This window comes from Engystomops pustulosus, chromosome 3, assembly GCF_040894005.1.
Source record: "Engystomops pustulosus chromosome 3, aEngPut4.maternal, whole genome shotgun sequence".
Classification (NCBI taxonomy): domain Eukaryota; kingdom Metazoa; phylum Chordata; class Amphibia; order Anura; family Leptodactylidae; genus Engystomops; species Engystomops pustulosus.
This window is the reverse complement of record NC_092413.1, coordinates 22080614-22657329: the sequence shown is the minus strand read 5'-3', so window position 1 is coordinate 22657329 and position 576716 is coordinate 22080614. Positions and strand designations below refer to the sequence as shown.

The window sequence follows — 576716 nt, the reverse complement described above, 5'->3', positions numbered from 1 at the left end:
ATAGGGAGGGGGCAGGGGTTTTGGGGCAGCACATGATCAATCTCCCCCACTGTGTATAAAAATTACATGTATATCTTATGATTTTGAAAATAGCTTTCAAAGTTTTCTCTTTTTTGTTAATTTTTAAAATAAAAAATAGCTTTCAGTAATTTTTTTTCAGTGGGAGAACACTGTGAGAGCTTGTTTTTGCATAGTGAGCTGCATTTGGTATTGTAGTTTTTATTTTTATTATTATGTAGAATTTTTATATCTTACAGATGACAAGTAATTTATTGTTTTTTTGACAGACCTGAAAGTCTATGAATAGGTGATTGGTGCTTGATGAGTTTTCATTGAATAAGGGAGAGTGAGTAGACTGTAAGCTCTTGTGTCCCCCTCAATCTCATAGATTGTAAGCTCTTGTGTCCCCTCTCATCCTCATAGACTGTAAGCTCTTGTGTCACCCCCTCATCCTCATAGACTGTAAGCTCTTGTGTCACCCCCTCATCCTCATAGACTATAAGCTCTTGTGCCACCCCCTCATCCTCATAGACTGTAAGCTCTTGTGTCATCCCCTCATCCTCATAGACTGTAAGCTCTTGTGTCACCCCCTCATCCTCATAGACTGTAAGCTCTTGAGTCATCCCTCATCCTCATAGACTGTAAGCTCTTGTGTCACCCCCTCATCCTCATAGACTGTAAGCTCTTGTGTCACCCCCTCATCCTCATAGACTGTAAGCCCTTGTGTCACCCCCTCATCCTCATAGACTGTAAGCTCTTGTGTCACCCCTCATCCTCATAGACTATAAGCTCTTGTGTCCCCCCTCATCCTCATAGACTGTAAGCTCTTGTGTCACCCCCTCATCCTCATAGACTGTAAGCTCTTGTGTCACCCCCTCATCCTCACAGACTGTAAGCTCTTGTGTCCCCCCCTCATCCTCATAGACTGTAAGCTCGTGTGTCTCCCCCTCATCCTCATAGACTGTAAGCTCTTGAGTCATCCCTCATCCTCATAGACTGTAAGCTCTTGTGTCACCCCCTCATCCTCATAGACTGTAAGCTCTTGTGTCACCCCTCATCCTCATAGACTGTAAGCTCTTGTATCCCCCCTCATGCTCATAGACTGTAAGCCCTTGTGTCACCCCCTCATCCTCATAGACTGTAAGCTCTTGTGTCACCCCCTCATCCTCATAGACTGTAAGCCCTTGTGTCACCCCCTCATCCTCATAGACTGTAAGCTCTTGTGTCACCGCTCATCCTCATAGCCTATAAGCTCTTGTGTCCCCCCTCATCCTCATAGACTGTAAGCTCTTGTGTCACCCCCTCATCCTCATAGACTGTAAGCTCTTGTGTCACCCCCTCATCCTCACAGACTGTAAGCTCTTGTGTCATCCCCTCATCCTCATAGACTGTAAGCTCGTGTGTCTCCCCCTCATCCTCATAGACTGTAAGCTCTTGTGTCATCCCCACATCCTCATAGAGTCTAAGCTTATTATTAAAGATTATTATTTCCAGGACCATTTGCAGTGAGGTTAGTGTGCATGATCTGCTCCAAGTATTAGACCAGGTCCTCTAGGAATAGCAGTGGACACTGTAGAGGTGAGACCAGACAGGTCCTATAGTGTCAGAAGACGGCCTGTGAGTATATGAAGAGACACCAGGATTAGCTGATGTTCCTCTAATGTGTATGGTCAGCTTTAGTGTTGTGCTATTGTTCCAGCTCGAGTGGTTATTGCTCATGTATTAAGGTGCCTAGATGTCAATAGGAATTTACATTGATGTCTAAAAAGAATAACAAGGCATAACTCAAGTTTCCTTACCCTTCCCTTTTAAGGTTTCCATACACCTTCTTTTCACCCAAACCTAAATGTTTGGACTGTCTGATGGACATCTTCTGATTTTCACAAACGATGTCAGGGAGAAAGGATTGTATTCGTTGGATTCTGTGTGACGGATCTTTGTGTTCCTTCTCCATTCATTATATCACATTCAAGATATTGTTGCATGTACATGGGAAAGGGAAGCAGAACAGCCAATGCCCAAACTGTTGAGTTGGTGCACATGTTGGTGGACAAATGCTCCAGAATCACAAATAACTTTTTTATTTTATCTTTTTTTAGGTGCTATAGCACCAAAATTTGAGACTCATTGAAGATTTGATTCACTGAAGCTTCATCAAATTTTTCAAAAGGTTAGTGTCAGATAGGAACCTATTTAGTCTCAACCAATGTTACGACATTTGTCCTGGAAATTGTCAAAAAATCCCATCTACTCCTCTGAAACATCTTGTTTTATATATGTCTTTTTTATTTTCCCTATGGGGTCAGGGATGAATGACAGCAGTAGCTAGACACCATTTTAGATTTATCCAAAGCGAAGTGGAAAATATTCAAATTCACTTTGGTACCTAAAAATTGCCGATTTGTACCAAATCAACGATCCAACACTCATCTCTAGTAATAAACAATGTGCTCCATTTTTCATAAATTATGGTCTACCCCTTTCAAAACAGGGAGACTCTTTGTAGAACCATGAGGCTTATATACGAAGGGTCTCGCGGCCGCATTTTCGAGGGGTTTCCCAACTTTTAGGGGATTGCGCCGGGGATTGTGTTGCACGCAATTGGATTGTGTCACAATCGCGCCGGTTTTCACGCGACAAATCGTGGGTGGGCAGTCAAATGATCCGACGGATCATTAGTAAATGGGCCCCTATGTGTAGGCAAATGCTTTTCGTCATCCACTTGCCAAAGTGAAGTGCTCATTGTATTCTTTGCTGATGTCAGAAATATTCTATGGCATAAAATGAAACTCGAAGAGCCCACTACAGTAACTGTAACAAATTTTCAGATTCCACTCCAAAAAGGGGATGGAGTTTGTAAAATCCAGCTCCAAAGTGGGCAGTCTACATGGTTTAGGGATGGGCCCAATTGGTTTATCGGTAGATTCATGGGCAGTCCGGGTTAGGACTTAAAATGTAAATTTTTTACCAACTAAAAATTTGGTAAGTATGCTGTCGCATTTGTCGAGTATCTATTGTGTCATTAATCGGCGTTGCCGTTTGGTGACCAGTTTTATTGTGCATATTTTTGTGTATATTCTGAATATTTTTGACTTTCGCCATGCGCCCTTTGTTATTTTCCTTGTTAAAACTTGAAGAAAATTGAATATTTAAAATTTGAATATTTAAAAATTGAATATTTAAAACTTGAAGAAAATTGAATATGCAAAGAAAAAAAGTGCGCTGTTGCATAACCCTTTCCCAGCCTTTGGCTATAGTACTAGTGTTCTTTGAAGACACCATAGGTCAATTGTGACTTCTAATACCATGCTCCATACCCTCAAAATTGCTCATCACTTTCACTGCAAGTCATAAGGCCCCTTAGTTAGATTCGCTTCACACTGGCAGCATGTGCAGGCTGGAACCTCTGGCTCAAATGCTGAAGACCAGAACTGAACTCAACCTGTCAGTTCAGTTCCGGCTGAAGGTTCTAGCAAGCTCTCGCTTTGAGTGTGTTGTGAGTTCAACACATCACACTCATAAGTGTGTAAGTGGCCTAAGTTAGCCACTAAAACTATAATTACTTATGATCACGGTTACATTTATTAAGATTTTTAAGAGTGAGGGCCCGCTTGCCCACAGGGTCCCCATAGACATTATACACATATGAGATGTCTACCCATGGTTCACATTCAGCACTGATGTTTCCATCTGTTGTTCTGTAAATTCAGAGCTGGAATCATTTACCATTCTACAAAAATCATTTTTAGATTTGCATTCCAAAATTCCCCTAACCCTGCCTTTCCCCTTGCACTTTCTAACTTGGCCGTATTATCTAATACCTTCCCCAAATCTGTTTATCCATGCATTGGCCTGGTCGGCCAAATTAATCCCTCCTTTGCATTTCCAAAGAGTCAACGCGGCTCCTGATATTACAGCCCTTTGTGCCGACAAACCCTCGCACTCCCGACACCTTCACTGCCCAAATGAATATTCCACCTCACAACTAAATAAAACAGTGAATTTTTTTTTTTATCCCCTCTCCCCTCGAAACGACACAATTATCATGTTAAAATGCATCAGTCTCTCCAGCGGCACAACCCGGTAATGATTTTTATTTTACATATTGATAATAGTTCCCAAAAGAAGGGGCTTTTTTTTTTTTCACTTCCCGAATACGATTACCATTTTAAAATTGTATTCATAGAAAACATATATTCTCTTCCAAATTAAACAAGGAGCTCTGATAACTTACATCCACATACTAATGAATCTCATTTGCTCCCTTGCAATTCCCTCGAGTTATCTGTGTCACGCAGCCCTCTCGTGTAAGTCGTGTTTGTCCTGGAGAGAACGACGAGTGTACTTGTTAAAAGTGCCCACAGCTAGCAGGCAAGGTAAGAGGCGCGCATGAAAAATTCATCGCTGTTGCCTGGATATTTTAATTCCAATAGGAAGAACCTATGTCAGTAGGAACTATAATTAAACTGATATGGCATTCAGAATTGCCTCCAAATCCACCGGGCTTGTCACATATTTCTTCCCCCCATCTTTTAAACTATACGAAAATCAATTATCTCAACAAACCAGCTGTAAGGAGCGAATGCCAGCCACTTACTCCTGAAGTGAATAAATTATTTGAAATTCATTACTGATCTGAACAACTCTCCAAGACTTAAAGCACCAGTCCATTTACCATAGTCAGATCCGAGCAGAATTTTAACAAGGATAGCAATATCTCTATCTGATACCGGCGTAGCCGTGGCGGAATAGAATAGGTGGCATTCACCGGGGCGGATGGGGTAGACGGACGGGGGGCGACCGGTATATGAAGTGCTGACTGACAAATGCCTGTGAATTAATAGATCTTTACATTTAATGACAAAATTGTTTGTGATTTACCCCAGCATGACATACACAGAGTGAAAGGAAGACAGTCGAGACTGAAAATACCATTTGTGTGTCAAGGATGTTGGCGGGCGGGAGCGATGATAGGCACTGGTGTCTACAGGATTTGAAACAGAGTTGATGTGATGTCATTTTGGCTCTACTGTAATCTGGTTATCTGTTGCCAAGACATCATGTACGATTAGTCAGTTTTTAGAGGACAGCAAACCTTATCAGCTACACTTCATGACATTTCTGTCAAGTTTAGAAACGCGCTTAGGAAATTTAAGACGAGGTGTCACATCTTCCTATCAAATCCCATTGTGCCACCACCTAACATCCTGAAGTCTCTTTCTAAAAACATTAATGAAAAAGGAATATGAAATTTCTACAAGATTTGACCTTGAAATACACATTTCCCTTTGTCGTACAGTAGCAGCTTTTTGACTTCTGAACTGCTTTAGCGTCTATACATTGTTTAGGACTGAAGGATGGATTCTTAGTGTCATTCCAGGCAAATTCTGCTCTTTTCTCTTTTCATATATTGGGTTTTGTAACACAAATTTTTATAGGCGACAAAAAAAAATCTTGTTGCTGTTTGTGGTTGAGATGATTTAAAAAAAAACATTGTTCTAGACGGAGCGGATCATTGTAATTAATTTTACTTAAAATTGGTCACTCTAGCAACTCATTCAGATAAGGGGGGTGTTGACCATAATGCAAACTAAAAAATGGAAGGTGCCCTGGAGGTCGGAGAAACCCCACATATTGGTAGGAAGCAGCTAGTCCTCTTGGATTGGTATTTAAAAAAAAACTGGTTTTGGGGGACAAGGGAGAAACCTAATACAGACCCATAATCCGGCATATGTCTTCAACTGTATTGACATCCTTAGAACATCAATACAGTTTCATCTACGAATAAACAGGAAGCAATAGTCTTCTTGCACTGCCATATGGAATCGGTATGAGCCGGGGTGTAACTACAGTGGTAGCAGCCATAGCAGATGCTATGGGGCCTACAGTGGCAGGGGGCCCCAACTACCCTAACTGCCACACTAAAAAATGGTGAATGTGCAGCATTATAAACATATTATGCTGCATGTTGTACAATATAATATGTATATAACAGTGAAATCTTCTACAGTACACAACTGAGGTGAAATGTCAGGGGAGAGGACAGCAGGACTAGGAGTCTCTCATCTGTGTCCCCAAGTGGTCTGCAGTTACTGGGACAGATATGTGCCCAATAACCCCTCTGGTATAAGAGGACTGCCTGGTGAGGGGAGAAGGGATGCATATTTGCATATATTTTAAGCGGTTGGGGCTCCCCATTCAGAAGCCTGCTATGGAGCCCAGCCTCTCCTAGTTATACCCCTGGGTCTGTGTATTATAGGAGGCTTTGCTTGGGATCCCAAAAGTCCAAAATCCTCATTTGCTTGCATAAGGCTATGTTAGGTTTTGAAGCAATGCAAGAATATTGAACCATAGGGGCTTCACATACTGTAGAGTACATTCTGTACACATGTTTTTTTTTGCTTGAGATCTAGTAGTCGTTCTTTTCAACCTTCATTGGATTTGAGTTTGGCCCCTAAGTAATTTACCATCATTGGTGGTAAAATGCATAATTTTTCTCATTCTCATTTGCAGACTTTGCAATAAAGCAGCCTAAGCAATGGCTTGGTGCCCCTGATATCCTGTGGCCCTATAGCAGAAACTAAAATTATTTTAATTTATTTTTCATATTGGCCACTGACCATAAAGGGTGAAAAAATACATAGGTTTTCTATTCTCATTTACACGGTCAGATTTACAAATAAAGCAATCCAACCAATGGCTTGGGGCTCCAGATATCATGCTGTTTAACACTACGGTGGAGCAGGGAGTAGTAGACTCCCAGCTGTTACATTTGGAATGGAACCAAAAAAACAAGATGGGCCCCCAGAAATAATGTTGATTGGGGCCACATAAATATAAAATCTGCCCTTTCTCATTTGTTCTAAACCTTCTTACTTTTTACTTTTTTGCTTACTTGGGTCGTCACAGTTTTACAGTAGTAGATGTAGATTTATGCATCACCTGATTTTTTTGCCAAATCGTCAAACACACTTGTTGAAATTTGATTAAATTCAATTTTTTATGGTTAATTATGGACACTTAATATAATTCACCAGACTTTTTATGCTTTTTACCTATGGGGTTATGACATAATATCAACATATACTTGATTTTATGTTTTTTTTAGGTTATGGTGTAAATTGTTTATGTTACCATTGGCAATGTCAATGATGAAATGTAATCAATTATTGAATATATATATATATACACCAAGCAGAGGGTCGTTATATCAAGTTTCAAGGTAGGTTTCCTTCTATCGTTGCTTGGTCATGTCATTTTTCGGGAGCTTCTTCCTTGATTGCCTGCCAACAACACTTGCTTGCTAGGATCCTAAAGAAGTTTTATAATAAATATAAATAGGATTTTTGATTACGAAATTGTGATCTGGACCCCCCATGGTAAAGGATTTCAAAGCAAGATATTCAGCACGTCAATGAAAGTTCTTGGGTCATAACACCTATAATTGGGCCACTAAATGTCATGTGCCATTTATAGTTCTGAATAGTACTGAACAGCTGTAATGTAAAAGAATAATTTTATAACATTTTTGATTTTTGAAAGCAACCAATAACATTTCAGCTTATTGTTTTGCAAAGCAAGCCTGAAAAATGAAAACAGCAATATGATTGGTTGATACTGTCAAGATCTCCAAGGTACTTTTTATAATCATCTGGTCATCAAAGTTGATAAAAGGGCTCAATTCATGGTGTTATCTTTTTAGATTAACTACAAAAAATGTGACAGATTTTCATAGATATACGCGAAGGGATAATGTTTCTCATGTCAGTAAGATAGACATTACCCCATGATTTACTACAGACGATCAAATAATTTTATGGTGAATTGGTACAATGAAATATGTCATGGTGTACTCTCCAAAAGACTCCCATTTCTCACTCCTTTATACATCAGGGAGCGGTGACTATGATTTTTACCTTTTCTTATGGCAGGTGCACTGCAGTCATAGAGTAGAAAACTACATTAATGTCTTCTATATAACAGCTTCCCACCAATTTTGTACTATTATATTTTATAGATACCCCATGCAATTCAGGCTGCACCTGTCAATGACATGTCACCCTTCACTGAAAGAGACTTATTTCACTTAAAACACATATTTCGACCAACCAGTTGACCTAATCTGGTCAAATCTTCATCATTGCTGTCACCATAGAGTGGAACTAAACTGAATATCTTTGTTCAGGAACCTTGAATGGGTTCTACTACTGTCATTGGGTTCCGGTGGTCATCGGAACTGACTGATAGTTGGGCGACTATAGGCAATTTGGTTACTTACAAAGTTCTTTTACATCAATATTCAGTGTGGACTTACATGTTGATCTCAAGATTCCTGAATATAGTTGACCAGCTGTTGACAGTTGTGTGTCACCAGGAATCTCATAGAATCTCATACAAGGACTATCCTTACTATTAAACTGGATAATCCCTTTAAATATTTAAAATCCACTACCCATAGGATGTTATGTGCTCATATAATAACCTCCTTATTTGCATGAATAGAATCAACTTCCATCATAACAGGGTAATCTTTTGTTTACATAACCTACATTACTTGTCTGACTCTTGTGTCCATGTTGCTAGAGCTTTCGCACCTGCAAACATATCAGGAAATATAGAACATTCTCATCATTCATATTTGCAAATCTTATTACAAAACGTTGTCTGGAAGTTATGCAAGTCAAAAAGTATAATTGTGGTGGCTCCTAGAAACAATACCCCGAAAATCGACTTTTGTGAATAACCAATTGTCAATGTTGGTGGCCACCATAAACTAATAGCTTCACGTTCTTCAAGACATTGAAACCATATTTTCTACTTTACTTTCTGCAGAACAAACTGAAAATGAAATAGTATGAAATCTTTGATTTTACGTAGTCAGAATACTCACAGGTCCAATATTTACAACTGGTAGGAAGGAATTGTCTCTAATAATTGTAAGAGCCTTGGATCTTCAGCTTTGCTTTGGGTGGATCAACCCTGTCTGACTTGAAGAGGACGGGATTAACAGCGGCGTGTCATCTTTTACAACTATTACTTAACATTTTTTTAGGCAATCCATAAAACCAAGTCTCTACTTAAAGATGTCAATCACTTTCGCTTAAGTTTCTTTTCATATGCAGGGAGGTCAGTGAATTGGTCAAAAGGCAAAATGTCACGGAAAATGTAAATTCATATAATTTCATTTCAGAAGCAACTCCAAGATTTGACTTTGACGGGGGCTCTAAATGTTAAGTGGAGACGATACGAGGTCCTGTAGGATGCAGTGAGCTCCTAACTCTTTGAATTGTTTTTAAGTTCTCCACCAAAATTTTTTTTTTGAATTTTTTTTCTGTTTTTACTGTGGACCTAAGGGTCAGATGTACTTGGAAAGCTCGCAAAATTGTAATACAGGCAGTCCCCGGGTTACATACAAGATAGGGTCTGTAGGTTTGTTCTTAAGTTGAGTTTGTATGTAAGTCGGAACTGTATATTTAATCATTGTAATCCCAGCAAGAACTTTTTTGGTCTCTGTGACAATTGGATTTTAACAATGTTGGGTTGTCATAAGAATCAGGATTAACACTAAATCTTCATTACAGACACCTGTGATAACTGTTATGGCTGATCAATGTAGCCTAGGACTAAAGTACAGTAATTACCAACATCCAGAGGTCCGTTTGTAACTAGGGGTCGTATGTAAGTCAAGTGTTCTTAAGTAGGGGACCGCCTCTACTTGGTTTAACTGTAAAAGGGTCTATAGTATGTTCCCATCCTGTCGATATTTTGGTTACCCCTTAACTAAACTGTTCTTATCGCATTGACAATATCCAACCATTCCCATTAGATATATGACTATTGTTTGTCCAACATATATTTCTTCCTAAACCTTCATAGCCCCTTCCGGAGATCCATGTGTAATGAAAGGAATAAGATGGGGACAGACTCTTTCGACTCCCCCGGAAAAAAAGAACAGAGCTGTTGATTTCCGAATCGTCCGATCCTTTTGTTCTTTGATATCTGCGAGGAACACTCAAGGAAGAGTCAGGAAGCCCAATATGCATTATAGATTTGTCTGATTGACATCTAATGTGTATTGGCTTGGTCAATCTAGTAGTATGATTATATGACAAAAATGTGTAATATTGATCACTTAATAACAGTCTCTGAAAAATATTGATCTCTGAAAGTATAGTATCTATCCCTGTACAATAGATTGTAGTCAAACCTCCAGAAACCCTCATGGATAACATGTGATGTTGATGGTGGTTCTATTAGGAGTCTTCAAGAATTTATACAAAAATTTTTGTAAATTTTATTTTTCGTAGGTGATGTGTAAGAAATGTTTTCAAATTATATATGATATTTGATAGTCAAAGCTGTCAATCAACCATACATTTGTAAACAATAAAATAGTGGACCTTTGGCAGGTGTTCCATAAAGATATTAATGATGGGTTCACATTCTACCCCTCCCCCTAATTAAAATGTATATATCCATCCTTATTCTTACTAATTATCATATATATTATATTATATATTATTTGAGTAATTTTTGACTGTATACATTGCATTGGGTGACTGCTCAATTTTCTTTTTAGTTCACGTAACCATCATGGCTGTTATACCCATTGACCCAATACAGAAACTACAGACTTGTTTCGAAAATGTTTTTGAAAAAATACCATTGACCTATAACAGGTCTGGTTCCAGTTGGGTTTACAATATTAATGGCTAGAATATCACTTGGGGTTATATTACTCCTGCTGTGCTCTATTCTTGCTTGAAAGGAAATGTGATTGATTGTAAATGGTCATGTTGTATTTATTAACTGTTTTATTTATATAGATTTATATAATTAAGGGCATTTCTCCATTCAGGACTCATAAAGGGGTGGCTCTTTGTAATAAAGCTCTTTGGAGAACATATATCATATGCCGGCACTTGTGTACCAATGTATGATATAAGGACCCCCCAATCGGCAACTCCGGCCTCCTGATGTATCTGGTGTCTGGGCTTCTCTGGTATACAATTGTATGCTAAACAGGGCATGGAATCGAATTGCGCTAATAACCAGTGACTGTTCAGCTTAGCAGGCTAAGGCTATAGCATTAGCGGAGGCAAGAGGCACTCTACCACAGGTCACATCCCCCATCACCCCATTTCATATTTATGGGCGGCGTATAGGTGGAAATACTTGCAATTGCTGGTAGTTCACTAGTAATTTAAATTATTTCAGGCTGGCGTAAAAGCCATTAAATATCTCCGCCTTCGTTTCCCCATGGCCTATAAGGCTCATGGACTCAGTGAGACTTCACAAGACAACCCTTTAAATAGGACCTACCATCAAGTACAAAATGCATAATGGCATATGGTCATATGGCTTATCTGGTCATTGCCATGTCCCTGATCAATTCTTCTTAAATCCATCCACCTGCTCTAAACGTATGACCCCCCAAAAGTTTATATGTGACATAGTCCATACTAGTCATGGGGGCAGTAACAGAGACACGCCGGAACCGGAAAATGAAATATTACGACCCACTTGCCTAATATGAGCTGATTCACATATACATTTTCAAAGGCCAAATCTTTGGAAGAGGTGGACAGAATTAAAGAACAAATGCCTGATTAATCAGGATCACGGTGACGATATAACAAGTATGTCGATCATCATTTTGTACTTGGTTGCCGATTCTCTTTAAAGGGGTTGTTTATTAAAAATCACCATGATAAATCCATTGGGGTAATGATGCCAGGTAGTTCTACGCCAAGTCTAGCCTAGGATACAATTGCTCTATGGCTTCTGCCAGCTATACTGAGTGAGCAGTTCCTGCAATGTACCGGCCCACTCTGCTACCGGGGAGGGCACCCCTGCACTCAAGTGGGCGTGAAATTGGTGTAAAGGAGGAAATAGGTGCAACTCCTGGCCACACGCCAAGAATTGGGCTATTTGAGGGCTTGTATGCTAGGAAGCCGACTTACAGACCTTGATGCCCTATGGGGCATAGATTATTATTATTATTCCTTAAGTCAGAATGTTTTAGTTAACCATAGGTCTTTATCAAGTAACTTTTTTTTAGAATTACCGTAATTCTAAATGAAACTTTCATAACAAAATCTACAATAACAAAATCAATTGTACTACCCCTCGAGTTTCCCCGACCTCCCACAGGGGTAGTTGAAGTTAGAAGGTTTTTAATGTCTATAATATTTGTGAGTTTCCTTTCACTCCTCCAAATCACAAAAAAAAAAAGAAGCTGCTTTGGAATAACAAACCGAAAATGTCAAAATATTGCTAATTTCTGTTTACGTTCCTCCCTTTAATTGCCGCCATTCTTGATGATGATTTTAATTACTTACAGATGTTCAAGGGCTGAACTCATTTAGCTGATACCTAGTTTTTTCGTCTCTACAGTTTTTTTTTCTTCCCGGTATATTTTACACAGCGATTGCTCCGGCTCTTTAATTAAAATGTGTCTTTTGTCTCGGAATTACGCGGCACACTGGCGCGGTACTGCGCGACGCCTTTAGGCTTATGACCAATTAATAACCTATTTTAAGCCACTTCCTTGCAGTACCGTGATATGTAGCAAAATTGGGCAACAGAACAATAATTTGTCTTCAATTTGGGAAAATAGAGCGGGGGGACAATAAGGTCACATATCTATTCAAAAAGACAGCTGTAGCCCACGAGATTTCTGTTTAATAATAATAGCCTGGTTATAGCAACCACACCATGGCTAAAATGTGAAAAGGCCTTTTCTGATAAGCTAAAGAGATTATGAGAAATCAGGCAGATTCTGAAAGAGAATGGTGTGTAAATGAGAGGTTTTATCTAACTCAATCTGGCAGCTCCATTTTTGTTATGGGGAAAATATCTGTATTATTTACTAAGGAGATTAAGACTGAATTGGAAGAGAGGCCGGTTGTTGTGTGGAGATACAGATAAGATAAGGGAACTTTACCTTCCCCGCACAAGGCCAAATGCAAGACACACAGGGATGTTATCAGGCTGAGAGCCCAGGCTGCCACATTAAAGCGCCCGTTTTATTCAGACGGTGAATTGTTATTTTTTTTTTTAACTAAAATGCCTTTGCTTTTACTGCTGTATCCAGATCATAAAAGGGAGTTTCTATTCCAAAAAGAAAAAAAAAAATGTAACAAATATTGTAGAATGAAAAGCGAAATAATGTCAGGGATTATAATAAAAAAAACAACAATATAGAATGTAAAAATAGTCGTTGGATCTATTGTCGTTTGTCATTTTTTATTAGTATTATTTTGCTTTGTGCTTTTATTTTTCATCCTTTAGTAAAGCTCGATAATCCCCCCCACAAAAAAAAATTCAGCATTGTATTTAACCAGTGACCGCCACTATATTTTTTATCTGCGGGGAATTCATAAAAAGAATTACACAGGCAGTAAGGACACCTGACTTACAGACGACCCCTAGTTACGATGGACCTCTGGTGAAGCTCTCTGGGTGCTTTACTTTAGTCCCAGGCTGTAAGGTGTCTGTAATGAGGTTTTATTGAGAATCCTTTGTCCCATTACAGCAAAAAATGTAGAAAATCCTTTTGGATATTGGGACAAAAAATTTTTTGAATGGAGTTACAATTATAAAATATACCAGTTCCAACTTGCATACAAATTCAACTTAAGAACAATCCTAAAGAACCTATCTTGAACATAACCCTCTACAGATACTGCCTATACAGGCGGTCCACTACTTAAGGACACCCGACTTACAGATGACCCCTAGTTAAAGACAGACCCCTCCTCACGGTGACCTCTGGTGAAGCTCTTTGGATGCTTTACTATATTCCCAGACTGCAATAATCAGCTATAAATGTCTGCTATTAAGATTTATTGATAATCCTTGATCCCATTACAGCAAAACATTTTAAAAAACTCTGATTGTCACTGGGGCAAAAAAAAATTTTGTTTGGATTTACAATGATAAAATATACTGTTTTGACTTACATACAAATTCAACTTAAGAACAAACCTATGGACCCAGTCTTGTACGTAACACGGAGACTACCTGTATATATAAAATAAAGAAAATTATACATATTAGGAAGTTTTCATTTTTAATTTAAAAAAATGACTACCAGTTTTTGCTAAAAGTTTCTATGGCACCGTTCTAATTTATCATTGATGTGCGATTGATTTTGTCTTTTTTTTTTCCTGGAAGCTTGTAAAAGAAACCAAACAAAATTAGTGAAATGTGAATTTTCCCAAATTTAGAACTACACATGAGGCATTTCTGAAATTTAACAGCAGCCTATGACCAGAAGCCTGAGAATCTTCAAAACCAGAAAAACTGAAGATTAAAAAGTTGCAAATGATATTCTTTCCCACCTCCAGGCTATTTTGTGGAATTGTTATTGTTTTTTTTTTATGGATCTAAAATGACAGCTATACGATATAAAAATCCAAACAGAAAACCAAATTTCAATATACATAAGCATAGTCAACGGACCAGTCCCCCTCCATTTGGCTCTAGGCACCTCTGTTGCTTTCTTCTCACCTTTCTGCAATGCCGCACCTAAAACGACCACTTATTTCTTCAGGATATTGCCTAGAAGTCACCAGCTTGCCCTTTCCACTGCTTTTGATTTGGTAGATGAATGGACATGTCTAGGACTTGTAGAAGTTAGTGTCCAGAGAAGAACAGAGGGCACCAGATATATTGGCTCTTATTTATACAAAATGCTGGGCCCTTCAAAATCAAAATCCAAGATTAGTCCCGCTGCCTGGATCTATGAGTAAGTGTCCCTGTTTATCGTGATGGATTTTGATGGTAGATTTCCTTTAAGGTTTGAAACGTGTATGTAATTCACCCAACGCGCATATTTTGTATGTGGCTTCAAATGTTTTTGGAATGAAGTCTTTGATCTTAATTTTTGGAGCATCCATTATCTCCTCTGGAAAAGGGGTTCAGTGCACGCCTAATCTCTTAACCGCTGTTGAACCCCACAACCCACCTTAAAGTAGGACCTTCTGGCTATGTTCACATAGGCATTGGGGTTTCCATTGTTCTGCTTAGTCATAGGAGTAGAACTATAAAATAAATGGCTTATATGATATGTAAGAACATGGACGCCAACTGTGCCTATAAGACACCATTGACTGTAGGGTCCATCGGAGGTGTCCATTACCTGCCTATAAGACTTTTTTGTCATTTATTGGAATCTACATAGTCGTGAACATGGTTCAGCCATATTGAACCGTATATCCAACCAGATCACCATAAAGTTCTATAAAAGGAAATATTACGTACAACAATATGTAACCCAGAAGTGATACATAGGATAGTAATATATGTAATATCTCACTCCAAAGCCTTCATTACTGGTCCCAATGATTATTACAGCCTCACCTCCATAGGCTCCTATTTTCAGTTTTTATGCCATCAACACATGCTGCGATAATTGAAGCGCTGTCTGGCAATTGGCCTGATATTGTAGAATGTGGCTGTCACAGAGACCATTGATTGAAAGTGTCGGAGTTAAACGGTGTAGAAACTGGATCATCATCTGGATGGATCCTTAGACGACACTTGTTAATCAGGAGAGAAGAACTTCACCTATCATTTGTAATGTTGGCAGCTGGGATGAGCTTCGGTGCCACGATGATGTTTTTTTTTGCTTGTTTGTTTGTTTTCTGGAGTATTGTCAGATGTGATACATTTGATTCCATGCCGTCAGAACTATTTAGTTCTTCTACTGACTTTTGCACTGTATTTGTGGCTATATTTAATGAATAAATTATGGAAATGTGTTCTGTTCCTTGCAAAAAGTACTGTCCCATGTGTCAATATTAATATGTAAATGCTAAGTGTTTGCTTCCCGACTCATTACAGCCTGATACATTCATATTTAGTGGATCCCTACAGACCCTGGCCGATCCCAATGACTTGGTAATCCATTAAATTTCAACCAAGACGGGGTTGATGTGTGACTTTAATAATAATGTATATGAAAGATTATGATATTAGAGCAAATGTTTATTGGAGAAAAATGGTAAAATAGAAAGGAGGCTCTAGGACACTGTTGGCAACTCTGATACAAGATGAGATACACTTGGGCATGGAGGGCAGGGGTGGATTAAGACTGCCATGGGCCCTGGGCTGTATGAATATTATAGCCCCTACATGTCTGGAATCACTTTCTACATATGGAGCTAGAGCTTCTTGGGAATGAAGGATGAGTCTCTTCTGTCTGCTTTCAATCTGTGGTATCAGGTCCTTTGGAGCACCTTCAAAGGTACTGAAATGGCTCTTGTGTACATGTGTATTGAGAGTGGGAATAGATGTACGAGGTTTTCATGGGTGACCGCCCAAACTGCTATGTGATATGGTATACTGAATTACATTTGACTGCAGATTTAATCGCTAGGCCTGTAGATCCTGCACATTCATAGGTTGTCAAAGCTGGCGTGTCACCTGATCCCATAAATCTGGTGACCAAAAATGGGCAATGCTGTTTGTAGGAGTATTTTTCTCCAGATGGAGAAAATGGTGGCAGCATATGTTGCCAAGGACATCTTGGACATATTGCATGGTTATCAGTAGTGGAACATAAAATTGGCAGTCTGGGCAGTAGTCTGGGCTCAAGCCTTCTAGGGGTCCATGGCCACTCAAACCACCCAACAAATTTTATACTGAGAAGGGCCTTCACCCATGTACACAAGTCATTTCGGGTCCTTTGTAGGTCCTCCAGAGGTCCTGAAACCGCAGAATGAAAGCAGGCAGAAGGAACACATCCTCCATTCCCCAAGAAGCTGATTCTAGTACCAGATATAGGAAGTGATTCCAGATGTGTAGGGACTATAATTTTCATACAGCCCAGGGCCCATGGCAGTCTTGACCCACCCATGGTGGTTAGTTTCATTCACCTTTCAACTGGTGTTGCCGAACTGTCGTATGTGATGGCTCCCCAGATCATGACACTAATAGTTGGGGTGAAGTGTTGTACCAAAGCAAGGACAGGATTGAAGTTCTCAATAAGAGGCCTTCATTCTAGAACCAGATTGTATTCAGATACCAAAAACAAAAGCTTGTTTCAGTCAGAAGAAGCCTGGGTTTCTTGTTCACAACAACACTATACAGAAAAGTGAAGGTGGTTGGCCATACAATATTTCTATTTTAGTGCATTTTTTATTTTTTTGAAAACAAAAGGTACCATTGAAAAAGAATCAGGGTAAATTTGGCCTAGCAAATAGGTAATGTCCATCCATAGGATTTATCTGTAAATATCTTCGAGAGTCATACTGAGCCCCATCCAGTTATAGTATCCGTTTGTCCTGATTCCTTGGCTCTTTAAGCCAGTCTGAGCATGTATGTTACCTCACTGCAGAGATCAGCCGAGGGATTAGTGCAAAATGTCAACATGAACCATGTTTCAAGGACTGTAAGTGATGTTGAAGGGAAACTCGGGATCACGACTTGATCTGCTGCATCTATGGAACATGAAAGACGGTCGTGATGAAAAAGCATAAGTAGCACAAGTCTTGGGATAAAGCTGTCCACATAGCCTACAATTTCTACAATAAAATACTATTTTGGTACAATAATAGGGATTTATCACAAAAATGAAATATAATCTGAATTACCTGGACATAATTGGAAAAAAACAAAAATAATAAAAAATAGTAACAATAGTTACTGTGTTATGGAGTATATATTGGGTCTCATTTATTTAATATTTTCTGTAGAAAAGGTAACCATAGGTGGTTATCTATCACCATGTTGTTTGATTTCATTTTCTTCTTTTGTCAATTGGGACAACTACTGTACATCTCAACTGGGACAAATACATCTCAATTGGGACAAATACATCTCAATTGGGACAAATACATCTCAATTAGGGCAAATAGGCCTCGGCTCTGACTAATAAGTCTCAACTGGGACAAATAGGTATTAATAGATCAAAAAGTAGTAAAAAGAACCAGACGATGTGGTGATAAATTACCCCCATAATTCCACCTAACTGGTGCTTCAGATCCAGATGGAGAAAACCTGCACACTACTCCTCCAAACCAACTTAAGACAGGGCTTAGGCTACTATAATCATAGAAAGTCTTCGTTGTTTCATTCTAAAGGCTTTAAGGTACCTGGCCATTGAAAATGGTTAGAAACATATCTCACTATACTACTTTTACTTTAGCTAAGCTGATGACAAGGTATGACAACTCTAGGGACCAAGACTTAGGACAGTGATGGCGGACCTTTTAGCGGCCGAGTGCCCAAACTGCAAGCCAAAACCTCCCTTATTTATCACGAGGTGCCAACCAAAAATTAAAGCAGTATCTTCTTGGTTACTGAACAACGTTCGATCATATTGGCCTCCTGAGGAAATTTGCATCATTTTAGCTTTTTTCCAGTGTCCGTGTGTACACAGAGAATTGTGGGGCCAGCAGGAGGTCCTCCAAAGATAATTTGGTCCTGTCTACTCATTCTCCATCTTCCTATATTCCCAAGTAACAAAGTAAGTATCACTTTAATATATGACTGAAAGCAGCATCTTTTAAGTTGCTTGGAACTGCCGGAAGATTCTTTGAGTCTTATCTGGTGTGCTGGGGCAATGGCCCGGGTGCCCACAAAAGGGGCTCTGAGTGCCGCCTCTGGCACCCGTTCCATAGATTCACCACCACTGACTTAGGGGGTCTTCACAAAGGAAAGAGAAAGGGTTAAGAATAAAAACCAGTCTTCATGACAGCATCTTCTACTGCTAGACCGAGGCACCTAGCAGTAGAAGAAGGTCTTAGACTCTTGGCTACATATCTGACTATACTACTTTTACATTAGCTTATCTGATCCCAAGGTATGACAAGTCTGGGGACCAGAGTGTCTTCCCAAAGAGCTGGGTTAAGAATAAAAACCATCCATTGGTCTCTGTGTCTCAGTGTAGCTGGGGCCAAAGGGATTTTTGATTTTAGAAAACTTATCTGAGGTACAAGACTTCATCAAGGGTCATTCTATACCTCCATGTTATACCAATGTAAGAATGCCCCACCTGATGTCTTGTTAGAACAATTCAAGAGACAATATCACCATAGACACCATATAACAACACACTGCTCTCCATGACCATGCATGATGTTTTCTTTTCCAAAAACTTTGCATAGAATATTTTTTGAAGAGAAGAAAAATCATCCAACCCATCCAAACTTTCTTCATCCTACAAAGTTTCTTCTTTTCACATCAAATAGTTACTAAAGTAATACAAATATGCAGTTGTCAGTTCAGTTAAGTTCACAGAACTTTACTGCACAATTCAACATTGGGGTCACGTGTGCCAATGTTACAATCCGGTGACTATATAACATTGAGAATATTCGTGATGGACAGAACATAGAAATATGAAGGGGGGAATATTGAAACATTCCAATTTGTTGATGTCTTCGAAATGTATTTACATGAACAAAAAGCACATTTTTTCAGTATCATTCTCTGCCATGTTTTCTATTGCCACCAATGCAAACATTATGTTTGCAAACAAAGACGAGCCAGACTTTAGAACATATGCTTCTGGCTTCTTCTAAGAAGGCAACAAAGGATATTCTATTTTCTTGTTGACCTTTGGAAAATGAATGGCATAAGAAGCATTAATTATTGCGGTTGGCATTGTGTCTGCTCTGCTGAAGACTTGTAAGAGCCCTTTAGGCAGACTATGCAGCCTTTAGCAGATTAAAATCACCAGCCTTCCCATCAGGCATAGGAGAGCGAGTCCTTCACATTAATGGAGTTGGGAGGGATGTTAATGAAAACATTGCACCTTACATCCTAACCACAACTAAACCGTATTCACGGTTGAATCTCAAGAATTCTTGTAGGCAGGAGACTAGTCTGGCCACTCGGTCATAAAAGGTACAAAGAAGAGAAATACATATAGATTATGGTATTAGCAAAATATCCGCACTCAGTGTTCCGGTGAAAAACTTGAATTCCTTTATTCCGTTAAAATCCAAAATCATGTATACAAACAGAGGTGACAGTCTAAATGCAAGTACAGGTATCCGACCTACGCGTTTCGCTTGTTACAGCTTAATCATGGTCTGAATGAGTGCAAGACTCGTCTCTCATTTGAATGCTCGCGATCCAATCTGGGCGGTGTCACTCCCACACCTGAGAGGATCACATGACTCCCATGAGACACGGGTCCAGTTTAAACAGTAAGTTAAAAACATATATATGATAAAATCCATAGTTCAAAAGGAAGCTGAAATAGAGAGAGAACCCTTATGTTCTCAAAATGAAGTGATATTATTTAGAATTAGAGTTAAGGTGTATGCCATTTCATGTTTAGACATAGATACTAACCGTGCAGGTTCAAGGAAGGGAAAGCACATAGATGTTAACAAGTTAACAAATTCCAGGGTAGAGAAAAGCAGAATATGCTTATTTCTAGATATTGTTCATATGAATAGATCCCTCTATCTTCAATAATAACATAATATTAGGTCCTGTCTTAAATTCATACCCTGCGGTTGTCGGGTATTAAGCAGAAACATCCAATATGTTTCTCTGTCAAATAATTTTTTCTTATGGTCTCCCCCTCTAAGAGGTCTGGAGACCCTCTCAATCCCCTGCCATTCAAATGAACTCACATCTCCTTGGTGGACTTCACGAAAATGCCTAGATGCTGCTGACATGTTAGATAAGTTATTATTTTTAATATCTGAAAGATGTTTGCGTATACGAGTCTTCACCGAATTGGAAGTGCAACCCACGTATTGTTTATTGCATATTCTGCACGTGATCAAATAAACTACAAATGTAGTGTTACAGTTGACATAAGTGGTCATCTCATATGTGAGATTAGTGGAACTTGATGAAAACGTATTAGAAGGGCGTATGTATCCACAGACCAGGCAGATCTTATGACCACATTTATGTGTACCTGGATATTGTAGCCATGTTTGTTTTTGTTTATTTTGACTATTGAACAAGCTGGGAGATACCAGGGATCCTATAGTTGGAGCCTTCCTGGATACTATGTTCACTCCATCCCTCAAACATTTTTTTATAACTGGATCTTGTTCCAATATTGGAAAAATTTTTTTTATAATATTTTTAATCCTGTAAAATTGTTTGCTATAGGTAGTAATAAATGTAACAGAATGTTCTTTCTGACTAGTTTTTCTGGTCACGTCTTTTATAAGCTCTTTTCTGTCAATTTTCTCAATTCTCTTTTTTGCTCCTTCCAATACACTCGGTCTATATTTCCTAGATTTTAGTCTAGTTCCCCATTCTCCCACTTGATTGTCAAATGTTTGGTCTGTTGAACAATTTCTACGCAATCTGATAAGCTCTCCATAGGGGATATTATCAACTACGTGACCTGGGTGGCATGAGGTGGCCAATAGAATAGAGTTGCCAGCTACTGGTTTACGGTATGGACTAACATCCACTCTTTTCATTTCTTCTCTCAATGACACATCCAGGAAATCAATTCTATCTCCCCCAAAATTATGGGTAAATTTTAAATTCATCTGGTTACTGTTCAAATACTTCACAAAATCACAAAACTCGACCTCCGTACCCTTCCAAATCCAAAGTAAATCGTCTATAAAACGGCTGAACAGTTTAATGGATGAAAAAAATGGGTTATTATCTGAAAAAATATAAATTTTTTCCCATTGTGTCATAAAAATGTTAGCAAGGGAGGGGGAAAACTTGGCCCCCATGGGGGCCCCCTCCACCTGTAAATAATAATTACCATCAAACATAAAAAAATTGTTAGATAGAAGAAATTCTGTAGTCATGAGTAAGTACTCCTTAAGTTGCGCAGAATAAGCGCTATACTCATCCAGATGTTTGGCCAGGAAAGTAATGACCAGGTTGTGTGGTATAGAGGAATACAACGCGACCACATCGCATGTGGCCCAGCTGTACCCCTCCTCCCACACAACCTGGTCCACAATTTGTAATAGCTTACAAATAGCTTATAGATTATGGTATACAGGGAGACCATACTGGATATAACCTGCACCACCATTATGGGAGCAAAATCTACTGGGGTTGTAGGGACTGGAATTGTGTTGTTTTGTTCTCAATTTATTGGGACCAACTGATCATACATGTTAAAAGTGGTGTAGTATCCTTAGTCTTTCGACTAAAGTCAACTAGTCATGCAATGTGAATAACTGCATCATTCTTCGTGAGGTAGATAAGTCAATTGATCAGATAATGTTTATAGTTATGGCCCATTTTTGGTCATGAAGAAGCCAAGTCAACTGACCATCTACTGTGTATAGTGGTGTCCCATCCTTAGTCATGAGGTTGAAAAGTCAACTGATTATCTAATGTGTACAAGGATATCCCATCCTTAGTCATGAAGAAGGCAAGTTGAGTGACCATCTAATGTGTATAGTGGTGTCCCATCCTTAGTCATCAGGTAGACAAGTGATCTTCTAATTTTAATAATGGTGCCAAATTCTAAATGATGAAGCAGACAAGCCAACTGACTATCTTATATGTATAGCATTGCCCCATCTTTAGTCATTAGGATGATAACTCAACTGACCATCAATCTAAAACACAAGAAGAAGTCTGCTCATTTTACTGTGCAGTGTGAACAGTGGTCAACAGCTGAAGTCTCTCCATCTTCAACATTAACTAAGCTTTATATCAATAATTGAGACCATCCAATAAATATTTGCAAAAAACTTTAATCTTCATATGCACAATAGCAAGGACAATGTCATGTCATGTCTGAAGAAGGAGGAGTTACCTCCAAAACTTCATACCGCTCCTCAGCTTGAGCGTTTGAATGTCTCGGTAACGCCGATAATGCAGTGTGACTATGGACAATGGATTATCTTTTCCACTAAATGAAGACTGGTGATGTACCAATGTTTTATTGTTCTTCCTATTGTGCATATGAAGAGTTTTTTGCTAATATTTATTGGATGGTGTCAATTATTGATATAAAACTCAACTGACCATCTAATGTGTATTCTGATATCCCATCCTTAGTCAAGAGGATGACAAGACAATTGACCATCTACTGTGTATATGTCCTATCCTTGGTCATTAGTGAGAGAAGTGCCCTTAATATCTGTTGTGTGTAGTGCTTCCTCATTCTTAGCACAATAATCCACCACCAAAGACTGATTTTCTACCTTCTCCACTACCTTAAGCCACGTGCGCATAGGTTTGAACAGGTTTAGAGGAAAGTGTCAGCACCTGTCCAGTAAACGCGCACCCACAACCAGGCTTGGCGCTAGCTGTCAGACTAGGTAAGTGGTGGCGAACTCACCCTGCGACTTCCCTGCAAGCTAAGGCCCTGCCTAAATCGGATAGACCGCCCTGATGAGGGCGAACCCACTATCAGGAACCTAACTGATGGTCTCTGAGCGACCCTACAACATGACAGGAAAACCTACTTCGTCTGGCAGCTGCTGGATGGTGGAGCGGACAGGTAACCGGAATACAGGAATAGACCAGTGTTCACACTGATGCACAGAATACTAACACGGGTGTGAGAAAGGGAAAGCAGGATAACACTAGGAGGTAAACAATACTGAGGGACAAACAACAGATATATACAGGTTTTAAGGCAGCTTATAAACAGGTCAGGTCAAGATCAAGCAGGTTATATACAGGTCAGGTCAAGATCAAGCGGGTTATGTACATGTCAGGTCCAGATACAGGCAGACGAGCGGAGACAAACAAACCGGGTCAAAACCAAGATGGCTGCAAAGGTACAGAATCGTATACAAAACACAGAATACCAACAAGATAGCAAGAGCACTAGATACACAGGTAAGACTTGAAGACTTGAAGAATAACCAGTTGGCTCAGTTAATCCAAACACAAGAATTAAGCCACAGTTCACACACAAATAAACGTCATCTATTCCGCCAACTGCGGATAGAGCAACGTTCAGGCACGGACGTTACAGAAAGTGTGTTAAATTAGTCACACCTCTAAAATATATGGTGAGATAAAAGCCTCCATATACATGAGATAGGTGTCAGCTAAATGTTTGGCTTCCCCTACTTCTTCTTAGACATACACAATTGGCTCTGCCAAAAGTATATGTGAAATTTATGGGGTGACCTAAGGTTTCTTTTTCTGGATCTATCCATTGTCTAGTGATGGCCCAGCAACAAAACCAAATAAATGATCAGTGTGGGGGTCCGGTGTCAGCCTCATAACGATCAGCTATTGATTGGTTATGCTGAAGAAACCACCTAAACAACACCTTTAACTCAACCTAGATTACACTTACGCTGTTTATTGTAAAGTAAGGAAATCTTCCTGAATGCTTCAGTCATAATACGATTTGGAAGGAAAATGTGTAAACTAGTGAATATATCTGCCGATTACAGGAAGAAAAATAAATCAGCAACTTTTCTGGTTCAACTGTTACCTCCACTTATAAAATAATCCTCCTGGTCTCAGTCTGACATCTTCAGGATTATGAACAAAGATAATGTAGCCAAAGTGGGATGATATTAGACTATTGCAGCACTTTCTTGGGTAATTGTCCATCTATATTTGAACAGAACCACTGAAATGTTTTATAGTGGAGAGCTGGAATGAAATATTCATAGGGATATTACCTGCAGAGACGTGTAGTACTGGTCCATGGTTGTGAGGGGCTGGAAGCTTTTACATTTTACTCAATGACTCCAGTAAAGGCCAATGTACATGGAAGTATAACATGGATTTCTGGACAGAACCTCCCACTCGATCTACATATGCCCCAACTTCATATTATGGAATACATATAAGTTCAACAGAAGTTGGTCCCCTCAATCGATTCTCTATCATTTATAATACTGGTTCCCTCAGACGAGTTAGAGACGCCTATTACCCCTTTGTTGTACTTGGTTTGTGGGAAACCAACTTGTGAGCAAAATTACATCCTGGTTTAGAAATACTACTCTACAGCAGCAGATGGAATGATAAAAAATTGTACAGGGCCCTCGACCTAAGTCTTGTCTACTTCCAACAAGCCTACAACTCTTTGAAAAGGGTCAACACCTTTTCCGCTAATCACTCTTATGTAGTTAAAACCTAAAAAATTTACATTTTCAGTATCCCAATGGGGTAGCCAAGGTATCATTGGGTTTAGTAGCTCAGATAAGTCAGCACACAGTCGTACATACGTAGGTGGATTTATCAAGTGCTGACACATCTTGTGCTACCATCGGATGTTAACCCTACCCCGCAGGTCTCGCCAGATATACCAAGACTCTCCAGCTTCTTAGTATATCTGGCACCCAACCAAGTGGCTGGATAAAATGGCTCAATGGCAGTAAGTAGTCTCATTCACCGGCACAGAGCTGGGAATTTTGACTACTCCACCATCTTTGCCGGTTGGGTGGGGAAGAGGGTGATGATGGGGCATTCAAAGTGCCTGTGCACTAGCTATAGATGGTGTCAGGTGCAATTCCATGCCAGGCCGGACAGTCCACGCTGACGAATATCTATCAGGAGGCCAAAGACTCCTGAGGGATCTAGAGAGTGCCGGCGGAGGTGTTGGCGTCGTACGCTGTCACATGATGCACCAGCATATAATACATCACCCCCATTGGTATACATGGGTTGTCTTTGATCAAGTTTTCCCTGTACTAAAGATCTAAGCATGAAAAATGAAAAGCATTCAAAGAACTTGACCAAAAGACTGTATTCCCACAATATAAAAGAAAAGAAATGAACAAAGTAAAGAGTACAAAGTATTGTAATGAAGGCATTAACCACAGATGGCTGCTACAGATCTGACCCGTTGCCGTGGATAAATCCAGATGATTTCCTAAATGAAAAATGAATAATATCTTTCCTCCGGTCAGAGTTCAGCGTAAAGTTTAATAGAAATCACATCAATTACCTTGATCTTTCTCAACAGTCCTGTGTACTACCTGGGTCACAATTAATTTAATACGGATTATAAACTTAAGTGATTATAAAATTAAATATGCCATGCATCTGCCTTTTTTTTCTTTTAAAGGGAGTCTTTCATTAGAATTATTATATGTTTTTGGAAAAAAAAAAGTAATAGTATAATACGAAATATTGAAGTGAGAATAACCGATTTGCACTTTCCATGTTATCTATTCTGCCTATTTCATATATCTAATATCTATCTAATTATCTAAAAAAAAAAAAAAAAATCAAGGGCAGCACTACAAGAAAAAAATTACGGGTGCAAGGCCAACCGAGTCTCTATGTAATATACTCTATCTATCTATCTATCTATCTATCTATCTATCTATCTATCTATCTATCTATCTATCTCATATCTATCTATCTATTTCATATCTATCTATTGATCTACCCATCTACATATCTGTCTATCTATCTATCTGTCTGTCTGTCTATCTATCCAGGGAATACAGTATCTATCTAAGTTGAGCCCACACATTACAAGTATATCAGTCAAACCCTCCAATTTTACCAAATGAGGCCTGAAATTTCCTAACTCTATCTGTCATCTATTCTGTCTATCTATCTTGTATACAGTGAAAGCTCTCAAACTGATCACCCCTTTAAGAAGCCCCCTCCCTAAAATTTTTTCAAGGCTAAATTCACACAGCTGTATGGGGGACGTACATACGACCGACGTAGACATGTCGAATATACGTCCTCCATAGACGGCAATGGGTGCACAGCACCATACGGGAGCGAAACCGTCCAGTGGCTGGGAGAAAGATAGGGCATTCCTATCTTTCCCCGGAATATGGCGCCGTGCACAATACATCACTATGGAGAGGGGCAGGTTACGGCAGGCACAACGTCGTGTGAATGTAGCCTAAGGCAGATATCATACACTGGCGCTTCGTGCATCGGCATACGATGCAATCTCCACCCCTGGCTTCAGCCTCCTGATAAATCCGGCAGGGGTTACATCTAAACGTTTCTACGTCAGACCTGACCTGGCATAGAAATGTGCCACGTATCCCCCCATTGGCCATGCCCACTTGGTATTTTAGTGGCATAAGGTAAGAATCTATCTATATAGCTAGCTAATATAAAAGTTAACTTCACACATTAGAAGGCACATTTATCACAGCTTGTACGCCTGAAAATAGGCGTGCAATTCCTTGTGCAATTCCTGGCGCAGACTGCAAAATTGCAACTTCTACTCTCTGCAAGTCAGGTGGGTGTGGTGGGGCGGTGCCGCCTTGTGCAGTGGGTGCATTGGTGCACTGTGCTGCGGACCACCCGGATTTATCAGGAGGCCAGGGCCACCTAAAAGCACCGGGGGGTGGGGCCAGCATCATACGCTTCCGAAGTTAGCACCAACCTATGATCAATGTGCCCCTAGATGTATATCAGTTAAACCCCCCCTCCACTTTAATCTCAGTAAATCCTGACTCTCCTTGATGGCAGAGGTCAACAAGTGTTGGGTGTGTTAGACTTCGCCATAACTACTCCTTAGTTCCTTTGGCTTGCATAATTTTTCTGCCCTTTCCCTGTTCACATGCATGCTCAGCCGAACCAAGTATGTAAATGTAATGGATTTTCAAAAGGAACAGGTCATTCCTAAATTGTTGCAAATTCTGTGTTGTATTATAGTATATGTGCTTCCGAAGCGAGCACCTGTGTTGCATTGTAAAGAAAAAACGTACTTTATTAAGATTAGATTAATAAGATATAACATATACTCATGTATATGTTGCAGTCACATCTGTCTGATATACGGAGGTTGTTAAAATTGGTAAATTCTGTGCTGAGTGATGACTATAGAAGAAAGAGGTGATTTTTCCATCAGAGAAATAAATACAGAAAACACAGCACATCCACCCGCTGCACTAAAGCATCAGGACATAAACAAGTACATAACGTTAGGATACTCACATGGAGGAGCCTGATTGCAGGCTCTACATACAACCCCCTGGGGGAGCAGGACCACGGGCTCCAGTCATTCACTATGTTAGAAGAGATTCTTATGCCTCAAGAGTGCAGAAATCCAGCAGGACTGCACAGTGTGACCCCAGACTGAAAGTCAAGTATCGAGAAGTGCACTTTCTTAAAGTTGTGTGCTAAAGTTTTAGGCAGTCGTGGAAAAACGCTGCACAATAAGAATGCTTCCGAAAATAGAAGGTGTAAAAAAATGCAATTTTTTCATCAATATTTGATGTGATCATCCATTGCCTTCTAAACAGTATTCATTCCTCTGCATACAATTTTAGCACCTTTGAAGGTCCTAAAGGAGGAAGAAGGGACAGATCCTCCATTCTCCAGGAGGCTGATTCTAGTACCAGATGTAGGAAGTGATTTCAGACTTGTAGGGGCTGTAATATTCATACAGTCCAGGGACCATGGAGGTCTTATATTGCCCATGGCAGCAGCGTATGAGAAATGTGCCCCCTAAATTTCTATCTATCTTAAATAGCTGACATAATAACTGCTAGAACAAATTCAGGACACTAACTAGTCTTACTGTGTCATATCGGTGAAAACAATGGGGCACATTTACTAAGGGTCCACGGACCGCATTTTCGCCGGGCTTCACGACTTTTTCCATTTTGCGCCGCATTTAACTGGGGTTTTTGTCGCATTTAATCAAATTTTGCCGCAATCGTGCCAGCTTTCACGGGACACAAATCAGGGGGCGTGGCCGTTGGTTGATCCAACGGATTCAGGCAATGCGCGGGATTTAACATTTCAAATTGTGTCGCAAGACAATGCACTCACATACACCAGGAAGAAGAAGGTGAACTCCGGCAGACCTGAGCGGGGAAGCGACACATGCAGGAAATTGGACGCACGATCTTAGTGAATCGCGGCAGCTCCGACTCCTCGTCGGACAACGCACCTCGGGATCGCAACGGGACGGGTAAGTAAATGTGCCCCAATATTTCTCCAACAGCGAGCTCTGCAATAAAAAAAAAATGTATTTTAAAAAAAATACATGAAAAAATATCCAAATATTCTGCTAAAAAATAATTAATATAAATATTTTATAAACCTTTAACAATATAATAAAAACATATATTTTATTAACTATTAAGAACAAGAGAATCTGAAAGCATTCCATTATATATGATGTATATGACTACGGAGATGAAGATGTAAGAAGACAGAAATGAGATGCAAAAATGTTCATTTTCCGTGTATATTAGATACAGTAAAGTATATTGTAGCGTTACGGCTTGCTGGGTGGAATTCTTGGTTTATTGTCATCGACGCAGTGTTCTGAAAACCAGGTTACAATCTCCAGCTGGTTGACCTTGTTGTAGGTATAATTAGACCACCTTTTAACGCCTGCTGTGAGGTGTGACAAGACACTGTGTAACACCAGCATTTATTCAATGCGTCTAACGCCGCCGCTGCAAATGGAGCTTTTCTCAGTTACAAAGAAAAAAAAAAGAATAATCAGCCCATTTACGCATTAAAAGCTGTAGTTACATATATACTTCTATGAAAAGTGCATAAAAGGTACAAGGCACTCTATTAGGCTGCTGAGCCGAGGAACCTTCAAGATCCAGGATTTAGTTTTTATGCAAATTCTTGGTTAAAAAACATGTTATCAGTTGAAGGTTTTTTTCCAGGTTCATGACATTAATGACCTGTCCATAAAATAGGTCATCAAGCCCATTTTGGTGGTGGTGGTGGGGGTTTACAGCGATTCCCCATAGACCTGCTGTTTCCGGTACCCAAATAAAAGCAGTTCATGCTTGATGATGGCCACAAATATCAAACCCTAGAAACTCTTCCACAAATTGCTTGAAATAATGAGTTAATTCAATAACGAAAAACTCAGATCCAGGTCCTCCACAACAGACCATATCCCAGAGTTCTGCCATGCCTTTCAATAATTTGCCAAAATTGACAGATTGCACCAAACTGATACTGATGACCTATCCAATAGATATCTCAAGACTCCCACTACTCAACTTCAACCTCATCCTCAACTTCTTCCGCCATCCTCTAGCCAAATGAACACCTCTTTTCTGTGTTGTTATTTTGGCACCAGAAACGGAAGATCATTGGTGTTCCTGATAATCGGGGCTCCATCAATTTGGTACGATGACATATTCAAAAGATAGGTAATTGATGTAATTAACCTGGAAAACCAGTTTATTAAGATGATCAGAAGTTGTCTTAATACGAGGGTGGTTCAATAATATATTCTTATTTCACCTAACCTCTCCATAAATGGGGATCCTTGTTTGTTTTAACAGGGAGAAGGATGAAGTCCACCCTTGGGAATATTCAATCACAAGCTCAGCCATGTTGTATTCTAACTTTATTGACTACATCTTTGGTTAGAAGATAGAAGAAGGTGGTCATTATACCCAATTTTGGCTCATTGGCCGTGTGTAGTGTGTAACCACTGGTGGGAGTCTCATACTCATGGGCAGACCTGTTCAGGCTTGGGTTTACCAAATTCAAAACTTGAACAAAACCCCGACACTGGTGCCAGCACTGTGATTTCTTCGGAGGAACGACGATGCAAGGGAATATGGTGGCGTGCACATGCATCCAGCATTTAAATGCTACCCTCATCATTAAGAGGGTCTGTTATAAAACTTACTGACAACTCTGAATGACTGTGAATTTTAGCATGACCAGTTGCCCACTTCCCACCAGAGGCTTTTATATCATAGGTAAATCTCTCAGAATTACCAGGAAAATTTACGATCTAGTTTCACTTTTTAGAATTCTTTTTTTTTTTTAGGGGGGGGTGTCAATTTATTAAGACCAGTTTTTTGTGCAACAGTTTTAATTTTTTTTTAGTTCTCCTACGAAATCAGGTCTCTTAATTATTTTGGTGCCTCTTAGAGGGTCCTTTACTACAGAATTGAAATCTACCCCAGCCTGGGAGTGATATTTAATTTTCTGGGGGAATGTTATTCAACATCTGCTCATTCCCTAGCCTTCCTCAATCCCCTGGCCAGGACAGGGTGTCAAAAAGATCAAAAATTTGCAAATTTTTTTGCACAACGACACACGCCAAAAATTGTGACTTCATTCAATGTACACAATAAAGATGATAACCGTGATAAATTAGTTTCATTGTCTCCAATTCTCCCCCAAAGTTTTCAGGCCTGGATCAGCGAAAGTTTTCCTCCCTTTAGTTAGTATATGATTTTATTGATTTATTGGCTCATGTGAAATGAATCGCCTTAAAAAAATGTGACCAGACTTGTGTCCACTTCATCCTAAATCTTCCAAGTGATTGCTCAATCATTATTTCAAGTAATTCTGTGATATTTGTCTCTATTTACCAAAATTGGAATCCTTATTGTTTACAACTCAGGGTCATTGTGGTGCCCCGCCGGACAGATATAGCTCGTTTACACCGGTGTCAAGATCTTAAAATGAGTTTGTATGACCAAATGCACAATAACCATTGAACTGTGAAGGCTGGCGGCTGATGACATTCCAGGCATTTTGTGGAGAAATTGTATTGTTCTCACACGTTTATTGTGTATTTTGTATTGTAGAGAAAGTTCAAAAGTTCGAGTTCTAAGTGTAGAAAAAAATATGAATTGTAACACCTCGGGGTTATCTCTGCCTATGGTGTCAATCTCATTGCTGAATGTCAGCGTCAAATTGCTAATAATTTTTTTTAGAAATCAGTGAATTCTAATACAAAAAGGTAAAATATATCAAAATAGTGCAATATATAAGATAGCAGCGCAGTTTATTCCTCTAAATAGAAACTCTGAATGTTGGTCACTCTGCCGGGGAATTGAGTGATCCATCTACAGATTCCAAAAAGTTTGATGTCCACCAGAGTATTGGAAGTCACCAAGGGAAGGTTGGCTATTCACTCTAAAAGGTGGGCCACTTAGTAGGGGTATTTAGTTGACCAAGGTTGATCTAATGTAATACCCGCTACCCCACAGGTAGCAGCATCGGGCCTACACACAACTCAGACCATATAATATTCCGAAACATCCAGGACCTAAGAGAGACATGGCGGAGACCATATAAACTTGTAACTATAGTTCACCAGAGTTAGGCTACATTCACACGATGTATGCCCGCAGTACCGTAGTACGACGGGCATACATCGGCGCTGCGGAGAGGAGCAGGGGATGAGCGCTGCTCACCCCCGGCCCTCTCCATAGGAAGATACAGCGCACGGCACCGTATCACGGGAAAGGATAGGACATGTCCTATCTTTTCCCGGGCTACGGAGCAGTACGGTGCCGCACGTGTGCAGCACTGTACAACTCCCGTACAGGGCCGTGAGCCCATAGAAGTGTATGGGGGATGTATATCGGCCGTATATATGTCCCCCTTACATGTGTGTGAATGTAGCCTTAGTGCCATTCTTTGCGTTGGCTTTCTTCATTGGCTTTGATATGTACACTTATGCTTCAAGTGTGAGTATTACAGTTTTGAGTATACAGCTCCTATGCAGACCTATATGTTGCTATATTTAGGAGCTACATATAAGTCCAATCCCTAATATAATATTATGGTTACGTGTTACTGAGCATCAGTGGCCTATCTTGAAGCTGATGGGCCCCAGTACAAAGTCTGTGCCCGACTATGATGCATGGTTTATAGACCTAGTGTTCTCATATGGGAAATTGACACCTTAAGAGCCCCCTAAGACTCTTGGGCCCGGTTGCAACTGCACCCCTTCAAGTTGTATGTATATTTCAGTTTTTCCTGGCATCTTCCATTACAACATTCAGAATCATTAGATCTTTGGCCAACCCCACTGAAATATATGAAATTTAGCTAGCCATTCAAGATCAGACTATAAAAAGTAGTTGTCTGTAGTCTGTAACCATGGAGACAAATGCATAAGCATTGGTTGTTGAAGCAAAACAATAGGGCAATATCTTACAGGCATTTTAGCAATACGAAATTTCCCACTCAATCTAAAGTAAGAAACTAAGAATTTAGGTCAAATAGAAATCATCACATAAACTCACAGAACGATTAAAACTTGACTGACCCTTTCTTGCCACCGGACCTTCTAGTCCACACCCTGGATGGTTTACACTTCCTTCCTTATGACCAAAGGGTAGACCCCTGCAGCTCACACTAATCCTGGATACCACATTCCAAGCACATGTATTCACACATAACCCTTTGTCCTTTAAACCGACTCGCTGCATTTCTGACTTACTTTTTAAAGAGGATTACCAAACAGTGATACTATAAAAAGTGCATGTATACTCATAAGGAGTTTATTGAAATCTTTGCTAACCTCGTCTTTACTGCCACCGGTAGAACAAGTCAAACTCATGTAATCACCTGACTGCTTTACTATTTTAGTCCTACAAAATCGTCGAGATGTGGTTTAAAGCAACGTAATGCCCTTATGGTGAACTTCGCTAATATATCTTTAGGGGCAGTTTCCAAGGGATATCAAGTTGCATTCCTAATGTGCATGCCACCTGCTTTCTTAAGGCGGACGCCATCACTTGTAACTTAGACATTTCAAGAATGGCGTCCATGAAGGCCTTCATCCATGGTGGGTAAATGTGGAATTCACTGTTATCTAACTTGAGTTTTATGCAGATACAGGGTTGTTCACTGCACCACCAGACCATCTTGGTTTTGGGCTAATCTCAAGAGCATTCTCCATGTAACCGTGTTGGCTTTCACCCTTTTAACCTCAGTATGGAGATATAGGGGCACATTTACTAAGGGTCCAAACACAGCATTTTAGTTGGGTTTCCCAACTTTTTACCGTTTTGCCCTGAATTGCCCCAGGTTTTTCGCTCACCGATTAGATTGTGTCGCATCGGCGCCGGCTTGCATGCGACAAAAATCGGGGGGGGGGGGGGGGGCTGTGGACATCGGACACAGAGGGGTTCTGATCATAATATTGTTATACTATTATTATACCATTATAGGATCTTCACTTTCCATTATTGCCGTGGGCAATCGCCTCCACATCGGTTGAGACCTAGCTGCTGTTGCTCACTGCTCCACCTCCTCTATACATAGAGCTGCTATGTAATCGGACATCTATTTAAGCTTTCAAGACAGATTTCCAATTACATTTCAAGGTAAAAAGCTTAATTCGAGTGAAGAAGGAAGAGCCATGGATGATACCGTGTTCCTACCAGATAAATCAAGAGGCTCCTTCAGGATGCGGCACTTGCCAAAGCCAATGTGCAATGTATAAGCGTCACCCCAATGGCTCACACCATGCTCCTCACGATCTAATTGGTGTAAAGTAAGAATAAAGAGGAGAAAATTCTTAGCTCTTTGCTGTGCACCAGGAATTGCAACTTATACCAGTACCAGCCCTGATAAATGTTTTTGCCAGGGGAGTAACTACAGTGGTAGCACCACTGTGTGAGAGGGCCTGGAATCTGGGGTATTGAGTGTGTATTGGGTGTGTGCTGTATGTGTGTGTGGTGTGTATATAATGTATGTGTGTGTATATGCTTTATGTCTATATATGGTACTGTATGTAAGTGTGTATTTGTTGTAAATGTGTGTATATGTGATGTGTATATGATGCATGGGTGTTTATGCTGCATGTATGTATGTATATGTGGTGTGTGTGTATATATATATATATATGTATATTAATGTGTGTTTATATGAATGTGTAATGTGTATATTTTTTAAGGGGAAGGGGTCCAATTAAGAAATCTGCTATGGGGCCCAGCCTCTCCTAGCTATCCCCCTGCTTTTTGCCATATGTTGCATGTAGAGATGAGCGAATCAATTTATTGGTTTGAGTCTTGCATTTTTCAGGGCACTGAATCGAATTAGATTCTTCTCTGATTTGCTTTAGATGACTATTTAAAAAAAAAAAATTTGATAAACCTGATAGGAACTTTTCATGAGAAATCTATTTTAGAGGACTAGGGATAATTTCGATAAACATCAGTTCAGATCCAATAGATTCTAACTTGAACCAATTATTTTGAAAAATTTGGGGAAGCTTCTACAAATCACATCTTTAATGATTCACTCATGTCTAATAATCTAGTATGTTTATACTGCAGAGAAATAAAATGATCCTAATAAATAGAACGGAACATAGTCATAAAAATTTCTTACTTAGTCTTAAAACCCTACAGCAGAAAAAAAATCCTGATCACTCCGTTAATTAGTGAACTAATGAATCCCGCCTTCGTTTGTTATTTCAAGGATTTAATGACAAATCATTTTATAAGAGTTGAGTATTTTCCTCTAAATGGTTTCCCACATTCCAAGGCTATTATGTGTTTTCAAGTATGTCACAAGTCAGACTGTCAGGCTCATTTACAGATGACGTCTCAATTTATCTCACATGAATGAATCTTTAGAAAAGGCCTGAAAATTACGTTAGGCCAAACCAGCAGCAAATACTCCAACATGAGGTCAACGTGTCGGAGAGCTTCCTTAGAAAGACAACAAAATGTCTTCGACTTTGCAGGGAATGTTGGCCATTCCTGAGTGAATAGATCTGGTTTACCTATGGGATTTCCTCTTTCTTTCCTCCATTTTTATTTTGCCATAGGGTTAATAGCTATACCGTGCAGGGTCATGGAAGACATCTGTGTCTCAGATAATATGCTTACGGTGATTACCACACATAATTGACTGACCTTCCCTCATTCTCTTCCTGCTGCAGGCCATGACTGATAGGCTGAGATGTTCATGAAAAGTAGATTTTCCATCTCTCTCCATTGTGCCACTGAGCAAACATTTTAGCAAAGGGTTTCAATGAATCACCTTTTCAAGCTCTTCCAATAATAAGGAGACTGTGACCAATCTCATGACATTGGGCTTATAGACGTTGTAGGGAATTTCATGTATGTCTAAAGGAGTTTACGCCACGGTCAGACAAAGTACAAATTGTCCTTTTTGCGTCGTTTTACACATACATGATGTTCTTATCATTACCAGTCAAATTACATCCAAAAATTGTGTAAAAAAAATGCACCATTTTTTAAACATGCGTAGCAAAAATGGGGGTAAGTTATCACTGTTTTATGAGAATGGGCTAAAATGTTTCAAATTCAAGAAAGATGCCATTTTTATTGAGCTGCTATGGAATTGATCAAGATTTCTTCTTGCCACAGCTATTAAAGGGGTTGTCTGGAGGTTGAAAAACATGGCTTCCTTTTTTTCTAAAAACAGTGCCACACCCAACCATGGTTCGTGACAGTAGTGCAGCTCAGCTGCTTAGAAATAAATGGAGCTAAGTTGCAACTTATGGTCAGTAGAGGAGCTGTTAATTCAGACTTCGGATCGGAAATCTTACAAGTGAAAATCTGTACTAATCTAAGTTTTCTGGAAGATTTTTAGTAGATATCCAGTCAGGACTCCTAACAGATTAGTGAGAGCCCTAATTACCATACCCACACAGTATGATAGACAGTGATAGTTCTGATCACCACAACAACATACAACAACATACGTAATTGACAATGAATGTTCAGATTACTCCCCCCCAAACACAGTGATTGACAGTGGAACTCCTGAATACTCCACCCACACACAGGGGGAGATTTATTATTGCTTCTCTACTAGTTTTCTGGTATAGAAGAAGTGAAATAACTGCTAGTTCAATGCATGGGCATGTAGAGTCTGGAGAGGTGTAGCCGGGTATGGGCGTTCCCGCTCTGTGCCTGTGTGATTTTTCTAAAAGCCTGAATAAAAACCCGCAGGATCTGGCGTAGTTTTGCCTAGCAGTCATGCCGCCTGATGGATACATTGAGAGGCCTAAGCCCCCTGATGTATCTGGCAGGACACGGGGGGCCTGAATGACAATGAGAGACCCACACACAGGGATAGGCAGTGAGAGTTCTGATTACCACTCACACACAGTGATTGACAGTGAAAGTCCTGATTACTCCTCCTACACACAGTGATTATCAGTGAGAGTCCTGATTACTCTGCCCACAAACAGTGATTGACAGTGAGGGTCCTGATTACTCCGCCCACACACACTGATTGACAGTGCGAGTCCAGATTACCCCACCCACACACAGTGATTGATTAAAATGATTCTGTTGATCTCCACTTCCTGTTCCCTTCTCATAAACAGGAAGTAACCTATTACCTGCCTAAGCAGGGGGTCATTTCCATCATATCATCAGGGTTTTAATCACTGAAATGTTTTTGTTTCAGGAATTTTATGTATAGATTTATATTTCTTTCCAACATTTAGATGGGAGCTTTGTCTTAATGTTTCCAGATCTGTATTCTGGATGCTACAACTAGAATCTTATAATTCTACTGACATAGCTCAAGTTCTCCACACCCTAGGTGATCCAGACGGCTACACTACTCCTGTCTGAATGAGGCCTTATGCTTTCTACATGATTAAACCTCTCTCAATTTTCATTTTTAATACATTTCCATACTGCTGTTAAGTCCCACCCAGAAACTTCAACATTCATATCACATTCCCGCCGGTCTATTGCAACATTCCAGGATGTAATTACAACCTATCAGAACTTATCACAAATTGTTATCTTATACAATTTCCCGGCTTATTCTCTTTACAAAAAAAAAAAAATTAAAACGATAGAAGAAAAAAAAAAATGCCCCACTTTAAAGGCGATAAAAAAAAAAAAAACTATATAAATATGGCAAACATAGGGGTGATCTTTAGAAATTGTCAGCATCACTTCATAATTATATACTACAAGTTTTAATTAACTAAAGCTCTGAAAATCATAATGCCTTATTAAAATGCAATTAATCCTTTGATTAAAAAACAAAAAGCACAAGTATTTACAACAAAAACACAAGTAGAATAATTACAAATATCATGTACCCGTTTCTTTTATTTGGGTGTCACTTAGAATGTCGCTATTCCCTTCATTAATTCAAATACACACATTATCTCAAATCCGCAGCAGACTGACTGACAGTGGCCACCAAACACACAGAACTATATCCTATTGATTTTCGCAAATCCCGAACAATGCCATTTGCATGCTTGTTTCTGTAATAATAAAGATATGCCATTCAGAATTAAAACACCGGCCAGACTTTTGGCAACTAATTGTGTTGTATGTAATGAGTGCAATTTCAATTTGATATAACCCTCAGCTTTTCTTGCAGCACTCGCTAAGTACTTTCAAGTCTTTGTGGGGAAATAATTGATTTTTTTTTGTGCTATGGGCACAAGAAAATTATTATGATCTTTTGAATAACGCCAAAGAAAGGACCATGAATGATTTAAATTGGTGGATGTAGAAGGCTTCGCCGTGGCTGGCGGTTTGACTGACAATCTGCTAATGTAGCATCTAGATTAGGAATTATTTTTTTTTTTTTTAAGGAAGCTAATGTGGAATTGGTAAAAAAAAAACACATTTACACGTATTTATTGATTGCTTTTGTCTCTTCTTGTATTTACATCCGGATTTAGCAAATATTTTGCTGCATTCAAGACCTTTTTTTTTTTTGTCATAGTGACTACTGGGTATTTTTTTCACATTTTTTTTTTCTGAATCTCACATTACAGGAATTTTTTTTTTTTGTTTTTTTTTTGTCTCCTACCAGTATCTGACATCCTACAAGTATAGGGTTGTGAGGTTGTAATGCTAACACATAATCAGAAGCTAATGGGGGGGTAGGGGTTGGAAGGAATGGAATGGAAATAACGTATGATGAAAATGGGCCTGGAAACAATATCGAACTGATATTATAAGTCGTGATATGTTTGAATTTTTTGTTTTATAAACTTTGATTTCTGAAACAAAATATTTAAAAAATTGGCTATCTAATTTGAAATTGTTATATTTTCATTCATTTTATTAAAGTTGTTGATTATTTAATTTTTATTTTGATATTTTATTAATGGGTATAGACTGATTTGGAAGCTCTGTGTAGCGTTACAGAATCTGTGTGCGCTATATATATATAAAGGAATTATTATTATTGTAGAAAAAAAATTATACATGATGGTGCTATTTTAATAAAATATTATTATTATTTATTATTATTATTATTATTATTATTATTATTATTATTCCAATTATGAATATTAGTATTATTATTACCTAATCATTATTCTTCTTATTATTATTGTTTATGGTGGTGTCCTCTAAATTTTACATGGAAAAAAATAGACCCTTAACATGATTATTTAGGCTCCTATTTCATTGAAACAAAAAAGTTGTAGTAAAAGAAAAAGTTTAAATCCTTTCAAAGTTATATTTGACCTCTTTGATCAATTGATATAAGATCTAAGACCAAAATGAGATACATGATGATAGACAGACAAATGGATAGATTGATAGATTGATAGACAGACATATATATATATATATATATATATATATATATATATATATATATATACATATGCATTCCAAAACTTACTGGTAAGTTGTTTAGATTGTGAGCCCCATGGGGAGAGGGAACAATTTGACATGCTTTGTGCAGCGCTGTGTAATCTGTGTGCGCTATATGAAGAATTATAATATATATATACATAGATAGATAGATAGATAGATAGATAGATAGGAGATAGATAGATAGATAGATAGATAGGAGATAGATAGATAGATAGATAGGAGATAGATAGATAGATAGATAGGAGATAGATAGATAGATAGATAGATAGATAGATAGATAGGAGATAGATAGATAGATAGATAGATAGATAGATAGATAGATAGATAGATAGGAGATAGATAGATAGATGGATAAATATGACTGATGTATATAAGACTGATCTGGCAAGCTCTGTGCAGCGCTTCGGAATCTGTTGGCGCTATATAAAAATAAAGGAATTATAAAAATAATATATAAAATTCAGAAAAAATGGCAGCAAAATAAGTAAAATCAAAAACAGTCACTTAATAAATTTCCAAGTATAAAAATAGATCAAAGTAATAAAAAAAAAGAAACAACGTAGTAGAAATATAACTTAAATAATAATTAATTAAATACATTTTATTATTAGATTATATAAAGTGTATATATATATATATATAATACATTTACCGTAATATTAATATTTGTTATTATTATATAAAACACTTTATATTATTTCTCTTATTTCCTATAACTTAACTTTTATTCAGCACCTTGGTTAATCACAATCCCTAAATATAAATTCACATATAATAATAATAAAAAAAACAGGACATAATGTGTTAAAACCCTTTATACATCAATGTTTTAAAGTTTTTTTTTTTTTAATCATATTTTTTTCAAGAAGAGAAATCTTGTTAATTTACTTGGTCATAACTAAATAGTTGCTAATCTGGGGCAGGAGTCTGCTGAGAATATTGGACAGTTTAAAGGTTAATCACCGTCGCCTAGTTACATGAGTGAGGCAGAACTAATTCTTCCAAAGGCAAATGGCTTTGCCGTTTTATCAGCGGTGCAGATTAGAAGTGTTAATATACAGAATAGAATGGATGCTCAAGGGCCAGTTTTCCCTTATCGGCAAACTTTGCAACAGAACTGAGCTACAGCAAAACCTCTGCACTTTCTATAATAAGGCCCCTCATTTTGCCTCTCGAGCAGAACTATCAAACAATCCTCCCCAAACTACTGCCACCAAAATCAGGGTATTACAGACCACAGCTAATTGGAAGATCACTATAATGAAGTAAAAGATAAAATACATTGGCTGCCAGCCTAAAACGTGGATCAGCGCCATACTGGAAGCTATCTTGCAATGTCACACTCGGAGAGATTTACATAAACAATACACTAGAACCAAATGCCCCTGAAAATACATCTCTGTCGATGACAACAGAATCTGCCGCAGACCGGAGCGGTAAAAAGGAATACACGATGCATGGGATTGCAAGCGCCTTATTTTACACATGGATGATTAAACATGGCATCACGGAAAACTCTGCACCCCATAGACCCCCGTCGTTAATAATGGATGTTTACCAGGTAAAATGTTATTATAACATAATAAATTGTCAATTTGCAGGTGGTGTAAAAAAACAAAATTAACAAACTTAGGACTTATTTCTAAGGCCTCATACATAGGAGCGAATAGGGTCCTATGATGTTGGCCCCATAGTGGTCTAGGTGACCCAGTCAAGGCACGTCGAGTATGCCATGGTCAACATCTGCAAATAGTTTGTATGTTCTTTCCGTGTTTGTGTGGGTTTCCTCCTGGTCCTCCGGTTTCCTCCCACACTCCAAAACATACTTGACTAGTTGATTAGATTGTGAGCCCCATTGAGGACAGGGACCGTTTCGGCAAAAGCTCTGTGCAGCGCTGTGTGATCTGTGTAAAGGAATTATTATTGTTATTGTCTCACTGTACCGTGACCTAGCCGGTAGGCTACCATGCATAGAATAGTACATGATCGTGATATCTTGCCTTAATACAGAACAGCTTTCAATCTAGAGGGGAGGGGTGAGGAACGCTCACCCCTCCTCTCTCCTGCACCCGGCTGTCACCGAAGCTATAGCACAGATGTGCATACTTAGTAATCCAAAGAAGAATAGATTTAGCGTATAAAGTTAAAATCACCTCCGAATTTTATTGTAGACTCCAAAATAAGCAATACATCGAAAACACACTATAGCACTGTGTCCAAGTTGTAGGCTACAAGCTCCAGCCTACGCGTTTCGAGCGTACGTTTGTGTGCATAAGCCTAAATGCAATACTTTGGAATGGATCAGTGCGCATGGCCATTATTTAAAAAAAAACCCAAGTTAAAGAATAGTTTTTCAGAGAACACTTATAGAGACTATAGTTTATGAGTAGATGAGCACATAAGAAACTTCCTGTCTAGGTTTGAGTGCACCCTGTGTGACCTGGACATGTTGCCGAAATTGGTTGGCAAAGAGCCAATCCGGCACATTAACGCCTTTAACTAGCAACTAGCCCTTGGTCAATCACAACCATGGCTATTAGCTAGGGGTATAAATTTGCCAGACTGGCTAGCAACACCAAAACCAGAACCTGAACGGGAAGTTCAGACCCACTCATCGCTATTCATGAGGATTTGTAAAAAGTAGATGCCACAAGGATGCTACTAGGAATGCACAAAACAGAAGAAAGAATCAATTACAGATGAGAATCCGCTCGCCCGTGAAGTCTAACCCTAAACTTACATGATCCGATGCGTCACCTCCCGTAACCCCCAGCCTATATTAGTATACAGGAGCACAGTGGTAATGTAATTTTAACAGTTTGTAAAATGTGAACGGTTGACCCAACATCACACTCTAAATACTGACAGATACAGGGGGTGAATGGAGGCACTTTGATGGAACAGAGGTTAGCACCAAGGTAAGTATAAGTTGTTTGTTATTAGGATACCACTTGGGGAACATAAAAAGATAACCTATTATGGACAACCCCTTTAACGCTACACGGATGCCTCCAGTTTGTGCCAATCACTGCGCTGGCTGTCCATCTCGTTCTGAATTCAGTTTAAAATAACGTCCCTCATCCACATAGCTCTGAATAATGCTGCACCTCCCTATCTCATCTCAGTCTATCGCCAAACCTGTGCTCTTCGATCTGCCAGTGATATCAGGTTAATTTCTACCTTAATTCGAACCTCTCATGCACATCTCCAGGATTCTCCTGAGCTGCACCAATTCTCTGGAATGCCCTTCCCCGGACTATCAGACTTATACCCAATCTTCAAAGTTTCAAAGGTGCTCTTAAAACCCATCTATATAGGCCAATTTATCTCATTCCTTCATCCTCATAGACTGTAAGCTCTTGTGTCACCCTCTCATCCTCATAGACTTTAAAGTTCTTGTGTCACCACCCTCATCCTCATAGACTGTAAGCTCTTGTGTCACCCCCTCATCCTCATAGACTGTAAGCTCTTGTGTCCCCCCTCATCCTCATAGACTGTAAGCTCTTGTGTCATCCCCTCATCCTCATAGACTGTAAGCTCTTGTGTCACCCCCTCATACTCATAGACTGTAAGCTCTTGTGTCATCCCCTCATCCTCATGGACTGTAAGCTCTTGTGTCCCCCCTCATCCTCATAGACTGTAAGCTCTTGTGTCATCCCCTCATCCTCATAGACTGTAAGCTCTTGTGTCCCCCCTGAACCTCATAGACTGTAAGCTCTTGTGTCACCCCCTCATCCGCATAGACTGTAAGCTCTTGTGCCATCCCTTCATCCTCATAAACTGTAAGCTCTTGTGTCACCCCCTCATCCTCATAGACTGTAAGCTCTTGTGTCCCCCTCATCCTCATAGACTGTAAGCTCTTGTGTCACCCCCTCATCCTCATAGACTGTAAGTTCTTGTGTTACCCCCTCATCCTCATAGACTGTAAGCTCTTGAGTCCCCCCTCATCCTCATGGACTGTAAGCTCTTGTGTCATCCCCTCATCCTCATAGACTGTAAGCTCTTGTGTCCCCCCTGATCCATCCTCATAGACTGTAAGCTCTTGTGTTAACCCCTCATCCGCATAGACTGTAAGCTCTTGTGCCATCCCTTCATCCTCATAAACTGTAAGCTCTTGTGTCACCCCCTCATCCTCATAGACTGTAAGCTCTTGTGTCCCCCCTCATCCTCATGGACTGTAAGCTCTTGTGTCATCCCCTCATCCTCATAGACTGTAAGCTCTTGTGTCACCCCCTCATCCTCATAGACTGTAAGCTCTTGTGTTAGCCCCTCATCCGCATAGACTGTAAGCTCTTGTGTCACCCCTCATCCTCATAGACTATAAGCTCTTGTGTCACCTCCTCATCCTCATAGACTGTAAGGTCTTGTGTCACCCCCTCATCCTCATAGACTGTAAGATCTTGTGTCACCCCCTCATCCTCATAGACTGTAAGCTCTTGTGTCACCCCCTCATCCTCATAGACTGTAAGCTCTTGTATCTCCCCTCATTCTCATAGACTGTAAGCTCTTGTGTCACCTCCTCATCCTCATAGACTGTAAGGTCTTGTATCCCCCCTCATTCTCATAGACTGTAAGCTCTTGTGTCCCCCCTCATCCTCATAGACTGTAAGCTCTTGTGTCCCCCCTCATCCTCATAGACTGTAAGCTCTTGTATCCCTCCTCATCCTCATAGACTGTAAGCTCTTGTGTCCCCCCTCATCCTCATAGACTGTAAGCTCTTGTGTCCCCCCTCATCCTCATAGACTGTAAGCTCTTCTGTCACCCCCTCATCCTCATAGACTGTAAGCTATATAGAGCACAATAAAGAGGGTCCCCCATCTTTGTCTGGGGATTTATACTTGACATTAGGTTGACAACAGTATATTGAACATAAGCGAAAAATAAATAATATCAATTAAATAACTAAGAAAACCAAAAGATGTATATGTTAAAATTACCCTGTAGGTAACAAAAAATGGGAAAATTGAAAATACTGAAAACTTTGCTTTGAGTTCCAGTCTATGGGCGACCATGCAATGGGTGATGATCCAGTAATCTTGTAGTGGGTCCTTGGTATCCAGGTAAAGCTTTAACAATTAACCCCCTTTGAAAAAAATAATATGGTTCTTGTGACAAAACATTTGTCTTTTGTGGTCATGACCTACAGTTGATAAATTGGGCAACCTGTGAAATTAATCTGCCCAATATGGGGCTTAGGGAACAAACAATTTAGGGTTTCACCACAATCGACCTTTGTCCCCTATTTGTATGGGTACATGATCAATATCTACTTATGGTGGTCTGTTTTTTTAGGACTCCCAATTTTCTGGATGTCTTGGTCATTCTCTTAGACTTTGAAGGACATCTACCACCAGGATTGTAAACCAAGCACACCTACATACTGATATAGGCCCCCTCTGGCAGGATCCGCTCTTCTTTTAGCCTCTTATGCCCTTGCTTTTAAGAAAAAACGGATTTTAAAAAATGGATTTAAAAATATGCAAATGATCCTCAGGGGCTCCAGGCTCCATTAACACCTATGGAACCTGGAGCATCTTAGGCTCATTTGCATAGTTTTAAAAGCCTTTTATTTGGAAAACTAGGGCATACGAAGCTTAAACCTTTCTCAGTATGATTTTGGTATAAGGAAAAAAACTCAAGTGTGTGGAGGACACAAACCCAGGAAGAACATACAAGCTTCACACAGATGGTGGGTTTGGTTTGACCAGAAGAACATTTGGTGGGACAAAGTTCTGAAACAATAATAGGATCCAGAATACAAACTAAGCATCCTATGGTTTGGAGGTGAAAAGTTTAGGGGCCCCCGAATTTTTTTTATCTGGTGGGTTCATGATACTCCAATCCAATATTGGTGGCATTCAAGTTTTGGTTACCTGATCAGTATCTATTTCCCTCCAAATTATTTACGTATGTCCAGAAATGACTATTGATGGCCTCACCGCAGGGGCAATGTAGGGCCCTCCACATTGGAGGCAGTAGCCATGGCTGTAGTCACAGCTTTTGGGTAAAACATAGATCAGAGGTGGCAAACCTATGGCACGGGTGCCATAGGTGGCACTCAGAGCCCTCTCTATGAGCACCTGCGCCATCACCCCAGCGCAGAGTTCGCCAGACAGGACTCAAGACCTCTTACGGTCCCAGGCAGCCCAGAACCCTAAAAGGAAGCTACAATGATACATGATGGAGCCGTAGGGAAAAACGTAGCACACATGTGTGCTACGTTTTTCCCTACTGTATATTGGGGCTGGGTACCCGACGTAAGCACCATCCAAACTCTACTAGGAGTGCTGTACCCCTGTTTCCTGGACTATAGATGATAGAGCCAACTGCATTTGGCTCCATGTTCTTTGTTTATGATGGAAAGTGCAAATTTTTAACGTGAGAGCAGGGTCTTTGCCCCCAAAAGTCAGGCCTATCCTACAGGTTATTAACACTAAATTCTAGGCCACCCCTTTAAGGGTAATATAAATAATCTACATATATAATATTTAAAGATACTAATAAAGTCGCCTGTCACCTAATAATGGAATTATACCGCACACATTTATCTACGTCTCTGGGTAACCTTATAATGAACCGGCATTTATATTATTACGCATTTAACCCCTGACCCCAGCTGAAGCTCGCTAATTTTCTATACATTTCAGGCATTTAAAGGGAGCATAATAGACGTTTCATGTAACTTATTAAGATGCAAATGTTTTCTGCTCGGCATACGGATGAAAAGGAGAAAGAGCAAGGTAGCGCGGCCTATAACTAATGATTTTATGTACCGTGGGGTATTCATAATATACATATGCCAGGCGGGTTGGAGTAATTAGTTGATAGGTGAGTGCATAGCACCACACTTGGTTGCTATGGCTAAGGGCTGCGCTGCTGTGCAATTGTGCTCGACAAATTTGTGTTTATTCAGGGATAATTCTCTTGTGGACAATGAGGGGGGTTTTGTGTATTGACACATTAGTGGTAGTCCGATCAGCCTTGAATAGCGAAGTCACAAGTCAGTGTCAATACAGGTCCATCTGGTAAATAATAGCAATAAAACAAATAATGGGGGGGGGGGGATTTTATTGTATCTTGTTTTTCTACTTTATACTCTAAAAGGTTATTCTGATTGTTTGGTAGGCAATGTCATGCCTTACTATAAACCGGCAGATAGAAATGGGGGCTACTGTTTACGAGCTTTTAAGCTTGTGTTTATTACGCGTGAGAAAATATAATACCACAATACCACTCAAGGAATCGGTTGACGTATGAGGATTGAGGGTTTTTACAATGTGATATCATTTTCCAGAGCAAAATGTTCTGAAAAAATGATAAGAAATTTTTTTTGACAATAGTCATCTAAAACGGAAGACCTTTTGGGGCACATTTACTTACCCGGTCACTGGAGTTCACAGAAAGTGCATTGTCTGACTATAATGCACTGTGCCGCGATTCACTAAGGTCAATATCATGAATCTTCTTAGTTGTGCATGTAAGTGCTTGGGCTTGCGACACAATTTGAAAGTTAAATCCCGCGCTCTGTCCGAATCAGTCGGACTGTCCAACAGTACAACCCCTAAATTTTGTCGCATGGAAGCCAGCGCATCTGCGACACCAAAAGGGTTACGTGCGACACAATTACAGTGCACCCACTACTTAAATACCTGTGCAAGCCATTTTGTCATTGAAGAACGAGCACGGTCTGAAAAAAGTGTGCCGCAAAGCAGTGCGAAGCCCTTAGTAGGTGTGGCTCTTTGACTTTTTAGGTCAACCATCTTATTATAATTTTTTGCAAACACATTTGCAAATGTGGATCGTCATATTCAGGTTTTTACATTTGGGGTTGGTTGAGGGTAGACATGTCTGGCCTTAATAGAAAAAATGATTGTAATCCGGCTCACCAGCCGGTGCACAGTCACAGGATGTTGTATCCAAAACCACTAAAGTAACTTCCAAGACAACGATTCAGACCTGCAACGCAATGGATACAAGTTTCGGTAAAAAGTCCTTTATTCGAAAAGCATTAAAATCATAGTAGACCATCACAATGCAAAATTGAGAGAAGATCAACTCTTCTGACGCGTTTCGAGTCTCACAGACTCATAATCATGGCCTTACCAGCTGATAAGGGCCGAAGATGTTAAAGTTTTCACCTAAACAATCTGATTTATGACTGGTTGTCCAAATTCATGCTAAATGGGTGACTTTGACTTTTTAGGTTGACCCCCTTATTGTAAATTTTTACAAACACTCAGTTACAACTTGCATGTGCTGTATGTAGAAAAAACTATTGGATTCTGGCTCACCTTCTGGTGCACAGTCCCAGGCTGTTGTATCCACAACCACTAAAGTAACTTTCAAGACAACAATTCAGACCAGCAGTTCCATGCATATAAGTTTCAGTAAAAGTCCTTTATTTGAAAAGCATTAAAATCATAGTCGACCAACACAATGCAAAATTGAGAGAGGATCAACTCATCTGACAGGTTTCGAGTCCCACAGACTGTTAATCACAGATCATGGCCTGACCAGCTGATTAGGACTGAAGATTTTCGAGTTTTATCTATGACTCTTTGGCCAAGATCAAGCTAATACTGTAATAAATCCCTAAATTATTGGCCAATTATTTGTCCGGTCACAGAAATGATCTGACCAATTGACCGAATTTGATATAATACTCATATTATCTGCAAAGATAAAACAAGATATGTGCCATTAGTTAAAGGGGTTCCGAGTAAGGTGGAAAATTTCCATCATATCGAGTGTAACACACCTAAGCAATATTGTTAAAGGGAATTTTTTATAGGGCTGTTCTGAATACATATTCAAGGACACAGACTAGCGATAGCCAGAATGTCATCATTGCCTATACATCTGATTTATAAGGGGTTGTCTTCATAGGAAAACATCTTCGGTACATCTCCTAGTACATCACCAAGTCTACTCTGTATAATAAAATATTTGGTCTGTTGAATGTTACAATACTTATCGATATAGATATATAATTAGATAGATAGATAGATAGATATGAGATAGATAGATGATAGATATATAAATAGATACATAGATAGATGATAGATAGATAGATATGAGATAGATAGATAGATAGATAGATAGATAGATAGATAGATAGATAGATAGATAGATATGAGATAGATGATAGATAGATAGATAGATAGATATGAGATAAATTGATGATATATAGATAGGAGATAGATAGATAGGAAATAGATAGATAGATATGAGATAGATAGATAGATAGATAGATAGATAGATAGATAGATAGATAGATAGATATGAGATTGATAGGTGATAGATAGATAGATAGATAGATAGATAGATAGATAGATAGGAGATAGATAGATGATAGATAGATAGATAGATAGATAGATAGATAGATAGATAGATAGGAGATAGATAGATAGATAGATAGGAGATAGATAATAGATATTTTTCTATGTGACTTCAACGTGAAGTTAACTAAAGCAGCTTATTATTTCCCCTGTCTAAGCTTCAGGTTGTCCCATACTGAACAATGAGTGAATATATAATTTAGCACATTGTTTGTACAGTATGAGGTCTCATTTACATTATCATGCAGTAATCTTACTGTTATGTTAAGTCATTCTAAGCTTCCTCGTCATTTAGCTTAGTAATGACACATGTTGTAATGTGATGCTAAGTGACTTATACCTTCGTTAAGTGTCTTCAGAATCTGGTAGATCTTGTCCCAATGTACCTTTTCACACCTTTCTGCACTTAATCCTAAATTAATTCCCTCCTCTGTTTTCTTTTTGTGTGTTTTGTTTGGGCCGATGCTTACCAACCAATCAACAGGCTTATTACTAGAAATGGTTAAACGATATCATAAATATTATTGACATCTCTACACCATGATTCTTGCCCCATCCAATTACTGAATGTTTTTAGAAAGTTTTTGGTTATCTTAAAATTTGGGACCATGTAAGTTAGAAGGAGCTCATATTGTGCCATGTAGAAGTCCTTCCCTCCATATAAAAAGATGAGGGGTGCTGTTCATTATACAGCAAATTTTGGCAAGTTGATTTGACATCATATTATTATCACTATTACCAGTTTTCATAAAACTTTTGATTTCACCAAATCCCAAACTTCTGGAATGGATTCTTTCGAAACACTATTGACCAGTACATCATTTTGGTGAGCTTGGAAGAGTGGGAAGACGGCTTCCCAGGATCATCCAGCTGAACCATCCATAAACTGTAAGGAGGTCTCAGTAGAACAACTCAGAGAACTTTGGAGGTCAATGGCACTGGACAACTAATCTGATGTGTATGATACGGTACAAAACTGGGTATAAGTAATATGTTAACATGCCATGTATTTTGTTATCTCTGGAGATTGTCTACCCCAGTGGTACCTAGCTTTGCTCCTTTTGAAAACCTATACAGAGCAAGACTAAGTGATCAAGCATGTTTTGGATGACGTGAGGAGGGATATCTTTTGGCTCAATACACACTAAGATGATATCACCTGAATGTACAGGGAATTTTATTTCAAATACCTTTGAGTCATCAAACTCATTTTCTTCCCTAATGGCCTATTTGTGACACTGAACTTTCCACAAGCCCCCCTAGAAGGGTACTGAAGTGTCCCAGATAACCCTATATGGCTGTTGTCCAAGACCATGTCCAAGACCATGTTGAAAAACCAAAGCAACGAGGCAGATGCACATAGAAGCTAGGGAGAACTACACCGACTTGGCTGAACTACCAAGCAGGTACCTGGGGTGTTTCGCTACAAAGCACTCCTAAGGGGCTATTTCGGACAAACCACCAGACCCATGGTTTATTGTCCCAAATAGCCCTGAACAGGTTCATTTTTAGAGTAAACGAGGCTTGGGCTTGGGATTTGGGGGGGACACCATACACACAAGATAGTGATTGTTTCTTCCAAAATTTTTGGTTGCGTGTGGTGTCCTTTCAATTTAGATTTTTGGGTTGGGATATAACAAGCTATGCCATATTACATAGATACAGTTCATGTGCCTGACTAATAATATGATGGACACAGTTTTAGATAATATAGGGACATAACCAATATGGGACAAGATCACATCTTAAAAGTAATATGACACATCATGTGCCAATCACAAAGCAGCATAACTTTATGTTATTGTCCAATAGACATGAAAAAAAACCCCAATATGGCACCACTTTTTAATGGGATCGTGGGACATTCTTGAGCTTGATCTAAAAAAAAAATGGTCCTTTTTTACTAGATTACTCGAAACATTTTCTATAAATTGTGTTTTGTGTTTCTGAGTAGAAAACAACTCAAATGTTTTTGTTCCGTCTTCTCACAGAACATTGCTGTGGAATAAAGTGATGGGCCAAACATAGTTATTCCAGCTGAAAATTTCCCAACCTGCTGTTCTGTATATCCAGCCCTTATCATCAATATGTAACCCTGCTGGGATCACGGGTCTATCTGGTCATATATTTCCTACACATTTCTATTCACGTTTATCTCCTCACCAACTGTGTGGCTTGAAGGCTCTTTTCATAGCGGAGGTAATATTGTATTGTAGCTTAGCTCTCCAATCCTCCGCAGACTAGAAGTGCGTGCCTCTGGCGTTCGGCTACAATCGTGTTATTTTTTTTTCTTTCTTAAAATATGTATTGAGTTTGTGTTGACCTCAGGTTATAAAACAATATGGGACAGGAGGGAGAGCTACCTCACATTAACCCAACCTTTCAGTGACCTTGCTCATTAGAATGTAGGAAATCCTAAGAAAATAAACATCAAAAAAGTCATTCTTTTAACTAAAATAACTGTAACCCACATGGCAAATAGCCAAAGAGGTGACAAAGCTATTATTAGTGAGCTGACGTCATTAGGAAATGGAGCACCAATATTCGTAGATAATTGCAAACTCTACATATTGTGAAAATTGGAAATATAAATTTTTTTTTCATCCTGGACCAATCTTTGGGTTACAGAAAAATTGCAACTTTTTCAGAATCCCATATACTAAAGAATATTATTTCTATTTCTAAAAGACTATTTCTTAACGAAACCCTAATTTATTGTATCTCTAATACAGAGCCCATAGTTTTTTGGTCATTAATAATCTTTTTGGCAGGTCTTGGGCTGAATTTATACCTGGATCCGCAATTTTATATGAGTCCATCAAATGTCAACAACAGATGTAAAGAACAGATGTAAACAGATGTCAACAACAGGTGTAAACAGAAGCTAATTCTGTTACACAATTATAGTTAATAAAAAATGTGGGGGTCTGTTGTGTTCATCATTGTAATCACCCTGCCCTCTTTTGTTTTTATTGTTATCTTGCCATAAAAGAGGAGAACAATAGAAATGCCTGGTGTGTACCCAGTCTAATTTACAGAGATTTTTTTTTTGTTCAAAAATAAGTTATCAATTATTTGTACTGCAAAAAATTTTTAAAAAATGTAAACAATCACTGATTGTTGTTTTGAGATTCACTTTTAACTTTTAGTTTTTTTGCATATTTTATATGTTTCCCTTTTTCTATTTTTAAGCATTCTATTGCCAGTTGTTATTAGAACTTCATTGGTTGAGTTCCTACTAATATGATGATTATTAGGAATATTGTTATTAATAAACAGTCCTCTATTGATGAATCAAGGAGTGAATAACTATGGTTGCAACCTGCAGACAGCTCCTGATGTTGTCATCGGGATGGGAAACATTCAGGTTCTGGTAATGAGAATTGAACTGTTCATAATTAGGGATAAGCCAAGCCAATGTGGTTCGGGCTCAGCAGGTTTGGCTAAACCTTGAAAAAAGCTTCGGCTTGGGTACCCAAACCAAACCTGACATAACTAAAAACACCGAAAAGAAGAGTAAGAAGGGGCACTATCTAGGACACTTAACAGCAATATATGGATATAGTGATGTATTAGCTTGAGATGACGTCCGTTGTGATAGAAGTATAATCGTGGTGCTCAACGTATGGCAGAAAACAGTCCATTGAATCCCATTTGAAAGAAAAAAGAAGAAACGCGGCCACTCACCATAAAAACTTCTTCTTTATTTTGTCTTCATATAAAAAGTACGGTGGCACAGGCAAGACAGGATAGGGGTGGGAGCAGGGGGTAACACAAGGCAACAGCCGTTTCGCGCCGTCCGGCGCTTTCTCTAGCCTCCATGAAGTGGCGTCCACACCTGATACTTAAACTAACAGGTAGGGCGTCACTTCCTTGCAGCCTAGCAACCAAAGACGCTCTTGGTCAAGAGCGTAAAAACACTATGTTCATAAAGAGCATTGTGCAAAACGAGCTAAAAACAATTGCATTAGCGGAGAAATCGAGTTTTCCTATATGACAAGTATAGAAGAATATTAAATAGACCATATTTGTATTAAACTAGGGAATATGTGGTATCGACATATCGAGGAGGTATGCAAATTTCTTTCACGTTTTTTTCTAACGAATGCGACTAGACTACAGAACAGTATAGACCATAGCACAGGATAGCATAAACATGTACAACATTTGTTCAATTACAGAAAGACTCCCATGTCGTTTTTATCATTAAGACCTAGGGGGCCCATTGCATTGGTTCTCATGATCCACCGTGCCTCCCTTCTCAAAAGGTCCCTGTGGCGATCCCCGCCATTAGGTGGTACTGGTACGTGTTCTATACAGCCAAAACGAAGTGTTTGTGTACTGCCTCCATGTATTTTGTTCATGTGCTCAATGAGTCTTGGAGCGCCCTTACCGCTTTTTATTGAGTAACAATGTTCGCTAAATCTGATGTACAGGGGGCGTATTGTTTTTCCTATATAGAAAAGCCCACATGGACATATGATCACATAAACCACGAATTTTGATTTACAGGAAAAAAACTGACGTAATGGTATGTCAATGCCACCCAAACGAAGGTACTTGGCTCTTATGTTTTGATCGCAATATCTGCACTGGCCACATTTAAAATTGCCAGTAGGAGTCATTTTATTTAACCAATTGTCCCTAGGGGGTGGTAAGCGGCTGCGTACCAGTATATCTTTTATGCTTTTACTTCGTCTGAAGGAGATGAGGGGAGGTGCTACGGTGAGTTCCCTCAGTAGGGGATCTTCAGCCAACATATACCAATTTTTGTATATAGTGTTTTTAATTTTTTGGGCTGTGGGGCTTTAATTGAACGTGAACTTTTTGAACTTCAAAAAGCAGCAACTCTTAAACGTGAGAATTTGCTACACCCCAAGCACATTAGGAGAAAGCAGCATAACTCAAGACGTTTCACTTTCACGTTCAATTACAAATGTTGTACATGTCTATGCTATCCTGTGCTATGGTCTATACTGTTCTGTAGTCTAGTCGCATTCGTTAGAAAAAAACGTGAAAGAAATTTGCATACCTCCTCGATATGTCGATACCACATATTCCCTAGTTTAATACAAATATGGTCTATTTAATATTCTTCTATACTTGTCATATAGGAAAACTCGATTTCTCCGCTAATGCAATTGTTTTTAGCTCGTTTTGCACAATGCTCTTTATGAACATAGTGTTTCTACGCTCTTGACCAAGAGCGTCTTTGGTTGCTAGGCTGCAAGGAAGTGACGCCCTACCTGTTAGTTTAAGTATCGGGTGTGGACGCCACTTCATGGAGGCTAGAGAAAGCGCCGGACGGCGCGAAACGGCTGTTGCCTTGTGTTACCCCCTGCTCCCACCCCTATCCTGTCTTGCCTGTGCCACCGTACTTTTTATATGAAGACAAAATAAAGAAGAAGTTTTTATGGTGAGTGGCCGCATTTCTTCTTTTTTCTTTCAAATGTGATAACTAAAAACACCTGTGGATGGTGCTGGAACTAATCGCAAGTGTTAACCCATTCAAATTGCAGCGTGCCAATGTCACTGGCAGTGAAATATTTTGCCAGCAGAATTTAAAGAGTTAACAGTCATGATTGTTGCCAGCGCCGATCATGGCAGGGGTGAGCCCAAATGGAAAACCAGAAGAACTGTCTGAAGTCCAGAACCTGCAATGTTCAGATCCATCACATCCAGCATCTATCACGGGTGTTAACAGTCGTTTTAGGTTTGGTTTGGGTACCTGAACTAAAGGTTTAGCTGAACCTGCTGAGCCCAAACCACAATGAGTCTACTCATCCCTAATTATGAATAATCCGAATCTCATTTCCAGAACCTGATTGTTTCAGGTTCACAATGTATGTCTCCACTCGTCCCTACTGATAACTTGACAAAAGGAAACCTTCAATCAATCCAGCACCGATCCAGCATTAGCCGGTTGTACACAAGTCAAACTCATATGTCAAGCATGTTCTGGCCTAAACTACTGAACCAAACTATGGCTGAGCTATCCCTCGGACACATGGAGTGAGTTTGTCAGAGCAAACTTGCTCATGTACCACAAGTTTTAGGGTGTTTCTTGCTAATGTAAGTAACATGTACTGCTCCTAGTACCATTATAGAGACTGCCAGCAATCAGGAGTTATGAACAGAGTATCAGATTATCCATAATGTTGATGTAATTTATATAATTTTCACATTTTTGTACATTGGTATCATTCCATCAACATCAACAAATTGAGATGAGTGAATTGTATTTCCCCTCCGTGTAAACATCTTCAGTGTGTAGCTATGGTGACACAACATGACAGCATTCTGTATTATATTTGGATAGAGGATCAATACAGGCTATTATTTATAAATGATCATTGTGGAGAACGGGGAGGTAAATAATCCACTTGTGATAGTTTATTCCCTTAAGATGACTGTGATATTGGTGCTTGCTGATGCCTCATTACTATATCCTCCTTTGTAGGCCAGTGCTGGTATGCTGCAAGCCCAACATTTAACCCGGACAAACACCACCCTATAATGTCGACAAAGTAGGACTACGTCATGGACACCTGGAGTGCGACCTCGGGGGACGTGATTGTTAAACACATCATGAAGCTAAGATCTTCATTGTGTTACAGCACTAATTACCAAAGTAATAATGCAAACTGTTTTGCAAGCCGTTGAATAGATAGCCCTAGGGGGAAACCTAAGGTTGTCAGAATTATATTCATGCTCAATGGAGAGGCTAGTTAGTGTCTACTACCATTCAAAAACAGCTTAACCCCCTTTTTTCTTGTTAATCAGTTCTCCTGTCTGTCCTTAATTTCATGAGACATGTATTCAGGTGAATGAGAACTTACATGCTACGATGGAAGGGCGGTCAACCAAAGAGGACACCAATGGGCATGAGGCCACCACCACATAGACATGTCTAATTAAGTCAATGTTTGGTATTTCAAAATAATCACAGCTTCAACCTTCTACCAATTATTTGTGGTCTTTAACTTACAGGGATTCTATGTTAGATATGGTGAACCCTCAGATAGCCTTAGGCTGGCCATGCATGCTAAAAGAGAGCTGCCGGATTACTCTGGTGGTGGTGTTTCCCTAGAGTAGAAAAGGCATGTTAAATCTATGAGCCTTGTTCTTCTTGCCCTTAGCTTTTCGAGGAAACATAGTTGGGGCATATTTAAATCCAATATTTGGCTTTATACAAATTGTTCAATACCATTGAAAGAGGTGGACCAACTTTGTACCAAATATTGTGCCAGTGTACTCCAACCATAAATGTTTTTCATATTTAAGTTTCTATTGATTTTATAAGCAACAAGTATGAACAAAAGAAAAACATTCCAGGGTTGGTAGTCACATCCTAAAATAGAGCACACAGAGATAATTCCCTGTTTTGGAAACAATAATTAGAGTAAGTTAGGAATGAGAGGTGAAGTTAAGGAAAGGGGGGCAAGGAAGGGTATGGGGGAGGGGGATCAGGAAGGTGTCACAGAGGGTTGGTGGGTTCTCCAGTGTCCAAGTAGCTCTCTGAACCTGGCAGAAGAACTAAAGGAAACCCAAGGAGACTTGGTGTGTCGGAATCTGTCTGCTAATATCACATGATGCCAATTTGGATATATTCTGAAAAGTAACCAAATACAGTTTTTTCCTTTAGTAGATGGCTTTCTAGCCTTGGCCTTTGGCCCCACAACTTGACCGAGAAGGTGGAACCCAGGGATGTAGGATAGGCAAGATGCTCCATCACCTGAACTACATATAGGCCCAGTCTGGGCCTAAATGTTGGTGGTTCTTTGTTACATCACTGAAAATTATTATATGTCCACTTGCAGGACAATGAAACTTTTTGTGCCTGTCAAAAATACATGTAATGCCTATAAGAAAAAAAAATATGATAATGAAGCCAAATATAAAATGTGTTGAGAATCCACTAATCTGATAACTTATTGTAACTGGAACATTCCCTTTCAATGTACTTGGTCTTGGTTTTCATGATTGACCAAAAAAATGAGTGGCCAGCTTTCAACGAGGTGATGGGAGCCCCATCAATCAGCAAATTATACCCTATCGTGAAATGGGAATACCCCCTTTTGGCCATATTTAGGCTTTTGTAAAAGCTTCATGGATCTCCATGCTTTTGTTCTATGAACCAGTAGGCTCTGTTGGGTGTCATACATACAGCACCATATTATAGGTCAGTGATGGCGAACCTTTTAGAGATCGAGTGCCCAAAATGAGACCCAAAAACCACTAGCTTTTCCCAAAGTGCCAACACGGCAATTTAGGCAGTAACAAACTTATTGCTACTAGAATTTTTGAGCTCCAATCCGACCCTGTCCACACCTTTTCACTTTTCGGACAGGGTCTCTTTAAAATAGCAGGGCACTACTTGGACTGCCTAAGACTGCAGGAAGATCCCATGTCTGGCAAACTCTGTGCCTGGGAGACAGCAAGTGTGCCCACAGAGAGGCCTCCGAGTGCCATCTCTGGCACCAGTGCCATAGGTTCGCCACCACTGTTATAGGTCATTGAATTCGGAAACCTACATTGGTTGACTTGCTCAACAACAATTTGCCATATTCTCCCATCTCTATTTTTGTAATACGCTACATTCCACATCACTGGAGACCTTGACAATGGAAATATGGTCCATTACCACCTTTCGTCTCAGCCTTTGTTCCCCATAAAGGAACCCAACTGTGACATTGTATCTGCTGTCTGACCATGTAGGCTTCTCCTCAAATGCTAACGAAGAGCCGTTCCTTTCCCCTACACAATCCAAGACGAGTTCAATTGAACATAAAAATGTCAAAAACAGCGGCAAATCGCGGAAATGTCTTTCTCCCCTTCTGTTCGAATCATCCGAAGAATTTCAAAAATTGTCATAAAGTCATTTAGAAGTTACATATCGGAGAACTTTACTTTTATGCCATCTTTTAACAGAGACGCCCAGCTGGGAGCCACTAACTTAAGGAAAAAAAACCTTTAGAAATGTCATATTTATACCTTTCTCCAGTCGCCGACGTTGCCAGCCGCACGCTGTGTCAGCGAATTACATGTGACCGAGGGCTCAGATGTTAAAAGATTGACAAACTAATGGCGAGTTACATAGGTTGCACTTATGGAAGGACCCACGGCTTGTCTACCACATGTCGCTTAATTGTGGAACAAAAATATACGCGTCGTATTGTTCCCGATAACTCATGTTTCATTCCCTGTTTACAGGTCCGTTGCCGACTGTGTGTAAAAGTCCCTCAAATTTTCGGTTATCATAAAGTGTTATTATGTTCTATTTATTTCAGAACATCGAATAATACGCTTTGATTTGTCTAATGATGAATAAGAAATTCTCCAGGTTAAGCTAACATTTTTGCGCCATATACCTCTCAATCAATATGATGTGTTAAAGGAACAGGAACGGAGGAGAGAAAAAAAAATCCCTAAATAACATACATTAGGGTTTCTTGCTCGGCGTTATATTGTGGCTGAGAACGGGTTATACCGTATCACGGCACAACAACTTTGATTAAAATTATATGGGGTAAATATGTCTGATACACAACTGATGTATATATAGCAGTAAAAGCCTCTATTACGAGGCATTAGAGTGTTTTATAGCAGGAAATAAAGATATTATTCCTCCTATATGTCTGTGACCCCCATGACAAGTCTTACTCAGGATGCAGGCACAGAAAGTTCTCTCTGACACGTGCAGTAGTGTAGCTAAGAGGATGCAGACATTGTCTTGGACCTAGGGCAAGGGCAAGCCTAACAGTCTGCTACTTATTCATACATATACATTGACATCAGTGATGTGTGTATTATCTCTGTACTGTGACATCACTGTGTGTATTATCTCTGTACTGTGACATCACTGTGTGTATTATCTCTGTACTGTGACATCATTGTGTGTATTATCCCTGTACTGTGACATCACTGTGTGTATTATCCCTGTACTGTGACATCACTGTGTGTATTATCCCTGTACTGTGATATCACTGTGTGTATTACCTCTGTACTGTGACATCACTGTGCATATTATCCCTGTACTGTGACATCACTGTGTGTATTATCAGTCTATGGTGACATCACTGTGTGTATTATCCCTGTAGTGTGACATCACTATGTGTATTATTCCTGTACTGTGACATCACTGTGTGTATTATCAGTCTATGGCAGGGCCGCATCTGCCATGAGGCGAGATGAAAATCTCGCCTCAGGCGGCAGAATGCGGGTCCCTGTAAAGGGCGGCGAAATTTGCCGCTCTAAAGTGGGCGATTCGGGCGTCCATTAACGCCCGAATCGCCCACCAGCTAAATAAATCGCGCCTGTCTCTTTAAGACACAGGCGCGATTTATATGCGGAGCGACGCAGCGCCTTTCCGGCAGCTGCGCGCTCCGTCCTAAGCAATGACACAGGCGTCATGACGTCATGCGCCTGTGTCACTGCGGAGCCGCGCTCACAGGAAGACCGGAGTGAAGGCCGCGTGAAGACCGGAGCCGCGCCGAGGGAGCAGCTGCCTGCAGGTGAGTATGATTTTATTATTTTTCAAGTACTTTAATTAAATGTAGCTAATAATTAATACTGGGGGGGGGGGCGCTATATAGGGCTAGAAAACGTTTAATACTGGGGGAGGGGGGGACGCTATAGATATCATATGGGGCCATAATTATTTTATACTAGGGGGGGGGGTGCTATATGTATTATTTGGGGCCATAATTATTTTATACTAGGGGGGGGGATGCTATATTTTATTTGGGGTTTTGGGGTTATAATTATTTTATACTGGGGGGATGCGATATGTATTATATGGGGCCCTAATTATTTTATACTGGGGGGGGGGGGGTGCTATATATTATATATCACTAAGCTGGGGGCTGTATATGGGATATATGGGTATATGGGATACAGTATATTACTAAGCTGGGGGGCTGTATATGGGATACAGTATATCACTAAGCTGGGGGACTGTATATGGGATACAGTATATTACTAAGCTGGGGGGGGATGTATATGGGGTACAGTATATTACTAAGCTGGGGGCTGTATATGGGATACAGTATATTACTAAGCTGGGGGGGGATGTATATGGGATACAGTATATTACTAAGCTGGGGGGATGTATATGGGATACAGTATATTACTAAGCTGGGGGGCTGTATATGGGATACAGTATATTACTAAGCTGGGGGGGGGGATGTATATGGGATACAGTATATTACTAAGCTGGGGGATGTATATGGGGTACAGTATATTACTAAGCTGGGGGCTGTATATGGGATACAGTATATTACTAAACTGGGGGGCTGTATATGGGATACAATATATTACTAAGCTGGGGAGCTGTATATGGGATACAGTATATTACTAAGCTGGGGGCTGTATATGGGATACAGTATATTACTAAACTGGGGGGCTGTATATGGGATACAATATATTACTAAGCTGGGGAGCTGTATATGGGATACAGTATATTACTAAGCTGGGGGGCTGTATATGGGATACAGTATATTACTAAGCTGGGGGATGTATATGGGATACAGAATATTACTAAGCTGGGGGGCTGTATATGGGATACAGTATATTACTAAGCTGGGGGATGTATATGGGATACAGTATATTACTAAGCTGGAGGCTGTATATGGGATACAGTATATTACTAAGCTGGGGGGGATGTATATGGGATACAGTATATTACTAAGCTGGGGGATGTATATGGGATACAGTATATTACTAAGCTGGAGGCTGTATATGGGGTACAGTATATTACTAAGCTGGGGGGGATGTATATGGGATACAGTATATTACTAAGCTGGGGGATGTATATGGGATACAGTATATTACTAAGCTGGGGGGGATGTATATGGGATACAGTATATTACTAAGCTGGGGGGGCTGTATATGGGATACTGTATATTACTAAGCTGGGGGGATGTATATGAGATACAGTATATTACTAAGCTGGGGGGATGTATATGAGATACAGTATATTACTAAGCTGGGGGGGATGTATATGGGATACTGTATATTACTAAGCTGGGGGGCTGTATATGGGATACTGTATATTACTAAGCTGGGGGGATGTATATGGGATACAGTATATTACTAAGCTGGGGGGATGTATATGAGATACAGTATATTACTAAGCTGGGGGGGATGTATATGGGGTACAGTATATTACTAAGCTGGGAGATGTATATGGGGTACAGTATATTACTAAGCTGGGGGGCTGTATATGGGATTCAGTATATTACTAAGCTGGGGGGGATGTATATGGGGTACAGTATATTACTAAGCTGGGAGATGTATATGGGGTACAGTATATTACTAAGCTGGGGGGCTGTATATGGGATACACTATATTACTAAGCTGGGGGGCTGTATATGGGGTACAGTATATTACTAAGCTGGGGGGCTGTATATGGGGTACAGTATATTACTAAGCTGGGAGATGTATATGGGGTACAGTATATTACTAAGCTGGGGGGCTGTATATGGGGTATAGTATATTACTAAGCTGGGGGGATGTATATGGGATACAGTATATTACTAAGCTGGGGGGCTGTATATGGGATACAGTATATTACTAAGCTGGGAGATGTATATGGGGTACAGTATATTACTAAGCTGGGGGATGTATATGGGATACAGTATATTACTAAGCTGGGGGCTGTATATGGGGTACAGTATATTACTAAGCTGGGGGGGATGTATATGGGATACAGTATATTACTAAGCTGGGGGGATGTATATGGGGTACAGCATATTACTAAGCTGGGGGGCTGTATATGGGGTACAGTATATTACTAAGCTGGGGGGCTGTATATGGGGTACAGTATATTACTAAGCTGGGGAACTGTATATGGGATACAGTATATTACTAAGCTGGGGGGATGTATATGGGATACAGTATATTACTAAGCTGGGGGGCTGTATATGGGATACAGTATATTACTAAGCTGGGGGGATGTATATGGGATACAGTATATTACTAAGCTGGGGGGATGTATATGGGATACAGTATATTACTAAGCTGGGGGCTGTATATGGGATACAGTATATTACTAAGCTGGGGGGATGTATATGGGATACAGTATATTACTAAGCTGGGGGGATGTATATGGGATACAGTATATTACTAAGCTGGGGGCTGTATATGGGATACAGTATATTACTAAGCTGGGAGATGTATATGGGGTACAGTATATTACTAAGCTGGGGGATGTATATGGGATACAGTATATTACTAAGCTGGGGGGGATGTATATGGGATACAGTATATTACTAAGCTGGGAGATGTATATGGGGTACAGTATATTACTAAGCTGGGGGGGGGGATGTATATGGGATACAGTATATTACTAAGCTGGGGGGGGGATGTATATGGGATACAGTATATTACTAAGCTGGGAGATGTATATGGGGTACAGTATATTACTAAGCTGGGGGGCTGTATATGGGATACAGTATATTACTAAGCTGGGGGGATGTATATGGGGTACAGTATATTACTAAGCTGGGGGGCTGTATATGTGGGGCAAGATTTTATTTAAGCTGTAGGGGATCTGTATATAATTTAATTGGGTGGTGAATAACGAGGCCTTTAAATATATGAGAGCAGGGATAATGAAGGGATGTTTTATATGTGGGGAGAGTGCGGTTAGTTGTGTTGTGAGGGGTATATACTTCATACTGTAAGTCACTGTGGTATTAGTAGGGACGCCGGGTGGAGATGCTGCACGGAGCTGAAGATATCCGGCCGTGACCTCAGCAGTGATACGTCATGGATTGGAGAACCCGGAATAAAGTCCTCCTGATGGAAGAGATTGTCATCTATAAGGTACTAGATGCCACCAATGCCTCTCAGATCCTGTAGTCAGTCACACAGTGTCAGGGAGCTGTCTGTAGGGTTGTTAATTGTTAGTAAAGTTTTCCGCATTTACTTAACAGGGAGCGGGGGGGGGGGGGCAGCATTTTAATATTCGCCTCAGGCAGCAAAAATGCTAGAATCGGCCCTGGTCTATGGTGACATCACTGTGTGTATTATCAGTCTATGGTGACATCACTGTGTGCATTATCAGTCTATGGTGACATCACTGTGTGCATTAACTGAACATTAACTGTATTATCATTGTCTTTTTTGCCTTAGAGGTTGGAGTTTTTCCTTTATTCCTCATAAACCATCCCTAGTGGTACACCACTGTGTAAGAGAGGACCTGCTGCATAGGACATGTGGGAGAGTAGATCATGGAAGTTGAGAACTACGTAGACGCCCTTTTCGATGAGTCTTGGTGGGGGTCATTCATACAACTGCCTCTAGACTTTCATATCTTCAAGATCATGTTCATATTATCACAAAGCATAAGTAATAAGTACTATTACTATGAGACTTGGTGGAGTATGAGGACCATTTTTTGGCCACCATCGTTGGGTGTAATTCGTTATGTTGTAGGTATGTAGTGAGGATAATAGCATATTATTTTAGAATCAGGGATTGATCCATCTATCTTGTCCTTGCTATCTATGTCCATTTGCAAACATACAATGAAAATACAATGCATGGATAATCTGAAGCCGCACAGTTGGGGGTCAGCTCGTTCCCGGCAGGCTATGCCAGATTAGTTGGTTCACTGTCTGTAATCCGGCTGGCTCTGATTGTTCTCTCTAAACTGATATACCCGCATGACTTATAAGAAACCTGTCCCACTGGGGCTCCTTGAACCCACCAGAGGTGCAGATTCTTCCATACAGAACATGTATAACTTGTATACATTGTCAAACTGCAATTTCACGGGTGTACACACAGGGCATATGAACATTAGGATCACTTGTGATCTCACCCATAAAATGATACCCTAGTTACCAGTGATGAGTTATAAATAGGATTGTCTTCTAGGATTGACTGGTCATTGGCTACGGCCATGTACCCCCCCCTTGCTCTTAAAGGATAGGGGAGTCAGACTTTCATCAGCTGTCAGATCCCCCATCAATCAGATCATTATCCCCTGTCCTCTGGATAGTTATATAACGATTGAACTTGGGACCACCCCTTTAATCTGTGCTGCTGCGGGCACACTTTGGTGTGAATTAGTCCTCTTTTCAAACACAACACAGATGTATCTGTGGCAGTCACTTGCACTGGGTTCCTGTCTCATTCCGTATACAGTTTAAATTAATAACCCTCATCCACAAAGCTCTGCATAATGCTGCACCTCGATACCTCTCCTCTCTCATGCCAGTGTATTGTCCAACCCATGCTCTTCCATCTGTCAGTGATCTTAGATTAATCTCTTCCTTAATTCGAAGTTCCCACTCACATCTCCAGGACTTCTCCATAGCTGCACCAATTTTCTGGAATGTCCTACCCCAGCCTAATACCCAACCTCCAAATGTGCTTTTAAAGCTATTTTTTAGTAAGCATATCACACTCCCTAACTGCATGTAACTTTAACTCTATATTAATCAATTCTGGGTACTGCCCTTGTCTGATATCTGGAAAAAGGTTCTCTGCAGTCCCACTGGCTGGTTCGAGCAGATGATTTTTAAATTTATTAAATTATTTTTATTCCATTCCCTTATAAAAATGGCTGAACCATTATAGAAGCTCTTATACCTCTTGTGTCACCCCCCCCTCATCCTCATAGACTGTAAGCTCTTGTGTCACCCCCTCATCCTCATAGACTGTAAGCTCTTGTGTCCCCCCTCATCCTCATAGACTGTAAGCTTTTGTCCCCCCCCCTCATCCTCATAGACTGTAAGCTCTTGTGTCACCCCCCCCCTCATCCTCATAGACTGTAAGCTCTTGTGTCACCCTCCCCCCACATCCTCATAGACTGTAAGCTCTTGTGTCACCCCCTTATTCTCATAGACTGTAAGCTCTTGTGTCACCCCCTCATCCTCATAGACTGTAAGCTCTTGTGTCACCCCCTCATCCTCATAGACTGTAAGCTCTTGTGTCACCCCCTCATCCTCATAGTCTGTAAGCTCTTGTGTCATCCCCTCATCCTCATAGACTGTAAGTTCTTGTGTCAACCCCCTCATCCTCATAGACTGTAAGCTCTTGTGTCACCCCCTCATCCTCATAGACTGTAAGCTCTTGTGTCACAGCCTTTTCCTTATAGACTGTAAGCTCTTGTGTCACCCCCCTCCTTATAGACTGTAAGCTCGTGTGTCACCCCCTCATCCTCATAGACTGTAAGCTCTTGTGTCACCCCCTCATCCTCATAGATTGTAAGCTCTTGTGTCACCCCCTCATCCTCATGGACTGTAAGCTCTTGTGTCCCCCCCCCCCTCATCCTCATAGACTGTAAGCTCTTGTGTCACACCCTCATCCTCATAGACTGTAAGCTCTTGTGTCACCTCCACATCCTCATAGACTGTAATCTCTTGTGTCACCCCCTCATCCTCATAGACTGTAAGCTCTTGTGTCACCCCCCTCCTTATAGACTGTAAGCTCTTGTGTCACCCCCTCATCCTCATAGACTGTAAGCTCTTGTGTCACCCCTTCATCCTCATGGGCTGTAAGCTCTTGTGTCCCCCCCCTCATCCTCATAGACTGTAAGCTCTTGTGTCACCCCCTCATCCTCATAGACTGTAATCTTTTGTGTCACCTCCACATCCTCATAGACTGTAAGTTCTTGTGTCACCCCCTCATCCTCATAGACTGTAAGTTCTTGTGTCACCCCCTCATCCACCTACAGTAGAGGTTTTGCTCCTTCCCTGACAAGCAGGGCAGGAAGCTATTTCCATTGGCTGACTGACAATGAACAGAGGATCACAATGCAGAGATCTGGGTGTGGTGACAACGTTATTTTATGGTAGGACAACCTTTAAAGAAAGTCTACCAGCATCCAAACCAGGACCAAGTAACATCAGCATTGTGTAGGACATGTTTTCAATGTGTACCTTTCCTGTTCCTATCATTCTGAGAGATGTTTGAGAAAAGCAAATTAGCTTCTTGGTGCACTGGGGGTGGCGCCCAATATCTTGGTGCACCCACTCAGTGCAGAAGGAGAAACCAACTAATGCAATGGTGGAGGGATGTACAGAAGCACCTGAAGAACCTACCTAAGCCCTGAGCATTTACAAATTTACTTAAAGTGTAACAAAACTTTACACAAAAAATGTTTAAATGTACAGTGCAGATGATGATAATAATAAACAGTTTGTGTGAATCAGCTTTCTGTTCTGTATCCACTGACAGCTGAGAGATAAAGGAGCCTGATAAAGGGTCCAATGACTTAAATCCTTACAGACAGTCCCTGGAGAGTCTAATTTCCTCGTCAAGGGAAATAATGTTCCCTACCGAATTCTGGGAAATAGTAAGACACAATTTAATGACAGATTCCCTTTAAATTGCCCCAAATATGGTCAAACTTTACTCCACTTTTATATCTGCACTCCAGGATCCATCAGGAAACTCAACAGATCACTAAAGTCAACGGTCCACACTTATCAAGGTGCTTTCACCAGTTTTCTGTCGGACTTTGCACGTTCTTCCTAGTGCACATGTAATTAAGCAGTGTCTGTGACCCTTTGGTGTCTCGGCTGCACTATTCTTCGTACAACACAAATTTCTGCACTGCCGGGGACGTTCCGGTGCTTAATCGGATCGTGCGCAAGGTTTATCATGCAAAGTCTGACAGTAGTGTGCCGCACGCCCCATGTTATAGGTGCACCAAAAGAAGTTGGTGCACTCTGTCAGGGCAGTGCAGGGGACGCCAGATTCATGAAGAACGTGAGCCGCAAATCCTGAATCTGGCGCCCCCTGCACTCTACACAGGACACTGCACCTACTACACATGGCACTGTCCTTAGTAAATGTGGGCCAATGAGTGTTTCCATTATGTTCATTCTTCTGCTTCATGGGGATATAACCCCTTATAGTGTATTTATTCTTATTACATTCCATCCTTAAGTGCTGGAAATTTGTCCTCATTGTAGAGACAATCTGGAGCCCTGGAGGTAGAACGTCTCCGAAGAAGAGGAGATTGTTTTTCACTTGTAGAAATATAATAGAGTGCGCCGCCGAGCTGACAATTTACCAGGCAGACGCTTCACAGAATGTAATGTGATCAGTTAGGAAGGAGCTCGATATGTGGGAATTTCTTCTTGTAGTGTCAGTCATAGAAGACACAAGTGCATTTTTGGATCTTATCTTCAGGTTGCACTAGTATAGGGTGTGAATACTGGGGGTGTGACCACTGGGACCCTCGGCAATCATTAAAGATGAAGTTACCCGGAGCCCTACTGCTCCGTCCACGTCTTTGAGCCGGCTGGATTGGCAGTTTTGGGAACACCAGTCTAGCAGTCGTAAAGAAGTAGGACCTCTTCTTTGAGACCTCAGTTCTTATGTTCCCTGAGGGTCCAGGGTTCGGACCTCCAATGTTCAGACACTTATCCCATAACCCAAGGAAAATGGGTAAGTGACATTTGTGGGGAAACCCAAGAAGCCCTTTAAACACTGTGGCTGATATTTTGAGATTGAAGCTTGACCTGTCTTGCTGGTGCGAGACACAACAGTAATATTAACCCCTTAACAATTTGGTCTTTTTTTGTTTTTGTGTTTCCATTTTTCCCACTTTCAAAAATCTATAACCCTTTTATCTTTATTCCATGTACAGTGTGGTGTACAGGCCTGATTTCTGCATAATAAATTGTTCTTCATAGTGACGGTATTTAATATTCCATGTTGTGTACTGGGAAGTGGGAAAAAATTCCAAATGTGGTGAAATTGGTAAAAAAAATTGGTGGTAAAAAATTTGCAACATTTTCTTGTGGGCTTAGTTTTTTATGTCTTTCACTTTTGACCCCAAATGGCATTTTTCCTTTATTCTTTGTGTTGGTGCGATCCCATGGATACCAAATTTATATAAGGTTTAATGTGTTTTAATACATTAAAATATTTTATCAAGTTAAAATCTTTTGTAACCTATGTGTGACGTACTAATATGTCAGACGTTTTTAAGGGATTTAGACACTCGCATATTCCATGTGCCAGAATTAAAATATATTCCAGTGTTTTGCCACAGGTTATAGTAAACTTTTTGAACCAAGGCATCGGCACCCTGCCCGTTCAACCCATTTCGTTTTGAAAAAATAACAGGTAAAATCACAGAAGTTGCAATTTTCTTTGTATTTGTTCTAAATTGAGAACTTGTCAGTTTTCATGTCAGTTTTAGGTGTTAGGCCGCATTCATTATGTTGATTACAGCTTTCACAAGGAAAATAGGACTATAGAGATTATAAATATTTAGAATTTTCATGTTTTACAATTTTGGCATACTAAATACACAAAAAATGTCCCCTTCAAATATTTTTGTCAATGTCCCTTGTATTGGGCTTGTATTTTACTGGCTGATATGTAGTCTTGTTGGTAGCATTTTGGATTTAATGGGACCAAGTGCTTCACTTGAATAAAAAAATGTTTGGGTACGGGGTGGATAGAACATTTTACCAAATAAGAATGAGTTCTTTTTCATCTAAAATTATTAAGCTGGATATTATTTTTAATTTTAATTAACTTTTTTCTAAAACTTCTTTGTGATTTTTGTTCGTTTTGTCTATGACAGATATTTATAACTTGTTTTTAACTTTTTGTAATACTTTTCATTTTTAGTCCTGGTCTGAACTTGCTGAATGGGTTCTTGAGAATAACATTGACAGTCTGCTCTGCAAAGTTGAGTTCCCATAACTAGTTAGGTGTGAGTTCTCTGGAAAGCTGGGTTATTAAATCTTTGTAAGCTAGGGGGTGTCAGGTGTGGTTTGAGTTAAAGTTGGCCAATCCAATGGTAGAGGCAAAAGGAACTCAATAAATCCCTCAATCCTCAGTTTACTCAGTACTGTTATACTATTCTCTTGCTTCTTGTGGTGGTATGTCTATTTTGTTGGCTGTGTATTCTGACCTTTGCATTGTTATCTGACTACTCTTTTGTGTAACTGTTCTGTACTTCGTGGTTTTGTCCCGGTTATTCTGACTTTTCTCTTTTGCCTGACTATATGTCTGTCTGTGTTTGTTTGTCATGTGATCTGTTCACACTAAGAATCAGAACTGCCCTCCAGTTGCTGCCTTTGGTTTAGTGCAGGTGCTGGCATGTAGGTAGGGACATCAGTACTGAGTAAGCCCAGTATCTCTTTCTAAGCCTTGACAGCCCCACTGGTCGACATCATATCATATATAGAAAAATGATAGGAAATTACTTTGGCCATATAGGTATAGAGTTGGCTTGGAAGCTTAGAATCATTTTTGGGCCCCCAGCTGCCATGATAACTATCTGTACCAAACATTTATATCACAGGGGAGCAAAAAGGAAAAACAGAGGTTGCATGTGAGCTCCAACAATGATTTTACTGTGTTTCTTTAATGTACAGGTTTATCGAGGTAAGCAAAGGTTGAAGCAGATGAAACCTTAAAGTAAACCTACCATTTGATTTGATGCAGTATGAAGCACACATACCTTGAGAATGCTGTAGCTACACTGATCCAGGATGATATCTTGTTTAATCCCTGAGCTGAGTGGTTTTGCTGAAAAAATCATTATAACATTCAGGACCTCAGGAAAGCTGGATCAGCATGGCTGTCTCCTTCAACGCTGAGCTTGTAATTACAAATGGTGGTTAGTCAAGCATTATTAAGCATGACTATTCAACCTGAGCTGGATCACTCATACACACCAGCTGGGGATGGTGCAGCAATTCATTATTCTGTCTGGAAGGGAGAAAAGTGATTGCATCATCATCTAATGCAGAGAAAAACTCACAGGCTAGGAGAAGCACGGAAGCAAGTGCTGAAGGAGCCATAGAAGGGGCAGAGCTTCATTATCAAATTGTTACATCTGTTTTATCAGCAAAACCACTCAGCACAGGGATTAACCAAGATATAATCCTGCATCAGTGTAGCTACAACAGTCTCAAGGTATGTTTCATTCATAATGCATCTAATCAAATGGTAATCAATAAAGTTAAATAATAAATTGACCTGCAGCCGCCACTAGGGGGAGCTTAGAAGCTTAATATAAAATTATACTGAAACTGATGATAGAAAGGGAATGACCTTGAACTTCCTGTTCACTAACTTTACAGCTTCTAGAGGGAGAAGGTGACTGACATGGATTTCAAAGGGAATTGTATAGGCAGCTGCCAGAAGGAGAAGGAGACTGATTGGCAGCTTACTGTGGATTATAGTTACAGTTACCATAAGAGGTTGAAGACAGAAAACATAAGCTTATGTGGTATTGTCCAGCCGCCTACATACAGATATAGAAATTGTGGTGAGGAGGACACATGGTAGCAAGTTTCTGGTGAAAACAGAACTTAAAAAGATTTAAAAGATAGGAGGTAACATACTTTTGGGGCATTTTACATGAACTTGATTGAAGGAATAAACACTTTTTGCACATCTTTCTAAAAATATCTGTATACAGCATGACATCTTTCCCCTGTAAGATTATGCTCTTCTAATTAGATTGTGAGCCCCGCAGGGGACAGGCAGCAGTAGGTGATGACAAGTTGTATATAGTGCATGTTAGGGCTATGTAAATGAAATAAAAATATGTCAATCATAAAAACTAGAAGCCATTCTATTATTAGAACAAAGACTGTGTTGGATATCAGGACATACTCTCATACTCACGCAGTATACTCGACTTTGGCAGCCGTTTGTCCTATAGAGAATAATGACATTTATGGACTCATTAAAGCAAATACAAACTCCCAGTATGTTCAAAAACTACATTTCTGCAAAACTTACACTATTACTTAATGTATGCTCAAACCTGATCACAGCGTTCCTATAAGCCCTCACTCTCCTATATATATATATATATATATATATATATATATATATATATATATGTGACATTGGGTATTTATGGATATATTAAATGTTGCCTTTTGTAATGATGGGTATTTTCAATTAAGAGAGAAGGATATGAGAGAAAAACTAGAAACACTGGTAGATATGAGATAGACATATACTATGGGGAAGATTTATCAGAAGTGCCTGAGATCAGAATGGTTTAGTTGCTCTTGGCAACCAATCAGTATTCAGCTTTCATTTTCCCACAGCTGTTTATAAAATTAAAGCTGAGTTCTGATTGGTTTCCATAGGCAACTAGAACAGATTTACCTCAAATAACGCTGATAAATGTGCCCAATAGATAGATGGATGGATGGATGGATGGATGGGTGGATGGATAGATAGATATATAGATAGATAGATAGATAGATAGATATAGAGATAGATAGAGGAAGATTAATCAGACATGTCTAAGAGCAGAACTGGTCTAGCTGCCAACGGCAACCAATCAGAGCTCAGCTTTCATTTTTCCACGGCTGTTTATAAAATGAAAGCTGAGCTCTAACTGGTTTCCATGGATGGCTAGAACAGTTTTACCTCAGACACTACTGATAAATTGTTCCCATAATTACTGTACAGTGAAATCTTTTTGAGTAAATCCCAAATTGCATTTAATAGTAGTCTTCTAAGGGGGTATGTGAACTATATTTGTAGGAAATGATTACCTGGGGTCTTCTCAAAGAAGTGATGAGTGTTAAGAGTAGAAATAAAGGATATTGATAGAGATACTAGAAATAGGGAAATAGGGAGAGATAACATGAAAAATAGGTACAGGCAGTCCCCGGGTTACATACAAGATAGGGTCTGTAGGTTTGTTCTTAAGTTGAATTTGTATGTAAGTCGGAACTGTATATTTTATCATTGTAATCCCAGCCAGAACTTTTTTGGTCTCTGTGACAATTGGATTTTAAAAATGTTGGGTTGTCATAAGAATCAGGATTAACACTAAAGCTTCATTAGAGAGGCCTGTGATAACTGTTACAGCTGTTATTGTAGCTTAGGACTAAAGTAAAATAAATTACCAATATCCAGAGGTCCGTTTGTAACTAGGGGTCGTCTGTAAGTCGAGTGTTCTTAAGTAGGGGACCGCCTGTAGTTGTAAGATACCAGTGCTCCAAAAGACTCCCCTGTGTACACACACACATATATATAGTATATTATTTAATGAACACAACAAGATATCTAAATCTAGATTTGTGGATAAGTTCTACGTGACATCTCAGCTCGTCTGTTCTGTCTAATTAAGATAATGAGGACAAGAAATGAATATGGAAGAGAAGCTACAGACTGTACACGTCATAAGCATCAAAGCTGGAAGTGTTTATAGGCGATACCTGCTGGGTGTTACCCCACACATCATAACACACCTGTACAAATAGAAGATGTGTCTACAAGATAATCCCACAGCCCTATAGCAAGAGGCTTGTCATGTAGTTCTAGGAAATTACTGATATCAAAAAAGATTACCACAGGTAAACTCACTAAAACGGTTTGGGTAGATAGATGGGTGATAGATAGATATGGGATAGATAATAGATATAGTTATTGATAGATGGATAAATAAAGTAAAAAGCGGGCAGCACTCCGTGGTTCCAATTTCAAAATAAAAGATGAACTTTATTGAGAAAAGTGGCGACGTTTCGGTGTGTAACTCCTTCATCAAACACCGAAACGTCGCCACTTGTTCAATAAAGTTCACCTTTTATTTTGAAATTGGAGCCACGGAGTGCTGCCCGCTTTCTACTTTATTTATCTACAAGAGGATCAAGCCAGAACCTTTGGGGGCGCCGCACCCCTCCTTATTAGGAGTCTATAAGATTGTGCTGACTTGGACTTTACTTCATCTCGATAGATGGATATATAGATGGGATGAGATAGATAGACATGATAAAGATAATAGATAGATATGAGATGAGAGAGATGGATGGATATGGGATAGATGAATGATATATTGATAGATAGATTGTAGAAGATCACATTCTGGCAGAAAGTTATCAAAGAGATAAATAGATATATAGATGTATATGAGATAGATAGATGATAGATAGATAGATAGATGGATATGAGATAGATAGATATATAGATGTATATGAGATAGATAGATGATAGATAGATGATAGATGGATATGAGATAGATGGATATTAGTCAAATAGATTGATAAATATAGATGTAAGATAGAAGCATGACAGGCAGATACATAAGTATAGTATGGACATAACCCTTTAGTGCACCCCCATAACATATGACATATGATACATGAGCCCTTGTGTGGTTACCTCACATAATGGGCATAATACAGAAGTGTACGCCCGCCGTATGTTCACCACTGATAGCCCACACATTTTCCAAAAGGACACACATAGGATGCAAACACCTTTAACCCTTTCCCCGCTGCAGTGAAAGCCGCTGGCCTTCCTCCCTCTTGAGCTTTTGAAAGGATTAGCGCGTCTCCAGCTTGTCCTATCCGCCCCCCCCCCTCCTCGCCCCATCATATTGCAGGCCCATTTTATCTTACCTTAATGAATGTAATCTTTCATTTAGCAGCTTGCTCTAGATTTCAGTGTGCAAACAAAGGTAATGGGGTTGACTTGGTCCTCAGAACCTACCCTTCCTCTAACAGCTGTGGAGACGATGGACCACGACAAAGATTTTTGCCCCTTGTGAAACTGTCAAAAGCAATAAATATTTTGTTTCTTTTTTTTTCTTCTTTTCCATCATTAGACTCTCCTAAGAATGTGCGGCCATTGTCATCTGTCATTCCCAGAACCCACTGGGCGGGAGCCTTATTGTGTCAAATGAATCCTGAAGTGTGAAGAATACTAGAAAAAGCAGCTACACTTTTTTGTTTTTCTGATTTTTTTTTTTCCTAAGGGTGTAACGGTTTGGAATGCGGAGCTTCCCCATAGACGAGTCGCCTAAAAGAACACTTGTATTTTTTAACACTGCTTTTTCAAAAGGATGCTCAAGTTAAAGCATTGTTGCCCACCGTAAATAGATGCACTCACTAGAATCGGGCTTCTTCATTCCTAATTAGGGAAGTAACTCCGGGAAGACAGAATGCCACTTGCAAGACTGGAGACATTGTTGGAATTGTCCCTCTCTCCACAATGTGAGGTAATTGGAGTTGTACCTTTTAGAAAGCTGCTACTTTCACATAGGAAGTGCTAAAAAGACCTTTGTATGCCATGTTTTCCTTCTTCCTTTTTAAGGAAGTTACAGAGCTCGAGTACTGGGAATGGCTGGGCCAAGGTCTGAAGAAGGAAACCCGCAGTAATGAACCACTTCAGCTTGTCGTTAGAAAAGGGAGGCCTAATTTCGAGGCCTGAGAATACCAAGACAAACAAAAGGTTCTGTTTAAGCTTATTATACAGAACATTCTTCCTGCCTACACAGCTTTCCTTGAAATGACCCTCTCCAAATAAGTGCAGCAAGTTTGAGCAAATAGACACACACAACTTTACCGGGGCTGGATGTTAGAGTTTTCTTTACAAAGCCATCTATGTAATTCATGAAGCTTAGGAACAAGTGACTAGGAGAGCTGAGGAAAAACAATGGGCGCTAATAAGAAGGGATAGGCGGGAAATGTCGACTTCGGCAGGACAGGGGTGCATAGCTCTGGGGTACAGAGATATACAGGATAAGAGTTTTGGATGTACACAGCACAGTGGAGACAATATGAATTCATGAAGAGGAAAACACGAGAAGTGACAACTTTTTGAATCTATTTCCGCCAATCCATGAATTGAAACACTTTAAAGTTAACAGCTTATTGAGTAAGTTTCCAAAAATGTATGGATTGAAAAGACTTGACCAGGTGACAACCTTTTGTACACATTTCCAGCAATTGATGAATGTAAAATACTTAAAAAGTTGACAACTTTTTGAACAATTAACCGCCAATTCACAAACAGAAACACCTTGAAGAAGACATTTTATAGATTAAGTTTACAAAAATTCTTGAATTGAAAAGACTCAAAAAGTTGACAAGTTTTTTAACAAGTTTCTACCAATTTATGAACATAAACACCTTTTATATGACAACTTTTTAAATAAGTTTCCACCAATCCATGAATGGAAACAACTTGAATGTGACAACTTTTTGACTAATTATCCACCAAATTATAAAAGGAAAGACATAAAGAAATTACAACTTTTGGAATCAATTTTCACCTAATCTTGGGTTGGAATCTTCTGTATCATCATCATTATCCGTCATGATCTCAAAGTTAGGTGTATACCTTGTCATAATGAGGTCACAGGGCATTGGCAGGCCTCATGAGAATTGACTTCTTCAGAAAACTGATGTCCATTGTAGTGACCACTTTTCTGTTGTGAATGCTCAGAAATGTGGAGAAGTTAATGGTCCAACCTTTTCCCATTTCTTGCCATATCACCTCATTGGAAAGAGGTGAGGACAGTGAAAGACCACCATTTGCGCAAACCTTTTTTCATAAATGGAGGAGAAAAGATGTAAACCAGTGGTTTGAGTCTTCTTCTGCTGAGACATGCCTCTTGAGTATGCAACCTATAAGAACTTATTGGTATTTCAATGAGTTCACTTGGTGAATGGAGCGGAGTCCGTACGAATGTATTAAATGTTAGCCAACAAGAACAAAGAGTCTCTCATGATGATGGCATCATGGAAAAAATGATTGGGAATTCAACATGTCTGACTCTTTGTGCCCATGAATAATAGTCAAATGAGAGGTGCCGAATAGAGGCTTATTGCTCTTGTCCTATTACCCATTAACAATGGGACCACAGGTGGGGGTCGAAAGGAAAAGGCGTATGTCCACCATGAGGATCTAGATAATTACAGTCTTATCTAAAATTTTAATAACAATGATAAGAAATTGTACTCATGTCATTTGTTGTCAGGGGCAAATTAGCACAAAGGAGGAAAAAAAGCCTTTATTACCTTCAATAATGTATACAAAATCTGACAAGTTCCCAGAGTTCGTAGATGCCTGCTTATCTTATCTTGGACCCATGACTATATTTACCAGTAGGATACTTATTATTACATGAGACTTATGCCTCAGGCGGGCCCTGCTGGGAAGGATGCCCTCGGGGTCAAGGTCAGATTAGAGTTCATTCAGTGGGATTTAGTGCAAATCCCTGTTTGCCTAAAATGTAGCTTTATGCCATAAGCAATACTTACTAGTATTAATCTAAAATTTGTAATGCTGACCCTATCCTTTTATCCCCACAGACATTTTAGAACAGGACTGGACTGGATCTATTAAACCTATCATCTATATTACAGAAAAATAGTGGTCAAGGACAGGCATCACTTTAGTCAGCTATATATATTGTAATATGGGTCTATGTTTACACAAGCACCAATATAACCACAGACAGGGACCATATATTAGAGATCTGGTCCATACAGGTGGACTGTAGGATATTATCATACTACGGACACATACAAGACTTAAGTTAATGTTGTTTTTCAGTTGAATGTTCCCCGATCTGTTCGGTAACGGTTACTTGTTTTGACCTTGGCTTGTTCTCTAACTTCTGTTCTTTTTTTTATATTCTTTTTCTGCTCTTCTGTGTATCTGATATGTCCCAGCAAGCCAACGAACATGACTCAGCCTTGACCTTCAGCCTGATTCTTGACTATGAAAAAATTACACCTGCCCTAACCTCTGTTTGTTCCTGCCAACCTTGATACCTTAGATCAGTGGTGGCAAACCTATGGCACGGGTGCCAAAGGTGGCACTCTGAGCCCTCTCAGTGGGCACACTCAACGTTATTTTAAAGTGAAACTGCAGGAAGAATAGATGTGGACATGGTCGGATTTTTATTGGAGCCATTGAAGCTACTGCTCTTGGCCCTACAATTCTTCCTGTTCAGTGGGTTGTCAAGGGAAGCTCCAATGGCAATCCGAATTCTCCCACCTTCTGTCAACGATATTGGTGTCCTCAGGGCCATTGAAAGCTGTGCTACAGCATGGAGCAAGAAGATTTTAATAAGTTAATGCTAGAATTGCTGTGTTGGCACTTTTTACATAAATAAGTGGATAAGGGTTGCAGTTTGGGCACTCGGTCTCTAAAAGGTTCGCCATCACTGCCTTAGATGTTTAAGGTTCCTCGGAAATCTACCATCAGAATCACTGATGATAAACCTCTAAACCTTACATGTTTGTCTCATCCAGTGTGTTTTTGTATAAAATGGAATGCCCTAAATTTGTTGAAAAAAAGAGTTTTACTAAATATGTAAATGAGTCTGTGGGCCTCTACGGGCATCACCAGACTCTCTGCAAATCCTTCACATGAGTGGTAGTGTCTTCCTTTAACAGCCTGCTGTGCAAAGAAGGAACTACCACGGTTTATGTAGAGAGTTGGGTGACATCACCGGTTCTCTGCTAGGAGTAGGGGGCCACCTTGTACTGGAGGAGTCAATACATTCAAAGGCAGCAGAGCGCGGATGGGCATGTGATCATTGTGGGGCCTTGTATAGTTTTGCATTAGGGCCTAGGAGATCTTCAGTTACACTTGTATTCAAACCATTTCCAATGTTAGATCGCACAGAGGAGGGCAATGAGAACCATTTGCCTTTTAGTGATTTCTTTGAAATAATTAAAATAAATAAATATTGAAATAATACAAAACCAACAAATAAGTGAAAATCGAACGTTGATAACATTCATTGTAATGAAAAAGAAGAAAATGAGTCTCTGAAATGCATCAACATAGTCAACTCCAACAACTCCAATGCGTTACCCATTTCTATTGAGTCGAAAAAAATATTGACCTTTGTTGATAAATAGAAGAAAAAATTAACAGTTTGAAACAAAATCGCGAGCGACTGTAGCTTCGGATACCATTTTTTGTTCTAGTCATTTGTACAATAACCAGGGCAAGGTTACATCAGACAATGGTAAGTACATTTCCACATATCTTTCCCTTTGTGTTCATCATACAACTTTTGAAAACCATTGAATAGATGCATAAACATGTGACCTTCTACTAAGCTTTTTGATACCTAAAAAACTGCTTCCAGAGCCATTCTTTAAACAGTAATGAATTCCATTTTGTTGGATAAATGAAGCTAAATTTTATTACACAGATGTGACATTTACAAAGCTCGGAAAGCTTTCCACTTCTTTTGAAATAGCCTGAGCACTTTCATTGGTGGGATAATTAAAATGGAGAATCAATGTGACAAAAACATAAAGTAATAAAGAAAGAGTATAAAAAAAACAAAGAAAAAGTAACAATTGAGCATAGAAAAGATACAAAAAAGTAAGAAAAAGTATAAAAAAAACTGGCAAAACCAGTAATAAAAAAAAAAAAGAGTATAATAACTTACCAATAATACAACGAGTTTCAAAAAATAAAAAGTTATATTATAGATTAGGAAAATAAGTATAGAGGACAAAAAGAAATTTAAAAAAGGATAAACAAACCTACAAAAAAGTTATTCAAAAGAGTGTAAAAACCAATAAAAAGTAATAGAAAGCAAAAGCAAACAAAATAAGACATAAAATAGTCTATAAAAGAGGATAAAAACAAACATAAATATAATACAAAAGAGTGAGAAAACATAAAAAGAATTTTAAAAAAGGTTAAAAAAAAAGAGTATAAAAAGTTTAAAAAAATAAATAAATAAAAATTCCATCGGATCGGTTGTATATGTGGATATGTATTTTACTTATATGACTTTTTCTGTTAGTAACAATTGATCCAGACCTCAGCAACGAGGCGAGTGGCACCGCTATGTAACTAGGTTGTATTGACAGGAACTGTGAGGGCCTCCAAAAGTGACTTCAATTTCCGCCGAGCTTTTGTCTATCAGATGCCCTCTCTGAAAAGCCCAGTTAGGTATTGTTGCAAAAAGAAGTCTACATCCACATCTATTCCCCTCTAATTCATACTCAGCATTGTAAGTTTTGCTTTTCAGAGATTGATTAAGCAACAGCGCAAAGAATAGACAAGTGATTAGTCTCTCAGCATGGGCCCGGATTGTGGGTATAAACCTGGGGATAGGTTTAGAATTCACTGTGGCATTTGGCTTCCTTAGAGTCCCTCTGGCTCCTGATATTTTATGCCTCCTTGACTGCAGGTAATGCATTCCTACATACCAGGAAACTGAATCCGTATAATTAGACGGCACAGTAGTTATGAACTCCCACTCATTCTCTTCCCGCTAGCCTAAATGGAAAAAGTTCCGACCCCCTGGAAGCTTTTTTCCATTGAAGCATTCATACCTGACCTCTGATCAGTTTATGGACGGGTAGAAGACTATCGACTCTTATCTAACTTCTACTGCTTCATTGTCTCTGCAGTTATTCGATTTTTCGGGGGCCAATTGATTTGCAGAAATATGTAAAAATACATTTCTTTCATTTGACGTTCTTCTTAGAAAGCTAAGAATTTTGCTTGAATATGATTTGCTACACGGCCTATACGCGAAAAAAAAGTAGTTAACAAATTGAAAAAAACTTATTAGAAATTGTTGTATAATAGTGTTGCAATTTTAATAGAACTTCGCAGGAATATGGGAGAACCCCGAAGGTGTCGGGGCAGGATACCCTGTTCCAACATCGCAACAACAGCAGGCAGGCCCGGAAGTGCTCAAGGTGATGGAAGTCGGAAGCCACAATTAAGGAATCGGTGGATAGCTTCAAAGAGTTTGATTTTGAGTTTGTCCATTGATTCCCAAGAGTAACATGTTATACCTCATACGTCCTCTAGTGGAGCCACAGGGAAATTGAGCACTTGCTACCAGTTACCCCTAAACATCTCAGTTGGTTGATAACAATCCAAAAATTGGGTTTGAACCATGTATTAGCTCATATCCCTTGGATTTTTTCAACATACAGAGGCATGAAAAAAGTGATGATGACATTATGGGCAGCACGGTAGCTGAGTGGGTAGCACTTCTGCCTTGCAGCACTGGTGTCCTGCGTTCTAGTCCCACCCAGGTCAACATCTGCAAGGAGTTTGTATGTTCTCTCCGTGTTTGCATGGGTTTTCTTCCAGTTTCCTCCCACACTCCAAAAACATACTGTTAGGTTGTTTAGATTGTGAGTCTTGTGTGCCCCCAAACCCACCCATGTGACATTCAGGACACGTTTCTTCTGCCTAGTTGTGGTTGCTTGTGGAGAGGGGTAGATGATTAGATCAACCTGGGATACTGCTCGTGTTTTTGGTACCCAAAAACAATAACTAATCAAACTAAATAGACTAGCAAGTCATATGACTATGGCATGTTTGTGTACATGGGAGGTAGGTGAGGTCAGCCATGTAGATTTCTGGTCAACTTCAGTAAGTCATCAAATACCCATGTTGATGTTGAATGTGTAGCGTATAGGACATTGATAGAGGCACAAACTATAAGTATTGTGCTATGTGCCACTTATCGAGCTTCTGTGTGCCAAGGCCACAAGGATTATGAAGCATTAATCTCTCTGTTTAGTCAAAGAGAATACAGTGATCAGTTGGAAAATACAATGTTTTTCCTTACTCCTATATATATATAATGCATGATCTTGGGAATAGACATAAAAAGACTGCCAAGGAAAACTAAAGTGGTAGCAGCTGCAATGGGGCCCACATTGTCATGGGGGCCCTGGCAGCTGACCTGACACACTAAAGTATGCATAATATGAATATAGCAGTACACATCTTCCACATTACACACCTGAGTCGGCAGTTCAAATAGGAAATGTTGGGAGAGGGGGATCGGACAGCAGAATAACAGGACTAGGGATCTCTCATCTCCTCTTCCTGCCGTCTACTTTCCACCTGTGGTCTGCAGCTAAGACAGATCTGTGGCCTCTGACACTGTACTGGGATAAGAACACTGCCTGAGAGTGAGTATATATGTATGTGTGTATCACTGTATAAAAGTACGGATGTGAATATGCTGCATGTTTGTGCATCAGTGTGTGTATATGTGATGTATATATGCTGTCTACATGTGTATATATTCTAAATGTGATGTGTATATTATGTATACATACTGTATGTGTTTGTATATGCTGTATTTCTGTATACGATACTGTATGTGTGTTTATGCTGTAAGTATGTATATATGATGTGTATGTGTTCTATATGTGTTTGGATTTGTGATATGTATATACTGTATGTATAAATATATCTATAAGTATATATGTATATAAGTATACAGTATAGAAGTATACTGTATATGTGTATAAGATGTGTATATACTATATGTATAAATGTATATTGTATATATGTGCATATGAGCATATAAATGTGTGTACTATTGTATACATGGCTATACGTGAAGAACTGTATGTGTATGTATATAATTATATAAATGTGTGTGATTGTAACTCATGTGAGTATATAAATATGTATATTTAAGAGGAAAGGGCACCCCATTCAGATGTCTGCAATGGGGCCCTGCTTCTCCTAGTTGTGGCCCTGAATACTGCGTTTACACACACAGGTTATCTGCCCAATCTATCTCATCTCCTGGAAAACTGGTCTGTAAGACAAAATCATCAGTCTGTTATTACAATGATTGTGGCTTATTAACAACATCTAAAAATAATAGGAGTAAGAGAGGGTTAAAGGAACACTCCAGACAAAGCTAAGTAATTGAATAATAAATGGTGCAGGACCTGAAAGGAGGAGCAGGACTCATTTTTATTGTATTCCTAGAAGCTTGCTAGAACCTAGAGTCCTGCTCCTCCATTCAGGTCCTGGTAGAATTCAATGAATCAGCTTTGACTGTGGTGTTCCTTTAAGCCACAAAAGCATGAGAACAAAAGCATCTGATGAAATCCAACTACCTGATCCATCTTTTTACCCTGTTTCCCTGAAAATAAGACAGTGGGGGTCATTTACTAAGGGCCCAAATCGCTTTTTATCGTTGCGTTTCCCCGAAAACTACCGATTTGCGCCGAATTGCCCCAGGTTTTTGGCACACGCGATCTGATTGTGGCGCATCGGCGCCGGCATGCACGCGATGGAAATCGGGGGGCGGATTCGGAAAAACCGCAGAATTTTTTTTAAAAAAATGTGTCACTTGACACGCGCTTACCTGCACTCAGCAATGGATGGTGAACTCCGACAGACTTCAGCGCAGCAGCAACACCTGGTGGACATCGGACGCACTACCTTAGTGAATCGCCGGAAGACCCGAATCCTCGACAGAGAACCCGCCGCTGGATCGCGACAGGACTGGGTAAGTAAATCTGCCCCAGTGTCTTATATTAGTTTTTTCTCCTTAAGAGGCACTAGGTCTTGTTTTGAGGGGATGTCTTATTTTTCATTTTACACAAATTTACATTTATTGATGAAAAAAAAATCAACTTCTAAAACATCCTTATTACTCTCAAAACTCTGAGCTATTGGAATATTTGGCCCCAATCACTCAATTTTAGCAATAGCACTTCATGTCCATGTAGCTGCTTGTAGCGTATTTGTCCTGCAGCAGTCAGTGATTTTATTCTGTAATTCTTCACCCATGTCACAACCTATTGCAGCATCTAAAAAAATCTACTAATAAATGTACGGCTTGGGGTGAGTTGTAGCAATGTCTGCAACTAGTTCTTATTTTTTGGGGAGGTCTTATATTTCTAAGATTGAACAAAATTGTACTAGGTCTTATTTTCGGGGGATGTCCTATTTTAGGGGGAACAGGGTACTGTCATTGGGTAAAGTTGGATGCCCTCCACAAACATAGATGGCCAGATGGTCCCAAAACCAATTCTATGGTGACTTACCCCAATGTGAACCCAAAATACATCAACCAACAGTACCTACAGACCCTGCATTATTTGTGATCTATTGGTCTATTGGTTATCCATCATCTATTTTTTCACAGATTGGGATCTAAAGTTGCTTTCACAGACCTGAGTCGCCAATAGAAAGTGATTTCAAGAAAATATTAACACATGGGCTGATGGAAAACAAGGCTTAGAATAAGCAGATCCACATGTTTATGTACCATAAAGTGTTATAAATACTAAAACCCAAAAACATTTTTGTATATATATCTTAACCCTGATTTTGGTTTCATCCAAGGCAAATGGAAGAAAAGTGATAATTTTATTTTACAATTTTCACATCAGTATTTAGGTCCCGCAGCCTATAAAATATCAGATTTTTCCTTTTCCTTCGGCAATAGACATGCTAATAGAGAGAAAAAGAAACAATCGATCTCAAAAACAAAAGGGCTTAGCTTCTTACTGCCTGGAGTTTCAAGTTCACTGCACTGAAATGATAAGACACATAATGATGCATTAGTCATTCAGTTAAGGCCCTTATACACATTAGATATAGTAGCTGTCCCCCAAACACCCACTTATCGGCAAGCCAATCTCTCCCGACCTCCTCATACACATGCATGATCGTCTCATTCCAAAAGTGTATGCACAATATATGGAGGGAACCTCTGCCAGAGGAAGCCTTATCTCCTGACAACAAAAGGACTGAATTCCAACTTGACCGATTCCATCATTTTCAAATTGGAGACTTTCACTTGATATGTAGTGGAGCTTTAGGCTTGATTCCCACCAGATTTATATTGTATGGTCATATTTTGTATTGTATGGAAATATTTTAACCAGATGTAATGCAACAGAAAAACCAAAAATAAAATTGCTTTTCTACTGGAAAGTGTATGATTGTTGGAGGTCCAACCACTGAGACCCCCCACCAATCATAAGAATAGGGAACCAGTACAGGCAGTCCCCGAGTTACATACAAGATAGGGTCTGTAGGTTTGTTCTTAAGTTGAATTTCTATGTAAGTCTGTATATTTTATTATTGTAACTCCAGCCAAATTTTTTTTTTTTGGTCTCTGTGACAATTGGATTTTTAAAATGTTGGGTTGTCGTAAGAACCAGGAATAACCATAAATCTTAATTACAGACACATTTAATTAGGTTGTAGCTCTTTATTGTAGCCTGGGACTAAAGTACAGTAACTTAACAATTACCAGGGGACCTTTTGTAACTAGGGGTCGTCTGTAAGTCAGGTGTTCTTAAGTAGGGGACCGCCTGTACTCCCTCTTTGAATCGGGCAATGATAATTCTTCATTCAATCCAAGTGAAATACCTAAAGACATCAACGTCAGTTCCATAGGTTAATAGAACCACTAGAGCACATGGACCCCTATTCTTGTAAATGATAAAGGTTTCGGTAGTCAGGACCCCAACGGCACTCATCAACTAGGAATATTTCATCTGGGTGTTTTAGCTACATCTCTGCTTTCGACCTGTAAATGCTTAGTGTGTCTATAGACAATTGTGGGCCCAAGGTTTTCGAGAACAGACTCTTTTCAACATGTAGAAATTGTTGGTATACCGGCTAGGCTTTCAAATTCAGGGAAAATTTTTGGTTTAATGCCCTAGGCTTGAACTTAAATCTCCTGTCCGCAGTGGACTGTCTTATTGGTGCTCTTCATGCCCTTTGGTGCCCATGAGTCCCCATTATCCATTCCATGTGGAGCACAGTGGTATATGATAGAGCTCTACGTGCATCATAAAATTACAATAAAATCTAATTACGCTATGTGAACCGTCATCATAAAATTACAAAAGTGCTATCAACAGACAGATACCTTTCTCGATTGGATCACAATGTCAATCTCTGGTTAGGCATCCTTGTATACATGTGACATCCCCTTTAAAAAACCAACGATATCTTGAGTTTAATCGCTTTCAAAAAGGCAATGATTAAAAACAACTTTGCATGTCAGAACCCAGATAACTTTTCTTTTAATTACCTTCCCAAGAAGTAAGTGAACAATAAGCAAGGCCATAACCTTTACAACCTGAGCTTCTAGCCAAGGACGTCTATTCAGAAGGCATAATATAAAGTCATTGAACGGAAGCATATTGTAAAGAAAAAAATTTGTAATTTCAGCAACAACTGAGACACCAAATTATTCATTTGAAACATTTCCAGCTACTATAGAGTCTGCAGTGCTTTTTAATATATTACCCATCTCCATACACAATGTATTCTGATCAAGTGTTTATGGGATTTGTCGAGAAAAATGGTAAAACACATTTTCATTCCTATTAATTTTTTTTTTTTTTCAGATGGAGGGTCTGATGACCAGGAGGAGTGAAATAACAGCACAAATAAAGAATCTATGGCTATAAAATCTGTGCTCAAAATTCAATTTTTTTCTGCATCAATAGTAGAAGATCACAACAAGCCTACTTAGTGTGGGTGCCGATAAATTAGAAAAGTATTGTGGACCCCATCAAGAGTGTTCATTCTTCCTGGACAACAAGTTTCGGGATTAGACTAGTGCCTTCCCCAGGCCTTCATGAGTCCACTTTTTTCCAGTGTTCTCCTTAGGCCACGATCGGTGCTTCCTTCGGCCATTATGAGTTCATTTTGAAGGCCTGATTGAGTGTCTCCTTCATGCCATGATTAATGTCTTTTCAGGCCATGATTGGGATCTTTCTCAGGCCATGAATAGTCCTTTCCTCTAGTTGCCAAAACACTTATTAAAAAAGTGGAGTAAACTTAATGGCATCTCCAATACTGTTGACCGTACCCATGCTCTGGTGGTTTGATCTGTACTGGATCAAGGATCCCCTCTATTATCTCTGCAGCATCTTTTTAGTTCTAGACAGGAATGCAAAATAAGTCTCCTGTTGGGTGTTGTGCAGTAGTGGATTATAATCTAGGCAGTTTGGGCGGTAGCCCAGGGCCCAAGCTGTGTAGGGGGCCCATGGCCACACAAACCATCCACAAAATTTCATAGTGAGAAGGGCCTTCACCCTTGAAATCCTCGTACATCTGTTTCTGCTCTCAAGATTACACAAGATACACAAGATTTCACACATTTCAGGACCATTGAAGGTTCTCAACAATCCTTGAAAACAGTCAGAAGGGACACATCCTCCATTCCCCAAGAATATGATTCTCGTACTAAATATAGGAAGTGACACAAGACTTGTAGAGGCTATTACACTCATACAGCCCACGACCCATGGCAGTCTTAATCTGCCCGTGGTGTTGTGTCTATTATTTACCACCATCTCTAAAAATTTAGTGTGATCTTCAGTGTGGATTTGATTTGTCATATATTCTCCATAAATCAGTTTTAAAGGGGTTTTAAATGAATATTCCACTTTTCAATATTCAATGAATATGGAAAACCCACATTTAAAAAAATAGTATATATGGTTGGGGGCTATATAGAAACAACAAAACACTTAAAACAGGGGTCTCAAACTCTTTTTACCTGGGGGCCGCTGGAGGTAGATTCTGGGTAAGGCTGGGCCGCATCAAGTTTTCCACACAAAATGCGCTTACAAAATATCATTATTCAGATTCAAATGTCATGGCGTCTCCCAGCGCAAGGAAAGCCCCGAGCGGGGAGACGTGTTTTCTCTATGAACGCGTCCTGTGCACCGAGGGGTCCCAAGCTCCTACCGCACTGAGCCCAGGACACTCCATCCCCCCTCCTCCCCCGGTACTTGCCTCCCCGTGTCCCTCCCATCGAAGAAGATGAAGTCGCCGCTCTGACCTGCACCAAGTGGGTTCAGAGCGGCGACTTCATCTTCTTCAAGTACCGGAGGGAAGGGGATTAACCGGTTACGGGCCCTTTACTGTTTTTTCATGTCCATTTTTCACTCCCCACCTTCAAAAATCTATAACTTTTTTATTTTTACACGTAAAGAGCTGTGTGACGGCTTGTTTTCTGCGTAACAAATTGCACTTCATAGTGATGGTATTAAATATTACATGCCATGTACTCGGACGCGGGAAAAAAATTCCAAATGCAATGAAAATGCATTTGCGCCATTTTCTTGTGGGCTTGGATATTACGTCTTTCATTGAGCACCCCAAATGACATGTCTACTTTATTCTTTGGGTCGGTACGATTAAGGGGATACCAAATTTGTATAGGTTTTATAATGTTTTCATACATTTACAAAAATTAAAACCTGTACAAAAATTATTTTTTTGATTTTGCCAACTTCTGGCACTAATAACTTTTTTATACTTTGTTGTATGGAGCTGTGGGTGGTGTCATTTTTTGGGAAATTTGATAATATTTTCAATGATATCATTTTTAGGACTGTTCGACCTTTTGATCACTTTTTATAGATTTTTTTATATTTTTCAAAATGGCAAAAAAGTGCCATTTTCGACTTTGGGCGCTATTTTCCGTTACGGGGTTAAACGCATTGTAAAAAACGTTATCATATTTTGATAGATCGGGCATTTTCGGACGCGTCGATACCTGATGTGTTTATGATTTTTACTGTTTATTTATATTTATGTCAGTTCTAGGGAAAGGGGGGTGATTTGAAATTTAATGTTTTTTTATTATAATTTTTTTTTTTTAAACTTTTTTTTATTTTTATTTATACTATTTTTCAGACTCCCTAGGGTACTTTAACATTGTAATGAAGGGGTTAAAACGAAATAGCCTCGGGTCTTCGAAAGACCCGAGGCTACCATGGAGACGGATCGCTGCCCCTGGGGGAGCGGCGATCCCAGGTAAGATGGCGGCGCCCATGCGTCGCTATCTTTTTGAGGCTGCCGGCAGCTTTGCCGGCAGCCATCGCTGTGAAAGCACCCGCGATCGGTGCTAGCACCGATCGCGGGTGTTACCGGTAAGCCTTTGCTGCAATATGCAGCAAAGACTTACCGGCTATGGAGAGGGCTCAGCCTGTGAGCCCTCTCCATGCAGCGCGACCCGACCGCCGCCGTGAATACACGGCGGGCGGTGCTTTTCCAGGTGGGGGCCGCAAAATATTGTCCCGCGGGCCGCGAGTTTGAGACCCCTGACTTAAAATCACCTCCTCCGGTGCTCCCAATCGGCCCTGGTGTCGCCCAGTATTGCCTCGAGCCTGGTACAGCCTGAAACTCATTCTGTAGAAGGTGCACGGCTGTGGTTGGGATGGCGGCTGAACAGGAGCATTGGTTGAGGTGAGTATAAGTGATTTGTTGTTTTCACACAGCCCCCAGTCACAAATAATATTTTAGAAATCCTAGACTTGCCCTTTAAAATAATGCTGGACCCACTGATTTAGACAAGACTGACTAACCATCTAATTTGTAGGGGGGGGGGTCAACTTTCCACCTTCTAGCAGGATGATAGAAATGGTCGATAACCAGTTATTTATTTTCAAGAGACAGCAAATTATTAACAATTACACATATTGTATGAATACTTGCATGCGCTGAGCATGTATGTGAATGGTGGAATCTAGAGAAGTAGCTGTCAGATGCATGGTCACATTGAGGCTGGTTAAAGGGGAGCTCTAAAATCAGAAAAACAAGGTCAGGTTGATATTGCAAATCTGTCTGATTCAGTCAGTTAGAACTAAGCTGCAGTGCCAGGCAAAGTTCATGGACGAGAATGGCACCGTTGTAACTGTAAACCTACAGCTGAGCTGGATTCGGCTTCATTTCCTAGTTTAGTAAGCAGGTAATTGGTGGATGGAGTGAGACTGTATTTTTTATGCACAACAAATGAAGTAGTTATTGAATGATAATGACCTCCATAACCAGTATAACAAATGCAATTTAAGATTTACTCCCATTACCAAGAGAAATATGTGCTAAAAAAAGAATGTAATATTTCCTGATATTTAGGCACTCCTATATATCCAAAAACATAAGGGGAGGTCTAATATCTGTCAGTCTGGTAAGGAATTGGAACCTCCTTAGACAGCCTTAGTTTTCTTCCCTGACCAGTAAAATTAAAAATGTTGCCAAGATTTTTATCATCATTCACCAACCTGGAATTTCCTATTCCTTAAAGTCTGGTGTGTTTTTTTTTATACTGGGAGTCTAAGGCCTCATGCACTATAACTTGCCATACCAGGAAAGTGTTGGTAGGTCACGCCATGAAATATAGAGCCAGCACCCTTCCTGCCCATTTGGCTCCAATGGCTGGGAATTTTTAATAAACATCAGTGGGGTGCAGTAACTCCTCCTCCTGCCGATGTCCATCCGCAGAAATGTCCATCTGTGACATACTGTATATCGGAGTCTAACTTCTATCAATGGCAGCTACATTATTACCCATGTAGGCAACACTAGACACAATTATGAAATATAAATTTTAACCAATAAAGTTAATTCCAATAAATAATAAAAAAAAAACATTGGCCCATTATTTGGAATTAGAAAAAAATTCAAGTAAATTCTAGTGTATGGGCAGCTCTTCTCAAACAAGACCCCACACCTTGCCATCTACGGCATTTAATAAGAGAAGATTGCTGAAGGTTTGGAATTTACACGCCAAGTAGAAATTGAAGGAGAAGCTCCATTAAATTATTATGGCAGACAGAAAAGTCTTTTTTGTAAAAAAAAAAAAAAAAATGCAATCACCCTAAAACCTCATAAATGGTCTCCAAATTTTTAGAGAGCCGAGTCAAGTAATCACACAAAGCCTTTCTGCTTGGGTTTCCCAGCCAGCTCTTTTGCCCTACAAGTGACAGTCAATTCCATAAATTAACTGAAAATCCCTCTTCTCAAGAGCTGGGTTATCTCTTCGTTGCCTGCAGCTCTGCTTAGAATGGGAACTTGCTTGTTTACTATCTTAATTAATACCCCTTTACAAAAAGAGACAGGAGAAGGGAAATGAAGTGACTCGATAAACAGGTGTAGCTGTTATTTGTTATATTTGGGATCATTGAGGGCTTGGAGCAGATTAATCAGGCTTGACTGGACATGAACCTCCTCGCGGATAAGAAAAAGTTTGCTCAGCTCTGCTGGATACCCAGTAGGTGAGTATTATACTAAGTAGCAGCCTATGATTGGGAAGGCTTAGAGGGACAATCGACACAGCAATTGTCATTAAGTTATAGGAAGAAGTCTGATTCACAAGTTCCCAGGATATATACCCAGGAAAAAAACATTCAAAAACTTACCTTTATAGGTGGCAGCCAAAAGCTCCCAACTCCCCCATACACATGCATGCTTTTTAATTGTGATCTGCTTATCCCAAGTGGGCTTATTGATTTCTTTCCCTCAACATCATCTGTCCATTGAGTTTTGGCACAACCCCATAAAAAAGAGTAATGTAGTCCACCTAAAAATGGAGAGCTCGGCCAACTTTGATCTTATGCATGAAAACACCTGAAACCAGTATTGGAGATAGGATATGTTTACATATCTATGTTGTGTGTGACAGGCAGTTTATGCCTAAACTGGACACACCAATGACTTTTGGTGCATCTCATTTACCTATCGGTGTGCATAGTAATTCCAGTCGGATCAAAAAAATTCACAATTCTACTATCATCTGCTAGAATTTTCCTCCAGAATGTCTTCATCCTATTGGGTTAAAACTAATACTAAGAAACAACAAGAGTAAATGCACCCTTATAAAGGTGTAGAGGTAATGGTTGGCACCTGAACCTTGTTATCGGAGGAATTCCTTTCCCGGATTTCAAGAAATTGTGGCATGGGTGGTTAAAATATGGAATTCCTTTTCTAGCTACCGTTTCCCAATCAGCTCTCGTATTTCCTATCTTCGGGAGGTTTTCAGAGAGACACAGGACCCACTGTGAACAGTGAGGGGCTTACGCAGAATGGGAAGTCACTTTGTGGCCATTCAACATCCGATGACACCCCCCCCCCCATGCCCATAACTTCAGGTGGGGCGCAGGGGTGAATACTGGAATTTCCAGAGCAAGAACTGGGAGCTGGAAAAGGATAAGAAATTCCTTTATGGTCTGTCTACAACATGAGGTGATACAGGAATAGAAAACGATAGGGGCTGAGTGAAGAGGCTAAAAAGGTAGACAATACGGAGACATTGCGGCACATTTACTTACCCGGTCCTGTCACGTTTCCCAATCTGGGTGGCCCAACAAAGATGAAGTCCGGCGCAATTCACCAAGATCGTGCACCCCAGATCCTGCATGTGTCGCTTCCCCGCTGAGGTCCACCGGAATTCACCTTCTATGTCAGTGCATTGTCTTGCAACACAATTTGTGATGTTAAATCCCACGCTCTGTCCGAATCAGTCGGATCGTCCAGCGGCACACCCCCCGATATGTGTCACGTGAAAGCCAGCGCCGATGTGCCAAAATTCGATCACGTGCACCAAAAAAACCCAGTTAAATGCGGTGCAACATGGAAATCATAGGGAAACCCAATGAAAATGCGGTCCGCGGACCCTTAGTAAATGAGCCCCATTGAGGGTACAACCAAATTCCATTATGTGTAGCATGCCTTGTACCTATAAATAAGAAATGGGTATGCTAGACCTCATGTAATGGGCAACAGAGGGTCACGTGATACACATTACTATTATGGAACTTGTATCGGGGCCCAGAGGCTTCAAGAGACACCCCCTGTTTGTCCATGTTCTCGCAATGTATGGTAAATATTCCCGCCTTCTGCTTTTTTTCTTTTTTTATGAAGCGATTCCTTCTGAAGTTTCAGAACATAACCTCATGCTGTGTAAAAACGTAATGAAAACTGATATAAGAAATGTAATTACCGAAAGTCAAGTTATTCCTTAATATATTGTACATTATAAATTACGTCCCTCAAGAAGGTTAAAAAAAATAGAGAAGCAGAATAAAGGGAGCGTTCGGCGGGGATGTGCTAACAAGATGATTCTATTCTCGCAGATCAATAGCCAGTCAATTTCTTTTTTCATCACAAAATCACAGTCGAGAAAAATAAGACGGAGATAAAAAAAAGAAAAAAAAATCAGCTAATGATGGAGATCAGCATGTCTCAAATGACATAGCTCACATCATTTTTTTTAGAGTGGAATGTCCATAAAACATTTCTCGACGCTTTGTACCTTGAAAGGAAAGTGTTGTACTGGATACATCAAGCAGATATTTGCCTTAATTATATAGCGGATAGTATAATTACAGTAGCTGCATAATCTCCAACACCCAAGGAGAACATGTTAGGTTATTGGGAGGCAACTGGAGGACCAGGAAGAAACCCACACAAACATAGAGAGAACATACAAACTCTTTGCAGATGTTGACCTGGGTGGGACTTGAACCCAGGACCAAGCAAATGTAGTGCTCCCCTATTGGACACTTGCGTCTGAAGACTACAGAGAAGAAGATGCCTCTTGTCTCCCTTCCTCAACATTTCTGTGCATGCGCATTGGTGAATCTGGTAAAACGAAGGTCAACTAACTCTGCTTTATTGCACATGTGCTTAGGCTCGGAGTATGTACAGTGCAGTGATGTGTACTGCTTCACCAAATTTAATGCGCATGCACAGTACTCAACTGATCACTACCCCTAATAATAATAATTCTTTATTTTATATAGCGCCTACAGATTACGCAGCGCTGCACAGAACTTGCCAAATTGGTCCCTGTCCCCATGGGGCTCACAATCTAATCAACCCACCAGTATGTTTTAGAGTGTGAGAGGAAACCGGAAGACCCGGTAGAAACCAAAGCAAAGAACATACAAACATGAAAACTCTTTGAAGATGTTGACCTGGTTAGGACTTGAACCCAGGACCCCAGACCCCAGACCTTTCCCCAATGTTATCTCTAGAATTCGATGTCTAGAGGGCATGAGCTAATCATCATCAAGTTATCCTCTAACTCAAAACATACTTAGTAATGATATCAAAACTAAAATTTATGGAATGGCCATGTCTGTGAAGTATTCATCACTACCCCTTAAAAAACGGGGACACAAGGGATCTATGGATCGGACTGCACTTTTCAAACATAAAAATGTTGCATAATTTTTTAAATAAATACCTCCAAAAAGTAAAAAAAAAACCCTATTTCATATGTGTCTATGTGTCTATCTTGCAAAAATTTCTCCACGGATTCTTTCGGGTATTGTTACATATCTGGAACAGAGAGATATCCCTTTGTAAATGTGGTCATCATAACTATTATTATGATGCGACTCCTTTCTTCCCGCTAAGCAAGGGCCAGGCAGCCACAGGGTCCTGGTGCCAGAGAAACTCCAATGGGATAGTAGGTTACCTAGACTCCTTCATTACCCATGATTGACCTCTGTTTGTGACACTTGATTTTGACTCGTCTGTTCTGACCTTTTTAATAGTTTAAAGTTTTGACCTTATTCCGCCTGAGCCATTACTTGTTTACTGGTAAACATAAACTTTGCCTGTCCTGACCTTGGCTTGTCCACTGACTATGCTTCTACATGTCCTTTTGTTGTCATGCATTGGCATCTCTTTACTCACATGATCTAGATGTCACAGGATGGAGAACTCTCCTAAAGGTAAAAACTTGGTGGTACTCTGCAGTGTAGTTGAGATCCCCCCATCGGCTAAAGGTTGCAAATCAAGGGGATCTTTGGACAACACCTTCAGGAGTAGACAGACCTGTTTAGCAGTAAAATGGGTCTACACTTGAAGATTTACCGAGAGAGGTTAGGGTATAAGAAAAATACCGACCTGTTGATATGTCCAGATATGCTCAAGGTTCTTCAAACTTTCTTCAAGAGTCTACAACCCCTCAAAGTAATTTTGTCAATCATTTTCTCTATCAACAACTTAGCACATAAGATATTAAGGTGACCCAATTCCAAGTACTAACCCTATAAGGGATCCTTACAACATTTAACCAACCTGTTGTTGAAATTATTGTCTTCCCGGTTATTATGGGTTTCTGAATTCTCTGCACATGTAGTTGGATTATGTATCCATGGATTCAGACGTAATACATACCTCGCGGTGCATGTTATGGCAGCTGGTCCGAACAGTAGCTAAGGTACATAACAGCATTCCAAAACATTTCACCGAGTGCCAGGCTTATTGTAAAACTATATACCCTTATATCAACCTCTCAAGTTCCAAATCCACTTAAAGTCTCGAATATTTTGTACAAACAGATAATATCAAGACTGTGTCAAAGGTTTTAAAGAACTGAATCAACTGATCCCTATAAAAGCAAACATGTTCTGGCAACTCAACGGCAACTAAGAAAAATGCTTATTATGCTACTAGAGGAGGGATGATAGCGGGCTATATAGATTCACTGTGCCAACACAACACATGATAGACCGAGGGATGGAAACACTCCTATGCTACACAACTGTACAGGGCTGCCACCAAGAATATCCGTAAAATTTTGTGTACTCTTCAATCCATTCAATAGACATTGCTCTACTGGTTTCGACTGTTTACATTTTTTTTCTAGTGCCCACCATTCCAGTGCCAGTACCCAAAACCTAATTAGACTCTCGACAAATGGATGGCAACAATTACTTACTGAAGCTCAGGACCACCCACCTGACAGTAGAAAGGCTTACTAGTAGATCGGGTACCAAAATTAATCACACTGATTACTCATAAACAGTGGGAAGGGGGGGGAGGCTAGGCTCCAGCCTCTTTATAAAACTGGTGGGGGTCATGCTCTGAGAAGTTCTTTCCGCGTTCCTGGCGTAGGCTATGGATAGTGCGCAGGCATAGGGCAGATAGTGTGCAGGCGTAGGGCAGATAGTGTGCAGGCGTAGGGCAGATAGTGTGCAGGCGTAGGGCAGATAGTGCGCAGGCGTAGGGCAGATAGTGTGCAGGCGTAGGGCAGATAGTGGGCAGGCGTAGGGCATGAATGCCCCACAATGACTAACATTGTTGCCAACCCCCCTCCTTTATGCCACCTCCATGCCAAGTGGTGTGGAAATAGATGCAATTCCTGGCTGTATGACAGGAATCACCCCAATTTCAGGGCCTGTATGCCAGAAAACTGGTGCATAAGCCCTAATAAATCCCCCATTGCCACTATCTAGGGCAGCACTCCCCTGTTTTTTTGGAAGTATGTATAACAAGGAGTAAATGCCTCACTCTGTTGGCTTGTACCCAACGTCTGTATAATAATTTTTTGCTGCAATGGACTTTTTTGCATCTATTTATTTATCTGTCTTACATCCGCTATGTATCTATCTATTCTATCCTTCTATCTATCCACTATATGTCATCTATCCAGGGTCTATCTATTTTTCTCTCTGCTATTGTTCTATTTGTCTATATCTGTCATACATCTATCAGCCTACTGATCTATCTATCTATCTATCTATCTATCTATCTATCTATCATCTAACTATCTAGGATTCCATCTATCTATTATCTATCTATCTGTTTTATTTGTCTATATCTGTCACACACTTGACATTCTATCCATCTATTGATCAATAGCTAATACAAAAGATCTATGTCCCTATCTATCTATGAGATCTATCCCACCCCCTATCTGTTCATCTATCTATCTATCTACCTATCCATCTATCCATCCACTCATCCATATATCATATATATATATATATATATATCCATCCATCTCATATCAATCCATTTATTCCATATCTTTTCATTTCTCTCTATATATTTTCACTGGGTCTGTCCTTATAGATTTTATTAGTCCATGCATTATGAAGATTTTTCAGCCTTGGAAGGAATCAAATGTCAATTTTGCCTCCCTTAATCCAGCCATTCATTCCTGATAATGTAGGGATTACTGCGGCTGTACACTGGAGAAGAGGCACAGGGAAGGAGAAAAAGTCGTCAGTCCTGATTGTTTTACAGTTGGAAGTGGACTTATCAGTGTTTGAATTGCCATGTGTTAAGGGTAGCTTGATTCTGTTTGTTCTGCCACATAACTTGCTTTTCTTACCACTTAGTTATAGCAGCAGTTAATCTATTGACCAATGGCTTAACCAGCAGGTGGTCCTAAAACCTATAGGCCAGTTCTAACAAGGCCGGTAGAAATTCCTCAAGCTGTTTTGTTACCTGGACTGAAACAGAGAAACTTCTTGTTTAGAAAATGTTTCCCCTCCCACAAAACATCTTCTGTATTAAGAGCCTTTTGTTAGAATAAGTCTGAAGAGAGGGATTATGAGGGATAGTCTGTCACACAAATTGTTTTCTCGTAGACATATAATTCACCCTACATTAAAAGTTTACAAGCTCCCCCGAATGAAATGATCACTCACCAAAACAAGGGGATGAACACACTGACCATTATCCAAAAACTTCCCACATTGAAAATATTCTTAAAACAAAAACACAACAACGAAGCAAGTGAAGTAGAAAAAAAACAGAAAAAGTTCTCAAACGGTAGACATTCTAAAAACTACAAAAATAAAATAAGGAAATATTAAAAAACATTGCAAACTGTAAACAAAGAAATAAAACAAAATAAATAAACAAGTATTCAAAAACTTCTCAAACTGTAAACATTCTAAAACCGCCAAAAATAAAATAAGGGAATATTCAAAAACATTGCAAACTGTAAACAAAGAAAAGCTAAATAAAACAAATATTCAAAAACTTCTCAAACTGTAAACAACTACAACTAAGAAAGAAATAAAAACATTCAAAATCTTCTCAAACAGTAAACAATTCTAAAAACAGCACAAATAAAATAAATAAATATTCAAAAACTTCTCAAACTCTAAACTGAAACATTTCTCAGACTGCACACGTTTTAAAAACTACAAAAACAAATATTCACCTTCATTCATGACGAACCTTCTCAAACTCTAAGCAATCTCAATATAAAAAAAAATACATATTCAAAACAGTCCCAAAACTACAAATATAAAACAAATAAAATATTCAAAAACTTCTCAAATTGCAAAGATTCTCAAAACAAAAAAAAAATCTCAAACTCACTCCAAAAACATTCTCAAAAGATAATTAAAAAAAATATATATATTCAAAACTTTTGTTACATCACAAATAATCTAAGAACTAAAAAAAAAAATGTAAACTTCTCATAAGTTAGATACTGCAAAACTGCAACAAATGCAAGGAGAAATGTTTTTAAAAAAAATCTAAAACTTTTCACAGTGAAAGAGTTAATAAATACTGTCCAATAACTTTTCTCACTGCAAATATTCTCAAAGCTAGAAAAAAAAAAAGCCGGGGAAAAATATACAAAAGACTTCTTACACTGTAAAATTAATTTAAGAAAATACATTTATACAAAAAAAAAAAAAACTATGTCGAAAAGTTCAAACTCACCATTTAAATATTGACAAAATAAAAGCAATTAAAAAATATATTTTTTTAAATGAATAATTGACAACAGAAATAATGAGATCATTAATTAATGAAGTAATTTATGTTATTTTTTTTTTATGTGTTTTGATTCATTTATTTTTACTCCGTAGACTTTTTTTGATATATACAGTATCTGTCTTAGGTTTAGCTCCTGGACTGGTCTCTCCACTTTCTCCTCACAGGCCGTAGCAGACAGGCAGGTGGCGTTGATGTGGAGGAAATGGTCTTTTGTGCACACAGAAGGTAAATCTTTAACACTATTGCAACCCAGGCACCTGTCCCTAATGGGCACGTTGACCACCCAGAAGAAACCGACTGCTTGGAATAATCCACAGGGGACAAGCCATTCCAAGTTCCGGCAGCTCCTGGAAAGCTCAGCCTCTAAAAAGGATTCACAGGGTGAACGACAATTATGGTTTTGAAATGTGATCCATGTTAAAATTTAATGGAAAAAGGAGATGAAAACCGATTCGTGTCAAAAAGGTCCAGCGATTGTATATCATTAGAAACCCATGGAGCAAGCAGTGTTATGTATCACGGCACACGTTATGTACAATGTGTGGAAGATAGACCTTCAGCAATGATGTGATGTACATCAAGTCTACCACCGTCTACTTCACACTTCATCTTTTCTCTTCTGTTGATCCAAAAATGTAAAAAAAAACTAAAATAATTTTCAAAAAATGGACTGAAAATAATGGTGACTTTAACAATTAAAATTGTATTATTAATAAAAGATTTCGGTGGATAAGGATAATTTTTTTAAGCGTCATCTTATCAATATGTCTAATATATGCATGAATAAATTATTACATTGATCTAGATTTAATTAAAACATGATAGTAGATATAAGATAAAATAGATAGAGTAAAAAATTTTAAATAAAATCAGTGGGGGGGAATTATCGCGGCTTATAACCCTGAATAGCGATGTTCAAGCCGTGATTTAGTTGCAATTAATTAGAGAAGCAGGGAATTGGGACTATGCCACCCTCTACATCAGTTGGGTCGTGAAGCACTTGCTATAGCCAGGTTCAGACGCAGGCAATAGCGAAGTTCAATGCAAGGTCCAGCCAAGTGTAGAGATGAGCCAGAAACGGATTAAGCCTTCCATGGACCCCGGGGTGTATGAATATTACAGCCCCTACAAGTCTGGAATCACTTCCTACATCTGGTACTAGAATCAAGATTGTTGTGGAACGGAGGATGAGTCCTTTCATGCCTGCTTTCCATTTGTGGTTTCAGGACCTTTGGAGGACCTTCAAAGGTCCTGAAATGGCTCTTGTGTACATGTGTATTTAAAGCAGGAACAGATGTAGGAGGATTTAATGGGTGAAGATCTTTCTCAGTATAACATTTGGTGGGTGGTTTGGGTGGACATAGGCCCCCCAGAAGGCTTGGGCCCCAGGATACCTCCTGTATTATAATCCACTACTGTTGGGCATAGTATGTGCCCAGTGAGTGTGCCCTCATCGCCAGAGATATATCAAGAGGCCGGAGACTCTTAATGTATTTGGCTCGGCCTGTGGGGCCGGGCCAACATGAAGCAATAAATTTCCCCAATATGGGTCTCAACAGAGAGCAAACAATGGAGCTACCTTTGTGTAAATGTTATGACCACAAAGGTCCCTGCTTTTTTGGGTGTGAAAAACTTAAGTAATAATTCTGCACGCTGAAGTTTCTTCTGATGGTAAATGTGGAAATCATTTAACAAGTCATAGTATTGTCAAAGACTGCCCCCCCCCCAAAAAAAAAACCCTTCTCCTGTTGAGTTCATCAAAATCTTGTCCTGAAATATGTTGTCGAAATCTCATCGAAATATGTTAATCTAATATGTATGTCCATCCCATGTTGCACAGCCTCATCTACGTAATGTGCCTGATGCCACTAGACTCCGATCCCTAACATTTTATACTTCTTTTTACCTCTTTTACAACTCAAGTCATTTTGGTGGTTAGTTGTTTAAAGCCAAGTGAGATATTCCTTTAAATGGGGACAAGGAGGCTCAACGTGATAGAACCCAAATAGTAATTGCCACATTTAAAGATAAATGGAATTTCTCATGCACTTAAAAATGAATAAAATTCAATGAACTTTAATGCTCCATTAAAAAAACATTACAAACATGTGACGCATGTAAATGGACTAACGCGTTTCGAACTACACAAATCTTAAGTTCTTACCCATGACTGAGAACTTAAAGAAAAACTACCATTTTATTTGATGCATTATGAACCAAACATACCTTGAGAATGCTGTAGCGACACTGATGCAGGCATATATCTTGTTTAATCCCTAAGATGAGTTATAAAATTATAAAATTCAGGATAAAGAGTCTCTGTCACTCCTTAGCCTGGCTCCACGCTTTTCCTCTTACATTGCTTAGGAGAATGATGTAATCACTGACAGTCAGAAGTAATCAATCGCGGCACACCTTCCCCCCCCCCCCAGCTGCTGTGCATGAGTGATACAGCTCAGGCTGATTAGTTCTGTCTGGACAGTGCAGACAGCTCGTGTAATGTGTTAATGTACCGCAAAAAGCATGTAATCCAGCTTTCCCAGGATCCTGAATGTCATAATTGTATTTTCAGCAAAACCACTCAACTCAGGGATTAAGCAAGATATGTCTCTGCATCAGTGTAGATACAGCATTCTCAAGGTTTGGTTTATAATGCATGAAATCAAATGGTAGATTTCCTTTAGGATTTGTGTTGTTCGAAACGCATCCCCAGTTTTGTCATGTATTTTTAATGGAACATTAAAGTTTATTGGATTTTATTCATTTTTGAGTTGCTGTAGAAATTCCTTTTTTTCTTTAGATTTGCCACTACGGAATGGAACTGGCTTCCTCTCCCTCTCCTGTGCACCTTCAACAAGCAGTCTACTACTTAGAGATTTTGGTGTTTATTTACTAAGGTTCGCAGATCGCACTTTCGTCGGACTCTCCGCGGTTTTCAGGATTTGCGCAGCTTGGACAGGTATTTCACAGGGGTTTGCACTGGGATTGTGGCGCATGCAATTGGATTGTGGCCCAGCTGCTGGCTTTCATGCGACAGAAATCAGACGATCCGGACTGATTCGGACTCAGCGCGGGATTTAACTTTAAAATTGTGTCGCACTTACATGCACCAGGAAGAAGAAGGTGAACTCTGTCAGACCTGAGCGGGGAAGCGACACATGCAGGATATCGGGCGCACAATCTTAGTAAACAAAAATGGAACTCCAGCACTCCTCTAGATCATAGTGTCCCACACACGGAGCCGGCAACGGACCCACCTTGTTTGAAAAGGTAACGTAGCAAATGAAAATGATCCAATGGTCCAGCCAGGTTCCAAGGTGTATTCAAATTTTATTCAATGATATCAAAAAACATCCACAGTGTAGATTCCCTCCACCAACGCGTTTCCGACGGCTTAACCGTCCTTAGTCATGGTGAAACGCGGCAGAGTGCATGATCGTCGGACAATGCACTTTCGTGAGCTCCGCAGGAAGGGTAAGTAAATGTGCCCCTATGGGTTGATGAGCTGTAATTGCAGCTTGTATTTTTGCTTTTTAATTGCCCCATTTGCCCTTCCAATAATCTGTAATTCTACTCCACATTCTTCGGTATAATTCTGATGACATCATTATCTCTGACTTGCGTTTAGATATTCCACAGAAGTTTCCGCACAATGGATAATCCTGGCTGTGTTAAGCGTCTTGTATAACTTTTGTGTCGAGGTTACATTATGAAACAAGCTTGGAAGGTGCTAAGGCAAACAATGCTCCGAGGTTAAGCAAGTCTCCGGAACAATGCGAAAATAAATAGGAATATATTATGCATTAAAGGGTAACATGAGATTTGAGAATGATTGATGAATAATATCAATAATTATTGCCGCTGATAACCTGATATTCTTATACGGTAAAATATTAGCTCTCGCACTAATAACGCAATTTAACGTCTCAGCCATTTTCCAAGGTGAGCATTACAAATATTTTAGCATTAACATAATGACTAGTGCGATCACTCGTACGGAAAAGGAACTGCCTTCCCCTAATGTACAGTTTTCTGGAACAAGGGAAAATGTGAATGATTTCTATTGTATAAAAATAGTCACTTTAATAAATTGATCTTTTTGACTCGCTGGAAAACGTGCACAGAGCTAACCCTAAAGAAAACCCATCATCAGCAAGACCCCCAACAAACCTCACACAGAACCTTTTAGGTGTCTTTATACATGTTCCACTGATGCCTCTATCAATGGGATTAGAGCCACCATTCTCCTAAAAAAAGAAATTTATTAATGTCCACTGTTCCAGTCATGGAGTTGGGGAGCTGCAGTATACAGTCAAGCTACCCCGCCCTCCACTTTGACGCTGACACCGATAACCCATCCAAAGAGAATTCCTGAGGGAGGGGTGAGAATGAAGGTTAAATTCTCTTGACATAGCTAGAGTCACTCTCACCCCCTCTTTTGTAAGGGAGTGGTTAATGATGTAGCAGAGCCGAGTCAAACGCAACCACTGTCTCTCTCACCCCTCCCTCAGTAATTCCCTTTAGCCTCATAGAGATCTCTGTCTCTCTCTCAAGGTACCTGAAAGGCAATGTGTAGCATTTCCTACCCATGATAGTAAGTAAACAGAGCTGTATTTGTCAGTAGTTAAATATTGGTAGACTGTTCCTAATATTAGCAGTTGGCAGTATGGTGGCAGCAGTGAGACCATTCAATCAGGAACAGGGAGGCATGGCAGTGCAGGGAACAATGAATATACAGGACTCACTTGCTGTGATTGGACTCACCTCAGGTCAGTTGCATATGAGTATGCAAGCACATTTTATTTAACATTGCAGCTAGGGAAAGGCTATTTTGGGATGAGGGCAATGCTTTTTAATTAAAGTTTTTAATGAGGTATTTAAAAAGATTTAAAAAATGTAAAAATAATACATTTAATAATAATTAAAATTAAAAACAAAATTCAGTTACAAAATTTATACAATTTACGTGCAACAAGCAACTTTCGGCTTACAGGACAAGCCAATACCAATATTTGGAATCAATGGGAAGCTAAGGGAGACTTATGATTCTACTGATCACGGGGGTCCTGGCAGTCAGACCCCCAGGAATCAGACATTTATCTCCTGTCTTGGGAAATTACCAACAGATCCCATTGTAGTCAATGTGGTTTATTTATCATTAGATGGATCCATGGAACTGTTCTATGTCAATTTTTGGAGCTCCGCTGTCCATGAGCTTCATTAAAGTGGCTTTAGCCCTTTAATAAATGTTCTTATGGTCTATTTTCTGTCTGGGATTTATTTTTCAAAATGTCCCAAAAAAGTCTCAAAATGCATAAAAAGTCTCAGCACATACACTAGCAGGGGACTGGGGTAAGTATGAGACTTATTATGGGACTTTTTGAAAAAATCCCAAGTCATGAATCAGACTTTGCAGTAGTTCTATGTTTACGCCAGATTAATGAAGAGTTGGAAACTCTTTTTATCAGTGAAAACCCCCAAAAAATCTCATTGCCACTCTTTTGAGAATTTTACACTAAAAATTCCCAGGCCATCCTATGATTTTATATCATAGACCAAAAAACAAAAAGACCACCACAGATGTGAACCCAACCTAAGAGATGATAGTTGTCAAGTCAATAATTGAACATAGCATTCCCTTGAATTTTGGTAGGGGGCACACACTGACACCCCTGTGTTGGGATGTTTGCTAAGTAGTTATGCCCATCATAGATCCACTAACACAATTTTGTAATTTATCTCCTAAGCAGATGTTCAATGGGATGTAGATTCTTTGATGGAGCATTAATTAAGGGATTTATTCTTAGTTCCATATTTGGAGCTAAGGAGGAATTTTTCCTCCACTTTGGGTCAATTGGCATCAGCTTCATGTTTTTTTTTTCACTGAATGAACATGGTGGGGTAAAATGTTGGACTTGATGGACCTGAATTCATGAATAGAATGGTCTATGGCTCCCGGTCATGGTGCATTGAGCACATGGTGTCTTACCACACTATGGACGAGCTAGACGTCAACGCTGCTTGTCTTTCAATGGGGAGGGGTGAGAAGTGTTCACTCCCCCTTCCTTCTACACCCAACACTGTGATCGGCGGTCATCCGATCCGGGCAAGCACTGTGTCAATAAGGCCTAAAGTGTATGAATAACTCTGCCTACAAAATCTATTACTTAACAATGATTCCTCTATGTATTGACATCGACATGGTCTTAAGGTTCCCCTACAAATTCAGTAGCTGATGTATATTATGTATCTTGATCGGGAAAGTTGGAATCCATCTGCCCAATCTTTTTCTTGCAGGTTAGCCTCTGCTCTAAGCTAATATAATAGTAATTCCGGCTATGAAACCCCCCTGTAAATGTATCTGGGGTTAATCTTTAACTGTTGCGTCTTTGCCTTATAGCGTATCCATTTCTATCTATGGCCATTACGGAATCCCCTTTAACACCCCTCTTAAAGGAGATGGTGCTGATAATGTCAGACACAATGCAGATCCCGTCCAACCTGTAAATCTCACCACTTCACACCTCCGTTAATCTCCATCACTTTGCTGTAGGCAGAAATGACTCACGCCGCCATTTTCCCGTAGCATCCATTTAATCAGGCATTTTCGCTACAAGTTATCCGTCGTTTGGTTTTCAGATTTTTTTTTTTCTTAAAGGCTTCCACATGTCAACAATTGCACAGCATTCATATTACACCTAGCCAAACAAAAGAGTGGGCGATTTGCTTAATCCGGAATCTCTGGTTGAACAGATGTGGTGCTTCAGAAATAATGAATGTCCCCCACCTGAACAGGATGCGGCCTCATTGTCTATCTGCACATAACATGTGTGGTCTCTTCACATTGGCAGCATCAAGTTCCCCCGAGCTGCGCGGAACTCCCAGCCAGAGATACTGTTGTCTCTATACACTTATACCCCTTCAATTCATCTAATAGATGGGTCATAGAAATCACTCATTTGTTATACTAAGCCATTAAGTGACATGGGGATTGTGTAAAGCCTTGAAGACAATGACTAAATTGTACCACATACTGCAACAGTGCCTGTCGCAGGCTACAATAGGGTACTGCGTCTATTGAGCGTGTGAGGGATTCGAAGGAGACTGTAAAATACACAGCAAAATAATTAAAAATAGTAGCAAAATAACGAATAATCCATTTCAGAAATGTTACTGTTAAACGTAGAATATCTAAAAATAGCAAAAAAGGAGAGAAAAATACCAAACCTAATAGTTGAAAAAAGACACATGTTCATCAAGTTCAACCAAGGAAGGGAAGGGATTGGATGAGGAAGGGATTTAGGGGAAGCAATTCTATATAACATAACCATCAATGTTATTTAGGTGTAAAAAGGCATCTAGACCCTTCTTGAAGCTATCCGCTGTCCCTGCTGTGACCAGTGCCTGAGCACGGCTATTCCACAGATTGACAGTTCTCATAGTAAAAAAGCCCTGTCGCCTCTGGTGATTAAACCTTGTTTTCTCCAGACAGAGACAGTGCCCCCTCGTCTTTTAATTTGATTTAATCTGAAACAACTTACCACCATATTTTTTGTATGAACCATTCATATATTTATATAAATCAATCTTGTCCTCTCATAGTTGTCTCTAAATCTAATCGTTTTACTCTTTCCTCATAACTGAGACCCTCCATACCCCTTATCATTTTTGTGGCTCTTCGTTGAACCCTCTCCAGCTCCAGGGCCTCCTTTTTATGGACCGGTGCCCAGAACTGGACAGCATATTCCAGGTGAGGTCGAACCAATGCCTTGTACAGTGGTAATATTACATCCCTATCACGAGAGCCCATTTCAATTGTGTTTCCCCCTTTGTGCCAATTCCACACAAAAAAGTTGTGGAGGACGGCAGAGCCGCCCGCCAGATACATCAGGAGGCTCAGGCCTCAATATACCCAGCACGACAAAGGGGCAGAATATGATAGATAACACGAATGTGTCTAGACATGAAGAGTCAACATGCCCGATCCTATTTTGGGGTTTTGGGTAGCTGCGAAGTAGCTTTTAAATTGGATGCTGATTTCTCAAAGGAGTTTTATTAACATAGCAAGTTATTCACTATCCCCAGAATAGGGCATATCCCCCAGCAATCCAGAGACCAAGGTCCCAATCTCACTAATGAGTGGAGCGGCAGGACATCAATGCATCCTGTAGCTACAGTCAGTAATGTAGAAATACAGTGCTTGGCTATCTACAGGACTCACATTCACTGTGTACAAGGGTGTCAAACATAGCCAAGTATTAGCCAATTTAAGACACTCCCATTCTTGTGATTGGTGGGGATCTCAGCATTTAGCTTGTTGGCCCCCTATCCTATGGATGCAGAGTTGGGTCAACCCCTTTAAAAGAGGCTGGCTCAGACACTTCCACTGACCTATAATTGTATAATGGAAGGGGCGAGTCTGTGTCTTACAGACACCTACAGTGGCCATTTTAGCAGCAAACCCCATGAGGGATATGATTGAAGCAATGGAGGTACCCATAGTCAATATGAAGGGGACCAGGGTGCTGACTTTCCATGATTAATGTATAGTCAGATTTGATCATGACCGGTGGTTCATCATCAGCCATTGCATTGCACATGGGGGTTACCCACTAGGGTAGAAATTTAATACTTTCCTAGTAAATGCAATTCCCAGTGCCAAAGATATGTATAAGGGGTTTTCCCGCCAAACAAGTTAGGCCCTATCCACGGGATAGAGCACCCACAGATCAGGGGGTTCCGATGGGGCCCTAACTTGTTTGGTTGAAAAACCCCTTTAAGGAGACAATTGACATCGAAATGCCTCTGGTTATGGTGTGTTAGTTATGCCATATTACTGCTTCCAGTCATATACAAGTCAAATATAAGAAACTAAAATTGTGATAACATTCAGCATCTTTAGAGACTCATACCGGCAATGTACAATAGATAGAAGTCCTCTAGTTAGTGGATCCTCTTGTTAGTGGATCTGAGTTGTAGTTGCTTACACAATGGGTGTAAGGGAGCAGTGGTGTGCAAGGAGAAACCGTGACATATAAGTCATTGTCAGGATTAATGGGTGTCCTCGTAGCCAGACTCCATTGATCAGGATCCAAGTAGTATCCCATTACTTTCTCCAGAGTAAAACCTGACAGCGTCACTGATCCTAATACTTCTGCACTCCTGGTGTGCCCACATCATGTCCCGATGTGTCTAATTATGCCCAAAGGGAGGATCAGACTCTTCAGGTAGTCCCTTATATGGTGAATTATACAAAGCTGAGATAGTTAAGGGGCATGATGTCAATTCATGTTAATTGGTTGGATTTCCCCTTTAGGAAAGATGGCACTGATATTAAAAGACTTGTGTGAGTGATCATAGATTCAGTCCTCTATAAAGAGGAAATAGATCTCTACATGTTGTATTAAATACATTGAAGAACTAATTCCCAAAATACCTTACAGTCCAAATTTCATCAAAAAGTCTTGAACCTCTCCCAACACTTTTCCAGTAATTTCCATTTAACAAATAGGGATGTATGTTGGGAGGTAAAAAGGGATGTCACTAAAACATTAGGCCCATCCAATTTCAAGATGGCAACTTGGGTTGAATCCTATTACCAAAGCAAATTCATAGCATGGCAGTTATTTCTAGAGATGTCCATGTAGTATGAAGAGTGACCAATGCAGCCAACATGAAGTCTTATGGAGCATAGAAGGAGTCCTACAATGGGGCCTTCAGTCTATGATGTCCACATGTGCAAATGGGTACAGTAGTCTTTTTATAGTCCCCCAACTCTCTCACTCTGCATTTGGTCATAATATATGCAAATATTCATATCAAATATATCATCATTAAATGTATACAGATGTTTGTGGTGATCACAAAGTTTCCAAGACATTAAGAAGGAGAGGTAGATGTTCTATTGGGACACTAGTAAACTCTACAGATATCTCCGGGAGACTTCCCGAAGCCCCAGAAGAGTGAACCAATCCTTCATAACGGTCAAATTTCCCCTGAATCCAGTAGGCTCAGGGTCATTTTATATTGGAGATGGTGTGCCCCTTTATATGGGAATGGTCAGGGGATAATGGGGTGTGGCTTGGTCCCAAATTTGAAATATTGGCACTTTTAGCTTTAGGGGCATGTAGATGACACATCCCAGAGGCCATCCACAAGCGTTGAGTGGCCCTGAACTACAATATTCACATTGGAGCTGAACATTGCGGGTTTGGGTCCTGAACTCTGACTTCGTCTAAGAGTTTGTGTTCAGGCTCAACCGTAAAATCTGGTAGACCAACAATCACGGGTGTTAGAAATTTAAATTGAATATTTGAAGGTTCAGCCAAACCTGCCGAACCTGACCAAGTCCGCTCATTACTCCCAACCACTAAATTTATATAATCTAAAGAAACTTTCCGTCCAAGGTTTTGTAAGGTTTAGTAAATGGTGTACAGGAATACACTCAATACAAAGCTCTACATTCTGGAAAAACCACCATTGACCACCATTATTACTCGTATGGCTTTAGCTCTACACTAAAATGTTTCCTATATGGGAGTCCCTCCCTACATACAAATTACATCACAAATCATGAGAAGGAAACAATCTTCGCCTGCATATAGTAGAATGAGCCGAATTCAAAAAGCAACGGAGGTGCAATATTTTGTCTCGAGCTTCCATTTTCAACCATTTCCTTTCGACAATACACGTTTCCATGGTAATCAGAGATGGATTGTGGCTTTAAAAAAAGGAGCAAAGAGCAATTTAGAAGGCAAGAAGCCCAGCGCAAGACATAAATATTAAACACGGTAATGTCCTGCAGGAATTGTTGACTTAGCTCGGAGTGTTTATAGACTGCCAATTTCAATGACTTGGAAATGTGGTGGTCATTTCATGGAGATGTATCAAGCTGTTACCAGTCACAAAAACTATTCTGGTATGTAAGGTAATGGGAGTCACGGAAAATATCTGCACCTACATAAAAGCATTGATGGTGTGCATAAAAAGGGAAATAGGTTTGTTATATTCAGACCGAAAACGTGGAATATGTTAGCAGTCGTGGAGGCAGAAAAAAACTAAATATCAGGAATTTTACATTCGTGTTGAGGCTAAAAATATAGATATGATTTAGAGGGTTACATTTTTTGGGCAATAACCTATTGTGGCATCCAATAAAATGTACTGTACAGGCAGTCCCCGGGTTACATACAAGATAGGGTCTGTAGGTTTGTTCTTAAGTTGAATTTGTATGTAAGTCGGAACTGTATATTTTATCATTGTAATCCCAGACAGAAATGTTTTGGTCTCTGTGAAAATTGGATTTTAAAAATGTTGGGTTGTCATAAGAATCAATATTAACTCTAAAGTTTCATTACAGACACCTGGGATAACTGTTACAGCTGATTATTGTAGCCTAGGACTAAAGTACAGTAAATTACCAACATCCAGAGGCCCGTTTGTAACTAGGGGTTGTATGTAAGTACTTTTTTTTAGTATAACAGGATACTATATTATATTATTAGTATTATTTTTATTTTACATTATTTGTACATGAATGTTTAATTTGCTTGGTACAAAATTTGAAGGGGGTCATCCAGGACCATGGTTGAGATCTCACCATTCCCTCCCATGCACAATGCCATCCAAAAGAACAACATTTACTTGTAAAGGGTCAAGCTGCACATAGGCCATGAGATCCAATATATGGGTTGTCACTAGCTTGTGAGGTGGAAGCAGCACTGAAAGGAGGCGGAGCACCACAACAGCTTCCACAGCCAATCATAGGGGGTTCCGGAACTCCACCAATCTCAAATTCATCACCAATCAGAAAACCTAGATAACCTTGATACATGCACCTTATTGGTGCATTTCCTTAGGGAGTCATTTCCATTCTATTTATAGAGGGAGGAAGGAAGGATTAAGACTGTCATGGGCCATGGGCAGTTTAAAAATATTGATCCCCCTATGCCTAATTTTTTTAAAATGGTCTGACTGCCCCTTACTGCCTAGATATCGTACCAGAGCCTAGCTTATTTCATAGATAAAAACAAAGGAAGATTACTTTAGTTCAGTGCTGCAGTATCAGGATATTTTAAAGGTCCTCATAGGCAGGACCGGCACCAGCAGCATACCTGGGCAAGTGCCAGGGCCCAGAGCTGCTGCGGAGGGGCCCACCGAAGGCTGTACATAAGGAATCCATGGGGTTGAGGGGGGCTGTTTGTAATGAATCCATAGGGGGTGAGGGGGGCTTTATGTAAAATAACCATGAGGGGGGTGTTTGGAATGATAAACTAGGGAATATTTTAGAGAACAGCGGACTGTTTACATTTTGAATTTTTAATGCTGCCACTTGAGTTTACTGCAAAGGGGTCTACTGAGGCTCTGTCGCCCAGTGGCTACTGAGGCTCTGTCGCCCAGTGGTCTACTGAAACCTGAAAACAACCCTGCTTATAGGGTTGCTATATGAAAAGGTAAAGGGCCTAAACCCCCAGCCCTTTACTACTCATACATGTATATCATAAGTCAACACACACTGAATTGCAGTATTTGTATATCTACAATTTTAACTTATGGTTGGTTAAGTTAGCTATGCCCCCCATAAGCCTTGGGCCTCAGGCTGACGCTCAAATTACCCCTACTAGAATCCATAACTGGAGGAAAGGCCTGGACAGAAAATAGGATGAGGATTTAGATCAGCTCTTTTAAATGATACCGTAAGTAAAGCTTAACTACAGGAACCTGTTTCCTTTGTTTAGGTAGATAACACATAAAAATGAAACATGTGACCTTGTCGGTGAAGTGTCCAGCGTCATATCTGGTCTTTCCTGAGAAATCAGTAGTTTACAATATACAGGCAGTCCCCGACTTAAGAACACCCGACTTACATACGACCCCTAGTTACAAACGGATGCCAGTAATTTTTTGATCTTTAGCCCCAGGCTGCAATGGTCAACGTTAGAGTTATGAAAGGTGTCTGTAATGAAACTTTATTGTATATAATTGCTCTCACGACAACCCAAAATTATTAAAAATATTATGAAATATTGTTGAATTATTATTATGAAATATTGTTACAGGGACAAAAAAAAATCCTTGTCTGGAGTAAAAAAAAATATTCTGGTTCTGAGTACAAATTCAACTTAGGAGCAAAGGTATAGAACCTATCCTGTACATAACTTAAAATTATTACTACCCAAATGAGCATTTCAGTGCACTGTGGGAGTGGCTATTAGGTCCATTGCACCACCCATTGTCACCCACTCAACCTTGATTGGCAGTTCTCTTCTGTATTCCTGTGATGCCGGATTATTCACCTACCGGGCCATATGTTTAATGCATATGTGAGTGATGTGGTTAATAGGGAACCTGTCAGCATGACTGTGTTTCTCTAATCACAGGTAGCACAAAATAATTGGAAAAATCACATGATGATTAAGAAATTAAAGGAAATCTACCATCAAAATCCATCAAGATAAACCTGGGACATTACTCATTGATCCAGGCACCGTGACTGTGGTAATCTTCCTATATGTGTTATCCATCGACTCCTTCCTTCTAAAATCAACTTTTAAAACAATTCTAATGAGCCAGAAGGGCTCTGGAGGAGCTTTACTGGTGCCCATCCACGCTCTGTCTTCACAGGCTGTTATACTGTGCAGGAGCACTTCCCTCTATACGAGATAACAGCAGGTAGAGTGAGGGGAAAGTGATCCTTGTACAGTGTAACAGCCTGTGAATCTGCTGCATAGAGTGACTCTGGTAATAATCCCATGTGCTTTTCTGGCTAATTACCACAATTTTTCAATTTGATTTTAGAAGGAAGGAGGCCATGGGTAACAAATGTAAGAAGATTATCACAGTCTCAGTGCCTGGATCTGTAAGTAAGTCTCCCCCCCCCCCCCCCCGTTTATCATGATGGATTTTCATGGTAGTTCCCTTTAAAGGAAATCTACCATTTTTTATGCAATGTGAACCAAACATACTTTTAGAATGCTGTAGCTACAATGACGCAGAAACATATCTTGTTAAATCCCGGATCCGAGTGGTTTTGCTCACAAAACAACGATAAAATTCAGGACCGTGGGAAAGCTGGGTGCCATACATAAACACAGATTTGCTGAACGGCCCAGACAGGACTAATCAACCTGAGCTGGATGACTCATACACAGCAGCTGGGGGGTGGTGCAGCGATTGATTACTTCTGCCTGTCAGGGACAACACAGTGATGACGTATTCTCGGCTTATGCTGGGCAGGACAAGGCTGGAACACTTTTAGGGCATAATTAGGGTAAGAGTAGAAGCGTCGGGCAGTAACAGGAGCGACAGAGCCTCAATATCATCATTTTATAATATTTTTTCAGCAAAACCACTCAGTTCAGGGTTTAAACAAGATATGCATTAGTGTAGCTACAGCGTTCTCAAGGTATGTTTGCTTCATAATGCATAAAAGCAAGTGGTAGATTTCCTTTAAGTGAATTTACACTATAACTTGTGCAACAAATAACAAGTAATAGCAAATCTGTGGGTTGCAAATTGATTTTTCCCACCTATTTGTGATGGGTGGTCGGAAGGTGACACTTTTTTGGGCTAAGTTACATTTCTCACAATAATTGTACAATTATCGTACACAATTGTAATTGTAAATCCATAAAAGTTAAAAACCAAAGATCCAAAGTTTGTTTAGGCATCTAAAGTCTAAAAGATATAACAAAAATGACCCCCAAAACATCATTTTCCCGGGAATAAAATGTAGATTTGCTTGGTCTTCCTATTTCTGCCCCTTTCTTCTGTCTGCTGTTCACTGCAGGGGATTCTCCACACCCAAACCCCTAGGTGCTTCCACTAAAAGACAAATTCTAATCTTGCAAAGGTTTTGGCAATTTACTTGTGTAATTGTCCGTGGCCGAGACATTCATTTAAACCTCTTATGTGACATTACCTGGTTTTAACGAGAAGTTAATAAGCGCATTAGATAGAACTCGCGCACACGCGGCTTTCACCTCCCCGACAACACCTGTGTCCACACTCTGTGTAAGGGGCTATACCGAATATATATACATAGATATGTAGTGTAAAGATGAAATAATTAACAAAATATCAATTAGAAATTAACCCTTTTTAAGTTTCGCTGAAAAAAACTTGAATGAAAAAAATCGGACAAAAATATATACAGTGAAACCTTAATTTTCACGCAATTTTGCATAGAAAATCGGTCTTGTGAAGAGGCGGTGTGCTCATAGAGGGGCAGCTTCCATAGATGTGTCATTGTATGTATTGTATATATGGATGTAGGACCCATTTTATGAAGACGTTTTATGTTTGATGTTGGTTTTATAGTCTGTATATTGCGGATGTGACGCTAAGTTCCCTTCGGGATAATATACAGGTAGTCCCCACGTTACGTACAAGATAGGGTCTGTAGGTTTGTTCTTAAGTTGAATTTGTAAGTCAGAACTGTATAGTTTATAATTGTAGATCCAGACAAAATGTTTTGGTCTCCGTGACAATTGGATTGTAAAAATGTTGGGTTGTCATAAGAACCAGGAGTAACACTAAAGCTTCATTACAGACACCTGGGATAACTGTTACAGCTGATTATTGTAGCCTAAGGATAAAGTACAGTAAATTACCAACATCCAGAGGGCCGTTTGTAACTAGGGGTCGTCTGTAAGTTGGGTGTTCTTAAGTAGGGGTCACCTGTGATTATGTATAATATGGGGGGAAAACGGACACAAAAAAAACATATTTTAGGGAAAGAGGTGGTCTACTGGAGAGGTAGTAGAGGTAAAGATAGAGATAGCTAATCTATACAGATATAAAGATAGATAGATATATATGAGATAGATAGATAGATAGATATATATGAGATGGGTAGATATGAGATAGATAGATAGATATGAGATAGAGAGATAGATAGATAGATAGATATGAGATAGATAGATACATATGAGATAGATAGATACATATGAGATAGATAGATAGATATGAGATAGATAGATGTGAGAGAGATAGATACATATGAGATAGATAGATACATATGAGATAGATAGATAGATAGATAGATAGATAGATAGATAGATAGATAGATAGATAGATAGATATGAGGTAGATAATAGATAGATAGATATGAGATAGATAGATAGATAGATAGATAGATAGATAGATAGATAGATATGAGATAGATAGATAGATAGATAGATAGATAGATAGATATGAAAGTAGGTATGAGATAGGGATAGATAGAATAAGATAGGATGGTATATAGATGAATAAATAGATAGATATTAGATATAGTTTGATGATTTGTGAAAATAAATATTAAAAGCAGACAGTAAGTGACATGTCTCCAGTTGTGTTAATCCATTTTATTTCTTTTTTAACGGAGATTAAGATTAGATTATGTATAAATTTTTTTTTTTTTACCCAAAAATCCAAAAACATAAAAGATGAAACTGACTGGGAAGAAAAGGGAACTGTATACATTTTGGAATAAAAAAAAAAAAAGCGACTAATAGCGATTAAGAATTCCAAAAAACGTAAAATGATAACATGACGTCACAAGCTGGAATCCCCCAAAAAATGAAAAGGCATCTCAAGCTTACGGAAAAGATTCCTTTTTTGGTAAAGCAAAATGTATCGAGCTCCCAAATTTCGAAAAAAAACTCAATAATAAAAAAAAAGAAGTCATTTTACATTTTCAATATCATTTAGTTTTTTGTTTGAGGTTTTTTTTTATTCCCCTAAATCGACTCAAACAAGATTTTCATGGTGTTTAAGTATGAATCACTATGCTAAGAACATTGCTGAGCTTCAGAAAAAAGGGGGCAAGTTCAGAAACAGGCACCGTATGAACAATGAAAGCTTTTTTTTTTCTTTTTTCTTTTTTTTTAAAAACATCCATGTAACAGTGGGAGAGTTGCCCTGCAAAAAAATAAAATTCTGAAAAGGTATTAATCAGAAGTGGCTATAAATTCTCTGGAGTTCTTTGCTCTTAGAAAACTCCTTAGAAAAGTCTTGAAGGAAATGCAGGTCAAAGCCCAAAAAAAAAAAAAAAAAGCTCTTGATCAGAGATTGCTGGAGGAAAAAAAAAAAGAAATCTTCCCAGATGCCGTTTAATAGACGGCAATCACCCCAGGAGTGGGGAAGCCAAGTAGGCTTGAAACATGGTTGCAATTCCTAATAGGCCTTGTCACACTTAAAGCGCTGCAAGTGTTATCCGAGGAACAGCTGAAGCTGACTGGCAATTCATAAAGCCAACAGTTTAAAGTTTATTATGATGAAAGCACTTAATGACAGCCATGGCGAGGGGCCCATCATTTCTAAAGCTGTGCTGAGTATTAGACATGTAGCATGACCACCAATTTCGTGACACAATTGCTACCATGAAATGACCTTTGGTGATTTTGTACGGCATGTGGTGGACAGCTCTTTTTTCACATTAGTGCTCGGTGGCTTTTCTTCTTTTTTCCGACTATTATGCTGTCTGAAGCTTATTTGGCACCGGCGTGAGCCTCAACCCTTGTCATTAGCCACAGGAAAAAAATCCCTCATGTTCTCTTATGGCCTTACAAAAAAAATTGTTATTTTTTTTTTTATTGGGGACAAAAAAAAATACTAATACTTAATTCACCAATTTATTCCGTGGTCACTTTTCACCGACACCGATAGTCGAATTTGATCCAATCTGGACGCAGAGAAAAAACAATGAGATGTAAAAAAATGTTAGTTAATTTTTGTGTGTTTTCAGGGGGTAAGGTTGGGGATACAATGATCCCCAACCCTTGTCAACACCTATAGTAAAATCCCTCCTGTTCTCGTATGGCCTTACAAATACTAATACTTAATTCACCAATTTATTTCGTGGTCACTTTTCATCGACAACGATAGTCGAATTTGATCCAATCCGGACGAAAAAAAAAAAGAGAGAAAAAAAACGAGAATGTTAGTTTATTTTTATGTATTTTTCAGGGTTACCCCTAAAAAACAAGAGATAAAAATAAACTAATGTTTTTTGTCTGGCTTATTTCGTGGTCACTTTTCACTGACACCGATAGTCGAATTTGACCCGATCTGTACAAAAAGAAAAAAAGTTTTGATTTAAAAGAGAAAAAAAAATGAGATGTAAAAAAATGTTAGTTAATTTTTGTGTGTTTTCAGGGGGTGAGGGTGTGGGGTACAATGAGCCCCAACCCTTGTGAACACCTATAGTAAAATCCCTCATGTTCTCTTATGGTCTTACAAACTATTTTTTTTATCGGGGACAAAGAAAAATACTAATACTTAATTCACCAATTTATTTCGTGGTCACTTTTCACTGACACCGATAGTCGAATTTGATCCGATCTGGACGAAAAGAAAAAAGTTTTGATTTAGAAGAAAAAAATGAGAGATAAAAAATGTTAGTTCATTTTTATGTGTTTTCAAGGGGTAAGGGGGGGATACAATGAGCCCCAACCTTTGTCATTAGCCACAGTAAAAAATCCCTCATGTTCTTTTACGGCCTTACAAACAATTTTTTTTTTATCAGGGACCACAAAAAAAAAACTTAATTCACCAATTTATTTCGTGGTCACTTTTTACTGACACCGATAGTCAAATTTGATCCGATCTGAACGAAAAAAAGAGAAAAAAAACGAGAATGTTAGTTTATTTTTCTGTGTTTTCAGGGTTACCCCTAAAAAACGTTTTTTGTCTGGCTTTTTTTTTTACTCTTCTAAATCAAAACTTTTTTTGTTGTTGTCCAGATTGGATTAAATTCAGGTGGGGATACTATGAGCCTCAAACCTTGTCACCACCCACAGTAAAATCCCTCATGTTCTCGTTATTGGGGACAAAAAAAAATAATTCACCAATTTATTTCGTGGTCACTTTTCACTGGCACCAATAGTCGAATCTGACGAAAAGAAAAAGTTTTGATTTACAAGAGAGAAAAAAATGAGAGATTAAAAATGTTAGTTTATGTGTTTTCAGGGTTACCCCCTGAATCTGATTTTTGTCCAGAACGGATTGAATTTGGTGGGGATGTAATTGTCACCACCCACAGTAAAATCCCTCATGTTCTCTCATGGCCTTACAAACAATTTTTCTACAATTTAAAAATACAAATTCTACACAAAAAATACTTCACCAATTTATTTTGTGGTCACTTTTCATGGACACCGATACCCGCATTTAATCCGATCTGGACAAAAAAAAGTTTTGATTTAGAAGCAAAGAAAACAAGATAAAAAATGTTTGTTTATTTATTTATTTTTCTGTGTTTTCAGGGGGTAAGGGTGGGCATACAATGAGCCCCAACCCTTGTCACCACCTTTAGTAAAATCCCTCATGTTCTCTTATGGCCTCACAAACAATTTTTTTACTATTTTTCTTTTTTCAAGGACCAAAAAAAAAAAACAACTTAATTCAGCAATTTATTTTGTGGTCACTTTACACTGACACCGATAGCTGAAATGAATCCGATCTGGGGTGGGTTTGATGTAGAAGAGAAAAAAAGACAAGAAATAAAATTCTAGTTTATTCTTATGTGTCATTGGGGGGGGGGGGAGGGATACAAACAATTATTTTTTTCGGGAAAATTTATTTTTGTGGCCACTTTCAACTGACACTATTGGTTGATTTTAATCCGGTTTGGAAAAAAAAGTGTTTGTTTTTAGAGGAGAAGTAGTAACAGAGAGATAAATGAGAAACAAAATACAAAATTTTTGTTTTGTGTCTCTTCAGGAGTGGTGGGGGAATGATACAATAGGACAAAAATATACATAAGCGATCTGAAATGATAGACACGGGACGTTAAGGCTGAATGCACAAAAATGTGTGACCACCTACGCCATAACTGCACGTGGCTGGGTGCAGGAGAGTGGAGGGGTGATCGTTCCTCACCCCTCCCCTCTCCATGCAAAGACAAGCGGCAGCTGCTGTGATATGGCAAAGTATAGGATATGTCACAAACTCGGACACTCGGCCACCCATGCTCATTGCACCACAATCGGGGGCCCTAGACCAGTTATGGCGAACCTTTTAGTGGCCGAGTGCCCAAACTGCAACCCAAAACCCACCTTATTTATTGTGAGGTGCCAACCAAAAATTAAAGCAGTAACTTATTGCTCCCTGTTCCTCAACAACATTTGATCATATTGGCCTCCTGAGGACAAGATGGAAAATTTTCATCATTTTAGCTTCTTGCCTGTGTCCCTCTGCACACAGAGATTCATGGGGCCAGCAGGAGGTCCTCCAAAGATAATTCGTCCCTGTCTACTCATTCTCTTCCTACAGTCCCAAGTAGCGAAGTATCACTTAAATATATGACTGAAAGCCGCATCTTTTAAGTTGCTTGGAACGGCAGGAAGATACTTTGAGTCTGGTGTGCTGGGGCGATGGCCCGGGTGCCCACAGAAAGGGCTCTGAGTGCCGCCTCTGGCACCCGTGCCATAGGTTTGCCACCACTGCCCTAGACCTTTATGGGTGCCATGATCTGGCCACAAATTTTGTGAGCAAATCACAGCCCCCATAATGATCGTGTGCATTAGGCCATAAATGCAATTTAGGTTCAGCTTTAAGTAACCAAAACACTAGTGTGGAACACCGAAACTTTAGTGGCACCTTCGATAGCCTCAACCCTTGTCTTTACCCACAGTAAAATCCCTCATGCTCTCATACGGCCTTACAAAAAAATTTTTTATTGGGGCCAAAAAAAAAAAAAAAATTAATTCCCCAATTTATATCATGGTCACTTTTTACTGACACCGAATTTGATCGAATTTTTTTTTCAGGAAAAAAAAAAAAACGTAATCCACCAATGTATTTCGTGTTCACTTATTACTGACACCAAAATCTTAATTTATTCCGATCTGGAAAACAAAACGTTTGTTTTAGACGGGAAAAAACATGTTAAAAAAAAAATGTTGATTATTTTTGTGTGTTTCCGGGGGGGGAGGATACAATGAGACAAAAATAAGAATAAGTGATGTTAAATGACAGACACAGGACCCCGTGGCTCAAAGTGGTGAATAGACGGCGCCCGCCCCTCATCACAATACCATTAAATTGTACGGAAATGTAATTTAGGTTCTGCTTCAAGTAACCAAAACACTAGTGGGGGAACACAGCAATTTTGGTGGCATCTAAATATGTGATTTCCGCTCTTGTCTACTGTATTGGGTTTCGTATAAAGATTCTCCATCTTCTTTTTTTTTTTTTTTTTTCTTGCTCTCTTTTTTTTTGTTTAATAAGGCAAATTGTTACATGACAAACTCATCATCTACCATTATCATCTGCTGTTTGTGTTTAACAACAGGAGTCCTGGTCTAACAAAATGTTGTAATGGCTGTACAAATTACTCCGCTGAAAGCTTTTCACCAAACCAAACAGTATTAATCAGTAGTTCTTGGGGAAGGTGATAATTAAAAACAATTTTCTTACTTGCTTTGCACTGAACAGCTATCTTCATTTGCACGGTTTCCTAGATTCGCTTACTGTACACTTTGTCTACTCCGTTAACCACTGAATATCTCATTCGTCTGTCTTCATCTCCAATGTCTGGGATGTTTTTACTATTCTTTCTGTTAGATTTTTAACAAATTTAAAGGACATCTACCACCAGGATCCAGGATTGTAAACCAAGTACACTAACATACTGGTGTGTTACCCCTCTGGCAGGACCCGCTCTTCTTTAAGCTAGTTATACCCTTGTTTTTAAGAAAAAAAAAGCTTTAATGAGCCTGAGGGGCTCCAAGCTCCTTTAACACCTATAGAGCCTGGAGCCCCTCAAGTTCATTTACATAATTTTAAAAGCCTTTTTTTTGTAAAAACCAGGGTATAAGAGGATAAAAGAAGTGAGAATCCTGCCAGAAGGGACACACACCAGTATGTCATTATGCTTGGTTTATGATGATCCTGGTGCTAGATGCCCTTTAAGGTTTTAAAACACAATACCTGCACCCAGAAACACATAGATATGACCCGAGTAGACCACCAGACAGTGTAGTTTTCAAAAATTGAGCCTAATCTGAAATGGTCACATAGTGGTATATGAGTGGTACAAGTGGCTACAAGAACATTATAAAAGGAAAGTTCTTCCTTCTCCACTTACTTGGCTCTTATCATCCTCCCCCTTCCTTCTTAATCCACTTTTTATTTCTGCTGAATTCCATCTCTCTAAGAAGATAGAAGCTTACTGAGATATCACATTATATAGAAGCTCTATTCAAAAGGGGAGGGGAATAGTGAGTCACAGCAGCTAGGTGGTATGATATTATAACTACCGTATATACTCAAGTTTAAGAAAGATTTTCAGCACAATTTATGTGATGAAAAAGCGTTATTCGGCTTATACTCGGGCATATATAAAAAAATAAACTTAGTACTTACCCTCCGGCGCTGTCCTCCGGCGTCCTCTTCTCCCAGTAGCAGGGCTTCGGTTTCCCAGCCGGCAGATGCATTTCTATGCGATCTACCAGCACAGAACTATGACGCGGCAGTGTCGTATGCTGACATCATAGTTATGTGCCAGCAGATCGCATAGACTTGAATCTGCCGACTTGGTTGGGAAGCCGAAGACCTGTTGTGGGAGAAGAGGACACCAGGGGACAGCATCAGAGGGTGAGTACTACATTTATTTTTTTTAAGGGGGCACTCTGCTGCCTGTAAAATGTCCGGGGGCACTCTGCTAGACATAAGACATCTATGGGGGCACTCTTCTGGACAATTTATTGATGAGTAGAAGCTGCATTTCCCACCCTAGGCTTATACTCGAGTCAATATGTTTTCACAGTTTTTTGTGGTAAAATTGGGTGCCTCGGCTTATACTTGGGTCGACTTATATTCGAGTATATACGGTATATTATTTGTATTATCATAAAAAAATTTATGAATTACTAACCCAGATCTACCAGGTGCTGGTTAAACATCTTTAACCTCTTCACAATCTGCACAGAGCTACTAACCCTGTATGATGAGGGCTCACGGGGTGAACCCTTGTGATAAAGAGGTGGGGTTTGCTGCATATTGCAGCAAACACCCACTGCTAAAACCCACCAATCTTGAGTATCAACCCTCTAACCCCAGGCACTGCCTTCTTTTAAATGCAGCCATCTTTGTTGACGTCACTGGGGAGCAGCGATTGGTTGCCATGACAGCCTTGGGTCTTTGTCACACCTTTGGAACGACCTTGGTGGTACTACGCTGCAGGAAGTCCAACCCGCTTTGCAGCGGGCTCTGGTGAAAACCGGGTGCCACTTACACTCCTGTCCCAGGCGTTGGCTTACGTCATCATCCACGGTGGTCCAGAGGATCCACTACCACTGATCCTGACACAGGCCTTCTGTTGGCCACTGTTGGCCCTTTCTTTAACCTGTAAACGCTGATTTGATTATGTATGGAAAAAATGTATAAAACCTTTTTGATTGAACAGAAAATGTCTAAAACCTTTTATTTTCAATAAAAATACAGTTCCAATATGAATGAGAAGAATTTCCTCCTGGAACGTGGCAGTGCCGTGAAATGACTCTATACATCATATCATGCAGCGTATCGATCAGGCTGTGTAAACTTTGCACTATGAACAGTCTGGGCTTTTGTGGATACTGCTCGTTCTGCTATCACTGTCCTTGGAAACTCAAAAGATTTAGTAGAAGTAGAATAGAAATTTTGAGCTTAATTTGTCACCAAGGACTTCAAATAGATGTTTTATCACAGCCAACACAAGCATGATGTCATGTCATAGAGACTGAAGACAGAAAACAATTTCACCATCCTTCTAGATTTTCCCATAAAAATTAATCTGTTAAAGGAGCTGTACAGTCTAAGTTACTTTAAAGGGGTTGGCCACTTTTCAATAAATCTCTACCATTAGCCATGTCTCTGCATGTGTATCTGCCTGTGTCTTTGCTTCCTTTAATAGATTCAGCTTTTCCCTGTCCTCCCTATGCTGCCCTCTACATATATACACAGCTTCCTCTCACCCTGCTCTAGGCTGTCCCCATGGCATCTCCCACTGTGTCTCTCTTTTCACTGTCTGTCCTCACCAACACAAACTGGGTGAGGGGAGGGAGCAGGATCTCCTGCTGCAACAGAACTCAGACATGTAAATAAAGAATCACAGAGAGTCTGCACAAAGTATAAAAGTAAGTAGCAGGACTGCTGAATCACTATGAACATTAGGCAGTAAATGCATGTATAGGGGCTGTACTATGAAAACAACTTTAATCTTCTTAATATATTCCATTAGACAATATGGAGGTCAATGAACCATAAGACTGTAAATCGCCACTCTGATGGATCGACCACACCCATATTTGTCACCTCCTCCATAGAGTGACGTTGTCCCTTCATTCTTAATTTTTATACACAACTTTCTTGTGCTTTAAGATAGATCATACCATGAAGACAACTCATGCCTATATGACTTAATAAAACATATGATTGTCTATAAGCCATTACAACAACTACCTGGTGCTAAGTGCCCTAAACTACCCCCATTGCCTATGTGTCATAAGTCTTAGAATTACTTAAGCTGAAACATCCTTAAAATTCTTAGTGGTAAAGTCCATTCCATACTCCAGGAATTAGAGGGCATCTTCCAGCACCCACGTCCCATCATGAGCACCTGTTTCTTAATGTGACATATGTCAATCATTATGTATCATTCCAGTTGATGTTCCAATAAAGGTTCAAGTAGAAAAAAAAAGAAAAACAACAGCGCTACCTGGTGCAAGGTTGTCCTTAAAATTAAATAGTGTTAGAGGATAAGTACCTACACAAACCTTTTCTGGTTCTGCTGCAGTTCAGGCACAACTCTGGACAGGGCAAATGTGTTTGTAGACTGTTCAAGTGCATCCGCCACATCCTAGCCCTTGTATATATCAGTCTATCCCGGGCATGAAGCACGTAACTACTAGTAGGGTGTACCCTAGGACACGATTGTGAAAGGAAGCCAGAGACAAAAAGGTGGACGTTCCAAGAGCGACTCAAATTTCGGGTGATATCAATTCAGTTTACTAGGGGATAAAAGCAAATGACAACGCATTTCCCACCCTTGGTGCGGGCTCTTCATCAGGTCAATTCAGGAGCTTCTGGTAGGATAAGTTATATCTGAAGGCCACGTTGCCATTTGCTCTTATCCCTTAATAAACTGAATTGATATGACCCAAAATTTGAGTCGCTCTGTGCCATTGGAACGTCCACCTTTTTGTCTTTGGGTTGCTTTCACAATCTTGTCCTAGGGTACACCCTACAAGTAATTATGTATCATTGGTGCACCAAGGACTTAATGAAGGATCACTCGAAAGTTATGTCTCAATGTTGTGAAATTCTTCAATTTTCAAAGAAAGAGTAAGGTTGTCTCTTGTAAGTTTGCTGCGAGCCAAGTAATGTTTATGTAACATGTCATAATGCGGAACTTTCATGATTTTTATTAAACTGTCACCCAGAAACATGAACAGTTTTCTCCAGGTGACTTATCACAAACTTCAGTTTCCACTTCATTAGCAAAAGTGAGTTAATTTTGAAGGGGAGCATTGAGTTCCGCTTTAGGGAACGAAGAACACGCTGTTCTTCCAAATACAGTTTTCGGGAATTTAACTGTGAGCTATTTCGGCAGAGGTGTTGGAAATATATGTAAGATAGACAAGGTCTTAACTCCATTTGTTATCCACTGCAGATCAGAGGCAGATTAAAGCTGCCATGGGCTCTGGGCTGTATGAATATTATAGCCCCTACAAGTCTGGAATCACTTCCTACATCTGGTACTAGAATCAGCTAGAATGGAGGATTCTAGAATGGAATCCCACTGGCCTTATTTCAATCTGCGGTGTGAGGACCCATGGAGGACCTTTAAAGGTCCCGAATAGGCTCTTGTGTACATGTATATTGAGAGCAGAAACAGATGTATGAAGTTTTCATGGGTGTAGGTCTTTCTCTGTATATTATAATCCACTTCTGCTGGAGAACAAATGTAAAGCGTGGCTTGAGCTGTGGTGGACTATGTCTTACAAAGTAATATGTGGTTTCCCCACATGGTGGTCTGGGCTGCGTGTGGCTCAGTAAAGAAGACTCACATTAGGAAATCAGTGGTTCACTAGATACCTTATCAGACATCCTAGGTGGAAACTTATCTCCTCCGACAAAGATTGGGCATGTTTAAGGTCAAAAGTCCCAACTAATTTTGACATCCGCTGCATGAACATCATCCAAACTTCTAATATTCAGCAATTTCTGCTATATCACCTGGTTTAATTAGACTGCAAACTATGTTGTTCTTATTCCATAAGGAGGGTATAACATTAAAGGGGTTTTCCAGGAATTCTCAAAAACATTTTATGAGCTGGGGCAGAGGTGGCAAAGTCTTACTTTGTACTTACTTACTTTGCTCTAGCTTAAAGTTCCTGACTTGTGCCATTACTTCCAGTCTGACACCTTCAGACCACAGGGCTTCACTTCCTCTGAGGAAACAACCCATAATATATAGACTTGGTGTGCCAGGTCGCAGGTGCACCCGTGCCCCTCTCCGAGCCCCAGTGTCCCCCCAGGCTGTCATACTTGTCCATGTTCATGCTGTGTCTCAAGTGGTCCCCAGGAGGTGGGGACTCATGGCCACCTGGTACTTACTCAGCTTCTTCCCTTATGCCCCACTGGATCTTTGTGCTTCCATGCCATTGAGAAAGCATTTTTCCTTGCCCTGTGTGTTTAGACTGATTTCCCACTTTGACCTTGGTTTTGTTCCTGACTACGCTTCTCTGCTGCCTGTCCTGACCTCCTGCCTGTCCCGACTACAATACTGCTCTATGACTCTGTCCTTCGCCTTGGCCGCCACCGCAAACAAAGTCATGCCTGTGGAGTGACCTGGTGGTACCACAACGCAGCAATTCCAACCCGCTTTGCGTTGGGCTCTGGTGGAAACCAGGTACCACTTACACTCCGTTCCGAGGTGTCCGCTTACATCATCGTCCGTAGTGTTACAGTGGGTCCTCTACCACTGAAATATACTGCCTGAAAAGAGAACGTTTAAAAATTCATTTTATTCATTCAATTATTAAAAAAAGGGGCCAATGAAACCCAGATAATACAAAAATCAGGCTTATTGTGTAGCCTGGCCGAATCGTATAGGTAATGAAAACGATCCCTTGTAGCCAGGCTAGCACAATACTTGTTGGGGTGACTGTGTGGTGCTGTCAACAGGTCGTATCTCACTGTCAACCAGATACTAGCTCCTAGAAACACAGAGAATACCCTGCCACACTTGTAAATTCATTTGTCACTGAGCGGCATTCACACCGTCATTCAGTCACACCGCCTAACCTCCCTGCCTGACACGTTTCTACATGGACATGTTATATTTTTTTTTTGCCCATGCGTCATCAGAGGCTCTAAGAGTAAATTTTAGGCTAGAAATGATTTCAAACACAGGCTGTTGGCTTTTAACATTGGTCTGCCATACTAGCCGTGTCTGACATACCGGCACTGTAGCGGCCGTAGACGCCGCGCGAGCAATGCCGGGTATTTAACAATAAAGCCCCTCCCTGCCAGGGCGGTGCTGCAGCGTTCGCCTCCAATCCAGCTTCGGAACCCACATATGACGTGCATTGGAGGCTCGCTTCTAGCAGCCAATAGAAACGACCGCCGTTTGGTCAGAGTTGAAGGTACGATGCGTCGCATCATTATATTTATTGTTGGGGAATCGAATCGCGGTTTACCAAGACCGGGTAAGTATACAGAAGATCTCGGAGAGGCTAAGAAGTAGTCTCACGGGCACAGGATAAAAAAACTTTTGACAGTTATAAATGACAACATCCACATAGGTAAGAATCAGTAAGAATAAAAATAAATAATAATTCTACGTATGTGAAACCCAACAAAGAAGCAGTGGGCTATAGAAAACAGGCAAAATTTACAGAGTCATTTAGCCCATTGGGCTTTTCAGTATCCATCACATATATCCATCTAGTCTCCCACTGTGTGACGATTTTATCAATGTCGCCACCTCTACAGGGCGGTTTAACCAGCTCAATGCCTTGAAAATTAATGGACATATGGTCTCCTTGGTGTACCTCCCAAACGTGCCGGGATATGGGAGTGTCATTACCATTTTTTATGTCCCTGACATGCTCCCGAATTCGAACCCGGAATTCTCTAATTGTTTTACCAACATATTGGAGTCCACATTTACAGGTCAGCAGGTACACCAAACCAATGCTTCTACAGTTAATAAACTGTCGATTTTTAAACACACGTCCAGTGACATTGCTGGTGTACGTTTTCTTCTGTTGGATGGACTTACACGCTTTACAGGAGCCACATTTGTAAGTACCATTCGGTGGATTCGGTAACCAGGTCGTATTTGTCAGTGGCTCAAGATGGCTGTGGACCAGTTTATCCCTTAGGTTTAGGCCCCTTCTATAGGTAATAGTGGGTCCTTCACCCACCATCCCTCCCACATCGGGGTCCAATTGCAGAAGTTTCCAAAAATTAGAGAGGATCTGTCTCACCTCATGAGGTCTGGAATCATAGGTCCCGACAATGCGGATAGGGCCAGCATCTGTATCCCTTATGCGAGGAGAGAGAAGTGTCTCCCTTTGCCTCTTCAGGGCATCATGGTGGGCTTCCTTGAGGACATTAGTCGGGTACCCTCTTTTTTGAAATCTAGACTTGAGATCAGCAGCGGTTGATAGATATTCCGATAGGTCCGAACAATTCCTCCGAGCCCGGAGGTACTGCCCTTTTGGAATCCCTCTTATAAGGGGTTTCGGGTGCCAGCTCTCCCAACGTAGGAGGCTGTTAGTAGATGTTGATTTTCTGTATATGCGGGTGTTCAGTTTGCCTGCTTCAGTTTTCCAGATCATGAGATCAAGAAAGGGTATTCTGTGTTTATGGATCTCAGATGTAAGATATAATCCAACAGAGTTTGTATTCAAAATGTCAACAAACTCATTGAACAACACAGTTGGTCCGTTCCAAAGGATAAGCACATCATCTATAAATCTGAGCCATATCAAGATGTGGGACGTGTATCTCTCGAGCTTGTCATTAAAGACCAGCTCCTTCTCCCACCAGCCCAGGAAGAGGTTAGCATATGAGGGAGCACAAGGGCTCCCCATTGCCACCCCCCCTGAGCTGGTGGTAGAACTTGCCATTAAAAATGAAAAAATTATGTTCAAGAACGAACCTAAGCAATGAAAGGGTAAATTCATTGTGTTTCTGGTACTGAGAACCCTTGGCTTGTAGAAATGTTGCTACTGCATTACAACCACTATCGTGCGGTATGGAATTATATAGGGACTCAACGTCCAAACTTGCTAAGTATGTCGTTTCAACATCAACCTGGATACCGTCCAATCTTTTAAGTACATCCATCGTATCTCTCACATACGATGGAAGGGGCGGAGGATCTGGTCCACATAGATGCTGGAATTCTGTGTGACACTATCGATACCCGACACTATCGGATGTCCCTTAAGGGGATTTGTCCCCTTATGAATTTTCGGGAGCCCGTAGAAGGTGGCCATTCTAGGGAACTTAGGTAGCAAAAATTCCATTTCCACCTGGCTAATAAGATTATCAGCCCTGGCTTTCCGAAGAATACCAGTTAGTACAGATATAAAAGTAGTCGTCGAGTTTGATTGAAGTACTCTATAACAGTCCCTATCCCGCAAGAGATTTTGACACATGAGGATATATTGAGTCCTATCCATAACTACAAGGTTCCCTCCTTTGTCGGAGGGCTTTATAATTATGGAGGTATCCTCCTCCAAATCCTTGATGCTCTGTCTCTCCTGAATTGTAAGGTTATGGCAGATAGGATCACGACTATTTTCTAGGATTCTAAGTTGGTCAGTTACCAAACTCAGAAATGCATCAAGAGACGTATCCTTATTCATCGGGGGGAATTTATTAGAAGGTACTTTCAGTTCTGTGAAGGGTCCCTCACCTGGATTCCGTGTGCCCTCCTCCAGTAACCCCATCATAGTGTCAAAGCATTCAAGGTCAGTATCCTCCAAGCCCATTTCAAGGCATTGTCTTTTGTTATGCTGAACCAGGTACCACTTACACTCCGTTCCGAGGTGTCCGCTTACATCATCGTCCGTAGTGTTACAGTGGGTCCTCTACCACTGAATCCTGACACTTGGTTCTACAATAAGCTCCATAATATGTAGAATTGGTTCTACATTGAGCTCCTAAATAAGATGTCTCATGAGAGCGGTTGTCAACAGGATCATTAGTTGATGTTTAGTAAGATCTTTTGGTAAGTTGATCCATTTCTGACCCTGTGTCACGGATTGCGAGCACACAAGTGCCCCTCGCCGTACTACGGTCCCCACTACCGTTTCCCCAGGCCTATACTTTCCACTCTACACTCCTGCTCCGGATCCTACTAGGTCACGTGTGCGTCCCCGCTCACTAGGGCACGCGCGTGCCGGCTCTTCACGTTTAAGGGCCAATGTCCTGGTGATTGGTGCTGGCTTATTCAGCTCTGCTTTATAATCCGACACCTCCCTTCCTGCCCCACCGGATCTTCAGCCATTTTCCCTGTGAAGTGAAATCCTTCCAGCGTTCCTGTGATTCCTGTTTATGTATTCCCGTATCTGTTGTCTTCCTGTCATCCATTCCTGCGCTCCTGTTCCATATGCCAGTCCGTTCCTGCCTGCCTGTACCGTGTGAAGGAAGTCCATGCAGCTATTACCTGCCCCATGAGTAAAAGGGACTACAACAAATTCCAATTTTTATTGGTTGGGATTTTATAACCTTTATGGAGCTCCACTTCTTCAATTGCAACAAGAAAATCAGTAGAAAATATATCTGAAATCGGTATATAATCTCCCTTGTTATATTTTACAGATTTTTTCCGTTTTCTCCTTAATACTCCTAATATTTTCATCGCAAATAAAAGAGACAGACTGTGGAAAGTGTTGATATTTTAAAAGGTTTCGAAGTTATATCATAGTGTTCATCTGCCAAGCCGGCTTTATAGGATTGAGAGACAAAACAAGCAGATGAAATCCATATTGTTCGTTCTCAATTGTGGGTTGAAAAACTAGAAGTTCGTGACCCTGTCTCATTCAACTTTCATATCCATCATCAATTTTCTCATTGTGAACAGACTGAACAAATAAAGGGGAATATTAGCGAGGCCTACTTCCTAAACGTCTACTGAAACGTGCACTGCGGAGGAACAATAAAGGGATTCTTTCACCAAAACACCTTTCAATCCACTTTACTTGTAGTAGATCTTGTAAAGATCAACCATTATTCGCTGCTATGGTATTCAATGTAGTGAAAGACATGATTAAGGACATTTCTAAAGACAACGATCTAAGAAAGGTGCTGCTATGACATGAGTTGTCCCCGCGGAAGCTCTACTAGGAAAAAGTATTCCAGCTATAACCTATAGACAATAGTCCAGTTCTATAGAACAGAATCTGCCGGAAGCATTTATTAAAGGGGTTCTCCAGTGACAAACATGTTAGGCCCATCTACAGGATATGGACTAACTTGCTGATCGGTGGGGGTCTCAGTGTACCCCCGTCGTACCCTAAGACAAGGAGATGCTCCATTGATCTATATGGCGACAGAGTGTCATACTCACATACGCGACTGGTTGCTCTCTTTATCTCGGGGAACAATGGAGACCCCCACCAATCAGCAAGTTAGCTTCTATCCTGGCTAAATTGTTTGTAACTGCAGAACCCCTCTATGGGAAAAAAAAACAACATTTGATTTTTTACTTACGTCAATTTGCCAGTGGACGTTTGCATGGGTGGGCAATGGACAGGAACCCATCCTCCAACAGATGTACCAACTTTTACACCAGTGAAGTGGCATAAAATATTCCTATAATCTGTACCCGAGTAAACCCCTATACTCACCTTTCCCAACTCCCCTAAATCTACCACATTCTACTACCCACTGTTGTGGGGGCACTTTAGCTGCTGTGGGAGCACATTAGTCTGTCTGCTCCAATCCAGGACCACCAATCTAACAGTAGAACTCTTACTAGACTAGTTTTAGGGTACTTTCCTTCCACATATGCTAATTTGGTTCTCTATAGGGCGGCACGGTGGCTGAGTGAGTAGCACTTCTGCCTTGCAGCGCTGGGGCCCTGGGTTCTAATCCCATCCAGGTCAACATCTGCAAAGAGTTTGTATGTTCTCTCCGTGTTTGCGTGGGTTTCCTCTGGGACCTCTGGTTTCCTCCCACACTCCAAAAAAATACTGTTAAGTTGTTTAGATTGTGAGCCCCATTGGGGACAGGGACCAATTTCCAAGCTCTGTGCAGTAATAATAAGGATTATTATTATTATTGGTGGTCCTGGTTTGAAAGCAGACAACCTAAAACGTCCCATCTGACAGCAGAGGTCTAAAATGAATTAACAGTGGAGCCAACAAAAAATTACAACAACACAGATGTCAGTGGAACGCCCTCTATGAATGGATACAGGTATACAACTAGTTTCAGCACCCAATATGGCAATTAGGCACTCTACTGTCAAGTGGGCGGTGTCTGCTCCAGATTAGAGATATTATTTAGCCTATTGGTACTGATTGCCGGAGAACGTAAGGTCTACAGAACAAGAAAGTCCAACAGCTCCAGTATCGGTGAGGACTTAAGACTTAAGAATGGAGAGAGTCGGAGGTTCTTGTCTTTGAGAATACAGTAATCCAGATAAAGATTTTTTTATGACGTCTGGGCCAAGATTTTAAATATATCTTTCCCAAAGAAACCTCTCCAAAAACATAATTCTATATTTATAATATTATAAAAAAAATGCAAAGAAGCGTCTAAAGTCATATGAGGTGACTGCACGTGCTCAATGTGGTAAAGCCTTGGTTCTGCTTTATTAATGGGTCCTGTACAATAGGGTAAAAACACTACAGACGGCTCAGAAATAATCGTATTCTATTCTTTGTATAATTATGTCTGGCCATGAAATAACTATCAGCTTTGTCCATTTTACAGGTACAATACATTCAGTTATAGCAGTCATTTTCTCTACTTAGATGTGAATGTATTATCAATAGACAATTAGTAAACTTATAGACTGCGATGTCTTTTCTACATCAGCTTATTGTACGGATATTGTGCCAGAAGTAAAGATATAGCAGAGCTAAATATCTCAATACTGTATCTTTATTTGTATTGTAAGCCATTTGGGAGGGGGGTCAGGCCCTGTACGGCAGTTTTATGGTGAGCAAGAATATGCAAATACATTTTCCAGGATGGGTTAAGGAATCACAGTGGATTATGATTTAGGCAGTTTGGGAAGTAGCCCGTGGGCCCAAGCCTTACTGGGGGTCCCATGGCCAACCAAACAACCAAGTTTTATACTGAGAAGGACCTTCACCCATGAAATCCACGTACATTTGTTCCTGCTTTCAATACGCATGTACACAAGAGCCATTTCAGGACTTTCAAGGTCCTCCAATGGTCCTGAAGCCGAATATTAACAGCATACAGAAGTGACGCATTCTCCATTCCCCAAGAAGCTGATACTAGTACCATATGTAATGATTACTCATAGGGACTATAATATTCCTACAGCCAAGGGCCCACGGCATGGAGAATCAACCCATGACGCATGCTGCCTTGTAAGGCAAACTCCTAAACATCAAGCATGACTTTGAGGAAGCCTAATGACATGATACAGGATTAAAGACAAACCAGTACATCTTTTCCAGAAGGAGCAGATTCACAACTGTTGACAGTGTTGTTTCTGTGTCTTTGCATCTCATCAGTACAGTGTAGGTTAGCAGGCTCTGAGACAGTAAGAAACTTTAACTGACCTCTTGGGAACTTTATCAACTGCATTTGAGCAGGTCAATTTGTCCCAATTTAGCTTGTATATAGTATTATGTGGTAAAATTTCACTGGAGAAATTACCTGCTTCAATCTGGTGATGGCACAGCCAGTGATGACCAATGAAAGCTGAGCAGTTTGGTCATGTGACACTGTTGTATCACTTTGGCTCACTTGGCATAACTTGTCAATGATCTTCTGGAAGTCAATCTGCCAGAAATTGTTTTGGAGATGGGCATTCCCCCTTTTCAAAAGCCTTTCCTCTACCGGAGTTTGGCATTTCCCGTTTTTGAAAGTGTGTCAAACCAAATTTTCAAGCATGGACATTGTATATGCCAGAAACATCCAACTTACTTAGCAAGTTCAGCACAAAGAGTAAAAAAATTGCTTTAGAGCCAGGACGGTGTGATAAAAATTCCACTTGGCCGGAAAAATGCTCTTTTGAGACTACAAAGGGTATTCTCCTTTCCTTGTAGCCTTCTGGAAATCCTGGGAGAGTTGGCAAGTAAGGTCTCAAGAATGGTAACAGTTAAAGAAAATCTACCATCAAAATCAAGCATGCTAAATCATGGGCAATGTGACTGTGGTAACCTTCTTATACTTGTTATCCATGCCTTCCTTCCTTCTAAAATCAACTTTTTAAATTATGCTAATGAGCCACAAAAGCTCCCAGGGGGAGGTATTACCAGAGGTCCTGTGTGCTCTGGCTTCACAGGCTTGCACATCTTGGTGCAGGTGGTGCTAACTAACGAATAAGGTCAGGTATGAAGGGAGGGGGGGGGGGGGTTTGACTCGACAATCCACTGCGTATAGTAGATTATTCCTATAATTATAATGGGGCCCCCACTCCAGAGTACCGCACCACAACAGTGCCACAAAATAACACCAATGAAAACCAAGATTACCTTCCCAGAGGGAAGGAAAGGAGGCACTGATACAATACACAATTTTAAAATGTCAAAATTATCCTTCATTAATGCAACAATACATAATACCATTAAAAAACCATGAAAACAGTGAATGTGGCCTCACTGTGGAGGAGGTCCACAGGATACAGTATAGTACAGGGTGGTAAGGCACAGAAACAGAAAAGGGCGGTCTACCAATGGGCAAGGTGGAACTATGTTATATATATGTATATAGGGGCATGGTAGCAGAAGGCCAACAGAATTGGTTCCCATAGATGTTGTTCGTGACTAGTACAAGTGTACACAGTGAGCAACTGGTGCTCGTAGCTGTACGCCCTCGTCTGACGAGCCGGCTACTGCGCATGCGCAGTAGCTCCGGCCTCGTAGCTGGGACTGCTCAGCTGGCGTTCTGTGCATGCCATCATATCGGACGAGGGCGCGCAGCTACGAGGAGCTGCGCGCCGGACACAACAGGGTAGGAGGAGTAATGTGGCTACTGGGGCGTGGAGTAGCCGCGCTGTGTAGCCTCGTGCCGGCTACTCCACGCCTCAGTAGCCACATAACTAAATTTACATATTAGGTTAATAAAGTTTCCCAAAAGTTAGCGGGGACGTTAGGATTAGGTCTAAAAAGAGCTCTCCTCACATCCCTTACATCCACCTACCACCCGATCTACCTTTATAGGTAGATTCGTGGTGGTAGGTTCCCTTTAAGCTACCACTCCTTACCTAGATCGTGAATGTGTTCCACCGCCCGGGAAGACCACCTCCCCGACGCGCAATTCGGCTCGGACTGAGCCTTCGTCTGTTTCTGTGCCTTACCACCCTGTACTATACTGTATCCTGTGGACCTCCTCCAGAGTGAGGCCACATTCGCTGTTTTCATGGTTTTTTAATGGTATTATGTATTGTTGCATTAATAAAGGATAATTTTGACATTTTAAAATTGTGTATTGTATCAGTGCCTCCTTTCCTTCCCTCTGGGAAGGTAATCTTGGTTTTCATTCTTTGCAGGTGGTGCTGCCTAAGGCAAGAGGCCCAACTCACTTCATGGATAGAGCATCCCAGATGGTTTACACCAGCCCTTCAATATCATCTTATATAGGCAGAGCTGTTTATTTGTACATAAGACTGACCCTTCCATTGTAGCTCAGGCCCTGACTTGCGGTGTCCGAGGGATTGAGCCACCACCTGTCCTATTTGGTGACGTAAACTACAGATTCTTGAGTAGTTGCTATATAGTTGTTGTTATCCCTCATATACCTTCCTACGTGCCCACCATGAGGAGACTTCCATTCACCAATAATATTGTATTCCATGTGGTGCTCGAAATCTTTAAATGAAATCAGTGACTTGGCACACCAGGCTGAAACACCGTCCATGGCACAATTCCCAATTTATTAATTTAGATCCAAACACAGTAGCAGGTGCCACAAGGAACTCTCCAGAATTTCCGTTTCAGCACCCAGCAATATTTTTTGTTTTTGAGTCGTTACTTCCCACAGAAAACGGCTGGAAAATTACTACCTTTAATTTTCCACAGTCAATTATTTTTTCTTCTTACAGTTCACTATTGTTTTCCAGAACTTCAGGACTCTCCAAACTTGGTACAATGGGATGTGGAGCTCGCCAACGCTTCTAGACCATTTGAATGCGCGGCAGGAAGGGTGGCATGCACCGCACGGGGACGGCATAGCACTTATCCATTTGAGGTAACACTTTACCTTTAGGGGAAATGATCTTTTATTTTTATAACAATGTATTTCTATCCCTGGAAAATTCCACGAGATGTGTGTGTACTTTGGCAAATCCTGCTTTGAAGAACCTCTGAAAGGCAAAGGGAATAAGCTGTTTTTCCAGGTGCAGCTAACACGAAATTGAAAAGATGAAGCAATTAACTCTTAATTTTGCTACGCAGAGGAATTCAGAATACCTCCACACCCTACAACCTCCGAACAGAATCTTACATTAGTATTAATTATTCTCATGCCATCCAAATTTTAATTTTGTGAATAATTTATTGATACAAATTCCGTTTTTTTTAATACGCTTTTCATATAAATGACCCCAATTGATAAAAAAAAGATCCAAATCAACAAAAACACATTGAATATATTGAAATAAATAAAAAAAACCGAAAAAAACCCCATATTTTGTAAATTGCAATTTAAATGTTTTACTTTAATATGTTTAAAAATTTAACTGGTTACTCAATCAATTTAAGATTTACATTTCGATTTTTATTGTGTCTTTTTGCTAATTAGTCCTAAATGGCCTTTTTTTTAATCTGTTTGTATTTACTCATTTTTAATTTGTAAAAAGTTTATTAAAAACTTATCCTCATAAGGTCTTTATATTTTAGGCTTCTGTTTGTATTTACAAATTTTTGATAAATCAAGAAAAGTTTGATAAAAAGTTTATTTTGGGTTTTTTTTTTCCAATGTTTTGCCTAAACTTGCCTTATTAATTACACTTAATATATTTTTAGTAACCCAAGAATAACCTAATATATAAAACTGGATGTATGTGTGTGTGTATGTATCTATGTCTGCTAAAGGAATCTGCACCATCGCAGTTACAATCACCAAATTATCATCATAGACAACATTCTGAGCCAAAATTTTCACCCCACACTTTCCAGGAGTGACAAACAGTCGCTGGAATGAGACTACCGGCGACAGACAGTCACTGTAATGAGATTGCCGGTGACAGACAGTCACTGAAATGAGACTGCCGGTGACAGTCACTGAAATGAGACTGCTAGCGACAGACAGTCACTGCCAGCGACAGTCACTGAAAGAGACAGCCAGCGACAGACAGTCACTGAAAGAGACAGCCAGCGACAGACAGTCACTGAAAGAGACAGCCAGCGACAGACAGTCACTGAAAGAGACAGCCAGCGACAGACAGTCACTGAAAGAGACAGCCGGCGACAGACAGTCACTGAAAGAGACAGCCAGCGACAGACAGTCACTGAAAGAGACAGCCAGCGACAAACAGTCACTGAAAGAGACAGCCAGCGACAGTCACTGAAAGAGACAACCAGCGACAGACAGTCACTGAATGAGACAGCCAGCGACAAACAGTCACTGAAAGAGACAGCCAGCGACAGACAGTCACTGAAAGAGACAGCCAGCGACAGACAGTCACTGAAAGAGACAGCCAGCGACAGACAGTCACTGAAAGAGACAGCCAGCGACAGTCACTGAAAGAGACAACCAGCGACAGACAGTCACTGAATGAGACAGCCAGCGACAAACAGTCACTGAAAGAGACAGCCAGCGACAGACAGTCACTGAAAGAGACAGCCAGCGACAGACAGTCACTGAAAGAGACAGTCTTAGACGGTCTATAGATAAATATAAAATATTTTTTGTTAACCCATTCTACTTTGTTGTAGCTAAGAGCAGTTATTTACAATCCCGGGCAACGCCAAGAGCTACAGCTCTTAGACAATAAAAACTTATCCCTGACTGCACTTTATATTTTAGGTTTCTGTTTGTATTTACAAAATTTTAATAAATCAAAAAAAGTTTGATAAAAAGATTACTTTTGGGGTGTTTTATTTTGTCCTTTTTACCCTCAACTTGCCTTATTAATTACACTTAATATATTTTTAGTGACCAAGGAATAATAGAGAAAAGAAAAAAATAATTTGATCCTTGCATTTGAAAATAAGTAAAATTAAAGTAAAAATTGTTAGATGAACACTTCAATAATAATATAATTATCGTAATTTAATGTTTTTTAATGAAATCTTTGGACATTCTCCCTCTAGGCTCATTTTAATTAGGAGCTTTGTCTGACCTGAAGTGATTTATTGATCAATAGATTTCAGACTTTATTAATTCTTAATAAGCAACTAAATGTATTACTGGAAAAGTATCAGGTTCATTATGTTCACTGACCATCTTATTAAACTGCCCCTTTACCGGTTGCTTAAAATTTTTTATTAAACAATTTTTGTTTTATTTGCTTGTAAATTAGTTACATTCAACTATGACTACAATAATGGCATGAATGTTGCCTGTCACCCAACGTCTTACTCTTAATATGCACTGCTGATATAGTCTCAGGGGACACAGTTATAAGCATCAGTTGTGTGGTATATATTTGATTTATGTGTGGGGCCCAACAATTTTGTTGTTAGGAGTATACTATATATGATATAGGAGCGTGGTGTGGGACATGTTTGTTATCCAGGTAAGTAACTAGAATTTTAAGAGTGCTGCAAAGAGACAAAGACATCTGGGCACAGATTCTGCAGAGATAAGTTATGGCCAGGAGAAGTCCTGGTTGTGTTTTGTAACCTATGGAACACGTCGAAAAGATGCCACCACTGTCCAGGTCTGGGCATTACTGCTTTCATTGACTGAACTTTTAGTGTGGGAAAATCCTCAGCATATGTCATTTAGGACTTGGGTATGGAAGTAAGAGTTCTTCTTACAGAGACTTTGCCAATTAAAGCTGCGTTGCAGGTGTTTGGAGACTTAGAGCCATTAATGCACCACTGGCAGATACTCTGAAATATGAAGATCGGTTTTCCAGGATGGGGCCAGGAAAAACACTTCTCTTTTGCTACCTTGTAAGGTTTTAAACAAAGTGGGGCCCCAAAATAAAACTATTTTATGAACAGTCACATTCATATTATTAAGTAATATGAAAGATGATATAGAGTTATAGCACTGTTGGTTGCGTCTCTTAAACACTCAGATACCTCAACCAAAAACTTGTATATTTATAACAAAATGGTACTAAGAATACAGCTCGTCTTTCAAAAAAAAAAGTCCACACACAGTTCTGTCAACAATAATATATGACTCTTATGGAACTCAAAAGAGAGTAATCATCCTGTCCCATGAAATAAACCTAGCATGTCAGAAGCTTTAGAGGGAACCTGTCAGCAGAATTTGCCCTAACAAACCACTACCAGTATGTCATCAAGCAGTTGAACACCTTCTAAATTATGTCTATTTCATGGCCCAGTGTGGTGGCATCATCCAGAAAATTAACTTTGAAGTGACATGTAATTTGGTTGTATAGAGTCAGGGAGGTGAAGAGTTTAACACTGAAGTCAAGCTCTCCTCACTTCAGAATGCCAGACTTCACTGTAATTGATCGTCCAGACACATCACTAACCAGATCTCTTTCATTCCTAGGTGAGGAGAGCTTGACTTTAATGCTGAGGTGTCCGCCTCCTTGACTTTAGACAACCAATTTACATCTCACTTTAAAGTTGATTTTCTGAATGATGCCACCACACTGAGCCATGAAAGAAACATGATCTTGAAGGTCTTAATCCGCTTCACAACATACTGGTAATGGTTAATTAGGTCAATTTCTGATGGCAGGTTCCATTTCAAGGAAATCTACTGCTGTTCCTGGTTTATCATGATGGATTTTGATGGTAGATTTCCTATAAAGGGGTAGGTCACTCTTTTACATAAGCTGCCTATGTGCCTTTACTGTCCTAATAATAATCTCTGAATGTACATCAAAGGGTTTCAACAGTCCTGTTACTATCTTTTGTTCTGTGTGCAGACTCTCCGTGCTCCTTTCTTTACATTTCTGAGCTTAGCTGAATTAGCTTTAGCATCTGTGTATATATGCAGAAGCCAGCATGGAAAGAATAGGGAAAGACTGAAGCTTTTTAAGGAGACAAAGACACAGGTACATGTTTACACACAGAGACACCTCTAATACATGTTTATTTATTGAAAAGTGGACAACCCCCTTAACACGTGAAAATGGAAATAGTGAAATGAAACTCACAACAAAAATCTTCTTAAAGTAGCTGATCAAGATTGAAAATATAATGATGAACGCCAAATAAGTCCATGGGCATTACTTAAATGAGGATGGACTGAAAAGCCACATATAGGGGCACATTTACTTACCCGGCCACAGGCGTTCCAGAGTTCCCAAATTTCTGACGATCATGCACTCTGGCGCGATTCACAAAGATTGTGCGCCCGATTTCATGTGTCTTTTTCCCAATCAGGTCCACCGGAGTTCACCATCTTCCTCCCGATGTATGTAAGTGCTTGGATTGCGGAAAATTTTTAAGTTAAATCCCGCGGTTTGTCCGAATCCGTCGGATGGGTCCCTCATTACATAAACTTGCCCCAACCATAATGAATTATATACACTGCCCCCCTTCGTGAATTTAGAGAATGGGCCCTCTCTCTCTCTGTTGCAAAAAAAAAAAAAATCATACTCACCTGCCTTGTCCTGTCTTCTAGCTTCGGATGCTGGTGCCTCCAGATGGGAAGGGATGGGCAACCGCATGATGACATGGCCGCAAATCCGGGGTCAGAGTGTGACATGTGCCAGGAAAGCTCCTAGCTATGTCACACTGTCTGCAGCCTGTAGTGACAGTACTCGAGTTACCTCCGCAATGACTAATATTACAGCCAATTGCAGGGGCTTCCTATGGATATGGACAGAGGCCCGTGCGATACAGATGCCAGCCTGACTATGGAGATGCCCAGGGGCCCCTGGGCATTTGCCCCCTTTGCTATGGCCTGCTGCTGGTAGAATGTTAGGACCACCACTGTAACAGTTAATACAGTTCATTTTGGAGTTTAGTCTCATATTTTTCCCATCCTGTGCAATGTGTGCAGTCGATACAGGCCACGGGCTACACACTTTTCTCTGCACTCGGCCATATACACCATTGCTGTATAACATTAATAGCTACTACATGGTAATGCTACAGGTTTGGAGGTATTTTGGTCCTGACAGGCTTCCATTAACTCCAAATTTAGGGAGACCTCATTAGACAAATTCTTCAAAGGGGAAGCATTTACAGTCACTGCCCGTGGGGTCACTATATAAATAAGCATCACGTGAGCAATGCTCCCCAACTCCAAAAAAAATCCCACCACCAACTTGCCAATTGATGACATCATGGCGGGAACTTTTTGTTAAAGCTGCTGACTGAAAATTCTGTTTAGCTTTTTTCTCTATTGAGTTCTGTAGGAGACTTGAAAACCTCAAGAGAATAATGTTTCATGTAACAAATTGAAAATAACACTATAAAAAAATGCTAAAAATGTATTTAAGTGGCCTGAGGTTAGGATACAGAGTGATGTCTGCATTTTAAAAGCTCCATCACAGTGGTTGGTTTTTCTGAGATTTCTTTTCGAAAGTAAAGTCGTCGTTGTCTCTCTGAGACAGCGGGACGTATTTATGTCCTTCCACTACTATCGCCATTAACTGATGCTACAATGCTGTCACAGCGTGTACGTTTTTACTTAACTGTGAAAAGGACATTGTCCCGAATCAGCTCTCATCAAAAAGTTTATTTTTCTCCAGATATCAGCTGTCTACCGATGATAACTGTCAGGATCTACCACCGCAAGCTTTGACGTACGGTGACACCTGGGAGCGGAGTCTAAAAGATACCCGTTTGTCACCAGAGCCCGCCACAAAGCGGGTTTGACTCCCTGCGGCCGGTTGCTCCACAGGTGCGACTTTGCTTGTAGTGGTGGCCAAGACAAGGTGCAGAATCTTAAGGCAGAGACAGAGTTGTGTACAGGCAGCAGAGCTTCAGAGTTGGGGACGTAGCCGAAGGTCAGGACAGGCGGCAAAGGATCAGAGTTAGGAAAGTAGCAGGAATCACACAGGCAAAATGGGAATGCTTTTTTTTCAGAGGCATAGAGTACACAGATCTGGCAGTGGTCAAAGAAAGGGGCTGGCTACTTATCAGGTCAGACGGCCGGCAGCACCAATTAGCGGCGCGCTGGCCCTTAAAATCTTGCAGAATTGGCCGGCATTAGGAGGCAGGGATGTGCGTGCCTGACCGCAGGAGCCGCCACTGGATCGTGGAGACTACAGTGCCGCTGCAGCCAGGCACCAAAGACCTAGGAGGGCACACGGGTGTGCCTGCAACCCGGGACATGGATACTAGGGGCACTAATGACAATATTCTTGGATTTCTCATAGACATCCGTCACTTCATAACTGTCACTCTCTTCAGGAATCTAGGTACCAACCTTAACAAAGACTTAACAAAACTTTTTAACTAAAAGTTGCAAGCAACTCACCCTAACCATCAGAAGGCCATCCGCCTAGAACTTCAGGTCATTGCTCGGTGATAAGTCTCAAAACCATAAACGATGCAGTATCAAAAACCAAAATGTTTCTACCTGCACAACATCTATCAATAAAATGATTGGTGTTAATTTCTCTTCTCTTCTCTTAATGAACTTTGTGGTCTATATGCATTGCTCTGACCTTGGCATTTCAGCATATGCATAATCCAATCAAATACTGGGGTGGTTCAGAAGCCCCGCCTTTCTAATATGGCTACCTGTCTTTTGACAGAGACAAGAGCAGACAACAAATTGACAGCCATAAGGAGAATCACTACATGTTGAGCTATCTTTAGTGGCTTAGTTTCAACATTGTGGGAAAAAAACCTGTATTACTATTTTCTTTGAATTATGTGGAGCCATTCGATGGCTGCCATTAAAGAGGTTGTGTCTCTAATGACATCCATGGGACCTGCATCCTTTATCGTACATGGGGCTGCAGTGGATGGCCTCCAGGAAGTGAAATAGAAGTGACAGCAAGTAGAAAGAAGAGTGGATAGACAGCCTGCAGAAGATTAGAACTGCAAAGCCCCCCACATTCTCCACTGCTAGAGACTGAATTTGCATAAAGACAGTTGACCGAAATTTTAAAAAAGTTAGACCATTTTCAGTCAAGTGGGTTCTCCATGCAGTGACTTTGCCCCTCATGTTGCCCCAACCTTTCTGAAGGTGGTGTTGCCTGAGGCAAGAGGCTCAACTCGTCTAATGGCTGGTGCACCCGCCTACAGATTACCATCACTTTCATCAGTTCCTCTCCTCTTTTCAGATCTAGATTCCCAATTTAATATGTTATTGGAGTGTGGGAGGAAACCAGAGAACCCACAGGATAGCACAAAGCTATCATGTAATGTCATTTGACACTATTTCTGGATTTACAAACTACAAGCATTATGTCTGTTGAAGCCATCCAAGTGAGCGATTGTTTTTAGGGCAGCACGGTGGCTTAGTGGTTAGCATTACAACCTAGCAGCGACCTGGGTTCAAGTCCCAGGTACAACATCTGCAAAGCGTTTGTATGTTCTCTCCATGTTTGCGTGGGTTTCCTCCGGGTCTTCCACTTTCCTCCCACACTCCGAAAACATACTGTTAGATTGATTAGATTGTGAGCCCCATTGGGGACAGGGACTGATATAGCAAACTCTGTGCAGCGCTGCATAATCTGTGTGCGCTATATAAATAAAGAATTATTATTATTATTATTTTCCATAGTAGTTGAAGATTTACAGTTTTTACTATAATCTCTTTATGTGACAGAAATCATGCAGTTCACTACCCAGCCTTAGTCCATTTTACTTGGAACCGGTTTCTACCTGACATTCCAGGAACAGAGCACTTGGTCCATATATGGGTACACAAATTATATGCAGATGGTCTGGACCAAACCCATGGTCCCAGCAGTAGCAGGTCACAATGCCAAGCTCTTTCCCAGTATGTCTCTTGCTTAACTTAAATATGACCTAATCATTATTTAGCAAAAGTATTAGGTCTCACAAACAAGCAGTAGGGGTTCCACCAAAATGTAAACTAAAAATCACTAAGTAGAGTCAACCCCTACATTTGATGTAAAAGGAAATAAAAGTTCTTAATACTCCCAACATGTGGTGCGAAGCATGTAGACCACTTTTTGGGTATCCTGGTTGAGAGATGCCTGATAATAATGAAAATGGAATCCAGACTCCCCCTATAAAGGATGGCAGTTGAACATGTATTCTTCTTAATCTTTAAAGGGAACCTACCACCACAATTCTACCTATAAAGGGAGATCGGGTGGTAGGTGGATGAAGTTTTCTAAAAGATAGCCAGGACGTGAGGATTAGCCCAAAAAAGGGCTATCCTCACGTCCTGGCTATCTTTTAGAAAACTTTAATCCTGGGATATGTAAATTTTCTTAAGCGGCTACTGGGGCATGGAGTAGCCGGACATGAGGCTACAAGTCGCGGCTACTCCATGCCCCTGTAGCCTCTTTTCTCCGCCTACCATTTAATCTTCGGCGTGCAGCTCCTTGTAGCGTTCTGCACATGCGCAGTAGCTCCAGTAGCATGCGCAGAACGCCAGGTATTCGCACGAGGGCGCGCAGCTATGAGGAGCTGCGCGCCAAAGATTAAATGGTAGGCAAAGAAAAGAGGCTACTGGGGCGTGGAGTAGCCGCGACTTGTAGCCTCATGTCCGGCTACTCCATGCCCCAGTAGCCGCTTAACAAAATTTACATATCCCAGGATTAAAGTTTTCTAAAAGATAGCGGGTACGTGAGGATTAGCCCAAAAAAGGGCTATGCTCGCGTCCCATACATGCACCTACCACCCAATCTACCTTTATAGGTAGAATCGTGGTGGTAGGTTCCCTTTAATCTCTATAGAACTAGTCAGTAAGCCAAATTTCTGACTGCATTGTATCCTGATGCCAGGACATAGATCGGTAGAAACAGCAGTATGGAGTCTCCAGTATTTGTAGTTTTATGCTTTGGGGGTCTCCAGTATTATTTGTCTGCATTGGGGGTCTTCAGTATTATTATTGTTCACTCTGGGCGTCTCTCATTACTATTATTATCTGCTCTGGGTTCTCCATTATTATTGTCTGCTCTGGATGCAGTATTTAGGATTTGGGGGGCTATTTTGTGCTGTACTGAGGTTGTTGGTGCATCCATGGTGCTGGTTACTTAAACTTGAGCAATAAATGTTGTCCATCCCTAGCCTAAACCCTTAGACCAGGAATAGAAAAGACATTTGAAGAAATGTCATACTCTTCATAATTTATTATATGTTTGTGGAGTCAGACACCATTTTGGTGGAATGAATCCTTAGCCACGACTAAGGATTCATTCTGAAATGCGTAGGCATTGCGTTACTATCTGTAATTTTGCCATGCTGGATGATGTGGTCTCCATTGTCTTCATTTTTTTTAATGTGATGAAATAAAAGAAGCAGATTTTAAATGTATGCGTTGGCCTTCCGAAAGCTGGATCTATTTCTTGCCAATTTGTTAAGCGACTTGGACCTAAGTTTGTCCATGTTTGGGGCACCTACACTTAACGAATAGAAGAATATCCACGGTAAGAAAGAGGGGTAAAAAGTATAAAAAGGGGGTGCCATTGTATACCTCCCAACATACAGAAGAAAGTTTAGGTTCACCTCTGTCTGTAGGCGCTACAATACTTTGCAAAAGTTTAAGGCAGCTGTGGAAAAAACAGCAAAGTAAGAATGCGCCCAAAAACAGAAATCAGAATCAGACCATCCTCTGGCTATTAAAGGGGTTGAACCAAAGTGATTGTTCAGGATATTCTACAGCAATTTGATTGGTGTGGGTCTTCCTGATAGTTGTAATACAACCAGGACTGTCAGGTGGAGATACACTTTGGCTTCAGTCTAGAAGGACTTCTGGTGATTTGATGGATGGAGCCTAAAAAATTTACTCTTCATCCTATAAGTAGGAAGTAGAACTTGAGGATCCAATTTCTACTTTTTCTTTCTATGGGAGGGAAAAAAACTCTCAGTGGAGGTCAGGAGGTCACATAGCAACAGCCCCCATTAGTGTCTAATAATCGTTAAGCCTTTCCTGATTCATTCATTGCACTTCTTTTGTCCATGAAGACACACTAGAGCCACACTACGATGACTTCTTCTGCCGAAAGCAGCCACAGCTCGTCCTTCTGTACATCACATCAAGCAAAAAGCAACAAGTGTGCAATATACGAGGCGAAAATAATCTCGACATTAATCTGAAGTCCAGGAAAAACAATGAATCACCTTGAATCATCTTCTATTCCGACCCCTAAATTCTCCTAAAGCGACTCAGAATCTTAGAGTCTCTTCTCGGATTTTAAATTGTGTTAGGGGGGTGATACTCACTTCTAAGTAATATCCAAAAAGTAAAAAAACTGTGTAGCATAAAAGGAAATCGCAATCAATTCTCTTTTAGAATATTATTACATTTTCTTAACTGGGGAGAAAAAAAAATTCCAAAAACAATTTGCCAGAAAATAATATACTGTTAGATTTTTTTTTTTTTAGCCCACGTCAGGTCTTTGAATTTCACAATAGGCCATTGTAGCCTAGAAAATAGTCGCCCGAGCACTGAACAACATTACATTGTAATCACATACAGTGGTAAATATTCATGAGAGCTTTGCCTGATTTGATTATAGCATTTATCGGTACTGTAGAAATGCAACATTTCCATAAATAAAACAAGGTGTGTTTTGGTAAGATTTTCGAAAAGAACACCCATTTTCTTTGCGGATCTGATTAGAGCTCACTTTTCATCCTGAGAGAGGCCCTAAATGTGCTCTTCTTCTACCTAAACAGATAATAAGCACTCGGTGCACTCCCCCTTCTTGACTCAACATACTGAGACTAATCGCAGATAATTGAGGGGGAGGAGCTGGGGGCCGGGTGAGCCTTTGTGTCCACAGGACAAATGGTCAGTTCATGAGGCTTTTGTCTGATCTAGTGATTTCTTATAGTCTACTAGACTGAGGGAGGGAGGAAAAGGGACAAAAAAAAAAAAAGCAAAAAAGAGAATAAAAAACCCACCACAATAAATAATATAAGTCAACATTGACTTATGAGCAGAGAATGAACCAATCTACGCAGTCGGATTTTTATTATTTTCAGTGTAATAGAAAAAAAAAAAAAAAAGGAGAGAATAGATATAATAAAAATCCGATAGATGAACTTCACTATCTTGACTGGAGGACGAGGAGTATTGGATAATGGATGTCTGGGTCATAAGCTTCACTATCTTCTTCCTTAATCTGAAATAAAGAAGTCAAAAATGGGATAAGAGCGTATTATATATAGCAATACCTCGTAGCAGTATAGGATATAGAATAGCTCATGTAGAATTTTTCGGTAAGTATTCAGTAGCCCAATACTTAAAGATATAATAGATCTATAGCGCAATATAACAGTATAGGATATAGAATAGCTCATGTAGAATGTTTGTTTTTTAACTACGTACTAAGTATTCCGTAATCCAATACTTAAATATATAACATATCTATAGCGCAATGTCCCAATAGTTCAAGTAGAATTTTTTTTTAACTACGCACCAAATATTCAGTAATCTGGTACCTAAAGATATATTATATCTATAGCGCAATGTCCCAGTATTGGATATATAATAGCTCAAGCAGAATTTTTTTTTTTTAATTACGTGCCAACTAATTGGTAATTCAGTACTTAAAAATATATTATATCTATAGCGCAATGTACCAGCATAGGATACATAACAGCTCAAGGAGAACTATGCGCCAAATATTCAGTAATCTGGTACCTAAAGATATAGTATATCTATAGCGCAAGTACAATTTTTTTTTTTAACTACGTGCCAAGTATTCCGTAATTTCGGTGCTCAAAGATATAATATATCTATGGCGCAATGTACCAGTATAGGATATAGAATAGCTCAAGTATATATATATTTTTTTTTTAACGATTCGCCAAGTATTCGGTAATCCCGTACCTAACAATATAATATTATAGAATCTAGGTATCCAGAACAGAACAAAATATATATATATATAAAAAAAAGATGTCTACAAACAATAAATTAAATAATTAAATTAATAATAAAATAAATAAAATAATAAACAATATTATATATATATTGGGAAATACACAATCAATTTTAAAAAAAAAAGTAAAAAAGTTACACAATATATGAAATATTTATATAAAATATATAAAAATATATCAAAAAGGTTAAATAAATAAGAACAGATTTTTAACCAGTCTTTTGTACGACAACCTTCGGTCAGAATATTTTTTTTTTTTTTAAATTCCACATTTATCTCCAGGTGAGTAAAATACGTAAAGCGGCTTGTACATTGGTGAGAGATTAAATATAGAAACGTGTTATGTTATAGCTTTGACTGGGGAGAGAGAGAGAGAGAGAGAGAGAGAGAGAGAGAGAAGTCGTATGACAGGCAGCAAGCATAATGCAGGGACTACAGGTGATCTAATTACAGTATAATATCTTTGCCTTTTAACGTATCTACTCTTATTGCTTTCCACCTTAAAAGGTCAACCCCCTATTTTATCTATATAAACAAATGATAAAAAAAATAATATAAATAAAAAAATAATAAAATAACAAAAAATAATAATAATGCATTTTTTAAAATTAACTCTCACCTACGTCCTAAAACACAAATAATTACTGGTAAAAAATATTTGACATAAAAGAAAAAAAAATTACTGAATAAATAAATTAAAAAAAATAAATAAAAATCCTTGAGCCTTGTCGTGTAGGTGTTTAGCATCGGGAGAAAATATCTTTTGTGTAAAGAATGTCAAATAAATTGCCTGCTGTACAGCAAACACATTGCTCTAATTAAAACACATTTATTGTTTCAGGGCGGCGAAACGTAAAAAGAAAACAAAACGCGGTGAAAAGAAAGTGATTTTCCAATTTGATGCGCAGAATAAGGTCGGAGAAAGCAGCTAAGGAGGCAATAATATAGTTGCTATTAGTAGCTTTATGGGTTACAGTGTAATTGGATGTAGCAAGCTCAGACCCACCGGGTGAACAGCAGCTGCCGGATCGGGGAGGGGGGGGGGTGTCGGGGGGGAGGAATCGGTGGGTTTCATACTGTTTACCTTAAAGACAATTCACAATTATCAACAACACTCTGCAGAGATTAGAAATATCGAGCCCTCGGTGATGGGTATTTACATAAGGAAATGGAGGTGAAAAGTCAGGAGGAGATCACGGCTCGGATACATCGCAGGCAGAGACATGGGAACATTTTAAAAAAATTTGAAAAAATAATTAAAAAAAATTATAAATTTTTTTTTTTTTAACTGTTATAAGGTGCAGTATAAAAGTGCTTAAAATAAAAAAAACTAAGTGGATAAAAGTGATAACATACCTTTCCCCCGTTCCTCGTTCCTAGAGGCGGCAACCGGCGTCCGTCTGACCAAAAAGCGCCGGCATATACCGTGGCGTATCTCCGTTTTTTTTAAAAACGGAAATAAAATTTCACCGCTTACAATGAAAAGGTGAAAAGTTTAAGAGGCAAAGCTGTTCCTCCTGATCACTGACTGTTAATCAGCTTCATGGGTGGCTGCCTAAATCTGGGGATTTTTTTTTTTTTTTTTTTTTCTTCCTGTAACTTGCTTTACTGCCAAGATTGTAACTAAAAATTTTTTTTTTTTAGTAGGAGGAGGGGAAAAAAAAAAACCCATCTCCCCGTAGAATGCAGCTGCGTATGAGTGACACGACGGAGCTAATGCGGAGGGCGAAAATTAAAATTCATGAATCTCTTCACAACCATTTGTGTAACAAGATTAAGACGAGACAGCAGAAAATAGCTGCATTATCAGACTTCTTACAGTTCTCCAGCTGGTTACGCTCTATTCCAAAACAGTAGGGATAAGAGGATAACATGCAGCCTCCAGGAAAAAACGCCTCTTCTTATTTTGGGAGCAAAAATCATCCTCGGGAAGATGAGGCATGAAGGATATGTACAGGCAGAAAAACGCAATCCTGCCGAACAGGCAGAAAATATTGAGTTGTACTTATCAGCGTGAACGTAAAAAAAAAAAAAAAAAAAAAACACGTAACAAAAGCTTCTCCGACGAACAAGGGACCTGCAGCTAACAATTTACACAACAATGTCGGACAAAAAAAAAAAAAAAACACACGGCAGCAGCGCTGAAAAGAAAAAGAAATTGCAGCTCGGGATGGGGACGACAAGAAGCCGGGGCAAGTCGCTCTTTATTCCGACACTTGTCGCCAATGAATAAAACCGGTTGTAGTTTTAAGTGTGGGATAGACAATCGACTTCACTCAACTTCTGCTACATATTTCATAGACTAAAGATAAAAAAAAAGTGGAATAACTGCATCACCTATGGAAAAAAAGGCAATTTAAAAAAAAAAAAAACTGTTAAAAAAAAGTAATGTGTATAAAAAAAAACCCTAATCTAGATTTGTATTTATTCATATACACAGGTTACGTACACAGGTTCTGTAGGTTTGTTCTTAAGTTGAATTTGGATGTAAGACGGAACTGTATAATGTATAATTGTAACTACAGACACATTTTTTTGGCCTATGTGACAATTAGATTTTAGAATGTTGGGTTGTCATAAGAATCAGGATAACAATAAATCTTAATTGCAGACACCTGTGATAACTGTTATAGCTGATTATTGTAGCCTGAGGCTAAAGTACAGTAAATTACCAATATGCAGAGGTCTGTTTGTAACTAGGGGTCGTATGTAAGTCAGGTGTTCTTAAGTAGGGGACTGCCTGAATATAAATATATATATATAGGTTCAATTAGCTAAAGAAAAGATGATCCCCAAAAAACTGTAGTCACAACAAAATGAAGTCATGGGTTTAAGTCATGTTCACACCATATTAAAGTAATGAGCGTAAAGTCAACATATTGTAAAATGTAATGTAATGCAAATGTTGTAAATGGCTTAAAGGAAATCTACCATGAATAATCCATCATGATAAACCAGGGACATTACTCATAGACCCAGGCACCGTGACTGTGGTAATCTGCTTATATGTGTTATCCACGGCCTCCTTCCTTCTAATATCAACTTTTGAAATTATGCTATGAGCTTGAAGTGCTACTGGGGGTGTTACCAGAGCCCCTCAGTGCTGTAGCTTCATGGGCTCTTGTTACTTCCCCCTTTCCACTGTGCACTTAAACTTCCTCTGCTGCAGGAAGATTACAGCCAGAGCAGGGAGGTGCTGAGGGAGCACTGAGACAGTGTAACAGCCTGGGAAGCTACAGCAAGGAGGCACTTTGTTGATGCCCCCCCCCCCCAGGAGCCCTTCAGGTTTATTAGAATCATTTCAAAAGATGATGTTAGAAGGAAGGAGGCTAGGGATAACAAATATGATATTACCACAGTCCCGGTGCCTGGATCTATGAGTAATGTCCCTGGTTTATCAGGATGGATTTTGATGGGAGATTTCCTTTAAAATACTAGAAAAATTCTCAGAACTAAGGATTTAATTTATAGGTGAGGGTCAAAGTGGGAGGTGGTGGGGGTTGGATTGGTTGCTATAAGACAATGCAGTTAGGCCCGCCAAAGCCGAAAATGACTACTTATAGGTTCAATATTTTAATTAGCACTTTAAATAGATAATCACTGGGGGTCCCATCACTGAGACCCCTGTGGATAGGGCCTCCTATTACTGGAGAAAACATTTAAAGGAAATCTACCATCAAAACACGTACTCATAGAACCAGGCACCGTGACTGTGGTAATCTTCTTATATTTGTTAAAATTATGCTAATCAGTCAAATGCATTCCTGGGGGTGTTACCAGAGTTCCTCCATGCTACATCTTCACAGACTGTTATACTGTCTCCCACTCTACTCCCATAGCACTTCTTCCCTCTGTGTAATGTAATCTCAATACAGCAGAGGAAGTTTCATCGATCGGCAGGAGGAGGAAGTGCTCCTTGGACACTGTAGCAGCCTGTTGAGCTACAGCATGGAGGGGCTCTGGTAACAACCACCGTAGCCATTCTGGTTCTTATTTACAGTTACTCACGGTAACCCATATGGGCAGTAAAGCTCACGTCAGAATGTTACATACAAATAATTGCTTAATCTGATTTTAATAACTTCAACCAATGGCAACATACCTCACCAGGTCATGTTGGAAATCATCAAATTAAAGGGCTATTCTTATTTTAGACATTTGTGATGTAAATATGAGTGTCACACCTATCTCGTGAATGTGCTCCCGTTTCCAATGGGAAATCTTTATTTTAGCAGAAGGTACCATTCAAATTGTAGCCTCCTTAAAGGGGTCGCCCAGTGAAGTGGCAGCAGACCCCATGGAAGCACCACACGCACTTCTGTTAGCATCTGTAAATGATGATCTATTCTAATGATAGGTGATTTGTAAAACTTGGAACTGCCCCTTTAACATAAATTTACTAATTCTGTCTAAGATTTAGTCCTCGTGCCAAAGGAAGTGGTTTTTGTGTACTATTCGCCTATTAAACAGCTAGCCAATGTCCCAATGTATCTCTATGGACTCATTCCTGCCTGGTGGTAGCCCTCTCCATGGCGAGTCATCGCGCCCCGTCGTAAACACATGTGTGTGGTCACCATACTGGGTGCCATAGGTGTCTATGGGGATGTATACCCGGCCTTAGACGTCTTCACAACGTCAGCGTGAAAGGGGCCTCAAACTTTGCAAACTTTGGGCAGCCTTAAAATCCAGCAGAAATATCACATTATTTGGTCTACTTTTTGTCGAAAGTTTGGCGCATGTTGTCTATTCATAAGCAACTGATCCGCTTTATACTACATCATCTCTAATATCCAGTAAATGGGGGACAACTTTTAAATCGGTGATCCTGTTCTTTCATATAAGTTGTCTGTGTAATTTCCAGCGGTGCCAGATAGGTGAATGTATAGGCTACACACAAGCAACCGTGTTGGTGGAAAATGTAGGGATGTAAGGATGTCAATGCATTCATTATAGGGAACCCGTCACCACACGAACCCCCCCCCCCCAAATAATGCTTTTTTAAGTATCTATACATATAATAAAGGTGAACCTACATTTCAAATTCTTCTCAAAGGGAACCTGTCATCAGGTTTTCACCATTAAACACACAGATGTTTTCAGACTTCCTACTGAAGACACAGCTCAGATCTGGATAAAATCACTTAAAAAAAAAAAAAGTGTCCGGCACCGTGCCAGGAGACCCGGCATTTTTATCTTCACTCACCTCAGCTCCCCCATTTAACCCTCCTTCAAGAATGAAAGAGACATTAGCTGTGAGAGACTTGCTAATGAGAATTTCTAAGGAAGGGGGGGAATGTCGGACTTGAGAGTGACTTTAGGTGTGTGTGACTCACTGAAGAGAATTCCTGAAGGAGGGTAATTAGGGAAATTGAGGGAGACATTGGCTGTGTCTGACTCACTGCAGAGGATTCCTGAGGAAAAGGGGATTGGGGAAGTTGAGAGAGACATTGGCTGTGTGTAACTCGCTGAAGAGAATTCCTGAAGGAGGTTGATTGGGTGAGTTGAGGGAGAGGTTTTCTGTGTGTGACTCACTGAATAGAATTCCTGAGGGAGGCTGATTGGGGGAGTCGATGGAGAGGTTTGCTGTGTGTGACCCACTGAAGAGAATTCCTGAGGAAGGGTGATTGGGGGAGTCGATGGAGAGGTTGCCTGTGTGTGACCCACTGAAGAGAATTCCTGAGGAAGGGTAATTGGGGAAGTTGATAAAGACGTTGGCTGTGTGTGATATGCCGAAATGAGGACTGAAAAAGACGCAGATTGGACTCATATAGGTTGATTTGAATACATGGTGAGATAAATTAGTGAACAGAATGTTAAAATTTGAGGCATGAGGCAAAGGCAGGAGAAGGAATAATATAGGGATGGATGCTTTCTATTAGCAGATTTAAAAAATATGTTTATTTAGGGGGGATTAAATCACTCGAAGGGATAGCATTTGGGGGAAAACAGAGGAAAACGCTGTAACTACCCCTGCAGAATCTGTGACCACCTTTTCTGGTTCTTCCAATCCTAATGGGCCGTCCTAGAGGACTTTGTATTTATTGGGGACATAATGTCTAAGTCATGAACTGGAATTCTGAGAGTAGGAGTTGGTCTAGACGTCACATAGGAGATGATTAACAACCCGAAAATGAAAATGAGTGGTCGCAGCTGGAATCAGGAACACCCCTGGAGAGGTAAGTATTACGTCCTCCACCCCCTCCCCCAATTGATTCCTTGATTCCCCACAAAACCAGTGCAGGGCTGCATGAGATGTCTTAGATGCAACACCAGAATTGCCCATGGACAAGTGTGGCGCTGTTTCTACGGATATAAAAACGGTCCTTTATTCTAATCTTTTACAACCCCTTTAATGAATCTTATTATTCCGAAACAACAAACCCCACGCGATAAAAGTCGCAGCACAATGTAAAATATCTTGAACTTTACATAATTGTACTTGATGATCTGGAATGTACGGAGCTGTTCTTTCTACGTACAGTATATTTCTGGGCAGACTGAAGAAAAAAAAGAGATTAGACGCTTTCTATTCAGCGCGCTTATTATCTTTAATAACTGTATAAAAACTAATTAATAGATCCATTCAATTAGCGCTATGTAGATATGGAGGGCTGATAGCGACATGATTTTTTTCTTTATTTGATGTGCCAAAACTTGGCGGTCTATTGTTCGGCGCTAATTAATCATTTGTGCGGAGTGCACCCGGATCAAATAAAAATGCTCCATACATGATATAAGATCTAGCTTCCCTCAAGAAAAGACAGCGACGGCTTTTGTATCGATGTGTCTACACCGCCAGACCCGGCGCCTTCTAGCAAGGTCCTATTAAATCCCAAACTAACAGTAAAAAAAGGAGAATTATCAGAAATATGTTGAATAGTTATATCTGCAATTGTCATTTACAGGGTCAGCTCCAGGTATCAGTAGGCCCCTGTGCGACAGAGCCTCATTGGGCCCCTTTGCTATGAACTCATGCATCAACATTAAAAATTTGTGCGCACTTGCACATGCACCATTTGGTAACTTGGTACACCCGGCTCTGACTGAAGGACCGGATCTTTCAGGATAGCGGCAAAAATCTAGTCCCCTTAGGCAGCGGTCTCCAACCGCCAGGCCGGGGCCCAAGACCAGGCAGTGGAACACCCAGTCCAGGGCCGTGGTCCGGCGGTGAAGACCACTGGTATATTTGACTTTGGGGAAAAATATGAATCGGAACTTACCTCCTGCGCACGTCTATGCTCTCTGCCGCATGCACCTGTTCTGATGCGGCCCTGTCGCCGGCTGATGACATCATAGCGAATGCACGCAGTAGGGAGCATAGACGTGCCTGCATGCACTGTTGGGAAGCTGCAAGGTGAAGAGGAGTGCCGGAGGTAAGTGCTTTCTTTATACTCCACTATGGATATTTCATATGGGGGGAGCACTGTAAGGGACATTTCCGGGGGGCCTCTGCTGCGTCCATTCCATATGGAGGGGAGCACTGCTGAGAACATTTTATGGGTGACAGCTTGCTGGGGATGTTTCAGTGTGGGGGGGAAGCACCGCTTGGGCATGCATTGGACGGCTCTGCTGCTGACATTTCATTGGGGGGGCTCTGCTGCAGACATTTTATTAATGAGGGAGGCCACTGCTGGACTTGTTATTAGTGAGGGGAGGCAGCTGCTGAATATATTATTAATAATTCCTTTATTTATATAGCGCACACAAATTACGCTACACAATTTGATCCCTGCCCCCAATGGGGCTCACAATCTAATCAACCTACCAGTAGGTTTTGGAGTGTGGGAGGAAACCGGAGGACCCGGAGGAAACCCACGCAAACACGGAGAGAACATACAAACTCTTTGCAGATGTTGACCCTGGGACTTCAACCCAGGTCCCCAGTGCTGCAAGGCTGTACTGCTAACCACTAAGCCACCACACTGCCCTGTAATGGGAGGCGGCTGCTGGGACATGTTACAAGTGAAGGGAGGCCGCTGCTGGACATGTTACTAATGAGGGAGGGCCTCTGCTGGACATGTTATTAGTGAGGGAGGCCACTGCTGGAACATGTTATTAGTGAAGGGAGGCCACTGCTGGACATGTTATTAGTGAGGGCAGGGGAGGCTGCTGCTGGACATGTTATTAGTAAGGGGAGGCCTCTGCTGGACATGTTATTAGTGAAGGGAGGCCACTGACATGTTATTAGTGAATGGAGGCCACTGCTGGACATGTTATTAATGAGAGTAGGCTGCTGCTGGACATGTTATTAGTGAGGGGAGGCTTCTGCAGGACATGTCATTAATGAGGGGAGACTGCTGCTGGGACATGTTATTAGTGAGGGGAGGCTGCTGCTGGACATGTTATTAATGAGGGGAGCCCAATGCTGGACATGTTATTAGTGAAGGGAGGCCACTGCTGGACTTGTTATTAGTGAAGGGAGGCCGATGCTGGAGGACATGTTATTAGTGAAGGGAGGCTGATGCTGGAGGACATGTTATTAGTGAAGGGGTGCCACTGCTAGACATGTTATTAATCAGGGGAGATCGCTGTGGGACATGATAGTATTGAGTGGAGACAGCTGCTGGACATGTTATTAGTGAAGGGAGGCCACTGCTGGACATGTTATTAGTGAAGGGAGGCCACTGCTGGACATGTTATTAATGAGGGAGGCCGCAGCTGGACATGTTATTAGTGAGGGGATGCCGCTGCTGGACATGTTATTAATGAGGGGATGCTGCTGGGAGATGTTATTAGTGAGGGGAGGCCACAGCTGGACATGTTATTAATGAGGGGAGGCCGTTGCTGGACATGTTATTAGTGAGGGGATGCCGCTGCTGGACATGTTATTAGTGAAGGGAGACCACTGCTGGACATGTTACTAGTGAGGGGAGGCCACTGCTTGACATTTTATTAATGAGGGGAGGCCACCGTTGGACATGTTAGTAGTGATGGGAGGCCGCTGCTGAACATTTTATTAGTGAAGGGAGGCCACTACTGGACATGTTATTAAAGAGTAACAGCTGCATTTCCCACCCCAGGCTTATACTCAAGGTCAAGTTTTCCCAGTTTTTTGGTGGTAAAATAAGGTACCTCGATTTACACTTGCGTATATGTGGTATGTGTATTTTTCCTTACAGTGAAAAGCCCAAAGACATTATAGGTGTGTGGAGGCTATAGATAAATGGGTATTATGGACTATTATATGGACTATTTGCGGGGCACACAATTTTATTTTCCCAGTTACCATTATAAAAGGGGTTACCTGGCCCGGTCCCTGGTAAAAAAAAATTTGGGCGCAGATACATAAAGGTTGAGGGGGCTGGATCTCTCCAAGATAGCAGCAAGAAATATTGTCCACCAAGGCATTATTTGGCAACTCCATATACCATGCGGTGACAGAGGGGGCTGGATCTCTTCAGGTTATCAGCAAGAAATCTATTCCCCTAAGGCAGTGGTGGCGAACCTATGGCACTGGTGCCAGAGGTGCCACTCAGAGCCCTTTCTGTGGGCACCCAGGCCTTCCTGCCAACAGAGAGTTTGCCAGACAGAACTCAGGGCTTCCTCTTGTGGTCCAAGACAGCCCAGGATGTGCCATGCTCAGCGCCATTTTAAAGCAATATCCTTGGCTGCCAGCCAGGAGGAGTGAGAAGGTGTGGATAGATATGGGTTGTCGTTGAAGCTCCTGCTCTGGGTCCCCTGATCCTTTCTCTTCAGGGGACCCTGGAAGGAAGTTACAATCCAAATTTCTCCATCATCTTTCTATTGTATTCGGGAACTCCGGACACCAATACGAATGAAACCTGTGATACAGCAGGGTCCAATAAGTTACTGCTTAAATTGTCATGTTGGCACTTTGTGACATATAAATGGGTATTGGTTCTAGTTTGGGCACTCTGTCTCCAAAAGGTTTGCCATCGCTGCCCTAAGGCATTATTTGACAACTTCATATACCCTATTGTGACTGAGGGGGCTGGATTTCTTCAGTACAGCAGCAAGAATCCAGTCCACTGATCACGAGATGCTAAATCCAGTCCCCTGATCACAAAATGCTGAATCCAGTCCCCTGATCACATGTTGCTAAACCCGGTTCTGACTGAAGGAGGGATGGGACAGAGAGGTGGAACGTTATTGCTAGGGAGTGATATAATATAAATCTTAATAATCAATTACAGTGGAATCTTGGATTACAAGTAACTTCATCCGCAAGACAAGCCTGTTTTTTTACAAAATTGTCTGTGTTTCAAAGTGTTCACAAGGCAAAACTTGCTTTGATATACCAGAGATTTAGATTACAAGCACGTTTTCGGAATGAATTATGCTCTCAATCTAAGGTTCTACTGTATATGATACTATATTGATATTGGGGTACCTGCTCTGATAGAAACCTGGGGTAGAAATGTTTACAGCGATTTCTTTTGCAGTTAACATATTAATGGACCCCTTTGGTCAGTGATGGCGAACGTTTTAGAGGTCGAGTGCCCAACCTACAGCCAAATACGACTTATTTATGCTGACAGAGCAATTTAATGTATACTTATTGCTCCCTGCTCTGTCACAGCTTTCAATTCTATTGGCATCTTAAGGATTCACCAGCTCGAGTGAGTGTGTGGGTGTCGGGACAGGAACACCCCGCATTGGCCACTCCCCGCCTTCCGTGACCACCACCTAGACGGCCACGCCCCCCTCCACACCACCCTGGTGTGAAGGTGGCGGATTGGGAAAAATAATTGCAAGTGCTAGCAATAAGCTAGCATTTTTGAATACTTCAGGCAAAGAAGCCCTGATAAATATCCCCCTTATAATATATATACATCATATTATTTCACAAACAGCATATATATATCATATATACACATGTATACAGTATTAACACCGCTACATAACATATATACACATGTATACAGCATGTACACACCATGTACACTGTAAATAATGGTGGACATCCTACATTCTTTAGTGTGGAAGGTTGGATGGCAGGGCCCCCTGACTCTGAGGGCCCCATAGCAGCTGTTATGGCTGCTACCCCTGTAGTTATGAAATGAGGGGAATTTGGATTACCGTTATAGTTTCCCTCCAGGCTCCCTTTGAACAGGAAGAATTGCGGGAAAGGTCTAGTGATAATCCAGCCCTGTCCACACCTCCTTGCTCCGCCTGCAGTCCCACAAAACCCAGGAAGTGCTGCTGTAAATTAGAGCTGAACGCTGCACATCTTGGGCTACCCAGGACTGCAAGATGATGCCTTCAGTCACTCAACCTGTCTGGGGTGACGGCTGGGTGCCACAGAAATGACTCTGAGTGCCACCTCTAGCACCCATGCCATAGATGCTCCACCACTGCCCTAGATCATCAATATTAGATGAGAGGGGGCCAAACCCCAAACTCTCAGTGAATAGCTGCTCAAAGTAGCCGCAATCCACTTCTTCTCTCCAGGTCTGTGATGTCCCATCTATTGACCACGTAGACTGGTTGTAGCTCAGTCTTGTTCAAATAGTGAGGTGCAATACCAAGCACCACCACTATGCAATAGAAGGAGAGAAGAAACCACAACCTACGTCCAAATGCCGTGACCTTTTGCAAGAACGGATCATGGCAGTTTATGGTGTTAAACCCTTAATGACCTGATTTTAAAGACAGGTCATCCAATTCTATGTAGAGGAAACCCCCTTTGAAATTTTAACACATTACAGAAAATATTTTTTCGAAAGAAAAGTTGATTAAAGAAGTAAACATTTTTGTTGGCACATCAAAAAAAATGGAGAAAAAAATAAATAAAAACGTGCTAAAAATAAATACAATAGCCCCATTCATTCGAGCTTGCATCAACACTATCCTCCGTGTTGTGGCGTCTCGGCAGCGGTGCGATCCCGTGAGAGTGCCTATTGATTATAGCTGTCATATTAATAAGTCTATTGACACTTGGCTTTATGAAGTAATGACAATCTACAAAGCCAAATTATTAATGAAGGACGTTATCGTTGGGTGCCGATTTCACGGTAGTAACGATTTTATATATCCAATAATCACTCTCCGTCCCGTGATGAATTATTATCACTGAAGAAAATAGCGGTAAAGGCATAAAAATAGAGAAAAATGTTACCAAATGGAAGTAGTTTTGCAGTGACGGGTCCTAAAATTCTTGGGATTTTAGTGGGTTAGCCATTTCGGTTACACGTATGTTCTGGAGCTATCCAGGTACAGACGAAATCCTATAAATAGGACGTGTGGGCGTATACATGGTCTATACCGAGCAGTGGATGAATATAAACCTCTACCAAGGGAAAGTGGTACAAATCAATACCTCGCTTTCTTGCCAGACATAAAACACTACAATAACAGAAACTTTCCTTACAACTTATGTTGAGTAAACCATATAAATACAGATAACTAGGTCACTATGGTCAATACCAAGTGCCCTAAATAGGGTAGATATAGACTCATTGACAAAAAAAAAAAGAAAGAAAACAAAAACACTCCAACTGAAAGACAGCCAATCACCACTGCCGAAATTACCGGCGGCATCGTAAATAGAGAAACCGGGGCTTAAACAGTCTAGAGCCATGTTATGTTTGGGATCTGTCAATAGTCATTTTCAAGGATGGAGGCCTGTAGTGAACATGTTTAACCCCTTAAGGACGCAGGGTTTTTCGGCTCATTTCTCGCTCTCCAACTTCAAAAATCCATAACTTTTTCATTTTTATGTGTACAGACCTGTGTGAGGGCTTATTTTGTGCGTAACAAATTTTACTTTCCCGTAATGTTATTTATTTTAACATGCCGTGTACTGCGAAGCTGAAAAAAAATTCCAAATGTGGAAAAATGGAAAAAAAAAACCGCACGCCACGTTCTTGTGGGCTCAGTTTTTACGACTTTCACACTTCGCTCCAAATAACACGCCTACTTAATTCTTTGGTTCGGTGCGATCGCGGTGATATCAAATTTATAAAGGTTTTATTGAGTTTTAATACATTTTCAAAAATGAAACGAATGTGTACAAAAAAGAAAAAAAATTTTTGCCACCTTCTGACACTAATAACTTTTTCATACTTTGGTGCACGGAGATGTGTGAGGGGTCATTTTTTGCGAAATGAGGCAACGTTTTCATTGCTACCATTTTGAGGTCTGTGCGACATTTTGATCATTTTTTATTTAATTTTTTATGTTATGTAAAAAGGTGTAAAAGTCGCATTTCGGACATTTGGGCGCCATTTCCCGCCTCGACGGTCACCGCCGCCCGTAACCGTTTTTATATTTTGATAGATCGGGCATTTTGGGACGCGGCGATACCTAATATGTTTGTGATTTTTACTGTTTATTATGTTTTATATCCGTTCTAGGGAAAGGGGGCGATTTTAATATTTTTAATATTTTATTAATTTTTTTTATTTTTTAAACTTTTTTTTTCACTTTTTTTTTAGACCATCTAGGGTACATTAACCCTAGATGGTCAGATCGCTCCTACCATATAATGCAATACTTCTGTATTGCAATATATGGCATTTTTGCAGCAAATTCATTACAATGAGCCACTGGCTCATTGTAACGAATCTGCAGAAGCCATGTAGCCTCGTGTCAAAAGAAGACCCGAGGCTACCATGGCAACCGATCGCATTAAAGATGGCGGCGCCCGCGCGGCAATCACATGATTAATAGCCGCGATCGGTGCAAGCACCGACCGCGGTTATTAGCGGTGGGGGTTTTCTGCAAAATGCAAAAACCCCCACCTTTGTATGAAGAGGACTCAGCCCGTGAGCCCTCTTCATACATCCCTTATACCTCTGCGCCGTAGCGTTAAGGGGTTAAAGTGTCCTTGTTATGAAGTAACAGACTGCCCCCTGCTGGTGTGAGCATCTGGGGAGCCATTGTATATGACCCGGTCACCCCAAGCAGCAATAAAGGAAATCTACTATTTGATTTTATGCATTATGAACCAAACATACCTTGAGAATGCTGTAGCTACATTGATGCTGAAACATATCTTGTTTATTCCCTGAGTTGAGTGGTTTGGGTGAAAAAACAACTATGAAATTATGATTATGAGACTCTGTTGCTCTTGTGGCTGCCCCGACGCTTCTCCTCTTACCCTAATTATGCACTGCTCCTCAGAACGATGTAATCACTGTGTTGTGCCTGACAAGCAGAAGTAATCAATCGATGCACCATCCCCCAGCTGCTGTGTATGAGTGATCCGTCTCAGGTGGATTAGTCCTGTCTGGACAGTTCAGGAAGCTCCACATAATGGGTAACATTAACTAAGGGTCCGTCAGCGCCGGCTTTCATGCGACACAAATTGGGGGGTGTGGCCGCCGGACAACCCTACTGATTCAGACAAACCGCGGAATTTAAAATTCACATTGTGTCGCAAAATCAGCACTCACATACAAAGGGAAGAAGATGGTGAACCTCGGCGGACCTGAGCAGGGAAGCGACACATTCAAGAAATAGGGCGCACGCTGTAAGTGAATCGCGGCAGCTCCGAATCCTCGACGGAATCCCGGATCAGCAGACGCAACGGAATGTGTAAGTAAATGTGCCCTTATGTGTTTATGGATCGCAGGTTAATTGCAATCCAGCTTTCACAAGGTCCTGAATGTTCTAATAGTTTTTTCAGAAAAACCACTCAATTCAGGGATTAAACAAGATATGTTTCTGCATCAGTGCAGCTACAGCATTCTAAAGGTTTGTTTGGTTCATAATGCATCAAATGTTAGATTTAGATTCCAGGAAATTATTATTATTTTTTAAATCCGAGCAGGTCTGACGACCTGTAGGTTCCTCTTGGTCTTGTTCAAGTGATTAATCCTGAGATGCAATAGGCAGGAAGTAGAAGGACTGTTATGCCCGCCTACCGATATAAATAGGAATTCCCTGTGAAACTACAATATTTGTTGAATGTTACGGGTAGGTTGGGGGTTCCCTTTCTGAACCAGCAGGATCGGACTTCTTGTACTATTTTTGTACCATTATTAGTACAGTCACTGCCAGAACGTTTGACATTCTTGTCCACGACAACGTAATCTGTATAATCCTATCTTTTAAGTACCCGTTTCATGAAAGTGACCTACGTCTCATATACATATGATCCATTTCCCCCGATTTTGCAGACTGTAACTCATCCCTTCATTTCCCAATCCCGCTTTTCATTAGCGTCTACCTACAAACACGGCGAGTACAGCAGAGAGCAGTGGCTTTATGTAAGCAAGCTTAGAAATCACAGATAAGTGCTTGTGACCTAAATCTTGCCGCGCCTCGCTCTGACATATAACCTCACAGCTGTGAAATTCTGCTTCGAGATTTAGCCGTACTGAATCTGCCAAGTGACCCGACCATAAAGCAACTAGAGATAAGGATTGGAGGTATGATATGACACAATTAGACATTGGCCGTCTGTTTGTTTCCGCACATTTTGCCTTCAGATTAGCTGAAGATTTGGGTTTGTTTTGTTTACCGCCGTTTTCCGTTTGTTGACTTTGGATCGTGTCATACACGTAACCACGAACAGGGGCGACGTCGATGATTAGGGTTTTTTTTTTCCTCCCCTATGGTTAACTCTGCTCAGAGATTCTTATGTTAAACCCGGCTAGACCTGGAGAGATAAAGGGGCGGTGTAACAGCAAAAACTAATCACATATAAAAATAGCTGCTTAGAAGCGGCTCACCTAAGGACTCCTTTAATCAAACATTTGTTACCTGCCAAAAAGACCATGATCTTTCCAAAATGCAATGTGGATTAAAGTATTATCTATCGCAAGCAGAGAACCAACCTTGGAGTGGAAGTTGGAAATGTGCTCGTCGTAATTTTCACGTCTTTGGATAGAAAAGCCGGCCGCTTCTGCTAGATTGCAAAACTGGTTTAAAGTGTTCCCTCTTGGTGGAGCAAATACCATCGCTTTCCCCTGGAAGAATGAAATAGGGAAGAATGAAATCACATTTGTTGTAGAACGATTGGGCAGATGTCCAAACACGAGTAGAACCTGCTGAATCTTACTTTTTTTCTTAAAGGGGTTGTCAAAGATTTTTTTTTTAAAAGTCAGACTGGGTCTAGAAACAGCACCACACCGGTTCATAGGCTGTGCCCGGTATTGCAGTTGAGCAACATTACAGTAAGGCATGACCTGCAAAACCCCACAACCTGTATACGAGTGGAAGAAAGTCAACCTGGTTTGTCTACGAGTGGACAACCCCTTTAATTATTCTACCAAGTAAGTTGATTTAATTGAACCAATCCCCTAAATCAAGCAAAAGAAGACATACGATTATGAGGTCAATAATCAATGAACACATTGGGAACATTTACAAAATGGCCGTCTAGCTACAGTCTTAGAGTCGTTGACTTTCCATGTGTAGTCCGCAACGGTTGCTGATGATTCTCCATACCTGATTAATCCAAATTAGGGCCTATGGATCTTATAAAGTAGTCATCCTGCTTGGGATCTTTCTCTTTGAGCTAAAGTTACTCACCAAGTTTGACCAAAGAAAATCTTATAGACTAACAACCCCTTCCGATACGGTGATATCGGCAACTTAGAAGGGTGTAACCCAAGGACCGGTACTTAATTTCTATATGAAATAACAAACACTATTTTTCACTTTTTAACACCATGACCATGGTCGGAGTTCATTACAACCAATATTCTAGGTAACATGCAGGAAGCAACTAATGCTTTGGTGAATGCTTTCCGTACCATAAATAAGTCTCCTTAAAGATCCCAAAACATAGAACAGTGTAACACTCAGAGGTGAGGACCCTGTGTGTAACCCAATTGGTTTCAATTTAAGTTATTCCAAGGGCATTGTAGAAGGGTTCTCCCAGGTCTTCACCCCTTAATCTCCATATGGGGTCAGGACTGTACGGCAGGGAGACCACAAGGCTGCAACTACTTAGGGTAGTCCTGTTGATGGTGACAGATGCATGGCTTAGAGGGAACAAATGTGAATGTAATCAAATAGGTGCAGGTGTAGGCGCAGGCCAAGGTCGGAGCAGGGTTCCTGCATAGTTAGAGATCAGGTCAAGGCAGGAAGTGTAAGGTCATGGCCAGAAAAGATCAACCACAGAACTTTATTATAAAGCAGACAGGAACACCAGGTGCCTTACATAACCAGGGACTACTTCTGTTTGGATGGGGAAAATAGTAGGTGCAGTTCTTGAAGGAAGTACTGGGGAAGAATTGTAGAAGGATGACAAACTTGACATGGAAAGACAGCAGAATTCCAGGGATTTTAAGTAACCCAGTCATCACGTCTACAGGGATTATTAAGATGCCAATAGTCACAGACTGCCATCAATGTCACCCATCAAAATAAGAATTCTTTATTTACATAGTGCACACAAAACATGCAGCTCAGCCAAAATCGGTCCCTGTACCAAATGGGGCTCACAATCTAATCAACCTACCAGTGTGTTTTGGAAACCCTTGCCAACACGGAAAGAACAAACAAACTGCAAGGCCGTAGTTTTAACCACTGAGCCACCGTGCTGCCCCCAGGGACTCCTTTTGATTGTTTGTTGGACCAATCCACACAAAGGAATGTATAATAACTTGAGGGGCCCAGTCCTCGAGAAAATATACATTTTTGTAGACTCCATTGAGCACCACTCTTCCGAGTTTGCCCGATCTATAGGTTTAGTTGTCCAAGAGCCTAAATGGTGCTACGGTAATTGCCCACAATCTCTACTTATATGTAGCAGAGGATAAGCTTGAAACAAAAGGACAAACCTGAAACATAATGCTACAGGCAGACTTATAGCCAAGTAGCAAACACGTTAATACCGTTCCTGTGTGCCGGTTCCCCCGGCTGGAGACTCCGCCAACACATAAACACAGCGGATACTTCTAAATGTGTATTAATACTAGTAATACGCTAGTGAAAAATATGATAACAATCGGGACCATTTCACAGAGCGAAGCAGCGATACATAATAACCTGACAAAGCGGAAGAATGAAAACCTAACCCGCGTGGCCCGGGGAAAATCTTTTTATTTTTCAGCCTGCAGCTGAAGATGAACTCAGTGTCCCATCGGAACTGTCTCTCAGGTGGCGAGCGTCGCTGTGTATTAAACCTCAAAGTCTATCCGTGAAATGCTGCGGAGAAGCTATGGCATAAGGAGAAATAAACTCACAATCAATTCATGGAGAACAGCGGGGATATACTTTAGCAGCACATTGCGGCATAACCACCAGCACGCCTTTCATCTCAAAGTTAAAGTGAAAACCTGTGTTCTATCAGAACGGCTTCACAGGTGGCGAGAATTGTGAAAACAAATCAGGCGACGCACGGCCCTTTCACAGTACCGTCCACTTTTCCTAGAATTCCCTTTCTTCAGACCCGTTGCTGATCCTGAGGCTGCACCCTTAAGAACCTCCCGCCAGTATAATGTCATTATGGGAAATACATTAACGCTGCTTAATATCCTCATAAATATCCGCTGAATGTGCTCCCATATAGTATTCTATAAAGAATCATGTATTGACCATATGAATCATTTTTCAATAAATGTGTTCTAGTAAACATGCCTCAGCATCTATATGTGCCTGTACCTCAAGCTGCTATGGGGCCCACAGTGTGATGGGGCCCGGCATATTGGGTGTATGTGGTGTGTATATAATTTATGTGTTTGTATATGCTGTATGTCTGCATTTGTAAGTGTGTATGGTATTGTAAGTGTGTATTTGCTGTATGTGTGTGTATATGCTGCACGGTTGTATATGATACTGTATGTGTGTGTATACTGTATGTCTGTTTATGGTATTGAATGTGTGTATTTGCAGTATGTGTGTGTATATGCTGCATGGGTGTATATGGTACTGTATGTCTGTGTGTATATACTGTTTGTGTGCATAATAAATAACAATAATAATAATTCTTTATTTGTATAGCGCCTACAGATTGTGTATATGCTGTATGTCTGTATATGGTACATTGGGGCACATTTACTTACCTGTCCGGAGTTGTTCACAGAAAGTGCATCGTCCGACGATAATGCGTTGTTCCGCGATTTACTAAGACTGTGCGCCCTGCATGTGTGGCTTCCCCGCTCAGGTCCTTCTTCTTCTTGGTGCATGTAAGTGCTAGATCTTATGACACAATTTGAAAGTGAAATCCCTCAGTCCGAATCAGTCGGATCGTCCGACGACACGCCCTCCAATTTCTGTCGCATGAAAGCTCAAACCCAAATTAAATACCTGTCACAGCCGTGCAAAACCTGAAAACGTAGGAAAGTCCAACAAAAGTGTGTCCGCGGACCCTTCGTAAATAAGCCCCAGTATGTGAGTATATATACAGTTTGTGTGTGTATATGTTGTATGTCTGTATATGGTATTGTATGTATGTGTGTGTATATGCTGCATGGGTGTATATGGTACTGTATGTGTGTGTATATGCTGTATGTCTGTATATGGTATGGTATGCATGTGTGTATTTGCTGCTCATGTATATGCTGCATGGGTGTATATGGTGTTGTATGTATATGTGTGTATATGCTGTATATGAATATGTCGTGTGTGTATACTGTATGTATAATTATGCTGTATGACTATGTATTGTATATATATATATATATATATATATATATATATATATATATAAGTATATTAATATGTTACATTTTTTTAAGCGGGGATGTACCTTTCCCTCTTTTGATAGCTTCAGCTCAGACATATAAACAAAGAATCACAGAAAGTCTGCACACATTACTAAAGTAAGGAATCAGGAATGTGGAATCACTTGATAAACATTCAGGGGTTATTAACCCCTTCACGCTCCGCGGCGGATATATCCGCCACGGAGCGCAGTGACTTAGCGCTCAGTGGCGGATATATCCGCCACGGCGCTTATGCCGGCTCGGCTCTGGATCAGAGCCGAACCGGCATCGGGAAACACGGGGTGCCGGCTGTAACTAATAGCCGGCACCCCAGTGTAACACCCGCGATCGGAGTTGTCTCCGATCGCGGGTGCTTAACCCGTTAGATGCCGCGGTCAGCGCGACCGCGGCATCTAACAAGTATCTGGGGGGTCTTTCCCCCACGATCGGCCCCCCCGAACCGTTTTCGGGGGGCGCCGATCGTTGCTATAGTAACTCTGGGGTCCGATCTGGACCCCAGAGTTACTAGCAAGAATTGCCAGTAAGATGGCGTCTGTGAGTATGAGTATTGCAGAATATTATCATGAAGAAGCAATCAGATGATTGCTTCTTCATGTCCCATGGTATAAAAGTGAAAAAGTAAAAAAAAAAGTTATTCAATAAAAAAATAAAGTCATAAATCACTAAAAATGCCCCAAACCCCCAAAACATATAAAGAGACATATAACTCAAAAAAAAAGTCTAAATCATAACACAAACCCCACATATATAGTATCACCGCGTCCGTAACAACCCGTAGAATAAAAGTAAATCATTATTGAACCCCCACGATAAACGCCGTAAAAAAAAACTGGTATAAACCCTCCAAAAATTATGATTTTTACCTTTTCAATCCCACAAAAAATGATATAAAATGCGACAAAAAAACCATATGTACTCAGACATGATACTGGTGCAAAGTACAACATGTCCCGCAAAAAACAAGCCATCAACCAGCTCCGTAGCCAAAAACGTAACAAAGTTATGCCACTTGGAAGATGGCAATACAAAAATTATAGATTTTTCCCCACATTAGGGTTTTGTTTGACAAATTTAGTAAAACGTAAGAAAATATATTCATGTCTGGTATCCCCGTAATCGTATCAACCCATAGAATAAAGATAACAGGATTATTAGGCTATACGGTGAACACCAAAAAAAAAAAAGTCAAAAATCCAGTACAGAATTGATGCTTTTCTACTCCTGCCCTCAAAAAAAGTTCCTAAATTTTCAACAATAGGTGATACCAACCCCAAAATGGTAACAATGGAAAAAGCATCTCATCCCGCAAAAAAAATGCCGTCACATGGCCCCAATAACGAAAAAGCGAAAATTTTATAGCCTTCAAAAGGGGCCAATGAGGAAACTAAAATCCTGGCAGCTGCAGGGTGCTCCTTCCCTTCTGCGCCTCGCTGTGCCCCCATAAAACAAGTAACGGCCACATGTGGGGGGTCTTTGTACTCAGGAGAAATTGCAGAACAAATTGTATGGTGGGTTTTCTCTTTTTATATTTTGGAAATGTGTAAATTTTGGTGCTAAATGAACGTATAAGGGAACAATTTGACCATTCTAAATTTCACCTCCATTTTGATTCAATTACTATGAAGATCTCAAGGGGTTAACAATCTTCGTAAAAGCTGTTTCTGATAGCTTGAGGGGTGCAGATTTGAAAATGGGTAGATTATATAGGGGGTTTTGATGCTAAATATGTAAAATTTCATTCAAAACTGTATTTATCCCCAAAATAGTCAATTCTGAAAATCCGGAAAAGCGCTATTCTATTTGTAAGCCGCGTGACGTCAAAATAAATTATCCAGATATTTCAGAAATTATGAAAATGTAAAGTAGACAAATGGGAAATGTTATTCAGCAACTTATTTAGCTGGTAAATCATCTGCCTGAAAACGCAATGATTTAGAATTTCGAAAATGGCAAATTTTTCAAAAAATTTATCATATTTTCTTTTTTTTGTAAATAAACGCAAAACTTATCTGCCAAAATTTACCACTAAAATGAAGTACAACATGTGGGGAAAAAACAATCTCAGAATCGTTTTGATAAGTAACAGTGTTCAAAAGTTATAACCATATAAAGCGAAGCAAGTCAGAATCCAAAAAATCGGGCTGAGCCTTAAGCTGTAAAATGGCTGCGTCCTTAAGGGGTTAAAGGAAATCTACCACTTAGAACAGCTTAATTTTTTATGCAAATGAGCGCCGTCACACAGGTCGCTCGGCGCTTCTCTGCGCTTTCTGCTCCGATCCCGCCCCCTCTCTTGGATTCAGCGGTTCTTGAGAGTGATGTCACCCAACTCTTGGGAACGCTTGCGCATGCGCAGTTGCCTCACTCAATGGACTGCCTTGCAAGGTCTGTATAGCGCTGCTGCACTGAGCAGCAGGCTACTGTGCACTGAGGGAGCCAAAAGAATAGGAGTTGATCTGCAGGAACCTGTTCTGTCCACTACATAGAGAACGGCGCTGTCTGCTTCCTATTCCAATCTCTGTTTATCTCCTGATCTGTGGTGGTGCTGAGTGATGGACCTGCACCGACCTGATATGGAGAACCTGTTCTATGTTATCAATATTTTTAGCCCAGAAAAACGGCTAGTTCACAGAAACAGCTTCTAGCGGGCTAAATTGTAACACTAAAACCTGGTTATGAAGCTTACTATCCTGTGCCTGCACTAAGGGTTCCCAAAAATAGAGCAGCACCTGTACAGCACCCCAGCCCGGAACACATGTTCATACATAATAGAAGGCCATTAGCTACACTGACAGTTTTTGTGTTTTTCGAGGTGCGTTCTAAACAAAAACCTCCCCGCTAGCACAAAGCAAAAACAAACACGGCCTTACGCTTTGATACAAGACAGAACAAAGTGCTGCCGAATACAGTGACGGGTAATCCGCGCATTAAATAATCCATTAAAATGTAAGCCTTCTCTCTGCAAACACCACATACTAAGATATCCAAGGTGCGTCTTCCCTAACCCCGGACTCGCTCACATGCCAAATGTATTATGGGGCTGTATCCATAGACAGTAACAGCTCAGGCAATGTTTGCGTTTCTCAAAAAAAAATATGTATCCAAGTATTGACTCACAAAAGCCTAATGTAAACCCGTGAATCAATCCGCAACCAACTAAAAGTGATGGAAGTCATCCCATAACGAGCGAATGTGCGGAACGTGCCAAAGTCAAGAGGGTGACATGTCTCATCCCCCACCTAGTGCTCGGCTCAGTTACCAACATAAGGTAAAGGTACATGCAAATTACTAAAGTAACAAACCTTGTTATTAGCAGAGTAGAGAAGAGCGGACCTGATAATTGGGTTCGGCCGCCTGACCCCGACATTGATTTATTGGCTATGATATTTCCGGATTGGTGGCCAAACACCAAGTCCGGCCAGTCCGTCAAATTGACGCACATAGTCATGGCTATGATTGGCCATGGGGAAGTTCTTGGGTCGTTGCTAGGGGAGTCAATTCCGGAATAACCAGTCAGGCAATATGTTCTGGAACAGGTGGCTGAACCTGAATGCCGGACCCATAGAGAAGTCCGCTCTTCTGTACGTAAGAGGAGAGATTTTTTCGCACCACAATTCGGGCCCAATCAGCCCCACAAAAGGTCTACATGCAGTGCGCCACTTCAGTGATATGTTTAAGATACTATTTATTCAGACAAGGGGGTGTGGTTAAACTAGAAAGGTATTTGGCTTGAATTAATGATGACCTTTTACCACCTGTATCAACTGCAATAATTTGTATCCTCAGGCGAGAATTCTCCACCTCCCACCATTCTCCAAGCAAAATTATTATAGTATTTGGCACCCAACATGATAATGTAACAGAGACTGTCGATGTCTGACATGGTGTTACCTGCCATACTCACCGCCTACTTGTTGCTTCTCGCCATGCTCCTCTGTGTGCTCCGGTCCTCACACACTATCCTGCTCCTAACCATCAATTCATGGGTTCTAAGGCCGGAGCCCCCCATCGACGAGTACACGTTTGGTGATGAGAGCACCTCCCCCCACTGGGAGGTGCCTGATTGCTGTGGTTCTTTGATCCGGGTAAAGGTGTATTGGATTCTCTGTGTTTGACCCCCAGCTTCGTTTCCTGACTCTGTTCCTTCTTTGTGTGACCGTATTCTGCTCGGTTAAAGACCCCGGCTTGGCCTGACCCTGACCTCTACCTTGTTCTTTGGACTCCGGCTGCTGCTGCCGCCTGGCACTGACCTTCGGCTTTTCACATGGATTTTGCTGGATTGCTGTCTGTCCTGACTGTCTTGACTCCTGTGGCCAAGCTGCTTTGCACCGGCGTCTTTTGTCCTCTCTGTGCCAGCTGCTCTCCACACCGGGACCACTACTAGAGGTAGCGGCCTTGTGATCTCTCTGCAGCGAAGTCCAGATCCACCAATAAGGGTGAAAGGGTTAATACCAGAGAGGTTCGGAGATAATTCCTTTTATGTGTTGCCCAAAATCAAACCTCTTGGATATTACAGGAGGTCCAATACCCACTGTTTGTTACAGATAATAAGGCTCTTCACTGTCAGGTGGGAGGTGCTAGGCCAAGACCTCCCAAGTGATTGGCATATTGTATCACTGGTTTCATGGGGTGGAGGCTCGAGAAAAAAGTCCATCTCCTCTGTCTATGGAGTGGCACCTGCTCAATTATGCAAAGAGGTGTAGTAGGTGGCGTGGAAAAGTCAGTTTTAACGAAAAGGAGGTGTGGTCTTCCAAATAGGCACAAATTTGGAAGCAAAAATAGCACATAGCAACTAGATTTGCGCCATAGGGTGCCTATATCTATGGGGGGGCGGGGTGATGTAGAGAGAAGGATGGGGTATGCAATGAGGGTCAGAAGAGCCACAATACAGGATTATACCCTGGGACTCAGCGTCATGTAATGTGAGACCTATAGGGATAAGCAGTAGCCATTAAGAGAGGAAGAGATATTATATATCATCTGCTCGGCTCCTCCTCCTCTATAACATGCTGCCTGCAGATAGGACACTATGTACAATCTGCTCAGCTCCTCCTGCTCTATAACATGCTTCCTGCAGATAGGACACTATGTATAATCTCCTCAACCCCTCCTGCTCTATAACATGCTGCCTGCAGATAGGACACTATGTACAATGTGCTCAGCTCCTCCTGCTCCATGACATTCTGCCTGCAGATAGGACATTATATACCGTCTGCTCAGCTCCTCCTGCTCTATAACACGCTGCCTGCAGATAGGACATTATACACTCACCGGCCACTTTATTAGGTACACCATGCTAGTAACGGCTTGGACCCCTTTCTGCCTTCAGAACTGCCTCAATTCTTCGTGGCATAGATACAACAAGGTGCTGGAAGCTCCTCAGAGATTTTGGTCCATATTGACATGATGGCATCACACAGTTGCCGCAGATTTGTCGGCTGCACATCCATGATGCGAATCTCCCGTTCCACCACATCCCAAAGATGCTCTATTGGATTGAGATCTGGTGACTGTGGAGGCCATTTGAGTCCAGTGACCTCATTGTCATGTTCAAGAAACCAGTCTGAGATGATTCCAGCTTTATGACATGGCGCATTATCCTGCTGAAAGTAGCCATCAGATGTTACAGGGTACATTGTGGTCATAAAGGGATGGACATGGGCAGCAACAATACTCAGGTAGGCTGTGGCGTTGTACCAAGGGGCCCAAAGAGTGCCAAGAAAATATTCCCCACACCATGACACCACCACCACCAGCCTGAACCGTTGATACAAGGCAGGATGGATCCATGCTTTCATGTTGTTGACGCCAAATTTTGACCCTACCATCCGAATGTCGCAGCAGAAATCGAGACTCATCAGACCAGGCAACGTTTTTCCAATCTTCTACTGTGCAATTTCGATGAGCTTGTGCAAATTGTAGCCTCAGTTTCCTGTTCTTAGCTGAAAGGAGTTGCACTCGGTGTGGTCTTCTGCTGCTGTAGCCCATCTGCCTCAAAGTTCGACGTACTGTGCGTTCAGAGATGCTCTTCTGCCTACCTTGGTTGTAACGGGTGGCGATTTGAGTCACTGTTGCCTTTCTATCAGCTCGAACCAGTCTGCCCATTCTCCACTGACCTCTGGCATCAACAAGGAATTTCCGCCCACAGAACTGCCGCTCACTGGATGTTTTTTCTTTTTCGGACCATTTTCTGTAAACCCTAGAGATGGTTGTGCGTGAAAATCCCAGTAGATCAGCAGTTTCTGAAATACTCAGACCAGCCCTTCTGGCACCAACAACCATGCCACGCTCAAAGGCATCAAATCACCTTTCTTCCCCATACTGATGCTCGGTTTGAACTGCAGGAGATTGTCTTGACCATGTCTACATGCCTAAATGCACTGAGTTGCCGCCATGTGATTGGCTGATTAGAAATTAAAGGGGTATTCCGGGAATATGAACGTCTGACACAAAAACCCTTGATGATATAAATAAATGAATACAACATTACTCAATGTCATTAGTCACAAAACAGAGCTTAAATAATTTGATTTTATGATTTAAAAAGTTTATGGCCTCCCTAAAGTAGGTGGAGTTATCACTAAGATGGCCGCCACTGGAAACTACAAGTTCCATGATCCTTTAGTTCTCAGTAACTCCTCCTCCCTCTTATGCTCTGCTCCCAGTGATGATGTAGCAGGTTTTCTTGCTCCGTTACCATAGTAATGATGTGTAACTGCCATCACCACAACACTGACCATACTGGATGAACTGCAACCAACCGACTACAGCCAAACGTAGTGGTGATCACATGACCTGCCCAGGCAGGTACAGGCCATGTGATGTGGACATGTGACCAGCAGCCATCTTCTGTCCTGCAACGGACCGCGCGGAGGAAATTAACGGACTGATTAAAGGGCCGGTAGCATTGTAATTCTTCATTACAGTCTATGTCACCAGCATTTTCTGCTAAGGGGAGCAAAATTTTAAATAACAACTAATTACACATTAGCTTATATTTTGAGTGCCCACTTGTATATGAATTATGCTGATTCCTGGAATACCCCTTTAAGCGTTAACGAGCAGTTGGACAGGTGTACCTAATAAAGTGGCCGGTGAGTGTATATCATCTGCTCGGCTCCTCCTGCTCTATAACATGCAGCCCGCAGATAGGACATTATATACCATCTGCTCGGCTCCTCCTGCTCTATACCATGCTATGTAACACAGTGCTCACATCACAGATTAATGACCAACAGAGCAGCAGCCGCAGGGCAGACTGCCAGGAGGTATCACAGCGGGGATGACCAAATTAATTACATCTATATTTCTGTAAATTTAATATTGACTGGCACACAACACAAGCGACATGTAATGCAGACATGCCAAAAAAACACACACACACAATAAAAATGCAATAAAAAAATGACCAATTTTTGCTTTCACATGAATCCAGCATTATCAAAGAAAAATACTCTACACAGCGTTTGATAAAATAAAATAATAATCATAATCTGGTTGTATCTTTGAAGCGGTTTCATTTATTTTGCCCCCCGCTGTGCGCCTTATCAGGGGCCGAGGAGGAGAAGTTTCCCTGGTTTATGATTAGGAAGGAATCTGATAGATTAGAAGACTCAATTGAAGTTGGACATAATAAGTATTACAGTATTACATGACATTAATCCTGCCATTCCATTACTCCCTCAATCATTGTGCACAGACTAATTATTCTGGAGCCAGTGATCAGGAGGAAATACGAGCCATACTTACACTGGGCCGCAGTAATCGCTTTATGGCATCTACAAGGCAGGATCTGTACTGGTCCAGAAACAGGCTGACCATCCCAAGAGAACACATCGGGGATTACACCAGGGGGCGACAGGTTAATGACACAAGAGAGAGAAATATTACAGTGAGTAAAGTCATCTTACAGCAATAATGAGACCAATAACTATTCAATTAAGGTCAAATAACTAGTTAATCATCTGCTCCGTTAAATTAAATCAACCAAATCAAAAATCCATCAGGGGCACATAGTCATAGATCCAGGGGGCGCTGTGACTATGGTAATCGTCTTATATTTGTTATCCATGTTCTCCTTCCTTCTAAAAATGAACTTTAAAAATCATGCTAAAGGCTATGAGGGGCATTACCAGAGCCCCTCTGTGTTGTAGCTTCACGGGCTGTTATACTGTGCAGGAGTCCTTCCCTCCTCTGACTGTGCAGGAGTCCTTCCCTCCTCTGGAAGAAGGCAGTACAGAGGGGGAAATGCGCTCCTACACAGTGTTGCAGCCTTTGAAGATTCAGCACTGAGGGTCCCTGGTAATACTCCCAGGCTCGTTAGCACAAATTTAAAGGTTGACCCTAAGAGGAAGGAGGAAGAAGATTAGTGCATGCACAGTGCCTGGATCTATGACTAAGTACTCCTAGTGTATAATTATGGAAATTGATGGTAGATTCATGTGTCTGACATGTTACTGGATGTATACCACCATTGAGGAGCAGACTACTACTAGTAGTACACTAATACTACTACTAATACTAATTTTAGCTGGTGACAGGTTACAATAGCCCGTGCTTTGCTGATTTTAAAAATGCCTTTGTCAGCATTCTGTATCATTTCATGACTTTATATAAGTTTAATTTACATAACCTGCTCCCTACCAGCAGCACATGGTGAGTCCCCGGGAAGGAGCAACCTGTGTGTTGTGTCTCAGTCTCCTCACACATTCTTCCTGTTCTCTGCACCATCCTCTCCCCTGCCAATTCACATGACAGGAAGTGGGGAGGATAAATGTGGAGGAGATTGATACAAGCACACACCGGCCCCCACCCCTGGGGCTCACTATACACTGCTGGCAGAGAGGCAGGTAATGTGAATTAAACTTATATAAAGTACTGAAATTATTTAGAATGATGACACAGGGATTTTTTTTAATCGGTGAAGCACAAGCTATTGGAACCTGTCACCAGCTAAAGACATTCCTGGTAACCGAAATTTAAATAAAATCATTAAATAGCTAAATACAATGTAAATTACTTAGAAGAGCAAGGTTATAAACACAGATTGTGACTTCAGACGAATGTGACATGAATCCCTTTAAGCAGGGTGCTGGCCTGAGCGCAGCATTAGGTTAACCTCTTGATGTATGAATCAGGTTAAGTGTACAAGAGCTTTATATAACGGCACAAGTGACTGTAAGGAGATTTCATGCGCTGCGGGAACGTGCCTGGAAGATGAGATTTATGGGGGTCATTATTCTCAATGGAGAGATCATAAAACCCTCCACATCAAGAGCAGAGGGGAAGGGAAGACTCATCCAAGACCCAAGATGAGAGGAATAACCCGGCACCCGGAAAGACAAGGAGAGGCAGCAATATCCCCAGCAGACAAATTGGATGAAAGACTCAGAAGTAATTCAAGAAGCCTGAGCACAGCTGCTCAATAACAAGGGCGAGGGGAAAGATGTCATTCCCTGAAAATAGTGAAGGATCTAGCTACTAGGTCATAATACGGCTTATTCAAGACCTCGGAAAGGTCATGACTTCTTACGCTAATACCAGTATGTCGGTCAAGACGTCTTATAAAATACTTGCAAATACATTGATTTCATCTCTCTACTGTATCATCTAATCTACCTATCTGCTACCTACCTATCTACCAACCTATCTCATATCTATCTATCTATCTCATATCTATCTATCTATCTATCTATCTATCTATCTATCTATCTATCTATCTATCTATCTCCTATCTCATCTATCTATCTATCTATCTCATATCTATCTCATATCTATCTATATCTATCTGTCTCATATCTATCTATATCTATCTGTCTCATATCTATCTCCTATCTATCTATCTATCTATCTCAAATCTATCTATCTATTTATCTCATATCTATCTATCTATTTATCTATCTATCTCATATCTATCCATCTATCTCAAATCTATCTATCTATCTATCAATCTATCTCATATCTATCTATCTATCTCATATCTATCTATCAATCAGATATCTATCTATCTTATATCTATCTATTATCTACCTATCAACGGTAACTGGTAAATCTTATGGTAGATGTCCTTTAAAGCCAGGAGGGTCTGTAAGTATGATGGTATGTTCAGAAGACACATAAGGAACAAGACTACCTTTTGAAGGGAATCAGTCACCTTCAGGGTTGCTTCTTAACTTTTCATAAGGCATTGTAGACCCAATTTCACCACCCACAACCATTTATTCAACTTTCTTATCACCATGGTTGTTGTGCCCCCTCCCAACGTGAACAATCACCCTGCCAGGACCTTAATTTTATGAAAAATGAATACTACCATAAAGTCCTGGCAGGGTGATTGTTCATGGACAGATAGGATCACATGACCCTCCATCTGCGGCCATTTTATGGACAGGAATGTCTGGCTGATGAGGTAAAAGACAGGAGGCTTCACTTTACATATCAAGGAAGCGGAGCAGAACTATTAATAGATGGATATTGGTAAAGTGAGGTAAAGTGAACAACCCCTTTCAACAGTGTCCCCATTGCGTAGAATATATTGCCCCTCTACAAGCAACAGGAACAAAAAAAAAACTGAAATCCTTGAAGAGCCGAGCACATTATGGGAATCTTTTGTTTATTTGCTACCGACAACAGCATCTGGGTCTGATACTGAAGAAGACAAATGATGGTGTAATTATATAGGTGAGTACTCTACTCCGTCCTACGAGAGAGAATCGTCAACAGCTTAACACCCGTCTAATGGTCTTGCCTAAAATAACCTTGACTAAAACGGGATTTTCACTCTCACTCTGATATATATTTACTACCCCTTCACATCTAAAAGACATTCCTCCACACACACTTCATGGAAGGTCCATCCATTACCGGCCAAGTTCTCGTCATTACATCTTGGCTGAGTGCCCGCCCACCTACCACCGGTTACTAATCTCTTGCCGGCCATCTAAATTCTATGCCTTTTCCTCTATTTGGAGATTTGTCACATTGGGGCACATTTACTTACCCGGTCCAGTCGCGATCCAGCGGCGCGTTCTCCGACGAGGATTCGGGTCTGCCGGGATTCACTAAGGTCGTGCGCCCGATATCCACCGGGTGTCGCTGCTGAGCCGAGGTCCGCCGGAGTTCACCTGCTTCTTCCCGGTGCATGTGAGTGCTGATCTTGCGACACAAATTCTTTTTTAAATTCTGCGGCTTTTCTGAATCCGTTGGGTTGTCCGATGCCCCCCTCCATCCCGATTTCTGTTGCGTGAAAGCCGGCGCCGATGTGGCAAAATCCGATCGCATGCGCCAATATCCCGGGGCAATTCAGGGCAAATCGGAAATAGTCGGGAAACCCAACAAAAGTGCGTGATTTGGACCCTTAGTAAATGAGCCCCATTGTGTCCTTCCAATCTGCTCATAGAACACTTAATTGTCATTCGCTAGTGTTGGGTATTGCCTCTACGTCGGGGTCTACACCGCACCGTGGATTGAGCTCTTCTACCGGCACGGATAACACAAGCATAAGAAACATAATAACCCTGCAGTATTCTATCCATGTATCCGCAGTAGCAAAAAAAACTTCTTGAAAAGAGTCCTCGAGTCTTCCAAGTGTCCGTGAATGTAAACATGGAAGTATATGAATGGAATCATGTATATACATGAACCTCAATCCGCCGGTTTCCCCCTGTACAGTGTCTTTGTGAACAGACCTTGTTTTCATGTAAATGAGCGCAGACTGTAAACCTGACTCACTATTCACACAGACAGACAATGAAAACCCTCGCTGGAAATAAAATACAGAATATCATCAGGCCGAGAATATACGAGGTGCTCAGGCAGTTATCCAAAAAAGGCCTAAGCCATAAGATATATCCCCCTCCTAGAAGAATATCGGACTAAAACCCACCAAAAAGAAGGCAAATTATGGGTTAAAAAGGGTCTTCCAGGGTAAAGATATTGATGATACATCATTGTTACCTTATTGGTAAGAGTCACCTTTGACCTCCACCGGTCAGTAGATGATGGAAAGAGAATGGAACAGGAAGCAGACAGCTCCATTATCCGTATAGTGGCCAGACCGAGTTACCGCAATCTGACATAGATAATGATTTATTTCATATTATATATTTGGCCAAGTAAATCAACTTTAAAGGTAACCTGTCAACATGAAAATGAAGTGTAATCTGAAGTAAGCATGTTATATAGCAGGTGGAGCAGAACAGATTTTACATAGCGTCAGCTCCTCCTGCTCTATAACATGCTGACTGCAGATAGGACACTATAAACAATTTATTCAGGTCCTCCTGCTCTATAACATGCTGCCTGCAGATAGGACACTATGTACAATTTGCTCAGTTCCTCCTGCTCTATAACATGAAGCCTGCAGATAGGACACTATATACAATCTATTCAGGTCCTCCTGCTCTATAACATGCTGCCTGCAGAAAGGATGTTATATACAATCTACTCAGTTCCTCAAGCTCTATAACCTGCTACCTGCAGATAGGACACTATCTACAATCTGTTCATCTCTTCCTGGTCTATAACAAGTGGTCTGCAGAGAGGACACTATGTACAATCCTCTCAGCTTCTCCTGCTCTATAACATGCTGCCTGCAGATAGGACACTATGTACAATCCTCTCAGCTCCTCCTGCTCTATAACATGCTGCCTGCAGATAGGACACTATGACCAATGTGCTCAGCTCCTCCTGCTCTATAACATGCTGCCTGCAGTATAAACCTCATATCCATGGTGACCGGCTCACCTTACATTCAGTAACAGACACCGCCCATGGAATGTTATGGAGACAAAGTAAAACCTGACCTTTGTTTTCTAGTCATAGCTGTAACACAGAGGATCTGCTTTATCCTTTAATACACAATAAAACAATATCAGTAGCGGGCCGGGTCGCTGGCGTTCCCCCTGTGCGCTGTGAATTATTCCTGTAAATTGGATGACGTGGTGTGAGTATCATGAGCAGAGGGAGACGGCGAGCGCCGGGGGTTATTTTGATATTTGTGTGAAGAGCAAATGTAAGTCTAAATCTGTTGGCAGGACCTCGCTTCACCCACGTAATCTGGAAAGCGTCCATATGTGAGCCCGGCCTAAGCCTATGAGGAGACCGCTGCCCTCCTGCTCATGTCCGCCAGCTCTCTGATCTGACTTTCATACTTAATCTGGTCTAATCCTCCCCGGCATTAACTTCATCTGTGCAATGAGACCTGTGCTATCCCTTCTAATATTTGGTGAGGAAGGCATTTACTAAATTACTTGCTGAAATCATATGGTGTCGTTTAGCTCTTTATTTTAATCAGATGATGCATCTCGGGGACACATTATCAGCGCTTTATCCGAAAAAAAAAAAATCCAAGGTTTGTCTTTTTTTACAATCGCTAAACCTTGTGGATGGATAAAAAAAAGTTCAAAATAGTTTTACATAATTTATGCATAATTTATGCAAGTAAATATGTAACGATTTACAAACTCTAAAAAGTCTAAAGGTCTAAAAAGTTAGAAAGATATTGTTAATTTTTTACACATAAAAGAGTTTCTGTACAAATAAATATAACATTAAAAAAATTATAAATATATATATAAACATAATAAAAATAACGAGTCTGAAATTGAAGACGTGGTGCTATAAAAGGAATGGGATTTAAATAATTTTCGAAAAGCTATAGAGTGCTCTGCCCATAGGGAGGAAGCATCCATAGAGGAAAATAGGAAAGAAAATGCCATTAAAACTGCCTGCAGATAGGACACTATATATAATCTGCTCAGATCTGCTTGCTCTATAACATGCTGCCTGCAGATAGGACACTATGTACATTCTGCTCAGCTCCTTCTGCTCTATAACACGCTGCATTCAGATAGGACACTATGTACAATCTGCACAGCTCCTCCTGCTCTATAACATGCTGCCTGCAGATAGGACACTATGTACATTCTGCTCAGCTCCTTCTGCTCTATAACACGCTGCATTCAGATAGGACACTATGTACAATCTGCACAGCTCCTCCTGCTCTATAACATGCTGCCTGCAGATAGGGCACTATGTACAATCTGCTCAGCTCCTCCTGCTCTATAACATACTGCCTGCAGATAGGACACTATGTACAATTTGTTCAGCTCCTCCTGCTTTATAACATGCTGCCTGCAGATAGGACACTATATATAATCTGCTCAGCTACTCCTGCTCTGGAACGTGCTGACTGCAGATAGGACACTATGTACAATCTGCTCAGCTCCTCCTGCTCTATAACATGCTGCCTGCAGATAGGACACTATGTACAATCTGCTCAGCTCCTCCTGCTCTATAACATGCTGCCTGCAGATAGGACACTATGTATAATCTGCTCAGCTCCCCCTGCTCTATAACATGCCGCCTGCAGTCCATGTGGACTGAAAGTTTTTTTTTTTTTTTTAATTGACCTGCCATACCGCAGAACTATAATGATTTCTGAGAAAATCTATATATTATTTTTAGCATACAACCTGGCATGTTATCCCAACACCATCCAATCCCTCCCCAGATAAGGCTTTATTGGTGAATCATTTATTGAACGCTCAAGTATGTATTCCAGAGACGTAAGGTGGAGATTACCGGAAGACTAGAGAAGCAAGGAAAACCTTGCCAAAAAAACTGAGACCCTCGAACTACTATATCATTAAAGTATCCCATAAAGGGAAATGAAATAATTTCTGAAAAAAAAACAGGTTTTAAACTAATTTAAAAATAATATTAAAAATGTATAAAAAATAAGTATACAACTCAGCACATCATTCACGTGGAGCCTTTCTTTTGGATTAAACAGTCATCTGTGAAAACCTCACGAAAAACTGGAAAATAATTTGAGCCCATTCAGGTAATATATCCTTGACTATCCCATACAGTACAGCTAAGCTTATTTATGAAAGAAAACTAAAATTTTTACATATAAGATAGGTTCCATAGGTTTGTTCTTAAGTTGAATTTGTATGTAAGTCGCGACTGTATATTTTATAATTGTAGATCCAGACCAAAAAAATTTTTGTCCCAGTGATTGGAGTTTCAAAATTTTTTGCTGTAATGGGACCAAGGATTATCAATAAAGCTTCATTACAGACGCCTTACAGCTGATCATTGCAGCCTGGGACTATAGTAACATCCAGAGAGGTCATCAGAGGTCACAGAGGTCCGTCTGTAACTAGGGGTCGTCTTTAAGTTGGGTGTTCTTAAGTAGGGGACCGCCTGTATATATAAAAATATATATAGAACATACTACATCAATCGTGTGGATTCTTTCTCTTGGATTAAACAGTCATCTGGGAAAACCTTGCCAAAACTAAAAAAAAAATAATAAAAATTGAGACCCTTCAACTAATATATCCCATACAGTGCAAATTAAATTATGTAAATTATGTAACAAATTAAAAAATATATATTAAAACCATACAAAAAATAAACCTAGAACACACCACATCAATCATGTGGGGCCTTTCTCTTGGATTAAACAGTCATCCGTGAAAACCTTGCGAAAAGTGGGGGGGGGGAGGGGGTGGAATCGAGACCCTTCAACTAATATATGTAAAACACAAGCAGGGCTGTGAATGAGATGACAATGGTGAGATGCTTGATTAATGCTATTTCTGTCATCTCCGGTGAAATAATACCTGTTCTCTTAATTACACGTTACACTACGTCGTAGGATGATTTCGGCGGAGAATAAAGAACATGATACATTGTTCCTCCCCATTACTCCGCCGTTAATAACTGTCTACTTAACTTCGTCAGTTCTTCAGAAATATCAGATATAATTTGCCTCTGATCTCGAAGCGATTGACGTGCGCGAGTCCCCGAGTTTGGCGAAAAGGCCCTCGCCTGTATTTAGAGCTTCTCTAAATAGCGATTACGACTTTGACTGAAGACCACGGATCACTCAAAGACATTCGCTTATACATGAATTATTCCGGACCCCACTTAAGACCGCTCGTGTCACAACACATTGTTACATCTGCTAGAGTCTCTCCGATTTGGGCCATCACTTTTTTTTATTGGGGGGGGGGGGGGCAAAAAAAAAAATTGGCCAACCTTGCCTGTGCTAATATCAATAGTCGGATATTTAGTAACAAGTAAGTTAATTGAGCTGTTTGTGTTGATAAACTCCCTTTCCTTCAGACTGTTCCTCCCTGAACCGTAATTATTTGCAATTTGCTTAAGTCGTCCATTTACCGATACGTCAAGCATGAAACACAGGCAATTTCGCAAAAATGGAAATGCTTCTCAAAATCAATCTTCGGGAAATAATGTGGTAGAAGTTACTCTCTGATAGAAGACTACCTCGTGACTGTCACATCGAGATGAATATTAATTTGTTGAGGTTAAGGCGGTTTAGTGCTTCATTTGTTGACTTTGTTCAGCCGTCAGAGAGCAGAGCAGTGCAATTATTTCAACAAATCTATTTTTCTTCCCCCCCCCCACCGCCGTTACGCTAGTTACCGTTTTTTTTAATGTACTTACCAGTCGGCACACATAACAATGTCAAAATGTCCTTCCAGTTGAGAGACATCTGTCTCATTATCCCATCGTAAAACGCTAAAGGAAAGGGAAAAAAAAATAACACAAAAATTGCCATTTTAGTTTTTTTTTTGCATAATTTTTCTTTTTTTTTTTTTTTAACACCTAGGATGTTTTCATGACATTCACTTTAATAGTGTTAAAAGCAGATAGGATGTTTGCAAACATATCTGGAGAGCACTTTTATCAGGTGAGGAACCGGAAGATGGAAGAGTTTTTTTTTTTTTTTTGACGTGTCACATTGGATTGCTTTTTTGTTTGGTTTTAGGAACAGGAAGTGAAAACAAAATTGGGAATGGAGACCTCTCTACCATGTGCCACATACAGGGTGATTCCAAAAGCAAAAAGTAAAGGTCTATAGTTACAATCACATCAAGAGTGAACGGCCAAGGACTGAAAATCAAAGCAAATCCGGCTTAACTCTACTTAACAACCAATCAGCTTACTGGAGCCAACTGCAAAATCGGAAAGGTGGCTCCATCTACCATGTGCCATATACAGTGTGATTCAAAAAGCATGGTACAAAAAGTAAAGGTCTATAGTTACAATCAAGAGTGCACAAGGACTGAAAATCAAAGTAAATCCGGCTTAGCTCCTCTTAGCAACCAATCAGGTTACTGGGCCCAAGTGCAAAATCAAAATGGGGACCCCTCTACTATGTGCCACATATAGGGTGATTCCTAAAGCATAGTGCAATAGTAGAGGTCTGTAGTTACAATCACATCAGTAAATGAATCAAAGCAAATCCAGCTTAGCTCCCCTTAGCAACCAATGCCACCTGAGATTAATGGAGCCAAATGCAAAATTGGGAATGTGGACCCCTCTACCATGTGCCATATACCGGGCGAGTCAAAAAGCATGGTACAAAAGTAAAAGTCTGTAGTTACAATCACATGAATAGTAAATGGTCATGGACTGAAAATTGAAGCAAATCCGGCTTAGCTCCCCTAATCAACCAATCACAGCACAGCTTTAATTTTTTCACAATCAAATGTGTTCACATAGTGTAAATAAAAGCTATCTTGTTTGTGGGAGTTTGTAAGACCTGGGTCTATTGTCATTGTTGGACAAGGTGCGATGAGCCTACCAGAGGTGATGATCTTGAGGGTTCACCTTAAAATCCCCATTTAAGATGCATCATGAATAAGATCTAATAATCCATGATATTTGTGGATGCTCCTATAGAAATAGACCTTTTTTGTCAAGTGATTTCTCCATTCCCTTCCAAACTGGTTTCTCTTCTGCTGGATCGTTGGGGCTAGTGATGATTTTTTAGAGCTGGGGCCCACTGGAGGATTCTTAAGTATATGGTGGGGCACTACCACCAGGATGAAGGATTATAAACCAAGCACACTGACATACTGGTGTGTGCTCCCTCTGGCAGGATCTGCTCTTCTAATAGCTTCTTTTGCCCTTGTTTTTAAGACATAAAGGTTGGAAAATTATGCAAATGAGCCTGAGGGGCTGCAGGCTCTATGGGCACCTATGGCACCTAAGGTCCCTCTGGCTCATTAGCATAATTTTAAAAAACCTTTTATTTATAAAAAACAACGTCCTAAGAAGCTAAAAGAAGAGCAGAATCTGAAAAAGGGGGCACACACCAGTATGTCAGTGTGCTTGGTTTATAATCCTTCATCCTGGTAGTAGATGTCCTTTAAGCAATAGCATTTAAAAACCATTGGGTGTTAATGTCATGGGAAAAGTATAGTCCTAAAAAATGACCAGGCTGACAAGTATAAAACTACAAGTGAAAAAAACTATGATATGTTGTGTATTTCTAAAAACATGTTCTCTGTATTCTTGTTTAGGGAATGAAATCACATGACCAAGCGTTCACTGACTTTTTTATTGACTTGCCAGGTAGATAGGAAGAATTCAATGACTGGCTGGTGTTGAGCGACGAGGCCAACTATCTCTTCCTTGGGAAGGTAAATTGCCACAACATAAGAATATGCGTCTCAGAAATACCATGGGCTCTTATTGAACACTATGGACTTTCCCAAAGTAAATGTGTTCTACGACGTGAGCCAAAACAGCATCTACAATGGGTTCATTTTCTCAGAATATGGATTCCTTCTTGAACAAGTTAGACATATGGATAATACCACAGACAGACAGATGGATGGTACACAACCACATTTCCTCATTTCGATGCTTGGCCATACTTAAACACCCTCTCCACTAGAATGTTGGATGAGTTACGACAGGAATGTTTGATCTCTACAATTGCCAGACTCGTAACGTCATGATGCGTCTCAAATTTTGTCTCAAATATTTGGGAGGGACAAACTAGTGACACCATTTTGCAGATCTCCACAAATGGATGACACGTGAACTGATCTTGCAGACATATGGCATAGATTGGAAGATGTTCGGCTAGAAAAATTGGAACGGGCACTTGTTGTCTGTGGGTAGAGATATATATATAACTTTTCACCATGCATTTCGAAGCCTCCTATATATTAATGATAGTGGAGAACCTAAACTGGATGTGTGCCCCCTACGCACATCCAGTAGTGTTATATCCGGTTATTTTTTCTGTAGGCGAGTTCTCCATGCAGTGTCTCGCAACCATGCTGATATCAGGTGTGAACAGACAGGTTTGCTTTGTATAAGGTGGCTGGATCCCTGATGCTGCCCATTTTGCTGCATGTGGTGCTGCCTGAGGCAAGAGGCTCAACTTGGATTAACAGTCTTCTAATATGGCAAATAGGTCTTTGGGCCGCTCAGTCACTAGGGTTTGGATGGGACTTTTATCCCCTGCATTGCACAACCTATACAGTGGGGAGGTCCCAATATTCCAACATTACGATATATTTATCAATGGGAAGAAATGTCATTATATCCCAAAAATATGGTGTCATAAGAGCTGTGAAGAGGTGGGAGGTGTGCTTATACCAAAGGCTTCATTCATTGCACTTTTATTTCAATGCTTTTCCACTGTGTTCGTTAGCTATAAGATTATAAATAACTATACGCAATCGTATTGCTAAAAAAATCTTCTGCAGTGACTAGATCCTAAAAGAATAGCTCCTCTTTCACTCCTCTGTGCGATTCTGGCAGCTATAACAATTTTCTCTACATGATACAATCAGATTTTTTCAATAGTCGGCTACGTCGAGTGAAGGCTCAAAATGTATCTGTGCGCCGCAGAAGTAAAGAAAAAAAAAGAAAAAATCAGATAATCATTGTTCCATATAAAAAGTGACTGGTTAATTCTACAGAATGTCTAGAATAAGTAATTCTATTTAAAAGAGAGGAAAAAAAAAAGGTTATTTTTGAACATAACTTTTCGGAGCCGCTTGACTGGCACCCTGCAGATATTTTATAAAACGGAGGAGATGATGGATTTGAATGATCAAAAGCGAATAATAAAATATCCGGAGCAGATTTAAGTTGGACGCGTTTTTATGGATTGCTGATGTGAGGTTCTCAGTTGACTGATCGGTGAAAATAATCCGAGGCCTCATGAACTTGACTATATGATGGTCCTATACTAATTCCAAGTGGTATGCAGTCATAGTACAGCAGACTTGTTATCTTAGGCTCAGTTCACACCTGTGTTGGGGGTTTCCTGTGTAATGCGAGTAGAAATGGGTTCAAGTATTCTGCCCATGCACACACTGTGACACGGCAGTGCCTGATGATATCATAGTGTGTGTGCAGGCAGAGCACATGGACTTGTCTCTACCTACACTTGGCACTTCATTAGTGAGGGGAGGCTGCTGGGCATTTCATTAGGATGAGCTGCTGGCCATTTCATTAGTGGGGGAGGCGGCTGAGCATTTAATTAGTGGGGGAGGCTGCTGGACATTTAATTAATGAGGAGAGGATGCTAAGCATTTCATTAGTGAGGGGAGGCTGCTGCACATTTCATTAATAAGGGGAGGTTGATGGGCATTTCAATAGTGGGAGAGGCTGCTGGGCATTTCATTAGTGAGGGGGGGCTTCAGGGCATTTCATTATTAAGGGGAGGCTGCTGGGCATTTCATTTTTAGGGGAGGCTTTTGAGCATTTTATTAATGAGGGGAAGCTGTGACCAATGTATTTCCCATCCTAGGCTAATAAGTTAATAAGTTTCCTAGCATTTATGTGGAGATTTCATTATCTCTAACGTTTTGCTTCCTTGTTGTTGTTTGACTGATTTTGGGGTAGTTTCATTTTTTCTGTAACCCCCTACCACTGCTGAGGTATCAGTACTGTTTGTTTTGGAACTTTTGAATGAGCCAAAGAGGTTGTCCATAGGTAGAAAACCATGACTGCTTTTCTGCAAAAATAGCACCACATCTGACCATGGTTTGTATTGCTATTGCTACTGGGCTGCACATAGATGAATTGAGCTGAGTTGCAATGCTGACACAAACCATGCTCGGGTTCGGCACTGTTTTTGGAAGAAAGGAACCATGTTTTTCAACCCCCGGACAACCCTTTGAACTACTGTTGTGGGCTGAAGTAGACAGCCCAGGAAAATAGTAGAGTCTAATTAGCATATTGAATGCCAAAAAAAACGGAATTTTTTTTTATAATGGCTCTGAAATAGGTCAAGGGGCATCTATAAAAAATGCAAAAACTGGAGTTTGTGGAGACGCTGAAAGGTCTTCTTCAAGGAGAATTCATCAATGAAGATCAGTGAATGGGACTGCCAAAGTTGCAAACTTTTTAGCTCCGATTGATTTGTTGGGGGGGGGGGGGGGACTTGAAGTCATGGTGCCAGCAAACTTCAAATATGTGACCCAAATCCGAAACTTTACTTTAGGATTCGGCAATAATAGCCAAAACTACCCAATAGCCTTAACCTAATGCGTGACTTCCGATAGCCTTAACCTAATGCGTGACTTCCGAATCAGTCTACACAAAGGTGGATGTGTACCTTTGTAACCATAGAGATATTATATTAGCTTACAATAAGAAGTTTTATCACGTCATAATTCTAAGTCTCACAACATATCATAGACCTGATTACGCTTCTAAAAAGTAATACAAAGAATCACTACATAAAGCAATAAAGTAAATCAATGCTACAAGCTTTTATGCTTCACAATCATCTGTTACAACGAGAAAGCGGAGTAAATGCCCCGACTTTCATCTTCACCTCGGTAATGCTTGTTTATAGCTTTAGATGATTGGGTAATGTAGACTTATAAAAGCCTTTATTCACTTAATAAAACATATGTCCATGTAAATAACTCATCGTAAATGAATACACTACCTATATACTTGATATATGGACACTGAAGCTTGAGTAGCCATTGAATATTCACAGTTCGCCATACAACACTACCCTTACCGAATTACAACTAATCGCACTAGGCCGATGCAAAATGTATTATCCTAAATTTATTAGGGCATAGGTGTTCATGATGGATCTATACATGACTTACTGTTAGGGTGTTCATACACATAGAAAATTATCAATTATCAGTTATCTTACTGTATATGGGGTGTCCCAACTCTTCCACAATGCAAGATTTAGAGCGGTAAAGAAGGGTCAACTTCAATCCAGTTCCAATCATTATGTTCCCAAGGGGGTTAACCTCTAGTGACCTCTAGTGATGTTTGGAAGAAGCTTGCTTCCCTTGTCTTTTAAAGAAAAAATGTATGCTCAATTTAGCAAAGGGGAGGTATTTTGTGAAGCTGTTAATGGAACCAGTGCTTCGAATTAAGGAGGATCCTATCGGTCCCTGGTCCTTCTAGCTCATGGGCTCCATCACAACTAAATAGTCCACCTCCATTAGAAGTTCACTGCATTCTAAAGAGGATGGCAACGGCAATTTAATCAGCAATTAGAGATAAGTGAACCAACGTTCCCGTTTGGGTTTGGCCTTGAGAACTAGAAGTATTGCCAAATTGGCTGCTGAACAGTAAATCTGGCAAACCAACACCTCTAGCAACTATCCATGGCTATGATCGGCCAGTAGGACAATAAACAATAATTTGCCAATAGAAATGAGTGGACCTGGGAATGTCGGGTCCTCTCATCTCTATCAGCAACTTATTGCTCTCTGCTTTTCCTCAGCTTTCAGTCACATTGCCGTCTTTAGGACACCAATAACGTTGACAGAAGGAAGGGAAATTTGGATTAAAATTGTAGCTTCCCTCAAGGATCTCCTTGAACAGGAGGAATCTCAGGACGGAAGCTCCAATGATAATCCAATCCTGTCCCCACCTTCTCGCTCCTTCTGCAGTCCCAAGAAGTTTTCCGTAAAACAGTGATGAACGCAGCATATCTTGTGCTACCTAGGACTGCAGGAGGACGCCTTGAGTTACTCAACTTGTCTGAAACTCTGTGCTAGGGTTACGGACTGGGTGCCAACCTCTGTCACCTGTACCATAGGTTCACTACCGCTGGGATTGCCCATTATTAGACGATCAGTAGTTAAATGACCTATTCTGATATTTTGTGAAGGGAAAACCCTGATAACATCAAGCACTAAAATATTTCTTCAATGGGGCAGATTTACTTACCCGGTCCATTCGCAATCAAGCGGCGCGTTCTCTGTGGAGGATTCGGGTCTTCCGGCGATTCACTAAGGTAGTTCCCCCGATGTCCACTAAGTGTCCCTGCTGCGCTGAATTCCGTCAGAGTTCAATGAAGTTCACCAAGCTAGGCCGGGTGCAGGTACAGGCGTGTCAAGCGACACATTTTATTTTTTTTTAAATACGGCGGTTTTCTCCGAATCAGACGGGTTTTCCGACGGCCACGCCCCCCGATTTCCATCACGTGCATGCCGGCGCCGATGCGCCACAATCTGATCGCGTGCACCAAAATCCCGGGGCAATTCAGGGAAAATCGGAAAAACAGTAAAATTCGGGTAACCTGACATAAAAACGCGATTAGGGCCCTTAGTAAATGACCCCCAATGTGTTTTTGCAGATTGTCTAATAAAAGAGTTGTCACACAACCTCCAAAAACAAAATACCGTAATCTGATATCAAAAATATTCCGATATCTCAACATGTTACATATACAACTGAAAATTCTGTTTGTTAGGGAATGTTCCAATTTGGTTAAACAACATTTTTATAGCTTTTTTTTACATTTTGATGTTTTTGAATACTGGCCACTTACTGACACGATTTCATATTGAGAGAACAATGCTGGCATGATACAGTTTATAACATTAGTCCTAGGACTGTGGTTCCAGAGATGATGCTTCAATGAACATCTTACATCTCAGCCCCTCCTCCCATATGTTACCTGGAGGCCTTTGTCAAACTGCACTCTATAATTAAGCCTTTAATAATTGGTCATAACCATGCTGAGCTCTTCAATCATATCCTTATATAGGATACACTATAGTGACATAGGCGATACATTTAACAGCTGGAAGTGGTAACCGGAGGAGAACTCTACAATGGAGACCTGATGTCCTACAGCAGCCATGGAGCACCTGTTTTACCGATGCTCGGATGACTCATATTCCTTACAAACACATTGTGTGTATTTTTGTATTATTGTTCTTTTTGGATTTATCCAATGGACACAATATTGTTCCCTTGTGTGTCAAAAGAACTAAATGGGTTTATATTCTTGACAACCAAGATTTTCTAAGACTTCTAATGTTGTGTCGAGAAGGCACAAGCCATTGTTAAGTGCACACATTTCCAATACTTTCCAATGAGATTGAACTTCCTGCATGTATTTTATATTATACAAACAAAACAAAGCACTTTCCTGGTTGCCTTTAGAGTAAAATAGCTAAGGGTGTATATAGAGTGCTATACAGAAGTACACACTGGGCGGCCCAGCCCAAATGTGGAGGATTCCCTTAGTAGGCCACTGATCTACTGTAGGTTGGCCCCAGACCTTCAATGACTAGATCATGGCATAGTATGCTTTATCAGATACAGATATTCAGCATCCAGGATCTTCATAATCATATGTGTTCATACAAAGCTAAGATGGTCGAAGGCCTGAGCAAGTCAGTTGATTACTGACAGATCTCCTAGTGCTTAATAGTCCAAGGCAATGGCTAGAATGCAAGCTACTGCTGAAAAGTGTCAGCTAGTTTTAAAATGTTTCAAATGGGGGTAGCTATACAGTGGTGGGGCCCAAAAATGGGCTTCCACTTGTGGCCCTATGCCTCCCAATATGACATTGGATAGGCATACCTAGACCAAGGCACTTGAGGGTATCTGAGGGTATCCGAAAACCAGATTTTGCCAAATCTGAACACAAAGGTACTACTGGTGGCCATTGGTAATTTGTAGACCTCTTACAGATTTGCATCAGACCTTTTGAACTTTAAGCAATACCCCTGTATTTAAAAGAAGCTAGAAAGAAACAATATCTAAACAAATAAAAAAAAGAACTGAGGATCAATGAAATGATGCATGTAACAATCAAAGCACAACCCCATCTAGAAGTATACGCCGGATTTTCAACCCCAGGAAAAACCATGGAATTGAGACATAACCCTCAATGAAAATGACTTCATTACTACAGGTTCCTAAAAGCATCGGAAGCCTTGCCGAACCAAAGCTATAAATAGAGGGACCTGCAGAGAGGTGAGTTTTTTTAAGCTTTAAGTTGCCAGCGGTTTCCCATTTTGTTAAAGTTGGAAATCCTTTTAAAGGGCACCTGCTACTAGGATGAAGGACTGTAAGCAAATTAGTCTGAGGGGCTCCAGGCTCCATTAACACCTATGGAGCCTGGAGCCCCTTAGGCTAATTTGCATACAGTCTTTCATCCTAGTGGTAGATGTCCTTTAAGTCCTATAAGAATAAAGATGAGCTGACTATCTCCTCCAACCTTAGTATATATATTGGATCCCTAGACTGTAGCACACAAGAATAGCGGAGTGTAGATGGTCCAACAGCACTGTCTGCTTCCTGTTCCATTTTGTTTATCGTCTGCCAAGAATGGATGATCGATGGGGGTTCCAGTTGTTGTACCCCCAATCAACCTCATATTCTATAGATAGGTTATCAATATTATTAGACAGAAAAAAAAACTTTTAGGTGGGGTGACAAATAACCTTAGTTTAGTAAAAAAAATGTTTCTGTAGGTGATCAGCAGTAACCTAGGCAGACCACTACACAGGAAACAGCACTGTCTACTTCCTGTTCCACATTGTTTATCGGCTGCCAAGAATGGATGATCTAATACAGTGGGTTTAGTGGCACTTATTGATCTCTGTCACACCGCCTTGGGTGCAGCCACAAAGGGTCTTAACACCAAAAAGGGCCCCAATGAGAAAATTCGAAAAAAGTTTTTTGTGTATGTGGGCACGCTCAAAAACGGTCTCGGAAGTGAATCACAATATTTCAATATTTAATACCACATTCAAAGTATAGATAAAAAGTATAGATAAAAACATTCACAATGGTCTTGATATAATAACAGATGGTTGAATTACTACATGTACTGGAATTTGATTATTGCTCGATAGCTCTGACAAATTTGAAGTGTGTATACACTTATGTGTTTACTGTAAACTTATGTGTTTACTGTGGACTGGTGTGTTCACTGTGAACTGTAAACTTTTGTGTCCACTGTAAACTTATGTGTTTTACTGTAAACTTATATGTTCACTGTAAACTTGTGTGTCCACCGTAAACCTATGTGTCCACTGCAAACTTATGTGTTTACAAATTGGTTTACAGTGGGCACATAAGTTTGCAGTAAACACATAAGTTTGCAGTGGACACATAGGTTTACGGTGGACACACAAGTTTACAGTGAACATATAAGTTTACAGTAAAACACATAAGTTTACAGTGGACACAAAAGTTTACAGTTCACAGTGAACACACCAGTCCACAGTAAACACATAAGTTTACAGTAAACACATAAGTGTATACACACTTCAAATTTGTCAGAGCTATCGAGCAATAATCAAATTCCAGTACATGTAGTAATTCAACCATCTGTTATTATATCAAGACCATTGTGAATGTTTTTATCTATACTTTTTATCTATACTTTGAATGTGGTATTAAATATTGAAATATTGTGATTCACTTCCAAGAATGGATGATCGATGGTGGTTCCAGTTGTTGAACCCCCAATCAACCTCATATTCTATAGATAGGTTATCAATATTATTAGCAAGAAAAAAAAACTTTAGGGGGGGGGGGGGACAAATAACATTAGTTTTAAAAAAAAATCTTTCTGTGGGTGATCAGTAATAACCTAGGCTGACCACTGCACAGGAAACAGCACTATCTGCTTCCTGTTCCAGCTGCCAAGACAGGATGATCGGTGGGGGTATCAATATTATTAGCCAGAAAAAAACCTTTAGGGGGTGACAAATAACCTTAGTTTTTTAAAAAAAAATAAAATATTTCTCTAGCTCAGTTAATAAAAATGTAACAAATTTCCAGCTTTTCATTCAGTTATTTATTGGCTTGTAAAAATGCACAAACGTATTTTTAGATTGAAGCCAGAAATGTTAACATATAGACGAGGAGATTAATGCTTTCAGCTAAAAATAATATCCACATTCACAAAGTTGAGGAATGTTTTTAATTGGAGATTAATAACACCCAGTAAACAAAAATTACGTCCTTTGAAAACATAATCTCGCTTCCCAGCAGGAGGCGGCAATCTATTATTCACTCCCGCCATATGTTGAAACACACTCAAATAATGGCAAGTGACCCTAAGACATACATTAATGTAAATCATAGCGGCGAGGAAATTTGCCTTTTATAATATCGTAAAGATTAGTTTCTGAATACGAGAGAAGTAGATTTCCCATAAAAAAAAGACTCAATTCGAAAAATCTGTGATTTGAAAAAAAAATCTAATTTACAAAAACAAAAACACACAAAAACCCCCAACACAATCTGCAGATATCACATTAGCAGATGAGATCTGCTCTCTACACATTCACATTGAAGCTTAATGAACGGGGTGGGGACGCCGAGTCTTTATTCCTTAAGTAGGTCTACCGCATCCGGTAATGATGGAAAGTACCCGTCTAATGAATGAAAATATGTTCTCGTTTCCACGTGTACTAATATGATTTTCACTGTGTCAGAATATAATTACGCCGCCTATTAAAACTAAACTCATCGCATTCTCCGGCTTTTTCAATTACCCGTCCTTCATGTATTGAACTGATCACTAAGAGATTTCTCAAGTGGAATAAGACAAATCATTAGACTTTCAAGGAACAGGATGAAAAAAAATAAGGCTGAAAATATGAAGGAGTTTCCCAAGTGTTTTTACTAATATAAAACACAGTTCATGTATTTATTACTATGATAGTAAATTGTATTTATTTATTATTTTATTTACCCCCTTTTGGGGTGTTTCGGCATTACAAAAAAACCCTTAGGGGGTAGAGAAAAATGAGGACACAAAAAAACACCAGCATAAAGACTTCTCGTACCGATGGAATACAGTTGGTGATGTCACGTGTTATATGATGGCTGAGCCAATCACTGGCCTCGTTTGATTTTATTGTGCAACACCTAATAATCTACCAAAAAACCTTGAATACCGTATATACTCGAGTATAAGCCAACCCGAGTATAAGCCGAGACCCCTCATTTTACCCCCAAAAACTGGGAAAACCTATTGACTCGAGTATAAGCCGAGGGTGTAGTATACAGCCAGTCTCCGTGTAGTATACAGCCAGTCTCCGTGTAGTATACAGCCAGTCTCCGTGTAGTATACAGCCAGTCCCAATGTAGTATACAGCCAGTCCCAATGTAGTATACAGCCAGTCCCAATGTAGTATACAGCCTGCCCCAATGTAGTATACAGCCTGCCCCCATAGAGTATACAGCCTGCCCCAATGTAGTATACAGCCTGCCCCCATAGAGTATACAGCCTGCCCCCATAGAGTATACAGCCTGCCCCAATGTAGTATACAGCCTGCCCCCATAGGGTATACAGCCTGCCCCCATAGAGTATACAGCCTGCCCCCACAGAGTATACAGCCTGCCCCCACAGAGTATACAGCCTGCCCCCACAGAGTATACAGCCTGCCCCCATAGAGTATACAGCCTGCCCCCTGCCAAGCGAATAAAAAAATAAACGTAATACTCACCCTCCGGTGTCCCGATCTTCAGCGCGAGGCTCCCGATCCTCGGCGCGGTACCAGGCGGCGACGGTGGCTCCTCTTCTCTCTTCTGTAGCCGGCAGATCACGTCCATGTGATCTCCCGGCGGGCGCGCACTAGGATACCGCGGTGTCGCGGCTGATGACGTCATCAGCCGCGACACCGCTGCATCTTATTGTGCGCCTGCCGGCAGATCACATGGACGCGATCTGCCGGCTACAGAAGAGAGAAGAGGACCCGCCGCCGCCTGGTACCGCGCCGAGGATCGGGAGCCTCGCGCTGAAGATCGCGACCCACGCTGAAGATCGGGACACCGGAGGGTGAGTATTACGGTTTTTATTTTTTTCTTGACTCGTGTATAAGCCGAAGTGAAGTTTTTCAGCACATTTTTTGTGCTGAAAAACTCGGCTTATACACGAGTATATACGGTAATTCCTCTCACTAGGAAATTCGGGGCCCCTGACTGGGACATTTTGTGGGTCCTCCACGGAAAGTTCTTCCACCCCTTTTACACTTTGGGGGTCATTTACTAAGGGCCCGATTCGCGGTTTCCCGACGTGTTACCCGAATATTTCTGATTTGCGCTGATTTCCCCTGAATTGCCCCGGGCTTTTGGCGCACGCGAGCAGATTGTGGTGCATCGGCGCTGGCATGCACGCGACGGGAATCGGGGGGCGTGGCCGAACAAAAACCCGACGGATTCGGAAAAAACGCTGCATATAAAAAAAAAGTGTCGCGGAGCTTGCTTACTAGGAATAAGCCGGTGAACTTGAGTGCGTTCCGATGCTCTTCAGCACAGCAGCGCCACCTGGTGGACGTCGGAGGAACTGCCTTAATCAATCCCAGCCGGACCCGAATCCACCGCGGAGGCATTGGGGCACATTTACTTACCCGGTCCAGTCGCGATCCCGCGGCGCGTTGTCGGAGGATTTGGATCTTGAATCCTACCTAATCCACTTACCTTCTGAGTGAGCTGCTCCAACTGCAAAGTTGCTAAAAACAGAAAGAGTCCCAATAAATTATACATTAACCCTTTATTTATTAAGTGAAGTTTCTCTAACATGATCACAGCGGATATGAAGATATTGTATAACGTTCCAGAATATTCATCAATCTCAAGCGTCGTCTTTAAATATAGAAGATTGTAAATGTGCTCTTTATGTAGCGGCGGCCAAAGACAAGGAAAACGTATCACCTGAAACTTTAAAGAGACACTTTCTTCCTAATTAGTAACTAAATTGCATCATCAGCACTTCAAGAAACGAGAAAATGCTGTCTGGTGCTTAAATAAAACAGCAGGAGGAAGTTACTAAGGGGTCGGGGCAGGTTTTAGAAGGTCAACAACTTTCCATGATTTAACTCTGGAGCTTCTATAAGAAGAAAGTGACCTTATTAATTGTTTTTCTTCTTGGGAATTTTTATTATGAAATATCATTACATCACTACTGACAATAGATGATGTCACAGCTTATCTCCTCCCCCTCCCTGTACAATGACCTCTGTATAGATAACACTGACCCATCATTACATCACTACTGACAATAGATGATGTCACAGCTTATCTCCCCCCCTCCCTGTACAATGACCTCTATATAGATAACACTGACCCATCATTACATCACTACTGACAATAGATGATGTCACAGCTTATCTCCTCCCCCTCCCTGTACAATGACCTCTATATAGATAACACTGACCCATCATTACATCACTACTGACAATAGATGATGTCAGAGCTTATCTCCTCCCCCTCCCTGTACAATGTCCTCTATGTAGATAACACTGACCCATCATTACATCACTACTGACAATAGATGATGTCACAGCTTATCTCCTCCCCCTCCCTGTACAATGACCTCTATATAGATAACACTGACACATCATTACATCACTACTGACAATAGATGATGTCACAGCTTATCTCCTCCCCCTTCCTGTACAATGACCTCTATATAGATAACACTGACCCATCATTACATCACTACTGACAATAGATGATGTCACAGCTTATCTCCTCCTCCTCCCTGTACAATGACCTCCATATAGATAACACTGACCCATCATTACATCACTATTGACAATAGATGATGTCACAGCTTATCTCCTCCCCCTCCCTGTACATTGACCTCTATATAGATAACACTGACCCATCATTACATCACTACTGACAATAGATGATGTCAGGCAGAGGAGGAGGAGCAGTGTGTCACAGCTGATAGGTATCCTATTACTGATAAACTGAGAAAGAAGATCGAACTAGGGATGGAGACTGCAGAGGTCAGTAGTTACAAGATAAAGATTACAAATCACATGATGGATCGGTATTTGGGACAACAACCGGGCCAGCATGGCTTTATAAAACTGGGGTTTAGGGTCCCAATCATAAGGAGGTCTCTTCTGCCTGGTGCCACTTTGGAAAGCAAAACTTAATAGTGGGTCTGGCAGGATGGATCCATATAAGACTTTGGTGCATGCGCGGTGCAACCAGCATGTGACATGTTGAGAAGATGCATGGGACATGGGAAGGAGTAGATGGGAGGGGCCGGCTCAGCAGGACACGCCCCTCTGACATCAGAGAATATAATATAAAGTTGATTTATGTGGATGTAAGGGAAACAATTTTTAGCTTAAAGAAGCGAGTGAGTTAAAAGGACTCCATAGGAACCTGTCAGTTGTATTTGTGAAAATGTTCAAAGTTTTTCTTTTTAAAAAATAGCGCCACTATTGTCCTTGGGTGGGAGCTGGTATTGCACCATGCAAGTGTATGAAGTTGAGGTACAATACCACACAAGTGTGCTGTCCCTAAAAAAATTCTTGCAATTTTTTTCCACTTTCTAAGCACCCCCTTACAATATAGTATCGTTATCTGCAGGAACTTTCCGATAAAAACCTACAGGGTCGCCCGGGATCTCATTTATGTTTCTTTAAATCTTAATGACTAGTTATGGCATTGTGCGCGCACCGGCACCAGTCATGCCTATGGTGCTACCTATTTTCTGCTCAGCGCCAGTCCCGTCTTAATCCGTGATGACCCATCATTTGGCGAACCGGTCGCCACGACATAATGGTCCTATACTACTATATGATAAATGTGATTTACGCCTCATTATTATTCATGGGCCATTATATATTTTGGCCACATCTCCCGTCATTGTATTAGGCGCTTACAACTGTAAAACATGGGAATGATACTTGATGTAAATATCTCCTAGGCTTCTCCTCTCGGATAAGGGGCTTATTCACATCAGTTACGTCCGGGGGGGGCTGTCAATAACCTGTTTGGAGTCCCGCTGATGTGTGACAATTGATGGACCGGCTATTACCTATCTGAATTTGAGTTCACTCACTGTAAACACATCTTATTTATATGCAAATAGATCCTTGCAGGGAAATTTGTACACTTCTTCACTTGTCATCAGTATTGCCTATGCAAACATACAATAAAAGCGCTGCCTGGTATAATCACGAGAAATTATAAAAGACTATTAACCAAAGGGATGGGAATCAGCACAAAGTACACAAAACCGATTTATAGCTCTTTTTACCCGCACGTCTGTCAAATCACACAACTTTCAGCGGACTCGAAAAAGTGTCATCAGTAGTGACGAGCAGACTCGTTTAAAACGTGATTGGTGCCCGAACCAGGGACCCCCAACCGGTGATACGTGCGATCGGTGCTGGCAGGTGTTAACTGTTTAAATGCCGCTGGCATAGTCAATGCACCGGCATTTTGGGGGTGGTTGTCGCATTTTGGGGGTGGTTGTAATAGGGGAGTGACAATCCTCTCCAAAATGGAAGTCGCCAAACGCAAAGACGCTATAATGCTTCTAGACTTTGAAAGAGTTAACTCCCGCGGCCGATGTCAGCACTGATTGCAGGCGTTAACCGCGGGGGCGGGGAATTTGAGCTGAACCCGACCCTGAACTTCAACACTGGTCTACGATATTTAGGCCTATAAAAAAAAAAACTTCCTTATAAAAATGCAAATGAGCTCAAAAGGAGTCATTTATTGCCTGAGATGAGTCACTTGGAAAAGAAGCGTCACTTCCACTGTCTTCAGCTCAATAGCAGCCAGATCCCCGGTTCTGATGTCATTGTAATGAAGAGAGCCATAAAAAATTATGGATCGCTCTATCAATCCAGATATATAAGCAGTTAAAATCGTGTTCAGAAATCCGGTCTTTATCTGCTGTTCACATTCAGAACTATAAGGGAGATGCAGAGCAGTTCTCTGCTAACCCAGATTAATCAGTGGGGGGGGATTCATTTTGCCTTCTCCGACAGCTTTCGCTCTGCCCTGAACCGCACGACACTTTGGGCGTGTTTTGGCAGGGAGCGGGGTGGGCGGGCAGGGAGCGGGGTGGGCGGGCAGGGAGCTTGTGTGAATGCCCGGCCCACCAGATCTACTATAGTCTCTGATAGAAAACCAGCGGACACTATAGCAGAAAACTCCCCAAATAAGACCTGGTCTAAGAGGATCCGACCTGACAAAGACTGTGCCTGTATTTAGGCCAAAGCCTGTAAAACTACAGCATGGAGGGGCTCTGGTAACAACCCCAAGTGCCATTAGACCATCCGGGGAGCCAGATGGGTTGTCACATGCTTAAAGGGAACCTGTCATCATGAAGTGCATTTTTCAATGATGACAGGTTCCAAAATTATGATGATTACAAAGCTTCCTTTTTATTATCCTGAAATAATTTTCTATCTTTATACTCCTTTATTTTAGGGATAGCAATTCAACTCTAAACATTTGCCTCCTCCATCACCCTCTTCCTCTTCGCTCGTCACCTAACCTCCCACTCAGCACGTCCACTCACAGACCATTTCCTGCTCCCTCCCCCCCAGACTACATCACTTCTCCCCAGCAAGCAATTCTCGCGCATGCGCAGTGAGCTCTCTCTGACTACTTTTGGAACCTGTCATCATTGAAAAATTGCTCTTCGTGATGACAGGTTCCCTTTAAAATATTTTAAGAAACAAAACGGTTACAAAGCAATGCAGATATTAGTTGTAGGGAGCCAAAATAATGCAGTCAAGTCTAAATCTAATAATAACAGACTTCTCGGAAGACGGGTTACGTATATGGGTTATTTTTGAATGTACCATTTACAATGTCCACAGTCCACACGATAAAATTGGCTGGCCCCTGCCTGACACTGTTATTATTCATAGTCTATACCAAAGCCTCCATCATATTTAGCTACAGCCGTTCTGATTGCTTCCTCACAACAGATCAGCGTGAATTCATGAAGACATTGTCTACAAAATACTCCCCCGCGTGGACCGCGCCACAACTTACCTGGCGGATACCGAGCGGCCCTTAAATCCCTGCGTATTTTCCCGTCTCTTGATGATGTGTGACACATCTGGACAGACTTTGTTAAGGAGAACATTTTGTGACTTTTGTTTTTCCTCGCTCCTCAGCGACCAATTCGCTCGTGATTTCTACCTTCGCCCCCCAGTTGATCCTAAAAAAAAAAATCGAAGGGTTATATAATTGGTACGGACTATTCATTCAACATTAGTAATGGGCGAATAAAAATAGTCGCGCGGTATAAATAGGGAAAGAACAGGTTTTTTTTTATTACCAAATATCATTTTCAAAAAATGAAATCAATGTGACAGCGTGGAGTTGGTCTTTTCAGCAGAAGGCCACCCGCGATTTTTCGCTTATATAGCGAGACTGATGCAATAGCAGGTTTTTTATATTTTTTTTTTTTTTGTGAAATGTAGGCCACTCGGCGGCGCTGACAAAATGCCTTCTTTGTACTCAAACAATCCGCAACGCAAAGACAAATACAGTATAAAGCACAACGTGTTCTTCTACTTAACGCAATAATAAATTCACCTTGAAAATATACAATAAATATATCTGACTGCACTTGGGTGATTTTATTTCTATTTGTTTGCCTAGTGCAACAGGTAGGAGAAGGTTCTGACAATAATTCAAAATATTAGGAATTCATAGGGGAGGAGTTATCATTCGCTGGTGTATGATGAAAGCCCCGCCCCTCCAGCATCAGAAGGCTGCGACCATTTAGCTTTGAACGGTCGCAGGCTATAGCAAGTGCGTAGGGATGGTGTAAGAATACCGGGCCAGTGCGTTCATATCCCAAGTACCGTATTTTTTGGCATATAAGGCGACTTTTTAACTCCCAAAATTCGTTTCAGAATTCTTGGTCGCCTTATGTGGCGGGAACCCCAGCAGCTAACACCCATCCTTAACAACCATGATCGGGGCGAGCAACGGGTGTAAACCCTTTCCCGACGGCGGTAAAAAGTTATCAGGGCATGGGCACCGTCATTTTGCCATGAATCGTCGCTCCCAGATGATGTCACAGGAAGCTACAATCATCTTTGTAAGGCTATATTCACATGAACGTATGGGGGATAAATATACGGCAATGGGCGTATTGGGAAACATGTGACCTTTTCAAATATATGAATCCCCACACTCGGGATTGGCTGTAGAGGAGCAGGGGGCGTCGCTAAGCCAAGTGATGGGTGTTTTCATATATTTGAAAAGGTCACATGGAAAAGCTGTTCCCCAAGGGTGGGGGGGAACTGCTCCTTTCCGGCTCCTCCCAAAAGGCAACTGCCTAGTCACACAGCAGATGCTAATGAAAGGTACAATATAACATATCTTTTTTTCTGTAAAACCAATTTTTTTATACAAAAACATTTTGGCAGTGTATGTACTATGCTCTGTGGGGACTGGGGGAGTGCTAAAAATGGGTCTCCTGGTGACCCTAACTAATGTGTTAACAGTGTTTACACATGCATTTTGTAAATGCAATGTTAACAGCTATGTAATCAGGCAAATATTCTCTTCCCAGCTGTTCTGATGCGCTTGAAAACGCCCGCATTACTGTCACGTGTGAACGCACCCTCACAGTCCGTAATCCAGACTGATCACAGACAAATGTGAATCCAGAATTAGTTGTAGACCAAGCAATCATTCAGTCAACAGCTGATTTTAGCCTTTTTAAATGGGAACCCATTTTTTTTATCCTACAGTAAGCTGTCCCATAGCATGGGCACCATCAAGTAACAACCTTCAAAATCTAGAATTAGGCACTAGTAGTGAGCACTGTAGCAGGTATTCCTATAGGTCAGGGGTCACAAACCTTTTTGGCTGAGAGAGCCATGAACGCCACATATTTTATAGTATTCCATAAGATATGGTATGGGATGGTATTCTGTACAATATGCACATGCCCCCCAGTAGATAGATAGTCCCAGTGTCACGGGTGCCCCTGCGATCTAGGTATCGGATTGCAGGCACACCTGTGCCCCTCTCAGTGGCGGCGCCCCTTTCCTAGCTCACTCAACTCTCCATGCACCGGCACTTTCAGATTTAGAGGGCCAGCGCGCCGCTGATTGGCGCTACCCAATTCCTGAGTTCCTATAAAGACCGGAGGCTCCCAGCATTCCCTGCCGGATCTTAAGGCTTCATGCATATGAGGAAGCTTTCCACAGTGTTTCCTTCCCAAGTGTTGACCCCTGTTGTGACCCTGGACCTCTTCCTGATTCCGCTCCTTTGCTGCCAGCTCTGACCTCATGCTCCGACCCCAACCTTGCATCATTACTGCCTGCCTTGACCATCTGTCTGTTCCTGACCACGAGACTACGTAGTGATCCTGTATCTCGACCTTGGCTGCAACCATAGACAAGCCGTGCCTGTGGAACGACCTGGTGGTACCACACCGCAGCAAGACCATCCTGCTTTGCAGTGGGCTCTGGTGAAGATCAGGTGCCACTGACATTCCGGTCCCAGGTGTCTGCTTACATCATTGTCCACGGTGGTCCAGGGGGTTCACTACTCCAAATCCTGACACCCACCACATGCCTCCCAGTAGATAGGTAGCTGCAGCACATACTCCCAGTAAATAGGTAGCCACAGCACATGCCCCCAAGTAAATAGGAAGCCACAGCATATGCCTCCCAGTAGATAGGTAGCCCCAGCACATACCCCCAGTAGATAGGTAGCCCGAGCACATGCCCCCCAAGTAAATAGGTAGCCACAGCATATGCCCCCAAGTAATTAGGTAGCCACAGCACAAGCCCCCCAAGAAAATATTTAGCCACAGCACATGTCCCCCAGTATATAGGTAGCCACAGCACATATTCCCAGTAGATAGGTAGCCCTAGCCCATACCCCCAGTAGTTAGGTAGTCATAGCACATATTCCCAGTAGATAGGTAGCCCCAGCACATAGCCCCAGTAGATAGATAGCCACAGCACATGCCCCCAAGTAGATAGGTAGCCACAGCACATGCCCCACAGTAGATAGGTAGTAAAAAAAAAAAAAGAATGTTCACTTACCAGCGCTTCCTGCAGCCTGTTACTCATCGCTCCCACACTCTTCTCTTTGACCCAGGCTTAGACGGTGGCCGCGATGGTACCTTGGTCATACAAAGGACGTAGGCAGCGGTAACATCGCTGCCTGTGTCCAGTGATCAGTCAAACAGACACACAGCAGCCATCACTATTTATTAAAGATCTGTCTGAGAGCCAGATGTATCCAACAAAAGAGCCGCATCTGGCTCCTGAGCCATAGGTTCCTTACCCCTGCTATAGGGTAACTGTAAGTAAAACTTAGGAGGTCACTTTGGCACGATATTGGCCGCTGAGTGTTCAAATAAATGAACTGATTCAACAGTCCTGCTACATAGTTTAGTGCTGTCTGCAACTCTCTGTGAATCTTTGTTTACATGTCTGAGCTCTGATAAATAGGAGGAGCTGTAGTAGGAGAGTTATGACTCATCATGCTCCCCCCCCTCCTCTCTTCCAGTATGTTTCAGGCAGACTGACTGTGAGAGAAAAAGAGGCACAGTGGGTGACACCATTAGGATGTACTGAAGGAGTGAGAAATAAGGAAGCTGAGTATATATACAGAGGGCAGCATGGTGAGAACAGGGAAAGGCCGAAGCTCTCAATGGAGGCAAAGACACAGGTACATATACATGCAGAGACATAATAGAAGAGATTTATTGAAAAGTGTCCAACCGCTTTAATATTCATGTACTGCCATCTGTGTAGATATAATTCATTAATATAAATGCTTAAAGGATCCCTTTTTAACAAGGGACAATTTTGACATTTATGGGTCTTCAGACACAGGTACACCTAAGAGGGCACCAATTCATAGCTTTGGCAGAGCTGGAAATCTAAGGCTTTATGCTTTACCGTAGTTTTAAACTTTATTGGCATCTGTGGGCACCAATATAGATCAAAGCTTACTGGGAGGATGTAGGTCAGAGGGAAACTCCTCCCAAGTTACAGAGGCTGATCGAGAAGAACTGGCTACATGAAGACCTCTGATGGGTGGGGATCCTTGGTCTTCGAGATTACAAGAAATTGCATGGGTTGCATTATGGGTAAATCCATCCATGTTAATGAATACATTACGGTAGATTCTGATGAAGGCCGGTGGTTGAGGCTTACACAACTTCACCCACCGGCCAACCATCAACGTTCAATAGGAGGCCGTTTCTTTATCAGTAAATGTCTCTATAACGTGTGCCTATCCGTAGCGCGCCCTTCCTCAGGATTTACCTGCTATAGGATTTGGCAGATACGATCATTTAGAAGCTATAATTGCGGTGGAATAACAATTTCATCTTTTCCTTGGCAATTCACGTTAAATGAATGAAGAGGACAAATGCAAATAGACATCTTCCATTTCCTCTCTTAATCTCCAACAGCTTCACTGTAGAAATCGGTCTTCATGCCCGTCGTAGCCTTCAGTGCAGCTGCAAATTACTCTTCCCACTGTACAGTTCAATTTTCCTGGCGCCCGTGTACGCAGCAAAGCGGTGTCACGTAAAAAATCACTTGGTTATGCGATTCTTAATAGCATAAATTAACACTATAAAGAGAGGCTGGCTATACATGGAAATGTCAGGGTAACAATAGCCGCATGAGACCCTCATACATACACTACATTCACGTGCGTCACTCAGGGGGTTTTGACATTTTGGTGCCGGTAATTTTCCGGAACAAAACAATAAATCAATTGAAAAACCAATTGATCTCACCCTGCGGTATGAATATGTGCTCCATATAAAAAGATAGTTATATGCCTATAATGACGCTATTATCCAGGCAACGTAAGTGGGATCTCAAGCTGTCCCTATATGATAGTACTAAGATAACAGATCACGGACCAAAACAATGAAACCCCAGTGATCAGGAGCTTGCCTTACGACATATTTATTTAGGTTTAAAGGAGAATTCTCATCTGGGTATTCACATTTAATTTAATCCATCTGCCATATGCATGCATTTCTACAATTGGATGTTATTAAACAAAAATTTACTTGTGTGAAGATAATTTCCCCCAAATGAAGCCAAATACTGTTCTTGGATACGACCACCATCTTCCATATACATACATTTCTGAAATTGGAGGTTATTAAAAATAAAACTTTACCCATTTGAAGATAATTTCCCATAAATGTAGCCATTATGTCCCTTAGAAATGAATGACAGTTATCCTTGGATACGACCACTGCAGTTGGAGTTTCTCAAAGGAACAAATTATTTTTGCATACAAATTGGCAGGGAGTCACTGCTTGTCTCACAGCCATCCTGAATCAATGTGGTCAGGCACCTCAATAGCTCATTAGTGCATGTCTGGCCACTGCTGGAAGAGTGCGGTGGTGGTCGTATCCAAGGATGGTCAACTTGTTTCTAAGGGACCACACGGCTACATTTATGAGAAAATATCTTCATACATTCAAATACTGTTTAAATATGGCAGATAAATAAAATTAAATATGAATGCCCAGATGACATCCAAGTGCTTTGGATATCTTCTTATATTTCTTATCCATGGCCTGAGTCTTTCTAAAATCAACTTTTACAATTTTGCTAAAGATCCAGAAGGGCGCTACCAGAGCCCAACTGTGCTCTATCTTCAACAGCTGTTACACTATTTCACCCTTCCCCTGCTCCCACAGCACTTCCCTATTCCACTGGCTGCTGCTGTGAGATTACAGTAGGAAGGAGAAAGTGTCAAGGGAGCAGGAGAAGGGCGAGACAGTATAGCAGCCTGTGAAGAGCTAGGTAGAGCTCATTAGCATCATTTTAAAAGTTGATTTTAGAAGGAAGGAGGCCATGGATAGGAAATATAAGAAGATACCACAGTCACGGGGCCTGGATCTATGAGTAATGTCCCTGGTTTATCGTGATGGGTTTTGATGGTAGATTTCCTTTAAGGGCAATTTTGGAACACATTCTTTAAAGGTTAGTTTTTTGTGGAAAAAAGCAGCAAAAAATGGTACAAATGTTCACACTAAGCCAAATCACAAGAGGTGTAATGTTGGCTTAGATAGTTCGATACTAAGCCAAATTTTATCATCCAGCATCACAAAATTTGCCCAAATCTTGGGCATCATAAGACCATCTATTAGAACTGTGCACTTACTGGCGGGCACTTACCAGGACCGGCTATTTTCATGCCAGTCTTGATAGCCCCTTCCCCTGTGCAGCATTCCCGTAGGGGACTCGGGTCAATCTTGGTGAGATTACACGTCAGAAACCTGGTGTGAAAGTTGTTTAACCTTGAGGTTCCTTTGGGCTCCACCTTTTACCCCTCACATCCACTATCTGGGAACTGGCGAGGTAGGTGAAAAAACTCCACTTGTGTAAGGGGCCTCACTGTGTCTAGCTTTGAGACAATTTCCATAGATCTGTACTAAGGGCCAAGGCTAGGACTTTTGTACCCCCCACCAAAATTAGTTTTCATCTTATAATAGTAGACCATATCCCGAACATATGTTTACAAGATTGTGGCCCCCCAATGGTGTTGAGTTTTTCAATGATCTGATGTTTAGTGGGTAAAAATAGTACGGTATAGGCACGGTAGCTGAAAAGTTTACCTACCCCTTGGCTAGTATAACCTCATTCACAAAGAGAATATTAACGTAACAAAATGTTTTCTAAATCTCTGATTCAACAGGAAGTTTCACTGTTTACTTCCTGTGAATAAAAACTGATCCTTGGTCATGTGATGTCACACAGGTGCACAGCTCGTTATATCCCAGAGAGTAATCAGAGCTGTGTGAAATAACGAGCCGTGCAACTGCTTGGCCTCACATGACCAGGGATATAACGAGCTGTGCACCTGTGTGACATCACATGACCAGGGGTATAACGAGCTGTGCACCTGTGTAACCTCGTATGACCAGTTATATAATGAGCTGAGCACCTCTGTGACATCACATGACCAGGGATATAAAGCGCCATGCAGCTGTTTGACATTACATGAAAAAAGGGATATAATGTGCCGTGTACCTGTGAGACATCACATGACCAGGGATATAACAAGCCGTGCACCTGTGTGACAGCACATGACCAGGGATATAACAAGCCGTGCCCCTGTGTGACATCACATGACCAGGGATAAAATGAGCCTTGCACCTGTGTGACATCTCATGACCAGGGATATAACGAGCCGTGCACCTGTGTGACATCACATGACCAGGGATATAACGAGCCGTGCACCTGTGTGACATCACATGACCAGGGATATAACGAGCCGTGCACCTGTGTGACATCACATGACCAGGGATATAATGAGACTTGCACCTGTGTGACATCACATGACCAGGGATATAATGAGCCGTGCACCTGTGTGACATCACATGACCAGGGATAATCCAATATTCTGTCCTTCATAACTTTTTTTCATGTACAGAGTTGTGTAAAGAGTATTTTTGCATTGTATGCTGTTACTATTTCTATACCAATTTGGAGACTGTATGACACCTTGATGTCTTCTTATTTTAAATTTTTTTTCAGGAAACAAATTTGGCTGGTTATTTATTTGTTTTCCCCTGCTATGCACTTGTGAGCCTTTGCTAGACTCCGCACTCTCCTAGAAAGCAAATAATAATAATTTCTTTATTTATATAGCGCACACAGATTATGCACCGCTGCACTGAGATTGCCTAATCAGTCCCTGTCCCCAATGGGGCTCACAATCTACCTCTATGTTTTGGAGTGTGGGAGGAAACCGGAGGACCCGGAGGAAACCCATGCAAACACGAAGAGAACATACAAACAAACGACACCTCCATGGCATTCTAGTAATTAGTAACAATATGAGGTGCCCATAGATCAAACCACTAAGTGGCCATACTATGCCAAGATGATGCCCATTTATTGAAAATGTATGTCAGGAAATTTTCCTGTCCTATGTCTTTCAAAGAAATGCTCAAGTACAGTGAGTACATAGTATTAAAAAAAATTTCCCAAATTTTTTTCCAAGTCTTTATCAAAGGATACTCGTAATGGCCTTCTCGTTACCGTCCGTCAGGAGAACTTCTTTTGCTTCTGCCGAAACAGCGACCTGTAAAGGAAGGAGAAGAAGAAGAGGGGCAACGAGTGAGGAAACGGTGGCTGCTCGGAAGTAGACCCCGGAGTGACAAGCATTCAGTATCATGCTTCCTCCACTATTTCTCCGTAACAATCTCCAATCTTTTTCATTTTATGTCTGCATTATTTTAATCATTCAATCAAATCAGTCAATACTTTTATCTTTCCATTTGCGGGAGTCTCTATCTTGCTATCATTCTGTTCAGTAATTGCATTGTGACAACGGATGATGGTATTCCGAGAGGCTTTCATTTGCGGGTCCTGTTTATCTAGTAGAACCATCATACCAGGCCTGTCATTCTGCCTTTCAGCCTCTTTCTGTCTGGCTGCCTTGGTGCCCTTCATATAACTTTGCATTGCAAGGCTGATGGCTTTGTGAGGGTAATTTTTTTGTGAGGCTTGACATCCCTCGCACATTGGGGGCTGTAACCTCAACACATTGTATAAATGCGACAGGTTTGTCAAATGCCAATCAGTGTAACAATATGCCTTTATTTGCCGAGACATAGAAACTTGCCTAATGCACAGGGCCTGCGACATAATATCTTCTGAATACATGACTCGCGAACCGAAGAATGGCCACCGACTCTCCTGAATGGCCAATCTAACTCAAAAGAATCTAATTACCGAGCGCTCTGGATCATGTTTGTTGGTGTAATAATGCAGGCAAAACATTAGCAGCTATATCATAGTGCTCCAACTGTGATTTGCAAGGCTATTCCTGTATTTTAGCAAATGGGACTATAATCTGGTTGGGAAGGGGGGGGGGGGACGAAGAGAAAAGCTTCAACTATGGCAAGACGTAACATATTGTGGATTGGAATGTCACAACAAGAGATATCGACTACTCTCAAGGAAAAACGTTTCTGCTCTCCGAGGCAACCATAAAATCAATACGAAACGGAGGCGATGCAGCCTGGAAGATCTCTCGAGGCTGCAGCTTGACCGCAGCTGAGGCTGTTGACAGTTCTCTGACCCAGCGGTTGGCGGCAGTGGAACTGTTTCCCCTTTTGTTCCACTCTGTGAATGGAATTGGAATTGAGAAAAAACCTACCATGAGACCAGCCAAGCATGTCATGCCACCCCCTAGCTCACACACAGCAAGGTCCCTGCAAAACAGAAAAGAAACCATACAAATAGGAAGAAAATGGGCAGACATATATATGTTACAAGAACAAACTACCATCTGCGGTGGAGAGAAGAAGGGGGGAAAAAAAGAAAAAAAAAAAAAAACAAGTTGCCAGGAAGTTGTAGGGACACTACCAGGCGACCTCATGGCGTTTTGCGTTTTAAAAATAATTATGATAAAGAAAAGTCACAAAGCAGGCGGAACCGCGGGGGTCCCCTCATTAGTGTTTTCTGCAACATTACCACCGCTGAGCTACGAAAAAAAAAAAAAAATCCTATTTTTTTTTTTCCTTCCCCTCTCTCTTTTCTCTTTCTCCTTTGTCAATAGTACTCGCTATTAAAACTGAAAACTTGCTAGAGTAGCGAAATGTAATTGTTTGCACGAAATTGCACGATTAATCCTCTTTCTGCCTTCCCGGGCAAACAATACGGGGAACTTTGCTAAACATTTCAAAAATGTTATTTAAAACATAAAAAAATAAAATTAAAAAAATAAAAAATAAATGTACTTTGCTTATTTTGAAAATCATGTTTTTTTTAAAAAAAAATTTTAAGTTTGAATTTAGTTCGCCTAAAGCCGACGTTGCATTCGGCAAAACGATATCACGTTACAATTAAGAACTCGGTGATTTTATAAAGGAAGCAAGACCCGCGCCCCCCCACACCCGGTAGTTGGGCCTTTTACATTCCAATTGCTTCAGCGCTGGAACGGCACCAGGTATTAAAAGTAAAAAAAAAAAAAATACATAGTCTGCTGATATGGCCATTGCCGGCAGACAAAGCTAAATGATATGGTGTTTTTATTGCATAACGCTCAATAGTTCTAATGACGGAAAAGAGTTGACGAAATGCCTGTTATTCTCCCTGACCTTCACAATACGCATTGATTGGCTGAAGACTCACTTTTGTTTCCCAAAAAATCAAAGTGAAATAAAATGCCTCAAGTGGAAATCAGAATTCTTTGACGTACGGCGAGGCTTGCTGTGCAATATTAGTACCTACGGGCCGTTTAGCAATGCCTTGTCAGCAGCAACACCTTGTCACCTTGTACTTTTTGCCCTACATCATAACCAATCTAATAGAAAGGAGACATTACTATGACGGGACATGCATGCACACTATTCTTCACCTGAACTGCTCTTTGTGTTTGAGGCAATAGTAGGCCAGGACTTCTTCTGAGGGCCAGATACCTGGGGAAAAACATAAAAAAATATATTATATGGTCATATTCAAGGGACCAATTCAAACTCGAATAGCAAAGATTTTCGGTTTCAATCAAGAGGTTGTCCTGGATTAAGATTTTATTTTATTAATACATAGATAATATAACGTAAGAAGGAATCCTAATGACTGTCCTCTGCTCCCGTCCAGAAAATTGCCTCCTATCACTGCTTCTGTCCCCACTGTACACAATGATAGTAGTGGTGACATCATGTTCCCGATCAAGGACAGTGATAACCGGCAAATATGACATCAAATTCCTCTAAGGACTATTGAGGCCGGAATATATTTGGTAGAGGACACCAAATAGCCTAATAGTCTAAGGCGAAAAGACCATTGAGGCCAGTAATATCTGGTCGAAATTACATCACCCCTGCAGCCTTTGTGTATAAAAAGAAGTAATGGAAGTCACTGGACTGGTTAGTATTACTTCCATGGCCTATGCTATTGCCTATGCTAATCCTGGATATCGTATATACTCGAGTATTAGCCAAGTTTTTCAGCACAATTTTTGTCTTATACTCAAGTATATATTTTTTTTAAAAACTCTGTACTCACCTTTCAGACACCCCCTGCAGGTCCTCCTCTTAATCCCTGGCCGCTGACAGCGGCAGGTCCGCGCATGCTAGCAGCACACAGAATATGACCTCAGCAAGTGGCCGGCCAGACTGGATCAAGAGGAGCACCTGCGGGGGGCGTCAGAAAGGTGAGTAAAGAGCTTATTATTTTTTATGTGCTGGCAGGCTATATACTGGGGTCCGAATGGTTGTATTTTGGAGGCTGAATGACTGTATACTTGGGGCTACATGGCTATATACTGGGGGCTGGCTGGATATATACTGGGAGCTGGCAGGCTGTATATTGGGGGCTAGATGGCTATATACTGGGGCTGGCAGACTATATACTGAGGGCTGGCTGGTTATATAAAGGGGTCTAGCCTGCTATTTACTTGAGGCATGGGCTGACTATATACGGAGGGGCTTGCAGGGTATATACTGAGGCCTGCCTGGCTTTATAGTGCGGGCTAGCAGACTATATACCCGGGGCTGGTAGGCTATATACAGGGGCAACGGCTGTCTATATACTAGGGGCCGGCTAGCTATGTACAAGGGGCGAGTGGGCTGGCTATATACTGGTGGCAGGGTGCTGGTTGGCTATATAATGGAGGCAGGGGGCTGACTAGCTATATACTGGGGGCATGGGTGGGCTGGCTAGCTATATACTGGGGGGGTGCTGTAACAAATGTATTTTCCACCCTAGGCTTATACTCCCAGTGTTTTGTGCTAAAATTAGGGGCCTTGACTTTCGACATTCGGGTTGGATTATACACGAGTATATATACATAAATATAAGAGAAAATTTTAATAACAAAAAAAATGTCTATAATAAATGTTGTGTGATATTTTTAACATTTTGGAAATTACATTATTTGGCTATACAAACATCTTGATATGTTGCAATTTGGTCACTGTCCACAGGAGCTGATATAACGGGGGGGGGGGGGGGTTGGAGTCTTAAAATTCCGCCTGCTGGTGCTCTGGCTCCTGTGTCCACCAAGATGCTTCAGCATCTCAGTTATTATGGGTGCAAACTCCAGGTCTGAAATAGTCTCCGACAGTGCTCACGCCCCTACCTGTTCTCTGTCCCAACTTTGCCAAAGTGGCCACTTTGCCACCTAAATGGATTGCGTTTGAGCTACTCAGAAAGTCATAGTTTAAGTGATCCTGTCCTCTGTTGAGGAGTTTGCTTCAACAGGGTCAACTACTTGCTACCCATGTAGGTCACAGCTGCATCATAGATGCCAGTACAAAGCACCAGAGGATCAGGCAGAGAGTGGTCAGAAACAGGTCAAGGTCTGAACATGTGGGGTTCTAGGTACATGTGAAATGTCAGGGTAGGCAGCACAGTTTTAATGGATCGTCAGATGTTCAGAAGGAGGAGAAGGAGTTACATAGCAAAGCTTTTATTGTGCGGAAAGTGGCTTTTATATAAGCTTGCAAAAGATTGTCTGGGCCAACTGTAATTCCCCCCTATCCTCACAAATGTAGACTTTGTGGGAATGCACCTTAGGTCACAGGAAGTGCCAGCAAGTGCAAATACGTTTTCCGAGGTGTTGAATGGAAAACAATGCTTCCTTTTTCTACCTTAAAAGGCAGCCCCCTTAACACGAAGTATGACCTACAAGAAGCCTAATAACATGATGTGGGATTAAGCCAAACCAGTATATCTATTGGAGAAGGAACAGGCTCCCAACTGCTGTCTACAGTGGAGCATCTATGGGTTTCCACACGCCTATAAGGTGTTCTTAATTGGAAAACTCTCCTTAAGGAGAGTTCTTACCTTCTGACCTTGGTGTTGCCAAGGAAGTAAACCAGCGGCCATGCCCATTAGGTAACATGTCATTGGGCACAAACCGGCAGCATGACATACACAAAGCACTACATGGTAATTCCAGACATGAAGCGTCCATCTATTGTGATGTGTGAAGAGATTATCTTTGCGTTCCCCGTGTCTGTTTTGTTATGTGAAGGGTTATATTTCGAGAGTGCTGTTTATATTAATCTTCCCGATTATTATCGATAGGGAGCCATAACACAGTATTTCCCTTATTCCTTCCTCGGCAATCTACCACACGGTAATCAAACCTAGTCTGTGCATTTTTCGGTTCCTCTGCTCTGTAACAGTTAAAGAGGATGAGCGATAGGTTTCCTATGTCACGTATACAGCCGTGTAATATAGAACAGTAACCGAGCTCGTGAAATCTACCGCTCGCTCATATTATTTGCACATCTGCTGTTTGCCGCTTAGTTGCAATGGGAAAGAAAAGATTCTTAGTGAGTAGGAATTGAGAAGGTTTCTATCTCACTCGGCGGATTTCAGATAACTTCCTAACATTGTGTGGTTCGCTTCTCGAAATCAATGAAGAGAGATATGGATGTTCTGGAATAGGTCTGCGAGAGTCTTAACAGCAGAAAGCCGAGAAACACATTTTTCCTAAAGTATAGTTCTAATCCACCCAACCAACCCCAATTATTATAAAACTAAAATGTCACACTGCAAAATGATACCATGTCAGGATTGGAAATTCCTTAGTAGACATCGTCTGGGATTGGTGAGTATTTCTGCTCATTTTCTTACCGATATTGAAGATGAAACTGTAGATTGGAGGTTCAGAAGTTTTGGGAAACCGATTATCATATTCAATGGCTCTCTAGATGCAGGGGCCAATGTGTTACTCACTACAAAGAGAGTATTGAGGTATCCACCCGAAAAGCCCCCAATATTCAACCCTGACCCGCACTTGATTTGAGACACACCCTTAATTTGTCACTTAAAATGAAACTATTCCAATCCATAGTACCTTACATTTCCTCGTTCATGAGAAGACCTGAACAATTTGCTGTGCAGCCAATCCGGCAAACCAACATCCCAAGCTATGAGCCATGGTTGTGATTGGTCAGGGGACGCACCCAAACTTGAAGTTTGGGTGCACCCAGCTTTATTTAAGACACCAAAAAAGCACTTGTGTCTGTGTCTTTCTAACTAGTAGGCATGTTATTTTTTTTATTTTTATCAGCGATAGAATATATTTTAAAATAATTTTTTAATCACCAAAAACCGGTCAGCCGAAACTGACCTAAGACACCATTACCAGTATGTTGTTAAGCAGTTGAACACCTTCCACATCGAGTTTCTTTCATGACCCAGTGTGGTGGCATCATGCAAAAAATTTACTTTGAAGTGAGAGGTAAATTGGTTGTATGAAGTCAAGGAGGCGGAGATCTAAAAACACTGAAGTCAAGCTCTCCCTTCCCCATAAAGCCTGTTTTCTTGTAATTTATGGTCTTGCAACCAGAGACATCACTAACCAGATCTGCTGAAGTCCGATGCATGATGTCAGAGCTCTCCACCTTGACTTTAGTGTTCAAATTCAGCCTTAACTTTATACAACCAATTTACATCTCACTTCAAAGCTGATATTCTGGATGATACCACCACAAAAGTCCATGAAAGAAACAAAAGCTAGAAGATGTCACGGTGCTTCACCATATACTGGTAGTGCTTTAATAGGCAAATTGCTGATGACAGGTTCCCTTTAATATCATCATTTATTTCAATAATATTGCCATCCAGTAGTTTTCACACTGGCCCCTGATCCTCAAAATAAGTTGCAGCTTCCTTTCTAAAGAGATCACATCTGATCAGTCATCTCCTTTTCATCAACAGCAAACACTTTTATATGAATAAAACAGAAACTACCATTAACAATAGGTGATGGACACATCTCTACTCCTCCCCCTTACTGTATAGTGACCTCTGCATAGGTCAAAGCAAAATGCTCACAACTCTCCACCAAAAAAAGTCATCTTCAAACTACAGGTTCTTATGGTCTGTGAATATCTCAAATTCTGTTAACAGCAGCTTAAGAAAGGCGGTTGATCCCATTAAAAATTTAAATGAAAACATTAGAAGGGTTGTTTGGGACTTATCATTGTTCTAATAAGTAATAAAACAAAATAATCTATACTTAAAGGGAACCTGTCATCAATAATTGGCCTAATAAACCACTACTAGAAAATTGGAAAGCAGCGTAACACTTTCTAGTTATTGTTTCGTTTCATGGTCCAGTATGGTGGCATCATCCATAAAATCAACTTTGAAGTGAGCTGTATATTGGTTGTATAAAGTCAAGGAGGAGGAGAGTTTACAATTGAAGTCAAGGTGGGGATCTCTGAACGTCTCCTCCTTTGTCATTAAAAATCATGCATCTGACTTAAGGAGATCAGGTTAGTGATGTCTCTTGATGCAGGACCATCAAAATACAGTGAAGGGGGCTTTCTGAAGAAGAAAGAGCTTGACTTCAGTGTCAATATCTCTGCCTCCTTGAACGTATGCAATCAGTTTACATCTCACTGTACAGTAGATTTATTGACTATTCCACCAAACTGGTTCATAAAAGAATCATGATGTAGGTGGTGTTTGGCATGACAACATACTGGTAGTGGTTTATTAGGTAAATTTCTGCTGATCAGTTCCCTTTAACTATGTGCTTACCTCAGATTCCTCATAGAGCTACGTACTGTTCACTTCCAAAAGCCTTACAATAACATGGTCACCCGCTGTATTAAAATGCTTGCCTGTGGCTGCTGTAGGGATGCACGATGTATCGAAACCTCGGTACTTGTTCGATACTTCCATACTAAGAATGATTCAATACCGGGTTTCTGTCATTTTCTGTACTGAATGACTTGTGCTGTTCTGCAGACTCCTAGTAGCTGTCAGCAAAGGAATCTACAGAGGAAATACCATCAACTGTCCTTATACGGTGTTTCTACATCTTCCAGGGCTTCCCCAAATACAAGGGTCCACATTTATCAAAACTAGTGCAGTCTGTACTGTGGCAGATTTATCAAACCTTGCGCACGTTCTTCATGAACCTGCACTGCTCTAGCGCATTGTATCGCATGTTGGACAGAATTGTGGTGCATGGTCCGACTAAGCACTAACTTGCCCCTTTTGGTGCACATTGGGGCACATTTACTTACCCGGTCCAGTCGCGATCCAGCGGCGGGCTCTCTGACGCTGATTCGGGTCCAGACGGGATTCACTAAGGTCCGTGCGCTGATATCCACTAGGTGTCGCTGCTGCACCAAAGTCCGCTGGAGTTCACCTTCTATTTCTTGGTGCAGGTAAGTGCGTGTGAAGCGACACTTTTTTTTTTAAAATACCGCGATTTTTCCGAATCAGTTGGGATTTCCAACGGCCACGCCCCCCATTTCTGTTGCGTGCCTGCCGGCGCCGATGGCCAAAATGAGATTGTGTGCGCCAAAATTCCGGGGTAATACGGCGCAAAACGGAAATATTCGGGAAACCCGGCGAACGTGCGGCATTCGGACCCTTAGTAAATGAGCCCCATTTTTTCTGTTTTGTCGAACACAGTGCAGCCGTGACATAAAACTGGCGTAAATACTTTAATAAATGTGGACCATGGTCTCTAAATTAATTAATGTTATTCAATTAAATATTACTTTTGCCCAGACGGGATTTGAACATCAGGGACAATGAGCCTCTATCCACTAGGCAAAATGCTAGTTGACCATTACTGATCGCATGTGTTTCATTGAAAACGCATATGAGATTTGGCTGAGCCCCGCCCCCAGACGTTTGCATTGCATTGCTTCTAAGCGCAATGTAAATGGCCTTCTTCTCTTAAAAGTATTGTATCGGTATCATGATACTTCTCCGGGTATTGGTATTGCACTCACAATTCTGGTATCGGTGCAACCCTAGTCTACTGTTAACCAGACATCACCACTGAGACTGGCAGTCACCTCCTGCCACCATAGTATACAAAAGGGGTAAGAATAGATTCTTTTGGAAGAAACTTCCAGTGCTCTTCGAGGAAATCGATGAACCAATAACTTTTGTCTACCGCCTTAGTCACGATCGTGAGTAAAGTGGTAGCCAAAATGCGTTTTTGACAAAATGAGTATTTTTAACAAGTAAATAATCAAATATTCATTGGATTCCTCTAAGAGTGATGGAATCTTTCCTCATCGGGGGTTGATTGCTGCTCTACTGAGGATCCAGCACCATGCTGCAGTGAGATGGCAATATTTTCTTGAATGCATTCTTTGGTTTTGTTATAGAAGCCCCTGTCACTAGGATATTAACCCTGGATAATACCTCTAATGACTTTTTAAAGTAAATATGGGGGTGACTACAGGGGTAGCAGCCATAGCAGCTGCTATAGGGCCCACAGCCTTAGGCCACCCAACTTGTCTCGCTATAGAATAGAGCAGTGCTGGCCAACCTTTTAGAGCCTGAGTGCCCAAACTTCAACCAAAAGCCACTTTTTTCTTGTAAAGTGCCAGCGCAGCAATTTAAGCAGTAATTTATTTCTCCTTGTTCTTTGACAACTTTCAATCCTTCAGCCTCCTAAGGACACCAACGCAGTTGAAAGGAGGAGGGCAAATTAATCTATCATTGTAGGAAGATTCTGCAGGAAGATTCTTTGAGTCCTGTCTGGTGAACTTCATTCTGGGGTGATGGCCTGGGTGCCCACAGAGAGGGCTCCGAGTGCCGCCTCTGGCACCAGTGCCATAGGTTCGCCACCACTGGAATAGAGGATGTGCATTATGTTGCGCACTGTAGAGGATAAAATGCATATAACAGTGTACATCTTCCGCAGTACAGACAAGTACAGCCACCAGCTCAGATAAGAAATGTTGGGGTACATAAATGTGCACCTTAATGTATAAATGTGTGAATGAGTGTATGTGTATAACTATATAAATGTCTGTGTACAAATATGTATAGGTCTAAGGGGGGCCCCATTCAAAAATATGCTATGGGGCCCCACTTTTGCTCATGCCCCTGGTGACCACTAATCCTGAGCTGATACTCACAGCATTTCCACAGATAACCCCATTCAAAAAATAAAATATCGGTTTAAATGCATCAAAAATAGAAGGGATATGTCCCCTTTATGGCCTATTAACTAGTGGTAAGGGTTGAAATGTTATTAAAGAAAATAGGAAAAAAAGATATTTTAAAGAATGAAGTGATTCCTTATTTTTCTGTCAATGACTATAGAAAATTACCACCTCCTTTAAATTTAAAGGAATTTTATTTTTCTGCTCATAAAAAATTAACAATGGCAGTCGGGTGTGATAATCATCTACATGACAGTAGTGACATCCGAAATCATTCACTCCACTGTACGATCACACAAGATGGAGAAGATAAATGCATTTGTATTGTTAGGTCTACAGAAAGGGCTTTCTGAGATCACATGACAGCTCAAAGGCTATTTTGCATATATAATTCATGGCTACCTTGACTTAACTAATAGACCAAATTGTACGTCTATCACTTAAAGGCACACTGTATTTTAAGCGGCATCTCTGCAATTAGCTAACGATGTCCTCTATATAGATGTGGAACGACAATTCATTTGTCCATAACATTATGCATAAAGGATTCGCCCCCCCCCCTCCTCCCAACATTAAAATTAATGAATTTAATTTTATACAAATTTAATTCTGGAATTTATATTCGGGATATTAGTATGTTACGATTACGTTCGGCTTTTGTAAATTGCTCTTGATTTTCATACTATACAAAAAGAAAAAAAAATTCAAAAAGCATAAAAACATATGAAATAAGCAAAAAAAAAAAATTACAATCTAGTTGAAATCTTAATAAACTCTTCAACAATCACACACTGTTATATGGACCTCTGAAAATCATTCTCCCCCCCTGACATTAAAATTAATCAATTTAATTTTATACAAATTTACCGTAATTCTCAATTTTATATTCGGGATATTAGTATTTTACGATTACGGTCGGCTTTTGTATATTGCTTTTGATATTCATACTGTAAAGAAAAAATATTCCAAAGCAAAAAAAAAATTATATATATATATTATATATATATATATATATATATATATATATATATATTATATTACAGTATATACACAATCTTATTGAAGTCTTAATAAACTGTTCAACCATTGCATACTGTTATATGGACCTCTGAAAATCATTCTCCCCCCGACATTAAAATGAATTACCGTATATACTCGAGTGTATGAGCCGACCAAAGTATAAGCCGTGGCCCCTAATTTTACCACAAAAACCTGGGAAAACCTATTGACTCGAGTATAAGCCGAGGGTGGGAAATGCATTGGTCACAGCCTCCCCAGTATATAGCCTGCCAGCCCATATCCCCCAGTATTTAGCCAGCCCTCTGCCCCAGTATATAGCCAGCCCCCTGCCCCAGTCTATAGCCAGCACGAGGGAAGCTGGAAAGGTGAGTTTTGATATATAATTTTTTTTACTTGAGTATAAGCAGAGTTTGGGTTTTCAGCACATTTTTTTTGTGCTGAAAAACTAGGCTTATAAACTAATTTTATGCAAATTTAATTTTTGATTTTTAGATTTGGGATATTAGTATGTTAAGATTACAGTCGGCTTTTGCATATTGCTTTTGATATTCGTACTATACGAAAAGAAAAAAAATTTCAAAAGCACAAAAATATATAAAATAAGCAAAAAAAAAATTGTATATATACAATCTTGTTGAAGTCTTAATAAACTCATCAACAATTACGTACTGTAATATGGACCTCTGAAAACCATATTTTAGAACAATATCAAATGAATATATTTGATTACTCTACACAAATGACACTAAGCATATACCACTCATTTTATTCAAACGAGCAGCCATTAAAATCGCGAGTATCTTCAGCTGACTTAAATGTGGCCTAAATTTTAACCACATAGAACAACTACCTCTATTGTTTTGGCTCCTTTGAAAATTTACCAGAGAACAGCCGTAATGATAGATTACATTAAATTTACTGAACAATACTCTTGATTTTAGTCATTTAAATAAAAAAAAAATTACATTTTTCAACTCCCACTCCCCCCACCAAAAAAATTTCTAAGAAATTAAGAAATAAAATAGACCTATTTTGCCAATTCAAATGCATTTAAATAGAACACCCATAATGAAGTCTTTTTTTTAAAGAAATCAGAACCTAGTCCCTCAACCAACAGCTTTAATCCAAAAAGAACAATTATAACATTTCTAGGTTATAATTTTAGATATTCTAATAGTCCTATTTAAATTTTATATAAAAATCTAACTTACAAGTTTGTGGTTTAATATAGTATATTTAACAGAGATGAGCGGATCCGAACTTTAAGTTCAGGTGCGACCCACACGACCCGCTCATGTTGCCGGATATCGGCTGTGCAGCCAATCCGGCAAATTGATGCCCCTACCTACTAGCCATGACTGTGATTGTCCCCCTGACCAATCATAGCTATCCCTAGTAGCTAGGGTCGTCAATTTGCCTAATTGGCTGCACAGCCGCCAATCCGGCCATATGAACGGGTCACGTGGCACGCACCTGAACCCCGTATTTTAAAATGGACAATTGTAGGGATAATTGGTGTGGAAGTGGACAAAATAATCATTTTTCTCCTGTCCAATCACTACTATATCATGACGGTTTCCCATGAACTGTGATTACAATCTGAATTTCTGAACAAAAAATAAAATTTTTGTACAGGAAAATATATATTCTATATATAAATGTCTTTGATATGGGGCAAAACATCTTATGAAATTGAGTCAACCAGACAGGGGAGAGCTATTGAATCTTTAGGGCACCCTACCCTACTACTAATAAATGGACACTATCAATCTCATAATATTTACAGACCATATAAAATGTCATAGTTGATGTTGTACTACTCTAGAGACTGAAGGAGGGCCAATAAATACTAGTAATAACATCAGTCCTGGAGTATCGAATTTTTCATTTGGTTTTAACGAATACAAATCCAAAAATTGCAGTGCTTCATTTTCCTATAGATCTTCCTCAGGCACAGATTGTGAGATAAGTTGTCAAAGACCACCGTAGGTGGCAGGGAGCAGGGTGGTATTTACCACTAGAAAAGAATGTATATCAAAATGGAGTGCCAAATGTCTTTGTGGTTATGCTAGTGAAACAGAGTTGTATCCTACTTGCACGCCGATTACACCCCAACGTGAAGGCCCACTTCAGCAGACTCTGACAAATGGTCTTCGAGAAGCACTCTACACTTGTCCACTCGAATGTTGCAACTCAGATGAAATGAATGGTGTTTCGTTTCAATACCACAAAAATCCTGCCGATATGTGAGGCAATTTTTGTAAAAGAAAAAAAGACATGTTTATAAAAAACCTTCTGACCAGTAGATCTTCACAACTTTATGTGCTCGGGAGTCTTACTTATTGCTAAAAAGATTGGGCTGAAGAACATAGTAAAGCACCATGCCCATTCCTCTACAATTGTTCCATCTTATCATATAAGAGAGAAACATTGTGGGCTCCATCAATCATACTGTATATTCTAATATGATTCCATTACATTTTGGGCATTGAAGTCTACAACCAATAGACTTGGTGCATTAATGTCCAACAGAACGTCACTATTATTTGGCTATACTCTGGGGATGCAAAAGTACTAGACTGTTTTTTTCTACTGATCTCGGGAGTTGAAACTTGAAACAATGATCATCACATTCTTCTTGGGATAAAATGCACGTATCTAAACAAACAAGCAAACAAATTATTGGGACAGAGGACCGGTAAAGCCTGGGAAAGTTAGAAGGGTCTCTACACAATGGGGCAGATTTACTTACCCGGTCCATTTGCGATCCAGCGACGCGTTCTCTGCGCTGGATTCGGGTCCGTCCGGGATTTAATAAGGTAGTTCCTCCGCCGTCCACCAGGTGGCGCTGCTGCGCTGAAAAGCATCTGAACGCGCCAGAATTCACCGAGGCCGGCTGAGTGCAGGTAAGCGCGCCCCGAGCGACACATTTTCCGTTCTTAAATCCGGCGGTTTTTCCGAATACGTCGGGTTTTCGTTCGGCCACGCCCCCCCCGATTTCCGTCGCGCGCATGCCGGCGCCGATGCGCCACAATCCGATCACGTGCGCCAAAATCCCGGGGCAATTCAGGGAAAATCGGCGCAAATCGGAAATATTCGGATAACACGTCGGGAAAACGCGAAGCGGGCCCTTAGTAAATGACCCCCAATGTTGGTAGTTGTTGGGAGTAGACTAGAGAGCTGATAGACTACAGTTAAAGACTAAATCCAAATGCAGAATGATACAAGAGAAGGTACCTGAACAAAACCACTGTGACCTATTCGGTGTTATGTTATTTATCATAGAATGTATCGCTATTCCTCCTCAATTGGTAAATTTTCGAACCTTAACCTGTTGAACTTGTTGGTTTAGAATCTCCTGTCCTTGGTTTAATATCTAATCTGTCTACTGCCATCAGTCAGACTCTGCCATTATCCTCCCCGCATCACACTGTTGTTCTTGACAACTGTGCTCCGTACCTTGCTGGTCTTTTAAGAAATATTAACCCTTGCATTATGCTCTCTACCAATCTAACGGACCTATAAGCTGTGCAAGAAGAGTCTCCCAGAAGAACATGACTGAGCGAAGGTTCTTAGATACATAGATGCTGCGAAGGCAGCGTTAGTGCTGTTGTTCTTTGTTGCTGTCCGTCTTCTGACTTTTTGAGTTTGCTCTGCTCATCCTTAACCATTGCTAGATTCTGACATTGTACAAACTCTTCCCTAACCTTCATTTGTCCACTTAACACGTCTTTCTGTCGTCACCTACAAATGGCTGGAATTAGCTGACCAGCTGACCTAATCGGCTCACCATGCATGTATTGCTGAAGCTCCACATCTCATCCTGTATCCAACATATGGAAAAACAAGCACTGGGTCATTCCTGGAAAGCATAACACAGGCAGTTCCCAGGTTACATACAGGATAGGTTCTGTAGGTTTGTTCTTTAGTTGAATTTGTATGCAAGTCAAAATTTTAGATCCAGAAAAAATTTTTTTTTCCCCAGTGACAATTGTAGTTTCAATTTTTTTTGTAAATTTTTTTTCTGTAATCGGACCAAGTATTATCAATAAATCTTTATTACAGACACCTTACAGCTGATCATTGCAGCCTGGGACTAAAGTAAAGAATCCAGAGAGCTTCACTAGAGGTTACAGGAAGCAGAGAAGTCCCTTTGGTACTTGGGGTTGTCTGTAAGTTGGGTGTCCTAATGTAGGGGACCACCTGTACATGAACCTGCCTAGAAAAATGAACTGTCGTAACCGCTATGCCAAACTCAACTGCTGGGATCCCCACTTGTCACGAAAATGGGAACTCCAGTAATCCAAAGGTCAGGGGTCCCATTCTCTCTGATGGATGGAGCGTGGTATCTTTTTCACTCCCACTGTGCTGCTGCTCCATCCATTAGTAAGAATGGGACCCCTGTTCTATGGATTGCTGGGGTTCCTGCTCTCTTCATCATTGGAGGTCTCAGCAGTCATGCCCCCACTGAACCGCTTAATATCCCCTATGCCAGTGGTGGCGAACCTATGGCACAGGTACCAGAGGTGGCACTCAGAGTCTTCCCTGGGGCGATGGCCTGAGTGCCCACAGAAATGAGTTCACCAAACATGACCAAATCCACCAAATCTTCCAGCAGTGCCAGGCAAATTAAGAGATGCTCAGCGATATTTTATAGAGACACTTTACTGGCTGTATGGAACAGCGGGATATATGAGAAGGTATTGACAGAACTGCATTATCTTTGGAGGTCATCCTGCTGTACCCACCATTCTTCCTCTACAGAGAGACCTTGGAGAGAAGCTACAATGAGAGTCTGACATCTGCTTTCCAACTGTATTGGTGGCCTCAGGGGGCCGATACGATTGAAAGCTGTAGAAGAACACATATCAATAAGTTACTGCTTGAAATGCCATGTTAATACTTCACGGTAAATAAGTGGATTTTGTAGTTTGGGCACTCGGTCTCAAAAAAGGTTCTCCATCACTACCCTATGCTGTGGATAAGGAATAACTAATAAAAATGAGCAGACCAAACTTTAAGTTTGGTTCTGGTTGTGTCCAACATATTGTTAGATTGGAGGCCATGCAATTTCACTCCCCTGGCCAATCACAGCCATGGCTAGTAGCAAAGGGGCGTCAATTTGCCAGATTGGCTGAATGGTCACCAATCCGGTAATATGTCCAGGTATTGCAGGATGCCCTCCAATCCCAGAACTTAAAGTTCAAGTCTGCTCATCTTTACTTACTAACTTGGACCATTACCACTTTTTTTTATCAATGATGTCAACATTTTTGCAGTGTCCCTTAGATAGTCATTGGGAGCAGTTTAAAGCAAAACTGTTTCGAAGACATGGCGAGTCCACGCCCATTGCTTTACAATCTGGACATAGTTTTAGGCTGATCCAATGAATATTGCCTACTCCATAGGGAGGAAATTCCCATCAGATTGAAGAATTCTCTGGAGGACATGTTTGACACTTGACTTTCATGATGGTATCTGTAAGACCCATTACACTCCGACACATTTCCCCCCCCCCGATATATCAATATTCATCTCCATTCTTTGCATGATTTGGAGGATACGTGTAGTGCACATAAACGATATGTAGCAATAAAAAAGAAAACAACCATATCACAGAGAAAAAGCAGCATCTGTCTCATCAAAGCAAATCATCCGATTTCTGTGTTTCTTCAAACGAAAAATGACAGAACATGGACTTCTAGGCACTTACAGTGACCATGATCCTGCCGCAAACAACTAAATTAGACTTTTAAATGCGGGCGGCATTGTCGATGTAAATTACAAAATTTTACATTCAAGTATATTAAAACATCTCTTCCAAAATGATTACCAGTTGTGAAAAGCGGACACCCTTATCACTTGCTGTCAGTTGTTCTAGTCTAGTTAAGCAATAATGTGCTAAAACTGCTCCTTTGTTTTGTGCAAGAATTTTGGCAATAGAAGAAATGAACACTCGTTTTATACAAACTCGCTCTGCTTTGCGTTGCTTTGATGGGTTGGGGGGGTGTATGGAGGGGGGGGGGGGAGCAGCTGCCTGTTTTTCATTTTCTGCCGAGTAGCAAAACCCATCAGTATAATAAGCAGCTTAGGTGCATCCATCCACAGCAACTGTAAGGCTATAGGACTATTCGTTCAAAACCAATCCTTGGTTTAATTTTAACAAAGATGTGTAGGACATATTTGAAAATGTTTTATTACAGGTTCTTCAGAAAATGCCCACCGTTTCTTATTATTTCCCGTCGTTTTCGGGAGCAAAGTCGAAGAAAACTTCAAAGTTCGAAAACTTCTGCGTTGGATTAAAAAAAAAAGCCTTTGTATCGGAAGCAGAAAGAGCGGCTGTGCCGCCAGGGGGGGGGGGGGGGTGGGTTTAAAACATACCCTACATTGTAGAACGCTACTGTATCTACCTTAATATTATCTTCTCTATCACTTGACATGAGGAAAATACATCGTTTCTTCAATAAAGAAATCTTTCCAGCAGTTTTTCTTTGCCATTACGAATGCTATAATTTACATTATACAATTACACTTCATTAGACGTACATCACGCGTGGTCTTTTATTAAAGGTGTAATTCATTTTAGCGACTTCAAAGAATTATTTATGAAACAGAAAAAAATTTTTTCTCCTTTTTTTTTTTTATTATCCCCCCACTTTTCAATACAATTCTAAAAAAAAAAAAAAAAAAAATTATTTCCGAGCTGCGGAAAAATACGCTGTATTTAAATAAGAAAGACAGAAATCCTGTACATTTCCTAATTCCATACACAGCCGCTCTTAGTCATTGTAATAATATGTAGAATTTCAAAACACGTCTAAAAGCATTCATTAACCACTTCAATATAAATCACACCTTTACATTCTAAAAAGGACAACAACACTTTAGGCTTTAATGTAATATTTTTGCGCTATTAAAAGCCCCGAGACGTTATTACTATTTTGGTTCAATACAGACTTCTAGGCAACTGCAGAGCGGGAGCCTTTCAGATGATTTCAACATTAACTAAGAAGTCAGATAATTCTTAATCCTTCTCTCTTGCAGATCCAATAATAGATAAGGAAGCATCTTAGCATGATCAACTAGCAATCTCGACAGTAAGAGTGGCAGGATACCGGAATTTTGAATTAACAAATGTATTTTCATATTATCTGATTGAAACAAACCTTCCTTCTTCAGGCCGCGGAAGACGTAAAAATAAAAAGATATTGCGGCTGATCGCGGCCACTTGTAGCGTGATTGGGACAAGAAAAGGCTCTCTGGTTAATACCGGTAGCGATTTGTAGACTTCGAAATTGGAAGATTCAGACATTGGGGCACATTTACTAAGGGTCCGCACGGCGCATTTTCGTCGAGGTTCCCCGACTATTTCCGTTTTGCACCACATTTAACAGGAGTTTTGGCGCACGTAATCGGATTTTGCCGACTTTCATGCGACACAAATGCACTTGTGTGAGGAACTTACCAAAAAACTGTACGGTCGTGCCTGGAGACCATTCTTTCATCATTCTAGTCGTTTTTCAAATTTGGAAGGCGACAAGCCAATGTTAGTAGAACAATAGAGATTGGATTGATAAACATTTGCAACGTTTCAATTCTCCTATGACAAATTTTAGGCTTAAAAAGTAGCAATTTTTAGCTGGTTGCAAAGATGTGGGGTGGATATCAGTAGCATAAGCCTATTGGAGGCATGATGGATCTGGAAGATAGGCTTGCCTCTGAAGATGAAAGTGACAGCGCAAAAGTGTGACCATAACTGGATGACTAATGGCAGGCAGAGAGAGCACAGTCACACTAGTCAAAGCCAGAGCCAGAAAGGCATAGATAAAGCCATGTCGGGAACAGAAGAATTAGCAGAGGCAAGGTTGAAATCTCCTGAAGAGTGTAGTGGTGGTAGTGGAGTTATACACCTTTATCCCAAAGTCCAGCTGTGGTTCTAGGGCTCAGACTCAGGTATAATATATTCATAACACACCCTACAGCAGTTCTACTAATTTTATGTAGTAATAATAATAGTAATTCCTCAGTAAGATAGTAAGATTACTCAGTGCTACACACAGTTTGCCAAATCGGTCCCTGTCCCCAATCGGCTCACGATCTAATCAAACTCTTTGCAGATGTTGACCTGGATGGGACTTGAACCCAGGACCCCAGCGTTGCAAGGCTCTAGTGCTAACCACTGAGCCATCATGCTGCCCTAATATGCCACACTATGCCATTGTAAACAATGAGGTGATATGTGGTATGGTGAAGTTCCCCGATTCAGGATGGTGCAAGCTTGAATAAAGGGGCGATTTATCAAATTCTGGTGCATAGTACAAGTGCTTGAAGTAAACTGCCACCGTCCCATTGTATTGAATATATCAAGAGGCTCTGACCTCCTAATATAGCCATCGGACGATGTGCAGTTGTGAAGTTCTCCTGCCTAGTGTAGAATTGCCCTACAACCTCGACCAGTTCCATGACCAGTTCCTGGCACCAGGTATAGCAATTGTGTAAATGAGAGGACCGGCCCACTTGGAAGCTGGGTACGGCCCAAGTCAGACTCTTAAACACCCACTTGGCATGGAGGTGGTAAAGTAGGGGGAAATAGTAAAAAACCTTCGAACAAGCATTGATAAATCCCCCGTTAGAAATTTTGCTCTTGGACCATGATCTTTTTGATCTTTTTTGAAAAGAACAATGAGCCATTGTCCATCAACTTTTTGGCTCCTCAAGTTCTTTTAAATACAATATTCTTAAGAATCCTATTCAGGGATAAGAGTTTTTACCTCGTAATAATTATCTCTGGACAACCCATATTCTCTATCCTATTACTGGAGGCCCAGGAACATCAAATGAATGAGCAGAAGGTTGATGCTGGTGGTCTGTCTAGACATGTCTTCATCCATGGAAGGCATCCGTGCCTCAAGGGCTTCAGATGGTGTAGCACCAGCCAAGGTGATGTGACTACTCTTTCCTAGTATATATGTCTACGGTCTATTGTTTGAGAAACTCCACAGAACAAATAGCTATCATCATCCTTGGCTGTTCAGTCTCTGGGCATCCATTCTAATATCTTTATGTTTCAAGAGCCTTTTCCTACAGTCTAATCTCCGAAATGAAGATCTCAAAACTATAATGAAAATCTCCTCAGGCATTCAGTGTCAGGATCATCTGTATTTCATGCTAATCCCTCTGCAGAAAGGCCACACCTCGGGAAACAAAAAATCAGATGCACAAGTAGTAGGCCATAAAGGATTACGTTATTGAACTTTATGTGCACCTAAATATAACACCGTTCAAGAGACAGAGTAGGATTCTAGTTCGAGTAAAAGCTAAGAAGAAACAAAAATAAAATTGTGGATACAATGAAGAATTTCCATAATTGCAACCGATCAGTGATCCACAGAATAGAGACCAATTGATCAATGGAAGTCCTAAACCTCTACGAGCGTGGAAGTGAAGCTGCTTTCGGCATCGGTAGGCCGGTGATAGTAAAGTGCCAATTTGACCAAAACTCTTTCATTCAGTTAGTAGCAATACATGTTTTGCCTTGTTACTTACCAAACGCAAGCTGTTTGGCCAAACTCATATACGTATGGGGAGGGAGTTTCACCCGATGCCCCAGCAAGATGTTTCAAAGCACTTTCCGAGTGCAATATTTCCGGCCAACAGCAGACAAATATATAATCCCATCATCTTTCAGCATGTCCCTCCCATATCTCATGTCTTATAACCTATGATAGCCAAAAGTATATCCTTAAAGTTCTCTAATAAGTATCCCTGCAAAACAGTGAAAGGTGCCATCAACTGGTGCCCATCATGTGGAGTGGCTGGAGTCATCTGTGAGTGATATGGAGCGGGCTGTATAGCAGGGGAGAAGCATGGCTCTCATGCCGGTGCTGGAACTGGAAGCCATTTAAGCCGGTCCAGTTCTTCAACATACAGGGGCACATTTACTTATCCATGTCGCGATCCGGAATCAGGAATGTGCGACGCTCATGCATTGTGCCGCGATTCACGTAGATCGTGCACCCGATATCCTGCATGTGTCGCTCCCCGCTCAGGTCCGCCGGAGTTCACCATCTTCTTCCCGATGTATGTAAGTGCATGGCTTGCGACACAATTTTTAAGTTAAATCCTGCGGTTTGCCCGAATCCATCAGACCATCCAACGGACCTCCCTCCGATTTGTTTGCATGAAAGCCGGCGTGACTGCGGCAAAATCCGAATGCTTCCAACGCATACCCCTTATAAACGCGGCGCAAATCAGAAAACGTCGGAATATCCGACCCTTAGTAAATGTGCCTTTTCAAAAACCTTTGCGTTGTATCTTTTATTTGCCTGTTTTGCTGAATTTCATTCAAGATTTATTTATTCTTTTATCTTTAAGTGCATTGTACTTGTACTTTATAAAAAAACAACAATTGTGAGAACATTTATTATATGCTTATGGAAAGAGAAATTTAAAGAATAGGTAGCATACAGAATAATAAAAGGAATATATGAATGTCTTTAGACATAATCATAGGATTGCAAAAAAAAGAAATCATGAAATTCTTACATTGCTGCCTACATTAACAAGAGAGGAAAAACTGTGTAAAAAAATAATCATCCTGTGTATGGAAGACTTTGTTAAGAAGCTATATACACAGCCATGAATATTACATATTAGGGAAGTACAGAAAGTCCCAGACACCCGACTTACAGACGACCCCTAATTACATACGGACCTCTCTGACCACTGTGATCTCTGATGAAGCTCTCTAGATGCAGAACATTAGTCCTAGGCTGCAATAAGAAGTAAGGCTTATGGGCCATCATGCTGCCCTAATATGCCACACTATGCCATTGTAAACAATGAGGTGATATGTGGTATGGTGAAGTTCCCCGATTCAGGATGGTGCAAGCTTGAATAAAGGGGCGATTTATCAAATTCTGGTGCATAGTACAAGTGCTTGAAGTAAACTGCCCCCGTCCCATTGTATTGAATATATCAAGAGGCTCTGACCTCCTAATATAGCCATCGGACGATGTGCAGTTGTGAAGTTCTCCTGCCTAGTGTAGAATTGCCCTACAACCTCGACCAGTTCCATGACCAGTTCCTGGCACCAGGTATAGCAATTGTGTAAATGAGAGGACCGGCCCACTTGGAAGCTGGGTACGGCCCAAGTCAGACTCTTAAACACCCACTTGGCATGGAGGTGGTAAAGTAGGGGGAAATAGTAAAAAACCTTCGAACAAGCATTGATAAATCCCCCGTTAGAAATTTTGCTCTTGGACCATTAACAAGAGAGGAAAAACTGTGTAAAAAAATAATCATCCTGTGTATGGAAGACTTTGTTAAGAAGCTATATACACAGCCATGAATATTACATATTAGGGAAGTACAGAAAGTCCCAGACACCCGACTTACAGACGACCCCTAATTACATACGGACCTCTCTGACCACTGTGATCTCTGATGAAGCTCTCTAGATGCAGAACATTAGTCCTAGGCTGCAATAAGAAGTAAGGCTTATGGGCCAGGATCGGGTGTAGCATACGTTCAGCTGGAGAGGCGTACGGGTGAGCACTGATCTCCCCTACCCTCTCCAAAGGGACACCTTGTTCCCGGCTGTACATTTAGGAAAAGATAGAGCATGCTCTATCTTTTCCCCGGTGAGGGTACAGTACAGTGTGTGGTGTGTACGGTACACGTGTGTGTGGTCACCATACCACGGCCGGGAGTCATAGGTGTCTGCGGAGATGGATAACCAACCGCAAATTGTGCTGCTGCATATGTGTCTCCAGATGGTCAGTGTGAAAGTGGCCTAACAGTTATACAATAAAGCTTTATTGCTCATCCTTGTTCACTTGACAATCCAATTGTCACACTGACTCAAAACAATTTGGCTGCTTTGACTTACATACAAATTCAACTTAAAGTTGTATTCCAGGAATCAGCATAATTCATATACAAATGGGCACTCAAAATATAAGCTAAAGTGTAATTAGTTGTTATGTAAAATGTTGCTTCCATTAGCAGAAAAATGCTGATGACATACACTGTAATGAAGAATTAAAATGCTACTGGCCCTTTAATCAGTCCATTAATTTCCTCTGCGCGGAGCATACACAGGACAGAAGATGCCGCTGGTCACATGTCCACATCACATGTCCTGCACCTGCCTGGGCAGGGTCATGTGATGACCACTACGTTTGGCTGTAGTCGGTTGGTTGCAGTGCATCCAGTATGGCCGGTCTTGTGGTGATGGCAGTTACACATCATTACTATGGTAACAGAGCAAGAAAGTCTGTTATATCATCACTGTAAGCAGAGCATAAGTGGTAGGAGGAGTTACTGAGAACTAAAGGATCATGGAACTTGTAGTTTCCAGTGGCGGCCATCTTAGTGATAACTCCACCTACTTTAGAGAGGCCATAAATTTTGTAAATCATAAAATCAAATTATTTAAGCTCCGTTTTGTGACTAATGACATTGAGTATTGTTGTATTTCATTTAGTTATATCATCATGGGTTTTTATGTCAGACGTTCATATTCCCGGAATACCCCTTTAAGAACTTCCTGTACAAACATAGCCTCATAAAATGTGGATAAATATTAAAACTATACATTAAGTCTAAAGAATATTGTTCTATTTTATATCTTAACATTACATATGTTCTTTACTGATACCAACATAATAACACTAAATAATGCTGACGTGGCCGGGCAGGGGACTGTATTACCTATAGTCTAGGAAAGAGACTACAGCTGAAATCTCTGTCAGCTAAGATATTGGGGCATACTGGCTTACCCGGTCCGCGGAGTTCCTCCAAAGTGCATTGTCCGACCAGAAGATTCACTGCGATTCACTAAGATCCACCCGATATCCTGGATGTGTCGCTTCCCCGCTCAGGTCCGCCTTCTTCTTCCCGCTGTATGCAAGTGCTTGATCTTGCAACACAATTTGAAAGATAAATCCCACGCTATGTCCAAATCTGTCGGATCGTCTGATGGCCCGCCTCCCGATTTCTGTCACGTGAAAGCCGTTGCAGCCGCGCCACAATCCGATCCCCCGGGACACAATCCCCAGTTAAATACCTGTTACAGCCGTGCGTCCATGGACCCTAAGTAAAAAAGCCCCATTGCCTAAACAAGTCTGACCTGGTGGAGGCGGCTTTTGGATCTACCATACTCAGAATCCAAAGTCTCATTAGTAGATGTGGGAGGCCAAAGGGAATATTAATACTGGAGTTAAATAGTATTTTTTGAACTCCCCCCAAATGTATGCAAAAGCTCATGGACTGGTGTACAGACCTGCATATATTCACTATATACATGTACATAGACATACGATTACTACATGTGAGATCATTGCGCAGAATTATATTTAATTCCCAATATCACTTGATATTGTTATGGGGATCTTTGGGTATCACTGGCAGGCAAGGCTTAAGGGTGAAAATGAGAGAAAATCATTATACTTGCCCTGCTATGGTTCCTTATATACATGGTATTTCCCTCTCCCTCTACATGGCCTTTTTGACCAATAACTGGCCTCATTGGTCACACAAAGACAGTGACACCACAACTGGTCACATGATTCTTGACACTTCCTGTCTGGTAGGAAGGGCAGGCAGAGCCCTAAACAGAGAAAATAAACGTTATTATTTTAACTCCTTCATCCCCGGGTGTTTCCCGTGAGCTCAGAATAAAATTGAACTTGCTTAAACTGTTCCACATTTCAGGCACTTCCGATCTTCGTCTTCATGACTTTTTTGACCAATAACTGACCTCATTGGTCACACAAAGACAGTGAGGCAGATTTACTTACCCGGTCCATTAGTGATCCAGCGACGCGTTCTCTGCGGTGGATTCGGGTCCGGCCGGGATTCACTAAGGCAGTTCCTCCGACGTCCACCAGGTGGCGCTGCTGTGCTGAAGTTCCCCAGAATGCACTAATCTTCACCAAGCCGGACAGAGTGAAGGTAAGTGCCGGTTTTTCTGAATCCGTCGGGTTTTCGTTCGTCCACACGCCCCGATTTCCGTCGCGTGCATGCCGACGACGATGCGCCACAATCCGATCGCGTGGGCCAAAATCCCGGGGCAATTCAGGGAAAATCGGCGCAATTCAGAAATATTCGGGTAACGCGTCGGGAAAATGCGAATCAAGCCCTTAGTAAATGACCCCCAGTGACATCACAACTGGTCACATGATTCTTGACACTTCCTGTCTGGTAGGAAGGGCAAGCAGAGCCCTAAAGGGGGAGTAACTTATCATTTTAACTCCTTCATCTCAGGGTGTTTCCTGTGAGCTCAGAAAAAAATTGAACATGCTTAAACTCCTCCACATTTCAGGCACCTCCGATCTTCATATTACAAAGTTTTTTTTTATTTTTAATATGACACCATTTTATTTTCCTCCAAAAAGTTAAATTTATTTCAATCAACTGTTGATAAGAAGTATGCCCCTGTCGGATAATCCTTCATGAAGACTTGTAGTAATGTCATACTCCACACGTAGGCACAACATCGGGAAGGCTGTGACCTCTTTTATTACGATCAGCAGCTTGGTGTGGAGACTGCGCTTTGATCTTTAAATGACCCCCGCAGAATTGATTCAGTAAAGACATACATTTTCTAAATGAGAATTGACTTGCTATTTTAAGGCTTGTACACAAAAAAAACCCAATCACTCAGCGCCATAGTGGTTATACTGATTAAATCGCTACGCATATTCCATTACCCAAATGTAAAATGCACATTTGGGAATTTTGGAAATAGTAGAAAACACATTATCTCTTTTCTACATTAATATCCATTTATATATTTGTCATTTGGGCGTCATTTAGTATATAAGGACAGGTTATAATAACTTAAATATCGTGATAATGCATCCGCAGTAATCAATCTCATCAAAATATATCAATATAATCAAATACTGTAAATAATACTTTAAGAAATGCAATCCTTAATGGAAATTAACCACATTTTGAGGTTTTAACCAAGGATCAGTTATTCATTTAGCCGTTAATGGATTTTTTTGTGAAAAACAACTTTTTAAAATATGCCAATGAGCCTCAGGGGCTCCTGTGTACATCACAGAAACCCTTTTTGGCTCCATCAGCTGTAACCGACTACCTGGAAGAGGAAGGGGAAGGAAGGAGTTGGTCATAAGGCAGAATAATTAGCCACCAATGGAGCAATAAAGTTCATTTTCTTTCAGGGGCTATTCCAGGTTTAGCGCCAAACCCGTGGAGGGATGGAGCAATATTAAAGAAATGTAAAAAGATATACATAGTCTGTTCCTATGGCACCTAGTTTGATCATGTACTATTCTGATTTCCTAAAGGTCTCAGTGGCCATGTGACTGCTGCAGCCAATCAGTGATCTCAGTGGACACAGCAGTAAAACAGTGACAAGTAGCAATGACATCACCATGTCACCAGCCCCTGATTGGCCACCGTGGTCACATGACAGTCAACACTTTGGGCCTGACCAGAAGTGTACACAACAAGATAAGAGATAACTCTGTGGAAGCAGGGAGCCAGAAGATTGCTTTAGGAATTATAATATTTGTAACTGATTTTGTATCAAGATTCTACAGTAAGTAAGCAAATATACTGTTAAATTTATTGGAGCTTGTGATTTAGAGTAAAAAAGTGAACTTGTCACCAGGAATGTCATTTTTTAGCTGGTGACAGGTTCCAATAGCCCATTTTCTAAATCATTTCAGTAATTTATAAAACTTTATTTCACATTACCCTGTCAGCAAGGTGTTATGAGAGAGGGGGACTATGGGCAGCTGCAGCCTGTGTGTGCCCTGTTTCTGAGTCTCCTCATACAGTCTTCCGTTACCCCACACCATCCCCCTCTCTTTCCTGCCTGTTTAATGTACATGACAGAAAGTGGGGAGGGAGCAAGTGGATGAGTGTGAAGAATAAGTAGCTGATACACAGGAACACAGCCTGCTGCAGCAGCTGTTCACCCCGGGACTAACCATATGCTACTGGTAGGGAGCTAGTAATGTGAAATAAAGTTTTATGAAGTACTGAAATGATTCAGAATGATTTCCTGTGGATAGGGCCCAACTTGTTTCGTAGGACAACCCCTTTAACTTAGATTTAGAAAACTTGTATAGTGCCTTGTGAAGTGCAATATGCAAGGAAGATTACCATACCTCTGTGTGCCTCTTATTCTACATGATTTAGTTATACAATACTCAAAAAAAATCTAACTTTATAGTAACAAAGTCACATTACAAAAAGTACAATCAGGAGAGATAGAGCAAAGGATCCTCTTTCACTGTTGTAGTCAGGACCTGCACAAAAAACATCTAAGGGATATATCCAAGGTACCTATATAAGGATCCTTTAATAGATACCGATCCACTATTTTTACTCTAGCCCCCATTGTTCCTGAGCAATCACAGCTATTAGCTATAAGTACACAATATTGGAATCAGGCTCTCAACTGTTAAGTGGGTGGTGCTAGGCTGTGTGCTCCAGCTCAGAACTACCTTAACTGGAGCAGTATCTACCAAAGAATGAAAAGAATTGCCGTATTTTTCAGGACTATAAGGCGCACAAAAAATCCTTTGATTTTCTCAGAAATCAAAGGTGCACCTCATAGTCCAGTGCGCCTTATATATGAACCGTAATTACAGACAACAGCTGCCTTGTACTGTGCCCAGGTCTGCCACCTGCTGGTCATTCATCCTTATAATCAGGTGCGCCTTATATATGAACCTAGACGTTTTAGCAAGCATTTATTGATGTTGCGCCTTATAATCCGGTGCGCCTTATAGTCCGAAAAATACTGGATGTTGGGCAAATGCTCCTTCTGTAAAAAGCCGAATCCCACCAACAACACGCCGCCCTCTCACCACTGTGCTTGTCGATGTTCCATCGTTTGCAATCTGTTATCTCTAGTAATAGAAAAAAAATGGATAGGTCCTACTGAAATACACCAACCCAATCCTTATTATGCCCATACCCCAATGGGACTAAATCTGTACAACCTCGTGTAGCCAGTCCATCTGCCCTCGACAACTATCTAAAGTTTATGGGCATCTTTGTAGAACATCAGTCATACATCACTTGAGACTACACATGGAATCTCAGGTGGTGATAATAGCTGGAGAATTATTTTATGTAATAAGCAATGAGAAGTGGCGTAAAGGTCCTACACACCAGAGGGAGCCTTAATATATTAGTGCAGGATTACCTACAGAAATTACAGAAGAAGTATTACAGTGATTCCCTTAGAATATAGAATTACGCACATTTCTTGGAAAAGTCTAGATGTTACACAATGTTAGGTGTCAAAGTTTTAATAAAACACAGTAATGAAGTCTTGCTGAGGAAGAAATATCAATGTTTCACTAGTATATGATAAGGATAGCCTATAATTACTTACCACATATAGCAGGCCCTATCACATTTACAATGTCTAATGCTGCTCCTTGTGAATACGTCTCAAACCTTAGGACGTCACTTCCTGTGACATCACAAGTGACATCCTGTGGTCTGTAGGGTCTGAAGTTGGCACCGTGACTCATTGGCCACCAAATACAAGAAGTACCAAAACACGTCCTGCTCAAATGGTGGCAGCGTCCGCTGTACCACTGACGCACATCACACTTATCTCATCATTGATACATCCTTTTCTGATGAAGGTTATTTGAATTGACCAAAATCTTATTTTGTTAGATTGCATCCCAAATCTAATGTACCGTATATACTCGAGTATAAGCCGACCCAGGTATAAGCGGAGGCCCCTAATTTTATCACAAAACCTGGTAAAACCTATATTTTTTTACTCGAGTATAAGCCGAGTCTGGGTTTTCAGCACATTTTTTTTGTGCTGAAAAACTAGGCTTATACTCGAGTATAATAATATAATAATTCTATTGAATAAAAAAAGATTGCATCACATTTGAGAGCCAAGTACTATGATATTGAATACGATTAGGGGTGGTTCCCTGACTTAAGCACTAGGTTGAACCATACACTACCAGAAGAGACGTGTACCAGAAGTACCAGTGGAATGCGGGCAATTGGAACAATTTTTTTTGCCACCCCTACCACAACCCCAAAGGGTTTTTCAGAATTCCTGAAAAGCTTTGTTATTGATGTTAGAACAGCCTCATTGGTATAAAATCAGCTGCCACTACATTGCGGAGATGTGTCAGGCTGTCTGTTCTGGATCTCTGGAGTATTAAAACTCTCTAACATTCCCTGCGGCACATTTATTATGCGGGATTTAGATGGTTTACTAAGCACTTTTACAGACTTGTACCAAAAGGGCGTGGCTTCAGAAAAAGGAGGCGTGGTTTTATAGCAAAAGTCTGTGTGCCAAAAAATTTAGTCAATGCATAAAAAAAAATCTATTATTGTGGCGCAACAAACTAGACCAAACAATTGGAGGGGCAAAGTACGACTCGACAGTCTTATTCTGCAGCAGATGTATTAACCAGCATTAGACACAGTCTTAAAATTCCCCCCACTGGCGGTTTCTTGCAGTACTCTCTAAGAAGCTAGTGGATATGGGCACAAACTCTGCCAGTTTCGACCTGTAGACCAGATTGGAGTTCTTTGGTATAGTCTTCCGCCAGTTTTCTGGCAGAGACTTTAGTAAATGTGGTGGGCCGGGCGTTCACATCCCTCTCTGGTCTATGCCTGCCCCGCTCTCTGGCCTAATAATTCCAGACTAGCGCGGGTTGGAGAAGTCAGAAAACTGGTGGGGAGGGGGAGATTCATGTGCTCGCTCTGCCAGAAAACTGATTAATCTGGCGCAGCAGAGAACCCGTCTAGTCATACTCTGCATTGGTCTAGAGTCGGACACAGTGGTACATTTTCCCCATTGTCCTAATGATAGTGGGGTCTCTACTGACTCATAGCCAATTGTAAGAATAAACCAGTGATGTATATTCCTCCTTGAGTATATATTCCCCCCCCCCCCATCCCCCTCTGATAAGTCACCTGGCACAAACGAAAATCAGCAGTGGTTTGGTCAAAATTCATTCTCTGTCCGAGTACGAAAATTGTGAGAGGAAAAAAGGAGGAGCAAGGTGGAGACATCGGATTGGACAGAGCCCATAGCGCTGTGCTCACATCATATTTGGAATCCAAACATACAACTCATACAAACAATACCAAAAAGAAACCTATAGGTGGAGAAAAAACACCCAAAATTGTAAGTGAAAAAAAAAAAATTCGGGTTGCCCTACATCTAATAGTTATCTACAGATATTGTAAGAAGAAATACTAAAAAAAAATATTTTAGATTTTATTTTGGCCATTTGATAAAATGTACATTTTAAGAAAATAAAATTATTACAAAAAAAAATTCAATTTTCAATTTATCACTGTTCCAATTGGTCAGTAATAGAGTTCAATATTTTTTCATTTTTGATGGAGCGGTTACTTCCCGCATTCCTTGACTGTCACAATGGCCGGGCAAATCTCTATTTGGTATTTATCCCAGGCAGTGATAGCTCCGTTACCTGACTCCAAATGGCAAGATATGAGGAAATCTCATCATCCAGACACCAGCTTCGTGATGGGCAGTTAATAGATATATCAAACCTTGGGATATATGCTAAGCTGAGGAGATGATTGGTTCGTTGATACACTGATTGATTAGCATAGGGAGAATGGCTTTCTTCTTGACAACCTAAGATTATGTCTCAGCTAAGCTCAAATTGCTTACTCCTCTTCTATTGGCTTTAAAATTATAGTCCTGTCATCCACAATCTCTCTTCAATGAAATTTTTACCATATATAAAAATTAAAGGGGAAAAAAAAAGAAAAACAAAGTTGATGCTTGGAATGAGAAGAAATGGTGTAGGGGATATTCATGGAGACCACAAAGGACACAAATCGGGGAAAGTTGTGGAACTCTGTAATCATGTCTCCTCTCAAAAGCCGAATTTGTTAAATAAAAAGGTTTATACACCGAGGTGCATTCATACCAAGATTAGGAAGGGTAAACACAGCGTCTCAAAAAAAAAAAAAAACACCCTGTGTGAATTGGCTCGTGTTCTGGTATATTACAGGCTAAGGATTTTGTGCTTCAGAAATTTAACTGGCAAGTAAAAAATACAAAATGTGACATCCTTCATCGGCGGCTTCTCCCGATACAGAAATACGGAGGAAGACAGTGTGTAAAAATTTTAAAAATACTTAATTTTTTTCTATAGATATTTAGACAGGCAGATGTTTGTCATTGGTTACTTTTGAGTCAATGGGGGTAATTTATCATATGCCGGTGCTCGTATAACAGCCCTGCCATCCCTTTGGCGCCGCCAGATACCTCACAATGTATCCGGTGGGTGGCTGACGCGCATTCTATTTCTACGCCATGTCCTGTACCGAGTTCTGTGGTCCCTCCAGATGTCCTGGGTTATACCACTGTGCAGGGGCACAGAAGCCGGATACAGCCCAGCTTACGTTCAGCAGGTCAGCCACGCCCACCTGACACCATTCCTCAGCACTGTAAACAAACAGGGGCATGGCCCAGAGAGACAGCGGCACGGAACATCAGAAAGGAACGCGGAAGTAAGTACAGGTTTATTTTTTAAGCAGCCTCCCACCGGCCACATAGAAGTTTTTTTAAAGTCTCGGACAACCCCCTTCAATTTATATAATCAAAATATATATATCCATATATATAAAATAGACAAAAAAACACACTTTTTTATGCATACACTATTGGGAAGATTTATTATTAAAAATGCACATAGAAATCAATCACAATTCAGCTTTCAATTCATATTTTGAGCTTAGAAAATAAAAGTTGTATTGTGATTGGTTGCCAAGAGAAACAAATACAACAAAGATTATTACAACATCCTCTAACTATTCATAAGCATTTACATTTCAAGGGACATTTATCATACATTGGCGCTATTGCTCCGGCACCACAGGATACATCAGTAGACCTTGGCCTCCTCATGTATCTGGCAAGCGGCTGCACCGGCAATAATTTTGCGCTGTCTGGCAATCAATTGCGCTATAGCATGCAAACTTTCAGGCCTGAATGTTCACATGCCATATCAAGTGTACAAATCGCTGGCCAGGAACACCATTTGTCGGTTCACTCAGCCATCGCCCACTTACCGCCCCTCCATCCCCACTTGGGGTGGAGATTGCTTAAAGGGGGAAATAATTACAGGCAGTTTGCTCATTTCTGTTTTTTGGCATATAAATCCTGGTAAGTTTACCCCTTTATATCTATCTTATACATGTAAATATAATTCGGAGATGTGAATCCCAGTTGGATAACATAAAACAAAATGTATTGGCTCCAGTATGTAATCCAGTCTGGAGAAGATTTATAATTTTTAATTAAATAATTAAATACCAGTTTTATGAAATAATTGAAAAATGCACATTAAATACCGTTAAAAACAAAAGTTTTAAAACCTAAGGAAGACCATGGGGCACAATTACTTAACCAGTCCCTCGGAGTACCCGAAAGTCCACAGTCGGACGATAATGCACTATGCGCTCAATATCCTGCACGTGTCTCTTCCCCGTTGAGGTTCGCCGGATTTCACCTTCTTCTTCCTGGTGCATGTAAGTGCATTGTCTTGCGACACAATTTGAATCTTAAATCCCGCGCTCAGTCCGAATCGGTCGGATCGTCCTATAGCCCGCCCCCCAATTTCTGTTGCATGGAAGTCAGCGCAGCTGCGACACAATGCCGGTGCAATCCCCTGTTAAATACCTATCAGTGCTGCGCAAATCCCGAAAACCGTGAATAGTCCAACGAAAGTGCAATACACGACCCTTAGTAAATAGAAGTTATTAGCGACCGTACAATCACAACAACTGGTATATGGTAAGTATTTATAGTCACAATTACACCGGTAAATGAATGGAACCACCACCATAATCAGTGATTATATAAGTAGTAAGTTCCAATATAACAAACTTGTCTATAAGTTGTAAATTTAAACTATTCAATGCTGGGCACATACATATTCATATAGAATATATAAATACACACATACATACACACACACTTATATATACACTATGGAATATCTATAAGTTTGTGTCGATAGTGCCATGCAACGTGTGTATTGCATCTTAGACAATTTTTAGACATTTTTATGATGTATGACAAAAAGGGTGTGGTTTGTGGAAAGAGGCATGGCTTTATAGGAAATAGGGCATGGTCTAATTTGCACAAAAATATTTGTCAATGTGCCTATGATTTGGCACATTGTCCTTGCTTAAACTAAGCCAATAAATAGGAGGTGAACATTTAGACTAGACTAGTCTTAAAGGAAACCTACCACTTAAAAGTGTTCGTTCTAACCCACAGATACATGGCACCAGCTCAGGGTGAGCTGGTGCCGGAGCATATTTTCATATTAAAAGCCGTTTCGCTGCAACAGATTACGGCACGGCGCACCATGTGCGCGACCGTGCGTGCGGCTGATTCTGAAGTGCCGGAGAGCCGGTGATGTCACCGAGCTCTCAGGCACACTCGCGCCTGCGCAACTTCACACAGGGAAACCGGCCGTGCGAAGTTGCACAGGCGCGAGTGTGCCCGAGAGCACGGTGATGTGACCGGGTCTCCGGCACTTCAGAATCAGCATGGTCGCGCCGTGCCGTAATCTGGTGCGCCAAAACAGCTTTTAATATAAGGTATAAAACAGCAATCAGGGGTTTCTTGCATTAATGAAAATATGCTCCGGCACCAGCTCACCCTGAGCTGGTGCCATGTATCTGTGGGTTACAACTACCACTTTTAAGTGGTACGTTTCCTTTAAATTGTGCCAGCCTTATCATTGAGCGTCAGGCTAGGCAAGTCCACGGGGCTCCACTAAATCTTCAGGTGACCTTCCACCTTGTCACACATCTAGTGATAAAGATCCAAGGAAGCGGAGCCAGTGGGATATACCACAATACTTCCTCAGAGGTATATGCTAAGAAGCTTATCCTGGTGTGTATATCAAATGGAGAACACTATTGTCATGTATTCGGTCTTATATCCATCTACCTTGTACATATTTAGCAAACACCCTTACAAATGCACTATTGGGGGGGGGGGGGTTATTTTTCGCAGGATTTTTATGTAAATATTGCTAGGGGCAACCATTTATATTATTTTCAGAAATTTGTACAAATTTCACGTAATGTTGCCTTTTTTTCTTTCTAATTCCAAAAAAAAAAAATGTTGAATTTTATACGACCAATAAAAACACATGTAAAGAAAAACACCCACTGACCCCTACACACCCCAGTTTGAAGAGCAGAACGTATAATGAGCAGATCTTTACATGTATAGACATTCATATTGCTCTAATAATTGGCATAAATATTTAATAAATGTACTTTACAGCTAATTAGCCATAATTTTAAGGAAGAAAGGTGCAAATACACTGTTAAATTTGTGGGCACCTACCTACAATACGTACATAATGTGTGCGCATATATCTAAAAAGAATTAAAAAATTAGATTATAAAAAAAAAGGCTTAATATGTACCTAAAGGAGTAAAATATGTACTCGGCTAACGTAATAAATAACATAAAATTAAAAATGCTAAACATTGGCATAAAACACAGTATATACCGACTCTGGTGGATGGAGGGAAAAAAAAAACTTTTTTAGAGCTAAAATTCAGTGCTTTGAAGCATAACCTTTCGTCCGCCTTAGTGGGCAAGGATTTGGTTGTCATCTAAGTCTGGTTAAGTGGTTCATTGAGAATGTTAAAATCTGCATTAATAAATAGAACTGGCCTTCTCTGATTTCCCCCCCCGTTTCCTATCAGCGATGAGCGGTAGGAGATCAGCTGCAACTAAAATCCCCAGCTGAACAATCTAAATTCAACTGAGTGAGCAGACTTAAAACAAGGCCACTTATTGGTGCCTGTTATGCAAACAAAGCTTCCAAGTCTTCGGTAACAGATGTCAACTGAAGCATATGCTTACTGTAAACTGGGATGCAATTATATGTATTTTATTTTTTATAATAAAAACAGATTTAAGGCCTTCGGAAACAACTTTTCTGCCAATTCCTCGCGAGATTTGGCCTTAAGCTGAGAAAAGATCAACATAAATATATCCAAGGTCAAAGAAACGGAGACAAAATAAATACAATAAATTGACAATAAATTCTACAAATTAGAGAATCTACCAAAGCATTTTTTTTTTTTCAAAAACAAAAATTCAAACCAGGACCTGTTTAACTGTACTTGGGCTTTAACTGAAAAAACGATAAATAGGTTGACCTCTAACGTCAAAAGGAATCCAAATAAAAATAAATTCCCAATAAATTTTATTTATTTATTTATTTCACGTCGGAGAAGCTACTGATGAAATTAAAAAAAAAAAAAAACGATAAACAGGTGGACCTCTAAGGTCAAAGGATTCCAAATAATAAAAAAATTCCCAATAAATTTTATTTATTTATTTTGCGTCGGAGAAGTTACTGATGAAATAAAAAAAACGATAAACAGGTGGACCTCTAAGGTCAAAGGAATCCAAATAATAAAAAAATTCCCAATACATTTTATTTATTTATTTCACGTCGGAGAAGCTACTGATGAAATTTAAATAAAAAAAACGATAAACAGGTGGACCTCTAAGGTCAAAGGATTCCAAATAAAAAAAATTCCCAATAAATTTTTTTTTATTTATTTCGTGTCGGAGAAGCTACTGATGAAATAATAAAAAAAAAAAAACGATAAACAGGTGGACCTCTAAGATTGAAGGATTCCAAATAATAAAAAAAAATCCCAATAAATTTTATTTATTTATTTCGCGTCGGAGAAGTTACTGATGAAATAAAAAAAACGATAAACAGGTGGACCTCTAAGGTCGAAGGAATACAAATAATAAAAAAATTCCCAATAAATTTTATGTATTTATTTCGCGTTGGAGAAGCTACTGATAAAATAAATAAAAAAAGTAAAAAATATGAAAAAAAAAACTAAAACTTCACACAAGATGGAAAGTTAATAGCTTAGTCCAGGTAACCCATGAGATAGTCAGTTATCATTTTATACCACTCAGGGTGAAAAGGAGACTTTCCGTTCAGGTGGCAAGATTAGAGCTGTGCTTTTTTTTTTTTTTTTTTTTTTTTTCACCCCTTTCTCTTCTCACATCTTGATGCCTTTTAAATGTCACTTATTTTACATGAGGCAGTTGGTGGAGACATGAGTCAACAGCAATCAAAGCCATTATCCCCTGCAGCGAGCCCTGGTCCTAATGCATTATGACACCTTAGCCGGCCAGTTACCGATTTACCTTTCTGCTTCTCAGGGATTTAAGTGGCATCATGTGAAAATGGTTGTGATATGAACAGCATGGGCATAACTGGTATTAAATTTACCTCTCGGCCTAAGTGAATTCTCCTCACATGTGACTAATCAAAATGAAAGCTGTGGACACGGGCGGATCAGGCCCCGGCACATCTCCACCCCTGGGACTGGGGCTATTTTGTTTTATCTTTTTGTACAAGCTGGCAGAGGTTTAAAGTGAAGAGGATAATCCAGCATGGGTGTCTTTATGAAATAACATCCTTACATGAAGAGGCTTTTAACTGTCTGTCGCTGCACCTCTCGGAGAGAGAAAGAGAAAAGTGTGACAATCTCATTCTGCCGAGAACCCTCCCATGAAAAGAGGAAATAATAAGCGGAACACCGGCGACTATTACTGACCTTACATGATCCATTAACCGCTAAACGGTTTGGAAGTGCATTTTACATACAAGGACGTGGAATCAGAATCAGATCACAAAGATTATTTAACACATTACAAAAAAAAAAGTTTCACAATTTGAGAATTCAAATTTCTAAAAAAAAAAAAAAAAGTTTCACATTTCTAAATGATAATTTCTAAAAAAAAAAAAATTATTATTTTGCATCAAATCTTTAAGGTTTTGAAGACAAGTAGATAAGCAGCATATCGAAACGTAAAGATCCTTAAGATCAAGTGAATTAATAATTATAATAATCTTTATTTTTATGGCGCCATGAAATTCTGTAGCGCTTTACAAATCTGATTTGCTTTAGGATTGCGGTTACTTTTTAATTAGAACTAATGAAAAGTTTTCATAATATTTACTTATACAGGTGGTCCCCCCGTTACGTACAAGATAGGTTCTTTAGCTTTGTTCTTAAGTTGAATTTGTATGTAAAGTTGGGACATGTATATTTTATAATTGTAACTACAGACAAAATTCTTTTTTTTTGGACCAGTGTCAATTGGAATTTCAAAAATTTTGGCTGTCAAAGGAACAAGAATTGTCAATGAAACCTCATTATAGTGACCTTACAGCTGATCATTGCAGCCTGGGAATAAAGTAATATCTAGAGAGCTTTACCAGAGGTCACAGGGGGTAGAGGGGTCCGTCTGTAACTAGGGTTCGTCTGTAAGTCAGGTGTCCTTAACTAAGGGACCGCTTGTAGTGGATTTTTGTTTTCCAGAAGATTGCTTTATTTTTTTTAAATAGAATATATCTTAAAAAACTCAAATTTTCTAAGATTTGCACACATACACTATAATATCAAGGAAAGATCTTACTCCTCCTGACTACCAGTTCCTATTGGTGAGTCCCTACCAGCTAGGGATCAGATTTTCTTTTGATTTTGTTATGATTGTCTGGTAATATACAAGTTCCCTATGGTTATATAGGACCCATTGGTGCAGGTCTAACCATATTTTGGTATCCTGTTTTTTTGTCTAGGGGTGTCTTCTATCATTTTTCATTGACACATATTTTTATCGATATATTTTAACGACATACCATAAAAGTTATATTTTATCCACCACTTATAATTCTCTTGACTACCAGTTGCGCAACGTTGGATTGTGATCTTACGTTACAATGTTTTCAAGTAATGCTATTGAACCATAAAACTGAACAACGTTTGCAACAATGAACTTGTAAATCCGGTTCGGAGCTTTGTAAAACTTTGTCAAGAAAAATAAACATTAGGACGAAACACTTCCTTGATGAAGAATATATACGGAGAATTGAGAAAAGTTTGTCAAGGTAAACGGGTCTATGTCAAGATGATAAAAAAAATCTTAGAAATATATGAGAATTTTTTTATTATTATTGTTTTATTGAAACACCTTCAACTAAAATTTTGAAGACAGGCAGAGGGATGTACTGCATTGATAAAAAAAAATAAAATTGTATAGATAGTCCAAAAACATAACATCCTGAATAAAAAATATTTTTGTATTTTTTTATTACTTGTCAGTTACAGGTCAACTTTTTAAACAAATGAAGGTAAGGGAACAATCAAAGTCAAGTCCTTCAAAAATCTCAGAAGTGCTTGACATTCATAGGAAAATACGCTGTACTAACCACTTAGCCGAGATCAGTAGGTGCCAAAGGAAGTGCATACCGAGCAATTATCAGCTCGCACAGTCAGACTGATGTTTATTCACAGGCGAGAGTGGCTTGCATTCTGCTATGAGCCAACTGTGCATGTTGCTGATAATATACAGTAGGCTTTGCAACATTTATGAAAATAACATTCTACGAGTAGCATTAATCCCATATTCACTCGAAAATATCAAGCTTGCTTTAATTTATCCGGCCCCCTCTAAAGGTCTAACCCCCTCCTGCTAAATATAAAAAAAAAATTATAGAATATTATAAATTTACCGTAAAAGCCGATTGCTAAATTATCATATAAATGACAATTAATAAAAATATATTTTGATATTATTACAGCCGGTCGCCTACTTAAGAACACCCGACTTACAGACGGCCGATAGTTCGGAACTCTGGATGTTGGTAGTTTACTGTACTTTAATAATAAAAATAATTCTTTATACAGTGCACACAGATTACGCAGCGCTGCACAGAACTTGCCGAATTGGTCCCTGTCCCCAATGGGGCTCACAGTCTAATCAACCTACCAGTATGTTTTGGAGTGTGGGAGGAAACCGGAGGAAACCCACACACGGAGAGAACATACCGTATATACTCGTGTATAAACCGAGTTTTTCAGCACAAAAAATGTGCTGAAAAACGTCCCCTCGGCTTATACACGAGTCTATTAAAAAAAAAATTACCCACTTAAAAAAAATAAACTTACATACTCACCCTCCGATGTCAGCGCGGCTCCCCGATGTCCCCGATGTCAGCGTGTTCCGTCTTCTTTCTTCTCCACGGCTCCTCTTCTTTCTTCTTTCATGGACGCGGCCAGATTTTCTTCTAGCAGGCGCATACTATGACGCGAAGAAAACATGGCCACGTCCATGACAGAAGCAAGAAGAGAGAAGAGGAGCCGCGGAGAAGAAAGAAGACGGAACACGCTGACATCGGGGACATCGGTAAGCCGCGCCGACATCGGGGAGCCGTGCTGACTTTGGAGGGTAAGTATGTAAGTTTATTTTTTTAAGGGCTGTGGGGGCTGGCTGTATACTACTAGGGGCTTGCTGTATACTACTAGGGGCTGCTGTATACTACTAGGGGCTTGCTGTATACTACTAGGGGCTGGCTGTATACTACTAGGAGCTGGCTGTATACTACTAGGGGCTTGCTGTATACTACTAGGGGCTGCTGTATACTACATGGGGGCTGGCAGGCTGTATACTACTAGGGGCTGCTGTATACTACATGGGGGCTGGCAGGCTGTATACTACAGGGGCTGCTGTATACTACATGGAGGCTGGCTGTATACTACTAGGGGCTGCTGTATACTACATGGGGGCTGGCAGGCTGTATACTACTGGGGGCTGGCAGACTGTATACGATTGGAAGCTGGCAGGCTGTATACTACTGGGGGCTGGCAGGCCGTATACTACTAGGGGCTGGCAGGCCGTATACTACTGGGGGCTGGCAGGCTGTATACTACTGGAGGGGGGGTTTGACCAATGCATTTCCCACCCTCGGCTTACACTCGAGTCAGTAGTTTTTCCCAGTTTTTGGTGGTAAAATTAGGGGTCTCGGCTTATACTCGAGTATATATTTAGTCCCACCCTACAATATACAGCTGTAACAGTTATCAAATGTTTCTTCAATGAAGCTTTATTGTTAATCCTGGTTCTAAGGACAACCCAACATTTTTAAAAATCAATTCTCTCAAAAAAATTCTCTTTGGGGTTTCAATGATAAAACATACAATTCCGACTTACATACAAATTCAACTTAAGAACAAACCTTCAGAACCGATCTTGTATGTAGCTCGGAGACCGCCTGTGTATTGATATTATATTTTGTAATTTTTTTCATACTGTTTAGTTAACGATCTATAAATATCTTTCATGTTTACGAGCTAAAAAATTGGTCACAGTTTAAAGTTTCTAAAAATTAAATTGAAATAAATGAAAGAAAGAAAGAAAATTGGAGAAATTTGGTAGCTTGAAAATCTTTTTCTTAGAAAAAAAGAAGGAACATATTTGGTCAAAAAGCTTAAACAAACATAACATATCACAAAAGTAAAAAAAAATTTTTTTTTTTAGGAAATTCTAACTAATCTTCAGTCATTTAAGAAAAGTAGCCCTCGTCATTTATGACATTTAAGACAAAATGTTAAAGTGGGCAACGATCCAAGACAAGAGGGAAGGCAATATATTCTAATAGAAGTGCGTGGAAGGAAAGTTGGTACTTTGTCCGAAATACAAAAATCTAAGTGTTTTGAAATTGCTAGTTGGCCGGGGTGTTACGCGACTTTTGGATTCGCAGGACTCATTATATGCAGTTTTTCACAACATGACAACACTCCTTTAAATGACACAATGCCAGTGGCTTTAGCATGAAGCTAGCTAATCTTCCGACCGTTCATTTGGAGTAAATCCCAGGTGTAATCAATGAGGTTGGAGTGGAGCTGAATCTAGAAGATAAGTTCTTGTGCATTATCTTCAAGTAATGTGTTTTCTCCGTGGCCATCAAATCGGTGATACTGTAAAGACTTGCAATCTAATATGAAGCCAACGATAGAAAAGGTAACGCAACGACAAAGTAAAAAAAACCCCAAAAATAACTGCCACTAAAATTATTTAGTCAACACATGAACAACATTATTCTTCTTCTTCTTCTATTCTTCTTATTCTGCTTCACACAGTGATGAAAGAGGATTAGAAAGATGCTTTACAGAAAACTAGTTATTAAAAGGATTTTCCAGTTTCACTGGACAACCCAGAGGAGCGGAGCCCGGACAAGGTAAAAAAAGAAATAAATAAAATGCACTTATTTAGCTATGGCTGCTCCCTGAATGTTATAAAATGCTTGCTGATTACATCTCGAGAGGTCACGTGACTCATGTGGTCATTTAGAGACTTCAGGGGGTCACAGATGTAGGATTGGACATCACTCTTGAAACTTTTTTGAGTTTCATAAAGGAAAAACCATCAAAATCCATCTTGATAAACCAGGTAAATATTATTATGTTTGTTATCCATGGTCTTCCTTCTAAAATCAATATTTAAAATCATGCAAATGAACCAGAGCCCCTCCATGTTGTAGCTTCACAGGTTGTCGCACACTGTCTTCCCCTCTGCTCCCACGGCACATACACCCTCCCTTCTGCCTGCTGTTATCTTATATAGTGGGAGGGGGGCGTGCCAATGCACAGTGTAACAGACTGAGAAGCTACAACACAGAAGGGTCATTTGGCTCATTAGCATAATTTTAAAAGTTGATTTTAGAAGAAAGGAGGCCAGGGATAACAAATATAAGAAGATTGTCATAGTCACAGTGCTTGGGTCTATGAGTAATGTCCCTGGTTTATTATACTTGATTTTGATGGTAACTTTCCTTTAAAAGGAAATCTAGCACCAGGATCAATGATTGAAAACCAAGCAGATTTACATACTGGTGTGTGCCTCCTCTGGCAGGATTTACTCTTCATTTAGCTTTTTATACCCTTGTTTTTAAGAAAAAAGGCTTTGAAATGATGCAAATGAGCCTGGGGGCTCTGGGCTTCATCAACAGCTATGGAGCACAGAGACCATCATACTCATTTGCATAATTTATAAAGCCTTTTTTTTTAAAAAAAAAATAAGGGCAAAAAAAGCATAAGAAGGGTAGATCTTGCCAGAAGGGACACACACCAGGATGTAAATCTGCTTGGTTTACAATCCTTGTTCCTGGTGGTAGGTTTCCTTTAACTACAAAGGTAAATTGATGAGTTGCAGATGGTGTGGTCAGATAAAACATTAGGGTGGCAAAAGGGCATCTTTTCCTCATATGAAGATACCTACTAAAGTTGGGGGCTTGCTACAAATTCCGCTTTGGGGTTTAGGTTAAAGGAAACCTATCACCAGGAGGAAGGATTGTAAACCCAGTACACTGACATACTGGTGTGCACCCCTTCTGGCATGAACTGCTTCTTTTGACCTTGTTTTTATGGAAAAAAAAAAGATGATACTAATGAGCCCTAAGGGCTCCAGGCTTCATTATGTGCTATGGAGCCCCTCAGGCTAATTTGCATAATTTCTAAAGCTTTAAAAAAAAACCATAAGACAAAAGAAGTTAAAAGAAGATTGGATCCTGCCAGAGGGTGAACACAGCATGTAAGTGTGCTTGGTTTACATTACTTCATCCTGGTGGTTGATTTCCTGTATTACAGGAACCTTTATTACAGGTTTACATACAGAGTTATGACAGATAATAATAACCCGTAAATATAAAGGAAATAAAATAACAGTTAATTAGGACAAAAACTGAAAAATACCCAAACAGTGGGGAACGAGGCATGAATTTCCATCAAAAGTTAATGAGGTGTTTGTACATTTTATGGTGGATACTAAATAGTGTCTAATGAGGGTTTAGACACCGGCTTTTCAGATTCTGCTAGCCGCAGATAAGATGCCTGAAATGATCAGGAACTTTTATGTATTTAATACAAATTCTCAAGAGAAATTATTTCCTCGATTGTTCTTATTGATCAGAGACTCTGAGACTTCTCAAATCTAAAACTCTGCTTAGAAAAACTAAGCACGAATAACCTAAAACTATAAAGTAGGAGGAAGGAAACAAAAGCCAAAAATATAATGCTATAATAATAGTATATTATTTTATATATTTGAGTATTATTAATTCTCATTATGTCACACTTGAGGGGGGAAAGTGTGTAAAAGTCTCTTGGAAGAGTCTGTGGACCCTCTGGACCACCGCGGGAGGTGGTATGAGACCCGCGGTGGCAGCTAAGGTAGTACAGCAGGAAACAGTCCAAACCGGAGATGACAACAGGAAACACAGAGGAATACTGGTAACGCTGGCAAACAGAGGAACACTGGTGATGATGGCACAGACAGTAGATTCCGCTGGACAGGAACCCTGGAAGGTACAGCAGGACAGGAACCCTGGAAGGCACAGCAGGTCACAGCAATGGTAGCAACACAGAGGATCGCTGGTCCTTTAAGTCTTAAAGAGCCGGCGCGCGCCCTAGCAGGAGTACAGCCGGGAGCGTGGAGAGGTGAGTCCAGGCCGGGGAGCGGGACACAGAGGGGCACGGGTGTGCCCGCGATCCACAGCAAGGATCGTGGGTGCATCTGTGACACATAACATCACTATTTAGAAGTGGAGGTACTCTTATAGTCATGGAAAGGAGGAGCATCAATTGAGGTAACAGAACCCAATTCTTGTAATTAGTGGGATCCCGGTGGTTATATCTACACAGATCTGATTGTTATCCCTATGCCATAGATAGGAGGAACAACAAAGAATTTGGGACAAGTCCTTTTAATGGATCATTACCAATACAAAGTGATATGTCTGAAAAACCTGAGGGACCACACATGCACATACAAACAGTGACAATGAAAATAAAATCTTTAAAAAACAAAAAACAAACAGTGACATGTAGGCGATACCACATACCAGTGATGGCGAACCTTTTAGACACCAAGTGCCCAAACTACAAGGAAAACCCACTTATTTATTGTGCAGTGCCAACATGGCAATTTAAGCAGTAGCCTCTTGCTCCCTTCTCGTATCAGTATCGTGAGAACACCAATATGGTAGAAAGAAGGAGTGATAAATTCAGGTTTCCCCGAATAGGAGGAATTTTCGGACCTGGTGCCGGGGTTACAATGATTATCCAGACCTGCCCACACCTTCCCATTCCTCCTATAGTCTCAGGCAACACTCTCGCTTTAAGATAGCACTTGGCGCAACAAGTCCTGGGCTGTCTGGGAATCCATGAAGATTCCTTGCGTCGTCTTTGGTGTGGGCCTGGATGCCCACAGTAAGGGCTCTGAGTGCCACCTCTGGCACCCGTGCCATAGGTTTGCCACCACTGCCATATACGAAAGGCCACTTCCTCACTGAATGAGTGGAGTAGTTCATGGCAATTTCATTAAACTCAGTACCATGATGAAAAAAGCAGATTAAAGCAAAGTCAATTTTTCAAGTTAAGTTCAAGTTAAATTTTTGTTTTTGGCCCAGGGACATATAACTTTTGGCCGGCATGTGAGTGCTTCCTCCAATCCATTTGAATGGAACATCCCCACTGATTGGGCGAAGCACTTGTATGCTGGTCAAAAGTCACAGATACGTGGGATCCAGAATCTTAATTGCTTTCAATTACACAAGACTCTGTTCACATTTGTATTAGTGTATACAGAAGAGATTTACTACCATTATCAAAAAAGGGCAGATTCAAGCAAAGCAGTTGTTCAAGTAAAATTTTCAAGTTAAGTTCAAGTTAAATTCTTGGTTTTGGCCCGGGGTCATATAACATTTGGCCGGCATGTAAATACTTTCTCCAATCCATTTGAATGGAACATCCCCACTGATTGGGAGAAGCACTCATGTGCTGGCCAACAGTCACAGATACCTGGGTTCCACAATCTGTGAGCATAATAACAGTCATATTAAAGTGAATGATGTCACCAATGATGCAAATAATTCATAGATCTGAAGAATGTATATTCATGGATATTGGAAAATTGCTTTCAAGTACATAAGACTCTGTTCACACTTGTATAAGTGCATACAAAAGAATGTCTACTATGATCAAAAAAGGGCAGATTCAAGCAATGGAGTTGTTCAAGTCAATTTTTAAGTTAAGTTATGGGATTCAGCCCAGGGCCCTTGGACCTTTGTCCGGCATGTGACCGCTTTAGCCAATCCATTTTAATGGAACATCACCACTGATTGGCTGAAGTGCTTATGTGCTGGCCAAAAGGATTACAACGAAAGGTGACGACTAGAAATAAATAATACAGGCAGTCCCGGGTTACATACAAGATAGGTTCTGTAGGTTTGTTCTTAAGTTGAGTTTGTATGTAAGTCGGAACCGTATACTTTATTATTGTAACCCCAATCAAATTTTTTTGGTCTCTGTGACAATTGGATTTTAAAAATGTTGGGTTGTCATAAGAACCAGGCAGGATAAACAATAAATCTTAATTACAGACACCTGTGATAACTGTTACAGCTGATTATTGTAGCCTAGGACTCAAGTACCGTAAATTACCAATATCCAGAGGTCCGTTTGTAACTAGGGGTCGTCTGTAAGTCAGGTGTTCTTAAGTAGGGGGCTGTCTGTATAGTATTCACCAATCCCAGGGTGATGGTCTCACCTCGCCAGTGCATAAGTCGCAAAACATACCTACACTGCTCTCCCATAGATGTCAGTAAGTCGTGTTCCTATGGTCTACTGTAAAGAAAATCTATGAATGCAGTTTTATCAAATTCAATTAAAAAACATATAGATACATACGGCATCTATTTACTTTGTTCCTCTCTATTTTAGGAGAATTTTGACTGCAATGGGGTCTGTTGGGGTTCAGAGCCTCTGACACATATGTGAACTAAGCTGAAGTCCACTTAGGTAATATGAAAACCTGCCTTAAAGAAGGAATGAAATGCGTCCATTGTATGGCTTATCAATTTGGTGTTTTGTTTTTTTTTTAAATCCATCCACCTTTCAAAAGATATGACCCCAGGAAGCTTATATGTGAGTAAGGCCGAATTTATACAACTGTATCGTGGACGTTTGTACGGCCGCAAGCTTGCCCCCCACAGACGGCAATAGCTTCACCAAGTAGTACGGTGCCACACACGTGTAGCACCATACCGATCCGTACACAGGAAAATTCACATATAGACTCCCAGGGGTTATATCTTTTGAACATAGGAATGGATTTGTGCACCAGAGTATAAGGCGCACCATCAATAAATGCCTGTTAAAATGTCTAGGTTCATATATAAGGCGCAGCGGATTATAAGGCGCACCTCATTATAAGGATGAATGACTAGCAGGTGGCAGACCTGTGCACAGTTCAAGGCAGCTGTTGTCTGTAAGTACTGTTCATATATAAGGCGCACTGGACTATAAGGCGCACCTCTGATTTCTGAGAAAATCAAAGGATTTTTTGTGCGCCTTATAGTCCGAAAAATACGGTACTAACAAATATTGCAGGAAAACTGTGTGATTCAAAAGTTGTATCATTATAAAGGGAACTACTAGTCCCCTTATGTAGGGTATGAATTATCCCTTCTAGAATACCCTTTTATATGTAAAATCTCACCCATTTACCTATAAAAAAAAAACATCTCCCCCGAACTTGAGATGAGTCAAGTTTAGTGGCTCCAGGGGGTGTGTAACTTCAGAAGCCCCTATCTTTGAGGCTAATGGATCTGTGAGCTACAGAATAGGATATTCAGGCAGTTAACAAAATAGGCATGAACGTGATCTTTAACAGCTCGCTTTTCCAACAATGATCCTTATCTTTAATATTACTTGTTTGTAGGTCCTATATTACAGATGATAGGGGCAGCGGACCCTCCCACTGCAACTGATCTCATGTGAAATACAAGGTGAGAAGAGTCATATTTGCATGACTTTGGGGAGACTTTTTTTAATCAGTAAATGGGTGGGATTTCACATAAAAAAGGGAATTCTAGAATACGACATTTCAAACCCTACCTGATGGGAACTGCTAGTTTAGCAAGTGTAAACCTGGTGGTAGGTTCTTTTTAAGTACAATTTTATTTTTTTTTGTTGGCTATTTTTGCTTGGTGAAGATATAAACCTTTTACTAGGCCTCATGTACTCCTACAATGTGCAGAAACGGGCCGCAAATATGTTGACCAGGACTGACCCAGGTTCAACTGCTGTTCACAAGAAACCCTTCTTCACTTTGGCCTTCAAAGTTCTGGTTCTCATATTTACTATTACCACCAAGATCTGCACTTGTGGCGACTCTGTCCTTTCCTCAACCCTTCCATCTCCAGGGGAAGTTGAGCCGCAATTTGGGGCAGGATTAGGACCTGCTCTATTTTTTGAGGTGTGGCTGCCCGGCTCAGTAATAGTGTGGTGAGACACTGGGGCAGATTTACTTACCCGGTCCATTCGCGATCCAGCAGCGCGTTCTCTGCGGTGGATTGGGGTCTTCCGACGATTCACTAAAGCAGTTCCTCCGACGTCAACCAGGTGTCGCTGCAGCGCTGAAGTCCGCCACGATCCATTGCTGGGTGCAGGTAAGCGCGTGTCCAGCAACACTTTTTTCTTTTTAAAATGCGGCGGTTTTTCCGAATCAGTCGGGTTTTCATTCGACCAGGCCCCCCTCCCCCGATTTCGGTTGCGTGCATGCTGGCGCCGATGCGCCACAATCCGATCGCGTGCGCCAAAATCCTGGGCCAATTCAGGAGAAATCAGCGCAAATCGGAAATATTCGGGTAACACGTCGGGAAAACGCGAATCGGGCCCTTAGTAAATGACCCCCACTGTGAGTTCAACTGTGCACAACAGGCCTGAATGGCGGCTTTGAGCTAGTTGTTGTTTTTGCAGTCCTGCTCATGGCCACCATTTATGGTTGTGTGCATGAGGCCGAAAAGTGTTTTCAAATCAAGCCATCAAATAACATCCAACATATTTAGAAAAATATATCAGATTAGTTTTCAGTTACATAAAATTAGCCGACATCTAAAAAATATGCTTTAGAAAAAAAAAAATATCTAAAATGAGTGAAAAAGTAAAAGCAGATCAAATGGTGAAATGTAAAAAGACAAATATCAGAAAAACGGGGCTTTAGTCCATATAATGTACGTAAACCTATAAAGTTCAAGTGCCAAAGGTCACCTCGGGGAAGATGCTGGCAAAAGTTTTTTTGTCATTTTTTTTAATGGAGGTGATGCAGTATAAATATATGGCAAAGATTAAATAATTTTTTTAAGCAAACTTAAAGACTAAAAAAAAAAAAAGGAAAAGAAAAACAGGAAAAAAAAAAAAACTTTTGGCATTTTATTTGAGTGTCGCGCAGTCTGACAGTTCCTTTTAAATCAGACCTTCCCAAATAACAAGGAAGTTTAAATAGAATGTTTTAGTATAAAGTTTAAAAGAGTTCGACAAATGTATTCAAAATGGTGCTTTCTGCCACATAAAAGGCACAAGTCCTTTTCAAAATGAGACGAGGAAGTAGTGACCATATTTCCTTAAAAGCCAAGAGCCATAATTTTCACAGCAAGCAATCAGAGGAATAAGGTTACATAAGAATAGGACCTTTTAAACGCCACCAGAAAAGCCAGAAAACTGACATGTCTTTTGTTAAGGCGAAAAATATCTAATTTTATTTTTTTTGCAACGTGTTATCTGTTCACTGCCAAAAAGGTTCAACAAACTAATTTAAAAATCACGTTAAAAAATAGAACTAATATTAATTAGAAAGGTCAAATTTGTGTTGGTCAAAAAAAAAAAAAAAAGTTGGGGAAACGCACGGTTATAGGTCAGATTTTTTATTTTTATTTAATCATTTGTGTTGGTCAATGACATAGTGATGCTATTTAGGGCTTATATGTCTACAATAACATATCAATTTACTAAAGCTTGGCACCTGCGAGATGTGAGGCAGGTAATGTCGCCAAATTCTTAAAGAAGGACTCTCGGTAAACCATTAAGACTACCAAAGATTCTAAAATCGGATGGAATCTTAAAGGGGAGACCACATACAATTATAAAGGCAAATGGAACCTTAAAGGGGTTGCCTCAAGGGGTGAGATCAAAGTGATTTGTGTGGGTCTGACTGATGGTTGACCCACACCGATTACGAGAAAGTGACCCCCACAATCCAGGGAACAGGGGTCTTGTGATTGGTGGGGGTCCTAGCAGTTGGACCTACACCGATCACCGATCTGCCAACATGGCAGAAGGATGGACGGATTTGCCTTTTGGTTGTGAAAACATTAAGTATTTGGTCCTTTAACCATTTCAAGGGAGTAAGGGTAGGTTTTTTTTATTACACTAAAACCCTTTATTCTTAGAAAAAGTGTTCATAAAAATGAAGACTTGCAGTTGTGACCGAGTTCTCGAATGTTTGACTAGGACTCCATTCCCATCTATGGTCAGCTATCCCAGAAGTCAAACAGGAGTGATCAAGACTTGATCAAGCATGTGACCAAGCAACCCATTTATATTTGATGGTACTACTTGCTGGTCTTCTTTCTTGAAAATAATCAGACCCTTATCATTTATCTTGCAGATTATGGCTTGCCACTTTCTGGGGTGACAATTTGGGGTTTTGGTTAAAATATATGATATATATATATATATATATATATATATATATATATATATATATATATATATATATAATATGCCACTATGTGGCAGCATTATTTAGACAGGTAGAGGTTTTAAATTACAATTTCTTCTTATTGTACATCTCCTCCCTGGTTGTCTTAATTGATTTCCACCACACCCGTCTGTCTCCTGTTGACTTTGTTCTGGGCTGAAGACGGTTACGCCAGCTGTGATGGACAGATGAGGTTTGTAGTCTTCTTTGGAGCCGTGGTGGACAGATGTGGATTGTAGCATTCTTTGGAACTTGTTAGCATTTTCTAGATTTTTTTTTATCTTCTGACCTTTGCTTCTTTTCTAAGCATCCATTGGTCTCTTGATTCTGTACTGCTTTGTCCTCTTGGTTCGATCTGTATTTGCACAACCATTCTTCTGTGATTGCTTTTCCTGTTTCTATCTTTGTATTTAAACTTCAGCTCAGGAAGGGAATGTCAACCAGTTGTCACCTACCATTTAAAGTAGGATAAGCACGTAGATAGGGACAGCTGGCTAGATATAGAATTAAGAATCACTTTCTGTGTCTTTCCTTTCCTTTCCCATCTTATTGTACGTTCCCTTACAGCAACATAGAACTACCTAATAGCCCCATTACCACATGCTTGCACTACGCAAGGTTGTTTAACTCTTGACATGATGACATAATTGATCCTACGCGACTTCCGTTCTGCTTATGTGATGAAATCTTCTAAAGCACTTTTGTCTTCGACAGAACTGGTCTATTCATTTTGAGCATAGATTTCTTCTACTCCTATTCACTTCAGAGTCAGAAATATAAAGGAAAGGTTAGAAAATAAAAATTCAAGAAAAAAGGGTTTGACACTCGCACTTTAAAAAAAGAAAATTGCCAAAAAGCCATTATCGCTAGTTTCCTGATTATCAGGTTTTTCAATGATCAAGGCAGAAATATATTTTTACAGTTCCTGTCCATTATTTTACTTACATCAGTCTTTATTTCTGTCGACAAATACAAATTACTATTTTAAAAAGAAAGAACATTCGAGGACTGCAGCTTGGCAATAACACACTCCATTCTGGGCTGTGACAGCTGCCAAATCTTTCTTAAATGGCTACTAAACTTAAAGAGATTCTGTCACGGCAGACAGGCTTTACTGTACGCCTGCTTCTGAGTCAGAGGCATTAAGAAGTATTGGGAAAAATCCTTCCTGAATTTAAGGAAAGGGTCATGAATGTTAAAAAGGCTCCAAATGATCAAAAGACTGTTATTTCTAAAAAATGCGCCTTCGCTTAAAGGGTTCCGGCTGCCAAAAATTCCTTACAAAATGGGTGGTAATTTGAAAAACTGCAATCAACTCAAATGGGACCATTAAACCAAAACCACCAAATCCTACTGGCCAACAAAAGGCCCTTGAGCTGAAAAACACTTCTATAGTATCTACAGCTTTATGGGACCTTCCTATGTACCTTCCTATGTGATGGTAGCTCGGCTGGTTTATATTGAACAATGGCGCAATCCATCTGAAGGAAAATTGGTGGCTCAACTACAGATGGTCGTAGACATTCCACATACTACAGGAGGTACTGAAATACACTTATAACACATTTGCACCTCCTCATAGAAGTGCATATATTTCTAGAAAGACAGGCCAAGGGGGTAAAATCATCTGATCGCTAGAAGGACAAAAGGACAAAGCCATTCATAGACGTTTATGATAACATGGATTTGAAGGCTTCTAGGAAAAATTAGGTCAATGCCCCGTTAGTTAGTATTTAACTAGGAATATTTTCCACCCTACTGGATTTGAACTCCTTTCTGTGACAAAGGATAATGGCGGAGAAAAAAAAGAAACATATTGGAGTGCCACCCAGTCTGGGTCATCAATGATTCAAATTGATCAAAGTGAGGAGCCAATCCAGTGATGAAAATGAGTGTTTCTTACTAAAACGGCTACACACGTTTTGGCGCTGGAATGAAATCTTCGTCAGGTCACTGATGAAAATGCAGTATCCCATTGCCGCAAACACAAAACATCTAGCATCAGATTTACTGATGGTAGATGTCCCAAACTTACTTGCTCGTCCGGTCTGTCAGGGAATGATCTTGCTTTTATAAAGTCAAGGGACATCGGCATTGTTCTAAAAAGTACTTTACAAAGCTATCAAATGAGCCGGAGGCGCTCAGGGCTATGTCACCGGAGCACCCCTAGGTTCCACTGCTTACTATATGCAACCCCCTCTTTGTTCATGGTGTGTGGCCCCGTCCACTGATGGCATGATAGGTGGGCGGGGTCATGTGCCTTAACACTGAGGGGGCGTGCATATATTAGCAGGAGGTGGAGCCGAGAGCCCCGAGCATCTCTGGCTCATTTGCATCTCTTTATAAAGTCTTTTTCAGAACAATGCCGATGTCCCAGGACTTCATAAAAGCGAGATCATCTCCTGACAAACAGGACAAGCAAGTAAGTTTGGGACATCTACCATCAATAAATCTGATGGTGGATGCGCTTTAAGTACCAAGAGAACTAGATGAATGAGTTAACTGAGAGATGAGGTACCATAATTCTTTTCCGTGTAGGTAAAACTAAGGCTAGCGAAACTTTGACCAGATGACCACTTAAAAACTTTAACACCATTAAAAATCTTACCAACTTTAATTCTTTAGCTTCTGTTGCCATTATTTGGAGATTTCCTCAGGTTGGGCCTCTAAAATTTCGACTGTTTCGGCTTATTTCTGGTATATGGCCAAGCAGGCTAACCAGAGATTTAAGGAGTATAAAACTCAAATGATTTCTGAAACCCACTTTGTTCTCAGGATCAATAGAAGGTCTTGAGCCTTGGGTGGAGACTTACGTTTTACTGAAAAAGGTGCACATGTTCTAACGAAGATGTTTCGCTATGATGACAGATGACTGCCAGGTGGTCAAGAAGCTGTTGAGATTCATTGATCATTAGGGTAATCAGATTAGGACATGCCAAATTTAAAATGTTCTCTTGAAAGGACCCTGTGGGATGGTTCGTCTACCCTTTACTGGCCCCTGCCAAGTGAACATTAAAAAATCTTACTCATTGTGCAGCTCACTATAATCTTTTTTGGAAAATCGAAGTTTTAAGCTTTAAAAATCTTAGATCAGCCAACCCAAACTCCCCATCACTAGTCAAGTGACTTCATCTTGTCACATCCCTAAATAAGGTAAAATTTGGTTGGCAGTAGAACGGGGCATAAGGCCAATGTTAGACTGATGGGGCATACCAGTAACATCTTACCACCCCCCATCGCCTGCTCTAGTTAAAGTAAGTTGGCATATGCTAAATTAAGGTTGTATAATCTTAAAAACATGCCGTTGGAACATCAGAAAGCTTAGCGAGGACCATGGTGAAGGTCATCAATTGATTTTGAACATTCTTGGTCAATTTTACAGTTTCCCTTTAATATAGTGCATCCATAAAACACAGTCTATTACATTATATGTGCTGTATGGATCTTTACGAAAGTCTGGTGGAGCTCATTTCAATGAAAGACATTAAGAATGCTATAAACCTCAAGATATTCACTATTTTCTAAGGGGTCTTGCCAACTTTCTTTGAATCTAGAATTAGGATGGCATATTACCGAGTGACGGCCATCTTATGAAACATACCTTCTTTCCAAAGCCCCTGTTATAAGACAGGCATGACTTAGACCTTGACCGGGCCACAATATCTCAGCATGTTATACTAAGGAACCATGTCCTGTAAGAATTCTGCAAGCCGTAGTTAGAAATGAGTGCTTACCGCAGCAAAACGGGGGGGAAAAAAATGCAGCAAAGCCGTATTGCTGACCTGTGCAAAATGTGCTTTTAAATAAATATTTCAGCGGTTCATATGAATATTTTAAGCATGACAACTACACATAAACACAAAGAGAGTGCTCAAATTCACTCAGGAAAGACTATTAAATCATCAAGCGGCTCCTGACAGGATCCACTGTATATGGCAACAGTGAGAAGCCGGGAGACAGTTACAGCGATTTCAAGACTGCTAATTTAACTTGTCTCGAAACCAACCAATACTCAACGTGTCATCGTCACTGTCACCGCGCTGAAGTCTGAAAAGCCTCCAACCTAAAGCAGAAAAGGTCTTCAAGTGCCACCCTTCTTGTCTGCTGGTTGAAAATCTAATTGGTTCTGCTGACAGGCTTGGGAATTGTAAGAGAAGATGATCAGTTAATCTCGGAGGGCTAGCATAGAGCTCGGTATCTGTCTCTGAGCTTTGGCTCCTTGCTTGTCGTGAAATGACTCTGATGGCAGTGCAGGCTTGTCTGTTTCAGCAGTCTTGTGACTCCCGTTAAGTCAAATTCAATAAAGTTTGTCACTCAATAATCTGAGAGGCAGACAACAAAACCGCTTTGATCAATAACAGCTTGCTTCCTTTGCGCTCGGGAAGGTGACCTATTAAAGATTAAAACCACACCTGCTGCTTTCAGCCAAGAACATCTTTTTACTTTTAAAAAACGAAAATCCATCCATTACGAAATGTTTAGCTATTACCGGTGCACATAAATATTTCATAATTGAAACTGAATATATGATTAAACGCTAGCAGAGAGAGCGTGCTATGCCGAGCCGGAGAAAAAAAAAACTTGAGTCTTTCTCTTAAAACCTAAGATCTACTATGAGAACAGCAATTAATGTACGCAGCCCCCGTGCTCGGGAAAATCATTCAATACTACCGTACCGATAACATATACTTTCAGCTATCACGCCTCGGATGCACAGGTCTTCAGGTGCCTTTTATTTTTAGTGTACATTAGCTATAAGTCTCGAGTGCGGAGGAGTGGGTTTGATGGAACAAAATTTCAGTGTATGTTCTACAAGGTGTGTGTAGTGATAAGTAGCTAGACAGAGTGATGAAATCCCAACCAAAACTGTATTAAAAATGGTTTTCTAGAGTGGTGGTCTTTACGAAGAAGAAGGTCATAAAGTAGGATATATTTTAGCTTGAAAGGAATGTTCTACTATTGACACAGGATAGGGCAGTGGTGGCAAACCTATGGCACGGGTGCCAGAGGCAGCACTCAGAGCCCTATTAATGGGCACCCTTGGCATCACCAAAAGGTAGAGTTTGCCAAACAGGACTCCAGGCCTCTTGCATTCCCAGGCAGCCCAGGACCCCAGAATGAAGCTACAATGATGATCTGGACTTCTCCTTCTTTCTATCGTATTGGTATCCTCAGGTGCCTACACAATTTAAACCTGTGAAAGAGCAGGGAGTGATAAGTTACTGCTTAAATTGTCGCATTGGCACTTTGCGAAAAATACGTGGGTTTTGGTTGTAGTTTGGGCGCTCAGCGCCTAAAAGGTTTGCCATCACTGGGATAGGGGATACATTTCTGGTCAGTGGAGTCCGAAGAATGGGAACCTGCAACTGCCTCATGGGAATAGAGAAATGGTTGACATATTCGACCATCCCTCCATTTACTGCAATGGGAGTTGCCTCTACAATATGACTGGATGGCTACTACACTACGAACAGAGCTTTGTGCTCCTTAAATAAGCTGATCAGTAGGGTGTTGTGCCCCCCACTAATCACAGCTATAATTAGGTCAATAATATTTAGAGCAAAAAAAAAAAAAGACTCGTCTCAGGACTACTCTTGTCCCACCAACAGGCCCATTTACAGCATATGGAGTTTATAGAAGGAGTCATTATGTGCTAGAACTGCGAAATACTCTGGTGGACCAAGTGTGTCCATGGATTTCATAGATGGTCATTCATTGAATTGGGCACAATATAATGTCAAGTTCCCCCTTTAGTGGTCACTGCAAGAGGGAAGATAAGGCTTCCTTTATACCCTACTAGATGAGGCTTCCCTTATAACCTACTTTATAAAATGGACAAGGAGAAACCACCAATAATGACTAGTCTTTCAAATGTATCAGCTTAACCTTTACGGTTTTGGTCATAGCACAACACCTTTATGTATATGTAGACTGCTGGAGCTTCTTCAGTCTCAGAGATCCAAGTCAGTAAAAAATGATGGATCTTCTCTGTTAACAATCTCAGTTGGTCTAGAACTGGGTTCAAACAACTTTTTGGTTCAAGCCCATTAATGTAAGTCTGTGATGGCCTTTTAGATCTTCTTTTTGTTAAAGCAAAAAAAAAAAAAAAATGAAAACTTATCTTTTTCCAAGATAGATTTATTAGTGGATGATTTAGGAATCACAGAGATTGGCATAAAAAATTTCCAAAATTGTGCAAAGGCCAGAGCTTATGGAGATCTATGTACACATGTGTCACAAGGTGTAGAATGTTCTTTGCTCAAAGTCAACACGAAATCAGTCTTTTGTTTCCAACCTTACATAAGGTATATGGGTTGTAGCTTCCTACAATGTATGTTATAATGAGACTGTTACACAATATCTTAATATTCTCTCACTTTTTGAATCTGGAAACCTTTATTCAAAAATGACCCGTCTCAGTGTTTTTTTTAAATTTCAAGAATTTGAATACTATCCAACTTTTCTCAACTTTTCTATCATCACCATACGTTTAAAATTATCTTAACCCTGTTTACTTACCCTGTTTTGTTATGTAATTTCCATACAAAAACTGTTAATTTCAAGCTAATTAACATAACTTGAACATTTAAAGGGAACCTGTCATCGGGAGCCCTTTTTTTGTCTCCCCCATGTCCTCATTGAGAATAGTGTACACATTGCCAAATAGTTTTATAGTGAAACTGGCTTTTGCCCCCAAAAAAGGATAAGTTAGATCAAACTTTAGTTTTCTGTATGCAGAATAGTGTCCCATGGGAGTGGCCAGTGAGGATTGGGGCAAACAGTTGAAGCTATGAGGGGGGGGGAGGGTTTGGGCTGAGAGATATGGGGGACATGGGAGGTTTTTTTAAAATATTTGAAATCGATACATGAGGGAACCGTATGGTGGGGAGAAACCGCTCGTCACTGGCCACTCCCATGGGACTAGGAGCACAATTCTGCATACAGTAAGGTAAACATTTATCTAACTCAACTTTTTTTTGGAAAAAGCCAGTTTAATTAATTAAACTCTTTGGCAATTTGTACACTATTTTCTATCTGCATATGGGGGAGCCAGAAAAACGGATCCTGATGACAGGTTCCCTTTAAAAAAGAAACCTCAGATCTCCGAGTTTACAATAAAAAGTTAAGTTCCGGAAGGTTTTTCGAAAACAGAGATTTTTTTTTGTAGAACTGGAAAACTCGATTCCTGTGATGTACACAATGCCGATAATTTCATTGTCACTGAAAATAAAATGTTCTAAACAAGAACGTGCCCATTATAATGGAGATTTTGGATCGTAGTGTACAAACTATTGGACGTGATTCCTGGCAGATGAGACATGCTAACAAAGTTAGCAGCCATCAGATGCAAACATGCAAGTAATAACCCATTATCAATGTTCTCCTACTGTTTTCATTCATTCCACTTCTGTAAACAAGGTGTATGTAATGTTAGGTGTTGAAGACATTGTCATACATTACAAAGCTTTTAGTTGGCCAGTTGAGGCATGAAAACATCTCTCGTTTCAAATGAAAGAGTCTCCGACTTACAAAAACTATGTGTGTGAACGGATGGGAATGAATATCTTATGACTGTTTTAGAAATGGTGGAAAGAAACATCACTACACATATTTACTGGAAACATATATACTTATTTACCTTATACTAATACTGTAATAGAGCAAAAAAAACCCGATAAAATCTAAAAACGCTGCATTATGAAGTGATGTGACCTAATTTTAAGGGAACTTGTCACCTCTGTTTGCAAAAATTTAGTCTTGGGCAGGTTCCTATAGAGCACTTTTAGCATAAGGGAACCCTTTTTTGACCTAAATAAAAATCTCTGCTCTATCCAGGCAGAGAATCCAGCGAGTCAAAGTGGACATAGTGCATCCGCTGGAATATGGCGGCTTCCTCTCACCTTCGTATGAAATCCACACCTCCTTTCCCTATATCATGTGGCTGTCTGGCTGAATTTTCACGTCTGCGCATTAGGCGCTTGAGGAGGTCATGCGCAGTAAGCGTTGGAGCAATCGGCGTACTCTGCTGGCCGGCTCACTGCACATGCGCGGCTTCCTGCTTAGCTTTGTGTAGTGAGCCAGCCAGTGGAGTGACCAGACCCCTCCGACGCTCGCTGTATACGGTGCTCTGCAGAAGGGAGCAGGATGGAAATATGCAATGTATACAAAGAATGCCTCCGGCTGTCAGATTGAGTCTTTGGATGCACTTATACTCGAGTATATACGTTAAGCTAAGCCGATCCGAGTATAAGCCGAGACCCCTAATTTTACCACCAAAAACTGGGAAAACCTATTGACTGGAGAATAAGCCAAGGGTGTAGTATACAGCCAGCCAGCCCCCATGTAGTATACAGCCAGCCCCCCATGTAGTATACAGCCAGCCCCAAGTAGTATACAGCCAGCCACAAGTAGTATACAGCCAGCCCCATGTAGTATACAGCCAGCTCCCTGTATGCCAAGCGCATTAAAAAAAAAAACAACAACTTAAAGGGGTATTCTCATCTGGGCACTTACATTCAGTTTGATAAATCTGACATATATAAACATTTCTTCAATTGGATGTTATTAAAAAAAATGTTCCTGTGTGAAGATAATTTCTCATAAATGTAACCATGTCGTCCCTTAGAAACGAGATGGCTTCCTCGGATACGGCCACGTCTGCTGGAGGGATTGCACAAAGAAACAAAAGGTTATTGTATATAAAATGTCCAGGAGTTACTACATGTCGCACAGCCGTCCTGTGGTAATGATCGCTGAATCCTGGTGGTTTGGCAGGACTCAATACTGCATGTCTGGCCACCGCTGCCAGAGTATGACGTGGTCGTATCCGAGGAAAGTATCTCGTTTCTAAGGGACAGAATAACTACATTTATGAGAAATTATCTTCACACAGGAACATTTTTTTAATAACATCCAATTGAAGAAATGTTTACATATGGCAAATGAATTTAATTAAATGTAAATGCCCTGATGAGAATACCCCTTTAAAAACTTAATACTCACCCCTGATGCTCGGCGCGGCTCCCTATCCTCGGCACGCTTCCCGGCGGCTCCTCTTCTATCTTCTGTAAGATACTTCTTAGACAGGTCTTTTGACAACTGGCTGATCGCGAAGTATCAAGAACAAGAATTTATGGTGAAACCGAGTGTTCACTTTTCCTGCATCGCCACCAGAGGAGAAATTAAGTATTACACAATATCTGTAAGAATTTTTGGACGGTGTCTGTATCGGACAGGACTGGTCCTCCAGGAAAAAAACTATGTTCATTGCTTTTCACTCTGGCTTAGAGACATAAATAGATGACTTCCTCTTCCTCCTAAATCAGAATTCACTAATGGCATAAATAATTTTTTTTGTTTTCAAACTTAGACAAACGCTTTTACAGTGTATTGTTCTGGAAATCAGCCTTTGACTAAGCACCAGACCTACATAGATCTGTATTGTTTACTATAGATTACCAGCTCTATAAATCCTGAAATACACAATTTTCATTTAAAACCCCCGGGGGAGGGGGGATTGGGTTGGGTTGGAAACTCACCTGCTACGCACAACAAATCCTTAAAGGCGCATTAGGAAAGATTTATCCAAACTAATAAGATGACTTCATTTATATAATGTGTTCAGTCGTCCTGTTATAAGAGGCAACTTTTGACAGCTCCGTGACTCGCAGTTTTAAAAAAAAAGTGGAAATAAAAGATTAATTTTGTATAAACTAGATGGGGCTTTGCACCTGTCTCTTTGCCAATCATGAAGATTTATAGCATTAGCACAAAGCATTAAAGGCTCAAGACAGCGAGCACTTACTGAAATGAGAATTTGCCTTCTTTATTCTGAGCCGGGATTCATAATTTTCTCATAAAATAAAATTTATTTTAAAATGTATATAATAGGAATGGCTTGCCACAATGGAGGGTACAGTGTGACAGACTATATGTATATCATATTGGGCCAAGCTACAAGCTTTATTAAAACTATCTAAAAAAACACATTGGGGCACATTTACTTACCCGGTCCAGGCGCGATCCAGCGGCGCGTTCTCCGCCGCTGATTCGGAGCTTGTCGGGATTAACTAAGGTCGTGCGCCCGATGTCCACTAGGTGTCGCTGCTGCGCTGAAGTCCGCCGGAGTTCACCTTCTCCGCCTCGGCGTATGTGAGTGCTATTCTTGCGACCCAATTTTTTTTTAAAGTCTGCAGTTTTTCCGAATCCGTTGGGTTTTCCGGCGGCCACGCCCCCCCCATTTCTGTCGCGTGAAAGCCGTCGCTGATGCACCACAATCCGATCACGTGCGCCAAAATCCCGGGGCAATTCGGCGCAAATCGGAAACATTTTGGAAACCCAACGAAAGTAAATGAGCCCCATTGAATCACAAGATCCAGAGACTGAAACAGAAAAAAAATTCTAAAAAACCTACAATTTCCATTCAAAATCCACTACCCTATCCCATAATCAGATACTGAAGAACCTATCCAAGAAAAACCAAAGTACTTTTGACCACCGGTTAAGCAATTACCCATTTAAGTTTTATGAGACTTGATCCAAAGGATCCGTTATGACAACAGAAGTATTCTATGCAGAACATCTAATAGATGTCGATACACAACAAGCCAATGGAAGATTCTTCAAAAGAACTTCTTCAAAGGGCCATAGGCACAGAAAAAAAAGAAAGTTTTGGCAAACTCTGCTTTGGCTCCCCGTTTCAATGGTTCGTCCTACACTTGACAATCCCGACTGGGCCAGTAGTTTGACCAATGAACAATACGACTCGCAAATTGCTAAAGTGGTCACCAAAACATGACCATTGAGGTTCAATAGTGTCCTCTCCTGTGACCACTTGATGCTGTCATATCATTTACCAACCTACAACAGATCAACTATGCAAATATCATAGTATCAGTAGATAAGGTTGGAAAAAGACGCAGGTCCATCAAGTCCAACCTAAAGATCAACAAAATGTTTTTGTTTTCAAGAAAGTTTTCCAGACCGCTCTTGCTTAGAGATTAGTGGACCCCAACTTTCCTTTTGGGATCAGGATTTGGGTACGCCCTTTACGACCCAGACACAATGCCGGATTGGATGCTGAACAGCCAATCCAGCACATTAACGCCCCTAGCTACTAGCCATGGCTGTGATTGGCTGACGGAACACACATGGGACTGGTCTGCTCATCTCTACTCTTGAACATGTACAAAGTATCAGTCATCAAAATTGGGTCAGTAGAATGTAGTTCATTCCATTTATAACTTCATATGTGGGTCTACCACAGCAAAAGGATTTGGAGGTTCTTCTTGATATTTTGGATCTTTGGGGCACTGCCCAACTGGTCCTCCCATCCTATTCAGCATTTAATCACTTAAACCACATAGATCCACATTTTCATCTTGGGACAAATATTTTGAGGAACAACTTAAGAATTTCATGACTAATTTCGGAAATTCAAATGGTTGCGACGGTACAAAAGATCTCTGGAAATTGGAGCGTTGGCTTCTTCCGTCGTCTATTCATGTGAAAAATCGTGCTGCATCGTAAAATAGTCTTTTATGTTCCCGCCTGGTGTTCTTTGGGGCCTCTTTACAGATACACAAGAGATGGAAAAATTGGTGTGCGAGTATTCTCCATGACTTCAGTAGAGAGCCGACTCAACGCGCCGAGAGCATATATGTCTTAGAAGAGCAATCTTTTTGTAAGCAGATACCCAAATTATTCGCCATGCGGGCAGCTTTACAGGATAGCATTTATATCTTTCTAATGGCGCCGGTGTTCCTAGTGATAAAATAGGGTCAGTAAAATAAGTAACAATCCCGTCGGCGCATACGGCATAAACTGCGGGGTCCAGGTCAACAGGCAAGCAGCCAATTATTTGCCCAACAACACTGAATTTTCATCTGCCCGCAGCCTCCATCTACTGATTATACAATCAATACAGCTCAGATGAGGAGAACTAACAACTGGCCAAGGCAGATCAATGACAGCAAATAAGAGATTCGTGAGCAAAACTTTGATACCATTCTACAGCAGTGTAAATGTTGTTTCTATTGCAAAGGCATTCATGATGATACTTCTATGATTGCACCGTTATTATAGGTTTAATGTTAGGCAATCAAGCTGCAGTGGTCTAGATATCAACAAACAGCATCAAAAGAAAACACAAAATTGTCCTTCTTCTTTTGACACCGTAGCCGGAGCGCTTTTCTCTTGTGTTTTTTTTTTTCCGATGTTAGTGGCCGTGAATGAACAATAATAAGTGACAATTTACTGAAAAGCACTATTTTTACCGATAACAAAAGTCATGCAATATAGATTGATATAAGTATGATTATTGCCAGACCCGCGCGCCAGATCTACTTGAAACAGATAATTTAAATAAATTCAATATTGTGACAGTCGGCTCTTTTTATTCACATATGTCATCGGAGAAAGGGAGATGTCTAGATTTTGTATAGGTAAATGTTTCGGCTGACATTATCGGCGACCAATGGAATTTTATATAAAAACAAACTATACTTTTTCGAGGTCATGTCCTCTCTATATCGGCAGTCCCCGACTTACAAACGACTCCTATCTGCCCACCGTGACCTCTACTGAAGCTATGGATGCTGGAAATTTCTTGAAGTTTAGCCCCAGGTTACCAATAACTGTAAGTAACTGTAAGATGTCTACAATGAAGCTTTATTGTTAATCCTTATTCCAATAACAACCCAAAATTTTCAAAATTCAATTGCTGTAGGGACAAAACAATTGGTCTGGAATTACACTTATAAAATATTCCTGCTCTGACTTACATACAAATTCAACTTAAAGGAAATCTACCACTAGCTGGTAGACATACTAAACTACAAATACTCACCTCTTCTCCTGTTCACCTTGATTCTGGCGGTGTCCATCACTAAACTTGACACACCAGGATCACCTAAAAAAAACACCTTAGAATTAGCAGCCCGAAGCACGGGGATGCGATGTCCGTTGCTCTGAGCTGCTAATTATGCATGCCTCCTCATTGACATCACCGCACTCTCCCATGCTCCATGCTTTTTTAACAGACACCCCCCTGTAGAGAGGGGACTCTTTGAGCTCCCTCAATACATACATGTTATTTTTTTCTATTATGTGGGGTGGAGGGGGTGTTTTTTACTTTTACAAATCTTAGCCAGTATTCAAAAACAAAAATATGCCAACTTCACACATTTGTGTGTCACTCTGGCACAGAGGCCATGCTAATCTTTTCTGTATTGTTCCAAATTTAGTATAAGTGCTGCCGTAGCAAGAACCTCTACATATATCCTTCATACGGGCCACCGTTAAGGTGTTAAAAAAAAAATAAACAGAAAATTTTTAACATAATAAAAATTAGCAATTTGTTAAATAATTTTTATGGATCTTTGCTAGAAATCCAATATAAAAGGGGTTGTTCTACACTTGTTGTGCATAGTATTGCAGAACAGCCCCATACATTTCATTGGGAATGAGCTGAAAAAAGACCAGATGATGAATAAACATGTCATTACCAGGGTGCCTCGACAAAAGCATACAGCCATGTGTTGGACCCCTGCTTATCTCATATTGATCAGAAGACAACCCACATTTGAGGCAATAGTCTATTTCCTAGGGAGGGAGAGACCCCAGAATAATTATATCTGTTGGGTCCAGGAATACTAGTTAGGCCTTATTAACATGGTCATGTGTGGATGCCGGGCAAGCACGGGAACGGGTGAAGAAGTGATCGCTTCATTGAAAGACAATCGGCCGCAAAGCTGCCTAAATATAGTACATGTCCCACCTCTCATATGGTGTCTCACTGCACCGCGACCCGGTGCCATGGAACTCAAAGGGGGCCGCAAATTGTGTACCCAGAACATGGTCCCCGTTACGGTCATGTGAATGAGGCCTCAAAGATCTCGGTAAGCACCTCCTTAGACTTCTACCAACTGCAAAAATAAACCACATTGGAACATTTTATCATAAATATATATAATAGGAAAGCAGCACCAAAAATAATATACTGTGAGTGGGTGCAACGCCCAAGGGTTTGACTCAGCCCATCAATATACAAAAAGTAAAGATTGGCAGTATTCCAAAATTGAAAAAGATGTGAAGTCCAAAGTGTCCATGCAACGTATCAGCTCCTGCACACTGGAGACTTTCTCAATAATATATATATAAATGTTGCTAAGAAACAAGTGATATGTATTCAAGATGACAAGTCTTCCCGATGAGATTCCGATCTTCTGGCTGGCAGCTAGATCTAAGGACATGTTATACAGGTCAATACATTCATCTCTGCCTTGAATTAAAGCAAGTGTTAGAGAGCAAATTGCAGCACTTTACACTCAACCACCTCTTTGACTTCAAATACTCTTCTTTGTTGGAAATGCACATTGTGGCGCATGGAAGAAAAAAAAAAAAAAAAAAACAATATCGGTGGTTCAACTCTTCACCTCTTCTTTCCCGAATTCCAAAAATTGTATATCAGCCTTTACTCCAAAATCATCGTCTGTGACTGACGGGTGGTTTCTGCTGCCAGATTCCACCCAATATGTGAATTTCACATCTTACATACTCCATTACATTGTGTCAGTATTTTGACCTAATTATTTTCACACTCCTGACAGGAATAATGTGGTTGTGATAAATGTGACAGGCACGAGAGCGATTTATCATTTTCTCCACGACTATGATCTAAGCTTCATGACAGCCACACTCCCAAAGTCACCAAAATTGTCTTTGTCCGTCGATGTGTACGGCTTATTTCTCGAGCTTCTGCAAATGTTATGATAGCTAATTCCTGAGATTTGTATATAATAAGACCCTCTCTCCTGACTTCATCATCCTCATGGCAAAAATAATACCCAAAATATCCCATATGCTGAAATGTAACCTTCTATTACTATAAAGCACAGGCTTCACAATATCTCCCTTATGCTTCTCCACTTAAAGGGAACCTACCACCACGATTCTACCTATAAAAGTAGAACGAGTGGTAGGTGGATGTGAGGGACGTGAGGATAGCTCTTTTTAGAGCTAATCCTCACGTCCCCGCTAACTTGGAGTAGCCGTGCACGAGGCTACACAGCGCGGCTAGTCCACGCCCCAGTAGCCACGTTACTCCTCCTACCCTGTTGTGTGCGGCGCGCAGCTCCTCATAGCTGCGCACCCTCGTCCGACATGCGCAGAACACAGGACGGCGGCTGAGCTGCGCATCGCACAGAACAGGGTAGAAGGAGTAACATGGCTACTGGGGTGTGGAGTAGCCGTGCCGTGTAGCCTCGTGCCCGGCTACTCCATGCCCCAGTAGCCGCATAACTAAATTTACATATTAAGGGAATAAAGTTTATTAAAAATTAGCGGGAATGTGAGGATTAGCTCTAAAAAGAGCTATCCTCATGTCCCTTACATCCACCTACCACCCGATCTACCTTTATAGGTAGAATCGTGGTGGTAGGTTCCCTTTAACATTTTAAAGGCAATACAGGTGGTCCCTGACATAAGGACACCAGACTTACATACGACCCCTTGTTATGGATGGACCTCTCTGTCCGCTGTGACCTCTGGTTAAGCTCTCTGGATGTTACTATAGTCCCAGACTGCAATGATCAGCTGTAAGGTGTCTGTAATGAAGCTTTATTAATAATCCTTGTTACCATGACAGTACAAAATTTTGATTATCAAATTGTCAAAGGGATAAAAAAAATTTGTCTGGAGTTACAATTCTAAAATATACCAGTTACAACTTCAACAAACTTAAAGAACCTATCTTGCACGTAACCCGGGGACTGCCTGTATATATGTTTAATTTGGTTCCTGGCCTTGGTCAAGTTGGGTTTTCCTACAACAAACACAAGATAGAGAATAATCGTTTCATTCAGGGTCTCAGCAATCATTAGAACATGTCCTCGAGTGTGTAATCGAGGATTGGTGTCCATTTCAGACAAGAGCTATATTTAGAGCCTTTATGGGACTGTGTGTAAACTCTTTGAGGTCCCTTTATCCTATGCATCCTAGTGGACAGACCTTATGGAATCAAAGAAACCCTCTATCCTTGGGATAGGAAATAAATGTTCATGGTAGAAAAATCTGACTCCAGCTGTCATACATGTGTGGTCGTATATAGTGATGCCTTATGCAAATCCATATAGTTTTACTGCTACTGGGGTTTTGTAGGTGTGTGAGATGGCTTTGTAAGTTCTGCTCCTGGTTCCAAATCCTTAGGCCCGTCTCATACAATAAGGCCATGTGCTTTCCCAGACTGTATCCCGGGTGAGCACAGGTCCAGGAGGAGGAGGAGGGGGTTGGGTTAAGTAATCTTTACCCTTCCTCCCTCCATAGACAGACGAATGGCCGCCCGACTCGTTGGCTGTCCGGTACCGTGTGCTCACCGCAAGGTCCCCGGGAGCCATAAAAGTCTATGGGGGCCATGATCTGGTCGCAAATCATACAACCAGATCACGGCCCCCGTAACATCCGTGTGAATGAGCCCTAAGAGTCTATTTTTGTGTGTGCCATAACTTTTACCTAAAACTTTACAACAGATTTTGACATAGGCAGACCAGTTATATATATAAAAAAAATTGCAAAATACATATTATTTTGACCCAGAACTTTCAGCACTTTTCTAAATCGCTTCATAATGCCTTCTAACCTGCCTAAAGCATATCATCTTTTATGACTTCATTCAGTTTTAAACCAAAGACTGAAAACCTAACTGTACTGTACTCTGCATTGCCTGTTTCTCAAAGGAAATCAACCACATGGATTTTGTAGTATTAACCCAAGCATAGTAGCGCACTGGCGTGAGCCCCCTGAAATAGGACCTGTTCTTGATTTTGCGGTTTATGGCTTATTTTTAATGAAAAAAAAATTATTAAATATATGCAAATGAGCCTCAGGGGTCCTTTGTAGATCACAGAAGCCCCTTCTGGCTCCATCAGCTGCTAATTTCTTTCTTTGGCTCTTATGCCTGGCTCCTCCCCTGCCAGAAAGCTGATGACATCAGCCGTCTCTCGGCAAATCCCGTGCATGCATGTCATTTTCCGCTGGATTTGCCGAGATCCAGCTGACATCTGTCCATTTAGAATACATTCACATGGCCAGGTTGAGCATACACGTGTATCAGGAAATTTGGAGAAGAACCTAAATAATCATTGAACCACAAACCAAATTTACCTGACTTCGGATTCATCCAACATATATCCCACCATCAACGGTTTCTGTTATCTTCTTTCATCCCAAAACTGAGCCGATCACAGAAGCCTTATATCGAAAAACCATGAAATTCAGCCTTTTCGGGACAGTGGAATCTCCAGTCTTTTACATCATCATCAGCCATACATTCCTGTCCATAAAATGGCCATAGATGGAGGGTCATGTGATCTCTTCCCTGCCAGTACCTTGATCTTATGTTCATGAATACTATCATAAGGTCCTGGCAGGGCGATTGCTCATGGACAGATAGAGATCACATGACCATCCATCTGTGGCCATTTTATGGTCATTAATGTCCGGCTGATGAGGTAAAAGACAGGAGGCTTCACTTTACATATCAAGAAAGCGGAGCAGAATTATTACTAGATGTATATTGGTAAATAACCTCATATCCTGCACCCCAAACTTACACACACAAGTGGCCAACCTCTTTAACCAATTCATTTCAAATAATCTACATGGTCCTATATTAAATGAAAGCAGCTAGGTAGATCCCTAAATATGTCAACCATCACTTTAAGAGACCCCTTAATACTCTAGCATATAGCGCGTGTAATATATTTGTCTTCTCAGCATACCGCCTAATGCCTTAATACACTGATTCCTGAGAGGCTTCTTAGAGACACAGCTGAGGTCACGAAATGAAAGGAGGATACGTCTTAAGACTCAACCTTTTCTGCTCTATTAATCCTGAAGTCACCTGCACCCTTGTCTGTACAGAGACTTAAGAAATACTGATCCCACTCAAGTCTAATTATTTCTCTTGAAACACGAGCATACGCTAACTAGCTCCCGAGCCAGACCAACCTGGATATTGGATTTAATACATTTGTGTAATTATGACTTCTTCGGCTTTCACTGTGTTTACATTAAACATAATTGAGGAGATAAGGACGGTGACATTATTTCATAATTGAGCTTTATTTTTTTCCTTCTTATAGCTGAATATTAGAGCGGTAATAACTCCTATATGTATTTTATTGTGAAATTTGTAATGATGAGATTTTGTTTAATATACACTCGTTGTAAGTAAATGAGGGAAATGTTATACTATTAAATTATTCTAAAGGCGGGGACTGAATAAGGTTCATTAACATTTATTTTTTAGCTAAAATATTCTCAAATCTCAAAAATAGAATAAATACATTCCTGCCGAGGGCTGAATGATTGACATCTTGCCGTGTCTCTGAGCTGGGGGTTTGTCACATGTGCTAGTCAACAGACTTAACTGGGACTTCATTCAGTGTCTGTTCTTCTGTCTTTTACTGTGATACTGATCACTGCTTGTATTTTTGACTATTCTATTGCCTTATAATTTTGTGCCTCGCCGCTATCTTGGTTTTTGACCCAGATTGCCTGACTTTTCTGTTTTGTCTATCTTATCCTGCTTGACTATTCTGTGCATGAACTAGGAGTAGGGACCGTCATCCAGTCGTCACCAGCTTAGAGCAGGGCCTGCAAATACCTCCTGACGAAGCACTGTGCGAAACGCGTGTCGGGGTAATTCATCTGGCCTCCCCACCTGACAGTTCCCGGTCTGCCCGCTACTATGCCTATGGGTAAGTGTGTCTTGCAAAGATACTTTTTTATGAACCTTTAATCCTGGAAGGTACCTCCGGTTTCTCCTAACTACTGGTCTCACTTTGTTATAGTCACCTTACCACTACTTGTCCCATGGTTGGACGTATTGAATCACTTCTCATGGGCACTTGTTTGACCGTAGGACAGTCAGGAAAAAGGAGGGGGCCTTAAGTACTCTGTGTATGTCCCATTTTCCATCTGGGACTAATGTTTCCCCTGTATGTCATTGATTTCCCCATGTGGGATGTATATACTTGCATTTTGGTTTATGTATAACATTAATAAAAGACATTTTTTTATAAATACTTTTTTGCAACTCTTCTTTTTGGTATTCAGGGCCTGCAAATAGTCAGATAATAATTTAGAGAACGAAGCAGGAAACAGTTTGTACCGAAAGGTGCAACTTCTGACATGTATCCCATCGAGAGCAAGATCTTTAGGTATGACTTCAAACATCTACATGGAGTCCACTACCTTCTGCGTCAAATTAACGGCAACCCAAAGCAGCTCATTGGTGAAGTGTTGACATCTGTTCAACTATTGATCAATGCCTTATTGTCATGTTTTTCAAGGAATCCGAAAACCGTATAAAGAGCAGCAAGAACTAGGGAAAAAGGGAAGGGAAACTGTCCCTTACTCTAAGGCTAAGCAAGTCCCTGCCTTCCGCTGATGGCCAGCTTCTCCGGACTAGCTCCGGACCCGACAACTTCTCTCTTTCTGGATACAAAGATCTTTGCAGATAGTAAGGAAAAGGATGAAAGGATACTAGGGCCTGGTGTACTAAATTTGGCAGGTAAAAACAATCAGGCCAAATAGCACAGTGGTAAAGAACCGACTAGAAATGCCACCGTACGCTGGTTCAAATCCACTTGACATATAGACTATCCACACTACTAATGGGGGGCATTGTGTACCCAATGGAAAAATGATACACTCACACAAAGGCACCCAGGACCCCACTTGGGTCAGAGACCTAATGTTCCGACCTCAAGCAATCTAACAAGCATTTTCTATTTTAGGGCTAGGGGGTTACTGCTGACAATGTGACAATACTGAGTAGTTAAATGGGTAGTCCTATGTGTATAAATAGGTTCTTAGTGAACCAAACTAAGAACTAGCAATTTTTTAATATTGTTGCCCCTCCGTAGCTTTTTTCTAAGATGACCATTGGCCTGAACTCCAAAAGGTATTGAAACGTCATTGCATCAGCCAGATATTCATTCAATTTGAGTCAAGTAAAGGGCATTTTAGGCAGGTCTTTGAATGGCTTCCTAGTTCCATCTACTGATGTGGCAGGAGGAAAGCTATAAGACATTGACAAGGAAGGTAAAGAGATTGTAAAAGATGGACGGATAAAAGATCTCTTTGATCACTGGAAGAGCTAATGTTACTCAAGTGAAAATCTATTGGATAAAGTAAAGCCGGGGACATTTGATCCATGTCACGAGGACAAGTCCCTTTAAATTAGGAAATCCTTAGTAAGATGAGCAGGAGGATGCACTTACATATACTAAACAGCACTTCAAAAGCATTTGACTCTCGTGGAGAGTGATTAATCTGCCAAATGGGGCATTTGTAAATAACAAATCTTCAATTTTAGGTAGGAAATGTCACATGGAAAATGTAGTCCGATCTGGAGGCACACGTTAAAAAAGAGGAAGAGCAGAATAGACTGATATACAGACCTGTCAGAAAATATGTGCATATGTTGCCATTAACAGATCCATATTTGGGCAGTCAATTGGGTGGCACAACTTGGTGACAGTAAAAGAGGTCGTCTCCGAGTAGAACCGATTGTCGATTCAAGATCCAGGATTGAGCAGACTTTTAGATCAATTAAATGAAATGGACTCTTATTCTGTGACAAGCTTTAAGATTCCCCATGGGGGATGTCTGACCCAATAACACATTTTGATAATGCCATTAGGCCCTGATCCATTGGGGTCTGACACCTGGAGCCAAAACCAAGTAGATGGTACACTATAGAGGGGGACCTATACCTGGGGAAGATCCAGAAGAAGGTGGCTCCATCCACTACCTGGTGGCGGTATAGGGGAACTACAGCTCCTAATGTGGATCCTATAATCTGGGAGGAGCCCACAGCTTCAGGCACTGTTCACTGTATAACTGCAGGTGCCTGGAGGATGCTGGAAAAGAATTTTAGCTCCCTTAAGGATTAGGCCCAGACGTGATTGCCATTTCTGGGCCTCCTATATGCCCAATAGGCTTGATTAAAAGAAGCTGTGATCGGCTAGCTAGGTATTTTAAAACAAAAAACCAGAAAGAAGAAATCTGGTAAGTACATTTTGAAAATTTTACTAAAATATTTACTTAAAGAAGACCTGTCAACAGAATTTTACCTTCTCACACCAGTAAACTGGTAAAGGGCTGAAAGTCTTACCCATATCAACTATAATTACCTACCACTGAGCTTCTGTACTTAAATTACAGCCACGAGTAGACATGAATCAACTTCTGAATAGAAGAGTCAAGTTTTCTCCCAGGCTGCCAGTGAACCCCGCCTACTTCTTTTGACTGACAGGTCTGAGTCTCTCCAAACCTTCAACAGACAGGAAGTCCTCTCCCTGTCCTTACCAGAATGTTGTCCCTCTCACTTGCTTGGTGGATTCATCAAAGCGTACTATGTGGGAAACTGCAGATCTTTGCAGGCACCCCCTAATGGGCGGGGCAAAGATTTGGTGGGAGGAGAGCAACACACTAGTGGGCGGGGTGAACATAGACAAAGGCAGAAAAAATATGGGGAACGATTTTTAAGGTGGGAGGAGGCTTATTAAAGTCAACAAAGGTGCAGTGAGTAAGATCTATTGTGTCTATTCTTGATGACCTATACCCTTTAACCCACTTCGGACCCTATTCCGTTTTCTCTCAGAGGAATACCCTTTAAAAAGGCATTCACATCGACAGACTATAGAGTACCCATATCTAACAATTAGATTGAGGCAAAAACTGATAATATCACAGTGAAAACCAAAACGGGGAGAATAAGATTAAGGAGTAAAGTACAAAACGCTTATCTAAACCCGGGCCGGCTCAGATACGCCAGATGCACTTTGCTATCCAGAATGACACAATATCCTTCAAATAATTTCAAACTCAACGGGCATGTAAGGCAATATATTAACATTAAAGGAATTGTTTAAAAGTATTCATTTCAGAGGCCTGTGTTTCAGTGTAAACCTCACATTTATTACGGCTTCTCCTAAATAGATTTACGGTGGATTAAATAAATACCTGATTGAAGGGTAATCCTGTTAAAAGAGAAAATTATCCTGGCTGCATGAGTTCTGTATTTGCCATAAATCGCCCTAAATTGATATTGAGGACTGTAATAACTTTGAAATCTGTATAATCCTTTTGTATTAAATACAAGCACAACCTAAACCATCATGTATATACAATATAAATATAATGTATAGGACTTGTACTTTTTCTCCACAATGTGCTGTCCCAATTCGTGTCTAATAGTCTGAATGCATGGAGACTCAATTTCATGTGCAGGAAAAGGTCCTGGCAATATATTGAAGCATGTATAGGCAGTATATACAGGGCTGGGGTGGGGGGTTACTAACAATGGGGTTTTAAATGTCGGTCTTAAAAATCCCCTAGTCCATGGGTGGCTACAGGATACTGGAACAAACTTTTAGATCCCTTGAAGGAGTATTCCCACGAAAAAAAAGATTCTTAAATATACTCAGGATGACAAAATAAAACATTCTATAGTTCAATGTGATTAACAAAAATACAGCATTTCACAGATTTAATTCTAAAGTGAATCTATCAGTCCTGGTGCATACAATTTGGTTGCCCGGGGATCCAACCCTAAATCCGAAGACTAGGGTCGGGCAAGGCAGATAAGTTCTCCTGTCTGACGCTGTAGTGAGCTCCTCTCTGCAGCATTCCCTATCCTTGCATTCCAAGATGAGGTCCATGGAGACTATGGTAGATGGTCTGTTACACTCACCAACACCTGGGCATTGCAGACGAACACTGAAACTACTGGCGAGAGCAAGGCTTGTTTCACTTGCTTTTTATTTATTGCCAATAAATAGTTTCTTTCATATATACAGTAAAAAAGTTTCTTTCATATATAAAGTAAAAAAGTTTCTTTCATATATAAAGTAAAAAAGTTACTTCCATATATAAAGTAAAAAAGTTACTTTCATATATATATATGTCAGTTTGGGTCCAGGAAGTGGATAACTAGTTAACCTCCAGTTCACTCAGTACTGGTTATACTTTCTCTATTGACCTGTAGTACTATGGTCTGTTTTGGTTTTGCTGGACCTGAAACCCTGAATTTGTATCTGACCCTGTATACTGTCTGAGCTGGAACCCTGAATCCTGCCAGATATGGAACCCTTTATCTTATCTCATCTAGAAAACTGTATCCTGCCTGATCTGGAACCCTGTACCCCAACCTCATCCTTGTATGCTGACAGAATTGGAACCCTGAACATTGTATCTTGACAGATTGGAAACCCTCAACCTGTAATCTGAGCCAGTTCATTGTACCCTGTTCAAGACCCTGCATGCCTATCCTGTACTCCCCCATTTCACAGCCTGGGACAGGGAGGTACGGGGGAATGCATAATTAGCAGACTGGAGTGCCGGATATCTTGTTCCCGTGCTCCGGGCTGAAAAATTTTAACTTACTTTTCTAGGTGATCCTGGTGTGTCAAGACTAGTGGAGGTGAGTATTTGAAGGTTTTTTTAATGTTTTTTGCGTGGTTGATTTCCTTTAGTCCCACATCATGTCATTAGGCTTTGTGAAAGTCATTCTCGGTGTCAAGGTAACAAAAAGAGGCAATGTTTTCCTTATCCCATGCACTCTGCTATGAGTTACTGCACCGTGACTTTAGCAAATCTTCTTATATTAGTTATCCATGGCCTTCTTCCTTCTAAAACCTACTTTAAAAATTATGCTAATGAGCCTGAGGTGCTCCTGGAGTGTTACCAGCGCCGTGGTGAAGCTTCACAAGCTGTTACACTGTCTCACATCTCACTCTGCTGCTCCCTCGGTACATATCCCACCCTTTGCCTGATGTAGTCTCATATAGTAGGAGGGGGAAGGGCTCTTTGCATACTGTAAGAACCTGCGCATGACGGGGCTTTGGAAATGGAAACGACCCCAGAGTCATTCAGCTAATTATCATAATTTTTAAACTTCATTTTTAGAAGGAAGGAGGCCATGAATAACAAATATAAGACGATAACCGAAGTCAAGGTGGATGTATCTATGAGTGAGGCCCGGTGCACCGGAAAGTTATGGGGGCCGTGGTCCATAAAACTGGCGGACAGATCATGGCCCACTTAGAGGTCTATGGCACCCGGTCACCATGACCGAGACACTCAGCTCGGTAGGGGTAAGGAGCGCTCACCCCTCCACTTTCCTGCACCCGGCCGCATGGGCAGGAGGCCCAAGTTTGACTTTGATGGTAGATTTCCATTAAAGTGATCTCACACGCCAGTGCACCACAGTTACAATCCTGGGGAAAAGATTCATTTTTCACAGTCCTGCAGCTACTAACAACGCACACAAAGATATAGTAATAAAGTACCACCACAAATCTTCCCAAGCTGCTACCTCATAACCGCAGAAAGATTCTCTATAACTGAGCATGCATGTGTATACAGGAGCTGAAGGGAATACCTGTTGGCCAAAAGCCACTATTGAGAGTGTATGGTGTAATATTGTCACGTATAGAGATTTTTAGGCACAGTATAGACAAGGATTGATGGGAATAATCAGTGTACTGCGTTATATACACCCATCAGCTTCATTCCTTCATTATCAGACTCTAGATGATAATCACAGCTCTGCTGCTCCACTGCCTTTCTATTTGATATCATATTGTCCCCAGATAATAACCAACGTTAACATCTCAATGAGACGAGAGATGTGAGAGGCCAAAAACAAGGATAAAACACGGTATTTGTATAAATAGGAGAAAGCCATTTCTCCGATGTTATTCCACCTGGGATCGATACATAAACAAAAAGAAAACAAGCCGCTCAAATTACAATGTTTCACCGTCTTAACACCACAATCTAATGAACTACTCCGTGTGTCATCTTCTGTATGGAGGGACCTGTCAGCAATTCAAAGAAAACAAGGTCATTTCAGCTGCGCCTCAAACCTGCGCCACTCAGGAGGCCGCACAACAATGAGGCCCAACGTGTCCATGTATCAAGAAAAACACAGCAATATGATAAAAAAAGGCATTAACACCTTATAGGAAACCAGTACCATGAAACATGCAGTCTGAGCTGCAGGCAGCATGTTATAGAGCAGGAGATGCTGAGCAGATTGTACATAGTGTCCTATCTGCAGGCAGCATGTTATAGAGCAGGATGAGCTGAGCAGATTGTACATAGTGTCCTATCTGCAGGCAGCATTTTACAGAGTAGGAGGAGTTGAGCACATTGTACATAGTGTCCTATCTGCAGGCAGCATGTTATAGAGCAGGAGGAGCTGAGCAGATTGTACATAGTGTCCTATCTGCAGGCAGCATGTTATAGAGCAGGAGGAGCTGAACAGGTTGTACATAGTGTCCTATCTGTGGGCAGCATGTTATAGAGCGTGAGGTGCTGAGCAGATTGTACATAGTGTCCTATCTGTGGGCAGCATGTTATAGAGCAGGAGGAGCTGAGCAGATTGTACATAGTGTTCTATCTGCAGGCAGCATGTTATAGAGCAGGCGGAGCTGAGCAGATTGTACATAGTGTCCTATCTGCAGGCAGCATGTTATAGAGCAGGAGGAGCTGAGCAGATTGTACACAGTGTTCTATCTGCAGGCAGCATGTTATAGAGCAGGAGGTGCTGAGCAGATTGTACATTGTGTACTATCTGCAGGCAGTATGTTATAGAGCAGGAGGAGCTGAGCAGATTGTACATAGTGTCCTATCTGCAGGCAGCATGTTATAGATCAGGAGGAGCTGAGCAGATTGTACATAGGGGCAGATTTACTTACCTGGTCCAGTCGCGATCCAGCGGCGGGTTCTCCGACGCCGATTTGGGTCCGGCCGGGATTCACTAAGGTCCATGTGCTGATGTTCACCAGGTGTCGCTGCTGCGCCGTGGTCCGCTGAAGTCCGTTGGAGTTCACCTTCTATTACTTGGTGCAGGTAAGCGCGTGTCAAGCGTCATTTTTTTTTTTGTAAATGCTGCGTTTTTTTCCGAATCCATCGGGTTTTCGTAAGGCCACGCCCCCCGATTTCCGTCGCGTGCATGCCGTCACCGATGCGCCACAATACGATCATGTGCGCCAAAATCCCGGGGCAATTCAGGGAAAATCGCAGCAAAACGGAAAAATTCAGGTAAATCGCCGTAAAAACGCGATTTGGGCCCTTAGTAAATGACCCCCATAGTGTCCTATCTGCAGGCAGCATGTTATAGAGTAGGAGGAGCGGAGCAGTTTGTACATAGTGTCCTATCTGTAAGCAGCATGTTATAGAGCATGAGGAGCTGAGCAGATTGTACAGTGTCCTATCTGCCGGCAGCATGTTATAGAGCAGGAGGAGCCGAGCAGATTGTACATAGTGTCCTATCTGCAGGCAGCAAGTTATAGAGTAGGAGGAGCGGAGCAGATTGTACATAGTGTCCTATCTGCAGGCAGCATGTTATAGAGCAGGAGGAGCTGAGCAGATTGTACAGTGTCCCATCTGCAGGCAGCATGTTATAGAGCAGGAGGAGCCGAGCAGATTGTACATAGTGTCCCATCTGCAGGCAGCATGTTATAGAGCAGGAGGGGCTGAGCAAATTATAGATAGTTCCCTATCTGCAGGCAGCATGTTATAGAGCAGGAGGAGCCGAGCAGATTGTACATAATGTCCCATCTGCAGGCAGCATGTTATAGAGCAAAATGTGCAATCTGAGCATTTTTCCTATGTGTAGGAATCTCCAGCTCAGTTAAATGCATGGACAATGCAGGTCCAGTGACTTTCTATTCCAGTATACGGCAGAATCCGGAGAAGACGATATGAACATCGGATATTATCCTAAATCAAACCTCTTTACAATATACTTGCCTTTTACACCTAATATTCCCATCCTAATCTGGATCCGCAACTTGACCTCGAAAAACACTTAGGGACCTTTTGCAGTCCCCTTTAAATATCCATAATCTGATAATAACCCAGACATCTTCTCTTCATAACAAGACAGAACAAAAGCCTCATCCAAAATCTTGTCCTGGCCCCCTAACATAATACACGCTATTGATTCTGTATTATGCATGTTAATACTTTGATGGGCCGTAATCACATCTTGACCCTTCTTAATCCTGAGCACGTCCCCCCACCCCCCTCCCCGTCTGAACCTACATTGAAATATTATTTGTCTGAATTTGTCTTATAATTCCATAATCCTTCCCAGCCTCCTTCACTCTCATCTGATTAGATCCCCTGCCTATATGTATCCTATAGATATCTAACATGTAGGTCACATTCCGGGGAGTCGGAATAGTCTTTGATTCTCTGTGTATTAGCTTCTTCTGATTTTCTTGCTCGAATTCCCTGCGGACAATTTATGCCCTTATATTACGGATCTTAAAGGGCTGCGGAAAACGCTGCCTTACACTGTCATTTCTCCGCGCACAACTCCTGCTTCTGTACCTTAGCTAAATGCCTTAAATTGCAATTTTGATGACCCGGGCTGTGAATAGCACTTTCTTTGAATGTTGTTCTTGAGTGCCGCGAGTAAGCACTTTGACAGGGAAGAAGTGGACCTAGCGGCTCGCCTGCTAACTTTGGCGCGCCTTCGAAAATAAGTACCTCTTTAATATCTTGGAGGATTTTAAGTTTCTTATTAATGGAGCTGACAGTTCCATACAATATATACTTTCTATGTTCTATGCGCAAATAACCTTGGACGCCGGCTCAAAATCGCCTATAAATGTCAACGACGAGGCACCCGGAGGCGAATTACGGGGAAGGAAGAAAAAAAAAAAATATGCCACTTTACTGATCATGTCACAAAGACGACAATAAGTCAGGCCATTGTGCCGGGAAAGCGTTTGTCTGGCATTTAATTCTCACTGTAATGAGCTTTTTTTTTTTTTTTAAGTATTTTTTTTTTTTATATTCGGTTACAATAAAGATTTGGATCAATAGAAGTAAAAAAAAAAAACACAAAAAAACCCAAAGAAATATTTTATCTCGCTCATCACTTCATATCAGGACAATGGAGAAAAAGGGCAATGTCTGACTGAATAGTCTTAGTATTATAACATTTGTGGAATGTTTTAGGATTTTTTTTTTTTTTAATAAAAGTCTTTAGAAAAAAATTTCTTAATAGAAGTGGAAAAAAAAAAAGAATCTATATCCCCGCGATAAAAAAATATATAGATGAAAGTAAACTATTGTCTCGACAGACAATGACTTACACTGTTTTTAATTTTAAAAAATAGTCCTGGAAATGAGAAATAGGAAAATTTTTTGGGGGGAAATGGTGCAACAACCGTCTGAAGGTCACATTTATTATTGAAGTTCAGTCCTATCTGCCTCAAAAGTGCTTAAAGGAAACCTACTATAAGGAATCTACTATCAGAAGTAGATGTGATGGTAGATTCCTCCTGCCTGCCTCTGTCCTAATCTGTAATTTAATAATCCTGGAACCTAATTTAACTTGTTAAAAACGTTATTTTAGTAATATGTAAATTAGCTGCAGAGGCTTCTGGGGTGTGTACTAGAACGGCACTGGGAGCTAAGGCTACTACACGCCCCCCATGGCCTCTCTGCAGGTAATCTAAAATAAAGTTTTTAACTAGTTCGGTTTCAAGAATATTAAATTACAGATTAGCGTAGAGGCAGGAGGCATCTACCATCACATCTACTTTCGATAGTAGATTTCTCATGGTAGGTTTCTTTTAACTGTGATACCAGGTTTGACCATTAAACAGTTTTGGTGCTATCTCTGGGGAAAAAAAAATTAAATATCACAAACATTCCCCTTAATGTATTAGAATTTTTAGTTTTTGTTTGTAAATGTCCAGATTGGCTGTCCTAAATTTAGGCCAGGATAATCTGGAAAACCTCTATGGGGCCTCAGTTGGGGGAAAAAGAGTGCATATGTACTCTTTTTGATGGTTCCCTATGGTACAGAGTTTGGGACTGCGCCTTGCCAGAAGTTCTGGGGTCTGTAGGTCTTGTTGCATTGAATGAGTAGCCCACTTGTATCAGGGGACAACAAAGAAATTGAAGTAACCGGGAAAACAGAAGTTACGTCTCGTGCTCCGAGGAGGACACCCATTGGCGGAAGAGGGTCCTTTGACCTCACAGAACTTCAATTGGGTAACAAGGAGCAGAAATGGGGTTTATACTCTTTTTTTTCCTAAAACCAGCCCCACAGGGGATTTAAAGAGAAAAACAAGCAACTAAAGGGCACCACAAGACTTATTTCTGGTTTTAAAGGCTACGCTCACAACTATGTGATGTCACCTACGTGAAGCCACAGTGAATCCATTTTCACTTATAATAGACTCTACTGTAATGTAATGGAACACCCATGACAAGAGCCCAAATAGCTCGGAGGTGGACATTTAAGACCAAAGCCAACCCAAAGCACATGGAAACGTTAAACCCTCCCTCCTTATACAATGATTTCCCCACATATTTTACAAAAACTACAGAAAGAGATACCAGTTAAGTATTTACTAGCGAGTATGGGAGAGAACCTTATACCACCTTGTTCAATTGATTCCTGCCTAGTTTACAACTTTTTCTGTGGTTCTCCCTATTTCTGAGCAATCGGTGTCACTCTACAGACTGGTGGTGCGAGGTGTTCACCAGAACAGGACCCCCCCATCTTGTATACATTTTCAAGGTAGTTTCAGTACCCAACATGTTGAATAGACTCATTATTGTCAGATGGGTGGTCCAGGGCCGGAGCAGCCATCTGACAGTAGAGAATTTCAAATAATGATATGGATTGTACCGAAATGTTGAGGGCTATACAGAAAACTACAACTAAGAAGGAATCAAAGAAACAGCATCTATTAAAGGATGCTTCACCCCTTGGTGAAGGGGTAAAAGTTCAACTGTAATAGGGTTGACCACAAATAAGTGCCAATGTAAATACAATGACCTAATAAGGTCAGCCATTTTGAATGTACCCTGTTGCCTGTAGGAATCACATGACTCGCCAGCAGCCACTTACAGGACATCCTGTTACACCCATGTCCTTTAGACTTCTAGAAAGTCAGAGGGCTGTGCACTCATGAGTGTTTGCATACAATCTCTGGGAACACCACTGACTGGTTTTTGGGGCGTCCCTGGCACACCCATCCAGCCAGTGAAATAGGAGTGACGTTCACAGGGGTACATGAATACAGTAACTAGGAATCTGTTCCTTCTGGAATAGATATACTGGTTAGGCTTCTTGTAAGTCATGCTTGGTGTTAAGGGGGCTGCCTTATAAGGTAGCAAAATGAGGCTTTGTTTCCCACCCTGGAAAACGTGTTTGCATATTTCCTAGAATCCCGGGGTGGAGCATCAATGGCTAGAAGTCTTCACTCAACTTACTTGGCAAAATCTCCATGAGGAGAACTCTTACTTCCTGACCCTACAGTAATTAGCACAAGGCCCCCCGACCCATCGGAAGTCAAAGGAAGTCGCTAACTTGGCTGCTGGTCACTTGACCTACAGTTTACCAGGGTAAATTCAATATGGCTGACCCTTTTAGGGGATTGTACTTACCCCGGTAAACTTCCTTGATGGGGTGCAATCTCTTTCCATTAAAAATCTTCCCATATTCTGTTCGTAGGGAATCTCTCTGCGTCAGGCATACTGTGATTGACATGTATCTATCCTATTAAACATTGCCTACAATGAAGACGGAAGAAGAACGTTCTTTTGAACAGTGAGTACCTCCTGATCATCCTGCTATTACGTATCCTACAAAAATGGCTGTCCTATGTAAACAAAGCCTATTTATTGAGATATGGAGCAAAAGAAAAATGCCCGACCCCCTCCCTCAAGATCCATTTACATCTTACTATCGGCCGGGCCAAATATATATCCAGGCTTCCTGTGAGGGGATTAATCCTGGGAGTAGACCGCCACAGTTCAGATGTAAATAACATGCAATGCGGCATTGATTTACAATTATGTAATATGAGTCCAAACAGTTATGACATGGCTGAATGAAATGTCAGCGAAAATTATAGTTAAGTCATGTTTTCCCGGCAAAGAGCGGCCGTACAGTGATCATTGTAGTCACCAAAAAAAAAAACATGAAAGTAGTTTCAGCCGTGACAGCATTTCACAGCAGTGTGAGGATTTAACCGGTGCCGTGACCTACAGGGCCACCCTCTCTAAAATAAAATGTGATTAAGACTCTATTGCAGCTTAGCACCAGCATCCTCCAGAGAAGGGACTTTGTCAATCAGGCTGAACAGTGGTGATAATAAGTGATTGCTCTGTGATGTGTGTTCACTACACTCAGGCCTCTGGGGTGTGAATGCGAAGTATATTTATCTAAAGGAGCCTGAAATTCTCAGGGAAAAAAAAATCCAGCTTTGCCCTTTGGAGCAGCAGCTTAATGGAATCGTCTTCGGCCAAGGTGGGTTTTTTCTTTCCTCGATTTTGAACCGTTTAATGTGAAGCCTGATGATAAACGCGTGGACATGAATCCTTCAAGGATAAGACTGTTCAATCACGTCTGGTGTATCGGCCCAACGTTTAGTGCTGTGCAAAAGTCTTAGGCAGGTGTGAAAAAGAATGCTACAAAATATGGAATTCTTCCAATAATAGAAGTGTTGAAGGGGGTGTTGGGGATTAGGATTTTATTTACAATTTGGGCCCCAGGGCTATGAAAATAACGATCACGTTATACTCTCTTCTGTCCGTTATTTGTGACACAATGGTGATGCGCTGTAGTGCGCACCTACTACAGCCTCCAGTTGCGACCCGTATTGGGCAGTATTGGGTGTACACTGTTGAGGTAACATCACTGCTTCTGCATATATATGGAAACCTAATGCTGCATTCACAAATAGTGTTTGCCTTGCGTTTAGAAACACAAGGCAAACCCACTCCCGCTGTGCTTGTATTTTGTTTGAAAAATGTGTGTGGGCATGACCTTAAAAAGGAAATCTACCAGTAAGTTTAACAAAAAACAAACACCACATACTCACCTACCCTCCTGTTTATCCCGATCCCGCCGGTGTTCTTCTTTAATCTTGACACACCGTTACCGCCTGGAAAAAAAGACTTTTAAATAGCAGTCCGGAGCGTTGGGACAAGATGTCCCGTCCTCCGGACTGCTAATAATTCATGCCTCCTGCGTGACATCATCTCCTGCGAGAGGCCTAAACAGTTCTGGACATCTTGTCCCCGCGCTCCGTACTGTTAATTATATTTTTTCAGGCGCTCCTGGCGTCAAGATTATAAAGAACACCGCCGGGATCGGGATAAAGAGGAGTGTAGGTGAGTATGTGTAGTTTGTTTTTTTGTTAAACTTACTGGTAGATTTCCTTTAATGATGCAAATAGCTGGGAACTAGGCTTTAGTTTTAGCTATCAGTATGGAGAAAAATTGCTTGTGAACCTGATGGAAACACAATTGTGGGTGGAGCCTCAGAAACACAATTCCACTGCAATTCCACTGCAGCAGGGAGCAGGTTGTCCCAATCTCTGATATTTTTTTCAGCAAAACACTGTGGAATTAGGAACAAGGTTTTTTTTTGCACTGTTCACCATGAAAAGACAAGGGGGACATTTATCTGAGGTCTGGAAACGTGTATCTAGTTTTTTTGTGTTTTTTTGTAAGGTTTTGGGCTTTCCTAATTAATCTTAATCTGTTAGTTTTTTTTTTTTATACTTTTGTCTGAAATATTGCACAAAGTTTCAAATGTTTACTGCTTCCCGACACATGCCGTAATAGTACGGTGCAGATTAGAAGCGTTTGGACGGAGAGGGCTCAAGGGCTGAGCCCATTCCATATCAGGTGGGTGTTTGATGCATATTGTAGAAAACACCCACCGGTAACACCGCAGTTTAGTGCCGTCACCGATTGCTGGTGTTAACCATGTAAATCTGTCCAATACAGTATGCAGGCCACCATATTGGATTCAATTGCCCATTTCCCTGTGAGGTCTTTGGGGGCGGTGATCAGTTCCAGCCCTGACATTCAGCCGGATCTTTAAGTGTCTACCAGAGGCATACACTCAAAGATCACTAGAGAAGCTGCCATTTACTGCAATACTGCAGTATTGAAGTATATGGTAAAAGTAATCAGGCACCCAAGGGTTAAAATACCCTTGGAGAACCGATTGTGTGCGCCTCACCCTTTAGTTGTGGGATAGCCAAGATCTTGTTATTACTGTTAAATATCTGATACTGGGTTTCAACTCAGTAGTAACTGTTAGATTATTTTTGTTTTATAGACGCTCCTGTAGAGCGCTGTTTGTAAAAATGTTATTTGAAAACTAAATAAAAATTTAATACGAAAAAAAAAAAAATTTTAAAATACCCTTGGAGGTCTAAAAAAAAGTTTTAAAAATATAAGAAAAATGTAAAAAAACTTAAAAGTTCCAATCACCCTCCCCCCCTTTCCTAGAACTGATATCCGTGTCCGAAATTTGTGTACAATCCAGTGTTTAGCCCCGTAATGGAAAATAGTGCTAAAATGTCGACAACGTTACTTTTGAAACATATTGAAACACAAAAAATTTTATAAATAGTGAACAACTTTATTGAACTATAAAAAATGATCAAAAGGTTGTACAGTCCTCAAAATGGAAGCAATGATAACATCATCTCATCTCGCAAAAAATAAAAAATGACACTACACAAAGCTCCGTACACCAAAGTATGAAGATAGCAAGAATTTTTTTTTCGGACATAATTTTTACATTTTTCTAAATTTATTAAACACAATAAAGTCTATGTAAATGTAGCAACCCTGTGATCATATCATCCCAAAGAATAAAGGAGACATGTCATTTGGGGCGTACAATGAAAGCTGTAAAAACCAAGCCAACCAGAAATTGTAACAAATGCATTTTCCACCAATTTCACTGCATTTGGAATGTTTTTTTCCACTTCCCAGTACACGGCATGGAATATTAAATACAGTCACTAAGAAGTGCAATATGTTACACAAAAAACAAGCCCTCCCACAGCGCTATACATGGAGTGAAAAATGGAAACCTATAAATGAAAAAGGGCCTAAGCAACCCCTTGCCCACGGCTATTCTGGTTAATTGCTCAAACAAATTCCCTTTTCACTGCGATTGGGCAAAATTGGAGACTTTTTCAGATGTCCAAATGTAGATCTATACATTTATAACAAATCAGGTGCTCCACTGAAAGAAACAACACAACAAACTTTGTGAAGCTGCAACAAAAGTCGCAAAAAGTAGAGCAAAAACTCTAAAAAGTCCCAAAAAAGAACGGAAAAAGTTTGATAATGGTGCTCATTCCCAATACTAAGTCATTCCCAAAACCTGAGATCAGGACAAACTTATCCATGCTGCCCTTTATGGTTCAATAAACTTTATTGCAAGTGAGCGAGAAGCCTACAAGTCAGGCACATGTTCGGGTCGCAGCCCCATATTTATCTATGACAAGGATCATAATCAAGCAGGGTTCAAGCTCGAGCAAGCAAATATGAACAAATCTAATATTAACTAAACAACTAGAGGTGAAGAAATAAGGGGGGTAGGAAAAGAGGGGGGGGGGGGAGACAAGGAATCGATCACTACACATCAAGGTTAGGGGGGGGTACCCCCTGTTGCTGAAACAGCGGTGCCCATGATTACAACATCTATAACCAAGAGGTTAGAGCAGGTGAGTTCCTGAACATGTCCCATCTGTACCAGGTTTTGTGGAAAATATCATATTGATTGTTATCTAGTGCTCTCAGTTCCTCCATTCGTCTCAGTCTGTCCATCTCCTCCACCCACAGTAGTCTGGTAGGTGGAGAAGTGGATTTCCACAATCTAGGAATTACCTGTCTCATTGCCACTATGCAGTGACGCAGGAGGCCTTTTTTAATGTCTCTAAGCCGCCCTGGGAGCATTGATAACAAAGCAATATCAGGAGAAATGCTCCCAGTGGAGCCGTATAGCTGCTTGTAGAGATCCCAAATGGCGTTCCACACTGCTGCCACCACTCCACAGTCCCACCACACATGAAGCATGGTGCCCCTGTCCTTGTGACAACGCCAGCAAATAGGAGAAACTGAAGGGAACATGCTATGTAGGCGAGTGGGGGTTCTATACCACCTAGTAAGGATTTTAAAATTAGTCTCCTGGATTTTGTTGGACACCGACAACTTATGGGTTAAAAGGAGGGACTTTTCCCATTGTTCTTTGGTGAAGGTTTTACCCAACTCCGTTTCCCATGCCTTCATATATGGCAGTGGTAGGTCCTCCTCACCGCAACCCGACAGCATCCTATAGACTAGAGACACTCCATGAGGAGTCAGTTTGGCCGAACTGCAGATGGACTCAAAAGCCGTAAGTGTGGAGGTTAAGGTTCCCCCGGGAGTCAGAGTTTGAACAGCACTACGAAGTTGGAGATACTGTAGCCATACCCCAGGATAAGGTCTCCTATCCCCCAAGATGTCGTTTAAAGAACGTATCCCTGTTGTGGATATTATCTCCCCCAGAGTCTTATGACGGCCATTGTCATTTAGTAAAATAGGGCATCTATTTAATGTTTCCGGCATTCCGGGAAGACCTATGACCGGGGACAAAGGACCGGGGACATTGATAAGTTTAACCCTGATGGCGAACTTGCCCCAGACTTTTAAGATGTGCGACATTAGTGGTGAGATGTTGTATAAGTCCCAGTCACTCTTAGGGGGGAGCCAGAACAGATCTGGGAGATGACCATGATTCAGTAGGGAACATTCCAGGTCTACCCATAGCTTCCCGCTGTTCCGACTTGTCAGGTCTAATACCACTTTACTTATGACCGCCCTATGGTAGCGTGAGAAGTCTGGAAGACCTGCCCCCCCCAATTCTTTGTGTCTTGTTAAGATGCTGTGTTTTATCCGTGGGGGGGGAGTTCCTCCAAACAAATTTAGTTGCTAGTTTCCTGAGTCGATCTAGGAAAGCGGCGCTTAGATCCATGGGAACCGTCTGGAAAATGTAGAGGATCTTAGGCAGGGAGTCCATCTTAAGCGTATTCATCCTACCAAACCAAGAGAGGGAGAGGGAACTCCATGATTTGAGATCGGTTTCTATGTTCTTAAGCAGGGGCGCATAATTCAAAGCGTAGATTTGGTTAGGATCTGATGGAATGTGCACTCCAAGATATTTAATATGCCCATTTGCCCATTTAAAGGGAAGGGAGGTGGTCAGGGAGGAGACCAGCTGATTCGGAATATTGATGTTCAAGATCTCAGATTTTTGGACATTAACCTTGAAATTGCTAACTCTACTGTATGCCTCAAACTCCCTCATAATATTAGGAAGACTTACTACCGGATCTGAGACATAAATGAGTAAGTCATCAGCAAACAGTGAGAGTTTATAAGGTTTTCCTTTGATCTCTAGGCCTCTAATGGAAGGGTTATCACGAAGTGCACAAGCCAAAGATTCCATCACTAGGATATAAAGGAGTGGGGACAATGGGCACCCCTGTCTCGTGCCATTACGAATGGGAAAGGGGGAGGATAACGACCCGTCAACCCTGACACATGCGGACGGATTTGTATAGAGGGCCATAATTCTGTTCCTTGTTTTTGCTCCCAAACCCAACCTCGTAAGAGTGGCCCCCAGGTACCCCCAATGTACCCTATCAAAGGCTTTTTCAGCGTCCACCGTAAGCAGACATAAAGGGGTCCCCGAGCGCCGAGCCCACGAAATTAGGGTAAGTGTTTTTAGGGTATTGTCCCTTGCCTCGCGACCCGGAACAAAGCCCACCTGTTCAGGGTGAATTAAGTTTGGGATAAATGGGGAGATGCGTAAAGCTAAAATCTTGGAGTATATTTTAAGATCGATATTAATCAAGGAGATGGGCCTATAATTTCCGCAGTGGTTAGGGTCCTTACCCGGTTTAGGGATAACCGAGATGTGGGCTCTAAGGGATTGTGGGTCAAAGGGACTGTCTATGTCTATAGAGTTGAAGAAGTCCGTCAAAGGTGTAGCTAGGGCTTCCCCGAAGACTCTATAAAATCTGGGTGTGAAGCCATCTGGCCCAGGGCTCTTGCCCATTTTCAGTTCCTTTATCACCTGCAGAATTTCTTCTGAGGTGAAGTCGTTATCAATTGTAGAGGCTTCCTCTGGGGAAATTGAGTTTGGGAAATGAGATTCCAGATAACCTGAGATCTCTTCCATGGAGCGAACAGGATCAGTAGTGGGGACATCCAGATTATATAGAGCGGTATAGAAGTTACTAAATTCCCGAAGAATCTCATTCGGTGAGTTAACTAAGATGCCCTGGGGTGAGTATATGGACATAACTGGTGTCTGAGGGGTCCTAGGATGTAGGGTTTTGGCTAGTAATTTCCCGCATTTATCCCCATATTCGAAGTAATCTTTTCTCACCTTATCTCTAAAACATAGGCTCTTTTGATCTAATATTTGGAGGATCTTGTGTCTAATAGTTGAGATTTCCGTCTTTAAAAGATCAGTTGGAGAGGATTTATTAGCGGTTTCTTTAGAACCCAATTCTGAGAATAAGGAGCTCAGTTTTGCAGAATTTTCCTTTTTAAGTCGTGCCCCATGTGCCATAAACACCCCTCGGATGGATCCCTTTAAAATCTCCCATCTAACTGGTATTGTAAGAAGTTGGGTCTGACTTGAGGATATAAAGTCCTTGATTACATCCCGGACCTCCGCTTCGCATAGGGCATCATTTAGTAGGTTGTCATTTAATCTCCAGGAAAATTCCTTTGTGCGTTTACCCAAATGGCCTAGCCACCCGTACACAGGGGCATGGTCTGACCAGAGGGCGGAATCAATAGAACTCTTAGGGCCCCGATCTAACAGTTGGTGTGATACGAAGAGGTAATCTAGGCGGCCGTAGCTATTATGTGCTTGAGAGTGATGGCTATAGTCTCTGACTCCCGGGTGAAGCACCCTCCACATGTCTACTAATTTGAGGTTTAATAATGAGCGTCTCAGCCTACGTAGTGCCAGGTGGGAAAGTGAGGACCTACCTGTGGAAGAGTCCAGTGCAGGGTCAAGAGGGACGTTGAAATCGCCTCCTAGAATCAATGCAGATCCTTCAGCAAAAACAGCCAATTTTTTCAAAACACCCACGCCAAAAGACACCTGGCCCTGGTTTGGAAAATAAACATTAGCAAGTGTGAAAACATTTCCCAGTAAGTCAATTTTAAGAAATATGTAACGGCCTTCCGTGTCTACCTCCGTGGCCAATATGGTCGGATGGAACGACTTGTGAAAAGCTATGGACACTCCACAAGCCTTCCTAGAGGGGTGAGGGCAGTGGTGCCATACAGGGTAATACTTATTGTGTAATTTGGGAATGCCGTCCACTTTAAAGTGAGTCTCTTGAAACATTGCTACCAAAACTCGTCTCTTATGGAGACGGTACAATATTTGGCTTCGTTTCTCCGGTTTATTTAGACCCCTGGCATTGTATGTACAGAAAGTTAATACCGCCATAGTTTAGGTAAAGGGGAGCTTAGATCATGTGTAGATAATGTAGTGGGGGAAGGGAGGAGGTTAGACCAGGAAAGAACGGGGAGGGAAGAAAGGGGTAAACAAACATGACAAACATAACATACATGAGAAAATGTACAACCCAGGCCCCTAGTGAGCCTGGTAAATCTAAGAAAAGGCATAAAAAGCCAAGGCGATGTCCAGCACCGCAACCCTAAGGGGGAGACGAGGAGATCAATGGGGGGCGAGTCTCCCGGCACATCTCCGCCAAAAAAAACAGTATGTTCATAATACAAGAAAAAACATATTAAGCGCTTCAGAAATAGAATTTCAAATAATTAAAGATTATAAAAGCCCCTGCTACACTCCCAAAGGCATCGCAGCCTGTGATAAAACGAGGAGTACAGGTATTATTATAAACCATGTGAAATAGATTATAACAGCTTAGTAAGGAAAGCATAACAGGTAACCCTATCAAATAGATAAGTATACAAAGAAAAACCGTTCAGGTTCCGGTAGAGTGACTCGTAGCTCGGTCTGAGCCTCTTCTGCGTGTTTCCTGCCACCTCTCTCTCGGCGGTTGAACCGGGGCCGAGTTGATTATAGGCCACTCAGGTAAGGCTATCTGTGGCAGCTCGAACGTCCCCAGAAATTTCGGGAGGTCTCCGAGAGATCTGAATACAGCCGACTTCCCATTTTTCTTGGCAATCAGTTGAAACGGGTAGCCCCATCTATACGGGATGTCCCTGGATTGCAATTCCGTCAATAGAGGACGCAAGGCCCTCCGCAGTTGAAGGGTTCTCCTCGCTAAGTCTGGGAGAACAATAATTTTGGATCCACGGAACGTGATGTCCTTGAGCTCCCTTGCACGACGAAGTATCTCCTCTTTTTCCTTGAAGAAATGGACTCGGCATAGGATATCTCTAGGGCGCTCAGAAGCCGCCGGCTTAGGGCCCAATGTGCGATGGATACGATCCAGCTCAATTGGAGAGGCAGAAGGTTGGTTTAAGATCTCTGCAAAAAACGCTTGGGCCCACTCCTCAAGTTTAGATGGTTCCACGTCTTCATTTACGCCTCTAATCCTTAGATTGTTACGGCGGTGCCTGTTCTCAATATCTTCCAGGTGTGTCAAAATACTAGAGATATGGGATGCATGTTCCTGTAGAACTTGTGAGTGAGTGTCCAATTGATCTAGAATTTTCTCCTGGGCAGACTCCGCTTCTGCCACCCTGTGGCCAATGTGATGTATTTCTTTCTGCAAACCAGCAATGTCCCTTTTATGAGATTCCTCCAGCCTTGAAAAAAGGTTGTTAATTTCATGCCTGGTAGGCATGGCACGTATATGCGCCTTCCAGTCCCATTCTTGTTGGGAGACACTTGCCCCCTGGGATGGGGAAACATTGCCCCCTTGGCTTGCAGTGGGGGTGGGAGGTAGGGCCCTGTGGGGAGTGGAAGGCCATATTAATGTAGGGGAGGCCTGGGATGGAGGTACTTCTCCTCTGCTCCCCGATAGTGGGGGGTATTCTTCATGATGCCCCTCTGAAGGGGCACTCACCGTGGTGCCCGGAGACTGCGGGGCTGACTCCTCCATTACACTCAGCTCCTGCTGAGCAGATGGCGCTGCGGTGTGAGGAAGTCGGGCGGTCGCGGCCGCCATCTTGGGCGCCTCGTGCGCCGCGTCCTCAGGCAGCTCCGCTGCCCTGAGGAACTTGGTTATAGCTCCCGGGTCGGCTGTTGGGGGTGCCGTGGTCCTCCTCGGTCCCCTCCTGTGGACCATGGTGCAATCGGGGCTCTTAGCGCTCTGTATCGCGTGTGATTGGCGGGAATGGCCGGGAGCTCGCAGTCAGTGCGACTTACTCCGCCATCGCCAAGCCACGCCCCCCTCCATGCTGCCCTTTAATTGCATCCATGTGGCCTGACAGAAGCTAAAGAGTCAACAAAATGATTAGGATAGACCATCAACAACTGAACGTGCACTTATAACTGAATTCACGACCCCTCTGTGTATACCACTTCCATGTCAGCTCTTGGGTCATGGTGGTGGTGGTCAGGTAAGTTGTTTACCACGGAAGTCCCTCAGACATGGAAGTTCCTTGGACATTGATCCCTCGGGATTCTGCAGGAAACAGAATTGCACAGGAAGACCGAAATACTTCTTCTGGGCGGGTCATGTGACCCAGGGCTGCTACAGACTAAAGAGAAGTTTAGGAGGGTTTTTACAATATGGGTGAACCAATTAGGTTTCCGAATTTACCCTGGTAAAATGTCTATCTAAAAGTCAACCACATTTATATATTGTTAAAGGGTTTGACCACTTTTAGTTGTTGACGTTGGTCTTTGTTGACGTCGCTGTGAAAGTGTCTAGAGATGAGTGGACCGATGATGCCCCCCTTGCCATCATTGCCATGGCTAGCTGCTAAGGGATTCAATTTGCCGGATTGGCTGTTTGGACTCCAATGCTCATCTGTAATAGTGTCCCCATCTACCCACGTGCCTACTGCAGCCACAATAAGCAAAAAACGTGGGGCTAAACGGATATTCTCACCACTGAAATATTCTACTAGATGATATTCAATGTGTATTTTCATAAAAGTGAAGCTGAACACCATCTCCTTGATGTTCAATGGTGACACATGATATGACGGACAGCCCAGGGACACTTCCACTTACATTTTGTGATTACATTTTAAGTGCGGCTGCAGAATATTCGAGCGCTTTTCATGCCTGACCCCAGCTGACTATGGTAAGTGAGCAAGAGAGGGCTGATAATGACTAAATACCCATTTCTGACAGGTGCCCCAGGCACGCTACGATTTGCAGCAATAAAACTTCCCGGCTCACTTACTGAACATTGAATATTGATTTATATCATGAGTGTTGTCAAACATGGAGTGCGGACCCAAAGATATGTACCAGCAGAATCGCCAAGAGTAAATGGAGGTCAGAGATGAAAGTACTACTAGTCACTACAATTTCCTGAAGCCGATCATCCGGAAGAGACAGAAACACTCTTATAGTTTAAGTAGTTGAATATGATACTAAATATTTCGAGATCTCCATTCTCATCCTGGAATCCGAGACACGTAGAATGATTGTACAATCTCTTCTACCAGAGAAGGGATATTTTCAAAATAGTGGCCAAAGCTATGGGGTGGGGAGGGGGTCACTATTGATCTTTTTTTATTTTTTTTGGACCATGCAAAATATCATGCCATCAGTCAAGTGACATTCATACACTTATGTACAATGGTGCCAGTCAAACCATATCGACCCATGGAGCACTGACTAGCAAGTCTATCAAGGGACCACCAACCAGTGATCTGCCAAAAGGTAGATAGCAGCTTGTAAATGAAGTCTATCAAGGGATCACCAACCACTGGACAACTAAAAATTAGATAGCAGCTTGTAAATGAAGTCTATCAAGGTACCACCAACCACTGGACCGCTAATAGGTAGATAGCAGCTCATAAATTAAGTCTATCAAGGGACCACCAACCACTGGACCACTAAAAGGTAGATAGCAACTCGCAAATGAAGTCTATCAAGGGACGACCAACCACTGGACTACTGAAAGGGAGAGAGCAACTCGTAAATGAAGTATGTCAAGGACAACCCACCATGGGGTTCACTTATTGACCTCAAATCACCTGCATGGATCAACTAGGTATCGAAGATTTGAGTAGTGTATTATTGTATTACTTTCTAAAATTTGCACCAATTTTTTTCAAATCTGACTCATGGGACATTGGGTAGAATATCATTAGTAAGTTACATATCATATCATTCCTGACTTTAGCCGATGCTAATTGGCCAAATCTTTTTAAAGGAAATCTGCCATCAAAATCCATCCGTCACAGGTGTCCCTGCGATCTAAGTCTCGGATTGTAGGCACACCCATGCTCCTCTCCGTGGCGGTGTGACCCCGACCCTCACTTACTTCTCCAGGCTCATGCTTTCTCCTCGTCCGGTCCTCACACGCATCCCTGCTCCCTAGAATGCACGTGTGCTAGCTCTCAAGGATTTGAAGGGCCAGCACACCGCTGATTGGCGTTGGCCACTTCGGTTTCCATAGAGGCCGTCTGCTCCCCTCTAACCCCATCTTAGTGCTATTTTGCCTATGAGAAAGCTTCCCATTGCATTCCTTGTTCCTGCTCTGACTTCCCGTTGTGACCCCGAACCTGACCTTGTTTCTGCACCGTTGCCGCCAGCCCTGACAATCTGCCCGTCCCTGACATCAAGCCTGGACTGTGAATTTGTACCTCGACCATGGCTGCCACCGCGGGCTAGTCGCACCTGTGGGATGTCTGGATCTAAGCATAAGTGTCCCTGGTTTATCATGATGGGTTTCAATGGCACATTTCCTTTAAGGATCCTTCTACATCTTCGTCTTTTGATAATCTTGACTTCTGCCCCTCAACTTCTAGCTCTGCCTGCCTCAACTCATACATTGTCTAGGGCAGTGATGGCAAACCTTTTAGAGGCCGAGTGCCCAAACTACAACAAAGACCCGCTTATTTATCGCAAAGTGCCAACACAGAAATTTAATTTGTGATTTATACTCCCTTCTCTGTCACAGCTTTCATTAATACCAGCCCCTGAGGACACCAATAAAGCAGGAAATAGTCCCAGGTACAGCTGTCACTTTAAAATACCTCTGTGCACAGCAAGTCCTGGGCTGTCTGGGACTGCAGGAAGATGCCTGGAGTCATCTCTGGTGATGGCCTGAGTGCCCACAGAAAGGGCTCTGAGTGCCGCCTCTGGCACCAGTGCCATAGGTTCGCCACAACTGGTCTAGGGGATATGGAAGCCTAATCATGTGGTACAACATCTACTCTAGAGGTAGCCGCAACATTTTTTTGTGGAGAAGTCCACACAGGAGTTAGGGATGAAGAGCACAGAATTTCTTAGATTCTGCACACTAGTTTAGCAATTCTACGAGTCTTATCTCTAAACTGAGCCGGAATATGAGTTACCTTATTCTATCAAAGATAAAACTCTCTCTGGACAATGTAATCTGGGATTGTTATGCTTTTTTTCCCCTCTGGCCGGGTCTTCCTCCCACTCCCCTCTCCATACTCTTGATTTGTGTAAAAAATGTTGTAGGGCTGTACACATGGGTACACTAGGAATGAGGCGAGTTGAGCCTCTTGCCTTAGACAACACCAACTTCAGCAAGAATCGGGGCCGCATGAGGTGCCCAGGTATCTGCTACAAAGCAGAACCTGACAAAATAGCGTTTCTTCACACCTGATGTCAGCATCTGTACAGAGATCCCATTTACTAAAAAAAAAAAAAAAAAAGAACCTGATACATTACTATTGGATGGCGTGGAGAGGGCACCGTTTTATAGGAGTTTAGGTTCATCCCTTGATGTGAACAGTAAACGGGCAGAGAAGGCAGATAAGATAAGGGGGAAACATTTTTCTCCGACACACATCGGGGCAGATTTACCCGGTCCTGTCGCGATATCACGGTGCACTGTCTGACGAGGATTTGGGTCTGCCGCGATTCACTAAGCTCGTGCGCCCCGAGTTACGCCAACCGTCGCTTCTGCGCCAAGGTCCCCCGGAGTTCACCTGCTTCTTCCCGGTGCTTGTAAGTCACGACACATTTCTAAATGTTAAGTCCCGCGCGTTGCCCGGATCCGTCGGGTTGTCCGATGCCCTCCCCCCCCCCCCGTTTTCTGTTGCGCGCAAGCCGGTGCTGATGTGGCAAAATCACGGCGAAAATGCGCCCCGCGGACCCTTAGTAAATGAGCCCCATTATTTTTACATTTTAACACTTCCCTGCCCTGGAAAACCCATTTAAGCCAACACAATTGTGAACTGCTTTCATTGTAGGGTCATTCAATTTATTCCATTTTCAAAAAAAAAACAAAAAAAAAACGGTAACGCATTAATAGTTTCTGAATATTTCTTCACCGTAAATCCCTGAACAAAAAAGGACAACGTTTATTACCACAATGTTGAGTCAACCTATTGCCATTAGCAAAACAAATGATGGAATTTTCTTTGCATTCGCAGTCTATTATTGTTGATAATTATACTGACGGAAGGTATCAGAGGGAGCGAGAACAATGCAACGTATCATCAAAATGCTGAAGGTCATCTATTAAAACAACTCTTAGAATTACATAGTCACCACTCCCGTCTTTTATACATGTGTGAATGTAAAGTCAAGGAGGACCTCTGGACCTGTATGGACAAAACAATAGAGAATAAAAGGAACGTGGCTAAATATTTTCTCTCCAACGAACAATATACAAATAGAAGCTCAGAGGAGAAGACTGAAGTAATGATCGGACAGAAAGTGTCAATTTCACCATCAATTTGAGATTTTGATCCTCATAGAGTAGACGCAGTGTAGCTACCAATTAAAGGGAGTTCCTTGTCCTAGGTGCACTCTCCGCCTTCCCCCTGCCAATTTGTTTATACCGCTAGTTGTGTTGACGGCCATGTGACCACCAACCAGTGTCCTGATCTGAGTGGTGACCCAAAGTTCTCCCTCTTGTGACCGCTAAGATCACAGATTGGAACAGAGAGGCCATTTTCTACTGTCGGTTCAACAGAGTTCAGTTGAGTTTGACTTCATAGTATCTTAGTATACGAGGCCAGAAAAAGATGCAAGTCCATCAAGTCCAACCTTAAAAAATTAAATAAATGTTTTTTCCCCATAAACCGTGATTTTTTTCTCTCCAGAAAGGCATCCAGGCCTCTCTTGAACATGTACATGTTCTCCATAACAATTCCTCTCTTGATAGATCCCATATTTTTATTTGCTTTAGCAAACTAAAATTAACTTTACCATCCACCAATACCCCCAAGTCCGTTTCAGCTCCAGTTTTACCAAGTAATTGACTGTTTTAAACATAATTATACTTTTTGTTTCCTTGGTGCATCCCAAGTGCATAACTTTACATTTATCTACATTAAATCTCATCAACCATTGCTCTGCCCACTCCTCAAGCTTCCACAAATTCCTCTGTAATGCTAAACTATCGACCTCAGTATTTATTACTTTACACAGCTTAGTATCATCTGCAAATATTGAAACTTGACTGTGTAAACCCACTACAAGGTCATTAATAAAAACATTAAAAAGAAGTGGCCCCAATACTGACGCCTGTGGCACTCCACTGGTAACATCAACCCAATCTAAGAATGTGCCATTAATGAAGATCCTCTGTTTTCAATCACTAAACCAATTACTTACCCAAATACACAGATTTTCCCCTAATCTCAGCAGTCTCATTTATGTACCTGGACCTGGATCGGATACAAGGTTTGTTTTTAACAGAAGAAATGGACCCACTTCTCCCTTTAATAAACCAACCTACACTGACTGGAAATCATAATGCACAAGTGTAATGGTAAAATATAATTTTACTGGGTACAATCAAATAGAGGGAAGGAACGTATCCACTCCCTACTGTACAATGTGGCATTTATTCCATTACATTGGAAATGTAAGTACTTTAGAAAGATTTTACATTGTAAAAGGTCAACATTACTATGCTGATGTTGGATTTTAGTACAAGGTGTGGGTCCATCTCCCTATTACAACGTATATGGGATCATGGCGCCGTCTTATATCTGTTTATCTCTGTTGAAAACCAATGCAGGGGCCGTATAACCAAACAGTGATGGTGCGGAATGGGAGCCCCTTAGAAGGATAACATTATAGTCTATAGTGGATGAGCACATCAACAGTACATTATCCAGATCTACCCCCACCTGGACCTCTACAAGAAAAGAGAGCAATAAAGTGATCAATATCTCCTCCAGCTTTATTGACCACTCATGGTTGTCAGAAACACTCAATATCTCACCCTACATACAACACTTATGTAAATACCAACTCAACACCTTGCATGAACTGTTAACGACTCATTGTTTAAGACTAGTTTTCAGGTTAATAATTGTTTGTTTTGAGAATTCTCTTTAAATTACCCTCCTTTTTCCCCTATGTGCACAATTACCGATGCATACGTTCTAGATCATGCTCCAAATAGTCTCCTATTGAAGAAACTATGGTGGGTTGTTTTCTGGACTTTGGACTTGTAGGTCTATGTGGGTGTTGTCCAAACTGTTGCTTAGCACTTATACCCATTAAATGGTCACTTAGATGTCAAAATTACTTCATCATGTACAGTATCTGTATACACAAAAGTGTATTTTGGCACTTGTCTACCACTACTACCTTTGTAGAGTACCAAAATGAAAAGGGTTTTCAAAGGGTCGGGAAGTAAGAGTTCTCCTTATGGAGACTTTGCCAATTAAGGCCACCTTGCAGGTGTGTGGTGACATTGATGCTCCACTAGGGGATTCTGGGCAATATGCAAATTACATTTTCCAGGATGAGACAAGGAAATCAATGCCTCTTTTTGCTACCTTAAAAGACAGCCCCTTTAACATCAAGCATGACTTTCAGGAAGACCAAGGACATGATGTGGGATAAAGCCAATCCAGTATACCTATTCCAGAAGTAACAGATTCCCAACTGTAGAAAGCACTGTTTTGGCATTCGTCTCTTCAGTACAATGTAGGGAACTAGTTTACCTGAGTGAGAGGTGGCCTTAATTGTTCTCTACATAAGGATTACTTTTACTTCTTGACCCTAGTCAAAAGCCTCTCACTCAGCTAGACCATTTCCCTACTGAAGAGACGCAACCAAAGTGCCTACTGTTGGTAATCTGTTTTGATGTAGTTGCATATTTCTCTGGGGTTAATAAGTAATTCTCAAAATCCCTACTTCCAGCTCTAGACAACTAGAGAGACCCTTTGTGTGACCAATATCTTGAGTGTATGGCCAGCTTAGGGACATCCCTATATCTACCACAGCCGTAGTCAACAGAGCCCCTATACAGAAACTATCAACTGGTCCCACCAATATTGGGCGAGGCTGACCATAATCTAATGTGTGTGGTAATCTTACCATGATCAGTTTTTATCAAAGTCACAGTGATAACCCATGTGATCCTATTTACACATCGCAAAAGCTCCACTAAAATTCAATGTTCCCCCTTACCCACCACATAAATATGATAACCACTACCGGTGCATTCAGCATTTGTGTTTTTACTCCTTATCGACGGCTCGCCTTCTGCCCATACATATAGCGCAAATGTAATCTTTATGCAAGCTCTGTCTCTTTGTGCTGCCATCGCTGTTATAGTGTAATTCTATATCTTGCCGGGGTAGGTAATAACTGGGCTGTGCAGAAGCAACGTGCAATCATTCAGTCTCCATTTAGATCCAGAAAATCTGTTTTTAAACCACCAGGGAACAGAAGATGAGACACATTAACCTGTAGGGCGCCAGGCGACCAAACAATGCACACCCAAGGCACACAAAAGGGTTAAACGTTGGACCATAGACCACTGGGTAGACTGGTGGATGTCTTGCTGCTCTACTGTGTAAAAAGCATGATGTATGGGCAATATATGTGATGACGGAGCAGATGCTAAAGTCCTCTGCAGAAAATGAAGAATTAATCCTCCCGTCCTATTAACATTAGCGCCAGATAATAGTTGCGGCGGTGAAACCTCATGCTGGGACTGCTAAGAGAATGCTCCGGGAATGATACTAAACAAAGACATCTTCTTCCTCGGAAACCTAATAGGCAAGCTGTTGCCGTCACCTCCGGCATTTCATTTCGGAATTGTGCGAAGACCATTTAATGCTAACATTTAACATGGGTTCTTTATTGTTTAATAAGTGCAAATTATATGCAATGAGATACTTACTGTATAATTGCCAAAACAGGAATATTAATGGAAGAAAAAAAAATCTATTAGCATAACTTTACGAGTTTATGAAAAGTCGGAAATAGAATAAGTAGCTGGTGAGCGTTTGTCGCTAATTATTCACCTTATTTATACAGCGGTAACATATTGTATGGAGCTGTACAGACACTGGAATAGTCCTAGATATAGACCACGTCAAAATTCAGGGTATGGACTGTGGACATACAGTTATAATCCTTGGTTGGATTTGAACCCAGAGCCACATCGATATAAATCCAACAATCTGTCCAATAGTCATATAACTCATTTTATTAGTGTGTTTTGAGAGCTGAAGGAAATATGGTCTGGACATACAAACTTCATGAAAATGTTCTTATTGGTTCTCAATGTTGCGATCCATCATCTTGACCAATAAATATATAACCAATTTTTCGCAACATGTTTTCGGAGTGTAGAAGGCCACTGGGAAACTAACATCCGTGCCAGCATCACAGATTAGAAGGCGTTGATTCTCCTCTGTATTTTGTGTGTGTGTGAACTGTGGTTAGGTTTCTGCTGTTTAGGACATATTGAACAAAACCCAGCTACTCTGCAGCCTGGCCCTGTCCAGCAAGGGTTACTAGAGCGATGGACTGCCGGACCAAGGTGTGTCCAAGAACACCCTTAAATACCTAGCTAGTTCCATTACACCTTGCAGGTTCTACCCGTCTCCTAATATCCTTTCCCTTTTGCTTCTGTGTATCTGACCTGTCACGTGTGCACTCGATCTCTCTCTAGTAATTTGATTCTGTGCTTCCACCACTATCTTGGTTTTGACCCAGTTCTGTCCGACTCCATTGTTTGTCTGTATCTGTTGCTTGTTCCTCTTTGTCCTTATGTGAACACGGGTCTGTCTCTGGTTTCATCTTACCTGTCCGCTCCAGCAGATGCCAGACGAAGTAATTTTTCCCTACCAACTTGCAGTCTCACAGGGTTTGTAAGCAAATTCCTGATAGTGGGTTTGCCCTTGTCAGGGCAGTTTATCTGCTGTAGGCAGGGCCATATCCCACGGGGAAGACAGAGGGTGAGTTTGCCACCGCTTATCCAGTCTGACAACTTTCACCAAGTCTAGTTGGGGTTGCTCTATTATTTGGACAGGTATCTGACAGAAACCTTGAAATACAAGGAGGAACATACAGACTTCCAGCAGATGTTCTTCTTGGTCAGTTTCAAACCCAGGGCAATTCCATTTACCCTATACACTACAAAAGCATAGCAACAAAATTATGTATATATATATATATATATATATATATATATATATATATATATATATATATATATACTACATATGTTTGAATTGAAACAATGAGGCCAAAGGTACAAATTTGTAGAACATTTGCATTAATTTTGTATGTACCCCCTGTAGATGTTCTCCTTGGTTACACGTAAACACAGGTCCCCTTTCAGATGTCACTATAATCTTCACTAGTACGAAAAAGGTTGCCGGGTTTTATAAACCAGCTTCCAAGCCTCATAAACACATAAGGGTCTCTCTTTCAGGATTCATTGTCTAGAGAAAAGGTGTGCCACAAAAAGTAACTGTAGAAGTCTGTTCTGTTCAGCCAAGCACTAGACCACTCTATGAGGCCAGTGATTAGAGAGTGATGGACATGCCTTGTCACTTTTAGTCCAAATTAGACTGGATCATTGAAATGGGAGGTCTTTTAGCAGGTAAATAAAGTTCTTCCTACTGTTCATAAGGCTCCTTGCTCTGTGCTCCAACATTCTGGGAATACCACTTTAACGGAACATCCTAAATGATGCCCCCTAGGCTCCTATGAAAGGGAATTGGATTAGACCCCCCACAATACATAACAGATATTAGACTTTTTTGTCTATTTTTCTTTTTGATTTTAAAAATGTCCGTCGTTTTCCCTTTATTCTCATTTTACAAATTTTTCAAATTTCCAAAAAACAGCCAGATATAATCAAAATAAAACACTATAAGACCCCAGTTAAATTATCCAGATGACAATTAAAGATGACTCGCATGAGAATATTACTAACATGAATATAATGGATAATACGTAAGATAAAGCACTCGTGGGTGAAAGATGAACAAAAACAATAACCGCGAGCCGTCGCTATTAACAGCCTTTGTCGCTCTCACTTTTAATTTGTTGGTTTCCGCGAGCAACAAAAATAGTACATTACAGAAGAAAAGATTCTGGTTGACAGGAGGGGCAAAGAGCCAGGGAAAATGGAATGACTGTACTGCAGTGTTACAATAACACGGCATAGCGAGAGCGTAGGGATGAAATACCTGCCGCGGTGAGAATATGAGTGGGGGCTTATATTGACACTCACATTCTTACAGAGGACCGGTCATCACTCCTCATAGTTTTTTCTATCAAATACTTGAATCCCCTTTAAAGCAAAAAAAAGTGAAGTATCTTTTATTAGATATTTCTCTTTTATGTTATTGTAACTTCTATGTTTACTCGGTGGTATTGTGTTTCAAATACTGGGTCAAAATCTTCTGGCTTTCGGCACCGATTTCAAGTGGCTTCCACTCAGACATATTTTTTATTACGTGAAAGGAACACGTTGTTAACGTGAAAAAAGATGTGGTAGCCTTAGGCCTCTTGCACACTAGCGTTGCGTTTCACGCGCGGGTGCAATGCGTGAAAAACTGACGTTTTTGCTGCGTTTTTGTTGCATTTTTGTTCGCGTTTTTTTGCGTTTTCGGTGCGTTTTTCACGCGCGTTTTTTTAAGTCAATGGGACTTTTTCAAAGGGACCAAGGTTCGGGAATAAAATGTTTTATTTAATTGAAAAATAATGTCTTCTGATAAGTTGCAAACATCTGCGATCTATTCTTCACTGTTCCGCGCGCGTATATTATCTCCCGACAAGTTAGCAGATGTGAAGAACAGTGAAGAATAGAATAAAAACAGTGAACACAGTGAAAACAGTGACCACAGGATCATTTAAGATAAAAACACAGTGCAGAACACAGTGCAGAATAGATTACAGATGTTCGGCACATCTGCTTACTTGTCGGGAGATACGCGCGGAGCGCTGCGAACAAAATAGCATGTGAAGAACAATATATATGTGTGTAAAGAACACATTGCAGATGTTTCCATACATCTGCAATGTCTTCTTCACACATATATATTGTTCTTCACATGCTATTTTGTTCGCAGCGCTCCGCGCGTATCTCCCGACAAGTAAGCAGATGTGCCGAACATCTGTAATCTATTCTGCACTGTGTTCTGCACTGTGTTTTTATCTTAAATGATCCTGTGTTTACTGTGTTCACTGTTTTTATTCTATTCTTCACTGTTCTTCATTGTGTTTTTTTAATTAAATGATCGTTCGCGAGCAGGGGAAATACTGTTATACTGGTCACCTAGCAACCCTTACGTTTAAAACGCATTGCACTCGCATTGCACTTGCAATGTTTGCGAGTGCAATGCGTTTTTGATACGTCCCCATAGACTTGAATGGTGCGTGAAAAATGCACGTGAATCGCAAAAATAGAGCATGCTGCGATTTTGACGCGCGTGCAAACGAACGCAAGCACGCGCGTTGAAAACCACGCAAATGGAGAAAAACCCATTGAATACAATGGGACAGAGTGCAATGCGAGTTCTGAGCGTCAAATGCACGCGCAGAACTCGCGCGTGAAAAACGCCAGTGGAGAAGGGGCCTTACATTGATTTTATTGGATAATGTGTTTCCCCAACAATTGGTGGCAAAATTCCTCTCCCAGTGAAATTACATTCTAGTTTATGAGAGGTATACCCCCCCCCCCCCCCATGTGAACCAGCCCTAAGGCTTCATCCACATGAAGTTTCAGTACACAACATGTGTTGATGTTGGGTAGATGACGATAACAGAACGTAAGATACCAGGAGAAATTTATTAGACTTTATTGAGTCTCCGAGACGTGAGACCCTTCCATTGATGCTAATGGGAGAGGGGTTTCCCCAACGATCGGTGGCAAAATCTCTCTCCCGTTGAAATTACATTGTATGTTCTGAGAGGAATCCTCCATGTGAACCAGTCCTAAAACTTTCCCAACATGGATTTAGACTCCTTCCCAGTGCACAAAACAAGATCCCTAAGGGAATAGGGGGAGTTTGGTTTGGTTCTCCATCCCCACCAACAACTTTGGTGTGAAGTAAAATGGACATAACGAGCCTCTTATCCAAAATGAATGGCTAACCTCAATTGTAGATGAATGGACAAAGATCGTACAGATAAATTCCAAAATCTTGTAAGCCACAATGTTCCTCCAGTGTAGATAAATATATAAGGAGAACCTCATTCAGATTAAATTTCTCCATTGTTGAGACTACAGCCATGACTTTGGAATCCACAATGTTCTACCAGAGTAGATGGACAAAAAAAGAGAAGATGAATCTCATCAGAAGACGTTTCTGGTGTCCAGATTCTACGTTTTTGGGGTCACAAACCAGCCAAGAACAATGAAGAAAACCCATAATGTTGGAAGTCTCCACATTGACATTGAGCTGATGGACAATTCTATCAAAACCAACAAAATACTTGAACGGGATTCAACATTAATGAATTTATTAAATTACAAGCTGTTATTGAAGGATTGATTCACGCAACGTAAATTTCCAACCTCCTCTCGTCATCCGTCTCTGGATGAATTACCGAATTAGAGTTCTATTATATACCAGACATCAATCTATAGAGCGATCTATGGCTGTATAGACATGGAGATTGGAGATCCTAATCATTGAGCTGAAAATACTATTCAGCCCATTTTAATTTAGTGTAAAAGCTCCACATCACGCTCGTCTTTTATTTATCGGTTTATTTATCCGCCATGTAGTACATATGACATTGCCTTTCGCTTATTTTTTTTTTTTCTACTGTTTATTAACAAGCCCTTGCAATTAACTGGCTTTTAAATCAGAAGTATGATACTATTTTAATTTCCTTTATGCATTCTAACCTATCATTTGAAATCACATTGAGCTGACTCTTAAGAGGCCACCTGGTGTAATAATGTCACATTGAAATGACTTGTTTTGGTATGCAGAAAACAGTGGTAATGTTCAGGGTGAAAAAAAAAAGATTTTTTTTTTCTTCCCTTTTTGACGGCAACGTTGGAATGAAACGAACAAGCGTAGATCACATTCTCTCTCGTATTATGAACAATACACGTAGCTTGGTCTTAAAGGGCACCTCCGCATTTGAAAGCACATTTAGAGGTAAACTGCAATATATGCAATTCTATAATGTATTCTTCCAAGCCGAATGCCTGATAATTGCAGGAACCCAATCCTATGCTGTTACCCAGCAGGAGATGGATTGCATCATGATTGTTATTTTGGGCATCTCTAAAAAGGGGAGGTACTGTATATTGTACTACTGTGCCCTTCAAGAGTCCTTGATCTCATGGTGTTTATCATAATTTTGAGCTGTCCTAGTTTTTGCCCACAGAATCGAGTCTGAAAGCTAAAAAAATTTTTAAAGATCACAAAACTAAAGAAATAAAATACAAAAAAAGTTTCAGATGGAATGCTAATTACTGTATAATTCAGGCAAGGATGACACGTACCATGTGGTCCTACCATAAAAACACAAATCTGAAATGGTGGGGAGCCACATGACCTCAAAAGGACAGTGTAGGGAACTCGTTGGTCTAGGTGTTTGGCCCCAGGCAGGGTCGGCTATAGGTTTCAGTAGGCTACTGGGCGACAGAGCCTCAGTAGGCCCCTTTGCAGTGAACTAACGTGGCAGAATTAAAAACTGGTCCATGGCAGTGATGACTCCACCAGGTCTGAGGAGCAGATTCTATAAGAGTCATAAAAAAAATGTGACACATTCATCCCTGTTCTGAGAGTGTCAAATGTCTTCATAAACATGTACTTCCAGACCCTCCTTTCTCTCTGAGATTTGAAATAGTCTTTTAATACAAGTTCTTTAAAGGGAACCTGTCACCAGGAGACTAATTTTTAGAACTCCCCCGATCCCCACAGAGCATAGTACTTTTACTAAAAAAAAAATATATGTTATACAGTACCTTGCCATGCCATGCGCTCTGTGACTAGGCACTTGTCCCCTGGGAGTGGCTATAGAGGAGCAGTTTCCTCCCGACCCACTTTTGGGAAACTGCTCCTCCATGTCTCCTTTTCGAATATATGAATAACTCCCATCAATCGGGAGTAGCTATAGAGGAGCAGAGGGCGTCACTAAGCTGGCTCATGGTTGTTTTCATATATTTGAAAAGGACACATGGAGGAGTGGTTTCCCAAGTGTGGTCCGGAAATTGCTCCTCCATAGGCACTCCCGGTGCACATGGCCAAAAAATTACTGTATAACATATTTTGTTTTCTGTAAAACCTATTTTCTTATATAAAAACTCTTTGACAGTATAGGTACTATGTTCTGTGGCGTCTGGGGGAGTGCTAATAATGGGTCTCCTGGTGATAGGTTCCCTTTAAAATCTTCGTCTTTGTGGTCAGAGCTACAAGTGTGCTTTGGCAGAGGTAGTCCTTTTTTTCATTTATGGTGTGACAATGAGAGTTCATCCTTGTTCTCTGTTGCTGCCCTGTTTTACCAACATATAGGCCTCCAGTAGGACATCCAAAAACTTTACTGTAGTGAATGAATAGTTGTGGGTCAATTAGATGGTGGGATGGAACTCATTGAAGGGCTCATAAAACTTTTTTAGCTGTTGTCCAGAATGAGTCCACATAATTAGGAGGTCATCAATGAACCAATGGTAGGCTATTGGCCAAGTCAATCTCTAATTTAGCCATGAAAAGTGTCATATTGTGGCACCGTTTTACTCCCCATGGCTGTTCCGATTTGCTGCTAGTACATAACGGGGCACATTTACTAAGGGTCCGACGGACGTATTTCCGTCGGGTTTCCCGAATATTTGCCCTTTTATGCGACACAAAACGGGGTGTGGCCATCGGACAACCCGACTGATTCAGACAAACAGTAGAATTTAACAAATCAATTTGTGTCGCAAGACATGCAGTTACATACACCGAGAAGAAGATGGTGAACTCCGGCGGGGAAGCAATACATGCAGGAAATTGGACGCACGATCTCAGTGAATTGCGGCAGACCCGAATCCTCGTCGGACAACGTACCTCGGGGATCGCGACGGGATGGGTAAGTAAATGTGCCCCAATGTCTCCAAATGAAAAGTAGTTATGAGGAAGGATGACGTTTGTGAGCCTTCCCACAAGTCATGTCACTAGGCGTTCTGAAAGTCAGGCAGTGATTTAGTCTTTAAAGTAGCACTGGAGGCATAGATTCCCTTTTCCCATTCAGGAAAATGTATTTGCATATTCCTTACCTATTCTTACATACTGTGTATATTCATAGAAATCCATTTTCACTTCTATACTCATGTAGAAAAATGTAAAAATAGTCCCATGACCTTTTTGCTTAATGCAGCACATTACTGCATAGGAAACCATATAGTTATTCGCAAAAAATGTACATTATAAGGTAATCTAAATGCAATAAAGGCTTCATAATAAAAGCATACGTACATGATGAATGCAGGTTACAGCTTTCTTAACCACACTAAAATTTAGCTACAAGTACAAAAAGCCAAAGCCCTTTAAACAAACTGAAAAACTTGTCGGCAAATAGTCTGATTTAAAAGGGTTGGTCACAGACTTTAATGATGAGGACTCATCCTTAGAGTAGGTCGTCAACATTTAACTAGATTTCACTATATTAATTACCATTAGAGGATATATTTAACATCCTCTAATGGTAATTAATATAGTGAGTAGCAACCATGTCCTTGATTGGTTGATCATCTGCAAGTGTGACCACCTCTACAAACTCAGAAATTAGGCAGTTTGCCGAAGCATTCAGTTATGTCCACAACACTAAGGAAGACATGAGCAGCGACATTAGAGATGTAATTGTTAATGCCTAATTAACTATTTGAGAAGGGTGGGTAGCCCCGAAATTCAGGTCTGGGTGCATCCAGCACTACCCGGACATATTGCCGAATTGGCAGCTGAATAGCCAATCCAGCAAATTGACGCCCTAGGCCAAGTAACCATTTCTATGACTGGCCAGAGGTGTCGCTACCCCAGATGAAGGGAATTAGGCTGGGTTCACATGTTGTTTTTTGCACATTGTTTTCACGTATCAAAATGTGTAGCAATTCATGTCTATTGCCACAATGCATGCACATTGTCCATCCATTTTCCTACGTGCTTTCCTGTGATTTCGGCACTTGGGGCCTCCTACTATCCAAAGCAGAAAGTTGCTTTAAATAGTCCAATAAATTGTAACCAAACATGGCTATTACAATATCAAAGTCCTTAAAGGGATTGTCTGTGAATATAGTCTAGATGGGTAAGGTGGATAACCCCATTAATTGTAAGAGCTTATATTCCTTACTACTCGAAAAATAAAAAATGCTATGTTATTACGAGTCTTGGAGACATTAGAAATGACTTACCGAGCTCTCTTCAGGGGCATTCTTGACCTTACAGTGAAGTTTTATTGGGTTCACATCTGACTATGGAGCTCACCGACCCTTCAAAGATAACACTCTAGTAATAGTTTACATTGCTTTCTTTTTGCACAATAAAATTTGATGTGAACATGTTCTGGACAAAAAGAAAAGCATGAGGTTAGGAGGGGTATCTTATTGAGAACCTTCCATCTTACGTTGTCAGCAAAAAAGCTATGGTGCGCTAATACTTGAGAGAAGACCACTAGCTCTCCGTTCATTTGCTCTACTTGACCTTTCACTTGTTGTCATCTTTTATACACTCATTGACTAAAAAAACAAAAGAGAAAAACGTACTGAGATTGAATTGTTGAAATCGTATTAAAGAAAAAGAAAATTACTGGGAAAAACTGTACAATAGAAAGGGACCCTGTTGGGTCAACTGTAGCTCTGATGCAGGAGGATGAGATACAGTTGGGTATGAAAGATGCAGGTTTTGTAGGGTTAACTGTGGTACACGTGCCCACAGATGTAACAGGTAACAGCTGGGACTATTGATCATGCAAACTCATAGGTTTCTGAAGTTGGTGTTCCATCTGGTCCCATAACTGCTCAACTGGTGGTAAACTTAGTGACTGGGCGGCCAAGGAAATGTAGTAATCTGGTGGAAACATTTCTGGCCGTGTATGGAAACTTGGCAATGAGAGGCAACACATGTGGCTGTAGAATGTCCTCTACATATCACAGAAAAGTCATTGTCCCTCGTATCACTAGTAGGTACAACTGGCTGTAATACAACATGGTTCTCCTGATCAGCACCCCAGAAGTTGAGTCAATACTCCACAACAAAAGCAGGAATGAAGTGCTCGTGAGGCCACCATGCCCAGGGAAATCATCTTGTTCTTACACCTGAATGTTTGGTTCCTTGTAGGAATAAAAGTCAAAGAAGGAAGTGGTCGGAGATGTCCATGGACGAAACACATGAACGTCCGGCCAGTCAAGTAAGGCCTTATCGAGAGGAGTGTACCCATTGGCATCTAAACATGTTCTGGAAACCTAGAGACCACAGAGTATTGTCAAGGCTTACTCCTGTGAAATTTGGAGAATTACTTGAAATTCTGAGATGCTGGTTTAATAGTTCTCTCCCCAAGAGAAGGATCGCGGAAAAACTAACACTACATTTGCAACATACACTCACTGGCCACTTTATTAGGTACACCATGCTAGTAACGGGTTGGACCCCCTTTTGCCTTCAGAACTGCCTCAATTCTTCGTGGAATAGATTCAACAAGGTGCTGGAAGCATTCCTCAGAGATTTTGGTCCATATTGACATGATGGCATCACACAGTTGCCGCAGATTTGTCGGCTGCACATCCATGATGCGAATCTCCCGTTCCACCACATCCCAAAGATGCTCTATTGGATTGAGATCTGGTGACTGTGGAGGCCATTTGAGTACAGTGACCTCATTGTCATGTTCAAGAAACCAGTCTGATATGATTCCAGCTTTATGACATGGCGCATTATCCCGCTGAAAGTATCCATCAGATGTTGGGTACATTGTGGTCATAAAGGGATGGACATGGTTAGCAACAATACTCAGGTAGGCTGTGGTGTTCAATTGATGCTCAATTGGTACAAAGGGGTCCAAAGAGTGCCAAGAAAATATTCCCCACACCATGACACCACCACCACCAGCCTGAACCGTTGATACAAGGCAGGATGGATCCATGCTTTCACGTTGTTGACGCCAAATTCTGACCCTACCATCCGAATGTTGCAGCAGAAATCGAGACTCATCAGACCAGGCAACGTTTTTCCAATCTTCTACTGTCCAATTTCGATGAGCTTGTGCAAATTGTAGCCTCAGTTTCCTGTTCTTAGCTGAAAGGAGTGGCACCCGGTGTGGTATCCGCTGCTGTAGCCCATCTGCCTCAAAGTTCGACGTACTGTGCGTTCAGAGATGCTCTTCTGCCTACCTTGGTTGTAACGGGTGGCGATTTGAGTCACTGTTGCCTTTCTATCAGCTCGAACCAGTCTGCCCATTCTCCTCTGATGTCTGGCATCAACAAGGCATTTCCGCCCACAGAACTGCCGCTCACTGGATGTTTTTTCTTTTTCGGACCATTCTCTGTAAACCCTAGAGATGGTAATGCGTGAAAATCCCAGTAGATCAGCAGTTTCTGAAATACTCAGACCAGCCATTCTGGCACCAACAACCATGCCACGTTCAAAGGCACTCAAATCACCTTTCTTTCCCATACTGATGCCCGGTTTGAACTGCAGGAGATTGTCTTGACCATGTCTACATGCCTAAATACACTGAGTTGCCACCATGTGATTGGCTGATTAGAAATTAAGTGTTAACGAGCAGTTGGACAGGTGTACCTAATAAAGTGGCCGGTGAGTGTATATATGTCTCTGTGCAGTGGGTTCGGCATAAAGACATGGGTACTAAATCCACTTTGGAGAAGTTGAAGCAGAGAGAAGAGTGGCAGCCATTTTTGTGAAGATTTTTCATGGGGAAGCTTCATTTAAAACTTTAGCTGCCATAGTATAATAGTATATAAGACTGGAAAAAGACGCAAGTCCATCAAGTCCAACCTTTAGGAATTAAACAAATGGGTTTTTTTCGCCATAACCCGTGATATTTTTGGTCTCCAGAAAGGCATCCTAAACATGTACAGAGAGACCACCATAGCAACCTTCTGTGACAAAGAGTTCCATAGTCTCACTGCTATTACAGTAAAGAATCCCTGTCTATAGCGATGGTAGAACCGCCTCTCCTCTAGGCATAGAGGATGCCCCCTGACTATGGTGATTGTAGAACTACCTCTCTTCTAGGTGTAGAGGATGTCCCCTGTCTATGGCGATGGTAGAACCACCTCTCCTCTGGGTGTAGAGTATGCTCCCTGTCTATGCTGATGGTAGAACCTCCTCTCCTCTAGGTGTAGAGGATGCCCCCTGTCTATGGTGATGGTAGAACCACCTCTCCTCTAGGTGTAGAGGATGCCCCCTGTCTATGCTGATGGTAGAATTGTCTCTCCTCTAGGTGGAGAGGATGTCCCTGTCTATGGTGATGGTAGAACCTCCTCTCCTCTAGGTGTAGAGGATGCCCCCTGTCTATGGTGATGGTAGAACCTCCTCTCCTCTAGGTGTAGAGGATGCCCCCTGTCTATGCTGATGGTAGAACCTCCTCTCCTCTAGGTGTAGAGGATGTCCCCTGTCTATGCTGATGGTAGAATCACCTCTCCTCTAGGTGTAGAGGATGCCCCCTGTCTACAGAGATGGTAGAACCTCCTCTCCTCTAGGCGTAGAGGATGTCCCCTTGTCATGGCCATAGGAGATATCCTTGTACTGTCCGTTCAGGTAATGCCATAGTAATGCCCTAAAACATTCCAACCTCTGTTAAAGGCATACCTTTGTTTATGTACCTGTTACAGTTCTCCTTCATATACTGAGCAGATGGAGGCTAGTTGGACAATCTTTTTAAGAGGTCTACGGACACTTTAATGTAAACGTCAAAATGAACAAGTCTAAAAACGTGTTGGAATACATGCTGCAGCATGTCACCGGTTATGTCTTAAGATTCAAGAGATTACTTCTATTCCTATGCATTAAGTCATTAAAATCATTCCTTTAAATGTATTGTATACCGGTGACAGATATTCTCTAACGCCACCATCATTGCATGACATCCAAAAACCGGATCCTACTGTGAACGTTTAGAATTCCGGTTCATTGCGCTTTTGCAAATTCCATATATATGCACAAAGTAGCGACTTATGAGACCATGAGCTTTGTTTAAATATTCATAACCCAACCGTGCCCCAAAAACTATATCGTTTTCACCTGACTTACATTTAATCTCCAACTAAGCCAATTCAATTGAAGAACAGAAAATAATTTTCCACAGACGAGCCGCAAAATCTTTATTGTTCCAATAATCGGCAGAAATGCACAATTATTTATTTTACATATATTTAGAGGAAAATGAGCTATCTCTAAGAGTAGAAGATTTTTTTACATTAGCTCCACGGGATCCTGAATCTTTAGTATAATTGAGGACTCGGTTTGCATGACAACTATTCCCCGCTCGTGATTTAATTTTTAGCTTCATAGGGTACTAATTAAGAATGTGTTGCCTAGCTTTTAATCTGAAAATGATATCTTTTCGGGATAGGCTATCTATGGCGAGAAAAATTTCGGAAAATAAATCTATCTAGCTTACAATAGTGTGAAGGAAGGCAAATGTATTTTATTTCTGGATGTAATTAAGTGCAAAGGTGTAACATTAAAAAACTTGTCTTCATATCTTTAAAAATTAGTTAAAAACATTTTACCACATAGAAGGAGGTTTCTTATGAGGTTTCATACGGTTTTTCCCATTAAAAGGAAACCTACCACCAGGATCAAGGATTGTAAACCAAGCACACTTACATGCTGGTGTGCACCCCCTTTGGCAGGATCAAATTCTCTTTCAGCTGCTTATGTCCTTGTTTTTCCAAAAAATAAAAGGGCTTCAAAAGGCTTCTGGGTCCATTGGCGGCAATGCCTTTGCATAATATTTAAAGTCTTTTGGAGCATGAGGAGCTAAAAGAAGAGTGGTTCCTGCCAGATGGGGCACACACCTACATGCAAGTACACTTGGTTTATTATCCTTGATCCTGGTGGTAGCTTTACGTTAACAACATTTAACCGTTATCTATAAGTTAGGGGATAAATTCTGATCCCAAGGGCTCCGAATTCCATAATCTGTGAGTGACAGAACTGAGGACCTCATGTCTCTCTTAGCTTCCCTGAGATGCCGAGTTCCATTCTCCTCTGACTTTTTGGACAACTAGATGTCAGAATCAATGGACATGTTGTGGTTGCCCATTCAGGGTCCTAGCAGAACTGTGGATAGTAAATAGCGCTGAGGTCTGGGTTGAAGGGATACGACGAGTGGTGCTGATACCTGCGGGGTGGCTGGACCTTGTAGAGAACCGCCGCATTCATCACTGACTTGTCATGGTTTCAGGTGAACACGAGGGCTTCCACAGAAACTGACTACTCTCAGGTGCTACCCTCTCTCTTCTGGGGGCTGCTGTAGAGGTTTTACAGGGGAGTCTTTTCCCTCCCTGTAAGATAGGGAGCTTTCAGCTTAAAGGACTTTGGAGAAGCCGGAGCACAGAGGAGTGGCGGCCATTTTCGTGAAAATCTTTCATGGGGAAGCTCCAGTTAAAACTTTAGTTGCCATTGTAAATAAGGTTGGAAAAAGATGCAAGTCCATCAAGTCCAACCTTTAAGAATTAAACAAATGTTTTTTCCCTGTAACTCGTGATATTTTTGGTCTTCAGAAAGGCTTCTTGAACATGTACATAGAGTCCGCCATAACATTCTGCGAGAGTTCCATACTTGTCATGGTCTCCGGTGAACACGAGGGATTCCACAGAAACTGACTACTCTCAGGCGCTTCCCCCTCTCTCCTGGGGGCTGCTGTAGAGGTTTTAGGGGGCATCTTTTCCCTCCCTGTAAGATAGGAGAGCTTTCTGCTTAAAGGACATCTACCATCAACTAGAATTGTTCTTGGAGAGTAAAGGAACGGCACAATTTTGAGAAAAAGTGTTTTAAAAAATATATAATTTAGCCGTAACCTGAGCACCTCTTGACATTGCTGGATTTTAATTTATGCACGCCCCTCCACTGCTAGTCCTGCCTGCTCCCAATCGAGGTGCTAAAAGAAAGCTCCCACCACGCACTCTCTTCTGACATCAGTGGCTGGCTCCCAGCTCTAACAGGTGGGAGCAGACAGGACTAGCAGTGCAGGGCGGAAATAGATCACAAGATGGTAATGCCCAGAAGAACTACAGTGTAAGGCTACAAGCACACTGCCGTGGCCCGCCGCACCGTAGCACGGCAGGCACACGGCAGCGCGCGGGGAGAGGAGGAGGAGGTGCCTCTCACTAGGAACATATGGGCCACGGCGCCGTAACACAGGAAAAGATAGGACATTTCCTATCTTTTCCCGGACTATGGAGTGGTACGGTGCCGCACGTGTGCAGTCAGCCCATAGAAGTGTATGGGGGACGTATATCGGCCGTATATACGTCCCCCATACATGTGTGTGAATGCAGCCTAAGGAACACAAAGCCTCCCCCCCCCTCCAAACAGAGACCAGAAATAATGCTCATGACTGTGCCCATTATTTTTAAATGGCCGTTTTGTTAGTTTCCCATTTTGTTATTGTACGTATGCTGTGTGCCGGCATTGTACATCCATCTATTTTGATTTTTTTTTTATGTATCTTTCACTCCATGGTCCATGAGAGGCTCACAGCTGTATCTTATATGGGCCCATTCTGCTCACTGAGTTTTACATCAGCAATATTATTGTACTTGAAAGTCTGCCAGTAGCTCCGCATTCCCCTCCTGAACCAGGGATTTGTATTCTTATTATATGCGGTGATGTTGGACGGGAAATTCATTGTATAAGTCAATGACAAAGGACTATTTAAAAAATGAAAGGTAGATCCGTGGTGGTAGGTTTCCTTTAAGGTGGCCCTATATGCTACACAAAAGTAGAATAAAGTATAATATAGATCTGATGAATGATCAAATCCCCAAAGAAGCCATATACAGCAGGAAATATTAAGAATTGGATAAATAACCATTTGCAGAACGTCATTTTGTTGAAAGATTGTCCACCCTTAAAAAATCTGGGAAAAATTTGAGCTGTTATTGGTTTTCTAAATATGATCAGTAACTCAATTCTAGTTGTCAGCTGTCAATTTTTATGAATTTTCAACTGATTCCTTTACCTATGTTTACACTTCAACCTTTTCACTACTATCCCTAACCCTTTGTATCCTTTTACGGGTGTATCACCACCAGAGGTCGCATTAACGCCTCACCACGCGTCATAGACGCGTGAGGAGGCGCCATTGCCCCCCAAAATAATTGCCATGCGTAAAGTTACGCTTGGCAATTATTCTCTGTAGCGCGCAGGCTGAGCGGTTCGGCGCGCGCTGCAAAAGAGGGAAATGTCACTAGCGCGATCACAGCGCGGGCCGTGCCGCTCAGCGGGACACGTGACTAAGGGGCGTGCCGGAGAGACCCGGAGGGAGAGCACCGGCCCCGGGGGGTGACATGTGGACAGTGGGGCTGCTGCTCCCTGTCCTGCTCCATCTCTACCTGCCCGCAGCTGCCTGCGTGTTAGTGTGATCCCGTCGGGACTTAAGAGCAAGGCCGGGTGAGTGTAGTGTTGTGTGTGCTGTGTGAGTGTAGTGGTGTGCGTGTAGTGTAGTGGTATGCGTGCGCTGTGTGTGCGCTGCGTGTAGTGTTGTGCGTGCGCTGTGTGTGCGCTGCGTGTAGTGTTGTGCGTGCGCTGTGTGTGCGTGTAGTGTAGTGTTGTGCGTGCGCTGTGTGTGCGTGTAGTGTAGTGTTGTGCGTGCGCTGTGTGTGCGTGTAGTGTAGTGTTGTGCGTGCGCTGTGTGTGCGTGTAGTGTTGTGCGTGCGCTGTGTGTGCGTTTAGTGTAGTGTTGTGCGTGTAGTGTAGTGTTGTGTGTGCGCTGCGTGTGCGTGTAGTGTTGTGCGTGCGCTGCGTGTAGTGTTGTGCGTGCACTGTGTGTGCGTGTAGTGTTGTGCGCTGCGTGTAGTGTTGTGCGTGTAGTGTAGTGTTGTGTTGTGCGTGCGCTGCGTGTAGTGTAGTGTTGTGCGTGCGCTGCATGTAGTGTTGTGCGTGCGCTGCGTGTAGTGTTGTGCATGTAGTGTTGTGCGTGTAGTGTAGTGTTGTGCGTGCGCTGCGTGTAGTGTAGTGTTGTGCGTGCGCTGCGTGTAGTGTTGTGCAGTGTTGTGCGTGTAGTGTAGTGTTGTGCATGCGCTGCGTGTGCGTGTAGTGTAGTGTTGTGCGTGCGCTGCGTGTAGTGTAGTGTTGTGCGTGCGCTGCGTGTAGTGTTGTGCGTGCGCTGCGTGTAGTGTAGTGTTGTGCGTGCGCTGTGTGTGCAGTGTTTTACCGAAATTTTCATACTCCTCCTCGGGTAAAAATACTCCTCAAAAATGGTGAGAGGAGTATTTTTACCCTTCTGGAAAAATGTTAGTGCGACCTCTGATCACCACTGATTGTTGAGACTATAGGATTTCTTCGTCTTTCACAGTTCCTCAGCAATCGTTTCTATTATTTTCAGCATTGACATTACTAGATAGGCTCTCTATTGTCAAGTAGGTAGTCTTACTATGTACGCTCCAATTCCTAAAATTCAGGTTGTGCTCAAATTCCTAAAAACTCTGTGCAAGGGATTGCAAACCAGAGAACTCCACCCAGCTATCCATATTAGGAGTAGTGAAGGATAAAGGTAAGTCTGTGTTTACACCAAACTAGAGACCTCTCTGAACAATCTTGGAGGTCCAAGAGCCTAGTTAGCATAGCGGATGCCGAAACGAACAGCTGTAATTGTTTGGAAATGGTGGTGGGTAGAGAAAGCACTCCAAATGCACCTAAATCAATGACATCTATTAAAAGGATTTAGAGTTGGTGTTGGTGGCTTTGATGAAAGTTCCTCCTCACCACTGTCCTAGATATCGGGTGAAGTGCTGATAAAGTATTTCACCCGATCTCTAAGTGAGCAGAGCCTTTGCACTGCTCCCCCGGTTATCCCGATGTGAATAATAACTGCAGGACCTAGAGTGATATCAGAAGCATGTGACTGATCACTGCAAGGTCCTGTAACCCTTTCATGCTGCCAGTTATACATCAGGACAGATCCAGGGGTTGGGGCCAGAAAAGAAGTTTCAGCTTGGATTGGGTATAAAGCAAAGGTAGTGCTGAGTGTGTTCATGTAAATGAATGTATGTAGCAGAGCTGTGTTTGAGTGTATGGTTGTAGCAGTGCTGTCTGAGGGAATGGGTGTAGCAGAATTGTGTGTGTGTGTGTTAGAGAGAGAATGGATGTAGCAGAGCTATAGTTGAGTGTATGCTTGAACTGTATGTGTTAGTGAGTGGATGGAGCAGTGCTATGCTTATGTGTGACCATCAGGGAATTTTTATTGGGTGTCCAATATTTTTTTTCCTTTTTTAAATTATAAAACCTGGGATGCATCCTACAGTAAGGTGCATCTTAAAGTCCAAAAAATACAGCATTCCCTTTCAGACTTTGGAATCCAGGAGGCAAAGTGACCGTCTGTAAGTTAAAATATTGTGTTCATGTAATGTCATGTTCAGGGAGGTAACTAAGAGTGCCCCATTACCCATTCAGAAAATATACATAATTCTATACTCACACCTTTATACACTCTTGACACACTGACCGCATTGGGGAAGTAGAAAGAAGGAAATCGAGATGATAGATCCCTATAGTTCGGTCGTTCTGCTGCTCTCCCCCAACATGTCTTATCTAAGTTGACGATTCATGCTGTGTTCTGTGGATGATGTGCACTGTTAGATACATGTTATGCACATCCTCTATTTTATAATGTGTCTGTTCAGATGCCGGGCCCCCCTGACACTGCAGGCCCCATAGCAACTACTATGGCTACTACCACTGTATATATGCCCCTGATCATGTTACATTTCAGTTTCTGCAGGGTTGGAAACAGACAGACAAGGAAACTGACCCTCCCACAGGTTGAAAAAAGCACAAAAAATCCCAGCTAAATACATTTATATAGTGTATGTAAACATATTAAACCTTGCAGCGCTGAGGTCCTTGGTTCAAGTCCCAGGGTCAACATCTGCAAAGAGTTTATATGTTCTCTCCGTGTTTGCGTGGGTTTCCTCTGGGTCCTCCGGTTTACTCCCACCCTACAAAACATACTGGTAGGTTGATTAGATTGTGAGCCCCATTGGGGACAGGGACCGATTTGGCGCTGCGTAATCTGTGTGCGCTTTATAAATAAAAACGAAAGGAATAAACAATCAGGTTCTATGTAATTGGAATTATCATTTGCATTAACATTGTGGGATACATAAATGAAAAAAAAAAAACGGAACCGACTTATGACATGCAATAAAAATAAGAACATTTCCTGCAGTCTACGCGAGCCTCCAACATGAACTGCACAATATTTTCCGTGAATCGAGTTTCGTTTTTTTTCTCATCGCTGGAACATATGAAACGGGGAGTCACGCATTATCATGATTTGTCAATATTTGTGCATCTAGCCATCCATCTCGTCATTTATCAATTGTGGCAATAATTTAATATCCATACAACCTGAGGGGACGGCTACGCAGCTGCGGGATATTAATCAACCCTCCCGCGATTTCTTATTGTTGTCGCTAGCTCTGTATATTATGTCTACGAACATCGGGGGGAACATCTTTCCATTCAGCAACAAGGCACCCTAGGGGGTGTATCGCTCCTAAGTGAAGGGAATTGTGCAATATTGTAAAATATAGAAGACATCTCCCCACACTTTCTGCACTGAACTATCATTATTTCTATAATGATAAAGGGTGAATTTGCTTCTTGGGAACGGCGGGGGGTATTTAGCCTTACTACTTAGTAAGCAGCTGTCCTTCTTGTATAATATTGACTACTCCGCAGATCATTGACTGAAACAATACAGCTGTAGGATGCTGAGCATCATGGAAAGAATAGGATGGATCGATGCATTTAGCTGATGCTAACCCATTCTTCAAGAATTCAATGCAAAGGAAGGAATAATTGATACTTCGGGAGATCTTTGGATAGTGTCGAGAACAGACTTGACAAAATACTTAAATCGAGGAAAGTTCATTTACTATGGTGATTTTGATCTTGCACATAATAAGGAAATCAATGGAGAAAAGCTATCGATAGAGCAGGTGACATTGTAGACAATGTCTAAGGACATCGAGGACCTCTCATAGGTTGATGGATGCCACATACACGAGGTTAGTGGGACAATCCTGAGGTCTACCAGAAGACGAAGATCTATTAAATTAAGTACAGAACCAATATGGCGTTGCTACTCAATTTTAGGTGAATTCTACGTATGATATCGGAACAAGGTTGGGATTGATTGTCGGTAGTGATGAGCAAACCCAAAGTTTCCATTTGGTTTTTGGGCATGTCCCACATGATCTTGAAAATATCACCAGCTTGGCAGCCAACCCAGTCCTTGGATCTACCAGCTTGGCGTTGCATAGTTGCTACGCAATGGTAGGTGAATTCTACTTATGATACCGGAACAAGGTTGGGATTAATTGTCGGTAGTGGTCTGCAGACCCAAAATTTCCATTTGGTTTTTGGGTGCGCCCCACCTAATCTCGAAATTTCACCGGATTAGCAGCAAACCCAAAATGATGCCCTAACCAAACCTTTGGGTCCGATAATCTCTATTTGTCAGCAATCTTAGGTAATCATCTGGCCAACATGGTCTCCATAACTTGAACCACCTAGATGAGCTACAATGTGTAGAAAAATAAATTATGAATAGTAGCAATGGACAAAATATTAGGATTGTTTGTCGTCAGTCCTAGATTATCATTTGGGTAACCAGAAGTCAAATTCTTGATCAACTAGATAAAGTGTTTGAAAATCAAGTGCTAGTGATGGACAACATATTGGGATGTAAATGAACTTCCCAAGACCCCCGCTCAAATCAAGAGAAGGTGTCCCTTGCACGCTGATTGAAGACCATGGCTGGTTGTAGATGCTTGGCTGCTCTATTCACTTCAATAGGACTGAGGGAAATAGTGGAATACTGGGAGCCCCATATAGAATTAATGAAATAGCCACAGCCCATAATTCAGCCCTGCTCAAGGGACCCCCATTCTCGTGACTGGTGAGGGTAGAACGACTGGGATCCCCCACCATAACCACTTTTCAAACCTTCCTTGAAATTCTTTAAACGTAAAAACCAATTTGGATGAAAAAGATATAAAATGTCCTATGGTTTGTTAATTAATAGTTTTCGGCCACAAAAAAAGTCATGATACCCTAGTCCCTATTTGTCCACTTCAAGGAAATCTACCATCAAGATCCTTCATGACAAACCAGCGATGGTTACTCATAGATCCAGGCACCGTGACTGTGGGAATCTTCTTATATTTGTTGTCCATGGACTCCTTCCCTCTAAATTCGTCTATGCCAATGCACCTGAAAAGCACTGGGGGTGTTACCTGAGTAGCATTTCCCCCCTCCCACTGTATTAGATTATAACAGGGTGAGGGAATTGCTGAAGGGAGGGACAGTTTAATAGCATGTGAAGCTACTGTGGGCTCTGTTAACGCCACCAGAGCCCTTCTGTCTTATTAGCATAATTATAACAGTTGATTTTGAAGGAAGGTGGCCATGGATAACAAATATAAGAAGATTGTTCCTGGTTTATCATGCACTTTCAGATTTTTTGAATTCCATGAGTCATATCTCCATGTCCCACCCGATCTCTACATGACCGTAGGAGCCCACAAGAGTCTAAGAGCCTTCCTTCATTGTAGATTTTCCCCGCTATATCATCATTATTACAGACACACATAGAACATGTCACTCCAACACTTCCTTCCTGGTGCGTTATTCTTTTGTCTATATATTTTCGAGTCCATATTAAATTTCATGACTCATTCAAGTCCAGGTACATGAAGTCACGCTTTTTGTTTGTGGTTTCTCTTTCTTTTATATCATACAGACATTCATGTACATGGAATTTCATTTGCTTCTTTCTGTAACAGGAGTTGGTGCCCCCAAACCACACATCTACTATAATCAACTGAACGGGAGCTTCAGGCGCTGGCACCGGCTCTGGAACCACTGGAACAGAGGGGGCAGGTAAGCCGATTTGAAATATTTCAACAGAAATTAACATTCAAGTGTTTAAACTAGCTAACCCCTTTGATTTTTATACAGCTACATACTGACAGGGCAGCTGTAAAGTCACCAGTTGAAGAAATCAGAATTACAAGATTCAATTACTTTATTAAAACGATTACGACAATTCTGTCATACACCACTAAAGGGGGCTTACTGTATACAATCTTATTATTGGTTCAAATGAATTGCTGTATTCATTATGCTCTTGAGCTCCCCCTAGGGGTGACTCTGTAGGTGGCCAGCATGTTTTATTTTCAATGTCGGGGATTGGAAGCAAATCAAATCAAAAACACCTGACTTACAGATGACCCCTAGTTACAAATGGACCCTGTGGATGTTGGAAATTTATTGTACAATGAAGCTCTATTGTTAATCCTGGTTCTTATGACAACCCAACATTTTTAAATTCCAATTGTCACGGAGACCAAAAAATATTGGGCTGGAGTTAGAATTATAAAATATACAGTTCCAACTTACATAAAAATTCAACTTAAGAACAAAACCCGGGACTGCCTATAAGGTAAGTAATGCCTCAGTATAGAATGTTGAACATGTTTAATAAAGTTATAAAAATAAATTACTGGCTGGTACAATCTGCAAATCGTCAATAAATATTTGTGTATGCTGGTATATATGTATATCTCAGAGGAAAAAAAAATCTATGTGATAATAATAAAAATATTATAAACAATTAATGGACTTTTTTTTTGATTGTTGATATGATGACAATTTTTAGTCTTACCCCCCCCCCCCCCATGCTGAGGCGGAAGGATGCTCCGAAGAGATGTACAAAGCCGAGGCGATGCCTGCATTTAGTGTAGATATGCAGATCCATGGGGTGCATGTATTATCAGGCTGATAAGCACATGGAGGAGCTCACTGGATGATGCCTGTACTATATACTTTTAAGTGTCTGTGATATTATCAGTGAACATGAAGGTGAATGGAGACGCGAGCTTTCATGGTATGACACGTATTCTAGCTGACATGGTAGACTAACCGCGTTACCTTATCAAGCCCCAGCATAATTATATCCCTTGCAGATAAATTCATCAAATGATGATTTCAAGGATTACTCCAAAACTAAAAATGTATGTCTGGTAGATGTGTATGTGATCTGTAGATATCATTGTAGAGACGCTCTATGTATACAACTGCAAGATTATTCATAGTCCTGCAGAAATCCAAAATACAAGTCAAAGAAAACGCCATAGGAAAAGAAATATATAAGAGAAATATAAAGAATCCCTAATGTTATTTATAGGAGACGGATAAATCTATATGAAAGATATGAGATATATATGAGATAGATAGATATGGGATAGATAGATATGGGATAGATAGATATGGGATAGATAGATATGGGATAGATAGATATGGGATAGATAGATATGGGATAGATAGATATGAGATAGATGATAGATAGATAGATAGATATGAGATAGATAGATATGGGATAGATAGATATGGGATAGATAGATATGGGATAGATAGATATTAGATAGATGGATAGATAGATAGATAGGAGATAGATAGATAGATAGATAGATATGGGATAGATAGATATGAGATAGATATGAGATAGATAGATAGATAGATAGATAGATAGATAAATATGAGCTAGATAGATATGAGATAGATAGATATGAGATAGATAGATATGAGATAGATAGATATGAGATAGATGATAGATAGATAGATAGATAGATATGAGATAGATAGATATGGGATAGATAGATATGGGATAGATAGATATTAGATAGATGGATAGATAGATAGATAGGAGATAGATAGATAGATAGATAGATAGATAGATAGATAGATAGATAGATAGATATGGGATAGATAGATATGAGATAGATATGAGATAGATAGATAGATAGATAGATAGATAGATAGATAGATAAATATGAGCTAGATAGATATGAGATAGATAGATATGAGATAGATAGATATGGGATAGATAGATATGGGATAGATAGATATGGGATAGATAGATATGAGATAGATAGATAGATAGATAGATAGATAGATAGATAGATAGATAGATAGATATGAGATAGATAGGAGATAGATAGATATGGGATAGATAGATATGGGATAGATAGATATGGGATAGATAGATATGAGATAGATGATAGATAGATAGATAGATAGATATGAGATAGATAGATATGGGATAGATAGATATGGGATAGATAGATATGGGATAGATAGATATTAGATAGATGGATAGATAGATAGATAGATAGATAGGAGATAGATAGATAGATAGATAGATAGATAAATATGAGCTAGATAGATATGAGATAGATAGATATGAGATAGATAGATATGAGATAGATAGATAGATAGATAGATAGATAGATAGATAGATAGATAGATAAATATGAGATAGATAGATATGAGATAGATATGAGATAGATATGAGATAGATAGATATGGGATAGATAGATATGGGATAGATAGATATGGGATAGATAGATAGATAGATATGAGATAGATAGATAGATATAAGATAGATAGATAGATAGATAGATAGATAGATAGATAGATAGATAAATATGAGATAGATAGATATGAGATAAATAGATAGATAGATATAAGATAGATAGATAGATAGATAGATAGATAAATATGAGATAGATAGATATGGGATAGAGAGATATGGGATAGAGAGATATGGGATAGAGAGATATGGGATAGAGAGATATGGGATAGAGAGATATGGGATAGAGAGATAGATTAGTTGGTTACAATTTGGAAAAAGCGAGCAGCACTCCGAAGGTAGAATTCAAAAGTTGGTGATCACCAATAAAGATCAACAACTTTTGACTTCTACCTTTGGAGTGCTGCTCGCTTTTCCAATTTGTATCTGCGTAAGGACCAAGCCAGGACCGTGGCGGGCTATGCACCCCCCCTCCTTAGGGGTTCCATAAAGCTGTGCGGACTTGAACTCTACTTTTTGTAGATAGATAGATAGATAGATAGATAGATAGATAGAAAGATAGATATGCAGTAGATACATGATAAATAGGAGATAGATATGAGATAGATAGATAGATAGATAGATAGATAGATAGATAGATATGAGATATATAACAGATAGATATGAGATATATAATAGATAGATAGGAGATAGATAGATAGATAGATAGATAGATAGATAGATAGATAGATAGATAGATATGAGATATATAACAGATAGATATGAGATATATAATAGATAGATAGATAGATAGATATGAGATATATAATAGATAGATAGGAGATAGATAGATAGATAGATAGATAGATAGATAGATAGATAGATAGATATGAGATATATAACAGATAGATATGAGATATATAATAGATAGATAGATAGATAGATATGAGATATATAATAGATAGATAGGAGATAGATAGATAGATAGATAGATAGATAGATAGATAGATGTGTCACTGTTGGAGATACTCCAGTGCCCGCTCACCAGGAATACAAGGTCATATTAATGTGGATTTGGCAGGAGGCATGGAATGACTTCCCGAGGGCGGCAGTCACACAGCCCCTGCCATCTGGGTCTAACTAGTCTGTGCATATGGGATTCAGTATGTGTGTGTTTAGGTTGATGGATACATTCCAAAAGTACTTTTTGTTGTTGATATATAAATCTAGAAAAAAAAAATATCATTATTTATAGTTATAAAATTTAAAAATGTTCTATTCTTAACCCTTAAAAGGTTAAAAACTCCAGTCACAGCTATTTCATTGGATAATGCAAGGTGCAGAACCTGATGGGAGGGGCAGGACTCATTTTCACTATATTCCTAGGACCTAGAGTCCTCCTCCCTCCCTCCCTCATTATGTAAATGAGGCTGGTCACATGGTCAGAGGCAGTGATGCCAACCCTGTTACCCCTCCCCTCTCTTCCCCCTGCTCATGTCTGGGTGTAATGTATAGTAAAGAATTGCCAGTGTCTGTGCTTTATCTGCTGCCTGTGAGAGACACAAACCTGAGCTACACAAGTACCTGACATGTTCTGCTATACACATGTGAGAGACACAGACATCAGCTACACAAATACCTGACATGTTCTGCTATACACATGTGTGAGACACAAGCATCAGCTATACAAGTGCCTGACATGTTCTGCTATACACATGTGAGAGACACAGACATCAGCTACACAAATGCCTGACATGTTCTCCTATACACATGTGTAAGACACAGACATCAGCTACACAAGTACCTGACATGTCCTGCTATACACATGTGTGAGACAGACATCAGCTACACAAGTACCTAACATGTCCTGCTATACACGTGAGAGACACAGACATCAGCTACACAAGTGCCTGACATGTCTTGCTATACACATGTGTGAGACACAGACATCAGATATACAAGTGCCTGACATGTTCTGCTATACACATGTGACACACAGACATCAGCTACACAAGTACCTGACATGTCCTGCTATACACATGTGTGAGACAGACATCAGCTATACAAGTACCTGACATTTTCTGCTATACACATGTGAGACACAGACATCAGCTACACAAGTACCTGACATGTTCTGCTATACACGTGTGAGACACAGACATCAGCTACACAAGTGCCTGACATGTTCTGCTATACACATGTGAGAGACACAGACATCAGCTACACAAGTGCCTGACATGTTCTGCTATACACATGTGAGACACAGACATCAGCTACACAGGTACCTGACATGCTCTGCTATACACAAGTGTGAGACATAGATATCAACTCCACAAGCATCTGACAGGTCCTGCTATACACATGTGAGAGACACAGACACTCATGTTTAAGCTGGACTGCTCAATAGGATAATGACCCATTGGACCTCTCTTAGATCAGTTTACAGATAGATGGATAGATAGATATGAGATCGATAGATAAATAGATAGATAGATAGATGATATATCGGAGATAGATATATAGGGGATATATAGGAGATAGATAGATAGAGATAGAAAGAAAGACAGAAAGATATATAGATATTACTATGTACTGAGAAGATCCAGCCAAATCAGTCTTTTACGCCGACAGCAGTGACTCAGGGACTGGATCTCTTCAGTAAAACCTTTTGAAACCATCACATGCCTGCATGATGTAATGATTTATTGTCTCTTGGGAGCAGAAGACCATGTCACCTAAAGTTGGGCACACCGTTGCAATTCAATGGATAGGCAAATGGGCACCAGGAAGGATAAAGCACTCCACAGTGGATAACCCCTCGAAGTGACTTCCCTGCTATTAGTGCTTTACATTACCTTACATTGCCGCAGCTACAATACACATAAAACCAACAGTAGAGAATCCGTGTCACTCCTCAAGTTGTCTCATGTCAAGTACATCTGCTTAGAAATAAATGAATCACGACGAGGAAGCGCAGGTATCTTAACAAGACAATTGAGTGAAAAACACGGCACATGAGTCACGGGAAATTGACATTTTTATGACCCAAGATTACTGCATGCTGCACCTCCTGCTCTTGACTGCTGACATCTCTGACTTAAACCCCAAGGGATGGTGGGTTTTTTTATGACTTTTATTTTCATTATTTACATTTTTTTTTTCCTTCCAGTCGAGGTTTTTTTTTTTTTCCTGTATGTCAGGTTGAAAAGAAAATACAAAGTGACAGAAAAATAACTCGAAATTGCCACAAATTGAATAGAATTTCCAAATGCACAAGCAAACAACATGCTTTTTAATGTAACATTTCTCAACTTACTTGGCAGCCTCTTAAGTCGCGTATCACTGATTTCTTTCGAGAAAAAAGGACAGCCAGGTGACTGCTCGACAATGAGCACAATGTCATGTCACTCCCGGTGTAAAAATACAATGGCACCTATCTTTATCATTAAAAGGAAAATTTGATGGCATTAAAATCAAAATAGGCGCAAGTGGACCGTGAAAAAAAAAAAAAAAAAAAGCTTTCTGAGCCAAAAAAAGTAAAGACCCAAAGAAACTAAAAATGATATAAGTAAAACAACTAAAAGGTAAAATCATAAAAATATCATATAAAATAAACCATTTACTGTACTAAAAAGCACTAATCCTGCTTGAAACAAAGATAAATAATAGTTTTAATAATAATACATTAGTGTAAGAAAACAGTATTTTTTAACAAATTTTTTTTAATCCACTCTGGACTTGGATTATTTTAGTAGCTCTTTTACGTAAGCACTTCATTTAACCTGTCATAAGACTTGAGCAGACCCGAACTTTAAGTTTGGTGCCATCTGGTCGCCAGCTCCGCCTAACGTGGGCATGTTGTAGAGCAGCCAATCGGACAGCTTTAAACCCCTTGCATCTAGACTTGGTTATGATTGGCCAGGAGAATATTTGGTGGACACAGCCTGCCAATCACAGCCATGCCTAGTTGATAGGGGGTGTAAAGCTGCCTGATTGGCTGCTATGCATCCCATCAAGCAACATGCCCACGGTAGGCGGAGCTGGCGACCGGACGACACAGAACTTAAAGCTCGGGTCTGCTCATATCTAACGACTGGTTAAATGAAGTGCTTATGTAAAAGAGCTACTGAAATAATCCAAGTCCAGGGTGGATAATACATTAAACTAAATTTTTACTGTTTAACACCCATCAGGGTAAGGCCTGCCAGGGTAAAGGTCAACACCGACCAGGGAAAGGCCAACTCCCACAATAAGGCCACATTAGGTGACCTGAAGAAGAGCTTATTCCTTCCCTGAGACGTGCATGTTTCGCTAACTCTAAAAGCAAGATTTAAATTTTAAGCAAAAATTCTGTGTCTTACACGAGCTACTAAAAAACTTTGCAGGAATCGGTGTTCCAGTGCGTGTAGATGAGGACTGACACTTTTTTTAGTCATTATGTGACTTTTCATCTTCACTTTCTTAACGCTTTGCCATGTGTAGTCTGTAACTTTGGCTTTGTAGTCCTTGCAGAGCTCCTGGGAAAAGACCTAGCTGCTGGGAGATGACCAAGCTGCTGGGGGGAGGAGACCTAGCTGCTGGGGGGAGGAAACCTAGCTTCTGGGAGGAGGAAACCTAGCTGCTGGGAGGAGGAAACCTAGCTGCTGGGAGGAGACCTAGCTTCTGGGAGGAGACCTAGCTTCTGGGAGGAGACCTAGCTGCTAGGAGGAGACCTAGATGCTGGGAGGAGGAGACCTAGCTGTTGGGAGGAGGAGACCTAGCTGTTGGGAGGAGGAGACCTAGCTGTTGGGAGGAGGAGACCTAGCTGTTGGGAGGAGGAGACCTAGCTGTTGGGAGGAGGAGACCTAGCTGTTGGGAGGAGGAGACCTAGCTGTTGGGAGGAGGAGACCTAGCTGTTGGGAGGAGGAGACCTAGCTGCCGTTAAGGGTGTGATGGGAGTAACCAACTTATCAAGGACACTATGTACAATCTACTTAGCATCTCCTGTTCTATAACAAGCTGTCTACATATAGGACACTATGTACAATCTACTTAGCCCCCCCCTGCTCTATAACATGCTGCCTGCAGATAGGACACTGTGTACAATCTGCTCAGCTCCTCCTGCTCTATGTAGGGCAGCACGGTGGCTCAGTGGTTAGCACTACAGCCTTGCAGCAATGGGGTCCAGGGTTCAAGTTCCATCCAGGTCGACAGCTGCAAAGAGTTTGTATGTTCTCTCTGTGTTTGCGTGGGTTTCCTCCAGGTCCTCCCGTTACCTCCAACACTCAAAATCATACTGGTAGGTTGATTAGATTGTGAGCCCCAGTAGGGACTGATTTGGCAAACTCTGTGCAGCGCTGTGTAATCTGTGTGCGCTATATAAATAAAGAATTATTATTATTATGCAAGATCTGTCCAGCACCAACTGCTCTATTACATGCTACAATCTGCTCAGCTCCCCCTGCTCTATAACATGCTGCCTGCAGATAATATCGGCGGTCCCCTACTTAAGAACACCCAACTTACAGGCGACCCATAGTTAAAGACAGACCCCTCTGCCCACTGTGACCTCTGGTGACTTCTCTGGATGTTACTATAGTCCCAGGCTGCAATGATCAGCTGTAAGGTGTCTGTAATGAAGCTTTATTGATAATCCTTGGTCCCATTACAGCAAAAAATTTTGAAACTCCAATTGTCACTGGGGCAAAACATTTTTGTCTTGATCTACCATTATAAAATATACAGTTTCGACTTATGTACAGATTCAACTTGAGAACAAACCTACAGACCCTATCTTGTATGTAACCAGGGGACTGCCTGTAAACTACGAACCATCTGCTCAGCTCTTCCTGCTCTATAACATGCTAAACTCTGCCTCTTTAGTCTAATGTTTATTTTGCTGGATAGAGAGGGTCACTTTAAGTAAATATAACAACAAATGACGGATCCTGTCTGTAGTCCGTGTACATTTCTATCTGAGATATACATCTTCCCATATTCTATGTATGAACTTTACATTGTCCTCAAAACCTCTCACAGTCGAGAGAAGGAAAATGAACCCCCTGAACCCTTATTATAGATTATCATCTCGCATTGTGCTTGTGCCATGAGGAGATAAGGGACCTTGCCCGCAGTCATGCAGCCGGGTCCTGTACCCGTGGCACGGTCCTGACTCCATCAGAAAAGCTCTTCACATGGAGGAACACAAGGCACTGGATTAATACTTTGTATTTCAGACCTTCTGAACTCTCCTAAAAACATTACACAACCTGGGGGAGGTTTTCAGATTCCAGATTCTGCACAAGTTTAGTCAATTTTGCAATCCACGACTTATTCTCCGTGTCCAACCAAAGTGAGATCTAGAAGTCTGGCGATCTTGTGCTATTACGCTGCATTGCATTGTGGGATTTCCGTTAACTTTTTGCCCCAAGCAACTAGTTCACACTGCAAACCACACAGGGCAAACTACCCGAAGGCACATTACAGGAATCGGCAAAGCTGAAATGCACCGATACTCGCCTACTTATGTAAAAAAGTGGATCTAGACGTCAAATATGAAACTTTTTTTACCCAACAAAACTTTTTGTTTTTGGAGGATATTTCAGAGCCCGGGCAAGTTCCCAAATATGCCTGAGCACTACAAGCAAGACTAGTAATACATCCAGGATACAAGCAGATACCTTACATGTTTTGATGATAATTTGTAACATGTTGCCTGCAGATAGGACACTATGTACAACCTGCTCAGCTCCTCCTGCTTTATAACATGCTGCCTGCAGATAGGACACTATGTACAATCTGCTCAGCTCCTCCTGCTCTATAACCTGCTACCTGCAGGTGGATACTATGTAGAATCTGCCCAGCTTCCCCTGCTCCACAATATTCTGCCTGCAGATAGGACACTGTGTACAATCTGCTCAGCTCCTCCTGCTCTATAACATGCTGCCTGCAGATAGGACACTATGTACAATCTGCTCAGCTCCTCCTGCTCTACTACATGCTTCCTGCAGATAGGACACTATGTACAATATGCTCAGCTCCTCCTGCTCTATAACATACTACCTGCAGATAGGACAGTATATACAATGTGCTCAGCCCCTCCTGCTCTATAATACGCTGCAAGATAGATATGTAATTAAAAGAAAAAAAAATACATGACAGCTACATGAATTGATGAATTAATTTTTTGGAAACTATCAAAGGAGCAAAACAATTAAAAAACTGGTGGCCCCTGCCTGATACTGTGTGTAAAAGACACTATTAACTATAATGGGTTCCGTTGGGCTTGGAGAGATAGATAGATAAATAGATAAATAAAGTAAAAAGCGGGCAGCACTCCATGGTTCAAAATTTCAAAATAAAAGGTGAACTTTATTGAACAAGTGGCGACGTTTCGGTGTGTAACACCTTCATCACACCGAAACGTCGCCACTTGTTCAATAAAGTTCACCTTTTATTTTGAAATTTTGAACCACGGAGTGCTGCCCGCTTTTTACTTTATTTAGCTACAAGAGGATCAAGCCAGAACCTTTGTGGGCGCTGCACCCCTCCTTATTAGGAGTCCATAAGATTGTGCTGACTTGGATTTTACTTCTTCTAGATAGATAGATAGATAGATAGAATTTGGTTCTTATAAGTGTCTCACGACTTCTGTTCTGTAAAATGTAACATTTGGGGGAGGAATAGCGCCAAGAATCAACCACAAAGCCACATTTTGCGCTCCTTTGTTTCTTCCTTGATTTTACAGTAACCGTAATAATTTATAGCCACCTACCTGGGGGACAACTCCTGCCATAAAACATAAAAAGCCTGTGTCGTGCACTTGGCCTCCCACCTCCTCTCGGGTTATCGGGTGATATGTAATTAAAAGTGTGACATAGGACTTTTAAGAAAAGATAAGCTACTTAAAATCTGTTAAAAAGGAAACCAAAAACTTGCGCCGCTATCGGATTTCAAAGAAGATCCGTCAGTTTTTTCTCCGCTTTTCCACATCTTGGTAAAAAGTTGAGGCGTGTAAATTTACAGTAGCTGCTGCCATCTATAGGGCTTCGGGGGTACTGCGTTTATGCTTGTTAGTTCCTTCTGGTGGGGAAAGGATAAGTGTACCAAATCTGCAAGCACTTTTCCTAACAGCAGGTGTCCTCACTTTTACTGCAAATTTACTTCAAATACATTAGTTTAAAAGCTTTTCCATGTTTTGTAAAGGAAAACACTAACTTCTGTATGAAGGGGGGAAAAAAAGTATCAAGGTGCTTTAGGGTAGCAAAACATGACCCTCGAAACTTTGCAATTCATTTCAGTTTTTTGCAGAAAATGAGATTGTGGGTAATAGATGTCAATCTTCTCCGGCTTTCTGGCAGCCACCGGGGAAGTCTTGCTGATTTGCAGGTGTTAGATTAATTGGGACTGAACCAGTAAATTGGACAAGAAAACATAAATAATATATTAAGTCATTGGAATAGAAGAGACAAGGATGAGGAGGATGCGGGACAGGAGTAATCACCGTCACACAGGCATGAAAATAGGCAGGAATACAGACTAATGAGATTATATAAATGTTGTGTGACAAGCTAGATAGATGGATATGAGAGAGAGATGGACAGATAGATAAATATGAGATAGATATGAGATAGATAGATAGATATGAGATAGATATGAGATAGATAGATATGAGATAGATATGAGATAGATAGATATGAGATAGATATGAGATAGATAGATATGGGATAGATAGATAGATATGAGATAGATAGATAGATAGATATGAGATAGATAGATAGATATGAGATAGATAGATAGATAGATAGATAGATAGATAGATAGATAGATATGAGATAGATATGAGATAGATATGAGATAGATAGATATGGGATAGATAGATAGATAGATAGATAGATAGATAGATATGAGATAGATAGATATGAGATAGATAGATAGATAGATAGATATGAGATAGATAGATAGATAGATAGATATGAGATAGATAGATAGATAGATAGATAGATAGATAGATAGATATGAGATAGATATGAGATAGATAGGAGATAGATAGGAGATAGATAGGAGATAGATAGGAGATAGATAGGAGATAGATAGGAGATAGATAGGAGATAGATATGAGATAAATAAATAGATATGAGAGAGATAGATATGAGATAGATAGATAGATATGAGAGAGAGAGAGAGAGAGATAGATATGAGAGATGGATAGATAGATAGATAGATAGATAGATAGATATGAGAGAGATAGACAGATATGAGAGAGAGATAGATAGATAAGATGATAGATATGGAATAGATAGATAGATAGATATGAGATAGATAGATAGATAGATAGATATGAGATAGATAGATAGATAGATAGATATGAGATAGATAGATAGATATGAGATAGATAGATAGATAGATAGATAGATAGATAGATAGATAGATATGAGATAGATAGGAGATAGATAGATATGAGATAAATAAATAGATATGAGAGAGATAGATATGAGATAGATAGATAGATAGATAGATAGATAGATAGATAGATATGAGAGAGAGAGAGAGAGAGAGAGAGAGAGAGAGAGATAGATATGAGAGATGGATAGATAGATAGATAGATAGATATGAGAGAGATAGACAGATATGAGAGAGAGATAGATAGATAAGATGATAGATAGATAGATATGAGATAGATAGATAGATAGATAGATAGATAGATAGATATGAGATAGATAGATAGATAGATAGATAGATATGAGATAGATAGATAGATAGATAGATAGATAGATATGAGATAGATAGATAGATAGATTTAAGTCCCCATTCGCTTAAATCTATCAATGTATTGTTCTATCTTGGCCCAGGTTATAGCAGGTCACCCAATTAAACACTTACATTATTAAGCAGTAATCTAACCCAATCCTTAAAATGAAAAAAACCTTTGAGGCCTGCTAAATCACTATTGTCTATTAATGTAAATCTACCTCAGGGTGTCATAATAGGCAATATAAAACTTTCAGCAATCCAAACACCAGGGCTATTAATACTGGAGTCATAAAAAAGAATTTAGAAGTTCGTATTTATAAGTGAAATGTGTAATAGTTTATTTATCCTCTGGGGGCGCTGCAGAGAATCTAAACAGTTGCCACTTTGTTCCAGAATGCAAGGGTCAGGGGTAATGTTGGATTATTGTTCTATTCTATTGACTATTCCAGAAAAAAAAAGGAAGAGAGACATCCACTTTAAAGACTTTGGAGAATTGGTGTGTTATGGATAGAATGGTTCAGATTTAGCGGTCTAAGAGCAAGAAGGTTCTTAGTTTGCCATGACAACCAATTACAGCTCTGCTTTCATTTTACCAGTGCTCATGAATATTTTAAAAGGGAGCTGTGGTTGCCATGGCCAACGACTGTTGGGGGACATATATACGGCCAGCAATGGGCGCACGGTGCAGTACAGAGCGGTGTAGTGCACCATACGCGAGGCACCGTACCATTCTGTACCCAGGAAAAGATAGGACATGTCCTATAATTCCCCGTATTACGACGCCGTGTATCTCTATGGAGAGGGGCGGGCAGCACTCACCCACTCCTCCTCTCCCATGCGCCAATGTGTGCCCACCACCACACGTGCGTCTGAATGTAGCCTTTGTCTGATGAAGGTCTGATGAAGGTCAAGGCCTTCTGCCTGTCCGTTGGCTGCCCAAGTAGACCCCAGTAGGTTAGATGGAAATTGACTGAGGTTACAACAAGTCAGATCAGTGGTAAACCTACCTGCAGCCTCTACCCGGGCACTTATTGTGGGCCTTATTCTGACAGGCCTCATAAATACAAAATTATTGTCCAGTATCTGACACAATTATGTGATCTTTAGTGCTGGCAGAAGGCACACTTCACTCTAATGACAATTCACCTAGGGTTGCTAAGGCACCTTACCCTATGTGAAGGTGCCTGAGCAATAAGGTTCCTAATTTACTAGTGTCTTTCAATGGTGTCCATATACATTTATCTGCTCTGTCTTTTGGTGCCAAGCAAGACCCTGGTAGGATAGACGTAACTTATCTGAGGCTCCTCCTAAAGCTACGATCTGTTGATACCCAAAATCCATAGCGAATCCCAGGTGGCAAATTAGATGATGATCTCAAGAGTAGCCTTAAGTCAGATCAGTTGGCCCATGTTACACTGCAGCCCCTACCTGCAGCCTCTACCCAAGCACTTCTACCTATTATTGTGCCCATCATTCAAACATCTGCATCTTAAAGGGAACCTGTCAGCAGAAATTGACTTCTTACACCACTACCAGTATGTTGATAAGCAGCTGAACACCGTCCAGAACTTGTTTCTTTCATGGCCCAGTGTGGTGGCATCATCCAGAAAATCTACTTTGAAGTAAGATGCAAGTTAGCTGTATAAAGTCAAGGAGGAGGAGAGTTTAACACTGAAGTCAAGCTCTCTCTTCCTCATAAAGCGCCCTTCTCTAATTGATGGTCCTGCATACAGAGATATCACTAAACAGATCTCCTGATGTCCGATGCATGATGTCAATCACAGAGGAGGCGACTTTCAGTGTTCCCCACTTTGACTCCAGTGTTAAAACTCCTCCTCCTTGACTTAATACAACCAATATATATCTCACTTTAAAGTTGATTTTCAGGATGATGCCACCGCACTGGACCATGAAAGAAACAAATCTAGGTGGTGTTACACTGCCTGACAATATGCTGGTAGTGGCTTATTAGGTCAATTGCTTATGACAGGTTCCCTTTAATGCCCGATTTTCATCCCAAATGTAAAAAGTTAAATGTTGAATATAATTGAAGTCCTTTTACACATACATATACGAGTATACATGTATTGCTAAAATTGGCAACACACTGGGATACACGTACGCGAAACTCCACTTGTGACATTACCCGACCTTTAAATTGAAGCCGCTTCCATTTTAGGGATTGGAATAGATTACAGTATTAATAATGACAATACTTTCGGATTCATTTAGTACAGAATTTCACAATCTCCCCAGTGTCTTCATTCTGAAAGCACTTTATAGATACTATTCAAAAACTGTAATTTTCTCGTGAGGATATAGCACCGAAATTACAATATCTTCTCAAGACGAGCACTAATACATTGCTGCCCCGAGGACAAAATGCATGGAAAATGTCTCCAAATGGATCATGAAGAAGTTCTGCCCTTTTACTTTAGCAGACTGTAAATGTATACGGTTTTTATTTTATAATCTCTTTATAAAGGCAACTCACAAGCCACGTCTTGTGTGAGCGGAAGGCCGACACTGAGCAAAGCTTAAAATAGACCTGCTGAATTACTTCAGCGTTTATGTCAAAGCTGAGCATTACAGAGACACCTGGGGACATTTCATCTCTTCTCAAGTCAACGAGTGTTAATAACAACTAAACTGCTCTCTCTAGTAAGGTTGACTATACTCTTTGTATTGTTATTACTTAAAAACTTCTCTGCACAAAACTTGTCCTCAAACATAGTAGCGCATGGGTTGGAGAAGCGTGTGTGGTAGGCTCAACCACTATCCAACAACTTAAGTGGTGTCTAAGCTCTTCATGGATACCTGTAGTGGTGGCTTAACTCTCCATGGATACCTTTAGTGGTGGCTTAATTCTCCATGGATACCTTTAGAGTTGGCTAATCTCCGAATGGACATCTTAAGTGGTGGCTAATATCTCTATGATCATTCTGTTCATGGAAACTTTCAGTGGTGAAAATCTTTCCATGGACACCTTTAGTAGTGACTAACTTCTCCATGGGCACCTTTAGTTGTGCCAAATCTGTCCATGGACATCTTTAGTTGTGCCAAATCTGTCATGGACACCTTAAGTTGTGCCAAATCTGTCCATGGACACCATTAGTTGTGCCAAATCTGTCCACGGACACCTTTAGAGGTGGCTTATCTCCCAAAGGACATAGGATCAGACAGTGTGATGCTCATTTCTCCACATAAGTCACCGACAACATTCTGGATCTCCTAATACACATACGTTAGCTCTTACTCATGTGCACTAGAAACAGACAAACATGTGGGCTTTAAATGGGCACAACACTATCAGACACATGCAATGGTGGCTAATATACTCAAGGTAAAAAGGATCCAAAAGTGTGATCCTTATTCCCAGCCATGGTGGATATTGAGAACATACAAAAGTTACCCCAAACACGCATACACTTGGATTGGCCAAGTGTGTGTGCTCTGAATTGATTAAGCCTCTACATGACTCCTCTAGTGGTGGATCAATGCCTCATGCACACTTTTAGTGGAGGCTTTGAGAGAAGGGCAGAACAACCTCTTACACATTAGACGGTGTGTTGATTTGTAAGGTCTTCCAATATAGTTTACAGCGGTAACACTGACATGATCTTCAAATGGCCTGGAGCCAATGGTTTAAAGGACATCTACCACTAGCTGGTAGACATAGTAAACTACTTACCTATGCTCTTCTTGATGTTAATCCCGGCTGTGTCCTTCTCTAAGCTTGACACGTCAGGATCATCTAGAAAAAAACATATAATTAGAAGCTCGGAGTGCGGGGACGACATGTCCGGCACTCCAGGCTGCTAATTATGCCCCTCCCTCTACCAGCCATTGTAATGTGTTGTTACTTTTATCTTTATTGTAACCTGAACTTTAATTGGACATGTACAGCTTCGGAATCTGTACGCCATTGCGAAATTTGTTCCTTGTATCTTCATTGTTGTCCATCCTTCGGGTAAGTCATTAATATGAGAAAGATATGGATCCACCACCTCCATTAATGAACTTCTAAAGCCACCATGTCCATCAGTCACGTGGATGGTTGCAACTCTCTCATTCAAATTGAATCCAAGAAAATACATTTAAAAAGTACATTTCACCACCTCTACAACCCTTATAGCTAAATGGGCCATTTCTGTTTTGTCAAGGACAATCCAGGTCCTCAGAGGTGGAACCACTCTACTTTGACTATTATGACCATGGAGCCTAAAGAATATTTAGAAAGAGTTTGGCTACCACCAATTCTTTCAAGTGGGAAAACAAAAGCATAAGCTCTGAACTTTCTAGTGGTAAAAGTAATAGTACATAAAGGTCAAGAACATATATTGCTCCTCTAACCTCTAATTCTGAAGTCTTAAAGGACACCTGTCATCAGGTCTCTAAGTAATTCTGTCATCACTACCTGTTGGAGATGTTGATAAGGATTCCATCAAAGCCTTTAATTCATACATTAATCATTGTAAAATAATAATTTTCTTTATTATGTAAATGAGGCTGGTCACATGGAGAGAGAAAGAGAATTAACCCCCGTTATCCATCCCCTCTCCTCCCCCTGATCATGTCTGGTTGTAATGTATAGTAAAGCATTGCTAGTGTCTGTGCTTTATCTGCTGCCTGTGAGAGAAACAGACATCAGCTACACAAGTACCTGACATCTCTCTTCTCATATACACATGTGAGAGACACAGACATCAGCTACACAAGTACCTGACATCGTCTCTTCTCTTATACACATGTGAGTGACACAGACATCAGCTAAACAAGTATCTGACATGTTCTGGTATACACATGTGAGAGACACAGACATCAGCTACACAAGTATCTGACATGTTCTGCTATACACATGTGAGAGACACAGACATCAGCTACAAAAGTACCTGACATGTTCTGCTATACACATGTGAGAGACACAGACATCAGCTACACAAGTACCTGACATGTTCTGCTATACACATGTGAGAGACACAGACATCAGCTACACAAGTACCTGACATGTCCTGATATACACATGTGAGAGACACAGACATCAGCTACACAAGTGCCTGACATGTTCTGCTATACACACGTGAGAGACACAGACATCAGCTACACAAGTATCTGACATGTTCTGCTATACACATGTGAGAGGCACAGACATCAGCTACACAAGTACCTGACATGTTCTGCTATACACGCAAGCTGCAGGGGGCGCAAGCACCAGGAAGCACATAGAGGCAGACAGCAAAAGGAGTGTCACACCGTTATACAGGCTGTCCGTCATTTGTATAGGAGTATCTCATATACACACACAGGCTACAGGGTGTTTAAGGGTGGATGATTGTTTAAGTTTACAGACATTTAGAGGGACAATGAAGGGATAGGGGTAATGGTATCCAATGGCAGCTTATGAAAATATATTTAGTTTTGGGGGTTAATTTGTCTGACGGGTTCTCTTTAACTATAAGAGCAACTAAAAGAGCAGACTGGCACGTATTGACTGATTCTTCAAAACAGTATCAAAACGTACACAACAAATTTGCAAAGTATGAGCTGGGTTTTAGAGTATATGACGATGGGGGTCTCCAAAGTGAGAAAACATCTTAGTTGCTCCTTTATGGTTTAACCTTCACACCATCTTTTGATCAACAAAAGTTAGAGAATTTTATAAGATGGGTTTTCTATGACAGTCAAAACCCTTCATTCCGTTGTACAAATTCACCTCAAGGTACACATCACAAAGTCCTTGAGCTGGAGCGAGATTTTTCCATTGTGTATTCATCTCTATAGTTATTTATTCCACTATGACCTTTACGTCCCCATCTTTAATAAAACTAAGCTTTAAAAGTGTTCAATAGAAGAAGATAATGAGTACAATGTAGCGGTGTCAATAACATAACCTCCAAAACCGAGATGACAGTATGGAGTATCCTTGCTGGGATGTCCCCCTGCACCTCATGGTGGTCACATCAAAAGGCTTCATTCATCATGCAGAACACAGAATTAGACCTTTTCTAAATTTACATGACTTGTGTGAGGGTTTATTTTTTAAATACTCTATGAATATGGACCTACATCTTTTGTTTCAGGGTACAACAATGCCACTTACAAGGACTTCGTGTGTCAGTGAGGACCATTGTTCTGAATCCATTGATAAACTGTGTGATGCCATCCCCAGAAGAAATACTTCTAAACCTTCATAATATAGAATGTGGTGTAAATACAACCATTGTTTCCCCCATAATTCCCTCGTAGAATCTGTGAGAAATGAATGCAAGACATAGTGATACAGGGAACAGTGACCTAATATATCAACATTGGGTAAAATGTGACTCAAACTCTAAGTGCTCCGTTTTTCCCTACAGTGACTCATAAACCATAATTACCAAATAGCAAATTTCTATTTAGTATTGATCACAAATTGTATTGGTATTTATAGGTATTACCAGCTGTAGATCCCAGCATTGCCCAGGATAGTAAATAACAGCTCTTTGTTATAACCAAATAGAACAGGGTAACAAAAAAAATATTTTATATATATCTTTCTATATATCTATCTCTCCCTGTGTGCCTCTCACACAGTGGGGCTCATTTACTAAAGGCTCCACGGCCGCACTTTCGTCGGGTTTCCCCGAATAATTCCGTTTTGTGTCGAATTCCGCCGGGATTTTGGCGCACGCAATCAGATTTCGGTGCAAACACGCCGGCTTACACGCGTTAGAAACCGGGGGGGGGGGCGTGGCCGTCGGAAAACCCGACGGATTCGGAAAAACAGAGGAATTTAAAAACCGAATTGTGTCGCAAAATCAATTACCTTATATACTCAAGTATAAGCCTAGTTTTTCAGCACAAAAAATGTGCTGAAAAACCCAAACTCGGCTTATACTCGAGTCAAAAAAATAAATATATCTAAACTCACTTTTCCGGCGACCCCTGTATATCTTCTGTGCGATCTTCAGGCTTCAGGCTATATACTGTGGGGGCAGGGGTTGACAGGCTATATACTGGGGGGGCAGGGGCTGGCAGGCTATATACTGGGGGGGCAGGGGCTGGCAGGCTATATACTGGGGGGGCAGGGGCTGGCAGGCTATATACTGGGGGGGCAGGGGCTGGCAGGCTATATACTGGGGGGGCAGGGGTTGGCTGGCTAGCTATATACACTGGGGCAGGGGTTGGCTGGCTATATACTGGGGGGGCTGTGACCAATGCATTTCCCACCCTCGGCTTATACTCGAGTCAATAGGTTTTCCCAGTATTTTGTGGTAAAATTAGGGGCCTCGGCTTATACTCGGGTTGGCTTATACTCGAGTATATACGGTACTCACATGCACCGGGAAGGTTGGTGAACTCCGGCATACCTTGGCGCAACAGCGATACCTGGTGGACATCGGGCACACGACCTTAGTGAATCGCCGGATCGCGCCACTGGATAACGTGACAGGACCGGGTAAGTAAATCTGCCCCATTATTTTTTAAGATACAGTTATATATGTAAAATAGGGAAACAAAAAAAAAAAAACGGGTGTAAAAATACAGAGAGTTTTTTGTTATCTTGTGATTGATATCCTAGACTATAGACATGTACCAAGCGACTCATAAAACAAAGACCCTCGTCCCGACATGACTACATTTCACCAGTGTTTACCGTTTCAGGCTGACTGTCGTTCACAAGTATGGCGCACCACTAGGAGACGCCTGCCTGGCAGTATCAGTCTGACCTAGCTTCTAGTGGTTAATGGTCCCCCAGGCTAAAAGCGAAAGCTGATCTATCAGACTTACATTAGCATAGAATAACACTGAATGCTTACTGATGTGCACGCAGTGTAACTACCACCCCCGGCACCCAGCTTAGTCCATTATTTTCATTTTATCTCAAGTCATTTGTATGGTTGTCTGCCCCAGTTAAAGCAATGGCTAAGACTGGTACTTAAATGAATTTGTGAAAAAAAAAAAACGAGTAAAATGCCCTCTGAACTTCGAAACAGTCTCCTAACACTGCATTCTGCCAGAAAATACACCCGCACCTCTGGTCTATTTAGGGGAACGCATCAAGAATGATTTTAAAGCACAGAGGATTCTATTAAGGGAAGTAAAGTGTGAAGATTAAATGATATTTCTGTGTGTCGAAGTATCTCCATAGCTCTGATCTCCGATGAATTTCATAGACAAATGCGCACATGCCAACATGGACGGCTCCAATCAAAGAAAAAAAAAAAAAAGTTAAAAAGGAAATTTCTTTAGTACTAGAAAAATAATTGCAAACATTCCTGTGTGTAGACAAATTTCTGACACGTTTACAGACATTAAAGGGGAACCGGTAGCAAAATTTTTGTATATTACTCTGACCCGCACAGCATAAACTTCATAGGTCGATGTTAATAATGATGCAGAGATTTAAAGGGGTTGGCCACTTTACTTGTATAAGTGTGTGTGTGTATGGGGGGGGGGATATTAGGAAATGTATCAATATACATCTAGTAATAGTTCTGCTCCGCTTTCTGGATATGTAAAGTAAAGCATCTTGTCTTTTACCTCATCAGCCGGACATTCCTGTCCATAACATGGCCGCATATGGAGGGTCATGTGATCTTATCTGTCCATGAACAATCGCCCTGCCAGGACCTTATATTAGCATTCATGAATATAAGACCAAGCTTCTGGCAGGGGGATTGTTCATAGAAAGAGAAATCGCCCTGCCAGGACCTTATCATAGCATTCATGAATTTAAGATTAAAGGGCATCTCCCACCAGGATGAAAGAATGTATTCAAATGAGCCTGAGGGGCTTCAGGCTCCATTAACACCTATGGAGACTATAGCACCTCTTGCTCATTTGATACAGTTCTTCATCCTAGTGGAAGATGCCCTTTAAGGTCCTGGCAGAGCAGAGATCACAGGACCCTCCATCTGCGGCCATTTTATGGACAGGAATGTCCGGCTGATGAGGTAAAAGACAGGAGGCTTCAAATTTCATATAATTAAAGCGGAGCAGAACTATTACTAGATGTATATTGGTAAATTACCTGATATCCCCCCCCCCCATCCACACTTATACAACATTACAAAAACCATGAGGTTAAGTGGTCAAACCCTTTAATTAGCTATGCTGTGAAAGTGAAGCTATAAAAAGATCTCTATATGTAAATGAGCCAAGGGGGTTGGTTCTTTACTTGGTCCTGTTTTCCTTGCCAAAATAACACCCTCTGAACCCGATTCACTCATCTATAAGGTTCTTCTCAGATCCTTTTGGCCCTCCGACAACTCAAGTGTGTATGCTTCAGGAGGATTGGTCCCTTACTTCAGGCCCTCTTAAACCAGAAGTAAGAACTTCCGGCTCAAGCGTACTGATAAGTGTAAAGAAGAAGTACTGAGTGTTACTTCCGGTTCAGGAGGGGTGGGCGAGACTTGCTGGAGGCCCATGAGGAGCCACAGTGTGAGGTTTGTCCGAGTTCGTCCCTTTTAAGTCTGTGGGTCAGAAGAAAAGACTGATGGCACTGATCCATTGTTTAGACATAACTGGTCAAATATAGAAGTTGATATAAATATATATACAGGCAGTCCCCGGGTTACATACAAGATAGGGTCTGTAGGTTTGTTCTTAAGTTGAATTTGTATGTAAGTCGGAACTGTATACTTTATTATTGTAATCCCAGCCAAATATTGTCATTAGAACCAGGATTAACACTAAATCTTCATTACAGACACCTGTGATAACTGTTATAGCTGATTATTGTAGCCTAGGACTAAAGTACAGTAAATTACTAATATCCAGAGGTCCGTTTGTAACTAGGGGTCGTATGTAAGTTGAGTGTTCTTAAGTAGGGGACCGCCTGTAATATAGAATTGATTTTAAAAAAAATCTTTGAAATCTGTTGAATGATTGATGAAACTCTGGTAAGTTCTACAATGCTTGAGTGATGTCAGCTTTAGGCTACCTTCTCAAGAATGTGATGTTCTTGTGCTGCACACAATAGATCCATATGTCGGTGTGGCACACTCCACCTAAAAAAAAATGGGTGCTCCATTTTCGCAGATCCACAAAAAAAAAAAAAAAGGAAGGCTGGGTAACGAAGAACCATATTACTGCGCTTACTCGTGAGTGACATACTGTGCAGGAGCATGTCTCCCCCTCCCCCTGCTCCCTTGCTCCCTAGAGCACTTCTGGCTTATAAGCATAATTTAAAAAGTTGATTTTAGAAGGAAGGAGGCCATGGATGACAAATATAAGCAGATTACCACAGTCCCGGTACCTGGATCTATGAGTAATGTCCCTGGTTTATCATGATGGATTTTGATGGCAGATTTATTTAAAGCAGTATATTTATACCAAAAAGTATTTAACTGGGCCTCATTCTTATTGACTGAATTGATGACTATTTTATTTTTTTGTAATGTTTCCTTTACTCTTTATACTCATCCCACAATTTGTAAAGTGCTTTGGGATATGATGGCGCTAAAAAATTTATTTAAAAGTTTAGCATTATTATACCGTATTTTTCGGACTATAAATCCTTTGATTTTCTCAGAAATCTAAAGGTGCGCCTTATAGTCCGGTGCGCCTTATATATGAACCGTACTTACAGACAACAGCTGCCTTGAACTGTGCACATGTCTGCCACCTGCTGGTCATTCATCCTTATAATCAGGTGCGCCTTATAATCCGATGCGCCTTATATATGAACCTAGACGTTTTAGCAGGCATTGATGGTGCGCCTTATAATCCAACGCGCCTTATAGTACAAAAAATACGGTACTTATGATTCTGCCATTATATCCTACTTTTAAAATTTTCTCCAAAACATCACAAATATTGACATGGGAATTTAATTTTCATTAAAACAAACTTAAATGTCATTTAAGGGAAAAAAAAAACAACACAAAATCTTACATTTCTTTGTGATTCTTAAGGAACACAAAAAAAAAATTTAAGGAAGTGCGTAACAAAAGATCAATTTAAAAAAAGTAAAAGTCATGAATTTTCTAAAACGTCCCCTCCTTAAGCCCCGGCTATTCAGGAACGGAACAAAATAGCACAAACAAAAGCGTATAGTAAGTATTTAGTGGCTCTGTAAGAAAAAAGGGATTTCGGGAGAAAGTAGATTCTTGAGAGTTTAAAAGGAGACTGGATAAGGGCCTATTGGGGAAGGGATTGAAATTCCATCCTCAGTCCAGCACGAGAAGTCTGGTAAGTATGAATGACAAGACATAACCAGAAGAAGAGGTGAGACTGGGGTCACAGTCGGGATGGAGAAGGTGCCTGGAGGAATATTGTGAAACCAGAGATGACATGTCAGAGGCTACTGGTTAAAAGGGGAAATATATTTAACCCATCATTAGCGCTCCTGTTTCCTTTAAGAAAATGAACAAAGTTGGATTTGCAAACTTTAATTATGGGTGCGGGATAACTTCGCCTTCATCTTTGGAGAAAGAGGCCATAATTCTTGTGTACCTCTTGACTTGTGCTCAACCTTTTCTACGACTCATTACATCATCGATCCGAAATGCCAGAAGGGTTTTTTAATCCTAAAATTCAACCTTGTAATACAATAAAGTGGCTCAAAAAATAAAGTAGGGGAAGGTTTCCCCTGTGTTTAAAGGAAACCTACCATGAGGAACCTACCATCTACGTCTGATGGTAGATACCTCATGATAGCTTTCCTTTAAAGTTTCTTCCTGCCTGCCTCTGCCCTAATCTGTAATTTAATCATCCTGGAACCTAACTTGTTAAAAAACTTAATTTTCGTAATATGTAAATTAACTGCAGAGGCTACTGGGGCGTGTACTAGCCTGGCCGGGCACTGGGAGCCAAGGCTACACCACACCCTAATAGCCTCTGCAGTTAATTTACATATTACGAAAATTACGTTTTTTAACAAGTTAAATTAGGTTCCAGGATTATTAAGTTACAGATTAGGGCAGAGGCAGCAGGAGGAATCTACTATCGCATCTACTTCTGATGGTAGATTCCTCATGGTAGGTTTCCCTTAAGGAGCCATATTTTACTATAGTAAAAAATAGTGATAAGCATTCCCGAAACGGCAATGTTCTTCAGTCTGAAGTTCCGTCAGAAGTTTGGGTTCAGCTGGCACTGGCAGCTATGCAGTTTACATTTAAAGGAAACTACCATTATGGATCTACCTAATAAGGTAGATTTGGTGGCAGGTTCCTGTAATACTTGGCAGTCGTATCCTTTTTTTTTTTTTTAATTAAACTTTTTGTGGCCCAGAAATTAATAAAAATGTGTCTTGTATATATTCAAATTTACATGAGAGACTACTGGGGCATGGAGTAAATGTTTGGTGGCTCCTCCAAGCCCCAGTAGCCTCTTTCGATCCCTCCATTGGCTTCACTTCAGCATACGGCTCACTCTCGTCTGTGAAGCAGGAGTTCTGCGCATGTGCAGTAGCTCCTGATTTGCAGACAGGTGTGCACAGCTACAGCAACACAACCTCGTCTTCAAAGCTGCAGCTACTGTGCATGCGCAGAGCTGTGGCGTGCACAGCTAAAGCGAGCAGCGTGAAGAGAAGCCGTAGGAGGGATCGAAAGAGACTATTGGGGCGTGAGATAGCCACACACTGGATCAGAAGCTGCAGCTACTTCATGCCCCAGTAGCCTTCCATGCCACTCTTTCAATACCTCCTATGGCTTCTCAGCAGCCTATCAAGTAAATTTGAATATATAAGACAAGATTTCCATCATTTTCTGGGCCACTAAAAGTTTTAATTAAAATAGGACATGGCTGCCACGTATTACAGGAACCTGCCACCAGATCTACCTTATCAGGTATATCCTTTAAAGAGTTTCCCACAAACGATGCCGATACTGATGGGGTTCGGGTTCAGCCCTGAACCCAAACAGAATTTTGAGGTTCAAAGGGTCTGCTCATCCCGAAAACGTTTAGAATGCCATATAATAGCTTTAAAATAAAACGTTTGTTGCTTTAGATTTTTATTGATACATCAGAGTAGATGCCTCCTTCAGGAACCTGTCATGAGGATATGGGCTTTCTGATCAGGGCCAGCACTGGGTAAACCTGGGAAAGTGCCAGGTCCCAGAGCTGCTGGGGGGGGGGGGGGGGTCCAATGAGGCTGTATATAATGAATCCATAGGGGTGATGGGGGCTTATATAAAATAACCATGAGGGGGCTGTTTGGGATGATAAACTAGGGAATATTTTAGGACAGGAGTCTGTTTTAGTTTCTGAATTTTGAATGTTGCTCCCTGAGCTCACTGCAAAGGGGCCCACTGAGGCTCTGTCGCCCAGGGGCCTAATGAAACCTGGAGCCAACCCTGTTACCGATAATAACCAACCAAGCAGTGGGAGATTCAGCAGAAAAAGAAAATCTGAATGTTATAGTTCTTTGGAAAATCTTAGATCTTGACATATAACACATATTTTATCTGAAATATCCATTACTTTTCTCCATTTTATAGACTTTGACAAAAAGACTATCTATTGTACAGAGAGATAAAAGGCAACGTACTATAAGAACGCACTCCCCGGTCGCCGCCGGACCTTATCATGTGCTCAAGTAGCGATGATTCTCGAAGTACGAGAAAACCGAGGCTAAAATGTTTTCTACATGACGTCTATGATATAAATTTCTTTAAACTAAACTGAAATCCACTCTCCACACTAAATAAGATAAAAATTATGCCACTAGCTGAATTTCATTGCCAACCTGTCAACTTGGATTTCTTCTTCTTAAAAATAGCTGTTCATTACATTTCGGTAATAGCCTGTCAAGCCACTAGCATTCCCAACCGATATCATACACACAAGCAATTGGGCAATGTGCATTATTATGGTTACATTACTCGCATTCCTTACAGGACCCTTGGGCTAATCACAGACAACAAAAAAAAGAAAGAAAATGGGATAAAAGGAAAAATGCAGAGAAAGAACTTGGGGACGAGACAAATTTTGTATTTTATTTACCAAAAGATTAAATGCCTGCCGTGATTTTAAAATGACCAACGTTAAAAATTTTAATAAATTCGAGGAATTTTTTTTTTTAAACGCTTTTATCAAATTATATTATAAAAAACTTTTTTTTTTCACTAGTTATGATTGAAAAAAAAAAATCAATAATAGTGATAAATTAAAGGGGGTCTACCAGCTTAACCGGTATCCTGAAAGTTAAACTGCATTGTGTACTTTATAAGCTGTTGAGAAAAGCTGTCATTTTAGAGAGGATTTTTTATAAATTTTTTATGCAAAATGCAAATGACCCCGAGAGTGCATCATGGGCGAGGTGTGCCGATTTAGCCCATTTGTTGTTCCTGTGATTTTGCTTTACACAATAATCTACATCCCCTGTATAAATATATGAAGAAAAAAGAAAACATTGAACTTGGAGGTGTGGCCCCACCCCTGGAGAACCTCATTTGCATAATGATAAAGACTGACTTTCCTCTTGTGGTAAGGGCTGGATGCACACCACAATGGGGGTCATTTACTAAGGGCCCGATTCGCCTTTTCCCGACGTGTTATCCAAATATTTCCGATTTGCGCCGATTTTCACTGAATTGCCCCGGGATTTTGGCGCACGCTATCGGATTGTGTTGCATCTGCGCCGGCATGCACGCGACGGAAATCGGGGGGCGTGGCCGAGCGAAAACCCGACGGATTTGGAAAAACTGCCGCATTAAAAACAACAAAAGTGTCGCTTGGGACGCGCTTACCTTCACTTGGTCCGGCTCGGTGAAGTTGAGTGCGTTCAGATGCTTTTCAGCGCAGCAGCGCCACCTGGTGGACGGCGGAGGAACTACCTTGATGAATCCCGGCCGGACCCGAATCCACCGCAGAGAACGCGCCGCTGGATCGCGAACGGACCGGGTAAGTAAATCTGCCCCAATGTTTTTAGGATGTGCTAGCCATTTTTTTTTTTTTTTTTTGCAGCTAGCATATGTCCCGATTCACTCTAAAAGGCTCAAGCCCAATTTTACAGATACCAGAACTTTTAAAAATTGTTCTAATGAGCAGGAGGGCATTAACAGAGCCCCTCCATCCTGTAGCTTCACAGGCTGTTACACTCTAAAGAAGCACATACCCTCCCCCCTCCCGCTGTGTGCGATTACATGTTAGAGTTAGGGTGGAAGTGCTCACAGGGCAAGGGGGAATGGGAGATGTGTAACAACCTGTGAAGCTGCAGCATGGAGGTTCACTTGTAAAACCCCCCCAGAGCCCTTCTGACTCATAAGCATAATTATAAAAGTTGATTTTAGAAGGAAGGAGGCCAAGGATAACAAATATAAGAAGATTAGCGTAGCCACGGTGCCTGGATCTATGAGTAATGTCCCTGGTTTATCATGGTGGAGTTTAATGGTATATTCCCTTAAAGGAAGACAGTCGTCAAGTGTTAATGTACAAATTGGTCAACTTTAAACGGGTTATCTCAATCTGAGAGGTGGGGGTCCATCTGCCGAGTCCCCTAGAGTTCATTGAAGCGGCAGGATGAGCATACGCGTCCTGTAGCTCCAGTCAATTCTATGCAAGTGGTGGAAATTGCAGAGCACAGCGCTCCCCTAGGCAATCCGCAGTACACTTGTAGACATTTAAAGGGAGCCCCAATATACTGAAGCGCTGTGCTCAGCAATTTCCTAAGCTCCAATACTATTGTATGGAGCACAAACACAAGAAAGCATCATGGATCTGCTGATTTGTTCAAGTAGTGAGAAGAGGACCCCAGCTCTTTTGACTGTAAGGGTCCGTTCTTGTCATCGTATGGGGTCCCAGCAGTAGGACCACCACTGATTGCATTGTTTTCCCCTACCTCCTTGTTAATTTGCATAACGAAAAAAAGATTGTTGTGAATACTTTATAACTACACAATGATGGCTTTACCTGCTGAGTGATTTGGGAGCAGCTAAATTCCCTTTAAAAGGATAAAGCAGAGTTCACAGCAAGTTGCAGGTCACCTATGCCGTGGCCTCTTAAGACTTCCAGAAGATCCCCTGTCATGATTAGTAGACGTGGTATTAGGCCATAGGAGATATTTAGGAACTGCTCGCAGGGTGACCTTCGACACCGAAGCAAATCTTCACGGTCACTGAACACTTTGGGGGAAATTAGTTTGACAAGTTTTGTTCAGGTTTTTCAGAAAATTTGAAAGGAAAAACTTACTTTAAAAAAAAGTTAAATATTCAGATATCAAAATTTTATGAAGTAAATGTTAAGTTGCAGAAGAGACAATCATTGTATTGTAAAGCTCAGATCAGAAATAGGCTATTCAAGTGGAAGACTCTATGGACTCTATTATCTCAGAAACATCTCCAGAATCTGCCCATTTCTTACAATTGCAACCTCTAAAATGCTAATTGTCGCTCTGATTCGCTCTCATCTAGATTACTGTAACGCCCTACTAATCGGTCTTCCAATCACTAAACTCTCTCCAATCTGTTCTTAATGCAGCAGCCAAGCTACACAGATGCCTCCAGTCTGTGCCAGTCACTGCACTGGCTGCTGGTCTCCTTCCGAATATAGTTTAAAATAATCACCCTCATCCACAAAGCTCTGTATAATGCTGCACTTCCTTATCTTTCTTCCCTCATCTCAGTCTATTGCCTAACCTGTGCTCTTTTATCTCCTAGTAATACAAGATTATTCAATTGTCTAGTTCGAAATGCTCACTTCGGACTTCTCCCGAGCAGCACCAATTCTCTGGAATGCACTAACCCAAAAAATCAGACGAATACCCAACCTCCAAAGCTTCATACATGTTTTTAAAACCCATCTACATAGGCCGATCTATCACACTCACTGACTGCATTAAACTCCAACTCTCCCTTTAGTAACCCATCTTGTGTCCTCCTCCAATCTGTTATTTAGTAGACACCAGACCCCAAGCTCCAGGTTTTCCTGCAGTCACATTCACCTTAGACTTTGTATATAAGATGCCGGTTCATGGCTGTTTAGAGCAGCGGTATTTTTATTTATAAAATTATTTTGATTCCATTCCCTTATTATACCAGCTCTTATACCCCTTGTGTCACCCCCTTATCCTCATAGACTGTAAGCTCTTGTGTCACCTCCTCATCCTCATAGACTGTAAGCTCTTGTGTCACCCCCTTATCCTCATAGACTGTAAGCTCTTGTGTCACCCCCTCATCCTCATAGACTGTAAGCTCTTGTGTCACCCCCTCATCCTCATAGACTGTAAGCTCTTGTGTCACCCCCTCATCCTCATAGACTGTAAGCTCTTGTGTCACCCCCTCATCCTCATAGACTGTAAGCTCTTGTGTCACCCCCTCATCCTCATAGACTGTAAGCTCTTGTGTCACCCCCTCATCCTCATAGACTGTAAGCTCTTGTATCACCCCTCATCCTCATAGGCTGTAAGCTCTTGTGTCACCCCCTCATCCTCATAGGCTGTAAGCTCTTGTGTCACCCCCTCATCCTCATAGACTGTAAGCTCTTGTGTCACCCCCTCATCCTCATAGACTGTAAGCTCTTGTGTCACCCCCTCATCCTCATAGACTGTAAGCCCTTGTGTCACCCCCTTCATCCTCATAGACTGTAAGCTCTTGTGTCACCCCCTCATCCTCATAGAATGTCTTATTTTATTTGTATATGTCTCCCATGATTTGTAAAGCGCTACGTTATATGATGGTGCTATATAAATACAGATTATTATTATGGGTCATTCCAGTTGCCATACTGTATTGTCTCGGGTACGGGAAGACCTCTGCTCGGAAGCTCATAGACACCGATTAACCAACGTGCTCCCACCTCATGAGCGGCCAGGGTGCGTCACGTATTTTACTTGGAGTGATTGTTGTAAGGAACCTTGAAGACGGATTACATAGAACTATCGAGTTGCTTTCTTGAATTTCCATTGTTCTTCAAGGATGAAGTTACATAAAGAGACGCCTTCTCGTTATATTAGTAAATGGTCGTGTACTTGTATGTGGATAACACACAATGACAATAAATCATATGCAAAACTTCTCAAGATGCATCTCTATATAACGAGGTGCAGGAATATTTTCTTACTCGGAGGAGATAACTCCATCGTGTAATGGAATTCTACACCAGAAATCTTGGCCCGATAAATGGGCTGCACATAGGAAAGAGTTATCAGAGCGGATTCATTTCAGAATCCATATACCATAAATACTCATGTATAAGCCTACCCAAGTATAAGAGGTCCCTAATTTTACCACCAAAAACAGGAAAAACCTATTGACTTGAATATAAGCCGAGGGTGAGAAATGCATTGGTCACAGCCTCCCAGTATATTGCAAGCAAGCCCCCAGTAGTATATAGCCAGCCCCTTGTAGTATCCAGCCAGCCCCCTTTAGTATACAGCCAGCCAGCCCCCTTTAGTATCCAGCCAGCCCCCTGTAGTATATAGCCAGCCCCCCGTAGTATATAGCCTGTCAGCCCCTATAGTATATAGCCTGTCAGCCCCCTTTAGTATACAGCCATCCCCCTGTAGTATACAGCCATCCCCCTGTAGTATACAGCCATCCCCCTGTAGTATACAGCCAGCCAGCCCCCTTTAGTAGCCAGCCAGCCCACAGTTTTAAAAAAATAAACTAACATACTCACCTTCAGGTGGTCCCGATGTTCATCACGGCTCCTCTTCTGTCTTCTCCGCGATGCTCTTGTCCCCGGCCGGCGCACACTATGATGCAGCCGGTGATGACCAGAGCATCATGGAGAATACAGAAGAAGAGCATCGAGTTTTTAAGTTTATTTTTTTGACTCGTGTATAAGCCGAGGTGAAGTTTTTCAGCACATTTTTTGTGCTGAAAAACTCGGCTTACACACGAGTGTATAGGGTAATACCAGAATGTTGTCAATCAGTTCCAGGACCTACAGTTACCATAATACATTACTATAATAAAGTGGGTTGTCCACTTTAAGTCTTTCCAGCAAATAATTGATATTATTTGTGTAATGAAAAGTGATTTTTCCTTTATATTTTCTCGTATCAATTTTTCACGGTTTCCAAGATCTCTACTTGCTGTCTTCTTGCTGTCATACAACAGGAAGCTTCACTGTTTACTTCCTGTAGATAAACAAAGGTCCATGGTCATGTGATGTCACACAGGTGCACGGCTAATTATAACACACATTGTAATCAGAGATGTATAATGCTAACGAGCCGTGCACCTGTATGACATTAAGTAACCATGGGCCGGTGATTATCTACAGGAAGTGAACGATAAAGCCTCCTGTAGAAAGACACAAAGCAGAGATTTAGAAATTTGATACAGAATTAAAACACAAAATATATCGGAAAAATATAAAAACGGTTCAGAACACAAACAATATTATTTATTTGCTGTAACATGCTTAAAGTGGACAACCACGTTAAAGGGCATCTACCACCATAATGAAGGACTGTATGCAAATTAGCATTAAGGGGCTCCAGCCTCCAGTAACACTTATGGAGCCTGGAGCCCCTTGGGCTCATTTGCATACAGTCCTTCATCCTGATGCTAGATGCCCTTTAATTTACCCGAAATTTGCAAATTTATTCCACAATCCAATGTTTCAGTTCCAGTGTCCCCTCCTGTAGGCCCCGTCAATAGTGATTCCTCTCAAAGGGTTATTCAGACGTTTAATATTTATATTTTATTATTTATGACTTAACCAAGAGATATGTCATAATGACACAGTAGGGGTGGGTCTTACATCTTGAAAACACATATACAATCTGCTCAGCTCCTCCTGCTCTATAACATGCTGCCTGCAGATAGGACACTATGTACAATCTGCTCAGCTCCTCCTGCTCTATAACATGCTGCCTGCAGATAGGACACTGTGTACAATCTGCTCAGCTCCTCCTGCTCTATAACATGCTGCCTGCAGATAGGACACTGTGTACAATCTGCTCAGCTCCTCCTGCTCTATAACATGCTGCCTGCAGATAGGACACTGTGTACAATCTGCTCAGATCCTCCTGCTCTATAACATGCTGTCTGCAGATAGGGCACTATGTACAATCTGCTCAGCTCCTCCTGCTTTATAACATGCTGCCTGCAGATAGGACACTATTTACAACCTGCTCAGCTCCTCCTGCTCTATAAGATGCTGCCTGCAGATAGGACACTGTACAATCTGCTCAGCTCCTCCTGCTCTATAACATGCTGTCTGCAGATAGGACACTATATACAATCTGCTCAGCTCCTCCTGCTCTATAACATACTTCCTACCTATTACATTGTACCTCCATGGTGACATGTCTGCCTTAATAACTGCCTTAGGTAGAGTTTCTCTTAACTAGTCTTTCTGTAACCAGGCTAATAAAAACATGAAAAATTTTTTGTTAACAATAAAAAGAAAAAAAAAAAAAACTAAAACTCCAAGTGTCAACTTGCTTTAAAAGAATTAAAAGTAACTTTTTAATCTATTCCACGACTGTTCTATTACATTCTAACTAGATACATAAAAGGGAAGGTCAGTCGCTGAAACATACAGTAACAAAAGAGCTCGGCGTCTGCATCGGGAGTGAAAGCCTCGCTCTCTCAATGACAACAATGCGCTATTTCATGTTAATCTGTATTATTTCCCTTCCCTGTAAGATTAACTCGCCGTGTTATTTGGATTTCACGTTTCTAAAGAGACGGCATCATTAATAATGTTACAAATCATGTAATCAGATAATATTTACTACGGTTTGACAATACAGACAGTCGATAAAGTGGGGGGGGGGGGGCGCAGGCTCGTAATGGGAATGGACTGAGCCTGGGGCAGGTATGCATAATCAATATTACACTGCCACGGTTCAATTTCACGTTTTTTTTTTTTGTTAAGCTATAGAGCATCCTTTGATAGCGGAACAGGATTGGGTATGAAACTCGATTTACAAAGACATAAAAGGAGACAAAGAGCTGAAACGAAACCATTCGCCCGCAGCGTGATTTACAACACAACACATGGCTGTTACATGGGGCTTAGGGATGAAATGCAAAAAAAACCCTGAAAAACAAACACCAGTGCCATGTTAGGCAGCAAACCGGGTAATGTGGAGGCGGCCTGCTGGCTTGTATTCATAAAAAAATGTAAAAAATTTTAATATTTGGAATATAGAAAAAAAGTATCATAGTAAATGAGGCTGGAAAAAGACCATAAAGTCCGACCTTTATATAAGGCTGGATAAGATATACAAGATATATAAGATAAGATAATATTTAGAGCAAAATATATATGCACAAAAAAATGTAGCTAGTTTTTTTATTCCCGTGGCTGATACTACAACTTTTTTTTTTATTTCAAGTTAATCGAACTGCAATACCAGATACATCTTGTAGAGTGGCGCTGTTCCTGGTAAGAAGTGTCTCTTACTCATAGATCCAGGCACAGTGACAGTGGATGTAATCTTCTTATATTTGTTATCCATGTCCTCCTTCCTTCTAAAAATCAACTTACAAAATGATGCTTATGAGTCAGAAGCAGTGTCGGACTGGCCCACCAGAGCATCAGAGAATCCTCCGGTGGGCTCCAGGTTTTAACACTTGATAATGGAGCACAAGGATCTTCATTTGGAAGAGAATGAGGCAGATTTACTTACTTACTTTCGCGATCCAGCGGCGCGTTCTCCGTCGAGGATTCGGGTCTTCCGGCGATTCACTAAGGTAGTGCGCCCCATGTTCACGAGGTGTCGCTGCTGTGCTGAAGTCCGTCGGAGTTCGCTGGAGTTCACCATCCATTGCTGGGTGCAGGTAAGCGCTTGTCAAGCGACACATTTTTTTTTTTAATGCGGCAGTTTTTCCGAATCCGTCGGGTTTTCCGATGGCCACGCCCCCAGATTTCCGTCGCATGCAAGCCGGCGCCGATGCGCCACAATCCGATCACGTGCGCCAAAAACCTGGGCTAATTCGGCGCAAAACGGTAATTTTCTGGAAACGCGAGGACAAATAGAGATTCGGGCCCTGAGTTAATGACCCCCAATGGAGTAATCATTGGATATTATGATCCATTTCATATAGGATGATTCCAATATGTTATAGATTATTAGATCTTTTTGATGATACATCCTATATGATATGATTTTTTTATGGTATTTTATGGTTGAAGGGAGGGCCCTCAAAATCACCACTTCTGGTAGGCCCAACACATGCCAGTCTGACACTGGTCAGAAGTGCTTGAGGGGAAGTAACCAGACACTCCTCCGTGATGTAGCTTCACTGGCTGTTACACTAAGCAGGAGTATTTTTCCCCACCCAGTGCGTGCTGAATCTTCCTCTGGTGTCGTGAGATTACAGTCAGTAGAGGGAGGGGGGTAAAGTGCTCAGGGAGCAGGAGGAGGGTGAAACATGCTTCAGCACAGTGTAACAGCTTGTGAAGCAACAAGGTGACATCCACAGAACCATTCTGGCTCATTAGCATCATTTTAAAAGTTGATTTTAGAAGGAAGGAGGACATGGATAACAGATATTAGAAGATTACCACAGTCCCGATGCCTGGATCTATAAGTAGGTGTCCCTGCTTTATCATGGTGGATATTTATAGTCGATTTCTATTAATTTTTATCATTAAAAATAAGCAACTTTTTCCTTTTTTTTCCCTTTCCTAACGATTTCCTTTTTGAAATTTTTGAAATTTCCTTTTTTTTTTTTTTTTTTTAAAGCCATTTCTTATTCTCTTGCTTCGGGGTAAGAAATTAGAAGATACAACTAATCTTCTAAAATTAAATTCTAAAAATTTGTACATCACTGGAAAGGATACAAAAAGAATAGAAATTGGTAAATATTGAGCACAAAAATTTACAAAAAACTTTACACCGTTTTCTTTTCCATCGTCACCAAGTCTATGTTTCAATTAAAATTTTTACTCCCCCCGCCCTAATTTTTTCGCCCTGGTTCATCTAAAGTTCTTTCTTTCCCCCGAGTTGGGAATGTGTTTGTGAATGGCCAGTATTTGGTATAATTAACACAAAGGTCTACAGAACCCAGTGACTGAAAATAATTGCTCCTCTCTTTTCTTTCCCCGAGTAATTTGAGGCCCAACCTAAAGATTTTAAGCTGACTGGACAAACATAAAGGACGTCAGGAATGGTGACCGCTGACGGACCATTGGAGGCACACGGGAAGGCTTCAGGCTTGATTGCTTGTAACCCTCTCATTGGTAAGATCAGCTATCAGCGAGGCACAGTGTAAGTCAGCACTATTCATTGAGCCGGCTATGACCTTAAAATCATTGCTCCTGGGGCCGGCTCATCCCCCAATTAGTTTATGTACTCGTTGCAAATCCATTGCTCAGTAAATGCAATGGGGCTCTCATTCCACAGTGTTGATGAAGTGTGTGTGACGGCTTTTTTCTTCACAACTTGACCCTTCGAACCGATCCATCTGGAACTTAAGTATTCATGCTGTTTTGAGCATGTCCCGCTTTACTTTTGGGTCCTTTTCTTTTTTTCCTTTCAAATACTCAAACAACAAAATGTACATGTTTTTTTGATGCCTTGGTCGTAAGTTAGTTAATAGCTAACAAATAACTTACAAAAACGTACAAAAATAATGATTAAAAAAAAATAATCAAAATAAAAAAATTTGGGAAAATTTTTGCTTACCTTTGTAAAATTCTTTATTTACATAGCACCGTCAAATTACGCAAAACATGGTGCACATAGACAAAACAAAAAGATATTACAGAGTGATAATATGGGCAGCAATGAGGGTCGTGCTCGACAGACCTAACACTCTATGAATTATTTAGCAAATTTCGATGCTAAGTAAATTAAAGTTACCGGTAGTCTAGTAAGTTGGTAAAACTGTCCAATACGTGACATCGCATTTACAAAGGCCGAATTAATAAATCTGGATGAGTAGATTAGGTTATTATAATATAGTATTATTTATCAGTGTTTTTTTAAATGCTAAAATTACTATTATTTTTAAATTTTAGCAATAGACTATGCCTGGTATGTAAAAAAAAAAAACCCAAAACACTATGTTAAAACTATAAAAACAACCTGTATCCACTTAAGTAACTACTGGTTACAGTTTGTAATAGTGATGAATGGACCCAGATAAATTCAGGTTCTGTTATCCTGAACTTGAAAACCACACCCCCAGCAACAACCGTGATCGCCGCTTGCACCGATCGTGGGTGTTAACTGTCTAAATGCCGCCTGCTAAAGGTCATTGGTGGCATTTAAATTGAACTGCCACCCACTCATGTTACGCCACTCTGACATTTTGGACAAGATCGGCGGTCCACGCAGTGGATCAATTTTAATTTTCAATGGCTGTAGCTGGTGGCATTTAGACAGTTCATGTCCGCAATCCATGCCAGCACCGAATATGGACGTTACTTGCGCTGGGCTGAGGAGGACCCCATCCGGGTCGTCTGATTAAATTCAGGGTGGGACCCGTAATGTCAAAGGTCAGGGATCGAGATTATTCTAACATCTGATAAAGGAGGGTTAAAGCTTAAATTCTTTATGTTTTAATTATTAATTATTTACCGAATATACTCGAGTATAAGCCTAGTTTTTCAGCACAAAAAAATGTGCTGAAACCTCAAACTCGGCTTATACTCGAGTAAAAAAAATATCAAAACTCAGCTTTCTGGCTTCCCCCGCTGCCGGCTATATACTGGGGCAGGGGGCTGGCTATATACTAGGGCAGGGGGCTGGCTATATACTCAGGGATATGGGCAGGCAGGCTATATACTGGGGGGCAGGTGCTGGCTATATACTATGGGGCAGGGTCCGGCAGGCTATATACTGGGGAGGCTGTGACCAATGAATTTCCCACCCTCGGCTTATATTCGAGTCAATAGGTTTTCCCAGGTTTTTTTGGTAAAATTAGGGGCCTCGGCTTATACTTGGGTCGGCTTATACTCAAGCATATACGGTAATTATTGTATATGTCGTAATGAAACTCTGTCCAAGCGACGTCTTCACGCGGCCTATGGATCTTTACAACCTGGAATAAGGTACAATAACTTACCGAAGTCGAGAGAGTTTCACAGATCACAGAGTTGGCAGAAAGATCCATCTCTAACCAAGTTGGAGGTTGGTCACAAGTTTTTTGCAATGTGTGTAGATCAAGATTTAAGGCAATTTACCAACAAACATCTAAAAAATTCTACACCAGTGAAGCCTCCCAGCTCAGAAATGCATTTACACCATCAACTCTCCATAAGCAGTGCAGAACATTTAATACATGTATAGTAACGTAACCAACCCTAAGTTGTCCCAACATTGAAAGGGAATTTTCAGTAATTTTGACCACTGTTAGATAGATGGAGATACCTTTGTGCACATTGTTGGTATCACAAGGACCATTACCATGGCTTTATATCCCAAGGCCTCATGCACATGACCGTAAGGGGGTTGGTGATATGGTCGCACAACTTGCAGCCATATCATGGCCCCATAGAGGTCTATGTCATTTGGTCATGGTATGGTGAGCACACAGTCTTTGAGCACACAGTGTTTTCACCACACCGAGATTTGGTGGCTGCCGTGAGAAACATAGGACATGGAACTTTGCTTCCTATGGGTGCTCCTCACCCATTCCTAATTCTCCTGGCCATGAGCTCGCCCCGGTTACAGCCCAAGTGTGCACACGCTTGTGTGAATGAGACCTATGGCTGTACCTTCTCAAAGTACAATCAGGAAAAGTCTTCTCACTTTTGTATTTTTGTATCTTTGCACAGAAATGCTCAAAAGTATGTCCCCTTTTCTACCAGGAACTGAGCTAGCATGCTTTTGGTAGCTTACTACAGTACAGTAGTCACTCCCAGGAGTAAGGAGGAACCGTAGAGCACTTCAATGGAGAGAGCTAAGAACACAGCATTGTGAGAACACGCCCCCATAAGAAGCTACAATCCTGGAATATAAATCCACATTTCACAGTCCTGCTGCTACTAACAGAAACCATGACATGACTACATAGATCCCCAGGGACAATACCTAACAGTGTCTTCAGTTTACATGACAGGCTCCTTTACAATTGCATTATGAAAATAATTGAAATTTTTTTTAAAAAAAACCTGTTTTGATGAAATATTTAAATTTCTTTCCATTTTATAACTAACAATTTACAATCTGTGAGAAAATCTCCTAACCTCCTCAATTAGTCATCAACTGGCGTCGGCACAGAACCCTCAGAGCAAATGAATCATTTTACACAATAACCTTCATTTATACTCATTTGCGTCTGAGAATGTAGACAACTATTTTGCTTCTTTTCTAAAAACCTCAATTAAAAAAAAATCTAAAGAGGCAGTTCCGAAAATAGCTTTATATACCCACCACTAGTCACAGTGTGCTCCCCCTGTAAGTAGCTGGCAGTGTATGGGCTGAAGTTACTTTCATGCCGCTAGAAAAGAACATTTTGGCAACCAAGTTGTAATATCATACTCTAATCTCCTGCGAAGTCTGCTGAAGAGCTGCCACTACCCGGGGTCTTATACCGTCACTGTGTCATATCGAGCCAAAGTCATAATCCTTACATGGAGTTTGGATTCATTGCCTTAAACACTCTTACCGATAGTTTTTCAAAATACACAATGTTCCGACCACAGATCCAAAAGTAAGTTTTTCATCATGCGTTTAGATACATATTGCATATCCCAAACATATGGGGCAGCAGGAGGCTTTATACCAGCTAGGCTCAAGGGCAGCATAAGCATAGAATCTGTTTTTGGAAAATGGTGGTTCTCTTCCAATAGAAGTTCCTACCAATAACTCCTCAAGAGCACAAAGTAGTGCTAGATCAGTCCAAAGTCGTGCTAGGTCAGTACTATTACCATCTGGATTATAAAAATTTTCCGATAACTCATGGGAGAGGTGCTGGAGTAAAAAAAAAAAAAAAATTAACACAATGGGGCTCATTTACTAAGGGCCCAAATCACTCACTTTTGTCGGGTCTCCCGACGATTTCCGATTTGCGCCGAATTGCCCCGGAATTTTGGCGGATTTTGGATCGGATTTTGGCGCATCAGCGCCGGCTTTCACGCGACAGAAATGGGGGGGGCGTGCCCGTTGGAAAACCCAACGGATTCTGAAAAAACTATGTATTTTTTAAAAAAAATGTGCCGCTTAACACGCACTTACATGCACCAGGAAGAAGATGGTGAACTCCGGCGGACCTCGGCAGAGCAGCGACACCTGGTGGATATCGGCCGCACGACCTTAGTGAATCCCGGGAGGACGCGGATCCACGTCGGACAACGCGCCACGGGATTGCAAATGGACTGAATTTATCAAGCACTGGCACATTTGGGAGAATTCATGAAGACTGACATTTTGAATGCCAGTGTTAAAGTTGCACTGCCTGGCGATCCAGCGCCTCCGGCCTTTGGCAACTTTGCGCCTGTATTTGCCAAGTTGGGACCTGTAAACTTTACTTCTTTTTTACTATAGTCTCTGCTATCTGGCAGGCCGAGCATTCCCACCCTGCTCCCAGCAACATCACGCCCATAGTATCCTGCGGGTCTGGGAAACAGGAAAACTGGCAGGGAGGATGAGATTCATGTGCCTTCTCTACCAGAAAACTGGGGGAGAAGGCGTAATGAGTCTTCCCCGTTGTGTAACTGCTCCTGAGGTTTCCGCCATCCTGCAGATGACATTAGATATATTAAGAGGCTCCGGTCGTGGATTCATTCTATGCCAGCCCTGCAATTGGCACTGGACATCATACCCCCCACCTTCACATTTCCCCCTTACCCACTTGCTGTGTAGGCGTGGGGGGTTACGAGGTCAGGAATTGCGCCATATTCCGGGCTTGTATGCCAGTACAATCCTTGATTAATTCTCCAAATGTACATACTCTTCTCCCTATCCCTACAGCATGATCCCAGGTGTCTTTGTGTGCACGCTTAGCAGGGCAAGAAGTGTTGGTGAAAAAGTAACTGTTGTGGCCAATCAGTGCCCTCAACACCTGTAAGTACTCACATGACTGGTCACGTGACTGCTGAAGCGTTTGCGCTAGCTAGAACAGGTAGTAGAAGAGGGTAAGGTCATTTTATTCTTTTAAAATTCTCTTGTCACAGTCCTTATGGTTTTTATGGGTGAACCGGGAAAATACCTTTAAAAGGACGTCTATCACCGGATCAAGGATTGTAAACCAAACATACAGACATAATGGTGTGGGCCCCTCTGGCAGGATCTGCTGTTCTTTCAGCTTCTTATACCCTTGTTTTAAGAAAAAAAGGGCTTTACAAATTATGCAAATAAGCCTGAGGGGCTCCAATGGAGCTTGGAGCCCCTCTGGCTAATTTGCATCATTTTAAAAGGTCTTTTTTTTTTTTTTTTTTAAAGACTAGGGCATTATAGAAGATAAGATCCTGCCAGAGGGGGCACATACCAGTAGGTCAACCCTCTTTGCGGCGGGCTCTGGTGAAAACTGGGTGCCACTTAGACTCCACTCCCAGGTGTCGACTTACGTCAATACGATGTACGATTACATTTACATGAATTCTTAGAAGCAGCATGCCGTTAGCGACACACTGATTCTACAGAGAACTATGTGTCTCCCAACACAGGCACCAGGTCTTCCTGAAGGGTAGACTGTACCACCCAGGCTCTCTATGAGGGGGTTACATAATACTGATCACACTAATGAAAATTAGACTACATAGCTATAAATATTGAACTAACAGATCAGCCTCCCTGACTGTCTACTTATGGTATAAAGACCATGGGGAGAATAATCAATGCTCACGCAGTTGGCAGAGGATTCGGTGCTGGGGCATCATGGGATTGATAGCAAACCAATTAATATGTAAAAAATTATGAAGAGGTCTAATTACAAGAACTAAGTGTAATATGTGTATGTGATTATACACTCAGGTAGGGCTGCAGGGAGAGAAAATTATGTTTCCATTAGAGATCTTCTTTTAAAGAAAATCTATCAATGAATTTGAAGTTGATAAACTAGTGCAGGGCCGGCGCCAGCACTGGGCATGGCTGGGCAAGTGCCGGGGCCCGGGCTGCTTGCGGGCCCACATAAGGCTGTACATAAGGAATCCATCGGGGTGGGTGATGCTTATATAAAATAACAATGAAGTTGTTGCTTGGGATCATAAACTAGGGAACAGGATTCTGAATTTTTAATGCCGCCACGCAAGTTCACTGCAAAGGGGTCCACTGAGGCTCTGTCACCCAGGGGCCTACTGATACCTTGATCCGATTCTGAACAAGTGTCACCATATTGTAGATCAGACCAACAAGATTCTGTAACTGCCTGTATCTGCAAAGTGTACTCTTTTTTCTTCCAAAAAAAATACTTTTAAAGACATGTAAATGAGGATGAATTGCTCCAGGGGGTGTCACCAGAACTTTTGTCCTCGGAGGCACCGCCCCATACCGCCTCCCCCTCCAGACCTCCCCTGCAGCCGGTGACATCACTCGACTTTCTCAACGTCTGCACATGTGTGGGCGGATCTTCCTTGAACCTCAAGTGTAATGAAGCTCCCTCTCCAAAAACACTTCCAGGTAGCAGCTGGCTGATGTGATTGGACCTCACTGGATTTGTAGAGAGCTAGGTACTGTCACCGGCTGTCAAGGGAGGTCCAGAGTAAAAAGGAGCCAGGTATGGTGGGGACCATGTATTAGGCAGGGAACCCGAACCCTGGACGGGGCTCTTGTAATGCCCCTGGAGCATTTCAGCCTCATTTACATATTTTTTTGGTCATTTTTGGAAGACAAAAAGCATAAATCAGCTATATACAGGCAGTCACAGAATCTCAGTGCCCTGATGCACAATAAGGTGCAGCTGGTTTATCTTCTTCAATTCTCATGATAGATTTCCTTTAAAAGGCCTCATAACCAAATGCTGATCTGAATATTGATTTATTGCCCCCCCCCTCCCCAAAAAAAAGACTTCTCTCGAAGCAACTGCTACATTTCAGATTCTCGCTGCCTGCATGCCATCTCTTCATAAAAGAAAAAATAAAAATCTCCAAAAACACTTCAAGCAACAATGTTTTCATTAGATAAGCAGCAGAAAAGTGACAGCGAGTGACAAAGACAAATAACGTCTCGCGAAAAGGCTCGAAAAGTAAAAAAAGTGATTGTTTCTAAATGTCAACCTAAAAATGCGAGCTTGACATACGCCACTATCTGCAACAAAACAAAAAAAGAGAAAAGCAAAAATAAAAAATTCTAATACAAAGCTCGGTAGAAAGTTGGTAGCTGCAGGCAAATTAGGTAGTCCGATTTTTTTTTTTTTTTTTTTCGCAAATACTCCTTGTTATTGTACATGTTGCATTATTAATGTCTCAAAGTGATTCCCTGCTAATCTCATAACCCCTTATAAAAAGGGAAAGCCTGCTGAAAACCATGGCATTTAGAGGGGCACAACACACGGTATTAAAGCGCACAATGGCAGCCATTTGGAACGGTTTCAAGATTCACAGTATTAATCAGAAACTACACATTCACTCTGTGACATTTCGCTATGCTAAAACATCCCACTGGATTCTTTCACTTCCATTATGAAAGCAAAACAATTTTCCCAGTTTCTCGTGTGACATGTTTGTAAAATTGCAGAAAAAAAGCGCACAAAATCAAGAAAAAAAAAAACAAAAAGTGCACAAAACGAAACCTGCCAATACGACTCGAATAACACCAATAATAATAATAAATATTGTCACCTGATTCCTTGGTAAAATTTGCATTACAGTTGAAGCTTAAATAATACAATTCGAGCAAAAAAAAAAAAAAAAAACCTCATTCGGCTAATGGCCTAGAAGCAGGATACATACCGGTTACAAAATACACGACAATTTCAGGATAATAAATACTGTTTCGTAGGGGAAAAGAAAAAGCCTGCCGAAATGCTTTTCCCCTCAAATTAATATCATTAGAAATGGGATTGTTTTATTTCTGCCTTTGTAACTGCTACATGTCACTATTTGGAGCCGCAAAAAAAAAAAAAAAAACTTGGAAAAAATTATATCCTACAACATAGGTAATTTGGTAAAATAAAAAAAAAAATTGAGAAATAAATTCGGAACATAGAAAGACAATAGTAGGATATTTTCTGAGAGTAGTTTAGAAAGGGGAGTATTCAATCAGTAAGAAATCGTTTTACGTTCACAATGGCTCACACATTTTTACAAAACTGAAATAAAATATATGCAGATTAAGTCAAATTAACTGCAAAAAGCAGAAATGTAAAAAAATAATAATAATAATAATAATAATAATAATAATATGTAAAATATGTGAAGGTTTTTTTAAAAAAAAATGGTACAAGATAGGTTCCATAGGTTTGTTCTTAAGTTGAATTTGTATGCAAGTCGAAACTGTATATTTTGTATTTGTGTATCCGGACAAAATTTTTATTTTTTTTGCCCCAGTGACAGTCGGAGTTTCAAAATTTCAGCAGTCATCCTTCCCATGGCTGTGTGCAGCTCTGAAGTTAGCAGGAAGGATATGATGACATCATCGCAGCTGCAGCCTTCAGAGCCACACACAGATATGGAGGAGTGAAGAGAAGAGGACTGCTGCAGGGAAATGGGGCAAGGTGAGTATATGATTATTATTTTTTCTTAAAGGACATCTACCACCAGATTACTGATGTCAGACTGTCCTCCCAAGGGTATGAACCATAGAAATGATATAATGTATGTCTACTAATCTTATTTTCCTTACCTGTCTTTCCTTCTCATCGTCATATAATGTGACATATGTTATACATATACTTCTTTACACTGTTTACTTAAATGCAGCGTTCTCTATCTTGTATGGTCTTAATTAATTCATACAGAGTGTGTGATGTTGTCACGGGTGCCCCTGCAACCCAAATCCCGGGTCGCAGGGGCACCCGTGTACCTCCGCGTGCCCCAGCGTGGAACTCACCTTTCCCGCCTCCAGCGGCGGTCTCCACGTCCCTCTCTCCTAGGGTGTGCGTGTGCGCCAGCTCTGTGAAATTTAAAGGACCAGCGCACCGATAATTGAAACTTGCCAGCCCCCTGCCCTGCTAAATTCCAGCCCCTTCCTGTGTCCCCTGCCGGTTCTTTGTGCCTCATAGCCTTAGAGAAAAGCCCTGTGCGATTATCCTGATTTTCCGTTGTGACCTCGATTCTGTTCCTGACTACGCTCCTGTACTGCCCATCCTGACCTTCCGCTACGTCCCGACTCTGATCCTGTGCTGCCCGTCTCAACCTCCTGCCTGTCCCCGACTACGATCTTGCCTTACGATTCTGTACTTTGCCTTGGCCGCCACAGCGGACAAAATCGCGCCTGTGGAACGACCTGGTGGTACCACCCCCACAGCAAGTCCAACCCACTTTGCGGCAGGCTCTGGGGAAAACCGAGTACCACTTAGACCCGGGACCTGGTGTCGGCTTACGTCATTATCTGCGTTAGTCCAGAGGATCCACTACCACTTGTCAGGATTCGGGATGCCTGGATCCTCTGGACCACTGTAGGAGATGATACTAGCCGACACCTGGGGCCGGAATCTTTTTGTAGTGATGTTTTTAATTTTTACATGTTTAATAATTAAATAAAATTTTTAAAGATTTTTTTTTTTTACCCCATTGCCACTGCGGATTCCTTTGGAAACACATTCCATTTGTATATACAGTAGTTCCCATTAATGTAAAAATTGGCTTGGTATTACAATGGGATAAACAGAGTTAACAAGTTAAAGAAATCTACAACTAAAACTATTACTACCAGAACAGAATATGATCATAAATATCTAAAATTTTCTAATAAATCTCCTTTTTCTTTTTTTGCATGTGACTTACCGTAATCTCCTCGCCTCGTTTTCTGAACAACTAATAAAAATGCTGAATATAAAAGAAACTTTTTCTCTTTAATCCTGTCCCATAAAGCAGAATATGGATCCAAGAATGTCAGGCGGCAGCTTTCTCCCCGATGCAATGTTAATTACAGGCCGCACTGAAAAATGTCTAAACAACTGGCAACGAATAGCAAAACAACAAGCGCAAATTATGGAGAAAACACAAACTTAATGTTTATTTGGTTCAGTAAATAAAACGACTCTCCCAAGGAATGCTACACCGAAACCACGAAGATAATACGAAAAATTACCCAACTACAAAACTGAACACATACTGTAGGTCAAAAGAAACAGAAAGGAAATATATAAGGAAAATGTAAACTAAATTTTATTACACTGATCTAAATATGAATTTACATTGTTAAAATAAGGAAAAATATGGAAAAAGCTCCACCCATGTCTTTGTGGCAATCACTGGTACTGCAGCTTAGTGCCATTTACTTGAATGACAGAAAGTTGTAAAATAAGACATTGTCCATAGAGAGACGAAAATGGCCAAAATAAAAAAAAATACGTCCCCCACCATGACAACTAGGATACTATAGAAGTCCTATATATGGCACCCTTACCCCAACCTTTCTTCCTTTGATTTTAATAGGTCATCCGAGTATCACAGTCGAATAAAGACGCAGATCCATCCAGGCTAAAGTATAATCTTACAGAGTGATGGTTTTAGTGACCAAGTGTCAAAATTTCAACCCACACCTACTAATATATTGAAATAGCAACTCATTACTCCCAGCTTTTAACCGTACCGGCATCCTGAAGAGACCAATACCATGCATGGAAGGAGGGGATAGTTGGATAATAATTGTAGCTTCCATCCAGGACTCCCCAAATAACCCTGTTAAACTCTAATCGCTCTTCTTGCAGTCCCAGGTAGCACATGATGTGGTGCTTTAAAATGGCCCTGAGTGTAGAACGTCCTGGGACTGCAAAAGGAGGACTTCAATTCTTAAATTTACTCAGAATAATAAAATAAATTATTCTCTTATTCAATTTTTATTAAAAATACAGCATTTCACAGATATAATTCCAACCAGCCTCTATCAGTCCTGGTGTTTATATTTTGGTTGTCCCTGAATAAGACTATAAACTCGTGACTATGGTCGGGCAGATTCCTCTAGCAGGGAGAGGGGCAGGAGGCAGGGAGCACTACAGACACAGGCACTTCCTGTCCAGCAGCAGCAGCTCAACAAACACCACAAGCTCTAGCTCCAAGGAGAGGTAGCAAAGCTCAGAGTGTCATTGTGTCTTATATCCATCTCATGATCTGTCTAACCTCTCTTTTTCTATGTGTCAGATATTACTAGAATGTTTAGAAGCTAAATAAAAGTGTAGATAAACCCTGTACCCTGATAATCTAACCACATAGTCAACACACAGCATCTCACAGCACTAGAGGGATCATGAAGTGTCTGCTCAGCTAGTGCCCCCACCCCCTGCTGAATCTTACACTGACCTTAAAATGAAAAACAGCAAATAAAATTGAATAATATTGAAAATTAATGGGTTAAAAATCATCTTTATTGTGTAAACATCACTAGGGAATTTTGATTTTGAGAACTTTCTTTCATGAGCAAAACTCTTTAGTTCCTGTCTATAGAGCTGGGAGATGGTCCACATGCCCACAGTCAGGGCGCTGAGTGCCACCTCTGGCCTTAGGTAGGTTCTGCCACTATTGTCCAAGCTGTTATCCAGAAGAAGGCAGAACAAAAACCACTTAAAACTGATGCCAACTGGCCCATAGTAGGGAAAAATTCCATTACGATTCCAAAAACAGCTAACTCATCCAACACTATAGATGTTCTATACTGATCAAAACTATAAATATCCTATATGTGCAACTTATACTGATCAACACTACAGATATCCTATATATCTATATACAGTCTACGCTATACATCCCAATGAACCAAGAACTGGTTTCCATCCAAGCTCAGTACAGTCCACACAATGACCATGTGACCCAATCGCCAAATCTTTGTTTCTGGTCTTCAGTCTTAGCTCTCAGCGCCGCTCCATTCACCTCCCGACCCGTTATCTCGCTGGTCATTTACCGTTAACAGTATAATCTGTCATAATCTGCAAACAAAATCCAGTATGAAGAGAAGGTCTAGTGTTGAGCCAGCATTTCAGAGCCTTGAATAGATGCTTCCCTAAGAAGACCACGAAACAAACAAAACCTCCTCAGGGGCCGGGGAGGAGCAATGTATCCAATTAGATCTAATTAAATCAAAAGAATAGAGCCTGGAGGCCGTAGCCTCAAAAGAACACATTTACATGAACACCTCGAAGCCAAACAAGGAGTTCCTAGGTTAGGCCTATGTATAATTGTTGTCACCCATTCCTGGCACCGAAGGAGGCCATTAGCTTAGTGTTTCCTAATTGTTTATCGGCTGAAGCGGAGAGGGGTTGTTAAATTTTACTCCATCGTGAAAAGAATCACCCAAAATAAACAATTAACTCCCCTAAATACTGAGAAACAAACACATAGCCACCGAAAACTGGATCCCCAAACCAGGCTGCAGCGAAACACAACCTCCTGATGATAATATGATACCATAGGGCATCACACCTGTGGACTGAATGGGTTTTATGCACATCCATGGCCAAAAATTTATAAAAATTAAACTATTAGCACTATAAAGGTCTAGCGTAAATTTTGACAGCAAAGTCTAAAAACGATTGCAGGTAAAATGTCTAGGGGCCATTTATAATGGGATTAATATTGTCTCCCTGACTAGAAACGTTTAAAACTGGATAAACTTTATTAATATTTTCTTAAAATCTGTCAATTTGATATCTGATACATTCAGGCATTGGTCCATGAATGGATTAAAACAAGTGGTCCATAGACAGGGCAGTGTAATATTGTGTTTAACCACTGTCCCGGCTAGCGAGCCGATTAGTAATTGCGGTCTAATGGAACCCAGTTTGTTTCCTGCCACTAGACCAAGAAATAAGCACTGATTCACTCAGTTAGCTTTGTAATGTTAGTCACAACTAACGCGTTTCTGCATCTTGAATTGTATTTAGATGCGTCCTCAGAGGTGCTTTGACCTATTTAGTAAGTGCGATATGGTTTCACATCACACCAGCAGCATTTCCCCCCATGGCATTGTTACCGGTCGTAACGCGAACAACAAATGACTGGGTATTTAAACTATTGGTACCACCCATTATTTGAGTCATGTCTGGGGTGGGCTGCGTTTCAGGCTCTTTGATTGGTTGGACGGTATAAACATCAAGCTACTATGTAGCCGATGTAATCCCGCCCACGTACAGGAACTATCCCGCTAGTTAGCGGTAAGAGATTGCCGTCAATGACGTGTACGGGAATTACACGGCCTCTCAAGGTGGGGCTATAGTACTATTCGCGTTTGCCCTGGGAGGATGTGTCACAGGGACCGATCATGTGATCCCTGGATGTCAACATTGTTTACATGGAGATCATGCATCGCAGGATTTACGATAAGGCAGAAATAGACGGAGCATTGTAAGATCACTAATAGTGGCTCATCTGCGATTATAGGATGGTGCATCGGATTAGAATAATCAGATGGTCAAAACTAAATTAAATGTAGTGACTGCAACGGGTGAAGATATATTGCTGAAGCCAGTTACTGCTCGTGGAGGTTATTTGTCATACTTAGGGGGACGTTGTAGTGGTAGTACCGATAAACTAAATGAAACACGCGTATGGGACAAAATCATTGAGACCTCGCGGCTTGACAGTGTCCAGAGAGAAGATCCAGCGCAATTCTCTCTGGCACACCACTCTGTCATAGTCACCACCTCTCATCAGGGGATCAATGGCTTTGATGCCTTGAAACCTGATCACCTTCGGATGTCCTTGATGAAATTCCCATACATGACAGGCAGTGGGGGTGTCATGTTTATTAATTAAGTCCCTAACATGCTCCCCAATTCTGATGCGCAGCTCCCGGATATTTTTTTTCCACATACTGTATAGAACAGCTGCAAGTCAATAGATAGACAACTCCTGTAGTCCTGCAGGAGATAAATTTCTTAGTCGTGAAAACTCTGTTCGTATTTGAGCTTCGGAAGCTAGCACCTTCTTGAATGTATTTGCAAATTTGTCATTTTTTACATTTGAAGGTGCCTTTTGGTGGTGTGGGGAGCCAGGTAGTTTTTTGAACAGGTACAAGATGGCTATGGACCAAATTGTCGCCTATGTTCCTGCCTCTCCGGTATGTGATGGATGGAACCTCACCTACCATTTTCCCTATGTCTGGGTCACGTTGTAAGATACCCCAGAATGTCTCAAGGGTTTGCCGAACCATGATATGTCCAGCATGATAGCAGCCTATAATCCGAATTTGAGAGTTGTTTTCCTTCTTTGGATTGGGATGTAAAAGAGTGTTTCTATTATGTTGGTATGCATTTTTTAGTACTCCATTTTAGTACCACCGTTGACAGAATCTTTGATGCAATTCTGCTGAGGATGATATAAAGTCTGGAAGGAGCGAGTTATTCCTTCTGGCTCTCAGGAACTGTCCTTTAGGTATCCCCTTAAGCAGAGGTTTAGGATGATGACTTTGCCAACGCAAAGTTGTTGGCTTCCAGTACACGTGGGTGGTTATCATACCAGTGGTGGATTTTTTGATGACAAGATCTAGAAAGACAATCTGGTCCTTGTGGAATACAGAGGTGAAATAGAGCCCTATTTCATTGATGTTGAGACAGGAGACAAACCATCTGTATTCTTCAGCTGTACCTCTCCACAGGATCAGTATGTCATCTACAAAACGTAGCCACAGAGCTTTGTTCTGTACCCTCCCTTCCATAGCTTCACTGAATACTATCTCCTTCTGCCACCAGCCCAGGAAGAGATTGGCGTAGGTGGGAGCACATGGGCTCCCCATCATGGGCTCCTCAGATTTGTCTTGGAGCACAACACATTTGTGTTCAATGGCAAATTCACCAAAAGCTCAGGGGAGTGGCCAACGGAAATGAGTAAATAAGCCCCAATTAACTTAGACTCCAGTGCATGAGGGCTTAAAGAGAACCTGTCAAGGCGATTCGTAGTGCCGTGAATCGCCCTCTAAGAGGTTCCTACATGGGCAACCCCCCCCCCCCCTTCCCGAGCTCAATGCGCTGGTGCTCAGTTGCGAGTGAAACCAAAGTAGTACATGCTTACTTGACTGCACATGCATGCGTAATGAAGCTGGGAACAAATCCCGGCTTCGCAGAGCATGACGAGCACAGGTGCGCGCCAGTGTGCCTCATCGGACTCGCATCTAGGTAGGTATACATTTTTTTTACATTGGGGTCACGTAGACACCTGATTCAGGCTGATTTAATCCCTTACCGACACGTGACATAGAAGTATGTCACCCTTAGGCTGCGGGTGAATGGAGAGGGCTCATGGGCTGACTCCTCTCCATAGCCGATAAGTCTTTGCTGCATATTGCAGAAAACGCTTACGGGTAACACCCGCGATCGGGAAGGGGAGTTGCTGCAATGTCTTACCACTAGGTCTTTATTTCAGGGGGGCCTTATATTTCTAAGTGTAAAGAAAATTGCTCTAGGCCTTATTTATAGGAAGGGGGGGGGGGGTGTATTTACAGGGAAACAGGGTTTATATATACAGGCAGCCTGCAGGTTACATACAGGATCAGTTCTGTAGGTTTGTTCTTAAGTTCTTAAGTCGAAACTGTATATTTTATAATTGTAACTCAAGACAAATTTTTTTGGGTCTCTGTGACAATTGGATTTTAAAAATGTTGGGTTGTCATAAGAACCAGGATTACCAATAAAGCTTCATTACAGACACTATTGATAACTGTTATAGCTGTTTATTGTAGCCCAGGACTAAAGTACAGTAAAATTACCAACATCCAGAGGTCCGTTTGTAACTAGGGGTCGTCTGTAAGTCAGGTGTTCTTAAGTAGGGGACTGCCTGTATACTTTTTTATTCGTAAAAAAAATAAAAAAAACAAGTATATATACAATTCACATTTGGGTATTTTTCGCAATTTGCACATGAGGCCTATTGTTTCCACGGTTCAGGTCACTTTATAGAAGTGTCCAACAGCTGCCACTTCTCTTTTATTAAGCGTAATCTATGAACTGGTGAAAACACACTATTAAAATAATTCAGGTGAGGGAAGAACACTATTGAGTTAAGCTTCCTATCACAAAGAAAAACATTTAGGAATAATCTTGATTAAGCTGCAAGTAATTACTTACACGGTGCTTAATACCATTTAGTCTATAATTTGTGTTCTGTCCCCTTGTACTATTGTTTAAAAATCCGAGAAACAAGAAAGACACAGCGGTATTCTATTCTACACGAGTACATTCAAAGTAATGGAAGATATAGTATTAGGAGGACAGACGGCTTCTTGATTCATTGCCCAACTTATGTTTTTTTTTCAAAACAGCTGATTTTGAGTGGTTTAAGATTATTTAGACACTTTATCATTGACTGTAGCAAAAGGTCAGAGGTTTCCTCTACTGAGGTTAATTAAAGGGAATGTATGACCAGTTTTTGGTTTTGACTCATATAAACTTTTACTAATCTGCTTTTATTCTCCGATTGGACATTTTCACTCTATTTTCTGGCCAGGCTTATGGAGGCTACCCTCTTGCATGAGCTTTATAAAATTTAGTAAAATACTCTACAAGCAGCCATATGGCCATAGAGAGAGATGGTATGTCTATGGAGAGAGTAGGAGATAAGCTGTGACATCATCTATTGTCAGTAGTGATGTAATGATGGGTCAGTGTTATATATAGAGGTCATTGTACAGGGAGGGGGAGGAGATAAGCTGTGACATCATCTATTGTCAGTAGTGATGTAATGATGGGTCAGTGTTATCTATATAGAGGCCATTGTACAGGGAGGGGAGGAGATAAGCTGTGACATCATCTATTGTCAGTAGTGATGTAATGCTGGGTCAGTGTTATCTATATAGAGGTCATTGTACAGGGAGGGGGAGGAGATAAGCTGTGACATCATCTATTGTCAGTAGTGATGTAATGCTGGGTCAGTGTTATCTATATAGAGGTCATTGTACAGGGAGGGGGAGGAGATAAGCTGTGACATCATCTATTGTCAGTAGTGATGTAATGATGGGTCAGTGTTATCTATATAGAGGTCATTGTACAGGGAGGGGGAGGAGATAAGCTGTGACATCATCTATTGTCAGTAGTGATGTAATGATGGGTCAGTGTTATCTATATAGAGGTCATTGTACAGGGAGGGGGAGGAGATAAGCTGTGACATCATCTATTGTCAGTAGTGATGTAATGATGGGTCAGTGTTATCTATATAGAGGTCATTGTACAGGGAGGGGGAGGAGATAAGCTGTGACATCATCTATTGTCAGTAGTGATGTAATGATGGGTCAGTGTTATCTATATAGAGGTCATTGTACAGGGAGGGGGAGGAGATAAGCTGTGACATCATCTATTGTCAGTAGTGATGTAATGATGGGTCAGTGTTATCTATATAGAGGTCATTGTACAGGGAGAAGGAGGAGATAAGCTGTGACATCATCTATTGTCAGTAGTGATGTAATGATGGGTCAGTGTTATCTATATAGAGGTCATTGTACAGGGAGGGGGAGGAGATAAGCTGTGACATCATCTATTGTCAGTAGTGATGTAATGATGGGTCAGTGTTATCTATATAGAGGTCATTGTACAGGGAGGGGAGGAGATAAGCTGTGACATTATCTATTGTCAGTAGTGATGTAATAATGGGTCAGTGTTATCTATATAGGTCATTGTACAGGGAGGGGAGGAGATAAGCTGTGACATCATCTATTGTCAGTAGTGATGTAATGATGGGTCAGTGTTACCTATATAGAGGTCATTGTACAGGGAGAGGGAGGAGAAAATCTATGACATCATCTATTGTCAGTAGTGATGTAATGATGGGTCAGTGTTATCTATATAGAAGTCATTGTACAGGGAGGGGGAGGAGATAAGCTGTGACATCATCTATTGTCAGTAGTGATGTAATGATGGGTCAGTGTTATCTATATAGAGGTCATTGTACAGGGAGAAGGAGGAGATAAGCTGTGACATCATCTATTGTCAGTAGTGATGTAATGATGGGTCAGTGTTATCTATATAGAGGTCATTGTACAGGGAGGGGGAGGAGATAAGCTGTGACATCATCTATTGTCAGTAGTGATGTAATGATGGGTCAGTGTTATCTATATAGAGGTCATTGTACAGGGAGGGGAGGAGATAAGCTGTGACATTATCTATTGTCAGTAGTGATGTAATAATGGGTCAGTGTTATCTATATAGGTCATTGTACAGGGAGGGGAGGAGATAAGCTGTGACATCATCTATTGTCAGTAGTGATGTAATGATGGGTCAGTGTTACCTATATAGAGGTCATTGTACAGGGAGAGGGAGGAGAAAATCTATGACATCATCTATTGTCAGTAGTGATGTAATGATGGGTCAGTGTTATCTATATGGAGGTCATTGTACGAGGAGGGGGAGGAGATAAGCTGTGACATCATCTATTGTCAGTAGTGATGTAATGATGGGTCAGTGTTATCTATATGGAGGTCATTGTACGAGGAGGGGGAGGAGATAAGCTGTGACATCATCTATTGTCTGTAGTTATGTAATGTTTATTCCAGTACCCTAGTGACAAACAATTTAGATGCTACAATTCCCGGACCTTAACAGTCTCTCTCCTGTGGGCTCTCCAAGTCAACACATGGGAACTGCATTTGAGCCAAATCTGTCACCATGGCATATCTGTACATCATAGCACCTTAATCATAGATGTGTAAGAACCACATGTCGAATTTTGACGCACTACCCTGACAGTTCCCTCAGCTATTTCCTCACTCAGCACAACTAAGCTAATTTTACCCATAGGAGGGAGTGGCCATCGTAAAACGTTACCTTAAACGTTAAGGTATCAAAAAGATTGATGTGGGACCCTAAACCACAAGGGCCTGTAGTTAGTTGACGGACCCAAATTTACCTGACAGTTCTTCTAAATGTCTTCCCTAACCAGAGGGTAGAACCCAAGCTCATATATAAAATCCCATTCCTGGAAACATGACTATAGTTCTGTTTTTTAAAGGAAACCTACAATGAGGATACTACTATTAGAAGTAGATCTGATGGTAGATTCCTCCTGCTGCCTCTGCCCTAATCTGTAATTTAATAATCCTGGAAATTAACCTAAATTGTTAAAAACGTTATTTTAGTAATATGTAAATTAACTGCAGAGGCTACTGGGGCGTGGAGTAGCCCCAGCTCCCAGTGCCTGGTCAGGCTAGTACACGCCCCAGTTAATTAACATATTGCTAAAATAACGTTTTTAACAAGACAGGTTACGTCGCAGGATTATTAAATTACAGATAAGGGCAGAGGCAACAGGAGGAATCTACCATCAGATCTACTTCTATTTTAACTGGGGCGTGTACTAGCCTGACCGGGCACTGGGAGCTGAGACTACTCCACGCCCCAGTAGCCTCTGCAGTTAATTTACATATTACTAAAATAACGTTTTTAACAATTTAGCTTAATTTCCAGGATTATTAAATTACAGATAAGGGCAGAGGCAGGCCAGAGGAATCTACCATCACATCTACTTTAGTTGGTAGATTCCTCATGGTAGGTTTCCTTTAAGGTGCTACAGAGAACAATGCAACATCAATAGCACTTCCCTAATAAATCTACATAGGTCCATAACAGGAAAGCGTATTCTTTAATCCACAGACCTAAGGAACCGCTGAATGCGTCAACCATCCTTTATTCCATCATTTTCCATTTTTAGTGCATCTTTCTTAGGTCCCTCAATACCATTACGGCGAAAAGGGGGAATATATTTCATCCGGTGGGCGTATGTTGTATATTTGTGTGTAGGAGAAGCCAAGATTGTACAAGCGCGATCACTCAGCGAGTGGCGAATACGAGATTTTCTACCATTTCCATACGCCGAGCTGTCAGGAAGCACTTTATGGCTCCAGCCTGTGTCCTCAGATAAAAATGTTAACTGTGGGAAAGTAAATGTATAGATGGTCCTCTTGCTGTACTTAAATAATTATAAGCGTCTCAGACAGCAGGCGCCATGTTTTACTTAATAGAGGAATAAAAGCGGCAGATCAGGCAGGGGTATTTTGTTTCAAAGAAAGGAGAGAAAAAAAAATGCAGTGTGTAGGTGGGCAAACTATACTTGTCTGCGGCTAACTATAGTGTGCGCTGATTGTACCAGTTATACCTTTTATTCCTTTGCAATCTCAGAAAAATGACTGATACACCAGAACTTCCAAGCAGCCAATCAATAATGTTTTCATGGGATTTGTATCCGTATTTTTATACATATCTTGCTCGGACCAAGACTAAGATATAAATAGGATTCATATAACATATTAATAACCTATAAAAAAAAAATAAATAAATAAAGATATTTGTGTTGAAAGGGTCACTAAAAAATAACCTATTGTTAAAGCTGTTTTCAGTGACATTTCAAAAATGTCTTAATAATAGACTGGTCTTGCTAATTCTGTAGAGGATTTCACTACTGCTGTCATCTCAGTTACATCCAGGGTCGGCGCCAGCACAGGGCATACCCGGCCAAGTGTCGAGGCCCAGGGTTCCTGGGGGGGGGGGGGGGGCACGTAAGGCTGTACATAAGGAATCCATGGTGGTGAGGGTGGTTGTATCTAATGAATCCATAGGGGGTGAGGGGAGCCTTATATAAAATAAAAATTTGGGGTCTGATTGATATGATAAACTAGGGAATATTTTAGGGAACAGGAGACTGTTTTAGTTTCAGAATTTTTAAAGCCACCACGTGAGTTCACTGCAAAGGGGCCCAATGAGGCTCTGTCACCCAGGGGCCTGCTGAAACCTGGAGCTGACCCTGGTTACATCACATACAGAATTACAATATAAAACTATAATTACATCACTACTGACAATAGATGATGTCACAGCTTATCCCCTCCCCCTCCCTGTACAATGACCTCTATATACCCTGTTTCCCCTAAAATAAGACATCCCCCAAAAGTAAGACATGGTTCAATTTTGCTCCAGCTTGGAAATATAAGGCCTCCCCTGAAAATAAGACCTAGCGGCAGCAGCTCACCCTATGCCATACATTGGTATTCGTAAATCTTTTAGATGATGCAGAAGGTTGTGACATGGGGAAAAATTCATAGAATTAAATCACCGGCTGTTGTGCTTCAGATGTGATACCAGCAACTACCAGGATAAGATGGGTCATTTATTGAAAGTACTTTTACTAAACATTAGAGATTGGGCCAATGAGTCTAATAGAAATTGAGTCACAAGAAATACAGCATGAAATTCAGAGTTTGGAGGGTCATAAGAGAAGTAGATTTTTTGTTTATCGATAAATGTAAATTCTTGTTCATTGAAAAATAAGACATCCCCTGAAAATAAGTCCTAGTCCCTTTTTAGGAGCAAAAATTACTATAAGACACAGTCTTATTTTTGGGGGAAACAGGGTAGATAACACTGACCCATCACTACATCACTACTGACAATAGATGATGTCACAGCTTATCTCCTCCCCCTCCCTGTACAATGACCTCTATATAGATAACACTGACCCATCATTACATCATAACTGACAATAGATGATGTCACAGCTTATCTCCTCCCCCTCCCTGTACAATGACCTCTATATACATAACACTGACCCATCATTACATCACTACTGACAATAGATGATGTCACAGCTTATCTCCCCCTCCTCCCTGTACAATGACCTCTATATACATAACACTGACCCATCATTTCATCATTACTGACAATAGATGATGTCACAGCTTATCTCCTCCTCCTCCCTGTACAATGACCTCTATATAGATAACACTGACCCATCATTACATCACTACTGACAATAGATGATGTCACAGCTTATCCCCTCCCCCTCCCTGTACAATGACCTCTATATAGATAACACTGACCCATCATTACATCACTACTGACAATAGATGATGTCACAGCTTATCTCCTCCTCCCTGTACAATGACCTCTATATAGATAACACTGACCCATCATTACATCACTACTGACAATAGATGATGTCACAGCTTATCTCCTCCTCCCTGTACAATGACCTCTATATAGATAACACTGACCCATCATTACATCATAACTGACAATAGATGAGGTCACAGCTTATCTCCTCCTCCTGTCTGCATGGAGCCCTATTAACTAACAGACACCCCTTCTTTTAGCTAAAATAGTTTCTCCTACATCCCCATAAATCAACTTTATGTTATCCTATCTAGCAACATAGGGGGTGTGTCCTGCGCAATAGCCCTTCCATCTACTTCTCCCCATGTCCCATGCCTCTTCTCAGCATGTCATGTGACCAGGGTGATGTCATCTTAGGTCCTTTAGCCAGTAAGATTTGCAATACCCAATGTATGTATCTGATCACATGAAATCACAACAGCTTCCATGGAGGATGGGGAAGAGTAGAAGTCCATGGAGGCATGCTGTGATTTAATATGATCAGATACATACATGGGATAGAAATTGCAAATCTTACTGGGTAAAGGACTTAATGTAACTCTCTCTTATTGTTCCACACAGCAGTATGTCCTAGCAGTGAGACTTGTCAATCAGGAACAAGGAGGCAGGGCAATGCAAGTAAAAGTTACTTTGCGGTGTGATGGACTAACATCAGGTGATTAGCATAAGTTCACCAACTGTTTTTTTAACATTGCAACCATTGAAAAGAACCATTTAAGGATAAGGGCAAAGCTTTTAAAGGGAATCTGTAACCAGGGACCTCATTTTCACTAAAGACAGGCTACAGAAGTCCATTACAGCTGCTTGGAGAATCTGCCTTTCTGCCTTTTCTAATCATTTGCATTACAATAGAATTGTGTTCTATAATTTACCTTGCACCCTGACAGTTTCCTCTGTGTAAAGTAAAGTTGGGACCATGCACTCCAATGGGTTTTATCATGCGTTTAATATCTTCAAAGTGATTAATTACAGCAGTAATGCTTGTGTGACGTTTCAGGCACAAGGGCCTTTTTCAAACACAAAGGTATATACAAGAGTGTGTCTGGAAGCTGGCACTAGGTATCCTGCTTGTTGCAGGATCAGACGCGCCAACAATATTGGGAGCGTGGACAAAATATATTGTCTACAGTATCCTCTGTGTAGTCCCAGGGGTTGGGATTTGCTTTGGCTGCATTTCATCAAACGACATGTAACTTGTCTGTTCTGCAGAGTCCTCAGCTCTCGGCCCCAACCTTTATGCTCCTGTAAAGTTCCTCTCTCCCCCACTGATGTCAGTTCACCCGGGTGTGAGGAGAAGGAGAAGGAGGGAGGAGCTGTATAGGAGCACAAAGGTCGGGGCTGAGATCTGAGCAGTCTGCAGCAGATACAAGTCACATGGTGTTTTTTGAAATGCAGCCAAACCAAAGTCCAACCCCTAGGACTACACAGAGGATTCTGTCAGGGTGCAAGTGAAGTTATAGCACACAATTACACTCACCGGCCACTTTATTAGGTACACCATGCTAGTAACGGGTTGGACCCCCTTTTGCCTTCAGAACTGCCTCAATTCTTCGTGGCATAGATTCAAGGTGCTGGAAGCATTCCTCACAGATTTTGGTCCATATTGACATGATGGCATCACACAGTTGCCGCAGATTTGTCGGCTGCACATCCATGATGCGAATCTCCTGTTCCACCACATCCCAAAGATGCTCTATTGGATTGAGATCTGGTGACTGTGGAGGCCATTTGAGTCCAGTGACCTCATTGTCATGTTCAAGAAACCAGTCTGAGATGATTCCAGCTTTATGACATGGCGCATTATCCTGCTGAAAGTAGCCATCAGATGTTACAGGGTACATTGTGGTCATAAAGGGATGGACATGGTCAGCAACAATACTCAGGTAGGCTGTGGCGTTGCAACGATGCTCAATTGAAAAATATTCCCCACACCATGACACCACCACCACCAGCCTGAACCGTTGATACAAGGCAGGATGGATCCATGCTTTCATGTTGTTGACGCCAAATTCTGACCCTACCATCCGAATGTCGCAGCAGAAATCGAGACTCCTCAGACCAGGCAACGTTCTTCCAATCTTCTACTGTCCAATTTCGATGAGCTTGTGCAAATTGTAGCCTCAGTTTCCTGTTCTTAGCTGAAAGGAGTGGCACCCGGTGTGGTCTTCTGCTGCTGTAGCCCATCTGCCTCAAAGTTCGACATACTGTGCGTTCAGAGATGCTCTTCTGCCTACCTTGGTTGTAACGGGTGGCGATTTGAGTCACTGTTGCCTTTCTATCAGCTCGAACCAGTCTGCCCATTCTCCTCTGACCTCTGGCATCAACAAGGCATTTCCGCCCACAGAACTGCCGCTTACTGGATGTTTTTCTTTTTCGGACCATTCTCTGTAAACCCTAGAGATGGTTGTGCGTGAAAATCCCAGTAGATCAGCAGTTTCTGAAATACTCCATGCCACGTTCAAAGGCACCAACAACCATGCCACGTTCATAGGCACTCAAATCACCTTTCTTTCCCATACTGATTCTCCTGGTGAACTGCAGGAGATTGTCTTGACCATGTCTACATGCCTAAATGCACTGAGTTGCCGCCATGTGATTGGCTGATTAGAAATTAAGTGTTAACGAGCAGTTGGACAGGTGTACCTAATAAAGTGGCCGGTGAGTGTATATTGTAATACAAATGCTTAGAGAAAGCAGAAAGACATATGTGCAATGTAGCTGTAATGGACGCCTGCACCCTGTCTTTAGTGAAAATGAGGTCCCTGGTGACAAGTTCCCTTTAATCATATTTATTTTTAAAGTATTTATTTTGGGTGGCTTAATTTAAATGGAAGGTTCTCTTTAACGCTTCTGCTCTAACATAAGCTAAGATGAAGAATTCAATGTCAGACAGCAGCTGCGAAAGGGAACAACATTTTATAATATTTCTATATATTCCTTCAAAATTCTTTCTATATAAACCCTGAAAGCTGCAAATAAAGAAGTCATGGGGGTGGAAAAGAGCTGGCCTCTTGGCATGAATTACCCCATAAGTATATTATCCTAAACTACCTTGGCCAGACTTGTGATGACGTTCCTGGCCTGTTGGACATCAATCAAGCAAAGAGAAAACATCCCAAAATGAATATTCTTTGATTCTATTGATCCTGTCACTGTCCTGGATGACAGTTCAGTGACAGGTAAGTGAGCCCAGATGCTGACCAATCAAAGTCATGCATGATAAACCTTCCACACACGGATTGTGGTAATCTTCTATTTATGGCCTCCTTCCTTCTAAAATCAACTTTTTAAATTAGGCTAATGCACCAGAGATGCTCTGGTGCTCTTTATCACAGTCCCCCCATGCTGTGGCTTCACGGGCTATTACACTGTGCAGGAGCATGACTCCTAACACCCCCCCCCCCGCACCCTTAGCACTTCCCCTATTTGTGCCTGAGTGCCTGATATAATCTCACTGCAGGAGGGTTAGTGCTTTTGCACTGTGTAACAACCTATGAAGATAGAGCTCTAAAATTATGCTAATGAGCCTGAAGGGCTCTGGGGCGTTACCAGAGCCCTTCAGACTCATTAGCATAATTGTTAAAGTTCATTTTGGAAGACAGGAGGCCATGGATAACAAATATAAGAAGATTACCACAGTCACGGTGCCTGGATCTATGAGTAAGTGTCCCTGATTCATCATGATGGTAGATTTTTGTTTGTGACTTCTCATATGAATAGGTCATCAAAACTTTCGGAGCCGAATGCTCACCCAATAAAAACTAAATTAAGAGTTAAAATGAATTTTGCCATCATGGATATACAACTGATCAAAAAAGTTAACCTCGATGGAGCGATATCTTTTTCAACCTATCATAGATGTACATGAATATACAATATGAATGTATCTAGCAACGAGAAGGGACAATGAAAGGGAAGGAGTGAAAGAACAAAACACAATGGAAGAGGTGTTCTGAAATCTGATGACATGTATATCTGCCCTTGAAAAAGAGGAAAAAAAAAAGAGACAAAACAAACAAACAAAAAAACTCCATATCCACCGTAAATCGCATGAATGCAAAAATCCGTGAAATGGGGAAGGTCAAACCGATGCAACGCGGCTTACAATTTATTTATATTTTTTTTGCAATAATCTAAACATCAAATACATAATAAGACTATTGTGAGAGAAAAAAATAAAAAAAGTTTAAAGGGAATTTATGATTGGTAAGGCTCAAGGTTTTTGGCCCCTGTCAGCTGTTATCTGAACAAGTTGACCTTGTAAGGATCATTATACTCGGGGAGAAATACAGATTACAATCATTATGTATACAAAAATCCATTTTATTATTTAACGTAAGACATATCTCGCATTCAAAATGCGTTCTGGCTCCATTAAATCTGGTATTTGGGTATTCATGGACAGATATCACAATAGAGAGAATCAATCTGTAAAGGTATGAAAGGAATAAGGCAGAAGTAAATAGAAAGAAAGATAAAAAAACAAACAATTTTGGTTAGAAGTCTAACAAACTAGTTTACGGCCATATCACGTCTAAGATAACGAAAATCATCAATTGGGTGTAACTCATGAAAGGAAATAAACCACAAAAAAAAAAAAGGCTACAAATACTCACATCTGCTCCTCTTCACCTAATCCCAATGCGATCGTTAGTCTTGACTGGGATCACCTAGAAAAGAAAATAATTAGCAGCCCGAAGTGCAGGGAAAAGATGTCCAGTGCTCAGGGCTGCTAATTATGCACAACCATGTACCTCCCTCTCCCATGCTGGGAGCATGAGAGAACGAGGAGACGTCACGTAAGAGGCGTGAATTTATCATTTCTCAGGAACCTCTTATTAGGACACCTCTACAATCAGTAAACTTATGTTAGAAGTCCTTTAAAGATATTTTGAAAAAAAATAGTTTATAGTTGGAAACAGGAGGTCCATAAAATAATAAAACATAACCTACTTCTAACAACATCCCCTGACTATGTTGACCTCACCGTACACCAACACCCAAGCAGTTGAGTGCCGCAGGGGCAGTAGCCAGTGATTGGCTGAGCAGGCCACTCACAGTAATTGTTTAAAATTACACCTATGACAACAAAATTAACTAAAAAGAGTACCTCAAGCTATGTATAAAAGCCCTCTTCTGTAAGATAGTGCTGAGGGCCAGCAATAGGTGAGTACAGCAAAAGACCTACACAAACATGAATGTCCCACAGAATAAGACAAAAAAAATCCAACTGTGATGTTCTTACGGTGTTAAGTAGAAAGTACTGGTAAAATCTTGGTGAAGCTAGTCCGATGTCCATTGACCGAGGTATAATACGAGCCACGTAGGATGGAAGAGCCCCAGTCAGTGCGTTTCGAAATGAACTCCCAGTATTTCCTCAGGTGCTGACAATGTGCTTAGATTATCAGGGTACAGGGTTTAGCTACACTATTATTTAGCTTCTGAACAGTCTACTAGTATCTGACACATAGAAAAAAAGAGATGAGAGATGATGAGATCCAGGAGATGGATATAAAACACAATGACACTCTCAGCTCTGCTAACGCACTTATAACACACACAGAGTCAACTCCGTTATAGGTCTTCCTCCCCTGGATAAAGATCTTATCTGTAGCTAGTAGAGTAAGTCTCTGCACACTGTTGCCTGCCGGCAGGAAGTGCCTGGGCTGTGGGGAGGGGTAAAAGGCCGAAAGACCTGCATTGTCGGATGTGTTTCAAAACAAACTGCCAGTATTTCCTGTGGTGTCAGGAGACACCCAGGAAATGGAGATCACCATAACAGGGAGGGAAGGGAGGGGATTGGGAAACTTTCAAAATACATTTAATTTTTACTGTTCTGTAAAGTCCATTTACAGAATTTTAATATCCTATTATCTAAATAGATAAAATAAAAAAACAAAACAAAAAGACAACGTGAAGCTCAGAGTTTACGGTAATGAGCTAGTTTTCATGAGTTGGGTTCGTAAGGGCACGGAATTTTCTTTGATGCAAAAAAAAAAAATTACAAACACAATGATTGTGCTTAATGTCTGCGCCGAGGCGAGTTCAGTACGTCTGTCCCTTTCAATGAATGTGATATTTTAAGCTGAATGACAACATTTATAATTGTTACAGAACCGACGGGAGTCTGAATGAATAAATGGTACAAAACATCAAGCCATTCCACCTGTAAACTAAACATGACGACCACTCGAGAGACAAATCCGTTAATTAAAAAGCGTGATTACCTGTATTTTAATGTGAATGGAAAGCTTGAGCAACTAACAATGATTCTAGTTTCAGTAAAATCGCTCCATAATGCTCTCTCGTTAGACGCACAATGAGCTACGAGAGCAAAACATTCACTCTCGGAAAAGGCTGACGGCGCTCTTTAGCTATTTGGCACCATTCAAGTGACAGCTTAGAACTCTTGGGGGAAAAAAAAAAAGAAAGACAAAACATTGAGAAAGAAAAGTTATTGTCTTTGGAAGATTACCGCGAATAAGAGGCGACAACAAGACGAGTTAACGGGTTACATAAAGATGTAAAAGAGATGTAAAAAAAACATGATAACATTGTACATGAAGAGGACTCTATGCAGTTCTGTACTGGGGGTGGTTTACCATCAAAATATGTAGCTTCACATGCTGTTACACTGTGCAGGAGAACATTTCCCCTCCCTCCTGCTCCCTCTGCACTTCCCCCCTCCCTCTCCCTGATTTAATGGTAACGCACTGCGACTGTGGTACTCTTCTTATATTTGTCCATGTCCTCCATCCTTCTAAAACAGGGGTCAGGAACCTTTCTGGCCGAGAGGGCCATGAACGCCACATATTTTAAAATGTTATTCCGGAAGAGCCGTACCATGTGCACATGCCCCCCAGTAGAAAGGTAGTCCCAGTGTCACAGGTGCCCCTGCAATCTAGGTCTTGGATCCCAGGCACACCGGTGCCCCTCTCTGTGGCGGCGCCCCTTTCCGAGCTCACTCAACTCACCACTTGCTGTCTCCTGTCCCGGCTGACCAGCGTGTGTGCAGATAGGTAGCCATAGCACATGTCCACAGTATATAGGGAGCAACAGCACATGCCCCAAGTAGACAGGTAGCCACAGCACATGCCCCCAGTATATAGGTATCCGCAGCACATACTCCCGTTAGATAGGTAGCCACAGCACATAATCCCAGTAGAAAGGTAGCCACAGCACATACTCCCAGTAGAAAGGTAGCCCCAGCACATACTCCCAGTAGAAAGGTAGCCCCAGCACATACTCCAAGTTGATAGGTAGCCACAGCACATTCCCCCAGTAGATAGGTAGCCACAGCCCATGCCCTCCAGTATATATGTAGCCACAGCACATACCCCCCAGTATATAGGCATCCGCAGCACATACTCCCGTTAGATAGGTAGCCACAGCACATACTCCCAGTAGAAAGGTAGCCACAGCACATACTCCTAGTAGGTAAGTAACCCCAACACATACTCCAGGTTGATAGGTAGCCACAGCACATTCCCCTAGTAGATAGGTAGCCACAGCACATGCCCCCTAGTAGATAGGTAGTCACAGCAAAAAAAAAAAAAAGAATATTCACTTACTAGCGCTCCCTTCTCTTTGACCCAGGCTTAGAAGATGGCGCCTGGGTCGTACAAAGGAAGCAGGCAGCGGTGAAATCACTGCCTGTGTCCAGTGATCAGTCTAAGAGACACACAGCAGTCATCACTATTTATTAAAGATCTGTCTGAGAGCCAGATGCAGCCAGCAGAAGAGCCATATCTGGCTCCCGAGCCATAGGTTCCCTACCTCTGTTCTAAAATCAACTTTTAAAATTATGCTTATAAGCCAGAAGTGCTCTGGGGGGCGTTACAGGACATTTTCCCTTCCCACTGCTGAGGGAGCAGGGAGGAGGGAGAGACATGTTCCTTCACAGTATAAAAACCTGCGAAGCTGTAGCACTAAGATGCTCAGGTAAAACCCTGACAACAATGGGTCTTTAGCATAATGTTAAAAGTTGATTTTAGAAAAAAAAGAGGCCAACAAATATAAGAAGATTACCACAGTCATGGTGCCTGGTTCAATGAGTAATGTCCCTGGTTTATCATGATGGAAGATTTCCTTTAAAGAGTTTCCCAAACTAAAGCATTAAGAATATATCAGTGCAATAGGTCCCCAATATTTGACCAATGAGCACCCCACAGTTTCGCTATGAATGGAAGAAGAAATCAGACAGCGCCATCTTCTGTGTGGTGGACAAACCAGGTAACTACAAATAGGAGCTAAGCTGCAGTGGCAAGTTTAAAGGGAATTTCCCATGAAAGAAAGTTCTCAAATTTTAATCCCCTAGTGAGGTTTGCACAATACACATCATTTTTAACCCCTTACTTTACAATTTTACTCTGTTTTATTGCTGTTTTAGCTCCTATCATTCAGTGATGGTCAGTGCAAGATTAGAGTGTGGGCAGAGACTCTCTAAGCAGACACTTATGATTCCTCTGTGCTACGAGATGCTGTGTTCTGACAATGTGCTTAGATTATCAGGGTACAGGTTTTATCTACACTTTTATTTAGTTTCTGAACATTCACTAGTATCTGACACATAGAAAAAGAGAGGAGACAGATCAGAGATGAACTATATGCCGCTCCCTCCCCTGGATGAATATCTTATCTGTCTGCAGCTAGTAGAGTAGGTCTCTGCGCACTGCACACAGCAGAAGTGCCTGTGTCTGAGCTGATCTTGTAATACAGGGGGGAGGAGCAGGAGGCTGAGAGCATTGCTGTGCGCAGACAAGAGAAGCTACTCATGAGAAGAATCCAACCATAGTCCGAAGATTCATGGTCGGATCCAGGGCAACCAAATTGTATACACCAGGACTGATAGAGACAGGTTGTAATTAGATCTATGAAATGCTGTATTTTTGTTAATAACAGCGAATTAGAGAATTTTTTTTTTGTTATGCTGAGTATATTTAAGCAACTTGTCTTTGTGGGAATAACCCTTTATCATTCTCTTCCCTTTCGGTTCTCTATTAATCACAGCTGAGCTATGGGGGGGTACCCGTTATTGGACCCTCACTAATTTGATATTGATGACCTATACTTAGGAAAGGTCATCAATATTGACAGCCTGAAAAACCCCCTATTATAATACAGCAGCATCTGGAGAGGCTTATGCGCCAGAATAAAATCAAAGCCATCCAGGGACCGGCATAGAGTTCATAGATTTGCATGAAACTTGCTTTTATAAGGGATTATGAACTGCCCCCCTTGGCTCCACTGATGCTACAAGGTTTGTCTGTATATGTCATTTGAAAGAAAAAAGAAGAAACGCGGCCACTCACCATAAAAACTTCTTCTTTATTTTGTCTTCATATAAAAAGTACGGTGGCACAGGCAAGACAGGATAGGGGTGGGAGCAGGGGGTAACACAAGGCGACAGCCGTTTCGCGCCGTCCGGCGCTTTCTCTAGCCTCCATGAAGTGGCGTCCACACCTGATACTTAACTAACAGGTAGGGCGTCACTTCCTTGTAGCCTAGCAACCAAAGACGCTCTTGGTCAAGAGCGTAGAAACACTATGTTCATAAAGAGCATTGTGCAAAACGAGCTAAAAACAATTGCATTAGCGGAGAAATCGAGTTTTCCTATATGACAGGTATAGGAGAATACTAAATAGACCATGTTTATGTTAAGCTAAGGAATATATGGTGTCGACATATCAAGAAGGTATGCAAATTTCTTTCACGTTTTTTTCCCAACGAATGTGACTAAACTACAAAACAGTATAGACCATAGCACAGGATAGCATAAACATATACGACATTTGTTAGATTACAGAAAAACTCCCATGTCGTTTTTATCATTAAGACCTAGGGGGCCCATCGCATTGGTTCTCATGATCCACCGTGCCTCCCTTCTCAAAAGGTCCCAGTGGCGATCCCCGCCATTAGGTGGTACTGGTACGTATTCTATACAGCCAAAACGGAGTGTTTGTGTACTGCCTCCATGTATTTTGTTCATGTGCTCAATGAGTCTTGGAGCGCCCTTTCCACTTTTTACTGAGTAACAATGTTCGCTAAATCTAATGTACAGGGGGCGTATTGTTTTTCCTATGTAGAAAAGCCCACATGGACAAATGATCACATAAACCACGAATTTTGATTTGCAGGAGAAAAACTGACGTAATGGTATGTCAATGCCACCCAAACAAAGGTACTTGGCTCTTATGTTTTGATCGCAATATCTGCACTGGCCACATTTAAAATTGCCAGTAGGGGTCATTTTGTTTAACCAATTGTCCCTAGAGGGTGGTAAGCGGCTGCGTACCAGTATATCTTTTATGCTTTTACTTCGTCTGAAGGAGATGAGGGGAGGTGCTACGGTGAGTTCCCTCAGTAGGGGATCTTCAGCCAACATATACCAGTTTTTGTATATAGTATTTTTAATCTTTTGGGCTGTGGGGCTGTAATTGAACGTGAAAGTAAAACGTTTTGAGTTATGCTGCTTTCTCCTAAAGTGCTTGGGGTGTAGCAAATTCTCACGTTTAAGAGTTGCTGCGTCATCTCAAGCCAATACATCACTACACCCATATATTGCTGCAAAGTGTCCTAGATAGTGCCCCTTCTTACTCCTCTTTCCGTTTGTCTGTATATGTGATTTACCGCTAGAAACTCAATGAATTGAGGAAGTGCCTGTCATGTACCAAGTCTGTATTTTAGGATTCATTTATAAAGATTCTTATTCCTATTTTTATTGTATTATTCATTTATTTAGAATATTGTTTATTGCAACAATGTGATTGGTGAGTGTGCCGAGATCCCCACTGATCACGATAACAGGGGTCCAATTCTCACAAACAGATGTAGTGGAAGGTCGACCATGCATCCTGCTGAGCACAGTTCTCTAGTATCTCCGACAGCACTGTGCCAAGCAATTCCCCAGTACTCCCATAAGCAATGAAAGGAGAAGCAGGATGTATTCTACACTTGGTGCTCCCTTCATTAAAAAGACCAGGACCTCTTCTCTCTGGGTTAGTGTATAGGGGATAACAATATGGTTCAACCCCTTTTACTTATGTAAACAACTTTTATGTTGGGTAAGAGAACAAACTGGAAACATAGAAAGTGGGTCCTGAGACTAAACCCATTCAGGCTGTCCCTGCCTACTTTCCCTTACCTACCCTAGGCGGTAGGTAGATTACTAGTCAATGTTCCGGACCTGCTCAAACATGCAAACATGGAGACAAAAACAGGACAATAAAAACAGAGGAAATCTCGCTAAATATGGGTCAAAACCAAGAGGACAATGCAATACAAAATTACTAGGCAAAACAGATAGCTGGAAATGTGAACATGGTGTAAGCTACTTGTAGATTCAGTACAGATACAGGCAGTAAATATCACACAGCTGAAGCATAACATCTTTAACATGTAAAAAAAATTTGCCTGTATGTGGCTCCAACAGCGGAGACCCTAACAGATGCTTAGAGAGGGGGTCCCATTCTTACTTATAGATGGAGCTGAATGTCGAGCATGCATCCTGCCGCTCCATTCAACACCAAGGATGCATAAGAAATTTCAGAGCACAGCGCTTGGGTATCTCCAGCATTCTCTCTCCAGGCAATAGGCATCATATAACCGTAGCATAGCTTCTTCAACATGCAATATTTCAATGATTGCGGCCACATTTTATGTACAGTTAAATTATAGAGGTACAGCAGGGTGGATTTGTAGAATTCCTAACATCTGTGAAAAATTTTAACTTTATATTCTCTGTAACCATAATACAGTAATATAATAAACAGTCTGAAACTGATCAAATATCAAACAATGGAGACCTGAAGCCACGGAGTAGCACAGGCCGTGGCGTGTCTGCTGCAGGGACGAGTGCTGTGCCTGCAGCTCCCCCTGCTGCCTTCAGCCCTACGAAGCAGGTGACAGTCACACATAGGGACAGGTACAAATCTCTAAGTCTAAAGATTTCCGAAAACCTGAGGAAAGATTTGTAATATAAACGTGTGAAGTGATTGTGTCGCCAAAATCGTTTATTTCTACTGATTTTTTATCAACATTGGTGGATTTTTCCTCCTCTGTAGTTGTTCCACTTTACGGTCGAAAAATTTAAAAGGGAACCTCTCAGGGCGATGAGGACTAAACAACACACAGGTCCTTATGGACCAGGAGTCCTCGATCACTCCTCTCGGTGTCCATAATTAGAATAAAGAAAACAAAAGTCTACACATCCCTCAATCCCAAGCTCCGTAGGCCTGCACAATGCTTCAAAGAAACCAGCGTAGTACATCCTCTGCTCATATGCTGGAGGTACGGCGCATGTACAATGAAGCCGGGGTGGACTACGTCAGATTCGCTGAATAATAACACAGGTGCAGGAAGCATAAGAGAACAGTCAGCTTTCTAGCACCCAGTCGCAGAGGTACAGTGCAAGTGTCACTGCTTAAATCTGCCTCCTCCTGCCAGTATAATCGTTCCCCAAACTTTGCTGGCCATCGCTGGGGGGGAGGGGGGGGGGAGATACATGAAATAGTGAGAGGATCACACAGTCTGAGACTGGTAAAAAAAAAATTCACCATGGAAGTGAGAGGGACAGGGAAAGGACTTCCTGTTTGCTCAGCTCAAGATTTGAAGAGACACTGAGATGTCAATCAAAAAAAGAAGGCGGGGTTCACTGGCAGCCATGGAGAAAACGTGACTCCTCTCTTCAGAAGTTGACTCAGGTCTACTCATTTGCATATCCGAGAAATGGCTGTAATTTAGGTACAGAGTCTCAGTGCTAGAAAATTTTAGTAGATATGGGGAGTTGTTTTAGTGTCTCAAATTGCCCTGATAGTTTGTAAAATTGGAAAGAGAACCTAAGTAGGAGCTGAGCTGTAGTACCCACACATGGTCTCTACGCACCAGATAAAGTACTGTATAGCTTCCCGTAGTCTGTCTGAAACAAGTCTTGATTGCGAGGCCCCCACTGATTTATGGCTCCATATATGGCAGTGATGGCTAACCTATGGCACTGGTGCCAGAGGTGGCACTCAGAGCCCTTTCTGTGGGCACTCAGGCCATCACCAGAGATGACTCCAGGTATCTTCCTGCAGTCCCAGACAGCCCAGGACTTGCTGTGCACAGAGGTATATTAAAGTGACAGCTCTACCTGGGACTATTTTCTGCTTTATTGGTGTCCTCAGGGGCTGGTATCAATGAAAACTGTGACAGAGAAGGGAGTATAAATTACATTTCTGTGTTGGTCTTTTTTGTAGTTTGGGCACTCGGCCTCTAAAAGGTTTGCCATCACTGATATATGGTATAGCTTCTGGCGTCAGGACAAACCAGGAATAAATTACAGGCAGTCCCCAGGTTACGAACACGATAAGGTTATAAACGTTAGTTCTTAAGATGAATTTGTATGCAAGTCGGAACTGTATATTTTATGATTGTAACCCCAGTCAAATTTTTTTTGGTCTCTGTAATAATTGGATTTTAAAATGTTGGATTGTCATAAGAACCAGGATTAACACTAAAGCTTCATTACAGACACCTGGGATAACTGTTATAGATGTTTATTGTAGCCCAAGGCTAAAGTACAGTAAAATACCAACATCCAGAGGTCCGTTTATAACTAGGGGTCATCTGTACATCGGGTGTTCTTAAGTGGGGATCGCCCATATTGGAACATCTGTACCCCAGATGAACCGTGCATACGCCCCGCTGCTCTATTTACCTCTATGGTGCCGACAGAGATAGCCGAGCTGTATTTACCTTTCTATGCAAGTTCCATACGCAGTGAATGGAGCTACTAGGGGACCCCCGTTTTCATGATCAGTGCGAGGGGGGGCATTACCGTAACCCCTCTATGCTGTTACAGGCTATGACATTGTCTCCCTCAGTTTCTCAGAAATACCCCTCTGCCTTTGCATGCTGAAAATAGTAGGAGGGGGAAGTACTCCTTCACAGTGTAACAGCATTTGAAGCTTCCGCATGGAGGTGCTCTGGTAACACCCAGGAATCCAGGCTCAGGAAAAAAAATTGTAAAAGATGATTTTAGAAAGAAGGAGGCCATGAATAACAAATGTAAGATGATAACCACAGTCACGGGGGCCTGGATCTAGAGCCCCTCATCTTATCCTGATGGATTTTTATGGTATTACCTATCAGGGTCACAGTACAAGTTACGTACAAGATAGGTTCTTTAGGTTTGCACTTGAGATGGAACAGGTATATTTTATAATTGTAATTCCGGGCTGAATTTTTTTTTGACCCGGGGACAATTGGATTTTCAAAATTTATTGCGGTCATGGGACCAAGGATTATTAATAAAGCTTGTCAATATCCGTCAGCTCAATAGAGATGAATGGAACAGAACGGACATTCACGGCCATCTGCTCCATTCATCTCCAGGAGTGACGAAGAGTCTGACGGAATTACCTCAGACCAGGTCGGACCCTCCAATCTTGTGATCGGCCCTAACCTGTTTGGTGGGAAAACCCCATTAAATCGGGGACTGCCTTTCTATGGCAGATAACACAGAGTCAGCATTTTTCCGTCTCGGCAGATGACCCCCCCTAGCTATTATTTTTGCCACATCACCCTCTCAGATTTCTCCTGTCATCATCCTCTCATCTTCTCACAGAGAGGAATTCCCCCAGTTTGGAGATTGGCGGTTATAGAGAAGACATATTTATCCAAAGCTTCGCACATCTGCCTCTTATGTGACCTCGGAGATAAATATGCCATTCATAAAGCTTTTTGCCCCCCGGCCATACAAATTGTTTGAGTGTATTCAGTTCCCGGCTTTAGCTTCTCATTCCATAAGGCTTTTCTGCGGCCTAATCTATGTCAATGCACCAGATGCCTTACACTCAGAGCCGCAAAACCTGTCACAACGTATGCAGATCATTCATAATTCCTCAACAAAAACACTGCGAATTATACAAATCCACCGCGCCGGGAAAAAAAAACAATTAAATATCAGAAAATTATCACGGCTAAAAAATTTTTTTTACACTTTTTGTCATGCAAATCTGCGTGACTAGAAAACAATGGCGGGGATTTAGAGATAGAATGGGGAGAGGACTTACACACGTTCCCAGTGTTGTCAAAACTCGTCAGCAGATCAGAGACGTTTATCGCTCCGCTGTTTTGCCTGAAATTGAAAAAAAAATCTGTCAAAAATAGAGATAGATTTGTTTTTTTTTTATTTTTGCTTTTATATTCAGGAGTTACAAAAGAAAATCTGTTATTTATTTTATTAAAAAAATGTGTCTCATCCTCCACAACCATTAATATTGAATTCACACATCGATATTCTGCTCAGGAATTAAAGGGGTTGGCCACTTTACCTCATGTTTTTTGTAATGTGTGTGTGAGTGTGGGGGGAGGGTTGGGCAGGATATGAGGTAATTTACCAATATACATCTAGTAATAGTTCTGCTCCGCTTTCTTGATATGTAAAGTGAAGCCTCCTATCTTTTACCTCATCAGCCGGACATTCCTGACCATAAAATGGCCGCAGATGGAGGGTCATGTGATCTCTAGCTGTCCAGGAACAATCGACCTACCATGACCCTCCATCTGCGACCATTTTATGAACAGGAATGTCCGGCTGATGAGGTAAAAGACAGGAGGCTTCACTTTATGTATCAAAAAAGCGGAGCACAACAATCAATAGATGTATATTGGTAAATTACTTCATATCCTGTCCCCTCACACTAGTGCACACATCACAAAAAACATGAAGTGACCAATCTCTTTAATACGAGCAGAATATCTATGTGTGAATTGAATATTAATTACCTAGTATCCTGCATCCCCCCACACTTAGGCTACATTCACATACACGTATGGGGGACGTATATATGGCCGACATATATACGGTGTATATACGTCCCCCATAGCAGGCAATGGGCGCATGGCTACTGTTCCATACCCGGGAACATGTCCTATCTTTCCCCGTAATACGGCGCCGTGCGCCATGCATCGCTATGGAGATGGGAGGGGGTGAGCGGCTCTCCTCCTCTCCCGGGCGCCGATGTGTGCCCGCTGTACTACGTTACGGCGGGCACACGTTGGTGTGAATGTAGCCTTACACATTACAAAAAACATGAGGTAAAGTGGACAACTCACAACCCAGACTTTGTACCCTCAAATAGTGATGCAAAAGATTAAAATGAATTTATTTGCCGCTTGCCCTCCTCTCGAATCTCTCTCGAATAAGTCTTAAATTAATATGGATAGGATTTACAAAGATATTGAATAACATCATAGTCTATGGAGAGGGGAGGGGGAAGTGTGAGCAAGAGATATAAGAGAAACCTGTACATACAGAGATTGAAGGAATAAAAGAGTACAATTTCTATCTCATCCTAAGGCTGCATTCACACTTCAAACCCAAACTTGGCTTATACTCGAGTAAAAAAATATATATGAAAACTCACCTTTCTGGCTTCCCCCGCTGCTGGCTATTTACTGGGGCAAGGGGCTGGCTATATACTGGGGGATATGGGCTGGCAGGATATAAACTGGAGGGCAGGTGCTGGCTTCATATTATAGGGCAGGGTCCGACAGGCTATATACTAGGGAGGCTGTGACCAATGCATTTCCCACCCTCGGCTTATACTCGAGTCAATAGGTTTTCCCAAGTTTTTGTGATAAAATTAGGGGCCTCGGCTTATACTTGGATCGGCTTATACTCGAGTATTTACGGTATATATAATTCTTTATTTATATAGCGCACACAGATTACGCAGAGCTGCACAAAGCATGACAAATCGGTTCCTGTCCCCAAGAGGCTCACAATCTAATCAACCTACCGTATTTTTCAGACTATAAGGCGCGCAGAATTATAAGGCTCACCATCAATAAATGCCTGCTAAAACGTCTAGGTTCATATATAAGGCGCACCGGATTATAAGGCGCACCTGATTATAATGATGAATGACCAGCAGTTGGCAGACCTGTGCACATTTCAAGGCAGCTGTTGCCTGTAAGTACGGTTCATATATAAGGTGCACTGGACTATATCCGAAAAATACGGTAGCAGTAAGCTTTGGAGTGTGGGAGGAAACCGGAGGACACCCACACAAACACAGAGAGAACATACAAACTCTTTGCAGATGTTGACCTGGGTGGGACTAGAAGCCAGGACTGCAAAGCAGAAGTGTTACCCACTGAGCCACTGTGCTGCTCTGTTGTATATAACCCTTCCAATGAGTCAAATAGAGAGTTATGCAGCAGATTTGGTTTTAGAATATAAGTGTAGTCTGTGTCGAGGTGGAGAATAGAAAATGTCTTACCCAAAGTGTTTTATTCTTTGTACTTCTCTACATTGTACTTTATGATCCTGCTGATCGGTGAATTCGTTTTGGCACAGATTCTACTCTTCTTTCAGTGGTGTAAGGGGGACCACATAGCAGCTAGTTTCCCCAGAAAACTTAGAATTAGAGAAAAAAAGCTTACAGAGGCTGCAGAAAATCAAAGATGAGAGTCATAAAAGGGGCTGATCTAGTGTTATTTGTCATGTAGTGGTTTATACAAAGTTTGTTGAAGGTTAGTAACCAATTTCTTAGCGTGGCCACAACCCCTCCATTACGGAAATCCCTGCTGTCACACTGGCCGGGCAAAGTCCCTGACACATCAGCTTTAAGCCGGAGTAATTTCTCTGATTGCTTTTCCAACAGGACTCCATTCACCTGGTAAACAGCAATCTCTCCGGGCACGTCGCTCTCCCTTGAGAAGCTTAAGGTCTTAAGTTTATTTGTGGCCTCTCTATGGCTCCTTGCAAATCAAGCGCAGAGTTTTAGTGACCTGGGAATTATTTCAATACATCCTCAAATCTCACTGCTTTCCCAAATCGCCAGAAAGAAAAAAAATCTGAGCTAATCTTGGTGTCACGAAGAGCGAGCGGACGGGCTTAGCAATGTGAGGAGAGGAGCGTCGGGGCTCGATTATCAGGTTTAGCCACTAGAGGGGGGAAGAGAGACAACACAGCACAAGATTCTTACGTTGTATCTACCGGTAGAATCCAAATTCCGAAGTGCCGATGATTCAACGTTCGACGTTCCCCCCATAGGAACAAAAGTTACAAGCAACCACATACTGAAAGCAAAGGATAAACAGGGCTCAGATGTTCTGCAGCAGTCAGGTATATCACAAATGTAGTAAAATACCTGAGGTGGCCATAAGTCACAGTATTGTTATTTGAAGTTCTGAGGTGCAGGGATGCCAGAAGACTAATACCTCATCTTTATGAGAAGACGTTTAAAGGAAATCGACCATCAAAATCCATCATGATAAACCAGGGACATTACTCATAGATCCAGGCACCGTGACTGTGGTAATCTTCTTATATTTGTTATCAATGATCTCCTTCCTTCTAAAATCAACTTTTAAAATTATGCTAATGAGCCAGAAGGGCTACCCTAGCCCCTCTGCTCCAGCTTTACAGGCTGTTACACTGTATCACCCTCCCCCCTGCTCCCTGAGAACCAAGATTACAGCAGGAAGTGCTGAGGAATCAGGGGGGGAGAATGAGGCAGTGTAAGCCTGTATAGCTAGAGCGCAGAGTGGCTAGGCTAGCCATTACGGCTCATTAGCATAATTAACAAATAAGAAGATTACCACAGTCACGGTGCCTGGATCTATGAGCAAGTCCCTGGTTTATCATGATGGATTTTGATGATAGACCACTCACACTTACATGTCGGCGTCTTCTCACTGTCTCTAGAACTGTCCCATGTATTTAATTAAAAAGAGGTTTTAAAAATATGCAAATGAGGCTGAGGGTCACATCTTCGAAGCACCTCTGGGCCATCTTTTAGATTCTTTACTCCTCCACTCATTTTAGGCTGGGTCCAGACCCAGTTTTTTTCCCATACGTTGTAAGTCACATTGGGGGGATTCGCACATGTCCTTACAACATACGGCACCGATGTATCCCACTGTATACTTATGCAGTGTGATATGTTGCCCAGTGACTCTTCCTCCCACTTGTATGTAGGGAAAGGAGTGAATGACGGCAGCAGCCAATCACCGGCTGTACGGGGTGTTTCCCTAGTGATGTCACTAACCTTATATGGACAGCGACATCACCGACGTCCTCCCTCCTGCTCAGCAGAGGCTGGGGGACATTGCATCCGCTCCCCATAGGCTTCTGTTGTCTTTGCTGAGCATATTATGTGGCTCAGTGGGAGGGAGCAGGATGGAAAGGAGTAGCTTGCTGCGTCTTTCCGTCCTGTCTTTTTGACAGGATAAGTCATATACTCAGCGGACAGAGGAAGCAACTGTAAATGGGTATCTGTCAATGGGTACGCTGAGAGTATGCCAAAAGGAGGTGTGAACCCGCCAAAGAGCTGGTGACATCGCCAGCTAATGGCAAACCTTGCGCATGCATGGTAGTAGCTCTCTTTCGCGACTTACAGACGACCCATAGCAATTGTCACTGAGACAAAAAAAACACATGGGGCTTATTTACTAAGGGTCCGCGGATCGCAGTGACTGCGATACCGGACTGTTCATGGTATTTGGGATTTGCGCCGCTGTGACAGGTATTTAGAAGGGGATTGTGTCACGCGATCGGATTTTGGCGCAGCTCCACTGGCATTCATGCGACAGAAATTGGGGAGGGTGGGGTCCGTCCAATGATCCGACTGAGCGCATAATTTAAGATTAAAGTCGCAAGTCATGCACTTACATGCACCAGGAAGAAGAAGGTGAACTCTGTCGGACCTGAGCGGGGAAGCGACACATGCAGGATATCGGGTGCACGATCTTAGTGAATTGCGCACAGTGCATTGTCTATGTCCGATTGCCTATCCTAAGGATGTGTCACCATTATTTCAGTCCCGAAATATCCCTTTAAATGCTTAACTCCATTAAGTGCCACATGTTCTAAAGACCTGGAGCTTCACAACCCGTGATAATTCCTGAACATCTCGTTCTCAGACCAACTGAATAGGGAATTGTGTATCGGAATAAAAAAAAAAACGTTGCGCCATCGGTTAAGTTTCTATCGGTCATTGAGTCGCGGCAAATACCGCATTTAATATAATGATTTCCTATTGAACGGAACAATCCGAGCCTATTACAGTTATGTGTATTATTGACAATCTAATGTGTACGATGTCAAAGGAGACATTGTCGGCATTATCCTGTCATAGGCAGCGCGAGCCGAAACCGTATGAAATGATACAATTCGCCTCCGGTATATACATCTGTTACCATGACAACTGCTGAATGTCTACCCGGTATGATGCACTTAACCTAAGACTCATCTTTGGAGTGTAATAAATGCTCTCAGGGTCATGGAAAAGAAAGGTTTCAATGCGGGGAATAGATTTCAGGAGAAAAAAAAAAAAAAAAAACTGATCTGAGGTCACACATTCGGCAACGCGACTTCAGAAAGTAGAATGGTACAATACATTGTTCTCTGTAATTCAACGCAAAATACAATTTTCTTTTTTTAAGGTCACAAAGTATTATAAAGTTGATAGGTGTCTGTCACCTTAAAGCTGAAAGAACCCAGGCTGAAAAACTGTATTCAGTGATGAGAGTCATTCATTCCTTTGATAGATCTTCTTTTAAAGGGAATGTATCACCGATTTTTTATTTATTTAATTTTTTTTTTTAATAAGCGGAATGGCAAAATATATCACCTTTTTTCTCATCTGCTTTGGTTTCCAGAAATTAATTCTCATTTTTGTAAATTATTATCATGTGCGGCCATCTTGACTGAAGTCTAGTAACAGCATTTAGGGATACGCTTTACGGCAGTCTCATGGCCATAGACGGTAATATACTAGAGCCGACCCTCTGATGTCTATGGGGTTGACTAATGGACTAGGTACAGGAAAACCCCATGGCCCTCTAACCGCTAATATGGGAGTGGTTATCATGAAGGGGGCAGGCATACAGTAAAGACTTCAAGGTCCCCTCCATACACCGGAGGCCAGCAGGACATGGCACATCACAGAAACTATAGAGCCCTACTTTTGTACTTAACTCGTGGTTTATGTTGGCTACACAGAAACTTTATCAGGGTAATTATCATATGGGAGACCATATTAGGGTTTTATACTTACCCTAGTAAAGATTTGTATTAGGCTGTACTCACATGAACGTATGCCCAGCGAGCATACATTCGTCGTGATGGAGGAGGGGTGACCCCTTCCCACTCCATAGCGATGCATGGCGCACGGCAACGTAACATGGGGAAAGATAGGACATGTCCCAGTGTATGGAGCGGTATTATGCCGCATGTGTGAGTCACCGTATTGCTCCGTACGGCCATGGGGGACGTATGTACGGCCGCAAGTTTGCAGCTTTACAAACGTCCCACGACAGTCGTGTGAATGCAGCCTTAGTTACCGACCCCTTTAAAGAGAACCTTTTACCACCTCACACATGTGGAGATGAACATACCTTGCTGTAGGGGCTACTACACAGATTATGGGGTACGTTTCATTTTCTTTCTAGCCCCCAAGGTTTCTGAGATATTAGTCGCAGTATCTGAACACTATAATCCTCTGCACTGTCAGAGAGGAGGAGTCGGGAGGGGTATTTGTTGATAATTTTCTCTGACAAGTATACGATTATCATAACACATGCCCCCTCCTCTGTTCCAGCATCTCCTAACAGTGCAGAGGATTACAATGGTCAGATACTGGGACTGATATTTCAGCAGCCGTAAGGGCTAGAAAGAAAATTCAAAGTGTTGATGGGGGAGGTGGTGAAAGCTCCACTTTAAGGAAAATAATTTCTAACTTACAGTTTATAAGGTGTCATATCATAAGGAAAAAGGCCAAACTCCTTTTTGTATTTTAAGTCTTTAAATTAAATTCAAAAACTAACAATGGCTGGAAAGGTAGAAGGAAGAAGGTAGACAAATAATTTCTTTTCGGGAACCATCAGTCACCACAATGGCAGATGAATGGCAGCTAATAAATGGATACCTTATACAAACTTCATATTCGGGATAGAAGATGCTTGTATACTTCAGCCAGGTATGCTCATCATCATCCTCATCATCTTCATCGGTTTTTTCTCCTTTTGATAATTCAGTAATTGAGAAAAGTTGAAATGAATTAAATCTTCTTACGGAAACTTTCTTTAGGTTTTCTGTATCCAGACACTTCCTTCGTAGCGCCTACAATACAAAGGTAACATGTGATTAGTGGAGGGCTCTGTAACATGTTGTGAGGATTTATACCAACCAAGTGGGAGGAGCCAAGGAAGTGACCTACCGTGATCTATGCTGAAACCTGTACCATTTCCTTGCAGCGCCTCCACAGGGGAAACTAAGTGTTACAATGGGGCATATTTATCAGGACCTCTGCGCAACGCCAGTGGCGCAGAGGCCCTGAAATAATAGCAAATGCTAGCTTATTGCTAGCTTTTGCTATTAATTGCCCTGATCCGCCACCTTCACGCCAGTGGAGCGTGAAGGGAGAGCGCGGCCGGCCGGGAGTGGGCCGGCGCAGGGCGTTACCACGCCTGCGCACTTGCTGCTGCCAGCGACAGAAGCCTCTTGATGTATCGGGCTGCAAACTTGCAACGGCGGGGCTATGAGCGCCAGCATATGATAAATATGCCCCAATGTGTCCATTGTAAGTGAGTTATCTGTCTAATGATAGGACAGGTCCTCCAAAGAGACATTTTTCTTACATGTCTCTACATTCCATTCTATTTACAGCTAGGTCGAATAATGGTGTCCAACAACGTCAGCCATTAAAGCTCACCATCATGACAATTTAAGATCACTTTGCTTAGCATCACCTTGTTGTAGATTAGGGCACGGAGATTCTGTAACTGTCCGTATATAGCCGATTCAAGCTCTGTTTCTTCCAAAAAATAACTTTAAAAAAATGTAAATGGGGTTGAAGTGCTCTGTGGGACGTCACCAGAGCACTTCCGGGTTCACTGCCTGAAACACGCCTCCTATCTAATTCATGGCGCCTTGTACACCATCCAGACCGCCCTTTGCAGCCAGTGAGGTCAACTAGCTTTCTCCAAAGCCTGCGCATGCGTGGTCGGAGTCAAGCTCCCCCTCTGAAGGTACTTCCAAGTAGCGTCTGGCTGCACAATGGAGATCTAAATGCGCATGTGTGAGATTTAGGAGAAAGCCAGGTGATGGCAACGACTTCCAAGGGAGGTCCAAAGGAGAATGGAGGCAGGCATGAAGTGCTCCAGGGGGGAAGGGAGTGCATCACGCAATGAATCTGGAGCACGGAGGAGTTCAGCTAGCATCTAGGACAGTGATGGAAAACCTTTTAGAGGCCGAGTGCCCAAACTACAACACAGACCCGCTTCTTTATCGCAAAGTGCCAACACAGAAATGTAATTTGTGATTTATACTCCCTTCTCTGTCTCAGTTTTCATTGATACCAGCACCTTTAGGACACTTATAAAGTCCTGGGCTGTCTGGGACTGCAGGAATATACCTGGAGTCATGTCTGGTGATGGTCTGGGTGCCCACAGAAAGAGCTCTGAGTGCCATCACTGATTTAGGATAACATGTAAGTAGGAGAATGTTGACAATATTAATTATAATTAAGATTAGTAATGTGTCCCACTGTCTGGGCTACATTCAGTGGGGGCCCCCACCTGATTTTGGGCCCAGAGGCCTCCAACTACCATAATCCTGCCCTGGGTATAAAATGTGACCACTAGTCACTCAAAACAGTCACATCAACATTAAGGCTATTGGATGGGTCATCAATATCACAACTTGGGGGGCGGGGGGGAGTTTGAGGGTGAACACTTGGGACCCTCACTGATCAGTGGATTCTGGTAACCTACAGTGTCGGAATCTGACCAGAAGAACGACTCCCTTCTCTGTCTAGTGGCAGAGTTGTGTTACTGCAGCTCAATTCCTATTAACCTGGACGATAGCTGATGTGCAGTTCCATAGTCGGCCACTACACAGAGAGCGGAGGCTGCAGGATTCAGCTGATCCCCATTGATATGATATCAATAAATGGATAGATTATTGGCAGTAGACTGAAAACATCCATCTTAAGTCTACAATAATATGTCCACCACCAACCTATTAGAGATACAAACAATGTGGGTTTTATTCAGGTTTGTCCATAGCAACCAAAGCCAGTTATTATATTCCATACATTGCAAAAATACATCCGCTTATTCTGTTCTCATATACGATAAGGAGCTACTTTATGGTTTCTTTATCCGAAGCTTCTTAAGAGCGACACAGATAATTCTGTATCATCTCATAAACAATGTAAATGTACATTAAGAGCCCATTATCCCATGAAGAGCGGATGACTATCTGTGGACAGCAGATGTGGCTCATACATTTCTCCTAGATGTCACATCATGTCAGAAGGCAGGACAATGACAAGTGCTTGAACTCCGCAAACAACAGATACTATACAACAGGATTCGCCCTTTCATATCATCAAGAATGTAAGGGAAGATTTTTTTTTTATGGATTGAATAGGAGCACTTTCCAACACTTCTATAGACATTGAATGGAGGGGCAGGTTGCATGCAAGACCTGCTACTCCAGTAATTCGGAGGAACGATATCCCCAGGATAGGAGGTAACAACATGATTGGGGTGGGTAAAGGGGTCAGAAAGCTAATCTCCGCAAAAATCAGATTTTTATCTACCTCAATTCACTGTGTGTTCAGTCTAAACTACTGAAGATGAGTGCTGGATTCAACGTACATGATCATAGAGAGAACTGTGCAGTCATATAATTGTTGCAGAATTCTCCCTATACAATTAAGTGCTTCTATCTAAAATATATGTTGGGAAATAGGAGGAAAGCTTCAGACAACAGACCAACAAGCATTCTCCATGATGGTAGGAAGATCAGTGTATGTAGAGTGGGCAGTCGTCTTTATGGAAGGGAGGCCAAGGCTGAGAGTGGTGACCAGGGAGATTTGATGTGATTTATAAAGTTGCCTGATGGGGCATAAGGAGAAGACTGTGTGAGAGAGGGGCAAGTGGAAGAGTTCAGAGCAGTCTATAAAAAGAGGAGGTACAGTGGATATGGAAAGTATTCAGACCCCTTTAAACATGGGAGCATGGGAGCAATCCCTTAGAGAGAGGGAGCGTAGGGAGAAGAGGTGACGCAATAGAAATGCAATGATACCTCAGCATGTGATCAGCAGGGGAAGCCTTTTTGAGCGTGGCTCAATATGCAATCAGAATACACCATGTGAATGTAGCCTCACTTTCCAGGTTCCACTTTGAAAACCTCCGGCAGTAGGTTGTGCAGATGAAGCCCTATCAGCCATAGCAAGAGAAGTTAGTGGTTCCAAGTCTGATGACTAGAATATTGCAACTTTACAACACCACAAACCAATAAAATTCCCATAAGAAAGCTGGCAGCCCTTGAAAGACAAATGGAAGAGAGGACAGGATAATGCAGAGAATCTCCATGGGTAATTGTTTCAACACTGCAGCTGAAATTGCTTGCCAGTTCAACACTAAACAGCATTTCGACATTGCGTTTGGTTACTGCAGAGTCGGCTTTCAGTCCAAACTGTTCATTAGTGAAAGAATCAAAAGGATAGACTCGCCTTGATGAGGTGCATGTTGTGTGGACAGAAAAGAAGTAGTCTACAGTTCATTTTAGTGATTTTAGCGCCAGATTTATCTGAAATAGTACAGCACAATGGGATTTTTCATTGTAACAGCCAGCTAGCACCGATCATGGGTGTTAGTGTTGTGTGTTTGCTGCAATATGCCCCCATACACCATTGGGCGCATTTACTAAGAACAGTGCAGTTTGTACTATGTGCAGTTGCCTGTGTAGTGTGCAGGGGGCGCCAGATGTAGCATTTCTGCCCCACATTCTTCATGAATCTGGCGCCCCCTGCACTGCTCCGACAGAGTGCAACAACTTTTTTCGGTGCACCAATAACATGTGGCGTGTGACACACTTCTGTCGGACTCTGCATGATAAATGTGATACAAGGTCCAACTGAGCACCGGAGCGCCCCCTTCAGTGCAGAAATTTGTGTCACATGAAGAATAGTGCAGCCGCGACACGAAAGGGTCCCACGTGACACATATGTGGCATAGACACTTCTTACATACATGTTCAAACACATGAAAAAACGTTACAAAGTCCGACAGAAAACTGGCGCAAAGCCCTTAGTAAATGTGCCCTACTGTCTCTATGAAAATCCCTCTTCATAATTTTGTAAAGCTCCATGGCGTATATATAAGTCAAGGGGCATTAAGGGGTTAATATACAGCATGCAACACAATTCTGTCAAATCACAGTATTAATGTGGCGCAAACTCAGACTAAACACTAACACGCTCCTTTAGGTGCACATTTTTTCTGTCTTGTCGGACACAGTGGGGCTCATTCACTAAGGGTCCGCAGACCACGATTCTGTCGGGTTTCCCGAATACTTCTTTTTTGCGCCGAATTGCCCCGGGATTTTGGCACACGCGATCGGATTGTGGCGCATCGGCGCCTGCTTGCATGCAACAGAAATCAGGGGGCGGGCTGTCGGACAACCCGACGGATTCGGACAAACCGCAGGATTTAAAAACGAAATTGTGTTGCAAAATCACCACTTACATGCACCGGGAAGAAGAAGGTGAACTCCAGCGGATCTCAGAGGGAAAGCAACACATGCAGGAAATTGGACGCACGACCTTAGTGAATTGCGGCAGATCCAAATCCTCGTCGGACAACGCACTGCGGGATCGCGACAGGACCGGGTAAGTAAATCTGCCCCAGTGCGACATAAAAGTGGCAAAAACACTTCTTATATACCTGTGTGAGCAGTTTGTATGTTCTTTTATGTGCAAAGTCAGACAGAAAACTGGCACAGCCAGTGTAATAGATCTGGGCCAAAGTGTATAAAGAAGTCAGTGAAAGGTTGTAGAGGAAGTGTCATGGTTTGGGGAATGTTTTCTGCACCAGGAGTTGGGCCTCTCATACAGCTAGATGGTAGAGTGAATGCAAGTGTGTATCAATACTTTCTACAACAACTTGTGGTTCCTTCCTTGAGTTCTTCACTCAAACAGCCAGAAATGTTCATGAAGGACAATGGCCCCTGGCGCAGGAAAACTGGTAAAGCCGTTCGTTGAAACAATTAAACGGCCACAGCCCAGAGTCCTGATCTTCACCCATTGGAAATCCTCTGGAAAGTAGTTGGTGACACAGTTATGGACAAAAACACCCCCAACAGTCACAGAACTGTGAAAGAGACTGGAAGAAAAGTGGAGCAGAATCCCAGAAGAGCCGTGAGAGAGACAAGTGGTGGCCGGCTCTGAAGTCATTCACAGCAAAGTAAAATCTGGAAGTGGGATAAAATATGGATGTAAAAACGTGCACATGCGGTAGCTGCAATGTGCGATATGTAGGTTGTACAACTAGATAAAATAAAACACGTAGAAATGAAAGATCATTTTTCATTAGAAGTTTTTGTTATTAAAAGGCCTAGTTTTTCATTTTTGACCACCTCGATGAACAAAATCTGTAAATTTCTACCCAAATAATCACTGAAACCTTTAAAAAGAGGGTCATTGTAGTGCAGGAGCCTTCAGTGTAGTAATAGGTAAGTGAACCCTATGGGAACCCATGTCGTCTGATAAAGTAAAACTGGGTTCTGCTTCAGAAGACACCAACCAATAAGAGAATGTCATAGAGTATTCTCTAGACAAAGATTATATAAAAATCTGAAAATATAGTGGACGAGCCCTTTAAGTAATATCTACAGGTAGCCAGAAGGACCACAATACATCAGAAGTGTCAGAGCTTTGCATTACCTGCCCCAGCATTTTCCAGCGCGCTCTAGCGGCCCCCTGCCTGCCCCTGCCCGCCGCTCTCCCCTGTGGCTCCTGCGCTGTGTCTGTCACCGATGCTTCTCCATCACCTCGGCTCATACTTTGTTCTCTCTCCATATTCCAATAACCGGCTATTTTTTTTTTCCTTGCCCGCCCGCCTGTCAAAAGGAACCCGGCGACTTCCGAAAACAAACAACACGCGATGCGCTGCTAACCCCGCCCCTGTCCCTAACCGACCAACCAGCGCTCAAGGTCTCGTTAAATGCCGGAAACTGAAGCTTTTCTTCTTTCACGTCATCAGAAGGGGACGCACCCACGTGTGTACAGGTTGTCTATGGTACAGTGGACTGTGTGGGTTTTTTTTTTTTTTGTTTTTTTTTACTGTTTTTATGTTAGAGGGCGGCGGTTGTATGCGGTAACGCTGCGTTTGATCATTTGCTCTGAAAAAAAAAATGCTTAAAAACGGAGCGGGGCGCAGTGTAAAGGTTACTTCAGATCATAGAATAGTTGTACTGTGTGGATTACTGCACATCGATTACCCCACTTTCTAGATGTACTGTAAAGAATCCTACATGTTTAGTAAGAGTGTGCACTTTGTGATTAAAGCGGTCGTTTACACGGGTTATCTATTTTCTTTTTTCTAGTATGGCTGTTTTTTTTTTTTTTGTTTGTTTTTTTTAAGTTTAGGCACATTCACACTACTGTTTAAACCTCTGTTCCTTACGACTGTAACAAAAAAAAATAACGTAAGTGACTACGGTCCTGAACAGGCTCAAGTAGAAGGGGCAGCAAGCAATTTACTGGTGATAATCTGCTCCAAAGGATCCAGAGATTTATGGTTACTTCACTGTGTCCACACCATGCTACTAAAAATACCATAATCACCTACAATAAATATAGTTGGCACCTCCTAATTACTATATCCAGAACGCCCATTTTAACTTATTCAGCAGCCCTTTTACAAATTCAGGTGTTAAAGGAAATCTACCATTTGACTTGATGCATTATTAAGCAAACATACCGTGAGACTGCTGTAGCTACACTGATGCAGGATAATATTTTGGTTAGCTGAGTGGTTTTGCTGATATAACGTTATGGTAATGAAGCTCTGTCGCTTCTATGGCTCCTTTAGCGCTTGGTTCAGGGCTTGTCCTAGCAGGAGAGTTTTTCATTGCAGAAGAGGATGGGTTGTGCCTGAAGGCAAAATAATCAAATGCTGCACCATCCCCTAGCTGCTGTGTACGAGTGATCCAGCTCAGGTTGATTAATCCTGTCTTGTCTAACCTCCATTCGTAATACCAAGCTCTCGTGTGTTATATATTTGTCAGCCAGTCTGATCCAGCTTTCCCAAGGTCCTGAATGTTATAATTGTTTTGTTTTTTTTCAACAAAACCACTCGGCACCGGGATTAACCGAGATATGATCCTGCATCAGTGTAGCTACACCATTCTCAAGGTATGTTTGCTTCATAATGCATCAAATCAAATGGTAGCTTTCTAAAGAGAAGAAAAGAAACCTTATGTGCTACGGGGCTTCCACCTTTTCCAGTAGTCGAACATCCGGTGCAGGTGACTCTGTATGTGATGTCATTGCGCCTGTGACAGGAAGCTGACATCCTGTACACTCCTCTGTGAAATGTTACCTCACTTTGCTATATCTTACACTGTATACAAGTCGTGCGCTAAGGAGGATCTGGGTCATTCACCAGCTGGTTAAAGGAAACTTACCATTTGATTTGATGCAGCGAGACTGCTGTATCTACACCAGTCTTGGTTAATCCCTGTGCTGAGTGGTTTTGCTGAAAAAACAGATATAACATTATGATAATGAAGCTCTGTCGCTTCTATGGCTCCTTCAGTGCTTGCCTCTACACTTCTCCTAGCATGTGAGTTTTTCTCTGCAGCAGATGATTATGCAATCACTGTTCTCCCTGCCAGACAGAATTATCAATTGCTGCACCATCCCCAGCTGCTGTGTATGAGTATCTAGCTCAGGCTGATTAGTAATGTCTTGACTAACCTCCATTTGTAATACCAAGCTCCCATGTGAAATGTGTTTGTCAGCCAGTCTAATCCAGCTTTCCCATGAATGTTATAATTGTTTTTTCAGCAAAACCACACGGCACCAGGATTTGATCCTGCATCAGTGTAGCTACAGCAGTCTCCAGGTACGTTTGCTTCATAATGCATCAAATCAAATGTTAGGTTTCCTTTAAGGGTGGCCCTAAAAAGAAGAAAAAAACATTCTCCTGCTCCCCTTGTGTGCTACGGGGCTTCCACCTTTTCCAGTAGTCAGACGTCTGGCGCAGTTGACACGGTATGTGATGTCATTGCGCCTGTGGCAGGAAGCTGACATTCTGTACACTCCTCTGTGAAATGTTACCTCAATGTACACAAGTCCTGCGCTAAGGAGGATCTCGGTCGCCCACCAGCTGGCGTTTGGTTAAATGTCCTTCTCTATGCTACTACTTTATTAGGCTTCATACACCCCAACATTGTTTTTGACCATATACTACAGTTTTTCCTGGTCCTATGCCTGTTTGTGTTGGGTTGGGCTCTCCCATATGGGTCTAGGGCAGTGATGGCTAACCTATGGCACTGGTGCCAGAGGTGGCACTCGGAGCCCTCTCTGTGGGCACTCAGGCCATCACCAGAGATGACTCCATGTGCTTCCTACAGTCCCAGACAGCCCAGGACTTGCTGTGCACAGAGCTATTTTAAAGTGACAGCGTTACCTGGGACTATTTTCTGCTTTATTAGTGTCCTCAGGTGCTGGTATCAATGAAAACTGTGACAGAGAAGGGAGTATAAATCACAAATTGAATTTCTGTGTTGGCACTTTGCGATAAATAAGCGGGTCTTTGTTGTTGTTTGGGCACTCGGCCTCTTAAAGGTTTGCCATCACTGGTCTATGGCAATGTGAAGAATACTGAGGCACAGTTGTTATCCCTGTTCCATCCATATTTACAGATCTAGATCTATTTATAGCTAAGAGTCTTATACCCATTCAAACTGTTGGGACAAGCTAGTGACATCATTTGCCAGCCATCTTCTCTTTTTTTTTTTTTTTGCTAAAAATCCGATTCTTATAGTATTAGATTAAAAACTATTTGTTTTTGTCGCTTCTATGTGCAATAAATGTATTCTCCAGTGAGAAGGGGGGTTATAGAAACCTTCAGTGCTCAGATCCCTGTTGTTTAAAAAGTTGATGATGGATTGTTGCATTAAAGGTGTGAGGGAATCTAATCCATTTTTGAATCTGTTCTTCTACCGTGATAAACCAGGGACGCTTACTCATTGAGACTGTGGGGACTATTTTTGAATGAAAGCTACAACAGTATTGGTTGGTTTCCTTTGCACCAATCTTAAATCACTCTACAAATCGATCATCCACAGAAATGCATATATTAAAATTTGCTCTGTTTTTAATTTTATTTTCCAACCTAGTAATCTCATATCCGTTGTGCCAAGTCATGAAGATTCGGTTACTTGCAAGATCTGTAACCTGCTTTCTCTGTAGATGTGGGACCCCATTTAGGACTGGAGAGAACAATCGTTTTTTTATGTCCTGGAGCAATGGTCGCCTTACTGGTTATCACAGGGACTGGGCCCCCAGCAAATCAATGAGGGGAATGTGCTCCTGGCAGGTAAATATCTGTGTACAATATATTTACAGTGTACTTAGCTTGAATCAATAATCCAGTGTTTGTACATGACTATTATCTGACTTGTAGTCTGTATTTTTCTAGAAGTTTTTCCCCTGCAGGCTCTGCCTTTCATCCACAGGTGTCTCAGAGCTCCTGTTTGTAGACTAGCTGCTATGATGTCTCCCATACACTGCACACAAAAAGCGCCTTGCATGGTGCAGAATTGCTGACTTTCAGTCTTGAGAGTAGCAAGTGCACAGACACGCCCGCTCACCCACTTTGCGTTTCTCCAGACCCGCTTGGTGTGGAGGTGTCGTAAAGAGGGAAATAATCACAATTACTAATGGTCCACTAGTAATTGTGATTATTTCAGGGCTTGTATGCCAGAAAACTGGTTACCAATCCTGATAAATATTCCCATATAACTTTTCAGTGTAAATGTTTGTTTTGGGTGGAACAGGAAAAGAGCCAGATAAGCGTGGAAAGAACCATAAAAACAACTAAAGTAAGGACTACAGTTTGTAGGATGATATAGTTACTATTTAAAGGAAATCTACCACCAGGATGAAGGATTGTAGATCAAGCACACTTGCATGCTGGTGTGGCCCCCTCTGGTAGGAGCCACTCTTATTTAAAGAGGACCTGTCACCAGATTTTGACCACCCTGACTAACAATGCCTGCTGATAAAGGGTTACAAGTCCTCCCCATATCACCTAAAATAAGCTGCCAGTGGGGAACTGTACCTTAATTACAAATGGTTTTCTGATTTGCAAATTGGCTTTTGTGACTCATGAATGGTATCTGTGACTCTTCTCTCTCTGACTGGCCCGCTGCTGTGATTTCATGTGGTCACATAGGTGCATGGGGTACAGTTTGCTGTAAGTTAATTGTTAAGAGGCTAAAGGACCTGAGATGTCACTCTGGTCACATGACATGAACAGTGACCAGTAAGGAGACATAAGGCATGGTGAAGATTAGATGGGGGGGGTTGACCGAGCAGGATACACCCCCTCTTCGATGCCAGGTATTGTAAGGTAAAAACGGTGATTTATGGCAATGTAAGTGAAACAAATTTTAGCTGAAAGAAAGGTGTTAGTTATTAGAGCTCTATAGAAACCTGTCACTGGCTGTATATGTGGAAATGTGGTTACAGGTTCCCTTTTAAGCTTCTTTGTTTTTACAAAAGAAGGCTTTAATAATAATGAAAATGGGTTCAGTTAACAGGTATGGGGCCTGGAGCCCCGCCGGCTCATTTGCAAAACGTAAAGCTAATTTTTTTTCATAAAAAGCTGAAAGAAGGGCAGATCCTTCCAGGGGACTCACACCAGCACTTACAGTGGGGAAAAAGTACTTCGTCAGCCCCCAATTGAGCAAGTTCTCCTACTTAAAAAGATGAGAAACTTGTAAGTAACGTCATCGGTAGAACCTCAACTATGAGAGACTAAATGTGAAGACAAATCCAGAAAACCACATTGTCTGATTTTTGTGAAAGAATTTATTTGTAAATTATGGTGGAAAATAAGTACCGTGTATACTCGTGTATAAGCCGAGTTTTTCAGCACAAAAAATGTGCTGAAAAACGTCCCCTCGGCTTATACACGAGTCTATTACCCCCAAAAAAATACCCACTTAAAAAAAATAAAATTAAATACTCTCCCTCCTTACCGATGTCCCCAATGTCAGCGCGTCCCGTCTTCTTTCTTCTCCGCGGCTCCTCTTCTCTCTTCTATCATCGACGCGGCCATGTTTTCTTCATGGCCGCGCATACTATGACGTCAGCAGCGGCCGCGTCATAGTATGCGCCTGCTGGAAGAAAACAGGGGCGCGAGAAGAGTGAAGAGGAGCCGCGGAGAAGAAAGAAGACGGGACGCGCTGACATCGGGGACATCGGTAAGTCGCGCCGACATCGGAGGGTGAGCATTTAAGTTTATTTTTTTAAGGGCCGTCGGGGCAGGCTGTATACTTCTGGGGGCAGTGCTGTATACTTCTAGGGGCAGGCTGTATACTACTGGGGGCAGTGCTGTATACTACTGGGGGCAGTGCTGTATACTACTGGGGGCAGTGCTGTATACTACTGGGGGCAGTGCTGTATACTACTGGGGGCAGTGCTGTATACTACTAGGGGCAGGCTGTATACTACTAGGGGCAGGCTGTATACTACTAGGGGCAGGCTGTATACTACTGGGGGGCAGGCTGTATACTACAGGGGGGGCTGCTGTATACTACAGGGGGGGCTGCTGTATACTACAGGGGGGGCTTGCTGTATACTACAGGGGGGGCTTGCTGTATACTACAGGGGGGGCTTGCTGTATACTACTAGGGGCTTGCTGTATACTAGGGGCTTGCTGTATACTACTGGGGGGCTGCTGTATTCTTCTGGGGGCTGGCAGGCTGTATACTACTGGGGGGGTTTGACCAATGCATTTCCCACCCTCGGCTTATACTCGAGTCAGTAGTTTTTCCCAGTTTTGGTGGTAAAATTAGGGGTCTCGGCTTATACTCGGGTCGGCTTATACTCGAGTATATACGGTATTTGGTCACCTACAAATATGCTCACAGACCTGTAACTTCTTCTGTAAGAGGCTCCTGTGTCCTCCTCTCATTACCTGTAGTAATGGCTCCTGTGTCCTCCTCTCATTACCTGTAGTAATGGCTCCTCTGTCCTCCTCTCATTACCTGTAGTAATTGCTCCTGCGTCCTCCTCTCATTACCTGTAGTAATGGCTCCTCTGTCCTCCTCTCATTACCTGTAGTAATGGCTCCTCTGTCCTCCTCTCATTACCTGTAGTAATGGCTCCTGTGTCCTCCTCTCATTACCTGTAGTAATGGCTCCTGTGTCCTCCTCTCATTACCTGTAGTAATGGCTCCTCTGTCCTCCTCTCATTACCTGTAGGAATGGCTCCTCTGTCCTCCTCTCATTACCTGTAGGAATGGCTCCTCTGTCCTCCTCTCATTACCTGTAGGAATGGCTCCTCTGTCCTCCTCTCATTACCTGTAGGAATGGCTCCTCTGTCCTCCTCCCCTCATTACCTGTAGGAATGGCTCCTCTGTCCTCCTCTCATTACCTGTAGGAATGGCTCCTCTGTCCTCCTCTCATTACCTGTAGTAATGGCTCCTCTGTCCTCCTCTCATTACCTGTAGTAATGGCTCCTCTGTCCTCCTCTCATTACCTGTAGTAATGGCTCCTCTGTCCTCCTCTCATTACCTGTAGTAATGGCTCCTGCGTCCTCCCCTCATTACCTGTAGTAATGGCTCCTGTGTCCTCCCCTCATTACCTGTAGTAATGGCTCCTCTGTCCTCCTCTCATTACCTGTAGCAATGGCTCCTGTGTCCTCCTCTCATTACCTGTAGCAATGGCTCCTGTGTCCTCCTCTCATTACCTGTAGTAATGGCTCCTCTGTCCTCCTCTCATTACCTGTAGTAATGGCTCCTCTGTCCTCCTCTCATTACCTGTAGTAATGGCTCCTCTGTCCTCCTCCCCTCATTACCTGTAGTAATGGCTCCTCTGTCCTCCTCTCATTACCTGTAGTAATGGCTCCTCTGTCCTCCTCTCATTACCTGTAGGAATGGCTCCTCTGTCCTCCTCTCATTACCTGTAGGAATGGCTCCTCTGTCCTCCTCTCATTACCTGTAGGAATGGCTCCTGTGTCCTCCTCTCATTACCTGTAGTAATGGCTCCTCTGTCCTCCCCTCATTACCTGTAGTAATGGCTCCTCTGTCCTCCTCTCATTACCTGTAGTAATGGCTCCTCTGTCCTCCCCTCATTACCTGTAGTAATTGCTCCTCTGTCCTCCCCTCAATACCTGTAGTAATGGCTCCTCTGTCCTCCTCTCATTACCTGTAGTAATGGCTCTTCTGTCCTCCTCTCATTACCTGTAGGAATGGCTCCTCTGTCCTCCCCTCATTACCTGTAGGAATGGCTCCTCTGTCCTCCCCTCATTACCTGTAGGAATGGCTCCTCTGTCCTCCCCTCATAACCTGTAGGAATGGCTCCTGTGTCCTCCTCTCATTACCTTTCGGAATGGCTCCTCTGTCCTCCTCTCATTACCTTTCGGAATGGCTCCTCTGTCCTCCTCTCATTACCTTTCGGAATGGCTCCTCTGTCCTCCCCTCATTACCTGTAGTAATTGCTCCTCTGTCCTCCTCTCATTACCTGTAGGAATGGCTCCTCTGTCCTCCTCTCATTACCTGTAGGAATGGCTCCTCTGTCCTCCTCTCATTACCTGTAGGAATGGCTCCTCTGTCCTCCTCTCATTACCTGTAGGAATGGCTCCTCTGTCCTCCTCTCATTATCTGTAGTAATGGCTCCTCTGTCCTCCTCTCATTACCTGTAGTAATTGCTCCTCTGTCCTCCTCTCATTATCTGTAGTAATGGCTCCTCTGTCCTCCTCTCATTACCTGTAGTAATGGCTCCTGTGTCCTCCCCTCATTACCTGTAGTAATGGCTCCTCTGTCCTCCTCTCATTACCTGTAGGAATGGCTCCTCTGTCCTCCTCTCATTATCTGTAGTAATGGCTCCTCTGTCCTCCTCTCATTACCTGTAGTAATTGCTCCTCTGTCCTCCTCTCATTATCTGTAGTAATGGCTCCTGTGTCCTCCTCTCATTACCTGTAGTAATGGCTCCTCTGTCCTCCTCTCATTACCTGTAGTAATGGCTCCTCTGTCCTCCTCTCATTACCTGTAGGAATGGCTCCTCTGTCCTCCTCTCATTATCTGTAGTAATGGCTCCTCTGTCCTCCTCTCATTACCTGTAGTAATTGCTCCTCTGTCCTCCTCTCATTATCTGTAGTAATGGCTCCTCTGTCCTCCTCTCATTACCTGTAGTAATGGCTCCTGTGTCCTCCCCTCATTACCTGTAGTAATGGCTCCTCTGTCCTCCTCTCATTACCTGTAGGAATGGCTCCTCTGTCCTCCCCTCATTACCTGTAGGAATGGCTCCTCTGTCCTCCCCTCATAACCTGTAGTAATGGCTCCTGTGTCCTCCTCTCATTACCTGTAGTAATGGCTCCTCTGTCCTCCTCTCATTACCTGTAGTAATGGCTCCTCTGTCCTCCTCTCATTACCTGTAGTAATGGCTCCTGTGTCCTCCCCTCATTACCTGTAGTAATGGCTCCTCTGTCCTCCTCTCATTACCTGTAGTAATGGCTCCTCTGTCCTCCTCTCATTACCTGTAGTAATGGCTCCTGTGTCCTCCCCTCATTACCTGTAGTAATGGCTCCTCTGTCCTCCTCTCATTACCTGTAGGAATGGCTCCTCTGTCCTCCTCTCATTACCTGTAGTAATGGCTCCTCTGTCCTCCTCTCATTACCTGTAGTAATGGCTCCTCTGTCCTCCCCTCATTACCTGTAGGAATGGCTCCTCTGTCCTCCCCTCATTACCTGTAGTAATGGCTCCTGTGTCCTCCCCTCATTACCTGTAGTAATGGCTCCTGTGTCCTCCTCTCATTACCTGTAGGAATGGCTCCTCTGTCCTCCTCTCATTACCTGTAGGAATGGCTCCTCTGTCCTCCTCTCATTACCTGTAGGAATGGCTCCTCTGTCCTCCTCTCATTACCTGTAGGAATGGCTCCTCTGTCCTCCTCTCATTACCTGTAGGAATGGCTCCTCTGTCCTCCTCTCATTACCTGTAGGAATGGCTCCTCTGTCCTCATCTCCTCCATGTTTCTAGAACATTGTCTGTATTGAGCACCTCAGGGATGTTATGTGTAGGTTAACGTTATCTAAAACATTAGTGTCTGACTATGATGATCTCAATTTTTTAAAATATGACAGACCATGCTACATTGTGAACGGAAGCGATGGGAGGCGGCCTGTGTGACGTACAAAGAGCTGAATAAAGTTATGGAGAAACGGCTTGAAGACATGCATCAGAAGTGTCCCCCCAGAACCGAGCGCAGTGCAGTGAGTAAGGATTCACATGTACGAAAGCCACATGAAACTGCTTTGGGAATCGAAGTACCGAAAATTTTGATCCTATGGACTGAAGATATTTCATATCACTACTGACAATAGATGATGTCACAGCTTCTCTCCTCCCCCTCCCTGTACAATGACCTCTATACAGATAACGCTGACCCATCATTACATCACTACTGACAATAGATGATGTCACAGCTTATCTCCTCCTCCTCCCTGTACAATGACCTCTATATAGATAACACTGACCCATCATTACATCACTACTGACAATAGATGATGTCACAGCTTATCTCCTCCTCCTCCCTGTACAATGACCTCTATACAGATAACGCTGACCCATCATTACATCACTACTGACAATAGATGATGTCACAGCTTATCTCCTCCTCCTCCCTGTACAATGACCTCTATATAGATAACACTGACCCATCATTACATCACTACTGACAATAGATGATATCACAGCTTATCCCCTCCCCCTCCCTGTACAATGACCTCTATATAGATAACACTGACCCATCATTACATCACTACTGACAATAGATGATGTCACAGCTTATCTCCTCCTCCCTGTACAATGACCTCTATATACCTAACACTGACCCATCATTACATCACTACTGACAATAGATGATGTCACAGCTTATCTCCTCCTCCCTGTACTATGACCTCTATATAGATAACACTGACCCATCATTACATCACTACTGACAATAGATGATGTCACAGCTTATCTCCTCCCCCTCCCTGTACAATGACCTCTATATAGATAACACTGACCCATCATTACATCACTACTGACAATAGATGATGTCACAGCTTATCCTCTCCCCCTCCCTGTACAATGACCTCTATATAGATAACACTGACCCATCATTACATCACTACTGACAATAGATGATGTCACAGCTTATCCTCTCCCCCTCCCTGTACAATGACCTCTATATAGATAACACTGACCCATCATTACATCACTACTGACAATAGGTGATGTCACAGCTTATCTCCTCCCCCTCCCTGTACAATGTCCTTTATATAGATAACACTGACCCATCAATTACATCACTACTGACAATAGATGATGTCACAGCTTATCTCCTCCTCCCTGTACAATGACCTCTATATAGATAACACTGACCCATCATTACATCACTACTGACAATAGATGATGTCACACACTGTACATGTGGACTTTGATTTTAACCTGTGGACCAATTTTCATTCAGGCAATGATTTTTGTTTCTTATTTGAATGTAAAGCAGGAAGGCATTGGTGACCAGACATATTTGTGGATTTCTCTATTTGCAGATTAAATGTGGAGAGTACCTGTATTTTGAGGAAGATTCTCGTATCTGCCGATTTCATGAAAACATTGGTAACGTCATAACTTGTACTCATTCGGTTTTTCGCTTGTCCAGTATTAGAAAAATATGGCTCCTTTCTTCTAAAAAAACAACGCCACCCCTCTCCATAGGCTGTGTGTGGTATTGCAGCTCTATTCATATTCATTATCCATGGCTCCTTCCTTCTTAAAAGAACTTTTAAAATTTAGCTTGGAAGACTGAAAGGCTAATGGGGCGTTACCAGAGCCCCTCTGTGCTGTATTTTCATAGGCTGTTACACTGTCTCCACTTCGCCCTTACCACTTTCCTCTTCCGGATGTGATCTTGCGTAGCAGTAGTGGGGAAGTGCTCCTGTACAGTGTGACAGCTTGTGAATCTACAGCAAGGAGACTGGCTGTAATGATGTTTCCTATACACTGCACATATGAAGCAGAATCTCCTCTACCTTCTAACTATACATTTATCCTAAAACTTCCTTTCTCTAATGTTCTAAGTTCTTCTATGTCTCTGCCCTCCCAACAGACCTGTCATGTTTATATGTTCCTTTACTATTCTGGACTCTTTACAGGTGAAGATAGCATTCAGATACTATTCAGTCCTGAAGACACTGGGTTACAGGATTATCAAATCCAGCGAATCCGGGTTTCTCCTGCTCAGACTTATATGACTGTGACACTGAAGGGTTTGCATCGTGAAGAGTCCACCTGTGTAGTGGTGAGAGTGGAGGGACAGCCGCTCGTAGTATGCACTATACCAAAGGTGTTCAGTTGTGGTAAGTAATGTCTGGTGACTATGGAGTCTGCATCAGCTTCCTAAGAGAACTTGTCAGTAGTTTTGACCATACTGACAGCATTAGGGATTTGCCCTGGAGATTTGTGTAATCTTTGTGTGTTTTGTTAGTAGCAGCAGGACTGTGAAAAACTGTCCCCCTCCAAGTACAATGGAGATGTGTTCTCTTAATGCCCTGCAGGGTGTGTTTCCGTTTCTGTAGAAGCCACTCAGAACCCACAGAGTTAAAGGGTTAATCACTTTTTAATAAATATCTTCAATTAGACAGGTCTCTGCATGTATATATACCTGTGTCTCCTTTTGAGAGCTTCGGTCTTTCCCTGTTCTCGCCATGCTGCCCTCTGCATACACACACAACTTCCTCTCTTTTATTGCTCCAGGCAATTTGTGTAGCATCACCCACTGTGTCTCTTTTCATTGTCCGTCCTCACTAACAGATACTGCAAGAAGGGAGGGGGAGGGAGCAGGATGTGTCATATCTCTCCTACTACAGCTCCTCCTATTCATCAGAGCCCAGGTGTGTAAACAAAGAATCACAGAGAGTCTGCACACAGCACAAAAGTAAGTAGCAGGAGTGCTGAATCACTTTATGTACATTCGGGGATTATCCATAAGGCAGTAAAGTTACGTGGGCAATTTATGTAATAGTGGCCAAGCCCTGAGTTGTTGGTCAGTTTAAAGCAGTCAGTCACACCTTGTACACTTGGTAAAGCTTTAGTCCTGCTGCTGCTAACATACAAAAAAATTGGTAAAATCTCTCTCCCAGGCCGATACTGGCTGCATCTTTGTTTGGTCTGAGCTGCTGACAGGTTCCTTTCAAATACTGGTGCAGCCAATGTAATCTGACGATAGATGTAAGTGTATATCGGTTGTATAGGGGCATCTGTTACTGCATATGCTATCATCGTCTGAGTGTCCGCTCTTCTCTGCAGAGTGGACTACGGATAATGTCTTACTTTACACGAGACAGGATAATCTACAGTGCCGTACTGTGTATGCAAGAGAATTCGGTGGAGAAGATACAACCAGACTCGTTTATCATGAGAAGGATCCCAGGTAATTGCAGAGGAATGCTGCCTTATAGAAAACTAAATGTAGGAAGCTCACTAAATAAAGCTGTAAGACAACTGGCTGCAGCAGGAACCTCCCCCCTACATTTGTAAAAATCTACAAGCTGTAAGACAACTGGCTGCAGCAGGAACCTCCCCTCATTTGTGAAGTCGGCATTGTAATAATTCAAAATTTGCATAAACAAACCCCCACAACTTTCTGCTGTTCTAGTACTGCTGTTTTGGTCCTCCACCGTAATTTTTGTTTATCTTGTCTTGATAACAATATGATGGTAAAATGTTGTTTTGTGCCCCTGCATTCATTGTGTCTATAAACTAAAACTTTTTCAGGTTTTTCGTTGACCTATATATGACCAGAGACCACCACTTCCTCACCATCAATAGTAATAGTAAATCTTCTTCAGAGGTCTGGCTTATTGACTGTAGGACCCCTTACAACACCCCATCCCTGGTACAGACCCGGCTGCCTGGTGTTATATATCACGTGGAGCACAAACATGGCTGTCTCTATATTCTCACAACATACGGAGATCCTGCAGAGTACAAGGTGAGGTCTGCATGCAAGATGGATCTCTCTGGTGCCTCAGCTCTAATCCTCTCTAGTGGCTGGCCCCGCCTCTGCTCCTCCCCGGGGGCTGGCCCCGCCTCTGCTCCTCCCCGGGGGCTGGCCCCGCCTCTGCTCCTCCCCGGGGGCTGGCCCCGCCTCTGCTCCTCCCCGGGGGCTGGCCACTACACCACTTTTTTTTTTTTTTTTTTTCCCTCCTATACAACTTATTATTTATTACACACACAACCAGAATATTATAATACATATTTTTTGGTATCTAAATGGGGTGCACTGTATATGTATCTACCTTCTGATTATTATGTTTTTGGAGTGTCTCTGTCTAACCTGACTTTTTCGTTTTTGGTGAAGTTGATGAAGTCTCCCCTGAATAGCGATGTCCATCAGTGGAAGTCTATTTACAATTTGCCTGCAAAATCCCGAATGCTTGACATGGAGATGTTGGAGGATTATTGTGTGATGTTCCGGAGACAGAATAATGAGCTGTGCCTGGATGTGATTGACCTCTCCATAGACTCTGTTACTCGCACTGTAAAGGTACGTTATTAGTCATCTCCCGTACATTATGTGTGAAGAGAATGTATTTCAAGTTTTTTCATTTTTTAATTAAGATAAATTTTTATTTGTGGGCTGTAATTGTAGTTTTTTGTTATACTGCCTTCACTATCTGTGAGAATATCCACTGTGTCTCTAGAAGATATATGCCACCCATCTTCCTCCTGCTTGTAAGAGACTCCTAGTTCTCGGGAGCACTACGCATGTGCGAGAGCTACGGCAAGCCAGAGTGTCTTCTGATTGAAAGGGCGAGGTGGGCAGTTCATAGGGGAAAAAAACGGGTGGAAATGGCCGGAAGGAGGCGGGGTTGCTTGACTGCATGGTCAACCTACCCCACCTCCCTGACTCCATGATAAATTTCCTTTCTTGGTACCATTCTTACCCTATTAAAGGGAAGATTTATTTTACTCAAATTGATAGATCCGTGATAAATTGTAAGTGCAGTTTGTCCAATACATGAAATCCAATCTTGCCTACAAATCCTACTGTAATGTGTTATTTCCTCTGTATATAAACAGGTTACTGCCCCTTGGCTAGTATGAGAAGTCATATTTAAAGATCTAGTTTTCATATATATTTCAATGTGTGGGCAGATTAGTTACCACTTCTTTTTATTGTTTTTAGTGCTCAGTGCTCTGTTTTTTGTTGTTGTACGAATGATCCACATCCTCTGGACTCATACGATCTGTTTGCAAAAAAGCAACATGAAGCTTGGTTTGACTATTATAATAATATAATATTACAGTAGTACTAGTATAATATAGGGTGGGGGGGGTGTACACAGCAATGAGACAGAGTTTGTGGGACAAGCCAGAAGGAGGCACATGCAAGGCATTATGGGGCTTGTTGGAAATTGCCTTCAACCATAAATCCTGTGAACCAACCCACGTTCTCTGGTGTTAGGCTCTAATCAGTGAGGGGAAAATAGCCGAGTATGTTTGAAAACTAAAAAAATGAAGATCTGCCAGATAATTTTTGGCCAATTTGATAGATGCATGATAAATTTATCAGCTTGCCCAAAGCGTAAAATACTTATCCAATGTTACCTACAAATGCTACTGTCACTTTCCACGAAGATCCAAATCAATGCCATGCCATGATAGGCCCCTTATTTACCTGTTAGTCAAAAGTCGTTTTTAACTCTGTGTGTGTGTGTGTGTGTGTGTGTGTGTGTGTGTGTATGTATATATGTATGTATATATAATATATATATTATAAAAATTAAAGTAATTTTATCGTCCTTCATGACTCCTGTGGTGAATATATATAAATAATGTCTGTGCCCGCTTCGTGTCCTTATTTTGTGACTCCCCCGGCCCCTTTTTTATATTACAATTTTTTTTTAATGGTCCAAAAGGAATAGAATGCAATCAATTATTTTTTTTTTTTTTTTAGAATTTTTTTCTTTTTACGTTGTGTTGAATTATGTTTAGGTGAGAGAGGAGAATGGAAGTTGCAGCTTGCAGAGAATGAATACTGATTTCTTCCTATTTTTTTTCCCCTCCCCGCCTTGAGAATCCGACACATAATAGCTACAAACCACCAAGTGTACATGTGCCAAGAAAAGAGGTTATTGTGTCGCTCAATGGTTTTTCTTCAGCTTTCTCCGATCCAAGGCAACAATTTCAAGTGACTAAATGCTAACGAGCACAAGATCGCTAGCTGGAATCAAACTGGCTACATTACAAGAGCGAGCCGGCCAAGGGCGTATAATCGGGGGCAGAGAGGGGGGAGATAATGGGAGCGAATAGAATTACTTGCCGAATATAATATTCTTTAACTGCAATGGAATATTTTCAGAAGCCACATTTTTACCCCTAAAAGCATCGCTGTACTCTAAAAATCATAGTGGTTGACCGTAGATTAACGTTACGTGTATTTCTCATCCTATATTGGAACGCTCTGATTGAGGAAGCGTCAAGTTTTTCTCACACAAGTCAGATGTTCTACAGGTAAAAACAAAAAGTATTAAAGGGCAACTCTGGGCAAAGGAAATCCACTATTAAAGCCCATCATGATAAACCAGGGACATAACCACAGTCACGGTGCCTGGATCTATGAGTAATCTTCTTATATTTGTTATTCATGGCCTCCTTCCTTCTAAAATCAACTTATAAAATTATGCTCCGTGTGGCGTTACCAGGCTATTGGGAAGGAGCACTTCTTCCCCTGCTCCCACAGAACTTCTCACACAGTGGGAGAAGGGAAGTGCTCCAGCACAGTGCAACAGCCTGTGAAGCTCCAGTATGCAGGATCTCTAGTAACGCCCCAGAGCCCTTCTGTCTCATTAGCATAATTATAAAAGTTGATTTTGGAAGGAAGGCAGTCATGGGTAACAAATATTAAAAGATTACAAATAGATCCAGGCACCGTGACTGTGGTAATGTCCCTGGTTGATCATGATGGATTTTGATGATAAATTTTTGACCAATCGCCAGTGCACAATGCAGAACGGTCTACATTTTATTGCCCCATATAATTTTCGTGTTAGTTCTTTTAATCTGCTAAATAAAATGGCCCTGTGAGGTATCTGTTTGTGTTATTTCATGATAGCCAAGAGGCGGAAAAGCTTTGCTTTCTTTGGGGTTGTGTCTGTTACAGGTTACTGCCCCTTGGCTAGTACGAGAGAAGTCAATTTTAAAGATCTGGTGGTCATATGTATATTTGAATGGGTGTGCCGATTACAATTACAGCTTCTTATTATTGTGCTCTGCTTTTGAAGGGAGGACATGCAAGGCATTATGGGGCTTGTAGGAAAATGCTTTCAAGCATGAATCCTCTGAACCTACCCAGTTTCTTGGCTTTACTCAGTGAGGTGGGAAATGGGAATATGTGAATGGGGCACTTGAAAGAAGTAGTTCATGAAAAGCAATGCCTCCATATAATAAGAATAATATTTTTTTATTTATATAGCACCATCATATTCCGCAACGCTGTACAGATCATGGGGTACATACAAGTCCATGCCATTTCTTTATGGTGTTTCGGTTGGTGACCCCCTTGAGATATTACATAACCCCTCTGAAAGAAATAATGAAGGCCAAACAAATTATATATAAATATATTAACCGAATAGAGACAGAGGGTACTTTTTAGGACTTTCATAGCGTAGAAGCCCTGAAATTGCAAATGGTAGTGTGTTGCTAGCACTTGTGATATTTTTTTTCCCCTTTCTGCCAACTCTACGCTGGGGGCATGGAGGGGCGTGAAAGGAGGCGCAGCCTACGGGGGAGCTCTCTGCAGCCGACAACTTTTCATGCGAGGACGGAGCCTCATGGTGTATCATGCTGTGTCGTGGGGGGGGGGGGGGCGCTATCGTATGCCAGAACATGATAAATACCCCCCATAATGAGAGAAGAGCGCTTCTGTAACGGTCACACAGAGTCTCTATGGGAAGAGTCCGGAGGGAGGAGTCTGTGGACCCTCTGGACCACCGCGGGAGATGGCACTAGCCGCAACCAAGTACCAGAGTCTAAGTGGCACACTGGTCTTGACCAGAGCCCGCCGCAAAGCGGGATTGTCTTTCTGCCACCAAGTCGTTCCACGGGTGCGACTAGGCCCACGGTGGCTGACAGGGATGTAAGGCACAGTCCGAGCCTGGGGTGACAGCAGGAAAGCCGCTTATAAGGATGAGCTGGAACTCACGGCAGGCAGCAGCTGGCACAGGACCCAGGAGGGCGGGAACGGAGAGGTCCTTGGAGGAGAGTTGGAGGCGTCTGAGAACGCTGGAAGACCGGGAGCGTCTGGAATCGATGATGGGCTTTCTTTTTCAGCAGGAACCGCTGAGGTGTGGAAACCTTGGAAGTTCCATGAAGAATGCTGAAACAATGCTGAAGATCCGGCGGGGAGTGAAGGGAGGTGCCAGATTATAAGGGCGAGGCCAGGTTAGCAGAACCAGTCTGGAGGACGCTCGCCATTTAAGTCTGGACGAGTCGGCGCGCGCCGTAGTCGGACAAACCTGCACGGGACCGAGGCAGAATCAGGAGCCAAGAGAGGCAAGTCCTGGCTGAGGGACGGGGACAGGCCACACAACGGAGCACGGGTGATCCACGACATGGATCACGGGAGCACCTGTGACCGCTTCTTTAAGGACAACTGCCCCCCGATTACAGGCATTACAGATGATGATCGGTAGCTGACTGACCTCGCCATACATTGGCAGCCTGTTCACTTTCAGCGAGTCGAAGAGTAAACATTTTTTTTTTTTTTCCCCCTTTTTATTTTCATAGATGAATTGTGACTTTAAATATCACTTCTCAGCACAAATTTAATTTGACAAGAAAATCACGACTTGTTTCCTAGTTTTTGCTTTTTAATTGAAATAGTGATTGAATTTCATTATAGTGTTTAAATAAAAAGGTTATTAACAAGTTGAGTGCAGTGAACCATTCCAGCTCCGACTCTGTCATCCGGCGTTTTGTTCTGCAAGCGTAAGGCTTTTCTTTTCCTCTGATATCCGTATATATAATTATCATATGAATTGAGGTGAAGCTGCTTTCCAGATTAATCTATCGTAGGTAGACAGGGATTTTGTATGGGGGTGGGGAGAAACAATGAATTTTCCTAATTAAAATATGTCAATTTTTTTTTTTTTTTTAATTTTCCTACTTCTCCAGCTTCCATGGTGGGCCTGTGCCGTACAAACCGATTTTCACCCGGAGGACGGGTCAAACACGATCGGCTTTTACCTGGAATCTCCGGTACATCCCCCGGTTATGTTTGCCTATTCTGTATTAGACAACATATTGTCCGTAGAAGCCGATTACAACCCAGAGAGAAGCGAGACTTGTCACGTGATGCGAAGCCGTGCCCAGAGCAAGGTCTGCATTGACTCTTTTAAAACGTTGTTTTGAAAAACGGTAAAACTGTTGAACTTTCTCTAATTTGCAGCCCGTAATGTTGTTTTATCAAGTATTGTATATGTTACGGATATTTGATGTAAACTCCGTGACCAAGTACAGAACAGCATATATTCTACTGCTGCCTCCCACTGAGTTGATTTTTTTTTTTTTTTTTTTTTTTTTTTTTCTTTTATGGACTTTTGAAACCTTTTTTAGAATTGTACCTTTTTCTATTGTATTTCTGGTGACAGGATGGAACTCTGGTGCCAGTTACTTTGTTTTATAAGGTGGACAATGGACTCAAAGAGAGACCCCTACTAGTTCACGTCTATGGGGCCTATGGCATGGATTTGAATATGACCTTTAAGCCTGAGAAGAAACTGCTCGTTGAAGATGGATGGATATTGGCCTACTGTCATGTAAGGTAACCGAAACAAAAATGGTTTGCGGACAAAATGAAAGCTCTGTAATAAAAATAAAATAAAATTCTAATAGAATTCTGTGGCCAAACATTTTTGAAGCTGGAAGAGTTATTAAATATTAAAAGGTCTTTCTAGTTTCATTGGGAATTCTTGTGTTCTCGGGGTTCCTCCAGCCTTCCATCATACTCTACCTTTCATGATCTTTGGTTTATGGTCTCATTACCGTAAATGTGAAAAACCACTTGGTCATCGGGCCACTGCTGAACGTTCCCTTTCTTGGTTGGTTGGTCTTACCGTCTGCCTATTCCAGCAACATGGCAGCAGATGGGCTGGGATCCTGTGACCACCAAGGCTAGTGAAAGGCATCACCCAATGATGTTTGTTTGAAAGCTTGAAGCATAAGGAACATAGAGACCAAAGTATTCCGTTGGTCTAGAACTTCTGAGGGTGCCATGACTGGTCTCGGTGGTCACAGGATGGTGGTGTCACTGCTGAGCATTGACTTTCCTTGCTGAGGTAAAATAAATACTCAACCTGCAGCAAATCCTTGTGCCAATGACGTGGCTTCCGTCCTGTCCGATAATGGGTCCTACCAGACCAGGTGTGGCCAGGATAATTCTGATTTTGGTGAATGGTTGCAACGGTCATGGGCCGTTCTCCAGCACTTCCAGTCTAGTTTTTGTAAATTCTATGTCATCCACCCTATAGCTGGGCTCTGAATATTATGCATTTTTCCATTCCATTATTTCCTTTCTTTGCTTCATCCATTCCCGGCCTTGCCGTGTCTCTTTCCAGAGGTGGCGGAGAACTGGGCAGTGACTGGCATAAACGGGGTATCCTGGAGAAGAAGCAGAATGGCCTCGATGACCTGGAAGCTTGTATTGTTCACATCCATGAGCAGGGGTTTTCCCGACCCTCTCAGACAGCTTTGGAAGCCACCAGTGCCGGGGGAGTCCTGGCAGGAGCCCTCTACAATTGTAGGCCATGGCTGTTCCAAGCGATGGTCCTGGAGGTAATAACATGTTGTTGTATTCAGAAGTTTTGATCTATATTAAAGTAGTTTACCAAGATCAAGCTAAATTTGAGAAATCGCATGAAATTATGATTGCACCGTTTTCTTCAACAGGCGCCGTTCCTTGATGTCCTGAATACGATGATGGACCAGTCTCTACCGCTGACCATTGAGGAGCAAGAAGAATGGGGCAGTCCTCAGACTGACTTACAACACTACAGGGCAATGCAGGCTTATTGTCCACTGCTGAATATCACTCCACAGGTAGGAGCAGTGCTGGAACGGGTGTTGTACCATTCACAACTTCCTCACCATCCCAGACCGGTGATTGTTAAAAGGAATCTGTCAGCAGTGTTGCCCATACAAAGCTGCAGGCAGTGTTGACTACTGTCCTGGAGAGTCATGTTACCATACCTTTTATGTGTTATGTTAAAAGCAGCAGGACAAATTTGATTCATATTCTGGGATTGTGGCTTTTAAAATGCACTGCAGGGGTGTTTCCTCACACTGCTGTGCTCCTGGCTCTCTGCATAAAACTGCACCACAGCCTTTTCCTTTAGAGTACAATCTATACAGGCTTCTGCTTGAATACTGCAAAAGTCAAAGGGAGGGTGTGGAGCAATTTAATGCAGTGAGCATGGAGCACAGCAGTGTGAGTGCAAGTGAAGCTACAATTCTGGAATTGTATAGTATAATTTGTTCTGCTCCTCTATCCACTTGTATTGACTTTACCTTCCCCAGATTGTGACAGGGTCGTTTCTCCTAGCGGCAATGCTATAACAATTTGGGTCATTAGAAGGCGACCCACGTCAGCCGCTCCCTAGAGTTATTCCAAGAATGTGTCCCCCTGCCCGGGGTTGTTACTTACACATCCCCCTACAGATTGATGCAATTTCTGTGTCTGACACCCATAGGTGTCTCCCTCTCCCACTGCTCTGCCCCTGTGTCAGTCTTCACTCAAGTTCTGGTTTTCTATTCATGAATTGCCAAGCTTAGAATAAGTGGTCACTGTCTACTTCCTATCCCTTTCAGCAAGTGATTATGGGAGAGAATTTTAATAAATGCTTGCAGATATGAGACTGCAGCTCTGGATGTGACTGAAGTATCAGAGATGATATATCAGCAGTTTGATACTCCAGCCACGTCCAGAGCTGCAGTCTTCTGAGATGATATAATGGCTGATAGATGATTGCAGCTCTGGATGTGACTGGGATATGAGAGACTAACTAATGAGATATAAAACACCTGCTCTGGATGTGACTGGAGTATCAGAATATATATTGGCAAGGATAACGCCACAACTGTGTGACTGGAGTATCAGAGTTGATCTAATGTCTCTACAACAATGTTGGCTATGGAACGCAATCAAAATCATATAAACGTACTCAAAAGCTGTCTTTGGCTACATTCTCATGGCCGTATGCAAGCACAGGACTGGGCGGAGAAAGAAGGGGGCGTGAACGGTCTGTGCTCTCTGCATCGCGATGAGGTGCCATTGTGCGGCTAGATCACAGCCCCCATTACTGTTGTGTGAATGAGGTCTTCTAAGAATGTTCTTCACTGTCTATAGCACCCAATCAGAGCTCATATTAATGACCTGTAAAAAGAAGACCAAAATGGAAGCTGAGCTGTGATTGGTTGCTTTCCAGGCTAACTGCTCCAACGGCGTATTTAGCACTTTGTGAAAGCTTAGGGGGGGGGGGGGTTGAACGCAAAATAAATTTGTGGAACATAAAATTTTAAGTTCCCAAAGTCGTCAAAATTGCCAAAATGGAGGAACTAACATCATTTTTTTTTTTGTATTTTTTTTGTTTTTCTGTAGAGTTATCCCTCCATCCTGATCACGGCTTATGAGAACGATCAGCGGGTTCCAGTACATGGATTATTGCGGTATGTGAAGGCGCTCAGGACGGCGGCGCTCTGCCATTTCCGCACATCAGATTTACCAGGTGAGGAGAATTCTGCCAGGGAACCTGAAGACTTGACTAATTCTGGTTACTAAACTTCCATTATTACCTTTCTACCAAAAAAATTAAAGTTTCAAAAATTTAGTGTTGTATCTTTTTCTTTGCATTTTTCCTTACGGAAATAATATGAATAACTTGACAAGTGGCAAACATTCTCCTTGCCAAGGAGGAGTGTCCCTTCTCATAGGGATAATGTCCAATAAGCACAGATGAGACGGACGGGACGGACACGCACTTTTGACCTAAAAGAATATAAAGGATTCCGACAATTCCAAAAAATTCCCTTTTTCTTGTATTTTAACTATTTGATCTTCTGCTCTTTGATTAAATGTTTAAGTCGTTTTTGAATTTTAAATTGGAACTTGGAAACAAACCTTAAAAAAAATCATTTTATACTGTGTGTGGTAGTGATTTTTACCAAAATTATGGCAATATTTGATAAAATGTAAGAATGATGTTGCGGTTTTTCAGATTGGAGGATGCCAAACATATTACTGGCCGTCCATCCTGGGGGCAGTCACTGTGATTCGTTGTCTTGGGAAGATTCCTTGAAGAAGGTAACGTGTTGTATTTCTCTACTTGTACATATCGGGAGGGGATTTGGCTTTTTTTTTTTTTTTCAAAACTTTCACCAACCTTCTCTTTTTTAATAGTTCTTTTCCCACTGATTCTCGAGCAGTTGACTTTTTCTTTATAGACTGTACCGTTCCCAAGATATCAATGTTGCTAGTTTAGGTTCAAACCTATCAACTGGGTGGAGCCAGGCTGCCTCCTCCCACCCAAGATCACCCATTTTACAGTAAGGAGCCTAATTAGCATAGTTTCAGCACCCTTTGTAGTGTTTAGACACTCCTCTGTCAGTTGAGTTGTCCATGGCTGTAACCGACAGCCAGGCTCCACCTATCTGTAAAGATCAGAAAATAAAATAATGAACTTTTTTTTAAATGCTGAAGGCTAGAGATCTATGCCAAGATCATTGTAGATCCACCCATTTAAGGATTGGATGAGCCTAAGTTGATGAGGGGGGGGGGTTTGAAAGGTCCTAGGTGCCTGAAGTAAAAATTTAAAAAGGTTGTATCGTTAATAATATTATCCCCCTATCTACAAGATATGGGATAAATGTGTGATCATGGGGGTCTCTACTGTAGGACACCGCCTAATCGTCAGAACGGTCGTCGCATATAAAACTGAACGGCCACGGACTTCTGAGTTTCTCCGGACACAGGTCTACGACCTAGCATTTCCTCCTCTTACTATGATTTGGATACTTAGCTACTTTTGCCTCTTGGTTTCTGTTCTAATGTATGGGGTTCTTCTCTTTCTATTTGTTCTTGTAACCTGTTGTACCCCTTTTTTTGGGTGAACCCACTATTATTGCAGCTTGGCTCTACCTTTGTCCTGAAAAACTGAATGTTTGCGTTTGATCAGCATATCTGAGTCTAGGTATGGCTGTTAGTATTCTATACTTGCCTTTCGTGAGGAAATTGCATTTACATGTTCTGTGCTGACCTGTGGCCGCATGTGGATCTTTGTTCTCAGGCTCTGATCTACTTGGTTTTGTATATGTGTATTTGTACACTTTTTAAGTGATTTAAAAAAAAGAACATGCATGTGTGACAATTTTGTGTATCATAATAAAGTTTTAGACTTTTTTTTGCCTTTACACACTTGCCTTTTCTCTTTTTGGTTTAAGGACTTCTGATTTTCGGTCTATCCGGTAGTCCCGTAGAAGTTGGTAGATCACAGGACCGAGCTCTAGTAAATTCTGTAGAACTCCCAGACCAGAAGTTCCCATGCCACAGAACAGTTCAGGCGATTCCCCCGTTGATCTTTGGTGGAGGAGGGTAGTCCAACAGCGATCTCCTACCTTGCGGTTAGGGGACATATATATTATAAATTGCACATCCCCTTGTAAGGAAATATATTATTTAAAAAAAAAAAAAAAAAACCCTACAGATAATCACCTCCGCTCCTCTTCATCTTGATCCTGGTGCTGGTATTCTCTAATCTTTTCTGGAATCACCTGGAAAAGAAACTTGGCAGCCCGTAGTATGGGGATGAGATGTCCGGCAGTCTGGGCTGCTAATTATGCACGCTGGGAGTGGGAAGTAACGGCATGAAGGGAGCATACATAATTAGCTTAGGTGAAGAGGAGCGCAGGTGAGTGTTTGTTTTTTGGTATATTTTCCTTTTTAAGCATGGAACTGTTTCTGTCTGGTGTAGATTGCTTGATAATTGTGGGCTGGAATGTTTCGTTGACGATCTATCGCTTTCATCACCATTCTATTATTATAATTGTATGTATTATTTTTTCAGTTTTGTTTTTTTTTTTTTTTTTCAGGTGGCCTCTCATCTATCTTTCCTACACAAAGAGCTAAAACTTGAGGAGTAAATAAAACTGAGAAAATCTAGAAATTGACATAACTACTAATCCTCCTCTCAGCGTGACTCCTCTAAGGCAATAAATGACTCTACTCAACTCGTTTGCATATGTCTTAGGAGGAGGATTTTCATAGGTAAATGGGTGAGATTTCAGATGAGAACGAATTCTGGAAAGGACATTTCATCCACCCACCTAAGTGGGCTGGCAATTTACTGTGGTAAATTGTGGCGACCGATAGGCGGCCATATGTAATCCAGGACCGGTGGTGCCCATGCACTTGAATAAAGACCTGGAATGTTATTTAGATGCGAGGCCGGACTCTGTCACATTATCATTTATAGTGTATTTGTCCTAAATGATGGATTCATTCATATACAGTCAGTGTGTGGTAAATGTACTGAGGGGGAGAACGCTTGTATCCAGCGCGGCTCGTCCCATTAGACGGCTTCCTGCAGGCGCGGCGCTGTATGTTATTATAATACATTAGCGCATTCTGCAGACTTACATTATTCATGTTGTTTTTCTTACTTTGCAGATTTATTAATGCAGTTTTTTTAAGACTCTGCAGAGTGTATCCTTGTCCTCTTTGGAGAGAAATGTAAGAGCTGCCCAAAATGTATTTCACCAAGTATTGGGGCTTAGCCAGCGCACACATGAGATTACTTCACATCCATGTGGCAGATATTGTCCGCAAAGCAGGTTATGGCTTTTCATGGCACAACCCCTTCTATCTGTAATAGGTTTTCAAATGATAGATGTGTTCTCTTTACACATAATAACCAACATTGTAATGGAGGGCCATGCGGGAAACTGCGCACACACCTTGTAATGGAGGGTCATGTGGGAGACTGCACATGCACACCTTGTAATGGAGGGCCATGTGGGAGACTGCACATACACACCTTGTAATGGAGGGCCATGCGGGAGACTGCACATACACACCTTGTAATGGAGGGCCATGCGGGAGACTGCACATACACACCTTGTAATGGAGGGCCATGCGGGAGACTGCACATACACACCTTGTAATGGAGGGCCATGCGGGAGACTGCACATATACACTTTGTAATGGAGGGCCATGCAGGAAACTGCACATATACACTTTGTAATGGAGGGCCATGCAGGAAACTGCACATATACACTTTGTAATGGAGGGCCATGCAGGAAACTGCACATATACACCTTCTAATGGATGGCCATGCGGGAAACTGCACACGCACATCTTGTAATGGATGGCCATGCGGGAAACTGCACACGCACATCTTGTAATGGATGGCCATGCAGGAAACTGCACATAGACACACTGGAATCTGTGGTTGTAGCAAAGCTCTGGTCATACAATACTTGTATTCTGTAGCATTTTTTTTGTACCTCAAAGATTAAGTCATTTGAGTCCCTCTCAAAATAATACATAAGTGATACAAGACTCTGAAGTATGAAACCAAATCTCTTTATTTTTCAATCTCTTGTGTTGTATTATGAATATTTGCTTTTATACGGCACTAAGGCTACATGTAAACCATATTTGTATAACATGTGACAGGCACGCAAATAAATATTTTTTTGGGGGGTGAGAATTTTTTTTTTTTTTTTTTTTGGCCCTATTTCATAGGTAGATTTGATAGTTTTAGAATTTTGTAGTCATAAAAACGGAATATTGATGCCATAAACTTTTGGACCTGTCTACACACCGTGGTACTATACATCACATGTAGGACACAAACATAGAATGCATCATGCTATAGCACCATACAGCAACTTTAGCAGTTTTTATACAGCAAATCAAAGGCGCTGGAATAACAGGCTTTTTCGGAAATGAAGCAGTGGTCTTTGAACTTGTCTTTGTTGTGTAGCGGTTTGTTGGTTTTGTACTCTAGTATAAGCCCCTCGCCGCGCTCTGTGTTGATGTTGTCCATGTCGACAGGCTTTCCATTATTGGCGGATATTGTACTTAATCTGATTTTCGCCTGAGCCGGAAGATCTGGAATCTGTTCTTTGAGATTTACAGACGACTTTGCCCCAAAATTGAGCACCATCATGAAAACTTTGTTCAAGCCGTCTATTTCTCGAACATAGGCAAAAACATTGTTATCTTTCCAGGCGTAACATAACCAGCCCCTATGGAGGGGCAACTCGTTCTTTCGTAGCTTCAGTAAATCGCGGTATAAATTCAATGTTGAATCTGGTTTTGTCTTTTGAACCTAAGAAGAAATTTTCATGGCGTTAATAGAATTCCTCATCCTTTTAATGGGTAATGTTTTCTCTACTCCCCACAATGCAAGTAATCAGTGGCAATTTTTTCAGCGCTCTACTGAAGATGGGCAATGCTGGGTGGAAACAGACAGTCTAGCTTCACCCATCTCACATTAGAGAGTCCAATTTGCATAGTTTTGGTACTTAATTGGGGGGGGCGGGATTTATCACGTGTTGGGGCAGCATGTAATGTAAACCCCACCCTTCAGACGGATAAAGCTAGAGGCTGTGGCTTCTTAATCCAATGGCCATAATTCTATGTCGGGTCCAGACTGGCTCAGAATTGTCCTATAAGCCAGTGTGCAGCCTCTTCAAATGCATTCACGCCCACTTCGCTTGGAGGAGGGATAAGGAGAAGAATAGTCACAATTCCTGGCTGTGCTTCAGGAATTGTGACTATTTCAGACAACTGGCATACAAGATCTGATAGATTGTTGGTCCTGGCCTGAAGCAGACAGCCAGGTCCCCTTTAGGACTGATATGAATTCTATGATTGGCAATGGAAAATATATATAGTACGGTACTTACTTCAACATTAACTACTTCATAGTCCTGGTTGAGTGGCAGCCATGTTTTGTTGGCTTCACTAAACCCGGCATTTGCGCTTGTATCCCACTGCATAGGGGTCTTCTCTGGGTATTCAGCCTATGAAGGGTTTTTAAAGACGTTAGAAATTTCACACTTTAATCAAATACTCCACTAATTATCACTGGCATAAGACATGAATTTCTGATATAGACAGGACAACCTTTCCATAAAATTTTATGAATGGGTGAAGTTAATGGTGAAGACACTTGAATCCAATTTAATCGTAATCATTCTCAAATTGTCCTCACACTTAAAGGGACATTTTCAGTGGGCAGGGTTCATTTACGAAACACAAATCACAGGTCTTGTGGGTAATTTGGTGTTTTAAATGCTATCAGAAGGTTTCCTAAAAGTTATTGGGAAGAGTAATCTGTGTGAAAACTTGGAAGTGATATGTTGTGCTAGACGCATTAATCAAGAAGATCCTCCAAGGATCACGAAGGTCCTATTATTATTTTTTTTTTATTATTTTTTTTTTTTGCTGCTGATAATTCCATGACGACCCACAATGAAAAAAAAACTACAAATTCCGAACCCATCGTGAAACTAGAAAATGCTTAGAAGATTCTAGAAGACAATGACAGTGGTGGCGGACATCGGGATCTAGCAAGTGCTTTATTTAGGTGATGCGTTTCAACCCCGGAACGGTGTCTTCTTCAGGCCAAAATATTTTAAAACCGATCTGGCTGTAAGTAAGATCCTTACTAGAGTTTCAACCTTTCGATAGCCCAACTTAATCATCATCCCAAGGGAAGAGCAAAGCCTACATTGCTATTGGCCATTTTTGAGTATTACCCATAATACACAAGGTTCTGCACCCTTGTCCTTTTCTCTTGTCTTCCCCTCTTGCAACCCTGCGACCCAAAGGTGCGTTTCTGGTCTGAACCAGCAAAGGCACAGAATCTAAAAGAGGTTATAAATATGTGACTTACCGGATTATGTTCTCCAGATGTGTCTGTGGCATTATTTGCTGTAGGATTGTCTTGCATTCCCAATTCTTCACCATAATAAGTGGTTGGGGTTCCCGGAAGAGTCAGCAGGAGCATATTGATAACGTTCACATAGTCCTCTCCCACCCGAGAAGCAATCCGAGGATTGCTGGGGCTCCCAACCTGCACAAATATTACAAGATCCCATGTGACTATTGGAACTTTTTTGTGATCCTATTTGTTCTTACTTTTATTCTGAAGTGTTTGCCCCCCAATAAGACCTTAAGTTGTCTTATTTTCAGAGGAAAAACAATTTCCTTAGATTTTGGCACATTTTTGGTGCATGTCGTGGTGGTGTTAGTGCTGCCACTTACCCCCTTGTAGGACCAATGTCTTAAAAATAAAAATCTACCCCACATTTGATAACAGTCTAATACTAAACCGTTATTACATTGTGGTCAACAAAAAGGTTTGCAGGAAAAACGGCGACCCGGCACTCGAAATTTAAAACGTTCAGTTTATTTCATCTTCTGGAGATTTTAAACAAGATGAAATAAACTGAAAGTTTTTAGTGCTGGCTCGCTTTTTTTTTTTTTCTTCAGAACTCAGATTTGAAAGATTTCTTTTCTGTTACCACAACAAAAAAAATCCAAATCCAGTTTGGTCAGAGACCAAAAAATTTTTTGGCTGGGATTACAAATATACAATTCCTACTTACATACAAATTCAACTTAAGAACAAACCTACAGAACCTATCTTGTACGTGACTTTGGGACTGCCTGTATAAAGAAATATAGTCTGGATATAATCCAAGCCTTAATGAGTCGGTCTACGTATATTGTCTACATCGTACCATCCAGTGAGGCCACTTTCCTTTGGGCATTGCTTTCATCCATCGGTTTACAATGTCATATATCGAATTTCCTGAGAGGTCTCTCCCAAGGTTGAGCAGGTAGAAGTTGAGTGGGAAGTCGGCTTCCTGGATGAAGGAGTTGCCATAATACATCATTGTCTTTGCTACAGTATTCTGATCATTGGACTCGGTGCCCATAAACCTGTAAGAATAGTCCGGTATGAGCAAACGGGATAGAAGCCATGGGTGTCAACATGTGTACAATGATCTGAATTGTATCACCTGTAACGCCCGGGTTCTCTGCTGTATGTATTCATCGTCTGTCGGAAATCCCGTAGGATGTCGTGCATCCCGACCTGTGTGGTGGTGTAGTCATGATATAGTTCCCCATAAGATGTAATCGTGGTCTGAAAGATATAAAAAAGTGGAGATATCCTGAAGGGGTTTCCAGGATTTGAAACAGTAAATGTTTGGTTCTACAGGACGGTGACACACTTGGCCACCGGTTGTGTCTCTTATTTCAACTTGGGCCACATTCATCTCCATGGTGTAACCATGTATAACCAGACACAACCATTTCCAGATATTAAAGTTTTCCTGTTTTCTTTATGTAGACAAAAATATATTGTGCCCTGAGTTTTAGTTGGAATAATGATTGTAGTGCACTGGCAGATGTATTACAAGGTTTTTCCATAGATATGAAAACCCCCTAGGGGACAGGGTTTGGAGAAAAGCACAAACTTATTTACTCTCCACCATTCCCATTTCTTTTGTGGGTTCTGTTTCAAAAGCTATGGTCCTATGATTGACCTTTTCTGACTAGGAGACAAAAAAGGTAAGTAATGTCTCAAATTTAGCGGGTCCCAATACCTCATTAATCCAATGAGTGGCCATCTTAAACATGGGACGTCACTTCTTTGACCAGGGGACAAACTGGAAGGTGACATCCCATGATCAAATAGGCCACTCGTTGGATTAATCAAGTCTGGTCTCTGCATGCGAACAGTTTCGGGAGTCACAAGACCTGATTAATCCAATGAGAGGGACTTCACTTCTCTGAGCAAGGGAGGAAAAAGGAAGTGAAGCCACTCATTGGATTAATCGGGTCGCGTGACCCACAACAGTTTAGTTTTGTGTGTGGTCTTTTTCTAGCCTCGACACCCGGGGGGAAAGGGGGGAGGGGCGGCCTTCAGAAAGTAAGACCCCACCAGTCACATGTTTTCCATTAACCACAATATATGAGAACTTTCTGATTGAGGGATCAAGAGCGCTGTACTTCGAATGAATGGACCCCTGCTCTTGTGATCTTTTGGGTTACCATCGCTACTACCACTAACAAGTAGGAACAAATGTTGTTATGACCAGAATACCCCGGTCTGCTCCAGCTTTGTACCTCCTATTTAGTGGTTTAGTTCACAACAGGTCCTGCCCCTTTTTCATTAAACACACCCCTTTTTTCAAGACCACACGTGTGTAAAATCTTATACGGGGACTGGTACTGATCTGCACCTGGAAACCTTCAAATGATGACCATAGCTCTAAATATCTCCCGAAGTATATCATGACTATTACCATATGATTATTACTGCACCATCCCCTTAATTTTTGCTTGACATCCATGAAAGTGAACATTTAAAACATCTTTCTCTTTCATATGTACAACCTGCAGACACGTACCGGATCTTGTGTTTTGTCGACCTGAGGTTCATCTCGGAGGTGCTCCGCTTCCAGGAGGAACTTAGCAGCATCGACTGTAAAACCATCAACACCTTTCTCCAGCCAGAATTTTATAATATCCTGAGATAACAAACAGATTTATGTAATTGTCATGGAAACAGTATTGATGGAGACATAATCCATCTTATTTCCATCTGATCCGAAACATTGAAGAAGCGTCTTAAAAAAAGATATTAATTGTGAGATGCAAAGACGTGAACCTTCACTATTGATGGGTGTCCTAGTTGCGTAGACCCATACGTAGGAACAAGACCAGACAATGTAGAAGTGGACCTCGCCTTACTACAAACATTTCAGAAACAACATCCAGAAACAATGTTATTCCTCATATACACGCACTGGACCAGTAATGTGACTTGTAGGGATGGTCGGACCAGAACCGTAATGTTCTGGTCTGTGCTGAACATTGTGGGTTCAGGTCTCCTAAGCCAGACTTCTGCCAGGCGTTTTGGGTTATACTCAGCCTTTAACATCTTAAAGGGTTAACACCCCCAACACAATGTTGGCAACATTTTCCATAGGACTGTCGCTCCCCGATCCTAGGGACATGGTAGCACACCCATGTCGGCGGCATTTAAACAGTTAACACCCACTATCAGTGGTGACACCGATCGTAGGTGTTAAGTTTTGATGAGCGGATCCATCCAATGCTAGCAACATTTAAAGAGTTGGCACCCATGTTTGGTGCCGGCTCCAATCACAGGTGTTACCAGCGACTGCTCAGGTGCCCAAACCAAACTTTTTGTTCAAGGATTCAGCCGAACTCTGTGAACTCAATCCTGAACAAGCTCAACCATAACTAGTGACTTATAATCTCTAATTTTGGCAGTCCGTATCTATAGTATGAAATCTTCTCTATTCTGGTAGGGGGAGTATTGCTTCTCCCCCCTCCCCTCTCCATAGAGCTTCTATGTAATCTAATAACTCAATAAGCTTTCATCCGGTTCTTGATAGCAAGATGGAATTCGGCAGAGTATTGAGAGTGAAAGCTCTAGAAGGAAGGAGGGAAGACTATCCGAGCCGAAGTTAGAGGAAGGCCTCGTGCTGAAATGGGCCGGAAACGGGGGAAAGAGGGTTGCCCATTTTGGCCAAGTGGAGATGGGAGGGGTGAGTACCGGCGGGGTCACGGTGTGATGAGGCGCAGTGCATGCGCCACACCGTAACTGTTCATGATAAAAGTAAATGGCGGCTGTGAGCTAGCCACCTTTCACAGGCGTGAGCATGAAACCTAATTAAGACACAGTATCCTCTGATACTAATTCAATGTGGATGGGTGTGTCCCAATTCTTCACGTAATAGTCCATATCCAAAAAAATTTGGGAATTTGGATTTTGAAAGGACACATCCCTTTATTCTGAAGGGAGAGATGCCTGACATGCGTCCTATTAACCCATATGAGAACATATGCATTCTCTGCTGAGTGTGCATGTTCATGGAGAGGTCAAAAGGAATAGCTGTTAGATGTATGGGCTGGGGTCTGGTGGCTGCAGTGAGGCAACGCATGTACAGATATGTAGAAAGGAGTTAAATCTCCAATTTATGTCACTTGTATAAAAGTTAATAATTATAAATCTGCGATTCTTCTGTTATTGGCTCCGTGGACCAGTTGTCAGCAGTTTGCGGTAGGTGTACAGTGACTCATTTTATAATTCTGGCTTAATGAGAAAACCGGAGGGTGTAAAGTTCAGCGCTTCCACAAGTTATTGACGCAACTATTAACCGACTGAAGTATAAACTTATTAACCTTTCTCCTCTTAAAGCTGATGCTCCGGCGTGTGACGGAACGCAGGGAGCTGGAAACAAGATGTGACAACGTGTGACACGAGGAAAGGGAAAGTGACATCCATCAAAAGTTTCTTACAGTTTAAGTCTATGGAAAATGTGGAGTAACTTTGAGAATGCTCTGCCTTGTCATCTGTCAGATTTGGATATCCTAAGTTGAAGTGTTGAGGCAGATCTTAAAGGGGTTGTACCAAGTGTATATGGGACTCCCTCCGATCATGTGAACGGACTCCCAGCATTCAAGTTCTCACTAATGGGTAGAGCAAGCTTCCTTCGACTCCATTCAATGCTATGGGGTGTCAGAAATTGGCAACCACAGTGCTCAAGTACTTATGACATTTTGATGGGTCTACCAGAGGTCCCCGAGCGCTATGCTCAGCAATTTCCAAAACAATGGAATGGAGCAACAGGACTCCTGCTTGTTCTGGCAATCCATCCATTAGTGAAAACGGGATCACCTTTCTCCGGATTCTCCGTTCTCGAGGGGTCTCTCACCAATTCTCTAGTTATCACCCACCTTGTGGACATACCACCTTGATACAACCCCTTTTAGTGCATCATTGCTGGCACTAAAGACCCAGTTTAGATTTGTTGAGACCTGTTCTCATGCAATATGTGTCCTTACATGACATTGAATGTTCCCAGATTTCATATTTCCACTTACCAAGATCTCATTTTGAACATCAGGATTATAAAAATTTAGGTCCGGCTGCTCCTTGCGGAACTGGTGCAAATAGCATTGCCGCCGTACATCGTCATATTCCCAAGCGGAGTTTCCGTACATGCTGACCTGCAAATTACAGAATCTATTGATGTACAGTTAAAAATCTTGTATACAGAGGTGTCTATTCTGACGTCAGATCCAGTACAAATTACAATAACGTTATCAAACACCATCTTTACTAAGTGATATATCTATATAAGTGATATATTCTGTGCTGTAATCAATCCCAAGATGACTCAACACAGCATTCAGTGTGTAGATAGAGACTGCACCATCTCTGCACCTTGGCTATTCTACTGTTCACTTTAGTAATCAGACACCATCTTTACTATTTTATGTCTCTTATTGTGCTGTAATCAATCCCATGATACCTCAGCACAGCAGCCCGTGTGCTAAATAAAGACAATACCATCTCTGCCCACTGGCTATTCTACCGTTCTCTGCGGTGATCAGACACCATCATTACAATTTGATTTCTTCTAGCTCTGTGCTATCAATCCCATGATGCTTCAGTACAGCATCACATAGAGATTGTAGCCTTTGGTAGGGGGTTTTTACTCTTTGTCTGTGTGGTATAGTCCAAGTGCTTACAGATTCCCTTAGGCAGTTAGTCACCAGTGCCTAATGGATTCTACTTTGTGTAATCGAATATCCAGGTATCTACACGCATAAACATGACTGTATCTAAACGCAACATAGATGGTGTCTGTAAATTCCTAATGAAACTTACCCAGTTATTGGGAGGGGTGACTTTGCCCTCGTTGTCTGTACAGTTCCGCCAAATATAGTAGTCAGTATATTTATCAGTGCTATTTCTGCTTAACTGGAACCAGTTGTGTTTATTGCTGGTGTGATTTGGGATTAGGTCAATGATGACTTTTATACCTAAGTGGATGAAAAGACGGGTTAGACTCGGCTACGGGCAGTGGACTACGCTTCACTCCATAGATCGCCTTCCATTACCTTTGTCATGAAGAGCAGCAAGAAGGTTATCGAAGTCGGTCATGGTCCCAAAACTGGGGTCAACATCCCGGAAGTCATCAACGGCATAACGGTAGTCCTTCAACGTAGACTTGTAAAAAGGAGCGATCCAGACAGTGCTGACGTCCAGGTACACAAAGTGATCGATCTTTTCTTGGACTCCTGAAAGGTTTTATAGACAACGGGGTGGTATCAATGTTCTAGAGATACAAGTCAATATATAAGCAGAAGGGCTAAATATCTTGGGCCAAAAGCCTCTTGACCTTGCAGCTCTCCCTACCAATCAACCCATGGATAAGCATGTCCGGCCGGGCCTATCATGTATGTGATCTAAGGAGGAGAGGGTCGGCCATGTTAATATCTATCAGACATGAGTGAATCTACTGTGTCTGTAGATTTGGGGCGTTGACCCCCCCCCCCAAAAAAAAATAAAAAAAATATACAATCTTTATTGAGCAATCAAATATACGAAAGAAAACATTACATTTTTTTGACTGTGGTCAATCATCCAAGAGATGTTAAAAGAAATCTACCATCAAAATCCATCATGATAAACCAGGGACACTTACTCCTACTTACTCATCTTCTTATATTTGTTATTGATGGTCCCTTCCTTCTATCATCAACTTTTAAAATTAGACAATTCCCCCTTCCGCCACCTGCTGTAAACCCACAGTGGAATGGGGGGAAGTGTTGGGGAAGTGGGTGAGAGGTGCTCCTGCACAGTTTTTCATTAGCATAATTTTAAAAGTTGATTTTAGAAGGAAGGAGGCCATGGATACAAATATAAGCAGATTACCACAGTCTCGGTGTCTGGATCTATGAGTAAGTGTCCCCTGGTTTATCAGGATGGATTTTGATGGGAGATTTCCTGGGACCTGGTTCCAGGACAAAAATGAACATGTACTTAGCCCTCTCTGGGTCTTCGGCTGCTCTGGTATTTCTTGTATTAGGCCTTTCCCCCTACTGGAAATAACGGGGGTCACAGGACTCCCTTCATCCAATGAGTGGCCTCCTCTTACATAAGACTTTAGTTCCTTTGTTGTCCCCTTGCTTGAGGTGGCCAGTCATAGGATAAAAGGAGCCATGTGATCCCCTGAAACAGGACCCAAAGCAGGAAGTAGTGGAGTAACATGAGAATCATGAAAACCAATGGAAACCCCTTTTAATACATCTGCCAGTGGTCATCCTGCACCAATGGTTGGGATGAGAGTATACTCTCAACCCTTGCAGCACGGCCATATTATTTCAGCGAAATATCAGGACAAAATATATTTTTGTCGGCATTTAGAAAACAACTGGCAATGAATAGTGTCTGCTATGGCGTGGTAATCCCCATGGAACTGAATCGGGCCAAATCGGAATACTATACACAACGAGTGGGATACACATCTATTTCCAAGACAATTCAAGCAACATCGTTTGGGACCGAATAGATTTGGACAAAATATTTTTAGATTTGCTGAAGCTTCAGCAGATTTTCTCATCTTTGATATCCATCATGCCCAACAATTCTCTAAAACATCTGCAGTCAGAGGAGAGGTCAGACATCTCCATACACATTATATGGTCAGCAAGCCTCGACTGGTGGCTTTGGATGCCGTTTCTTTATGTGATAATTCCATGAGGGGAGATTGTAAATTGCACTATGAGCTGTGTTGCCTTTGCTGTACATATGGGATAAATCCTCATTAAAGGGAACCTGTCAGCAGAAATTGACCTAATAACCCACTACCAGTATGTTGTCAAGCAGCTGAACACCTCCCAGATCATGTTTCTTTCATGAAACAGCTGTATAAAGTCAAGGAGGCGGAGATTTTAACACTGAAGTCAAGCTCTCTCTTCCTCAGAAAGACCCCTTCACTGTAAATGATGGTCTTGCATCCAGAGACATCACTTCTATGACAGAGGAGAAGGTGTTCAGAGCTCTGCATGTCGACTTCGCTGTTTAGCTCTCCTCCTCCTTGACTTTATACATCCAATTAATTTACAGCTCACTTCAAAGTTGATTTTCTGGATGACGTTGCCATAATGGATCGTGAAAGAAACAAAACCTAGATGGCGTTACGCTGCTTGACAACCCAGTAGTGGTTTATTAGGACAATTGCTGATGACAAGTTAACATTAAGGTCTAAGACAGTGGTGGCGAACCTATGGCACGGGTGCCGGATGTGGCACTCAGAGCCCTTTCTGTGGGCACCCAGACCTTCAACCCAGCACAGAGCTTGCCAGAGAGAACTTAAGACTTCCTCCTGTGGTCCAAGACAGCGAGGACGTGCAATGCTCAGGGCTATTTTAAAGCGACACATCCTTGGCTGCCAGAAGGAGCAAGAAGGTGTGATCATCGATGATTTATCGTTGGAGCTCCTGCTCCGGGTGCCCTGATTCTTCCTCTTCAGGGGACCCTGGATTGAAGATACAATCCAAATTTCTCCATCTTCTTTCCATTGTATTGAAGTCCCCAGGACATCAATACAATTGAAACTTGTGATACAGCAGGGCTCAATAAGTTACTGCTTAAATTGTCATGTTGGCACTTTGAGAAATATAAGTGGGTTTTGGTTGTAGCTTGGGCACTCTGTCTCCAAAAGGTTCGCCATCACTGGTCTAAGAGATTACAAATCATCCAATGAAAAACAGATGGTATCATTGCAACATCACCTTCCAAGTTCTTTGTCTTCTACTGGACTCTTGTGGTCCTTGATGTTGGAGTATAGGTCCAATCTTACCCTATTGTCATCTCTTACATGTATCCTCATTACAGTCACATAGAAAAAGTTTTTACTGCATTCCAAAAACTTCTTCGAGCAATGGATTGTTTTCTTGAGTTCCTCCCTTTCAATCATCCCCAAGGATTATCTCCTTAAGCTATTAAATGATCATTAGCAAGAAAGGGACATATTTTCAGCTTATAAATCTCGTCGTTATCTTAAATTTTTATTGTGAATTGCTTTTTCAAGGGCAAAGCGTAAGAAAAAAACATCCATCGTTATCAAGTCTTCGAGGAGATAATCCTCGTAAAAGTCTTGAAGGAGGTCATTATCAGCCATAAAACTAACAAAAACCTGGCATCATCATCGTGCTCACTGTATGGTCACTCGCTCCACCTATGTAATCCAATGACTGTGATCTCTACAGGACAAAGTTACTGTACAGCTAAAGCCTGGTAATACATAAACTGGTGTAGAACACTGCAAATGTACAAAGTTCCTGCAAAATTCTAAGAATTGTCTTTGCAATAATTCAGGTTACATTTTCTGGTTTAAAACTCTTAAAGGAATTCTCCTATTAAAAAGTATTTAGCTTCTATCCATGACATAAGGGGGATCTCTGTGGTCCCATCACTGGGACCCCCTAACATAGCCACCAGAACTGTGATCTGAGCCCAAAGATCTGGAGAGATTGTGATCCATACATGCCCCACCACCACCAGTCAGGACCGGTGCCAGCACTGGGCATAACCGGGCAAGTGCCGGAGCCCACATAAGGCTGTACATAAGGAATCCATAAGGGTGATGGGGGCTGTATCTAGTGAATCCATAGGAGATGAGTGGGCTTCATACTGTATAAAGAAAACATAAGGGGGCTGTATATAAAATAACCATGAGGGGGCTGTACATGAGGAATCCATGGGGGTGAGCAGGATGTATATAATGAATCCATAGAGGGTGAGGGGGGCTGTGTATAAAATAACCCTCATGGTTATTTTATATACAGCCCCCTTATGTTTTCTTTATACAGTATGAAGCCCACTCATCTCCTTTGGATTCATTAGATACAGCCCCCCCTAACCCTTATGGATTCCTTACGTACAGCCGTACAGCCAGCTGATTGGTATAATAAACTAGGATATATTTTAGGGAACAGGAGACTATTAGATTTTGAATTTTTTAATGCTGCCGTGTGAGTTCACTGCAAAGGCTCTGTCGCCCAGGGGCCCACTGAAACCTGGAGCCGATCCTGCCACCTAGAATTTAAGACAACTCCATTCCTTGGGGGACATTTATCAGGACTTGTGGCAAGTCCTGAAAGAATAACAATTCCTTGCAAACCACCAGGAATTGCGATAATTTCCCCCTTTATGTCAGGTTTAGGTAGAAGGTTCTTCATCCCCCTACATTCCCTGCCACCGTCTTCAGAATTGTGGAAATCTAGTTTGACAAACTCTGATATGGCAACCAAGGCGAAAACGAGAGAAAGTTGGGCCTCGGAGAGAAGCTTGATTCTTGACTATTGTAGTGTTTTCTGGCTTGAAGAGTTAGGGAAGGGTTATGGGATTCTCAATAAACCAAAAACTTGTGCAGTTTTTCTTGCACTGGGGTAAGACTGAAAGGATAATCTTTGAACATTATGGAACTTACAAGATCAACCCGAATATAATAAGATGGATTATTTCAATGCACTTTTTTCTGGCAGCTCTCTTTCAAAAACAGCTCATCTCGCGATTTAACAATGGAGCTTTAACAATGGGGCTTATTTAAGAGTCCCACAGCCGCATTTCCGTCAGCTTTTATGGCTTTTCAGGGGTCACGCCGCTGGGACAGGGATTTAGAAAGGCATTGTGTCACACACGATTGGATTTTGGTGCAATCGCACCAGCTTTCATGTAACACAAATCGAGGGGCGGATCGTCCGACGGATTCGGACAAACCGCGGGATTTAACTTAAAAATTGTGGTGAACTCTGGCCGACCTGATCGGGGAGGCAACACATGAAGGAAATCAGGCGCACGATCTTTGTGAATCGCGCTGGAGTGCATGATCGTCGGACACTCGGTAACTCCTCTGGCCAGGTAAGTAAATGTGCCCCTATGTGTCTCAGGTCCTGCCAGTTTCTAGCTGGAAAACACTAGTCATTTGCTGCGCCAGATTTGTGAAGGTCATGATGAACTCTGGTGCAGGATAATACCGTCGGTTCCTACATTAGACCTACTTTTAGTTGGTCTAAACTGTGCGTCAGAATTTTGGGTGCACAGATGATTTCCCATAGACCACGCCCTTTCTCGTGAGACCACGCCCATTTCAACTAAGGCCACGCCCCTTATTCGGACAAGACGGAAAGCTGCCAAAAAATGCTCTAATAGCCTTCATAACTGTGGTGCAAGGCATTTTAGACAGTGTTTTAGGCACAAAACCACCAGAATTGTGGCGCAAGTGCGTTAATACATCCCCCCCCCCCCCATTGAGTTCAGTACCAGCAAGTTTACAATGCATGTTTGATAGGCCTTACAGGAGTTTTGGACAATATCTATATGTTACAGAGGTCCCAACACAAGAAGCTGATCATGAAGTGTCAATCAGCTGATGCCTACACTGATCAGCTGTGATCTTTGTTGAATACTGGCAGTAGGTGTTCATTTCACAAACGGCGCCACCACTGGGAAATTAAGGTATTACATAGGCAACACTCTAATTTCAATCTATGTAATACAAGACAGGTCCTCTAGAACAACAGTCTAATTTGACCGAGAAATTAGGTTCCTAATCCAAGGAGCTTCCTCAAAACATTTTGTCAGACTTTACAAATTAGACAAGCCCTTTAATCCGACCCACTTGCACATGAAATCAGTTCAGTTTGTTTTTCATACCCACTTTAAAGTTAAATTGTGTAATACTATGTACATGTATGCGTATATATATAATTGTATATAGAGAGAGGATGACTATAAAACTCCTTACAAGGCATTTTAGTACTATGGATCCTGTATAGTCCGGTACTTTTATTGTCCTGTATTTCCAGAACTATATTGTTAAATATATGGTTAAATTTAGTGGGAACGTAGCCAAAATGACCCAATCTTAGCAGATATTGTGACAGAGCTTATCAGCTACCTCATTCTGCTATGCAGCACCGTTCAAGTTGATTTTGATCTCCCAAACTCAGACCCATGAACATATAATGGGAGGTCCTGTGCCTAGTGGTGTCTGACAGAGGGTATCCTCGGGAGCAAAAATTTTTTAGAATCTTCTCCCTGGTACGACCTCTGCCATAGCCTGACCGTGTGTCATAAACTTTAAAAGTTGAGTTTACAGTCTATAGGAGTCAAGGAATTATCTGTCTAGTATAAAAAGGGAAACAATGTTTACTAATCAATAGGAGAGGAAGACGGAATTGTATGAGAGATGCATGTGGGCACCTGACCTGTTGGAGGACTATGTATGGTTGGCCCTATACATTTGCATTGATTACCAAACACCCATTAAACCCTACTTTGTTTCCAATTTTGAGAAATACAGAACTAAACAAAACAAAAAAAATCAATTAATATAAATCTAGACGATTGCACGTACCCTTAAGATCACCAGAACCATCGTTGTCACTGTCTCGGAAGGATTTTGGATAGACTTGATAGATGGGACTTCTCTGCCACCAGTCCAGACACTTTGGTGAGAGGGCAATGATGGTGATGGTGGCGGCTATGATGGCCAGCGTTGCTATGATGATAAGCCAGAAGAGAATTTCTCGAGTAATTTTATAGCACGGTTTATTTGAAAAATGTAGTAGAACTTCTTTAGGCATCCCGGCATATGGCTTCAGGGGGATGGAGTCTTCAAAAGAATCCAGTTTAACTGCGTAGACATTGGCTTCGGTCTGGCTAGGTCTCCTGGTTTCCGATATTGCACTTTCATCGGTTCCCTGATCTGCAACGAAACCATTGTTCTCCACTCCGGTCTTCCTCAGCTCCACTGAATTCGCCTCTTCATCCATGGTCTCAGCTAGGACAACCTCAGATCCACAGACATACAGCAGTGACGATGTTCAAATAGCAAAGTTTACCTGAGGTCTGCAAGCAAATCCCAGCGAATGCCCTTTAAGTACCTCAGGCTTAGGTCAAGGTACAGAGAGGCAGAACAATACAAAGTTCTGGTAATCATTGATGGTCCACAGCTCCATCATGACCTGGATTATAAAATGCCTGTAATCCCTCTGTAGTGTGAGAGTGATAAGAGTACTAGGAGTTTGCTCACTGAAGCTCGTGTATGTACAGTGAAGTACAAGTCAGTGTTGGCAGTTTGATCTCTGAGCAAGAACAATGGTTGTTTGATACACATACATTCCTGGTGATGGTCACACAATGGATCCATTGATGAGATGGATTTGAATTTCAAATATTTTGATTGTGAAAGTTACTGAGTCTTAAATACTTGTTCTGCATGAAGTCACAAAGGTACGAGGAGCCTGTACTCAACTACAAGGGGAAGGGCTGATGGCACCTTCCATGACTACTAAAGCTTCTTCTTCATTACCCAAAGCCAGGTATTGTCTTGTACATGGATTTTATGACCTTTTCCGACCGGTCCAGCCAGAGCCCTGACCCAACTGAGCATCTCTGGAGAGACTTGAAAATGGCTTCCACAAACGTGCACCATCTTACCTGGTGGAACTTGAGGGCATCTGCAAGGAAGGGGGTCCTCAAATCCAGGTGTGAAAGACTTTTAGCATCTTCCCAAGAAGACTCCTGGCTGCACCAGCTCCAAAGATGCTTCTATACAGGGTAAAGGGGCCGAACCAAGTCTTAAATACTTGTTCTGCATGAAGGAAGAGCATGGGTTAGGTGTCACAAAGGGGTTTAAAATCAGCTGCATAAATTGATGTGTTGTGGATCTACAATCTTCATTTTGCACAAGTTTTTCTTTTTTCTACTGAAGAGATTTGCATGTATGAACTCCTTGGAGTTGGGGGTGGAGGCAGCGGTACCATTATGATGCCTCCATCCAGTAATCAGCGGTATGTGCATCTTAGAGAAGACTATACCTATGATTATTATTGAGTGCCCAGGTGGGTGGCACCTATAAACGCTCGCCTACCATAGTCTACCCCTCATACTCAGGCTTCTAGAACCATTTTTCTGGTGTCATTTTAAAGATTAAACACTCTTAGCTTTCAAATTGCATCAGGATATTTCCTATCCAACCTGACAGCACTGAAAGTTATTTGATGTAAAAGCTGAGGACAAGTTAGTTTAAGATTGATGTGAGAGTCTTAAGAAATCCCCCCCCCCTACCCCATGTTTATAAGGACTATTATCAGCTACTATAATATTTATGACAGGTCTTTATCATATCATGCACCTGAGCTGTGACCCTCATTCAAGTGATTAACATTCTTGTAGGAGTCACAGGGTTCATTTACTTTATGGTAATTATATGTTATACTGCTCTAGTGTTGATTGTTATTGCCTTTTATTATTGCTTTGTCAAATATTTAGCACAAATGCTTTATAGCTTCACGTCTTCCCATCTTTCTCTTATCATCAGCAGGACTGGGTGCTATGATACCTATATATATTCCTGTGCAACCCCTTTAAGAATTAGTTTATGTTGTATGGGATTGGAAAAGAATCCAGGTTTGATACCCTGGATGTGGTACGATTAAATATATTTTAGTAGGTTGAACATTCATTCTACTTGGGGGGGGGGCTCCTGGGGCACCCACCATCTAGCTTCCCCCCCCAGGGGGTCCCCACCAAATCGGACCCCCCTCGATTCCCCACCCTGTGATTGCCCCCAGCCATGGGACTGCATAGCTGGTGTGCCAGAGGTGTATGTTACATGGGACTGCATGGCTGTGCGGGATGAGGTGTATGTTACATGGGACTGCATAGCTGTGCGGGATGAGGTGTATGTTACATGGGACTGCATGGCTGTGCGTGCTGAGGTGTATGTTACATGGGACTGCATAGCTGTGCGGGCTGAGGTGTATGTTACATGGGACTGCATGGCTGAGGTGTATGTTACATGGGACTGCATGGCTGGTGTGGCTGAGGTGTATGTTACATGGGACTGCATGGTTGTGCGGACAGAGGTGTATGTTACATGAGACTGCATGGCTGTGGCGGCTGAGGTGTATGTTACAAGGGACTGCATGGCTGTGGGGGCTGAGGTGTATGTTACATGGGACTGCATATCTGGTAGGGGTGTTACTGGGGGCGAGGCGGCTGTATGTAACTGTGTTACTGGGGACGAGGCGGCTGTATGTAGCGGTGTTACTGGGGGCGAGGCGGCTCTATGTAGCGGTGTTACTGGGGGCGAGGCGGCTGTATGTAGCGTTGTTACTGGGGGCGAGGCGGCTGTATGTAGCGGTGTTACTGGGGGCAAGGCGGCTGTATGTAGCGGTGTTACTGGGGGCGAGGCGGCTGTATGTAGCGGTGTTACAGGGGGCAAGGCGGCTGTATGTAGCGGTGTTACTGGGGGCGAGGCGGCTGTACGTAGCAATGTTACTGGGGGCGAGGCGGCTGTACGTAGCAATGTTACCGGGGGCGAGGCGGCTGTATGTAGCGGTGTTACTGGGGGTGAGGCTGCTGTGACTGCTGAGATAGTGGATAGTGAGCAGGAGGATATGTATGTATGCTACACTCAGTGGGGGCCTTCACCAGATTTTGCGCCCAGGGGCCCCTACCATCCTTAATCCGGCCCTAAGTCTACCAATAAAAACCCATCCTCTTAATGTTAAACATAAGGTCTTGCCATGGACCAGCATTGGCCGACATCCATGCAATGGCTTCTCTCACCTCAGAACCCAAACTATGGACCACTATTCTATGTCTACGGCGCAAGGACTCTTAAAGGGAACCTGTCACCACATTTTTCACAAATACAGCTAGTGGCAGGTTCCTATAGAGCCCTAGTAACAATCTGAAGCCCTTGTTTTAGTGAAAATTGTTCTCCTCAGATTTCCGTATATTCAACTTTCTAAGGGCTCATTCACACGACTGTCGGGGCAAGCTTGCGGCCGTACATATGACCCCATAGGCAGCTATGGCGCACAGGTTCAGTAGCCGGTTTTTTTATGGAGAGGGGCGGGGCAAAGAGCGCTCACTGTCTCCTCCTCTCCCGTGTGCTGACTGCACACGTTAGTGTGAATGTAGCCTAATTTTAACTGGTTTCCAAGGATTCTTTAGCGAGGTGATGTGGGCATGGCTGAACCCAGCAGCGCCTCCTCATGCAGCAGTACTGTCATGTGACCAGTGTGACATCATTGTTATCTAACTCAGTTACCCAGGCGGCGCCGGTGCCGGCATCAGCACTTAAGCAATGACGTCGCCAACTGTGCGCCTTGGTCATAAAGGGCGCCGGCCGCGTCCAGCAACCAGCGGGTTTCTACCTTAAAGATACATGCATCATTGATCGCTACTGGGGCCCTGGACAATTCCCTACGATGTGAGGCAAGGGTAGCATCCTAGACGATCACCTACCCTAGCCTACCCCTCGTGCCAGGCCTGATCTCATCAAATCACATGAAATCACAGCAGCCTGCATGGAGAGGAGTAGAAGTCCATGTGCATGGTTTACCGTTTGCCAATGTTGAAGAGGCTAAAGGACCTGTGATGATGTCACACTGGTCACATGACATTTGGCCATGCCCCTTGTCTCTTTCTGTAGATCCTTAGTTACCAGGCAAGTTTATAACTCTGATTTTTGGGGATCTAAGGGAAACAATTATTAGCTAAAAGAAGCGGGTCAGATAGTTACTAGGGCTCTATAGGAACCTGCCACTACATGTATTTGTGAAAAATGTGGTGACAGGTACCATTTAAGGACACATTTCCTACAAGGTGATTTGCTCAATTTAACTTCGACTTGGAAGCTAAACTGAGAACCTTCTACACAAACCAGATGAACAGAACCAGGATCTCACATAGAAGTGAGGAGAAAAAAATTCCAGGGACTTGTAGTGCCATCTGCTGGGCAAGTAAAAATGTCCTACAGCTTCACATTTGTCCTCTTTGGACATTTTCCATTATGGAAACTATAAATTTGAATGACTTTAAAAAAAAAAAAAAAGAAAAATAGTGGGCACAGAACAAATTCTGGGTTTTAAAAATGCAACTACAACTCAAATAAGACATAAAGAAGTGAACTGAACTCGCTAAATGTGCATGACAGGTAGCATGAAGTAAATTTTTTAACAGATAGTTTGGCCTCTTATTCCTGATACTTACAGTCGATGTAAATGGAAGACAAGATCCATATACGATGGCAGATTCTGAGAAAATTTGTGTAGCCATACAGAGTGTACTGTATGGATAGATTGCTGTAGGACTGATTGCCTAGTAGTTAATATGCCCAAATTCAGGTTGGAACATCCCTCTTCAAAGGAGGATGACGGGGCAAAGTGGACAGTGTCGCACTTATAGTACCTACTGCACTTCAGGTGGTGTGCCTAGTAATCAAAACTTGCACATTGGTTACAGCCATTGATTCCACAGATCCAATACCCAATAGATCAGATTAAGTGCTTATTAAATAAAGAACACAAAGGAACAAGGATAAATATAAAGCATTTTCTTTCAAAAAATAATAATTGTTTACCAATTACTGTTTCTTTGAACCACCACAGCTCACTACCGGAGGGCATGCCTCCAGGGACAGGTCATCCAAATTTCTTTAATTTACTGATTATGGAGGCCACTGTGCTTTTAGGAAACTTGAGTGCTACAGAATTTTTTTTTTGTAAGCTTGGCCAGTTATATATGCCTTGCCTTGCCATATGCGGGCTCCTTGGGCAGTTCCATATACCTCATGATTCTCATGTGATTTGACATGTACGGTGAGCTCTGAGGTCTTATATAGACAAATGCGTGCCTTTTCTAATGAAGTCCAATCTGTTTAATTATATACTTATTACCATGACCAGTCTTTCTTGCTTAATAAATTAGAAAAAAAAATTCTGTCAAGATAGGGTGCAGAGTGTACATAAATGAGCAAAAACAAAAGAACTTTATTGATCTTACCATTTGGCTGCAATGAAACAAACTGTGAACAATTTAAAAGGGTCTGAATACTTTCTGTACTCCCTGTAGGTTATTAAACTTTCTCCAGGAAGATGTTTTTCCAGATTGATAGATCTCCATAACGTCCAGCTTGAAAAATTTTTATCTTTGCTGTTGGATTGAGAACTGTAAAAAGAAATTAAGACAATTTCTTGTGTTCAATGAAATCTTGTAGCCACTTTTGAATGAAAAGTTGGGTCAATTCTTTGTTCTACTCTGTCACATAGAATTCTGGTGAAAGGGGGCGTTCTAGTTACATAAGAAAGATCACCGACACATCTTCCAGTGGTGATTGCTATGGGGAAAACCTCTTTTCAATGTGAGCAGCCTTTCCGAGATGGAGGACAAGGGTTCAAAGGGTTTGCCTGACAAAACCTCAAGGACCAGAGACAGATCCCATGGAGGAATCTTAGGATTTCTGTACCAGAGTAAGTCTATCTGCTCTATTATGCCCTGATAATTTGAATTATCCAATTGTAGACTAGATCACAAAAGAGCGCTGAGGGCTTAGACCTCAACCTTTAAGGTTGCAGGTTTAAGATCCCTCTCTAAACCAGATTGCGAAAAATGAAGGATCCTGGCAATGTCCAAGTGAGCAAAATCAACCTTCGAGCCCTTACAGAACTTAGAGATGACCTTCTGTAGTTTGAAGTTATCTCGAGAAGTAACCACTTTCATACTGTTCTGTGTCAATAACAGCCTTAGAGTCATTCCCTGGCAAGGATTAACCTTTCAAGAACAGGCCATTAGGTGGAAACTTTTTATTATGGCTCTGACCCTACATCCATCTCCTCTGGGAGGATCAATGGATCTGCGATGGATAGTTCTCACAAGGTAGAAAACCAGGCCTTTTGGCCAAACCAGGGCAATTTGGATGATCATGACATGGTCCTGGCTCAATTACTTAGAACCCAAAGGGGGTTAGAAGGATTAGAGCTAGAAAAGCATGAACTAGACTGAAGATCCAAGCCTAGGACAGGACATCCAGTATGTATGTTGAGAGAGAAGAACCTGCTAACCTAACAGTTCTTCCTGGTAACAAAAAGGTCTATTACCGGATAGCTCTACAGCCTGGTTATCGTCTGGAAAATCTTTTTGCAGAGTATCCATTCCCCCCATTTTAGTCGCTGTCTGCTTATAAAGTCTTCCTCTCGGCAGTACATATTCCACAGAAGGAGAACGTAGAGGGAGTTTCCTTCTGCTTGCCTTAATATCTAAAAGGCAAGACTGTGTATGTTAACTGTTAATGTAGGCTCGTAGCATGTTGAGACAAGATTTTGTTTTAGGGGAGGGAGCACTGCTATTAATCACTTTCAGAATGGCCCATAGCTCTCTGAAATTGGAAGAATTTCCAACCATTTCTGGTGCCCACCTTTCTCGAAAGGATGTACGTTCTAGATGTGCTCTCCAACCCCAGGAACTCACGTCGGTAGTCAGTATTTTTGGGTTTGCCCTTCTCCATGAAAGACCCCTTTCTATGTTCTCCCTGACAAGCTCCTGACACAGAATAGCTTTAGGAAGAAAGATCTGATGATCGAGGTCCTGCTAGAACCATCCAAGACTTTTAGAATATGGGCTTGAAGACCCTGAGTGCACCTATCAAAAGGAACCACCTGAATAATGGCAGTGAATAGACCAAGTACAGAAAAGGCCTTTGTGATGGAAATTTTGTGAACAATCAGTCTAGAACTTCTTGCTGGATCTTTCCTATCTTCCCTAGTGGAAAGATTGATTTTTGATAGTTGTATGTCCAGAAAGATTTGTTTATTTTTTTTAGATTTGTTTATTTTTTTTAAATCAAAGGGGCCTGCCTCAATCTTTTCCTAAGAAAAATTCACAATCCTAACCATCTGTAACCCGACAGATTCTTTTGAGGGACCCAACATTATGAAGTCTTCAAGGTAGGGAATAACAATTCCTAAACCTGCTGATTTATGAATCCATTTATGCTACTAATTTTGTGAAGACACTAGAAACTATAGTTATGCCAAAGGGAAGCGCCAGAAACTAAACATGTATTATGGATCTCTTCCATTGTAAAGTGACTTTTTGAAGTCAACGAAATTTTTTTTGAATACGATAGCAGACTTTGGATAAATCCATAGGCACCATAAAACAAATCTGGATAAAGGAAGTTAATGGTGGATTTTAGGGGTTTCATTTCGAATTTTTCTATACTTTTCTAAACTCAGGAATCTGTTTAGGGGTTTCAGATTTAGGATTATGCATAGTGATCAGTCTGGTTTTCTGACCCAAGAGTGTGGAATAGAAACCTGTTCCTACCAACTGGGAAGGAACCATCATTAAAACCTCCTTCTCCAACACAAAATCTCCATAGCAAACCTGGTCTCCTGACTTCCTAGTCTTGTGAACTTAAAAATTTTTGTCCTTCAAGCCCCGTTTCTTTTTTAACTTTAGGCCGTCTTGTAATTTTCTTTTTGGCGGGGTCAGCAGGTTGGTTAAACAAAAAGACTGAGTATTCCTGTCTTTGACTTGCTGACAGGACTGACCTGTGTGAGAGGGAAAAGGAACTAAACCGAGAGGACGGAACGTTAAACCAGGAACGCTTTCTTTTTGTCCGTTGATGTAGAATATCATCTACAGCAGTCTCTGAATATCATCCAAGAAGTCTCTCACATGGGTTTCCACACAACTTATTTTTTTGAGATGACATCTGTTAAACCAAAAAGGACCTCCTGGTCCCAAGGACACCCAAAAGGTATCAACTTAGACACCAACCATAAAAGCAGCCACTTAAGACATATAGGAGACTGGTGCCACAACAGAGCTCTCAGTACCATAGGAAAATTATGCTTTGCCTGGAGAATCGCCCGGGCTATGGCCACACTGCTCCAAAATCAGAAGAAACCCTCAATGTCCTGAGAGCTGCTACTTTGTGTTTAAAAAGGTAGTGGACAACAAAAAAGGTGGGGCACAAAGATAAATATAAGAAAGGGGCACAGAGAACACTTGGGATGCAACAGAGAACCAAGACTAACGAGAAAAAAAAAAAAAAAAAAAAAAAAAAAAAAAATATGGGAGAAACAAAAACAGGAGTTGAGCGATAAGAGCGGGGAAAAACACAAAGATGAGGGGTGTAGAGAGGAGACACAAAAAGCTGGCAACATGATGAGGGGCATAGCAAGATTTTTACTACACAAAATCATGTACGATATATTTAAAAAAAAAAAAAATAATGCCATCTTAGACTCCATTAAGGGTGCACAGAGAGGAGGCAATAGGGGCCCCACGTCAGACTAATGACCAAGAGCCGCATGTAACGGTTCGCAACGCATAGTATTTGTCTGTTTTTTTGGTATGTGGATATACACATTTTTAAAATGCTTCCATAAAAGTTTACTTCCTGCACTTCTATAGATAAAAAGTAGAGTTTCCATTTTGTATAGTGAGAAAAGGAGTGCAGCAAAGAAGGGGCCAAGAAATTTGGGGGTGTAGCGTGAAGAGAGACAAAAATAGGACAAGCGAGCGAAGGCATAACGAGATAAAATGCAACAGAAAACTAAAAGAGGGGGGAGTGCCCCATATACTACTAGAGAACGCTGCAGAAATAAGGCAAGTTCATTTTATTGTAGCAGCTTAAAACTAACCCCCCCCCCCCCCCCAAAGAAAAAAAAAAAAAACCACACACAAACTAAACAATTTTACCAATGCTTTATTTAAGGTAACAAGTTGGTTATGTTCACTGTATTGTATGAAACATCACAATATGGTACTAGGAAGTTATAGGTTTGGACCAGAGTGGACACTTTGATCAAGCCTTTATTTGTTTTGCATCCCCCCCCCCCCACAAAACAAAAAAACAACCGATAGAAAAGGAACAAAGAGGGAAGGAAGAAAAGAAAAAAAATCCCAGCCAATGAACTCTGCATCATCATGGAGAAAACTAGTGAATAAATAAAATACGGCAGCAGTAAATTCCAAGACAAAAAAAATTAACAAAAAAACCCCCACAGGAACAACAGGACAGATTATAGTATTAAATGGCGCAACTTATTGGTGTGTATCCAGATAGATTTGGGTTTTTTTTTTTAGATTTCAGCAAGAAAAAACTGTTACAGGAATTTCTCATGTAAAAAAATAAAAAGAATAATCCATCTTAAAAAAAAAACCAAAAAAAAAAAAAACCACTAAATGTAAAATTCGTGCAGAAAACAAAAAAGTAAATCACAAGGCTTCCACAACATGTAAATCAATTTATACATTCCTGGTTTCTTCTGCGATAATTTTTTTGCAAGATTTTTTTTTTTTTTTTTTTTTAGATAAATACTTTCTTCCTTCCACATTCAACATGCACAACTTAAAGAAATTAAAAAAAAAAAATTATTGCAAAAATAGAATTAGACAAATCTTCAAGTACCGCACAACAGCCACTCCTGTACCATGCCCGTTGCTTAGGAAGTGGGAAGGTGGATGTGGCAATCCAAAATGAAAAAAAAAATAAAATAAAAATCCATGAAAAATATTTCTGCATTTCCTTAGATTTTGCTGTAAATATTTGCAGAGTTTCCTTTCAAATTGCTAGGTTGCGCTCTGAATAATGAATACACAATGCTACCATCAAGGAAAAAAAAAAAATTAAAAATAAATCACAACGGACATAAAAGAGGCTTTAGGGGTTTGTAGCTTAATTCACAATAATAAAAAAAAACAAAAAACAGGCACCAGTAATAGGGGAGAGGAGACCCTGTGTAATGTTAAGCCAGCGTGTGGGATTCCAAAAGCTGTGAAAAGTGCCAAAAAGTGAGGACGTCTGCTCCCGCCACAAGCTAAAGAGGCAGGTTTTTTTTCCAATTTCTAGTTGATTAAAACCTCCAGACTTCTGTACGGCAGAGAGAAGATTATCGGATACTTACCCGATAACGTCTCCCAGTCATTGCTCCTGGCCGCTTTATTAAACTGTGACCAATCAGTGAGACCCTAGTGACATCAGTGGTCCACTCCCCCTGCCATCACTTCTAGCCTATCCGAGAGCAACAACGTACTGACCAGGAGCCACAATACAGGATAAAGAATATTTGATACTACTTTTCTTAGCCGTACAAATTTTTTTTTTTTTTAAACAACTTGCTTTAGGGGAGGAGCCATAGTTTGACTGAATCGGCAGTCACGCACGTCCACTGCTGCTCCGTTCATCTCTTCGGGAATCTTCAGCAGAGCACGTAGCCGTTGCTACCTTCTAGTGATCAGATTTAGACGCGCTCCTGTAGGTAAGTGTTACGGTACAACCTCAGCTTAGGAACATATTCAGTATATTTAATATTTGATTTTATTTGTGGAATCGGTAGTGGTAATCTTACATCCCCCCCCCCCCCCTCCCTTTCAAAATAACCAAGAAAATCAAAATTTCAGGAAATATTTAAAATAAAAACATGAACAAATAGTAATGTCTCATACAATGAAGTGTTTTACATGCGTGTGGAGTTTAGTTTGGAAGTGCTGCACCCCTCAGTATAACTGCATGCACCTCCATACATCTTATACACCGCATGAGGCCCCAGATTTCTTCCTAAGCTCTTTAGCACCAAAGGCGCCCAAAACCAGACAACGCACCCACAGGGCCCTCTAGGGTTTGTTTTTTTTTACATGTTAAAAGGAGTTGAGTTTGCAGAGACGTGACCAGAAAAAAACCTGAGGCTGGCATAAACAAAAAAAAAAAAATACTGCTAAAGTGTGACAAATGTTATTAAACGAAACTGAAAAATGGTGCAAAATACTAATCATCTCTCATTTTGCCCATTTGTGTTTTTTTTCTCCTTTTTTTATTATTATTTTTTTTTTTTATACATAGCCGACGCTCCACCAGAAATCCTTGTTGGTTTGAAGAGAAACGAGATTTTTTAAGTTTTTCCCCCTTTTATTCCAGACCAAAAACAAAGGAGTTGTGAAAGGCTACCATGGGTCTTCTAGATCGCCAGCACCCTACAGGAAAAAAACAAAAACAATAAAGTGACTCATTTTTCTGCCATTTGTAAGAAATGTTATTCTACACCTCTAGGTCCCAGTTCAGTCACATCACCCCATCAGTCAGGACAGACCTCCCAGTCCCCCCAGACATGTCAGTTACCATCAGGACAGTTTGTCAATATGATGGCTGTATTTGCTTAAGGAAATATGGTCAAGAAATAATAACGATTCCTTTATTTATACAGCGCTGCACAGAGTCTGCCAAATCAGTCCCTGTCCCCAATGGGGCTCACAATCTAATCAACTTACTAGTATGTTTTGGAGTGTGGGAGGAAACCAGAGGATCCGGAGGAAAGCCACACAAACAGAGAGACCATACAAACTTTTTGCAGATGTTGACCCTGGGACATGGTCAGAGTTTCTAGAAGTGATTTGAAACAACCTATAGTAAATACTTTTATCCTCCACGAAATAAGCATTTGCTTATGTAGAGCATAGGGACTTCCTAAAAACATATCAGGAAACTTGAAGGTAATATTGCCAAAACCTGTCAATTGGTGAGGAGTCTGATTAATTTCTTTTGCTGTAGGCCCTTTGGGGCACTAAACCACAGGTCTGCAACAATATGTAGTTTAAGTGTCCTAAATCACCCAATATGAAAGCCCTTTCAAGCTATTCTTCAACGAAGCCGACATAACACCACAGCTTCACTGCACATGTTCTGCACTACGTCGGCTTCACTCGCCACATAGGTCTGAAGCTTTCGTCGCCTGCCCAAATGGGATTACAAACAATTTTTTTTAATTTTATTATATTGGGCATAAGGGGCAATTTGGGAGACTACACCATCTGTCCACTAGTAGCCAAGGGTTACCCGACAGGTTCCCTTTAAGAAGGGGCAATCGTTGCCAAGTGCAGTGCACAAACTCAATCTCAGCAAGTTTCCAACAAGCCATTTATATTGAAATAAAGGCCTGTTTTGTTGGAATTTTTATTTATTTTTTTAAAACGAAATTACATTTTTCACTTCGTTTGGCCTCTTTGTGAGATCTACCCCCAAGGGAGTCGTGTCTCCTACTGCATCAAACATGCACAATGCTTGTCCCAGAAAAATCTACAGTTATGGGCAATACCACATATGAGAGCAACCAGAGATCTAGAAAACAGGGGAACTGATACAGAAAGTATATTGGAAATTGTATAAACTTTTCATAACACAAACAATATTAAAATTTACTAAAAAGTGTTCCACCAGGATTCTACCTGTAGATCGAGTGGTAGGTGCATGTATGGGACGTGAGGATAGCCCTTTTTAGGGCTCATTCACACTGCCGTCTGCGGGGCCGTACATGCCGCCGCAAATTTGCGGCCGCATGTACGTCCCCATAGACGGCAATATCGGCACGGCGGGGATCTGGTGCCACAGATGTGTGGCACCGATCCGGGCCGCACACCGCAAAAAGATAAAGCAAGCTCTATCTTTTGGCGGATGTGCGGCCGTGTGCCGCTATTTCCTATGGAGGGTGGAGGGCTCACCTCCTCCTCACCTCCAGCGCACGGCGGGCATACCGCGCGTGAATGTACCCTTAGATCTAATCCTCACGTCCCCGCCATCTTTTAGAAAACTTTATTGCCTTAAAATGTAAATTTTGTTACGTGGCTACTGGGGTGTGGAGTAGCCGGAGCCGAGGCTACACGTCACAGCTACTCCACACCCCAGTAGCCTCTTTACTCCTCCTACCCTGAGACCTTTGGCACGCAGCTCCTTGTAGCCGTCCGCCCTCGTCCGAGAAGCCAGCGTTCTGCGTGGCCACAGCACAGAACTCTGGCTTCTCGACGAGGGCGGACGGCTACAAGGAGCTGCGTGCCAAAGGTCTCAGGGTAGGAGGAGTAAAGAGGCTACTGGGGTGTATATGATCTGCAAACACTTTTTTTTTTTTACTTCTGCTGTTCAACCTCTGGCTGTCCTATGATCTTTTCAAGGCAATATTAACTTATTACGCAGCAATGGGCTTTCCACCAGATGACTAGAAGAAGCAGCGGTGTTAACCAAAAAAATAAAAGAAACTGTCTCCAACATTACACCACTGGTGCATTTATTTTATTGAAAGCAGATTGTATAACAGAGTCATCTACAAGAGATACAAAAGTACATTCATACCAATAATCAGGTTTCATTCTTAACACAAATCCAATAGATTATAAGAAGTGCAACATTTCCTACAAATACCTTCATCTACCAAGATGGACGGATACCAATACTCATCCCAAAACAATATGCACCACGTGAACTACCAGTTACATCATCATTACCCCCTCCCCACTTAAAAAGTAGCTTTAGGACTGGCACATGTAAAACAGAGGAACTGAAGGCAAAAAAAAAAAAAAAAAAAAAAAAAACGCAACTAAGGAAACTTAAATTTTATGTCTGTGCAAGATGAACTAAACAGAAACATGGGAAGGATTGCTAGAGGTGGTAGGTGGGTGCTACAGGAGATTCAATGCCATCCGATGCCTACAAGACTACACTGCAGTGATGCTGCTATTAAAGTTGGCCATATTACAGCAGCATAAAAAAAATAAAATCTACGCCAGGGATTGGATGCGGGAGGGAGGTTTATTAAAAAAAAAAGGTTCAGTCAGGTGATCAAGCCGGACCACACATCTCCCTGCTCTGGGTTGGACACAACTTTGTGGGCAGTGATAACCTCAACATTGCTGAAAAGAAATGAACTTGAGCTTAGGACAACCCCTTTAAAGTTCTCTCAGAGGATACCCAGAGGATAGTGGGCATCAATCTGATCAGTAGGGGGTTTACTGGTGGAATTCTGCACAGGGATCAAAGAATTCTGGTTGAGCCTGCGTCCTGCATCTCGATTCAATATTATGGGAGAGTCAGAAATCGCAGAGCGCATAGGTATCTCCGACGCCCTCATTCACCGTCTAAATGGTAGAGGTACCAAAGCTCTGGGCTTGTCAACCTCCAATATTCCCATAGAACTGAATGGAGAGGCAGGATGCATGCTTGACCCGAGGCTTCATTCCATTACAGAGAATGGGAATCTCCCATTCTCAAATTGTGAAGGTCTGCTTTAAACAAATGACCTGTCAAGGGTCACAATCCTTTACAAGTACAAAGTACACAGCCTCTCACTGGTGTCCATAAGCCAAAATGGGTCCAGTGAAAAATCAATGATGTAAAAAGAAAAACCATGCGAGTATGAAACCACCCTAAATTTGAGAGAAAATTTAGGAGCACCCTCATTTCACCGTTTATATGGATGGGGTGTTGAAGTTCACTTTCTCAGCAATGACTGTGCCATGAAAGGCCACCAAGGGTATTGGTTTATAAGTTTCCCTGATGCCAGCCATGCAGAGAGTTGTATAGTAGGGTTAATTCACACTGACCCTTTAAATGCCCTATGGAGTTCAACTGTACATAACCTCACATGCAGATCTATGTGAGAAGGTGGTAAAGGTTTCGTGCCAGGCACCCTTCATTCGGTCTCAGTCACTGGGTCGCTGGACGCACCATCGGGAGCAGGAGGTTCTGTGGATCCGGCAGACGACTCTTCGCCCTGCATCTTAACTAGCCTGTAACTACACAGCATTTCCTCCAGAAGTTGACGGTAATTTCCCCTATGATTAATCCTCAGCTCCCTGAGAGCTTCCACCAACTTCCCATGCGCTGCATTTTCCTCTGTTCCAGTGGGGTCCTTTATTTTAGAGTCAAGACCCCAGTAAGTACAGCAAAAACAAACAAAAAAACAGAACAAAAAAAAAAAAAAAATAGTAACTCTACAACATTCTGTATACATAGAAGACCTAATATTGGGTTACTACTTAGTTACTATTTATCAGCAAGATTCACATCATCCGGCCAACCAATGAAGAAAACACTATGAATACTCACTATCCGCTCAGATCTATTATACATGGACATGAGAGGGCATGCAACCATCAAAGTTGACCTCCTCCCCTCAACACGCATTTCAGGGACTGCTAATATTTCAAGTGTAAAAGGTACATGCATGTACTTCCTGCACCAATCTAGAGGTTAGTGGAGATTTGGCTGAACACAGGGTTTACCTTAAGAATGGGGGTCTGCAAGTTGCCCATGTAAATTGAGGATACATGCCCAAGGAGCAATGCAGACAATGGACATGCAGGTGCACCAATGCTCCATTCATATAAAAGGATTAGAGAAACCCCCTGTTCTTGAAGTTTCTGGTGGTCCTTTTAGTCAAAAACTGTTATGAAGCTAAAAGCAGAGGGCTCCTTTGACTACTTAGTGGCCGTGCAGCACGACGAGAGCCTAGTTCCCATTCACAAATCAGCAAGATAAAAAGAATTCCTGGAAAATCCCAGAATTCATTCTATCCTTGCTGTAAGCAAAAGTCCTAGTATGCAGATGCCCCGAGAAACCAAACAGATCCTTTAAGACTTACCCCATCATTCTCTCTGTGTGGGTTCAACCTATTATAAACATCTTCGATAACACTGCGTCTGGAAGAAAAACCATCAGTGAGAACAAAACAGCAGCAGAAAACCGCTTGGCGGTGGAAGATCACTGCAAAATAATTCTGACATGGCGGGAAGTTTTAGGGTACATTCAGAGGAACGTATTCTCCACTAGCCATAGTCTGGGCAACCATACAGCCGCACACAAGAAAGAAGTTGCTGGCACCGTAAAACAGCGACATATAGGACATGTCATATTATATACATATCCATCTGTGAACGGCCACAGTGCAGACAACGTGTGCACACAGTGACCAGGAGCCATGAGCATCAATGGGGACCACTGATGGGGCTGCCGGATAGCTGTCCCGATTACGTTCATCTGATTGAGTGCGTACAAGGACAAGGAACACTGGTGTCCTCAGAATATAGCCCTCCATCACCTTGTACTGCATCAACGACAAACCACCTCTTAAGAGACAGATAATTCATAAATACCCTTTTCCTCAATACAGTAGATAATATTTAAAGGGGTATTCCGGGAATATGAACGTCTGACACAAAAACCCTTGATGATATAAATAAATGAATACAACAATACTCAATGTCATTAGTCACAAAACGGAGCTAAAATAATATGATTTTAGGATTTACAAAATTTATGGCCTCTCTAAAGTAGGTGGAGTTATCACTAAGATGGCCGCCACTGGAAACTACAAGTTCCATGATCCTTTAGTTCTCAGTAACTCCTCCTCCCTCTTATGCTCTGCTAACAGTGATGATGTAACAGGTTTTCTTACTCTGTTACCATAGTAATGATGTGTAACTGCCATTACCACACACTGGTCATACTGGATGCTCTGCAACCAACCGACTACAGCCAAACGTAGTGATGATCACATGACCTGCTCAGGCAGGTACACGACATGTGATGTGGACATGTGACCAGCCACCATCTTCTTTTCTGCGACGGACCGTGCGGAGGAAATTAACGGACTGATTAAAGGGCCAGTAGCATTTTAATTCTTCATTACAGTCTATGTCATCAGCATTTTCTGCTAAGGGGAGCAAAATTTTAAATAACAACTAATTACACATTAGCTTATATTTTGAGTGCCCACTTGTATATGAATTATGCTGATTCCTGGAATACCCCTTTAATGGGAGCTAAAGAAACATCTGCAAACACCAGAATGCCCTTTGTCCACTATGGACCCACCCCCGTTGTATGCAAAGTTTATGAACTTCATATCAGACAAGTCACTGGGCCGCTGTTGCCTTTGACCTCCTATAAAATGTTGGATCCTAAAAAAAAAGCACCATAACAGCATGCTGGCAGCTTCTGTCTGCCGCTCCTGTGAGAGGTCATTGGAACTATTGATTTGATGATGTATACTCACTTTCCTGCTAAACCACCTCCAGGGGGTAAATGTGGGATGTTCTCCGCTGATAAAATGCGCATGACATGAGGCAGATCTGGCATTCCTTCCTCCCCAGCGGTTGTCATGATTTCTAAGAGAAGAGGACGGTAAATTTTTTAAAAGTTTAAGAAACACACACACACGGTATTGAGGATGGAAAGTAGCCAAGCTTGCCAATTTCTGCCTTTGACCTCTATTATGTGCATGGCTGCAGTGAGGCGCGGTGCAGGAGTGTAGGCTAATTCCTCATGTCCACCTGTCCGATAGGACCTGCAGATAGGCCCCGTTTGCTGCCGGTGTGCATGAGGCCTTACCTTACTACCTACATCACTCACTGGTGTATTTAAATGACAGGAAATGTAACTTAGCAATATGAAAAAAAATAATATTTGAGATATCGGGATATAAATAATTTTAAAAGAAGGAGCTGTTCCATTTTATACAGATTCTAGGATCACGTAAGGACATCCCCTGTGGTAAGCACTCTCTAACCCCTTCCTGAAATATCAGCATACTATTGATGAACTGTGTTGGGAAGGGGCTCAAGGTACTGGCACTGACAGAAGAGGTTAACCATTTAAATGCTGCAGGCCATTAGTGATGGACCAACACAGATCTACTGAAAAATTATTTTAGATTAAGAATAGACAGTGTATAGGCAGCTGCATCAATTATGGAATTGTTCCAATTCACAATGAAGTTTACTCAGTGCCGTTAACATGAACATTCACCAAATAATGTTATTAATTATGGGCACAATTCCTTAATTGATGCGGCCACACCATAAATGTATGAAGGCCGCACAGTTCTCATGCAATAAAGCAATATTGGTATTAGCAAATCAGAGCCCTTAGGGTTCGAGTAGACTGGGGAGGTCTAAGACCCACACACTAAGTAATGGCCAAAGACTGCTGTTGGGTGCTGAGAGGAGGGGGTAGGGCAGTACCTTCAATCCTGGACTCTAAGTATTTATCCAGCTCTGCATCTTTCTTGATCGCTTCTTCAGAAACTTTAGGGGCATTTGGAAAACAAACAAGAACGATGCTCATGTTATCACGACTTCCCTGATGAAAAAAAAGAAGAAGAAATGTTCATGCACCTCTGCATCACACAACCTTCCATAACCAAATATTTTGCCACCAATTATACAAATAGATACCACAAGAAAAATAAGGAGTCAAACAATTCTCCAATAAAATTACATATAGTTTTTTATTTCAATGATTAAAATTACAATTACAATGGATGTTAAATGGAGGATATCCAAAAAATGGTCTGAGTATGCTGCCCACCTCACTAACAAGAGGGTATGTTCACCATATATCTATCATAGTTATTGCTTATTTCCCCAGTAATAAAAATAAAGTGCATATATGCCTAAACATCACCTACTTAGGTATAATATTTTCGCCTTGGTTTTCAATTATACAAATAGTCTAAAGATGATTAACCGTCCAGCAAGAAAAAAAAGGCGATTATGTCAGGGGATGCAAATAATGTGTAGGAATGTGGTGATCAATTTTTCACAGTCCTGCTGCTACTACTAGCCAACTCAAAAGGTATGAATACACAGATCTCCAGGGTCAAGTATCCAACACTGGCAAAATAGTATAGTGAACAGCTAGGTGGTTTAATCCAGGACTTTGGTATAAAATGTATTTTTTTCTCAAACAGAAAAACTACAGTATCTGAACAAGTCTCTGCAGGTCGTGGAGATCATTTAAAGAGAACCCGTCATGCAAAATAACCCCCCTAAACTAAATATATTTTCATAAACTGCCATTAGAGAGCATTGCCTCTATCCCTTCATTGTCCCTCTACATGCCTGTAAACCTAAGCAATGAGGTCCTAAAGCTGTATGCAAATGACCTGTGAAATGTCCAAAGCAGCATTAGCATATTCAAGCTGTCCACTCTATTCATGAGTGGGAGGCACAGCCACACCCCCAGTGCATGACTGACAGCCTGTATAATGATGTGCTTCCTGGTGCTGGTGCTGCAGCCTGTGTGTGTGTATAGCTCCACACAGCTCCAGGAAGCCATGTTACAGCAGAACATGTCAGATTCATGTGTAGCTGATGTCTGTGTCTCTCACCTGTGTATTAGGAGGATGCAGCATGTCAGCAGATACACTAACTATGCTTTACTATACATTACACACAGACATGAGCAGGGGGAGAAGAGGGGAGGGGTAACAGGGGTGACATCACTGCCTCTGACCAGCCTCATTTACATAATAAAGAATAGATGATTTTACAATGAATAATGTATGAAATAACTAGATAAAGGCTGGGATGGGATCCTTGTGAGCTGCTCCAACAGGTAGTAGTGACAGGACAAGTGACAGACCTGATGACAGGTGTCCTTTAAGATGTATCGTTTGTACAGATCCGCAATTCACCATATATAGCAATGTAAGATTAATTGTGAATAAGTGACCAGTAAAGACATAATAATGGGTATTGAAAGAGAACCACATAATTAGGGAGGAGGCCGGGGGTGGGAGGATAAGGAAGACACAGAAGGGAATTGGGAAACATATGGGATTAATGAGCAAACAGATCCTAAAATCCCGGGAAGCCCTTGAAAGTTTCCCATGGGAACCACACGGTCATGGTCTTGCCTGGATCTACAGTCATCGGCCACCATCTGCTCCATTCTACAGATAGAAGGAGCCACCACCATGCAAGCCACGAAGGGAGTTATGATGTATTCGGCTCTACCTGGGTAGCTTTCAGGGCTCCAGTGGATTTAAGAGTTGGGCGTTTTCAAGGGCCCTTGATACTAACCAGTCCTGAGCAGTGGCGCCGACTACCTCTCCTTTTTTCCTTCCGCTGCCTTTCCCCTATGTTTTGTCCTGTGTCTTGATACATTTGCTTTCTGCGCATTACATTTCCTTATCCATTGCCCCAATACTATTTGGGTTCCCCTAGTCAGAGGCTCCTATGCTGAGTGGTACAAGTGCTCTATTTGGGTGGTTATGATACTATATTAATTTATTGATCTGGAACGGAAATGATATGTAGTTCCAGAAATAATGTTACAGGTTACATTGAAGTGTTACACAGGAGAGGAAAAGTCTATATAATAGAATATGTACGAGGTAGGACCTATACAAATTGTTGCTTTAAATGTACTTTTCTTATTCAAGATAAACTTTTACCCAAAGAACCAAAAATCCTCATTACCTATAAAAAGGTTATGGTAATCTTCACCATTCATTCACCAGAATCTTCACATGCTGCAAAAAACATTTCACAAAGAACACACACTTAAGTAATACGTGGCCTCCTTAAACCATGAACTACACAACTAGTAAAAGTTCCCTTTAAAGCCGAGAAGTACTGAGACAGAGGAGGCCACACATAGGATGAAGCCAATCCTGACAGAATATCTGCCTACGATGTAAACAAGACTGTTTCTGCTCAGGGATGTCAGGCAGGCATCCTGGAAATGCTAATATTACTAACTATATCAGAAACCTGTGTAAACTAAATACACAAGGATAAAGCTTTGGTTATATAAAAGCAGAGAACTTTAAAAAGGGTTCTTGAGGGTAGATAGAGGCTACAGCAGTGAGGTCACACAGATATCATGGGACTGTTGTGGCAGCCGAGCAATGACGAGACCTGCTACAGCCCTCAGCAGCCACATCGCAGTGACGTCACCTCTGCAGCTTCTGAATACAGGAGACTGAGAAGAGGGGAGAAGTGAGGCAGGAGCCGTATTATACACCCTCCGATAGTGGCATTAAGTTTGGCCATATAGGACAACTCCTTTAAAAAGGCAGGACTGGGCATTATCCAGCCCACTAAGGATTTTTGAAAGGCCTGCGTGACCGACCGCGGGCCGAAGTAGCGCACAAGCAAGATGCAGGAGACTTGGCAGGTCAGGGAGTAATACACTGCCACCATGACAGCAGCACAATGACATCTTTAGTGCAGGAAAGAAGACCGAGAACAGAAGGAAGTGGATTATTATTATTTTTTTTAAAAACTTCAAACAGTCTTAAAAAGAGAGTATGGAATATGGGGCTCAATGAGAGGGGGCATAACGGACGGAGCATTATAAAAGGAGAGCACTATAAATAGGGGCATTAGGTATTGAGTAGAACCAAGTATATTAGCCTGGCCCTCCAAAACCATTTCAATTTCATATGTGGCCCCATGGGAAAATTAATTGCCCGCCCCTGTTTCAAGGGTTTTCAAAAGGACAATAAAAAAAAAAAAATAAAATAAAAAAAATAACCACCATCCACTGTGTACATTATGTTTTTATAAGATGCTTTATAACTCGTCTCTGTGTTCTGACCAAAACCAAACAGCATTTATATCTAATTCTTTCAGAAGATTTTGTTAAATCACATGCTCTGTTCAGCCCGTCATTAGACAGGAGATGCAGCACCCCGAGGTGGAGCATTGATCACAGGGGACCCGGGGCACTGATCACGAAGCAGTGACCTTTGCACTTTTGCATATCCAACTCAAAAGATAATACAAATGTTTTGTAGTCATGCAACCTGCATATACACCAGCTATAGGCATGTTTACACTACAGTCATAGCACAGTCAGCAGTTTTGAGGGGTATAAAATGCTGACAGACTGTTTTCTAACCAAACACATTGAGAACAGTGAAAAAGTAAACATAAAACTTCTATTTGTTTAGATACTTTACCCGGAGATATGACACTATATACACTTACCTTATGTAAACAGGTGTCCACTACAGAATTGCACACTTTTTCAAGGTCATCTGTTAGCTGAAGCCTAGACTTGACAAATTCACAAAGCTCTTCATTGCTCATGACATCCCAAATGCCGTCGCAAGCTAGTATTATAAATTCATCATCTTCTGCCCGTACAACCTCATACACCTCCGGCTCAGGAGAAACCAGCTGCTCAGTAGGGCCTTTGCCATCCACGCACTTGTAGTCATAGTCCCCGAGGGCACGGGAAACCGCTAGGGACCCATTGACACGCTGGATCATGACACTGCCTCCAGCATTCTGAATCCTTTCCTTCTCCCTCGGATTGCAAGGCTTGTGATCCTGTGTGGAAAAGCAAACTTGTCCGCTCCTATACAATACAGACCTAGAATCCCCGCAGTTGATGAAATACACGTGGCTTGGAGAAATGAGCACTGCCACAGCAGTAGAGCCGCTTCTGTCCATGCCATTCCTCAAGTCGGCAAAGTTGCGCATGTATTCGTCAATTTTTAAAAATCCAGTTCGAATGCCACTTTTAACATTTTCTACTGAAGGCTCCACATTGGATCCCGACATCTCAGCTGCCCTGAAGTCTTCATTGTCTGTTATATGCTCTAACAAGTGCGACGAGCAGTAATTCGCAACGCGGGATCCAGCATGGCCATCGTATACAGCAAAAAAGGACCAGTCCTCCAGGCCGGGAGGGATACCCACTACGGCGGTGTGAGCGTCTTCCATCTCCACGCGCCAGCCCTGCATGCTGCTGAGTCCATATCGCAAACCATTTCCGGCTCCATGGGCGTTGTGTTTCTCCGTTTTAGGCTTGTCCAAAAAAGCCCCCATGATCGCTAATTAGCCTGCAGAAAGAAAGAGGAGAGATATTGAAACACAATATACAATAATTAAATTTATGAAATAATAAAATATTATTTAAATTTATTTTACAGTGGTTTATTGTAAATCCTTCTGCATGCCATCCCCAACACGAGAACACTGATCCCAAGAGTACACGACGGAGGCGCAAGACCTGTACATTTTACTTTACGCAAGAGTAAATTCTACAGAAGCGGTTGGGAAGCTCCGGGTCTGGCAGAGGTCGCTCTTGATGAATATGTTAATAAATAAGATCTAATACACTGATCACTGGACATACTGTTACTGATCTAGGAATCTGGCGTCCGCTCCTATAACCCAGGCACTGTTGCTCAAGTCATAGAGACGAGCGCTTGGGGCTACGAGGAGCAGGGTGCCGGTAGCGCAAGTAGGTGTGCATTTGTTTAATTTTTTTGCTTTGGCTACCCATCTACTGGGGGACATTCATGGCTCTCAGCCGAAATTGCTCCCCAAACTTGATCTACACTGAAGACTGATAAGTGATCTGGTGGATGAAATCCTAGCTGCTATGAATCACTTCCACCACTTCCAGGTAATGTGAAAAATCAGAAAGATTCTGTCCACCTTGGTAGGAAGTAGAGGAGCAACAAACACTTTCCTCCAAAGGGATATATTACAAAGCATCTAATAGTCACTTGTACCACTGATATATACAAAGTTGAGTTGACCATAGTAGTTATTGAAATGGACTGAAAGAGGATAGAATGTGACTTGCTAGTATAATGTTCTGAGCCACATACGTCGTCACCCGAATGTTAAGCTTTGGACAGCTCTCGGACCCATTGTTCTAGTGAACTGTGGGGGTCCCATCACCGATATCCCCACGGATCAGTAACAGACTATACAGCCAAACCAAGGGCTAGAGTATCCCCTCAAGCTCATAATTTAAAAGTTGATTTTACAAGGAAGGAGGCCATGGATAACAAAGAGGATTACCAGTGTCATGGATCTGGATTTTGATGGTAGAATTCCTTTAACCACTTATCTCTAGTTCTGTATTTCAGAGCCACAAGCCTGGTTCTTTTTAAAGTTAAGAATCTCATTTTTCATATCACAAGTTTCTAGTTACTATATGAGGAGCAGCATAAGTGACACTCCACCTCCTGCTCCTTAACTCATCTTTGGCAAAATATAACTCTTCTCTGCTCTTTTTCACATGACTTGGTAGGATTTTTTTTTTGTCATAGGCGATTCTATAAAAGACATTGCACATGTTTTCACTGAGAGTCCTACTATAAAGGGATAACATAACTAATAGCATTGCACTAAAACAAGGTTAATCTGTGGTATAAAATACAACACACACAGACTTTGGATAGAACAATTGTTGTGGGTTCGGCACACTAAAGGATTCTGGGAGTTACCAATTCTTCCTAAACCTACCCCTCTCTGTCCAGCAGAGGGAGTACTTTGGATTCCCGTTACAATATACTCACAGTTCAAGTGATTGCCCCTGTAAGGGGTCACAGCAAATGGGAATCCTACAAAGGCTCTGCCTAACACGAGGTATATATTAGAACTAGGTCCCCCAAAACACTTCAGTAGTTTGACAAGTTTCCCCACACAAAAAAAAAAAAAAAAAAAAAAAAAAAAAACAATTTATGTATTCAACAGGAGTGTAACTGTCTACTGAAAAAACTACAATGTAAACCACCACACGGGCGTCCTGATGGTGGGATAATGCTCAGACCATGCACAGACGTCATGGCCTTAATGAAAGACACCAGAGGGTGTCAGAAACGCATCGCTTAGTTGTAACTCATGTGATGTCCCTGATGCAACACGAATAAAGACTAATAACTTTTGAAGCAAGAGCTGGATCTTTTTGTTCATTTGGGATCGTTATGCCTATGCCGATTTGTCCGGTGACCAGTCTGAGCTGGATCTACATCTTTTGAAGTTATTCATTTTAAAATTTCCTCCAAGATGCACATGATTCACAAGGGGGACATCATCACCTCATCTTTATACCAACAAGGTCCAAAATTCTCCTCCTGAACTCCCAAGGGAATCAAGCGGACAAGGGCCTGGGCCACATATGCCACACCGGTGGTACAACCGCTAATACATTCACAATTGGCAAGTGGCACCTGTGGTAACACTCCCAAAAGTTCTGCTATGGTGGATATAGTAAGGCTTTGCAGTCCCTACATCTGTATGTCTCTTTCACATTGCATACCTATCTGAGGGGGCTAGCAGTTTTAGAGGGAAAAAAATATATACAAGCTAAACTGACTCTTGAAAAAGTTGAATGGACTCATTACAAATTGTTAAACAACAAAACAGGTTGCGCTCACTACAGCCCGTATAAAGGTTACGCTGAATTTCTACTACTAAGGAATGCAAAATGTGATTATTCTAAACATAATGCGAAACGCGTTGCTATACAACCGGACACATAAGACGAGCCGGGCTGTTTGTAGTATAGACTGCATTCCTTACCATAAGGAGCTGCACTGTCACCACATGATATTAACAAGTCAATGTCTGTTTGTACAATACTCCGCGCCTCGATTAAAAAGGCATGTACACTCCTCAGCTGAAGCTTTGCAGGGTTGTTACACCAAAAGCTATGCTACAGTCTGTAGTCTGGCACTGCCATTGATATATTACTGATAGTACGGCCTCACTGCAATTTACAGAGGTCCTGATCACACAACAGCACCACTGTTGTTCAGAGGTTCTCTGTGGTACTACATACACTACAGAAAAAACAATCACAAGTACAGAGTCAACATGGAGACAATCACCTTCCTGCTGAGCGGCATCTAGGAACTTACAAATGTCATATCTGAGATCAGGAAACCTTCACATGGAGGAGCAGAGAAAAAAAAAACAATGATAACCAAGTTCAGCCCATAGATAAGACTTCTGTACAGTGATGACGTTCTACGGCCAGTTATGTGGTTCTGACAGACAGTTATTGGGACACCTGGCGTGTTATAAAAGACTGTAAAGTTTCATCCAAATTATTTCTACTACAGGCAGTCCCCTAAAGATGGACCCCTGTGACCTCTGGTGAAGTCTCTGGATGTTACTATAGTCCCAGACTGCAATAATCAGCTGTAAGGCGTCTAATGAAGCTTTATTGATAATCCTTGGTCCAATTATAGAAAAAAAATAAAAAATTTGAACCACTAATTGTCACTGGAGCAAAAATAAATTAAAAAAAAAAAAAAAACATTTTGCCTGGATCTACAATTACAAAATATACAGTTTCGACTCGCATACAAATTCAACTTAAGAACAAACCTCCAGGCCCCATCTTGTACGCAACCTGGGGATTACCCTGAATCCAAGTTATCCAGTGCAGAGGGGAGGCTGCTGTGAGACTACAACTACCAGCATGCTCCAATCCTTCCTACAGAAGCTCAGCTTGACAAGCCTACACAAGGCTGTGCCGGAGGTGGTTGACCCCTGCCCTCGGGATGTGAGTGTCAGAGTACAGGCTCCACATATGGAGCTTTGCATAAGCCTTTAGACGTTACTAATAAAGCGACACACCTTATATCCACTATAACACACTGCTGTTTGATTCCTATAGAGGTGATCCGCTAACACAAGTGTCTGGGATCTGTCTTGAAAAACCAAAGCTCGATCTTACATAATAATGATCTTTATTTATATAGTGCCATCAAATTCCATAGCACTTTACAGATTCACATATTTAGAAAACATGAAGGCCTCTGCCTACAAAGCGTCACCCATACACTAATACTAGGACCCCTTGTCAGGTTACTGCCCTGTACTGCTCGCAGACAGGACTGTGTAGTAGAAGACTATGATGCTGGATGTTGATTGCGTTTTGTCTGAACTACACAGTAGAAGTAAATGATACGTCTGATGCAACCGGAGCAGAGTATGTGCATAATGCAATGTTTGCCAGCATGGAATCCATACAGCTGTCCCATACTAGGTACACTAGTGCAGACATGTCCACATAGCAGCCACAACAGCTTACACATGGGAACATACATTCTCTGAGCTCCCAGATCCATCTAAGGCTAAAATCACACTACCATTAAAACCTCAGGGAGGGGGAAAAAAAAAAAAGTGGTGAAACGTATCAATTAAAATTTCTGTTGACGAGGTCAATTTTATATCATCTGTTATGTTCCTTTTAGGTAGGCATCTGTTAGTATTGTTATTTGGATGGGAAATTTTACTTTTGACAAAGTTTTTTTTTTTTCAAACTTAGAAAAAGGATACTTGCCGTAACAGAAGACTTACAATCTTACATCGATGTAGTGACGCACAATGCAACAAAAAACAAAAAAAAAAAAAACCTTTTTACTTGTTGATACTTTGAAACTCAGAACAGTTCAATACTAGGTTTGTCATTCAGTACACTCCTAGAAGCCGTCTGCAGGGGAATCCTCAGAGCAAAGGTCAGGGAATCCTTTAAATAGAGATGTCAACCATTGGCAGGGCAAGAACCACATCTCCAGGGGAAATATGAACAGTCCTAATACGTACGTTTATACATCTCCCAGGGCTTCCCGACACAAGTTCTCCAACTTATTTAAAGAGGACCTGTCACCCATAAATTCAAGCACCAATTTAAGCAGCTCCTAGTGCTTGAACAAACGCTGCAGTGTTAGAAGGATAGCGTTACCGGAAACGCCATCTAACACTGCGGCTCGCAAAGCGGTCCGATGTATTCATGGGGGGGCAGTCCGATGCGCTGCCTCTTCCCCGGACATTTCCGGTAACGCTAGCCTTCTAACACCGCGGCGTTTGTTCAAGCACTTTGAGCTCCTAGTGCCGAAATTATGGGTGACAGGTCTTCTTTAATGTAATTCCAATCTCTTGTCTCTACCTGCCAGAGAAATACAGGACAGAGCCACTATCCACTAGGCTATGGACTGCACTGATATATAGAGATTAATCCTCTCCAAGAACACACTATATCACAAAAATTATATATTATATATACACACACACTTATACAGGTTTGTTCTATTTAACTGTATATATAACACAATACATTATAATTTAAATTACCATTTACAATACAGATAGCTTACTAAAGCTCTCCTCGCAAAACGCTAGTTGCTCGTTACTGAACACATGCGTTTCAATGGAAAAGCATATGCAAATGAGCCAAGCCCCACCCCCAGACCTTTGCAGTAAAAATGTCTCGTGAGCGCACTCTCACCCTAAATAATGAATTCGAATAGTTTATTTTTCTTTTCTATAAATAATCGTATTGAGATACTTCAAAATATCGTATTGCACTCGAAATTCTGGTACAGGCAGTTCGTACAAGATAGGTTCTGCAGGTCTGTTCTTACGTTGAATTTGTATGCAAGTCGGAACTGTATACTTTATAATTGTAACTCCAGGCAAAATTTTTTTGGTCTCTATGACCATTGGATTTTAAAAATGGCTAAAGTACAGTAAATTACCAACATCCAGAGGTCTGTTTGTAACTAGGGGTGTTCTTAGGTAGGGGACGGCCTGTATTGGTTAAACCCTACATTTAACATACATAAAACCTCATTAAAGGACACCTGTTATCAGGTCTGTGTCACTAGTCCTGTCACCTCTACCTGTTGGAGCAGCTCACAAGGATCCCATCCCAGCCTTTATCTAGTTATTTCATACATTATTCATTGTAAAATCATCTATTCTTTATTATGGAAATGAGGCTGGTCACATGGTCAGAGGCAGTGATGTCACCCGTTACCCCTCCCCCTGCTCATGTCTGTGTGTAATGTATAGTAAAGCATGGCTAGTGTGTGTCCTGCATCTGCTGACATGCTGCATCCTCCTAATACACAGACATCAGCTACACATGAATCTGACATGTTCTGCTGTAACATGGCTGCCTGGAGCACATCATTATACAGCCTCACACCATTATACAGGCTGTCAGTCAAGCACTGGGGGTGTGGCTGTGCCTCCCACTCATGAATAGAGTGGACAGCTTGAATATGCTAATGCTTCATTGGACATTTCACAGGTCATTTGCATACAGCTCTAGGACCTCATTGCTTAGGTTTACAGGCATGTAGAGGGACAATGAAGGGATAGAGGCAATGCTCTCTAATGGCAGTTTATGAAAATATATTTAGTTTAGGGGGGTTATTTTGCATGACGGGTTCTCTTTAAATGAACAGAGGTTTGAACAGTAGTGTGAAAAATAGCCTAAACTGCACTGGGAAATAATTTCCACTACAAATTGGTGCATGTACAGTAATGTACAGATAAAATCATGAAGCAACGTAGAAGAACAATTTCAGAATTTCCCTCTCGTCTAGCAAGTTAACACACGCCAATTTTTTTTTTTTTTTTTTTGCAATAACCTTATGTAACAGCTTGTTTATCTGTACATCCCACCCCGCAATGACAGCTGCCCATTCCATTTCAGGGCAGCCCTACGGTTATGAGGACACCAGCACTTGTGTCATATAGTGCCCAGAGACTCAAGTATCTCCAGCTGGCCAAACAGAAAAGATGCACTAAAACCCAGCAAACTGATCAGACCTGCTGTGGATTATACTAATGGAATAGAGTCCCCCCCCCCCCCCAAATTTAATTGGACAATCCAAAGCAGGCCATATTTTTCTTGTGACTGAAAGCCTTCTCAATGAATGGGACACTTTTTTTTTTTTTTTTTAAATCCGCCACAATCCGCCCATTCTATATAGATTTTCACCAAGATTTTGACAGAACAGGTGAGGAGTCAGCACCGATACAGACTAACTTTGAGACATAATACATTCAAAGGTTCCTTAAAATCACTTGTGCCATTTATGCAAAGCTGCTTAAAAAAATTTTAGAAGTGACCATTTGTGTAAGGGGCTACTCACACACCAGTTTTACCAGTGAGCCATCCTTAAAGGGATGGAGGATTGTATGCAAATGAACCGGAGGGGCTCCAGGCTCCATAAGTGTTAATGGACCCTGGGGCCCCTGAGGCTCATTTGCATACTTACCCTAGTGGTAGATGTCCTTTAATTTTTGAAAACAGCATACTGACCCTTTATTTTCTACATATTTTCTAACCTCACCTCGTTCTGTTGAAAGCCTGTCCTAATTTTTTTTTTTCCATATTTGCAGGTCACCATTGACATCACATCACATCTGACCATTGGAAGTGCCCAATTCTATTCCACTACTGAAACTTTTTGGTACCATATTTCAGCTTCCCTGTATGTGCAGAGTGGGGTTTACTTCCTTATCTGGCTTTAGTATTAGATGTGGGTTACTTACCTGCTGTATAAATACTAGAAGAAATAAGTGTGTACTGGTTCACAGGTGAGGAAGCCCCCTGATCAAACTCCATATACCCAAAAATGACTTATTGATTGCTTAAATCAATGGCTTATCCAAGATGGTTGCAATAGCCAGTACAACCCTCCTGTTCTACCTGGTGCCATTGTACATGTAGAGGGTAACACTCACTCCATTCACAGCTGGCAAAAACAGAGCGATGAATGTGCCAAAGCAGACAAGGATGAGAATAGCCCTTTAAGGCTAGATTTACACAAGCAGTTTTTGTACTAGTTGGAGCTGAACCAAGCAGAGGATCATATTGGAAGAAATGGTAACCAAAATAAAAAGTATTGGAGGAAAGACTAAATACAGGCAGTCCCCGGGCTACGTACAAGATAGGGTCCGGAGGTTTCTTAAGTTGAATTTGTATGCAAGTCGAAACTGTATATTTTTATAATTGTAGATCCAGGACAAAAAAAAATAAAAAATAAAAAAATTGTCCCAGTGACAATTGGAGTTTAACCATTATTTGCTGTAATGGGACCAAGGATTATCAATAAAGCTTCATTACAGACACCTTACAGCGGATCATTGCAGTCTGGGACTATAGTAAAGCATTCAGAGAGCTTCACCAGAGGTCAGAGGGGTCTGTCTGTAACTATGGGTTGTCTGTAAGTCAGGTGTCCTTAAGTAGGGGACCGCCTGTGCTTTTCTTTTAAAATCCACTACTATATATGCATACACAAACTGCATGTGTGACCTCAGCCTTGGGGTACTGTGTGCCGTTCTCAGGCCAAAAACGGATTTGTGACTGCGAAAGGATGGCACACCACCGTCACTGGCTCATCCAAACCTCTGGGTCACAAAACTATTAAATAGCAACTTGCATACATATCCACATGGATGATGGGCATCAGCCTATGATACAGGGCAAAGACTGCAAACCAGCGAGTTATATGCCATTTCCAGTCCCCAGCTGTTGGCCAAAGAATTTCAAGAACTTTTCCTAATTTTTTGTGGCTGACCAGCACCTGTCCAGTCAGAGGGCCTTACCACCAACAAAAGATTGAGGACCACTATTGAGAACAGTGGGGCTCCCTACACAGTTGCAATAGTTTAACAGACATTAAAGCTGGCCTTTAAGGGAAACGCGTACAAAGTGCCATGATGAGACTTGATCATTCACTATACACAGAACTTCAGTTTACGTTCCTGTCATAGAAGGAAGTGAACTTCTTAGAAGGTTTATCAATACAAGAAAAACATTTTTTTACTAACAATGGGCCATAATTGTGCAAGTCATCACTCCATACCAGGTAAAAAGGTGATCAGTGAGGATCCAACTGCTGGGCTCCTTATTGATTGAGAGAACAGACCCCCAGCATCCCAGAGAACAGGGGTCCCATTCTCACCAATGGGGGGAGCAGCATTCAGAAACTGCCGAGTACAGTTCAATCTCAGTCACTTTCAAGGACAAAAATAAATAGACACCCGTTTTTTTTTTAATGTAATACGTAATTCTCTACAGAGCTGTGCAAACCCCATACTAAACACATACCCCAGGAGATGTGATTAAACTTTTCTGTTTCCTGACCATTATACATTGCACTAAGGCCGTGCAGATTTGCCTGTGTAAACCCCAACCCGGCGTGACCATGGCACTTGTAACAGATGGTGGCAGGAAGTTCCCCAAACATTTCCAGTGGTGGGACCTGCTGTTGTACACCAAATGTCAGTTTATAGGTCAAGTCTAAAGCAAAGTGCAATGACTGATGTCACTAACCTGTTAGGTGGAAGCAACACTTGTTATGTCTATAAAGAATGCACAATCCAATAAACTAGAGCCACTAAAACTGTCAACATTTAGGTTTTAAGCAGCATAAATTTAAAGAGAACTAGCCGTAAAAGAAAAATTAAAGGGGGTACCAATAGTTATTACCACATAAAGCCACAGGTGGCATTAGGTACTGTCCCTAGATTTCTGAGTAATTATACCTTTATGTGTGTCAATAGTAGTAGCCGGACTATAAAATATGAAGTTGATGTCCATCTACAATCCCGGAATACATGCACTGCATTCAAACTGCTGCACAGGAAGAGTGACTTCTAGACTGATAACCTCCTCCCTTTATAATCATGACCCCTTTTACACAAGTTTTGGGGACGGATATATGCCTGTAGATGCCTATGGTGTCTGGCCACAGTAGGTTGAACACACACACACTCGTGCCAATGTACCATGCACTGGAAAAAATAAGAGCATGCTCTCTAGCATACATCTGTGTGAAAGAGGCTTTAATTAGATAAATGAAAGAGGAGTTTCAAGATTATTCAATCATACAGGTCCATAAAATAAATCTGCTCAATAAGTTACAGGTAGTTTTTGTTTATATTCCCTTTAACGTCTATTCAGGTGAGCAAATTTTCATACCTGTGTGAAGTCTGCAGTTACGCTACCGATCAAAAGTTTGGGGTCACTTAGAAACGTCCTTCTAAGTGAAAAGCACATTTTCTTTCAGTGAAGCTGACATTAAAAGAAGCAAATTCACTATACATTGTTGATGTGATAAATGACTAATCTAGCTGCAAACGTCTGGTTTTTAATCCAATATCTACATAGGCCCATTTCCAACCTCCCAGTGGTTTAATGGTACATTGAGTTTGCCAACTGTGCAAGAAGGCCAGTGGATGTTTAGAAAACCCTTGTTGTAGTATGCTAGCACAGCTGAAAACAGTTTGGCCAATTAGAGAAACTATAAAACTGACCGTCCTTTGAGACGGTCGAGACACTGGAGCATCAGATTTGTTTGTTCTAAGAAACTCCAATGGCCAGGAAAAAAAAAAAAAAACTTTCATGTGAAAATTGACAGTATTCTTCTTCTTATAGATGAAGGCCATTACAGCCAACAAATTGCCAAGAAACTGAAGACTTCCTGCAACTGTCTACTACTCACTTCAGAGCACAAACAGGGTGCAACCAGGTCAGTACAAAGAGGAGTGGGAAGCCCCACTGCCCAACTAAGCAACAAGACATGTAAACTAAAGTCTCTAGTTTGAGAAACTGACACCTCAGAGAGCTTCATTAAATACCTACCAAACGCCAGTGTCACTCTACAGTGAAGACAACTCCAGGATGCTGCCTTCAGGGCTAAGATTGACTAATACAAGGGAAAGATTAATACAGGCAGTCCCCGGGTTACGTACAAGATTGGTTCCATAGGTTAGTTCTTAAGTTGAATTTGCATGTAATTCGAAACTGTATATTTTATAATTGTAGATCCAGACCAAAAAATTTTTTAGCCCCAGTGAGAATTGGAGTTTAAACATTTTTTTTGCTGTAATGGAACCAAGGATTATCAATAAAGCTTCATTACAGACACCTTACAGCTGATTATTGCAGTCTGGGACTATAGTAAAGCATTCAGAGACTTCACCAGAGGTCAGAGGGGTCTGTCTGTAAGTCGGAGTGTCCTTAAGTAGGGGACCGCCTGTATGCGCAAAAGTACACAGATATTGGATTAATCTGTGCATAACACTTTTTTCCAATGTTCCTCATATTCCAATGTCCAAGTTTGGGGTGTTTGGACCACACTGAACAACGAAAAAGATGCTGGAAGAAGCCAAATACCATCTGTCAAGCACGGTGAAGGTCATGTGATGATCTTGGGTTGCTTTGGTGCTGGAAGTGGGAAATTTGTGTAAGGTCAAAGGGATTTTGAATAAAGAAGGCCATCAATCCATTTTGCAAAGCCACACCATACCCTGTGGATTGCACTTGATTGGAGCCAATTTCATCTTTTAACACAGTGATGGCGAACCTTTTAGAGACCGAGTGCCCAAACTACCACAAAGACCCACTTATTTATCGCAAAGTGCCAACACAGAAATTTAATTTGTGATTTATACTCCCTTCTCTGTCACAGTTTTCACTGAGGACACCAATAAAGCAGAAAATAGTCCCAGGTAGTCCTGTCACTTTAAAATAGCTCTGTGCACAGCAAGTCCTGGGCTGTCTGGGACTGCAGGAAGATACCTGGAGTCCTCTCTGGTGATGGCCTGAGTGCCCACAGAAAGGGCTCTGAGTGCCACCTCTGGCACCAGTGCCATAGGTTAGCCATCACTGTTCTAACAGGACAATGACACAAAACACAACACCAAATTATGCATGAACTATGTAGAGAAGAAGAAGGCAGCTGGTAATGGAGTGGCCGCCCCGTTACCAGATCTCAACCCCATTGAACTGCTGTGGGAGCAGCTTGACAGTATGGTACACAAACATTGCACATCGAACCCCAATCCAATTTGTGCGAGGGGCTCCTGGAAGCATGGGGTGACATTTCTCCAGACTACCTCAGCAAATTACCAGCTCGAATCCAAAGCTCTGAAATGCTGGAATTGCAGCCAAGTCAACATTCTCCGATAAAAGCAAAGATTGAGAAAACTATTTCCCCCCCCCCAAAAAAATGTTAACCTTGTCAATATGACTATTTTCTATTAATTTTGCAACTCATTAGAAAAAGAGTTCATGGAAAACAAAATTGTCTGGATGACCCCAAACTTTTGAACAGTAGTGTATGTATTGCATTACCTTATATAAACTGTTGCCACTGGACTTTCCTGTTTAGAACACCTAGATGCTTGGTCAAGCCAAGCATGCATGTGGGAAAGGGCCAGATAATGGGAATCCAAAACATATAGAGACTAGAGATGAGTGGACCCGATGTTCAAGTTCAGATTCAGCCAATCAAAGCTATGGCTAGTTGCTAGCAGCAGCAATTTGCTGGATTGGATGTTCAGCCTCCCAATTTTGAGATTATGGCCGCCTGGCCCGGACATATTGGATCCAATCCCAATGTAGGGTGCAATCATCTCTAGTTGACCGAGTCCAGTGAGTCCTATAGTAGGCTATGGTATGGAAAAGCATATGTTGTTGAGGCATCAGGGTCATATACATTATTACACACCAATAGGAAATGTAAACATTGACATTTATAGAATAGGTTCTATAGGTTTGTTCTTAAGTATGAATTTGTATGCAAGTCGGAACAGGTATATTTTGTAATTAACTCCAGACAAAGTAGTTTTAGTTTTGGGGTACAGTACAACAAGTATGAACTATAAAGCTTCACTGCAGACACCTTGTAGTTGTGGACTGCAGCTTGGGACAAAAGTTCAGTAAATTACCAGTACCCAAAGAGCTTCACCAGAGGTCACAGAGGAGGGAGGTCAGACTGTTACCAAGTGTCTAAGACAGTGACTGCCTGTATACAGAATCCCTGTTAGCCGGGTGCAGAAACGGTAGGGGGGGGGGGGGGGGTTTGGTGACAAGTGCCAAGACTGTCTAGGTTTGGGGTGGTTAAGCCCGGACCTGTTCGGAGGAAAGCACAGTGCCGTTGGCCAGGCCCTGCAAGGGGTGGAGGGAATAGAGACTGTCACCAGGGGTGCAGTGGGCCAGGAACTGGGGAGGAATGGGCAGTACCACGGGTCAGGACCTGCTTGGGGGCAGGGGGGGGGGGGGTTTTGAGCCAGCTACCGTGCTCCAGGACATGCGTGTGGTGGGGGCCAGTGCGTTGTCCCCCCCCACACACACACACACACAGCAGCAGGTCCTGGCCCACGGCACCGGGCCCCCCCCCCCCTGCTGCTGTGGGGGGGGGGACCCGGTGCCGTGGGCCAGGACCTGCTGCTGTGTGTGTGTGTGTGGGGGGGGGGACCCGGTGCCGTGGGCCAGGACCTGCTGCTGTGGGGGGGGGGGGGGGGGGGGGGGGCGACCCGGTGCCGTGGGCCAGGACCTGCTGCTGCTGTGGGGGGGGGGGGGGGGACCCGGTGCCGTGGGCCAGGACCTGCTGCTTGGGGGGGGGGACCCGGTGCCGTGGGCCAGGACCTGCTGCTGTGGGGGGGGGGCCACCCGGTGCCGTGGGCCATGACCTGCTGCTGGGGGGGGGGGGGGGGCGACCTGGTGCCGTGGGCCAGGACCTGCTGCTGGGGGGGGGGGGGGGGCGACCTGGTGCCGTGGGCCAGGACCTGCTGCTGCTGTGGGGGGGGGGGGGGGGGACCCGATGCCGTGGGCCAGGAAATGCTGCTGCTGTGGGGGGGGGGGGGGGGACCAGGAGCCGTGGGCCATGACCTGCTGCTGGGGGGGAGGGGGGGGGGGGGGTTCGGTGCCGTGGGCCAGGACCTGCTGCTGCTGTGTGTGTGTGTGTGGGGAGGGGACCCGGTGCCGTGGGCCAGGACCTGCTGCTGTGGGGGGGGGGAACCCGGTGCCGTGGGCCAGGACCTGCTGCTGTGGGGGGGAACCCGGTGCCGTGGGCCAGGACCTGCTGCTGTGGGGGGGAACCCGGTGCCGTGGGCCAGGACCTGCTGCTGTGGGGGGGGGCCACCCGGTGCCATGGGCCATGACCTGCTGCTGTGGGGGGGGGCCACCCGGTGCCGTGGGCCATGACCTGCTGCTGGGGGGGGGGGGGGGACCAGGAGCCGTGGGCCATGACCTGCTGCTGGGGGGGAGGGGGGGGGGGTTCGGTGCCGTGGGCCAGGACCTGCTGCTGCTGTGTGTGTGTGTGTGGGGAGGGGACCCGGTGCCGTGGGCCAGGACCTGCTGCTGTGGGGGGGGGGGGAACCCGGTGCCGTGGGCCAGGACCTGCTGCTGTGGGGGGGAACCCGGTGCCGTGGGCCAGGACCTGCTGTTGTGGGGGGGGGCCACCCGGTGCCATGGGCCATGACCTGCTGCTGGGGGGGGGGGGGGGGACCCGGTGCCGTGGGCCAGGACCTGCTGCTGTGGGGGGGAACCCGGTGCGCCGTGGGCCAGGACCTGCTGCTGTGGGGGGGAACCCGGTGCCGTGGGCCAGGACCTGCTGCTGTGGGGGGGAACCCGGTGCCGTGGGCCAGGACCTGCTGCTGTGGGGGGGAACCCGGTGCCGTGGGCCAGGACCTGCTGCTGTGGGGGGGAACCCGGTGCCGTGGGCCAGGACCTGCTGATGTGGGGGGGAACCAGGGTGCTGTGGGCCAGGAGCAGGCCCCGGGCCGTGTGACCTCTCAGGATGTCAGGCCGGGTTGCTGAGGGCACTCACCTCACAGCACAAGTTGAGTGGACTCCTCCCTCACACAGCAGCGCACGTTGTCAGTGTCTCGGCCTGTCACACCTGGACGCCGTTTGACGCCACACGGATAGAGGTAACCGCCGCGTACATCTTGGGCCAAACGAAGGTTAAAATTAAAAAAACAAAAAAAAAAAACCCCGAGGCGCGCGGCCGAGCTGTCGCGATAGGACGTCGTCTTCACAGCCTCATAGTGAGTGACAGGCGCGCGCACACACCCGGCCTCACCACTGACATGACGTCTCAGCGGCCATTCAACGAGCACGACACCTCTCCTCCAACGACCGAGCGCAGCAGCGTGGGGGGATGGGGCGAGATAACGCCGTCTTATCCTTCATTGGAGGAGGACTGAAATAAACCCCCACCTGATTGGCCAAAGGACCTGTCCATCAAAACCGACGTTGCCAATTCCGCCTCCCCCGATTGGCTAGTGCTTCTGGAAGTTTTCCCTACAGCTACAACTGTCCGACAATTTCTTTACTGTATCCCTCTGGACAGTTCGCTGCTCAGCACGACACGACACTTTACGTCTACCTGACGCTTACACCTGACGTGTTAAAGTCCTGAAGCGTCAACGGGCGCTGAAGCGAGTTATTGCCGTTAGAGACGTAACCAACCTTGCTGGATGCCGAGCGGGGACAGAGCTGTGAACTTGAATTTAGATTGGTTATGGTATTTTGATTGACGGGCGTTTAGACCAATAGGATTTGGAGGCAGGTCCAAGATAGAGTGAGAATCAAGAAACGCAGAGTGAATGTTGTTTTCCTCAATGCGAAGTGAAGGAGGGAGGGGGGAGAAGCCCGGATGTAACATGAGATCATCACTGACCAATCAAAGGCTGAGGTGACGTCATCATCTTCACCAAAACATCTCGCCTTCCCTGTCTGTCAGGGAGGACATGGGCGGGGACATGTTGTGTGTGTTGTGATTGTGAGAGGCAGAAGTCACAGAGGAGGAACAAATCTTGTAAAATCTGACAGATTTATATTTTTTTGTTGAGGGAATATATAAATAATATATTTAAGACGCAAATACATTTCTTAAAGGGATTGTCCCAGAGAAGACAGATGGGGGAAAAAATGACATCACCAACATCATTCACATGACCTTTGCAGCCAATCACTGACCTCTGTGGTGACAAGAGTAGCCAGTGATTGGCCATAGTAGTCATGTGATGTGTGGGACATCACCTGCCGGGATCGGTGGGGATTCCTAGTGTCGGGCACCCGGTGATCCACAATGATCACATATCTAATGAATAGGTAGATCAAAATTATCAAGGGGTACGGTGTTACAATAGAGGTTTGCAGTAGACAACTACCTTGCCAATCACCTCTCCTCCCTAGAGATGAGTGACCCCGATGTTTCGGGTCACACAACCCTGGGCAATCCGGCAAATTGTCTCCCGTAGCAACTAACTATGGCCATGATTGGCCGAGGGGACACTGTGATTATAAAGGCAGGTTCCCCCACAGGAAGGTGCCTAAATTTTACAGATTCCTAACCCACTAATTCCCCATGGTATACTCTGTGTTGTCTGATTTCTATGTTCCTGTCCATAATCTGGCTTCCTGTTCTACTGACTCTTGGTGATGACCCCGGATTGACATGATCTTGAGCCTGTCCTGCCCACTGAGACCTTTGACCTGTACCCCAACCCTACTAAAACTTTGCCTTCCCAGACCTCAGATTGTCTCTGACCTTGGCTTGTGTATGTGTCTGCCTACAATCTGCCTATTGGTGATGAGCCCTGATAGACTTGACTTTGAGTCTTGCTCTGGCCCCACTGACCTTTCCCAGGCCTCGGCCTCTACCGTGACTCTACTAGAACTTTGCCTTCTCGGACCTCGGTTTGACTCTGTACCTGTCTTGTGTAGGACTTCACCTATGATCTGGTTGCTTGTGATATTGACTCTTGGCAATAACCCCTGATTTACTTGACTTTGAGTCTGTCCTGCACACAGTGACCTTTGGTCTGTACTTTGACTCTACTAAAACTTTTCCTTATCAGACCTCGGATTGTCACTGACCCTGCCTTGTGTATGACTCTGAATACAATCTGCTTTTCTTTTCTATTGCCTCTTGGGGATTGACCGGACCTGAAGTCTGTCCTGCCCACACTGACCTTTGGCTTGTACCTCAACTGTACTAGAACTTTTTCTTCCCAGGCCTCGGATTGTTCCTTACCCCAGTTCTTGTCACCTACGATCTGCTTTTCTGTCCTATTGACTCTTGGAGATGACCCCAATTGACCAGACCTTGAGTCTGTCCTGCCCCCACTGACCTTTGGCCTGTACGTCTATTCTATAAGTACTTTTACTCTCCAGACCTCGGATAGTTCCTGACTCTGGCTCTTGTATGACTCCATCTCTGATCTGTATTGCTGTTCTACTAACAATTGATGATGATCCCTGATTAACTTGACCTTGGATCTGGCTGACCATTTTTACCTTTGTCTCCACTTTAACTCTACAAGAAGTTATTTTTCACTGACCTCAGATTATTCCTGAGCATTCTCTGCCCTATCCCCTGCAGTTTCACACTACTGTCTATTGACCTGCCTCAGTCAGCTGCGACCTACACCAGGACTGCGCCAAGAGGTGACGACCTGGTGAGCTTTTTGCAGCTTTTTGCTCATGTGGAGGGATTAATGGGTGGAAGCCTACAGTGTTACTTGAATAACTCCCTTTGGAGTAGCTGAAATCCAAACTGCTTAGGGGGCACAAAGGACCCAAAACCAACTGCCCATTACCATTGATAACACCCATTGGGCAAGGTGAGAGGTCCTCTTTAACGATGAATAAGCAAAATTAAATGATTTTCTGGCATTACTTAACATCTCACAACTTTTTGTTTGTGAGATGGGAACGATGAGTCGTTTCGGTGCTACGTGCCAAATATCCATCACAGAAACTTGATTCCGCTCAGATATTTGGCTTTCGTCCAACATCCAGAAAGAGAGAAGGTAGAAAAACCGACAAGCCTCCTTCTCAGTCGTTGCACCTCGCCCCACTGCCTAAATCTACTATCACTATTTTGCACAACAGTTTGCTGTCAAACTTACTTGATTTTTTTTTAATGGACAATAGCCAAATAATTCAGACAACAGAAACTTGTATATATAAAATATATACAATACAATATCTGTCAGTTGGTGCCAATACCCGGTCCTCACACCAGGTAGTTGTTGTGGCCCAGAGACATTGCACAGAGACTACAGCGGACAGCGCCAAGGTCTATGTTGTGGTCAGATACTGTAACTGGTGTTTTTTTGGAAAAGTCAACGGAAGATAATGGTTAGCTGGCCAAGTTTGAGTCAGAATCCCACCAACCTGATATGACCCAAACAATAGGCTCTCAGTATTCGTTATAGTGATCACTTAAAACTTCTGTAACCCTCAGGTGACATACACTGTACATGTTGGGACTTTGTATATAGCATCCATTTAGAAGCAGTGCAGACGCCGACAATTGGCAGCAGTGTTCGTGACTAGAATCAACTTCAGTCAACGACCAATAACTCCTTAGATGACATGGTCAGATGTTTAGGAAACGTTTAGGAAGCTATTCTGAAGGTCCACCATTTATATATGTCTATGGACCCCAGCCCTGTGATATTAAGAAATAACATGTTCAGGGGCATATGGCTGATAGACTGTTTGATTGGTCAGCCTCTCCTGAAGCCATTTTGAGGCTTAACATTTTGACATGGATGTTCCAGGAATTCTATCACAATAGGAATCTTCTAGGATATGATTGGTGCCAGAGAGCTCAACACCTGTCGGAGGGAGTTTCTGGGCTGGGGGAGGGTTATATTTTATTGATTTTTGTGATACAGCTGCACTGTTTATGTACTTTTGATCTGGATGTAGTAGTTTCTCATGATATTATTTAAAAAATGTATACAAATATTTGAAAAAATAAACTTTAGAATTTCAGAGTCAGGCCTCATGCACAGTATGGTATATGGTACATGTTCAAGGTGGAGGGATGAGCACTGATAACGTACAGGGAAAGATAAAACATGCTTTATCTTTTTCCCATTTATGGTATGGTGTTTTCTCACCATATCATGGCCAGGCGCCGTAGGCATCTATGGGGACGGATATGGATATCTGTTCCTGTGCATGGGGCCTCACTTTGAATGAGACAAATAAGTCGCTATAACAGCCATTTGCTGCAGTCATAAGCAGGCTGTTATAGTGAAGTAGTGTGTAATATACTACTAAAGTATAATGTGTGAGCAATTAGATCCCTTAGGGCAGTGATGGCGAAGCTTTCAGAGACCGGGTGCCCAAATTACAACCAAAACCCACCATCAAGTTACCGTCAAGTGCCAGTACCACAATTTAAACAGTAACTTATTGCTCCCTGTTCTTCCACAACATTCTATCGTATCGCCCCCCTAAGGCCACCAATACAGTTGAAAGAAGGAGGGCAAAGTCTCTCCAGGGTCTCTCTGTACAGGAAGAATCGTGGGGCCATCAAAAGGAACCTCCAAAGATAATCCGGCCCTGTACACACCTTCTCACTCTTCCTTCCAAGGATGTGTCACCTTAAAAGAGCGCCGAGAGTTGCATCTCTGAGGTTGTCTAGGACTGCAGGAAGATTCAAGTCATGTCTGGTGAACACTGGCCTGGGGTGACCGCTTTGGTGCCCACAGAACGGGCCCTGAGTGGCACCTCTGGCACCAGTGCCATAGGTTCACCATCACTGCCTTAGGGGGTTCTTGGTGGACTAAAAAACCCTAAAATTTAAGGCGTAGAATATTCTATATTACCACTAGGAAGTACAATTTGTCTCGCAGAAAACCAGTCTTTAGATGGCTCAGGAGAAAAACAGGCTATAGTTTGAGTTAAAAAACAATTGACTGTCCTCAGTGGGTTAATTACCACTAAACATGACTAAAAAGACACCGTACAGCATGTAACCACTGCTGAGGTCACTAGTAAGTTACCATCACGTTCCCTAGAATCCAATCCTATGTCAGCAATCCGATTATTACCTTATCTAGCGCTGGCCCTGTGCCAGGCACCTGGTAATGGCTATATTACAGGCCTTTATTGGATTTCCTATTTTAGGCCTGACTGGAAGTAGATGAATACTGTCAGCTAATGATGCTTAACGAGAAGCTGGTTACATATCTAAACTGGAAGCAGCTACATTACAATCAGGTTTAGCCCAGGTACGTAAGCACGGAAGACGCTAATAGGCATTAATTTGTTATCTCAGCTTAAATCCTTGCTCTTTAAGGAGTCTTCCGCAGCGCTCGTCTGCTTATCTGGAACTTAGTGACAGTAAAATGTCGGATGGCAGCTCTACGCAATTCTCAATGATAAGAATAATAAGTAATAATTAAAGTAATTCAAAGCAAAATGAGAATTTTTTGAGTCCGCCATGTAATCTGAGATGAGAATCTGCCAATATTATGGGGCACATTTACTTACCCGTCCCGTTGACAACTCCGATCCGGAATGTCCGACGAGGATTTGGAGCTGCCGCGATTCTCTAAGATCGTGCGTCCAATTTCCAGCTTGTGTCGCTTCCCCGCTGAGTTCACCTGCTTCTTCCCGGTGCATGTGAGTGCTGATTTTGCGACACAATTTGGTTTTTAAATGCCGCGGTTTGTCGGAATCAGTCGGGTTGTCCGACGTCCACGCCCCCCCGCCAATTTGTGTCGCATGCAAGCCGGCGCCGAGGCGCCACCATCCGATCGCGTACACCAAAAACCCGGGGCAAATCAGGGCAAATCTGAAAAAATTGCGAAACCCGATGGAAATGCGTCCGACGGACCCTTAGTAAATGTGCCCCTATGTGTTTTTGTACACTTGCATGAACTGGTTTTTACTTCAGATGCAAATTATGTTATCATTTGGTGTAATATCTGATAGATTGGGACTGTTCGTTACTACAACAAAAGGAATTGTAATGCTAAAAGTCTGTAAACCCCTATGGGTAGTTACGGTCATTGGGTTACGTATAGTTCACAACCCTCTTGTGGCCATGCACGTCTTCACCATGTTCCTTTTGGTGTACCCTCTTGTAGGGCAAATGTAAGGGTTTTGACACCCCCTTGAGGAAGCGACAGTAAATCGTGCCTCAGTGAGCTGTGGTAGTGGTTGTATTAGGGTGATTTCACATTGCCGTGTGTATTGTGCATCCGTTGCATTTTATCTCCGTTGTGTCTCTGTTTTACTGGCAATTTGTCACCGATTTGTCTGAAGGTTTACCATTACTTTGAAAACATCACAACTTTCAGACTCATCAGTGAAAAAAATCAGGTTTTTTTTGCAGCCCCTAAGGCTAATTTGCATAATTTTTTAAGGCTTTTATTCTCAAAAACAAGGGCAAATGAAGAAGAGCAGATCCTGCCTGAGGGGCACAGATCAGCATGTCTGTGTGCTTGATTTACAATCCTTCATCTTGGTGGTCGATTCGCGTTTTCCCGACGTGTTACTCGAATTTTTCCGATTTGCGCCGATTTCCCCTGAATTGCCCCGGGATTTTGGCGCACGCGATCGGATAGTGGCGCATTGGCGCTGGCATGCACGTGACGGAAATGGGGGGGCGTGGCCGAACGAAAACCCAACGGATTCGGAAAAACCGCCACATTTAAAAAACAAAAATGTGTCGCGGAGCTTGCAATTACCTTCACTTGGAATAGGCCGGTGTACTTGATTGCGTTCTGATGCTCTTCAGCGCAGCAGCGCCACCTGGTGGATGTCGGAGGAACTGCCTTAGTGAATCCCGTCCGGACCCGAATCCACCGCAGAGAATGCGCCACTGGATCGCGAATGGACCGGGTAAGTAAATCTGCCCCATTATAAAGCTTTTTTTTAATTGATGTTACTGTGATAGGTTCAGTCTACTATTTTTGGTATTTACACATGTGAGGACAGTGTGCACGCAAGTTTATAAGGCAATATTATCAAAAGTGTCTTAAAGTAAGTGCACAGTTAAAATAGAGACAATCTTAAAGGGCTTGTCAAGGATTTTAATATGGGCCGAGGGTAGTATAAAAATAACCAAAGTTCTATACTTACCTTTCTCTTGCACATCGGTCAAGAACCTCCAGGCTCAGCAGTAATATCACATCGACAGTGTTCACCCACTTTAGGACAACACAGGCCACAGTCAGAGGCTGTAGCGGGCGAGTATACTGCGCCAACATTGAACCTTTCTATAGAGACACCGGCAGTGACAAGAGGTTCAGCACCGAAGAGAGGTAAGTACAGTCGTTTGTTATTGTACGACCCATGTAAAAGAAAAAAATTTAATCTCGGACAACCCCTTTAGACTGCACCATATTTAATATATTGCCTGATGCTGTAAGATAAAAGTTGTAGTAGTTTAAGACTGTCTAGTCTAACTCAGCTACGCCTGGTAGTTGACTTGGTTTAGGAACAGAAAAATATTGCCCAAAGTTGACAATCTTTAGTGACCTCTAATGAATTAAGGCCATTTCAGTTCCTAGCTTGTTAGCCCAAGCAAAGTGTTGTTTGACCTCTTGTTTCCTGAACTAGGACCTGTGCCGCCTGCCCTGACCTTTGCCTTAGTTATGGACTGTGCATGAATAAATCCTTTCCAGTCTCTACCACCCTACTCCTCCATTCTTGTGACGGTGTCACTGCCCTCTAACATGTTGTTAGAGTTTAGTAGTCTTAAATCTTTGTGACGGGGACCATTGAAAGTGAAAAACTATGGACAACTAAGTGAACGCTCTTAGAGTCGCCAAATGTCAAACCATTTTGTTGGCAAAGTGGGTCTACACAAGCAGCATTACAAATTTGGTTGGTTACTGGAAGATCACTGTAACGGGGATGGTCCGAGGTCTCCGGTGTGTCACCTGTCTTTGCAAGCACAGATGCTGTTATGGTGCTGCTACTACGGTAGGTAGTGTGTGTTATCTGTCAATATGCCCCTAGCCACACCTCTGATACACATCTCCCTTAGCGTTAAGGTTCCGGTGCGTTCCAAGTTTTTGGTTTTCCTGTGTTTGACCCTAGCTTTGCTCTCTGACCACAATTCCAATGTGACTTACTCTGTTTACATCCCTAGCTTGTTCCTGAACTCGTCCTGCCTACCATGACCCCTGACTATGGACTGTTACTGATTATTAATTTGCCTGATCCCTCCGCGTCATCACCGGTATCTCTGTTCCCGGTGGGCCTGGGCCACAGATCCCTTTATAGGGGTGAAAGGGTGAATACTGGAGAGGTCTATGGATAGCACAGTGGGATCACAACCTGCTGGTCACTATAATCACCTTCTGCTCCTCACACTGTCATCTCCAAGGATTGTCTTATATTATAGAAGTCATTACCCCAACCCATCAGATTGTCCTTAACTGGAAAATTAGTCGTAAGTGATTGTCCTTCATTAGAAAACTAGTTGCAACGAAAAAGTACAGAGAATGAATCCATCTTTTTAGGACATACATGTCATGGGTGGTCCCGCGACCCATATCGCGAGTCGAAGGCTCACCCGTGCCCCTCACTCCCCACAGAGACAGCGCCAGCGCCTCATTCCTGTCCCCGCTCCCGAGTCCCGGCCTCGCTGCGAGTGCGCGCGTCCCCGTGTCTTAGGGCACGTGCGTGGCAGTTTTAGAAAATTTAAAGGGCCAGCGCACCATTAATAGGCGCTGCCCATTTCCCATGAGGCTATTTAGACCTGCCTCTCCCATGACACACTGCCGGATCTTTGTGCCTCACAGCCTGAGAGAGAGCTCTATTGTGATTTTCCTGCGTTCCAGTGTCTCCTGCGTTCCTGTGTCTCCTGCGTTCCTGAGTCCCTCCGTGTTCCTGTATTACCTGAGCTCCTCCGTGTTCCCGTGTACCAGTGTCCCTCCGTATTGCTGTCGTGAGTTCTGTGTTCCCGTACCCCTCTGCTTGGACCTCCTGTTGCTGACCCAGAATTGGACTCTGACGTTGCATCTCTGCCGCCTTCCCTGACCTTGTGTCTGGACTTTGACCTCGAGATTGACTGCCGTTCCAGTACCTCAACCTTGGCTGCCACTGCCTGTCACGCCTGAGGAACGACCTGGTGGTACCACGCCGCAGCTTGTCTAACCCGCTTTGCTGCGGGCTCTGGTGAAAACCGGGTACCACTTAGACTCCGGTCCCAGGTAGTGGCTTGAGTCATCGTCTGCAGTGGTCCAGAGGATCCACACCTGCAAGCCTGACAATACACACTGTGCTGTATTTCTGAATTAGCCCTGGGAAAAGATGAAGACATCTGCTATCAATAACTCTAGATTAATAGGATTATTTCTTATAAGAAGATCTTTGTTACACACCCTACCCGAAATAAATTACCAAAGGCAAGAAGCAAGAAGATTCCCAGTAAACAATTCTATTGCCGAATAATTCTGTGATGAAGTCGTCCAATACAAACAATCATTTAAGGATTTAAAGGGCATCTCCACCTCACAAAAAAGTATTTGGCTTCAAGTTCTTCTCTTTTGTTATATTCATATTTAAAACATTACATGTTAAAAAAGTGTAAATAAAATGAATACATTACATCTGAATAGACATTAAATGTTCTCTAAAGTAAATCACGACCAGGTGTCTTCAAAAAATAGCAAATAAAAAGGAACACAATTATATGGAACCTGTCACGTATATATTGTGCCATCTCTGGGAGGAGAATACAGGAGAGAACTAGAGTGGAGATCTAGGATATATAGGATATATGGTTTAGGGCAGGATTTTTGAGTAAAAAGACAGGAAAGACAATCTTAAATACTCCGCCCACACACAGTGATTGACTGTGAGAGTCCTGATTACTCCGCCCACACACAGTGATTGACAGTGAGAGTCCTGATTACTCCGCCCACACACAGTGATTGACAGTGAGAGTCCTGATTACTCCGCCCACACACAGTGATTGGCAGTGAGAATCCTAATTACTCTGCCCACACAAGGTGATTGGCAGTTATAATACTGATAACTCCGCCCCCACACACAGCTATTGGCAGTAAGAATCTGGATTACTCCGCCCACACACACAGTGATTGGCAGTGCGAATCCTGATTACTCTGCCCTTACAAGGTGATTGGCAGTTATAATTCTGATAACTCCGCCCCCACACACAGTTATTGGCAGTTAGAATCCTGATAACTCCACCCACACACAGTGATTGGCAGTGAGAATCCTGATAATTTAAAAGACATCAAAGAGAGTCATATGACTTGTGGAGAAGATACTTCTATTCACACTACATAACTATGAATCATGGGATTCGCTGCATGTTTCCTATTAGACCCAGTACAATCAGTAACATCACTACTATCCCCACAGGGGATTCTTATTCAACAATAGTTTTCCTCTTTAATAAAGAAAAATAATGGAAACTAAATACTGATTCTTAATGAAATACCTCCCTGTAGTATCCACTCCCTTTGACATGCAGTAATGGGAGGCTTTACTCCAACATGCTTTTTTTATAACGAAAAAAAATAAAATAGAACAACAAATCACTTCTAAAAGGAAGTGACAATGTCCCCCGCGCTGAAACGGGTCGCACACATGAACTGAACTTGTTTTCTTAAACTTAAGGGAAATCTACCATCAAAATCCATCCTGATAAACCAGGGACACTTACTCATAGATCCAGGCACCGTGACTGTGGTAATCTTCTTATATTTGTTATTCATGGACTCCTTCTTTCTAAAAATCATCTTTTATAATTATGCTAATAATCCTTAAGGGCTCTGGGGGTCCTTACCGTAGCCCCTCAGTGCTTCAGCTTCACAGGCTGTTACACTGCCTCTCCTTCCTCTCCCTTCTCCCTCAGCACTTATCCCTTGCCTCTACCTGATGTAATCTCACTGCAGCAGAGGAAGTTTCAGTATACAGTTAAAGGGAACAAGTGCTCCTTGCACAGTGTAACAGCCTGCAAAGCTACAGCATCAAGGGGCTATTGTAACACCCTCAGGAACCCTATAAGCTCATTAGCATAATTAGAAAAGAGGGAAGGAGGCCATGGATAACAAATATAAGAAGATTTCCACAGTCACAGTGTCTGGATCTATGAGTAAGTGTCCCGAGTAGAATTCCTTTAAATAGATGAAAGTTGAGAGTCCTCAGTTGATACCTAAAAAGTTTGATGACAATTTTAATAGAACAATATAATCTTTCTTTTTTTTTCCACTTTTGGACCTACTTTATCCCCTAGGGGACACAGCCTATTTTGGCCTTAAAGAGAACCCGTCATGCAAAATAACCCCCCTAAACTAAATATATTTTCATAAACTGCCATTAGAGAGCATTGCCTCTATCCCTTCATTGTCCCTCTACATGCCTGTAATCCTAAGCAATGAGGTCCTAAAGCTTTATGCAAATGACCTGTGAAATGTCCAATGAAGCATTAGCATATTCAAGCTGTCCACTCTATTCATGAGTGGGAGGTACAGCCACACCCCCAGTGCTTGACTGACAGCCTGTATAATGATGTGAGGCTGTATAACGATGTGCTTCCTGGTGTTGGTGGCCACGCCTCCTGCAGCCTGTGTGTGTATGTGTGTGTGTGTATATAGGAGAGATACAGCAGCTCCAGGCAGCCATGTTATAGCAGAACATGTCAGATTCATGTGTAGCTGATGTCTGTGTCTCTGTATATTAGGAGGATGCAGCATGTCAGCAGGTACAGCACACACACTAGCCATGCTTTACTATACATTACACACTGACATGAGCAGGGGGAGGAGAGGGGAGGGGTAACAGGGGTGACATCACTGCCTCTGACCATGTGACCAGCCTCATTTACATGATAAAAAATAGATGATTTTACAATGATTAATGTATGAAATAACTAGATAAAGGCTGGGATGGGATCCTTGTGAGCTGCTCCAACAGGTAAAGGTGACAGGACTAGTGACACAGACCTGATGACAGGTGTCCTTTAAGGACGCGGCCCCATTCTTCAAATCTGACCTGTGTCACTATAAGTGGTTATAGTTTTGGAACGCTATGAGATATCCATGGGATTTTTAGATTGTTTTCTCGTGACACATTGTACTTCAAATTAGTTTAAAAATTTGGATGATATCTTTTGTGTTTAGTTATGAAAAAAACCAAAATTTGGAAAAAATTTGGAAAAATTCTTTATTTTCAACGTTCTAAATTCTCTACTTTTGATGCAGATAGTCATAGCACCCAAATAAATTCATAACTTACATTTCCCAAATGTCTGCTTTATGTTGGCATGGTTTTTTAAGATTCCACATATTTTACTAGAATGTTATGAGGCTCAGAATTTAGGTATCATTTTTCACATTTTTTGTAAAATCACCAAAACCTGTATTAGATGGACCTGCTCAACTTCTAATTGACACTGAGAGGCCTAAATAATAGCGAGACTCGTAAATTACCCCATTGTGGAAACTACACACCTCAACGTATGAAAAACCACTTTTAAGAAGTTTGTTAACGCTTTACGTGTTTTATAGGGGTTAAAACAAAATGGAGGTGCAGTCTGCAAATTGTAATATTTTTTCACAATACACCCATTTTGGGTGGAAAATTAAACATTTACAATGGATTAAATAAAAAAAGGCTCCACAAAGTTTGATACCCAATTCCTCCCGAATGCACCGATACCCCATATGTGGTGGTAACCTGCTGTATGGGCGCACGGCCGGGCATAGAAGGGAAAGAGGCGCCATCCAGATCAGATTTTCTATGTCACATTGTACAGGCTATAATTTTTTTCTTTTTTTTAATGTGGACCTATAGGGGCTTATTTCTTTTGCCACATGAGATGCACTTTTCTGGTACGTAATTTGGGGGAGTCTATAGGCTAATTGGTGAGATTTTATTAACTCTTTGTTGGTGGAGGAAATGAAAATCATCACTTTTCAGGAAGATTTTTATGGGTTTTTTTTTTTGCCCGTTTACCATACCATAAAAATAGTATATTATTTTTATTCTATGGGTCGCCACGATTACAAAAAGACCTCATTTATATAGATTTTATATTTTTTTCCCATTTTTACTGCATAAAAAGTAATTTGGCAAAAATGTTGTTAATTTTAGCATCACCGTCTTTCATATGCATAACTTTTTTATTTTTTGCCTCACAAATCTGTTTAAGGGCTTATTTTTTGCGAGAAGGATTGTTCTTTTTAGTGGTCTTATTTTAGAGTGAATAACATTTTTTAAATCCCTTTTTAGAGCATTTTTATAGGGTATTAATTGAAAATGATCTTTTTTATGGAGCTTTTTTTTGTTTTGTTTTTTACGGGGTTCACTTTGCGGAACTAATAACGATTCTGTTTTATTATGCAGATTGTTACAGACGCAGGGATACCAAATATGTGGGGGTTTTGTGTATTTTATTCAATTGTACTGAATAAAAACCAATTTGGAGAAAATCTTGTTCATTTTAGCATCACCATCTTTTCATATGCATAACTTTTTTATTTTTCGGCTGACAAATCTGGTTAGGGGCTTATTTTTTGCGAGAAGAGTTGTTCTTTTTAGTGGGCTTATTTTGGAGTGCATAACATTTTTTAAATTACTTTTTAGAGCATTTTTTGATAAGGTATTAATTAAAAATTATCTTTTTTCGGAACGTTTTTGCGTTTTTTTTCTACGGCGTGTACCGTGCGGGTCCAGTAACGATTCTGTTTTATTATACAGATTGTTACGGACGCGGCAATACCAAATATGCGGGGTTTTTTGTGTTTTTGTGTTTTTTATACTTTATTAAGTGTTATATTTTTATGTATTTATTTTTTATTTATTATAATGTGTAGTGTTAAGTGTTTTTGCATATTTTTACTTATACATACTTGAACTTGAACCAGTGATGCTCTGATCACTGGTTTAAGTTCAATACACTGCTCTACAATACTATTTTATTGTAGAGCAGTGTAAACTGTCTGAGCAAGCTTGCGCATGCTCAGACAGTTTACAGCCAGACCCGGAAGGGGTCTGGCTGCCATGGAGACTGGGCAGCTCCGGGGCACATGCCAGTCCTCGGAGCTGCCCAGAAGTGGATCGGATCCCCCGGTAAGCGGCACGGGGGATCCGATCCACAGCGCAAACACCCTTACACGCCGCGGTCATGTTTGACCGCGGCGAGTAAGGGGTTAACACCCGCGATCGGAGCCGGCTCCGATCGCGGGTGTTAGCGCAGGCTGTCAGCTGTACTAGACAGCTGACAGCCGCTGCTTCTGGTACCGGCTCCGTTCGTGAGCCGGTGCCAGAAGCAGGACGTTATAGAACGTCCCCGTGCGCTAAGCATCTAGCGCCGGGGACGTACTATAACGTCCTGGTGCGCCTAGGGGTTATGCTGGATCTGCAATCCCGTGCCTCCCTGTGTGGCACGACGCCCCCCCCACCTCCCCCATCCGGACTCACCTTCCCACAAGCCTGCTTCCCATCCGACTAGGCCGCGCGCGGTCCCGCTCCTAGGGTGTGCACGCGCCGGCTCTCCTCCACTTAAAGGGCCAGTGTCCTCGCGATTGGCGCTGGCTAATCCGGCTCAGCCCTTATAATCCGGCACCTCCCTTCCTGCCTCCAGTGTTCCTGTGTTTCCAGTGTTCCTCCGTGTTCCTGAGATTCCAGTATTGTGTTTCCTGTGTTTCCCGTGCCTGCTGTGTACCCATCATCCGTTCCTGCATTCCTGTTCCGTGTGCCAGTCTGTCCCTGCCTGCCTGTACCGTGTGCCAGCTCCTGTGTTCCTGCCTGTATCCTGCATCTCCGTATTACCTTGGCTGCCAACGCGGGCTAGTCGCACCCGCTGAACGACCTGGTGGTACCCCGCCACAGCAAGACCACCCTGCTTTGCGGTGTGCTCTGGTAAAGACCCGGTGCCACTTAGACTCCGGTCCCGGGTGTTGGCTAGTACCATCTTCATCTTCCACGGTGGTCCAGAGGGTCCACAGACTCTTCCCTAAGAGACTCTGACAGTTTGTCCCTACGAATTGTGACAGACACAGTTTAATATAATGCAATAGGATAGCGAGAAGAGATTCCGTTCTCTAATCTCTTGCGTCTCAGCAAGCAACCCTATGTTGTGGATGCTAAGTTAAGAAGGAAGATTGAAATGTTTCCTCTTCAAGTATTATAGTGTCAATGGAATTTTCTTGGCCAGGGCACATGCACAATATTATCTTATGATATATTAGACTACAATCTGCTGATAAGTGTCAGATCTATAGGCTACAATTCACACCCCTTCACTGCAACAAATGGCATTTAAATGGGGATTCAGCGAGACTTTTCCTAGCGAAGGCAACTTATCCGAGGCATAGAAATTTATCTGTAAAAATATTTCAGGCGTGCAGGGTAGGGCCTTGACAGATGAACCAGCTGGGCTAAAAAAGGAATCCTATCCAGGGAACAGGCAATGAGTTCCAGCTGAGGAGTTTATTAAACAGAAATCAGTGTTGGTTATACACAATAAAATAGGAACGCGGCGTGCTAATCGAGGACATTTATAAAGAGGGCTTAAAGGGCTCACACATACGGGGCATCCTTAATTTTCTCCGTGAATGCCAGCTTGTTTATAATCCGAATAAGTCCACACTTCTGTGCGTATTAGTATTCAGGGGATGTTGAGACGCCATCATTTGCTGGCTGGAAAAGAACAGATTTCAAGGAAATTTGCTAATTTATGTCTGGTCTACAATTACATTTCTGTAGCACTACTGATCGGTCTTAAAGGGACTTTCCATTCAAAGAACTTTATTAAGCAACAGACTGGCATTCAGTAACCATGGCATGACAGCAGTATAATACAGTGCCTTTTAGGGCAATAAGAATCAAAAGCTGGGATTTTTTATAAGAATTTTTTGGCTGGAACATGGGACTATCTTCAAAAGAAAACCCTAGAACCCTTTCAATTATCTGTCCCTGTTCACCATCAAATCAGGGCCATCAGGAGTGGTTGGATTTTACTAATAAGTCATTTGATCCATGACTTATCAGGAAATGAGAGTTAAAGGGGTTGGCCACTTATATCCAAGCTTGAAGGGGTATTCCCATGAAGACAAGATTCTTAAATATACTCAGGATAACAAAATAACACATTCTCTAATTCAATGTTATTAATTAAAATACAGCATTTAACAGATATAATTGCAACCTGTCTCTATTAGTCCTCTATTAGTCATAAAGTGTCTTCCTAGCTAGTGCCCGTTGTCAGGCTTCAGGGGTAGAGGACCTGCTGGACCACTGTGGACGATGACACAAGCCGACACCTGGAACCGCAATCTAAGCGGCACCCGGTTTTCACCATAGCCCGCCGTAAAGTGGGTAGGACTTTGTCCGCGGTGGCAGCCAAGGCGAGGTACAGAGTCAGAAGGCAAGTTCATAGTCGGGGACAGGCAGGAGGTCAAAACAGGCGGCAAAGGTTCAGGGTCAGAGGCAGAGCAGAAGGTCAGGGCTGGCAGCGGAGGAGCGTAAACGGCACCGGGACCGGGGTCACAACGGGAGGTCAATACATAGTAATAACGGAAGGGTAATAGCTTTCTCTTAGACTTAAGCATGAAGATCCGACGGGGAATGCTGGGAAGAGCCGGCTTTTATCAAATTCCCGTAAGTAGCCAGCGCCAATCAGTGGTGCAATCAAATTTTATTGTTAATCCTGGTACTGATGACATGCCAACATTTTTAAAATCCAATTGTCACAGAGACCAAAAAAATCTTGGCTATGGTTACAATTATAAAATATACAGTTCCAACCTACATACAAATTCAACTTAAGAACAAACCTACAGAACCTATCCTGTATGTAACCTGCGGACTGCCTGAATAACAATGGGTTATAGATTGATAATATGAGTTATCTGTGGATTCTGTTCCAAAAATTCCATAGTATCAATAAAAGAGAGGTGCCTACTCATATAGCCTTATACATTGTCAGGCTTGAGGGGACCCACTGAACCACCGAGGACGATGACATAAGCCGACACCTGGGAGCAGAGGTTAAGTGGTACCCGGTCTTCACCAGATACTGCTGCAAAACGGGCTCCACAGGCATTAATTTGTCCACGGTGGTGGCCAAGGCGAAATGCAGAATCATGAAGTTGAGAAGGAGTCAGGGGCAGGCAGGAGGTCATGACAGTCGGCACAGGATCTGAATCAGGGATAGAAATCGAGGTAACAACGGAAAATAATAATAATAGCAGGAGTAACGCAAGGAAGCTTTCGCAAATGCAAAAAGATCTGTAAGGGGACAAAGGAAGGGGCTGGCAATTTAACAGTGCAGACGGTAAAGTAGCGCTATGCAGTGAATAGCAGAGGCAGCGCTGCTTCTTGCTATGTAGATCCTATGGTCGAATGATCGCCAGGTCTACAAGGGTTAAGCAGAGCTGCTGGGCCTAATGGGCCCAGTACAGTTCTGCCCCAGACATCTGCCCCAACAGGGAATCATTTTCCTTTGTAACTGGATCTCTATAGATGCCCAAGTTACAGTGGAAAACATGTAAGAAAACAAAACTGTGGGAATGCCCCCCAGGGGTCTTTTATGATCCCCTTGGGGACATATAAAGTAAAAGCACACACAAAATATTAATCGATATTTAGAAATAAACATTACTATTTCCTAATAAAACAAAAAAATTCCCTCTTTACACTATAAAAAACATTACCACAGACTATACATATTACATATCAAAACAACCATCCCAGCACCTCATAATACACACTTCAGCTGCTGCAGAACCTCATAATCATAATTTTCACCTCAGCTGCTGCACAATATAATAATTTATATTAAAATCGGATCATAATTGCATCTGTGCAGGAGCTAACCTACCACAGACATGGGTGCGGTTTAAATTCTGACCCTACCCATTTATGTTGACTCCACCTTCTGAGAATTTGGACCAACCCACAATAGCGGGCCACTTTTAAAAGTTTTTCCAGGGCCACTTTAATTTCCCAGTCCGCCCCTGAGAGTATGTGTGTTTTGCACATAAATTCCAGGATTTATCTGCTGAGGGATGTTTGATTTGTTGGGAACTATTTATAATTAAATCCTGTGAATATTTTATTCCATGTTTATAGTTGATACAATCAATCATGTATATAAAGTAATTAACCCCTAGGCGCACCAGGACGTTATAGTACGTCCCCGGCGCTAGATGCTTAGCGCACGGGGACGTTCTATAACGTCCTGCTTCTGGCACCGGCTCACGAACGGAGCCGGTACCAGAAGCAGCGGCTGTCAGCTGTCTAGTACAGCTGACAGCCTGCGCTAACACCCGCGATCGGAGCTAACCGGAGCTAAGGGGTGTTAACCCCTTACTCGCCGCGGTCAAACATGACCGCGGCGTGTAAGGGTGTTTGCGCTGTGGATCGGATCCCCCGTGCCGCTTACCGGGGGATCCGATCCACTTCTGGGCAGCTCCGAGGACTGGCATGTGCCCCGGAGCTGCCCAGTCTCCATGGCAGCCAGACCCCTTCCGGGTCTGGCTGTAAACTGTCTGAGCATGCGCAAGCTTGCTCAGACAGTTTACACTGCTCTACAATAAAATAGTATTGTAGAGCAGTGTATTGAACTTAAACCAGTGATCAGAGCATCACTGGTTTAAGTTCAAGTATGTAGAAGTAAAAATATGCAAAAACACTTAACACTACACATTATAATAAATAAAAAATAAATACATAAAAATATAAGCCCCTAAAATGTCACTTTCCCATAAAAACACTTAATAAAGTATAAAAAACACAAAAACACAAAAAACCCCGCATATTTGGTATTGCCGCGTCCGTAACAATCTGTATAATAAAACAGAATCGTTACTGGACCCGCACGGTACACGCCGTAGAAAAAAAACGCAAAAACGTTCCGAAAAAAGATAATTTTTAATTAATACCTTATCAAAAAATGCTCTAAAAAGTAATTTAAAAAATGTTATGCACTCCAAAATAAGCCCACTAAAAAGAACAACTCTTCTCGCAAAAAATAAGCCCCTAACCAGATTTGTCAGCCGAAAAATAAAAAAGTTATGCATATGAAAAGATGGTGATGCTAAAATGAACAAGATTTTCTCCAAATTGGTTTTTATTCAGTACAATTGAATAAAATACACAAAACCCCCACATATTTGGTATCCCTGCGTCCGTAACAATCTGCATAATAAAACAGAATCGTTATTAGTTCCGCAAAGTGAACCCCGTAAAAAACAAAACAAAAAAAAGCTCCATAAAAAAGATCATTTTCAATTAATACCCTATAAAAATGCTCTAAAAAGGGATTTAAAAAATGTTATGCACTCTAAAATAAGACCACTAAAAAGAACAATCCTTCTCGCAAAAAATAAGCCCTTAAACAGATTTGTGAGGCAAAAAATAAAAAAGTTATGCATATGAAAGACGGTGATGCTAAAATTAACAACATTTTTGCCAAATTACTTTTTATGCAGTAAAAATGGGAAAAAAATAAAAAATCTATATAAATGAGGTCTTTTTGTAATCGTGGCGACTCATAGAATAAAAATAATATACTATTTTTATGGTATGGTAAACGGGCAAAAAAAAAAACCCATAAAAATCTTCCTGAAAAGTGATGATTTTCATTTCCTCCACCAACAAAGAGTTAATAAAATCTCACCAATTAGCCTATAGATTCCCCCAAATTACGTACCAGAAAAGTGCATCTCATGTGGCAAAAGAAATAAGCCGCTATAGGTCCACATTAAAAAAAAGAAAAAAATTATAGCCTGTACAATGTGACATAGAAAATCTGATCTGGATGGCGCCTCCTTCCCTTCTATGCCCGGCCGTGCGCCCATACAACAGGTTACCACCACATATGGGGTATTGGTGCATTCGGGAGGAATTGGGTATCAAACTTTGTGGAGCCTTTTTTTATTTAATCCATTGTAAATGTTTAATTTTCCACCCAAAATGGGTGTATTGTGAAAAAATATTACAATTTGCAGACTGCACCTCCATTTTGTTTTAACCCCTATAAAACACGTAAAGCGTTAACAAACTTCTTAAAAGTGGTTTTTCATACGTTGAGGTGTGTAGTTTCCACAATGGGGTAATTTACGAGTCTCGCTATTATTTAGGCCTCTCAGTGTCAATTAGAAGTTGAGCAGGTCCATCTAATACAGGTTTTGGTGATTTTACAAAAAATGTGAAAAATGATACCTAAATTCTGAGCCTCATAACATTCTAGTAAAATATGTGGAATCTTAAAAAACCATGCCAACATAAAGCAGACATTTGGGAAATGTAAGTTATGAATTTATTTGGGTGCTATGACTATCTGCATCAAAAGTAGAGAATTTAGAACGTTGAAAATAAAGAATTTTTCCAAATTTTTTCCAAATTTTGTTTTTTTTCATAACTAAACACAAAAGATATCATCCAAATTTTTAAACTAATTTGAAGTACAATGTGTCACGAGAAAACAATCTAAAAATCCCATGGATATCTCATAGCGTTCCAAAACTATAACCACTTATAGTGACACAGGTCAGATTTGAAGAATGGGGCCGCGTCCTTAAGGCCAAAATAGGCTGTGTCCCCTAGGGGTTAAGACTAAGGCTCAGTTCACGTTACCGCTCAGATTTCCGTTTCTAGCTTCCGCTTTAAAAAGTACAAAACTGAAATTGAAAGGATCCGTTATAAATCCCATTGAAAGTCAATGCAATTTTTAATGTCATCTGTTAGGCAGTCATCCGTTTTTTCTGTTTTTGGCTAAGTTCACACTAACGTCAGCATTTCCGTTTATTTACCTGCGTTACTAAAAGATAATTAAATAAACGGAACATAATGGATGACAGTGTCTTTTGAGACATCGATCTATAGCTTCTATAGATCAATTCCTCACAGTTTTCTAGATCTCTGCTTGCTGTCCTGCTATAGAAAGGTTTACTTCCAGTGGAGAGAAATCTGTCCATGGTCATGTGATGTCACACAGGTGCACGAGCCGTTATTATCACACAGCTATGATTGCTCTGTGTGATTATGACGGCTCGTGACAAGACCATGGACAGATTTCTATTCACTTCAAGTAAACATAAAAGCTTTCTATAGGACAGCAAGCAGAGATCTAGAAAACCGTGAGGAATTGATACGGAGAGTATATTGGAAAATTTTTCAATACACAAACAAAATCAATTTTTTTTATTAGAGTGGACAAGCCCTTTAATGAAAGTTCCTTGTACAAATATTAACACTGATGCCTAAGCTTATTTTATAGTAAAAATTCATGTTGATCTAATCACATGTAAGTAAATGTAAAAATTAAAACATAGGACCTGGCACCTTGCCAGCACAGATTCCTGAGTCATGTGGGCATCTCTCCTCTTCATACGAGTCATCAAAATAAATGGCTCTTACAGCTCCCTCTTCCCCCCTCCCTTCTGGCCATTGATTTTTGAAAAGCCAAGCAAGCGACGCCTCTCCACCACTCAATGCACATGTAAGAAGCAGAGGTGATGACCGCACAAGAACAGGAATCGCTGATGTAATGGTGACAAATATGTAGCAAGAAAGGAGAAGAGAAGAGGAAGCTGTGAGAGCCGTATAATCAGGGCCCCAATGACTCAGATAAAGCAGAGAGAGGCCCACATGACTCAGAGGTCTTTCCTGGTAAGGTGCCAGGTACTTTTTTTATACTTTGTTTTTAGGTAATCAGAGCAATGGATTTTTAATATAAAATGAGATTTGGCATCACCTATAGGAACCTGCCTTTAGGTTTAAAGGACATCTACCACCAGGATGAAGGAATGTACACCGAGTACACTGACATACTGGTGTGCACCCCCTCTGGAAGGATCTGCTCTTCTTTTAGTTTCTTATACCCTGGCTTTTACGAAACAAGGCTTTTAAACATAATGCAAATGAGCCTGAGGGGCTCCGTATATATGTTAATGAAGCCTGGAGCCCCTTTGGCTCATTTGTATGATTTTTAAAGCTTTTTTTTTCTTAAAAACAAGGGCATAGGAAGTTTAAAGAAGAGCAGATCTTGCCAGAGGGGGCACAAACTAGTATGTCAGTGTGCTTGGTTTACAATCCTTCATCCTGGTGGTAGATGTCCTTTAAATGTAAAAAGCCACCTGTTAATGAATGCAGCAAATTGCACTAAATGGAGGCACTGAATGGATTTATCAGCCTTGGTACTAAACTACACCTAAGTAATCTTGACACCTGCAGATGCTACATTTTTATCTTTCACGAAAAACACGACTGCAAATAACAGGAAGTTCAAGGGGAAGGCGTCTACAATTGACCCATGCAGACATCTTGCATGGTCCATTTTGCATCAGAGCTCAGATTTTCAACCTCTGAGTTGTCTCCTTTAGACTTTTTTGATTTTCTGGATTATATTCTGACTTTAGTGACCTGTGTTCATCCATCCTATTCATGGACATTCTGAACATGTGTCTATTTATCCCAAGTTTATGGTTACCAGCAGAAGAAGGTATGGCCCGAAAGCCATCAGAGATGCTCGGGAACATACTGCCGGACCTCTATTTACAGATCAATGAATCATATCATTTACAATGGTCCAGGAAGACCAAATATATCTTCCCGTCAATAATCAGAGCTGTTCTTAAATTTGGCAGGAAGTCAAAATTTCAACTCCAGGTTTTCTCAAATTACAAAGTGTTTACTACCATGGATACACAGACTTGTAAATGGCGTCATCACATCAAGCTTCTTCCACCATGACTTGGAAGAATGCAAATAAGTTTTCCAGGGTGTTAAATGGAAAACAATACCTCCTTTTGCTACCTTGAAAGGCAGCCCCCTTAACATCAAGTATGACCTACAAGAAGTCTAAAAACATGATGTGGGATTAAGCCAAACCAGTATATGTATTCCATAAGGAACAGACTCCCAACTGTAGACAACACTGTTTCGACCTGGTTGGGTCTCCTCAGTACAGTGTAGAGAACTGATTTGGCTGTGTGAGAGGCTATTGACTAGGGTCAGACAGTAGGTGTTCTCCTTAAGGAGACAATGCCAATATGGTTACTGTTTATGTACAAGAATATACCTACTATAATACTGCCCCTATGTACAAGAATATAACTACTATAATACTGCCCCTATGTACAAGAATATACCTACTATAATACTGCCCCCTATGTACAAGAATATAAATACTATAATACTGCCCCTATGTACAAGAATATAACTACTATAATACTGCCCCCTATGTACAAGAATATAACTGCTATAATACTGCCTCCTATGTACAGGAATATAACTACTATAATACTGCCCCCTATGTACAAGAATATAACTGCTATAATACTGCCTCCTATGTACAGGAATATAACTACTATAATACTGCCCCTATGTACAAGAATATACCTACTATAATACTGCCCCCTATGTACAAGAATATAACTACTATAATACTGCCCCTATGTACAGGAATATAACTACTATAATACTGCCTCCTATGTACAGGAATATAACTACTATAATACTGCCCCCTATGTACAAGAATATAACTACTATAATACTGCCCCCTATGTACAGGAATATAACTGTTATAATAGCATGGGGCTTATCTCCTCCCCCTCCCTGTACAATGACCTCTATATAGATAACACTGACCCATCATTACATCACTACTGACAATAGATGATGTCACAGCTTATCTCCTCCCCCTCCCTGTACAATGACCTCTATATAGATAACACTGACCCATCATTACATCACTACTGACAATAGATGATGTCACAGCTTATCTCCTCCCCCTCCCTGTACAATGACCTCTATATAGATAACACTGACCCATCATTACATCACTACTGACAATAGATGATGTCACAGCTTATCTCCTCCCCCTCCCTGTACAATGACCTCTATATAGATAACACTGACCCACCATTACATCACTACTGACAATAGATGATGTCCCAGCTTATCTCCTCCCCTCCCTGTACAAAATCCTCTATACAGATAACACTGACCCATCATTACATCACTACTGACAATAGATGATGTCACAGCTTATCTCCTCCCCCTCCCTATACAATGACCTCTATATAGATAACACTGACCCATACAAACAGTTGTAAATTTGTTCCCAAAGAGTACGTAAAATAATTTTTAAATTATCATAAAATCAATAGGTATCCCCAAAATAATCTAGCAAAATTATCCAACCTTCAAAAAATATATTAATAAAAAATTAGCTCTTAGCTTGAAAGAAAAAGTCCAAATGTCAATCCATAATAATAATAATAAAGTTTCCCCAATTGTATCAGTGAAATGGGTCAGTTCTTCCCACAAAAAAGACATCTTATAAGGCTCTGAACAACGATATAGAAAAAGTTACAGGCATGACAAATTTTCTCCAAAGATTAAATTTTTTGTACACCAGTTTTCTGGCTCACAAGCCCTGAAATAATCTCAATTCCTGCCACAACACCAGAAATTGTCATTATGCCCTCCTTTATGCCACCGCCACACCAATTGGGCGTTGAGGTATGCGAAGGGGGATGTGGCCAGCAGCGGATTCGGACAGCGTATGATAAAAACTCCTCCCCTCGTAAATATTGATGAAAGCTGATATGTTATTTTCGATGTCTGTCGATATTTGTAAAAAAAATCTCTAAAAATATGTTTAAAAAAACCCCCGCCCCTCCACCATACCAGATATATCAGGAAGGTGGGAGTAAAAACAGACAAAAACAGTAAAGGGCTACCGGAACATGCAAAAGTTATATCTCCCTAACACTCTATGTCGTTTATATTGTGCAGAACTTATTTTATTTTCTTTGAAAAAGTAAAAAAAAAAACATCTGTCATTGGAAAGAATACAATAGAAATAATACTGTATAAAGCACTAAAAACATAGAATACAGTAATACGAAAAGAACAACAATGACAACCATGAAAATGAGAAGATTTGGCAGATCCATATATGGCGAGGAGATGCATCTCGCAGGACAATACATCACAGTAACTGGCAGCTCTTTTCAGCAATATTGCGCTTTGTATTGCATTGTATCGTGCGGAAAATATTACAATTTCTGTCATACTGGAATCACTAATAACGCGAAGGGTATTTTATATATCCCTTGTAACAATGGAAAATCTGTCGCAATGTAACAGAGTGTTATATAATCATTGAATCAAATGTCAGCGGCAAAAACTTGGACGTTTACATAACTTGTCCGCTAAATTCTTCATTTTATACTTTTTGATTGATTTTAAACGACGGGTTAAAAACTTTCCTGAGAGCAAAAATGTTTAATTTGATCTTTTTCAGTCTACATTCACACACACATTTATACCTATATGCATAAATACATATACACACATACACTCACACACACATTTATACCTATATGCATAAATACCTATATACACATACACTCACACACAAATGTGTGTGTCTACACTAACAGATACAGACATATTTAAAGGAAACCTACCACTTGTAGTGGCAGGTTTCCGATGGCAATACCGGGCACCAGCTCAGGGGGAGCTGGTGCCGGAGCCTATTTTAGTTAGTGTTTTAAACCGCGGTATCGCGGTTAAAAACACTTTTTAAACGCTATAGCCGGCGCAGGCAGGTACGCGCTCGGCGCTTACCGTGCACGCGGCTCTCATTCACTTCCTATGTAGCCGCGCGCACGGTAAGCGCCGAGCGTGTACCTGCCTGCGCCGGCTATAGCGTTTAAAAAGTGTTTTAAACCGCGATACCGCGGTTTAAAACACTAACTAAAATAAGCTCCGGCATTTCCATCGGAAACCTGCCACTACAAGTGGTAGGTTTCCTTTAAATACACATAAATATAGACACAAGCTATATACATACTATCATATGTGTTAGTTTACACTTATACACACACACATACATACAGTCATAAATATACCAACAAACTCATACATATATAATGGGGCAGATTTACTTACCCGGTCCATTAGCGATCCAGCGGCGCGTTCTCTGCAGAGGAGTCCGTAGGAGTGCACTGAACTTCACCGTCCTACGCTGGGTGGATTATATATGAATGAGGATTATATAGGATGATGCCAACCATGTGTGTATACACCCGCAGAGATGGGTTTGTTGTGGCAAGACCAGACCTAAGGAAAAAGTAACATCATGGACCGCCATCTGTAAATTATTGGATCACACTGCGGCCTCTGTGCAGGACTGGTATCTACTACTATATGGTCACTATATGGTGGTAGGTTTTTATTCAGCCATAATGGAATTGTAATAGTCATGGTATAGTGGTATTATTTGGGCCTTGTACAGAGGTATCATTAGCGGTATTGTCCTTCGCATGGCAGTGTTGTATAATCACAGTGGAGCAGATTTACTTACCCGGCCCATTCGCGATCCAGCGGCGCGTTCTCTGCACAGGATTCGGGTTCGGACAGGATTTATGAAGGTAGTTCCTCCGCCGTCGGCTGCGCTGAAAATCATCTGAACGCGCCGGAATACACCAGCTCGGACCAAGTGAAGGTAAGCGCTTCCCAAGCGACACTTTTTCGGTTTTTAAATGCGTCGGTTTTTCCGAATACGTCAGGTTTTCGTTCGGCCACGCCCCCCGATTTCCGTCGCGCGCATGCCGGCGCCGATGCGCCACAATCCGATCGCGTGCGCCACAATCCCGGGGCAATTCAGGTACAGTCGGCGCAAATCGGAAATATTCGGGTAACACGTCGGGAAAACGCGAATCGGGCCCTTAGTAAATGACCCCCAGTATGCGGTAAATAGCATAAATTAAGGTTATATTTGGGTTTCAGTAGGCCCCTGGGCGACAGAGCCTCAGTGGGCCCCTTTGCAATGAACTCGCGTGGCGGAATAAAAAATTCAGAAACGAAAACTCTTCCCTAATCCCTAAAATATTCCCTAGTTTATCATCCCAAACAGCTCCCTCATGATTATTTTCTATAAAACCCCCTCATCCCCTATAGAGTCATTAGATACAGCCCCCCTCACCTACAGTCTTATGTGGGCCCCCCCTTCAGCTCTGGGCCCCAGCACTCGCCCAGGAATGCCCAGTGCTGGCACCGGCCCTGCTTGTACACACATAAATATACACGCACCATTACATGCACATAGGTTCACATGTACAAATAAATATAAATACCTTTATACACACATGAACAGCCACAAGTAGACAATAGGAGAATTTATCAGGCTTTGCTCTCCGGAATTCTGACATCAAAAAGTTGTAAATATTGTTTTGTCTATTGGTTTTATTCATCAGGGGCAAATTAAGACTGCCCTGGGCCCTGGTCTGTATGAATATTATAGCCCCTACAAGGCTGGAATCACTTCCTACATAGTGGAGCACATTTACTTACCCGGTCCAGTTGCGATCCCACGGCACATTCTCCGACGCTGATTCGGGTCTGCCGGGATTCACTAAGGTCCGCGCGCCCGATATCCAGCATGTGTCGCTGCTGCGCTGATTTCTGTCGCGTGAAAGCCGGCACAGATGCGACACAATCTCATCGCATGCGCCAAAATCCCGAGTTAATTCGGCGCAAATCGGAAATATTCGGGAAACCTGCCGAAAGTGCGGCGTTCGGACCCTTAGTAAATAAGCCCCATTGTTCTAGAATCAGCTTCTTAGGGGAATGGAGGATGTGTCCCTTCTGCCTGCTTTTAATTTACAGTTTCAGGACCTTTGGAGGAACTTCTTGTCTACATGTGTACACACATGTACACATCCTACACACACAAAACGATGTTGTACCTACATTATTTAGACATACATACATTATAATGCATTACATTTACACACATACTATATGTACAAACAAACTCCTACACAAATACATGTATGACACATGCAATCACACCCATACACATTACTACACAGGTTCACACACAAACATGTTCATGGACATATATATTGGCGCACATACATACAACATAGTAAAAACAATACTGCATTTTATATACACTATAATTTTAATACTTTCCTAGGCTAACAATGATTAGATGTGTCTGTCTGCAATGCCCTTCACATATACACATACACACACATACATACATACATACATATAATTATACATACACACCATGCGGGTATTTTATTTTTTCTTTTATTTTTCCGTTTTTTCTTACTTTTTTGATACATTTTTTGGCGCATTGCAATTTTTGGGGACATTTTGATTTTTTTTTTTTTGTCAGTAAGATGCAATTATCTTCAATCCCAGATGTGCGAAATGTCACAAATGATATTTATAATTTCAAAGTGTCTAAAATGGCAGACATTTTTTGGCGCAAATAACTCCAGCCGAAACTTAAGGAAAACTTAGAAAATGGAAAGAAGGGACTTGAGACATTTGTGCAACATTTTTGAGACATTTGAGACAAATGTCTGAAAAAGTGATCAGAAAAAAATCCCCCATTTAACACAAGGAAAAAATGGGATTGATAAATTACCAAAGAAGCAGACAGAAAAAACTAGACAAAACAAACAGAGATAAGATAAATGACCCCCAATGACTCACTGACAGTAGTAGGCTGCATCTTCCTATACCCAATTTTTATAATTTACAATATTATGTAGCAGACAGTTAAAATGAAGTAGATAGAAAACAAACCTGGTGTAGAGAGTGGCGGAGGGACATCAACATGTGTACGGTTCTGGGAGGGTCACTGGAATTGTGTGGACAACACTCGCCATTGAAATATGATGAGGACTGCATGGAATGTGGACGGAGAATTTCATCACTAAAATTAGTCCAGTAGCATATCTAAAGGCACATGGCCTGAAATAATGGAGACGGGAAGCTCTGATATATACGTCTCTCATTCGATATGCTGAAGGCCTCTATCATTTGGAATGATGGAATGGATACGGTGGAGGAGGACACAATTATTTTGATAGATCTTTCCATACATGTTACATATCTAGATTGTTGGTTGGAGAGTAGGCAGCCCCAACATTTCAGATATAAGGGGTTTTCCAGGATAGTAATTTTGATGGCGTACCCATAGGGTGGGGTCAAATTGGAGCTCAGCTGCAGTTCTTCCATGGACCACAACATAGAGAAGGAAGCTGGACTTCTTCTAGACTTGTTTAGAAGAGCGAAGAAATCAGGTATATTTGATGGTGAGCTTTCTGGAATACTAGTTCTCTTCGTCAGACATGATGTTATTATCTATAACGAAGAGAACTAGTATTCTCGAAAGCTCACCATCAAATATACTCAGTTAGCTTCAAAAAGGTATCGCCTGATTTCTTCACTCTTGTCCTGCTCTCCATGGCTAACACGGTACAAATCTGCAATCTAGACTTGTTATTCTGGCAATGAAGACTGCTGAAATCAGTTGATTTTTTATTGTTTGTGTAAGGGGCAGACTGGGTACAGAAAGATGGACACATCTTGGATTGACTGTGAGCCCTAGAAGTGAACCTACTAGACCAGTGATGGAGAACCTTTTAGAGACCGAGTGCCCAAACTGCAACCCAACCCCACTTATTTATCGCAAAGTGCCAACACAGCAATTCGGACAGTAACTTAACGCAATCTTCGTGCTCCGTGCTGTATTACTTAGGCAACCCATTTCGTTGACAGGAGGGAAAATTTGGATTGCCATTGGAGCTTTCTTTGACAACTAAGAGCAGTAGCTCCAATGATAATCTGACCCTGTTCACACAGGTTCAGACCCGGATGCTTCACTTTAAAATAACGCTAAACTTGTCATGTCCTGGGCTACCTGGGCTTGCAGAAGGATCCCTTAATCTCCTTTCTGGTGAATTGGGGCAACATTCTGAGTGCCCACTGACTGGGATCAGAGTGCCACCTCTGGCACCCATGCCATAGGTTCGCCACCAGTGTACTAGACATTCCCTACCTACTTACTCGAAAACACCCTACATGGTGGCCAGTAACTGGCCAGCAGTCCCTGCTTAATTCTAATAACAGACGAGGACTAGACAAACAAACAAATAAGAAAAGTCGTCAGAGCCGAGTCACAACCTAGAGGACACTGAAGTACAAAATAGATAGACAAAGGGGTAACCTGGAAGACAAGCCAAGAGGTCTGAAAAAAAACAGATATAAGTATAAGTACAGAATACACGAAAGCTTGGCCAGATGTGAACTATAACAAGCACTGAAGATAGGTTCCAACACTGCTAGAATAAGGACTCTGTCCATCACAGCAGGTTAACTGTTAGTGAACCAGGTAGGAGACTACTGTATGTGGTGCATAATTAATCAATGGGAAGGATACCCCCTTCCCAGCCTGACAATTGCACCTTACTGCTGTACCTCTGCACAACAAAGAGGCCCCACCCCCAGCCCTAAGTCCTCTCTGAAGCTGTCTGCTGGGGCCCAGGGCCTATAGGTTCATGCTGTTCCTACTATGTGCTGTCTTATGTAATAAATATGATCAGGGGGAGGGAGGCCTTACACTTCTCAAATCCCTCACTTCCCCCCAGCCTCAGCGTAATTAGCCTAATGGAGCTAACTAGTGTTACCTAACACAGTAGGTTACCGGGCTTCAAAAGATCTCTGTAGCCACATCATCAATAAAGGCTTGAGCTGATTTTTACTCCCTTTTCAAACAGGAGACAATTCTTAAACCAAAATGTTAATTATGGACAGTTATGGAGTTATGGTCCACCTCAGCCCAAGGGCATTACATTTTTGGATTTGTTATCTTCAAGGGAACACAGTGGCCCAATTTCCAAGGCTTTAACATCCTCTGGATATCTCTGGAAAGGACCATAGCAAATGGGTCAGCTTTGGTATCAATGCGGGATTCACCCAGATCCAATGATACCAGAACCCTGACCCTAGAACTTTCCCAGTTGTAGTGCAGAGGAAGATCTTAAGGTGGACTATAAGGTTTCATTAGGCCCATACACGAGGTAACTAACTTACTGAACTGATGTTACTTGTAGTGCTACCTTTGTATTTTGTACTCAGTTTAACTGTATATATCCCTATTGTATATATTGTTTTGTCTAGTGTGCCCTTAAGGCAATTAAATATACAATTTTACCTGCATTGCTCTTTTATCTGGATTCACCACCCCAAACCTCCGTGTCTCGCATATATACATGCAACCGGGTAGGTTCCTCAACCTATATAATCCCTTTAAGGACCGGGCTTATATTAAAGGAGAACTGGTGGCAGCTTATTTGGTTTGATAAGGTTCTGTTTCACTGAGGCTAGTGAAAGGGGTCTTATAGCCAATCAGGGTTGGGATTTATTGTTGTGCCATATCTGGAAGTTGTGTGGGCAACTTTAAATCTGAGAGTGTCTGTAAAAGTATAATTTAGAAACGTCATGGTTTCCTTCCCATGATATATGGAGAAATCAATGGTACACTGTTACAAATCTGCAACAATGACAGGTCCTTGCTGTCAATCCAACCGATCATTGCTCCCCGCTGACCTCACAGGGAGGTACGAACAAAGCCAATACGGCGGTGCCTATGCTTCGCCAGTTTATCGCGTATTATTTTTGGGTGCTTGCTACAATATCTATCAAACATCCAGTTTATGAAGAGGGCCCAGCCTGGAGCATAGAATGAACGTTGCACAGCACCCTTCCCGATACATCAAGAGGCTGAAGCCTCTTGATGTATCACACTGAGAAAATGCAGCGACGCACGAGCACTGGCGTATGAAATGATATGATCCCCCATTATGTCTATTTTACATTTATGGAGCTGTATCTCTAGAACACAATTATCCCTAAGCAGTTGGCTGGAGACTACATGTTAAGATGTCTCTACTGCACTTCCCACAAAATGTAGAGGAGAATCTGTTGCATAACTCTCTTACTCAGCAGGACCATAAAGAACAAAATAGAGAAGTACAGACCTGAATACAGTGCTTTGGGTGAAATTAAAACTTGTGGGTAGAACTTCTGCCTTGCAGCGCTGGGGTCTTGGGTTCGAATCCCACCCAGGTCAACATCTGCAAAGAGTTTGTATGTTCTTTCCGTGTTTGCGTGGGTTTCCTCCAGGTCCTCCGGTTTCCTCCCACACTCCAAAACATACTGGTAGGTTGTTTAGATTGTGAGCCCCATGGGGACAGGGACTGATCTGGCCAGCTGTGTGCAGCGCTGCATAATCTGTGTGCGCTATATAAATAAAGAGTTATTATTGTTATTTATATTTAATTCCAGGAACCTCTGTCTCTCCCCCTCCTTCCCTTCTCTAGAGGCTTCTATGTAATGTGAAATTTAAGTGAGCTGCAGTCAGTAGCAACACAGATGCAGGAAAGATTTCAGAGTGATCGTCAGTTTAGGAGGATGGGGAGAAGGAAAGTAGCCAGATAAGTGAATAAAGAAGCATTTGCTTCCTGGGATAAAGATGTTTTTTTTTAAACTTTTACTTTATTCTTTCACTTGAACTGTTTTTTTTTTTTTGTTAGAAAATTTGGTTCTGCCATAGATTTTTTAAATTTTTCTCTACATATATAGCACATTGCAAGGGCACCAAATCCGTATGTACAGTGCCGGACAAGTCCTAGGCAGTGTCTACTCTGTGCGTGAGAACTGAAGTGCGGCAAAAGCGACTTCAAACATACGATATTTTTATCTTGTTCTAGTCCCAGGCACGTCCCTCACAAATTGTATCCATTCTAACCCCAGGCTGATAAATAGAGTCCACAGAAAATCCCCTCTGTCCGTTTTAGAAGCCCTGTTTCCTTAATTAATTAGTCACTAATCTATTCTTATAAGGGTCTCGGCTGAGGGGTGCATTTAACGCTCCATCATTAATAGACATGTGAAATTTTTGCAGTGACAAGTGTGAGCGAGCCTGTGCATTTTATCTTCATGATTTTATTTTATTTTTTTTTAATTTCGCAAATCCCTTAACCGAGATTGGGACCCTCTATAATAAGCCGTCATGTGCTGAAGTTTATGCATCCCAGTAATTCCTTGCCATTTTTACAGTGTAAAGATAGAAGATTGCTCCATCCAAAATTAGCTTTGTAGGATTAACAGGAATTTGTGTTAAAGGGAATGTATCACCTTATAGAACTCATAAATTACCGTATTTATTCATTTAGGTTTATTTTTCTTATTATTTTCTGATAATAAATTTGGTTCATGTAAATCTGTGCCAGTTGGGACGTCAGTGCTATCCTCTGCCCATGATGTGTGGCTGAAGATGTGTTGATAAGCGTAATTTTGTTTCCGTCTGTCCTTATTAGTCTGAATACCTGTTTTTTTCTTCCCTAGCATCCTCAATTAATTTTCACCACATCCATGTGCTTCCTCTGGAATCAGCTTTGGTTTGCGAATAGTTAATCAGCCGTGATGGACAGAATCTCTACCCACTTATATTTCTGCCCTATCTGAATGCTAAAGAAATCAACCCATCATCTTCAGAACAGGGGCTCTGAAATCTCATGCAAGGTTTTAAAAACTATTGCTCCTTGCTTGTTAGAGACCTATTCTTTGCTGGCTGAAGTTCATCTTGTCTTTTGTATTTTGGTTTCTCTGACCCTTTGCCTGTCTTCTGACTATCCGTTTTTGTACTACATTCGTCTTGTTGGCTTCTTCTTAGTGTTTGTATAGTCCTACCTTTATTCTGGGTGTTTGCTCTTTGTGCAGGAAGGGAACACCAACCAGTTGTCCCCTACCACTTACGGTAGGATGGACAATCAGGCAGGGTTAGGTGGAAAGGGGTTTTTAGTCTTAGGGCCCTTTGTCCTTCCTGTCCATCCAGGTCTTTCCCAAACCCTACACAACAGTTCAATTTTCCTAACATGATTATTTAGGTAGATCCAAACAATCACTGTATGTAATGCACCTAGAAAACTAAGAAAATTATTTATTATTCTATGGGAGAATGTTGTTGAGACCCGTATAGGGGCCATTGTGCAGGCAGGGGGAGGCAGTAAATTGTGACCATGACCTACTTTAAATGTGGAGTTTTTGTGCCCTTAGCCTTATAATACCTTTGTTATTATCACTATAATCCTGTTTATGCCCTATGTAATGGAGGTAACCTCTACAAACCCCACCTTGCTATATACATCTAAGAAATATGTGGCATAATTCATATTTCGGCTACATACTTTTCATAATAACTCCATCCAGATCTCTGCTATTACTGTGTCAAAGATCACTGAATGGCACCCCAGAAACAGGGTACAATTAAAGGGGTTGACCACTTTCAGCAACTATTTGATATGGTGCTCATTTCTCGGTAATGGTGGGGGCTAGGAATATAATTCAAAGTTCCACTGAATCAGTGAGCAAGTCTCTACATTCGGGCATGTTAAAGTAAATAAGTTTGGGGTGGTGAAAGGTCCTCTTTAACATTTTTGGAATTATTTAAAGGCGTTGTCCACTTTCAGTAAATATTTGATATGGTTTGTGTAAGGAAAAGTTATCCAATATACTTTCTGTATCAATTCCTCATGGTTTTCTAGATCTCTGATTGCTGTCCTCCTATAGAACGCTCTTTGTTTACTTCCAGTGGATAGAAATCTGTTGAGGTGATGTGATGGACACGCAGATGTATGAGCCGTTATTATCACCTGCATGTCCATCACATCACATGGTGAGATTTGCACTATAAGTAAAAATAGAAGCTTTTATAGCAAGACAGCAAGCAGAAATCTAGAAAACTGTGAGGAATTGATACAGAAAGTACATTGGATAATTGGATAATAATAACAAACCATATCAAATATTTACTGAAAGTGGACAACCCCTTTAAATAATTCCAAAAATAGGACCTTTCACCTTTCACTTGCTCACTGATTCAGGGGAACTTTGAATTATAATCCTAGCCCCCACCATTACCGAGATATTAGCACCGTTCTCTGACCATTCGTTGTAGCGGATCGTCAGAGAGGAGTTGCTGCAGTAGGGGTGGGGGCGTGTGTATATGCTAATGTTCTCTGACACTGTCCAATCAGCGGTGGAAGATGTCAGATCAGATCTTCCTTAGGCACTGAACTTGCAGAGTGGTCTCACTGTTCTACTGCTAGCAAGACCACTCTGCCTGCTGCTGCTCGCTCCCTGTTCGCTCTGCTCATAGTGATGATTTTGTATGCCGAGTGCGCGCTGCTGCTATGTTCGGCACATAGAACACAGTGTCCTCTTTAATACTGTTATAGTCATGATTGGTATGTGTGGGGGCCATTATGAGCAAAAAAAGTTTGTAGAATGACTGCTTGGCAAGATATCATCATATACAGATTTTGAGGCATAAAAAGAATAATAAAACCCCAGGTCATAAAAGGCCACTAGCACACTCATAGTCTTCCTCATGTTTATTACAGATAGGGGGGCTCCTACTTAGATGGAAGTTTACATTTAGAAATTGTCCTTCTTTTGGGGATCCCTAGCAGATAGATTGATCAGGTATTTCGACTTTCCCAGGCACCAGACACATACAAGTACATTTACTTACCCGTTCCTTGGGGAAAGTGCATTGTCCGATGATAATGCACTGTGCAGCGATTCACTAAGATCGTGCGCCCAATATCCTGCATGTGTCGCTTCCCCACTCAGGTCCGCCGGAGTTCACCATCTTCTTCCTGGTGCATGTAAGTGCTGGCTTGCGACACAATTTGAAAGTTAAATCCCGCGCTCAGTCCGAATCTGTTGTCTCATCCGACGGCAAGCACCCCGATTTCTGTTGCATGAAAGCCAGCACCGCTTAACCACAATCGGATCGTGTACAACACAATCCCAGCGCACACCCCTGTTAAATACCTGTCAAAGCTGCACAAATCCCGAAACCGGCGAACAGTCCGGTAACCTTAGTAAATAAGCCCCAAACTGAAACAGTTTTTGCATTGTATGTTTATATCTATTTATTTTAGGTTACCCTTTTTTTTATAATAACCCCTTCATTTGTAAGTCCTTTTTATATTAAAACTTTACCTAATTAAGAGCCTTCTTTTGTTCTAACAATTTCATAACTGAGAAGAGATGTTACCTAAATATTCACAGCTTAATTATTGATTATAATATTGTATTTAAGTCTAATAAGGGGCATAGTCTAATGCAAGGTGTGTCATTCGCCTCATATATGATGAGTTGTGTTAAAATAGCTTAGGTTTTTGGAGGTTAAAGAGCTCTCATAGGACGGTCCAGTGTGATCCCCAGCAGCCTCCCTCACGGAACCTAAGGCTACATTCAGACGGCCGTATGGGGGACATATATACGGACGATATAGGTCCCCCATAGACAGCAATGGCCGAACGGCGACCTACGGGGGCATCACGATGCAGCACACTTGTGGCACTGTACCGATCCGTACCCCATGAAAAGATAGGACATCTCCTATCTTTTCACGGTATACGGCGCCATGCGCCATATATCCCTATGGAGAGGGGGGGTGGGTACGGTGGGCAATGGCCGTCTGAATCCAGCTTAAGTCTGTGATCGTGACATGGACCTTAATCTTATGTTCATGAATACTATCACAAGGTCCTGGAAGGTAGATTGGTCATGGACAGGTAGAGATCACATGACCATCCATCTGCGGCCATTTTATGGTTAGGCATGTCCGGCTGATGAGGTAAAAGACAGGAGGCCTCACTTTATATATCAAGAAAGCGGAGCAGAACTATCATTAGATTTATATAGGGAAATTACCTTACATCATGTCACACAATTCACAGCTGCACACTTATTAGAGCCCCTTTAAGAACTAGTATTTAAAAAAAAAATTGTATCAATCTATAACTTTTACAAGGAAAGCCATTTTGGCAGGGTCGGCTCCAGGTTTCAGTAGGCTCCTGGGTGACAGAGCATCAGTAGGCCCCTTTGCAGTGAACTCACATAGCGGCATCAAAAATTCAGAAACTAACAGTCTCCTGTTCCCTAAAATTCATCATATCCAACAGACCCCTTACTGTTATTTTATTTAAAGCCCCCCTCACTCCTTTTTTATTCCTTATGTACATCCTTATGTGGGCCCGCCAGCAGCCCTGGGCCCTGGCACTTGCCCTGGTATGCCCAGTGCTGGCGCCGGCCCTGCATATTGGAGTACATCTACTGCATGCTGGTGATTCATTTTGATTAATCTGACCTTTGGGGGAATGTCAAAAATAAAATGATTCAAAAAATAATATCAATACTTTGGCAAAAAGTACGGTATGTCTTTCTTTAATAATTTATTTTGTGTTGCCTTAAAGAATGTCAACTTTTTTTTTATCTTCATATCGATGAGCTGTGTTACGGACAACATTTTGAGGGGGCATTTTGATCTTATTTTCAACTATTTTTCCTAAGTAAAGATGATCCAAAAACTGCAAATATAGCTATTTTTTCTGTCATTTATAAGTATTTATTCATATATTTATTATACTTAGCGTATATACTTATGTATTTATTCTGTTGTTCGGTTTAACTGTAGAGAGAGAGCAGCATTATACTGTTTTTGTGACAACACTCAAATGCTCATAATATTTTATGCTTTTGTCAGCAAAGCCACAGTGGGATACATATTCAGCATTTTAAATCTTTTTTTGAAAGTGTGATAGTAAAAAAAAACTATTCTGCCATTGTTCTGATGCATGTGGTTTATAGAATGTTACGGATGTGATGAAAATTATTTTATATTGCTCTTATTTGTGCATTAAAATAAAGGCATGAATGGTGTTTTTTGAGTCATTTATAATATCTAAAAAAAATTTATTCTTTTACTTATAATAAAAAATAAAATTTTACAGTCTTTTTTTTTCATTAGAAGTTCAGTTTTTTTTTTTTTTTCATTAGTTCGGCCTGGATCCAGCTCAAACCCACCCACCTTCCCCCAAAATAAACAGTTTAAATGCCACTATTAAAGTTGGCAGTGGAAATTAAATGGCTGTGGCTGTATGCCAACACTAACTGTCGGGAGGTGCTCCGTGCCGCCATTTTGGGGAGGTTTGTGGCGCCTCAATGACATATATGCATAAAAAAAAGACCCAAAATGGTGCCGCATAGCACTTCCGGTAGGTTAGTGCCGGTGCGTACGCTTCCTCTAAAGTAGCTTACACGCCGCGGTACACTTTGCCAACGACATTGTTAACATTGTAACATGGATGTTAACTGGTTAGGGTCCATAGGATTTTAAAATGCAGGTCAAACCCAAATTTCAGTCGGCTAATCCCAAATTTTGATGTATTCACAATTCTCAGGTAGTATACACCTCCAGTACCGTACTTTAATGAGTGCAGCTCTCAATAGCTCTTTGTCTTTATCAGCCTCACGTAATATATCAGACTTTTTTTTTGTCTTCTCCCAACATAACCTGAGACAATAGCACATTGTCCTGTCACAACAGACCAAAAGATGTCACAACATCGCAGGTTGTATCTACTCTACACAACGCTCCACGTACTAAAGACATCAGCACAATTCTCTCTACTAGTTGCTTCAATGTGTCAGTCTGGAATCTCGTACTGGAGATTTACGGACTCGTAATTTTCATACTGGATAGAGTTGACAGCAGGACTAAGTGTGTACAGAGTTACCACCACTTTCTCTGACACCAAACAATTGCTACATAGAGCACATTAGAAAAATGTAGAAGTTTTTAATGATACAGTTAAAAGGTACTCCCTTTGTTTCACATTATACTCTATGTTTTGTTCTGCGCTCACCGCACCCACCATATTCCAAAATGAATACAATTTGAATTCTGAAAAAAATAAGAACGTTTTAAAGGTAAAGAGGCCACATGTGAACACTTTTTCAAAACAGAACAAACAATGTATTCTTTTAAACTCTATGGAGTTCTGAAATCCAGGAGTTAATACAGGAGGTCCCCTACTTAAGAACACTCGACTTATAGACAACGCTTAGTTACAAACGGACCTCTGGATGTTGGTAATTTACTCTACTTTAGCCCTAGGCTACAATTAACAGATATAACAGTTATCACAGGTGTCTGTAATGAAGCTTTATTGTTAATCCTGATTCTTATGACAATCCAACATTTTTAAAAATCCAATTGTCAAAGTGACAAAAAAAATATTTGGCTGGGGTTACAGTTATAAAATATACAGTTCCGACTTACATACAAATTCAACTTAAGAACAAACCTACAGAACTTATCTTGTACGTAACCCTGTAGATAAATAATATTTGCATCCATATCTCTTTTGGTAATTTCATTTTTTTAAACAATTTAGTACAAAGATTTGGTACAAAGAGATTGAATTTGTCATCGATTTTAAGTTAAAAACAAATCTGAATATGATCTTAGTGCTGAGCAATACTAAATCATATAAAGGGTAATATTCTGGAGATCTAAAGTTTTGTATATTTATAATAAATTGAATATATCTCTCATATATATATATATATATATATATATATATATATATATATATATATATCTCAATAATATGGAATATATTGAGTAAAGGGTGACATTTTCTATTGTGCTATTTAGGTTTAGTATTCAGAATTTAGTATTTATTTTGAGGTTGCTAATACTGAACATATGAAGAATATAGGTATGAACAGAAAAAGATAGATAAATCATATATAGATGACAGACAGATAAATAGATAGATATAATACTGTACATATGAATAATATAGGGTATGTATGTACAGACACAAATGGCTAGATAGATGATATATGGATGACAGATAGATAGATGGATAGATAGATAGATAGATAGATAGATAGATAGATAGATAGATAATTAGGAGATAGATAGATAGATAGATAGATAGATAGAGAGATAGAAGATAGATATGTGATAGATAGATAGATAGATAGATAGATAGATAGATAGATAGATAGATAGATAATATATTGATGACAGACAGACAGATAGAATGAAAGAAAACAGGCAACATTCCAAATGAATAACTAATGTACTTAGCTATTTAAATCAGATTGGTGTCAACTTTTGGGAGTTTATTTATTGACTATATGTCCATTTACATAGATAACTAAAATCTACAAAATTAAGGTGCAGGTCAAGAATAACAAAAAAAGCATAATAAATAGTAAATAAATATGGTGTTGTGTTCACTTTGGATTAAACAGTAGAATTTCTATCTTTTGCTCTAAAATTCTTTAGATTTTTCTAGACAAATGCACTAGAACGATATAGGATATAGATAAAACAGATGCTATAATAATGTTCTTTTTTGTTCTTTTTCAATATAAACTTTTTGGCAATTGGTAGGGTCACATCTGCTGTAATATCTGAAACTATAACTAGACAAGACAGACAGATAGATAAATAGATACAAGATAAATAGAAATAGATTGAGATGTAACATTTTCCAAAAAGATAAGGATCATCCAGCAATGTGTTAAAAGTTTTCCAAATTTTATTCTTCCATATTAAAAGTTCATTCTTGTACACAATAAATGCATTGTAGTTGACGTGTTTTGAACCTTCACATGGCTCTTAGTCGTAGCCATGTGGGGAGTAAGCTGTAATGTTGCCCACCATTTGGATTTACAATTGAGATGTAACATATGTTACTAGGTAGTTCTTGCAGATTGTAGTCTATACACCCAAATATAATCCGCTATGTTTTACCCTCTCCCTGGTGCCTCAGTGAATTTTTTTATGTTCCAAAGTTCTTAGGTAGTTATTTGAAATTGATTTAAAATTATGTATTTTCTTATAATTTAAGATAGATATATAAATAGATAAATCTCCATTATAAATATATAATCATATAATTAGAACTATATATTTAAATGTAAAATGTTATTTAAATTACAATCTTATTGGAACTTTTTCTTTTCCTCTCTATATATTCTTCTGTTGCCAATGGTTTTACAATCTTTAACAGTCTATCACTGTTGCCTTGTTCAAGCCCCTCTGTCAAACATGTATGGCATCCATTATAATACAGGCAATGGGATTAACGCAATATATAAAATATCACTAACATTAAACTATATTTTTGTCAATTGCTATTTCTAGCTTATTAGCTAGAAAGATGGTTAAGGTTTGGCCATCTTGGCCAGATGGTTTGACCCCAAGACCTCCTACCCTATCTAGAGGAGGGAATTAGTTAATTCAATTCTTCCGTTTAACCGGCTAGTTTATAAGAATAGAGGCTGTCCTGACAAATTTCAGAATGTTTAGGGACCATGGTGTAATTCTCATATTACTTCGTATACTGTCAACTTTTATACAGTTCAGGTTCAGTCCTTTGGTAGTTAAGTGCTTTTCATGATAAGTATGCAGTTGAGTGAATTTAATAATTCGGTTGGAGGCCTATTTAACTATCACTTTTATTTGCCTGCCAAAGCTTTATGCTCATTATGTATTTGGATGTCCTATTCTACTCTTGTGATTTGATTAATGGTCCATTACTGTATTTCCTTGAATATTTTACTGTAATAAAACTAGTTAAATATATATATATATATGTATATATATATATATATATATATATATATATATATATATATATATATATATATATATATATATATTTGTTGTCCATTGACATGTTTTTGAAACATTCAGGAATATATTTGTTATTTCTTGAAATTTTTGGTGGATCGAAATCCCTTTTACGGTGTCACAACCTAAATGGAATGTAAAGAGACCCCGTACATAAAGTAGGTTGTTACTGCCCTGTTTATTATAGTTATCTTATGTACCAATATTTCCTAAAAATTGAAATTTTGCTAAAATAAACTTTAAAAAATATATCGCCACTGTTTCTTATAAGATTTTACAGGATTTTTACGCACCTTCCGTAGTATTTCAATGTCTTTCATACAACATTTAACTGACTCCAAATCTTCCATTATGCTCCAGGAACAAAAACAATAATAATCTCTGATATGTATTCATCGTTAAATAAACTGCAAGTCAACTACAAGGATTCAACTAGCAATTTATTTTCACAAAATGGCAGATTTTTTGGAAAAAAGTCTCCTCGCAATCTGAAGAAGAAATGAAGAATAAAATTTGTTGTGAAGATTTCAGATTGGAGGGAAATACATATGTAAACCTTTGTGCCCTGCTATTATCTTGGTCAGACTTGGACGGCAGGGGGTGGGGAGGTGTGGTGGCACATGCTCACGTAGCGGGTGTCCGCCAGTGTCCTTGTTAGTTACGCAGGTTTTAGCCTTCGCAGAGTATAGGTTTTCTCAACTATTGTTTTCTTTTATGTGTCTGGAGACACATTAAAGTGATTGCCTCTCAGCTTTTGTGGGGGCTGTTCATTGCTGTCTTATGAGAGAAAATCTAATGTGAGCAGATGGACGAGGAAAGCATTGGGTGTTTTAAGGCTAAGCGCGCTTTTAAATAAACTTCCAGAACGAAAGATCAGACGCACGTATGATGGATATGTCACTTGATGTATTGATGACTGTCATTTCGATTTCGAGGCTTTGGGATGAGTACACTTACTGTCCCATTAGTATCAAGAAAAAATGTAAATTCACCGAACCAAAAGTCACTTGCAGCGGTGTTATTAAGCCAGCCCATGGAAGTAATGTGTGTTTTATCTCTGTGTTTCCATGCATGAAAAATGGCAATTCCCGTGAATTGCCCAGCGCTAAAATGGAAGCTGCTGTTTAGCGGGAGATCGGGCAGAAGCTGGTCATAGTTAGATGACTCTCTGTGACAAATTTTAAGTTAACCCCTTCTGTAGCCATATGCTTAGATTTTTGCCTCCTTGAAACTGAAAGCTTCCATTTTAGGAGTTTATTTGAGGCAGCTACTGTAGGTGATTGAGGACTCAAATCGGCCAAATCCATTACATTTTTTAAATTATTCTTCTATTGATTTTTTATATTTAATTGGAATAAAGCAAAAAAAAAATTGTAAGAGGTGGAAATATACAGAATTCCAGTAAATACATACAATTGATTTGAGGGAACCCTATAAACCCTATAGAACAGCATCCATGCTGCAGCTTGATTTAACTGAAAGAAGACCCGTAACCTCTCATAACCCATACGAAAAGCAAAATCACTCCAGCTACCAGCGGAATCCACGTAAAATAAAATCAATGCTTTATTAGTACCGACTAAAAACAGCTCATGTTGCATAAGTCATACAAAAAATGTGAGCACAGGGTAGCGTGGAGACCACAATCGCCATGACCCATAACCTCTTTTTTTTTAATTACCAGTATTCTTTATAAAAAAAATAACAATTCTGCATCATCACCACAATGATATCCTTTTTAAAAATGCATGAATATATTGCCAACTGGGTGTTACCACTTTCAAAGAGTTGGTCTCTACGTAGAATCACTGAATAGATAATATCAGTCGAGGCACAATTGGTAAAGATCAATAATACATCAATAAACAATTGTTGTAAAGATAAAATCTTCATAGGCCTTAAAGGAAAATGAAAACACATTTCAATAAAATGATCAGAACATAAATATAAATGAATGGATCATTGTAGATTAGGTTGAATAAAGATGCAAGTTCATCAAGTACAACCGATAATCCTCCAGCAATAGTAAGGCAAAAAAAAACCACTTTGCCTATAGTTGGGAAAATTGTAATAAAATGATGAAAATGTAAATGTGGACAATTTACATCACTGTAAATACAGCATGAAATGTTATTGGCTTATTCCATATAGTGAAATATTAGGACATTTTGATATCAGGATGAGTTACTGTTTACCTCTATGACAGTGTTATGTCCATACAACCATGGGGTTGGCTTCTTCTCTACACGATGTCAACCTAAAAGGACAACCTGAAATGTTCCTTTAATATTCACTACTACAACTCAGTTGTCCTGGCTGTTAACCATGAGAAGTTGAAACAAAGGAGCTAAGAAACATCTAAAACATAGCACTGGCTGAGAATGATAAAAATCCTATACAAAAAAGTTATATACAAACAAAATCATATGGTGATAATATTAGTATAAGTCTAAGGCTGAGTTTACATTGGGCATTTTTTTTAAATTCAGAAATCACATTCTGTTCCCCTAAAAATTTTTTGCAGTGTGTGGGTCAGATTTAGGAAAACCTGAATCACTTTTTCAGTACTGTAATATGCTACCAATTTTCCCACATACGATCCCTCCATAAAAATTCTAAAAAACATGTAAATGTACAATAAATTCATATAACTATTGTAAACATTTGTAAACTATAAAATGTTTTCCTTTTTTTCTAATTGTAGAGAAAGATACAAAAACCTGTTATAAAATAAGATTTTCTATTTATTAAATGTATAATACAGGATACATCAACTGGAAATGATAAAAATTGACATCTTCATTTAATAAAACTTAAATATTATTATCCTGTTTTTATTCTCATACTATTTTTGGTTTTATGTGATTCAGTCTGTTAAGGGTTAATACCAGTTTTCATAACTATTTTCTATTTCAGTTTTTTTGGTCAATTAATTCCACTAATGTGTATGTGGAATTAACATTATCCTAGAACACGTGTATAAATATAAATTACCAAGTTAATATTTCTTTCAGAATTGTATTATAATTATATTTCATTTAAACAGTTCAAGAATTTTTTCCTCTTGAAGCTTTTTTTTTTAATATGCTCTGATTTTTTTCTCCTTTCATCAATTTTCTAATTCTTTTTTGTTATACATTAAATTTTTAAATATCCCTTATAATTTTATTTTTAGTGCAACTAAAAGTTGTCTTCAAATAGTTTCTTCCTTTTGTATAGTCATTAATGTATGACTGCAATATATAGCTTTTAGGATGAGATAGGGTTTTTTGGGGGATGAGAGAGGAGGGGAGGCTACAAATCGTAATGTGAACATTGAAAAATTGTGATGTTTTTGTGTAGAATTGTGCACGTTTTTCCATTATTTTGCACTATTCCATCAAAAGATCACAAAAGACTTTGGGGTTTTATTGAAGCTTGTACACCAAATCTAACTTAAAAAATCTAAAGATTGTGACATTTGTGTACATTAAAGACATTGAACATTGAAAAATTGTGATGTTTTTGTGTAGAATTGTGCACGTTTTTCCATTATTTTGCACTATTCCATCAAAAGATCACAAAAGACTTTGGGGTTTTATTGAAGCTTGTACACCAAATCTAACTTAAAAAATCTAAAGATTGTGACATTTGTGTACATTAAAGACATATACAAAAAAAACAGTAATGATAAAACACCTAAACATCCTCACTTTATGCATTAGTACATCTATAAATATACTCAGGGCAGCCCAACCTTTTATACATAAGATTATGGAAAAGAAATACAGAATTTACTAATTTCCTCTACAATGGAAAATCCCGGTGAAAGTTGAACCATCCGTTTTAGAGCTATCGCCTTTCTAGCGAAGAAACGGGTTTTCCTTAGGAATATTTTCATTTGTTGATGACAGGAACCCAAGGAAGCAAATTTCTGAGGCCAGATCAACAGGGACACTGTATAGAGGAGGGATATGACTTCCTGCCAGTACAACTAAGCTATCGGGAAGAGCATACTGAGATGTGCATGTAATATATTCTGGGGTCTCCATCCTCCGGATTTCGTGTAGTCTTGAATGTGGGGCTTTTTAACATAACATTATTGTTTATATTCTCTGGAACTGTCATAACAGAGACAACGACAAGGCAAATGAATCCTCCATATATGTGTTGCAGCTTAAATATATATCTACTAAGAGGCAGCACCCAGCCATTAGGACTGTGTGCAGCTTCCAAGACCAGCTTTCTCCTCCTGCAAGCACCTATGCTGTATGCTGGCCTGTCCAACTGTTCAGTATTTCTGTTTGTGATTCCTAGTAAACTTCCTCCTAAGCCTTTACTTACTTTGACATTGGATCTTCCTTTAAAGTTTCTTAGATTTTTAAGAAACCATTGATGTAAAAAGGAACCTGTATAAGTCACATGATCATTCAGGATTAGTTTGAATCAAACTTTTTAATTATTTTTAACACTATATTTTCAAAATTTATATCATGTAGTTTTCACTTTGGTCGCCAAACTTCATGAGAGTCAGATACTTCCTGTTCTGTAGAGATCACAGGGGTCATCTCTTTATCATGAGAGACAGAATTATAATAATGAAATAAATGGTAACTTCTATATATAAAATCAGTGATCCAGTAGTAAAAATGGGTTATATTCACGGTTCCCCTTATACCCCTTATTGGATAGTGACTGCAACTTGTTTCACAAAGCATGCCCACAATACATTCCCAAAGAAATCAATGAGCATCTTGCAGAGCTGTGGAGTGACCAATCAGTCTGAGTCATGATAAAATGGATTGCCTCTGATTCCACAATGTAATAAATGATTAAATTAAATTTCCTTTAAATGTCTGTTCTATTCCTGAACTAAGAATTTAATCCAGGGGTGAACAATATTGAATGGTCCAAGGGCCATATTGTCATACTGCCCAACTTTAAGGGGCCACATCAGTAAGATGCACCAACAACCACAGTACACAGTAACAGGAAAGTCCACCCCTGAAATTATAAATAGCACAATATAGCAATAAATATCACCCTAGAAACCAAATGATGCATTCAGAGCAGACAATAATAGTGGAGACCCCAGAGCAGATAATAATAGTACTGGAGACACCAGAGCAAACTACAATAATAATGGAAATGTCAGGCTTAGAGGTTGTGGATCCTCTGAACCACTGCGGACGATGGCACAAGCCACTACCTGGGACCGGAGTCTAAGTGGCACCCGGTTTTCACCAGAGCCCGCCGCAAAGCGGGTTGGACTTGCTGCGGCGTGGTACCACCAGGTCGTTCCACAGGCGTGACTTGTCCGCAGTGGCAGCCAAGGTCGAGGTACAGAATCGGCAGGCAATCTCGTAGTCGGGGTCAGGCAGGAGGTCAGGACGGGCAGTACAGGTTCGTAGTCAGAGTCGTAGCAACAGGTCAGGGCAGGCGGCAAAGGAGCGTAGTCAGTAACGGAACCGGGGGTCACAACAGGAAATCTCAAGAACAGCACAAGGCATCAAATACAGCTTTCTCTAGGGCGCAAGGCACAAAGATCCGGCAAGGGTAACAGGAAGAGGCAGGGTTAAATAGTTTAAGGGGGAAAGACCAGCGCCAATTAGTGGCGCGCTGGCCCTTTAAATTTGCAGAACTTGCCGCGCGCGTCCCCGACAGCTAGCCGAAGGGGACGGAGCAGCCGCGGACGGAGCCGATGCCGGCGGGAGAGGAGCCGGGACCCATGAGTAGCGCTTGCGGCGTGCTGGCGGGGGACCAAAGGCACGGGTGAGCCCGCGACCCGTGCCGGGGATCGCGGGACCACCCGTGACAGTACCCCCCCCTTCGGCCTCCCCCTTTTCCTGGGCTGGAGGAATCTCTGCAGGAGGTCCTGGTCCAGGATATTGTCCTCAGGCTCCCAGGATCTCTCCTCTGGCCCGAACCCCTTCCAGTCAACCAAGAAGAACCGCTTACCCCTTACGGTCTTGGCATCAAGGATCTCCTTTACCTCATAGATGTCAGAGGAGTCGGCCACAGGAGCAGGAGGAGACAGCTGTCGGGAAAAGCGGTTCAAGATGACAGGCTTGAGCAGGGAGATATGGAAGGAGTTCGGGATGCGCATGGTGGGAGGAAGGCGCAGCTTATAGGAGACTGGATTGATGCGATGCATCACCTCTAAGGGACCCAGGAAACGAGGACCGAGCTTGTAGCCAGGAATTTTAAGCCGGACGTATTTGGAGGACAGCCAAACCTTGTCACCAGGAGAGAAGAAGGGGGAAGGCCTGCGTCTTTTATCGGCTTGAAATTTTGTTTGAGTGGAAGCCTGTAATAAGGAAAGGCGGGTCTGCTCCCAGATGGTTTTTAAGTCCTGTACAAACTCCTCAACAGCAGGAACATCAGAAGCCACGGGTAGAGGTAGAGGCGGGCGAGGATGGAGACCATAGTTGACAAAAAATGGAGCGGAGTCTGCTGATGCAGAGTCCAAGGAGTTATAGGAGAACTCCGCCCAAGGCAACAGTTGGGACCAATCGTCCTGACGGGCAGAAACAAAGTGGCGTAGATAGCAGCCCAAAGTCTGGTTAACTCTCTCCACCTGCCCGTTTGACTGGGGATGATAGGCGGAAGAGAAGTCCAACTTCACCTGTAGTTGGCTACAGAGAGAACGGCAAAATTTCGAGACAAACTGTACTCCACGGTCAGAGACTATGTGTCGTGGAAGTCCATGGAGTCTGAAGATGTGGTGAAAGAACTGGTCGGCAAGACATGGAGCAGCTGGCAAACCTGGCAGAGGAATAAAATGGGCCATCTTAGAGAACCGGTCAGTCACCACCCAGATGACGGTATTGCCTGAAGAAGACGGTAGATCCGTGATGAAATCCATAGCAATATGAGTCCATGGACAGCTGGGTATCGGCAACGGCAGAAGAAGACCAGCAGGCTTAAGACGTGAAGGCTTATTCCGGGCACAGGAAGTACAGGCACCCACAAAATCCCAGACATCCCTGGCCAGGTCTGGCCACCAGTAGAATCGGGTACTGAGGGCGATAGAACGCTGTACCCCAGGGTGCTCAGCCACACGAGAGCAATGTCCCCAAGACAGGATTCTCCTCCGTAGCGCAGGTCGTACGTATGTCTTGCCAGGAGGTAATAGACGAAGATCCACTGGCGCGGCCAGTACAAGTCGGTCAGGAGAGATGACATGACGAGGAACCGGTTCTTCCCCAATGACATCCGAGGCACGAGAAAGGGCGTCAGCCTTGATGTTCTTCTCGGCCGGATGGAAATGAATGAGAAAATCGAACCGGGCGAAGAAGAGTGACCAGCGAGCTTGGCGTGGGTTGAGTCACTGAGCAGTCTGGAGATAGAGGAGGTTTTTGTGGTCTGTATAGATGCTGACCGGAAACCGAGCTCCCTCTTCTAGGGCAAGCTTGATCGCCAATAATTCTCGATCTCCTATACCGTAATTCCTCTCTGCGGAGGAAAAAGACTTGGAGAAGAATCCACAGGTGACTGTGCGGCCTTTGGGACCCTTCTGCGTGAGTACTGCTCCGGCCCCTACCGAGGAGGCATCCACTTCCAGATGAAAAGGCTTTTCAATGTCGGGACGCACCAGGACTGGAGCTGAGGCAAACAAAGATTTTACGTTCTTAAAGGCCTCCTCAGCTGCCGAAGGCCAGAGTCGGGGATTGGCACCCTTCTTGGTAAGCGCTACAATTGGAGACACCAGAGAGGAGAAATGTGGGATGAACTGGCGGTAATAAGTCGCAAAGCCCAGAAATCGCTGTATAGCGCGCAGTCCAACTGGGCGAGGCCAGTGAAGAACCGCCGACAGCTTGGCAGGATCCATACGGAGGCCTTTGTCCGAGATGACATAGCCGAGAAATGGAATACTCTGCTGATGGAACAGACACTTCTCGAGCTTGGCATAGAGACGATTGGTCCTTAATCGACTGAGTACTTGCCGTACTTGGACTTGGTGGGTCTCAAGGTCCGGAGAAAACACGAGGATATTGTCCAGATAGACCACCACACAGACATAAAGCAAGTCTCTAAAGATGTCATTCACGAACTCCTGAAAGACGGCTGGTGCATTACAGAGTCCGAACGGCATCACCAGGTACTCAAAGTGTCAATCACAGGTATTAAAAGCGGTTTTCCATTCATCCCCTTGGCGGATACGAATGAGGTTGTAAGCCCCACGAAGATCCAGTTTGGAGAAGATCTTGGCTCCACGAAGGCGGTCAAACAACTCACTGACCAATGGCAACGGATAACGGTTCTTAACCGTGATTTTGTTAAGACCGCGATAGTCTATGCATGGTCGGAGTGACCCGTCCTTTTTGGTCACAAAGAAAAAACCTGCACCAGCCGGGGAGGAAGACTTACGTATAAATCCCCTCTGCAGATTTTCTTGGATATAGTCCAACATGGCTGTGGTTTCTGGTACTGAGAGCGGATACACACGACCCCGTGGGGGAGAAGTGCCCGGCAAAAGATCCACAGGACAGTCGTAGGGACGGTGAGGTGGCAACGTCTCAGCTTGTTTCTTTGAGAAGACATCACGAAAGTCCTTATAACATGCAGGAAGACCCTCCAGGGCCTTAAGGGTCACAGAAGAAGCCAGAACAGGCACAGGACGAGGCAAATCCACACAGCGAGATTGGCAGTCGGGTCCCCACCGAAGGATCTCCCCCGTCTTCCAGTCAAGAACGGGTGCGTGGAACTGCAACCATGGTAGACCCAACAGGATGGAGGATGTGGAACCTGGAAGCACATAAAAGGACAGTCTCTCCTTGTGCAGCACACCGACTTGCACGGACAGTGGCTTGGTGCGGTAGTGGACCGGGTCAGAAAGGATTTGTCCACTGACGGAGGAGATGACCAACGGCCTTTCAAGACGGACCACAGGAAGGTGATGCCGGGAGACCAAGGCGGCATCCATGAAGTTCCCCGCGGAACCTGAGTCCAAGAAGGCAGAGACCTGGATCTGGGTGCCGGTGCCCACGCTGAGAAGTACCGGTATCATCAAACGTGGAGAAGCTTTGCTCACACCTAGGGACGCTTCTCTCAAGAACCCTAGGTGCTGGCGTTTCCCGAAGGTTGGGGATGGATAGGACAAGACCCCAGGAAGTGTTCAGGACTGGCACAGTAGAAGCAGAGGTTTCCCTGACGCCTTCTGATACGCTCCTGGGAAGAGAGTCTGAGCCTGTCCACCTCCATTGGCTCCTCTACAGGTGGTACATCAGGAGGCTGGAGCGGTCTTTGAAAAGCAGGAGCCAGGCGAGGAAATCGTCATGGGCGTACTTGGGGTTGCTCTAGGCGTAATTCCTCGGCACGCTCTCTAAATCGCACGTCAATCCGGGTGGCTAAGGTGATAAGACCACCCAGGGTAGACGGCAGATCCCGGGCGGCCAGAGCGTCTTTAACATGAGAGGCAAGTCCCTTCTTGAAGGTTGCGGACAGGGCCGCGTCGTTCCAGGAGAGTTCCGTGGCCAAGGTACGGAACTGGACCGCATATTCTCCCACGGATTAGCCCCCCTGGCGGAGATTCAACAGCGCAGTCTCAACAGAAGAGGCCCGTGCAGGTTCCTCAAAAACTAACCGGAACTCCGCCAGAAATGCAGTGAGATTGTCTGTGACCGGGTCGCCTCTGTCCCAGAGAGGAGTAGCCCAGGCCAGGGCCTTACCAGAGAGAAGGCTGACGATGAAGGCCACCTTGGATCGTTCCGTGATGAATTGAGACGGCATCAACTCAATATGCAGGGAGCACTGGGTTATGAAGCCCCTGCAAGACTTGGGATCACCATCATACTTCCCAGGCATAGACAGCCGTAGCCTCGGTTCAGCGGCGGGAAGAGAAGCCGGGGTAGCGGGAGCCACTGGAGCGGCCTCAGGAACCTGTTGTTGCTGCTGGGTGGCCAGCAGCTGCTGCAGCATGGCGGTAACCTGTTCCAGCTGTTGGCGTTGAGCGACAATCTCTCGGGATTGTTGACCCACGATGGCAGCCAGAGTCGGCCGAGTAGGAAGCGGCACCTCAGCAGGATCCATGGCCGGATCTTACTGTCAGGCTTAGAGGTTGTGGATCCTCTGAACCACTGCGGACGATGGCACAAGCCACTACCTGGGACCGGAGTCTAAGTGGCACCCGGCAGGGTTAAATAGTTTAAGGGGGAAAGACCAGCGCCAATTAATGGCGCGCTGGCCCTTTAAATTTGCAGAACTTGCCGCGCGCGCGCCCTAGCTGTCGGGGACGCGCACGCACAGCCGAAGCGGACGGAGCAGCCGGCGGGACAGGAGTCGGGACCCGTGAGTAGCGCTTGCGGCGCGCTGGCGGGGGACCAAAGGCACGGGTGAGCCCGCGACCCGCGCCGGGGATCGCGGGACCACCCGTGACAGGAAAGACACCTAGAATAGACAGTAATAATCCTGGAGTAGACAAATAATACTGGAGACCCCCAGAGCTTAAAACTACTAATACCGGAGACCCCCAGAGTATAAAAGTTCTAATACTGGAGACCCCCAGACCAGACAAATACTAATAGAAGAGACCCCCTGAGCAGACAAATACTGGAGACCCCATAGCAGATAATAATACTCGAGACCTCCACAGCATAAAACTACTAATACTGCAGAACCATTAAACTTCAAATACTGGAGACCCCCCAGAGCATAAAATGTCTAATACTGGAGACCCCCAAAGCAGACAAGTATTGGAGACCCTCCAGAGAATCAAACTACTAATTGTGGACATCCCCTCAGCAGACAAATACAAGAGACCCCGAGAGCAGACAAAAAAATCCTATCCTTTCCTTCCTTCTCCTCCCTGCTACAGCTTGTTCTCTCCTCCATATGCCTTTTGAGGCTCCACAAGTTACGTGCGGCCCTTTGGCTTGGGTTGTGAACCCCTCTTCTAGGCTTTTAGTTAAGATGAACATGTGCTGCACTTTATGTACATGCTCAGTAGTGAAGCTCCTCTGCAACCAAGAGGAAAAAGGCACTGGGAAGGAATGCCAGGATTTATCTCAAGCACTGCTAGAGCGACCAGAAAAACAGGACTGTGGATTCACAGTCCTGGAGTTGGTGACTATTTTGGTGGAGCCGGAGTTGGAGTCAAGGTAAGGAAAATTGAGGAGTTGTAGTTGGTGTAGCAAGTTTGGCTTACTGACTCCACAGCTCTGGAATCATGAAACTTCTGTTTCCTTATTTTCATGATGCAGCTGTAAAGCACGTTCTTGAATGCTGCAAACCAAGCAAAGCAGTAGTACGGATTAGGAAAGAAAATTATGTATCAACATCTGGATATCAATGGTATAAATGGAAGAAAACCTTAGAATTGTTGCTTCATGAGTCCCTGATCTAACACGTGATGGACACTACAGGCATCTGATGGACACAACTTCCAAGAAATTTACAATGGTACAGGCACTGCTAAGGTTACTATATTTTTAATGGAAAAAATAACAATGCATGCAGAATAATTTCTCCTAACCAAAAAAAACAAAATTCATGAAACATGGAATCTTCAAATAACATTTCTAATGGATGAAAAATTAGTGATAAAAGCCGTAAAGCAATATTCTCATTAGAAACTTTAAAAATGCTTTAATATTGTAGCATCCCAAGTTTTTCTGCTCTACTCCATATACGCCTTCGATTTAGACCCACTTTATTTTTCTTTACATAACACTAATATCATCGAGCAGAAACAATAAAAAGGTGGAATTCATTTCCCAGAGTACATAACATTAGATGAAGTAGTACCATTCATCAGGCGGCTCTGCGTCGGTGCTACCCTTACTCTTAAAGAGAGAGATCCCCAAAATAATGATGCATTTGTTGTCAGAACTTTGGGGGACACTACAGGTGCATTGTTATAGTCATTGTTTGGAACTGTATGATTATATTATTTGGGAATTAAATATTCTACCATGAGAGTGGCCCAAAGGGCATTCAATGTGTACCATTTGAGACCCTGGTTTTACTGCTTTGCTTAAAAACTACCCCTGCTCTATTAAATTTGCCATGAATACCAGGAAGAGGAATGCCTTTGAAATGCAATACCTGATAATAGAGAGAACTGTGCAACCATATATTTATAGCGGCTCTCACAGTTCTCTCTATCCCAATCCCCCCCCCGCGTATGATTATTGTTATTTTTGCTCTTGAGACAGTAATCTGCTCCTGCAGTAGACTGAGTGAGATTTTCTAAGGGCATAGAGAGGGGACTGGGAATAATCTATGGTCAGTATGTCTGATGGGGTGTGCATTAGGAGGGATAAATTGGGAAGTCTGATCTAGCAAAGTATTCAAAAATGCGACTAATCTTGTCATGTCTAGTCATGTGATGTCTGTCTGCGGTTTATGTACGAATTTTCCTCTCCTGCTCCTCCTTGGCACAGTCTCTACTCCCTCTAGTCCTGCGCTAGCAGTCCAGTTCTTTGCTTTCAGAGAAACTAATTGTCCATAAACCTTTTCACTTTTAGTGTCAAATTGGGTCCATTGCCACTTATTCCAACTGATCTTGTGATGGACAACTTCGAACACCAATAGACTGTTCCATAAGGATCCCTGTTTGAGTATAGGAAGCTTTTTTACTTGTGAGCTTTGATATCCTGCCTAACATTTAAAGGGGTATTCCCAAGAAGACAAGAGTCTTAAATATACTAAGGATAACAAAATAACACATTCTCTAATTCACTGTTATTAACAAAATTACAGCATTTCACACAAATAACCTTTCTCTGTCAGTCCTGGTGTATAAAATTTCAGTTGCCCTGGGATCTGACCATATATCAGAAGTTTAGGGTTGGGCAGGACAGATCATTATCCTGTCTAACACTGCAGTGAGCTCCTCTCTGCATTTCAAGATGAGCTCACATCCACACACACAGACTTCCTGCCAGCAAACAACAGCATGAGGAGACTTATTCTACAAGCTACAGACAGATCTTTATCCAGGGGAGGGAGGCACAGCAGAGCTAACAGTGTATGTTATGGCTGAAATAGCAGAGCTAAGAATGTCATTGTGTGTTATAAGCATCTTGTGGGTCTCATGACTCTGATCTGTCTCATCTCTCTTTCTATGTGTCAGACAGTGGTGTAACAACCTCTACAGCTGCTACAGGGCTCGTGCTGCTCTAGGGCCCGGAATGGACAGCAAAACTAAAATTTATCGGTGTCAGCTTCTAGAGACCTTCTCTCCTTGCTGAGCACAACAACAGGTCGAGCCGAAAGAGCCAGGCCCCACCTTCGCCGGCCGCCCACTCTCCCATCCGTACAGCCGTCCATACTCCGGCCCGCCTGTTGGCACATCAGCCCTCCCTCATGCTTGAGTGCACAGCTGCTGCCTTCCTCTAGCCCCAAGCGCAGTCGTCTGTCCGTCGGACAGAACAGCCATCTGCCTGCACCAGGCCACTGAAGAAAGCAAGTAACTTTATATGTAGTTATCTGTGCATATCTGTGTATATATTGTGTATCTGTTATATTTGTATTTATATTTTGTAAATGTATGTATGTGGTTATTTGCTATGTGTATATGCTGTTTTTAAAATCAGAATGTGTAGATGTTGTATATACTGTATGTATGTGTGTATATACTGTATGATTTTGTGTATACTGTATGTATTAGTGTATATATCAGTGCATAAATGTGTGTATAAGTGTATAAATGTGTGTGATTGAATAAATGTGTGTGTGCAAATATATTTATTTAATTTTTTAAGGGAAAGGGAGGCCCCATGCCAAAATCCACTATGGGGCCTAAGCTCTCCTAGTTACCCCCCTGGTGTAAAATGTACAGAAACTAAATAAAAGTGTAGCTAAACCCTGGACCCTGACAATCTAAGCACATTGTCAGCACACAGCATCTCATAGATGAATCATTAAGTGTCTGCTTAGAGAGTTCCCGCTCACACTCTGGAATCTTACACCGACCATCACTGAGTTATAGGAGCTAAAACAGTAATAAAACTCAGTAAAGTAGGGCGGTCTGAGGAAGCAGTGACTGCCGCATAAAACCTGGCAGTCACCACTGGCCTATGCCGTGGGAGGTTGTGGTCCGGGGAAGAAGCAGCACCTCGAAACACCCCTCATGAATACACCAGAACATTGTGAGCTGGGTCCAGCTTCCCGAATATATGGCGCTGCAGTGTTTGTTAGCTTTATCGGAGGGTTCTGATAAAGTAGCAGTTTAACACTGCTACATCTGGAGTAGCGCTAGGAGCTGCTTACTTTAGTGCATTTTTTTTAGGGTGACAGGTCCGCTTTAACATAGGTAAAGTTAGGGCAGAACTCCTCTAAAATAACATCTCTCTCTCTCTCTGGAGTAGTCATCTTGTGTGTTTTCAATAGGAAATGTGTAATATTTTATTTCACCTGTGGTGGCGCTGCAGTAAAACTGTGCATTGATTTCTTCTTCCCTTACAAAATACAGCTGATCGCCAGGTCTCTATCTGATCAACTGTCGATAATGCCAAAAATGAAAGTCCAAAGTGGATAACCCCTCTAAGAGATGGGTGTTATGAGGTCAAAATTTAGGCTAAGGTGCGTTGTGACTTTTAAGGTCGTATCTCTTTTAGAACAAATACTTAAACGCAGCGTAATATTTAAGGACACAATGCTACATATTTTAAGCCCATTTTGTCCAAATCATCCACTTCTTGCACTCATCTGTCAGTCCCTTATCATGGTTCCTCCCATTGTCTGACAATACTATTCTGATGGATAATAGAAGCAGTGGAGGGTGAGAGGATCACCCGATATCATGTGGACTTTATTATAAAGAGTTTCTCTCGGTGTCTATCTTGTTTGTTCTTTGCATGTAAATCAATGTCTTGTGAACCATCTGTGACCTTCTCTCCCCGTTTCCTGCTAGATAATCACATAAATACCTATAAACACTCATCGCCAGCACCAGAGACACAGAAATCACATCCAGGCTCCAGACATAGTCACAAACAGCATTTGCATTGGTTTGAATATTGAAAGATGACAGATGAATCAATGAGATGACAAAAGCTGCACAGACAGCTTCATTATTCTTACCTCGTCAGCGACAGGCCCATGTCTGCTAAATAATCATCTCTACTTCTTACTATTTGTCTTGTCTTTAATATAGTGATAGTCACTTCTGCCCCGGGAATTCATCTTCTATATAATGCTGCTCAGTCTTAGGTTGGATAAAAATATATCTATCTATCTTTCTATCTATCTATCTATCTATCTATCTCTATCTATCTATCTCATATCTATCTATCTATCTATCTATCTATCTATCTATCTATCTCATATCTATCTATCTCATATCTATCTATCTATCTATCTCTATCTATCTATCTCTATCTATCTATCTATCTATCTATCTATCTCATATCTATCTATCTATCTATCTATCTCATATCTATCTATCTATCTATCTATCTATCTATCTATCTATCTATCTATCTATCTCATATCTATCTATCTATCTATCTCTATCTATCTATCTATCTATCTATCTCATATCTATCTATCTATCTATCTATCTATCCATCTATCTATCTATCTCATATCTATCTATCTATCTATCTATCTATCTATCTCATATCTATCTATCTATCTATCTATCTATCTATCTATCATCTATCTGTCTATCTCACTACCTACCTATCTATTATCTATCTATCTTTACTAGAGATGAGCGAGAACTAAAATGCTCGGGTACTCGTTATTCGAGACAAACTTTTCCCGATGCTCGAGTGCTCGTCTTGAATAACGAACCCCATTGAAGTCAATGGGAGACTCGAGCATTTTTCAAGGGGACCAAGGCTCTGCACAGGGAAGCTTGGCCAAACACCTGGGAACCTCAGAAAAGGATGGAAACACCACGGAAATGGACAGGAAACAGCAGGGGCAGCATGCATGGATGCCTCTGAGGCTGCTTAATCGCACCATTATGCCAAACTTATGGGCAACAGCATGGCCATGACAGAGTGACAGAATGAAGCAAGATAGCATCTAAAACATGCAATAATTGACCCTGACACTATAGGGGACGGCATGCAGAGGCAGCGGCAGCAGCGGCAGGCTAGAGAGTGGCATGGCGACATACCCTAAATGGACTCAGGCTTCAAACCAATGGGTGGCAGAGAGGAACCAAAGGAGGTGAGCAAGAAGCGCTGAAATGATTTCCTATGTGAACAAAAGGTTGATGGTATATTTAGTCGATAACACAGCATGGTGGCGACATAGTGACCAAGTTCCATAACGTATCTGATGAAACACCCGAAAAATGATAAGGGGACGACATGTGGAGGCAGCCATGGAGACAACTTCCATGATTAAGAGTGACAGTATGGGGCATCCATATTGCGCTGCTATGATTGCAACTTCAGGTCTCCAGCATGGCGGCGACAAATGGGCCGAGTTCCACTATGTATCTGGTGAAACACCTGAAAATTCTGCCTGACACAGCTCGTTTGATAAGGGGATGATGTGCTGCATATCCTCTCATGCTCCAGCGTCTGGGGTATAGAGAGTTGAAATGAGACATTGGTGGACGCTGTGGAGGATCGTGGAGGCAAAATGGACAGGAAACAGCAGGGGCAGCATGCATGGATGCCTCTGAGGCTGCCTAATCTTGGGATGGAGCTGGCAGTCCGCTGCCAGGCGAGCTTTCGCCTGTCCAAGCCCCTGTCTCTCGGCTCCTCCCACCCAAAATGGGCCTGGGGGCCAGAAGCGTTTACTTTGAAAAAATTATAATTTTCAAAGCAGGCTGGGTCGTTTGAATATTTCACCTAGGAATAATGGAATAGCATAGTGGTTCTATTTTTAATTGTTTTTTCGGAAATGGTTCCATGATTAAGAGCGACAGTATGGGGCATCCATATTGCGCTGCTATGATTGCAACTTCAGGTCTCCAGCATGGCGGCGACAGATGAGCCGAGTTCCACTATGTATCTGGTGAAACACCTGAAAATTCTGCCTGACACAGCTCGTTTGATAAGGGGACGATGTATGGAGGCAGTGAAGTAGTAGTAGATTAAAGGTGCTGCAGTTAAAACTATGTTAGTTGGATCTTGGGATGGAGCTGGCGCTCCGCTGCTCTATCTATCTATCTATCTATCTATCTATCTATCTATCTATCTATCTCTATCTATCTATCTATCTCATATCTATCTATCTCATATCTATCTATCTATCTATCTATCTCATATCTATCTATCTATCTATCTATCTATCTATCTATCTATCTCATATCTATCTATCTCTATCTATCTATCTATCTATCTATCTATCTCTATCTATCTATCTATCTATCTATCTATCTATCTATCTATCTCATATCTATCTATCTATATCTATCTATCTATCTATCTCATATCTATCTATATCTATCTATCTATCTATCTATCTATCTATCTCATATCTATCTATCTATCTATCTATCTCATATCTATCTATCTATCTATCTATCTATCTATCTATCTATCTATCTATCTATCTATCTATCATCTATCTGTCTATCTCACTACCTACCTATCTATTATCTATCTATCTTTACTAGAGATGAGCGAGAACTAAAATACTCGGGTACTCGTTATTCGAGACGAACTTTTCCCGATGCTCGAGTGCTCGTCTCGAATAACGAGCCCCATTGAAGTCAATGGGAGACTCGAGCATTTTTCAAGGGGACCAAGGCTCTGCACAGGGAAGCTTGGCCAAACACCTGGGAACCTCAGAAAAGGATGGAAACACCACGGAAATGGACAGGAAACAGCAGGGGCAGCATGCATGGATGCCTCTGAGGCTGCTTAATCGCACCATTATGCCAAAATTATGGGCAACAGCATGGCCATGACAGAGTGACAGAATGAAGCTAGATAGCATCTAAAACATGCAATAATTGACCCTGACACTATAGGGGACGGCATGCAGAGGCAGCGGCAGCAGTGGCAGGCTAGAGAGTGGCATGGCGACATACCCTAAATGGACTCAGGCTTCAAACCAATGGGTGGCAGAGAGGAACCAAAGGAGGTGAGCAAGAAGCGCTGAAATGATTTCCTATGTGAACAAAAGGTTGATGGTATATTTAGTCGATAACACAGCATGGTGGCGACATAGTGACCAAGTTCCATAACGTATCTGATGAAACACCCGAAAAATGATAAGGGGACGACATGTGGAGGCAGCCATGGAGACGACTTCCATGATTAAGAGCGACAGTATGGGGCATTCATATTGCGCTGCTATGATTGCAACTTCAGGTCTCCAGCATGGCGGCGACAGATGGGCCGAGTTCCACTATGTATCTGGTGAAACACCTGAAAATTCTGCCTGACACAGCTCGTTTGATAAGGGGATGATGTGCTGCATATCCTCTCATGCTCCAGCGTCTGGGGTATAGAGAGTTGAAATGAGACATTGGTGGACGCTGTGGAGGATCGTGGAGGCAAAATGGACAGGAAACAGCAGGGGCAGCATGCATGGATGCCTCTGAGGCTGCCTAATCTTGGGATGGAGCTGGCAGTCCGCTGCCAGGCGAGCTTTCGCCTGTCCAAGCCCCTGTCTCTCGGCTCCTCCCACCCAAAATGGGCCTGGGGGCCAGAAGCGTTTACTTTGAAAAAATTATAATTTTCAAAGCAGGCTGGGTCGTTTGAATATTTCACCTAGGAATAATGGAATAGCATAGTGGTTCTATTTTTAATTGTTTTTTCGGAAATGGTTCCATGATTAAGAGCGACAGTATGGGGCATCCATATTGCGCTGCTATGATTGCAACTTCAGGTCTCCAGCATGGCAGCGACAGATGGGTCGAGTTCCACTATGTATCTGGTGAAACACCTGAAAATTCTGCCTGACACAGCTCGTTTGATAAGGGGATGATGTATGGAGGCAGTGAAGTAGTAGTAGATTAAAGGTGCTGCAGTTAAAACTATGTTAGTTGGATCTTGGGATGGAGCTGGCGCTCCGCTGCTCTATCTATCTATCTATCTATCTATCTATCTATCTATCTATCTATCTATCTATCTATCTCTATCTATCTATCTCATATCTATCTATCTCATATCTATCTATCTATCTATCTCATATCTATCTATCTATCTATCTATCTATCTATCTATCTATCTATCTATCTCATATCTATCTATCTATCTATCTCTATCTATCTATCTATCTATCTATCTATCTATCTATCTATCTATCTATCTCTATCTATCTATCTATCTATCTATCTATCTCATATCTATCTATCTATATCTATCTATCTATCTATCTCATATCTATCTATCTATATCTATCTATCTATCTATCTATCTCATATCTATCTATCTATCTATCTATCTATCTCATATCTATCTATCTATCTATCTATCTATCTATCTATCTATCTATCTATCTATCTATCTATCATCTATCTGTCTATCTCACTACCTACCTATCTATTATCTATCTATCTTTACTAGAGATGAGCGAGAACTAAAATACTCGGGTACTCGTTATTCGAGACGAACTTTTCCCGATGCTCGAGTGCTCATCTCGAATAACGAGCCCCATTGAAGTCAATGGGAGACTCGAGCATTTTTCAAGGGGACCAAGGCTCTGCACAGGGAAGCTTGGCCAAACACCTGGGAACCTCAGAAAAGGATGGAAACACCATGGAAATGGACAGGAAACAGCAGGGGCAGCATGCATGGATGCCTCTGAGGCTGCTTATTCGCACCATTATGCCAAAATTATGGGCAACAGCATGGCCATGACAGAGTGACAGAATGACAGAATGAAGCTAGATAGCATCTAAAACATGCAATAATTGACCCTGACACTATAGGGGAGGGCATGGAGAGGCAGCGGCAGCAGTGGCAGGCTAGAGAGTGTCATGGCGACATACCCTAAATGGACTCAGGCTTCAAACCAATGGGTGGCAGAGAGGAACCAAAGGAGGTGAGCAAGAAGCGCTGAAATGATTTCCTATGTGAACAAAAGGTTGACGGTATATTTAGTCGATAACACAGCATGGTGGCGACATAGTGACCAAGTTCCATAACGTATCTGATGAAACACCCGAAAAATGATAAGGGGACGACATGTGGAGGCAGCCATGGAGACGACTTCCATGATTAAGAGCGACAGTATGGGGCATTCATATTGCGCTGCTATGATTGCAACTTCAGGTCTCCAGCATGGCAGCGACAGATGGGTCGAGTTCCACTATGTATCTGGTGAAACACCTGAAAATTCTGTCTCCCACCCAAAATGGGCCTGGGGGCCAGAAGCGTTTACTTTGAAAAAATTATAATTTTCAAAGCAGGCTGGGTCGTTTGAATATTTCACCTAGGAATAATGGAATAGCATAGTGGTTCTATTTTTAATTGTTTTTTCGGAAATGGTTCCATGATTAAGAGCGACAGTATGGGGCATCCATATTGCGCTGCTATGATTGCAACTTCAGGTCTCCAGCATGGCAGCGACAGATGGGTCGAGTTCCACTATGTATCTGGTGAAACACCTGAAAATTCTGCCTGACACAGCTCGTTTGATAAGGGGACGATGTATGGAGGCAGTGAAGTAGTAGTAGATTAAAGGTGCTGCAGTTAAAACTATGTTAGTTGGATCTTGGGATGGAGCTGGCGCTCCGCTGCCAGGCGAGCTTTCGCCTATCCAAGCCCCTGTCTCTCGGCTACTCCCCAAACAGCACTTCTAAGAACCTTTTGTATAAGATCAAGTGTAGTAGTGTTCTTATAAGTTTGGGTTATGGCGGGTGAGGGGAATGTAAACAGATGCGCAAGAAGCGCTGAAGTAATATTGGTAAATGATAAAAGTTTGCCAGTATATTTTGTGGATTACACAGCAGGGTGGCGGCAAAGTTAACAAGTTTGATGTGGAAGCCATGAAAACAACCCAAAATTCTGCCTGACACAGTTCGTTTGATAAGGAGACCATGTATGGAGGCAGCTATATGGACGACTTTTGGAGGCAGCTATGGCGATGACGTGTGGAGGTAGCAATGGAGACAACGTGTGGAGGCATCTAAAAAGATGACGTGTGGAGGCTGCTATGGAGACAATTTAATTTGGATAGTGCCTGTATGTGGCAGTCCAAAAAAGTTTTCAAACCAGAGGAGCAGGTAGGTGGTCCTCCAGAAAAATTAAATAGATTGAGTGCCTGTATGTGGCAGTCCAAAAAAGTTTTCAAACCAGAGGAGCAGGTAGGTGGTCCTCCAGAAAAATTAAATAGATTGAGTGCCTGTATGTGGCACTCCCAAAAATTGTTTAAAACAGAGGACCGGGTAGGTGGCCCTCCAGAAAAATTAAATACATAGAGTACTATAGCTAGGGCCAGTTGGCCCTGGCAAAAAATAGCCAGTTTCCTCTGCTTTAGTGTACAAAGAGGAGGAGAAGGAGGACAATGAGGAGGAGGAGTGCATACATTATTCAGGTTGAGCTTCTTTCACCTGGTGGAGAATGGAAATCCTGAGAAATCCAGGCTTTATTCATCTTGATAAGTGTCAGCCTGTCAGCGCTGTCAGTCGACAGGCATGTACGCTTATCGGTGATGATGCCACCAGCTGCACTGAAAACCCGCTCGGACAACACGCTAGCGGCAGGGCAGGCAAGAACCTCCAAGGCGTACAGCGCCAGTTCGTGCCACATGTCCAGCTTTGAAACCCAGTAGTTGTAGGGAGCTGTGTGATCATTTAGGACGACTGTATGGTCAGCTACGTACTCCCTCACCATCTTTCTACTCTGCCGAGACTGGGGACAGGTGACAGTGTCTTGCTGGGGTGACATAAAACTGGCAAAGGCCTTGTAAAGCGAACCCCTGCCAGTGCTGGATAAGCTGCCTGCTCGCCTACTCTCCCTCGCTACTTGTCCCGCAGAAGTACGCCCTCTGCCGCTAGCGCTGTCAGAAGGGAAATACTGTTTCAGCTTGTGCACCAGGGCCTGCTGGTATTCATGCATTCTCACACTTCTTTCCTCTCCAGGGATGAGAGTGGAAAGATTTTGCTTGTACCGTGGGTCCAGGAGAGTGAATACCCAGTAATCGGTGCTGGAATAAATTCTTTGAACGCGAGGGTCACGGGATAGGCAGCCTAGCATGAAATCTGCCATATGCGCCAGAGTCCCAACGCGCAAGAATTCACTCCCCTCACTGGCCTGACTGTCCATTTCCTCCTCCTCCAACTCCTCCAACTCCTCTTCTTCTGCCCATACATGCTGAACAGTGAAGGACTGAACAATGGTCCCCTCTTCTGTCTCGCCAACATTCTCCTCCTCTTCCTCCTCATCCTCCTCCGATATGTGCTGAGAAACAGACCTGAGGGTGCTTTGGCTATCAACAAGGGAATCTTCTTCCCCCGTCTCTTGTGACGAGCGCAAAGCTTCCAACTTCATGCTGACCAGAGAGTTTTTCAACAGGCCAAGCAGCGGGATGGTGAGGCTGATGATGGCGGCATCGCCACTGACCATCTGTGTTGACTCCTCGAAGTTACTCAGCACCTGACAGATATCAGACATCCACGTCCACTCCTCATTGTAGACTTGAGGAAGCTGACTGACCTGACTACCAGTTCTGGTGGAAGTTGACATCTGGCAGTCTACAATCGCTCTGCGCTGCTGGTAAACTCTGGATAACATGGTTAATGTTGAATTCCACCTCGTGGGCACGTCGCACAACAGACGGTGAGCGGGCAGTTGGAGGCGCGCTGCGCTGCCCTGAGAGTGGCAGCATCTGTGCTGGACTTCCTGAAATGCGCACAGATGCGGCGCACCTTCGTGAGCAAATCAGACAGATTGGGGTATGTCTTGAGGAACCGCTGAACTATGAGATTTAACACATGGAACACGCCACCAGGTTACTGCTGTTGTCACACACAACCATGCCTGGCTTCAGGTTCAGCGGTGCCAGCCACAGATCAGTCTGCGCCGTGATGCCCTGTAATAGCTCTTGGGCGGTGTGCCTTTTATCGCCTAGGCTCAGCAGTTTGAGCACCACCTGCTATTGCTTAGCGATGGCACTGCTGCTGTGCCTAGAGCTACCGACTGATGGCGCCATGCCCACGGATGGTAATTCGGAGGAGGAGGTGGAGGAGGGGTGGGAGGAGGCATAGTAGGCCTTTAAGACCTGGACCGAGGTAGGCCCCGCAATCCTCGGCTTCGGCAGTATGTGACCAGCCCCAGGGTCAGACTCGGTCCCAGCCTCCACCAAGTTAACCCAATGTGCCGTCAGCGATATATAGTGGCCCTGCCTGGCAGCACTCGTCCACGTGTCCGTGGTCAGGTGGACCTTGTCAGAAACGGCATTGGTCAGGGCACGGATGATGTTGTCTGACACGTGCTTGTGCAGGGCTGGGACGGCACATCGGGAAAAGTAGTGGCGACTGGGGACCAAATACCGAGGGGTGGCCGCTGCCATGAGGTTTCGAAAGGCCTCGGTCTCTACCAGCCTATAGGGCAGCATCTCCAGGCTAAGCAGTTTGGAGATGTGGATGTTGAGGGCTTGGGCGTGTGGGTGGGTTGCACTATACTTCATTTTGCGCTCCAGCGTCTGGGGTATGGAGAGCTGAACGCTGGTGGATGCTGTGGAGGATCGTGGAGGCGAAGATGGGGTTTTCGCACGGGAGGTGTTTGGGCCGGGGTCCTGGGCAGGGGGCTGACTAGCAGATGACACAGGGGAAGGAGCAGTGGTGTGCCCGGCCGGAGGTGAACGAGCTTGGTGCCATTGAGTGGGGTGTTTAGCATTCATATGCCTGCGCATACTGGTGGTAGTTAAGCTAGTAGTGGTGGAACCCCTGCTGATCCTGGTTTGGCACAGGTTGCACACCACAGTCCGTCGGTCATCCGGTGTTTCTTTAAAGAACCTCCAGACTTCTGAAAATCTAGCCCTCGCCATGGGAGCTTGACTACGTGAAACATTTGGCGCTGATGCACCAGCTCTGGCCCTGCCTCTCCGTCTGGCCCCACCACTGCCTCTTCCAACCTGTTCTGGTATATGACTCGCCTCCGTCTCAGAAGCATTGTGTTCACCCGGCCTATCAACCCAGCTTGGGTCTGTCACCTGATCATCCTTCGATCCCTCAGTCTGCTCCCCCCTCGGACTTCCTGCCCTGACAACAACTTCACCACTGTCTGACAACCGTAAAGCTCAGCAGCAACCGGACAAGTGGTTTGTGATTGTGGGAAGGGTCCACAAAACAGTTCCTCAGAATATGCCGGTTCAAATGCCAAATTTTGCTGGGAGGGGGCAGACTGGGGAGAAGGAGGCTGAGGTGGAGGAGCTGGATTTCGGTGACATGGGTGGACTGCGTGGAAGACTGACTGGTGGACAAATGGCTAGAAGCATTGTCCGCAATCCACGACATCACCTCTTCGCACTGTTCTGGCCTCAACAGTGCTCTACCACGAGTCCCAGTAACTTGAGACATGATGAACCTAGGGAGTGTAGCTCTGCGGCGTTCCCCTGCTCCCTCATCAGCAGGTGGTGTCTCACCCCGCCCAGGACCAAGGCCTCTGACCCCTGCAGTAGTTGGACGCCCACGTCCACGCCCTCGTCCTCTACCCCTAGCCCTCGGGTTAAACATTTTCAAAATTAAAGTGTAAACTTTTTTTTTTTTTAAACAAAACGATGCTATCCTATTGCTATGGCTAGTTTCTAACCTACACTGACAGCACACAATTTTGTGCTGTGCCTGATGATAAAAAGAAATAAACGTAAAAAAAAATAAATCAGAAGACTCTGCCTAATTCAAATCAAACCCCTAATAAATTGTCCCACTTTGGTGTTTGAGGTGGATATGTGTGTCACTAAGAGATAAACACAACGGTCGCAAGTATCCCTGCAAATTCCTCACAATATGGTACTAGCTGCACTACTAGTGCCAGCATGCCCAGCCACAAGCAAATCAACAAAAAATAAAATATATAATGCTATTGTAGGCCAAAGTAAGCCGTTTCGGTTCTCCTATGGCTATTTTGTAGCCTACACTGAAAGCACACTGCTTTGGCAGATTACTTTGAGTTATAAAAGTAAATAAACGTAAAAAAAAATAAATCAGCAGACTGTGCCTAATTCAAATCAAACCCCTAATAAATTGTCCCACTTCGGTGTTTGAGGTGGATATGTGTGCCACTAAGAGCTAAACACAACGGTAGCAAGTCCCCCTGCTAATTCCTCACAATATGGTACTAGCTGCACTACTAATGGCAGCAAGCCCAGCCACAAGCAAACAAAAAAAAAGTAAAATATAACGCTATTGTAGGCCTAAGAAGGGCTGTTGGGTTCTTGTAGAATCACTCCTGCCTAACACTATTCTAATAGAACACCCTAACGCTTTCCCTGACCAGCAGCAGCTCTCTCCCTAGCGGCATCCAGACACAGAATGATCCGAGCAGCGCGGGCAGCGGCTAGTCTATTCCAGGGTCACCTGATCTGGCCAGCCAACCACTGCTATCGACGTGTAAGGGTACCACGTCATGCTGGGTGGAGTGCAGAGTCTCCTGGCTCGTGATTGGCTCTGTTTCTGGCCGCCAAAAATCACAACGGCGGGAGCTGCCATTTTCGCGAGCTGGCGAAGTATTCGTCCGAGCAACGAGCAGTTTCGAGTGCGCTAATGCTCGAACGAGTATGTTCGCTCATCTCTAATCTTTACCCATCCTATCTATGTTCTATCTATCTATCTATCTATCTATTCAAGGATGCATCTGAAATAAAGATCACCCTGATTTAATTCACCAACTGGAGTGCTGCTGCCTTCCTTGAATATATTACCGGATCCCTGCCACGGATATACAGATTTTTGCACCCAGACCAATAGGTTGTGCTGCCTTGGATCTCTTCTTTTCTATCTATCTATCTATCTATCTATCTATCTATCTATCTATCTATATATCTATCTATCATCTATCTATCTTTTTATCTATCTAGATTCTGTTCTTCCGACCTATCGGAAGCATAATGGAAGGTTACCTTCTGTTCATTAAAGTCTATGGGAAACAGAGGGTTAATATATTACTTTCTGTTCACTTTTAGTTTTCAATGTCATTAAAGAAGTCCCAACGGGGCCTTGACTATGGACTGAGAACCTCCCATTTTTTTCCAGTAATATTACATTTCATCCATGTGTTTGGGTGCTCTATGCAGGGGCTGCTGTATGCTGAGGATTTGCTTTTGCATTGCAGCCACAGCTGAAAATGATCTCATCCCTCTCTCTAATGACTTTCTTTAACTAATGATCTTCATTTTATAACTTTTTTGTGGCCACAAGACCTTTGTAAGAAAGTATTTATAACAAAATATGACATACAGGATATATATATATATATATATATATATATATATATATATATATATATATATATCCGTGACAACTACTAGCTAAAAACCAAATTTTGTGGTTTGTGCAGGTAGTGTAGGAGTTTTTTCTACAGCAGGTTTCCTGTTGCTGCACATAATTTGCAGAAGAGAGAAAATTATTCAGTCGCTTAACAGCATTCTCATAAAAAGTATATGTATAGTATAAAGTATAACAATAAAATATTACCTATAGAGGGGAAAAAATTACACAATAATTTGGCAATTTTTTTTTAGCTTTACTGTGTCAGAAACATCAGAGCCATCTCATGTTAGATCAGAAGAGCGAGCAAGCCCTGATACAAACCTCCCATCAAAGTTTCTGCCGACTTGATGACAACCCTGGATGACGATCCCAACTGGTTCCCTATACTGGCTAATGGGAATGGGAGAAAAAAGCTAAGTCAAGGTTCACAAGCTGAGTCTCAGCTAGAGAATATGTAAGAGATGAAATCATATTCCAGAGGATGGCACCAACCAAAGTCACAACCAAATGGTAGCACAATACAAATACAGAAGGAAAGGGATGGACACAAAACAAACTAGGCAGAATCAACACACAGGTAGGTAAACCAATAGCTGACAGGGAATCCCAGTATCAATAAAGCTTCGTCGCTAGCTATTGAGCTGACTGAGAGGTTTTATCCCTTAACTACCTCATTGTTAATAGAAGATGACAGATGACAGCTCTATTGCACTACTGGATAAGCAGAACCATAACAACTTTAAGGGGTTTTCCCATGAAATAAGTCAGGCCCTATCCACAGGATAAGAACTGGGGGGGGGGGGTTACTTCTGTTGGACCCCTCGTCACTCCCCGAGATAAGTGGATAGGGCCTAACTTGTTTCGTGGAAAACCCCTTCAAGGTAAAGGCTATTGTCACGGGTGGTCCCGCGACCCATATCGCGGGTCGCAGGCTCACCCGTGCCCCTCTGCCCCCGCCAGCGCGCTGCCAGCGCACCTCACCTGTCCCGGCTCCTGGCTCGCTTCCCTTTGCTGTGCGTGGGCAGATTTAAAGGGCCAGCGCGCCATTAATTGGCACTGACCATATTGCCTAATCCTACATAAGCCTGCCTCTGCCTTACAGCCTGAGAGATAGCTTCATGGTGATTATACCTGCGTTCCTGTGTATACCGGCGTTCCTGTGTATTCCTGCGTTCCTGTATTTTCCTGCGTTCCTGCGTATTCCTGCGTTCCTGTCTATTCCTGTGTATTTCTGCATTCCTGTGTGTTACCCCAGTTCCTTCGCGTTGCTGTGTCCGTGTACCTCTGTTCCGTTCCACCTGTCTGGACCTCCCGTTGCTGACCCCGGATTTGGACTTGACCTCGCATCTCTGCCACCTGCCCTTACCCTGAGCCTGGACTTGACCACGAGACTGTCTTCTGCTAAGGTACCTCGACCTCAGCTGCCACCGCGGGCTAGTCGCACCTGTGGAACAACCTGGTGGTATCCTGCTGCAGCAAGTCCAACCCGCTTTGCTGTGGGCTCTAGTGAAAACCAGGTGCCACTTAGACTCCGTTCCCAGGTGTCTGCTAGTTCCATCTCCCGTGGTGGTCCAGAGGATCCACTGATCTTGACAGCTATTACATCTATCTACCTGGTCTTCGTGTAAGAAGTTGATATAGTTAAATGATGTTTAAAACTCCTATATTCTCCTTACCAAGTATATGTGATCAATGTTTTGTTGGTGGAAGTCCTATGTCTGGAACCCCTGCCCATCAGTGCAATGTTGAAATGATATGTCGGCTTTATCTGGTACTGTAGTTCTTCCAATTCAATTTACTGGGTCTAAACTGAACCGGAGGTACTAGTCATTGCTACCTGTATACATTATCCAAAGTGCCTATGTAGATAATGGGGCATATTTATCAGGGCCTCTGCGCCACATCACTTGCGATTAGTTGCCCAAATCCACCACCTGCACGACACACTGGCAAGTGGGAAGGGGGGCACGACTGGCCAAGCAGGCCATCTGGGAGTGGGCCGGCACGGGTGTTACTGTCCCTGTGCGGGCAGCAGTGAGTGCCGGTGTGGCAAGTCATGTGATCATCACTATGTTTTTTCTGTGGTCGGTTGGTTGCAGTGCATCCAGTATGGCCGGTGTTGTGGTGAGACCAAGCTCAGTGAAGTAATGTACAGTGATGGCAGTTACACATCATTACTATGGTAACAGAGCAGGGCAGTCTGTTAGATCATCACTTGGAGCAGAGCATAAGAGGGAGGAGGAGTTACTGAGAACTAAAGGATCATGGGACTTATCTTGGTGATACCTTTGCCTATTTTACAGAGGCCATAACATTTTGTAAATCATAAAATCAAATTATTTCAGCTCCATTTTGTGACTAATGACATTGAGTTTTGTTATATTTATTTAATTATAGTATCATGGGTTTTTGTATCAGACGTTCATATTCCTGGAGTACCCCTTTAAATATCACTTATCTGGGGTCATGGTCACATGGGACTACATCCCTCTGAACCTGATGCATTCGATGGATAGGATGGCCTCTAAGATTGATTTCTGGTGTAGACTCTGCTAAACATTAATTAGCCAAGCAAATTCCCGAGTATGGATACCAATAATAAATTTCCCGCATACAGCACCTCTTTTGCTCCTTGATATGATGGAAGAAATGCACCAGAATGGGCTTGAGGCATTGCAATGGGCCAAAGACCAGGGAAGTTTACTAGTCCCCAACCCCTGACTTTACTTTCTTGCTTTCCAAATACAACATATGAAGGGCTGGGGTCAGAAGACTGGTCCTTATGTAGTGGAACTGCTTCTCTCTTATCATGGAGGAGGAAGGCCCCATCATATCTGTTGGAAATAGGGTCGCAGGGTAGACACATTGTCAGATTTATTACACGGTCACCGCTAGAGTACAGTCTAAAGTGAAGGATATGCTGGGGGTATTTACGCCACTGTGGAGAAACCCATACTTGGATTTGGCAAGGATTCACACTATTGGCTAAATATATTCAGAGAGGCACTTTAGACTCTTGACCAACTGCGAGAGGAGTTTGGTCTCCCACTCCCACAGCAATGTATTTTATCAGTATGTGTAACTCGGACATGCCTTAGTGATTCAGTGCAGGGGAACTGATTCAACTGTTCATGAAGTTCCCCATGAACATCAGGACTAAATGGGAGGTGAATGTGGGTCCTGTGATGGATGGGCATGGGGCTATATCTCTATCTTGGGTTCCAAATCTGTCTTTATGTGAAGTGCATAGACTACCCCAGCTGTATCTCATTCATAGGGTGCACAGGAATCCATCTTGGCTCTGTAGAGTGGAGATGAGGGAGGATCACAACTGCCCCAGATCTGGGATTGAAGGAGCACACTTATTAAACATGATGTTGGGTTGTGCAAGGAGATTTTGGCTTTGATACTCAAGCTACATGACATAGACCTACCGGCCTCCCCAGTTGGATGAGAACTGGGTCTGTTAGGGGTTTTAGAGGGCTTCTCTGGGAATCCTTCACCAGGCTCTGAAACATATAACATCCTATTGGCTATGGCCTCTGTAGACTCCTTTATAGAATGGATAAAAAGAATGTGCAGATATGGGGCCCATAGTAGTTGGATGATGCTAACCTGCGTTAAAACCCCGTTGAAAACCTTTTTATGATCTTTCACTTCTCCCACACATTGTTGCACATTTACATACCCGTCCCGTCGCGATCCCCGCTGTGCGTTGTCTGACAAGAATTCGGATCTTCCACGATTCATATAGCTCGTGCGCTTCCCCCGCAAAACGGTAAAAAGTCGGGAAATGCAGTGTTTGGACCCTTAAAATAAATGTGCCCCATAATATACTCTATACCTTAAATATTTCCACTATTCTTTATATGTTCTTTGAATCCAAAAATGGCTAAGTCTCGATACACTTAGATTGAGAAGCTCTGGAGTCTAAACTGTAAGCTAAGCAAAACATGACATGAGAATATGTGAATCTTATTGTTTGTGTTGTCCGTTTTGAGCTATTTTCTAGATTATTTTAATGGCTGTTGCTTTAGAATTGATTACTCTCCCATTCTGGGTGTTAATATGGGTGTAAAATGGGTGCATGCTCACACTATTGACAGTTGTGCACTAGACGCCTTGTATTTGCCGGTAAGAAGTGCATCGCCGCAAAACAAATTAATGGTCATCTTCACGGTTAATTACAAAATGGATGAAGCATAAGAGCAAAGCATTAATGTACTTGTTAAGAGAGAAGGACACTGCCTGGGCTCTTATCCAATTAGTTAAGTCCTGGGTTGGCATGGCCTAGTTTTGTCCCCCCCCTTCAAAAAACGCAAATGCCCTTTAACCAATATTGTCTGAATCTTCTGCTTCCTCCTTCCAGCTTCTTCTCATTAAAGATTTTCTAAACAAAAATCTCCCGCGTTAGTCGGAGCGCTTCTATTCTTGCCGTGGTTTCTTCAGCTTCAGTCGGTCTCAAGTTTTTCATCTTTTCTTACATGGAGCAGATCAATAATCCCGTTTAATTATGACATTGCAGGTCTGAGTCTATTGTTCGTAACTCTGATCAATAGTTGGCATGAAGGACACGACAGGGTACACTGTAACGGAACAGGAAAGAGCTTTTAGAAAATGTCATCTTAGAACGTCTCCCTCTGGTGGTCTGTCTTCAAGGGGGGGGGAAGGGGACCGGCAAGTAAAATACTTTCCTTGTTTGTGGATGTATACTGATAGTGGAAATTCATGTACTGGAAAAATCAATGGCGGATTACAGAGCAAAGTTTATTTTTCGACCGGAATTTTAGACTAAAACGACAAGTGAACGGTACTTTTTGATGCTCGTGGGGCATATGACCTTTAAAAAAAATCAAGTTTGATAAAACAAGATAAAGACCCACATTTATTAATACGTTCATAGTGTGCCAGATTCATGAAGAATGGAGCATGGTCCTCATGAATCTGGCGCACCCTGCGGGCACCCACATTGCATTATTTTTCTCCGGGCAAATATTCACCGAAACAGCCCTTTCTGTCCACAGTATTGTGTTGCGGCGTGCACACTACATTAATACATGCTCCACCAGTTTGCTTAAGAGCAGGTTGCCTTAGTAGTGTGCGGGGTGCTACAGATGCATGAAAAGTTGTGCCAGGTCTTCATGAATCTGGTTCACCCTGCACTGCTCCGGAAGAGTGCACCAACTTTTCGTGTACTTTGCTTATGTGGAGCAAGCAGTAACAGCCCCTTTAGATGCACATTTTTCTGTCTTGTCAGACACAGAGCAGCCGAGACACAAAACCGGCGCAGACACTTTATAGATAAATGTGCAAACAGTTTGCACATTTTTCCTAGTGCAAAGTCAGACAGAAAACTGGCGCAAGTGCTTTAATAAAGGTGGGCCAGAGCGTGCAACAAAATTCTGTCGATTCGCAGTACAGTGCGCCTCTGCACCGGAACGCCCCTTTATGTGCAGAATTTTGTGGCACGTTGGGCATAATGTGCAGACACCACTTCTCCACAGTGCACTACTGCAAACAATACTGTGCACAGGAAGTAGCGTTCCGATGCATACTCACAATGGCCGCCACATTAATATCAGAAGTCGGACATAAATGTGTTCCACGCCTGTTAAACTGAGAACACATGAAACTGTTGCACTCAGTTCATGTAATTTGGGTGCCGGATTCATGGAGATCGTGTTCCCCTGCATGCAAGGGCGTAACTACAGGGGTAGCAGCCATAGCAGCTGCTATGAGACCCACAGTGTCAGGGGGTCCTGGCATCAGTGGTATTGGATGTGAATATGCTGTATATATGTATTTGTGATGTGTATATGCATGTGTATTCATGTGTGATGTGTATAAGCTGTATGTGTGTATATATGGTGTGTATACACTGTGGGGCACATTTACTTACCTGGCCCATTCGCGATCCAGCGGCGGGTTCTCTGCACTGGATTCGGGTCCGGCCGGGATTTAATAAGGTAGTTCCTCCGCCGTCCACCAGGTGGCGCTGCTGCGCTGAAAAGCATTTTAACGCGCCGGAATTCACCGAGGCCGTCTGAGTGAAGGTAAGCGGGTCCCGAGCGACACATTTTCGGTTCTTAAATGCGGCGGTTTTTCCGAATACGTCGGGTTTTCGTTCGGCCACGCCCCCCGATTTCCGTCGCGCGCATGCCGGCGCCGATGCGCCACAATCCGATCGCGTGCGCCGAAATCCCGGGGCAATTCAGGTACAATCGGCGCAAATCGGAAATATTCGGGTAACACGTCGGGAAAACGCGAATCGGGCCCTTAGTAAATGACCCCCTGTATGTATAATTTTAAAGAATGAGTTGTTTAGAAGTTTGCTATGCGGCCCTACCTCTCCTTGTTACACCACTCTCTGCATGATAGTAAGGTAAACTGCGCATATGAGAAAAAAACATCCCGGCCACCTATGGACTGTTATCGGGATGAGCTGCAGTACCGGGCAAAGTTAACGATAAAAGAATTTCTGGAAAGAAATCCTGATCTGGTCCATCCCTTGTAGTGCAGATCTACAGACATCGGAGAACTTTAGCCACATTTAACGTTTTCTGAGTTCCTCTTAAATTGGTGATTGACCACCGGACCACCCCTGACCTCCTCGTTACTGCTCTACATCAGACTTTCTGACTTCTACAAAGGTAAGGAGGGTGTGCGCCAAATTATAGTATCTTTAAATCACCACTTCTGGACTTCGTGCTCTTCTAATAACATCTTGAGCTACATCTATTTTGATGACCTCTGCATTGTACAGGAGAAAAATTTCATTACATTTTAACCTTCTGTCACAGAATTTACTGAAATTTGGCACCCAAAGATGAGCAGATCTGGCAGATAATTTCACCCATGTAATTGTTTCATGTCATTTTATCAAGTTGTGCTTATTTTGCGGCAGTAAATGGAGCTTTTATACTCGCTATACAAAAGATCTTTAATGGTTTAAGCGTGACATTTCACATAATGTCAGCCCCGGTAATATTCTCTCACTTGTACGTAGCCAAGAAACGGAGTAGCAGCGCCATCTGCAGGGGATTGTGGGAAATGGCACAAGGGGAAAATGAATACGTCTCGGAAGCGAAAAGAAGAGAATTACGTAATTAGTAAAATACAAAAGTTTTTTTAGATTTACTTGTTGGAAAAATATAATTCGAAAAGCTTAAAATACATTACACATAAAAGTTGCATGTAATCGTTTTATTAACTCAGGTTCTGTCCCCATAATATTTGTGGACGAGGTTTGGATGGTGGAAAAGCTCTTGCACATACATGGAACATTCCCGTAAGGCTCTATTTACTGAACTAGTCTCCTGCCAAAAAAATGGATCCTTAGGCTTCAACTGGTGTTGTGTTGAGAGACCTTGGTAACGTTAACCTTAACTGTTAACATCAACTCAAGCAACGAGGTATCGTGCTCCACCGGATAGTCACCAATGGTGGTCAGTTAGCCATCACAGCCTTGATGACAGGACATAATGAAGACCACTTAAGGAACAGGACTAGGAAGGCAGGACAAAAGTGTGTTCAATGGACCATAATGTGATCACAAGACTAGAATAAGACCAATCAGGAGCCAGATCAGAACCAAAAGCTCATGACTAGGCTGATGCCCAGAAGGTTACGCAGAAGTCAAGTCAAGAATAGCTAGGCTGGTGAAGAGACCAGCAACTTGGACTAGGAGAAGACCAAGGTAGCTTGGGTCTACAGAAACAGGAGTTGGATAGGAGATACGAGTACCATGCTAAAACTCAGATAATGAACAAGTATATTGTCTGGGTGAATAGCAAACCTTGATGATAGAGTCCATTGTGTTGCATGGGAAAAGAATGTGAAAGAAGAAGAATCAACCATTCTTTGATAAAGTGTCAAGGTGTGGTTGTGCAATGGAGACAGAACATCTCAAGGGCAAGTCATAAACACAATCAGGCTTATATAGGCCACTAGGATCAAAATGCTTTCTATCATTGTTGAATGTGTTGTGTCTTAGTTGTCTAGCAACAAAGCATAACCACCAAGAGAATGTAAGAAGATGACACTGAAGCTCGGAGAGATGAGATCAGGGGCTTTACTACAATGGTAGCAACCATTGCGGCTGCTGTGGGGCCAGCAGTGTCAGGGGGCTCCGGCATCTGACCTGACACACTAAAGAATAGAGGATGTGCACCATTATATACATATAATGCTGCACATTGTACAGCATAATATGTATGTAAAGTGAAATCTTATAGTCTGAGTCAGGGACTCAGATAGGAAATGTCGGAAGAGGGGGCGGCAGGACTAGAAATCTCGGCTTCCTGCCGTCTACTTCCCCCATGTGGTCTGCAGTTACTGGGAAACATTTGTGCCCTCAACATCCCTGGGATAAGAAGATATCTGGCAAAGGGAGAAGAAGGTGGCCCCATTCAGAAGTCTGCTAAGGGGCCTCAGCCTCTAGTTACGCTCCTGGATAAGACACACCCCAGTGAGGGTCATTTATTATAATTCTGTCTTCCATCATGTGCGCCTACTTGCACCCAATTTGATGCAATGAGCCAATTGCGCGTATCAATTGTGACTTGTTAAAGATATGTGACGGACAGTTGCACTAGATTGATCACAAATGTGAGAAGCGTTTTTGCGACCCTCCATGATTTGGTCTTTGTTAGCCCACTCTCATTCTATATATTCAACAACTTCTATATGGAGACATGTTGGGGGGGGGGGGGGGGAGGATTTGACCTGACACAAAGGTAAGGAAATATTTTCTTTCCTTTATTTTCTTTATTTTATGCTCCCCTCTCCATCCTCTTTCATCGGCGTAATATGTACCAGCGTGGCGCTGCTTTCAAGGTATCAACATTTCTTTAAGTTGATTTTCCAAGGCAGAATATCATAGTTAAGTATAAGAGATTGAGTAAAAGCATTAGTAACAAGCACTAGAGTTTCTATAAAAATAATGGTGCTTTATGCGGCGCCGTGACGAATATATCAAGACATTGACCAACTGGATACAGAATTAGAGGAAACTGAAGCTGTGCCACATTCTTTAAGTCAAGCCCTATCTTCAACAGCAGAAGCAAGATCCTGGGGGAATATTGGGAAGAGGCACAATTTATATAACATGGATCAATACGGGAAGAAAGGCAAAGTACTTAAGGTAAAAATGTAACACAAAAAGACTTCTCTTACTGCCGAGAGAGTATTGTACGTAATAATGAAGGAACAGCGTGACAGTGTTTGCGAATCATAAGATTACTGATTGCAAAGATTATAAACAAATTGATAGCATTTAAGCCACTCTGTTCTCTGTAGAAAAGCTAAATTGAATTTTGTGGCTCCATTTATACCTGATTCAACCAGTTTGAAAGATGCATTTAACTCTTATAGTCTTCATTATATACATACAGGCGAGTTTATCACCTTTAACAGGGTTGGCTCCAGGTATCAGTAGGCCCCTGGGGGGACAGAGCCTAAGTGGGCCCCTTTGAAGTGAACTCACATGGCGTCATTAAATATTCAGAAACTAAAACTGTCTTCTGTTCCCTAAAATATTCCCAAACAGCCCCTGATGGTTATTTTATACACAGCCCCCTCTTGGTGATTTTATATATAGCCCCCCTCACCCCCTATGGTTTCATTAAATACAGCCGCCCTATCCCCCATAGATTGCTTACGTACCATGGGCCACCCCCCCCCTTCCCCAAGCAGCTCTGGGCCCCGGCATTTGCCCAGGTATGCCCAGTGCTGGCGCCGTCCCTGACATTTAATAACATGCATTTAATGTAATAGACTTTTGGACCCAATCCTACGAAAAAAAATGGAGGTCTCCAGATCCCATAACTTCCTGTTACATAGGCATTGGTCACTGCTTTTACATGTACAACAGCCTGTGATCAAAATTACACCTACCATGAATCTATTATCAGAAGTAGATGTGATGGTAGATTCCTCCTCCTGCCTCTGCCCTAATCTGTAATTTAATAATCCTGGAACCTAACTTGTTAAAAAAACTGTATTTTAGTAATATGTAAATTAACTTCTGAGGCTACTAGCGGGGTGTAACTTTAGCTCCCAGTGCACGGCCGGGCTACTCCACGCCCCAGTAGCCTCTGCAGCTAATTTACTTATTACTAAAATAATGTGTTAACATACAAATCTTATTTTCCAAGATTATTAAATTACAGATTAGGGCAGAGGCAGGGAGCAGGAATCTACCATCACATCTACTTATGATAATAGATTCCCCATGGTAGGTTTCCTTTAAACAGGTTGTATACGTTATAAGATAGACATTTATCCCTCGCCTGCAGGATGAAAAGAGTTTGTGTGTCAAGATGCTCCAAGATCCATAGAACCATCCCCCAACTAGTGATGAGCAGACTCAATGTTTGCGTTCAGGGTTCGGATGCACAATTTGGGAAATTTACACCCCTAAGCAACTACCCATGGCTATGATTAGCCAGGGGTGCCCCTCGAAAACGGTTAGTCCCGCTAATCTCTAACCCCCAACCGGCTGTATACCCACAGAACTTGCTCGTTGTGCTTGAAATGGAAGTCCCATACAAGTAAATGTTGCCTCATCTCGTGCTCTCTACTGACTTCTATGGCACTTCCTAAACTCACTGGCATGGACTGGGTCAAGAGATTTGGTGTCTTGTTATTCATACTCCTACACGATCATACAGTGTGGATTAGGGCTAAAATTGACTACAACCCCTGCTGCATCATAATAAATTGTGCCCAATATCAGATGTGAACCTAAACTATCTGCTGCTTAAGCCAAGCTATAGACCAGTGCCCCCCCTTACCCCCCATTCAGTACTAATATATCAGGTTATGTTTTAAGTAACTGGGTTCTCCTTGCATTGGGTGTGAAAAGACACTGGGGCGCATTTACTTACCTGTCCACCTCGCAATCCCCGATCCGGAATGTCCGACGATCATGGATTGTGCTGCGATTCACTACGAGCGTGCGTCCAATATCCTGCATGTGTTGCTCTCTGCTCAGGTCCACCGGAGTTCACCATCTTTTTGATGGTGCATGTAAGTGTATGGCTTGCGACAAAATTTAAATGTTAAATCTCGCGCTTAGTCCAAATCAGTTGGATCATTCGACGGCCCGTCGCCCCAATTTGTGTCGAATGAAAGCCGACGCCAATGCGCCAAAATCCAATTGCGTGCACCAAAAACCCCTGCTAAATGCAGCACAAAATGGAAATCATCAGAATATCCGACGATATCAGCGCGGTTTTCAGAAATTAGCCCCACTATTTTTAAGAACCAGAACCTGCTTTGTAGTACGCGTTGCGCCCTGAGGTAAGAAACTCAACTTTACTCATGGCTGTTGCACCCCTGGCCAATATGTCTGGGTGCTGTAAGATATAAACAAACTTTGCCAAGATCAGTTGTCTAGTGTAGGTACAGAAGAAAACCACTGTTTTTGGTCATTATGTGACTTAAAGTTTCTTTTTTTAGCATCTTTCTCTCTTAGCATGTTAATCTACAGTCCTCTCTGTGCTGATGTAGGAATACCTAGCTGCTGTGACTCACTGCTTCCCCCTCCCTTCTTCATAGACTACTATGTAATCATTTTTAGTGAGATTAAGCAGAGATTTCAGAGTTAAAGGGGTATTCTCACGATGACAAGATTTGTGAATATACTCAGGATAACAAATTCTCTAATTCAATGTTATTAACAAAAATACAGCATTTTACAGATACAATACTGACCTGTCTCTATCAGTCCTGGTGTACACAATTTTGGTTGCCCTGGGATCCAACCGTAAATCTTCTGATTATGGTCGGGCAGGACAGATTCTTCTCATGAATAGCTTTTCCTGTCTGCTCGATCCAGTGCGATCTTTGCCCCTCCCCCCTCAATTACAAAACAAGCTCACACACAGACACTCACAGACACTTCCTGTCGGCAGCATGCACAGACCTACTCTACAAGCTACAGATAAGATAAGGTCTTTATCCAGGGGGGGGGGGCATTCTGTGTGTTCTATAGCTCTGATGTAGTAGAGCTAAAGTGTTTCAGATACTGGTAGAATGTTCAAAAGCTAAATAAAAGTGTAGCTAAACCCTGCACTCTGATAATTTAAGCACATTGTCAGCACACAGCATCTCATAGCACAGAGGAATCGTGAAGTGAATGACCATCACTGGAGTGATAGGAGCTAAACAGCAATAAAACTGAGTAAATTGTAAAGTAAGGGGGTTAAAAATGATCTTTATGACCTCTGGCATGGCATATTGGCATGTGACAACATACAGACATTTTGGGAGAAAGTCAGGGATTACATAATCACCCACTGGACAGATACTTTGCCCCTAGACCCCCTTGTACTGATTTTCCATGATACTAGAAACAAGGAAATTCAGGGGGTTCTGAGTTCAGATATACAGGCCTTTCTTTTGGTGGCCAAACATAGTATAATGAAACACTGGATACATCCCACCACCCCTACCATATCAGAAGTGACTACACTGATGAGATATTTAATTAGGCAAGATAGGTTAGAGACGTTAGGACATAAAGAAAAACAAACAAAAGGCTTTTTTTTTAAATTGAGAAAAATTACGACACACGTCTAGAACAGAAATTGTGGAACTGGTAAACCCCTTCCGCTTTACTCAGTGGTATAACCAGGAAGAACTTAAAGGGAGGCTGGGAAAGCTTAGGATACATGCTGCCACCCCTAACCAAACACAAAGCGAAATCCAGATCGATCTCATAGCACGCAATCGCATCGGCGCCGGCTTGCACGCGACAGAAATGGGGAGGGGACGTGCCGCCGGACAACGGGAAGAAGCAGGTGACACCGGGAAGAAGCAGGTGAACTCCGGCGGACCTCGGCGCAGAAGCGAAGGATGCAGGGTCTCTTCATGAATCGTGCTGGACCCGAATCCTCATCGGACAACGCACTGCAGGATCGCGACAGGACCGGGTAAGTAAATCTGCCTCAGTATGTACTTTCAATGGTCTGTAAAACGCCAAGTAATGCACCATGTTTGAAGTAATGACCATGCTTGTAACATACTCATGGCACAAAGTAAAGGAAGAAGAAACCTTTCTTGAAGTGGAAAAGTTTCTTTACCTTGTACTATGGTATATTAGACTCAACTGCATGAAATAACACAGTCCAAGAAGAAAAAAATAAAAACCTTCTTAAATATCATCAAAATTAAGGCTAATTTTAGCCTACTTTGGGGAAAGAGGGTCCATTTGACGTACACACCTAGAGCTTTCCCTCTGCATAGGACAGCACATTGGACGCCATGTGAAAACCTATTTTAAACAAGTTAAACAGTAATAATTCCCATACAGATCCCTGCGAAGCTCCACTTATGTCATTAGTTCAGTGTAAGCAAGTTATAACTGCTTTCTGCCCATAGATTTTTATCCAATTTTCAAGCCAACATTTCTAAATTATACGTTCTAGTCCAATCAACCTTAAATTTTATATCAAGCCTTCGAGAGCCACAGGATGAAATGCTTTTGAGAAATCTAAATATACCACATCCACCGCCAGCACTTCCCCAGAAAACCCAGACGACTTGTTTGATAAAATTGCCCTCTCGTAAAGCCATGCTGGCCGTGGCTGATTATATTATTATATAGAACTCGTACATGTGGAACTTTATAACTTGCGAAATTCACGAACCAAGCTGGATGTGGACGGAATGGAATTCTAGCTTTGCTATATGGAGAAGATTCCGCAATGTCATGGTTAGAATTGGTCTCCGTTTTCATGTGGATGAGTTAGGCCCCTTCCACACTTGCGTTGCAGATCACGTCAGAGTCTGATCAGGGTGCGATCAGGGTTTGGTCAGTGAAAAACGCACATTTTGCATCAGAGTGCAATCAGTTTTCAGTCAGAGTTTATTTAGTGTCTCTGTTTTTCACACGCGTTTTCAATGCAATTTCAATGCAATTTCAATGCGTTTTTCATGTGTAGAAAATGCGCGTGAAATGGGCTCAGGACTGAGCTCTATCTTTTCTATGGCAATTGATGCGTGAAAAACGCATTGCACTTGCAAGTGTCTCAGAGTGCGATGCATTTTTGATGCGTCTCCACAGACTTGTATGGTGCGTTTTTCACGCGCGTGACTTGCAAAAGTAGAGCATGTCGAGATTTAAACGCCCGTTAAAAAAAACGCGCGTGTGCGTGAAAAAAAATGCAAGTCTGAAAAGACCCATTGGTTACAATGGGTCAGAGTGCAATGCAAGTTCTGCGCGTCAAAAGCACGCGCAGAAAACGCGCGTGAAAAATGCAAGTGTGAAAGGGGCCTTAATTGCCCAAGCTGCAAAAGATAGAGCAGGTTCTGTTTCTGCTCAAGTATTTTTTTCAATTATCATCCATGCATGATCGGTTGCCTGGAGAAAGCGCCGAACGGCGCGAAATGGCCCGTCGGCATAGCGGCACTGCGTGCCTCCCTGTATTTTACCTTGAATTAATAAAGAAGACTTTTCTACCTTCGGTGAGTGCCATCCGTTCTTCTATTTTGCATCTGATTGGACTGTTATATTTCTTTGGACAGAGCACCACTTCGGTGGAGTCATATGCCTTTACACCCCCTGTCCACTTCATCGTGCTGCCTTGTTTTGTATCAGGTGTCGGCTGTGCCCACACACTTCCTCTACTACCGTTCATGATCGGTGCTCACCCTTCAAGAACTGTCCGGCTGCAAACAATGGTGCCCAGGAACTGCACACATTTCCCCCACGACCAGCGTTCCTCTGCACAGTTGGACCTGTTTAGACCATGTGTAATCTGGCAGAGTTTTTAGCTATAGCCTCCTCTGGCTTTCCAGTGGAGACCATAGTAGATGTGGCGGGTTGGGGCATTCACACTTCTGTTTGTCCCATTTTCCAACCTGTAATGCCAAAAGTGGCGTGCAGGGCAGGAAAGCCTCCGAGCTGGTGATGATGGGGATATTTACATGCCTTCTCTGCCAAAAGACTGGAAAAGTAGTCATAGTGCATCTCGGGTGCAGGATATCGGGTGCACGATCTTAGTGAATCGCGGCACAGTGCATTACTGTTGGACAATGCACTTTCGGTTAACTCCGTCGGACAGGTAAGTAAATGTGCCCCCTTGTATTCTTACGGAGGCATCGCTCAAAAATGTGTGTAGAGTCTCATAAGCTATTTGTACACTGGCCCTTTAAAGAAATAAATTGTCCACTTTGTAAAAAGTGGTAAGATGCCCCATGGGGGACAACAAAGGGCCTCATCCGGTGTGTGGATAAAGAAGTGTTAGGGCAAGTCAGGTACGTCTAACGCAAATTTGCATTTGATGCTCCAGCCTCTCATGTCCTCGGGCATTCATAGAAGCAAATACAGTTTTACTTTCTTTATTATATGCCTAATTTCAGATAGATGTAAAATAGTGTGTGCTCATCACCATGCAGGTTTTTTCGAGCTGCCATGTAGCCCCCTGACAAAAGTGTCAAGCTGAGAAATGTATTAGTCTAGCAGGAACATCTGCTTTTTGGCAAGCTCGACATGCCACCGGCCTGGCAGCGGCACTACAATTGCCAGTGTGTGTGTCATGCAGATAGGATGTTGATGACTTTCTCTCCCTAAGAGCAAGATGAAAATTAGGACAAGATCATTTGCTCGCGGCCTATATTTGATTAGAAACAAGTGATACGTTTCCGAAATGATTCCCGACATAAATATGTTTTTGGAAACTATTTATTGAAACGTATACAATAAAAAAAAACAGGCAAAGTCATTCGCATTTCCATATTTTGAGCTGCAGGAAGGATGGATTGAAAGCTGGCGCCCGAGTGATGAACCCCCATTAAAATTTGCAACAAACCTGCCAAGTCCAATCATTTCTCAAATATTCCAAGTGTGCAAATTCTACTCAATATGTGTCAGCTGTTTTGTAGACAATAAGGGTTTATTAACCCATCCAGCTCCACCCGCTGGCGCACAAGAGGCAGGAGCGCAGGGAAAACGGTGTTTTATATGGAAAATTAACTGTAATCACTGGAGCAAAAAATAAGGGAAAAACTAAATTAAAAGTAGTAAAAACAGAAAACTTTCCACTTCATGTGTTATTCGGCTTTGGGGTTTTTTTTGGCCTATATTTATTATTTTCGGATTCAGGAGATGGAGAGATGTATTGCAATCACCATACTGTACATAAATTATACGCAAAAAGTTTACTTTGTTTTTGAACAATGCTTTTGCACTAGTGGCAATAATGGAAACCCACATGGAGGAGTTCGTCACCACGATTTACAGACCCGACTAACTGCTCTTTCTATGTAGTGCTATGCCAAGTTGAGGTTGAATCCAGAAGCTCCTCCCTAAGCTTTCTCTGCATGCAGCAGTAATGTCATGTGACCAGGGTGACATCATCGCCGGTCCTTTAACAATCTAACATTACACTGTACACCAAGGATATATCTCATGAAATCACAGCATGTCATATAGCATATCACAGCAGCCTCCGCAAAGAGGAATAGAAGTTCATGCAGGCTGCAGTAATTTTTTTATGTGGTCAAATATGGGCATGGGGTACAGTTTGCTAATGTTAAGAGGCTGAAGGACCTGTCTCACATACAAGCACATACAGTGAGATACGTAGTCTTGCCCCTCCCTCTGGAAAAGTGGGAGGAGTGAATATTGGCAGCAGCCAGTGATTGGCTGCCCCTGATGTTCACAATATTTCCCTCCTTATAGCTGGCTTTATACAGTATATACAGATACATGACCAGAGACTTCCAAAAGCGCACACTCGGCGGAGGCTGGGGATGGATGCAGTACTTTCATTCCCCCCATAGGCTATTATGGCTTCCACTGAGCATATACATAACACAGTTTCCATATTGTTTCCTGCAGGATGCTTGTATATAGCCAGCAGCCCCTGCCGCCAGTATATAGCCTGCAGCCCCTGTCCCCAGTATACAGTATATAGCCTGCAGCCTCTGTCCCCAGTATATAGCCACCAGCCTCTGCCCCCAGTATATAACCAGCAGCCCCCTGTCCCTAGTATATAGCCAGCAGCCCATTGTCCCCAGTATGTAGCCAGCAGCCCAATGACCCCAGTATACAGTATATAGCCTGCAGCCCCTGTCCCCAGTATACAGTATATAGCCTGCAGCCTCTGTCCCCAGTATATAGCCACCAGCCCCTGCCCCCAGTATATACCCAGCAACCTCCTGTCCCCAGTATACAGTATATAGCCAGCTTCCCCCTCCCCAAAATATATAGCTTCTAGCCCCTGCCCCCAGCATGTATACTGGGCAGAAGGAGGCCAGTATATGTCTATGGATACGTCCAGCCTATAACATGGTGTGAATGTTGCCTTCATTAAAAAAAAATCATATTTTTGAATTTTTCAGAACAACAATTTACTTGACCAAGACTCCTGCTCTGAAAGAATTATGTCCATATGGACCTTATATGATACTGAAGGAGGAGGCGACTCATTTCTTAACTGAGCTGTAATAGCCGAAACACCCTAGAAACTAAAAAGAGGTAAAAAACCGAAAGGTTTCCCTGATGGGTGATCTAAGAGATGCTTTCAGCTGGATGTAACGCTCCGGCACAATGGAGGCAATCTCCTGTCATGTGCAGCCATTTACTAACCAAGAATAAGCTCAGCAGGGCAAAAATTGAACTCCTCATTTTACCTCCCACACATTCTCTCATTAACTTTTCATTCCCCTATACATACATTAAGCCGGCTTCCATATTTAACTTTCTTCATTGTGGTCAGCTTATAAGTGTCAATTCTGTCAGCCAATACGTCTAAATGAATGAATGGCCTTTGTGCATTAAGTACAAGGTGCGGTAAAATGACTATTGATTTGTACATACAGGTTCTAATATATAAAATCTAAGATGGGAGGAAAAAGGAAGTAAGGGCGCCACCCCTGTGAGCAGGTTGTGCAGGGTACTGCACCATTCACTTCCTTTGCAACTTAGCTTCAATCAGGGCCGCTACTATGAATTTCATTAGCCCTAACTGGAAAATTTTAGTTTACCTTAGTTTACTTAATTTTTGCGTTGTGGTTTTGCAAAATAGTATTGTAGGTTAAAGACACTGAGCTGTAAAGAGATCTGATGTTTAATGCATAAAAATAATAATATAACAACTTAAGATGTATGTATGTATAAAAACATAAGATGACTAAATGAAATACATGAGGATAGTATCAAAACCAATCTTACTATATAGATAAATCGCCGGAACCAAGCTTACGACACAGATACAGTAACAGAACCAAGATTACTAAATAGAAACATTACCCGAACCAAGCCTACTACATACATGTTATCAGAATCAACGTTGCTACCAAGATACAGGACTAGAACCAAGAATACTACATAGAAACTGAAATGAAACCAACATTACTACATAGATACAGCACAAGTACCAAGATTACTTAATAGAAACATTACCAAAACCAAGGTTACTAAATAGACACATTACCAGATCCAAGCCCACTACATAGATATGTTATCAGAAACAATATTACTACAAAGAAACAGTGCAAGAACCAAGGCTACTACATAGAAACAGCACTGGAACCAACATAACTACATAGATACAGAACCAAAATACAAATTACTACATAGGTACATTACCAGAACCAAGGTCACTAAATAGAAACATAGGTATGTTATCTGAATCAATGTTACTACAAAAACTCAGGACCAAAAACAAGAACACTACATAGTAACAGCACTGGAACCAACATTACTACATAGATACAGGACCAGAACCAACATTACTACTTAGGTATATTAATAGAACCAAGGTTACTAAATATACACATTACCAGAACCAAGGCCACTACATAGATATGTTATCAGAAACAATGTTACTACAAAGATACAGGGCAAGAACCTAGACTACTACATAGAAACAGCACGGGAACCAACATTACTACATAGATATAGGACCAGAACCAACATTACTACATAGGTATATTACCAGAACCAAGGTTACTAAATAGACACATTACCAGAACCAAGCCTTATACATACAATAGAAACAGGACCAAAGGTGACTACAGGGATATGTTACCATAAACAAGTTTATTATTTAGATTCCGGACCAGAACCAAGCTTACTACACAGATACAATGCTAGAACCAAGATCCTTATATAGATACATTCCCAGAAGCAAGGTACCGCATAGATATTGGGGCAGATTTATCAAGCAGTCTGAAAGTCAGAATATTTCCAGTTGCCCATGGCAACCAATCACAGCTCAGCTTTCATTTCACCAGTCCTCATGAATATTTTAAAGGGGAGCTGTGATTGGTTGCCATGGGCAATTGGAAATATTCTGACTTTCAGACTGCTTGATAAATCTGTCCCATTGTGTTTCTCTAAATAGCCAATCCAAAATTCTCATATATTTGGTGGAAAGTGATAGTAGGCCCGCATTCAAATTAGATCGGGTCAGTTTAATAGCACTTGTACGTGGGGTGAGCTGCAGTTACCCACCTCAGTCACTGCAAAGTGGAAGGTGCCCTTTCGGCTCCATCCACTGTCTAAGGTTCCAGATACTGAATCCTACTAGAAGTTCTAGAGGTTAATGGATCAGCTTAGTCCATGGAGTGGCTCCCTTAGGCACAACACATAAGTTTTGGGGCCACTCATTGGATGAAGCAGGAACTTCCAGTCCGGTGCAGGACACAAAACCAAAAGTATCCTAGCAACAAGGGAACCGGGAACAAAATCCATCCTGATAAACCAGGGACACTTACTCATAGATCCAGGCACCGGGACTGTGGTAATCTTCTTATATTTGTTATCCATGGCCTCCTTCCTTCTAACATCAACTTTCAAAATTATGCTAATGAGTCTGAAGTGTTACCAGAACCCCTTTGTTCTGTAGTTCACAAGCTGTTAAACGGTGCAAGGAGCACTTCCCCCTCCCACTGTGTGCTGGAACTTCCTCTGCTATTGTGAGAACGCATCAGGCAGATGAAGGGGGGAAGTGCTGAGGGAGCAGGGTGGGAGGGGGATACAGAGTAGCAGCCCTTGAAGCAATGGAGGGGTTTTCTGGTAACCCCCTCCCCCCCCAAGGAGCCTTTCTGGCTCATTAGCATAATTATAAAAGTTGATTTTAGAAGGAAGGAGGCCATGGATAACATATATAAGAAGATTACCACAGTCCCGGTGCCTGGATCAATGTGTAAGTGTCCCTGGTTTTCTCATGAATATATTCCAGGCAGTGGAAAATGATACAATTCTGCTGAATATTGCAGGATGTGAATGTGTTACGTGACATCATTTTTCCGGCACTTCTTCGCAGTGTTCTCATTGTCGCTGCTATAGACAGATAACTGGCTGACACCTCCTCCAGAAGTGTGGACACGGGGTGAAGTGCTCTTTTTAACAAGATTTCACAATGTTTTTCTACATAATCTGCAACGTTGTATCTATGTGAAAGGAAAGAGCCGCGCCATAGACAATTACCCAGGGACGGCGCTCGCATCACTTGACCACACTTGACAAAGAAATCTACTATCCTCTTCATCCGGACGCTCGAGTGTTTGACCCTAATGTGTTAGAGTAGACGGCTACATGGGTTTTTTTTTTTTTTGTTATCCGGGTTGGATGAGACGCAATAGAGACGCCGTCTCCACATCAAACACAATGACAACGTTATGTTCAGTGGCTTTTTGTGTTTTAGCGATACATTTGGTGCATAATAGTATATAATAGTTAAAGGAAAAATCCATCATGATAAACCAGGGACCCTAAGGCTATATTCATACGGCCAATGGGGGATGTATGTACGGCCGACATATATATATGGCGTATATACGTTCCCAATAGGCCGGCAATGGGCACACGGCGCCGTACGGAGCGGTACGGTGCCGCACACATGCTGTACTGTTTCGTGCCCAAGAGAAAGATACGATATGTCCTATCTTCCCCCAGATTTAGGCACAGTGCACCATACATTGCTGCGCTTATACTATTGCTACGGTACGGCGGGCACACGTTCGTGTGAATATAGCCTTACTCATAGATCCAGGCACAGTGACTGTGGTAACCTTCTCATATTTGTTATCTATGGCCTCCTAAAAACATGCTAATGAGGAGGGTATGTTACCAGAGCCCCTCCGTGCTGCCGCTTCACAGGCTGTTATACTATGTCACCCTCCCCCTTGCTCCCTCACCACTGAGAATACAGCAGAAAGTGCAGAAAGCATAATTAGCATAATTTTTTTAGTTGATTTTAGAAGGAAGGAGGACATGGATAAGAAATATAAGAAGATTACCACAGTCCCGGTGCCTGGATCTATGAGTAATGTCCCTGGTTTATCAGGATGGATTTTAGTAGATTTCCTTTAAAGAGTCCAAGACCACAATTTGTTTGCTTTTGTTATATAGACAATGGTGCAATGAACAAATATCTTTAATGTATATTTTTAGGCGCATGCGCTGTATACAAAGGGCAGTGGGGCGATGCTATAACCATAGTGTGAGCCCAGCATAGGAATATGTGTTGGATTCCTGAAAAGGCACAATTTAGGGACAGTGCTCACAATGGAGAGTCCCTCATTTGCATTTGCCATCAAAGACACGAAATTTCTCAAAATCTAATCGTCATGATGACGGTTATAAACACAGTGATGTCACAGAACAATGATATTACACAGTGATGTCACAGTACAGGGATAATAAACACAGTGATGTCACAGTACAGAGATAATACACACAGTGATGTCACAGTACAGGGATAATACACACAGTGATGTCACAGTACAGGGATAATACACACAGTGATGTCACAGTACAGGAATAATACACACAGTGATGTCACAGTACAGGGATAATACACACAGTGATGTCACAGTACAGAGATAATATACACAGTGATGTCACAGTACAAGGATAGTACACACAGTGATGTCACAGTACAGGGATAATACACA

At 41.7% G+C, this 576716-nt stretch overlaps 4 protein-coding genes, 1 long non-coding RNA gene and 1 other non-coding gene across 18 annotated transcripts; 2 read left to right on the top strand and 4 right to left on the bottom strand.

Moving 5' to 3' along the window:
• Nucleotides 1-70896: 70896 nt before the first annotated feature.
• LOC140120422 (uncharacterized) lies at nt 70897-84474 on the top strand. 2 transcript variants are annotated; one of them, XR_011853779.1, is made up of 4 exons: nt 70897-70993; nt 73083-73475; nt 73571-73708; nt 84394-84474. It is a non-coding gene; the product is annotated as an uncharacterized lncRNA (long non-coding RNA). The 2 variants fall into 2 exon arrangements; XR_011853780.1 differs by lacking the exon at nt 70897-70993 and adding an exon at nt 71618-71832.
• Nucleotides 84475-143672: 59198 nt separating this feature from the next.
• On the bottom strand, nt 143673-409511 carry CAMKMT (calmodulin-lysine N-methyltransferase). 4 transcript variants are annotated; one of them, XM_072140279.1, is made up of 12 exons: nt 409377-409511; nt 403569-403762; nt 396702-396766; nt 340602-340664; nt 208376-208436; nt 207173-207227; nt 206029-206092; nt 198035-198101; nt 180662-180736; nt 171932-171995; nt 160346-160477; nt 143673-143840 (listed from the first exon to the last, which is right to left on the bottom strand). In XM_072140279.1, the coding sequence occupies exons 1-12, from the start codon at nt 409509-409511 to the stop codon at nt 143766-143768; spliced, it is 1050 nt and encodes a 349-aa protein (XP_071996380.1). In that variant the 3' UTR covers nt 143673-143765. The 4 variants fall into 4 exon arrangements, with proteins under 4 accessions (XP_071996380.1, XP_071996382.1, XP_071996381.1 ...); XM_072140281.1 differs by lacking the exon at nt 180662-180736; XM_072140280.1 differs by lacking the exon at nt 340602-340664.
• LOC140123264 (U6 spliceosomal RNA) lies at nt 268559-268664 on the bottom strand. Its single transcript, XR_011854595.1, has one exon. It is a non-coding gene; the product is annotated as a U6 spliceosomal RNA (small nuclear RNA).
• PREPL (prolyl endopeptidase like) lies at nt 409469-434917 on the top strand. 4 transcript variants are annotated; one of them, XM_072140277.1, is made up of 16 exons: nt 409692-409731; nt 411504-411561; nt 412841-413040; nt 418812-418940; nt 420267-420333; nt 420870-421073; nt 422023-422146; nt 422491-422707; nt 423077-423262; nt 427897-428100; nt 428373-428545; nt 429339-429555; nt 429670-429819; nt 431378-431504; nt 431994-432079; nt 433864-434917. In XM_072140277.1, exons 3-16 carry the CDS (start codon nt 412867-412869, stop codon nt 433912-433914), a joined length of 2109 nt encoding a protein of 702 aa, XP_071996378.1. In that variant the 5' UTR covers nt 409692-409731; nt 411504-411561; nt 412841-412866; the 3' UTR covers nt 433915-434917. The 4 variants fall into 4 exon arrangements, with proteins under 4 accessions (XP_071996376.1, XP_071996377.1, XP_071996378.1 ...); XM_072140278.1 differs by having other exon boundaries at nt 409697-409721; XM_072140275.1 differs by lacking the exon at nt 411504-411561 and having other exon boundaries at nt 409469-409721.
• A 595-nt stretch (nt 434918-435512) lies between these two features.
• SLC3A1 (solute carrier family 3 member 1) lies at nt 435513-450976 on the bottom strand. Its single transcript, XM_072140273.1, has 10 exons — nt 450043-450976; nt 443735-443914; nt 443502-443656; nt 442712-442837; nt 440206-440325; nt 438811-438935; nt 438529-438730; nt 437679-437858; nt 436687-436803; nt 435513-436106 (listed from the first exon to the last, which is right to left on the bottom strand). The coding sequence occupies exons 1-10, from the start codon at nt 450458-450460 to the stop codon at nt 435666-435668; spliced, it is 2064 nt and encodes a 687-aa protein (XP_071996374.1). The 5' UTR covers nt 450461-450976; the 3' UTR covers nt 435513-435665.
• An 8206-nt stretch (nt 450977-459182) lies between these two features.
• On the bottom strand, nt 459183-488008 carry PPM1B (protein phosphatase, Mg2+/Mn2+ dependent 1B). 6 transcript variants are annotated; one of them, XM_072140272.1, is made up of 6 exons: nt 487220-487566; nt 472035-472894; nt 468279-468396; nt 467312-467423; nt 465899-465956; nt 459183-461465 (listed from the first exon to the last, which is right to left on the bottom strand). In XM_072140272.1, the coding sequence occupies exons 2-6, from the start codon at nt 472878-472880 to the stop codon at nt 461436-461438; spliced, it is 1164 nt and encodes a 387-aa protein (XP_071996373.1). In that variant the 5' UTR covers nt 472881-472894; nt 487220-487566; the 3' UTR covers nt 459183-461435. The 6 variants fall into 6 exon arrangements, with proteins under 6 accessions (XP_071996373.1, XP_071996369.1, XP_071996370.1 ...); XM_072140268.1 differs by lacking the exons at nt 459183-461465; nt 487220-487566 and adding exons at nt 463515-465166; nt 487864-488008; XM_072140269.1 differs by lacking the exons at nt 459183-461465; nt 487220-487566 and adding exons at nt 463515-465166; nt 487612-487770.
• Between the last annotated feature and the right edge of the window lie 88708 nt (nt 488009-576716).

Bases quoted from the DNA above. Each gene is read 5' to 3' on its own strand.
- PREPL (XM_072140275.1), top strand. From the start codon at position 409,469: ATGCTTCTCCATCACCTCGGCTCATACTTTGTTCTCTCTCCATATTCC. The intron at 421,074-422,022 runs GTAAGTAATGTC...TCTTCTCTGCAG, and splicing joins ACCAAAGGTGTTCAGTTGTG to AGTGGACTACGGATAATGTC. The intron at 429,820-431,377 runs GTAGGAGCAGTG...GTTTTTCTGTAG, and splicing joins TGCTGAATATCACTCCACAG to AGTTATCCCTCCATCCTGAT.
- CAMKMT (XM_072140279.1), bottom strand. From the start codon at position 409,511: ATGGAGAGAGAACAAAGTATGAGCCGAGGTGATGGAGAAGCATCGGTG. The intron at 206,093-207,172 runs GTAGGTTTTTTC...CTTCCTTTACAG, and splicing joins CATGCTTGGCTGGTCTCATG to GTCGCTGTTTCGGCAGAAGC. The intron at 143,841-160,345 runs GTTGGTTCTCTG...TCTTTATTTCAG, and splicing joins TTTCCAACTTCCACTCCAAG to ATTAAGGAAGAAGATAGTGA.
- SLC3A1 (XM_072140273.1), bottom strand. From the start codon at position 450,460: ATGGATGAAGAGGCGAATTCAGTGGAGCTGAGGAAGACCGGAGTGGAG. The intron at 442,838-443,501 runs GTAAGTTTCATT...TGTAATTTGCAG, and splicing joins TCACCCCTCCCAATAACTGG to GTCAGCATGTACGGAAACTC. The intron at 436,107-436,686 runs GTAAGTACCGTA...ATTTCTTCTTAG, and splicing joins ATGAAGTAGTTAATGTTGAA to GTTCAAAAGACAAAACCAGA.
- PPM1B (XM_072140268.1), bottom strand. From the start codon at position 472,880: ATGGGGGCTTTTTTGGACAAGCCTAAAACGGAGAAACACAACGCCCAT. The intron at 467,424-468,278 runs GTACTGCCCTAC...CTCTTCTCTTAG, and splicing joins CTTAGAGTCCAGGATTGAAG to AAATCATGACAACCGCTGGG. The intron at 465,167-465,898 runs GTAAGTCTTAAA...TCTAAAATAAAG, and splicing joins CACACAGAGAGAATGATGGG to GACCCCACTGGAACAGAGGA.